A 479359-nucleotide genomic window follows, 5' to 3' on the forward strand; every position below is an offset into this window, starting at 1 on the left:
AAAGAGACAGGTGAGAGAGTGAGGAGAGAAAATTGCAAACAGAGACACTTAAACACCGAGGAGCCATGTCTGTGAAGTACCTAACCCCTGGCCTCACCATAATCGTTCAAAATACGCAATTAAACCTCAGAAGTTAATTTAACGGCTGATTAAAATCAGAAAATTGAATGAAAGGGTAGTGGATTGTTCAATGGGGTGCAAGTTACCATGAGTTAATGTACCAGAACACTGTGAGCTTCAAATCTATGGCTCATAGAAATGTGCTTAACACAAGAAAAACGCTCTCTTCAGCTATTCTCTAGAGAGATCCCTATACTTAAAATAATGTTTTAAACTAATTGTTTTGAGTAGATAACGCACATGAAGAGCTGAAATATCTTAGTCATCATTTCATCCCAACACCTCTCACAGTACTTAAGCTGCCTAGGTATTGCTGCAATCTCAGTTCACATGAGCTCTCATTCTTAAAATGTAATTTATTTAAGATAAAGGCATTAATGTTTTGACCTACTGGCCGAATGTTTTAACTTGAAGAGTGATAGTTGCGCCTTTTTGCCTTCATGTAAACTTTACATTTTGGCTGCACTTCGCTGGCTCCAGGTCGGGTTAAGCGCATCGCCTTTCCTTCAGCCACACAGTAAACAACTCAAAAGTTGATTCAACGTACAATTGTAAGGTAACCCGCTACAATAGGATTGTGAATTTGCTCAACAACATTTTCAGATATAAACATTTTGTTGTGAGTTTGCTCAACAACCTTATTGTACGTCGAATCAAGATATTTTTTTCAGTGCATTTCAGTTCAGCCACTCCAGAATAAACTGTGTTAAGCAGCCTTGAACAGTACCACATAATTCTCCACTTCCTCCTCCGTAGTAAATGTAATTTCCTGCAGACATAATATACAAGGGAATACAGCCTGGCTGAAACCTGTAGTCCATCACCCACCCTTGCGCCTTCTTACAATGTTACCATTGTGGCACGTAATATCAGTAAAGTAGATTAATAACTTACTTCCTGCTCTCACATTCAAAGGGTTAGGTCTTCTTGTAATAGTAGTCCTTTAAATGGAACGATCAATAACACATTATGAGGTTGGTTGAGTTTAAAATCAACCTTATTGCCCACAATCCATTAACCCACTCCCTCTCACTACAGCTGGTAACTAATTAGGCAAATGCACATGAGCTGCTGGGGTGTTTGTCATTACAATACAGTAACAGTCAACACAACAGGCTCAGGGTAGATGCCAAGGAACACAGAAGTGCCACTAGACATACATCGAAAAGCCCTAAGCATACAGCATTCTGTGCGTTTTCACGGAAAACAGTTTCAAGAAGGGATGGGTTACATTGTGCAATATTCCTCATGTCAACCCTAGCTAGAACATCATTTGCGGTGAAAAGTATGCAGTGAATCTGCGAGAAAGGAAAACACTACTGTTAGATACACTGCTATGTAAAGTATATTCAAACTTAAAAGTAGTCCCTACACTAAAATAGAACTGGTGTTAATTAAAATAGTGCTTGGCTGGTGTAGAGAGAGAAGACCAGGAGGGCCAGCAGCAGCTCTACAACCCACAGAGCAGTGCTGGTCTTGGCACAGACACAGTCAACTAGACCCATGGGTAAACGCTAACAGCAGGTGGAGGTGTGAGTGTGTAGACTAGGCTCCACTGGCACTTTGGGTGGACAGATGTGGTTTCATTAGTCTACATACACACATCATCAAATCACACACACGTACGCACACACTCACACACACACACTGCCTGGCTGGGAGAAGGAGTCAGTCAGTAAATTATCCATGGACTGTGGACAGTGTGCTCATGGCTTAGAGGGGAACTTCCAGGGGTTTTGACTAATGAATGCCCAGACACGTCCCCTGTCAATAGCCCTCTGACAATCGAGCAGAGTGACTACTGTTGGAAGCAGAAGGTACAGTCCTTGAGATACACACACACACACACACACACACACACACACACACACACACACACACACACACACACACACACACACACACACACACACACACACACACACACACACACACACACACACACACACACAGAGGAGGTGGGAGGTCCAGTAGTTGAGATTGCTCTGATTTCATATTGTCTCTCAGCTCACTCACTGACATTGGATGCCATCCTGTAGCTATGGTAACAGTGAATATATTGAACAAGGTCTGAAGTAGATGGGGCCAGGTAGAGTAGAGTGTTTGCACTGAGCCCACAGCGTGTGTCAAGACACATCAGAGAAAACGTTCTGAAGGGAGAAAGAGCAGCTCAGAGATTGATGATGTATCGTAGGCCATGAAAATACCCTCATAGAAAAAGCATCAAAAGCGAGGGAGGTACATCTTCTAGACCAAAATGCTAAATATGTTTTCCCTACCCACTAAATGATACCCATATACTGCATATCTATAAGTAAGATGAGAGAGAGTAAAGTCTGATTAACGCCATGAAATGTAAATAGTTGCGTAGCTTGGATGGTGCAATAGCAGGCAAAGGGCCCTAGAGACAGAATAATAGCCTATGAGTAGAGACACTTTATAGCTTGTCTTCTTTCCCTTGTTCATGTTCTCTTTCTCTGCTGTGTGGGGGTTGGGGTGGGGTGCATCTTTTGACACCCCCCCCTCCCCTCAGTCTTTCAGACCTTTTAAACGCAACAGCCTCACTCAAAATGTTGCCTTTTCACTAAAACTAAAGCAACGGACAGGACGGTAGAGGCGGAGCGGACGAATGGAGGCCATAAAAACTCATTTAAAACACTCTTGTCTTTTAATAATGTCAGAGGGCTTTTATCCCATTCAACAAGGCCGCTGGGCCAGCAGGTGTGTCAGACAGTTTCTCTCTCCCTACCAGCCATAAAGGTTTAGGATGAATCACTGGCTCTCCTCTCCGGCTCCACTCTGCTTCGCCATACCGGAGACAGATGATTTAGGGCCCTGAGCGCTCTGCCTGCACCTTCCCTCATCCGGATGGTGATGGGTCTACTCTCTACCCTGTTGCCCAGGGGACTGCTTCTAATTACAACTCAATAGAAAGTCCTTCAACCAAATCTCATCTGAATCAATTAGGACACTGATTAAATTGCTTCCAGCCCATTGAGAAGACAATGGCTGTGTCCCAAATGGCACCCTATTTCCTATGCATGGCACTACTTTTGACCAAACAATGGGAATAGGGTGCCATTTGGGATGCACCCAATCACTGGTGCTGTTCATAAAAAACAAGGTAGGCTACCTACCCCATATCAGAGAAATAAAGTGCTTCACTGCGAATGAACGGATGTAGCTATTGATGTTTACGCTTCAAGAAAATAACACGAAAAAAACTAATCGAAATTAAATTGGTAATTTCCGTTGGGAAAGTCTCCAAGGAGGACTGGTTCCACTCCAATGGGTTCTTTGATGCATTTGATCTTAAGCTATGTTGATTGGATGTTATTGTTAAGCATCTTATATCAGGATGTATTATTGAGGCCCCATGAGCAGTAAGTGTATGAAAAATGTGCCGTTCTCACTAAGCCTTCTGTTGCGCACATATGTACACACACACACACACAAACATACACGCACACACAACCACAAGCTCACACAAACACGCTAACCTCTACATTAGCTTTAGTACCAGTGGAATACCAACCCCAGCTCATCAGATCAGAAGATGCTCCCAGGTATCTGATTTGTGGCAGAAGTAAATACAGCACTTGTTTCTCAATTAAACCTACATCATATCACGTTTCTCAATTAAACCTACATCATATCACGTTTCTCAATTAAACCTACATCATATCACGTTTCTCAATTCAACCTACATCATATCACGTTTCTCAATTAAACCTACATCATATCACGTTTCTCAATTAAACCTACATCATATCACGTTTCTCAATTAAACCTACATCATATCACGTTTCTCAATTAAACCTACATCATATCACGTTTCTCAATTCAACCTTCATCATATCACGTTTCTCAATTAATCCTACATAATATCATGTTTCTCAATTAAACCTACACTATCGTTCAAAAGTTTGGGGTCACTTAGAAATGTCCTTATTTTTGAAAGAAAAGCACATTTTTTGTCCATTAAAATAACATCAAATTGATCAGAAATACAGTGTAGACATTGTTAATGTTGTAAGTGGCACCAAACCTTTGAACGGTAGTGTACATAATTTCCACATTTCTCAAATAAATCTACTTAATATCCACGTTTCTCAATTAAAACCATTTGATTACCCACATAATCAAATGTTTTTTTAGGAAATAAAATTAGATGCTGCACACTTAATTTCCCACTTGTCATGTTTATTGTTCCCTTAGGGAAATAACTAAGGTAAGCAAACACACACAGCAAGAGCGCAAAGCATCCCAACCTACTGTATAGCACCAAGAGAAATCTAGGAAGTAAGAAGACATATCTACAGCCTACTAACTACTACCACACTATAGCATCTGAAAACTTTCACCAATTACAAGTTAAACTCACACTGTCTTTTACCACCTAAACTCAGAAATAACTAGTAGGCATGAGGCACCACACTCCCCCTCCACACACACGAACAAACATACTGCTACCATATTCTCATCCCTATTCAGCCTCCCCCTCTCTCCCCCCTCCTCCCCCTTTCTCCCCAAGGGGTTTGGTCCCGTCGGGGGTTACATTGACCATGTCTAATTCTACTCAATAACTGAACCTCACCAATCTTTTTAATGCCTGCTCTGAGATGGCCTATAGGGTTCTGGGCAATGGGCGATGGGGGGGGGGGGGGGGGGACAATGGGGCCCGTTAAGAGCCAAAGAGGAGGGGAGCAGGAGGAGGGTAATATGTAGGCTACACACTTGGGGAAGACCATAGGAATGTGGGACAAGATGGGGAAGGGCTGATATAAAAGGACCTTTTTGGTAAAAGGGTGATGGGAGGGTCGTAGAAATCTCTTATTGAGTCGCCGTGCTCACGCTTGAGTAGGTCCGTTAAAACAGAATAAATGGATTTCCCAAGGAATGTGCTTGAATGACATCTGACCTCGGAGTCTCGGACACAGAAAAGAGCATTGGGACTGAACATAGGAATAAACATTCTATTTTTAATTTTATGGGGGTGACGGGGTTGAATCAAATGATATGGAATGTGTATGATATCATACCATCATTACTCAGTGTCGATATCATAACCATATGATAACACATAGAAAAGGCAGTTGGTGCCTCCAGGTGCAGATACAATAATAGAAGGATAACACAGTTATTTGACTGTGATCTATCCAGGCACAAAGGCCCAGACAACAAAAGAATATGATTGTGTGTCTGTCTGCACTTTGCATTCTCCAGAGTGGAGACAGTCCACAGAGTACAAAGTGCATATCTTCGTCTCTGTGTAGTGCTACAGAATGTGTGCCTGTGGGCTGTGTCTTTTTGGGAAGTGAGTACTCATACACAGCAGGCAGTAGAATCTCAGTGAGGGCAATCATCACGTGCTGTCTGTCTACATCAGTGAAAGCACCCAGTGACCTTGCTGCCAATCTGAAAATCCAAGTGTTGAAGAGCCTATTACACTCTTACAGTTTCCCCAGACTGGTGTGGTTACGTATTCTAGCACTGCTTCAGAGTCTGCCTGCATCCCAAATAAAACCCTATTTCTTATAGTGCACTAATTGCCTATGCCTATGGGCCCTGGTCAAAAGTAGTGCACTATATAGGGAATATAGTGCCATTTGGGACACACCCTTTGAGTGAGAACAACTTGCATTACACCACTCAGACTCAACACACAGACTCCAAAAGAAAAGTCCTGATTGTAATGGCAGATTGCACCCCTTAACGTTGCCTGGTTTATATTGGAACAAAACAACTTGTTACAGCACATCCAGGGGTTTATTATGGTGCATGAAGCACAGTTCAAAGAGTCAAAATAGGCTCCAACAATGAAGAAATTCAATTTTGAATAGGACACAAAGGCTTGAGACGAGAGGGCCACTTATTGAGCTGTTCTAAACGTCCAATCACACTGTCCTCCAATCACACTGTCCTCCAATCACAATCACACTGTCCTCCAATCACAATCACACTGTCCTCCAATCACAATCACACTGCCCTCCAATCACAATCACACTGTCCTCCAATCACAATCACACTGTCCTCCAATCACAATCACACTGTCCTCCAATCACAATCACACTGCCCTCCAATCACAATCACACTGCCCTCCAATCACACGGTCCTCCAATCACAATCACACTGTCCTCCAATCACAATCACACTGCCCTCCAATCACAATCACACTGTCCTCCAATCACACTGTCCTCCAATCACAATCACACTGTCCTCCAATCACAATCACACTGTCCTCCAATCACAATCACACTGCCCTCCAATCACACTGCCCTCTAATCACACTGCCCTCTAATCACACTGCCCTCCAATCACACTGCCCTCCAATCACACTGCCCTCCAATCACACTGCCCTCCAATCACACTGCCCTCTAATCACACTGCCCTCCAATCACACTGCCCTCCAATCACACTGCCCTCTAATCACACTGCCCTCCAATCACACTGCCCTCTAATCACACTGCCCTCCAATCACACTGCCCTCCAATCACACTGCCCTCCAATCACACTGCCCTGTGAGCAGCTAAAGGGATTTGATATGGCATGTAATGTAGTGATAATTTGAGAACCGTTTGTATCATCAGACTCCAGATAGTACTGCTGTGTGTGTACAGTTTGTGTGTGTGTGTGTGTGTGGGGGGGGGGGGGGGGGGGGGTGTAGTCTAGAGTGATGTATGGTTGGTCAGAAGCAATCTGCTGGCAGAGCCCTGGGAGGGAAAGGGTATCTTCCAATCTTTGGGCCTGTCAGTGTGCATCACGCACACACACGCAGAGACACATACACCCAGACACACAACCACAGAGCTCTCCACCCCAGTCTGATCTGTAATAACACACAGTGTCTGTCCTTCAAAATATCTATTATGACATTAGTTGGCAGACAGTCTCACACCTTTTCTGTTCAGACAGTGTGCGTGCCAAATGGCATCCTATTCCCTACATAGTGCATTATTTTTGACCAGGGCCATTTGGGTGCCATTTGGGACACAGACAGAAGCCACATCAAGTGCATATCTCAAGTTTACCTGATACCTCTTCATTGTGCACAGTCTATGAGCCTTCACTGAGAGAATTTTAACCCTGGGGCTTGTTTTGATTTGTTTGGGAGGTTTGCAGGTAGTGTTTTAAACAAACGGTTAAAACGTTCAAAATGAAATAGTTAAACAAGAGGTCCTGCTGTACAGGAGATACTGCTGCTAGATACTCTAATTATTTTTATTTTTTTAAATACCTTGTTGGAACTTGGAATTGGAAAAGACCCACTCCTTAACCCAACAATTTGCCTTGAACCACTGAGTCCACTGAGAATCACTGAGCCAATCCTTTGATGTGTTCCATATTAACCTCTGACAGTATGAGTCAACATATCATTTCCAAATCTCTAAACTCCAATGCAAAGCCTGTACTATAGAGCATTGTCTTGCATTTGACTTGTCTCCATTGTGTTTGATTACCTCCAAAATTCACCCCATTCTGAGAAAAAAATAGAAAATAGGCTGTGCTAATCTACTTCTATAAAAAATATTAATGGTATCAAAATAAATTGTGTCATCAATTATTCTGAATAGGCTTCCATCTAGGTCTCTCTCAGTGGTCAGTTTCTTCCCTAGGAAACACAAAGAGTACAAGTAACCAGGGGTGACGACCTCTGATTGGCTCCCTCAATAGAGGGGTGTCCATCCCACAAAACCCAGGTTGTTAACAGGGTTGGAGAGGTCAACACTTTTTCTCTCTTTCGTTCGATTGCTTGCTAGATCGCTTTCTCTCTCTCTCTCTCTCTCGATTATTTTAGACTCAATGTTCTTTCTGAAAGATAGGTGTGTGTGTGTCTCTGTGTCAGTATGAGTCAGTGGATAATAGTGTGTGTGTGTGTGTGCAAGTGTGTGTGTGTGTGCATTGAATGAAGGTTTTCCTTGCAGTCGTAACTCACTGCCATCCTGTCCACAAACCTCAGTAGAATTTAGAGCGTGAGTGCTGAGACAGGCCCGGGACGAGAACTCATAAAGAACCTCTGTGAGGGCCGAGTCAGCTCTCTCTCTCTATATTGCTCTCTTTCTCTCTCACAGGGATGGACCAATGAAGGACAAATGTTGAAATGTCACCATCCTCACCATAATGGGAGACAGATGTGCCAGGGTTGTATGCCACAGCTGATAAGAACTGATAACAGGAGCGTGTGATGTCAACAGGATGGCTGCGATACTCAGACAAACAGATGTGGGTTGGGGTTACTTTGAATCTGCTTACAGCCTTGGAATTGGTCAATTTGAAAAAAGTCATAGCCTATCAGAGAGGCTGTCTTGCTCACGTACACATGACCAACCTCCAGAGCCTCTCCTTGGAGCCATGCAATCCACCATACACCACCATAAACCACCATTTCAGCGGATTGTAGTGAATTATCACACCGTTTTACTGGGCTGCATGGCGTTCTATGGGAGTGAAGCGGGAATTATGAGCCAATGATGCAGAGACGGCTCAGCCTAATTAGCTGCTATCTCAAGGACAACAGAAGGAGTGCTGTTCTCATTAACTGGAGCGGACACAAAACAAAACACACACACAAGGGCCGCCAGACACTTTAAATGATGAGCAAATTGATTACAACAGACTTCAAAAGGACAGCTGCATAGATCAAAAGAGAACTCTTGATATGATTAACAAGACTGTGCACACTCCTGAATAGACTCATGAATGCACAGAGAAACAGCTGGATGGATGCATACATACACACACACACGCAGGAACGCACGCGCACATGCACAGACACACACACACAGACACACCACCCACACATCATTTCCTTACAGCTAGGCTAATAATCAGAGGTATTGATGGCAATACAGTGTGTGTCTGCTGTGGACACTGACCTGATAGACCAGTTGTCCAGGAGGCTGTGGACAGTGACCCGATAGACCAGGGGTCCAGGAGGCTGTGGACAGTGACCCGATAGACCAGGGGTCCAGGAGGCTGTGGACAGTGACCCGATAGACCAGGGGTCCAGGAGGCTGTGGACAGTGACCCGATAGACCAGGGGTCCAGGAGGCTGTGGACAGTGACCCGATAGACCAGGGGTCCAGGAGGCTGTGGACAGTGACCCGATAGACCAGAGGTCCAGGAGGCTGTGGACAGTGACCCGATAGACCAGGGGTCCAGGAGGCTGTGGACAGTGACCCGATAGACCAGGGGTCCAGGAGGCTGTGGACAGTGACCCGATAGACCAGGGGTCCAGGAGGCTGTGGACAGTGACCCGATAGACCAGGGGTCCAGGAGGCTGTGGACAGTGACCCGATAGACCAGAGGTCCAGGAGGCTGTGGACAGTGACCCGATAGACCAGGGGTCCAGGAGGCTGTGGACAGTGACCCGATAGACCAGGGGTCCAGGAGGCTGTGGACAGTGACCCGATAGACCAGTGGTCCAGGAGGCTGTGGACAGTGACCCGATAGACCAGTGGTCCAGGAGGCTGTGGACAGTGACCCGATAGACCAGGGGTCCAGGAGGCTGTGGACAGTGACCCGATAGACCAGAGGTCCAGGAGGCTGTGGACAGTGACCCGATAGACCAGGGGTCCAGGAGGCTGTGGACAGTGACCCGATAGACCAGGGGTCCAGGAGGCTGTGGACAGTGACCCGATAGACCAGTGGTCCAGGAGGCTGTGGACAGTGACCCGATAGACCAGTGGTCCAGGAGGCTGTGGACAGTGACCCGATAGACCAGGGGTCCAGGAGGCTGTGGACAGTGACCCGATAGACCAGGGGTCCAGGAGGCTGTGGACAGTGACCCGATAGACCAGAGGTCCAGGAGGCTGTGGACAGTGACCCGATAGACCAGGGGTCCAGGAGGCTGAGGACAGTGACCCGATAGACCAGGGGTCCAGGAGGCTGTGGACAGTGACCCGATAGACCAGTGGTCCAGGAGGCTGTGGACAGTGACCCGATAGACCAGGGGTCCAGGAGGCTGTGGACAGTGACCCGATAGACCAGGGGTCCAGGAGGCTGAGGACAGTGACCCGATAGACCAGGGGTCCAGGAGGCTGTGGACAGTGACCCGATAGACCAGGGGTCCAGGAGGCTGTGGTTGTTAATAATGGTACTGAGCCTCAGTCCTGATCCCATCAGCAGAAGGCGGCCTGGGGGGCAGACAGGGGGGCAATGGAAACACCCTCCATCAGAGAACCTGTCTTGTCTACACACACACACACACACACACACACACACACACACACACACACACACACACACACACACACACACACACACACACACACACACACACACACTAATTGAAGTGAACACACACATGCATGCAGACACACACACACAGAGACAGACAGGCAGACAGGGGGGCAATGAAAAGGCCCTCTGTCAAGATCATGAGTGGCCTGCCTGGGAGAGGCCTGGCTGAATTCAATCAAGTCTTAGCTACTTGGAGACACACACACGGAACAGACACACACACACCCACACACTCACTGAATCCCTTTAAGCCTGCAGAGGCTAAGCTTGTACGGCAGTGCAGTTCAGAGTAAGAGGAAAAGCCTTCCATGGGGACCTCAGCATTCAGTCCCTGTTGTAATAGTTTTTAAACTCAGAACAACTGATTGAACTTCTGAGTCACCCAGGAAAGCACTATAAAATGAAGCGAAGCTACGCAGTTCGCCATCACCCTATTCAGAGAATCAAATGTAGCTTCAAGGACATGATGGGTCCTGTACTGTATAGTAGAGAAGTAGGCAGTACCGTAGTTGCATGAGAAGAATAGATGCCTCCACTCCAGACACTGAAGGTCAACATGGCATGTCATCGTCACCAGTTTAAAAAGTCAAATTAGGGATGCATCCCAAATGGCACCCGATTCCCTTTATAGTGCACTACTTTTGAAAAGGGCCCATCGCAGACAAATATTTAATGCCAATGTAATCTCACGTGCATATGTTTTATTTCCATCTCCCCTCTTTTCCAGAGCACTCCTCCTAACGCCTCATTATCAATTCAATTATGAATGGTCTCTAAGCATGGATCCCATTATAGAGAGGGTCCACTGGAGTGCACACACACACACACACACACACACACACACGCACACACACACACACACACACACACAGGTCCAGTGGAGCAGTCCAAACAACATGCTTAATAGGCACCAAGCACATACGGGCTGAGGAGTATGATATGATTGGAAAACAGATCATTGATACTGTACAATGAGTTCCTTGCACATCACGAACTGAGTCCTTATATCAGATACTGTTGTATCTCTAAGGGGAGGATGACACTGGTAGGACTGCATAATCAACAACTCTGAGGTCATGTAATGGTCTCATTGACACAGGCTCTAAGACATTCAGACCTGTCTTTTCTGATTCTGTCCTAATCATCACTCGTGCCACTTGGCACTGCAAGACGATGGCAAACACACGCATATTAACCCACTCCAAAAAGGTAATTTGTGTAGTAAAATACACAGCACTTTTTCAACTGGAGGCGAGGACAGATCACCAGAGATTTACTGTAATGAATTGTGAAAAACATAATTCAAACCCTATTTCACCCTCTCTATTTAAAAGAAAAACAGGGTGCTGGTGTTAAAATGTGCACGTGCACGCGCACACACACGCACACGCACAGCCGAATGACTATTACATCAGAACTCAATATAAAACCTAGAGCATTCAAATGAAGTTCAGTTGATTTGGTGCTAACTTGTCCGTCCTCTCATTGTCTGTAGAAGCACTAACAGGACCGCATTCTCATGCCACTGAATCAGCCTGGCACATACACACAGACAGACAGGCTCTGATGTCTGTGTATATATGTGCTCTAGCTTTGGCTTCCTGAAACCAAAGAGAGACACACAAACACAACCTCATATTCACACACACACACTGTGCTGCGGCTGCTTGAAACCACAGGAGACGTGGGCAGGCAGCCACGTAGGAGGAGGTGGGAGGAAGCATTTCAATAAAGTGCTGCAATTTGGCTTCTCTCTTTGTCAGAACACATTGATCACAGCAGAACAAATGGCAGGCTGATTTAGACCCTGGTGGCAGAGGATGGATGGATGGAGATGGAGGGATGGATGGATGGATGGAGCGATAGAGAGAGAGATGCCGTACCACCCTGTTCCCACTCTACGTCCCCTTTATTAGATTTGGCTGAAGGCATTAATCACTCAGAGCTATTGTGCTGCCCAGGGATCAAACATGCCACATCCCGAGGGAATGAACACAAAACTTATAATAAAACTGGCCCACCTCCCAAAGGCTCCAAAGGGCCTGTCTGGAAAGCTTTTGTCTTCCAAAATTAACGTTTTCGAAAACGCATACATTTTGTTGGTGACGGTCGCATAACAATCCATGAAACAATTGCAGTCAAAGTTTCCAGTTCTACTGAGATAAGGAGACGTTCTAAAGGATGAAGAAAGTTAATGACTTTGAGAAGTATCTCTGTCTAGTCAGTCTCCACCAGGGGAGCCCAGGACAGGACGGTAGTGTCTCTCTGTCTGGTCAGTCTCCACCAGGGGAGCCCAGGACAGGACGGTAGTATCTCTGTCTAGTCAGTCTCCACCAGGGGAGCCCAGGACAGGACGGTAGTATCTCTGTCTAGTCAGTCTCCACCAGGGGAGCCCAGGACAGGACGGTAGTATCTCTGTCTAGTCAGTCTCCACCAGGGGAGCCCAGGACAGGACGGTAGTATCTCTGTCTAGTCAGTCTCCACCAGGGAAGCCCAGGACAGGACGGTAGTATCTCTGTCTAGTCAGTCTCCACCAGGGGAGCCCAGGACAGGACGGTAGTATCTCTGTCTAGTCAGTCTCCACCAGGGGAGCCCAGGACAGGACGGTAGTGTCTCTGTCTAGTCAGTCTCCACCAGGGGAGCCCAGGACAGGACGGTAGTGTCTCTGTCTAGTCAGTCTCCACCAGGGGAGCCCAGGACAGGACGGTAGTATCTCTGTCTAGTCAGTCTCCACCAGGGGAGCCCAGGACAGGACGGTAGTGTCTCTCTGTCTGGTCAGTCTCCACCAGGGGAGCCCAGGACAGGACGGTAGTATCTCTGTCTAGTCAGTCTCCACCAGGGGAGCCCAGGACAGGACGGTAGTATCTCTCTCTAGTCAGTCTCCACCAGGGGAGCCCAGGACAGGACGGTAGTGTCTCTCTGTCTGGTCAGTCTCCACCAGGGGAGCCCAGGACAGGACGGTAGTATCTCTGTCTAGTCAGTCTCCACCAGGGGAGCCCAGGACAGGACGGTAGTATCTCTGTCTAGTCAGTCTCCACCAGGGGAGCCCAGGACAGGACGGTAGTATCTCTGTCTAGTCAGTCTCCACCAGGGGAGCCCAGGACAGGACGGTAATGTCTCTCTGTCTGGTCAGTCTCCACAAGGGGAGCCCAGGACAGGACGGTAGTATCTCTGTCTAGTCAGTCTCCACAAGGAGAGGCCAGAACAGTACGGTATTATCTCTCTGTCTAGTCAGTGTCCACCAGGGGAGCCCAAGATGGGAAACTAGTCTGGGAAAGATGTACGCCTCTGGACAAGTTTCCTCAGACTCTAAAACCACCTTGAAACGGGACGCCTGCAACAGGTCTGTATGCCAGTGTTGGCCTGGGACATCAATTAATTGGGTTACCTTCACATGAATTGGTCTGTCTCTAATGTCTTGATTAGGCCGTGGTTATCTGTGGGAGCTGCTTTGTTTTAGAGTTCGATTGGAAGCTCAGTGACTGCACGCACACACACACACACACACACACACACACACACACACACACACACACACACACACACACACACACACACACACACACACACACACACACACAGACAGACACTCGTACACACCAAACCCCCATTCCAGGGGGATCTTTAGATTGTAGTTGCACCTGCCACTCAAGGTCCTATTGCTCAATCCCCCTCACCTCCTCTTCCCACTTTCCTTAGATGCTCTGGAGTGTCAGAGAGGGATGGATCAAGCCCCTTGAGGACATCCCCCTTCTCTTCCTCTCTTTCTCACTGTCCATTTATCTCTTTCTGAGTACCATCGCTTCCTTTCATTCCTCTCTTTTAGATCCCCACTCCCTCTCTTCTGAGTGTTCTGAGGGGAAAACTGTTGTCACACACACACACACACACACACACACACACACACACACACACACACACACACACACACACACAAACACACACCCAAACATACATACACACACACACACACACACACACCACCTCTGATCAGGATTACTACCGGATTACAGCAGAACAATGCAATGTGTGCTGAGGAAGGGGAGAGTCAAAACCAAAAATATTTGATATCACAAAGGCTGTATTCAAAGGGCTTTGAGAACATTTCCTGTTTAATTTTCAGATGATAAAATGTCTTTGAATTTGCAGACCAACTTTGAACTGTGGTATTCAAACGGCCTAATTCAGACGCCTCTTGCAGAACTGTGTCAGCTGAGAGATTGACTGACAGAACAATGGGTAGTTAGTCACACCAGAATATACAGTGCATTTGGAAAGTATTCAGACCCCTTGACTTTTCACATTTTGTTACGTTACAGCCTTATCCTAAAATTGATCAAACATATTTTTTTCCTCATCAATCTACACACAATACCCCATAATGACAAAGCAAAAACATCCCCACAGCATGATGCTGCCACTACCATGTTTCACCGTAGGGATGATGCAAGGTTTCTGCCAAAGAGGTCAATCTTGATTTCATCAGACCAGAGAATCTTGTTTCTCATGATCTGAGAGTCCTTTAGGTACCTTTTGGCAAACTCCAAGCAGGCTGTTATGTGCCTTTTACTGAGAAGTGGATTCCGTTAGGCCACTCTACAATAAAGGCCTGATTGGTGGAGTGCTGCAAAGATGGTTGTCCTTCTGGAAGGTTCTCCCATCTCCACAGAGGAACTCTGTAGCTCTGCCAGAGTGACCATCAGGTTCTTGGTCACCTCCCTGATCAAGGCCCTCTCCCCCGATTGCTCAGTTTGGCTGGACGGCCATCTCTAGTTAGAGTCTTGGTGGTTCCAAACATCTTCCATTTAAGTATGATGGAAACCACCGTGTTCTTGGGGACCTTCAATGCTGCAGAAATGTTTTGGTACCCTTCCCCAGATCTGTACCTCGACACAATCCTGTCTCGGAGATCTACGGACAATTCCTTCAACCTCATGGCTTGGTTTTTGAACTGACATGCATTGTCAACTGTGGGACCTTGTATAGACAGGTGTGTGCCTTTCCAAATGATGTCCAATCAATTGAATTTACCACAGGTGGATTTCAATTAAGTTGTAGAAACATCAAGGATGGAAACAGGGCCTCCCGGGTGGCGCAGTGGTCTAAGGTACTGCAGCGCAGAATCTCTGTGCCACCAGAGATTCTGGGTTCGAGTCCAGGCTCTGTCGCCGCTGGCCGCGACCGGGAGGCCCATGGGGCGGTGTACAATTGGCCCAGTGTTGTCTGGGTTAGGGAGGGTTTGGCCGGCAGGGATATCCTTGTCTCATCGCGCACTAGCGACTCCTGTGGTGGGCCGGGCGCAGTGCACGGGTTGTGTTTCGGAGGACGCGTGGCTCTCGACCTTTGCCTCTCCCGAGTCCGTACGGGAGTTGCAGTGATGAGACAAGACTGTAACTACCAATTGGGGTAAAAAAGGATGAAAACAGGATGTACCTGAGCTCAATTTGTAGTCGCAAAAAAATACTTATGTAAATAAGGTATTTCTGGTTTTTTTACTTTTAATACATTTGCAAAAATGTCTAAAAACCTGTTTTCGCTTTGTGTATATTGATGAGGAATTTTTTTAATCAATTTTAGAATAAGGCTGTAACGTAACAAAATGTGGAAAAAGCCAAGGGGTCTGAAAACTTTCCGAATGCACTGTACCATATACCTACCCGGAATAGCTTTTTAAAGACATGTTTGCTTTTTAAACATGTATACTTTCCTGTAATGAACTTATAATTATATATATGTTTTTTATATATTTTTTTTTACCTCAAGCAATAATTTCAGTGCCTTCAGAAAGTATTCATATCGCTTGACTTATTCCACATGTTGTTGTTGCAGCCTGAATTCAAAATGGATAAAACCATTTAAATAATCTCACAGTACCCCATTATGACAAAGTGAAAACATGTTTTTAGAAATGTTAGCAAATTTATTGAACATGAAACACAGAAAAATCTCATTTACATAACTATTCACGTACCTGAGTCAATACGTGTTAGAATCACCTTTGGCAGCGATTACAGCCGTGTGTTTTTCTAAGTAAGTCTTTAAGAGCTTTTTCCTCAGGCCACTTCTATCTGATCTTGTGATCTTGGTTCCCTCAGCTTTCCACTCATACAGGGGTGGCAGGGTATGAGGTTTGTGGCATCCCTCTCTGTGACACACACACACAGTCCTGTGGTAGGTAGCTAGCTGACATGCTCTGCGCTGAGGTTAACCACAGACCACTAACACCTGAATACAGCAGCCAATATCACCTTTCTACCAGGGCTGTCAGAGCCTCTGTTCTGTCGGAGAGAGGGGGGAGGAAGGAGGGATGTGGAGCTGAAATGAAACACTAGGGCATCATCGAACACTACAGCCTGAAACAGTGCATTCTGAATCTGAAATTCACTGAGGCAAAAAATAGGTTTTGTCATTGTCATTACTGTGTATTTGTGTACTGAACATGTTTTTATTAGGCTGCTATTAGGCTAATCAGAGGAAACATCCAATAACACACTTTGTGAATGGATAGACAGGTTGTTTTTATACGGTCCAATCAGCAGTACAAATTGGACATGCATGGGGAGTAGTGAAATTACAAGGCATGACACGTGAGAATGGAACAATGAATTGGCATGTGTAAATGTAACTATACATTTACATATGCACTCAATAAACAGTGTATAAATACATAATGAGCTAGTTTGAGTCTGGTTCCATCATTTAGAACGTTCATTATAGTAGAACGAGCAAGGGGAGGAGGGCATCATTTTAGCAAAGTTATTGATCAACCCAATGCTGCTTCAATACACTAGACAACAACAACAATGTTTCTGCTGGCAAAGCACACAACAATAATTAAATTCATTGTGATATAATTAGAAAAAAAACATCTTGCTTCCTATTTTAATTGCTTTGTGGTCTCACAACACAATTTCCCGTTACGGATGTCTTGATGCATGACCAGGAAATGTGCCAGGAAATGTGGAGATGAAATGAGAACAACACACTGTGATCATTGCCTACATTGTCTCAGCCGCTGTGGAACAACAGCTCAACTTCCGCTGTTGGATTTCAAAAGGCCACACTGCTCTCTCTCTCTAACTTTTTTAATTGATCACATTCTCTCTCTCTCTCTCCCTCTCGCTCACTCTCTCTCCTGCTCTACCTCTCTCTCGCTCTCTCCCCCTCTGAAGAGAGAGCTTGTTGTATAACTGAAATTGTAACATAACATTGTAAAATAAATAACTTCTAAAGACCTTACTAATTATTTTAAATTATTTTATTGAATCTTTATTTAACTAGCCAAGTTAATTAAGAACAAATTCTTATTTACAAGGACGTCCTGCCAAGAGGCAAAAGGATTCTTGCGGGGACAGGGGCTGGGATTTCAAAAAATGTTTTAGGACAAAACACATCACGACCAGAGAGACGCCACAACACTACATAAAGAGAGATCTAAGACAACAACACAGCATGGGAGCAACACAACATGACAACAACACGGTAGCAACACAACATTGCAGCACAAAAATGGCACAAACATTGTTAGGCACAGACAATAGCACAAAGGGCAAGAAGGTAGAGACAACAATACATCACATGAAGCAGCCACAAGTGTCAGTAAGTGTCCATGACTGAGTCTTTAAATGTAGAGATGGAGATAAAACTGTTCAATTTGAGTGTTTCTTGCAGCTCGTTCCAGTCATTAGCTGCAGCGAACTGAAAAGAGGAGCGACCCAGGGCTGTGTGTGCTTTGGGGACCTGTAACAGAATGTGACTGACAGAATGTGTGTTGTACTGTATGTGGAGGATGAGGACTGCAGTAGGTACCTCAGATACGGGGCCTAAGAGGATTTTATAAATAAGCATCAACCAGTGGGTCTTGCGCCTGGTATACAGAGATGGCCAGTTTACAGAGGAGTATAGAGTGCAGTGATGTGTCCTATAAGGAGCATTGGTGGCAAACCTGATGGCCGAATGGTAAGAACATCTGAACATGATTTATAAACTAAGTCTCCAGAATCTAGCCTGTGTAGGAGGGTCATCTGAATACGTGTTAGTTTGGCAGCTGGGTTAAAAGAGGAGCGACTATGATATATTTTTATTTTATTTAACTAGGTAAGTCAGTTAAGAACAAATTCTTATTTTCAATGATGGCCTAAACCGGTCAAACCCGGGCGACGCTGGGCCAATTGTGTGCCGCCCTATGGGACTCCCAATCACGGCCGGATGAGATACAGCCTAGATTCAAACCAAGGACTGTAGTGACGCCTCTTGCACTGAGATGCAGTGCCTTAGACCGCTACGCCACTTGGGAGCCCAAAACAGATAGAGGAAATCAACTACAGATTTAAACTTAGCCTGCAGATGTATTATGTGCTGAGAGAAGGACATTGTAATTAACACATAAGTTAGTTGAAATCAAAGAATTTAAATACAGTAAGACATTGTTAGTTTGGCAAAAAAAAACATCCATACTATCCATGCTCCCAAGTACTTGTATGAGGTGACTACCTCAAGCTCTAAAACCTCAGCAATAGTAATCGCACCGGTGGAACCACATGACCTTTGTATTGGAGGTGGTCAGAACAAGGTTAAGGGCAGAAAAAGCTTGCTGGATACTAACAAAGCTTTGTTGTAGAGCGTTTAACACCAAATCCGGGGAGGGGCCAGCTGAGTATAAGACTGTATAATATGCATATAAATGGATGAGAGAGCTTCCTACTGCCTGAGATATGTTGTTGATGTAAATTGAGAAGAGCGTGGGCCTAGGATGGAGCCTTCGGGTACTCCTTTGGCGACAGGCAGTGGCTGAGACAGCAGATGTTCTGACTTTACACATTGCAGTCTTTGAGAGAGGGAGTTAGCAAACCAGGCCAAATACCCCTCAGAGACACCAATACTCCTTAGCCGGCCCACAAGAATGGAATGGTCTACCGTAACAAAAGCTTTGGTCAAGTCAATAAAAATAGCAGCACAACATTGCTTAGAGTCAAGGGCAGTGGTGACATCATTTAGGACCTTTAATGTTGCAGTGACACATCCATAACACATTTTTATAGATGTTTAGTTTTATTTTCTCCCCAAATTAGTGATATCCATTTGGTAGTTTCAAACAGACCACCATAGTCCCTGTGCCCAAGAACACAAAGGCAACCTGCCTAAATGACTACAGACTCATAGCCCTCACGTCCGTAGCCATGAAGTGCTTTGAAAGGCTGGTCATGGCTCACATCAACACCATTATCCCAGAAACCCTAGACTCACTCCAATTTTCATACCGCCCAAACAGATCCAGATGATGCAATCTCTATTGCACTCAACACTGCCCTTTCCCACCTGGACAAAAGGAACACCTATGTGAGAATGCTATTCATTGACTACAGCTCAGCGTTCAACACCATAGTACCCTCAAAGCTCATCACTAAGCTAAGGATCCTGGGACTAAACACATCCCTCTGCAACTGGATCGTGGACTTCCTGACACATCGGCCACACTGATCCTCAACACTGGAGCCTCTCAGGGGTGCGTGCTCAGTCCCCTCCTGTACTCCCTGTTCACCCACGACTACATGGCCAGGCACGACTCCAAAACCACATCATTAAGTTTGCTGACGACACAACAGTGGTAGGCCTGATCACCGACAACGACGAGAAAGCCTATAGGGAGGAGGCCAGAGACCTGGCCGGGTGGTGCCTGAATAACAACCTATCCCTCAACGTAACCAAGACTAAGGAGATGATTGTGGACTACAGGAAAAGGAGCACCGAGCACGCCCCCATTCTCATCGACGGGGCTGTAGTGGAGCAGGTTGAGAGCTTCAAGTTCCTTGGTGTCCACATCACCAACAAACTAGAAATGTCCAAACACACCAAGACAGTCGTGAAGAGGGCACGACAAAGCCTATTCCCCCTCAGGAAACTAAAAAGATTTGGCATGGGTCCTCAGATCCTCAAAAGGTTCTACAGCTGCAACATCGAGAGCATCCTGACTGGTTGCATCACTGCCTGGTACGGCAATTGCTCGGCTTCCGACCGCAAGGCACTACAGAGGGTAATGCGTACGGCCCAGTACATCACTGGGGCTAAGCTGCCTGCTATCCAGGACCGTTACACCAGGCGGTGTCAGGGGAAGGCCCTAAAAATTGTCAAAGACTCCAACCACCCCAGTCATAGACTGTTCTCTCTACTACCGCAGGGCAAGTGGTACCGGAGTGTCAAGACTCGGACAAAAAGGCTTCTCAACAGTTTTTACCCCCAAGCCATAAGACTCCTGAACAGATAATCAAATGGCTACCTGGACTATTTGCATTGTGTGCCCCCCCCCCAACCCCTCTTTGACGCTGCTGCTACTTTCTGTTTATCATAGATGCATAGTCACTTTAACTATAAATTCATGTACATACTACCTCAATTGGCCCGACCAACCAGTGCCCCCGCACATTGGCTAACTGGGCTATCTGCACTGTGTCCCGCCACCCACCACACGCCAACCCCTCTTTTACGCTACTGCTACTCTCTGTTTATCATATATGCATTGTCACTTTAACCATATCTACATGTACATACTACCTCAATCAGCCTGACTAACCGGTGCCTGTATATAGCCTCGCTACTGTTATAGACTCGCTACTGTATATAGCCTCGCTACTGTTATTCTTCACTGTCTTTTTTACTGTTGTTTTTATTTCTTTACTTACCTATTTTTCACCTAATACCTTTTTTGCACTGTTGGTTAGATCCTGTAAGTAAGCATTTCACTGTAAGGTCTACTACACCTGTTGTATTTGGCGCACGTTACAAATAAACTTTGATTTGATTTTATTTTATTAGTTACAATTTTTTCTCAGCCGGCTGTGATGCAGTGCACACATCCATAACCTGAGCGGAAACCAGATTCCATACCAGGGAGAATACTATAGACATCAAGAAACCCAGTCAGTTGATTATTGACATGTTTTTCCAACAGTTTTGATAAACAGGGCAAGATAGAAATTGGCCTATAACAGTTAGGATGAGCTTGATCTCCCCTTTAAATAAAGGTCGCACCGGGGCTGCCTTCCAAGCACTGGTAACCTCCCCAGAGAGGAGAGACAAGTTACAACGGTGATAGGCTCTGCGATGATAGGGGCTACAACCTCAAAGAAGAAAAGATCTAAACCCTCTGACCCAGGGCCCTATGAAGGGAATAGGGTGCCATTTAGGACACATCCTAACTCTCCCAATATACAATCATGTATATTTTTCCCTCTCTCAAGCCATTGTAAAGGTTTTAAACTGAGCATTGACCGTTTCATGTTTTCTGACGGCAACATAACCACAGAGAGAGCCCAGCTAATAAGGCCTGTCTGTCAGTCGGTCCTGCTGAGGTAAACACAGGGAGACACAAAGAACCACATGGCTCAGTCTGAGAGAGAAAGAGAAAGAGAGAGAAATAATCCAAGGCTTTGAATCCTTAGCTAGCCAGTCCCAAACCTCAGAGTAATTCATTTGGTAAGAACGCCAACTTCCAACTTCCTTTACAGATGAAGAGGTCAGACTGTTGTAAGAAACAGGGGACAGAGTGCATTTTTTGAAAGAAGGGGCTTATCTGGAAGTACTTCATATAGAGAGGACATGTTTGATTTTAGGGGAGGGACTTTACACAGAGGGGAATGGTCTCTGAAATTCTATTGGCAGACATGGTTCCTTCCACATCGATGCCTAATTATACGACTTTGGTGGGGAAAATACAGTGCAGATAATCTTACAGTATTTAAAGTCATTCGACGTGATATTTGTGATCACATATAGATGAAATCATTACATTCATTATATGGGGTGACTTGAAGAAAAATGTAGCTTTAGATTCCCTGTGACTTGATATCAACCTTAGACCTGAACAAAGCATGCTGCTGTAACACACACTAGCTGTGTTCCAACATGAGTACTTGTGTTCTATCTAGAGCGTATAGCAAGTACGGAGGTCAACTGTCATTTTCCAGTGCGATTCCAAACATAAGAATGTGAAAAGGCAAGTATGTACTAAGTTTACCAGAAGTTCTATAAGCGTACTTGGGAGGTCTGGAAAACAAAGCACACATGGGAGCATACTTTTTTCCCTCCTTCTCCGGGGTGGCTATCTCATAACACCTTGCGACTCAGCGAAAATTCCCCAAACTTCTGAATTAATGGCAGACTGAAGTCCCCGCTTGGGAGAAAATGTTCCTAAGGAATAAGGAATAACTTTGTTTAATGTAATATTACGTTTACATATTCACCAAATTATGTTAAAATGTTCAACAAACTACTTTCAAATGAATTTTAAATTCAAATGTTGAGTCACTGCTGTTTATCAGCCCGCTAGACAAGCTAAGTTAGCTTGTCGGACGTGATGGCTAGCTAGCAGGCGATCTCATCCTGGTTATCAGCTGTTTAGGCTTCGAACACACCGACAGCATCATTGCGCAAAATAGGATGCAGCATTATCTGGATATGTATGCAACAAAAGTTCAACATTCACCTTCTGCTACCATTTCTGTCAAGCCGTCTACACATACAGTTTGACGCATACGTTCGATAAATCCAACGTATGCACCACACCGAACGCACTGCAACTGCCTGTGCAATGCAATGCTGCAAGGCAAACGCAGCGTTTAATTGGAAATGAATGTGATTCTGGTGTACCAAAATGCAATGACGCTGTCGGTGTGTTCGAAGCGTTAGTGATGAACATCTAAACAAACAAAAATCAGCAGCGTCAATTGTGAAGACCCGGACAGCTTTTTAATCCTGAATCGGTGAACATGCTAGCCAGCCAATGACAAATTGAACAAGGAACAGATGGCAACTGATGCGTTCATTTCACTCCATAGCATTGGCTTGGCAGGACAAAACAGTTGTGCCCAATTAGAAACATAGGAAATGCTGCAAGCTATGTTCTGTTCAATCTAGGCCTGCTAGCCAGTCAAGTTACTTGTGCATTCTTACATGATCAGAGTGGCACCGTGAGAGACATGGATATGGGTGTGGCTGAAGGATTCCCAGTGCACCATGGACAGTGGCACCCAGTTCAGCACTGTGGAAGGCTGCACTACCTTCAGCACCAGGCCAGCCGAAGACAGCACAACAGCTCTGCTCACCCAACACACCTGTGCCGGATTACTAATCAGCACACTACCTTCAGCACCAGGCCAGGCGAAGACAGCACAACAGCTCTGCTCACCCAACACACCTGTGCAGGATTACTAATCAGCACACTACCTTCAGCACCAGGCCAGCCGAAGACAGCACAACAGCTCTGCTCACCCAACACACCTGTGCCGGATTACTAATCAGCACACTACCTTCAGCACCAGGCCAGCCGAAGACAGCACAACAGCTCTGCTCACCCAACACACCTGTGCAGGATTACTAATCAGCACACTACCTTCAGCACCAGGCCAGCCGAAGACAGCACAACAGCTCTGTTCACCCAACACACCTGTGCAGGATTACTAATCAGCACACCTTCAAGGCATTCCCTAATCAACTGACTGGCACAAGAGTGCAGGCTGGACCTCACTCAAGTGGAGCAGTGAGGAAGACACAGCCAGAGCGTGCCTATTCGCCCACTTCAACTGTGGTTCACTCTCCTTCCACAGACTCTGCCAGTGAGGCCACACCGCGCAAGAGATTACAGGTGGCTGCCATCTTTAACCACCCTCTCGCTTGGCTTGTGGACTAGAGTATTAGAGACACTAAAAGCTCAAGTAAGAGCATCTGAAACTTGAACTCTTTTGTTGTGTGTTTACTCATTGCTGCTTGTATAGTCGGGCACACCCCACTCTTCCCGACAATCAGTCAATACATTCATGCAGTGTCTGTTTACCTAATGTTAGTTCACTTTCTTCTAGTCACTTTCCCCTCCTGTGTTTCACCACTGCATATAAGAAAATGTTTTGAATAACGAAATGATCAATTAAAAGTCAATCTGACCACTTAAGGCTATGAATGTGCAAAACTGTTTAGAAAACATTGAACATGAACACAGGTAGTTATTCTCAGCAAATTAAACCAACACTGAAATGTGAACAGTGAGGTTAATTTCTCCCCACTTGGCCTTATGTTTCTGCTCTGTTCTCCTCAGGTTGAAGCACATCCCACCCCATCATCCAGACAGATGGAAAGAACTTGGGAACCTCCCATCCACCAGGAAAATCACCCTATCCCAGGATATTAGTCAGGAGTTTATTCAGCCGTGTGCAACATCACTGTAGAAGTAAATCCAAACGTTAGTCTCTATCGTGCAGAATTGTCAACTCATTGGAACATTTGAAGCCCATTCTAAAATACAGACATGGGGGATTACTGCCCTGTGTACAAGTTTTTACTCCTGCACAGCACAAACACCATGTTCAACTATTCATGGTCTACAATTTAGATCACAATTAGTTGAATGAGGTGTTAATGAAGGGCTGGAACAAAAACCTGTAAGTACATTTCAATGTAACAGATTTTAAGGGCTCTGCGTTCTTCCATACTACACAGTATGCTCTCTCAGACGTTCTTGGAAGATCACCTTTGAAAGAACGGGAGAACACAGAACGAAAGTGCGCATTTTGGAACACTGCCACTAGCATGTTTCTGAAGTCTGTCAGAAGTTCCCGAAAAGTATTAGACATCTCTGTGCAATCATGGACAAGAGAAGAAGAGAGGATATGAGGAGGAGGGTGGCACCTCAGATCCTTCCATCTCTGCATCTTTCAACACTGTCCACCTCACTTTTCAAGTCTCCTTGAAACTTCACAGGATGGGCACATACAGTGCTATTGCAACAGCAGCATCATAAATATATACAGTAAGCTCCAAAAGCATCAGGACAGTGACACTTTGCTGTTGTTTTGGCTCTGTACTCCAGCACTTTGGACTTGAAATGATAGAATGACTATGTTAAAGTGCGGACTGGCAGCTTTTCATCCATATTACAGCACTTTTAGTACATATTGTAGTTCCCCCATTTTAGGAGACCAAAAGTATTGGGAGAAATTGTGACTCTACAAACTTGGAAGCATTTACTGTTTGTTTTTCGCTTGTGTTTCAATTTTTTTTGTGCCCAATAGAAATTAATGGTAAATAATGTATTTTGGAGACACTTTTATTGTAAATAAGAATAAAATGTGTTTCTAAATACTTCTACATTCATGTGGATGCTACCATGATTACGGACAATCATGATTGAATCGTGAATAATGATAAGTGAGAAATATCATACCCCCCAAAAAATGAAAACCTCCCCTGTAATATGTTATTTGTGCATCTAACTTTCTCACTTATCATTATTCACGATTCATTCAGGACTATCCGTAATCATGGTAGCCTCCATACAGGCATACAGGACTGTTCTACAAAGTTATTGAAAGTGGTGTAGGGGGTAAAACATATGACATAATTAAATCAATGTATACTGGCAATACGTGCAGCATTAAAATTGGTAAGAAAAGAACAGAATTCTTTAACCAGGGGCGGGGCCTTCGCCTGGGTTGCAATCTGAGCCGTGCACTCTTCAATATTTACATTAACGAATTGGCCGCTATTCTAGAAAAATCCTCAGCCCCTGGTGTTAGTCTCCACAATTCAGAAGTTAAATGCCTACTCTTCGCAGATGACCTATGCCTGCTGTCACCCACAGCACATGGCCTACAGCAGAGCCTGGAACTGCTAGAGCAGTATTGCCAGACCTGGGCCCTGGCAGTAAACCCCAAAAAGACTAAAATAATGATTTTCCAGAGAAGATCCAGATCTCAGGGAATTAGATCAAAGTTCTCAATTGGTACAAAATATATAGAGTACTGTACACACTACAATTACTTAGGTTTGAAAATAAGCTCAACTGGACACCTTAATGAGGCAGTGAATGAACTGAGAGAGAAAGCATGCAGGGCATTCTACGGCATTAAAAAGCTAATTCAAATTGAAATACCTATTAAAATTTGGCTAAAACTAATTGAATATGTCATTGAACCAATTGCACTTTATGGCAGCGAGGTGTGGGGTCCACTTGCAAAACAAGATTTCATCAAATGGGACAAACACCCCATTGAAACCCTGCATGCAGAGTTCTGTAAGATTCTCGTACATGTCCAGGGGAAAACTACAAACAATGCATGCAGGGCAGAATTAGGCCAATATCCACTAATAATAAAAACAAAAAAAAGATGAATTATGTTTTGGAAACATCTAAAATACAGTGACCCCCTCTCATATCATTACCAAGCCCTGCAATGCCAAGAGCTGAGCAAAGAAAATAGTCCCCTCATCCAGCTGGTCCTGGGGCTGAGTTCACAAACCTGTTCTACTAACACACTGAAGACTCAGGACCAGAACATCCAATCAATCAGAATAAACCAAATTACAACACAGTCAAAACAAAACTACATTGCCTATTGGGAAACACAAACACAAAGCAAAATGCAGTGCTATCTGGCCCTAAAATCGACAGTACACCGTGGCTAAATATTTGACCATGGTTACTGATCAAAACCTTAGAAAAACCTTGACAAAGTACAGGCTCAGTGAGCACAGCCTTGCCATTGAGAAGGGTAGACACAGGAAACCCTGGCTCCCTGTAGAGGAAAGGCTGTGCAACCACTGCACAACCGCAGAACCTGAGACGGAGCTGCATTTCCTGACAAAATGTCAAAAATATAAAACAATTAAGGAGTGTCATTTTCCCAAATTTGAAACCCTTATTCAAGGTTTCAAAGACCTCTCTGATGAGGATAGGCTACCCGTCCTGTTAGGGGAGGACGCAGAGAGCTGTGGGTTGGCAGCGCACTACATTGCTGCCTGCCATAAGTTGAGGGACAGTGTCTGACAGACCAATCAACCTGCACATGTACTCTACTGTATGCTTATTGATATTGTTGAATGTATGGTTATTTTGACCCTTGGTTATTGTTGTTACTGTTGTCCCGTTGTTGTCCCGTTGACAAAAGCGAATTGAATTGAGAGAGAGAGAGAGAGAGAGAGAGAGAGAGAGAGAAGGATCTCCATAACACAGGCCCTCTGGCTCCTCTCCTAGACGAGGTGCACTGTGTGTATACTGCTACATGAGAGGCTGAGAGGCCAGCTCTATAATTCCTGAATGATTAAGCAGAAACACAGGATTATAGGAGTAATTGACAACTGGCTGGGCTGAGGGTTTGGTGCTTTGTTGTTCCATTTCCCACAATTCTCATGGACCTGGAGGAACCCAAAAGACCCAGAGAGCGAGAGAGAGAAAGAGAGAGAGAGAGAGCAGCCTTGCACTCAGGTCTAGATGTGGGTTTAAGTTCAGACAAAGCCTCTGAAGTCATGTGACCAGACCTGTTGGAGCATCATGCTGTTAGATGATCTGGAGGATTGTATTCAGAGTTCATGTCGACCATTCTGAGCCAATCACACGCCTCCTTCCACAGATCAAGTCGTAATTGCACATTATCGACTTCTAAACACATTGGTGGGAAATAATTGTTGATAAATGGACAAGACAGCACTAAAGAATCGTTACCATTCCATTGTATTCTAACAAGACTGTAGAGAATTGAAATAAAGTAATGTTCACATGGCAGGAATGTCTATACTGCGAGTAAAGGTGATTATATGGTGTTCCCTATAGAGCACACAGATTACAATCATTATCCAAAACACCAGTCCTGCTCTGCTCTTTCTCACTCTCTTCTCAGGATGTCCAATCATCTTTCTCTCAGACTCAACCATCTGTTTACTTACTATGACTGTGATATGTGGTTGTCCCACCTAGCTATCCTAAGATGAATGCATTAACAGTAAGTCGCTCTGTGACTAAATGTAAATGTACATGTACTTTCAACTGAAAAAAATACTGTTTGACAGATTCACAAACACGCAAAGTAACCTGTATACAGGTATTTACTGCCAATTAATCACACACACATACGGTTGAAGTCGGAAGTTTACATACACTTAGGTTTGAGTCATTAAAACTCGTTTTTCAACCACTCCACAAATTTCTTGTTAACAAACTATAGTTTTGGCAAGTCGGTTAGGACATCTACTTTGTGGATGACACAAGTCATTTTCCCAACAATTCTTTACAGACAGATTATCTCACTGTGTCACAATTCCAGTGGGTCAGAAGTTTACATACACTAAGTTGACTGTGCCTTAAAACAGCTTGGAAAATTCCAGCAAATAATGTCATGGCTTTAGAAGCTTCTGATAGGCTAATTGACATAACTTGAGTCAATTGGAGGTGTACCTGTGGATGTATTTCAAGGCCTACCTTCAAACTCAGTGCCTCTTTGCTTGACATCATGGGAAAATCAAAAGAAATCAGCCAAGAACTTGTAGACCTTCACAAGTCTGGTTCATCCTTGGGAGCAATTTCCAAACACCTGAAGGTACCATGTTCATCTGTGCAAACAATAGTACGCAAGTATAAACACCATGGGACCACGCAGCCGTTATACCGATCAGGAAGGAGACGCATTCTGTCTCCTAGAGATGAATGTACTTTGATGTGAAAAGTACAAATTAATCCCAGAACAACAGCAAAGGACCTTGTGAAGATGCTGGAGGAAACAGGTACAAAAGTATCTATATCCAGAGTAAAACGAGTCCTATATCGACATAACCTGAAAGGACGCTCAGCAAGGAAGAAGCCACTGCTCCAAAACCTCCATAAAAATGCCAGACTACGGTTTGCAACTGCACATGGGGACAAAGATCGTACTTTTTGGAGAACTTTCCTCTGGTCTGATGAAACAAAAATACAACTGTTTGGCCATAATGACCATCGTTATGTTTGGAAGAAAAAGGGGGAGGGGATATTGAAGCAACATCTCAACACATCAGTCAGGAAGTTAAAGCTTGGTCGCAAACGGATCTTCCAAATGGACAATGACCCCAAGCATACTTCCAAAGTTGTGGCAAAATGGCTTAAGGACAACAAAGTCAAGGTATTGGAGTGGCCATCACAAAGCCCTGACCTCAATCCTATAGAAAATGTGTGGGCAGAACTGAAAAAGAGTGTGCGAGCAAGGAGGCCTACAAACCTGACTCATTTACACCAGCTCTGTCAGGAGGAATGGGCCAAAATTCACCCAACTTATTGTGGGAAGCTTGTGGAAGGCTAACCGAAACGTTTGACCCAAGTTAAACAATTTAAAGGCAATGCTACCAAATACTAATTGAGTGTATGTAAACTTCTGACCCACTGGGAATGTGATGAAAGAAATAAAAGCTGAAATAAATCATTCTCTCTACTATTATTCTGACATTTCACATTCTTCAAATAAAGTGGTGATCCTAACTGACCTAAGACAGGGAATTATTACTAGGATTAAATGTCAGGAAGTGTGAAAATCTGAGTTTAAATGTATTTGGCTAAGGTGTATGTAAACCTCCAACTTCAACTGTACCAACAAACATATACACACAGACAAAAACCATTGCATTATTCATCAATCATTTGAGTCCACTTCCAGCAGTTATCCTCACTGTCAGCTTAAGACACCAGCCCTAAACATCGCAATCGGTCCAATATGGAATAACTCTCACAAGAGTACTATAGAGAGAATGTCCAAGCTGATTCATATGTTTTCATAGCCTTACCATCCTACAGTAATGGTACATTTGAACTGCTGGGGCTGAGGACAGGACAGCTAATCATTAGCCAGTTAGCCACTGCTCTGTTCTGGCTGCTGATCCAAGGCCAGGGAGGATGATAAAGATCCAAGAGGACCAGGGGAGCTGCCAACTTAATGACCCAGAGAGAGGAGCTGATTTACGGGCTCTGTGGCCCCATCGTGGCCCGTAGACAAAAGCCCTCCCTCTATTCTCATTTACTGCTGGGGAGAGACGTAGTTCATAAAGAAGAAAACAATGTTAGAAGAGTGATGAAATGTTCCTCTGAGAAAACCAAGATGCTCTGCATCACCTCCTGGTCGTACATCCTCCAGGCCCATACACAACTCTAAAAAGACAGTACTGTGTGATCCATTTTTTTTGGTATCTTCATCAGAATCTCGTAAGTGGTTGCATATTGTGTATGCAATACAAGGCTCAAAATCAGGCAAATAACACAATAAATCATTGATAGATTGAGACATTTGATCCTGCAAGTCTTTGGCAATGTCTGAAATTCTGAATTCTGAGTGGATGAAAGGGGACAAACACTGTACACTTGAAAAGCGGCTCGTTGTCATCCTGAACCAAATATCAGCAAACAACGGGGAGGGGGGGTGGGGACGACAAACGTTAACACGGCGCTTCACAGGCTTCAGATAGTCCACATAGATCCAGGAGAAAGGAGGACAATACAAACAACAAACAGAAAGGAGCTTCTTCACAGGCTTTTACATACGGCCTAAACAGGACGGGGCATTTCTGGTCCACTGACAGGGTTTGGGGAGACATTTGGGGCACAAATCGAATCAAGCTGGGCAAGTCAGAGCAATGGAGGAGAAGGGAATTAGAAAGCGCAATTGAACCCAGTGCCAGCCAACTAGGCTCTTCAATAGGGTAGACTTTCTACAGAGTTGGCCCATGCGCCTCATCATGACAACTGGGTGAGGAAGTTGGAGAGTTGGCGTCTGAAACTTTAGGTGCTCAATGAGTTAAAATCTTTACTGGCCGGGCGGGCATTCTTTCTCCACTCAAAGGAAGCACACCCTCTGGTACTGGAAAACCATCCATTCCTCAATCCTCACCTTACAGAGAAAACCATCTCAATAAAACGCTTTTAGAAGATAAATAACTGATAGCTGCATACAGTACACTTAGCTATTACATAAATCAATTACATAAACTTCTGCATTCTTGGAGAGGAGCAGAGAAGAGAGGAGATATCAAAGGCAGTTTTTTTTAAACGCATCACCTCTGAGCTTTGATTCTTTGATTGGCCCACATAGAACCAATTAGACGAAGCCGAGTTCCTGGTGGACTCCCGCCTGCCACCAAACACTCATTGTGGGGCGGAGGAGAGAAGAGAGAGGAAAGAGAGAGAGAGAGGAGAGAGGAGCTGTGGGCGAGAGAACTTCACCATTAACAGGCTGGATTTAATAACAGGTTTCACCCTTCCTCTCTCCATCTCTCCATCACCACCACGCTCCTCTTTTCAAAACGGTCCTTTCTGAGTTAGAATAAAGGGCTTTTACATAAAAGGCTCCCTGCCTCAGGCACTTTACTACAAGGGCTGTAGAGAAGAAGGGGAGGGTAAAGAGAGAGAGAGAGAAGGAATGATAGATGGCTTTGAGCTTCCTATGTTTGGTCTCCACTGGGTCCAACGATCTCAGAGGTATGGGACAAGGGGACGTGTGGGACACAGTCGGAAACGAAACACTGTCCAACCTAATATCTAATATACACACGTACCAAACAAAACCAATATCAATCCCAACCTGAAAACTTCTACAAAAGTGTCACAAAAAGTAATGTGTAGGCTAGAGTTTGAAAGGACTTTGTCTAATGAACCCTATCCTATAGAAAATACATGATCAGTTTGACGAGCGCAGAAAACAGACATAAAGGACATTCACTGCTTCCTATCAGAATAATAAAGTAGGAAGATATGCCTTTAAGCCAAAGATACATTTCCATTTTAACCCCAAAATGGACTATCAAGTTTTGAACTAGATTCAATTGTAGCAGAAGCGAAGCATAGTACTCACCAGCTAGTCATCACTGGCACATGGTCCTGTGGCTACAGGGATGGGCTGAGATGGCTGTTCTATCCTTTAGAAACCTATTTCAGGGACAGAGAGAGAGAGAGAGAGAGAGAGAGAGAGAGAAATAGAAGGGGGAGGGGTGAGCCTTTCAATTCACACTAGTCATTTGCCTCCTTCCCACAAGTAGTGTGCAGTGCCACAAAGAACCACTCACACTCTTGTAAACAAACCGCCAGACCGTCAATGGAGGAGAGCGGGCGGACCTGGAATGGCATTTAAACTGGAGTTTATTAGGCTTCATGGGGTTTCTGGGGGGCTGTGGGGGGCAGGGGGGGGGGGGGGGGGGGGTGGAACTGGGAAAAGATGAATCTCCACCCCAACAAAATCTCCCCAACAAGTCCATTACGGTTCAAATGTTAAACCACATACTGTAGGCTATAATTTAAAGCCTAATTTACTGTAGCTTAAATTAAAGACTTCATGAATATATATCTGCCCAAGATCTATATGCTCCAGACAGTTCAATCAAACTAACAGGTTAATATACTTTACAGTTACCATTTGGGCTTTAGGCTTCTGATCAGCAAATTGGAACATAATAGTCTTCTACGGTTTCTACGGCAACGTCTGTGTTAGGCTTAGACACCCTAGACTCTGGACGTGTATCAGTGAATGCCACTAAGCCAGCACATACCATTTTTGAGAAAGTTCCCGTAGCTAGAGTGTGGAGCCATGACGATTGGAGATAAACTGCAGATTTGATGCCTGCTTCTCTGCAAGTTCTGAGGACTTAGTTCTAATATCCTTATTAGGGAGCAAACACATAAACAGGTGGACCAATGCAAATAGGAATGTCTGGGCGATTTGCTATGGACACAGACCCTGAATTTGGATGTAGGCAGCACCACTACAGACAGACAGTAGCAGAAATGTTGCCTAATGCTCTCTCTCTCTTCCACCAAATCAAGAGGACAGAGAATTCTCACAAATACAAAGAGTAACGGGGTTATAGCTTTAACATTGGTTATGTCTAACCTATTCTCTTCAGACACTTTAAAATGTTTCCTCTTCCTTGCTTTCCTTCTAACTCTCTTGCTCACTCTCTCAATTATGCACGCACACACAGACACACAGAGAGACAGACTGAGACAAACTCTTAGACAAACATGCACAGCATGTCTAGAAACAAATAAATATTTGTGAGATTGACTAGAATGCTAATGGAAAACTGTTAAGAGAAGTGTGCTGATTCACCTCGTTCTTATTCCCACCTCCCACCTCTGAAACAACGGCTCACAGCGGGACAGGACATCCAACCATTCATCCAGAACCAGAGTGATGGAGAGGAGTGGCTGTGGTGGGATGCCACTTAAAATCCCAATTAAAATCACAGCATGCTAAACAAGTGGTGTACATCACAGCACCAGAGGCTCCACTTTGGTCTTAATTGGAGCCATTTCCATGTTCAGTCCCCTGGTGGGAGCCAGGTGCCACTGTACCCTGCACGATTACAATGCTCACACACTGTAACACGGTGTAGCAGGAATGCACTAGACTCAATGGGGAATCAAGGCAATGCGAATGAAATGCTTCTTTAGTGGTTGGAAATTAACACAGCACGATGATGAACGATCTGACAAGTTGTAGGTTGGGGTTTCCTCATCGTCTCTAAAACGGTCTGGTACTCATACACAAACGTAACTCATGGTCTTAATAGAGAAGACATTCTACTCACAGCCATTCGGACTGCCCTCAGACTTTACTTCTTTACTTGTACAGGGAGCCGGTGCATCAAGATTATATCAAGGTTAATGGATATGAAAGTCTGAGGAAAGTACCGGCATACGTCAGACCAATTCATTTGACCTGTTCACTGCTGAGTCAGTCTGACTGACTCAAGGCATTATCAATCCACACACATTCCATTAGGCCTCCTCAGATCTGCTTAGAGCACCATCCAACAGCACCACGGCCCCATCGGTACACACAGCCTCCCAAACTGATGAAGGAGGAGAGGTGCGGCAGTCAGTGAAGGACTTAATTAAGATTAGAGGAGGACAGAGACAGAGCTGCAGTTAGCCTGCCTGGGCTGTGCCAGCTGGGCACAGGGTTTAAACGTTTTAGAGTTCTCCCTGAATACCTGCCTGGAGGTCACCGTCTTCTTTAGAGAAGCTGGAGAGAGGGAAAGATAGATGGATGGATGGATGGGGGGAGGGAGGGAGGCAGGGAGGGAGGCAGGGAGGGAGGGAGGGAGGGAGGAAGGAAGGAAGGAAGGAAGGAAGGAAGGAAGGAAGGAAGGAAGGAAGGAAGGAAGGAAGGAAGGAAGGAAGGAAGGAAGGAAGGAAGGAAGGAAGGAAGGAAGGAAGGAAGAGAGAAATAAAAATAGAGGAAGAGAGAGAGAGAGCAGAGAGGGAGAAAGAGAGAGAGAGAAAGTACAAAGCTAAATTCAGGGGGCTAGGATAGAGAGAGCGAGAGTGTGCCACAAAAAGAGTGACACCGTAAAATAGAGGGATAGTAATTAAGAAGTAGATAATAAGACTGGTTCGGAAGGCTGAGAGCTGGGAGCTCAGAACGATGTGATGAGCTGAGATGACCGCATCAGAGGGCCACGCTCAATAAATCCATTAACACACAGAGAGACGCTGCTTTAAAAAGGTCAGCCTGACAGAGCTAGACAGCCTCTGCGTCCCAAATGACACCCTAGTCCCTACATAGTGAATTTGAATTGGGACGCAGCCAGCGTCTTAGCTTCCACACCTGAAACCATGGCATCCCGCTGACAGGGGAAGATCTACATTACCCTATTCTTCTATTCTCCCTCCCAGTGGTCTGCCCCTATAAAACGGGGTCCTATATCTCAGACAGTCGCCTGCCTGTGTTGGCAGAGGAACGTAGTTTCCAGCCCAGTTTCAGATGTCTCTAGCCCTTCATCAAAGCCCTTGACAGCAGTGTGCTCTAGCTAGTTAACCACCACTGAAACCAACGGTCACATCTTGACAGAACCATGGAACTGAGGGCTCTCTATCTCTCTCTTTTCCCCCTCTCCCTCTCCCTTTCTCTCTCGCTCTGTCTCCATCTCTCTTGAGCTCACAGGCGGTAAAAGATAGGAGCTCAATTATAAACTTGTGTAAACTTGTGTAACCACAGTCACTAGTGAATGAGTGTGTGAGAGAGCGTTGACAACAAGTCTGAGCTTGTGGATACAGAGAGAGCCGTGTTCAGACTGGCTAAGTAAAACCCCCTAGGGCCATGTGTGTTTCTGTTTCTCCACTTGAGTGTGTGTTACTGGGCTGGAGACTGGAGCACACACACACAGGAGACTGAAGTGGCACTCTGTAGTAATTAAATAGCGGAGCCATTAGAGCACCCTGAGGTATTAGCATCAGCCATGACAGCCTCAGTCTGCAGCTACACACACGCAGCCAGCTCTAAAAGCCAACCAGCCAATCCACAACTGCCTCCAGATAAACAAAATCAAATTCATTCCAATGTCTCCTATCTAGATCATCACAGACACTTGGATTATACAGTAGGATTAAAACTGAACTTTTTTTTAAAGTTGGGAGAAAAGCACAACTACTTTCCTATGAAAGGCCAATCTTTGAGGTAATGAAGGTAAGAGTCTCTCAGACAGACAGAGTCTCTCAGACAGACAGAGTCTCTCAGACACACAGCGCCTCTCAGACACACAGCGCCTCTCAGACAGACAGCTACTAATTACAGGAGTGTGCTAGCTGAGTAAACATTGCTGCTGAGAGAGGGGCTGGTTTGATTACAGTTCGTTTTGGGCATTGAGGGCAGGTGGACTGTTATTATGTGGTGACTGCAGTGACTGGTTTACCTCAGGTAAAACTATTATCAGGCTCATTGATCCACATGTTATTTCAGCCTTGTATCATCTACAGGCCTGGTTGTCTGCTGTTGGAAGAAGCCCAATGGAGGGTTGATACACCAATGGACTTGGAGTCAGGGTAACCTTGACACAGATCAAACTGACACCATTTTTTATTAAAATGTTTTATTTCACCTTTATTTAACCAGGTAGACTAGTTGAGAACAAGTTCTCATTTACAACTGCGACCTGGCCAAGATAAAGCAAAGCAGTGCGACACAAGCAACAACACAGAGTTACACATGGAATAAACAAACATACAGTCAATAATACAATGGAGAAAGTCTATATACAGTGTGTGCAAATGAGGTAGGATAAGGGGGGTGAGGCAATAAATAGGCCATAGTGGCAAAATTATTACAGTATGGCAAATTAAACACTGGGGTGATAGACGTGCAGAAGATGAGTGTGCGAGTAGCGATACTGGGGTGCAAAGGAGCAAAATAAATAAAATAAATCACATAGAAATCACATATGTTATGTAGTAATTCAATCTCCATTATGATTTTTCCATCTGTCTATCCATTTTACCATCTCCTCTCTGCCCCTCATAGCTGAAACCCCCTAACAAGAGAGGCTTCCAATAACTAATACCAACATTTATTTTTCATTCCCGCAGGCTTGCCACAGACCTGAATCAGGCACACAACTCTGAAATAGAAACATGTTTGATATGCTGCAGACCCAGTATATCATCAGAATGTTTCATGTTTGCAATTTTTCTCCCAGCTAGTTACTCCAGGCTGCACGGTCTGAGGCATGCAGGGAACTGAGGCGAGGCCCAGAACAAAACAGTGCCTCGGGGATAAAGAAGAGGCACGACGCGGTGCGGAGGTGGGACATTGATCCAGGAGAGACCACCTGGAGGGGGAAACCAGGCACCACTCCAGTCAGCCCTGTTCTGTTCTCCCTACCACCGCTGGCCTGGAAACAGCCATAGCTGGAGTGGAGGGGGAGCGTCACTAATTATGACCCCGACTGGGGGTGTAATAAGGCCCCAGTGCCTGGGAGAGAGAGTGGGTGGAAAGGAGAAGAGGACACAGTGCGGCACACACTACCTCACTATAGGGGAATTCAGTACAGATGAAACACATCTCATAGTGGAAGCCGAGTCTGCAGAGAACTTGCAATGAATATGCAGAGCTAGGGCTGTGACGGTCATGGAATTTTGGATGACGGATATTTGTCAGCCAATTGACCGCGGTCACTGTTATAATTATTTGAATAGCAAATTCATTTTTTAATATACCCTACCGGTCAAAAGTTTGGGGTCACTTAGAAATGTCCTTTTTTTTTAAAGAAAAGCACATTTTTTGTCTGTTAAAATAACATCAAATTGATCAGAAATACAGTGTAGACATTGTTAATGTTGTAAATGACTATTGGAGCTGGAAACAGCTGATTTTTTTATGGAATATCTACATAGGCATACAGAGGCCCATTATCATCAACCATCACTCCTGTGTTCCAATGGCACGTTGTGTTAGCTAATCCAAGTTTATCATTTTGAAAGGCTAATTGATCATTAGAAAACCCTTTTGCAATTATGTTAGCACAGCTGAAAACGGTTGTACTGATTAAAGAAGCAATACAACTGGCCTTCTTTAGTCTAGTTGAGTATCTGGAGCATCAGCATTTGTGGGTTCGATTACAGGCTCAAAATGGCTAGAAACAAAGAACTTTCTTCTGAAACTTGTCAGTCTATTCTTGTTCTGAGAAATGAAAGCTATTCCATGCGAGAAATTGCCAAGAAACTGAAAATCTCGTACAACGCTGTGTATTACTCCCTTCACAGAACAGCGCAAACTGGCTCTAACCAGAATAGAAAGAGGAGTGGGAGGCCCCGGTGCACAACTGAGCAAGAGGACAAGTGCCTTAGAGTGTCTAGTTTGAGAAACAGACACCTCACAAGTCCTCAACTGGCAGCTTCATTAAGTAGTACCCGCAAAACACCAGTCTCAACGTCAACAGTGAAGAGGCGACTCCGGGATGCTGGCCTTCTATGCAGAGTTGCAAAGAAAAAGCCATATATCAGACTGGCCAATAAAAAGAAAAGATTAAGATGGGCAAAAAAACACAGACACTGGACAGAGGAACTCTGCCTAGAAGGCCAGCATCCCGGAGTTGCTTCTTCACTGTTGACGTTGAGACTGGTGTTTTGCGGGTACTATTTAATGAAGCTGCCAGTTGAAGACTTGTGAGGCGTCTGTTTAGCCCTATGCAGACCTAAGACAGTTGTGCGAACTGACAGACCAAGAAGAAAGCCTGTCACTCAGTTGACTTCAGATTGGCTACATAAGCCTAAGACAAAGTTCTCTCCATGCCCAGAACATGGTGCTGACCTGACCCAACATCCATTTTGGCCACAGTTTGATTTGGTCTGTTTGACGTGACCTCTCACCATTAATGTGTTAGGAGCTCAATCCAAGCCAAGCCACACACTGACCCCTAAGCTATCGGATGTCTGATGTGCTTATTGCCCTCCCATATTCATAAAGCATTTCAGAGTAGGAGTGTTGATCTAGGATCAGTGTTGCCTTTTAGATTATAATGAATGTGATTATATTGACAGGGGGGACCTGCTCCTAGATCAGCAGTCCTATGAATATGGTCTTAGGCCTCCCTATCGCAGTAGTAGTCCCTCTGCCACTCAGTCATGCCGCTCAGTTGTCTTAAAGACTCATCTGCCTTTGTAGCTGACAGCCAGAAAAGGAGGGAAAATGGGAAGAAGTGAGGTGAAGTAATATAATATAAAAGGCTTCAAGGTGGCTTCAGGTGGACTCGGCCTGGGCTCAGACGTGAAGGACTGTCTGACTCTGTTTAATAAAAACAAAGTACTCTGGGTAAACTCCACTGGGAAATAGCGAGGGAGGACTTCTGTGGCTCAAACAGAGACAAACAGACAGTAAGACAGACAAACAGAGAAGAAATCAGACTGATGGGGTCGGACTCAATTCCTTTTCTTTTCTTTTCATTTCACAAGCTAGAATTGAAGACCATTCATTATCAACTTGAGGACCATCAAACCATGCAATGCTTTGTGCCATTGCCTTCATCAGTGGACTGCATAGAACATGAAAACACAGACATTTCAGAAGAACTTCACTTATCTCTGAATGAGTGAAGGAAAAAGAAGAGGAATGATTGAATAATGTGATGTTTACTGCCAGAGACTCATCAGTCATACATGCCTATGCTTAACAACTCTTTAATGTAAAGCACTTAGCAATTAACATTGAATACCCGAGCCAAGAGACAGGTTCAAATGATATGTGACATACTAAAGGAGGCCGTTAATTTAGGTTCAAATAGATCGTATCCTAAGAAGGAAAAAAATAGACAAAGAGCCTGAAATGTATGTGTGTGTGTGTGTGTAGGGGGGGGGGGGGGGGGGTGTGTTTCCGGACATGTGTCTCTGTTCGTGTGTGTGTCCAGTTGTCTCAGGCTTTAAAACATCGATAATGGCTGAAGTATAAAATCTCAAACAATATGTCGTACTTGGAGCCAACTTTATTAGCTTCTCTCCTGATAACAACACTTACTGACTTGACTTATCCCCCGTGGAGCATAAAACTGACAACACAGAGGGGAAGGTAATATAATAGACCCACACATAAATACTCTCTGTCTACAACTCAATCACACCATCCCACTGTCTGTTTAAAGACCACAGATGATCAAACACAGACCAGATTAAACTCCCACCCCCTGTCACATGTCCCAAATGGCTCCCTATATTTTTTATATAACTAGGCAAGTCAGTTAAGAACAAACTCTTATTTACAATGACCGCTTACCCGGGAACAGTGGGTTAATTGCCTTGTTCAGGTGCAGATTGACAGATTTTTACCTTGTCAGCTTGGGGATTCAATCTAGCAACCTTGCGGTTACTGGCCCAACACTCTAACCACTAGGCTACCTGCCACCCCTATTCCCTATATACAGCACTGCTTTTGACCAGGGCCCATATGGTCCATTATATAGTGCACTATAGGGAATCAGACGCCATTTGGGATCCACCCCTCCTCAAAGCTGCACTTATTGCAATTAATGAAGAACCCCATTTAAGTGACTTTATAAAAAATAGGCACTACTCCTCTAAAGCATATCCTCTGTCTATGCTGCCTGTCTGGAGTACTGCGTGAGCCTCATAAACTATGTGAAACACTTCAATAATAACACTGAATTGAAGCCACTGATTAAAGCGCCAATCCAATAAGTAAATACCGTCAGAGAGAGACAAGGACTCAAAGGCAAGGGAGGATGTCCTCAGTGCTCCACTTTCTTCCCCAATAGACATGACTGCAATTAATGCCATAGTATAAATCCCTTAGCTTAGGGGGGAAACAGTCAGGATGTGTCCTAAATGGGACACTACTCCTTATGTAGTGCACTACTACAGCACACTATATAGGGGACAGGGTTCCAAATGGGACACACCCTTTTGAGACAAACCCTCAGTCTAAATGGAACACAGTTAAAGTAAGACCATGTGGATCAGGAGGATGTAACAAATCACCTTGGGACATTCCTTATTGATTACTGCTGTTGGCAAGTATATTCAATAAAACATAAAAAAATGACCATGCATCAAATAGCACATTTCTATAATAAAGAAATATATGATCATTGAGCTGTTCAACAGAGCTTATGAAATCCACAAGACTGAGTGACAAATCATTGTTTTTCATCGAGGCATTTCAATCTTTGTCCCCTTTGACAAGTTTTCACTTCACCTGGATTCCTAAGTAGTTGCATCAGGTGTGTAGATCACTGCACACACCCACCAAAAGTGAATCAACTTCTGGCAGAGGAAGAGAGAGATAGAGTGAAATGGGGACAAGGAAGAGAAGGAGGATAGAAGAGGAGGATGACACACAGAAGAGTGGGCTCCTTTAGTCAATGTGAGAGTGTCCTGGCAGGTTTCTGTTGCAGTGCCCCTGAGGGCTGAGCAGAGACACTAGATCACTGATGTTGGCACCACCACTCAAGCACGCACGTCACACACACATCACACGCACGTTACACGCAGGTTGCAGGCATGCACCCACGTCGCACAAGCAAACAAGCGTGAACGCACGGATGCACAAACACACACACATCCCCACCCCAGCTGCTGTGTCTCAGTGTCTCCCTCCACAGGGTGGGACAGCATGAGACTCACACAGGAATATGTGTGTGTGTGTGTGTGTGTGTGTGTGTGTGTGTGTGTGTGTGTGTGTGTGTGTGTGTGTGTGTGTGTGTGTGTGTGTGTGTGTGTGTGTGTGTGTGTGTGTGTGTCTGTGTGTGTGTGTGTGTGTACTGAGCGTTCAAAACATTAGGAACACCTGCTCTTTCAAAGACATAGACTGACCAGGTGAATCAAGGTGAAAGCTATGATGCCTTATTGATGTCACTTGATAAATCCACTTCAATCACTGTAGATTAAGGGGAGGAGACAGGTTAGAGAAGGATTTCTAAGCCCTGAGACAATTGAGACAAAAGATTGAAGTGCCTTTGAACGGGGTCTGGTAGTAGGTGCCAGGCGCACCGGTTCGAGTGTTTCAAGAATTGCAAAGCTGGGTGTTTCAGCGTATGCTGTCAATGTCACAATTGAGACCTCACAGGCCCAACACTTGGGGGAAGGAGAGCTAACTGGCACGGAGAAGAAATGCAGAGTTTAGACTGCCATACATAAATCTACATCAGCCCAGGAGGAGATCCAATGACGTACAATGGTTGACTATCTTCTCAGTGGGGTTGGGGAGTATCTTCAGGACACCCTCTCCACCATGCCCACCACAGTAGGTTTGATCTCAAACATCAAACCCTGAGATCGCAGCAGCAGAAGCTGGGTTAAATTGGTTGAAATTATGTCATAGTGACCCACTGGGATTAGACTGGCACTAAAAGACTGGCAAACCAGTTGATACAGTATATCGCTGGTCTCTGTTGTCCTAAAGCCCCACCTTTCTGTGGAAGACAGACAGAATAAAGTACAGCCTTTAGTTATGATGATGTCAATGAATTAACCAGGAACCACTTTGGCCATTCTGCTCTGTGAACCTGTTCTAGAGGAGAGGATCACATCATTCATTATAATGTAAACTTCATGCTTACAATTTTATTTAGATTTTTTATTTTTTGATGTATTTATGTATTTATTTATTTGTTATTTATTTATTTTCTTTAAATTTGGTAGACTTTTTTTTTCATGCTTACAATACATACTGTACACATTAACTGTGTGAGAGTGATGAAGAAATGTTGTAAGTAATAGGAAAACAATGGGAGCGAGACAGATAATCAAACAGTAAGAGTGCCCAAATCTCTGACTTGGTACTGACGTCATTTTTAAAAATGATTTATTACAAAAAAACACAAGGAAGGGGTAACATTAAAGTATTAGAACATGAAGGACAAACAATACAGCATCAAGACACTATCAAACATGTATCAGTCTTTCCGCAACAGAGCCATCCTTGTGTGTGAGGGTGCGTGTGCATGATAGTGATATAAAATATGTCATAGTTTCCTTTTTCATGATCATAACCTTGTGAAACCCAAACCCTCCAAGATCCCCCCACAGTTCCCCAATAGCTGTCCCTCAACCCTTCGAGACCCCTCCCACAGTCCCCCCCAGAAGAAAAATGAAATAAAATACAATTAATTCCATTCCCCACCGCCAAGAACCCCCCAATGCACCAACAACCAAGAGAATGAACTAAAGAGAAAAATGGAAAAGACAGAAGAAAACAGCAAACAACAATGCAAAAAATAATAATAAATAAATAAATGTAAAACAAAGGACATCAAGGACAACTGAAATCATAACAGCAATGCCTACTTTATATGTTTGTGTGCATGTCTGGCACTATTACATGTATGTGTGTGTTCTTGTATGTGTTTATTTGAATGAGAGTGTGTGTATATGCATGTGTACAAACACCTGCACGGCATCAGCCTCAGGCAAACCGGCATTCGTTGTAAAAACACTGCCACTTAGTGTCATTCAAATGTACTTTTATTATGTTTTATTTTGATTTTTTCCCTTTATCTTTTGACCATCATTCTCTCTCTCACACAGCAACTCCACTCCCACTTGTCTCCAACTCCACATCCCAACCCTCAGCTTCCCTCAGCCCATCTATCTCTGCTGACCACCCACTTCGTGTTTCTACGCAGCACATATCTTTCAACTATGCTATGATGTTTAACATACATTTTCAATCTATCTAATCGAATAGAATCTACAGATTGCGAGTTGAAGATAAATACTTTTACTAAGAGTATTAGTATATTAGTAATTGACTGACCCGGTCTCTGCAGATCTCCTAACAGTTCTATTTCTAGGGTCAATTTTAGATCAATGCTATGCATTTTCAGCCATTCCTGAACCTGAGACCAGAAACAGGCTACCTGAGGGCAATACCAAAATAAATGGTCTATTGATTCTGTATCCTCACAACAAAATCTGCAGAGCTTCGATGACGTCACTATTGTAAATCTTTCAAAAGGACACAAGGCCATTACACAGTTATTTGAATTGCCTGTCTTGCTCTACTTATTTGATATAGATATAGCACCTCTCAAAGGAGGCAGAGAAAAAAGTTAAACAGCGTAAGACCTGCAAAAATTGTCTGTCTGAGTCTTTAACACCCACCTGTTTTACGTCTTGTTTACTCCTCTCACAGCAGAAACAGAAGCAGACTGTCATTGTGCAAAGCTTAATGAGGCAAAGTCAAAGAGCGGGCCGCCATCATCACCACTGCTTTGTAAACTGCTGAGGGTAGCTGGGTGGCTGGGCTCTATGCCAGCAGAGGCACAGCAGGGTGCATCATTGTGTGTGTGTGTGTGTGTGTGTGTGTGTGTGTGTGTGTGTGTGTGTGTGTGTGTGTGTGTGTGTGTGTGTGTGTGTGTGTGTGTGTGTGTGTGTGTGTGTGTGTGTGTGTGTGTGTGTGTGTGTGTGTGTGCGTTTGTGCGTGTGTGGGAATTGGGAGAAACCCCAGTTTAGAGGTGAGAGGGGAGAAACTCATTTGGTCCATGCAATAAAGTGCAGGGTTGAATCAGAAACTACTATGCATTCCCATGGGAATTATACATGTAATGACTGGCTTACTGCCTTGACACAGTGTGGTAACCTGGCTTACTGCCTTGACACAGTGGGGTAACCTGACTTACTGCCTTGACACAGTGTGGTAACCTGGCTTACTGCGTTGACACAGTGGAGTAACCTGACTTACTGCCTTGACACAGTGGGGTAACCTGACTTACTGCCTTGACACAGTGTGGTAACCTGGCTTACTGCCTTGACACAGTGGAGTAACCTGACTTACTGCCTTCACACAGTGTGGTAACCTGGCTTACTGCCTTGACACAGTGGAGTAACCTGACTTACTGCCTTGACACAGTGGGGTAACTTGACTTACTGCCTTGATACAGTGGGGTAACCTGGCTTACTGTCTTGACACAGTGGGGTAACCTGGCTTACTGCCTTGATACAGTGGGGTAACCTGGCTTACTGTCTTGACACAGTGGGGTAACCTGGCTTACTGTCTTGACACAGTGGGGTAACCTGTCTTACTGCCTTGATACAGTGGGGTAACCTGGCTTACTGCCTTGACACAGTGGGGTAACCTGGCTTCAGCCCCACAGTAACTGTCATCCAAACCTCTTCTATGTCTCTCTTTCCCAGAGGACATCATAACTCACTGTAACGGCTGTCGTAGTCGTTCTCCTCCTCAGACGAGGAGGAGCATGGATCGGACCAAGATGCGGAGTGGTAAGTATTCATGTTTTAATGGAAAAACAACAAACACTACAAATTACAAAACCCAACAAACGTGACTAACCTGAAACAGTCCTGTGTGGCCCAAACACTGACACAGGAACAAACACCCACAAAAACACAAGTGAAACCCTGGCTGCCTTAGTATGACTCTCAATCAGGGACAACGATTCACAGCTGTCTCTGATTGAGAATCATACCAGGCCGAACACAAAATCCCAACATAGAAAATCAAACCTAGACCAACCCACCCAACTCACGCCCTGACCAACTAAAACAAATACATAACAAAGGAAAACAGGTCAGGAACGTGACAGAACCCCCCCCTTAAGGTGCGAACTCCGGGCGCACCAGCACAAAGTCTAGGGGAGGGTCTGGGTGGGCGTCTGTCCACGGTGGCGGCTCTGGCGCTGGTCGTGGTCCCCACCCCACCATAGTCAACCCCCGCTTCCGTGGCCTCCTCCCAATCTTCACCCTCCATGTCAATCCCACTATTCCAAAGGGCAGTAACAGACTGAGGGGTAGCAGCTGACTGAGGGGTAGCACTTGACTGAGGGGCAGCACCAGGATAAGGGGCAGCACCAGGATAAGGGGCAGCACCAGGATAAGGGGCAGCACCAGGATAAGGGGCAGCACCAGGATAAGGGGCAGCTCCGGACTGAGGGACGGATCCTGGCTGGCGGAAGGCTCTGGCGGATCCTGGCTGGCGGAAGGCTCTGGCGGATCCTGGCTGGCGGAAGGCTCTGGCGGATCCTGGCTGGCGGAAGGCTCTGGCGGATCCTGGCTGGCGGAAGGCTCTGGCGGATCCTGGCTGGCGGAAGGCTCTGGCGTATCCTGGCTGGCTGGCTCTGGCGGATCCTGGCTGGCTGGCTCTGGCGGATCCTGGCTGGCTGGCTCTGGCAGCTCCTGGCTGGCTGGCAGCTCCTGGCTGGACGGCTCTGGCTGGTCCTGGCTGGACGGCTCTGGCTGGTCCTGGCTGGACGGCTCTGGCTGGTCCTGGCTGGACGGCTCTGGCTGGTCCTGGCTGGACGGCTCTGGCTGGTCTTGGCTGGACGGCTCTGGCTGGTCCTGGCTGGACGGCTCTGGCTGGTCCTGGCTGGACGGCTCTGGCTGGTCCTGGCTGGACGGCTCTGGCTGGTCCTGGCTGGACGGCTCTGGCTGGTCCTGGCTGGACGGCACTGGCTGGTCCTGGCTGGACGGCACTGGCTGGTCTTGGCTGGCGGAAGGCTCTGGCTGATCCTGTCTGGCGGAAGGCTCTGGCTGATCCTGTCTGGCGGAAGGCTTTGGCTGCTCCTGTCTGGCGGAAGGCTCTAGCGGCTCCTGTCTGGCGGACGGCTCTAGCGGCTCCTGTCTGGCGGACGGCTCTATAGGCTCATGGCAGACGGGCGGCTTTGAAGGCTCAATACAGACGGGCAGTTCATGCGGCGCTTGGCAGACGGACAGTTCAGACAGCGTTGGGCAGACGGGCAGCTCTGACGGCTCGGGACAGACGGGCAGCGCTGGGCAGGCAGACAGTTCAGACCACGCTGGGCAGGCAGACAGTTCAGGCAGCGCTGAGCAGGCAAGCAGCGCAGGCGGCGTTGGGCAGACAGTTCAGACCACGCTGGGCAGGCAGACAGTTCAGGCAGCGCTGAGCAGGCAAGCAGCGCAGGCGGCGTTGGGCAGACGGCCGACTCTGACCTGCTGAGGCGCACAGTAGGCCTGGTGCGTGGTGCCGGAACTGAAGGCACTGGGCTGGAGACACGCACCACAGGGAGAGTGCGTGGAGGAGGAACAGGGCTCTGGAAACGCACTGGAAGCCTGGTGCGTGGTGTTGGCACTGATGGTACTGGGCTGGGGTGGGAAGGTGGCGCCGGATATACCGGACCGTGAAGGAGGACACGCGCTCTTGAGCACCGAGCCTCCCCAACCCTACCAGGTTGAATGGTCCCCGTAGCCCTGCCAGTGCGGCGAGGTGGAATAGCCCGCACTGGGCTATGCAGGCGAACCGGGGACACCACCTGTAAGGCTGGTGCCATGTACGCCGGCCCGAGGAGACGTACTGGAGGCCAGATACGTTGGGCCGGCTTCATGGCACCCGGCTCGATGCCCAACCTAGCCCTCCCAGTGCGGCAAGGTGGAATAGCCCGCACTGGGCTAAGCACGCGTACTGGGGACACCGTGCGCTCCATCGCATAACACGGTGTCTGACCAGTACGACGCCCTCTCACTCCACGGTTAGCCTGGGAAGTGGGCGCAGGTCTCCTACCTGCCCTCGGCCCACTACCTCTTAGCCCCCCCCCCCCAAGAAATTTTTGGGTGAGCCTCTCGGGCTTCCAGCCGCTCTGCCTTGCTTTCGCCTCGTAATACCTCCTCTCCGCTTTCGCTGCCTCCTCAATCCACCGCTCCTGGGCTGTGGCTGCCTCCTTCTCCTCCCGAGAGCGGCGATTCTCTCCAACCTTTGCCCAGGGTCCTCTCCCGTCTAGGATTTCCTCCCATGTCCATTCCTCTTCTTTCCATTGCTGTTGTTCTTGCCTTCCTTCTCCAATCCGCTTGGTCCTGTTTTGGTGGGTGTTTCTGTAACGGCTGTCGTAGTCGTTCTCCTCCTCAGACGAGGAGGAGCATGGATCGGACCAAGATGCGGAGTGGTAAGTATTCATGTTTTAATGGAAAAACAACAAACACTACAAATTACAAAACCCAACAAACGTGACTAACCTGAAACAGTCCTGTGTGGCCCAAACACTGACACAGGAACAAACACCCACAAAAACACAAGTGAAACCCTGGCTGCCTTAGTATGACTCTCAATCAGGGACAACGATTCACAGCTGTCTCTGATTGAGAATCATACCAGGCCGAACACAAAATCCCAACATAGAAAATCAAACCTAGACCAACCCACCCAACTCACGCCCTGACCAACTAAAACAAATACATAACAAAGGAAAACAGGTCAGGAACGTGACACTCACTTACAACATGTTGCTGAAATGAGAGAGCAGAGTGCAGCTGAAAAACACATACACCTGTGTTGAAATAGTGTAATTACAAGTCCTACCTTTGTCCATCTGCTACCTACCCATCAAACTATCAATCTCTCTATCATTCCACCATCCATCATCGATCCATCCTCCAACACACACACGACATACACTCACACACACACACATATGCATATTGATGCCACACACACAAACACACTCACACATAGACACACTTTCACATATGCTGCTGTTACTGTTTATTATATATCCTGATGACCTAGTCACTATTACCCCTATTCACACGTACATACTGTATTACCTGAATTACCTCAACTACCTCCTACCCCTGCACATTGACTCGGTACTGGTACTCCTTGTATATAGCCTCGTTATTGTTATTATTGTGTTACTATTTCCTTTTTTATTTAGCACATATTTGTCTTACTTTTTAACTCTGCGTTGTTGTGAATGGGCTCGTAAGTAAGCATTTCACTGTTCAGTCTACACCTGTTGTATTTGGCTCATGTGACCAATACAATTTGATTTGATGTACTACATGAACAGACCCCTAGAACATCCCAACAAGATATCACGGTTCGACATGCTTTGACTTCAGTATTCAACATTTGTTCGGGGGGGGGGGGGGGGGGGACGTCAAATTTCGACGGTTAGGGTTTAGGCATTCATTCTGAATGGTTACGGTAAGGGTTAAGGTTTGGGATAGGGTTAAAACAAAATAACAAATCAATGAGTGCCTAGCACTGGGATTGAACACACGACCCTCAGGCAGGACTTCGCATTGAGCTGAGCAGATAGACAAGGCTGTCGGGACAACATGTCAGTCATCATGCAGTTTTCAAGGCCATGCTAGACACACACACACACGCACATACACACGTACATACACACGTGCTAGACAGACAGGGACAGACTAGATACATGCGTGGGCTGATGCTGGGCTGGTGTGTTAACTAAACACACACAGGGGAGCACTGATGTCTGTCTGAACAAACTCAGATGTCTTGTCTGTTCTTATACCAACATGCCCACCAAAAATTCAGGCCAAGGGTTTGAAAATAAGACATAAATCAATTTGTTTTGGCACACATATAACCTATACATATTCTGTATCATGCAGCCCTGGGTCTGTTTGGCGCATACAGATCCTTCTCAGTGGACCATCCAATAAGCTCTTCACAGACCACAGACCACAACTGGAAGATCCACCCAGGTCTGTCAGGGAGGCATTTTCTGCTGCAATGTGTTTGACAAGTTTGCAAACTTGTCAAATACCGGCCAGCATGTCCCTCTCGTCTAGCCCAACCCACCTCCACATGTCCTCTCTCTGCTCCCCTTAAATTAAACCTCTAACACTGTAAACACCCTCCACTTGGGAAGCTTTCAATGGGGCCCTTGTCCAAGCCAAGGCATTGAACTCGGTTGTGAGCAGGGGAAGCCTGGTAGCAGACATATTTACTTTGAGACATAAAACATTTAGCCCAGCCTGACTTACACTCTGTTGGGAGGGAGTGTTTGTCACACCCTGGCCTTAGTTATCTTTGTTTTCATTATTTATTTTAGTTAGGTCAGGGTGTGACATGGGGAATGTCTATGTTCTATGTTGCATGTGTGCACTTAGTTCAGGTTTAGCTTCACGATCGTTTGTTTTGTTCATTTTGTAAGTGTTTGTTTTTCCTTCATTAAAAGAAGATGTATTTTTCACGCGCTGCGACTTGGTCCTCTCTCTCTTATCAAGACGATCGTGACAGAATTACCCACCTGAATCGGACCAAGCGGCGTGTCAAGCGGCAACAGGACCCACCTACACAGGATTCATGGACATGGGAGGAGATACTGGATGGAAAGGGTCCTTGGGCACAACCGGGAGAATATCGCCTCCCTCGTGAAGAGCTGGAGGCAGCTAAAGCCGAGAGGAGGCGATATGAGGAGGCAGCACGGAGGCAAGGCTGGAAGCCCGTGAGTACTACCCAAAAATGTATTGGGGGGGGGGCTTAACTTCTTGCAACTATAGGGGGTGCTGTTCTGCATTAGCATATTTGGGTCTCCAAATTAAACTGCCTCGTGCTAAATTCTTGATCGTACAATATGCATATTATTGTTATTATTGGATAGAAAACACCTTCTAGTTTCTATAGAAGTTGGAATTTTGTCTCTGAGTGGTACAGAACAATATCTACAGCACTTTTCATGACAGGTGTCAGATTTCAGAATTTTTTACCCCTGATCTGGAGTCTGTTTTTAAGGCGACAGTGAATGCTATGAAGAAACCGACACTGCCTACGTCTTCCTCTGGGTGTCTGTACGTCATCACGTTTTGAATGGAGTCTATTGCACAATCCCAGCCCATATAAAACCACAAAACGTGGGACTACCTTTCTCTCTCTCCGCGCGCCACAAGCAAGATAGGCATCGGACCTGCCTCATTCCAAATCGTTGTTTAACTAGTTAGATTTCTCCGGTCATGTTTTCAGTCGTTATAGTTGTTAAAAACATCATAATGTAGTTAATTTGAACCGTTTTATAGCAATTTATATCCGTTTAGTGCGATTTTGAGGAATTTCTTTGTCGTGCCCTTTTTAGCTTTGGAAACGTTTCGGGGTGTCGGTCGTTGGTGGTGGACATTTCGAAGGACAGAGGACATCTATCGACCAAAAGACGTTTATAACATAGAAAGGATACATTGCCCAAGAATATGATGGAAGAACAGCTCAAAGTAAGCAATATTTAATATGATAAATTGTTGTTCTGTCGAAATATTTTAAACGCATATTTCGCCATTTTGTTTGTTATCGCGTCACTTGGCGAACCCTGTATTGAAAAGTAAGGATAATTTTAAAAATGTAAGTCAGCGGTTGCATTAAGAACTAATTTGTCTTTCGATTCCTGTCAACCCTGTATTTTTTAGTCAAGTATATGATTAGCTTTCAATTAAACTAGATCACTCTGATAGATGACGTCAGACATATTGAGGCTTGATTTCCTAGTATTTTTATTGTGTAACCACGGTTTTGTATGGCTAAATATGCACCTTTTCGAACAAACTGTATATGTATGTTGTAAAATGATGTTACAGGAGTGTCATCTGAAGAATTCTGAGAAGGTTAGTGAAAAAATTAATATATTTTGGCGGTGATTACGTTATAGCGCTCTTTGGCTGGAATCGATGCTCTGGTAACGTTTGCACATGTGGTATGCTAACTTATCGATTTATTGTGTTTTCGCTGAAAAACGCTTAGAAAATCTGAAATATGGTCTGAAATCACAAGAACTGGGTCTTTCCATTGCTATGCTTTGTCTATTTTTATGAAATGTTTTATGATGAGTAAATTGGTCATACACGTTGCTCTATCTAGTAATTCTAGTCGATTTGTGATGGTCGGTGCAATTGTAAACTGTGATTTCTACCTGAAATATGCACTTTTTTCTAACAACACCTATCCTATACCATAAATATGTTATCAGACTGTCATCTGAAGAGGTTTTTTATAGGTTATTGGCTATCAATATCTTAGTTTAGCCGAATTGGTGATAGCACCTGAAGGAGTAAGAAACTGATGGAGTTAGAAAAGTGGTGTATTTTGCTAACGTGTTTAGCTAATAGATTTACATATTGTGTCTTCCCTGTAAAACATTTTAAAAATCTGAAATGGTGGCTTTATTCACAAGATCTGTATCTTTCATCTGGTGTCTTGGACTTGTGATTTAATGATATTTAGATGCTACTATCTACTTGTGAAGCTATGCTAGCTATGCTAATCAGTGTGTGGGGGGGTGGGGGGTGATCCCGGACCCGGGGTAGAGGCTCGTGAAAGGTTAAAGGGAGTGTGGCAAAGTCAGGTAGGAGACCTGCGCATACTCCCTGTACTTACCGCGGAGAGCGAGAGTACGGGCAGACACCGTGTTACGCAGTAGAGCGCATGGTGTCTCCTGTATGCGTGCATAGCCCGGTTCGGTACGTATCGGCCGGGCTAGATTGAGCGTTGAGCCGGATGTCATGAAGCCGGCCCAACGCATCTGGCCACCAGTGCGTCTCCTCGGGCCGGCTTACATGGCACCAGCCTTACGCATGGTGTCCCCGGTTCGCCTACATAGCCCGGTGCGGGTTATTCCACCTCCCCGCACTGGTCAGGCGACGGGGAGCATACAACCAGGTAAGGTTGGGCAGGCTCAGTGCTCAAGGGAGCCAGTACGCCTGCACGGTCCGGTATTTCCGGCGCCACCTCCCCGCCCCAGCCCAGTACCACCAGTGCCTACACCACGCACCAGGCTTCCAGTGTGTCTCCAGAGCCCTGTTCCTCCTCCACGCACTCGCCCTATGGTGCGTGTCTCCAGCCCGGTACCACCAGTTCCGGCACCACGCACCAAGCCTCCTGTGTGTCCCCAGAGTCCTGTGCGTCCTGTTGTTGTTTCCCCGCACTAGCCTGAAGGTGCGTGTCCTTAGCCCGGTACCTCCAGTTCCGGCACCACGCACCAGGCCTACAGTGCGTCTCAGCCGGCCAGAGTCTGCCGTCTGCCCAGCGGCGCCTGAACTGCCCGTCTGCCCAGCGGCGCCTGAACTGCCCGTCTGCCCAGCGGCGCCTGAACTGTCCGTCTGCCCGACGCCGTCTGAACTGTCCGTCTGCCAAGCGCCGCATGAGCCGCCCGTCTGTACTGAGCCTGCAAAGCCGCCCGTCTGCCATGAGCCTTCAGAGCCGTCCGCCAGACAGGAGCCGCTAGATCCTTCCGCCAGACAGGAGCCGCTAGAGCCTTCCGCCAGACAGGATCAGCCAGAGCCTTCCACCAGACAGGATCAGCCAGAGCCTTCCGCCAGACAGGATCAGCCAGAGCCTTCCGCCAGACAGGATCAGCCAGAGCCTTCCGCCAGACAGGATCAGCCAGAGCCTTCCGTCAGACAGGATCAGCCAGAGCCAGCCAGCCAGGATCCGCCAGAGCCGTCAGCGAGCCAGGATCCGCCAGAGCCAGCCAGCCAGGATCCGCCAGAGCCAGCCAGCCAGGATCCGCCAGAGCCAGCCAGCCAGGATCCGCCAGAGCCAGCCAGCCAGGATCCGCCAGAGCCAGCCAGCCATGAGCAGCCAGATCCGTCAGCCAGCCATGAGCAGCCAGATCCGTCAGCCAGCCATGAGCAGCCAGATCCGTCAGCCAGCCATGAGCAGCCAGATCCGTCAGCCAGCCATGAGCAGCCAGATCCGTCAGCCAGTCCGGAGCTGCAGTCCCTCAGTCCGGAGCTGCCGTCCCTCAGTCCGGAGCTGCCGTCCCTCAGTCCGGAGCTGCCGTCCCTCAGTCCGGAGCTACCCCTCAGTCCGGAGCTACCCCTCAGTCCGGAGCTACCCCTCAGTCCGGAGATACCCATCCGTCCGGTGGCGCCCTCTGGGATGGTCTTCAGTCCGGGACTTTCTACAAGGGTCGCCGCTCCAGAGGCGCCACCAAAGCGGGTATTGACAATGGTGGAGTGGGGGCCACGTCCCGCACCCGAGCCGCCGCCATATTAAGGCCCACCCCGGACCCTCCCCTTCTATGTCAGGTTGTGCGGTCGGAGTCCGCACCTTTGGGGGGGGGTACTGTCACACCCTGGCCTTAGTTATCTTTGTTTTCATTATTTATTTTAGTTAGGTCAGGGTGTGACATGGGGAATGTCTATGTTCTATGTTGCATGTGTGCACTTAGTTCAGGTTTAGCTTCACGATCGTTTGTTTTGTTCATTTTGTAAGTGTTTGTTTTTCCTTCATTAAAAAAAGATGTATTTTTCACGCGCTGCGCCTTGGTCCTCTCTCTCTTATCAAGACGATCGTGACAGTGTTGTGCTTCCCTCCCAGAGTCAGGGAGGTGTGTCTGTCTGTTGCTCGCCACCCCAGTCTCCCCCAGTCTGCCCCAGTCTCCCCCAGTCTGCCCCAGTCTCCCCCAGTCTGCCCCAGTCTCCCCTAGTCTGCCCCAGTCTCCCCCAGTCTGCCCCAGGCCACGGGGGAGGAGGGGAGACAAGCCAGGTGTGAAGGTCATCCAAAGATGGAGGCCTTTCTCTTCTGACCATGATGCTTAACTAAACACATACACACACACCAGCCCAACAGGTGCTCTTCTCCAGGGATAAAGGAGAAGGAGCAGTGGAGGGGAGGGGAGGATGAGGGAGACAAATATAGAGGAAACCTTTCCCAAAGTAAAGACCCTCAAAGGGATTTAAATGTTCCTGGAATCCCAGCCTGGTTGGCCACAGTCAGAACATGAAAGGAAAGCAGGTCCCACTAACACCGCTTTGAGGTTTCCCTTCACATTAACATGGAACTGAGGTCAGGCTAATCCATATGTTAAAAGGATTAGCTATAGGAGATGTATAGGGGCTCCTGGTTAATGGTTTCTCCCATTAATATTATGGCTGTGTCCCACATGGCACCTATATAGTTCACTACTTTTGACAAGGGCCCATAGGAAATAGGGTGCCATTTGGGAGGCTATGATTATGGAAAAGCACGTACTGTGCGAACACTGAAATTATTCCTACACCTCGGAGCTAAATATCCCAGGTAGATATTGACAGTACTGTACAGTGTTCCTGGAATCATATGAGGAAACAGTGACTGGAAACAGGGGTTGGTCCTTATCTGTGTCATGCAGACGTCTTGCCTGCAGTCTTTTATCAGAGTCGTTTGCCTCATTAATGGGTTGCACGCTAACCATGGCACCGTGCCATACTGCACCACATCTCAGAGTTGACTGGCCCTCGTGTCATCTGAAAACGCTAACACCTCTTTGATGTCTCAGGATGGAAACATTAAAAGAGGGGAGAGGATGGGGCTGGGTGGGTATCGTAATCAACGACATGGCTAGGAGGAAATAATGGGAAAGGTTTGTCCAAGACACCACCCAGATGAATATTTCTTTCCAGTATTGTACAAATTCAGTTTGGCTCGAAATTGGCCATAAAACAAGTGGGTTGTAGCTATGAGAAAGATCATTTATCAAGTTGGTTATAAACAAAGTGTTTGGTTACTAAACTGTGAGTCCCACTGTAGGAGGTAGTGGAGGCTATAGAAACAGAATGACTAGGATGGCATTGTATTTCTAGCGGGCTGGTTCTGACTGGACACACACACATACACACACACCCTGGACATTAATCACTGTCAACCCTCTCCTCTGTCTAAATGTGTCTGGGAGGAACATCAGTGCCCCCGCGCAAAACTACTGATCGCCATAGAAACAAGCACCAACCTCACGCAAAACAAGCCAGTGACAAAGAGAGAAGTGGTTTGATTTAGCTCACAAAGTATTTCTGCCTTTAAAGATGCAATATGCAGAAATTGCTCTGCCATTTCCTGGTCACTAAAATTCTAATAGTTCACCTAATTTCAGTTTGTGTGAAAAAAACAAGCAATGTATAGTGTAGAAAATCATTGTACCATCTAAACCACTGTGAAATATCCTTTCAATGACCAAATATATTGTATTTTAATCTGTTTAAAGCTGATGTACAAATCTGAAAGTAAACTAAACCTAATGGGAAGCATAGAAATAGCACACATAGAACATATCTACTGCTTCCTATACTTGCTTACAATGAGAATGACAGATCTATAACTCACATTTCTATGTGAATTTGGTCAGGTCATCCAAAAAGTTACATATTGCAGCTTTAATTGAATAAAAGCTGCAAGGACAAATATTAATATGCATGACACTTTATGCTGCCTTTCATAGTGTTTACCTCTTGAGAAAACATTCAGAGCCTCTTGTGTGCTGCTCTTTAGCCTGGATGAGACCATGCCTCCCAGAACTGTATGGTTTGAGGCTGAGGACTTAAGACACCTCTCAACCATACAAACCATGAAACACATTAGGCCCCCATTTTAAGAACGCAAAAAAGCAAGGCTAGCATCGAAAAGCTTTCAGAATGCCTTGTGGTGCTGAGTCAGTGCTGTTGTATTGGAAGTGATCTTGTCCGGTTTGACAATAGCTCTGTCTGTGTTTTTCCGGCTGTCAAAATGTCACCCATTGTATCTGACCACTGAACTGTCACTGTACCCACATTGCATCCGCTCACCATAACCAGAGTGCTGCTTGGTATCCAGCTACTCAGAGCCCTGGTAAGAGACCCTTTTTGGGAGTGTGGAGGATAACTTGGGGTTTTGGCATCAGACTAATGGATTCCTCTCAACTGCCAAACAAAAGGTCATTTAGAGACAAGAGAATTATTCCCCTGAACGCCTGGCTGCTGAGTGCAGTTGGTTCTACTGTATCAGGTCCAAATGCCACCATATTCCCTTTATAGTGCACTACTTTTGACCTGGGCCCATAGTGTTCTAGTCAAAAGTCGGGCACTGTATAGGGAATAGGGTGCAAATTGGGACACATACTATATCCAGTGGTGTAAAGTACTTAAGTAAAAGTACTTTAATGTACTACTTAAGTCATTTTTTGGGATATCTGTACTTTACTATTCTATTTATATTTTTGACTACTTTTACTCCACTACATTCCTAAAGACAATTATGTACTTTTTACTCCATATATTTTCCTTGACACCCAAAAGTACTGGTTACATTTCAAATGCTTAGCAGGAGAGGAAAATGGTCCAATTCACACACTTATTAAGAGAACATCCCTGGTCATCCCTACTGCCTCTGATCTGGCGGACTCACCAAACACAAACGCTTCATTTGTAAATTATGTCTGAGTGTTGGAGCATGCCCCTGGGTATTGGTCAATTAAAATATCAAGAAAATGGTGCTGTCTGGTTTTCTTAATATAAGGAATGTGAAATGATTTATACTTTTACTTTTGATACTTAAGTATATTTGAGCAATTACATTTACTTTTCTTACTTAAGTATTTTTAAAACCAAATACTTTTCGACTTTTACTCAAGTAGTATTTTACTAGGCGACTTTCACTTTTACTTGAGTCATTCTCTATTAAGGTATCTTTACTTTAACTTGAGTATGACCATTCAATACTTTTTCCACCACTGCCTGTATCTGTATCAGGCCAGTGTAGTAGGGCTATTCCAGCCTTCTAACCCCAGCTCACAATATTTAGCCTCATCAAATCAAATGTTATTTGTCACATGCTTCGTAAACAACAGATGTAGACTAATGCCTCAATCACACCGACAGCTTCATTGCGTTTTGGTACACCAGAAGTGCATTCATTTCCAATGGAACGCTGCATTTGCCTTGCATTTTTATTTATTTATTTAACCTTTATTTAACTAGGCAAGTTAGTTAAGAACAAATTCTTGTTTACAATGACGGCCTACCGCGGCCAAACCCTAACCCGAACAACACTGGGCTAATTGTGCGCTGCCCTATGGAACTCCCAATCACGGCCAGTTGTGAAACAGCCTGGAAGGATGGGACCCAAACACAGCATCCCCTAGGGACCTTGTCCATCCATCCAAGTTTCACAACTGTGTGGGTTTATCCCAACTGCATTACAGTAACTGTCAATCAACCCCAAGGTGTTACATTTGTCCATGGTTTCAATAACAAACTCTGATTCTCCCATCACATTTAGCTTTGCAATATTATTAGGCCCACACTGTGACTCTCAGCCAGTGTAATTACCTTCTTAAGCCTAGGCGTCCCGCTAGACAACTTCCGGTGAAATTGGAGGGCGCCAATTCAAATAAATAATCATAAAAATGTGGGATATTAAACATTTAGGTACATATAAAAGTGTCTTATATCAGTTGAAAACTTAAATTCCTGTTAATCTAACTGCACTGTCCAATTTACAGTAGCTATTACAGTGAAAACATGCCATGCGATTGTTCGAGGACGGTGCCCCACGTCAAAACATTTTTCACCGGCACAGGTTTGATAAATTCACAAATAGCGATTAAATATTCACTTACTTTTTGAAAATCTTCCTCTGATTTGTCATCCAAAGGGTCCCAGCTATAACATGTTGTGTCGTTTTGTTAGATAAAATCCTTCTTTATATCCCAAAAAATCTGTTTAGTTGGCGCCTTCGATTTGAGTAATCCACTCATTCAACATGAGAAAGGAATCCAAAATTCTACCCCTAAACTTTGTTTCAACAAGTCAAAATACGTTTCTATATACTCCTTATATACCCTAAAATGTAATCAAACTATAACATTTCTTACGGAAAGAAGTATGTTCAATATGAAACCGATTTTAGCAGGTGACCTGTCTTCATGGCGTGGCAAACACGAATTTCCAAGACTGTGTCCTTCTACTAAAACTATTATTTCTTATTCGTTTTTGAATTTACAAGCCTGATACCTTGAACATAAACTGCTGACACCCTGTTGAAGCCATAGGAATTGAATCCAGGGAGCAAATTTTCCGTATGACTGTCACGTTCGTCATATGAAGGAGACCAAGGTGCAGCGTGGTATGCGTACATTCTTATTTATTTAACGAATGAACACTGAACAAACTAACAAAATAACAAAACGAACCGTGAAGCTATATGGATAGTGCAGACAGGCAACTAAACATAGAACAAGAACCCACAAACACCAAAGGGGAAATGGCTACCTAAATATGATCCCCAATCAGAGACAACGATAAACAGCTGCCTCTGATTGGGAACCATATCAGTCCACCATAAACATACAAATACCTAGACCTAGACATACAAAAACCCTAGACAAATATAAAAACTAGCGTAATCCACCCTAGTCACACCCTGACCTAACCAAAATATAAAGAAAACAGAGATATCTCAGGTCAGGGCGTGACAGTACCTTGGTGGCGGCTCTGGTTCTGGACGCCGCCCCCCCTCTTTACGCTGATCACTCCGCCTTTGTAGAACCGGACCGAGGATCATCGCCGGAGGCTCTGGACTGCGGATCATCGCCGGAGGCCCTGGACTGGGGACCGTCGCCGGAGATCCAGGACTGGGGACCGTCGCCGGAGCCCCCGACTGGGGACCGTCGCCAGAGGCCCCGGACTGAGGATCTTCGCTGGAGACCCCGGACTGGGGACCGTCGCTGGAGGCTCCGGACTGGGGATCGTCGCTGGAGGCTCCGGACTGGGGATCGCCGCTGGAGGCTCCGGACTGGAGATCGCCGCTGGAAGCTCCGGACTGGAGATCATCTGTGGAGGTTCCGGACTGTGGACCGTCGATGGAGGTTCCGGACTGTGAACCGTTGGTGGAGGTTCCGGACTGTGGACCGTCGGTGGAGGTTCCGGACTGTGGACCGTCGTTGGAGGCTCTGGACTGTGGACCGTCGGTGGAGGTTCCGGACTATGGCCCGTCGTTGGAGGTTCCGGACTGTGGCCCGTCGTTGGAGGTTCCGGACTGTGGCCCGTCGTTGGAGGTTCCGGACTGTGAAACGTTGCCAGAAGCTCTGGACTGGGTACTGTCGCCGGAAGTTCTGGACTGGGTACTGTCGCCGGAAGCTCTGGACTGGGTACTGTCGCCGGAAGCTCTGGACTGGGTACTGTCGCCGGAAGCTCTGGACTGGGAACTGTCGCCGGAAGCTCTGGACTGTGGAAGCGCACTGGAAGCCTGATGCATGGTGCCGGAACTAGTGGTACCAGGCTGAGGACATGCATCTCAGGGCGAGTACGGGGAAGAGGCACAGGACGTATTGGACTGTGGAGACGCACTGGAGGCCTGATGCGTGGTGCCGGAACTGGTGGTACCGGGCTGAGGACACGCACCTCAGGGCGAGTGCAGGGAAGAGGCACAGGCCGTACTGGACTGTGGAAGCGCACTGGAGGCCTGATGCGTGATGCCAGTACTGGTGGTACCGGGCTGAGGACACGCACCTCAGGGCGAGTGCGGAGAGGAGGCACAGGACGTACTGGACTGTGGATGCTCACTGGAGAACTGATGCGTGGGACCGGTACCGGTGGCACCGGGCTGATGACACGCACCTCAGGGCGAGTGCGAGGAAGAGGCACAGGACGTACTGGTCTGTGGAAGCGCACTTGAGGGAAAGTGCGAGGAGCAGGAACAGGACACACCGGGTTGTGAAGGTACACTGGAGACCTGGTGTGTATAGCCGGCATCAATTGTTCCAGAACTTTAACACACGTTTCAGGACGAGTACGAGGAACTGACACAGGTGGCATCGGACAGCTAACACGCTCCTCAGGACGAATGTCGTGCATACTACGCCAAACCAACAGCTTCACTCTCCTCCAATTTGATCAACAACTCCTCGAAGGTCTCATACTCTCCCCTCCGTTCACTCTCCTCCAATCTGTCCAATAACTCCTCGACAGTCTCTGACTCACCCCTCAACTTCGCCGACTGCTCCATGTGCCCCCCCCCCCCCTTTTCTTTGGGTTTCTGTGGCTTTCCTCCCCGACGTCGTTGCTGTCCTCTCATGCTCCTAGGCGACTCCCTGACTGACTCCATGTGCCCCCCCCAATTTCTTTTCTTGGGGTTTCTGTGACCTACCTCATTGGTATAACTCCTCGTAATATCGCCGTTCCGCCTTCGCTGCCTCTATCTCCTCTTTAGGAAGGCGATACTCCCCAGCCTGCGTCCAGGGTCCTGCTCCATCCAGGATCTCCTCCCAGGTCCATTCCTCCTGAACACGCTGCTTGGTCCATTTTTGTGTGGGTTCTTCTGTCACGTTCGTCATACGAAGGAGACCAAGGTGCAGCGTGGTATGCGTGCATTCTTATTTATTTTAACGAATGAAAACTGAACAAACTAACAAAATAACAAAATAACAAAACGAATCGTGAAGCTATATGGATAGTGCAGACAGGCAACTAAACATAGAACAAGAACCCACAAACACCAAAGGGGAAATGGCTACCTAAATATGATCCCCAATCAGAGACAACGATAAACAGCTGCCTCTGATTGGGAACCATATCAGGCCACCATAAACATACAAATACCAAGACCTACAAAACCCTAGACATACAAAAACCCTAGACAAATACAAAAACTAGCGTAATCCACCCTAGTCACACCCTGACCTAACCAAAATATAAAGAAAACAGAGATATCTCAGGTCAGGGAATGACAATGACCTTATACTTGCCATTGTAAGAGGCAAAAAAATGAAAATTAAGGTTGGTTTTTCTTTGGATTTTCTCCTACCATATCTATTGGGTTATCCTACATTATTTTAAAATTTCTACAAACTTCAAAGTGTTTTCTTTCCAATGGTACCAATTATATGCATATCCTGGCTTCAGGGCCTGAGCAACAGGCAGTTTACTTTGGGCACGTCATTCAGGCGGAAATGTAGAAAAAAGGGGCCTAGCCCTAAGAAGTTTTAAGACCCTCTATTTTAGGGGTAGGTAATTAGATTCAGCCGGCGGCCAATTATGGGGGGCCAGAACATAATAATTTGTACACAGCAAATGACAGCAATTAAGCCCAATTATTGAAAATAACATAATAATTTCATACCTTGATTACATTGAGACACAATCACATATGTCTCTCTGTATTTGTGGGAATACTTGGTGTAAGGAGGCTGGCCAGCTAGAGTCCAAAGGACTGGATTTTCAAGCACAGGTGAATGGCTTTGTACAGTGGCGGGAACCCATTCATAAAAAGGGTCTGAATGCACCTTCACAACTCCCAGGATGAGGCGTACATCAAGTTACTGTAAGTACACATCTCAATTTCTGAAATTCAACCGCGGTTATCGAACAGGTATTCACATACAGAGAACAGAATTAGGATTCTTAACAATATTAGGTGATCGGTGTATTAATGGCCAAGAGATCGCTAAAATGTGTTGTTTGTTGCTTCTGTGCCAGCTTGCTGCATACACACGCGCATTACACTTCGCGCATACACTCTGCTGCGCATTACACACACCGGTGCTCAATAAACAATGAAATAGTGCCTTTGTATCTGGGATAATTTATACTAGATGGTGACGGGGTGAGAACCGTCACACTTGTGATCAGATTTCCTACATAAAAAAAAAAAATTAAGCTGAATTCCTGGTGACTTTACAGTCTTTTTTTATACCAAATCACTTGCGGGCTGACCCCTGCTCTATTTGAACGTGCTGATGAGATATGGAGAAATAGACATGAGAACATGAAGATAGTGTACACTATTTTCACCAGTGTCACTATAATCAACTGTTAATTACAGTATTCCGGGTCCTGGTCAAAAGTCTGCACTATATAGGGAATAGGGTGCCATTTAGGAGACACCCTTACTGTTGATTATCTGATTATGTTGAAGAGTTTCTGACCAGGGGGAGAGGATGTCACCACTTGTTCTGGCAGCTCTCTAGCCATGCCACACACACCAACACACATGCACAAACACACACACACACACTGTTAAAGCCACTGGCTGTTCTCTAGTCATGCTGAGGACCACAGGACTGTCAGTCTCTGACACTAATGAGACTATTAGACAGTATGTCCCACTCGAGATAGCTAATCAAAGACAGTTCATGGACAAATGTGTTTGGTTCACTTCACAACCCCTCTGTGTTATTGGACTGGGAAGAGGAAGAGGCCAAAACACAGGTGACTGTAAATTAAAATAAAAAAATGATAGAAAATGTTCATATTCAACAGTGCTACTATAATATAAAAACTGAAAAGCCAGACGTGATAGTCCTGGGGTCTCCTAGCTAGACTGCGTTGATGTATGCTAGAGGCATCTTCCTATATGAACCATGCCCTACAGTACGCCTACAGCTATTTCCTCTCGGAGCAAAGCCTTAGGCAAGAATAGAGACTTCTCTCCCCTCAGGTAAGTCTAAAAAGGAAGGGAAAGGTTTTGTATTGTGTGACAGTGCATTTCCACTTTCACAAAAGACCTGTTCCTACGGGACATTGACCCTGGGCAAAAGGCCTCAAGACCAAAGACTCATAAAGGCTATGGTGAGGGGAGACAGCCTCAGAAGCCTGCCTATACAAACACACACACACACACACACACACACACACACACACACACACACACACACACACACACACACACACACACACACACACACACACACACACACACACACACACACACACAACACAAAACACAACACACACAGTCAGAGAGCTCCTCCTTGAACACAGGGGTATTAAATCACTGGAGCAGGGATAATGTTCCCACCATCACCACAAAGCCTCTAACACCCATCTCCTAACACAGTCCTCCGGGTCGCCTGTTACTCTCAAAGAGCCCCCTTTCCTAAAGCTTTGGGGGGGTTTCACCATTCCACTATCATGCATCCACGGCATCAATGGGAATAGTGTTCCTCCCCCCACAATAGCCAAATCAACTGTGGGAGCGTTTTCTTCCTCCCCCCCTTTCTTTCTCCTCCTCGTTGAGGCCTTGTAGGGCTGAACAGGCACATGCTTTCACGTTGCTTCATGTACAACTACAGCTAGCGTTCCTTTGACAGCAAGGGGGTGTGACAATGGTCAGAAATGTAAAAACAAAAGCTGAGTGAATTCATAGTCTCTTGTCCAACAACAAAAGCATATCAACAATCCATAATTTATGTGGTCAGTTGAGGTTAGGATGAGATATACACTATAGTGCCCCTTCAAGACCATAACAAACATACATGTGTGCAAGTAACAATGATTATAACAGGGTTATTTCAGGGCAGAAAAATCCCTTCATAAACTGTTGACCAGACTGTCAATCAACCGAATTTCAGCACTTAAAGATATATACTTTTTACTTCCAGACTTTAAATGGCCATTGTCTTCTCTTTCTTCTCCATTCTGTCTGTTTACGACAATAAGGAGGGGAGGATAAGGAAAACAATAACAACAAGGACAACATCGATAAGACTCTGCAGACAAATTGAACCTGTTCGCTCGCATCAAGCATTAATTAGGGGTTGCACACTACGCGGCCCGGAGGCGGAGCGGCCATATTGGATTTCACAGGCTGGTGAAGCTGGCTAGAGCAGTGAACCGCAGAGACCAGGTTGCACACGGAGGATGTGTCTCAAATGGCACCCTATCCATAGGGTTCTGGCCAAAGTGCACTACAGTGAATAGAGTGCCATTTAGGACGCACACAGACAGACACTGAAGACCATGCCAAATACACAGCATTCAAACACAATGACCACCATGCGTCCTGAGAGATTGAATGGGTCCAGTCAGAGTCCAGAGAGACTTCATATAATAATTCATTCACATCCTATCCATTTATTCTCTGTGTGTGAGCAACCTCTCCACCCAGAGAGAAGCCTCACATAGGCTATTCCTTTTCTCTCTAGTCTAGATTGTCTGGTGATAAAGCTTTAAAAATGACTTTTCATCCATTCAACACTCTACCCTCACTTCCTTATTGCCTTAAGGCCTAAGAAAAGTCCCTGTATTTTGTTGGCAACGAGACAATAAAAAATAGTCAAACTATCCCAGAACCAGCCTTTATTTTTCCTGCTTAATGGCAAGTGAAATAATGAATCAAACAAGCAACAGGTACCAGTTATCACTCTGCTAAATAGGCACTTTCCATTCTGTTAGCTTTCCCCCTCACATGAGAATTCTAGGGCCCTGCTCAGCTGTCCACAAGGGCACCAGTATTTTTACTGTCAACCAGCAGCAGGTGAAATACAGTGGGGTCCGAAGTTATTAACACCCTTGATAAAGATGAGCAATAATGACTGTATAAAAGAAATGATTAACATACTGAGCTATATTGTATGCAAAAAAATTTGAAATTATATTTTATACTAATACAATTGCTCAGAGAAATATATTTTTTCCCTCTCAAAAACAGTGGTCAAAATAATTGACACACCTGTTTTGATTACCTTTCAATACCTCACCTTGTGAGAATAATGGAAATTAGCCTTTTTCTACAATGTAGATCCTTCCCCACATTGGGAAGGATCTTAAGGCTTGCACACATCACACCGAATGTGGATCTAGTGTATTTTAGGGACCACCCTCAGTAGACCTGAATCCCGACATTTTCATGCAATTCTACATCGATGCTCACTTAGTTCTCAAATTACGGCCGGCTCACTGTTCAAAGGTGCTAAGTACCCTCAGCCAGCAAAAGCTATTGGTGTGTCTGAGCCCCTAGATCATTCCTCCATACAGAATCCTTCCACATCCTTGATATCCTCCCTCTGTACTTATGGACTGCCCTCTTCAATTCAAACCACAGGTTTTCAATGGGTTTCAAGTCCGGAGACTGAGATGGTCATTGCAAAATGTTGATTTTGTGGTCAATTAACCATTTCGTTGTGGATTTTGATGTGTGGTTGGGGTTATTGTCTTGCTGGAATATCCACTTGCGGCCAAGTTCCAGCCTCCTGGCAGAGACAACCAAGTTTTGGGCAAAAATGTCCAGGTACTGGGTAAAGTTCATGATGCTGTTGACCTTAACAAATGCCCCAGGCCAGGGGAAGCAAAATAGCCCCATAGCATCAAAGATCCACCACAGTATTTTACAGTAGATATGGGGTTCTTTTCTGCTCCTGCATTCTCATTTCGACGCCAAACCCACCAGTGGTGTGCATGGCAAAAGAGCTCTATTTTCATGTCATCTGACCAAAGCACCGGTTCCAATCCAAGTGCCAATGCCATTTAGCAAACTGTAGGTGTTTACAATTGTTGGATGACATGATAATAGAGCTATTTGGTCACACAGAGATGGATTTGAGGCAGAGCCAAGAGTTTAGGGAGTTGGTGACACTCTAACCTGTCCTCCTTACACCAAACAAGCCCCATGACAGTCCCATCAGGGAGGAAACCTATCATCAGCACCAGTGGACAAACAAACAACTGAAGGATCTCCAGATAGATGGAATGGCAAAGAAGGGCCTTCACAAGTCATTGTGCCTCAAGCTAGTATTCCAATGTATTTACACAGTGGATGGCGAAGGAAGGACTTGACTGTGTTTGCCATTTGTGTTCAGAATATTAAACATTTGATAGTAAAGGACAGGTGTCTGCAAAGCCACAAAACAAAGTGGGTAGCACACACACACACGCACTGACACACACACACCTTTAGATCTAGCACCAATACCACCAAACACATCAGAGAGAGGTTTTCTCTGAAAAGGCATGTGGGTAGCTACGTAGTTGGGTTTGTTCTGCTCACCACTAACACAATTACCATATGAATAAAACTGAACCCCACTTTTAAAGGATAGATCCCTCTCCCTCTCCCTCTCCCTCTCCCTCTCCCTCTCCCTCTCCCTCTCCCTTCAACGGCCCACAGCCCTGAACAAAGCTTGTTTCACAAGAAGGAGAAGGAGGCACGACAGAGCCAGACAGCCTTACAGCAGTTCTGTTGGCATCTTTACCAAGTCAAAGTATGGCATTGGCAAGTTGCTTTGAAGGTAGTGGCATACTTCACTCACAATTCCACCATTGTAAAAGTGTGGATTTTGTAAACAACTTCTCTGTGCCAAGCGACAGATCAATAGGTGAGGTGCTATATAGCTATATGTTTAGAGGCATTCCTGACAGAATAACTCAGGGGCATTCTAACGATGAATCTGTCTCTATTGTGGCAGGAGGCCCCTTGAATACCAAGGGTTGGCTATTCAATATGCTTTGAGAGAAATAACACTGGCATAACATTACATTATTATGTAGACCCTATGAAAAACGTAGTTCAATCAACATATAATTTATTTCTGGGCCCAAAAAGGTGTATTTTTTAAATCATATTCTCACATCAACATTAGCTGGCAGCTGCACATAAACTAAAGTGATTGTGTGCAATTGAAATGGAGCTAAACCTCTGCATGCACCTTATCTCTCCCCTATAGTACACAACACCAGATCCACTGTATCTTCAGAGTCTTCGTTATCTCCTCTGGCTCTGACACGCACTCTCTCCTCTAGCATCCAGCAGTCAGGACTATATTGAGCATGGGCTGCATCTGAAATAGGGCTCTGTTCAAAAGTAGTGCACTAACAGGAAATAGGGTGCCATTTCAGACGTATTCATGGTCTCCCATTTTTCCATCCAGGTACTGATATCTGATATCTGATAACTGCAGCCGGCAGGTCGGTCAGATCAAGTTCCTCGGTCTGTCTGCATTAAACTTTTATCTCAGTTGTCCCCTCTCAATTGATGCGCCGACTGCCGACGTCAGAAATAATTCATATGGCTTAAATATGCACTATTAAAACTTTGATGAGCGCCAAGGACTCATTATTCCACCCATCAGACATATTAATGAATAGAAATAATTTATGCTGATATCAGATGGCTTTTGACTTTGCCATCCCCCCATATAATAGATATGTGGACGCCATGGTTACATAGACCAACACTATAGTCGTCTGTCCACAAGGCTTGGTGTGTGTTTGTCTCAGAGAGACCCTTTGCTCAGTTAACCCACCAACCAAGAAATGTCAAGGGCCCTCATAAGTTCATTAAAGATGAAAACCTGTTTTACATTTGAAAGGACGGACTCAGGAATCTAAGACAGTACTTGAATTAACGTCCATCCGAGTAGGGGTTTGTATGAATATTAATAGAATGGGCAGCGCATTTGTTCAAGGCGTGGTGCTGTAAAGACTTCAGTGAACTGCTGAACAAGGGCTCTGGTCCAAAGTAGTACACTATAAAGGAAATGGGGTGCAGTCTGGGATGCACCCCAGATGAGCACATTTGTTTGCTCAGGGCAAACTGGAGACTGAAAACATTACCCTGGTCTCATTACAGGTGTCTGATGGAAAACAGTGTATACATCCAGGTTTGAATAAGAATTAGATAGAATCAAATCAGAAATAAGCAATGTGTTATTATGTGCAACGCTGTGTGACTGTGAGAGAACCTGTCAGCAGAGCAGTATGCTTCCCGTTAGTTCACTGATACCGTGATTGTTTCCCAATGCTATTGTGAATGGCTGGAAAATCCCTTCGCATTGTTACTGATACACTGTCTATAAAAAAGCCAATTAATGCCAGATAAAGGGAGGATTGTGTAAGTTAGAAACAAATTCTCAACTTTCATGGTGCTTGAAATATTATAGGGAAGTGAGTATCCAAGAGTTGAATATAAAAACGAAAAGTAATAAGGCAGTGACAGCAATAAGCAGCAAATTTGAAAATAGTTTACTACCAAGCGCATTTAAAGTACTGTACCATTTCAGTGGACACTGGACAGACACTGATGTGCGTAAACGCGATGCGTAAAATGTTTTTTACGCAAATTGTGGAAAAAACAAACCAAATTTACGCACATCTCCAAACAGTCTATCAAGAGCTTTGATGCATAGTGGTACGCAGTGAATTAACCAATTGGTTGCTATGGGCCTACTGAAAAATGGTATCTAATTACAATTAACCTATTTTTATGACAGACTTCTGAGTATTAACAAACAGACTAAAGATAAACGAACCAACGGCTCACGGGCTGAACTAATACATTTGACATGTTGATAGCTTAGTGAACAACATCCAACAGCGTAGCCGCAATTCATTAACAGGAACAGATGTGTCTGTAGAGGCTCCATAGATAAACCATTACGGAAATAAACGATAAACCTCGGATTTCGAGTCAGATAGCCTCACTGTCCTCACTCTATAGCCCAACAAAACTGACAGTATTTCAGGGCAATTCAGGCCCAACAAATAAGAGGAGATTTCTTATTTAGATAAAGTATTAAAAAATATGAAAGTATACGAAAATATGTCAGCAATGCAGGTGTACATGCTTTCGGCCACATTTGCCTCCACACTCTCTCCCCCTCTCACCTGCCTGTGGTTCTACAGCTGTGCAGCTTTGCTGAACACTGCCCTCTATCGCGCTCTAAAAATGCAACATTCTCAAATGGATTCAATACCAATTTAAAACGGAGCCTTGAACTTGAAAAGCAATCAATTGGTGTTTCAGCCGAGTCGTCATTATTTACCTGTTCTCTGTTTGGATGTGTTGTAATACCTGAAGTAATTATATGTTATTCTATGCAATGTGGCCGCAGGGTGAACATGGCTTGCAGAATAGAAGTGTCTGAGATGCGTAAAGGGGAGAAAGACTTCACCTACCATAAGAATCAATGCTAAATTCAGAAATGTGACATTTACTGTATTCGTTTATAGTTTTTAATTTCTACAAACTAATAATGAATCAACTTCACATCAAGGAGGAATAAGGGAATAAGGGAAGGCAACTCGCGGTTGTTGGGAATATAATGTTCTCTGTGCGCAACGACCTATATTCGCTCTTTTTTTGTGCAAATTCCGCAAGCTGTAAAACTGATATTTAACAGGTATCAGCGGGATGCCAGTAATACATCTGCAATATTATTATACATCCACTATCAACTTGGCACCCATGCCGTTGCGCAAGACTAAAGAAAAAGGACAACCGGTGCAAGGTCTATTCTCCAAGCTGCATGAGTCATTTCAATGTTATTTTATGACACTACTTTTCTCAAAAGTAGTGTCATAAAATGAGAAAAACAGACATTTCTACTCACAGGACAAAAGAAAGAAAGAAAGAAAGAAAGAAAGAAAGAAAGAAAGAAAGAAAGAAAGAAAGAAAGAAAGAAAGAAAGAAAGAAAGAAAGAAAGAAAGAAAGAAAGAAAGAAAGAAAGAAAGAAAGAAAGAAAGAAAGAAAGAAAGAGAAAAGCGAATGTGGAGAGTCTACTCTCTGGACCTCTGCATCTTTCTAACGTTACCCCACCGGTCCTGATTACGGACAGCACAACACAATTAAGTTTATAACAGTGGAAATGTGGCGGTAGGTTCCTGCAGCCCAAAAATGCCTCTGATCCTCGGCTGGACGTGAGTAGAAAGTAAAGCTCGAGCGGTATAAAAGACCCGCTAACTGCTCTGAATAAACATAAGATATTATGGAACAAACTACGACGCCAACAGTGCCCTCTATTCAAGGTATGATTACATTGACAAGATAGGAGGCACACAGAAATACTGTTATGTGTAAGTAACACGATTTGTTAACTGAAACTTCTAATTCATCGCATGATAAATGGTTTGGATGTAAAATGTGGAAACGGTGCTCAATATAAGCTATTTTATCAATACATTGACAAAAAATAGTGTTTTACTCCTTATCTATAACTAGCACCATTTTGGAAAATGATAATCATTCCAGAATAAAATGTTTATTGGAAAGTTAGGCTATTTGTTTATTTCGTTTTAAAAGTAAAATTTAAATCGTTTTACTATTGTGCCATCGCCAATATTCCAATATGACAAAGGGCCATGCAATTCAACTGTCCAATAGATACATGAAAGTGTATTCTTACCTTTGATGTTTTTTCTAACTTGTTCTAAATGTCACGCAAAGCACGAGAGCTCTCCTTGATTCTTCAGGCTACCTCAACAGAAGTCTATCTCCCTCCTCTCTCCAATGTCTCGATCAAAACGACCTGCAGCTGGTTACTGCGCTCTCTCTGCGAGTTGGAAGCTACTACAAGGACCATCGCAACTCTAACCGAGAGGGGTGCACAAGAGAGAATTTGCTATTTAAAAAAAATGACAAGCGCATATACATACTTAGAGTATGGAGTAACGGTTTGTGATGACCTCCCTGTGTTTCATATTAAAGACACTTCACTAACGTCATTTGTTTTATTATTATCTGGTGATGTGCAATAAATGTTATTTTACTTACAAAAACACCCCTCATTGATCATGGTCTCCCCGGATGCTGATCTTCTATGTGATGTTGGTACCAATATAAAGCCTGACTATTGTTTTTTTTAAAGGGAACCCTTGTCAACCTGCTTACAATGACTTTATATCTGAATCTACGGAAGTTCAAGATAATTTTCACACAAAAAAACGAAAAACATTAAATTATCTCTGATGGCAGTTGATTTCAGCTTTGAAGTTTGAATAGTTTAGTTCAGTCACAGTGGTCTGACTGTAGCGGCGATTCCTGATTTCCCGGCACTAGCACAGGTTGAGAGCAGTGGCCTACATGATGCGCCCACATCGAGCTGCCTTTCCAGACTTGGATCGTTGCCTGAGTTATGTTCCCATTTATTTTCAGATAAATAACATAGGCCTGGAGCAACTTTGCGTTTAAATAGATTACGGTGTAAGGAGATGTGCACTAGAAGTTAAGAGCATTGGGTCAGTAACCGAAAGGTTGCTGGTTCAAATCCTCGAGACGACTAGGTGAAAATCTGTCGCCGTTCCCTTGAGCAAGGCACTTAACCCTAATTGTTTTTGATAAAAGCATCTGGGGGCTCCCGAATGGTACAGCGGTCTAAGGCACTACATTGCAGTGCTAGAGGTGTCACTACAGACCATGGTTCAATTCCAGGCTGTATCACAACGGCCGTGATTGGGAGTCCCATAGGGTGCGCACAACTAGCCCAGTGTCTTTTGGGTTAGGGTTTGCCTGAGGTAGGCTGTCATTGTAAATAAGAATTTGTTCTTAACTGACTTGCCTAGTTAAATAAAGGTTACATCTGCTAAATGACTGAAATGACCAACATAAGGCATGGCAAAATGGGTAGAATTGCAGGAAATTTGCTTTAAAACTGCACAAAAAAGTAACCATCCCATGGCAAAATTTGTAGAATCACCTGAAATTAGTTTTAAATCTGCTAAATGTTATATCTGACCCAAGCAAAAATGTTTAGAATTGGAGAAAATGTGATTTAAAAATGTCTCTACACCCCATAGCAAAATGTGAAGAATTTCAGGACATTAACTTTAAAAGCTGGGGTGGGGTCAACCAAATATCGTTTGGAGCTCTCAAAACTCTAGAAGCGCTTCAATGTCTATGGCGAGGCCAGGGCCAATCTCTGGTAATGCGAACGGGTCTATCCTCCAAAACTACATTTCCTAAGAAGCCTTGCGGGCTTCTCAAGAATCAGTGAAAAGCCTGATTGCGCGTGCGTATCCAGACGTGGCAACGGCATCATGGCTTCTTGGAACCGCTACGGGAGTAGGATGAGAGAGCTGAAAATGTACATATTCGTCTTGTTGGTAAGTTGTTTGTGCTCATTCTTTGTGTCATATAAACAGAGACCTGTTTGAATGTAAATGTTGTTCGTTTTATTTAATCTACAAAAGCCTGCGATGTATCTTTTCCCGGTCTTCGTGCAGGGAGGAAAGGTTGACAGCCCTAGCAATTTTAAATCAGAGCCTGAACCTGAGGCTTATAAATACCCCCCCCCCCCCCCCCCCCCAAAAAAAACAAGTGAATATAGTATCTTACTGTAGTTTCATATTGTTTGGTCAAAACGTGTAGATCCTCCTGAATGGATTGTCAGCACAACAGGCATCTAGTGTCCCTTTTCCGGGAATGGATATAGAATTCCTATGATGACGTAAAGTTAACCTGGCTGGAACAGAGCCTTGAAAATGGGGGACAATTATTCCACATATTCTACAATAGAACCCAATAATTGAATTTACATTGTTGCAGATTCATATTCAGGTATATATTCCTACTTTTCTACCTAATTGTCCTGCATACCTTGGCCGTCTCTCTGTGTTGTTATTCATGTGATTGCCTGGCTTCAAGGCACAGTAATCTTTTTTGCGCTGTCTATTTTGGAACAGATTTTGGGAACAGAACTGTGATTTGGCTGAATGCGTAAATTAGCCTTCTAAATTAAACGGTTTTCTTTTGAAGTGTGACTGTGACAAAGGCCACCCGTTGCTTTACTGTTCACCCCCCAACAAGTTGCTACTTTTTTTTTCCGGGGTGGGCATGGTTTACGTTTGGAATCAGTTACAGACAGCTATGTGTTTGAACGAGAGGTGGGGTTATTATGACTCATGGATGGGTATGTTGGCCAGTCATTTGAACATTTATTAAGATATGTCTACACTTTTATTAGTATAACTACATTTCTTGAGGAATGATTGCTAGAAATGTAACCTTGTTTGCTACAAATCTGACATGTTACGTTAGGCCTACATTTTTACTTTGTTACCAACACTCATCCCTTGATTGGCTACATAATGGCTGAATTTTGACATCATTCCAATCACTTGTGCTCATGGACCTTTCCTGTTCAGCATCCTGTTTGGTGGTTTAGTAACTGCCATGTCAAACAAAGGTGGGTACTGCTGTTGTGTAATGGCAAGTAGGGGAAATTGTGTGTGTTTGTGAATTCAAGTTCTATTTTCACATGCACAAGAACAGTGAAGTGCTTAACTTGCATGTTCTACCCAACAGTGCCAAAATCAATATCAAAATATTAACACAACAATTTCATTGATTTTACTGAGTTACAGTTAATATAAGGAAATTGGTCAATTAAAATAAATTCATTATGCCCTAATCTATGGATTTCACATGACTGGGCAGAGGTGCAGCCATGGGTGAGCCTGGGAGGGCATAGGCCCACCCACTGGGAAGCCAGGCCCAGTCAATCAGAATTAATTTTACTCCACAAAAATGGCTTTATTACAGACAGAAATACTCCTCAGTTTTATCAGCTGTCCAGGTGGCTAGTCTCAGACGATTCCACATGTGAAGAAGCCGGATCTGGAAGTCCTGGGCTGGTGTGGTTACATGTGGTCTGCAGTTGTGAGGCCGGTTAGTCGTACTGCCAAATTCTCTAAAATGACATTGGAGGTGGCTTATGGTAGAGAAATACACATTAAATTCTCTGGCAACAGCTCTGGTGGCCATTCCTGCAGTCAGCATGCCAATTTCTGGCGTTGTGACAAAGCTGCACATTTTTAGTGGCCTTTTATTGTCCCCAGCACAAGGTGCACCTGTAATGATCATGCTGTTTAATCAGCTTCTTGATATGCCACACCTGTCAGGTGGCTGGATTATCTTGGCAAAGGAGAAATGCTCACTAACAGGGATGTAAACAAATTTGTGCACAAAATTTGAGAAATAAGGTTTTTGTCTGTATGTAACATTTATGTGATCTTTTATTCCAGCTCATGGAACATGGGACCAACACTTTACACGTTACGTTTTTGTTCACTATAGTGTAGCAATAAAAATACAAAAAATTATGATTGGGAGATAAAGGGACACTGACCTACTGCTCTGTGTTGAAGGCTGTCCCTCTGGTGGCCCTGCCTAGTTGCCTGTCAAAGCAATTTTTTTTTTAAATCCCTTAATCTGGATTGAGGGACCTCTTCCTCTTCACCTCCTATCATGGTGGGTTGGTTGCCCACTATACCCTCTAGAGCTCTTGTTCCCTATACAGTGCACTACTTTTGACCAGGGCCCATAGGGATCTGATCAAAAGTAGGGCACTATATAGGGTGCCATTTGGGAGGCAGTCATTGATAGAGGTGTTCATCATAAACCATCTCCTGAAATCAATGGTTGATAATTGAAAAGGGCCACAATAGTTTCCTCCCTGTCAGCAGTTTCATCAGCGACCATTTTATCATCACTGAGGGGTGTCTATGTCAGTTAAGATGGTGTTATTAGATGCAGTGTCCTTAGCATCTCGCACGCCCGTAGTTACGTACTTATGTATGCATGTACATACAAACACACTTGCATGGTCACAAACATGTAGGCCTACACAGTCACACTGAGACACACAGAGGGACTAACACAGAGGGACTAACACAACGTACATACACACACATATTCTCTCTACTGCTGTTCGAGTCATTAATCAGAGACAAAATGGAGTGTTTGACAAACCCACCCCTGATTTGTTCTGATTCAGTGCTCACCTTAAAACAAAACTTAAAACAGGACGCTGTTTATTAAGCAGATTTGTCACGCCAGATGGCGGGTACAGCGAGCGCCGATGAGAGAGCGAGATGACCGGCTGGGTTCCTCTCTGCTGGCTGCTTAGTTAGCGTGTTTTTTTTGTTGTTTTTTTTACACTGATGTAAAGTGACACACTTTTTTTGATAAAGGTAGGTGGGTAGTGTTCTAATGGACTTCCTGAATGTATTCAGGCGCTCTGGCGGTTTCCCAAGTGCTACCCTATTCCCTATCTATTGCACTACAACTGGAATAATGTGCCATTTGTGGTGGGAGGAGAGGAGCTCCTGCACTTAGGCCTACAATAGACAGCTGCGCACATTGCATCTTTATTGGATAGGCTGAGCTACAGCATATGTGATCAATAATGAAGGGATTTGCCATAGATTATAGTTCTGCACTAAACCGAATTAATGGGATATACCTGATGTGTTATGTTAAATCAGATCATATCAACGTTTATTTGTCACGTGCGCTGAAGACAACAGGTGACATGCTTACACCTTACAGTGAAATGCTTGCTTAAACTGCACTGATGGTTAAGGGATTGTAAGTAAAAAAAATAGGTATTAGGTAAACAAATAGATAAGTAAAGAAAACAGTAGTAGAGGCTATATACAGGTGTTACTGGTACAGAGTCAATGGTGCACTGGTTATTTGGGCTATTTGAGGTAATATGTACATGTAGGATTAGTGACTATGCATAGATAAACAGAGTAGCAGCAGTGTAAAAGAGGGGTTGGAGGTTTGGCGGGACACAATGCATAGTCCGGGTAGCCATTTAATTAGCTGTTTAGGAGTCTTATGGCTTGGGGGTAAAAGCTGTTGATCCTTTTGGTCCTAGACTTGGCGCTCCGGTACCGCTTGCCATGCGGTAGCAGAGAGAAGTCTACGACTGGGATGGCTGAAGTCTTTGACCATTTTTAGGGCCTTCCTCTGACACCGCCTGGTATAGTACAGCTTTGCCCCAGTGATGTACTGGGCCGTACGCACTACCCTCTGTAGTGCCTTGCGGTCGGAGGCTGAGCCGTTGCCGTACCAGGCAGTAATGCAACAAGTCAGGATGCTCTCTGTTGCAGCTGTAGAACCTTTTGAGGGTCTGAGGCCCCATGCCACATCTTTTCAGTCTCCTGAGGGGGAATAGGCTTGTCGTGCCCTCTTCACGACTGTCTTGGTGTGTTTGGACTAGAGGTCGACCGATTATGATTTTTCAATGCCGATTATTGGAGGACTAAAAAAGCCGTTTTTTTTTTTTTTTTTAAACACGTTTTTTAAACTTTACCTTATCCTAGTGAGATTTACACGGGTATCAAAAATATATATATATGCACATTTGTGGCCTGCTGGAGGTCATTTTGCAGGGCTCTGGCAGTGTTCCTCCTTGCACAAAGGCGGAGGTAGCGGTCCTGCTGCTGGGTTGTTGCCCTCCTACGGCCTCCTCCACGTCTCCTGATGTACTGGCCTGTCTCCTGGTAGCGCCTCCATTTTCTGGACACTACGCTGACACACTCCTTTATTTAACCACTCCTTTATTGGGGGTGTCTTGGTAATTGCCTATAATTTCCACCTTTTGTCTATTCCATTTGCACAACAGCATGTGAAATTTATTGTCAATCAGTGTTGCTTCCTAAGTGGACAGTATGATTTCACAGAAGTGTGATTGACTTGAGTTACATTGTGTTTAAGTGTTCCCTTTATTTTTTTGAGCAGTGTGTGTATATATATCATACACACACACACACTTTTGTAATTATGACAATAGCAACAATACTGAATGAACAATGAACACTTTCATTTTAACTTAATATAATACACGCACACAGCTCTGAAGTGACAATGATACTGAAGAGTCTGCTTAGGAGACAAATACTCTCAACTGTTTGAATAAAAATAGTTTAAGTTACCTGTGATGAATGTTGAAAACAAAAACTTTAATTTCTATATGCAGGAAATCCAATTTTAATAATGGCCATTGTAAGAATTGACAACCAAAGTGCGAGTCATAATTCCCATGACACCTTCTAGCAAAATCTGAAAAGCGGTTCCTTCATTTATTCCATAGGATATTTTTAGATTCACTTAAAATAAGGTCTGTGTTTCGTGTAGGCTTACATCACCGTTCCAATTTTATAACTGTGTAGATATCCATAGGACAAGGTAACTCTGATCAATATTGGCTAAATATAAGCGAAGATAAAACAATTTGTTTAGTGGATTTATGAAAATATGTTGACAAACGTTACCTTATCCTAGTGAGATTTACACGGGTATCAAAACGTCGAGGCGGTTTAAGCCTGCACAAAACACAGACCTTATTTGAAGTAGATCAAGACATGAACGGTAAAATAACGAAGGAACCCCCTTCAAGTTCAGCCGCAAGTTATTACAGGAATTATAACGCGTCGACTATTTCTCTCTAAACCATATACCTTTGACTAATCCGGAAACTATCACCTCGAAAACAAAACGTTCATTCCGTTCCGTATTTTATCTAACGGGTGGCATCCATGAGTCTAAATATTCCTGTTACATTGCACAACCTTCAATGTCATAATTACGTAAAAATCTGGCAAATTAGTTTGCAAAGAGCCAGGCGGCCCAAACTGTTGCATATACCCTGACTCTGCGTGCAAGGAACGCAAGAGAAATTACACAATTTCACCTGGTTAATATTGCCTGCTAACCTGGATTTCTTTTAGCTAAATATGCAGGTTTAAAAATATATACTTGTGTATTGATTTTAAGAAAGGCATTGATGTTTATGGTTAAGTACACATTGGAGCAATGACAGTCATTGATTGATTGTTTTTTATAAGATAAGTTTAATGCTAGCTAGCAACTTACCTTAGCTTACTGCATTCGCTAACAGGCAGGCTCCTCGTGGAGTGCAATGTAATCAGGTGTTAGAGCATTGGACTAGTTAACTGTAAGGTTGCAAGATTGGTTCCCCCGAGCTGACAAGGTTAAAAATCTCAGGGGCAGAACGTTCCTAGGCCGTCATTGAAAATAAGAATGTGTTCTTAACTGACTTGCCTAGTTAAATAAAGATTAAATAAAGGTAAAAAGAAAAAAAAGAAATCGGCGCCCAAAAATACCAATTTCCGATTGTTATAAACTTGAAATCGGCCCCGATTTAATCGGTCGACCTCTTTGGACCATTCTAGTTTGTTGGTGATGTAGACACCAAGGAACTTGAAGCTTTCAACCTGCTCCACTACAGCCCCGTCGATGAGAATGGGGGCGTGCTCGGTGCTCCTTTTCCTGTAGTCCACAATCTCCTTTGTCTTTATTGCGTTGAGGGATAGGTTGTTATTCTGGCACCACCCGGCCAGTTCTCTGACCTCTAATAGGCTGTCTCGTCATTGTCAGTGTTCAGGCCTACTACTGTTGTGTCGTCTGCAAACTTAATGATGGTGTTGGTTGTGCCTGGCCATGCAGTCATGGGTGAACAGGGAGTACAGGAGTGGACTGAGCTCCCACCCCTGAGGGACTTCAGTGTTGAGGATCAGTGTGGCAGATGTGTTGTTACCTACCCTTACCACCTGCGGGGTGGCCCGTCAGGAAGTCCAGGATCCAGTTGCAGAGGGAGGTGCTTAGTCCCAGGATCCTTCGCTTAGTGATGAGCTTTGAGGGCACTGTTGTTGAACACTGAGCTATAGTCAATGAATAGCATTCTCACGGAGGTGTTCCTTTTGTCCAGGTGGGAAAGGGCAGTGTGGCGTGCATCATCTCTGGATCTGTTTGAGCGGTATGCAAATTGGAGTAGGTCTAGGGTTTCTGGGATAATGGTGTTATTGTGAGCCAGCCTTTCAAAGTATTTCATGGCTACAGATGTCAGTGCTACGGGTTGGTGGTCGTTTAGGCAGGTTACCTTTGTGTTCTTGGGCACAGGGACTATGGTGGTCTGCTTGAAACATGTTTGTATTAGACTCGGACAGGGAGAGTTTGAAAATGTCAGTGAAGACACTTGGCAGTTGGTCAGCGCATGCTCGTACTACACGTCCTGGTAATCCGTCTGTCCCTGCGGCCTTGGGAATTTTGATCTGTTTAAAGGTCTTACTCACATATGCTGCGAAGAGCGTGACCACACAGTCATCCGGGACAGCTGATGCTCTCATGCATGTTTCGGTGTTACTTGCCTCAACGTGATTTTAGCTCATCTGGTAGGCTTGTCACTGGGCAGCTTGTGGCTGTGCTTCCCTTTGTAGTCTGTAATAGTTTGCAGCCACATCCGACGAGCGCCGGTGTAGTACGATTCAATCTTAGGCCTGTATTGGTGCTTTGCCTGTTTGATGGTTCGTCTGTCATAGCGCGATTTCTTATAAGCTTCCGTGTTAGACCCGCTCCTTGAAGGTGGCAGCTCTACCCTTTAGCTCAGTGAGGATGTTGCCTGTAATCCATAGGTTATGGTTGGTATGTACGTACAGTTACTGTGGGAACGATGTCCTCGACGCCAGTGACTGACGTGGTGTACTCCTCAATGCCATCTGACGAATCCTGGAATGTATTCCAGTCTGTGCTAGCAAACACTGGTGCTTCCTGCTTTAGTTTTTGCTTGTAATCAGGAGGATGGAATTATGGTCAGATTTGCCAAATGGGGGGTGAGGGAGAGCTTTGTTTGTGTGGTGTAAAGGTGGTCTCGGGTTCATTTTTTTCACCCCCTCTGCTTGCACATTTAACATGCTGATAGAAATTAGGTCAAACGGACTTAAGTTTCCCTGCATTCAAGTCCCCGGCCACTAGGAATGACTGTCCTTTGGGTGGGCGTTTCCCTGTTTGCTTATTTTGTTATACTGTTGACTGAGTGCGATCTTAGTCCCAGCATCCGTCTGTGGTAGTAAATAAACAGCCGCAAAAAATATAGAAACTCTTGGCAAATAGTGTGATCTACAGCTTATCATGAGATGCTCTACTTCAGGCTAGCGATATTTGTATAATAGCACCAGCTATTTACAAATATACACAGCCCCCCCCCCCTCTTCTCTCTGGAGTGTGCTGTTCTATCTTGCCGGTGCAGCGTATATCCCGCCAGCTGAATGTTATCCATGTTGTCATTCAGCCACAATTCGGTGAAACATAAGATATTACAGTTTGATGTCCCGTTGGTAGGCTGTTCGTGATCGTACCTCATCCAATGATTGTACATTGGCAAGTAATATTGATGGTAAAGGCAGATTTCCCACTCGCCGTCCGTTGATCCTTACATGGCACCCCGCCCTGTGTCCTCTATACCTGCGTCTCTTTCTCCTGCCAATGATGGATTTCGGCCTTGTCGGGTGTCTGAAGTACATCCTGTGCATCCTGCTTGTTGAAGAGAATCTTTGTCTAATCTGAGGTGAGTGATCGCTGTCCTGATATGTTTCTGCCACCGTATCCACAGTAAAAAAAAAAAACACATTAGACAACGGCTGCCATCTTCCTGCGCCATCAGTTCACAATATTCTGAGATTAGTGACCTTTATGTCTTTTGCACTCAGCATTACCAAATATGTTTTTTTTTTTTTTTCAATTCAGTGCAGAAAGGACTGGGTATCTTAAGCCGTGGCCAAAAGTTGAGACACAAATATTAACTTCCCCAAAGTTTGCTGCTTCAGTGTCTTTAGATATTTTTGGCAGATGTTACTATGGAATACTGAAGTGTAATTACAAGCATTTCATAAGTGTCAAAGGCTTTTATTGACAATTACATGAAGGTGATGCAAAGAGTCAATATTTGCAGTGTTGACCCTTTTTCAAGACCTCTGAAATGTGTCCTGGCATGCTGTCAATTAACTTCTGGGCCACATCCTGAGTGATGGCAGCCCATTCTTGCATAATCAATGCTTGGAGTTTGTCAGAATTTGTGGGTTGTTTGTCCACCCACCTCTTGAGGATTGACCAAGTTCTCAATGGGATTAAGGTCTGGGGAGTTTCCTGGCCATGGACCCAAAATATCGATGTTTTGTTCCCTGAGCCACTTATCACTTTTGCCTTATGGCAAGGTGCTCATCATGGTGGAAAAGGCATTGTTCATCACCAAACTGTTCCTGGATGGTTGGGAAAAGTTCCGCTCGGAGGGTGTGTTGGTACCATTCTTTATTCATGGCTGTGTTCTTAGGCAAAATTGTGAGTGAGCCCACTCCTTGGCTGAGAAGCAACCCCACACATGAATGGTCTCAGGATGCTTTACTGTTGGCATGACACAGGACTGATGGTAGCGCTCACCTTGTCTTCTCCGGACAAGCTTTTTTCCGGATGCCCCAAACAATCGGAAAGGGGATTCATCAGAGAAAATGACTTTACCCCAGTCCTCAGCAGTCCAATCCCTGTACGTTTTGCAGAACATTAGTCTGTCCCTGATGTTTTTCCTGGAGAGAAGTGGCTTCTTTGCTGCCTTTGACACCAGGCCATCCAAGTCTTCGCCTCACTGTGCGTGCAGATGTACTCACACCTGCGTGCTGCCATTCCTGAGCAAGCTCTGTACTGGTGGTGCCCCGATCCCACAGCTGACTCAACTTTAGGAGACTGTCTGCGCACTTGCTGGACTTTCTTGGGTGTCCTGAAGCCTTCACAACAATTGAACCGCTCTCCCTGAAGTTCTTGATGATCGGATAAATGGTTGATTTAGGTCTTACTGGCAGCAATATCCTTGCCTGTGAAGCCCTTTTTGTGTAAAGCAATGATAACGGCACGTGTTTCCTTGCAGGTAACGATGGTTGAGAGGAAGAACAATGATTCCAAGCAGCACCCTCCTTTTGAAGCTTCCAGTCTGTTATTCGAACTCAATCAGCATGACAGTGATCTCCAGCCTTGTCCTCGTCAACACTCACACCTGTAACTTCTTGCGGATCAGTGGGACGCTAGAGTGAAATTGCAGAGTGCCAAATTAAATTACAATAAATATGAAACTTTCATGAAATCATAAGTGCAATACATCAAAATAAAGCTTAACTTGTTAATCCAGCCGCTGTGTCAGATTTCAAAAAGGCTTTACGGCGAAGCAAACCATGCGATTATCTGAGGACAGCGCCCAGCACACAAATGCATAACAAATCATTTTCAACCAGGGAGTTGCGACAGTCAGAAATAGCAATATAATATATGCCTTACCTTTTGAAGATCTTCTGTTGGCACTCAAAGGTCCCAGTTACATTACAAATGGTTCTTTTGTTTGATAATGTCCTTTTATTTTATATCCATAACTCAGTTTAGCTGGTGCGCTTCAGTCAATAATCCACTTGGTTTCCCTCCTTCAAAATGAATCCCAAACATTACCAATAAACTTATCCAAACAAGTCAATCAACATTTATAATCAAACATTAGGTACCCTAATATGCAAATAAACGATACAATTTAAGACAGAATCGTTGTCTTTACCGGAGAAAAATACCAAAAAACACGCTTTCATTCACGTGCTTTGAAACACTACAGCCAAAATGGGAGTCACCTAAAACTCCAATTTCTGGCTAATTTTTCCAAAAACCAGCCCAAAACTCTAAAGACACATCTAGTGGAAGCCCTAGGAACTGCAATCGGGCACGATTTCGCCCTGTTATAAAAGTGCCAGCCATTAATCAGTGGTAGGATGAGAATTCTGGGGGGGGTGGTTTGTCCTTTTCAGTTCTGTTATACTCGCAGACATTATTTTAACAGTTTTTTAGAAACTAGAGTTTTCTATCCAAATCTACCAATTATATGCATATCCTAGCTTCTGGGCCTGAGTAGCAGGCAGTTTACTTTCGGCATGCTTTTCATCCGGATGTCAAAATACTGCCCCCTATCCCAAAGAAGTTAACGAGAGAATCACTGACATGTCAGCTGGTCCTTTTTTGGCAGGGCTGAAATGCAGTGGAAATGTATTTTGGGGGATTCAGTTCATTTGCATGGCAAAGAGGGACTTTGCAATTCATCTGATCACTCTTCATAACATTCTGGAGTATATGCAAATTGCCATCATACAAACTGAGGCAGCAGACTTTGAAAATTAATATTTGTGTTGTTCAACTTTTGGCCATGACCTATATGGGCAATTCCATGGTAAGAGTGATGCTGAGACTCCTGATTTGTCACTTTAAAATGTATGTCAGACAACCACTGATTAGTGGACATTGTTAAAAGGAATCGAGTTGTATGGTTTAACTTTTCACTCAATGGTTTTGGTTTGACATCCATCACTCTGTTGCTGTGATGCCCGAATGCAAACAAGAAAACAACGTGATTTGGTGAATCATAGTGTAGCAATAGGGTTAGTTTGAGTTGTGTGGTAAAGGGAGTAGGCATATCTTCAGAAACATGATACACGTGTATAGAATAGCTAGCCTAGATCTTCAGCTTCAAACACTCACCAGAAAGAAATATACAAATGCATGAAAAGCAAATTGTGTTATAACCAACCACAACATGAAATAAGTGCCTGACATCCAAGGGGACTTTTTTCTTTTTTTCCCTCATTACTTTCTCTGCTCACTAGAACATCCCTGAGGCTATGGACATGAGCTAGGCCTAGCTACCTCTTCAGCTGTGGATGATTAGCTGCCTAGCATGCAGTGTATCCCCCTGTCTGTTCTGTCTCCATCGATTGGAAGTCTAATCTCTAGTTTGAGCCAGTCTTCCTGCTGTTCACTAGATGTTGCTAATATCACAGGGAGGTGTGTGTGTGTGTGTGGGGGGGGGTGTATTGCGGAGACAGTCATTAGGATGCTGCTCACATTGACACGGGACAGTGACATTATGTCATGTAGCCTAAGCCAAGGAGTAGGTACCTAGGTAAGGAAACCAACCAATGCGCTGATTGCCCAGCCATTGTTGCAGTATTGGCTGGCTGTCAGGGCATGTGATGCGTGAGCCGCCAGCACTACAAGGTCAATGTTCCAGGAAAGGTTTTTGCAAATTCTCTACTCGTTCTGTGTGTAACTCCATCCATGCTGATGTCCGTGTAATTCCTCCTCTCCCAACCTCGCATCCGCCACTCTCCATAGTGCTGCTTTCATTTCACCATAACACTATGCTGTCCATCAATTTCCTGTGAATGTAATTGTGCTCTTTGTAAGTTTTCACTCTCATCTTCTCAACAATATGCGCCATGCACACCCACTCTAAGGCCGTAAATGAGCCTGGAGAAATGTGATCGTGTGGGAGAGAAATCATCACCAGCCTTTCCTACATTTCTAAAGGGTCTAATGTTAATGTAGTTGTGAAATAAGCCTGCTCTGCCTCAGCAGCTGAAGGCAGCTCTTGAACTGACTCATTCTCACACTCAATCGTCAATATCAGTTCTGTCCCTTGTCTTAACTAATACTTTTTTTGCATACAGTTATTGTGAAGTGCTCAAAGCAACGTGTGTGTGTGTCCCTCGGGACGGTTGAGCAAATGTAGGCTAACGTGATTAGCATGAGGTTGTAAGCAAACAATACTTCCCAGGACATAGACGCGTCTGATATGGGCAGAAAGCTTAAATTCTTGTTTAATCTGCACTGTCCAATTTACAGTGAAATGATACCATGCTTTTGTTTGAGGAGCGTTTATGAACTTGAAAGTTTATATTAATAAACCACTTGGGTGGTCTTGATACATTTTGAACAGATATGCAATGGATCATTGGGTCAGTCTAAAATGTTGCACATGCACTGCTGCTAGTGGCCAAAATCTAAATTGTCTGGGCTGGATAATACATTATGGCCTTTCTCTTGCATTTCAAAGATGATGGTACAAAAAAAATGCAATTTTTACCCTTTGTATTTTTACCAGATCTAATGTGTTATTCTCCTACATTTAATTTCACATTTCCACAAACTTCAAAGTGTTTCCTTTTCAAATGGCTTCTAGAATATCCATATCCTTGCTTCAAGTCCTGAGGTACAGGCAGTTAGATTTGGGTATGTCATTTTAGGTGAAAATTGGGAAAAAAAGGGTCTGATCCGTAAGAGGTTTAAGGTAAAATATTTAAACTCCAACTATTGATTTTCATATTCACATATGTTGTACCTTAGACCCTATTTTACATAATCTAATGTGTTTGTGCCCACCATTGAGACCCTCAGTCACACACAATGAGATGACTCGGTCTTTGTATGTGGTCAGCATCAGGTGACACATAGGGTTTTGTCTTGCACATGAGGTGTCAACCATCTCATATCACAAAAATGACCATTCTTCTGCACTGAAGCATCCAATGTGTGAGTTATGAATGAGAGTAGGCCTCTGAAATAATAGTGAATTAATTATTAATTAATAAAATAGTATCTATCATCTCTGTCTGCAGGTGTGCCTGGTGTCTGTGCTGCAGGCGGCGGTGAAGGTCTCTCCTCTGATAGAGAAGGTCAGCGACCACAAGGACTTAAAGAAACTCCTGAGGACCCGAACTAATGTCCTGGTGCTCTACACTAAGTCAGGTGGGTTAGAACCAATGTCCTGGTGCTGTACACTAAGTCAGTCCTGTCAGGTGAGTTAGTGGGCATACTTTAGGCCTTTGTAGACTCAAAAAAAAAAGGCTTTGTACTCATAAAGCCTCTCAGAATAGGAGTGCTGATTTAGGATCAGCTCCATGTAATCTTATTCATTATGATCTAGGCTACAGTGATCCTAGATCAGCACTACTCTGAGATGCTTTGTGAATATGGTCCCCAAGCTGCATTTTTCGGTGTAAATGACTTAAAGTATGATCTTATCTGTAGTGTTCTCTTATCTCTGACAATCCGTCACTTACAATGGTAAATGAATGACATTGGCAGGGCAGTGGTTATGCATCACACTGCTTGTTTATAATGACCTGCAGCTTATCTTGTTCTCTTCTATTCCCTGGGTTTGGAAGTGCTACATAGAACAGTGTACTGAACAGAAAGACACCCCAAAAGCTCAATGTGATCAAATGAAGCCATGAAACTACATTCACTGACAGCCATTAGGGAAATCACCCTCTCTTGCATTTAATTACATCTTCATTAGCATATTTCAGGCCAGAAGAAAGTGCAGTGTGCGTACAGTACGTGCTGCTCTATGCTGATGTTCATAAACAACCTACGTCTCAAGGCCCCACCGCTCCCATGAATTTTGTGTGTCGTGTGTGTACGGCTCCACTCCAAATCTATTTGCTTCATCATTCAGCCAGTGTTAGGTCATTGGATAAGACTTGCACGTATCGAACGTCCCCCTGGGATAGATTGCTTGCCGTTGCGTTCTGGCATTCTCCGACGGTTTAGGAATGTTTACTCACTTCATTTCCTGCTGTCGGATCTTCTCCCTGACCGCCACTGGCGCATTACTTGGTTCCTTCACAAGAGGGGCCCAAAAAGCTCCAGAAGTATCTGTGACAGACAATAAGTGTTCTCGTGCTTCCCATCTGCCCATCAACTTTTCTGAGACCCCACCACCAACTTGAGGAAAAGTCTCTCCAGTAACTTGAATCTGCAAGCAATTTGAACTCAACATATATGGTGATCTCTAACATCAATGCCCAACGTTTGTATTACCACCAACCAACCTGGTGTGATTCAGGACCTCCAGAGGACCATGGCAATGCCCCAAAATAGAGGTGTCCAACACTACAAGTGTTGGGGTTGTAAAATGTATGTTTTGTCTCTGAATCCACATTGTATCTCAAAGGACATTGTAATGTTGTAATGCATTTTATTATTTGATGGTTTCTCACTAGGCCTTGGACTATGATGTGTTTTATGATTTTTTTTTTTTTTATATAACATGGTGGAAGTAGTTTAGTGAGGACTCTGTTAGGTAATGTGTAGACCGTGTGAATCGTAGATTATGCTCTCCCAGAGACTAGGTCTATTAAGTAACACTAGGGTAATGTTCATGGATACAGTACCCTTGTGATGTATGAGTTCACAGTCCATGTTTTTAGTGTTATGACCTCTGACTCCAACCTTCATTGAATTCTAACTAGGGTTTCAAAATTCCAGAAACTTTCCCAGGTTTTCCATTAACCCTGGTTGGAAGTTTCCCGGATTCTGTAAGGAATGGGCAGGAAATCCGGAATCCTACAACCATGATTTTGAGAGAAAGTTAGAACAGAATTGCAAACCTAATTATAACCTGTTTACTGTGTATTATAAGGTGACCTGAGTAGTAAAACTGAATTGTGTGGTTGTGAAATATATAACTCCACCCCTCTTATCGTGTGTGTAAACAGCTACCTCCGGGGACTCTAAGTTCAAGCTGCTATCTGACGTGGCCCAGGTCATCAAAGGACAGGGCACCATCGCCTGGGTCAACTGTGGGTAAGTACAAGATTGGTTGATGGAATAGCATGCATTAATACATTAGTCAATGTGTCACACGTTATATAGTAGTGATGCACCGATATCTGATATTTTCCTTGCCAAGAAAATCAAATTTTTTTTTTTTTTTTTTTTTTTTAATTGCAGCCTTAAGCATTCTTGTACAGTTATAGATAACACATACACACGGATGTAGCTGTCTAATGCACTGCATCTCAGTGCAAGACGTTACTACAGTCCCTGGTTCAAATCCAGGCTGTATAACATCCGGTCGTGATTGGGAGTCCCATATGGTGGCGCACAATTGGCCCAGCATCGTCCGGGTTTGGCCGGGGTAGGCCGTCATTGTACATAAGAATTTGTTAACTGACTTGCCTAGTTAAATAAAGGTTACACAACACACTGACAAGTTATTTTGTTGGCATTTATGTATGTCCCCATTACCAGTAAAACATAATCAAAACCTATTTCTTTCACTAACTTGCTGTGCTGTTACGTTGTTCAGTCTCAGCCAGAATTTCATCATACATGTCAAGCAGTGAAGTTTCAGCTCTGCCTGTCCTTGGCCTTTTCCTCTGTGTTCACTGTCCGTTTCCATCTTGTCCAGCTGTGTATGTAACATTTCAAGTTAACCCTGTTTCTTGTCTGCATTGACGTATCGGTCCTTGTACATAGCATCGAGCATGGTGGCGACGCAGTAAAGAGAATGCAACCGAATCGCTTGTTCACAGCCTGTCGGCAGTTTTGTTAAGCAGGCGTTTCAATGCCATGACAGAGGGTATCACGTCTGCTGCAGGTGCAGTTGATGAGCTTATTTCTCACTTCAGTTGTTCGAATGGAGCTAGCTAGTGTGCATGTTTTAAAACGTGTTCTGAAATGCCATTGAAATGACAACCAGCACATTCATGAGCATGCAATACGACTTTGCACAGTGGGACTTTGTACTGAGGAGACTCGGCATGCTCATGGGGCTGATATCACTGGTCCAAATGTCAGTTGTGAAGCTAATAGCAGTGACACCAAAAAAAGTGGATTTATTTATTTAGCAGTGATGCTATTGTTTAACTCCGGTAGGGCAACATCTGAAAAATAGCGCACTTGGTAGTGTGTACCAGTGCTCGACGAGTCGGCGAAAGCCAACATCACCCACGACAGCGAATGGTTGATTGTCAAGGGCAATGAATTCCATTATCTTGGCCTTAATGGATTTTGCCTTTGAGTTGTCTCGCTGAAGTGTTCTTACTTTTTCAAATGACTGCTCGACTTGTTGACTGCTCGATCCACACAGCAGACATTGTGGGCTAGGTTAGGAATGCTGTGTAGTGCTAAATTTTACGTGACGTCATGTACCTACATTATCGGTATGAATCTCAGCTTTGACATCGGCGTTAAACTAGACATCGGGCCAATGCCGATGTTGGCATTTTTAGCTAATATCGTTCGAGTCTAAGTTCACTGATATATCGTGAATCCCTAGTATATAGCTTCTAAGAGATTTCCAAGAAGCGTTTTAGGTTAGGAAAAATGTCCATGTCCCATTATGCTTCTGAATAACATTTTAGGTTAGAAAAATGTTGAGTCATTCCTCCCAGCTCCGATGTATAGCTATAGGAATGAAGCCGTAAAACCCTCTTTATATGGCTGCCTTGTAATAGCACAGTGAGACAGGCCTGGACTAAGTAATCGATAGCAGCTATTGAAGCCTAGGCCAGCTGAATGCGCTCGTATCATCTCTTTCTACCTATGCCATCTCATCTCTCCCTGGCATATCCTCCTGAAGTCACAGTGGAGATTGGAGAATAGTTATGCTCATTAAAATAGGGAGTCTCTTTCTCCATATCCTCATTCTGCTGAGGGCTCTGGCAGATAGCAATAAGGAAACTGCTTTTCAGACCCTACATTTGTGTGTGTTGTCTGTATGAGTATGAATGAGTTATAGGCACTGTTCAGAACACGCTTTCCCGTCCCTGTCTTCCTGAAGCCCATGCAATAGACCTGTCAGGTCTGGGCAGATTAACCATTTGAAACTAAGTCTCTGAAAGTGTTCATACTGGGAGGATCCACCACGTTCCCAAGACACACACTAGAAGAATTGTTTTCCTTAAACATTTCTTTCACTTTCCCCCCTGCGTGATCTGACCTCTACCCTACATGATTTCCTTCCATTTTATGTTCCCGTTTTTATTTTTATACCTGTCAACCTCAACTACTTGAGCCATTTTTGTTGCTCGGGTGAAAAGTCTTCAAACAGAACTACAAAAGAATAAAGATCACCCCTCTGACACCTACCACTTAAAGCATCCCTCAAAGTTTCTCTCTAACCTGTCCAAGATGGATGATGAATAAGGAAAAGTGTCTAAGAACATTGTAGCCTGGTCAGCTGTTTTATATAGACCTAGAAATATTTACAAGTAGAGATTTTTTTTTCTTCTTTTCCCTGCAGTAAATCTACTGTCAACCCTCTTTCTCCACCGTATGCCTTAATACTGAAGGGTGTGGTGCCTGAGGCTGGTCTAATGGTTAACACTGCCGCCTGCAGCACATACTGTATACAGTATATTACCTTCAGCGAGGGTACGAATCCTGCCCACTACTCTCTGTATCTCCCTCTCTCCCCATTCATCTCAACCATCAGTCCACTCTCCAAAAAATCTAAAATACTGAAAGGTGTGAAATCTCCTGAAGATCCGCAGAAATTACTGTACATATACCTGTGCCAGAGACCCTTTTCGGGGCCTTAGATGACATGCTTCTTTGCTGCTGTTCAGTCACATAGGTGATGCAGTGCCAGCTGCTAGCTTAGCATTGTGAGTCTGGCGACTGGCTATGGTTTTCCCATATTCTCCAGTTCTCCACTGGACCAGGTCCAAAACAAAGCTTAGCTGAGCGCTTGGACAGGAAGAGAGACCTCACGAGTGTCAGTATGAGAATGGTGGTCCATGCCAACAGAGGGATGAAAGCCCAGGATGACACACTCCGCTCTAGCGACTCATTTTGGTGGGCCATGCGCCTGCAGGCTGACTTCAATCATCAGTTGGACGGTGTTTCCTCCGGCACATTGGTGCAGCTGGCTTCCGGGTTAAGCGGGCGGGTGTCAAGAAGCGGTTTGGTGGGTCATGTTTCAGGGACGCATGATTCGACCTTCGCCTCTCCCGAGCCCGGTGGGGAGTTACAGCAATGAGACAATATCGTAATTGGAAATCACAAAATTGGGGAGAAAAATAAAGTATAATTTAAAAAGCCCTTTGTTTCAACCCATCGGCGTCGTCACAGCAATCAGATTGACTCACTGACCAATCAAAACCCCCAGCTGGTGGGAAAGATTTGGCGAAGCTCAGCAGGTCCACCCACAGCCAGGAATCCAGGACTCATGCCATGTCACTCACTGATAATGGTGATGTAGATGTAGTGTAGAGCGGCATAAGTAAAGCCTCCCCTAACCTGGACAACGCTGGGCCAATTGTGCTCCGCCCTATGGGACTCCTGATCACGGTTGGTTGTGACACAGCATGGTATCGAACCTAGGTCTGTAGTGACGCCTCAACTGAGGCAAACTAGTCACCTTTCTGTAAAATGTGATGTTCTGAATCCAAAATAGGTGACCTATGTGATTCGTATAGATCTGATGAGAAGTTTGGGTGGGTGGGCTTGGGATCACTACTGGCTGTAAGCGAACGAGTGATGCTTGTTTGGAAAAATACTGGCTGTATCCAAGGCTCAGCCAATCATTCACATAACAGAATGCAGCACACAACTGAAGAGAAGTGACAACCAATTTGCTAGTTACAGCATCTGCACCAGATCTGGAAAGACTGGCTATGGTTTTCCCACCTTCTCCAATGGACCAGGTCCAAAACAAAGCTTAGCTGAGCGCTTGGACAGGGAGAGAGACCTCACGAGTGTCAGTATGAGAACGGTAGCCCGTGCCAACAGGGATGAAAGCCCATGATGACACACTCACCAGATGACAGGACCTGAGAGAGAGTGGAGAGGCAGTTTGCCAGTTACAGCAGCGCGTCCCCTGAACGGTAATGAAGAGGTAGGTGAGAAGCCTAAAAGAAAAAATCACACCTGATTTCAAAAAGGCTTTACGACGAAAGCACACCATCTGATTATGTTAGGTCAGCGCCTAGTCACAGAAACACAGCCATTTTCCAGCCAAAGAGATGAGTCACAAAAAGCAGAAATAGAGAAATTAATCACTAACCTTTGATCTTCATCAGATGGCACTCATAGGACGTCACGTTACACAATACATGTATGTTTTGTTCGGTAAAGTTCATATTTGTATCCAAAAATTTGTTTACATTGGCGCGTTATGTTCAGTAATGTTTTGCCTCCAAAACATCCGGTGGTTTTGCAGAGAGCCACATCAATTTACAGGAATACTCATCATAAATGTTGATGAAAATACAAGCGTTATGCATGGAATTAAAGATATACTTATCCTTAATGCAACCGCTGTGTCAGATTTCAAAAGCTTTATGGCAAAAGCACACCATGCAATAATCTGAGTACAGCACTCAGGCACCAAAACAAGCCACACAGATACAAGCCACACAGATACCCGCCATGTTGTGGAGTCAACAAAAGTCAGAAATGGCATTATAAATATTCACTTACCTTTGATCTTCATCAGAATGCACTCCCAGGAATCCCAGTTCCACAAATGTTTGTTGTTCGATAAAGTCCATTTCTGTCCAAATACCACCTTTTCGTTCGTGAGCACTAAGTCCAGACAAAGTCAAAAGTTCTATTACAGTTTGTAGAAACATGTCAAACGATGTATAGAATCAATCTTTAGGATGTTTTTATCATAAATCTTCAATGTTTCAACCGGACAATTCCTTTGTCTTTAGAAATGAAAAGGAACAGAGCTCGCTCTCACGGCCGCACGCCTGACTTAGCTCATGGCATTCTGCCAGACCCCTTAGTCAAACAGCTCTTATTCGCTCCCCTTTCACAGTAGAAGCCTGAAACAAGGTTCTAAAGACTGTTGACATCTAGCCTTAGGAAGTGCAATCAGACCAAATTTACACTATCTTAGGCAAAGACTTAACCTACAAACCTCAGATGTCCCACTTCCTGTTTGGATTATCTCAGGTTTTTGCCTGCCATAAGTTCTGTTATGCTCAGACATCATTCAAACAGTTTTAGAAACTTCAGAGTTTTCTATCCAAATCTACTAATAATGGGTGTGAAAATTAGCTGGCTAATAAAGTCAGACAGCTAATGTTAGTTCATCTGACATTCTAATATTAATAACCTAACCAATTCGCTATAATAACTGTTATACGTCTCCTTGCCTTTCCCCAAGTTATAAAGTGTTAGTTGCTTACTGGACCCTGGCAATCTGTGTGAAATGTTAGTTCGTTAGCTAGTAAACTAGTTACCTACAAATTTTTTCCCTCTACAGTATGTGGTTATTTTTCAAAATGAGAGAATTGGGTGAAAATGAGGCGTTGCTTGTTAATCTTAAGTATCGGACCCTTTTTTTTCTCAATTTTTGCCTAAAATGACATGCCCAAATCTATCTGCCTGTAGCTCAGGACCTGAAGCAAGGATATGCATATTCTAGATCACAATTCCACAACCGTCAAAATGTTAAATTAATGTAGGAGAATAACACAGAGCTGGTAAAAGATAATACAAAGGGAGAAAAAATGAGTTTTTTTTTTTAAATCTTTGAAATGCAATATTCAAGGCACAAATGCATGGCAATATTTAGATTTTGGCCACTAGATGGCAGCAGTGTGTGTGCAACAACTTAGACTGATCCAATGAAACATTGCATTTCTTTTCAAAATGTTCTATCAAGAGTGCCTAATTGGTTTTAGGGTCTCCTGCTCCAGCTCTGCTACATTTTCAAGTTCGTACTGTGCACTCTCCTCAAACAATATCATGGTATTCTTTCACCTTGCTAGCTACTGTAAATTGGACAGTGCAGTTAGATTAACAAGAATCTAAGCTTTCTGCCCATATCAGATATGGTTATGTCAAATTTTCTTGGTACTTAAAACATCATGCTAATCCCATTAGCGCATGTTAGCTCAACTGTCCCTTGGGGGGGACACCGATAAAGTGGAATCAGGGATCAAGTGTAGCTGGGCCTGGCTTGAGCTGGATGCCACTATATAGTGGGGGTGAAAGGAACATCATATACTTTCCCTCTTTCTCACTTTTTCAATACACTGGATTAAAAGGGGTATGCCAGGTGTATTCTCTGCATGAATGAGATCAATTATGCCGCCACCAAAGGGTATCATGCTCTGCTGGCACATTGTTCACTTTCTGCCTGTGGCTGTCTGTTCTACAATGTAATAATATGCAGTGTAGCCCAAAGATGTGTTGAACTTGACAGTAACATGTGAGGGGGGATTATGACATGTTTTACTCTGAAAGTTATTTTTGCACACCTGTGGACTTGATCGACATCTACTATAGTGGCCACTATAATAGAGCAAAATAGAATGCCTGTTTTGTTACATCCTATTTTTACTTTTGATGTTTTTTCCCAAGTGCAGTATTTAGGTGTGTGTGTGTGGTCTGTTTATTAAGGATGTCATGGCTAACTTCAATATTAGTGTTTTTTTTCTCAAGATTTTAGTGTCATTTGAAGTAAAGTCTAGGCAACAAATAACATTGGATTGCTTTCTTTACTTTTTTTTTTGTTAGCTTTGAGTTAGGTTCACATTAACCACTATTTTATACTCAGACTGATCATGTATATCATTTTTGTTGTTTAATTAGTTAAAACGTGCATTTCCCCCTAGCAGGGATTTTTTTTACGTGCTTCTGTTTTGCTCTGAGGTTGGGACCCCTAGCTCACCAACACTACCTCACTCAGAAATGCAGTACTTGGTGACCTCCTGTAGCATTGTTTGCACAGAGGTGGGAAATGGTCTACATTACACCACTTGAGATTTAATGTCCAATCTCTCTTATCCAAAGGACATTATATAATATTGTCCCAAATGGCTCCCTATGTAGTGCATTACTTTGCACCTGGGCCCTGGTCAAAAGTAGGTCACTATAGGGAATAGGGTGCCATTTCATCATTACACTTGGTGTGTGTCCCAAGTCTACCATTGCCACCTGACAGAGACAAATACCCTTCTTCCTCCTGCTCCAGCTCTGCATTGAGACAATTTCTCCTGGCAGACAATGGGCTCTCTGCCACATATGTATCACTAATAATGGTGTCTCTTTTTATCTTAAAGGACAGAGCGCTGGATATATTTTGCTGATGGGGGGCCTGTGCTGTCAGAGTTGCAATTTAATTCCATCTCTTCCATTAGCTTAGGGCATAGCTCTGCTCTAGGTAGATGGCCAGTCTCTCTGTCGCTCTGTGTACTTATGTAATTCATTTCCATGCTCATTGTCAGTGGAGAGAAGGGGAGTTATTGTCAAGAGAGACCTGTGCTTGCTTTGTGAATGTGTGGGTGGCTGGATGTATAGGAAGAGTGTGTGCGCATTTCTCTGAAGATGGTACCTCTTCAATTACAAAAGTGAGGCTCAATGTACTTATGTAGATTTGTGTTTACATACACCAGTCTAATCAACCTCCTCTCCATAGATCAGTGTGTCTGTATATTAGAGCCCGACCGATATATCAGTTCACCGACATGAGTTTGTTGACAGAATTATTTTTTATGTTAAATGACGAGTAATGTCTTTGCAGAAATCTTATTACCAAGTCTCGATGCTGTGAATATTAATTCCACATATCCCTTTGGAACCTCAGCTATTGTTGTCGTTAACATTTCTATCATTCTCTCTCATTCTCTCTTCTCTCTCCTGTCTCTCAGGGATTCAGAGGGTCGTAAACTGTGTAAGAAAGTGAAGGTAGATCCCAGCTCAAAAAGTGGTGGAGCAGAACTCCTGCATTATAAGTGAGTATCTCAACGGTAACATGTACCTCATTGTTTTACTGTATGTCCAGGGGCTTGTGTCGCAGAGAAGTGATTCCACCTGTCAGAAGAGAATGACATGTATAAATGTTCTCTAGGGAGTCATGCCATGCTAAACAAAAAGTAATCTACTTCTCGTCCCTGATTGAGCAATGTGCTTGTCTCTTGCAGAGATGGGACATTCCATACAGAATACAACAGGCCTGCTACATACAAGGTAATTACTGACTCACTCATTGTCCCCCAAGGTCTCAATCGTAATAGAATGTATTTATTTCAATGGCGTCTTCCTTAATGAGTCAACAGTACAGTAATTAATATGAAACATTGCAGTTATTCAAGTAACATTTGTTTCCTGGTTAAATGAATGGGGGTTCATTGTCTCCTACTGTTTCTGTATTACCATGGTTCTCTTCCTACATGATGATGCCAATTGGACTGAGTTCTGCTTAGTCAAGACTTGATAATCCAATGGGTTTATGAGTGCTTTATAATCAGGGTGCTGGCATAAGAATATCTGGAGTAATGGAGTGCTCTGCTATGGGGTTGACCTTGATGTCTCTCTGGACTGGCTGGTCCAGCCCATTGGCAGGGAATGAGCCTGTGAGCACATCAAGACTGATGGACATTAAGAAAGCTGTCTTGTCATAATGTAAAGGGTCCCCCCTTTTAAACTCAACATTGATGGTCGTTTGTCAGTCTGGTTGCTCGTCTTGTATTAAAGGTACTGTCTGCACTATTAGGACTGGCCTTTGATAGACATCTATAATCTGAACATGTTAGTAGTAGCCTAGTTGGTCATGATATGTTAAGATGGGGGTAATCTCACTAAGGTATTTATAGAATTCATTCTTCAAAATCAAGGAATATGTTTCATTATTTAACTGCTGTGTCATTGTCAGTATAAGTATGTCTGAACAGAAGAGGAGCAGTGTATTAGTTAGGGGTGAATGTTTCCTGTCCTACCTTCTGTTGTCTCTGGAGGCATATGGCTCTTCATGTTGGTCTGGAAGGCTTATCAAACTCATTATGAACGTGGGGAAATTGCTTACATGGTTTCTTTGCGCTGGATGGATGAACATTGAGATGGTATTAACTTCCATCTGCCATCTATTAGAACTCCTCCTGTTCAGTTTAATATGGAGACTGGGATAAATGATGGAATGTCTTTGTTTAGCACTGTCTAGACTCTAGGGTTAACATCACGTTAATCTGTTACAGTATGCTAAATGTTTAGACTCTCTCTCTCTTTCACGCGCTCCTTCTCTCCAGTCCATGGTGGCGTTTTTAAAAGACCCCACAGGAGCCCCTCTTTGGGAGGAGAACCCAGAAGCTAAAGATGTTGTTCATGTAGAAACTGAGAAAGTAAGTACAGAAACGACACCTTGTCTTACAACAAGGTGCATCTGCATGGTCATGTTTTTACTGGCACGATATGGACATTATTTTCAGTTCAGAACGGGAATGGGTTGAGATGGCAGACCTGGGTTAAAATAGGCATATTTGTATTAAATACTTTTCGATGTATTTTCAAATAGTGTGGCTGAAATCAACTACTTCTATTTGAAAGAATATAAAAAAATCCTTTAAATGGCTTACTATTTGCAAATACCTGTTTCCAAATACATTATTTTAAATACCCCTAGGACAAACAGACCTGGTTTCAAATGCATGGAGTATTTAAATATTTGTGTTTTCAAATGCATGGCAACTTTCCAGGTGTATTTCCAAATACATTCAGATTTTCAAGTACTTGTATTTTCAAATATCAAAATACTTACTTCTAAATGCCTTTTGAAACAATTTGAAAATCCCTAAATAGTATTTGAAGCCAGGTCTCAATTACCATTACATCAACCCACAGACCAATGCCTTAACATCACTTCAAAGTTGTGAGCTGAGAGATTCTGTCCACTCTACCCTCCCACCTTGATGCATCCCAAGCTGACAACACAGATCAATATATGAACAACACATAAAAGTAGACTAGACCAGAAAGCTGCATCTCTGCAGTTCACTTCAGTTGAGTTCAAACACAATCTATTAATGGGGAGTTGGTCTGACTGCAGTCGGCACTCTGACAGCTCTCCAACAACGAGGCTGACGCTCCATCAGAACCCAGCTCTGCGCACAACCCACACGCAAAGGAAAGTTATTTTGATTACTTGAGATCCTATTTTGTACTCATCTACTTGGTGGCGTACCATGCCTGGGGGTGTCAGCAGTTTCTACTGAATGAGAGTTTCAGGAAGTGACGAGGAAGGATGACTAAAGAAGAGGGTGAGCTCTTCTCCTGTTAAGTGAAGACTGATCTCCTTCTCTCTATCAAAGGCATCTATTCCAACACTGTCTACTTCTGATGGTGTATTGATGAGAAAGTTTGTCAGTATTAGTGTTCTTATGATAACTCTTGGCGTTTTTATGTCAGACACGCACAATTTCCGTCTTTAATGAGGGACTCGCGTCATGTCGGAAAACAACGAACTCTTGGTTTTAAAGATGACACAGGTCGCTTTGATTTTAGTGACCCATATGAAGCCACATATGCTGAGGGAAAAGGACAGTTCACATTGTGCACGATGACCTCTGAGATCACTAGTTCTACTATTTCTCACTACTTTTCTCACTCAGTACTTCAGAAAGCTTCTGAAGAGGGAGGAGAGGCCGATCCTCATGATGCTCTACGCCCCATGTGAGTCATCACACACACCTGATTTCACTTATTTACTTCTGATAAGCGCTCCTACCAATGCAGTTTAGAGTAAGGATAAGAGCAAATGGCTCCTATTGGTATATCATATTTTATGACTTGCGTAGAATATACAGTACCAGTCAAAAGTTTGGACACCTGCTCATTCCAGGGTCTTTATTTTTTACTATTTTCTGCATTGTAAAATAGTGTAGACAAATTGAGATCACGCCTATGGAATCATGTAGTAACCAAAATTGTAAAACAAATCAAAATATATTTGAGATTCTTCAAAGTAGCCACCCTTTGCCTTGACAGCTTTGCACACTTGGCATTCTCTCAACCAGCTTCACCTGGAATTATTTTCCAACTGTCTTGAAGGAGTTCCCACATATGCTTTGCACTTGTTGGCTGCTTTTCCGTCACTCTGCGAGCCAACTCATCCCAAACCATCTCAATTGGGTTGAGCTCCGGTGATTGTAGAGGCCAAGTCATCTGATGCAGCACTCCATCATTCTCCTTCTTGGTCAAATAGCCGTTACACATCCTGGAGGTGTGTTGGGTCATTGTTCTTTTGAAAAACAAATGATAGTCCCACTAAGCTCAAACCAGATGGGATGGCATAATGCTGTGGTAGCCATGCTGGTTAAGTGTGTCTTGACTTCTAAATAAATCACCGACAGTGTTTTCAGCAAAGCACCCATCACACCACCTCCATGCTTCACCTCCTACTCAACGTCTTACAAAGACACAGCTGTTGGAACAATCTCAAATTTGGACTCATCAGACCAAAGGACAGATTTCCACTGGTCTAATGTCCATGCCTGTGTTTCTTGGCCCAAGCAAGTCTCTTCTTATTAGTGTCCTTTAGTAGTGGTTTCTTTGCAGCAATTCCACCATGAAGGCCTGTTTCACGCAGTCTCCTCAACAGATGATGTTGATGTGCATGTTGAACTCTGAAGCATTTATTTGAGGCTGGTAACTCTAATGAACTTATCCTCTGCAGCAGAGGTAACACTGGGTCTTCCTTTCCTGTGGTGGTCCTCATGAGAGCCAGTTTCATCATTGAGCTTGATGGTTTTTGGGACTGCACATGAAGAAACTTTCAAAGTTCTTGACATTTTCCAAATTGACTAACCATGTCTGTCGTTTCTCTTTGTTTATTTGATTTGTTCTTACCATAATATGGACTTTGATTTGGTCTTAACAAATAGGGCTATCTTCTGTATACCACCCCTACCTTGTCACAACTCAACTGATTAGCTCAAATGCATCAAAGGAAAGAAATTCCACAAATGAACTTTTAACATCTGTTAATTGAAATGGATTCCAGGTGAATACCTCAAGTTGGTTGAGAGAATTCCAAGAGTGCAAAGCTGTCATCAAGGCAAAGGGTGGCTACTTTCAAGAATCTCAAATATAAAATATATTTTGATTTTAACACTATTTTTGATTACTACATGATTTCATAGTTTTGATATTTTCACTATTCTACAATGTAAAAAAACTAAGAAACCCTGGACTGAGTAGGTGTCAACTTTTTACTGGTACTGTACATCAGTGAACTTCGTCAAGATGAGAAACGAAACTTATATCTTGTCCCAAATGGCACCCTATGCGCTTCATCGGGAATTAGGGTGCCATTTGGGATTTAGTCTTACACTAAGCAGAGTTTGGGGAAGTGATGTGGTGGTAAAGGGAAGTCCCTTAAGGCTCTCTAGGATTTTTCCTTTTCCCTCAGTGCTAGACTCTACCATTGCAGCTTGGCATTGATTTTTATAATCAGGTATTTATTGAATAAAATCGTTCATGAAATGTTCAACCAGGCTCCTTTGGCCAAATTGGAAGCTCTAGATAGTTTTATTTTTAAAGTATAAAAACTATTTCCAACTTTGTCATGAAGATAATCTTAACAATTGTATAAAGGAAAAACACTGGGTCCTTGGAATGAATGGTAATATTGCAGTATTATTTGTATTGCATTGGTGCCATCTTGATAAATCATGCACTACTACAAAGTTATGTTCATATTTATTGGTCCCTTGATAGAATGATGAAATTATCCTTTTATTCAGTATGTTGACTAGCTGACTGAGTGATGAGTCCTTAGAGTGCTTCTGTAATGTCTTCTGTTATTTCTCCTACAGGGTGTGGTGTCTGTAAGAGGATGCAGCCCGTATTTCAACAGGCAGCTACAGAGACCAAGGGTAAATTTGTAAGTAAACTCCTAATTTTCATTGCTTGATAATCTTAATACTTTGTTGCCTGTCTCTGAATTCGTTTTTGGGTTAGTTGTCAAATAGTTATGTCCCAACATTCTCAGTTCTAAGACGGCGCAAATCCGTTCATCCAGTCAAATTTAATAAACGTATTCAATTGCTTGCCTGTCTACCATAGCCCCTCTTCTTGGTAAAAAGCTATTTTGAATGCACTGAGCTCTCTTAAGTGATCATGGTTAAAGGGATACTTCAGGAGTTTGGTGATTTTAAGCACTTTATCTACACTACCAGTCAAAAATTTGGACACTTACACATTCATTGGTTTTTCTTTATTACTATTTTCTACATTGTGGAAGAATAGTGAAGACATCAAATTATGAAATAACACGCATAGAATCATGTAACCAAAAAAGTGTAAAACAAATCAAAAAATATATTTGGGATTCTTGAAAGTAGCCTTGACAACTTTGCACACTCTTGGCATTCTGTCAACTAGCTTCATGAGGAATGCTTTTCCAACCATCTTGGAGTTCCCACATGCTGAGCTCTTGTTGGCTGCTTTTCCTTCACTCTGCGGTCAACCATCTCAATTGGGTCGAGGTCAGTGATTTGTGGAGGCCAGGTCATCTGATGCAGCACATCACTCTCCTCCTTGGTCAAATAGCCCTTACACAGCCTGGAGGTGTGTTTTGGTTATTGTCCTGTTGAAAAACAAATGATAGTCCCACTAAGCGCAAACTAGATGGGATGGCATATTGCTGCAGAATGCTGTGGTAGCCATGCTGGTTAACTGTGCCTTGAATTCTAAATAAATCACATACTGTCACCAGCAATGCACCATCACACCTCTTCCTTCACGGTGGGAACTACACATGCAGAGATAATCCGTTCACCTACTCTGCGTCTCAAAGACATGGCGGTTAAAACCAAAAATCTCAAATTTGGACTCATCAGACCAGGACAGATTTCCACCGGTCTAATGTCCATTGCTCATGTTTCTTGGCCCAAATATGTCTTTTTGGTGTCCTTTTTAGTAGTGATTTATTTGCAGCAATTTGACATGAAGGCCTGATTCATGCAGTCTCCTCTGAACTGTTGATGTGTCTTACTTGAACTCTGTGACGCATTTATTTGGGCTGCAATTTCTGAGGCTGTTAACTCTAATGAACTTATTCTCTGCAGCAGGGGTAATTCTGGGTCTTCCTTTGCTGTGGCAGTACTCATGAGAGCCAGTTTCATCATAGAGCTTGATGGTTTTTGTGACTGCACTTGGAAAATGTCAAGAACTTTGAAAGTTTCTTCGACTTGGCTGACCTTCATGTCTTATAGTAATGATGGACTGTAGTTTCTCTTTGCTTATTTGATCTGTTTTTGCCATAATATGGACATGATCTTTTACCAAATAGGGATATCTTCTGTATACCACCCCAAATGCATTAAAAAGGAAAGAAAGTCCACAAATTTAACTTTTAACCTGTTAATTGAAATGCATTCCAGGTGACTACCTCATGAAGCTGTTTGAGAGAATGCCAAGAGTGCAAAGCTGTCATCATGGCAAATGGTGGCTACTTTTTTTTGTTACTACATGATTCCATATACATGTTATTTCATTGTTTTGATGTCTTCACTACGTTTTTACAGTGTAAAGAAAAACCTTGGAATGAGTAGGTGTCAACTTTTGACTAGTACTGTACGTCATCAGAGAACTGTCAAGATGGGAAATTAAACTTATGACCTGTCCCAAATGGCACCCTATGCCCTTCATAGTGCACTACTTCTGACAAAAGTAAGCGATGTGGTGGTAGAGCTGTCCCTTAATGATCTCTAGGATTTTTCCTACAATGTAGAATAAAGGAAAAAACGATAAATGAGTGTTAACATTTGACTGGTACTATACCGCCCAACCCTACTCTGGGGAAGTATCTAGATTTTCATACGGTCTTACTTTTTCTGTACCATACCGGGATATATATATATATATATATATATATATATATATATATATATATATATATATATATATATATATATATACGGTATTACCGAATGCACAGCTGGGGTGCTATTTCTAAAAGAATATATAAAATAACATTATTTTATTTTGGAGGGTGCACAAAACAATTTAGGCAACGCGGCTCTTGGGCTGAAATTAAACATCTCAACAAAGAGGTGGACTAGAGTCAACCACAGATTTAAATCACGTAAGAAACCCCCATGTGACCACCTAGAAAAACAAGGTGTTTTAACACGCTCATCCTCAAGCAAAGCAGGCACCGCAGAAAGTCGGAGGGGAGAAAATACACCCAGCCACCGCTTAGAAACACACCTTGCTGCATGATTCATCTTTTGTAAGAAACTGTTCACAGGCTCTGAAGGGAGAAAGTACACCCAGTGTTTAAACATACAGGAGAGGCTTCTTCTAGAGAAAACAATGTAATCACTCCGTGTGTGTGCCTCATGGAAAAGAATGGGTTCTAATTGAAGGTGTTGTGTGCATCCCAAATACCATCCTATTCCCTATAAAGTGCCTACATGCCCAGGTCAAAAGTAGTACACTGTATAGGGTGCTATTTGGGACACATACTTTGTCTGATTTCAGCAAGGCAGGCTGAGTGAATAAATGAAGTATCTTGTTTAGAGATTTGCATAATAGATGCATTTAGCTCATGTACACACATGTGGAGTGTTCTGTTTTGGCTGTGTGGTGTGCGAAAAGTGATTTTTGTTGCGCGAACAATGGTCATCCGATCCAACACCTTCTTCCCTATATCATTACAGATGTAGGAAGAGGAGATTATTTCTCCTGAAGATTATTTTAGTTCCTCATCAAGCTTGAGTATGTGCCAAATCTTCATAAGAGTTCAAATTGAGTCGACACCCAAGTAATGAAACATTCACATTATGAAGGTAGGGAACCTCACAGATTTGAAATGGATATGGCAGATGAGTTGCTTTGAGGTTTTTGAATTGCCCTTTGGAAGCTAACCTAGGTAGATTATTACCATGCATATTTCATTGTCCCCTTTCATCTAACATCTGGTTTTCATGTGTCATTCTGTTTACATGGTTTCCCCTCCTTTTTGTCATCTTCATTTAGTGGAACTTTGTTTCTATGATGAATAAACTGTGTGTGCACGCTCCTGTGTCTGGTCTTTAGGTGCTGGCTGGGATGAACGTGCACCCAGCTGAGTTTGATGGCCTCAAGCAGGAGTACAACGTCAAGGGCTACCCCACCTTCTGCTACTTCAAGTGAGTCTCTATCACTATAGGCCACCGTAAATACACACACACACACACACACACACACACACAACTCAATCACTCATACTGTTTCCATTAACAGGCGAGCCTAGTTGTGGTCAATTTGCAGTGTATGGATTATTAATATAATTCTGGTCCAACCATTTGCTCTGACAAAAAAAAAACGTCCTTTGGCTGAATCTAGTTGCCTACTCCGGAGTAAGGGCTTCAGAGGGTTCTAGCAGCAGGGAGGGGGAGGGCTTCAGAGGGTTCTAGCAGCAGGGAGGGGGAGGGCTTCAGAGGGTTCTAGCAGCGGGGAGGGCTTCAGAGGGTTCTAGCAGCGGGGAGGGGGAGGGCTTCAGAGGGTTCTAGCAGCAGGGGGGGGGGGGGGCTTCAGAAGTTCTAGCAGCAGGGAGGGGGGGGGCTTCAGGGGCTTCTAGCAGCGGGGAGGGCTTCTAGCAGCGGGGAGGGGCTTCAGGGGGTTCTAGCAGCGGGGAGGGGCTTCAGGGGGTTCTAGCAGCGGGGAATGTAGGTAGGATGGAGAGAAGGTAGAGGTGGTGGGTCTGTCTGTAGGCACTGGCAGACCTCACTCCCCTTCCTTTTTCACAGGAGGCAAGGGTTGCTCCAGATGTTCTGAATCTGTTTATCACTTAAAGTTTCTTTGCGTTGTTGGTTGGGTCTTAAAGTATTCTGTTTGAAGCAGGCGCACAATGGGGGGCTGTGGCTGGCTGGGGAGGACACAGGCCTGGTGTCAAGTGGGTTCCTTGGCTGTTGGTTCAAAGACATCTGGGCATCTGAAGGAGGTTGGGGTCTGGGCTTTCTCTCCTGCGTTGCATCACCGTCCCCAAGCCTCAGACGTCACACCAGGGGGTCCTAGAAGTAACTGTCACGACAGACTCAAAGTGCGCTCAGACACTGTCAGTCTGACCCTAGATCACCTCTGTCAACTCAAACGGTCTCTTGTAAACGGTGTTTCTCTCAAAAGCCTCCAGCCCTAATCCTCTCCAACTCGGCATTAGGCTCTTATCTCAGGCCAGCCTCTACCTCCAGCCCAGCCTCAACACTTAGCAGCGTTGTCCTCTCCATCTCAGTGTTAAGGACTGTATCGTCTCTCTCAGCCCTTTAATTATTGATGGGCTAATTAAGCAGAGTCCTTGGCCCAGGGGGGAGGTGGGGCTAACGACCATATAGTACCATTGGTTACAGTAATGACTTTCTCTCTCTGATAAACATGAGTGCATCAGCCCAGGATTCAATCATTGCTGCTTCTAGAATTGTCTTGCTGTTCAAGCTCCTTTTCAAATACCTTTTCTTTCCAGTGCAGAGTGGGTGTATCTAAGGAGAGCAAGGGCACACAGTTAAACATTTTGATAACACTTAAAGTCTGCAGGTAGAATGCTTTCTAACTCGTTAACTGTATCATAATGCATTATACCTGCATGTCAAGCGTTTCCTACAGTTTTGCTGAGCTGAAACAAAGGTAAGCGTCCATGCTCTCTCCCTCTGTGCCTCTTAAACTATGTGTGATGCGTGGCACTAATACTGTACGGCTGCTGTTTTGAATTTTACATTACATTGGCCCGATGTTCACGGTTCCCTACAGATCAGTTACAAATGAGCATGATCTGCAGGCATTCGGTTCAGCTGGAGCAGCTAGTGCTCCTCGCTCCCTACCCACCGCCGCTGATTCATTTCAGTCTCAGGAGATCAGAAAAGATAAAGAAGCTATTACATGAGGATCCGTTTCCGTGTGGGAAGCCCCCCATAGATATCCACACAATTATAATTTTAGCTACTGTTTTTAGATTATTTATAATGCATCGTGAGGGCACAATAGAAGAAATGTACTTCTATTATTTTAACTAGTGGTACATTTTAGGAAAGGGTAAAACAATTAATGTTCAACTTCTTTTGTTTGAGCTTTTCCTCATCACAAAACATTTCCTTTTGACTTTCCACAACATTGACCCCGGTCTCTCTGATGTGCTGTATATCTCAATGAAGAAACTAGGTCCTCTGGACATAAAATGCACTTTCCTAGAGGTCACCCCTTTCAGTGAAGTCAGTAGGTTACATTGTAGTTTTTCCATTGTTCTTAGAACTTCTAGAAGCTGAACTCAGAATGTTGTGCAACACGCATGACATGGATTAGTGTGTTTCCTAAATATAGTAATTATTCTGGGTGATACTGATGCCAGCAGATGTTTTCTAGCTGTCTTATATTCTCTCTCCTCTGTGTTTTTAGGAAGGGGAAGTTCCTGCACCACTATGAGAACTATGGGGGCACAGCCAAGGACATCATTGACTGGATGAAGAAGTGAGTTTAACCATTTCCTTTCTTTCCATCACTTTCCCCTCATAAAATAGGGTCAGGAGGATTTCCTGACCACGGGTTAGGGAGCTGGGTAAACTCTGGCCTATTCATGGTCCTGTGTGGCTCAGTTGGTAGGAGTGTGGTGTTGGCAACCCCAAGGCCAATGAAATGAATATGTAAACCGGTAAACTTGCTGTACTGTAACTCGCTTTGGATAAAAGTAAGTGGCATATTACGCCTGTACAAAGTTTATCAACCTACCCTGTAGTCTCACCTCTTTGTGGGGCAGCAAGTAGCCTATTGGTTAGAGCGTTGGACTAGTAACCGGAAGGTTGCAAGATCGAATCCCCGAGCTGACAAGGTAAAAACCTGTCGTTCTGCCCCCGGACAAGGCAGTTAAACCACTGTTCCTAGGCTGTCATTGAAAATAAGAATTTGTTCTTAACTGACTTGCATAGTTAAATAAAGGTAAAATAAATGAAATGTCCCCACTCTGATCCCGGTTAGCTCTCACACTCGACTGTTCACCGTGTTTTAGTCTATTGAAAGGGCACGGAGCAGATTTCACAGCTATTGCAGGAAACGAAGTCAGAGGAAACTGTGGCTCTCACAGGCAGATGCTTCAAGGCATGACAGCTTTCCTCTCCTTGGAGTACACTTCAGAAACAATCCCACGGTATACACACACCTGTTCGTACAGACTGTAGAAATGATCCTGACTCGGTCTTCCTCTAGGGTCCAGTATGACCTGCTAGGAGGGCTGTACTAATAGTTAATGATCCAATATCCTTAGTGAACATTACATGCCTCTGTGGATGGCCTCACATCACCTCTGCAAGATGGGCTGAACCTGAATGGGCAGAGAAAAAAACACTGCAGAGCTTGGCTTTTAGATTCCTCCATGGTGGCATTATGGGCTGCTGTCTGTCGTTATGGAAGCGGGCACTAACACCACACACAGTGGTACTGCAGCAGGCATCAGTAGGCTAGCTAAGTAATAAGGAAGTGCACCTGATGTTGCCTAGAAACGAGCTGGACATCTGGCTATGAATGAGTACTGTGAATAAGTATGGACCTGCTGTGCATTTGAATATATTGGAGATGACATGCAGTACTCTGGCGCACACTGTCCAGGAGCTGTCAATCTAACTGCATCCCAGTTGCACATAAACAGATATTCAACCTCCTAGGCTTATTTACACGTGCTGTAGGCGGTTGTTAACACTCGTATGTCTTCTCCTGGACTCGTGGGTAGTAGGAGTAAAAGACTGTAAGAAGTGGTGTGTGTGGCTGTGCTAGGGAGGGCTCTGTCATATGGGTGTGACCACTACAGGCCAGATGTGTCTGACATGACGTGAGGTGGAGTAGGAGCTACAGTACAGCTGGGCCTGCCTCTATTCATAACAAACATGTTTTAGCTCACTTCTCAGCTCTTTAAATATTTTCTCACTCCCACCACCCTCGCCTGTCTCTCCAGTCCCCAGCCCCCCCAGCCGAAGGTCCCAGAGGTCCAGTGGTCGGAGACCGACTCCCCTGTCTTCCACCTGACTGACGACTCCTTCGATGGGTTCCTGGCGGAACACCAGTCTGTCCTGATCATGTTCTACGCTCCATGTGAGTAGACTCAACCTGTTACTTTGAGTGTATGATGACATCATACGGTTTACATAAGTTTAATCGTGTCATTGCTACAGCTTATGCAACAGATTGCTATTGTTACAAACACTTTGTAAAAGTGCCAAAGTTAGTCTTCAGCTGGTTAGATTTCCATTGCGAAACATCCTCATACAAAACTCATCTGATCTGTGAGGAGAGAAGCAAGTAAACGTCAGGGGGATGTTTTGACAGAGTTGAAAAGCAGTGATATTGTCAGTGCACCGTATAACTTCAAATGTATGCAAATACTGTACATGCACACTTCAAAACACATTTTGGAATGCAATAGTCGCACAACTGAATTGTGCATTGTTACAATCCTAATCTGCATGAAGATGCTCTCCCTGCCTAGATAATGCACTATTTTAGGTTTTGAAAACAATCCACAGGTATTGCGAGTAGTCTTGTTTGACTAGCTCAAAATCAAAGGTTTTTCAGCACTTTCAAATCTTTCCCTCTTGTCTGCTGACGACCTCCTCCCGGCTGGTCCTCACTTAGGCCCTCTTTACTTTGCCTGTCAACCTGGTACCCACCCGTGGTATATAAAGGACCATGGCTCACGGGATAGAAGTCCAATTTTATATGGCTCCTTGTTATAACACAAAGGCCAGCTAGACCAACCCACCCTCGCCCCATGGTGCCCTGCCTCTCACAATGGGCATCCTGGCTGTCACTCTTCACTGGGAACTGCTATGGCCACTCACTGAGATGCCCAGGCCAAGAACAACCAGCTGATACAAGCACATCAGGCAGACATTTCAGCTCTCTCAAACACACACACAGGACCCCCTCCTAGCAAGACCAAGCAAATGCAGACACACAAAATAACACACACTTGCCTGGAAGCAGTTTAATGGTCAACCAGTCATAGTGAGATTAATGGCCTCATGGTCAAGAGCAACACTTTTGTCCAGCTCTTACGGAGACCGTTTGATCCCATCCTGTGTGAGCTGCTCCCTGCACACTGGGTTGTTTCCCTTGTCTGTGTGCATCTGCCGATGCAGGATGTATACAGACCAAATGACTGTAGTTTGTCTGTGAATGGCCCTGGTGGATCCTCAAGCATGACGGCTGCTGGTGATATATGTGGGCGTGTGTCTCAGACCTGTCCACACCAAGGTTAAAAACAGGATCTAGCCAAATTACTTTTCATCCTCTAGTCTATTCAGACCGGTGATCGAAGGAGGAAACATGGCCAGCCGCACGCTGAGCCATACTCAGCAGAGCAGCCTTATTTTAATACCCAAGAAGCCTTTGTCTGTTCAACACTCAAAGGAAATACACACTCCCCTGCTGTGAATCAACATTTCATGTAGCTTAGCCCTCCTCCCCCAGACACTAAATGAAGGCGATGAAACCAACAGAGTTGAGGTGATGCAGAAGATGAAGCAATAAAGCACTATTATTCTGTCTCCTGTTTTTAAACAACTCTTTTTTTTAAGGTCAGAGGCAGTGCTTTCCTCCACACAAATCCTGTCTGACAATTCTACAAAAGATTCAGCAAAAAATTCAAATTAAACGCATAACTATTTTGCATGCAACAGTGTTTGATCTGTATTATGTGGAGTTCAGATGTTACTGATTGAGGACTGTGCCATATTCAAAAAGGCCAGGAACGATGTGCCAACTAAAGATCTAGCAGATGCATCCAGCCATGCACAGCAATGCTATTAGAAAACAAACACAGCATGCATTCTGCTCTTCAGCGAGCTTAGGCAATATAGGCCTTACCAACCTCTAGTGGATGCTGGTTACAAATATTGAGTTCAGAATCTTTATTTTTTATTTTTTTTGAGCTCTAAAAATAAGATGTACCCAGGCTGCCGAGCTTTTTTTTTTAAATCAAACGCTGCATTTATTCATGACGCTGGAATTCAGTGTCACAGCTGTGTTGACAAGCTTGCAAACACACAGTCCACCCCGTTCTCGCACTGTGGGGAACATTAGTCCTATTATCCTCTCACGTACCCAGCCCAGCTATGTCACTGGTCTCAGTTCCACTGTTTTCTCCCATCACACTGGCTACAGAGGTGATGAGGACAGAACCTTTCAATTCCTACAGCTACACACACCCTGGCGTATGGATGGAGTCATGCCTATAGTTAGTGGACAGACATGACTATATCCTTCAGGCTTACACTTCAGGGAGTTAACTCGCTCTGATAAATGTCATACAATTTACTGTCCCTTCTAGGGAAATAACCCACTTTAATACGAGGTGAGAACGTTGCTCTCATTAGTTCCGCGTGTTGGTCTCTGACTTAAGTAAAGAAAGCACAAGTTGGGCAACATTAGCCGTTATACATTTTTATATAGTAAAACTGCCAATGGTAAGTTGAAACCAGGTGGGGGGAAGGAATTCCCTGAAGTTTAATTGAATGTACTTGGATGAGGCCCTACTGAGAACATAGTGTTGTGAATGGCTTGATTCATTCAATTAAGAGGCTCTTTGCTGTTTCTATTAAGGCCACTTATAATGTGATTATGGGGAAGTATGGTGAGAATCCCTAGCATTAAGTCATCCTCGCTCAGCTAGTCATGTCTGTCTTTGTGTTTTGAACTGCAGGGTGTGGCCATTGTAAAAAGATGAAGCCAGAGTATGAGGAAGCCGCTGAATACCTCAACAAAAACAAAAATGTAAGTACAACGATGGTGTATGTAACAGGGAAAAGAGGGATACCTAGTCAGTTGTCCAACTGAAATGTGTCTTCTGCATTTAACCCTCAACCCTCAATCAGAGGGGTGCGGGGGGCTGCCTTAATTGACATCCACGTCTTCGGCGCCCGGGGAACAATGGGTTAGCTGCCTTGTTCAGGGGCAGAACAACATATTTTTACCTTGTCAGCTCGGGTATTCGATCAAGCAACCTTCCGGTTACTGGCCCAACGCTCTGAAAACAGTGCTTGTGATGTGTGTATTTATATGTATGTGCATACTTCTGTTGAAGCCTTGCAACACCAATTTATTCCAAACCCCAGCTGTGAGATATTGCCTGAAGTGAACACCAGAACAGAGTTAAACCCTTCTACTTGGCTGGTGCAGTCAGTCTGACACAAGTGCCTGGCTCAGAGCTCCTTATGTGTTTCTGATTAGCTGGGTGTGTCTGCCCTCTACTCTACTCTCCCCAGCCCAGACCCAGGGTCAGGCCAATACAAATCAGCAGAGATCGCCTTGTGATTGGAACAATTATCTCATCCATCCCCGATCTGCTCTGTTCCACTCCTCTCTGCAACACTGCTGGGTTTTGTGTATCAACAATGGTCCACCACCCAAAGGATATCCAGCCAACTTGACACAACTGTGGGAAGCATTTGGTTCAACATGGGCCAGCACGAGGTGTACTTTTCAGGGTTTATATTCAGCCTGTATTGAATTACCTCACTCTAGCGGGGTCAACCCGTTTTGGGGGAATTTGAATCTGAGTAAAAGTTTTTGTGCTTGTCTTGCCTCTAAAATAACAAGTTCAAAATACTTTTCGAACATCATTGTAATCTCACCTGAGTTGTGTGGTGTAAACTTCAAGTGAATTGCATGCGCTTACTTTTGTGATTTTCCTGGTCTCACTGGGCTGAGTTGACCTTTAAGTGCTGTGATCCAGTCTGAACTAGCTGATCTACTATGTGATGGTGGTGTATCCTGATCTGACTCCTGCCCTCCAGAGCCCTGGAGTTCTGGCAGCCGTGGACATCACCATTCACAAGGCGGTGGGAGACCGCTTCAAGATCTCTGGCTTCCCCACCGTCAAGTACTTTGAGAAGGGAGAGGAGAAGTTCACTCTACCCCACCTTAGGAGCAAGGACAAGATCATTGAATATCTGCAGAAGTGAGCTATGTTCTTCTATAGTACTTTGTCCTTCCACAACCCAGGGTCAACATAAGCCTGGTCCCAGATCTGTTTGTGCTATTTTGCCAATTCCTAGTCATATTCTCAGCACAAACTGATCTGAGACCAGGCTAGGACCAGGTCAACATACCAGTTCCAGATGAGTTTATGTAAAATGGGCTTAAACTGAGGCAGTTCTCAACTTCTGGAGTCAAGTGTTGGTGTGTGTCATACCCATTCATTGACTTGATGTAGTATGTTCGGGCTGACACGTCACATTCTCTGCTGGGCTTAGCTGGCTAGATATGATGCCTGTTTATCTCCAGTGGACTAGGAAGTCTTGCGAGATCAAGAGGATGGTAGATGGTGCAAATGAACAATAAGCTGCTTTGAGGGTGCTTTACTATACTGCTAGATGCAGTGATATAATGCTCATGTTTTGTATTGTTGGAACCCTCGGTTTTAACAATATAGATTTTTCAAATGAACTTCCATTGAGCTAGTGCTACCAAAAGTTGCTGAATGTCTTTTCTTTTCAAACTGATCCACAATTTTTCCACTGTTAATGTACCTTGGTTTGTGTGACCTCCAGCCCCCAGGCGCCCCCTCCCCCAGAGCAGTCCTGGGAAGACAAGCCATCTGGTGTTAGCCATCTTGGAATGGAGGACTTCAAGGAAGTGTTGAAGAAGAAGAAGCATGCCCTCGTCATGTTCTACGCACCATGTAAGTCGAATGTGACATTTGGACTTACTAGTCTCAGGCAGGGCGATTTCATCACGAGACAGTGATTCCAAATTGAGTCTGCTACATTAGCACCCTGCTAGTGACAATGACACTGCACCGCTTGTTAGTGTCCGATTTTAAAACCACATTTGATTTAACTTTTTACACTTTTTTTTTTTTAATGATCTATGCTCCCTAGGAGCAAAAGGGTTTAAGGTTTTACACCACCAATACAATCATTCTAGCCTCTTTCTTGCCATCATCTGGTGGAAAATGACACCGAATGCTCAGTATAGACTTATAGTACCATTGGGGGGAAAGTAGTATGACAGCATTGACAGGCCCACCACCCAATACAGCATCTCCATATCCTTTCAGCGGACTCACACCCTTCCTTCCCAGTTGATTCAGGACCGGTTCATGGGATGTGCCGGTTGACAGTAAAGAAGCTCTGCAGTCAGTGTCTGATAAGAGACTTCAAAGACCACACATCACTGCACCGTCCGTCTTCCTCTTAGTTAACATGAGACAAAACAACGCCTTCGGTTTTTCCTCCACAAAGAGGTTGTGGAGACCCAGCAGAACACGGCAATAACAACCTGCTCTGTTTTTGTCCCTCTTCTCCTAATCCTCTTTGTAACAACCGCCTATTAGGGGCTTTGAGAGATCAAACTACTGACTTTCACATAAAGACTCTCTAATCTAATGCCTTCAGACAATATGTACATTGTTACCTAAAGGAGGGCGTCTGTTAATTGCAGCCTCTTCGTCAGATAATCTGAACTAAACTGCTACCTCTAACATGTATCAGAGCAACGCTTCCTATCCCCAGGAATTTCCTGCTAGTTGTTTTTGTGTCGCACTTCACTAAATGCTCATTTGTATCATACCTTTTTAGACTAAATACTGGAAATGATTTGTAAATAAGAAAGCATTAACACTTAATGTTGCGTTTACACCAGAAAGCTACTGTATATTTCAATTGGACCTGTTGGGAATTGTCAGTTTCATATGTGAAGTGTAGAATCAAGATGGGATCGGACAAACCGGTATATTATACCCTGCACGTATTGGAGATACAGCACATTGTTTTTACTACTAAAGCTCTTACACCAATTACATAAGATTCAACAGATTTCACGTTCTTCTACATGAAATGGGAAAATCAAAGCATACGGCTTGCTGCAGCTCCCCGTGGTTCTATTGTTGAATATCAATTATTACTAGATGTGAAAGGGACTGAAATGACAAGGCATTTACATGGTGAAAAGGAGAGGGTTCTCATTTAATGTGATTTTTTTTTTTTATGATTTTTTTCATTTTCAGCAGAAAAGCAGCAGAAACTATCCAGAAGTATTCACTTAGTTGGTAATCTTCTTACTCGGTGGCAGCAAAAGTGGTATCAGTAATTACTTTAAAAAAGTGAGTTGTTACAGTAGTTGACCCTAAGAAGGTAGAGCTTCTCTCGTGGATGTGCGTCCCCTTGCTGAAAGACAAGGGTCAGTCATTATCTGCCATGTCTAGCATTCTTTAGTATAAAATGGTATTCCTGCCATTCTGAGTCCTGGTAATGTGTGCTGTGTCCCAAATGGCACCCTATTCCCTATATAGTGCACTACTTTTGACCAGGGCCCTATGAGCCAAAAGTAGTGCGCTATATAGGGAACAGGGTGCCATTTGGGACATGGGCATTGTGGTCAATGAGGCAGGGCCCATCCTTAGCTCTGATGCTGGTCATCATCATAATAACAATAAGTGGAGAAATGGGGTGGAACAACAGTATTTTTATTTTTTTGCACCATTATGTATTATCACAGTCATGGTCCATAAATGAGGAAGCGTGTCACACAATCCAGGCTTTGTTTACAGAGACCGAAACCTGAATATATTTGTATCTTTCAGAAAATGTGTCATTCAACAAACCTTTTTAGTGAGTTGAGATGCTTGATTCACCTTCTTGCTAACCTTCATATCACTGTGGTGGACTGTGACGTCAGTCTGTTAGATACGTGGGCAGCATGTCAGACAGACCAGGTGTACCACACAGGAGGGCTGTAAATGTGCCTGTCCCCGTCTGTACAGTGACTAGAGGATGGGTGGCGCACACATGCATACCTTTGTGTGGTGGGGTTCAGGGAGCCAGCCGGTGGCTGGGACAGATATGGATGGCCCAAGGAAAGCGGCAGGGAGGTTTCATTTATGACTCCAATAAAGGGATTTATAACTCTCTATAAAATACAAGTGAGCCATCACTAATGTGGGGTAATTCTGAAAGGGAAAGGCTGGCCTGGGAGGGTGTGTGTTTCTGAGTATGTGAGGGAGCATAATGATCACTCTCATAGGTTTTGTGTTTGAATTACAATAAATCCTGTATTATTGTCTTTGTGTGGTATTAATGGTAGTTAGTTGGGGTGAGCCAAGGGTCAGTCTATTCTGTAATATCCCTGAGTGTCTCTCTGCTCCCTAACAGGGTGTCCCCACTGTAAGAATGCTGTCCCTCATTTCACCACGGCAGCAGATCTCTTCAAAGAGGACCGCAAGGTGAGCCTCCCTCCAACCCTCTCCTGAAATGCACACATTGTCTATTTTCTCTTTTTCTTTATTCCTCTTCTGTCTCAATGTACCGTTGACCTTCATAAGCATTACTACTCTTAGATGCACTCTCTGGCTTGGACTCAAGTCACAGATACTGTACTCCCTCTCTACCTCCAGCCTCAGTTAAAGTCTGACTCCTTCATCCTCTCAATCCATCTGACAGCCTCCCTCTAAGTCTAATACATTCTGATTCCCTGACTCAGTCAACTCAGTCACTGTTTCCAGTTGTTAGCAAGACCCTAACTGACTGACCTCTGTACACACACGTGCGCACACACACACTGTAACGTGAACTCTCTGAACAACAGGGCAGCGTGCTTGGCTGTACTCAGTGTTATGATGATTAATACTTACTAACTGACCACAAAAACAAAGAGGTTAAATGACGCATAATGGTTGCGTCACTCAATCTGACAAAGATCTTTGGTATTTGGCTTGCGTGTCTTTCATTATTCACATTGTGGAAATAAATCTTGAGGTTTACTAAATCACTGATTGTGTAAGAACTCTTTATTCTGGACTTAGGTGTCCATATTGGTTCTTGTTCAGAATAAGATCTGCACCCTCAGCCCAGAATGTGAATCTTTCTGCTGTGGATACGCGTGGCATTAAATGCACGCCTAGGCCCAAGAATTTGTCTTTATTCTAGACTCACATGAATCACCATCTACTAGCTCTGTTTTTTGCCTAGATCCCAGTCACGGGGTGGGGCTGAAACAAGTCACTCTGTGTGCACTTCGTCACAGACTCTCAATAACGAGCAGAGCGGTGTCTAACGCTGCTTGGCTGAAGGATCTCTTATGTGTCAACTCGGCGTAAACACTGAGGACAGACCGATGTCTGCAGGCGGGGTGTGGTCTAGTAACCTCCATTACTGCCACAATAAGAGTTTGAGGCTGTGTATCCAGGGAGGGATGGCTGGTTGGTTGCTTGGTGTTGTGGTTGGATGAGGAGGAAGGCGCTCCAATGCAACATATCCACAGGGGTACCTTCTCTTAAAAACCTCTCCAGCTACTCCTCATGCACCTTCTCATCCCATCACAGCACTGCTGCAAAGCGGTGTATTTTACAGCGAATGCTGCAGAAGCAAACTCCTTCGTGGGCCACTCTTTCCACTGTGCATTGGCTGGTGCGTCACTGCTGGCGGTTTAAGCCGGTTTAAAAACAGCCTATACTACATCTTTGTCTAAACAGTAATCTGAGCTGCGTGCGATTTAACAAGTCACAGGAAGCATGCGCTCCTTTTGTTGCCTTTCTTGTAGCCAGGTTTGGGCGGATTACTTGACGAATGTACTAGCCTAATTAAAAAATAAAATAAAAAACATGCCCATGTTCAATAGCCTAGAAAAGACAAAGAAACCTAAAGTCATTTTAACCTGTCTAGGACTGGGGTTCCGCTAGCACCAAATAAAAATCAACATCTCATAAATTAAATTTCTCAAACATACAAGTATTAGGCACCATTTTAAAGATAAAATTCTCGTAATCCAGCCATAGTGTCTGATTTCAAAAATGCTTTACAGCAAAAGCTCCACAAACAACTATGTTAGGTCACCACCAAGTCACAGAAACCCAGCCATTTTTCCCACCAAAGAGGAGTCACAAAGCACAAATAGAGAAAATTAATCACTAACCTTTGATCTTCAGATGACACTCATAGGACTTCATGTTACACAATACATGTGTGTTTTGTTCGGTAAAGTTCATATTTATATCCAATAATCTTAAATTACATTGGCGTGTTAGATTCAGTAGTTCCAAAACATGCAGTGATATTGCAGAGAGCCACATGAATTCACAGAAATTTATAATAAATGTTGATGAATACAGCTATTATACATGAAACTTTAGATACACTTCTCCTTAATGCAACCGCTGTGTCAGATTTCTAAAAAACTTTACGGAAAAAGCATAACCTGAGAACGGCGCTCAGAGCCCAAACCAGCCAGAGAAATATACGCCATGTTGGGTAGTCAACATTATTCATATATAAATATTCACTTACATTTGATCTTCATCAGAATGCACTCCCAGGAATCGCAGTTTGACAAATGCTTGTTTTGTTCGATAATGTCCATTTATGTCCAATAGCTTCTTTTGTTAGGGCGTTTGGTAAACAATCCAAAAGCGCGATCTGGTCCATTCGGACGAAAGGTTCAAAGTTATATTACAGGTCGAAGAAACTTGTCAATCTTTATTGAACTTCTATGATAAAGACATCCTAATGTTCCAACCGGAGAATTCCATTGTCTGTAGAAATGCACTGGAACGAGAGCAACCTCAAGTGAAAGCGCGTGACTGAGAACGAGGCTGTAGGCAGACCCCTTACTCATATCTCCCATCTGGCCCCCTTCACATGAGAAGCCTGAAACCACGTTCTAAAGATGGTTGACATCTAGTGGAAGCCTTAGGAAGTGAAAAATAACCCATATCCCACTGTGTATTCGATAGGGGTGAGTTCAAAAACTTATTATCAATGATTAAACTCGTATTTCCTTGGAAAGTAGACTCAAACAGCATTTATTGGATAGGAATTGCCTTTAGCAAGGCACTGCAGCTTTTTCTGGCCGATCCCCTCAAACTTGTCAGCAGCCCAATTAATCTCCATCGATTGGAGGAGTATTAGTCTACTAGTGGTTTTTACCGATATTTAAGGTCCAGTTGCTTTTTTTCTATGAATAGAACACTGAATATGACTGATCTGCACAGGTAGGAAACACTACCTCTTCAAAGAGACACAACTGCGAACTTCAAGGAGTTGGTCTGATGGGGATCCATAATGTCATTGGCCTCCCCCTTTGCTTGAGGAGCAATAGAGAACAAAAGAGGAAAGCCCCCCCCACTTGTGCCATGTAATGACTTACCTGGACCACCTATTGAGATGTGCCTTTTTGTTAAGTAAATGCGGTTAAAAGGAGACTGGAGTGACACTTTTTAATTTTACCCAATCATCTTAGTACTTTAAGAGCCCACATCGACACCTGATGGGCCATCAGCGGGACAATTAGTCAATATCCCAAAATTGATGTTGGTCATCTGCTATTGTCTGCTTGATAAAGCAGCATCTAGATTTAACAGAAGACAAGGCTGTTTCAAACGGGATCCATCCATCTGGTATCTGCCCCCTAAAATTGTTTTCCTTTTTATTCAATTGAGATTTATGATAGATGCCTGGAGGTTTTTATTCTAGGCGTATAGATATCGTGCTTGGCTGCCAAATCTATCTATGTCCACATAATATTTAAATTGAGGAAGTGTGATCATAATGGTTGAATGATGGCACCGGGCAGGTATGGCTGCCACCTTATTGGCTCTTAACCAACCATGCTATTTTGTTAGGTGTTTTTTTTCACGTTCATTACTTGTTTTGTACATAATGTTGCTGCTACCGTCTCTTATGACCGAAAAGAGCTTCTGCACATCTGAACTGTGATTACTCGCCTCAAATTGGATGAAGAGTTTTTCTTCAATGAGTCGGACAGGAGGGATACTACCGACACCCGAACAGGCTCAGGTCCCCGTCATTCGCTTGAAGGAAACTGAGATTTTGCGGAAAAAGATCAGGGTTCCTTGTGAGGATCAGGCGACGAGTGGCTAATTTGAATTTGCCTTCTGCCCTGCTAGCTAACGTTCAATCGCTGGAAAATAAATGGGGCGAACTGAAGGCACGTATATCTTATTAACTGTAATATCTTATGTCCCGTTGGTGTTTCACAGAGTCGTGGCTGAACGATGACATTAAGAACATACAGCTGGCGGGTTATACACTCTATCGGCAGGATAGAACCGCAGCTTCTGGTATGACACGGGGCGGGGGCCTATGCATATATGTAAACAGCTGGTGCACGATCTCTAAGACTCTACCTCAGGTGAGCAAAACCTCGAATCTCATGATAAACTGTAGACCACACTATCTACCTAGAGAGTTTACATCTATTTTTCGTAGCTGTCTAAATACCAGCACAGACCGATGCTGGCACTAAAACCGCACTCAATGAGCTCTATACCGCCATAATCAAACAGGAAAACACTCATCCAGAGGCGGTGCTCCTAGTGTCCGGGGACTTTAATGCAGGTAAACTTGAATTCGTTTTACCAAATTTCTATCAGCATGTTAAATGTGCAACCAGAGGGAAAAAACTCTGGACCATCATTACTCCACACACCGAGACACATACAAAGCTCTCCATTTGGCAAATCTGACCATAATTATATTCTCCTGCTTACAAGCAAAAATTAAAGCAGTAAGCACCAGTGACTCGGTCAATAAAAAAAGTGGTCAGATTAAGCAGATGCTAAGCTACAGGACTGTTAGCACACTGGAATATGTTCCGACATTCTTCCGATGGCATTGAGGAGTACACCACATCAGTCATTGGCTTCAATAAGTGCATCGATGACGTAGTCACCAGTGACTGTACGTACATACCCCAACCAAAAACCATGGATTACAGGCAACATCTGCACTGAGCTAAAGGCTAGAGCTGCCGCTTTCAAGGTGCGGGACTCTAACCCGGAAGCTTATAAGAAATCCCGCTACGCCCTCAGACGAACCATCAAACAGGCAAAGCATCAATGCAGGACTAGGATCGAATCGTACGACACCGGCTCCGATGCTCGTCGGATGTGGCAGGGCTTGCAAACCATTACAGATTACAAAGGGAAGCACAACCGAGAGCTACCCAGTGACACGAGCATAATGAGCTAAACTACTTATTCGCTCACTTCGAGGCAAGTAACACTGAAACATGCATGAGAGGATCAGCTGTTCCGGATGACTGTGATCATGCTCTCCGCAGCCGATGTAAGACCGTTAAACAGGTCAACATTCACAAGGCAGGGTCTGACGGATTACCATGACGTGTACTCTGCGCATGCACTGACCAACTGGCAAGTGTCTTCGCTGACATTTTCAACCTATCCCTGTCTGAGTCTATAATACCACCATGTTTCAAGCAGACCACCATAGTCCCTGTGCCCAAGTACATGAAGGTAACCTGCCTAAATGACTACAGAGCCGTATCATTCAGGTCTGTAGCCATGAAATGCTTTGAAAGGCTGGTCATGGCTCACCACCATTATCCCAGAAACCCTAGACTCACTCCAATTTGCATACCACACCAACAGATCCACGGATGATGCAATCTCTATTTCATTCCACACTGCCCTTTCACACCTGGACAAAAGGAACACCTATGTGAGAATGCTATTCATTGACTACAGCTCAGTGTTCAACACTGTAGTGCCCTCAAAGCTCATCACTAAGCTAAGTACCTCAGGACTAAACACCTCCCTCTAAAACTGGATCCTGGACTTCCTGACGGGCCGCCCCCAGGTGGTAAGGGTAGGTAACACAACCGCCACGCTGATCCTCAACACGGGGGGTGGGGGGGCGTGCTCAGTCCCCCTCCTGTTCACTCATGACTGCATGACTCCAACACCAAGTTTTCTGATGATACAACAGTGATTGTGTACAGTAAGCCTGATCACCGACAACAATGAGACAGCCAATAGGGAGGATGTCAGAAACCTGACCATGTGGTGCAAGGACAACAACCTCTCCCTCAATGTTATCACGACAAAGGAGATTGTGGACTACAGGAAAAGGAGGACCGAGCACGCACCATTCTCATCGACGGGGCTGTAGTGGAACAGGTTGAGAGCTTCAAGTTCCTTGCCATCCACATCACGCACGTGACAAAGATTTGATAATCATTATTTTAGCGATCCACGGTAGACGTCACTCTTAATGAAAAGGCCCCCCATCCCGCTGACGTGAGCTGCTAAACAGCACACTTGAGATGCATTTTTGGATGATAAAGTAGTGAATTTGGGTAGTTTCTCCTATTCTTCTCTGCAGATCCTCTCAAGCTCTGTCAGGTTGGATGGGGAGCATCGCACAGCTATTTTCAGGTCTCTCCAGAGCTGTTCAAGTCCGGGCTCTGGCTGGGCCACTCAAGGACATTCAGAGACTAGTCCCGAAGCCACTCCTGTGTTGTCTAGGCTTTGTGCTTAGGATCGTTGTCCTGTTGGATGGTGAACCTTCGCTCTGGAGCAGTTTTTCATCAAGGGTTTCTCTGTACTTTGCTTCGTTCATCTTTACCTCTATCCTGACTCGTCTCCCAGTCAGTGCCACTGAAAAGCATCCTCACACCACCATGCTGCCACCAACATGCTTTCTCGTAGGGATGGTGCCAGGTTTTCTTCAGATGTGACGCTTGGCGTTCAGGTCGACGAGTTCAATCTTGGTTCCATCAGACCAGAGAATCTTGTTTCTCATGGTCTTAGTCTTTAGGTGCCTTTTGGCAAACTCCAAGTCGGCTGTCGTGACTTTTTCTGAGGATTGGCTTCTGTCTGGTCACTCTACCATAAAGGCTTGATTGGTGGAGTGCTGCGGAGATGGGAGAACCTTCCAGAAGGACAACCATCTCCAGAGTCACTGACAAAGCTCCAGAGATCATCGGGTTCTTGTTCAACTCCCTGACCATGGCCCTTCTCCCCCAATTGCTCAGTTTGGCCAGGCGGCCAGCTCTAGGAAGAGTCTTGGTGGTTCTAAACTTCTTCCATTTAAGAATGATGAAGGCCGCTGTGTTCTTGGGGACCTTCAATGCTGCAGTCATTTTGTTACACTTCCCCAGCTCTGTGCCTCGACACAATCCTGTCTCGGAGCTCTACGGAAAATTCCTTCCAAATCATGTCCAATCAATTGAATTTACCACAGGTGGACTCCAGTCAATTTGTAGAAACATCTCAAGGATGATCAATGGAACCATTCATCATACTTTTTGCAAAAACTGTACTACCTATTGCAAGTCAAAATGATTGCAACATGTCAAATTAGTTTAGCTTCAGTGAGGCGTCCATCGTTTACATGTTCAACATATTGGTCCTCAGGAGACGGATGGTGGTTACTTAATGGTGACAAACTCAATGTGCTGCATTGTCTTTGAGATGCTGTCCGTGTCCCAAAATGGCACCACTATTCCCTGTGTAGTGCACCACTTTTGACCAAAAGTAGTGGACTACATGGGGAATAGGGTGCCATTTGGGAAACGGGGGCTGTCATTTGATCTATCAAAAAAGACAAGCGGAGCAGAGGGGGTGCGCTATGTATCAGAGATGGTATTTACGACTTTGTCCTGTTTCTTTCTGGCTGCGACAGCCAAGACACAAATCTCTTGTCGTTTTTAAATAGGAGTGATTGCTTTATGGTCTAGCTTGATAGGCATGTGGTCTAGCTTGATAGGAATGTGTTAGTAATTTTTTCTTAAAGGGAAAGTTCAGTTTTGTACATCTTAATGTTAGATGATTCCTCACCCTGAAAGTAGTCTATGGGCCATAAACTAGTCAACAGCTTTTTTTTCTTTTAAAGAAGCTAATGTTCGTGTGGCGAAATCATGCTTTCTGGTGTAGTAGCCTATTTTGAATTATTTTATTTCTGTATAGACCGGAGTAGGCTAATTAGGCTTTATCATTTTGGAAATGTAATTAAATGCACTTTAGGGAAAGCTTAGCTTCCCCTAACCTTATTGACAAGCGTATGCTCCCATGCATGCGGAAGCTTTTTTTACTCACACATTCTTACACACACACACACACGCACGGCCTCTACTCTAATAGCCGACAGCTGCTCTCCCTTTTGGTAATGGCTCTGGGTTTTATAAAATAGTACAAAAATTTGCTTTTCTGCTGCTTCCCGTGCTCAGATCCGACCGATTGTCCTGGACCCAATATTTATGCATATTGGGTCCAAGGCTGCCCTGTGTCATTTCGGAATGGGAGCTGTAACGCCATCACCATTTGTCCTCAGATTATTCAAATTCAGCGCTGATTACCAGATAGGGCTGGACAGTATATTGTATTTTACTATATACCGCTATTGATGCACAAACTGGTTTGGGTTTTTAATTTACCTTTTTAATGGTATTTGAATGTTTGCTTTGTTAAATGTGATATGCCGCGTGTAACATCAATTTTTATAGTTTACTCCGCTACTTGAGTCGTCTCTCTCCATGCCACTTTCCACACAGACCTAGCCCCACCCCCTGTCACTTAAGGAGCGCATTAGTTGTTGCTCAACCACGAGACACTTGCGTTTAGTCTGCATGGTCAATGCAGCACTTAGAATGTATGCGTTGCCACTGTAGGGTCACACACTACTCATAAAGCAAATGTAAAAACATTGCATTCTGTCATACCGTCCAAAATTTGAAAAAGTGTTATTTTGACTATTGCCCAGCCCTAGTATCAGGCCATTGGTGAGGGTCGTTAGCAAATTTGCTAGGCTACCCGTCAGCGGCAATTTTTTGTTGTGCAGTTTTGGATGGGATTACCGTGACAGGGAATTTGGCTGCGGTCGTGACTGCCGGTGTGGCGGTAATACGTCACTGCAACAGCCCTAGTCCAGACTGAGGGGAAATCCACACACAATGTTGGTCAGCCAGATCTGAATACAATCTGACCACAACAGGACTTTAGTACGTTTTAGACCTGTCTTTTCAAAGCGATCTTCGTATTCTGATATCAGAAGTCGCATGTAAGTGTAGACCCAGCCAGAGAGGGAGAAACTAGCCAAACTGAATCGCGCTAGTTAGATTATCTATGGCAGCAACAAGTTTTTCTATCATACCATCTGGTAGTGCTGGATTTGACTGCATCAAATCGTTGTACAGTAGCCCGCTAAGTTATCCAGCTAGCTAAAGCAGCAAGGCTATTTTGCTGCTCTCCCCAGCCAATGTCTACAACAATTGAATATATACAAAACAGCCTACCTGTTGGTTGCTAATTGTAGCCTACTCCTTCTCATTTAGCAAACTTAATTCTGTAATTTTAATTCTATTTTGAATTGATTAGAATTCTCCCACTTCACTTGTTACACATGGAGCCTCTGACTGTAGCGCCTCTGATTGACCGACAATAACAAGAAGCTACGCGTGTGAAACGATTCTAGGCTACCGGTGCATCTTTTTTATAGGGTGCACTCATAAAACTGACAACTGTTTTAATGACAGTTTGAATGTAATGGTCTATCTTTGTCACAGATCATTTTAGACAAAGCCTGTAACATATGCCGGGAAGCAGGTGCAGAAGTAATAATTTCACCTGTTGTATTCGGCGCATGTGACAAATAAAATTTGATTTGAGAAGGTGAGTTTAACAATGAACCAATACAGATGAACAAAAATGAAGCGTTCTGAACGTGGGAGAGAACAATGACTAATACTACTGAGAACTAAATAAAGGGAGAGTGATGAAGTCCAGGTGTGCGTAATGTGGGTTGCCAGGACCGGTGGTTAGTAGACCGTTGACGTCGAACGCTGGAGGAAGCAGGACTATGCGTGACAAAGCCTTAAAAAAAATGTGGGCTTTCTCTTAAATTAATACACTCCCAAGATATTTGAATAACTGTGCTGTGATATCAGAGGAAAAACTGTTAGCAGTAACTTATTTGTTTTAGTTCCAAACAGACATGGCAGTTTCACCACTAAGGATTCCAGCTTTAAACAGCCACTGCAAACTTACACCACAACTAGCTCAAAATCAATGGGTGGGATAGGGGCAACTGAGCAGGTGAGGTTCATCGAACAGAGAACCTGGCAGGCTCAGTTTGGGAATGTGGAGGGAATCAATGTGGATGCAGAACAGCTCAGTCAGTGCCAAAGTAGCCTTGTTGAAAGCATATACTTTAAATGTCCACTTGTCGTGCATAACTTTAAAGTATTCTGCAACATGCACACATTTGGTTCTTATGTAGCTGACTATTTTGGAAGTTAGTTGTGATTGCTGTTACATATTGCTTTCTGTGTATGGCCATATGTTGAAGCTAAGCGTCTACCTGCTTTATACCCCAGATAGCCTATGCTGCCGTGGACTGCACTAAAGGACAGAACCAGGAGCTGTGCAAGCAGGAGAGTGTGGAAGGCTACCCTACCTTCAACTACTACAACTATGGCAAGTTTGCAGAAAAATACAACGGAGACCGAGGGGTAAGTGACACTGATCTTTAGTATTGGTGCCCTATTAAAAGAGTAAATGTTCATTTATGCACTGTATCCTTGTTACCGTTGAAGATAATCTTTCACTTATGTACTGTATTTACACTTAACCTATACAAAGTGATTACATATTTATCACAGGCCTCTCTCCATCTCCCTAGGCGGCAGGGTTTATAGGTTTCATGCGCAGCCTGCGGGGGCGGGACCAGGGCAAGAGGAAAGAGGAGCTTTAAGGCAGGGTGTGGAGAGGGAGGAGCCTGTCGTTGCACTGTGACCGTGGCCTCTTAGCACTGACATCACGTGATGTCGTCATGACGTGAAATCACGGGGCGGAGACTTGAGAACCTCAGCGTTTCAGGGGAGATGCTATATGAACACGCCGGGTACCCAAATTGATGACATGTTGCGCAGCTGGGAGACGAATGGATTCTGTTCAGTCAGTCGTCCTGATGAGCCCTTCCCAGCTAGCTCGTTCATGCTGGAAACAGCAGCATGGCGCTAGTTCATTTTTTTAACAGAAAGTGATGTTTAATTCGATGGGCGAGGGAGAAATGACTTGTAGTATTGGTCACCATCTGGATGTTACCATGACATGCCTATTAGCTAACGTAATGACAAGCCTGTGTGAATGACCAGTGCAACGATGTGTCGAGGTGCTTCCCACTGAGCAGCAGTTGCTTCACCGGCAGCTGGATCATATGCTGTATCAGCTAATGTAGCCAATTTGTTCCATCCCACTTGAGTAGGATAGCAGCCTACATGAGAAATAACTTGTAATATTGGTAGCAGAGACTGGAACCAAAATAATTTAGTTCTGAACAGAACTATTATTTATTTCATTCCATTCCACTGTTCCGACCAGTAAAAGAAAGTTCTGAACCGGTTCGAACCCCAAAAAAGTAGAGGTTTATGGGGAGGGCTCACTAATACGACTGACTGAACTGAATCCATTCGTCCACACTCAACTCGCATTGCACCACATACATTTTGGGCACCAGGCGTGTCCATATAGCATCTCCCAGAACACAGCAATTTTTTTATCGATCGTGTTTGTAATGCCAGTGGCCACTTTTTTATTTTTTTTATTTTTTTATATATATATATTTTGCTGGAATGATTAAAAAAAAAACAGAACAGGAAAATTTGGCCCAAATACTGTGACTGCATTTGTGGAAAGCTACACCTTACTGCAGAGTTTCCCAAACTCAGTCCTTGGAACTCCAAGGTGTGCACGTTTGTTTTTTGCCCTAGCACTACACAGCTGATTCAAATAATCAACCACTCATCAAGCTTTGATAATTTGAATCAGCTGAAAAACTAAACGTGCACACTTTGGGGTCCCAAGGACCAAGTTTGGGAAACACTGCCTTACTGTATCTATGCAATACCAGACTCTCCCTTCCCACTCCTGAGAATCTGTGTGCTAGCTGAGCTGTGGTTGTTGCATGTGCCAGCTACAAGGATCACTACACTACTGTCCTATCCACCTCGGTTTGTTGCCCTGAAGAGGAATACGATCTTAATCTAAGCATACAACTGTTTGTTCCAATATTACGGTATCAATATTTTTGTACAGACCTGTCTGTCATGTTAGGTCTTGGTTTGTTTCAGGAGGACAATGATCTATTAGCTGAAAACTGTGGCCTTAAATATGTGTACGGAAGTTAATCACTCATCTCTGAGTCAGACAGATAGTTGTGAATGATTCTATGCGCTTAAACATAGCAAAGCTCTTGTAGTGGTGCTTTGAGGCCTGGTGCTTCCATTCCTCCACGTGTTTCCAAGTCAACCATGGGACAAATAAATCAAATCAGACGGGAACATAAAATGGCAAAAATAAATTAGAATTATTATGTTACTCTACATTCATTTCCAAACAATGATTTCTAGAAGCCTCCTGTTGTAGTGATATGCCTAGTATTATCTCTTTACAATAGTCCTGCATTACTCTAGTGTATTCCATTAAAAACAAAGGCTTTGGAAAAGATATGGGCCAAATATGGTCTCCTATTGAACATGACTTTTTCCTCCATCCTTAAAATGTTTACAGGATCAAGACACTGTCCCAGTCCATCCCTTCCACCTTTGTCTGGGTAGCAGTCAGAACCATTCAACTCAATATCAGAAGGCATATTGGATTATGATTAGACTCTAGAACCCTCTAATTCAAATCTGGACCTCAGCCAGACCTGGGACAGCAGGTGGGGGCAATTAATTCAGGTAGAAAAGAAAACCAGCAGAAGCCGGACCTCGTAGGATAAAATTTGAATAACCCTGCTCTAGAAGATCCAGGATCTCAGTTCCATGATCCAAGAGCAGATTGCCTCTGTGTATGACTGTCTCTGTACCCTGGTCAAACAGTCAAATGTTATCCCTTATGTCCCAGCACATCCAACTGGATGACTTCAGATTTCACAATAGCGCAGAGATAAGTGAGAAAGTCGACGGACCCCCTTAACACTTGGCACTAGCATCAATACTGGAGCCATTACCATTACCGTCGTGGCAACTTTAATGCTGTGTTTTCAACTCCCCTGCTTAAGCCGCTATAAATATTTAAAGGCCTATCTGTAGCTGAACTTGTTTTTTATTATTCAGGAGTTTGGTTCCTTTCAGTATTGAATAAGGTTCTCAGGGATAGCGAAAACACAGTGAACTAGCTTGTTTGTATTGCAGTTGGAGGGTTTTGAGCTCTAGAGTCACCACATTTAAAAGTGTTTACATTTGTCTTGTATGAAAAATGGAATGTATAGATTAAAATGGTCCAGTTTACATTTCCTGTGTCAAATCATGGCAGGAAGTATTAAATAAAACATGGTCCATATGGGGGTTAATGAACTGACTAATACATTGTTTGGTATTCTAAATGGGCTACTTCCAAATTAGGTCAGTCTGGAATGGACTGCTGACTGACATAGAACAATATCTCCATTCAATGTTATTACATTTCTGCAACATGCAAAACTAACTGCATCACAGAATGTTGGAATAATGCTTTACTGCTGTTTTAGATGTTCCGTTATCTTTCTGTTTCTTTCTGTTAATCAATCTCCTTTCACTATTTTGTTTCTTCAGTACATGGCCTCAGTAGCAAATGGTTGGAGACTTTACATAAATTTATCATAAAGACAACCTTTGTCTTATCCCAAAGCACTTCGTATTGTGTATAAACTGTCACACCTATGCCAAGAAGTCATTGTTGCAATTTGTTGATTTTCTGTGCCCAGCCATATGTACAGTTTTGCACCTTTGAATGAGGACTTTGCAAAAAATAAACTCAAACATTTCCAAGACATGTTCTCGATGGCCTTTCTCATTATCAATGATTTATATTCTTGTCAATCTCCTTTAATTTTCACTATAATGCAATAGCGAAGTATTTGTTAACTTATAGATTATTTGAAACGGAGCCATTAAACTGAGTGAAGAATACCATGTAGCATAAAATCAGAGCCAAAGTTAGTGAGAGCTTGGGATTTTGTATGTTTAACCTTTGTCCTGTGAGATCCTACATACCGATTGCAGCTGAGCTCTTTTGTTTAGTTACTTACAAACTCAGCCAGAGCATGGGTGTCCAAAGTGGGCAAAAAGAAACGTCCTCTCAGTCAACTGTTTATTTTCAGCAAAATAACATGTAAATATTTGTATGCACATAAGATTCAACAACTGAGACACAAACTGAACAAGATCCACAGATGTGATGAACAGAAATTGAGTAATGTGTCCCTGAACAAAGGGGGGGTCAAAAGTAAGTGAATATCTGGTGTGGCCACCAGCTGCATTAAGTAATGCAGTGCAGCTCCTCATGGACAGTTCTTGCTGTGAGATGTTACCCCTCTCTTCCACCAAGGCACCTGCAAGTTCCTGGACATTTCTGGGGGGAAATGGCCCTAGCCCTCACCCTCTGATCCAACAGGTCCCAGACATACTCAATGGGATTGAGATCCGGGCTCTTCGCTGGCCATGGCAGAACACTGACATTCCTGTCTTGCAGGAAATCACGCACAGAACGAGCAGTATGGCTGGTGCCATTGTCATGCTGGAGGGTCATGTCAGGATGAGCCTGCAGGAAGGGTACCACATGAGGGAGGATGTCTTCCCTGTAACGCACAGCGTTGAGATTGCCTGCAATGACAACAAGCTCAGTCCGATGATGCTGTGACACACCGCCCCAGACAATGACGGACCCTCCACCTCCAAATCAATCCCGCTCCAGAGTACAGGCCTCGGTGTAACGCTCATTCCTTCGACGATAAACACAAATCCGACCATCACCCCTGGTGAGACCAAACCGCGACTCGTCAGTGAAGAGCACTTTTTACCAGTCCTGTTTGGTCCAGCAACAGTGGGTTTGTGCCCATAGGCGAAGTTGTTGCCTCTCTCAGCCTATTGCGGACAGTTTGAGCACTGATGGAGGGATTGTGCATTCCTGGTGTAACTCGGGCAGTTGTTGCCATCCTGTACCTGTCCCGCAGGTGTGATGTTCGGATGTACCGATCCTGTGCAGGTGTTAGATGTGGTCTGCCACTGCGAGGACGATCAGCTGTCCGTCCTGTCTCCCTGTAGTGCTGTCTTAGGTGTCTCACGTAAGTACGTACATTGCAATTTATTGCCCTGGCCACATCTGCAGTCCTCATGCCGCCTCGCAGCATGCCTAAGGCATGTTCACGTAGATGAGCAGGGACCCTGGGCATCTTTCTTTTGGTGTTTTTCAGAGTCAGTAGAAAGGCCTCTTTAGTGTCCTAAGTTTTCATAACTGTGACCTTAATTGCCTACCGTCTGTAAGCTGTAAGTGTCTTTACGACCATTCCACAGGTGCATGTTCATTAATTGTTTATGGTTCATTGAACAAGCATGGGAAACAGTGTTTAAACTCTACAATGAAAATCTGTGAAATTATTTGGATTTTTACGAATTATCTTTGAAAGACAGGGTCCTGAAAAAGGGACGTTTTCTTTTTTGTTGAGTTTACACATAACAATATAAGACTGTCACCATCATACAATAAGTAGAAATATAATAAATAGTTTGAGCTCCAGAGGTCAGCGACTTGATTGACATAACCGGTAAAAGCTTAGCCTGGGTCCCAGATCTGTATGTTTCCCAAACAACGTTTGGCATTACAATTCCACAAGAAGTTGGCAAGACTGCACAAACAGATCTGGGACCCAGACAAGTGAAAGCTGTTTTTAACCCACACATTTGGACCTCTGTCTGGGGTCTGGCCTAGTTCTCCATCATCCAGGATTAAAGACCAATAGACCTGTAGCAGTGCTCAGCAGAACTGACACCCAGGAGTTTGTGAGAGATGACTGGAGGAGAATGGCCATGTGTCGTTAATAAAAGCCTCCCTCTCATCAGACCATAGTGTCACCATTAGAGTTCTTATGTCAAACTTGACTACAAGACTTGGAAACTGGACTAACTGAGTCTAAAAACCTAGACTCAGTTTTAACTTTAGCTTATTTAAGACTATGCATGGCTACTTGGATAAAATACTGCCTGTTAGATGCATACAATGTACGACTGCAGTAGCCAGTCCAGCTGATTAATGCCTGAGAGAGCAGGACTAGATACTCCACTCAATCATAATTTCACTTGGGAGGATTCTGGAGGGAGCGGACCATTTTCTCCTGGCTGGTCACAATCCTTTGTGTTGAAAGGAGGGTTGCAAAAGGTACAAGGAAATGGGACTAGAGGATAAGCGATAAGACAGTGTTAATGCAACCCAAGGACTGTCTGGAATGATATTAGGTCTCCTTAACAAAAACAGATTTCCTTCCAGGTAATTGGGTTCTGTCTGAGAGCTGCACTGCGAACAAATGGGTCCCATCTTCTTGTCCTCCAACTGTTCTCTATGCATATTCTTCATCTTCCCAGACCTGTGCTTTTCATGCAAAGTGTTTACTGCTGTCTTGGATGTTTTGTTTTCTTTCCAGCATTCTCTCACGACAGTTACACAAGCAGATACATTTTACTCAGAATAAAGACACAATACTCAAAATTAAACCGTACGGTCTAAGGTCAATTGCTTCCAGTATTCAGTAGCTACACTATACAGTGCCTTCGGAAAGTATTCAGACCCATTTAATTTATTCCAGCCTGAATTCAAAATGGATTAGATAGATTTATTTCTCACCCATCTACACACAATACCCTATAATGACAAAGTGAAAACACGTTTTTAGAAATGTTTGCAAATGTATTGAAAATGAAAAACACATCTAATTTACATAAGTATTCAGACCTCTGGGTCAATACATGTTAGAATCACCTTTGGCAGCGATTACAGCTGTCAGTCTTTCTGGGTAAGTCTCTAAGAGCTGTGCACACCTGGATTGTACAATATTTGAACATTCTTTTTAAAATTCTTCAAGCTCTGTCAAGTTGGTTGTTGATCATTGCTAGATAATGATTTTCAGGTCTTGCCATAGATTTTCAGGCTGATTTAAGTCAACTTTAACTAGGCCACTCGGCAATGTCATCTTGGTAAGCAACTGTAGTGTATATTTGGCCTTGTGTTTTAGGTTATTGTCGTGCTGAAAGGTGAATTTGTCTGCAAAGCAGACTGAACCAGGATTTCCTCTAGGATTTTGACTGTTTAGCTCTATTCCATTTCTTTTTATCAACAAAAAAAACTCCCTAGTCCTTGCCGATGACAAGCATACCCGTAACATGATGCAACAACCACCATGCTTGAAAATATGAAGAGTGGTACTCAATGTTTTGAGTTGGATTTGCCCCAAACATAACGCTTTGTATTCAGGACAAAGTTAATTTCATTGCCACATTTTTTGTAGTTTTACTTTAATGCCTAATTGCAAACAGGATGCATATTTTAGAGTTTTATTCTGTACAGGCTTCCTTCTTTTCACACTGTCATTTAGGTTAGTATTGTGCAGTAACTACAATGTTGTTGATCCATCCTCAGATTTCTCCTGTCACAGCCATTAAACTCTGTAACTGTTTCAAAGTCACCATAGGGCTCATGATCAAATCCCTGAGCAGTTTCTTTGTAGTGACTAGGTGTATTGATACACCATACAATAACTTCACCATGCTCAAAGGGATATTCAATGCCTGCTTTTATTTATATTTTTTACAATAGGTGCCCTTTGCGAGGTGTTGGAAAACCTCCCCAGTTTTTGAAATTCATTGCTCGGCTGAGGGACCTTACAATTATCTGTATGTGTGGGGTACAGAGATGAGGTAGTCATTAAAAAATCATGTTAAACACTATTATTGCACACAGTGAGATCATGCAATGTATTATGTGACTTGTTAAGCACTTTATTTGCTCCTGAACTTTAGGCTTGCCATAACAAAGGGGTTGAATACTTGTAGAAAAGGGGAGCGCTGCTAAGGTACACAATAGTAGATCTTGGTAGACAGATGGTGTTCTTTGGTAAAAGGGGTAAATTGGTCATCAAAAAGAAAGGAGGACCAAGGCACTCTTCATATAATTAATTAAAATGTCTTTATTTGTATGGCATGTTGAATGGAAACAAAGTTTAAAAATGTATTGACATTTCAGCTTTTCATTACACTTTGAAATTATGGGCTATTGTGTGTAAGCCATTGACAAAAAATCTCAATTTAATCTAGTTTCAATTCAGACGAACACAACAAAATGTGGACAAAGTCAAGGGGTGTGAATACTTTCTGAAGGCACTGTACATCATAACACTGAACTGTTATGTCCAGACTTTAAATGATTGACATCGCTGTTAGTATCAGGCAGGAAGACACAACCACCCACAACCCACTGGGCACACATTGGTTGAATCAACGTTGTTTCCACGTCATGTTGAATTGATGTCTGTGCTCAGTGGGTTAGTCCTTTTGTGCTGGCAAAATACTCTATATACCATCCTGTTAACTATTGCTTGGATCTTTTTCCCTTTCATTTAATATTTTTGCATCTCTGGAATATTAGACATTGATCCTAAACAAAAAGGTCTCTGCCTTTGCGGCTATGCCTGCATGAGTTGTGGAAAATTAATTGCCTGGAAGACTATTCAATACACAGAGACGTGTGGACAAATTGGTCTGAATAATAGAAGTCAAATAAATAAATAGACCCTGGAATATCTGCCCTATCTGGCAAAATAAAGATTTTATCCTGCTTCTTTCTCTCAACGCAGTAATCAAAATGATTTACACCCTCAGCTGAAAGATCCATACTCTCATTTTGTTCGGAGTGCTATAGAGCTGCCAGTCAACGGCCACTATAACTGCTTCCCTCTTTGTTTGCTGATAGAAATTGGAAAATTATAGTTTTGCGTGCCCATCTCAGAGTTTCATTATGTCAGAACTGAGTGTTCATACTTTATTGCTCCAGTCTACACTATCAATGGGAAAAGCTGAATGAAAAAGTGTATTACTATCAATGGGAGAAGCTGAGTGGGAGTAACTGAAGTGAGTCGAGGTGGATTGAAATGGCTTTCAAATCCAGTCACCATGTTGAATGGGTCGAAATGTATCCCAAATTGATCAGTGTTTCTAGTTGAATCGACCGTTGGCTGTCTTTACAGGAATAAGAGGTTTTCAGATATCGAGCCCAGGGAGTTGCAGCTTGCCTAGATCCAGTACATTGATTGATTTACAGCCAAATTCCCATCATTATAATGTTAAACTTACTTAGTCTTCATAGACATTCATTTATCTCTCTACCCTCATCTGGTGAAAAACTCGGCTCCAAAAATCAATTAAGAGACCATGCCTAACTGTGAAAGGACAACTGACGTTGACTCCTGACATGTTGAACTGTTGCACCCTCTATAGCTACCATGGTTATTATTTGAACCTGCTTGCCATCTATGAACATTTCAACGTCTTCAAAAATGATCTGACCTTAATGGCTGCATGTACTCCTAAATCTCTACCCAGTGCAGTCTTTACTCTTTGGGGTTTTAGGCTGAGTATCTGTAAAGTACTCAGTGCCAACTGCTGATGTATAAAGTGCTTTATAAAATACATTTGATTGATGTTCTCAACAAGGTTAAGATAAATGCTTTTAAAAGTTTACAGCCAACCACAAGTGAATCAGCTTTACATAAACAAGCGATATATAGAGAGAGAGACCACATCTCTCCGTGCCACTGTCCCTCCCCATTTATTTAGTCCGTGTGAATGACAGCATCGCCTTGCTCTCACCTGACAGTCTTTCACCGCAAAACATTCCCCTGGACCACTGGCCATTCATCAAGTTGTCAGTGCAGCAGACATCCATCATCGTCACCATGTAGCTACAGTACCCACAGCCTGGCCTGCTGGAACCGAGAGGGAGGGAAGAGAAGGATTCTGGGAGGTCCCTCCATGCTGAAATGGCCACATGAGGATCAGTGCACTCTGGGGATATAGGGTGGGTTTATTTAAAGTGAGGGCGTGATGAGAAACTGGCTTCAAATGTGATTCTTCTCTTTTTCTGTTACTCAGTTGGTAGAACATGGTGCTTGCAACTTGCTAAGCTACCGCTAGTCAATTAAAACACACTGTACTAGCGACCTTAACCAAATACCTAGCGACCTCATCAAGAGGTTTGCACCTCGTGACATAACGGTTAAGGTGTTGGCTTGACAGTCGCTGGACCTGGACTTGAGTCCCGGGTCGGTGGTACCAGGCTTCCCCTCAAATTCGCCACATTGGTGCCGTGAGTCCGTCAGAGGGACATTTTCAAATAAGGGGCTTGGTTTATAAAAGCATGTTGACGCGCTCTCCAGAAGGAAGGGGTTAATGTAGCGATGTTAACCAAGCGACCCTCTTTATCAGGTTCAGGCCTCTTGGCATGACACTTAAGTTGTTAACTTGACAGTCGTTGGACCCGGGTTTGAGAACAATGATGTATATAAACACCAGATTGCTGATGCTATGTATTGGCCAATGAGAGGCTTTGAAGCCCCCGGTAGGCCCTATTGGTACTCCTCAGAAGAAGCACCATAGTAGGGGGTCCCAGACTCGGTCCTGGGGTCTCCTAGGGGTACACGTTTAGGTTTTTTCCATAGCACTACAGGCGCGTTGGTTATTTAGCAACAAAACCGATGCATGAGTAACTATGGGGCAAAACAGACAGGGTTGGCTTAGACGGTTAACATGTAAACTATATTTTGTCTCCAAATGTTTATTGAAAACATAGAATGAATGCATTAGTAATCTAGTTGACACCAGTCAAGCTGTGTGCTTCATTTGGGTACCGGGGAGAAACTGCAATAACTCAAACAGCGGAAGGAAAGATTGTACCTGTGCAAAATGTCCAAATGTCATCAGTTCAACCAGTTTTAAGGCAATGAAGAGCTGAGAAAACAGTGAAACACATTTCTGATAAGACTTCAGTTTGTCTTAAGCGCATATTTTATGTGGTTGAAGTACTGTCTGCTTGCATAACAGTGTCAAAGATAACGCATTACACGCACATTTGCATTTTCTCAAGAGATGCTGAAAGAAAAATCATATTTCTCTACTTTCTGAGACAAAATTAACATTTGTTATATAACATTTTACTGCAAGAAATGCATAATTCAGCAGGAGTTAATATTATATTATGTTACATGTGAGAGGTTGTAGGCCTACAGTCAGTGTCCATATTTCAGTTACTATTCCATCTAACCCATATTAACTTAAATTAGGAATATTCTGTTTATTACAGGGATACTTGGGAGCGGGATATCAAAGGTGCATGTAAACAGCTTATCCCAAATAAGACCTTAAGCGGGACATGTGCTACTTTCCAGAAAACTGTGCGTCAGTGAAACATGTGTTGTTTTGGCTCTGTGCTCCAGCACTCTGGATTTGAAATTATATCATGACTATGAAGTTAAAGTGCAGACTGTCAGCTTTACTTCCATCCATATCGGGTGAACCGTTTAAAAATTACAGCACCTTTTGTTTATAGTCCCCCCATTTTAAGGGACCAAAAGTATTGGGACAAATTCACTTAGTATATGTGTATTAAAGTAGGTCCCATATTCATAGCACGCAATGACTACATCAAGCATGTGACTAACATTTGTTGGATGCATTTGCTGTTTGTTTTGGTTGTGTTTCAGATTATTGTAAATAAGAATGTTTTTTAACACTTTACATTAATGTGGATCCTACCATGATTACGGAAAATCTGAATGAATTGTGAATAATGATGAGTAAGAAAATTAGACACACAAATGTCATAACCCCCCCCCCTAAAAAAATGCTCACCTCCCCTGTTATTGTAATGAGGAAAGGTTAGCATGTCTTGGGGATATGCGTCTAACTTTCTCACTCATCATTATTCACGATTCATTCAGGATTATCCATGGTAGCGTCCACATTAAGTGTTTAAAAACATATTATATTCTTATTTACAATGAAAGTGACTCCAAGATGACACAATATATTATTTATGATTCATTTCTAGTTATTTTATTTTATTTATTATTTTATTTCACCTTTATCTAACTAGGCAAGTCAATGAAGAACAATGACTGCTTACCAAGAAGCAAACAGCCTCCTGCAGGGACGGGGGTAGGGATTAAAAATGTAGGACAAAACACACATAACAACAAGAGAGACACCACCACATAGAGACAAGACAGCATGGTAGCAACAAATGACAAGACAGCATGGCAGCAACACATGACAACATAGCATGGCAGCAACACAACATGGCAGCAGCACAAACATTGTTGGGCACAGACAACAGCACAAAGGGCAAGAAGACAGAGACAACCAGACAACACGTGAAGCAGCCACAAGTGTCAGAGTGTCCATGATTGAGTCTTTGAATGTAGAGATGGAGATAAAACTGTCCAGTTTGACTGTTTTTTCCATCTCGTTCCAGTCGCTAGCTGCAGCGAACTAAAAAGGGGAGCGACCCAGGGTGTGTGTGCTTTGGAGACCTTTAACAGAATGTGACAGAATGGGGTGTTGTATGTGGAGGATGAGGATTACAGTAGGTATCTCAGATAGGGGGGAGTGGGGTCTATGAAGGTTTTACGACTGGCAGAACGAGTGTTTGTATGTGGCGGATGAGGATTGCAGTAGGTATCTCAGATAAGCGGGAGTGAGGTCTATGAGGGTTTTATAAATAAGCATTAACCAGTCAGGTATACAGAGATGGACAGTTTACAGAGAAGTATAGAGTGCAGTGATGTGTCCTATAAGGAGCATTGGTAGCAAATCTGATGGCCAAATGGTAAGAACATCTAGCCACTAGAGTGCACCATTACATGCCGATCTATATATTACATTCTTCTACCGAACCACATGACCTTTGTTTTGGAGGTGTTCAGAACAAGGTTAAGGGCAGAGAAAGCTTGTTGGACACTAAGAAAGCTTTGTTGTAGAGCGTTTAACACAAAATCCGGGGAGGGGCCAGCTGAGTATAAACATGTATCATCTGCATATGTGGATGAGAGAGCTTCCTACTGCATGAGCTATGTTGTTGATGTAAATTGAGAAGAGTGTGGGGCCTATGATGGAGCCTTGGGGTACTCCCATGGTGACAGCCAGTGTCTGAGACAGCTAATATTCTGACTTTACACACTGCATTATTTGAACGAGGTAGTTAGCAAACCAGGCCAAAGACCCCTCAGAAACACCAATACTCCTTAGCTGACCCACAAGAATGAAATGGTCTACCTTATCAAAGGCTTTGGCTAAGTCAATAAAAATAGCAGCACAACATTGCTTAGAATCAAGGGCACTGGTGACATCATTTAGAACTTTTAAGAAATAATAATAATCTGAAACACAGCCAAAACTAACAGCAAATGCATCCAACAAATTTGTAAAGTCACAAGCTTGATGTAATTGCGTGCTATGAATATGGCACCAAATACTTAACTTTTTACTACTTTAATACACATATAAGTGAATTTGTACTAATACTTTTGGTCCCCCTAAAATGGGAGGACAATGTCCAAAAAGTGCTGTAATTTCTAAACGGTTCACCCGATATGGATGAAAATACCTTCAAATTAAGCAAATTAATTTCAAATTCTAAGTGCTGGAGTACAGAGCCAAAACAACAGAAAATGTGTCACTATCCCATTACTTTCGGAGCTCACTGTAAATCGTTGGTTGAGACCCTTTTGGGGCCACCCCTCCAATTCGCTACAATACTCTCTTTCATAAATAAGAAATGCCTGCTAGCCATATCATTTATATATAAATGTTTAGCAATTGAATCTCTATTGTTCGATCCTAGGTGTGCTGGAAATTCACTCCTTTTGCACAGGTCTCTTGTCACGTGGTTTCTCCTGTCTAGGAGGTTTTTACTAACCTTACCAAAATAGGAATGCTTATGTTAATTGCATCTTTATATTGTTTCATGTGTTAAGTGTTTTCCATTGCAATGTAAAGTGTGCCATAAGTTTGCCTTTCAAGCGATTTATCACTGTTTATTCAGAATTAGCTGTTGGTAGGCTAGGTCGGAATTATTTCTGTCATTCATACATTCTCTCTCAAGACTGCCACCAATGATGAAAGGGCATTGAAGTTAATAATGCTTCCTTTTCTTTACGTAAATCACATTACTAGAATATCAGGTCATAATCAACTTGCAGTCTGAACAGTTCAAGTAAACCCAATCATAATAACAACAGAACACTGAGCTTTGTTTGACTGAGTCTAATATTTGCCAATGCAAATTACTCCACTCCACTGGGGACACATATTAATAAAAGGTTAAAGGTAAAAGCCTGAACCTGCAGGAGCGGAGGAGCGTGTATCTGAAAATCATTAGCAGACCTGAACCACAGTAATTACAAATATTTACCGGCTCATCAATAATCCATGCATTCCTAAAGGGTGCATGGAGAATCACACAGGTTGCATCCTAAATTGCACCCTATTCTTAGATAGGGTTCTCGTCAAAAGTAGTGCACTATGGGCCCTGATCAAAAACAATGCACTATATAAAGAATAGGATGCCATTTGGGACACATCCACAGCTGGGCACAGTTAGTTCATCCGTAATGCTGCGTGTGCTGAATCTTAAAGCAGTTCTGCTTCACCTGAGTACTAGCTGGACTTTTAATAATTAGAGCACAAAAACTGTAGCTAGTTAGTTCTCCATGGTGATAATCATATGACAATTCCGTGAATGCAAATAGGAATAGCAGTGATGATGAGGTGGTGTTTTCCTCTTCTCCATGAACCTTACCTCCGATCAGTGTGTAAGCAGTTGATGTTATTATTTAATAAACAGACCACAAAGCAAATCAGGGGGAGAAAAATAGGTTTATTCGAAGAGGACAAATCATACGGGGAGGCAGATGATCATTCTCCCCTGTCCTCAGTGATGCTCTCTCAGTGCTTTTCTCCACAGAACAAAGGGACAGGATGTAGTTTATAACCCAGCCCTAGCCTGTGGTTGACCAATTAGAATTCCTAGCAATAAAACTGTATCCTATTTCAGGTTGGACCAATGAGAACATGCAACACCATAAGTTCAGGACTGACATTCCTAACAGATGTTGAACTGAAAACCAACTATTTCCATTGATAATTCCATATGGACCGTTAGTACTCTATTGACTTTTAGTACTTTTGACCTCTCGTCCTCAGCGTTGTGTATTTATCTTCAAAATATTATTAGAAGTGTCACAGTCATAACATTACCTACGGCTAATGGAGATCCTACCGTTCCAGACACACACACACACACACACACACACACTGAAAGGGAAAGGGCACTGTGGATTTCCATCAAGTGGGTTCATTCGTTTTATGAGTACCCTCAAGTGCTTTCTCTAAGGAGTGATATTCACCTGCCTATTTCTATTGTCAATTTGCTTGAGTCACTAGCACGATACCTTTTCATTTATGTCTGTTGCCCAAAATATATATGGCAAACAGAACCATTTAGCTCAAGCAGTTGCAGGCAGAATAGGTATACTTTAAAACGATTCAAATTATGACAATTAATTGAGTCTTTGTAACAGGAGTAAATTGACATGAAGACACAGTGGCTCCCCATGGGCCAGAGTTGTACAACCCTGCTGCAATACATAACTTTCTGGGTTACAGTATTGCCTGCACCTGTCCTCATTCCGAATATAAGTTATATTCTAGACAGAAATAAACATATACAGTACCAGTCAAAAGTTTGGACACACCTACAGTACTCATTCAAGGGTTTTTCTTTATTTAGACTATTTTCTGCATTGTAGAATAATAGTGAAGACATCAAAACTATGAAATAACACATGGAATCATGTAGTAACCAAAAAAAGTGTTAAACAAATAAAAATATATTTTATGTTTTAGATTCTTCAAAGTAGCCACTTGTTGCCTTGATGACAGCTTTGCACACGCTTAGCATTCTCTCAACCAGCTTCATGAGGAATGCTTTTCCAACAGTCTTGAAGGAGTTCCCACATATGCTGAGCACTTGTTTGTTGCTTTTCCTTCATTCTGCGGTCATACTCATCCCGAACCCTCTCAATTGGGTTGAGGTCAGTGATTGTGGAGGCCAGGTCATCTGATGCAGCACTCCATCACTCTCCTTCTTGATGAAATAGCCCTTACACAGCCAGGAGGTGTGTTTTGGGTCATTGTCCTGTTGAAAAACAAGCGATAGTCCCACACAAAAAAAATTATATATATTTTGATTTGTTTAACACTTTTTTGGTTACTACATGATTCCATATGTGTTATTTCATAGTTTTGATCTCTTCACTTTTATTCTACAATGTAGAAAATAGTCAAAATAAAGAAAACCCCTTGAATGAGTAGGTGTGTCCAAGCTTTTGACTGGTAATGTATATATATATTATTATAGTTCTTATCTGGCTAATGTTGTTATTGGCTGCATTGTTTGAATGGAAGTTTGGCATGTTGGCAGTTATTTTGAATTTTTTTAGGGAATCATTCCTCTAAAACCGTCTGGCTTGGGGCCTCACGAGTGGCGCAGCTGTCTAAGGCACTACATCGCAGTGCTTGAGGCATCACTACAGACCTGGGTTTGATCCCAGGCTGTGTCACAGCCGGCCGTGACCGGGAGACCAATGAGGCGGCGCACAATTTTCCCAGCGTCGTCTGGTTTAAGGGAGGGTTTGGCCGGCCAGGATTTCCTTGTCCCAATGTGCTCTAGCGGTCCAGGCGCCTTCAAGCTGACTTCAGGCGCCTTCAAGCTGACTGTGTTTCCTCAGAAACATTGGTGTGGCTTGCTTCCGGGTTAAGCGAGCAGGTTGTCTAGAAGCAGTGTGGCTTGGCAGGGTTGTATTTCGGAGGACGCATGGCTCTCTCCCGAGTCCGTAGGGGAGTTGCAGCGATGGGACAAGACTGTAACTTTCAATTGGGGAGAAAAAAGGGAAAAAATAAAAAATTGACCTAGCTAGCTGACAAACATACAGTGTAGATAACTTTCAAATTAATTATTTTACACATCACAGCACTGGCAAGCCATGGTTGACGAACTCCCTTGCCAAAATGGCTGACCTTTAAAACCCATCATAAGAAGGTCCCTGTCTATTCTAATTCCTAATTCTATGGGTACAGTCCAATGATGTGTACAAACCAATAATTAATATATACACTAGATGACTAACAGGGGGTGCTGAAGCCACCACACCTCAATCTTGGCACTCCCCCACATTTGTATAAATTCTTTTGGAAGCAATAGATTTGCATTTACTAATGTCTACATTTGTTTTTGCCACGTTTATTATATTACAGACACCTTAATGCATATGTTTAAATGATATTATGTGAGCTAAACATAAAAATACTGTCCCCACTACAACAACAACAAAATACTTAAAAACATGTAATTTTGTTCTTAACATTTAAATGAAATACTATGGAGGACTGCTTTTCTGAGGAGTGCCAATATGGCAGACTGGTGGCTTCAAAGCCCCTCATTGGACAATAAAAAGCATCCGTAGTGCCTTTGGAAAGTATTCAGACCCCTTGACTTTTTCCACATTTTGTTACGTTACAGTCTTATTGTAAAATTTATTTAAAAAATAATCATTCTCAGCAATCTACACCCATAACAAAGCGAAAACAGCTGTTTAGAAAGTTTAGCAAATGTATAAATAAGAAAACACAGAAATAACTTATTTACATAAGTGTTCAGACCCTTTGCTATGAGACTGGAAATTGAGCTCAGGTGCATCCTGTTTCCATTGATCATCCTTGAGATGTTTCTACAACTTGATTAGAGTCCACCTGTGGTAAGTTCAATTGATTGGACATGATTTGGAAAGGCACACACCTGTCTATATAAGGTCCCACAGTTGACAGTGCATGTCAGAGCAAAACCCAAGCCATGAGGTGGAAGGAATTGTCCGTAGAGCTCCGAGACAGGAATGTATCGTAGGCACAGATCTGGGGAAGGATACCAAAACATTTCTGCAGCACTGAAGGTCCCCAAGAACACAGTGGCCTCCATCATTCTTAAATGGAAGAACTTTGGAACCCTCAAGACTCTTCCTACAGTTGGCCGCCCGACCAAACTGAGCAACCAGGGAAGAAGGGCCTTGGTCAGAGAGGTGACCAAGAACCCAATGGTCACTTTGACAGAGCTCTAGAGTTCCTCTGTGGAGATGGGAGAACCTTCTAGAAGGACAACCATCTCTGCAGCACTCCACCAATCAAGCCTTTATGGTAGAGTGGCAAGACTGAAGCCACTCCTCGGTAAAAGGTTCATGGCAGCCCGCTTGGAGTTTGCCAAAAGGTACCTAAAGACTACTGCAGTAATGGAACGTTAACGGTCACCCAATTGTGTAAAGTTAAATCCCAAATAAACAGGATTCGGTTACAACTCTTTATAGTCTTCCTGAGTCCTTGTGACAAGAAACAGATATGTTGAAATTATACAAAGGTACATAATGCTCTCATGCAACAGACATTAAAATTTACATGGCGCCAAATACTTGTTTATACAGAAATACTAATGCAACCTAGAATACTAAATCCTTTCCTTAAATAAACTGGAGATTGGTTCTCCCTGTTACTGACAGACAGGCACACAGACTCCAATTTATTCTATTTATTCTATATTCTAACCTTTATTTAACTAGGCAAGTCAGTTAGATTCCAAGAACACAGGATGAGATGTTACTATCCTTTGTGCAAGCACTTCCAAGAGTTCATGAACAGTAAGCCTGGTGAAATTTGGGGAGCGCATCGTCAGTAGTGTACCTTTGGTTCCTAGGGTGTTTCGGCCTTTCACACTATACACCCTCCCCAAAGGCGGCCAGCGACAGGGTGATCAATCCTACGCTTGCGTCCCATTCCCAATTAGTCATAGGAGTTGCCTTGTTGTTGATAGCCAACATCCCATGGGACTATGCATGGCAGGGGCGTCCTCCTCCCTGAGTCAAGCATTGTTGACCGCATACCTCCTGGCCCTCTCACTTCGGAGCCCAGCTGGGGTCTTTCCTCTTCATCCAGAGCCATTGACTGCTGCCTTCTGCCGCCTCTGATACAGCTTTGATTGCCAAACGCTGGCTCTGGCCCTTAATTCCCAGGTCTCTAAGCAGTCTGGTTGTAGATGTTGCCACAAAACCTCTGCAGCCCACCTCCACTGGTCGGACTTCTGTGTTCCAGCCATGATGCCGTGCTTCGGCAGCTAGATCGGCATAGCGCAGATGTTTTCGCTCATAAGCCTCATCTACTGAGTCCTCCCAGGGTACTGTGAGCTCAATGATGAAGACCTTCTTGAGCGAACGGGACCAGAGCACCATGTCAGGTCTTAGGGTGGTGGTTGAGATCTCCGGAGGAAACACAAGTTGCCGGCCAATGTCAGCTAGCATTTTCCAGTCGCGGGCCAAGCGCAGCTGGTCTCGCTCTAATGGTGTAGAGCCGCTCTTCGGTGGTTTAGCCCCTTCGCGGACAAAGGTCGTTCGTAAGGGGTGTGATGCTGCTGGGGGTGGTAGGGAGTTGGTGGCAGCTCGCTTGTCCTCCAGGGCGGACGCAAGGTTTTTAAGGACTTGGTTGTGACGCCAAGTGTAGCGTCCTTGGGTGAGGCTTGTTTTACACCCTGTGAGAATGTGCCTGAGGTTGGCTGGCATGGAACAGAGGGCACAGTCCGGATCTTCACCATACCATTGGTGAAGATTAACTGGTGTTGGAAGGATGTCATATGTTGCTCTGATGGAAAAGCTCAACCGCCTCGCTTCCATGGCCCACAGATCCTTCCAGCTGATCTTCCTCTTCTCCACACTGTCCCATCGAGTCCACTGTCCCTGTTTGGCAAGAGAGACTGCCTTGGCCCACCTTGCAGCCTCCTCCTGATGGCGTACTTCCTGCACTACCATCTTCTGCCGCTCTGGTGCAGTGGCCTTACTCCAAGCAGCACGGCTAGTTAGCCCAAGGCCTCCTCTCCCTTGCTGAACATGACCCACAATGTCAGCATGTCTGAGGGCTGCTGTTGCCTCCTGGACTGCTTTTCCTGGCCTCCATTTGCGCCCAGTTGCCAAGGTCGGCGCGTTGTTGCTCACCACTGGGTCTCGAGATTCATTCAGTGTCATCTGGAGCCTGGCTTTTGCACACTTGAATTCCTCTGTTAGACTGGTGAGGGGCAGCTTGAGGACACCATCTCCATAGAGGCCTATGGTGGTAAGGCATCGTGGAACTCCGAGCCACTTCTTTAAGTAGCCTGTGACTCCTCTTTCCATCTTCTCCACTGTTGAGATTGGAACCTCATACACTACTAGGGGCCACAACACCCGGGGTAGGAGACCAAACTGCAGACACCAGGCCTTTAACTTTCCAGGTAGCTGGGTGTTGTCGATGGACTGTAGGCTACTACTGATGTCTTTGCGCAGCTGTTGCACCTGGTCTTTGTCCTTCAGGCTTGCATCATACCACCTTCCAAGGCTTTTTACCGGCTGCTCAGACACTGTTGGGATTTGGTCATCTCCGATGAAGAATTTCAGGTCAGAGAGTACTCCCTTCACAATCGAGATGCTGCGTGACTTGGATGGTTTAATCTTCATACGGGCCCAGCTGATGTTCTCCTCGAGTTTTCTGAGCAGCCTCCTGGTGCATGGGACAGTGGTGGTCAATGTTGTAATGTCGTCCATGTAAGCTCTGAGTGGAGGGAGGCGGAAACCAGAGTCGACTCGCTGTCCACCAGCAACCCATTTTGAGGATCTGATGATAACCTCCATTGCCATTATGAATGCCAACGGAGAAATGGTTCATCCCGCCATTATACCTACATTCAGGCACTGCCATGAGGTGGTGAACTCTGAGGTGGTGAGGCAGAACTGAAAATCCTGGAAGTAAGAACAAATTAAGAACAAATTCTTATTTACAATGACGGCCTACCAAAAGGCCTCCTGCAGGGATGGAGGCTGGGATTAAAAATAAAATAAATAAAATAAAAATATAGGATAAAACACACATCACGACAAGAGAGACAACACAACACTACATAAAGAGAGACCTAAGACGACAACATAGCATGGCAGCAACACATGACAACACAGCATGGTAGCAACACAACATGACAACAACATGGTAGCAACACAACATGACAACAACATGGCAGCAACACAACATGGCAGCAGTACAACGTGGTAGCAGCACAACGCAGGGTACAAACATTATTGGGCACAGACAACAGTACAAAGGGCAAGAAGGTAGAGACAACAATACATCACGCAAAGCAGCCACAACTGTCAGTAAGAGTGTCCATGATTGAGTCTTTGAATGAAGAGATTGAGATAAAACTATCCAGTTTGAGTGTTTGTTCCAGTCGCTAGCTGCAGCGAATTTAAAAGACGAGCGACCTAGGGATGTGTGTGCTTTGGGGACATTTAAAACGGAATGTGACTGCAGAATGGGTGCTGTATGTAGAGGATGAGGGCAGCAGTAGATGTCTCAGATAGGGGGGAGTGAGGCCTAAGAAGGTTTTATAAATAAGCAACAACCAGTGGGTCTTGCGACAGGTTTACAGAGATGACCAGTTTACAGAAGAGTATAGAGTGCAGTGTTGTGTCCTATTAGGAGCATTGGTGGCAAATCTGATGGCCGAATGGTAAAAAACATCTAGCCGCTCGAGTGCAGCCTTACCTGTCGATCTATAAATTACGTCTCCATAATCTAGCATGGGTAGGATGGTCATCTAAATCAGGGTTAGTTTGGCAGTTGGGGTGAAAGAGAAGCAATTACGATAGAGGAAACCAAGTCTAGATTTAACTTTAGCCTGCAGCTTTGATATATGCTGAGAGAAGGACAGTCTACCATCTAGCCATACTCCCAAGTACTTGTATGAGGTGACTACCTCAAGCTCTAAACCCTCAGAGGTAGTAATAACACCTGTGGGCATTCTTCTTACCAAACCACATGACCTTTGTTTTGGAGGTGTTCGGAACAAGGTTAAGGGCAGTGAAAGCTTGTTGGACACTAAGACAGCTTTGTTGTAGAGCATTTAACACCAAATCTGGTGAGGGGCCAGTTGAGTATAAGATTATATCATCTGGATATAAATGGATGAGAGAGCTTCCTACTGCCTGAGCTATGTTGTTAATATAAATTGAGAAGAGCGTGGGGCCTAGAATCGAGCCTTGGGTTACACCCTTGGTGACAGGCAGTGGCTGATACAGCAGATGTTCTGCTGAGATGTAGTTAGCAAACCAGGCCAAAGACCAAGAAGGAGAGTGATGGAGTGCTGCATCAGATGACCTGGCTTCCACAATCACCCGACCTGAACACAGTTGAGATGGTTTTGGATGAGTTGGACCGCAGAGTGAAGAAAAAGCAGCCAACAAGTGTTAATCATGGATTGGAATGCAGTCTTTAGATTATCACCAAGCCATCGTAAATCTACTGTCAGCATTAAATCTCAGAGGCTTCTCTCTCTTCACAAAGACACATGAGAGTTCTAAGAACCCTATTCTGTTGCCTCTAATAAAAACAGACAGTGGGAATGTTTTAACATAGGAATACACTCTAATATAAAAGTAAAGTGATTAACATAATGTTGTAATTCTACGACATAAGCAGACAGAAAGGACAGTCCATCATTACTATAAGACATGAAGGTCAATCAATGCGGAAACTGTCAAGAACTTTGAAGGTTTCTTCAAGTGCAGTCGCAAAACCCATCAAGCGCATGATGAAACTGGCTCTCATGAGGACCGCCACAGGCAAGGAAGACACAGAGTTACCTCTGCTGCAGAGGATATGTTCGTTAGAGTTACCAGTGATGGAGTGCTGCATCAGATGACCTGGCCTCCACAATCACCCGACCTCAACCCAATTGAGATGGTTCGGGATGAGTTGGACCACAGAGTGACGGAAAAGCAGCCAACAAGTGCTCAGCATATGTGGGAACATTCCAGATGAAGCTGGTTGAGAGAATGCCAAGAATGTGCAAAGCTGTCATCAAGGCAAAGAGTGGCTACTTTAAAGAATATAAAATCTAAAATATATTTTGATTTGTTTAACACTTTTGGTTACTACACGATTCCATATGTGTTATTTCATAGTGTTGATGTCTTCACTATTATTATGTAGAAAATAGTAAAATAAATACAAATCCTTGAATGAGTAGGTGTGTCTAAACTTTTGACTGGTACTGTATATTATTTACAAAAAAATATATGGGGGATTGTAAATGATGCCGACAATTACATTGATGGAAGCCACAATCTATGTGCAATTTTAAAGCTGATATATCCCCCCCCCCCCAAAATATAATAATAATTTTAAATAAAAAAATGTATGTTTCTACAACTTAATTGGAGCCCACCTGTGGTGAATTCAATTGATTGGACTTGATTTGGAAAGGCACTCACCTGTCTATATAAGGTCCCACAGTTGACAGTGCATGTCAGAGCAAAAACCAAGCATTGAGGTCGAAGGAATTGTCCAAAAAATGTCTGCAGCATTGAAGGCCTTCATCATTCTTAAATGGAAGAAGTTTGTAACCATCAAGACTCCTCCTAGAGCTGGCCGCCCTGCCAAACTGAGCAATTGGGGGAGAAGAGCCTTTCCGAATGTACTGTAAGTACAGTCTACTACTCAATGGGGAGGGCATGAACGGAAACAACACAGCAATAACACCAGGACACAGTACCCTTTGCTCCCGCTTGACAAGCACTACTGTCTGGCAACAGTGTGGGAAGTAGCTACCTAGTAGCCAATACAGTCACAGTAAACACACGCATCATCAATACTTTTAATCAAAATTATTAGCTGGGTGGTTTGATATCAGACCTTATACCATGGGTATGACAGAACATTTATTTTTACTGCTCGAATTACGTTGGTTAACAAGTTTATAATGGCAATATGGCACCTTGGGGGTTTGTGGTATATGGCCAATATACCACAGCTAAGAGCTGTATGCACTCCTCGTTGCATCGTGCTTAAGAACAGCCCTTAGCCGTGGTATATTGTCCATATACCACACCCGCTAGGGCCGTATTGCGTAAGTAAACAATTGTCAGTTTCATAACTGAACATGTACAATTATTTGTGTAAAACTGGCTTACTCATCCTGAATAACAGAATATTGGGATGCAGATACCCCCTTCTTGTGCCATTGAGTACATTCACATTTTTGAAGTAGTCAACTGGGTGGGACTTCCTATGGGTTAAGGAAGGATCACATAATTCCATCCAGGTCACCAGGAGGGCTCAGCCAATGAATTATACTCGTGAGGAAACATTCCAGAACTGCAGGTGACAGTAAAACACCAACCTTTATACCTGTTCAAACAACACACTCTAGTTCAGTGGTTCACAACCAGGGATATAAGGACCCCTGGGGGTACTTGATAGGACTCATGAGACCATAGGCTTACTGGTGAAATACACATGAGGGGGTACTTCAGGGCACAGGAGGTTGGTGGCACCTTACTTGTGGACGACGGGCTCATGGTAATGGCTGGAGCAGAATGAGTGGAATTGTATCAAATACATCAAACGCATGGTTTCCATATGTTTGATGCCATTCCATTAGCTAGGTTCCAGACATTATTATGAGCCGTCCTCCCTTCAGCAGCCTCCACTGCTTCAGGGTTACTTCGGGCAGAGCATAATTCAGTTGGTGGTACAGTAGCTGAAAAAGGTTGGGAACCACTGCTCTATGTGACAGTGTGCACACTTTCAGTTTGTTTGCCAACTCATAGAAGAAGAAATGGTCTACTTCAAAATCAAGATGGTGCTGCCATGCTCTCACAGATGCCATAATGTGACAGATACAATTTTGTGATGTCTATCTAAACTCTGTCTGGTAAACAGACAGTTTCTATCCTGTGTGTACAGTAGCTAGCTAGCTTTCCAATGGATGTAACTGGAACGGACCATGCTTGGTGGGAAGATGGCAGAAGTGGATGCAAATTTGGTGAAGACGAATGTTCTGAATGGACAAGAGTAGTATCAAAAACTGGAACATAAAGGAAATTGTCTAAAATTGGAGTGGAGGATACGTGTGTGAATGATAATGAATCGCTTGTTGGGATGCGTTTGTTGAGTAAGGATGCATATGTGGGGAAACCCGTTTGAGGTGTCAAATGGTGAAGTATACGTTTGGAAAAATGGAGTCTGTCAGAGTGACCAGGCGTGGTCTTATTTTGATTCATTGTATTTCTGAAGAACAGAGGAAGATTGCAGTGGGTCTCAAAATAATCCGGACAACTAAAGTTTTGTGTTTTGAACTTCGGGGGTAGAGCACCTGTCACAGGAGTAATCTCAGGGGTGATAACGGATATTCAGGTTGAATACCCGAAGAGAATTCCTGGTGTTGTTGGTGCCTGGCGTCTGACCCACTGGGTGAATGGCGAACAAGACGAAAGTCTGTTGGTCCTGTTGTTTTTTGATGAAGAGCAAATACCTACGCAAGTGTTGCTTGGTTTTATAAGATACGCCATAAGAGGCTTCGTCCCCAAACCCCTGCATTGTAAGAATTGTAAAGGATTTGGCCATGTTTAAAGGGTGTGCAGACGAACAGAGTATACTGAAGAACGGTGTGTAGAAGGACTACGGTGTTGCAATTGTGGTGGGGATCTTGAGTTCATGGAGTGCCCTGTAAGGGTGAAGGAGATTGAGGTTGCAAAAGTTAGAGCGGTCAATCGAATCTCCTATGTGGAGGCGATTAAAAGAATTGAGAAAACAAGTGACGCTAGTGAAGATATGGTAGTGGATACACCACATCCTTTAGTAAATGTTTGCTTCCAGACAAAAGATACTGTGTGTTAAAAAGGTGGATTTTTTTGAGTTCATTGCCACAGTTATAGATTGTACAGCACAAGTCTCAAAGAAGTCTAAGAAACTGGACATTATTGTAGCTGTGGCAGAAAAGTTTTTGGGACTTAAGGATTTTACATCTGAAGACTTGTAAGGGGTAAGATCCGCCCTCCCATGTTCCCCTTGAGCCTGTGTAAGCATCAGATCAGTAAAAGAAAAGAAAAAAAAAAGATTTATTTTGTTCGGTTTGCATCCCGCATAGTAGGTGGCGGGATGCACATTAAATTGTGTGATCGCCAATATACTGTAATGAAACAGCAGAGAGCAGGTCTCGAACCCTCGACCTACCTTCTAGCCCGAAGTCCAGCGCGCTATCGACTGTGCCGCAAAAGCATGCTCGTGCGGCAGAGTCGATTTCCGCGCTTATAAACCCAGGGTCGTTACACTACGTCCTCCTTTCAAAGAGCGCGTGCGACCTCGCGCTAGTTTGCGACTCTACGTCTTACAGGAACGCGCTCACCGGCCAAGCACACGCACTGTCGTGGATGCAAGGTCCGATCACTTCTGACACCAATGTAATGAAACAGGCAGGGAGCAGGTCTCGAACCTTCGACCCCGAGGTCCGGCGCGCTATCGACTGTGCTGCAAAAGAATGCTCGTGCGGCAGAGTCGATTTCCGCGCTTATAAACCCAGGGTCGTTACAATACCATAGAAGAAGAATGGATGTAGCTATAAAAATGAAACGTGCCCTGTGATGTTACGGTAGCATCAACTTCGCAGCGGTGCATTGACACGTGTCTTTTCAGGTTAGTTTGCAAAAATAACAATTCCTGTCCATGTGTTGTCAAGCATGGCCTTCAAAATGTTAGTTTTGCTTTTCCTAGCTAGCGTCCTACAGCAGTAGCCATGTGCATTAACTAGCTGGTAACTTTAGTTAGCTAATTGACAGCAGGTAGGAGAGCGCAAATGGCTTGTTTGAGGAACTAACGTTAACTAACTAGCCAGGTAACTTTAGCAAGGTGGCGCCTTTGTTTGTGAAATTATGCGACATAGATATAGCTAGATTTTGCAATACTTTTAAAAACTCCGACTATTGAACTTGCGATGTAAGTTAAGCTAAACCGCTAACTAGCAACTATCACTATCTTTAATTGCGCAATCCTCAAAGGTTTCCCAGCATTATCCTGCTGCAAAAGGTAACTAGCTAACGTAAACTCACGCAAAGTCGTACATCGCCTTGGTCCGTACAATTTCCCTTATTTTAGCGCCCCCAAAACGTAATGCTTCCAGATCAACTGTAATGGCAATACCATTGTAAAGCACAATTTCTCCCCTTTCCAACATGATCAATTACATGACCTAAACGCTGCCCGTTTCTGCATAATTCAAGCAGGCAATGAGCCCGGTGGGGAAGCGAAACTAATGCGTGATAGTGAGGACAGATGTCTTGTGGGAAAATTGCTTTTTTCACCTGATCTGTCCAACTTATCACCTTATCGCCTCTAAAATGTAAATAAAACACTATAAAGAGTTTATAATGTGTCATTACATACCTATTTGAATGGTGTTTTTAGGGCGGTGCTAAAGTGATCTAAACGGCGCCTTTGAGAATGATGATTAAAAAAATGACTAGGTATCCCCCCTTACCCCTGTCACTGTCCATTTCTTGTTTTTAAACGATGAGAGAAGTGCTACACCTGGTGGAGAGAGATTGTAAGACAGAAATAGTTGCTTTATGCGTGCTGTACGTTACGACATGACACGTCACGATGTAACGGAGGGTCTGTTTTTTTTCAACTTTTCTCCAATACTATAGAGCCATTACCATGTCGATCAACGCTTGAATAGAAACCCCTGATTTTGAAGTCAACACAGTCGCTACAGTCCCATTAGTTTTCTTTGTAGCCTCGTTTGAATGTTGCGGTTGCGCACATTTGTACGGAATGGGGTGAATTTACGTTACTTGTCCAGTGTTGCTGAGCTAGCAATGCCTAGACAATCGCTTATGCGTGGACCATATCATGGCAAACTGACAAATGTTTCAGGCTCACTCAAGACACATGTACCATGTTAACTAGTTTGCTAGCGAGCGTCTAGACGGTGACGTGGGCACACAGTTGTCGTTAGTACTAGCAGTTCCTCAAGGTGCTATCCAAGGTACTGAACCGTGGCAGTCTAGATTAGATGGTAATATTGATATGCTGCCAGGCTAATCTGGCAATTTTAGTTACAATTTAACTAAATCTGATGTTATCAGAAAGCTCATGACTTAACAATCATCATGCCCTTGAATCTATGAACATGCTCTGTTTTGAAGGTGTCAGTCCGGAGTGCGTGTAGAGCAGTAAGATGTCCATGGTCCTGTTTGCCTTGGTGATGAGGAGTACGGATGGTCTACCCCTGTCTGCCACCACAGACTATGAGCAGGACGAAGGCCTACAGGAAACCAAGAAGCAGATCAAAACTCTGTCTGAGAAACTCTCCACTTTCCCAAGCCGCTGCTCTCTGAAGACAGGAAAGTTCAATATCCAGTAAGTTTGGCTTAACTGTGAATCATAGTGGTATTATCCAAGATTTTATATTAACTCTTGTAGTAGACTTTGATATTTTCACCACCCAAAGTTGCTAGCAATTCTCTATACCCGCCCAGACTGCATCCGACGCCGTGTCCTCCGAACATGTGCAGACCAGTTGGCTAGAGTTTTTACGGATGTATTCAACATCTATCCCAGTCTGTTGTCCCCACTTGCTTCAAGCTGTCCACCATTGTTCCTGTGCCCAAGACAGCAAAAGTCATTTTGTTCAGTTACCATCACCCTGTAGTTCTCACTTCTGTCATCATGAAGTGCTTTGAGAGTTAAGGAACTTCCAACTTACTGACACTCTAGGCCCACTACAATTTGCGTACCGCCCCAAAAGATACACAGATGACGCAATCGCCGTCACACTGCCCTATCCCATCTGGACATAAGGAATATCTATGTATAATTATAATAATGCTGTTCTTTGAATACAGCTCAGCCTTCAACACCATAGTGCCCTCCAAGCTCATCACTAAGCTCAGGCCCTGGGTCTGAACCCATCCCTGTGCAACGGAGTCCTGGATTCCTAATGGGCCGACCCCAGGTGGTGAAGGTAGGCAACACCTCCACTACGTTGATCCTCAACACGGCGGTCCCACAAGGGTGCGTTCTCAGCCCCCTCCTGCACTCCGTTTACCCATGATTGTGTCCACGCATGTCTCTAACTCAATTAAGTTTGAAGACGACACAACATTGGTAGGTCTTATTACCAACAATGACGAGACAGGGTGGAGGTGAGGGCCCTGGCAGAGTGGTGCCAGAAAACCCCCCAAAAAAACACCCTCTCCCTCCGTCAACAAAATGAAGGAGCTTATCGTGGACTTCAGGAGACAGCCGAGAGAGCACGCCCCCATCCACATCGACGGGGCCACAGTGGCGAGGTTGAAACGCTTCAAGTTCCTCAACGTGCACATCACTGACAAACTGAAGTGATCCATTCACAATGTGTTGAAGGCGCAACAGTGCTTCTTCAACCTCAGGAGGCTGAAGAAATTTGGCTTGTCCCTTAAAACCTTCACAAATTTCTACAGATGCACCATCGCGAGTATCCTGTTGGGCTGTATCACATCCTTATATGGCAATTGCACCATCCACAACTGCAGGGCTCTCCAGAGGGTGGTGCTGTAAGCCCAACGCATCACCGGGGGCACACTGCCTGCCCTCCAGGACATCTACAGCACCTGGTGTCACAGGAAGGTCAAGAAGATCATCAAGGACCTCCGGCACCCGAGCCACGGCATGTTCACCCCGCTACCATCTAGAAGACGCAGAGAGTACAGCTGGGACCGAGAGACTGAAAAAACATTTAGATATCCAGGCCATCAGACTGTTAAATAGTCACCACTAGCTGGCCTCTGCCCAGTACCCTGCCCTGAACTTAGTCACTGTTACTAGCAGGCTACCTCCCAGTACTCTACCCTGCACCTTAGACTGCTGCTCTATGTGTACAGAGTCATTGAACACTGGTCACTTTAATGTTTACATACTCTTTTACCCACCATATGTATATTCTGTATTGTGGTCTAGGCTTATCCTATATAACTACTGCTGTAAACACCTTTTCTATTCATTTACTGTCCATAATGTCTATCCACACGTCATATATTTATATTCTGGACTGATATTGCTAATTAGGATATTTCTTAATTCCTTCATTGACATTTTTAAGATTTGTGTGTGTTGGGTATTACTGCACTGTTGGAGTTATAAAACATAAGCATTTCTCTGCACTTGCAAAAACCTCTACAAAATGTGTACGTGACCAATAATATTTGATAGTATAATTTTGCTTTGAATGGTGGTGTTATCACTCTGTCCTCATTTTATAAAATGCTTAGCGATTGTCTGTTTACATGGAAATGGGTTATTAGCTAATTGGTCCCATTAAGACAGCAGATATTGGCTTGAATAAAAAGGAGTGTATACACACATGCGCATCCCTCTCTCCAGCAGCAGGGTTGGTTGGCCATCCACTCGACAGTCTGAAGCCTCATTTGATATCTCAAGGTCCTTTAATCAAGGCTCAACATTGGCCTTGACACTGAAGGAAAGTAACTGAGGATGTGCCAGACGGCATTTAAATCACTGGTTAATTTAATGGAAAGATTTAAAGATCCTTTTTGGGCAATGCCTAACTCGGATGTATTGGACCTTTAAGGGGTTCTGCTCCGGGTGGGTGGGGCCTTTAGTCAGCCCCTGCCTGGCACTCTCCAAATTACTGTTATTCATCATAAGCAGAGAGGGGGGAGAAGAGGGAGCTCGCTGTTCCCACTTCCCCCTCTCTTTTCAATGCCTATTGGGTGAGTGTCGCGTTTCTTTCTGTGAAGTTATTTACAGTGGTTAACATACTAGCATCGCTCTACAATGCAGTCACACAACTAACAAGCCTTCAAGCCACCTGATGTTAAAATGTTGAATAGATTTTCTGTAGTTTTATTGATGAATTTGTTGGAAACACGTCTGTGGTGAAGATTCTTTTGTGTTAGGCTATATCTTAGAGATCATTCTCCAAACAGATGGTATGATGCCAGTGTTTGTTACAGACACTAATTGAATTTGGTCTTGAAGGTCATCACATGCAGGGGACATTTCTTAGTTTTTCTGATTTGTTTGGTGTACTTAGATACTGTACTTCCCACTGTTCAGCACTGCAATTGCAGTAGATGATGGTTGTGTGTTAGTTTCACCAGTTCTCTGGGAATAGGATATCTGGCGGTGTGTACGGAGAACTGCCCCAACGCCCTGGCCTTCGGTTTCCTAGAAGAGCTGCAGAGGGAGATTCTCGACAGGTGCGACGGCTTTCTCGTCCGCAACACTGTGAGGCCTTACTCCTTCAACGAGTTTGGTGAGTCTCTCCTCTGTTTTCCCTAGCCTGGTCCCATGTTTGTTGGTCCTGTAACCAACTCATATGGTCGGTATGGCATGACAACATGATCTGTGACCCGGGTATGTTTTCCCTACAAATGCATATTTTGCCTTACTGTCAAATCAAACAGGGTTTGTTTTTGAAGCAACACTTTCAAATTGAAACCCTGTTGTACCTACATGATTAGTATGATAATAGTAGTTATATAACTGCTGCTATGACATTCCTTTCCAGCGTAGGTTGTTTTTTTTAATACCCTTTTTTTTACTGGCACTTCCAGACGACTTCCTCCAGGATACGATGCAGCGCTACAATAGCCCCCGCTCTCTGACCTCTAAGATCAACCTGGCTGACATGCAGTCAGAGCTCAAGATGATACCGACATACCAGCTGTCCCCTGAGGACCTACGGTTCGGCTTCCCGCGCCGCAAGGTCTTCCAGTACAAGAGCATAAGTAAGTTCCACACATGTACGCACCGGGGTTGCCGGTAATAGCTGGCTTTTGGCTGGATTTAAATTATTATTATTTTTTTTTAAAGCTGACGAATAATATTGGTGCTGGCCAATTGTCCGGGATAAAACAATTCCCATTGCGACATGCTTTGTAGCCTATTCAATGATTGACATACCAGTCGACGTAAATACATTTGACTGGTCGTGCTTATCGGTCTATAGGTTAATTTGCATAATTTAGTTGAATTAAATTGGCACGTACAGTATATTCGTTAAGCATCTTATCACACGCGTACAGCATACAGATACAGAGCATTCTGCTGCAGCATCTTGTGGGGCTTTCAAGACAACTGGCAACTAAAAATACTAGGTCAAATCATGACGTCAGTGATCTTCAGGTTGGAAAGTGAGCTCTAGAAAGAAGCCAGAGTTCCTGAGTTGGATGACAGTTGAAATAGATTTTTACAAGTCACTTTCCCCCCCCCCCCCCCCAGTTGTCTTGCATGCTCGGAAGTCAGCTCTTTACGAGTTCAGTTATTTTGACCGCAGCAACTGAAGGCAGGCTTAATCAGTGTCACACCACTTTGTAATGAGCTGGAGGCAGTATGTATTTAGACATACTTCATTGTTTGAAACCTGAATGTTTAAATACATATTATGAGGCATGTCAAAGTAGCCTATTAGATCTCTCTAAATTTTCTAATGTATATTTTTATCTGTCACATGAAACTGCTCACATGTGCAGTGCCATTTTGACAACTGTTTTCCCTCTAATTGTGGAACAAACATTACTGCATAGCCTACTGCCTTGTGTGCATTGCTGCGCTTATGTGAATAAATACTAGTTTATCAACATCTTTTAAGCTAAACGTTCTGATCTGTTGCATCACTCATTGTTTTTTAAAATATTTTTTATTTTAATGTGACCTAGGCCTACTTGTGTGAATTTGGGATTTATCTTTCACAACGGTCCCAGAGTCTGTTTGGATAGGCTATTTCTTTCTCCATAAGCTGACCAATAGAATAGGTAGCCTGACATACTGTAGGCTAGTGACTTGTTGGCTGAGGCCTTTTTCAATCAAAGCACCTAGCTGCCTTTGATGCTTTTAGGCACTGTAAAATATGATTCTTCACATAAGCTTTAACATAATCACTTAACTGTGTACTGAATGACAAATGGATTTCATCTGCATTCCATCTAGCTCATTCTAATCTTCCCTTATCCCATTTATCTAAGCCTTTACTGAAGGTATCTCCCATTGTCACGTTAGCACATGTTTAAAATGGCTTCCATCCATTCCATACCTCATGGACAGCTTGGTTGGGAACAGAGCCAAAGTTAATCATATGAAAGCCTTATGGGGCAGCTCTCTGAATGACACCTTACCCTGCAGCTGTTTGTGTGTGTCTGGCCCGGCCACTCCATTAGTGATCCCTGACTGAGACAGGCCTCCATAGAGCCCCCCCCCCGCCTGCCTCTCCTGATACTCTGGATCAGTAACTTCTGACACCTTCACATCTGTAACCTCAGCTAAGTGATTCTGCCCTGGGTCACCACAGCTCCTCTGTCTCCCTCAAGAACCACTGCTTTCCTATTCACGTTCCTATCGCTCACTGTGGATATGGGAAGAGTAGAAGGATTCATAATCACATTGTTTTAACGCTGTAGTTAAGATTCCACATTTTGGGATTGAATCAGTGGTTTCTTTTCAGATGTTGGGAGAATTCTAAGATTGCACATGATGGTGTAGTGCAGGGCTATTCAACTGAAGGCCCGAGGGCTAGATCTCACCCTTTTATCAATTTAGTCTTGCCCCTTGTGACAGGCTGGCTGATTGATACCTTGTCATCTTAAAGGCTTGAAAGAGGAACTGAAAAATAAATGGCTGTAAGTCCGCAGTTTTTAAAATAAATGAAGTACTTTTATAAATTAAACGCTGATGGCTAAAACAAATGGTTTTTCCACACAATCAGGAAACAAGAAAAAACAGGCCCCCCGATTACACATTGCAGGCACCTGTGCTGATTTAGCCATTCCCACCAATTAGGCAATACAACTGGTAATGTTTGGAGATGAAAGAAAGTGCAGTTTATGGATTAAATGAATGCTGAGTTGATGCAGAAAAGAAATAGCATTGCATCACAATGAATACTTTGAATAAATTTAAAAATATACATTTATTCCATAGTGAACATGAATTAAAAACAATTCTGACCTATTGTCAAAATGGCAAGTGCTACAATGCCTATTAGTGTGGTTTCTAGCGCTAATTTGGCATGTTTTCATTTTTTAAAAGTAATTCGCTAAGAATTTGGCTCTTTCAATGGTTGGACTAAGATATTATGACCCCAAGCATGAAAACTAAGACTCCAAATTTCAGTCTGAAGGAAGTATGTTCCAGGAACACATACTGTGCGCGCCTCTCTCTGATGCAACATGTTAAAATGTAATGCTACAACCTAATGACTGGGGGAAATTAATTCAAAGCATACTTCCTTCAGACTGAAATTTGGAATTGGGCTACTTGATTGCCATCTATTTGTTATTTATAACTTTTATTGAGATGATGGCAAGGTCAGATTCAAATATGTTTCTTAAAACAGAGAATCAAATAAATAGCTTTCTGGTCCATGTTTTCACTATCTCTGTGTTAGGGGAGTAAAGAGGAAACATTTAGGTTTCAGAGGATTTTAAAACTACCTGATTACTGTAATCAACATTTTAAGTGCCTTGTATGGCATGTGTTTTTGATAGTTCTTCTGAAGAGGATCACATTCAGCAACCCTGGCATCCAGTAGTCCCATTGGATAACATGTCCTAATAAGCTAAGAAACCCCTGTTCAGACTCCTGATTACCCTAAACGCATTCGTATGAGAGTTATTAACTAATAATTTAGCTTTAGTGTCACCGCCCATTAATTCTGTTTGTTCGCATCACTTTGAGGCCATTCTAGAGTGAGCTCAGCGTCCCACAATCCTGAGCTGTGGTGGAGAAGCAACATGAGGAATATAGCAGGGGCAGAGATGCCTCTTTTCCTTAGACGTTGTAGTTTCTAGTTTTGCTGTTGGTTGTCTCTTTCTTGGTTTTTGTTGGTGTCTGTCCCCTCCAGCAATTCACTTTTTGAATGTGACTCCCATAAAAAATATAGTTGAATAGCCCTGATGTAGTGCTTTACCATTTCTTTTTCACCTATTCTCAGAACCCATAAACTAATCCTGCTATATGTAGCCATTTTTAATATTGATATTAATGTAGTCACGACTACTTCACACCAAACCCTAAGTAAGTGAAGTGTCTGGCAGGGAGTGTGTTGTGATGTCCTTCAGGACAGGATGTGGCTGTTTATCAATCAGAGCTTCTTAATGCGTCTATGGCTCATTGGCCAGCAGGTCATTACTGCTGATTCTTTACAGTTCCCTTCCTCTCCTCCCAGCTCCCAGCCAGCAGCTTGAGCCGGTGTCTCTACCTGGCATCATCTCCTGTGTGCTAAGCATCTTCTGTGGAGGCCTCAATCTACTCCAAGGGTTTCATGCCATAGAGGGCTTTATGCAGGTACAGTAAGAACGTAGAGATACATTGCATTTTATTTAATTCTATGGGTATGACAAAAGTGAACACCTGTAACTATAATATGTAAAACCAAGCCTTCATAGGAATCATTTAAACACCTCTTAGTTGGAGATGAGCTTAAGCATTTCAGGAGCTATTTTTGTCCAGTGCTTTTGTTAGCTGGTTGTTTCCAGTTCCACCAAGTCTTTATGAAAGCCTACCTGCTGCTAAACATTCAGTGGCTATACATTAATTTACCTCAATCTATACTTCTCCCTTCTCTACCTCCTTACCCGTCCTGTGCATCTGCAGAGTCACAATGATGAAGACTTTAATGACATGATTGCCTTTTTCCTGGGCACAGCAGCCTGTTTGTATCAGGTAAGTGATGGCGAGTAAGAGCTGCTTGCCTCTGCCTGGCTGACACTGCTGAGTGACTAACAACCCTGCACTTTACATCACAGCATGATTTACGTCACAACTCTGTGTACAGAGGGGGGTGTTAGACCATATGCAGTATACAGTGCATTTGGAAAATATTCAGACCCCTTCCCTCTTTCCACATTGTTATGTTACAGCCTTATTCTAAAATGTATTAAATAAAATAAATTCTGCATCAATCTATGCTACCCCATAATGATAACGTGAAAACAGGTTTTCAGAATTTTGCAAATGTATTACATTTAAAAAAAAATAAGACACCTTTACACAGAATTGAGCTCAGGTGCATCCTGTTTCCATTTATCATCCTTGATGTTTCTACAGCTTGATTGGAATCCACCCTTTGGTAAATTCAATTGATTCTACATGATTTGGAAAGGCACTCATATATAATTAGTCCCACAGTTGTCAGAGCAAAAACTAAGCCGTGAGGTTGAAGGAGTTGTCCGCAGAGCTCAGAGACAGGATTATGTGTAGGCACAGATCTGGGGAAGGGTAACAAAACATTTATGCAGCATTGAAGGTCCCCAAGAACAGTGGCTTCTACCATTCTTAAATAGAAGAAGTTTGGAACCCTCAATACTCTTCCTACAGTTGGCCGCCTGGCCAAACTGAGCAATCAGGGAAGGAGGGCCTTGGTCAGAGAGATGACCAAGAACCCAATGGTAACTCTGACAGAGCTCCAGAGTTCCTCCATGGAGATGGTTGTCCTTCTGGAAGGTTCTCCCATCTTTGCAGCACTCCACCAATTAGTCCTTTATGGTAAAGTGGCCAGATGGAAGCCATTCCTTAGTAATGGGCACATGAAAGCCCACTTGGAGTTTGCCGAAATGCACCTAAAGGACTCTCAGACCATGAGAAACAAGATTCTCTGGTCTGATGAAACCAAGATTGAAATCTTTGGCCTGAATGCCAAATGTCACGGCTGGAGGAAACCTGGCACCATCCCTACAGTGAAGCATGGTGGTAGCAGCATTGTGGTGTGAAGATGGTTTTTCAAGTACAGAGATCCCTGCTCCAGAGCACTCAGGACCTCACTGAGGTGATGGTTCACCTTCCAACAGGACAACGACCTTAAGCACACAGCCAAGACAACCCAAGAGTGGCTTCGGGACAAGTATCTGAATATCCTTGAGTGGCCCAGCTATAACCTGATCAAACATCTCTGGAGAGACCTGAAAATAGCTGTGCAGCGACAATCCCCATCCAACCTGACAGAGCTTGAGAGGATCTGCAGCGAAGAATGGGAGAAACTCCCCAAATAAAGATGTGCCAAGTTTGTAGCGTCATACCCAAGAAGGCTATAATCGCTGCCAAAGGTGTTTCAACAAGGTACTGAGTAAAGAGTCTGACTACTTATGTAAATGTGATATTTCAGTAGATTTTTATAATTTTGAAAACATTTCTAAACCTATTTTTAGGGATGCACGATATATCGGAATCGGCCAATATTAGCTGAAAATGCCAACATCGGGTATCGACCGATGTCTAGTTTAACGCCACGATGTCAAAGCTGACGTGCATATCTATATAACGTACGTACATGACTTAATGACGCCAAGGAAAATTTGGCACTATATGTGCAACACAGCATTCCTAAACATCCCACAATGTATGCAGTGTGGATCGAGCAGTCAAGCAAAGTAACAATTTCAGAAAGACAACTCAAAGTGCGAAATCCATTGAAGCCAAGATAATGGAATTCATTGCCCTTGACAATCAACCGTTCTGTCGTGGGTGATGTTTGCTTTCGCCGACTGGTCGAGCACCGGTACACACTACCAAGTGCGCAATTTTTCAGATGTTGCACAGTAATGGCGTCACTGCTATTAGCTTCACGACACATACTATGAACTGCCGTTTGCGTCTTTGCGTGTCAAGATGCAGTAGCACTGTCAAAGCTGTACAAAAGTCTGCAAACACTGGCCACGAACGACGTGTTTACAATACCGCGTTGGTAATAAAGCATCATTTGTTTGACCGCAACTTCTGGGGTAGCTAGCTTTAGCTTGGTACCTAGCTAGCACCAATACAACCAGCCTGTAAACAATGACCAGTAGAACCTGCAGTCATTTTCATTCTTAGCAATGATTTAGTAATCCTTCTAAGTATTAACTAGGTTGCCACTTGTTCGCCTATTGAAATTGAACTTCAGTTCATGCAAATAAATAGCTACTCAGCTTGGGCAACAGAGTTAAGTTGCTAATGTTATAAGCAGCCAGCTAGCTTCATCTGGCTAGTGAGGCTCGACCGCACCGGGTTATGTGTTGTGAAGCTAGCCACAATAAGGATTAGGCACAATAGTGGCATTTGCGGTTTGACTTAAATAAGTTATTGACAGTAAAGAGAATCAATTTTAGAATAAGGCTGTCATGTCAAAGGGTCTGAATACTTTCCAAATTCACTGTATATGCACAAGTATGTGGACACCCCTTAAAATTAGTGTATTAGGCTATTTTGGCCACAGGTTGCTGACAGGTGTATAAAATTGAGCACACAGCCATGCAATCTCCATACACAAACATTGGCAGTAGAATGGCCTTACTGAAGTGCTCAGTGACTTTCACTGGCACCGTCATCGGATGTGACCTTTCCAACAAGTCAGTTTGTTAAATTCTACCCTGCTAGTGCTGCCCCGGTCAACTACGTGCTGTTATTGGGAAGTGGAAACGTCTAGGAGCAACAACGGCTCAGCCGCAACGTGGTAGGCCACACAAGCTCTCAAAGGGACCGCTGAAGCACAGCGCATAAATCGTCTGTACTCCATTGCAACACTCACTACCGAGTTCCAAACTGCCTCTGGAAGCAACGTCAGCACAATAGCTGTTCGTCGGGAGCTTAATGAAATGGGTTTCCATGGCTGAGCAGCCACACGCCATTGGATGCTGGAGCAGTGGAAACACCTTCTCTGGAGAAATTAATCATGCTTCACCATCTTGCAGTCTGATGGATGAATCTGGGTTTGGCGGATGCCAGGAGAACGCTACCTTCCCCAATGCGTAGTGCCAACTGTAAAGTTTGGAGGAGTAATAATGGTCTGGGGCTGTTTCTCATGGTTTGGGCTAGACCACTTAGTTCCAGTGATGGGAAATCTTAACGCTACAGCATGCAATGACATTCTAGATGATTCTGTGTTTCCAAATTTTTGTCAACAGTTTTGGGGAAGACCCTTTCCAGTTTCAGCATGACAGTGCACAAAGCGAGGTTCATACAGAAATGGTTTGTCGACTGACCTGCACGAGCCCTGACCTCAACCACATCGAACACCTTTGGGATGAATTGGAATGCCGACTGCGAGCCAGCCCAACATCAGTGCCCGAACTCACTAATGCTCTTGTGGCTGAGATGTTCTAATAGCAGGTGTCCACATACTTTTGGTTGTGTAGTCTAGCTACAATTTTCACATTGTACTCGAAGTGTCCTTGGGTACATTGAAAAGTGCGAAAAATGTATTTGTTTTAAATGGAGTCTATGGCTTTTTGATTTCTTGTAGCAGATTGACACGTGCACTAAATTGGGGCATCCTGATTTTTTTAAATCATTGATCGTAGCTCTCTTGGTCAAAATTGAAAGCAAAAAGATTGGTTTTCTGCAAGTGATCTTCATTTTCAATACAATGCAGTAGCTCTAGTCTCACAGTTGACCTTTCTCTCTGCAGTTTTACCTGTTTGCTTACTTCTCTGTGAGGAGGAACATTAAGTCATTCCTGGCCTTCGCCCTGATCTGTCTGTCCAACATCTGCCTGTTTGAACTGAGGAATGTGTGGCAGATCCTCTTCCACGTGACTGTAGCGGCCTTCATGACACTACAGATCAGTCTGAGGCAGCTGCAGTGCAAAGCTCCGGACTACAACGTCTGACAAACCACAACCACGAGACTTACAACATGAAAAAAACAACTTTTGTCTGAAAGATACTTACCACCAACAGCAAAACTAGAAACCACTACAATGTCTAAGGAAAAGAGTAATCTCTGCCTTTATCTTCCTCACGTTGCTTCTCCACCACAGCTCAGGATTGATGGATGCTGAGCTCACTCTAGAGTGACCTCAAAGTGATGCAGACCAATAGAATTAATGGGTGGTGCCACTACAGCTAAATTATTAGTTAATTGGCTAATTACACTCATGAATGTCTTTGGTGGAATTAACAGGAGTCTGAACAGGGGTTTCTGTCTTAGACTATTAGGACATGTTTGCAAATTGGACTACTAGAGGTCAGGGTTTCTGAATGTGGTCCTCTTTTTGCCATGTGTACTGCATGTCCAGTGAGGTTAGGTCAGTACTCAACTGTCATTCTCTGAATTCCTGGCATCCCATACGTGTCTCACATGTTTAGACCATTTTTGTAGTTAGGCAATTTTTTGTTGTTGTTGACATGGCTAGTAAATATTTGTATTGATTATGAATTTACTTTTGAATAAATTATGTGCATGATTATGGTCTACTTTTTTTTTATTTTGGTCAGTTTTTATATATTTTTTTAAACCATACAATTATGCACACTCACTAAGCCTGTAATGTCCATGTTTTACTTTTTTGTTGCAGGCATCAGTCATATGCTATTGCTTGATAGCAGAGTTGGGTATGGCATATGTTTAAACAAAAGATGTAATGTGGTGTTATCCCACTGGCACCATTGGGAGGACAATCTTGTCAACTGACAGACCCCTGGTGCAGAGGTGGTAACAAGCAGGCACTGCTGGAAAGGATTAATTAATTTACCAGTGAGCCCTCACCAACCCCATATTTGAGGGTATTAGTTAATTTAATGAGTTGAGGAATTGTGCAAATAATGTTATGGTCTTTATTTTGGGTGTATCCATGGCCAGTGTCAGTCAGACTAGATCTATTCTCCACTCATGCAGTGACTAAACATGGAACCAAGTATTAAAAACATTTGGAAACTACCTACATGTATATCTGGGGACTGACTACTGCACTGATTCAAGCCTTAAAGGTTTGAACAATTTAAGGACCTGTGCTTGTTTTCAATTAATATGGTCAAATAAACCCAACTTAGCAAAGAGCAATTTCTCAAGCAATAATCTTTGCTAGGACTGTCAGTGGTCTGAGGGAAACTGAAAACTAGCTGTTGTTGGCAGAGGTTTGGAACTCTTGGTCTAACAAATGTATGGCTTGGTGATGTTACCAGGCAGGTCAAAACTACATGACACCAAAACAATCTGAAATTTCACGTGGTCATTTCAATCCTTTCTTATACTTGTGACGACCCTCCCACTCTGTCTGCCGTATTCTTTCTCTTTGCTCTTGTTTTCCTTATTATAGGATGTCGGTGGGCGGAGCCGGGAGGGTCGTCAGCGAAATGGGACACGCTTGGGTTTGTCCCGGAATAAATAGACCTTTTCCCCATTCATTGAGGAGACTCTCAACGCAGACGCACTTGTTGGATTTTGGTTGTGGCTGTTTTTGGTCGTTTTGCTTTGGCACCTTTCAACACCCCTCATTATTACGTCTATGCAAGCAACCACTCACTTGCACTACTGACTACATACACCATTGTTATTTGTATATTGTTTACTTTAGTTAAGGAATAACAAAAATAGATTTTGTCTACGTTGTCTCCCTTTTTTGTTATGGGCTTTGAGCCGGTTAGTCACACCTCATAGTGTGGCGATATCTATCTAAATAAATGCAACATGTTTTTGGACTGCACTGGGCCTTTTAAGATTTGTCACTGACAATGGCCAAAACGTATTAGCATGGACATCTTAACAGACTTACTCTCCAGTATGGAATGGGTCATAAAAACGTTATTTTGATGTTGGCTATTTGGACTGACATAATTCCGCAATCCATGTAATTACACAACATCAAGAAGAGTCATTTTACATATGACTTTTCTGATGTGCACAAAGAATTTGACTTAATCTTCTATTACACGTTTCATATGAATTTCCCCTTTATTCCTTTTTGAGAACAAGCACTACTGATTTATAAAGATCAGACCCAGATATCTGGCTGCATCACCTATTCAGTTACAGAAGCAGAGTTTCAGGCAAGAAGCAGTGAGAGGTAGGTGTTTTGGGAGACTTCATGGTGATTACCTCTTATTAGTGTGTTCAATATTAGAAGCAGCAGAAATGTCATCCAGAGGTACATGGAGCTCTTGGCTCAATATTCCTCTATGTTCTTAATCAGGAAGTGTGCGGTTGAATGCAGATGAAGACCACTTGGGTGTTTTATAAGGGGGACATTGTAGCTCTTTTGTTGTGCTATTTCTATTTGAAAGCAAATGAGTGGCCGTCAGAGGCCTATTTGTGACTATTCTAATCTACTCTGACAAACATAATTAAGGCTATTTTATCACTGCCCACAGCATTCATGGCCAGCTCACAGGTGTGGTGCTTTTAAAGGGTAAGGACTATGTCATCATTTAACAAGATGACCATTGTATTATTATGAGTCCTGCTTAAATCACTTCCACCACATGTACTGTAGGTATATTTTAAAAACAAATTCTTTTTTTTTTCTTCATTAGCTTTGTAGGGAATATAGTGATATCCTAAATCATATTGCTTTCATCTAGCCAATATCATAGCTATATCATTAGTGAAGACAAGACAAAGGGAGACACTTTAGTACAGCCTATCTATTGTAATCCTTGTTATGACATCAATGACAGTGTACTGCTGCCCCCCTCTGGACATCTATAGGAACATTCAACTCAAATACTCAGCAGGTTGGTTGGTAAGTTCTCTCCTCTTGCTACCAGTACCTGCTTACAGAAAAGGTTCCACTTTACGGGCGGGTTGTTGAAACAGAAATAGCCTACCATTTGGATGGCAAAATACTGAAGAAAAAAAATATTATTATATATATATATATATACACTGCTCAAAAAAATAAAGGGAACACTTAAACAACACAATGTAACTCCAAGTCAATCACACTTCTGTGAAATCAAACTGTCCACTTAGGAAGCAACACTGATTGACAATAAATTTCACATGCTGTTGTGCAAATGGAATAGACAAAAGGTGGAAATTATAGGCAATTAGCAAGACACCCCCAATAAAGGAGTGGTTCTGCAGGTGGTGACCACAGACCACTTCTCAGTTCCTATGTTTCCTGGCTGATGTTTTGGTCACTTTTGAATGCTGGCGGTGCTTTCACTCTAGTGGTAGCATGAGACGGAGTCTACAACCCACACAAGTGGCTCAGGTAGTGCAGCTCATCCAGGATGGCACATCAATGCGAGCTGTGGCAAGAAGGTTTGCTGTGTCTGTCAGCGTAGTGTCCAGAGCATGGAGGCGCTACCAGGAGACAGGCCAGTACATCAGGAGACGTGGAGGAGGCCGTAGGAGGGCAACAACCCAGCAGCAGGACCGCTACCTCCACCTTTGTGCAAGGAGGAGCAGGAGGAGCACTGCCAGAGCCCTGCAAAATGACCTCCAGCAGGCCACAAATGTGCATGTGTCTGCTCAAACGGTCAGAAACAGACTCCATGAGGGTGGTATGAGGGCCCGACGTCCACAGGTGGGGGTTGTGCTTACAGCCCAACACCGTGCAGGACGTTTGGCATTTGCCAGAGAACACCAAGATTGGCAAATTCGCCACTGGCGCCCTGTGCTCTTCACAGATGAAAGCAGGTTCACACTGAGCACATGTGACAGACGTGACAGAGTCTGGAGACGCCGTGGAGAACGTTCTGCTGCCTGCAACATCCTCCAGCATGACCGGTTTGGCGGTGGGTCAGTCATGGTGTGGGGTGGCATTTCTTTGGGGGGCCGCACAGCCCTCCATGTGCTCGCCAGAGGTAGCCTGACTGCCATTAGGTACCGAGATGAGATCCTCAGACCCCTTGTGAGACCATATGCTGGTGCGGTTGGCCCTGGGTTCCTCCTAATGCAAGACAATGCTAGACCTCATGTGGCTGGAGTGTGTCAGCAGTTCCTGCAAGAGGAAGGCATTGATGCTATGGACTGGCCCGCCCGTTCCCCAGACCTGAATCCAATTGAGCACATCTGGGACATCATGTCTCGCCCCATCCACCAACGCTACGTTGCACCACAGACTGTCCAGGAGTTGGCGGATGCTTTAGTCCAGGTCTGGGAGGAGATCCCTCAGGAGACCATCCGCCACCTCATCAGGAGCATGCCCAGGCGTTGTAGGGAGGTCATACAGGCACGTGGAGGCCACACACACTACTGAGCCTCATTTTGACTTGTTTTAAGGACATTACATCAAAGTTGGATCAGCCTGTAGTGTGGTTTTCCACTTTAATTTTGAGTGTGACTCCAAATCCAGACCTCCATGGGTTGATGAATTTGATTTCCATTGATAATTTTTGTGTGATTTTGTTGTCAGCACATTCAACTATGTAAAGAAAAAAGTATTTAATAAGAATATTTCATTCATTCAGATCTAGGATGTGTTATTTTAGTGTTCCCTTTATTTTTTTGAGCAGTGTATATACTGTATTCTATACTATCTATTGCATCTTAGCCTATGCGGCTCTGTCATTGCTCATCCATCTATTTATATATTCTTATTCCATTCCTTTACTTAGATTTGTGTGTATTAGGCATTTGTTGTTGACTTGTTAGATATTGCTGCACTGTCAGAACTAGAAGCACAAGCATTTCTCTACACTCGCAATACCATCTGCTAACCATGTGTATGTGACCAATAACATTTTATTTTATTTGTCCTGTTGAAAAACAAATGATAGTCCCACTAAGTGCATACCAGACGGGATGGCGTATTGCTGCAGAATGCTGTGGTAGCCATGCTGGTTAAGTGTGCCTTGAATTCTAAATAAATTACTGACAGTGTCACCAGTAAAGCACCATAACACCTCCTCCTCCATGCTTCACGGTGGGAACCACACATGCAGAGATAATCCGTTCACTTACTCTGCATCTCACAGACACGGCAGTTAGAACCAAAAATCTCAAATTTTTCATCAGACCAAAGGACAGATTTCCACCGGTCTAATGTCCATTGCTCGTGTTTCTTGGCCCAAGCAAGTCTCTTCTTCTTATTGGTGTCCTTTAGTAGTGGTTTCTTTGCAGCAATTTGACATGAAGGCCTGATTCACGCAGTCTCCTCTGAACAGTTGATGTTGAGATGTGTCTGTTACTTGAACTCTGGGAAGCATTTATTTGGGCTGCAATTTCTGAGGCTGGTAACTCTAATGAACTTATCCTCTGCAGCAGAGGTAACTCTGGGTCTTCCTTTCCTGTGGCGGTCCTCATGAGAGCCAGTTTCATCATAGCGCTTGATGGTTTTTGCGACTGCACTTGAAGAAACTTTCAAAATACTTGAAAATTTCCGCATTGACTGATGTTCATGTCTTAAAGTAATGATGGACTTTCTCTTTTCTTATTTCAGCTGTTTTTGCCATAATATGGACATGGTCTTTTACCAAATAGGGCTATCTTCTGTATACCACCTCTACCTTGTCACAACGCATTAAGAAGGAAAGAAATTCCACAAATGAACTTTTAAGTTATTTGAAATGCATTCCAGGTGACTACCTCATGAAGCTGGTTGAGAGAATGCCAAGAGTGTGCAAAGTTGTCATCAAGGGTACTTTGAGGAATCTCAAATATAACATATATTTTGATTTGTTTAACACTTTTTGGGTTACTACATGATTCCATGTGTTATTTCATAGTTTTGATGTCTTCACTATTATTCTACAATGTAGAAATTAGTAAAAATAAAGAAAACCCCTTGAATGAGTAGGTGTGTCCAAACTTTTGTCTGGTACTGTATGTTTTTTTTAAAGGCAGTAAATGAGGCTGAATGAACTGTTTCGCTGCCAGACAAGGCTCTGCTGATAGCCAGGTGTATTGTTGTGTTGTGTTGTGTAGAGGCTATGCTGGCATGCATCCCAATTATAATTTTTTGGTTTGCCCCACCAAGATTTACACTGTTGAAACGGCCGGCTTCCTGGGCTTTTCACGCAGGACAGTGTCTAGGGTTTACCGAGAATTGTGCAACAAACAAAATCATCCAGTCAATGGCAGTCCTGTGGGTGAAAACAGCTCGTTGATGAGAGGTCGAGGGGGAATGGCAAGAATTGTGCAAGCTAACAGGCGGGCCACAAACAGGCAAATAACGGTGCAGTACAACAGTGGTGTGCAAAATGGCATCTCGGAACGCACAACTGGTCGGTTCTTGTCACATATGGCTATTTCAACAGATTACCTCACCGGGTTCTACTTCTATCAGCTAAAAACAAGAAGAAGCGCTCCAGTGGTCACAGTTGCGTTATTGCGTTATGCTGATGGCAGAGTCAGGATTTGGCGTAAGCAGCATGACTCCATGACCCCATCCTGCCTAGTGCCACGGTACAGGCTGGTGGTGTAATGGTGTGGGGAATGTTTTCCTGGCACGTTAAGTCCCTTGATACCAACTGAGCAATGGTTCGATGCCCCGAAGAATTCAGGATGTTCTGGAGCCAAAGGGGGGTCTGATCCAGTACTAGATGGGTGTACCTAATAAACTGACTGTATACAGGTGTACATCTAAACAACCATCCAAATATAATAAGGTTATAGAAAGGCACATTGGATGCCACATAAAACAGGCATTTCCAACAATAAATGTGACATTTTAGTGGTTTATTTGAATGTAAAAAAACAGCATAGTGTTTGACATGATAGAAAGCCAAGACAACCGAAGGTTTGCCTCTGACTAAAAATGCACTGATGCCATTTCTCTTCTCCTCACCACTCCTTTATCTAAGGAACACCTCATGAGGTTCATCCCATCTCCAAGTATATGGAGAGGAAGGGAGCCATGCCCCACTGCCCCCCTAACAGACTGTCTGTCTGTCCCATCACCTGAAATGTACCCCTCTCAAAGTCAAGTTTGAGAACGAATGTGAAAGGTAAATGGAATTCAATGGCACTGTATTTTCCTTGCTTATTTTCAAAGGCCCAGCAGCTAAAGTACAATCTCAACCTCCTATAAAACCTTATAACACAACCAATGACACACAATAACAGTAAAGAAAAAGTCACAAGAGCAAAAAATGGCACCATTTTGAGGAGTGTAGAGGGACTGAAGAAGGTAGGAAGGAGTGTTTCAGTTAGAAATGATTAAAGACCAGAGGATAAGACATCTAATGGGGATGCTCTAGTAAAACAGGTGTGCGACCCAGATAACATACTATTGCCTTCATAGTGCACTACTTTTGACCATGGTGTGTAACCCAAAAAGCATACTATTGCCTACATAGTGCACTACTTGTGATCGGAGCCCTGGTCAAAATTAGTGCACTAAATAGGGAATAGGGTGCAATTTGGGACACAACCAGGAATAAAAACATACAGCAGGTCAAAGGTAAAAATGAAAACATATCCACATGGACTCCCACAAAGCTGGTCTTTACTTTATTTAACATAAGGATCATGTCATCAGTAAATTATAGCCTATAGAATAAAGGCCTCATTGGAGAACATTGGACATTCATTGGGTCATACTATCTGATTGAACCAGGGTTGGTGGGATGGGGTGGGGGACAGTAGCAGTGTAGTTCAAAAAGGCTTCTTAGAGCACCAAAACTATATCTATCTATGGTATGGACTGACTGCAGGGTGTTAATAAGGTAAAAGAAAATGGCCTTGCCACAAGTGCAGGCAACTGCTTGATATCTCCCACCCCTTGCGAATGAGCATGATTGTAATATGTCTCTGTCAGCTATGTACATTCGAATACACTTGGTGTTTATTTATAGATGTCTCTCTCTAATATATTAATGTACAAAATATAGAATCTAAAATATCTGATAGAGTTTGGTGTTTTGGAGTCAAAATACAAAACGTTGAAAATACAAAAAAGCTTTTCATTGACATCCTCGGCTGAAAGTGTTTTCAGCATGTGTCTGTGTGGGAGGGGGTCTGTGTGGGAGGGGGTCTGTGTGGGAGGGGGTCTGTGTGTTATGTATGTGTGTGTACAGTGGCAAGAAAAAGTATGTAAACCCTTTAGAATTATATGGATTTCTGCATAAATTGGTCATAAAATGTTATCTGATCTTCATCTAAGTCACAAGAATAGACAAACAGTCTGCTTAAACTAATAACCCACAAACAATTATAATTTTTCATGTCTTTATTGAACACACCGTGTAAACATTCACAGTGCAGGTTGAAAAAAATGTAATAACTGGTTGACCCTACTTTGGCAGCAATAACCTCAACCAAATGTTTTCTGTAGTTGCGGATCAGACCTGCACCACGGTCAGGAGGAATTCTGGACCATTCCTCTTTACAAAACGGTTTCAGTTCCACAATATTCTTGGGATGTCTGGTGTGAACCGCTCTCTTGAGGTCATGCCACAGCATCTCAATCAGGTTGAGGTCATGACTGACTGGAACACTCCAGAAGGCATTTTTTCTTCTGTTCAAGCCATTCTGTTGTTGATTTACTTCTGTATTTTGGGTTGTTGTCCTGTTGCATCACCTAACTTCTGTTTAGCTTCAATTGTCGGACTGATAGCCTTACATTCTCCTGCAAAATGTCTTGATAAACTTGGGAATTCATTTTTACGTTGATGATAGCAAGCTGTCCAGGCCCTGAGGCAGCAAAGCAGCCCCAAACCATGATGCTCCCTCCACCATACTTTATATTTAGGATGAGGTTTTGATGTTGGTGTGCTGTGCCTTTTTTTTCACACATAGTGTTGTGTGTTCCTTCCTTACAAACAACGCAACTTTAGTTTCATCTGTCCACAGAATATTTTGCCAGTAGCGCTGTGGAACATCCAGATGTTCTTTTGCGAACTTCAGACGTGCAGCAATGTTTTTTTGGACAGTGGCTTCTTCCGTGGTGTCCTCCCATGAACACCATTCTTGTTTAGTTTTTTACGTATCGTGGACTCGTCAACAGAGATGTTAGCATCTTCCAGAGATTTCTGTAAGTCTTTAGCTGACACTCAAGAATTCTTCTTAACCTCATTGAGCATTCTGCGCTGTGCTTTTGCAGTCCTCTTTGCAGGACGGCCACTCCTAGGGAAAGTAGCAACAGTGCTGAAATTTCTCCATTTATAGACAATTTGTCTTACCGTGGACTGACTTTTAGAGATACTTTTGTAACCCTTTCAAGCTTTATGCAAGGCAACAATTCTTAGTCTTAGGTCTTCTGAGATCTCTTTTGTTCGAGGCATGATTCACACCAGGCAATGCTTCTATTGAATAGCAAACAAACATTTTGTGAGTGTTTTTTATGGGGTAGAGCAGCTCTAACTAAAATCTCCAATCTCGTCTCATTGATTCGACTCCTGACTCCAATTAGCTTTTGGAGAAGTCATTAGCCTAGGGGTTCACATACTTTTTCCAACCTAAACTGTGAATGTTTAAATTATATATTCAATATAGACAAGAAAAATGCAATAATTTGTGTGTTATTAGTTTAAGCACACTGTGTTTGTCTATTATTGTCACATAGATGAAGATCAGATCAAATTGAATGACCAATTTATGCAGAAATCCAGGTAATTCCAAAGGGTTCACATACTTTTTCTTGCCACTGTATGTGTGTGTGTGTGTGTGTGTTTCTGCGTGTGTGTGTCTGTTGCACGTTTGTGTGTGTGTGTGTTTGCGCCTGTGTGTAAAGTAGACTGTGGAAGAGTTCTGTAAACTCACACGGAGAGGAGCAGAGCAGTCTCACTCTGGTCGTTCAAGTACCCTGCCAGGTTAACGGCCCACCTAGGACCCCTACTGGTGATTAAACACACTGCTCCTTCCTCTCTGACCAACTCTAGTAAAGGGTTTGACAGTGTTGCTGTACTGGCTGGCGATGGCCATGTTAGTGTGTAGTATACCCATTGTTTGGAGAATTGCAATATCTGTACCAGTTAACAGTACAACAGTGTACAAACACAACATACATGGACTGTATGGACAAAAACAGTTTGTTTTCACATATATATATATATATATATATAGATAAAACAGTGTGTGTTTTACGTGTATATATGGTTTTCAGTGTCTTCATGCAGGGTTTGTTTGGATCGACTTGGATCCTTCAGCAGAATGTCTATGACAACACAGGTAGTGTAGCGATTTCCTCAGAGAACCTTACAGAGACCTACAGTACTGTGAGATGATTGGCTGTAAGTGGTTCCTTATCTCACACTGCCTGGTGGGAATAAGACTGTGAGAGACTGCTGTCATAATGTGTCTGTCTTCTGCAGTCTGATAGGACTTCTTTGGTCTCCTCAGCGAACCCATGCCCTCTAAGCCCCTCCCTCTGTCTCTTTCCCCCAATCCGAGAGGACGCTGGGTGGGGTCTCCTTCACTCTGGGCCAATCGGAGGCTAACCTGTGCAGGTAGAGAGGGGCTAAATGTAGGAAAAGGGGTATGGGTGGGGGGCAGTCAGTTCCCCAAGCTAACACAGGTCTATGAACCTGCTCGTCAAAGGCTTGGGGGTAAGCCCCTTTTAGTCCAACAGCCCCCCCTTCTACTTCTCCTGCGCCAGTCCGTTACTGGGGCTACTTTTAAATAGATTGCGTCTGAAATGGCACCCTATTCCCTATGTAGTGCACTACTTTTGACCAGAGACCTATGGGCCCTGGTCAAAAGTAGTGCACTATACATGGAATAGTGTGCCATTTCAGACACACCCTGGGTGTTAACTGCTGGGAGGTCCTCCAGTGAGGAAGTAGGTCTGCATCTCTCCTTTACCCTTCACCTTGACCAGGCCTCGGCACTCTAGTGTGTAGTTATAGGAGTTCAGCACATTGTACAGGTCAGAGGTCACCTGGTGGGAGAAAGGAGAGAAATAAGAGAGGGAATGAAGGGTAGAAAGTAAGAAGTTGTAGTCATAAACTGACACTGAGAGGATACGTCTCCACGTATCTTGATCTTAGGCACACTGCCTCCCCTTTCACACTACCACATAATAATATAAATAAAAGTAAACTACCGTTCAAAAGTTTGGGGTCACTTAGAAAAATCCTTGTTTTCCATGAAAACATACATGAAATGAGTTGCAAAATGAATAGGAAATATAGTCAAGACATTGACAAGGTTATAATAGAAATAATAATTGTGTCCTTCAAACTTTGCTTTCCTCAAAGAATCCTCCATTTGCAGCAATTACAGCCTTGCAGACCTCTGGCTTTCTAGTTGTCAATTTGTTGAGGTAATCTGAAGAGATTTCACCCCATGTTTCCTGAAGCACCTCCCACAAGTTGGATTGGCTTGATGGGCACTTCTTACGTTCCATACGGTCAAGCTGCTCCCACAACAGCTTAATAGGGTTGAGATCCGGTGACTGTGCAGGCCACTCCATTATAGACAGAATTCCAGCTGTCTGTTTCTTCCCTAAATAGTTCTTGCATAGTTTGGAGCTGTGCTTTGGGTCATTGTATTGTTGTAGGAGGAAATTGGCTCCAATAAAGCGTCGTCCACAGGGTATGGCATGGCGTTGCAAAATGGAGTGATAGCCTTCCTTCTTCAAGATCCCTTTCACCCTCTACAAATCTCCCACTTTACCACCACCAAAGCACCCCCAGACCATCACATTGCCTCCACCATGCTTGACAGATGGCATCAAGCACTGCTCCAGTATCTTTTCTGCATCTCACAAATGCTCTTCTTTATGATCCGAACACCTCAAACTTAGATTAGTCTGTCCATAACACTTTTTTCCAATCTTCCAGTGTCTGTGCTCTTTTGCCAATCTTAATATTTTATTTTTATTGGCCAGTCTGAGATTTGGCTTTTTCTTTGCAATTCTGCTTAGAAGGCCAGCATCCCGGAGTCGCCTCTTCACTGTTGACGTTGAGACTGATGTTTTGCGGGTGCTATTTAATGAAGCTGCCAGTTGAGGACTTGTGAGACGTCTGTTTCTCATACTAGACACTCTAATGTACTTGTCCTCTTGCTTAGTTGTGCACCGGGGCCTCCCACTCCTCTTTCTATTCTGGTTAGAGCCAGTTTGCACTGTTCTGTGAAGGGAGTAGTACACTGCGTTGTATGAGATCTTCAGTTTCTTGGCAATTTCTCACATGGAATAGCCTTCATTTCTCAGAACAAGAATAGACTGACGAGTTTCAGAAGAAAGTTATTTGTTTCTGTCCATTTTGAGCCTGTAATCAAACCCACAAATGCTGATGCTCCAGATACTCAACTAGTCTAAAGGCCAGTTTTATTGCTTCTTTAATCAGGACAACAGTTTTCAGCTGTGCTAACATAACCTTTTGCAATTTTCTAATGATCAATTAGCCTTGATAAACTTGGATTAGCTAACACAACGTGTCATTGGAACACAGGAGTGATGGTTGCTAATAATGGGCCTCTGTACGCCTATGTAGATATTCCATAAAAAAATCTGCCATTTCCAGCTACAATAGTCATTTACAATTTCTGATCAATTTGATGTTATTTTAATTTACAAAAAATGTGCTTTTCTTTCAAAAACAAAGACATTTCTAAGTGACCCCAAACTTTTGAACGGTAGTATATACAGTTGAAGTCGGAAGTTTACATACACCCGTTTTTCAACCACTCCACAAATTTCTTGTTAACAAACTATAGTTTTGGCAAGTCGGTTAGGACATCTACTTTGTGCATGGCACAAGTAATTTTTCCAACAATTGTTTACATACAGATTATTTCACTTATAATTCACTGTATCACAATTCCAGTGGGTCAGAAGTCAATATACACTAAGTTGACTGTGCCTTTAAACAGCTTGGAAAATTCCAGAAAATTATGTCATGGCTTTAGAAGCTTCTGATAGGCTAATTGACAACATTTGAGTCAATTGGAGGTGTACCTGTGGATGTTTTTCAAGGCCTACCTTCAAACTCAGTGCCTCTTTGCTTGGCATCATGGGAAAATCAAAAGAAATCAGCCAAGACCAGCCAGCCAAGAAAATTGTAGACCTCCACAAGTCTGGTTAATCATTGGGAGCAATTTCCAAACGCCTGAAGGTACCACGTTCATCTGTACAAACAATAGTACGCAAGTATAAACACCATGGGACCACACAGCCGTCATACCTCTCAGGAAGGAGACGCGTTCTGTCTCCTAGAGATGAACGTACTTTGGTGCGAAAAGTGCAAATCAATCCCAGAACAACAGCAAAGGACCTTGTGAAGATGCTGGAGGAAACGGGTACAAACGTATCTATATCCACAGTAAACTGGGTCCTATATCGACATAACCTGAAAGGCCGCTCAGCAAGGAAGAAGCCACTGCTCCAAAACCGCCATAAAAAAGCCAGACTACGGTTTGCAACTGCACATGGGGACAAAGATCGTACTTTTTGGAGAAATGTCCTCTGGTCTGATGAAACAAAAATAGAACCATCGTTATGTTTGGAGGAAAAAGGGGGAGGCAAGCCGAAGAAGACCATCCCAACCGTGAAGCACGGGGGTGGCAGCATCATGTTGTGGGGGTGCTTTGCTGCAGGAGGGACTGATACACTTCACAAAATGGATGGCATCATGAGGGAGGAAAATTATGTGGATATATTGAAGCAACATCTTAAGACATCAGTCAGGAAGTTAAAGCTTGGTCGCAAATGGGTCTTCCAAATGGACAATGACCCCAAGCATACTTCCAAAGTTGTGGCAAAATGGCTTAAGGACAACCAAGTCCAGGTATTGGAGTGGCCATCACAAAGCCCTGACCTCAATCCTATAGAAAATGTGTGGGCAGAACTGAAAAAGCGTGTGCGAGCAAGGAAGCCTACAAACCTGACTCAGTTACACCAGCTCTGTCAGGAGTAATGGGCCAAAATTCACCCAACGTATTGTGGGAAGCTTGTGGAAGGCTACCCAAAATATTTGCCCCAAGTTAAACAATTTAAAGACAATACTATCAAATACTAATTGAGTGTATGTAAACTTCTGACCCACTGGGAATGTGATGAAAGAAATAAAAGCTGAAATAAATAATCCTCTCTACTATTATTCTGACATTTCACATTCTTAAAATAAAGTGGTGATCCTAACTGAACGGAATTTTTACTAGGATTAAATGTCAGGAATTGTGAAAATCAGAGTTTAAATGTATTTGGCTAAGGTGTATGTAAACTTCTGACTTCAACTGTATATATTCAAGATATACATAAGGTTAGAAAAAGCTATGCTCCCACAATTTGAGCCTTAGGTCTTCATCATAGTCAGAAAAAGGTCACAGAAGACATCAGTTTCTACCATGCTGTTTCTCTGAGTTACCTGGATCCTGTCAGGTACACCAGTGCTGTCCATGCGGCTGGCAACGTTGACGGTATTCCCCCAGATATCATACTGGGGCTTCCTGGCCCCGATCACCCCAGCCACCACTGGACCCATGTTCAGACCTGGAGCAGGTGGACAGGGATATGGTTCAGCATGTTTTTAACAATATACACAGTATGTTTAATATACATTTTTGAGGATTTCAGTGTTATGGGCCAGCAGTTTTTAACAATATACACAGTATGTTTAATATAAATTTGAGGATTTCAGTGTTATGGGCCAGCAGTTTTTAACAATATACACAGTATGTTTAATATACATTTTTGGGGTTTTCAGAGTTATGGGCCATTACTCATTATACATTTTGTGAGGCATCGCTTAAGCATACCATTATTCTCATGAATACACATCAAAATTAATAACAAGGCAACAAAATGATCTTTCCTGTAGGCAGCCTTACCTATCTTCATCTTGAAGTTATTGAAGGAGTGTTCATTGATGTACTTCATCTGATCCATGAGTCTCATGGCGTAGTCTGCTAGGGCTCTGATGTGTGAGCGGCCTTCCTTGTCGTAGGTAGAGTCGTTGAGGCCAGAGGCAGCCATGTAGGTACTGCCGATGGTCTTTATCTTCTCCAGCTGGCGGAACTGGTCCTCACTGATGATCTGGGGCAAGAGGAGGGGAATGGGGAAGTGAGTGGTGAGAGAAATAAGTTTACTAGTTGGTTTACTTGGGTTAATAGCATTGAAATTGTTAGCTCTCTTTCAACATAACAGGGTCCAAGAATAGTCACTAGTACCCATAACGGTAGTTTATATAAGGAGTAATATGACAGAAAATAGATGCACACACACACACACACACACACACACATCGTCAGCTTATCCTCATTACTCTCTCCTCCCCTGTCACCTCGTCAAAGTCTGCAATGATCTCGTTGAGCAGCCGGAGACACTCCACTCCCTCGTTGTTGGCTTCCAGCTCCACGTAGAACTCAGAGAAGTTGGAGATGGAGGCGAACATGACGGCCACACACTCACAGGACTGGTAGTAGAGCTCGTCGTTCCGACGCTCCCGCGCCAGGAAGTGGGCGGCCACGTCTTTGGGGAGGATGTTGTGGAGGAGGCGACGGTTGTAGGCCTGTAGCTCCTCCATCTCCTCTTTCTCCTCTGTGGCCTGGAGGGAGGGAGGAAGGGGAAAGAGGTATCAATGACCTTGGACATGGCCCAGACACACACACAGACACACACACACCTACCTGTAGTTTCCAGAGGAAGTCGAGTCTAGCTGTGGACTCCACCTGCTGGGCGTGTAGATACAAGGCCAGGACGAAAACAGTGATGACTACAGGAGTCATGATCTTCAGAGGGACCTTAGAGTCCATCACACAGCTGGACAGAGAGGACAGAAACCACAGATCAACTACAGAGATCAATTATAGGCATGCCACAACACTGTTTATCAATGTTATCAAACTACTTGAGGCATATGAAAAACCAGGAAGATCTATAGGATGCATTAAAGCTACAGTATATTGGATACAATCGATCTCAATTCATTTGTGTGTTTCAAATTGTTTAGTAGTGTTAAGCTACATAAATCTCACCTTGTTCCATTTATGTGCTCACTGTGAAGAGAAAACAAAGAGAGCACATTTTAGGGAGAGGGAGAAGCAGGGCGACCGAAACCTCCACTCCATCTGAAGATGGATAATGGTAGACAGCACCTGGCGCTGGACTAACCAAGTCATCCATTACATTAAGTAAACGCACCGCTAAACTCATGTGAAGTTTTAATTTAAATCTGCTGCTTGCATGTTGTGAATAACTGGCATGGTTTAGCGCAATACCATTCTATCCCCAAGCCATAAGACTGCTAAATAGCTAACACTCACAGGACTCTTCACACACACACACACACACACACACACACACAACGCCCACCAGTGGAGGCTGCGGAGGGGAGAACGGATCATAATAATGGCTGGAACGTAGCAAATGGAATGGCATCAAACAACTGGAAACCATGTGTCTGATGTATTTGATACCATTCCACTGATTCGGCTCCAGTCATTACCACAAGCTCATTCTCCCCAATTAAGGTGCCACCAGCCTCCTGTGACACCCGCACATTCATACTGACTACACACACACACTCACATACAATCATCATATACACTGCTGCTACTCTGTTTATCATATATCCTGTTGCCTAGTCACATTACCTCTATACATATCTACTCCTACCACTCCAGTATCCCTGCACATTGTAAATATGGTATTGGCACTGACCCTGTATATAGCTGAATTACTTTTGTGTTCTTTTTATTTCTATTTCTCATGTGTTTTTGTTCTCCTTTATTTTATAGCACTACTGGTATTGATGACTGCATTGTTGATAAAGAGCTTGCAAGAAAAGCATTACACTGTACTTGTGCACGTGACAATAAAACCTTACATTTGAACTGTGAGAACCTGAGCCAGCACAAATCCCTACACAACACTGTACCCTTGTGGTAAAGTTGCCTCATGATCCCACAGAAACACACTAACTTATGTCACTAGTGTTGTGAAAGAAAGGTAGATACCAGCACACTATTGAATGCTCCTGCAGTTTTATTGTGCAATGTTTCTTATCAAAGGCTTCTGCGGGAGTATTCAACAATGTCAGGGTATCGACTTTCATGGCTTGACCTTTTTTTTTTGTACCTGCAAGTTAATGGATTTTCTAAACTACTCACATAGCGTTGGCCATGACCAGCAGGTCTACGTTGTCGAACAGGCTAACCTCTGGCACCTCCATGATGAGGACGTAGAAGATCTCGATGAAGAGCATGAGTAGAAGTTTACCTATGCTGCTGACCTGCAGGAAGACTGAGCTGGCCAGCAGGCTCAACAACACACAGGAAGAGAAGTACTACAGAGGGAGAGAGGGAGGGTGCAGGGAGGAGAGGAGGGAGAGAGAAGGGGGGGGGGGCGCGAGAGGGAGACAGAGAGGGAGTGAGAGAGATGTCAAACATTTGCAAATCTTTTAGCATGCCATTGTGAAATTAATTGGCCGCTTCTGGCGCAGAGTCAGTTTAGTGAGGATGACTGCTCAAGCCCAGCTGGGCACGCACGCACACCACACAAACACACACACACCTCAGGGAAGTTGCAGTTGGGTGAGGGACTGCCACAGAAGCCGTCTAGTGATTCAAGGGTGTAGTTGAGGCTGCGTGCATGGCAGGCGTTCACACTGCTGCGACTGATGTTCAGCTCCCAGCTCAGACAAGTCCTCAGGTCTCCAGTACTGCAGGTGAACTAGGGAGCAGAGGGCAAATGGGGTTAACATGATTATGAATGAGAACTGGGCAGTGTTCAGCAGGCACAAAACATCTGAACTTGTCAAATAAGTAATACTTGTTTTTGTTTTCTGTTGCAAAAATGTTCTGCTGCGGTGGGCCCTAATGAACACAACCCACAGATGTCAAACACTCATTAATGCAGAAGCATGTAAGCTTTGCTGTCTGGGTTTTCCCCTTCAAAATATCTGTGCAACCATTTGGAGTGGAGGCTCAGTGACTTACTGTAACGGCTGTCAATGTCGTTCTCCTCCTCGGACGAGGAGGAGCATGGATCGGACCAAGATGCGGAGTAGTAGGTATTCATGTTTTAATGGCAAACCAACAAACACTACAAATTAACAAAACAACAAACGTGACTAACCTGCAACAGTCCTGTGTGGCCCAAACGCTGACACAGGAACAAACACCCACAAAACACCAGTGAAACCCTGGCTGCCTTAGTATGACTCTCAATCAGAGACAAACGATACACACCTGTCTCTGATTGAGAATCATACCAGGCCGAACACAAAAACCCAACATAGAAATAGAAAACCTAGACTGCCCACCCAAAACTCACGCCCTGACCAATAAACACATACAAAACAAGAGAAAACAGGTCAGGAACGTGACATAACCCCCCCCTTAAGGTGCGAACTCCGGGCGCACCAGCACAAAGTCTAGGGGAGGGTCTGGGTGGGCATCTGACCACGGTGGTGGCTCAGGCTCTGGGCGAGGTCCCCACCCCACCACAGTCACTCCCCGCCTCCGTATCCCCCTCCCAATGACCACCCTCCAACTAAACCCACCTAAATGAAGGGGCAGCATCGGGATAAGGGGCAGCACCGGGATAAGGGGCAGCAGCTCCGGGCTGAGGGACTCTGGCGGGTCCTGGCTGAGGGACTCTGGCGGGTCCTGGCTGAGGGACTCTGGCGGGTCCTGGCTGAGGGACTCTGGCGGGTCCTGGCTGGCGGCTGGCTCTGGCGGATCCTGGCTGGCGGCTGGCTCTGGCGGATCCTGGCTGGCGGCTGGCTCTGGCGGATCCTGGCTGGCGGCTGGCTCTGGCGGATCCTGGCTGGCGGCTGGCTCTGGCGGATCCTGGCTGGCGGCTGGCTCTGGCGGATCCTGGCTGGCGGCTGGCTCTGGCGGATCCTGGCTGGCGGCTGGCTCTGGCGGATCCTGGCTGGCGGCTGGCTCTGGCGGATCCTGGCTGGCGGCTGGCTCTGGCGGATCCTGGCTGGCGGCTGGCTCTGGCGGATCCTGGCTGGCGGCTGGCTCTGGCGGATCCTGGCTGGCGGCTGGCTCTGGCGGATCCTGGCTGGCGGCTGGCTCTGGCGGATCCTGGCTGGCGGCTGGCTCTGGCGGATCCTGGCTGGCGGCTGGCTCTGGCGGATCCTGGCTGGCGGCTGGCTCTGGCGGATCCTGGCTGGCGGCTGGCTCTGGCGGATCCTGGCTGGCGGCTGGCTCTGGCGGATCCTGGCTGGCGGCTGGCTCTGGCGGATCCTGGCTGGCGGCTGGCTCTGGCGGATCCTGGCTGGCGGCTGGCTCTGGCGGATCCTGGCTGGCGGCTGGCTCTGGCGGATCCTGGCTGGCGGCTGGCTCTGGCGGATCCTGGCTGGCGGCTGGCTCTGGCGGATCCTGGCTGGCGGCTGGCTCTGGCGGATCCTGGCTGGCGGAAGGTTCTGGCGGATCCTGGCTGGCGGAAGGCTCTGGCGGATCCTGGCTGGCGGAAGGCTCTGGCGGATCCTGGCTGGCTGGCTCCGGCAGCTCCTGACTGGCTGGCAGCTCCTGGCTGGACGGCTCTGGCTGGTCCTGGCTGGACGGCTCTGGCTGGTCCTGGCTGGACGGCTCTGGCTGGTCCTGGCTGGACGGCTCTGGCTGGTCCTGGCTGGACGGCTCTGGCTGGTCCTGGCTGGACGGCTCTGGCTGGTCCTGGCTGGACGACGGCTCTGCAGGCTCAGTCCCGACGGGCAGTTCTGGGCAGACTGGCAGACCTGTAGGGAGGAGACGGAGAGACAGCCTGGTGCGTGGTATAGGCACTGGCTGCGCTGGAGAGGAGGAAAGCTCTGACAGCGCTGGACAGGTGGGAGCAGCTGGAGAGAGAACCCGGAGAGACAGCCTGGTGCGGGGGGCTGCCACCGGTGGACTGGTACTTGGAGGTGGCACCGGGTATACCGGACCGTGAAGGAGGACACGTGCTCTTGAGCACCGAGCCTGCCCAACCCTACCAGGTTGAATGGTCCCCGTAGCCCTGCCAGTGCGGCGAGGTGGAATAGCCCGCACTGGGCTATGCAGGCGAACCGGGGACACCACCTGTAAGGCTGGTGCCATGTACGCCGGCCCGAGGAGACGTACTGGAGGCCAGATACGTTGGGCCGGCTTCATGACATCCGGCTCGATGCCCAACCTAGCCCTCCCAGTGCGGCAAGGTGGAATAGCCCGCACTGGGCTAAGCACGCGTACTGGGGACACCGTGCGCTTTACCGCATAACACGGTGTCTGACCAGTACGACGCCCTCTCACTCCACGGTAAGCCCGGGGAGTTGGCTCAGGTAACCAACCCGGCTTCGCCACACTCCCCTTTAGCCCCCCCCCAAGAAATTTTTGGGTGAGCCTCTCGGGCTTCCAGCCGCTCTGCCTTGCTTTAGCCTCCTCATACCAGCGCTCCTGGGCTGTGGCTGCCTCCTTCTCCTCCCGAGAGCGGCGATTCTCTCCCACCTTAGCCCAGGGTCCTTCTCCGTTGAATATTTGCTCCCATGTCCATTCCTCTTCTCTCCATTGCTTTTGTTCTTGCCGTCCTTCTCCAATCCGCTTGGTCCTGGTTTGGTGGGTGTTTCTGTAACGGCTGTCAATGTCGTTCTCCTCCTCGGACGAGGAGGAGCATGGATCGGACCAAGATGCGGAGTAGTAGGTATTCATGTTTTAATGGCAAACCAACAAACACTACAAATTAACAAAACAACAAACGTGACTAACCTGCAACAGTCCTGTGTGGCCCAAACGCTGACACAGGAACAAACACCCACAAAACACCAGTGAAACCCTGGCTGCCTTAGTATGACTCTCAATCAGAGACAAACGATACACACCTGTCTCTGATTGAGAATCATACCAGGCCGAACACAAAAACCCAACATAGAAATAGAAAACCTAGACTGCCCACCCAAAACTCACGCCCTGACCAATAAACACATACAAAACAAGAGAAAACAGGTCAGGAACGTGACACTTACAATGTTCATGAAGGCAGAGAGAAAGACCAGGATGATGGTGAAGACTCCCACCAAGGTGCTGTTGAGTCTGGACTGGACGATCCTCTTGGACAAGGTCTGGAGAGGCACCGGGAAAAACTGTCACGAGCACAGGGGACGGATGGAGAGGACATGGTCAGTAGTTCAGTCTATGTCATCCCTGAGTTACTAGAGAACGTTGTGTTTGTATCCTACAGGCCACAATACCAGCTATGACTTTTGGCTGCAATTCAACTCATGTTGGTTGAAGTGCTGCCCTACTCCTCTCCCACAAAATCAGACTCCTTACAATGTGGGGTTCATGCACGCAGCATTTTCTTTGGAATTCTAAAAGCCTCACTTTTCCAGATCTTACAGTGCCACAATGGCAATATTATCAAAGCCGCTTACAATATATCAAAATCCCTCATATCATCTCATCAGTTTACAACTAAATAAGATCATAAGCCTGTTGTTCTTGTTTCCAATTCCCATTTAAGGGCTTATTTCATTTCTCCCAACCCGGCCATCAGCCAATGAGGAGAGAGCAGGAAATGAAATATCCAGATGGCCCTCCAGAAATAACAACAACACAGCTATGACATCATTAGTCCGCTGCCGTCATTCGCAAACATCCTTAACTGACAAAACAGTAATATCCCTATTGTGAGTTTACGTCCACTTCAATCTTTCGCCCAATTACATGCCAGTTCCTTTCTAAAGGCCTCACTAAGCAGTCTGACTCTGACTGTGTCTCTCCAGGGGACTGCTGCTCTCAGGGCAGTTAAAAATCAATACCATCCACCAAGCAGGTTTACCTGCTGTGTGATTGGCCCAGTCATGCTGTGGAAACAGACCTGTTATACTGTGAGATACAACATTCCCAGACAGCCACAGAGAGCTCCCACTGCGCCAGTGCGTCAGGCTAAGGGCTAGAGCTATATGGGTACTGGATAGATGGGCAGTGCTGTGGCCCATTGTCTTGTGGTATAGACATCTGCGTCATAGTATGAGGAAGCTTCCGAACACAAACAAATTCCTGGGAAAACATAAGTACTCACCCCAAAGCAGGAGTAGACTGCTGAGACAAACATGACAGCCACCAGGATGATCAGACAGGTGGTGTAGAACCCAATCATCAAAGTGGAGCTTAGGAATAGAGAGAGAGAGAGAGAGAGAGGATTACAGAAGTGGTAGGAGAAATATGAGTAAATACGTCTGAGACAGAGAGAGGTGAGACAAAAGGATCAAGGAAGAGAGGATAATGAAAAAGGAATGGTGGAGATCAATAGGAGGGAGAGAGAGAAAGATAGAGGGGTACACACTTGAGGGGCATCCTTGAGAATGAACAAACAGCCAGCTGCCGGCAGCCCCAGCGGTACCCCTCAGCCCCTCTGGCAGAGGTGAGGAAAGGTGGTGACAGCAGGTGACGGGACATTCATTAACGTCTGGGCCAAGTCCCTGTACTGGGCCTGTCTGGGACTGCCTTTCCTGGGTCCCCTCAAGTATCAGCTTCATCTAGGTCCTGTCTATCTCAGTCTCCTCCTCTACTCATCCCCAAAGCCCTGCCCTCAGCCCAGGAAGAGCTAGGGCTCCAAGTTATGAATGATATGGGAGATATGCACTGTGGTTCACTAGTAGAGAATTATTCAGCACTTACTGTGGTACTATGCTGTATGAATATCCACTAGGAGAGATTCAGCACTTACTGTGGTACTATACTGTATGAATACCCACTAGGAGAGATTCAGTACTTACTGTGGTACTATAGTGTATGAATATCCACTAGGAGAGATTCAGCACTTACTGTGGTACTATGCTGTATGAATACCCACTAGGAGAGATTCAGTACTTACTGTGGTACTATGCTGTATGAATATCCACTAGGAGAGATTCAGTACTTACTGTGGTACTATGCTGTATGAATACCCACTAGGAGAGATTCAGTACTTACTGTGGTACTATAGTGTATGAATATTCACTAGGAGAGATTCAGTACTTGCTGTGGTACTATAGTGTTTGAATATTCACTAGGAGAGATTCAGTACTTACTGTGGTACTATACTTTATGAGTATTCACTAGGAGAGATTCAGTACTTACTGTGGTACTATACTTTATGGGTATTCACTAGGAGAGATTCAGTACTTACTGTGGTACAATGACAATCTGGATGAAACATATGAAGAGGAAGACAAGAGAGGCGCAGGCCACGTATGCTCCAAATCTGGAGTCCACTTGTTTGGAGTACTGAAGGAGAAACGGAAATGGAAAAATATAAGAGCAGAAAGGTAAACAGAGGCTGGATGTGCGCTTCACATCTCACTTCAAACCCTTTTGTACAGTATACTGACACAACAGCATCACACTGTGTGAACAGCATGGTAAGGGTTACACAGCTGAACTGCAATCCATAGCCTAATGTATGGTACTTAGGAGGTCAATTATGAGATCTGTAGGTGGACAGGTAATGGAGGAGAACAAAGGCAGTGATTATCTCTCCCACAAAAGACTGGGCTAGCGGCTGGGGGCAGACACACTGAGAGAGGGATTTTGATCCTCTCTATGTAGCCACTATACAGCCCACCATACCCCACCCTCAGTGGTGTTGTCTGAAACCGGGAAAAGCAGAGAAGAGGGAAAGCCTGAAAACCGGATGCTTCCATTTTTTTCCAACCCCGCTCAAGCGTTTATTTTACGTCTGCTACGTTAGGTTAACCAGACCCTGGCGAGAGAGACTGACAGAGGGATGAGAGAGAGTAAGAGGTGAAAGACAGCAGGTTGAAAATGGGGCCTCTTCTCTTTCGGTCGGCTCTCACCCTCCCTCTCTCTCCTTCCCGCTCACCTTTTATGTATCTTCTCTTTAAACCCAAAAATGTTTACCACTCTCTCTCTCCCACTCTCCCTTCATTTAAGCTTTACTTGACATGCCCTGGATATGTCAAACCAGTGAGTGGTGTAGCAATTTCTAGCAGAATTGCTTGTCTTGACAAGGGCCCTGCATTTTTCAATTTTTACTGAACATGATACCTGACAAGGAAAAATCCCTTAGTTATAGACTCACACTAAACCTTTTTCCTAGTCGGGCCATGTAGTCAGGAAAAACCCAAGGCCCTGAGTTTGACAATCAATTCTGACACAAATGAATATACTGCTCACTCGTTTGACATATCTACTGCTAAAGATCTATCCAGAAAATTCACTCAAGGCCCTAGTCCGAATATTTCGAGTCACTTCCCTGGAGGAGGACGTCAGTACCTTCTTCTCCAGGTCTGGTTCTCTGAAGGTCAGCAGGAACTTCTTGACGTGTTCGGAGCGTAGCCGGTCGATACTCCTGGCGTCGATGGCTCTCCCTAGAAACTCGTCCACCTCGTCCTCTGGGTTCAGGTTTTCCTGCGTGTTTCTGAAAATGAAATGTCTAGATAACACAAGACGAGGAGACACTTTTTTGTTTTCTGTTTCAGGCCATCACAAGAGGTCCTATGTCTCTATGGGCCAGCCCGCCCCCAGTCCTGCAACCACAAGCTACAACCACAACTTAACTCCACACTTCACCATAGAACTGCATCACCACAATTAAGTGTGGCCATAATAAGCAAAGTGATTGAGATCATTAGACCACTCTCATCATGTTAGTTTGATGGGAATAATCGGTCATTGAATCAGCAGTGTATTGTTTGATTGCATTAATTACAGAGGCAATCAGGCCTATTGTCAGTGGATCTGTGGACAAAATAAAACCAGGTGATTAGAATGTTTTTGAAATCACTGTCCACTCATGGGTACGAATGTCATGGCCATGTCGTACAAGAAACCTGGCAAGTTGGCGAGTTGGATGTTCTGTTCGTGTTTTCGCTTGCTATGCTGTGTATTATAGATACAATAGTTTATTTCTGTGACTGCCACACACCTACAGTTGAAGTCGGAAGTTTACATACACCTTAGCCAAATACATTTAAACTCAGTTTTTCACAATTCCTGACATTTAATCCTAGTAAAAAGTCCCTGTCTTATGTCAGTTAGGATCACCACTTTATTTTAAGAATGTGAAATGTTAGAATAATAGTAGAGAGAATTATTTATTTCAGCTTTTGTTTCTTTCATCACATTCCCAGTGGGTCAGAAGTTTACATACACTCAATTAGTATTTGGTAGCATTGCCTTTAAATTGTTTAACTTGGGTCAAACATTTCGGGTAGCCTTCCACAAGCTTCCCACAATAAGTTGGGTGAATTTTGGCCCATTCCTCCTGACAGAGCTGGTGTAACTGAGTCAGGTTTGTAGGCCTCCTTGCTCGCAAACACTTTTTCAGTTCTGCACACAACATTTCTATAGGTTTGAGGCCAGGGCTTTGTGGTGGCCACTCCGATACGTTGACTTTGTTGTCCTTAAGCCATTTTGCCACAACTTTGGAAGTATGCTTGGGGTCATTGTCCATTTGGAAGACCCATTTGCGACCAAGCTTTAACTTCCTGACTGATGTCTTGAGATGTTGCTTCAATATATCCACATAATTTTCCCCCCTCATGATGCCATCTATTTTGTGAAGAGCACCAGTCCCTCCTGCAGCAAAGCACCCCCACAACATGATGCTGCCACCCCCGTGCTTCACGGTTGGGAAGGTGTTCTACGGCTTGCAGGCCTCCCCCTTTTTCTTCCAAACATAACGATGGTCATTATGGCCAAACAGTTCTATTTTTGTTTCATCAGACCAGAGGACTTTTCTAAAACAAATATGATCTTTGTCCCCATGTGCAGTTGCAAACCGTAGTCTGGCTTTTTTATGGCGGTTTTGGAGCAGTGGCTTCTTCCTTGCTGAGCGATCTTTCGGGTTATGTCAATATAGGATTCGTTTTACTGTGGATATAGATACTTTTGTACCTGTTTCCTCCAGCACCTTCACAAGGTCCTTTGCTGTTGTTCTGGGATTGATTTGCACTTTTCGCACTTGTTGGGCTTTACAATTTTTTTCTGAAGTCTTGGCTGATATCTTTTGATTGTCCCATCATGTCAAGCAAAGGGGCACTGGGTTTGAAGGTAGGCCTTGAAATACATCCACAGTTACACCTCCAATTGACTCAAATGATGTCAATTAGCCTATCAGAAGCTTCTAAAGCCATGACATAATTTTCTGGAATTTTCCAAGCTGTTTAAAGGCACAGGCAACTTAGTGTATGTAAACTTCTGACTCACTGGAATTGTGATACAGTGAATTATAAGTGAAATAATCTGTCTGTAAACAATTGTTGGAAAAATGACTTGCACACTTATCATGCACAAAGTAGATGTCCTAACTGACTTGCCAAAACTATAGTTTGTTAACAAGAAATTTGTGGAGTGGTTGAAAAACAAGTTTTAATGACTGTAAACTTCCGACTTCAACTGTATCTAGATCATTTAAAGATCTATGGCTTTGATACTGCCATTTGTCTTTAGAAACCCTGAAACCATGACCTGCAGCAGAAGGCAGCCCACCACTTTAACTCACAGGAGGCAAGATGGGGATAGGGGGTCTCTACTCACTTGTCCTTGGGGTCTTCAAATCCCTAGAAGAAAGAAGAAAAGAGCAGAGCAGTGTGTTAGCTGACAGAAAAACATCTGCAAACAGAGAACCTTAAGTGGTGCTAGAGTTTTTTTTAGAAGAGAAAGAGGTAGAATCCATCCACACAGTCAGGTGTTGACAAAAAAATTGAGTGTCAACCACCAAGATAAGAGACTGACACCTCTGCCAGCTTTATCTCTGCCCAACCTCTTCGCTCAAGAGGCTAAAAACAACAACAAAAGCTCAGTCGCAAATGGCACCCTATTCCATACCAACATAGTGTACTGCTTTGACAAGGTCCCATAGAACTCTGGTCAAAAGTAGTGCACTATATAGGGAATAGGGTGCTATATCAGACACATTCAAAGTTGAGAACAATAGCTATCCAGGCATCTTCCTGGGGAGATGAGTCAATAGTGCTTCTGTAGAAGACTGTCTGCCTGTCATAAGACCATCGAGGGGGTCTCTCTGAGCCTTCATTAAAGCTTGACACGGATTATTATACCAGCAGGGTGGTTTGTGTTGTTTACCACACACCCAATTCATAATAATGATCGTTTATTTATTTACATCACATGGGGCTCTATTTTAACAAACCTAACGAAATGGTCAATCAAAGCGCTGGCAGTAGAGCTATAGGTCCTGGGGTGCGTCCAAAATATTTTTGCTATTTTCACAGCCGGAATTATGAGCACAATAGCTGGCAGTGGCGCAAAAGGGCTAGGTTTTGATGAACAAACAAGTTGTAGGTGTGACGAGGGCTTGGCCACTCACTGGCCAATCACGCGTTCCGTGGCTTAATACTGCATGCGCTTGTCTCAAGTTCTGTAGGTTATTGGCTGTCTTTGCGTTGTCAACAACTTCAATTCGGCTGGGGGCACAGAATATTCTCTTCTTGGTCCATTGTGTATTGATATTACTGTTTTTTGAAAAGCATAGGCTACAGTAACGAGTGATGTCAACAACAAACAAAAAAACATCCAGTGTTAGTTCAATAGCCTATGTTTGGGGTGTTGGCAGTAAACATTGTTGTAATTGGCTTCAATGAGCTATACACATCACACTTAAAATAGAACATACTAGGCTCACGGAAATTGTATTGTATGTGTGAGGCACATTCTCAATAAGCAAAATATAGAATTATATAGGACTGAATAATTGAAATACATTTGGAGGAGAGCGTCTTTGACCACCGGATGAGAGATGGGGATGGACACTTGAACAAGCTAAACGAAGTATGCAGGTAGGCATATGTGTGTATATTTCAGGATGTGCATTATATTATAAATTCAAGGCACTCTGACAAATAGACCATTTAAACACCTTTTATGGGCTACTTTGCAAGCCAGGATAAATAAGACAAGACGCATTGCTGTTGAACAAGCCTTAGTAGCCTAGACTTAGGGTAAAGGTAACCTTGATATAAAACGCAAAACAAGCAATCTGTTTTTTAAAACAACAATATTTCTAAATAGGATGGGGTCAGAAGCATGATAGCATAAATCGATTCTCTCGTTCCATGGCATAGTGTGCACACGTTGGCCTAAATGTGTGTACGCATAACTATCACACGTCTATACAAAATCCTATGCTCATGTCAATTGTATCGTTGCCTATGTGCAAGGCAGATAAAAAAAATAATCTGCCGCTGATATGGCATTATAGGAGGACTGAATAGTTTGGAGGGGCGCTTCTTTGGTAATCGGATAGGGGCACTCTTCGAAAATTAGGATGGATAGCCTACTTGAACAAGTGAAATGAAGTATGCAGGTATGTGAATTGTGAATTGTGAATAATTAAAAAGCATGAAGGCAAAAAACTATATTTCAAAGCACTCTTAGTAGACCATTTAAAACCCCTTTATCTGTAGGCTACTTAGCTAATGGCCAGGATAAAAATACACACCTATGCGATACTGCTAAACCAGCCTTGATTAAAGGGAGGGTAGGCTATGCTTGGTTTTTAATCATCAAATTAAACGAGCTGGGGGGAAACTTAAAGTGTTTTATGTTTCTAAATATGAGATTCGCCAGCACAAAAGGCACATCTCTCTTCCATGGGCACTGTGTGTCATGGCTGGATAGGCTGAGCTTCCGCTCTCAAAATCCATTCCATTATCAACTGCATTACCGTTAAGACCTGCTTTTTAGCGCTGTATGAAATTGTCACTTTGCACTTGTTTTTAAGGACACACCTCAGATATTGCGCAAGCGAGCTGATGTTAGACAGGCTTTAGGGCTGGAAAATGTCAGTGCGGCAGTTTTTACATAACAAAATTGGAAACTAACTTGAGTTTGACACAAAATAGGAGCCCATTAGGTGAAATGAAGAGTTTCTCCATCAATCACGGAACTGCATTGCCCTCTATTGGATGAAGACAGCAACAACAACAGGATAAAATGTGCTGTGCTGTTCCAAGAAACATCAACACATCTCCAGGAGATAGTCATCTAAACTTAGAGCTACTTCCATATCAACAAATACACTCCCATATGTACATACATTACGATTCACTCTTCTGTCTGACCAGTAAACCTATTACTTTGTGCCTTTGTCACATCTTGGTAAAATCTATACTCCTCAATTGTCCCAATTGTGGACTAAGCTGAAAATACCCTGAAACCCTTCCTTTTTGGATGTGACTTTCCAGCAGAATGTCTAGGATGTCTTTTATAACATAAGCAATTCCACTGATAAAACTACACTCTACAAACAGAGAGGGGGAACATCCCCAAATACCAGCATTCTCTATATTTTATATGGAATAGGAGAACAGTGATTAATAACAGTAGGAATGTACGCAAGAAACACAGTTGACAGCAGGTCATTATAAGTCATCTCTACTCCGCTGCCTGCCCTGCACTGCCAGGAAGTTGGAAGACAGGGGCTACTGGGAATTACTACGTGACTCCCTTTCCTTTCGCCTCACACACATTCTCTCCCCCTCTTTCATGCAATCTGTCTTGCTCCCTTTCTCCTTGCTCCCTCTATCTCTGCTCTTTCTTTATATCTGCTGCTGGGATTCACAAGCGGTGCAAGGGGATGAGGAGAGAGAGACAGAGGGACAGAGACAGAGATATAGATAGAGAGAGAGAGATATAGGGAGAGAGACAGATACAGAGACAGAGCTAAGACAGCCAGCCAGCCAGCCAGCCAGCCAGCCAGCCAGCCAGACAGCCAGCCAGCCAGACAGACAGACAGACAGACAGACAGACAGACAGACAGACAGACAGACAGACAGACAGACAGACAGACAGACAGACAGACAGACAGACAGACAGACAGACAGACAGACAGACAGACAGACAGACAGACAGACAGACAGACAGACAGACAGAGATAGAGGCAGACATCCAACTGCGTAGTATGTATTAATCTGCCAAAGAGAGACTGTCTCTCACAATACAGCTGTCCTGTCGCAGCTAGCCAATAATTAAATCAGACAGAACTTACTTACGCCCACACGCACTGAGCTCATTCATTGATTTCAAACACTGATTTCAGATCCAGCAGGGAAGAGATAATAAGATAAAGAGATAACCAGAAATAATTATCTGACTGTAATCTGCACACCAAAAACTCTGGGGTGAAGACAATAGTAGGCAGGTGCGCTACGACTGGAACCAGACTCAGACCATTATTGTGTTGACATAGTGCCCTTGAGTTAATGTTAGGAGAGGAGAGAAAAGAAGACGAGGTGAGAGGGGAAGGGATGGAATGAGAGAGGAGGAGAGGTAAACAACAGACAGTGAGTCACCATAGCAGCATTGTTTTAGCACAGTGGGAGGCCTTGGGGAACAGAAAGAGGACTCAATGGTCACACACTATAGCTTTTTTCTGTGTGTGTGTGTTTGTGCTTCTGTGCATGCGTTTGTGTACGTGTGTGTATGTGTGTGTGTTTTGATGTATGTCTTTGTTGTGTAAGAGAGATGATTCCCCCTGGGATTCTGGGTAATGTTATTCTGCTGCAGATGGGATCTCACTGACTAAATGTTATGGTATTTGTTCATCCTTGTTGCCCACGTATTGTATTGTGACAGAGTGAGTAGTCCTCGAGAGACACTTGCTGGAGAGGTGAACCGTAGTGTGAAGGGCCACTGCTTGCTGCCAGCATGCCAGCCTGCCTCCCCCTCTACCCTTGAGACTATACAGAAGCTTTCTGGGAATTCATTACTGAATGCAAATGATTTCCATCGTCGTCTCAGAAGAGAGGAGAGACATGGATATATTGAATAGATGTGTAACTGTCAATACTGACAGTTTTGGAAAAAAGTGTATTGGGATAAAAGCATCTGTTAAATGACTATTATAATATTATTATATGTACCTGTGGTAGTTGTGCTCTGAGGTCTGACGGTACGTTCACCATTCTGTTCAATGTCAGACCTTAGCTCACTGACGTCTACACAGACAGGAAACACACAGATAAAAGGTGTATCCGCCTCAGGTGAGTTTCCCTTATTGGTGACTGATTAAATCATTAAGGCCCTGACTGACTGTGGCCATCCTGCTTCCGCTTCACTGACTCTGCTCCTCTCTCTCTCTCTCTCTCTCTCTCTCTCTCTCTCTGTGGGGTTTCACCGGGTCAGGGGCAGTGAAACAGGGGTGGGGGCATTGTGACCCTGGAGCTAAATGCTAGACTAAAGACAGAGAGAGCCTAGGGAGACAATGAAAGATATACCGTATGCAATGACATAAACGCCTCACGTCCTTGGCTTTCTATAGTCCCTGGTTAATACACAAACACACAACAACCACAACCTGGCCTTGCTGTGAAGGCCAGATCAGAGAAGAGTAAAGATAAAGTCTGAATGGCGGTGAGGACAGAATGGTATCTCACCATCCTCTTCATCTCCTTGGAGATCTGGTTTCCTCCGTGGTTGTAGAAAGGCCGGTCGGTCCAGTGGCCCGTGTTGTGGGAGACAGAGTTGGCGCGCTGACGGTTCATTTTCGCTATCATCGCCTTCTCTTCTTTCTGCAAGGTAAGGGAGACAGATATACAAGGGATGGTAATGGAAAAAGTCCCTCTGGGAACCAGGAAACCACCAATGTAAAATCCTTGAATTAAAGATCATGCTAAAATTATTTCACTCCCGGGTTACCCCCCATTTCCACCCCTGGCAGCTATACTTCTAGGGGAATACTGGGGGAATTCCATGCAACAATCACTTACTCTACTGTAGATCAGTTACATGTTTTCAACGGTTCCTACTACAATTAAATATGCTTATAGGTAGTGATAGCTGACCTGGGATGAGTGTAGTGGTTCAAACTGAACGGAAAAGGTAGCGAACTCTAAGGCTGTGCCTCAAATGGCACTGTAGTGCACTCTATAGGGAATAGGGTGTCATTTGGGACTTGGGATGCACACTAAAATGTATCACTTCTTGTAAACAGTTTATTAGGGCAGGTCTGTAATGTAACTATTGTAACAGGGATCGTGAGAACCAACCCATTCCCAATCAACCCATAAGTTAGAATGTAGTATATAGTAATATGATACATTATGTGAAAGTACACATGATATGATATGTTAGCTGGATTAGAGTCAAGGCTTCTGATATCGCCACAGGACTGATATGATATGATATGACACACACACACTACTGATATAATATATCCTCAGCTGATTAAAAGGACATCGTACTGTACGTAAACAAACATTATCTCATGGTGAGAGAACGGGTGACATCACTCTTTAGAGACGCATGATTTCCAAAAGTAAGCCGACCAGCTGCTTATAAAAAATAAGACAGCCTGAAAGCATGATAATCAGCCAGTAAATCAAAAAGTGTTTATGAAAATGTATCAGAATTTTGACTGAGCAGGGCTGAGTTTGTTTTCCTATTACAGTCAACTGGGTGCCCAGAGTCAAGTATCTACATTGGAAATCTTACTCATGTCTGTGTAAAGCCGTATTTGCACGGGACTAATATTACTAGTATTATTTTATTCATTATCTCCAGCACCATACCAGTGTCTACATGGGAAAATAGCGATGAAAGATGTGGTTAAAAACTGTGAGGTGTCCCTTTAAAGGGTCAGATCACGTGATCAGGTAAAACTCTGGGCCATAGTCATAATAACCTAATCTAACAGTAAAGGGATGACAAGGCTGTACTGTACCCTTTTCTGGCTGCAGCCCACGATGAGGTAGGTTTCAATGTTGTGACTCTTCAGATAGACGTTCCTCTCTCCTCCTGATCCTGGCTCCACGTCATAGTCTCCATTCAGGTAGTTCAGAGTGGCCTTGGTGATGTGGATCCGCCTGGCACAAAAACACAACCATGACTTACTGGACACAATGGTCATTATTATTAATTCATTCATTTCAGGATTGTACAGTTGAAGTCGGAAGTTTACATACACTTAGGTTGGAGTCATTAAAACTCGTTTTTCAACCACTCCAAAAATGTCTTGTTAACAAACTATAGTTTTGGCAAGTCGGTGAGGACTACTTTGTGCATGACACAAGTAATTTTTCCAACAATTGTTTACAGACAGATTATTTCACTTATAATTCACTGTATCACAATTCCGGTGGGTCAGAAGTTTACATACACTAAGTTGACTGTGCCTTTAAACAGCTTGGAAAATTCCAGAAAATTATGTCATGGCTTTAGAAGCTTCTGATAGGCTAATTCACATAATTTGAGTCAATTGGAGGTGTCCCTGTGGATGTATTTCAAGGCCTACCTTCAAACTCAGTGCCTCTTTTGCTTGACATAATGGGAAAATCAAAAACAATCAGCCAAGATCTCAGAAAAACATTTGTAGGCCTCCATAAGTCTGGTTCATCCTTGGGAGCAATTTCCAAACACCTGAAGGTACCATGTTCATCTAAACAAACAATAGTGCACAAGTATAAACACCATGGGACCATGCAGCCGTCATACCACTCAGGAAGGAGACAAGTTCTGTCTTCTACAGATGAACGTACTTTGGTGCGAAAAGTGCAAATCAATCCCAGAACATCAGCAAAGGACCTTGTGAAGATGCTGGAGGAAACAGGTACAAAAGTATCTCTATCCACAGTAAAACGAGTCCTATATCGATGTAACCTAAAAGGCCGCTCAGCAAGGAAGAAGCCACTGCTCCAAAACCGCCATAAAAAAGCCAGACTACGGTTTGCAACTGCACATGGGGACAAAGATCATACTTTTTGGAGAAATGTCCTCTGGTCTGATGAAACAAAAATAGAACTGTTTGGCCATAATGACCATCGTTATGTTTGGAAGAAAAAGGGGGAGGCTTACAAGCCGAAGAAGACCATCCCAACCATGAAGCACGGGGGTGGCAGCATCATGTTGTGGGCGTGCTTTGCTGCAGGAGGGACTGATGAACATCACAAAATTGATGGCATCATGAGGAGGGAAAATTATGTGGATATATTGAAGCAACATCTCAAGACATCAGTCAGGAAGTTAAAGCTTGGTCGCAAATGGGTTTTCCAAATGGACAATGACCCCAAGCATACTTCCAAATTTGTAACAAAATGGCTTAAGGACAACAAAGTCCAGGTATTGGAGTGGTCATCACAAAGCACTGACCTCATTCCTATAGAAAATGTGTGGGCAGAACTGAAAAAGCGTGGGTGAGGATGGAGGCCAACAAACCTGACTCAGTTACACCAACTCTGTCAGGAGGAATGGGCCAAAATTCACCCAACTTATTGTGGGAAGCTTGTGGAAGGCTAACCGAAATGTTTAACCCAAGTTAAACAATTTAAAGGCAATGCTACCAAATACTAATTGAGTGTATGTAAACTTCTGACCCACTGGGAATGTGATGAAAGAAATGAAAGCTTAAATAAATCATTCTCTCTACTATTGTTCTGACATTTCACATTCTTAAAATAAAGTGGTTATCCTAACTGACCTAAGACAGGGAATTTTTACTAGGATTAAATGTCAGGAATTGTGAAAAACTGAGTTTAAATGTATTTGGCTAAGGTGTATGTAAACTTCCGACTTCAACTGTACCATAGAAAAGGATTGTGCAAAATTGACATAATAATGTAGGCAAATATTTGTTTGCCAGTGATATAGTGATTTTATACCATGGCGTTGAATACTCCTTTCTAATTGTATTGATGGGCATTCTAGAGCATGCATTATTTCCCTATAAGGCACAGTATATTTGCACGGTAGAATTCAATGGCTACAGTTAATTTTTACATGTTTTGTTTGAGCTGCTTTTGTAAGCAAAAGCTGAATTGAAAACAGTATCGGTATTGTTGAATTAGATTTTCAGAATTTGGTTAGCTAAACTAGCAAGTCTGTTTGTTTGGTTACCATGGCAACTACTGTAGCTATCTAGTAAACTTGCTAGCTACTTCAGTGAATGTTGAACACATTTCTATCGGCAAATGAACACATTTCTAGTGTCAAATGTGTTAAATTATAGCCATGGTAAAAAAGGGATAATCAACTCGTGGCTCTACGCATTCTCTGGGACTGCTAGCATGTCATGGAACACACCTTCCACGCCGTTCATTATTTTCCATAGAACGCATAGCCCCTCGTTGATTATCCCTTACATATCCCATATGCATAGTAGCATACCACTTAGAATGTATGCCCAATACAAAAGTTAATTCTAAGTGTTATTCTATGTAGTATTATAGTGTATTTTGATACAGAGCATAGGAGAATAGATGTAGTGTCATTGGGTGAGTGACTCTGTACTGGTTTGTCATGATTGGCCAAACGTACCCTGCCGCGCCCCCAGCCTCCATGTGATTAGCTAACGTGACATCGTTGGACCACACGTCAAACTGCCACTTCCTGAGTCCCAGTACCCCACAGTGGACCCTGCCGCTATGGATGCCCACACGCATGTTCACATTGACCCCTGTGACCTCTCTCACGAGCCTAGAACACACACACACAGATAGAAACAGTTAGAGACCACTGAGCACTGATTTTGGAGGGAAAAAAGAGGAAATCTGTTCCCAAGTATTCTATCCAGATGGAGCGGTCGGCGGTACTCGTGCATGTGAAAGCAGCTCAACCAGAGGCTGAGAAAATAGGATTCTGTGCTGTTGTTGTTCACCAATCACACGAGAAAACATAGCCTGTGTTGTAATACATCAGCACGTATGTCCAGCTAACTTTCCCACTTTAGCTAGCTAGCTGGCTAACACTATCAGTTTACAGAGTCACTTTTAACAATAAAAGTAACTGCTTTCGAATCGATTTTTGAAATAATAATTTCTGTTGCATGTGAATACATTTTTATGTCGATAATGTTTGTTTATTTTGTTGCTATGGTCACCAGCGGCTGTCGCCTTCCTAGGCACTAGCCGCTTTAACTAGAGGGACAAGATGTGTACTCGACGGTGAAATCGGCGATATTTCCGTATGTGAATCGCTTTAGGGCAACAAACACTACAGGTCAAAAGTTTTAGAACACCTACTCATTCAAGGGTTTTTCTTTATTTTTACTATTTTCAAAATTGTAGAATAATAGTGAAGACATTGAAACTATGAAATAACACATATGGAATCATGTAGTTAACAAAAAAGTGTTAAACAAATCAAAATATATTTTATATTTGTCACGACTTCCACCGAAGTCGGCTCCTCTCCTTGTTCGGCCGGCATTCGGTGATCGACATCACCGGCTTTCTAGCCATCGCAGCTCCATTTTTCATATGTCCATTTGTTTTGTCTTGTCCCATACACACCTGGTTTTCATTCCCTAATCAATCTACATGTATTTAGCCCTCTGTTTCCCATCATGTCTTTTGCCAAGGTGGGCCACCAGTGCTTCCCAGTCAGACAGCGCACCGTCCAACCGATCCCCGGATGACCAGAGGAGGGAGACGTGTGGGCCCAATAGATCAACTGGTCACGGACAGCAGACGGAACGTACATACGCCCAACGGGACACTGGAGGGGAGCGGGCTCTGTACGCAACGCCTGCTCAATGTCCGCATCCAGCTCCCACACAACCGACGCTACCAGGCAGGAGGCCGGGAGTATGGGAGTCTGATCCATTCAAGGGGGGGTACTGTCACGACTTCCGCCGAAGTCGGCTCCTCTCCTTGTTCGGCCGGCGTTCGGCGATCGACATCACCGGCTTTCTAGCCATCGCAGCACCATTTTTTATATGTCCATTTGTTTTGTCTTGTCGCATACACACCTGGTTTTCATTCCCTAATCAATCTACATGTATTTAGCCCTCTGTTTCCCATCATGTCTTGGTGTGTAATTCTGTTAAGCGTGTGTAGCGGAGGCAAAGTCAGGTGCAGAAGAGCAGAGTGTAGCAAGCAGGCGCACTTTAATTCCGTTCCAAATAGACAGCACAATAAAAACATACAAGTGCCAAAACCACGTAAATAACAAAAGTAATGCGCCTGACAAACCACATAACATTAAACAATTACACACAAAGACATGATGGGAAACAGAGGGCTAAATACATGTAGATTGATTAGGGAATGAAAACCAGGTGTGTATGGGACAAGACAAAACAAATGGACATTTGAAAAATGGAGCGGCGATGGCCAGAAAGCCGGTGACGTCGATCGCCGAACGCCGCCCGAACAAAGAGAGGACCCAACTTCGGCGGAAGTCGTGACAATATTTGAGATTCTTCAAATAACCACCCTTTGCCTTGACGACAGCTTTGCACACTCTTGGCATTCTCTCAACCAGCTTCACCTGGAATGCTTTTCCAACAGTCTTGAAGGAGTTCCCACATATGCTGAGCACTTGTTGGCTGCTTTTCCTTCACTCTGCGGTCCGACTCATCCCAAACCATCTCAATTTGGTTGTGTTTGGGGGATTGTGGAGGCCAGGTCATCTGATGCAGCACTCCATCACTCTCCTTCTTGGTAAAATAGCCCCTACACAGCCTGGAGGGTCATTGTCCTGTTGAAAAACAAATGATAGGCCCACTAAGCCCAAACCAGATGGGATGGCGCATCGGTGCAGAAACCTGTGGTAGCCATGCTGGTTAAGTGTGCATTGAATTCTAAAAAAATCACAGCCAGTGTCACAAGCAAAGCATCCCACATCATAACACCTCCTCCTCCATGGTTTATGGTGGGAAATACACATGCGGAGATCATCCGTTAACCCACATCACGTCTCACAAAGACAGCGCAGTTGGAACCAAAAATCCCCAATTTGGACTCCAGAGCAAAGGACAGATTTCCACCGGTCTAATGTCCATTGTTCGTGTTTCTTGGCCCAAGCAAGTATCTTCTTCTTATTGGTGTCCTTTAGTAGTGGTTTCTTTGCAGCAATTCGACCATGAAGACCTGATTCACACAGTCTCCTCTGTACAGTTGATGTTGAGATGTGTCTGTTACTTGAACTCTGTGAAGCATTTATTTAGGCTGCAATTTCTGAGATTGGTAACTCTAATGAACTTATCCTCTGCAGCAGAGGTAACACTGGGTCTTCCATTCCTGTGGCGGTCCTCATGAGAGCCAGTTTCATCGTAGCGCTTGATGGTTTTTGTGATTGCACTTGAAGAAACTTTCAAAGTTCTTGAAATGTTCCGTATTGACTGAAAGTAATGATGGAGTGCCGTTTCTCTTATTTGAGCTATTCTTGCCATAATATGGACTTGGTCTTTTACCAAATAGGGCTGTCTTCTGTATACCCCACTACATTGTCACAACACAACTGATTGGCTCAAATGCATTAAGGAAAGAAATTACACCAATTAACTTTTAAGAAGGCACGCCTGTTAATTGAAATGCATTCAAGGTGGCTATGTCATGAAGCTGCTTTAGAAAATGCCAAGAGTGTGCAAAGCTGTCATCAAGGCAAAGGGTGGCTATTTGAAGAATCTCAAATATAAAATATATTTTGATTTGTTCAACACTTTTTTGGTTACTGCATGATTCCATATGTGTTATTTCATAGTTTTGATGTCTTCACTATTATTCTACAATGTAGAAAATAGTACAAAATAAAGAAAAACCCTTGAATGAGTAGGTGTTCTCCTGCACTGTATATCCATTGTTTTTGTCAAAATTGCTTAAGCTCAGTATATTTGGTTACAATGCAGTAATCACCTCGTTATAATGTCACAGCAGTCTCCTAATACGGTGCCTCGCTGACTCCGTGTGAATGTAGAGGGCAGGGACACTGAACCAGAACATTTTCTCACCTTCGCCTTTTAAACACTTAATCAGTGGCAATATTCTAGATGTTATAACATTGTTACATGTTATTGCGTCATGGAAGTTGGGGGACTGCTTCGAAAAAGGAGAAAGCTAAGTGAAGCAAAAATGCAATAACCACAGCCGCTCTGGTCGAAGGGACGAAAACACAGTCAATTGCACGCATGTGCGTACATACACACACACACACACAGACACACACACGCACACACATACAAACACACTACTGCTGACAGGAGTGCTGAGGGGCAGACAGTCAGGTCTGTGAGCGGAGACAGACATCTGTCTCGTCATTCAGAAACAGCCAATCAATAAATCAGCCAGCCCTTATCTCTCTCATCAAACACCAATCAGAAGCCACAAAAAAATACAACTGAACAATAACGCAATCAGCATTAGACTGTTTCAAGCACACCAAGCACCTGTCCTGGACTCATTGACTCAACTTCTGCAGACACAAATTAGGCTAAGTGCCTCTTCATGCGTATAGAGTGAACCTGATTTGAACCTTTCAGGTGTCTCTGGGCCTGGAAGTGTAGGAGTACTATGGCACTAATGCACACCTGCCTCCTACCACCTGTCTGAAACAAGGCTTGTGCATCCTGTGGCTCTCCAGGAACAGGATTGAAGAACAATTGAAGAGTTTATATCCAAAACGCTATATTGATATGTTTCACATTTGAAATTATTGCTTATGGGTACCTTCACGTGTGTGTAAAATATGACTGTCCTCAGATGTTTTATTCATAGATGTTAGATGTGTATGAATATGTGTATATATATATATAAGTATTCAGACCCTCTGACTTTTTCCACATTTTGTTACGTTACACCCTTATTCTAAAATTGATTAAATAAAAAAAAATCCTCAGCAATCTACTAACAAGACTCCATAATGACAAAGCGAAATCAGGTTTTTAGAATGCTTGCAAATGAATGAAAAATGTAAAACTGAAAACCTTATTTACATAAGTATTCAGACCCTTTGCTATGAGACTCGAAATTAAGCTCAGATGCATCCTGTTTTACATTGATCATCTTTGAGATGTTTCTACAATTTGATTCTAGTCCACCTGTGGTAAATTCAATTAATTGCACATGATTTGGAAAGGCACACACCTGTCTATATAAGGTCCCACAGTTGACCATGCATGTCAGAGCAAAAACCAAGCCATGAGGTCGAAGAAATTGCCCGTAGAGCTCCGAGACAGGATTGTGTGCTGCGCAGCTATTTTCAGGTCTCTCCAGTGATTTTCGATTGGGTTCAAGTCCAGGCTCTGGCTGGGCCATTCAACAACATTCAGAGACTTGCCCGAAGCCACTCCTGCACTGTCTTGGCTGTGTGCTTAAGTAGTTGTCCAGTTGGAAGGCGAACCTTCGCCTCAGTCTGAGGCCCTGAGCACTCTGAAGCAAGTTTTCATCAAGGATCTCTCTGTACTTCGCTCCGTTCATCTTTTCCTCAATCCTGACTAGTCTCCCAGACCCTGCCGCTGAAAAACATCCCCACAGCATGATTTTGCCATCACCATGCTTCACCGTATTGATGGTGCTAGGTTTCCCTCAGATGTGACGCTTGGCATTCAGGCCAAAGAGTTCAATCTTGGTTTCATCAGACCAGAGAATCTTGTTTCTCATGGTCTGAGAGTCTGTAGGTGCCCTTTGGCAAACTCCAAGCGGGCTGTCATGTGCCTTTTACTGAGGAGTGGCTGCAGTCTGGCCACTCTACCACAAAGGCCTAACTGGTGGAGTGTTGCAGAGATAGTTGTCCTTCTGGAAGGTTCTCCCATCTCCACAGAGGAACTCTAAATCTCTGTCAGAGTGACCATCGGGTTCTCGGTTACCTCCCTGACCAAGGCCCTTCTCCGCCGATTGCTCAGTTTGACCGGCGGCCAGCTTTAGGAAGAGTCTTGGTGGTTCCAAAGTTCTTCCATTTAAGAATGATGGAGGCCACTGTTTTCTTGGGGACCTTCAATGCTGCAAAAAATGTTTGGTACCCTTCCCCTGATCTGTGCCTCGACACAATCCTGTCTCGGAGCTCTACGTACAATTCCTTTGACATCATGGCTTGGTTTTTGCTCTGACTTTCACTGTCAACTGTGGGACCTTATATAGACAGGCGTGTGCCTTTCCAAATCATGTCAAATCAATTGAATTTACCACAGGTGTACTCCAATTAAGTTGTAAAAACATCTCTAGGATGATCACTGGAAACAGGATACACCTGAGCTCAATTTCGAGTCTCATAGCAAAGGGTCTAAATACTTAGGTAAATAAGGTATTTCTTTTTTTCATTTGAATACATTTGTAAAAAATGTATTTGGGGTATTGTGTGTAGATTGCTGAGGATTTGTATTTATTTAATCCATTTTAGAATAAGGATGTAACGTAACAAAATGTAGAAAAAGTCAAGGGGTCTGAGTACTTTCCGAAGGCACTAAATATGTATTTGGCCGTGCCATACTCACGAGATGGCCTCGATCATGTCCACACCCATCTCCACACAGCAGGATGCGTGGTCGGCCCGGGCCTCTGGCAGCCCAGACACACAGTAGTAGCAGTCGCCAAGAATCTTAATACGCAGGCAGTGGTTCTCCTGTTGACACATACACACGCACACACACACACACACACACACACACACACACACACACACACACACACACACACACACACACACACACACACACACACACACACACACACACACACACACACACACACACACACATACACATGTATGCACACAGACACACACACACACATAATGTGTTAGTGTGTTACTAGCATTTCCTTTGAGGAGGGTTTTACATACGATGATCACAAAAAGTGTTTGTTTGTTACCTGCTTGTTGAAATGCACTTGGTATTGTAAGTCTCTCTGGATAAAAGCCTCATGACTAAAAACTCAGTGGGAAATAATTCCTTTCCAAATTAAAACCTGACCACTATATCTAGGCAACCAAATGCTGGCTTCACATTTTGCCAACACTTGGGATAAAACTACAGTACCTTCAGAAAGTTTTCACACCCCTTGACTTTTTCCACATTTTGTTACAGCCTGAATTTCAAATGGATTAAACTGAGATTTTTGTGTCACTGGCCTACACACGGTACCCCATAATGTCAAAGTGGAATTATGTTTTTCTAAATTTTACAAATAAATTACAAATGAAAGCTGAAATGCCTTGAGTCAATAAGTATTCAACTCCTTTGTTATGGCAAGACTAAATAAGTTCAGGAGTAAAAATGTGTTTAACAAGTCACATAATAAGTTGCATGGACTCTGTGTGCAATAATAGTGTTTAACATGATTCTTGAATGACTACTTCATCTCTGTACCCCACACATACAATTATCTGTAAGGTATCTCCATCAAGCAGTGAATTTCGAACATAGATTCAACCACAAAAACCAGGGAGGTTTTCCAATGCCTCACAAAGAAGGTCACCTATTGGTAAAAAAAAAACACACATTGAATATCCCTTTGACAATGGTGAAGTTATTAATGACACTTTAGATGGTTTATCAATACATCCAGTCACTACAAAGATACAGGCGTCCTTCCTAACTCAGTTGCCGGAGAGGAAGGAAACCGCTCAGCGATTTCATGAGGCCAATGGTGACTTCAAAACAGTTCGAGTTTAATGGCTGTGATAGGAGAAACTGAGGATGGATCAACTACATTGTAGTTAATTCACAATACTAACATAATTGACAGAATGAAAAGAAGGAAGCCTTTACGAAATAAAAATATTCCAAAAAAACAAGGCACTAATGTAATACTGCAAAAAATGTGGCAAAGCAATTAACTTTTTGTCCTGAATACAAAGTGTTATGTTTGGGGCAAATCCAATACAACACATTACTCAGTACCACTCCATATTTTCAAGCATGGTGGTGGCTGTATCATGTTATGGGTATGCTTGTAATCATTAAGGACTGGGTAGTTTTTCAGGAGAAAAAAAATAAACAAAATGGAGCTAAGCACAGGAAAAATCCTAGAGGAAAATCTGGTTCAGTCTGCTTTCCACCAGAATGGCAGATGAATTCACCTTTCAGCAGGACAATAACCTAAAACACAAGGCCAAATCTACACTGGAGTTGCTTACCAAGAAGACAGTAAATGTTCCTGAGTGGCTGAGTTACAGTTTTGACTTAAATTTACTTGAAAATCTATTGTTGTCAAGCAATGATCAACAACCAATTTGACAGACCTTGAAGAATTTTTTACAAAGAATAATGTTGCACAATCCGGGTGTGGAAAGCTCTTAGAGACTTACCGAGAAAGACTTGCTATTATCACTGCCAAATGTGCATTCAGCAAATTATTGACTCAGGGGTGTGAATCCTTATGTAAATCAGATATTTCTGTATTTCATTTTCAATAAATGTGCAAAAATGCATTTAAACATGTTCTCACTTTGTCATTATGGGATCTTGTGTGTAGATGGGTGAGAGAAAACAATTATAATAATTCAGGCTGTAACACAACAAAATGTGGAATAAGTCAAGGGGTATGAATACTTTCTGACGCCACTAGATCTGTGGTGTATGGGGTATGTTTTCCATACAGTGTATAATTACCCCTATATAATGTACTGTCACTTATAAATACCAAATCTAAATACCAAGTTTGGACTTTCACATAGTGATGAATGACATTGGAAATGTATTGTTCCCAGTGGGAACGTCGAGGTCTGGAAGAATACTAAATGAATTACTTTTCTTCTTTTTTCTGGGAATTCTGCACTGCAAAACGCCCTCATGACATGTATGTTAAAGAGAATTGCTCTTTTTCTTTTACCTATTTTAATACAATTTCACTGCAGTATAAAATACTGTTAATAGCTTATTATTTCCCTCATTCTTACTGTAAACAACACAGCTTTGTTAGGTAAAAATACTGTTAATAGCTTATTATTTCCCTCATTCTTACTGTAAACAACACAGCTTTGTTAGGTAAGAATACTGCTGCTCTCCATCCATTATGTTTTTGTACTGTAAAATACAGAAAATAGGCTATTGTGTGTGTGTACTTCATGGTTTGTTATTTAGAACTCAACAGTCAAGGCTATACAGATATTGGGTTGGGGGGGGCAACACAGAGTGATCACATGGAAAGCTTGAGTAATCATTCTACATGTGTCTTCTAGAACATAGAGTTAAGTAGCATGCCCTGGATATGACCTTAATGGTTGCTTGGCAGAGTGAGTCTGGCCTTGTGCTGTACTGTAAATATCTAGCCTAATGGTTTGTGTGAGAGAGTGTGTGTGTGTTTGTGTGTGTGTGTGTGTGTGTGTGTGTGTGTGTGTGTGTGTGTGTGTGTCTCCCTTGGGCAGGGCACAGGACTGCAGCAGGCTCATGTCTCATGATAGCCACCTGAATGTCTTCTGTCTCCACAGCACATGGCTCTGTTTAAACCAGGATCCATACAATCACTCCTAGTGTTGTGCAAATTAAACAGTGTGTGTGCGGGTGTGTAGGTGGGTGTGTATGTGTGTGTGTGTGTGTCTGTTCACGACCTCCTTGGAACATGTGACAGGATCTAAATCTATTTAAGTGCATTTAAGAAAATCCTTCTGACTGCATCATTAATACGTCTATGTGATTAATCTGACATATGAAAGTGAATGTGTGTATGTGTACTGGAATCAGCTAAGACGTGGCTAGTGAGATGGGCAGTTCTCAGTGTCTTCGCATGCACATGCGTGTGTGTGTGTGTGTCTGTTCATATGTGCCAGAGAGCAGTGGTCCATGCTGGGTCTGGATGAGACTGGGTCTATGTCTGGGAGGTGTGTTGTGACTCAGTGCCCCTGCAGTGGGCTAATGAGGTGAGAGTTGAGGCCTGGCTGGCAGACCAGCGGGGTACACAACCACACAGTGAATTGTGTCAGGGCATTCAAAGTTGTCAAAATCCACATCGCTATCAGTAAACTCCCACATCAACTATATCTGCCTGGTATTTCAATTAGCAGAAGAAAGGACTCCAAAGTGGGAGAAAGGAGTACTGTACAATCCTAGGGTTGCAGGGTTCACCTGTGTGCGTGTGTGTGTGTGTGTGTGTGTGTGTGTGTGTGTGTGTGTGTGTGTGTGTGTGTGTGTGTGTGTGTGTGTGTGTGTGTGTGTGTGTGTGCGCGTGTGCGTGTGCGTGTGTGTGTGCGTGGTTGCATGTGTTCTCACCGCGGCCAGCTTGTCGAAGCGGGCAAAAAGTTCATTGAGTGTCATCACCAGCTCCTGGGCAGTACACTGGGACGCCAGACTGGTAAACCCCTCGATGTCCGCAAACAGGATGCTGCAAGACACACAGGCGCACACACACACACACAGAGAAAGAGAGACATATATATAGAGAGAGAGGTAGAGAGAGAGAAAGGGTTAGCTCCAGTTACTTCAATAGAAAACATTCCAGGTCACTTTCTGATTCTTCCTTAATACTCGTCTTGGATCAGTACTAAGTAGCTCTTAACATACTGTATCTTGGCTGAGACATTGAACTCAGCACAGTGCTCAGTACCTTCCAGCCAACCAGTTTTTGAATAAGGGAGCAGATAGAGCTGTTGAATGAAAAGCTAAATTAATTCTTATCCTTTTTTTCCACCCTGAAGTAATACAACTGGGTATAAAGTGGAGAAATTATAGGATAGTCTGAAAGTCATGATTGCTTCCTCCTCTCCAATACCCACGCTGCACCACTCTTACTGAATGGCATCGGCCGTTACCACGGGTACAGAGGTGGCTCTGACTCAAGGCTGATTGCCACTGGTCTATTCAATTCAATGGTACCATTTCTGAGAAACATGAGAAAAGTGATGCTTTTAATCAGCATTTTACCTTGGAAGGCTTTTTATTTTAAAGAAATTATGGTTTTATTGACCCTGGTCAGTGAGTTGACTGCTCTTCACTCTCCCAGACTCTACTTGGCATGATGGAAGATCCATGAACTTCTAATGAATCTTTGTTCCCATTTCAACAACTTTCTACCTGTGATGTGCTAGATGCCTTGCTTAATTAAGATGGCTGTAAAAAAAAAACTCAGATTTACTTGATCCTTTCTTTTGCTGCCCTAATTGCGGAATCATTGACATATTTTTTACCTGACAGTTATCTCACTGCAATCCCCAGGGTTTGGAAGGCGGCCCATGTGCTCCCTCTCCACAAAGTTGGTGTTGACCCCTCCGACCTAAATAATTATTGCCCTGTCTCTAAACTGTCTTGCCTATCAAAACATTTTTGAATCTTTGATAAACTCGGATTAGGTCTTCCCTAGCTACAAAATGTATTCTAAGTGTTCATGAATATGGTTTCAGGCCAGGTCATTGCACCTTTATAGGCTTTGTTAAATAGCAGAAAACAAATAATTCAGTCAACATTCATACCGGTAATAGATTATGGTGATATCGTCTATAATACAGTATATGAATGCAGCTGCCACTGTATTGAAGCCCTTGGATGCAGTTTATCGTAGTGCACTAAGCTTTATTACAGGCGACGGGTTCAGTACACATCACTGAATTCTGTATCAGAAATTAGGCTGGTCCTCTTTGAAGTCTCATAGATCGATGCATTGCACTCTTTTTGTTTATAAAGCCCTCTTGAACAAACTTCCCCCGTACCTTACTTCATTGTTAACCTACAGACGTACGAGCTCCCAGACCCGATCTCAGGGATTTCTAACGCTGGAGATACCTTCCATCTCCACTGAGTTAGGTCCTCATCAAATCAAGCTTTATTTTTACAGCACATTTCAGACATGGAATGCAACACAATATGCTTCACTCGAAGAAAACTAAGAAAAACAATGAAAATAAAAACTGAAATATTTACTACACAACAAACATAAGAGGATAAAAGATAAAATAATAACTATAAAAAAGGAACGACTAAAAAGCAACCTAAGGAAAAGCAAAGCTTTGGGATAGTTAAAAGGCCAGTGCCAGAGGACCTGAGGGAACTACTGGGTAAAAGCATGTCTGAAGTATTGGGGTGCCAAAAACCAATAGAAGTATCTTAAAATGTATTTGAAAACTCACAGGCAGTCAGTGCAGAGACCTTAAAACCTGTGTAATGTGTGCTCTCCGTCTGGTCTTGGTCAGTATCCATGCTGCAGCATTCTGTATGTTTTGCAGTTGACCAATGGTTTTCTTGGTCAGACCAGACAGGAGAGCATTACAGTAGTCAAGCCTGCTTGTAATACAAGCATGGATGAGTCTCTCTGTATCAGCCTGAGATAGAAATGTCCGCACCTTGGCAATGTTCCTTAGGTGGTAAAAAGCTATTTTGGTGACATTCCTAACGTGTGATTTGAAATTGAGTTCAGAATCTAAAATAACACCTAGGTTTTTTACCTGGTGTTTTATCTGTGCGGCCAGATTCTCCCTCTGTGCTTTGGCTCCAACAATAAGTAACTCCGTCTTGTCTTGATTTAGCTGGAGGAAGTTGTGTGCTATCCAAGTTTTTAAATCACTAATACAGTCTAATAATCCTCTAGTGACACAGAAATGTAAAGTTGTGTAATGTCTGCGTAGCAGTGAAAATCAATGCTGTGCTTACTGATAACTCTGCCAAGGGGTAACATACATATACACAAGTATGTGGAAACCCCTTCAAATTAGTGAATTCAGCTATTTCAGCCACACCTGTTGCTGACAGCTGTATACAATTGAGCACACAGCCATGCAATCTCCATAGAAAAAACACTGACAGTAGAATGGCCTTACTGAAGAACTCAGTGAATTTCAACGTGCCACCGTCATAGGATGTCACCTTTCCAACAAGTCAGTTTGTCAAATTTCTGCCCTGCTATCGCTGTCCTGGGCAACTGTAAGTGCTGTTATTGTGAAGTGGAAACGTCTAGGAGCAACAACGGCTCAGCCGCAAAGTGGTAGGCCACACAAGCTCACAGAACGGGATGGCCAAGTGCTGAAGCGCGTAAAAATCGTCTGACCTCGGTTGCAACACTCACTACCGAGTTCCAAACTGCCTCTGGAAGCAACGTCAGCACAAGAACTCTCCGGGAGCTTCATGAAATGGGTTTCCATGGCTGAGCAACCTCACACAAGCCTAAGATCACCATGCGCAATGCCAAGAGTCGGCTGGAGTGGTGTAAGCTCACCACCATTGGACTGGAGTGATGAATCACGCTTCACCATCTGGCAGTCTGACGGACAAATCTGGGTTTAGCAGTTGCCAGGAAAGCACTACCTGACCGAACGCATAGTGCCAACTGTAAAGTTTGGTGGAGGGGGAATAATGGTCTGGGGCTGTTTTTCATGATTTGGGCTAGGCCCCTTAGTTCCAGTGAAAGGAAATCTTAACGCTACAGTATACAATGACATTCTAGACAATTCTGTGCTTCCAACTTTGTGGCAAAAGTTTGGGGTACGCCCTTTCCTCCCCAGTCTGTCCAGAAGGACATCATGATCAAAAGTGTTGAATGCAGCACTTAAATCCAAGAGGACAGAGAGCTGTTTGGTATTTATGTTGGCTCTAAGATCATTTACTACTTTAGCTAAGTAGTAAATGTGCTGTTGTGGGCCTGAAAACCAGATTCTATATTTTAAAAAAAAATACAGTTAAAAAATTCTTTAGCTGTTTTAAAACCAATTTCTCCAGAAGTTTGCTTAAGAATGGAAGGTTAGAGCTTGAATGAAAATTTCTTCAGAAGGGGTTTTACCATAGCAGATTTTAGTGCAGTGGTGGAAAGTGCAGTGCAGTGGGGAAAGTGCCCGAGTGAAAGTGCCAAGTCACAGTCACCCAAGTCATAGACTGTTCGCTCTGCAACCGCACAGCAAGCGGTACCGGAGCGCCAAGTCTAGAACCAAAAGGCTCCTTAACAGCTTCTACCCCCAAGCCATAAGACTGCTGAACAATTAACAATTAATCAAATGGCCACCCGGACTATTTACATTGACCCCCCCCCCCCCCCCCCTCCACACTTTGTTTTTACACTGCTGTTACTTGCTGTTTATTATCTATGCATAGTCACTTTACAAATGACCTTGACTAACCTGTACCCCCGCACATTGACTCGGTACCCCCTGTATATAGCCTAGTTATTGTTATGTAATTTTCTTGTGTTACTTTTTGATTTGATTAGATTTTTTTACTTTAGTTATTTAGTAAATATTTTCTTAACTCTATTCTTGAACTGCATTGTTGGTTAAGGGCTTGTAAGTAAGCATTTCACCTGTTGTATTCGGCGCATGTGACAAATAACATTTGATTTGATTTGATTAACAGTAGCTTGCACTTCTTCAGATATGCAATTAAAAACTGTTTTGAAGAAGGTGGTGGGGATCACATTGAGAAGGCAGGTAGAAGGCTTAAGTTGTGATATCACTTTCCTGAGCATGTCTGTGTCAACCAAAAATAAATCCTAGTGCCTTTGCGAGGTAGGCTAGGGAACATATCATTAAACTTCTCATCAGGTCTTGCTAGACTGATACCCAGCCTAATGTTTGTTATCTCTGAAATATGCCACAAACATTTATATATGGAGGAAATTTCAGATAGGTTTGCGTGGGTAGGATTTATCAGGCCATTAATGGTCAAGAAGAGCACTCTCGAATTATTCTGATTATTAGTTAGAAAAATTAGCCCGTCTGGCATTTCTAATTTCCTTGTTGTGTATGCCAAGTTGCCCTCTCAGAATATCATAACGGACCTACAACTTTGACTTTCTCCACTTCCACTCTGCCTATCTGCAATTTCTCTTAAATGTATAAGTTTTCTCACTCATCCAAGGGTCTCTGTAACGATCGTCCTGGGAAGAATGAGACCAAGGCGCAGCATCCTTTGAGTTCCACATAATTTTAATCACGAAGTGAAACTACGACACAACAAAACAATAAAGAATACGACAACCGAACAGCTACGTCGTGCATCCTAGCGGCACACAAAAAAAAGAACAAGATCCCACACAGAAAGAGGGAAAAGGGCAGCCTAAGTATGGTTCTCAATCAGAGACAACGATAGACAGCTGCCTCTGATTGAGAACCACACCCGGCCAAACACATAGAAATAGACCACATAGAACCAAGACATAGAATGCCCACCCCAACTCACGCCCTGATCAAACCAAAATAGAGACATAAAAAGGATCTCTAAGGTCAGGGCGTGACAGTCTCTCCCTTTGGATGTGGCTTTTTTCAACTTTACTGGAGCTATGGCATCAATGGTTGCCCTTAATTTGCTATTAAAGTTATCAAATAAATCAACACAAGAGGAAGGCAAAATAGGTGATGGAGTATTGTTTATACACTCAATAAAATCTGTAGCAACTTCAGAGGTAAGATAGCGTTTCTTAATAATGCGTTCAGTATTACCCTGTGCTATGGGAAACAAGGTAGTACAAAATACACAGTGGTGATCAGATAAAACAACATCAACAATTGAGGATAAGTCAATAGAAAGCCCCTTGGTAATAACCAGGTATGGCCGCGGTTATGGGTTAGCCCAGTAACATGTTGGATAAAGTCCATAGAGCTCAAAAGATTCATAAATTCAATGGCCTTCGAGTCAGTCTCTTTGTCAACATGAATATTACATTCACCCAACACAATGATTTTATCATAGTTCTCAAGGACAATAGACAATAGTTCAGATAAATCAGTGAAGAAAGTGGGGCAGTGCTTTGGTGGCCTATACAGGGTTACGGCCAGCACTGGTGGCTGACATTTAAACAGTATAACATGATGCTCAAAATACCCAAGTTGCCAAATGAAATGTCCTTACAGCTGAGAGCATTAGTAAAAATAGAGGCTGTCGCCCCACCCTTTTCCCTTTTCTGATAGAGTATGAAAAGCTGTAGTCTGGGGGGAGGCTTCAATAAGAGAAGCACTACAGTCTGAAGACAGCCATGTTTCAGCTCAGTCATGATGTCATTGACAAGATAGGTTTTCCTATTGATTGTTCGAACATTTAAAAGCGCCATATTCAATGAGTGTGGGCTACTCTGCCTCGAGGTAACGAATGGAAAAACTACCAAATTATTAACTTTACAACCATGTTTTCTGACAGTCTCCAATCTATCAGAATGGTAGCAGATGACAGTTTGTATAAACTCACTAGAAGTCGTAGTTAAAGGAACATAAATGATGTTACTCATAATAACCATAGTGCCGTGTCAACAGGAGTTGATATGCTTTCCAAGTCTTCTGTTGCTTATTCTGACAGGGAGAACTGGAGCACTACCAGACCCTGTCCGTCAGTCTTCAGTCTCTAAAACAGTTTCGATGTTGCTGGATATAATCCTGGAAACCCTGCGGTTGGGGTGAATCCCGTCTCTTTTAAAAAGTGCTGGTTTCTCCCAAGCAAATCAAAGTTGTCACAAAAAGAGACATTCCTGTCATTGCAAACTTTCTTCAGGTACTCGTTTATGGCAAAGAGTTAGCTGAAATATTCCGAACCCCTTCGGTAGCACGGGAGGGGGCCAGAGATGATTTTTCTCTACCCCGTGCTAGCGAGGTTCTTTAAAAATGATTTGTAGTCCTCCCTCAGTTCCTCAGGCCGCTTAAACGAAGGTTGTTAAAACCTACATGAGTGACGATAGTGCCAATATTGGAGTAGTTGGCCAGAACTGTGGGCAGGAGAGAGTTGATGTCATGGACACGGGCTCCTGGGTGACAGCGGACCTTAGTCGGTCCACAGACCGTAGGCAGGCCAATATCTCTCACCATCGAGCTGCCCACAATGTTGGTGGTAGTGATGGAATCCGATGGGGGAAACGACCTGCTGAACTGCGGTGGGCATGGGGGAGGGTGCCACTGGGAGGCCACCGGCTAATCTGTGCTGACTCCTGCGGCTGGTAGGTCAGTCTCAAGCGGGGCAAAGCTGTTTCAAAGCTGGATCAAATCTTCTCAGATAGAGGGGTGGCCAGACTGCCTCCCCGATCTCCTACACCTTGCGAGTATCCAGTCTCCCATGGGCCGTGGAGTTGAATTTAACCTGTCGGTTGGATTGAGACAGATCAACGCCACCCGATTCATCAACAGCTTTGCTATAGGAGGCATATAAAACTGCGGTCTAAGGCACTGGATCGCAGTGCTTGAGGTGTAACTACAGACCCGGGTTCGATCCCAGGCTGTGTCGCAGCCAGCCGCGACCGGGAGACCCATGAGGTGGCGCACAATTGGCCCAGCGTGGTCTGGGTTTGGCCGGCCGGGATGCCCTTGTCCCATCGCGTTCTAACAACTCCTTGTGGCAGGCTGGGCGCATGCACGCTGACTTCGGTCACCAGCTGTACAGTGTTTCCTCCAACACATTGGTGCGGCTTGCTTCCAGGTTAAAGGAGCAGTGTGTCAAGAAGTAGTGCGGCTTGGCAGGGTCGTGTTTCAGAGGACGCATGGCTCTCGACCTTCACCTCTTCTGAGTCCATACAGAAGTTGCAGCGATGGGACAAGACTGTAACTACCAATTGGGGAGAAAAAGTGTTTAAAAGTTACAAAAAATACTAAAAAATGTATGTAAGCTTGCAAAATCAGGATGATTTGTATGAGGCTAGGTAAATCTGCACCTTACTTGTGGAATAATCTCCTAAACCCTCTAAAATGTGATGATTTGGCACCTCTAGGGCAATTCAGACAGCTGATTGAGGACGTTTTTACAGAACAATGTGTTTGTTTTCAATGATTGTGTTTTGTATCTCTGCTTTGCTTTTTGTAGTGTAGTGATGTGTATATTATTTTGTAATTCCAGGGCTCATCTGTAAAAGAGACCTTGGTCTCAGCATGACTCCCTGTCAAAACAAAATGTTCATGGGAAGACTTTCTGACTTTCTACAGTAACAATAGCTGCCGCTACAGCACCTTATCATATATGTTACCAATACGTCAGCCCCATTACCATTCCAGTGGGCTGACTACTTGATTGACTGTGCTGTGATGAGTGCTAAAGACAAGTAGCTATCTACGCTATTGAAAAACACAATTACTTCTGGCTATGTGACTGTGCTGAGTGTTAGCAATCTATGCTATTGAAAAATGTATGTCCCAATGGTGTTGGAGAACAGAGGCTTTCTTCACTCAACACAGAGAGAGAGTGTGTGGAGGCAGGTAATCTTCCCTGAGAACAAGGTAACTGATAGGGCTGTCTATTATCTGTGTTTCCACTTGGTGGTCGGGACAGGACACATACACAACACTACGACAGTGTGGATGAAGATGAGCTCATCTAGTTTCACTTTTCTATATTCAATCTGGAGACAAAGAGAGAGAAGAGGCAGCGACAGCTCGATTTCAGCACTAGGCCATGGGGGGACTGCCTGGGAGTCAGGTTGGCTTGACATGACATGATCGACTAATCTCTTGAGCTTCTGTTGACATTGGGAGTTGTTCTCAGGGACGTTGTGGCCCTCAGTTCCTTATCCAAGTCTGAAGGTTGGCTGTGAATGCTTGAATGGTTTCCGGTGAACATGCTATGCCGTTTAAAAGTGTACTCAATAGACAGTCCGTTAAGAGGCAGGCTGTCAATGAACTGATCCAAGTTTGACCTCACAACTACTATTAAACTCAGCAAAAAAATAAACGTCCTCTCACTGTCAACTGCATTTATTTTCAGCAAACTTGACATGTGTAAATATTTGTTTGAACATAACAAGATTCAACAACTGAGACATAAGTTCCACAGACATGTGACTAACAGAGATGGAATAATGTGTCCCTGAACAAAGGGGGAGTCAAAATCAAAAGTGACAGTCAGTATCTGGTGTGTCCACCAGCTACTGCAGTGCATCTCCTCCTCATGGACTGCACCAGATTTGGGAGATGTTACCCCACTCTTCCACCAAGGCACCTACAAGTTCCCAGACATTTCTGGGGGGAATGGCCCTAGCCCTCACCCTCTGATCCAACAGATCCCAGGCGTGCTCAATGGGATTGAGATCCGGGCTCTTCGCTGGCCTTGGCAGAACACTGACATTCCTGTCTTGCAGGAAATCACGTACAGGACGAGCAGTATGGCTGGTGGCATTGTCATGCTGGAGGGTCATGTCAGGATGAGCCTGCAGGAAGGGTACCACATGAGGGAGGAGGATGTCTTCCCTGTAACGCACAGCGTTGAGATTGCCTGCAATGACAACAAGCTCAGTCCGATGATGCTGTGACACACCGCCCCAGACATTAAACGGACCCTCCACCTCCAAATTGATCCCACTCTAGAGTACAGGCCTCGGTGTAACGCTTATTGCTTCGACGATAAACGCAAATCCGACCATCACCCCTGTTGAGACAAAACCGCGAGTCGTCAGTGAAGAGCACTTTTTGCCAGTCCTGTCTGGTCCAGCGATGGTGGGTTTGTGCCCATAGGCGACGTTGTTGCCAGTGATGTCTGGTGAGGACCTGCCTTACAACAAGCCTACAAGCCCTCAGTCCAGCCTCTCTCAGCCTATTGCAGATAGTCTTAGCACTGATGGAGGGATTGTGCGTTCCTGGTGTAACTAGGGCAGTTGTTGTTGCCATCCTGTACCTGTCCCGCAGGTGTGATGTTCGGATGTACCGATCCTGTGCAGGTGCTGTTACATGTGGTCTGCCACTGCGAGGACGATCAGCTGTCCATCCTGTCTCCCTGTAGCGCTGTCTTAGGTGTCTCACAGTACGGACGTGCAATTTATTGCCCTGGCTACATCGGCAGTCCTCATGCCTCCTTGCAGCATGCCTAAGGCACGTTCACGTAGATTAGCAGCGACCCTGGGTATCTTTCTTTTGGTGTTTTTCAGAGTCAGTAGAAAGGCCTCTTTAGTGTCCTAAGTTTTCATAACTGCGACCTTAATTGCCTACCGTCTGTAAACTGTTAGTGTCTTAACAACCGTTCCACAGGTGCATGTTCATTAATTGTTTATGGTTCATTGAACAAGCATGGGAAACGGTGTTTAAACCCTTTACAATGAAGATCTGTGAAGCTATTTGGATTTTTACGAATTATCTTTGAAAGACAGGGTCCTGAAAAAGGAACGTATCTTTTTTTGCTGAGTTTATATGTACAGTGGCAAGAAAAAGTATGTGAACCCTTTGGAATTACCTGGATTTCTGCATAAATTGGTCATTGAATTTGATCTGATCTTTGTCTAAGTCACAACCATAGATAAACACAGTGTGCTTAAACTAATAACACACAAATGATTGTATTTTTCTTGTCTAGATTGAATACATCATTTAAACTTTCACAGTATAGATTGGGGAAAGTATGTGAACCCCTAGGCTAATAACTTCTCCAAAAGCTAATTGGAGTCAGGAACCAGCTAAACTTGAGTCCAATCAATGAGACGAGATTGGAGATGTTGGTTAGAGCTGCCCTGCCCTACAAAAAAACTCAAAATTTGAGTTTGGTATTCAATAGAAGCTTTGCCTGATGTGAACCATGCCTTGAACAAAATAGATCTCAAAAGACCTAAGATTAAGAATTGTTGACTTGCATAAAGCTGAAAATAGTTACATAAGTATCTCTAAAAGCCTTGATGTTCATCAGTCCACGGTAAGACAAATTGTCTATAAATGGAGAAAGTTCAGCACTGTTGCTACTCTCCCTAGGAGTGGCCGTCCCGCAAAGAGGACTGCAAAAGCACAGTGCAGAATGCTCAATGAGGTTAAGAAGAATCCTAGAGTGTCAGCTAAAGACTTACAGAAATCTCTGGAAGATGCTAACATCTCTGTTGACGAGTCCACGATACGTAAAAAACTAAACAAGAATGGTGTTCATGGGAGGACACCACGGAAGAAGCCACTGCTGTTGAAAAAAACAGGTTCGCAAAAGAACATCTGCGCTACTGGCAAAATATTCTGTGGACAGATGAAACTAAAGTTGAGTTGTTTGTAAGGAACACACAACACTATGTGTGGAGAAAAATAAGGGACATAACACCAACATCAAAACCTCATCCCAACTGTAAACTATGTTGGAGGGAGCATCATGGTTTGGGGCTGCTTTGCTGCCTCAGGGGCTGGACAGCTTGCTATCGTCGACGGAAAAATGAATTCCCAAGTTTATCAAGACATGTTGCAGGAGAATGTAAGGCTATCTGTCCGTCAATTGAAGCTCAACAGAAGTTGGGTAATGCAACAGGACAACGACAAAAAACACAGAAGTAAATGAACAACTGAATTGCTTCAACAGAAGAAAATATGCCTTCTGGAGTGGCCCAGTCAGAGTCCTGACCTCAACCTGATTGAGATGCTGTGGCATGAGCTCAAGAGAGCAGTTCACACCAGACATCCTAAGAATATTGCTGAACTGATATAGTTTTGTATAGAGGAATGGTCCAAAATTCCTCCTGACCGTTGTGCAGGTCTGGTCCACAACTACAGAAAATGTTTGGTTGAGGTTATTGCTGCTAAAAGGAGGGTCAACCAGTTATTAAATCAAAGGGTTCACATACTTTTTCCTCCCTGCACTGTGAATGTTTACACACTGTATTCAGCAAAAACATATAATAGTTTGTGTGTTATTAGTTTAAGCAGACTGTGTTTGTCTGTTGTTGTGGCTTAGATGAAGATCAGATAACATTTTATGACTAATTTATGCAGAAATCGAGGTACTTCCAAAGGATTCACATACTTTTTTTTGCCACTGTATCTAAAAAGGGAGGGGGGTGACTAAAATTGGGTAATTATATATTTGTTCTTTTCTTTCATCACGGGATGGAGATAAAGACGACAGGGAAGAGAGAAAGAGAGAGAGAGAGGAAGAAAAGAGCAGCTTCAGAGACAAATACGCTCACATGAGTATCACAGGGTACACACAGCCCAGCTCCATGCCACTAGCAGCCCTGCCTGCAGGAAGATGAATGGGGACAAGATAAGATATGTCTATACGCTGAAAATAGAGCTGAAGGAACAGGGGCATAGAGAGAGACACAGAAGGGTGTTACGAGGTTATAAAATAATAATTGGGGGAGGAGGGGATGGTTCCATCTAGAGTCAACCTAGACAAAACCAGAGACAGTGGTTCTGTCCGGAAACAATCCTTAGTCTCTACCCCCAATCTGTTTATCTGAAAGGATTGGATAGGTATAAGCCTATCACAGGGCAAGCTGGAGCTACTCCCAGTAGGCTCATACTCCCATTGCTGGTGCTCCTCCCAGTAGGCACATTACAGGTGCTCCTCCCAGTAGTCTCATACTCCCATTACAGGTGCTCCTCCCAGTAGGCCCATACTCCCATTACAGGTGCTCCTCCCAGTAGGCTCATACTCCCATTGCTGGTGCTCCTCCCAGTAGGCACATTACAGGTGCTCCTCCCAGTAGGCTCATACTCCCATTGCTGGTGCTCCTCCCAGTAGGCACATTACATGTGCTCCTCCCAGTAGTCTCATACTCCCATTACAGGTGCTCCTCCCAGTAGTCTCATACTCCCATTACAGGTGCTCCTCCCAGTAGTCTCATACTCCCCTTACAGGTGCTCCTCCCAGTAGGCTCATACTCCCATTGCTGGTGCTCCTCCCAGTAGGCACATTACAGGTGCTCCTCCCAGTAGTCTCATACTCCCATTACAGGTGCTCCTCCCAGTAGTCTCATACTCCCATTACAGGTGCTCCTCCCAGTAGGCTCATACTCCCATTACAGGTGCTCCTCCCAGTAGGCTCATACTCCCATTACAGGTGCTCTTCCCAGTAAGCCCATTACAGGTGCTCCTCCCAGTAGGCTCATACTCCCATTACAGGTGCTCTTCCCAGTAGGCCCATTGCTGGTGCACCTCCCTGTAGACTCATACTCCCATTGCTGGTGCTCCTCCCATACTCCCATTGCTGGTGCTCCTCCCAGTAGACCCATACTCCCATTGCTGGTGCTCCTCCCAGTAGGCCCATACTCCCATTGCTGGTGCTCCTCCCAGTAGGCCCATACTCCCATCACAATGACCACATATTGTGATTAGAAGGAGAGCCATCAAGCATTAGAGGAGAGGAGATGAGAGGGGAAGGAATGGGAAAGGGAGGATGGGGGATTCTGCCTTCCAATTGACCTTGGATAACTATAAATATGGATCCCCATTCTGGGGTTTGAACCAAGACAAATAATGACAATTTAAAGACTGCATTCTCCTTATTATATATGTTTTCATAATTCAAGAGTGCCTTGATCTGAAATTAAGATTACTTAATTGGTCAATTGCAAACTAAGTCAAACTGAAGTTTGACTTCCACTTTTAACCCAACCCCTCCAAAAGACACACACAGAGAGCTGCCACACTAGGAGCTGTTGTTGTTCCTTATCAATCTACATACATTACCCCATAATGACAAAGAGCCTTGCACAAGTCACAACAGCATGCAATGGCATCTAGGATTTGATACCAGCAACCCTCCGGTTGCCAGCTCACTTCCCGACAGATTTTTCCCGTCGGACCCGGGATTTGAACTGGCAACCCTCGCCTCTAACTGCCAGGCTACCTGCCGCTCCAAATGGAAGCTCCACCACTGTAGTATTTAAATACACTACCGTTCAAAAGTTTGGGGTCACTTAGAAATGTCCTTGTTTTTGAAATAAAAGCACATTTTTTGTCCATTAAAATAACATCAAATTGATCAGAAATACAGTGTAGACATTGTTAATGTTGGAATATGTATGGAATATCTATGTAGGTGTACAGAGGCCCATTATTAGCAACCATCACTCCTGTGTTCCAATGGCACGTTGTGTTAGCTAATCCAAGTTTATCGTTTTAAAAGGCTAATTGATCATTAGAAAACCATTTTGCAATTATGTTAGCACAGCTGAAAACTGTTGTTCTGATTAAAGAAGCAATAAAAATGGCCTTCTTTAGACTAGTTGAGTATCTGGAGCATCAGCATTTATGGGTTTGATAACAGGCTCAAAATGACCAGAAACAAAGAACTTTCTTCTGAAACTCATCAGTCTATTCTTGTTCTGAGAAATGAAGGCTTTTCCATGTGAGAAATTGGCAAGAAACTGAAGATCTCGTACAACACTGTGTACTACTCCCTTTACAGAACAGCGCAAACTGGCTCTAACCAGAATAGAAAGAGGAGTGGGAGGCCCCGGTGCACAACTGAGCAAGACGACAAGTACATTAGAATGTCTAGTTAGAGAATGCTGGCCTTCTAGGCAGAGTTCCTATGTCCAGTGTCTGTGTTCTTTTGCTCATCTTAATATTTTATTTTTATTGGCCAGTGTGAAATATGGCCAGCATCCCGGAGTCGCCTCTTCACTGTTGACGTTGAGACTGGTGTTTTGCGGGTACTATTTAATGACGCTGCCAGTTGAGGACTTGTCAGGCGTCTGTTCTCAAACTAATGATCAATTAGTCTTTTAAAATTATAAACTTGGATTAGCTAACACAACATGCCATTGGAACACATGAGTGATGGTTGCTGATAATGGGCCTCTGTACGCCTATGTAGATATTCCATAAAAAATCTGCTGTTTGCAGCTACAATTATCATTTACAACATTAACAATGTCTACACTGTATTCCTGATCAATTTGATGTTATTTTAATGGACAAAAAATGTGCTTTTCTTACAAAAACAAGGACATTTTTAAGTGACTCCAAACTTTTGAATGGTAGCGTACATTTGTTGTTTATCAAGTGATAGCAACAGAATACTCTCAATTGTATTCGTTAGTTGTAGACTAACAGCGAAATGCTTACTTATGGGCCCTTTCCAAAAATGCAGAGAGAAAGAAAATAGAGGTTATGTCATGTGAATTATACTGTAATAGCCAGTCCCCCTGGTCTGTTTTCTGTGTGATCCTGGGTTGGCTGGCTGACACAGACACGGCGGAGCACTAGACCCAGCCAAGACCACCTCCCTTTAAACATAGATTATCAGCTTGTACTGTAGCTGAGGACAGGGGCGACATGGAGGCTAAATTTAGACACAAATATAATCCCTGTGCCTCCCACAACGAGCGGATTAAGAGCGCCACAAATATTATCTCCCAGGAAGCAGTATGTTCCGTTCTCCTAGGGCACGACCATATATGTATATTTGGGCTGGTTTGGAGGGGGTAGGCGGGAGCCTGGGCAGAAAACGAGAGCTGTGTCAGGTCTTAAAGCTCCATTTAATCGTTAGACGATGAATCATGAGATATTTAATGGAGGCATATCTAAGATAGTGTTGTTGTTGTTTTTTTTTTACAAATGACACACAGTAACTTCCTATAGTACTTCACAGAAATCAAGGCATTTAGAGAAACAAGGGTCACCGTGCATGGGTGTCCTTCATTCAACTCTGCCCCAAAGCATGTCTTTCATGTTAGAGGCACATGTACAGCAGACCCATTTTCTATAGAGGAATATGTTCTATAAACGACTGTATTTATGTATGTATACAGGGCCTTCGGAAAGAATTCAGACCTTTTGACTTTTCCACATTTTGTTAGGTTACAGACTTATTCTAAAATAGTTTTTTTCCATTTAACAATCTACACACATTACCCCATATATTACAAAGCAAAAACAGGGTTTTAGAAATGTTTGCTAATTTATAAAAAATAAAAAAACAGAAATATAAAATGTACATAAGTATTTAGACACTTTACTCAGTACTTTGTTGAAGCATCTTTGGCAGCGATAACAGCCTCGAGTCTTCTTGGATATGATGCTACAACCTTGGCACATCTGTATTTGGGTAGTTTCTCCTATTCTTCTCTGCAGATCCTCTCAAGCTCTGTCAGATTGGCTCATACTCCATTGCTGCACAGCTTTTATCAGGTCTCTCCAGAGAATTAAGATCGGGTTCAAGTCCGGACTCTGGCTCGGCCACTCAAGGACATTCAGAGACTTGTCCCGAAGCCACTCCTGTGTTGTCTTGGCTGTGTGCTTAGATTCGTTGTCCTGTTGGAAGGTGAACCTTCAACCCAGACTGAGGTCCTGAGCACTCTGGAGCAGGTTTTCACCAAGGATCTCTCTGTACTGACTAGTCTCCCAGTCTGTGCCGCTGAAAAACATCCCCACAGCATGCTGCTGCCATCACCATGCTTCACCGTATGGATGGTGCCAGGTTTCCTCCAGACGTGACGCTTGGCATTCATGCCAAAGAGTTCAATCTTGGTTTCATCAGACTAGAAAATGGCTTTTGGCAAACTCCAAGTGGACTGTCATGTGCCTTTTACTGTAGAGTGGCTTCTGTCTGGCATAAAGGGTTGATTAATGGAGTACTGCAGATATTTTTATCCTTCTGGAAGGTTCTCTCATCTCCACAGAGGAACTCTAGAGCCCTGACAGAGTGACCATTGGGTTCTTGGTCACCTCCCCGACCAAGCCCTTCTCCCCTGATTGCTCAGTTTGGCCGGGCGGCCAGCTCTAGGAAGAGTCTTGGTGGTTCCAAACTTCTTCCATTTAAGAATGATGGAGGCCATTGTGTTCTTGGGGACCTTCAATACTGCAGACATTTTTTGGTACCCTTCCCCAGATCTGTGCCTCGACACAATCCTGTCTCTGAGCTCTACGGACAATTCTTTCGACCTCATGGCTTGGTTTTTGCTCTGACATGCACTGTCAACTGCGGGACCTTATATAGACAGGCGAGTGCCTTTTCAAATCATGTCCAACAAATTGAATTTACCACAGGTGGACTCCAATCAAGTTGTAGAAACATCTCAAGGATGATCAATGGAAACAGGATGCACCTGAGCTCAATTCATTAAAAAAATATGTGCTTTTATTTAACTTGGCAAGTCAGTTAAGAACAAATTCTTATTTACAATGACAGCCTACACTGACCAAACCCGGGCGACGCTGGGCCAATTGTGCTCCGCCCTATGGGACTCCCAATCACGGCCAGTTGTGATACAGCCTGGATTTGAACCAGGATGTCTGTAGTGACGCCTCCAGCACCGAGATGCACTGTCTTAGACTGCTGCGCCACTCGGGAGACCACAGTTTTGAGTCTCATAGCAAAGGGTCTAAATACTTGTGTAAATAAGGTATTTCTGTTAATTATATTTAATAAAGTTGCAAACATTTCTACAAACCTGTTTTCACTTTGTCATTAAGGGGTATTGTGTGTAGATTGCTGAGGAAAAATACATATTTAATCAATTTTAGAATAAAGCTGTAACGTAACAAAATTTGGAAAAAGTCAAGAGGTCTGAATACTTTCCGAAGGAACTGTATACAGTATCTATGAGTCACTGGGTGTATGTACCAGAAATTAAAAAGAAAAATACATTCACCAAAACAGGACTTTTTTGGGGGGTCAAAACAGAAAACATCAGATATTCATTGTGCAATAACTTTACCAAACAAGGTACACTGTGACCATGACCTGATGAAACCAGGCATGTTGAAGCCCTTACAACCACTCAGTCAGAGAGAGACAATATATTCGCATCAGCGTTATTGTGCTCATCCATTACATTATTTTGCTAAACTGTCAGAGATGATAAACAGATAGTCATATCTCATTTGCTCAATGGAATGTAACAATGGAATGAACCTTCTGTACTAACCACACAACCTGGTTTACAGGCTACAACAAGGCCATGCACTGGACTCGGGCAATGTCCCAATTTGAGTAAATCTACTGTAAATCGCTCCAAAAGGTTAATAATCTGCACAACAACAAGGCCCAGAATGGAATAACAACCCTTTTACAGCTTGGGGTGAAACTGCTGAAACCCAGAGTTTCAGTTAAAACGTGACACCTGAGCTGCGAGGGAGTGAATGGCATTATATTGTTAGGAATTTGTTTGTTACAGTACGCCTCCATGCTTGCTTGCTTCTGAGCTAGGCCTCGGCTCGCATGAAAGCGGCAGCCATGCCAGGGACCGCGTCCAACATCCAACATCCCCCTGGGAAAGAATAAAGGGAGAGAGAGAGAAAAAAAAGAGAGAGAGAGAGAGAGAGAAAGAGAAAGCACTTCCTGCTTACATAGCTAGCCCCGCAGAACCTGTTACGGGTTATCTCGCTGCCATGTCAAAAGGGGCTTCTGTCTTGACCCCTAACCTTGTTTCCCCCGGACCTCCTGGCACTGCCACAGACAATCAGCCTTTCATCTCCCGCCGCATAGCTTGACCCCTCAGCACTGTTGATGGTTGTGCTCTCCCCTCCTGCCGCCCTCATGGCCTCCCTGCCTCTCTCCATTTCACTCACCTCACTCTGCATACATTCCCCTCTCTCTCCCTCCTTCCCCTTTCTCTCCCTCACTCCCACCTTCTATGCCTCTCTTCACTTCACTCATCTCACCCTGCATATCCCCCTCTCAATCTTTTCCTTCTCTACCTCCCCTCTTCACAGTTCTCCTACCACACCTTCTGTCATTTTAGTTCTAATACTACTGTCATATCAGGATAGTGTTCAGCTCTCTCTCTCTCTCTCTCTCTCTCTCTCTCTCTCTCTCTCTCTCTCTCTCTCTCTCTCTCTCTCTCTCTCTCTCTCTCTCTCTCTCTCTCTCTCTCTCTCTCTCTCTCTCTCTCTCTCTCTCTCTCTCTCTCTCTCTCTCTCTCTCTCTCTCTCTCTCTCTCTCTCTCTCTCTCTCTCTCTCTCTCTCTCTCTCTCTCTCTATATATATATATATATATATATATATATATATATATATATATATATATATATGATCCTGTCATGCCCAACCAAACCCATGTGTAGCTGTTACATTTGGCTGCTTGTCAGTTTGTATTTCCTCCTCTCTGTCCCTGGCTGCACACCTTCCTGTCAACTCTGTTGCTGTCCGTGGTCTTAGCATAGCTCTACACCAGCATGCCCCAAAGACAAGCTTAGTGCCAGTCTTTTAGATATTGTACATTACAAAGCCATTCCCATCCAATATCATCCATATTCTCAGCAGCCATTTTCTCTACACCCAGGTGACAACATCAGCTGGGAAGAAAGGGGGAAAGGGGGATACCTAGTCAGTTGTACAACTGAATGCCTTCAACTGAAATGTGTCTTCAGCATTTAACCCAACCCCAAGAGCGACCAGGGCTATGTTCTAATGTCCACTAGTACACCACTTGCCACCAGAAAAACTGAGGATGGATCAACTAGGGCTGTGGCGGTCATGAAATTTCATCAGCTGTTGATTGTCAAGCAAATAACTGTCAGTCTCATGGTAATTCACCGTTAATTAACATAAACACGTTTAGCATCTCCTGGCTTCCACACATGCAGACTTTTGGATTATCTAAATTTTAAAAAGTATAATAAATCCATATAATATAGCCTACACGTTCACAATAAATCCCTTATTTATTTTAGACAGATCTAAAGAAGCATGATATGAAGAAAATGTATTCTATTTCAGATGAAAAGAATAGCATACTCAGAGTTGTCCTTATGTTAGGTTCTGATGTGGCTATGCCAAATTGCTGTGGGCTACACTACTTCATTTAGCAGACAAGATTTGCTTAGAATTCTGTGGTATTATTTTATATTACTTTATTGTATGAAGAATACAATTATAAAATATAAATATTTTCTCTGAACGATTTGAGGGAGTGCGCACATGCGGCTATTCTGTGTTGAGCGGTTAACAAAGAAATAGGTACTCCTATATACTCAATTTAGAATTATTTAATGTAACTTTAGTTGTTCCACAAATGTTCGGCTATATGTTTTGATTTTTAATACATTGTAAGGCTGCATGATGAGACTCTAATGATGATTTGAAAAAAGTTGCTTGAAAGGCATTAGCTCTGCTTTGTTTTTTACGCAGGCTGTACACACTACAATAGTCTCTCATTCACAATTTGTGGCATCCCCTTTGTGGCCGTAATGCACCCAATAAAAATATATGCCTTTTGCAGCCCGGAGTGCTGCGCAATCCCTGAGTGCTGCGCAATCATCACGTGATCGGGTGTTTCTCACAGGCTACAAGTGAAGACAGACACTTCCGGGACGCAACTGCGCGCGTCCTTATCCAATTCCAAGGTGCATGTTGAAGATATTGGAAGAACTGTCCACATTTACTTTTTGTCAGCCAACAAGATGAGTAGGCCTAATGAACATCAAAAGCACTAGCCTATGTCAATCTACTATCCCCCATAGTACAAAAGTCAACCTATTCTATTCTGTGCAAGAAATAGATATTCCAAACATAGTCTGGGACAGTTGTGGGGTGCGATAGATCCAAAATGAATACAACCACTAGCATAAAAAAAAAAATGTTTTTACGCAATGTGGCTGACGCAAAAGAACAGAACGTTTAGCTATAAGCGCGAATGTTCCATTATGGGGAAAACACCATTATCAAAAGTGACCGCAAATGCGATTATGCATGTAATGCTTTGATTATAAAGGTGTATTTTTATGGTGAAAATTATCTTCTCCAAACTTGAAACTCACGCGCTGCCTATTTATGCCAGTTAGGCTCTAAACCCCTCCTAAAGCAGATTAATGTGCTTAACTTTATGAAGCTATTTGGCCACTTTAGTTGTGATACAAACCTTATAAAAACATATAAGCCTATGGGCTAGGCTACATGAGGTGTGTGACTATGATTCGAAAAAGTCGCAAGAAAAGGCCGTTTCTTATGCTGGGCATCATTCACAAGTGTTAGGCTTATATTGTCACGCATCAGACTATTCTTGATTTAATCTTGTCTTTACATATACTAGATAATATATGTGTGAAATTTGTTTTGATTTAGAATGGACCATTATCATGCACCTTTCTCGAAACAGGCAACGGGAAAAAATACATGTCATCTATGCACTTAAATAGCGAATGGAGGACGCTTTCCCTGTGGTTCATTTTCATGCCAGCCAGGTAGGCTAGACTCCTGTTGTAAAGCGAAGCAATACACTTAACATTAGGAAAGTTGATCAATAGTAGGCCTAGCCTATAGAAAGCTGATGGGATCCTCCTCTTTTTAATAGAGTCCACCAAAACTTGGATTTCTCACGCAATTGCATAGCCTATAGACATGTTGCGCAACATGAGCTCATGGACTCTCATGAAGTGATTGATTACATTTTCGATCACATTTACATTTATGTCAGAGTGATTAGAGGAACAATAGAGTGCTGAGTACCAGGCAGTTAGGAAGTTTGGTAGGCTACTAATGACCAGCAGCAGCAGCATCAGAGCTCGGAGAAGCCTAATTACCGTGACTAAACGGTCACATGGAATTTGACTGCCTTCATGACCCGTGACCGCTGGTATGGCGGTAATACGGTCACCACAACAGCTCTAGGATCAACAACATTGTAGTTACTCCACAATACTAACCTAATTGACAGAGTGAGAAGAAGGAAGCCTGTAGAGAATAAAAATATTCCAAAACATGCATCCTGTTTGCAACAAGGCACTAAAGTAATACTGCAAACAATGTGGAAAACCTGGTTGTCTGCTTTACACCAGAGACTGGGATGAATGAATGAATTCACCTTTCAGCAGGACAATAACCTAAAACACAAGACCAAATCTAAAACATTTCCAAAATCATGTTTTCACTTTGTCATTATGGGGTGTTGTGTGTAGATGGGTGAGAGAAAAAAATATTGAATCCATTTTGAATTCAGGCTGTAACACAACAAAATGTGGAATAAGTCAAGGGGTATGAATACTTTCTGAAGGCACTGTAAATGTCTGTTGGTGGGGGATGGGGGAGGAGATAGAATGTCCTCAAAGGAATGTCCATAGGGGGAGGAGCAGAGGGAAAGTGAGAAGTGAAGGACAGAGCTCAGCAGTATATCCTGTGCTGTTTGCCTTAGTGCTGTGCTGAACAAGGAGAGTGTGTCAGTACTAGTTAGAACAGCACGGATATAAACTAACAGCTCCTGTAGGGGATATTATGTAATGTAAGGTACTAAAAGACCAGTCTGGCTGCCACTGTGGACTGCAGCACAACTGCACTGCAGCCTGCAGCCAAGCACCTGGCAGACACACAGACACATGCAGAGCTGCAGCAGCATGGACTTGTCTCTCCTTACTGTACCACACAGGGATGGAGTGGAGAGTTTGCATGAGAGAGACAACAGAGTGAGAGCGACAGAACTCAGAGTTCAGTTCATGAATTGAGTTCAATATATGAATATCGTAATAAAAAATGTCAGCCAAAGGCCATGTCCTGATGCAAAATGTATCTGTCCTCAGTTGGGACAATGGAACAAACTGCAAAATGCCCAACTTCTGTCAATACGTCTCCTTCGCCACTAGGGGCGATAAAGTCCTAGACCACTATTATTCAACCCACAAGCAACCATACAAGGCCCACCCTCTTCCCCCCTTTGGCAAATCAGATCATGTCTCTATACTCCTGCTTCCTCTTTATAAACAGAAGCTCAAACAGGAAGTAACTGTGACGCGCTCCTTAGAGAAATGGTTTTCAGAATCGTAGGCTATGTTGCAGGACTGCTTTGCTAGAGCTGACTGGAATATGTTTCGGGACTCCGGCAATAGCATCAACAAGCTAACCACCTCCGTCTCGGGCTTCATCAGAAAATGCATCGCCGACGTAGTCCCCACATTGAGCTTTTGCTGCTTTCCCCAATCAAAAGCTCTGGATTAACACAGAGGTACACACTAAGCTAAAGGGCAGAGCTATTGCACTCAGGGCTATCACAGCCGACCCCGAATCTGAATACACAAATGTGTACAAGTAGTCCCGCTGTGACCTCCGCAGAGCCACCAAACAAGCAAAACGACAATATGTGACTTGTTTCAGGAAACTAGACATACGTCATGCTTCACTACTTCACATTTGAACATAAAACATAATTTTTTATCAAAATGCGTTTTTGGGGCAGAAATGTCTTCTGGAATGTGAAATTTCATGGGCCTTAATAACAAACGTGTATGCCATCTGTAAATACAAATCAAATTGTTAAATTCCGAACCTAGTTGGCTTAGCCACGGAAAAAGACAGGAACCTTCCCGCTAGCCACGATTGGAAGATATCACAAAGAACTGCACAAGTGTTGCTAAGGCTCTCCACTTTCCAGAGGACCGAGTTTTGAAATCAGTGGAATGCCCAGTCGAAGCAGAGTATGATAGCTAAAGAGATGGAGAAAATTCAGGAGTTTGATTGCAAATGCGGAGGGAATCGAAAAGAGAACACAGAAGGCTGTTGCATAAAACATCTGTCTCCGGATTACATCTTCAAACTAAGGGCAACCATGGCATCCGTGACAGAGATGGAGAAGCGTTTATCCATGTATATGGGTAAGAGAGTCTAGCTAGCTATATTTTCAGATATTAAACATTTCTGATTTTGTCAGAAAATAGTTTTCATTGCAAGTTAAAGCGTACTGTTAGCTAGCGAGCAATCTTTAGCTAGCTGGCTGGCTCGCTAACTAACATTACGTGTATGATCTGTGTAGTAATAATATTCATATCTCAGAGCCATTTGCATTGTTAGTTATAGCCTAATGTTAGCTAGCTAGTTAATATTGAACCTAGCTAGTTGGTTAGCTTTAGCTACCTGTAGATTAATGCAGTGTAGTAATGTTATGAGTTGGGATTATGGTTCATTGTTTAGCTAGCCAGCCACATGTCTAAACAGAAGACTCCACTATGCAAGTAACCATTTCACTGTAACGTTTACAACTTCTGTAGCCTATGCATGCGACAAATAAACTTTTATTTTATTTTATATATTGTGTTTACCAGAAACGGTAATGTGAAGATCAACATGACCTGAACAAAAGTCAAATTAGGATATAACGTTAGGCCAACGAGACAGTGTCCAAGTTCTTAAAATTCTCCGGTAGAATGACCTGCTTTTATTTCGTTGTTTGTTATTTTGACAAGTTTGATGTTGGACGACAATAGAATGTTAATGATGTCACTGCGACAACTGTATACAGACATGTCGATAGACATAATATAAACCAGCCTTTAGTCTTGAAATCTTTGGTTGTGCACTACCGTACTCACTGTTTAGCACATGGCCTCATGTGAATCCTTAAAGAGACGAGTGGGGCTAAGGCTTAAGAGGGTGTGAACAATGCTGAATGGGTGTAAACAAAGAGCTCTCCAATAGGTGTACTAAAACATTCAAGAGCCATTTTCTCAAAAGTGGGGTTACAAGTTTATCAACTTTCAAAGCAGAATTACTTTCCCATTGTCCCTCAACTGTAGTGCATGAAATAATATTTTCTAGCTCTTAGTCTACGTTTATCCAATGTAAAAAACACCATTTCAAATTTTGCTACATAAGATGGAATCAAGCTGGTCGGTCACATATAGGAATAAGGTGGAATCTTATTACACCGGCTCCGATGCTTGACAGATGTGGCAGGGGCTACAGTCCATTACGGATTACAAAGGTAGACCTGGAAGTGATCTATCCAACAATGCCTCTCTACCTCTCTACTTTTTTTTCTTCTTCACCTGGATCATCGCAGCTAGCTAGCTGCTACTCGAGTGGCCACTCCTGGCTAATGTCACTGTCCCGAAGCAAGAACCAATTAGCCTGGAGCTAGCCTTGCTAGGCCCATCTCCCAGTTAGCCAAAGAGGTCCATCAGCCACTACTTGGGCTACAATACCTCTTTTTGCCAACTGGCTTGGACCCCCGCCGACTCATCACGACTGGACCACCGACGTGATTCGCCCAATGGGGTTTTTCTCAACTGGCTCCGCCGTTGCTTCGTCCCCTGAAATCCCATCCGCTAGCATGCTGGTCGCGGCCTGCTAGCTGTCCAGAGCACATCGGACTGTTCGCTTAAGAGGCCCACCGGACAAATGCTCTGGCCACTATACCTATTCTGCAGAAATGGCCTGGTTTACCACACGAAGCCCTGCTGATCCGTCAGCAGCACGAGGGGGCCACAACAGACTTTCTTCCGTTGCGACGTCCCTCCAAGGCCCTTCTGTTAGCTTGCTAACCCCGGCCCGCAAGCTGCCTGAAGCCACTCACTGGACTCCTATGATCACTCGGCTACGCATGCCTCTCGCTAACGTCAATATGCCTTGTCCGTTGCTGTTTTGGTTAGTATTTATTGCCTTATTTCACTGTAGAGCCTCTAGCCCTGCTCAATACGCCTTATTTAACACTTTAGTTCCACCTACCACACATGCGGTGACATCACCTGGTTTAAATGATATTTCTAGGGCCAATATCTCGTTCATCGTCACTCTATGCATAGGTTTACCCTCACTGTATCCACATCCTACCATACCTTTGTCTGTACATTATGCCTTGAATCTATTCTACCGTGGCCAGAAATCTGCTCCTTTTACTCTCTGTTCTGAACGTACTAGACGACCAGTTATTTTAGCCTTTAGCCGTACCCTTATCCTACTCCTCCTCTGTATAAGAGCACCTCCTCCCAGCTGCCCACTGCACCGAGGCTAGGAAACACTGTCACCACCGATAAATCCACTATAATTGAGAATTTCAATAAGCATTTTTCTACGGCTGGCCATGCTTTCCCCCTGGCTACCCCTACCCCGGTCAACAGCCCTACAATCCCCACACCAACTCGCCCAAGCCTCCCCATTTCTCCTTCACCCAAATCTGGTAGTTGATGTTCTTAAAGAACTGCAAAACCTGGACCCCTACAAATCAGCCGAGCTAGAAAATCTCGACCCTCTCTTTTTAAAATGATCTGCCAAAATTGTTGCAACCCCTATTACTAGCCTGTTCAACCTCTCTTTCTTATCGTCTGAGATTCCCAAAGATTGGAATGCTGCCACGATCATCCCCCTCTTCAAAGGGGGAGACACTCTAGACCCAAACTGCTACAGACCTATATCTATCCTACCCTGCCTTTCTAAGGTCTTTGAAAGCCAAGTCAACAAACAGATTACCAACCATTTTGAATCCCACCGTACCTTCTCAGCTATGCAATCTGGTTTCAGAGCTGGTCATGGGTGCACCTCAGCCATGTTGGACCACAGAGTGAAGGAAAAGCAGCCAACAAGTGCTCAGCAAACTCCTCCTAGACTGTTGGAAAAGCATTCCAGGTGAAACTGGTTGAGAGAATGTCAAGAGTGTGCAAAGCTGTCATCAAGGCAAAGGGTGGCTATTTTGAAGAGTCTCAAATATAAAATATATTTTGATTTGTTTAACACTTTTTTGGTTACTACATGATTGGTTACTACATGGTTACTACATACATATGTGTTATTTCATAGTTTTGATGTCTTCACTATTATTCTACTATGTTGAAAATAGTAAAAATAAAGAAGAAACCTGGAATGAGTAGGTGTATCCAAACTTTTTACTGGTACGGTATATACTACCATTAGTATATTACCATAAGTATTTATATATCCTACTATTGCTACCCAAGCTGGCTGGTCATTCGTTCTATCGGTTCGGTTGCCAGGGATGCGACCCAGTCATTCAGTCTTTTTGTTCTGTATCTATGGATGCGACCCAGTCATTCGTTCTAAATGTTCCATGTTCCACTAAATGTTCCACTGGCTGGCAACGTTCTTATCCCTTGCTTGCTAGCTAGCCAACTACGGCTAACTTACAGTCACGTCAAACAGTGCAGCCAGAATAACAGCAGTAGCAGCATTTGCATTTGTTTCAGCTGTTTTCTACTGACATTTATTTGGATACATCCATAACAATGAGCTAACGAGGCGCGATTTCGACTGGCATAGAACATGTGCTCTCTTGTCAGGACACTGTTGTTCAGAGGAGCTAGCCAACAACACAGCTACAATCACTTCAATCTGAAGCTGGAAAAACTGCAAACTAGCTACACTTCGTTTCTTTTAAACTTTTTTCAATTTACATTTCTTTGTATATATCCTGTCTGTCTCATCCTGACTCCCGACCCCTACACATCATTACTATGGGACAGCTGGAGATCAAATTAGAATACAGAAACAATGTTGCAAATGTCGAAGAGACAGACCGCAATGTTTATATAAATCTCTGCTGTTGAAAACTAAATGTTAGTCTAAAAGAAATGTGAGATGTCTAGATGCTTTTTATAGTGGAGATCAAGTTCATAACTTTTTATTGTGGAGATCAAGTTCATAACTTTTTATAGTGGAGATCAAGTTCATAACTTGTTATAGTGGAGATCAAGTTCATAACTTGTTATAGTGGAGATCAAGTTCATAACTTTTTATAGTGGAGATCAAGTTCATAACTTGTTATAGTGGAGATCAAGTTCATAACTTGTTATAGTGGCGATCAAGTTCATAACTTTTTATAGTGGAGATCAAGTTCATAACTTTTTATAGTGGAGATCAAGTTCATAACTTTTTATAGTGGAGATCAAGTTCATAACTTTTTATAGTGGAGATCAAGTTCATAACTTTTTATAGTGGAGATCAAGTTCCTAACTTTTTATAGTGGAGATCAAGTTCATAACTTTTTATAGTGGAGATCAAGTTCATAACTTTTTATAGTGGAGATCAAGTTCATAACTTTTTATAGTGGAGATCAAGTTCATAACTTTTTATAGTGGAGATCAAGTTCATAACTTTTTATAGTGGAGATCAAGTTCATAACTTTTTATAGTGGAGATCAAGTTCATAACTTTTTATAGTGGTGATCAAGTTCATTACTTTTTATAGTGGAGATCAAGTTCATAACTTTTTATAGTGGAGATCAAGTTCATTACTTTTTATAGTGGAGATCAAGTTCATAACTTTTTATAGTGGAGATCAAGTTCATAACTTTTTATAGTGGAGATCAAGTTCATAACTTTTTATAGTGGAGATCAAGTTCATAACTTTTTATAGTGGAGATCAAGTTCATAACTTTTTATAGTGGAGATCAAGTTCATAACTTTTTATAGTGGAGATCAAGTTCACAACTTTTTATAGTGGAGATCAAGTTCATAACTTTTTATAGTGGAGATCAAGTTCATAACTTTTTATAGTGGAGATCAAGTTCATAACTTTTTATAGTGGAGATCAAGTTCCTAACTTTTTATAGTGGAGATCAAGTTCCTAACTTTTTATAGTGGAGATCAAGTTCATAACTTTTTATAGTGGAGATCAAGTTCATAACTTTTTATAGTGGAGATCAAGTTCATAACTTTTTATAGTGGAGATCAAGTTCATAACTTTTTATAGTGGAGATCAAGTTCATAACTTTTTATAGTGGAGATCAAGTTCATAACTTTTTATAGTGGTGATCAAGTTCATTACTTTTTATAGTGGAGATCAAGTTCATAACTTTTTATAGTGGAGATCAAGTTCATAACTTTTTATAGTGGAGATCAAGTTCATAACTTTTTATAGTGGAGATCAAGTTCATAACTTTTTATAGTGGAGATCAAGTTCATAACTTTTTATAGTGGAGATCAAGTTCATAACTTTTTATAGTGGAGATCAAGTTCATAACTTTTTATAGTGGAGATCAAGTTCATAACTTTTTATAGTGGAGATCAAGTTCATAACTTGCCAGGCTGGGCTGATGAGACAGTGGATTGCGCAGTCAGATGGAACAGAGTAATAGGCATTTTAACATCATAGATTTTGCCGGAGGTAACTTGTGGAATAGACACCGGTTGGAATGCGTTTTTAACCAATCAGCATTCAGGATTAGATCCAAACATTGTATAAATTATTATTATCACTGCGTTGTTGGGAAAGAGCTCTCAAGGTAAGAATGTCACTATACTGTTTTATACCTGTTGTATCCTGTGCACATGGCAAATAAACTTTGAAACTTTGAACTTTAAACTGGCAAAAAAACACTGCTGTGTTGTCTTCTAGTAGACATATCAATACCCCACTTCACTGAGATGAGCTTCAAAACTTCTCGACAAACATCCCTACACCCCACTGCTGCTAACTTGCATAACACGCTTGTAGTCGGGACATTTCGGCCTAATTGCTGAAAGCCATGGGGCTTTTGTTCGAGGAGGAGGAGGAAGGTGGAGGAGGAGGCAGAAAAGCAAAAGGGAGGCCTCCTGACTAACAGCAGAGTGGGCTGAGCTGAGCAGGGCCCGGGAGGAGCAGAGCAGTCAGAGCCGGGAGGAGCGGCCAGGGACATGACATGCTGCAGGACAAGATGCTATCTGCTCTCTCAGCAACCCCATCTTACATGCTAGGCTATATACAGTACATCCTCCACTATATCTCCCCCATCTAACTGGAGCACACAAAGAAACACTGAAACCCGGGCAGTGTCTGAAAACGTTACTAGCTGTCAAATAATTATTGCTTTCTCCATCCTTGTTTCCTCAATTCCTCTCAAAGCCCATTGAAGGAGAGGAGGTCCTTGATGCTTATGAGAGTGGAAGCAAGGATTTGACAGCTACATGCACTAGTCATGTAGTAATGTTAGACACAGCAGCCCCAGTCTTCTATCCTTTCTCTCTCTCCACAGCCAAGCGCCCTCTCTCTTTCTCTCTCTTTCTCTCTCTATCCCTGCCAGGAGCTGTCAACTCTCTTTTCCTGTTGTCTGTCTGCTGCCCAATTACAGAGGGTGGCCGGGCACTGTTAGCGGCTTGCTACTCCAGGCCTCCCTCTCTTTAGCAGGGTATTAGCCGCACAGTCAGCCAGGCTTAGCTTAGCCTAGCGGCCAGTAATCCTAGACCCCCAGTGAGTCAGTTAAAAACAGGGGCAACGCTTTTTCAAGCAGCCTCCTGCAGGGCCAGTTGAGATCAGTCGCCGGACAGAATCACCACGAACAGAAAATATACATACTTCTTTGTCGCACAGCATCTTCATCATCAGCATTGCCAGCATTGCCAGACTTTTAGAGATAAATGTTAGTGCTATATGGAATTATGTGTGTGCCTGTGTGCGTGAGTGTTTTCTCGACCTTTCATTCTTCTCAAAAACAGCAGGCATCACATGCATTGTGACTGAACCTTCCTTCCATAGCGGTAGATATTCCAGGAACTGCCAGGCCTCTGAGCTAAACCCTCTCTGACTTCAAGGTTCAACTCTCTCTGCTCTAACATGGCAAAAAACTGATAATGATCACATACACACAGACAATGAAAAGACTGTTTTGTTTTAGAAAAGAGTGAAAGATACATGATCTCCGACTCTACCCATGTGGTTCAAAGAGACTCTTCAAAGCTACAACAGCACCTCTTATGTGTGTTTGGGTCTAGTCTGCCCTAAGACAGAAGAGCTAGAAGCCTACCAGGCATGGTTCTGAGAACACAACACACAGCATGACGTTAGGAGTCTTCTTGGTGTCCACAAGCCAGACAGCCACAGAGAAAACATATGTCTGTCTGTCTGTCTGTCTGTCTGTCTGTCTGTCTGTCTGTCTGTCTGTCTGTCTGTCTGTCTGTCTGTCTGTCTGTCTGTCTGTCTGTCTCTGTCTGTCTGTCTGTCTGTCTGTCTGTCTGTCTGTCTGTCTGTCTGTCTGTCTGTCTGTCTCTCTCTCTGTCTCTGTCTCTCTCTCTCTCTCTCTCTGTCTCTCTCTCTCTCTGTCTCTCTCTCTCTGTCGGTCTGTACCAAATGTAAGCCTTGTGCATTCGTTCCATAATCAACAAGATGGTGCCTCTGATTCTCTAGACTACATCACATATTGGATGATTAGTAATACTCTCCACTACCACTGGAGGTTAAACACATACTATCAACATGGTTATAATCCTCAGAGGCTAGGTAATGCTGAGTAAAGTAGCATGGTAATTGATTAAGAGAATAACCTGGACATAGCTTTGGAGCATGGCATTGACTGCATGTGTCCCCACTCTCCCTGATCATGTCATTGGTGACCGGTACCTGACGTTGTCGTGCTTCTGGATGTAGATCTTGTGAAACATCATGTCTTCCTGCTTAGCGTTAATATCAGCTTTCATCTCCATGGCAACATGACGGGGAAGCACGGAGAGCAGGAGACGCTCCTGCAGAGATAGAGGAATGAGACAGAGAGGGCAAGAGATGGGGAGGAAGGTAGAAAGTAGAGAGAGAGAAGGATGACAAGAGAGAGGAGGGGGATAGAAAGTGAGGGAAGACACCCAGGGAGAAAGAGAGAAGGAGAGAAAATCCCAGAGCAAGAGAGAGAGGCAGGGGAGAGAGTAAAGAGAAAATGGACAAACCAGAGATTTAGTTTATAGGAGTCATTACACGAGACAGACAGTGAGACAGAGAAATGGAGAGGTCTTGATTTTGGCTAATCCAACCTGGGTAGTTTAGGACTAGAACAGACGGCTGCTTGCCCCCTGCATCTATCTTTCCATCCCTCTCTTGCGATGACGCCCACGGCACAGTATCCCTGCCTGCTGAGAGATGTTATCACTGGTTGACAAGTGTGGGCCGGCCCTTGATGCCATCTCCTTGGCTGCGTCCAAAATGGAACCCTATTTCCTATATAGTGCACACATTTTTACCAGGGTTCCTCGGCGTACACATCACTGACGATCTGAAATGGTCCACCCACACAGACAGTGTAGTGAAAAAGGCGCAACAGCGCCTCAGGAGGCTGAAGAAATTTAGCTTGGCCCCTAAAACCCTCACAAACTTTTACAGATGCACAATTGAGAGCATCCTGTCGGGCTATATAACCGCCTGGTACGGCAACTGCACCGCCCTCTCCAGAAGGTGGTGCGGTCTTCTCAACGCATCACCGGGGGAAAACTATCTGCCCTCCAGGACACCTACAGCACCCGATGTCACAGGAAGGCCAAAAAGATCATCAAACACCCGAGCCATGGCCTGTTCACCCCGCTATCATCCAGAAAGCGAGGTCAGTACAGGTGCATCAAAGCTGGGACAGAGACTGAAAAGACTGTTTATTTCTCAAGGCCATCAGACGGTAAAATAGCCATCACATGGCTTCCACCCGGTTACGCAACCCTGCTGCCTTATATACATAGACTTGGAATCACTGGTCACTTTAATAATGGAACACTAGTCACTTAAATAATGTTTACATACTGCTTTACTCATCTCATATGTATATACTGTATTCTATTCTACTGTATTTTTGTCAATGCCACTCCGACATTTCTCGATCTAATATTTATATATTTCTTAATTCCATTATTTTACATTTAGATTTGTGTGTATTGTTGTGAATTGTTAGATACTACTGCACTGTTGGAGCTAGGAACACAAGCATATCACTACACCCGCAATAACATCTGCAAAATATTTGTATGTGACCAATAACATCTGCAAAATATTTGTATGTGACCAATCAAATGTGATTTGGTTAAAATGGTAGTACATACTCTGCTGCTCTATCGCACGTGCAGTGATAGAGGGGAAAATAAACACTTTTCCTTGTTTGAAGTAACGTCTTTGTTGTAATATCGCAAACGGACATGGCAGGTTCACCCCTATGGATTGCAGTTTTACAGATTTTTTTTTACAATCGCTAGGACCCATTTATCAATACTTAGGTCACTTTTTCAAAACTCTTCACACAGTTCTCCTAACTGACTTTCAGCTTGGCACAACAGTTAATTTCACATCCAAAATGCACTAAAACTACCAAAACACTTCATACATGTCTCAAATCAAATCATTCTTCCATAACACTAGCAAAGGTTGTCACCCAACAAGCACACTTTGTCACTCATAAAACAATGACCTAAAAAACACTAACAACAGGTAGCATTACACAATGTTTTCTTTTGTAAAATGTCTTTACAAAACAAGAATGACACCTCTCTACTGTTTAGAATTCACTGCAGTATATGAAATAATCAGACATGATGTAATATGCTTCAATATGTTTTATGTCATTTTTTGGCATTGAGTGATTCCAAAATACAAGAATTTGTATATACACCATCTACCGATACAGATACAGTAGCAATGCAAATCAACCCTGTCTTCTCCCCGTGTCGTTACTCCCCATAGAAAACAAGGTGTTGACAAAGATATTGGCAAACCGATTGAAAAAATATATTTCCGACATCATACACCCTGACCAGACAGGTTTTATCCCGGGCCGACATATATACTACAATTTGAGACGCCTTTTCAACGTAATGTATCATGATCATAAAGTTGAGGCAGTGGTAATAGCTCTTGATGCAGAGAAGGCATTTGATCGGATTGAGTGGAAGTATATGATGTCGGTTCTGGAGCATTTCTGGTTTGGAAAGGAATGTATTAATTGGATAAGAATTATTTATGCACACCCAATGGCGTCCATGGTAACCAATCAGGAAATGTCGCAGTCATTCCGCCTGTTCAAGGGGTGCCGACAGGGGTGCCCTATTTCGCCTGCTCTCTTCGCTATAGCCATGGAACCCCTTACTACTCGCATTCGGGCATGTGCCGATATAGCTTCTGTTAAATAAAAGACACAGCACAAAATGTCCCTATATGCAGACGATGTTCTTTTGTTTTTGTCCAAGCCTAAAACTTCTATTCCACCCTTACTTAACTTGATAAACACATTCGGCTCCTTCTCTGGCTACAAGATAAACTGGCAAAAAAGTGAGTTGATGCCAATATCACGGCCTGTGGATATGCAATTTCTGCAATCTACCCGTTTAGAACAGTGAGGGACAAGTTCACAAGCCTTGGCATTGTAGTGACAAGAGACCTTGATCAGCTATTGAAAGCGAATTGGGACATGAAAATATATCAGCTTAAACAAAATATCGATTTTTGGAAAACTCTGCCTATTTCCTTGGTTGGTCGTATAAACGCTATTAAAATGGTTGTCCTACCCAGGTTTCTTTACCTCTTCCAATGTCTACCCAATCTCATACCACAAAGCTATTTTAAGAAACTGGACTCAATAGTAACTCCCTTTTTATGGGATAACAAGGCAGCCAGAATTTCAAAGAAGCATTTATGCAAGTACAAGATAGAGGGGGCTTTGGCCTTCCTCACTTCAAACTGTATTATTGGGCTGCTAATCTGAACATTGTGTCTTTCTGGAGGGAAAGTTTACCTGCGATGAGACAGAAGGATATGCCTTCATGGCTTTTGATCGAGCAGGCCTCCTGTCAACGTTCCTCACTCCCTGCACTTGTTAATAGCCCATCATATGTGAAAAAAGCCACTTATGACTCCAATCCAGTCATTTGTCATACGCTTAGGATCTGGAAACAGATTAGGGATTTTCTTAACATACCCACTGTTTACATAGACAGCCCGATTAGCCTGAATCATGCTTTCCACCCTGCATTGGATGATGTGGTGTTTTCACAGTGTGTCACGTTCCTGACCTGTTTTCCCTTGTTTTTGTATTTGTTTAGTATGGTCAGGGCGTGAGTTGGGGTGGGCATTCTATGTTGTGTGTCTAGTTTGTCTGTTTCTGTGTCCAGCCTAATATGGTTCTCAATCAGAGACAGCTGTCAATCGTTGTCCCTGATTGAGAATCATATATAGGTGGCTTGTTTTGTGTTGGGGATTGTGGGTGGTTGTTTCCTGTCTCTGTGTTTGTGTTCTGCACCAGATAGGACTGTCTCGGTTTTCACGTTTGTTGTGTTGTATTGTTGTAAGTGTTCAAAGTTCGTTTTATTAAACATGTTGAACACTAACTGCGCTGCATTTTGGTCCACTCCTTCATCCCAGGAAGAAAGCCGTTACACAGTGGAGGGAGAAGGGGCTCACAACAATTGGTAATCTATACATAGATGGTCAGTTAGCTTCATTTCAACAATTACAGGCAAAGTTCAACATGCCAACAACATATTTTTTCAGATACCTCCAAATCAGGAATTTCTTCAGGACACATGTCCCACAGTATGGCATGAAGCCAAATAGTCCTACATTAGATAGCTTGATCCTTGTCAAACCCCATTCAAAAGGGTCGGTCTCTAGACTGTATGATGTGCTACAGGCCCACATAGAGGTATCCACAGACACCATTAAAAGGGCTTGGGAACAAGAGCTTGGTTCAGAAATCTCAAATGAGGACTGGATAGAAGCTCTCAGGAATATAAACCACAGTTCAGTGAATGCCAGACACAACCTTGTACAGTTTAAGGTGATACACAGGTTACACTACTCAAAAGTAAAACTGCATAAAATATTCCCGGACACCTCACCACTGTGTGAGAGGTGCAAGCAGGAGGAGGGGACGTTGACCCACTTATTCTGGACATGCCCTAAATTACATGCTTACTGGGCTCTCATTTTTGATTACTTATCTAAGGCCTTTGATAGAGTTCTAGCCCCAGACCCATTGATCGCTCTGTTTGGTACAGTTGATGGGAATAACCAGGAAGGGAAAGCTGTCTCTCTTTGTACTCTATTAGCCAAAAGGCTCATATTGCAATTTTGGAATTGGAGACTGTACCTACCTTTGAAATGTGGTTACGGGATTTAGGGAATGTAATACATATGGAAAAGATTCGATACAACACCTCCAATAGAAGTCCATTGTTTTACAAAATATGGCAGCCGATACTGGATAAATGGTCTAGTCTCGCTTCATAACTGGGCTGACGATCTGCTGCTACTCTGTGCTGTACTACACTCAATATTTATTTTTGGCTTAACTACACTGCTTGTAATGACTATATGCTGTCTTCTTATACATGTACCACCTAATAGGATTTGGTTTTATTTTGTGTATGTGTGAGTTAACTTTTGTTTTGTCCTCTAAATTGGCCATCCCATTCAACAGTACAATGAATGTCATTGTTTGTATTGCTGTCTTTTTTACTTTATTTTTATTGGAAAATAATAAACATATTATAAAAAAAAAAAAAAAAAAAAAAAACCTGTCTTCTGCATTTGGCCACTGGTTCTCATTCACATCACATCTTATGTCATCTTGGGCAATACACCTAGAAAAGAATCTTTAGGCATGCCTGGTCCATCCCTGGAAAGCTTCTGCAGATATGTCCAGGCATCCAGCATTCATTGCGACATTTGATAATGTGGATGGTGGTCATAAACCTTCCACCTCCATGAGGAAAATAATTCCTCTATGAGGTTGAGGAAAAGTGACACCATCCTGGGATGGGTTGCAAACTACTCTGTGACTGCACGGGAGTGGTGAAATGCCACATTGTCCAATACAATTACAAACGTTGGCCGATTCCGCCTCACTGCAACCCTTTCCTCACCTGGCACAACCCTTCCATAGAGGTCATCCAGGAATGAAATGAGATGCTCGGTGTTGTTTGGCCCAATTAGCGGTTTGTGTGACAGCAATCCATCAGAGGATATTGCTGCACACATTGTGATGTTGGCACCCCTCTGGCCCGGGACATCCACTGTGGCTCTTTTCCCAATCACATTCCTACCACGCCGCCGTGTTTTGGCCAAGTTGAAACCAGCTTCATCCACAAAGATGAATATGTGGGGTGTTTGCCTGGCTTCAATCTCCATGACTCTCTAAATTAAATCCACAAGGAAACATAAGAGTTAGGCTATTACGGTAGTTTACATTATAGCTAAAAACATGCCATTGTGTGCCTCTGCCCTGTTTGGTTTTCTTCAAAACCAGTTCTGTATTTTATAGTCATCTTACATGGACATATTGGTTCCTGAGTTGCTTGACTCGTTCAGACTTCCTCTCAAAGGGGACAGTGTACAACTTCTTCATCCTGACTTGATGTTGTTTCATGACTCTAGAAATAGTTGTTATGCTTACATTGTGAATATTTCCAAAAGTAATGTTGTCTGCCAACACTCTGTCCCGAATCTCTGAGTTCTATACCATTGTTTCTGATGACCATATCAACGATTGCAGTTTCCTGCACAGCAGTGAAAATCCTACCTCTCCCGCATGTGGGAGGTAACCGTTGTGTCCTAAGCAGAAATACAAAAACAATTACACACAAGTGGGCTTGGAGGCTTTGCTCAATTTACTTCTGTAATGTGCAGTTCAGTCAGATGCCCTTGCAGAATAATGCACATCTCACCTGTTGTTTTGCTGGAAATTTCTCACAATAGATGCCACTGTTGAGCGTTGCAGATTTGTCTGCACTCTCAGACCAGCCTCTCTCATTGATAGACCATGATTTATTACATGATCAATTATAGTAGCCCTAATCTCATCTGAGAATACAGCTCTTGATCTTCGTCTCAGTCTTCTTCCACCATCATACTCACTCCTCTCCCTCTCAGTCTTCTTCCAGCCACTCTTCTTCCTCTGTCAGCCACTTCTCTATCTCTGGTTGGGTCCATGTTTTCATTACAGTACAGCATTATTCCTAAGATGTCCCCTTTTGTATAGATGGTAATGAAATTGAAAGACCAACACCTGGGTAGGTGTTCAGCTACAATGGGAATCAGCTGTGGTTGGTCTAGTTGTTTTGACAGTATTTCATTTTTTATATTTGGAATATATTTATATACAGTATTACTGTAGAAATATAGCAAACTGCTGTCTTATTCAATTTTGTGTTATGTTTGGTTTTGAACTTAATAAGTATAACAGTTTTGAAAAGAGTATGTAAACATGTGCAAATTGGCCTGTAGGTACATAGAGTTTTGGTGGTGGTTGTGTCTGAGTGAGAAAATAATTCATGACATTTGAAGATGTAGTCATTGAATGCATTTTGTGCCAAAGCAATGAAACATTATCCACAGTTTAGCCCACATAGACTGCTGTTGTGCTCACTGTGTGAAGACTTTTGAAAAAGTGACCTAAGTATTGATAAATGGGTCCTAGTAATTGTAAAAAAAAAACTGCAATCTTGGACTTCCTAAACTCAGCAAAAAAAGAAACGTCCTCTCCTTATCCAAGTCTAAAGGTAGGCTGTAAATGCTTGAATGGTTTCCGGAGAACATGCTATGCTGTTTAAAGGAGTACTCAATAGAAAGTCCGTTAAGAGGCAGGCTGTCAATGAACTGATCCAAGTTTGACCTCACAACTACTATTAAACTCAGCAAAAAAATAAACGTCCTCTCACTGTCAACTGCATTTATTTTCAGCAAACTTGACATGTGTAAATATTTGTTTGAACATAACAAGATTCAACAACTGAGACATAAACTGAACAAGTTCCACAGACATGTGACTAACAGAAATGGAATAATGTGTCCCTGAACAAAGGGGGGGTCAAAATCAGAAGTAACAGTCAGTATTTGGTGTGGCCACCAGCTGCATTAAGTACTGCAGTGCATCTCCTCCTCATGGACTGCACCATATTTGCCTGTCCTTGCTGGGAGATGTTACCCCACTCTTCCACCAAGGCACCTGCAAGTTCCCGGACATTTCTGGGGGGAATGGCCCTAGCCCTCACCCTCCGATCCAACAGATCCCAGACATACTCAATGGGATTGAGATCCGGGCTCTTCGCTGGCCTTGGCAGAACACTGACATTCCTGTCTTGCAGGAAATCACGCACAGAACGAGCAGTAAGGCTGGTGGCATTGTCATGCTGGAGGGTCCTGTCAGGATGAGCCTGCCTGAAGAGTACCACATGAGGGAGGAGGATGTCTTCCCTGTAACGCACAGCGTTGAGATTGCCTGCAATGACAACAAGCTCAGTCCAATGATGCCGTGACACACCACCCCAGACCATGACGGACCCTCCATCTCCAAATCGATCCCACTCCAGAGTACAGAACTCGGTGTAACGCTTATTCTTTCGACGAGAAACGCAAATCCGACCATCACCTCTGTTGAGACAAAACCGCGACTCGTCAGTGAAGAGCACTTTTTGCCAATCCTGTCTGGTCCAGCAACGGTGGGTTTTTGCCTATAGGCAACGTTGTTGCCAGTGATGTCTGGTGAGGACCTGCCTTACAACAGGCCTACAAGCCCTCAGTCCAGCCTCTCTCAGCCTATTGCAGATAGTCTGAGCACTGATGGAGGGATTGTGCGTTCCTGGTGTAACTCAGGCAGTTGTTGTTGCAATCCTGTACCTGTCCCGCAGGTGTGACGTTCGGATGTACCGATCCTGTGCAGGTGTTGTTATACGTGGTCTGCCACTGCGAGGACGATCAGCTGTCCATCCTGTCTCCCTGTAGCGCTGTCTTAGGCGTCTCACAGTACGGACATTGCAATTTATTGCCCTGGCCACATCTGCAGTCCTCATGCCTCCTTGCAGCATGCCTAAGGCACGTTCACGCAGATGAGCAGTGACCCTGGGCATCTTTCTTTTGATGTTTTTCAGAGTCAGTAGAAAGGCCTCTTTAGTGTCCTAAGTTTTCATAACTGTGACCTTAATTGCCTACCGTCTGTAAGCTGTAAGTGTCTTAACGACCATTCCACAGGTGCATGTTCATTAATTGTTTATGGTTCATTGAACAAGCATGGGTGTCACGTCCGTTGTTGGAATGAGACCGAGGTGCAGCGTGGTAAGCGTACATCTTTCTTTATTTTTGATGAACACCAAAAAAACACCAAAAGATAAACGAACGTAACGTTCTGCAGGCTACACAGTAACTGTACAAAAACAAGATCCCACAAACTAAGGTGGGGAAAAAGGCTGCCTAAGTATGATTCCCAATCAGAGACAACGATAGACAGCTGCCTCTGATTGGGAACCATACCCGGCCAACAAAGAAACAGACAAACTAGAATGCCCACCCAAATCACACCCTGACCTAACCACATAGAGAAATAAAAAGGCTCTCTAAGGTCAGGGCGTGACAATGGGAAACAGTGTGTAAACCCTTTACAAAGAAGATCTGTGAAGTTATTTGGATTTTTACAAATTATCTTTGAAATACAGGGTCCTGAAAAAGGGACGTTTCTTTTTTGCTGAGTTTAGAACCAGATGTCATTACAGGTGATCTGAACCTATGAACCTCCTGCTCTCTATGACCTCCGGTCTCCTATTAGGTCCTTCAGAGTCATGTGACAGTGTAAGCGTCATGCGTGTGAGTGTAGTGTGTCAGAAAACACTATATCAAAGTATCTGCTGCAACTAAACCAACTATACCAATCTTTATCACTTACCATAATATCAACTAATTACTATCATTTCAAGTAATACTGTATAATTAAGTATGAATACATACATTAAATGTATTCATAAAGCCCTAACTATGTCAAGTCCTCCACAGTCCCATGACAGGCATTACCTGCTGCTGGTTCTCCCTCTGTGAGTGGAGGCGAGCCTGGATGCACTCCCTGGTCTCCTGGAAGGCTTGTCTCTGGGAGCCCTCGGCTGGGTAGTGGGTACACACGCCCACGATGTTAGAACAGGAGAAGATCAGGACATTGGACACTATCTGGAGAGGGAGGGAGACAGAGGGAAAGGTGAGGAAGAAATAGGAAGAGAAAGAAGAGAGTTTTAAATAAATGTAATACAGAACGCTTACAGTAGCATATTTCAATCCCCTCCATGACTAATTCCTGTGTGAGATTTTATGTAGAAGCTAATATTATCCCCCGTCACCACATTTTGAGTATTCCATTCCCATAAATGGTAGTTGTGTCTATTGTCCAAATGACTTAAATCGGACAGAGACCAAAATAAGCCAAGACATAGATGGGGGTGGGGGGAGGGAGAGAGAGAGAGAGACCAAAATAAGCCAAGACATAGATGGGGGGGGGGGGGGGGGGGGGGGGGGGTCGAGAGAGAGAGAGAGAGCTGTTCAGTTGATGCTTTTCAGCCCTGCCCTGCTTCAGCAGTATTCTTCCTACAGTCTTCCTACTTGTTGAGTAGAGTGATGAGCCTTTAGTGTCCCTGGTCCTCTCTGTTCTGGCGTCTCAACTCCCTCAACACTGTCTGACTGTGTCTGTGTCCTAAATGGTACATAACTTCCTACATAGTGCACTATTTTTGACAAGACCTCTATCGAGCCATGTCAAAAGTAGTGCACTAAATAGGGAATAGGGTGCCATTTGGGACAAAACCTGTCTGTCTGTCTGTCTGTCTGTCTGTCTGTCTGTCTGTCTGTCTGTCTGTCTGTCTGTCTGTCTGTCTGTCTGTCTGTCTGTCTGTGTGAAAAATGGGTCTGTCAGACAGGGAGAGTATTGACACTAATTTGACAGTGCCGTTAGGGTAATGTCTGGTAATGTCTCACTGACAGGGCCAATCAGTAGTGATTACAGGCCATCTGTACAAACAGAAGTAGTGTTTGATTGAGCATACCTGGAGTGCCAGGTGAGTGGAGTGGCACCTTTTTTGTATTATTACATTGGTTTTATTGCACCAGGCAAGCACAAGACAACAACAAATAGTAGGAGGCTATTTCAAACCAACATAACACCAGGCACCTGAAGGCTGTGTCTGAACTACCTTCAGTCAGCAGAGATGAAAGAAGCACACTGTTGTCCTGAGACTGGCAGCCATAGGCTACAGCCATCCCTTTCACAGAAACCACACATGGACTGAATCAGAAAATCAGCAGCTGACTCCTACTCACACCGATGGCATGTCCAATGATGAAAAAACAACATGTCTTTATAGAGTCAATATTCTATTAGTGAGATCTCTCTTGAGGCTTAAGAGAAAAGGAAGGGAGGAGATAGAGGGATAGGAGGTTGTGATGAAGCTTAAAATAGAACAAAACGACTGAAAGGAAAAGAGAGAGCGAGCGAGAGAGAGAGTAAGCACTGATGGAGAAAGAAAAATAAAATACACAAAGAGAGAGAAATAGAGATGAGAGACACGAGAATATGAGAGTCTCAATTGCTTACTCCTTGCCTCTTCTCTCCTTGCCTCCTTCTCAAAACCCATTGGATGAGAAAGCCAGAGGTCCCTCCCCTCTGACTTTCTCCTCCAATGGGTTTCGAGGAGGCGAGGAGAGAGGACGTGAGGAGTATGCAATTGAGATTGTCCCACAGAGACCCAGAAGAGGTTGATGTGTTTTTCTACTCTAAAGAGGAAGGTGTATTAAATGCCTTGTGGAGCTGCATTGACCCCTGACCATTATATAACTACATAACTACATAATGACAGTCTACAGGTCAACTGGATGAACCCCAGCTACTGTTTGTCCCGCTTGAGACGCCGTAGCAAGTATACTGTACACTTCCTCAAAATAGAATATAAGTCAAGAAATCTATAATACAATTTATTTATTTTTGGTATTTTTTATATTTTGTTTAGCCCTTTTTCGTGGTATACAATTGGTAGTTACAGTCTTGTCCCATCGCTGCAACTCCCGTACGGACTCGGGAGAGGCAAAGGTCGAGAGCTGTGCGTCCTCCAAAACACAACCCAGCCAAGACGCACTGCCTCTTGATACAATGCCCACTTAACCCGGAAGCCAGCCGCACCAATGTGTCGGAGGAAACACCGTACACCTGGCGACCGTGTCAGCGTGCATTGCGCCCGGCCCGCCACAGGAGGCACTAGTGCAGGATGGGACAAGAACATCCCTGCCGGCCAAACCCTCCCCTAACCCGGACGATGCTGGACCAATTATGCACCGCCCCATGGGTCTCCCGGACACGGCCGGCTGCGACAGAGCCTGGACTCAAACCAGGATCTCTAGTGCCACAGGAATAACTAACTAACATCTAAATAACATGTTAGGTGCAGTATCTTTTTTTGTTGTGTGCACGAACAGCTGAAAAAACCCTTGCCAACAACCAAAACAAACAAAAATGGCACAAAATGTGATCATAATATATTCACGAACTGTTTCGGATGGGAAGCATGCAGATACCTTTGGTGGAGGTTACCAGCTCTGAGCATCAGATATGGACGGTCATGTGGATGTTGCATAGGGGAAAAAGGCCTTGTGATAGCCATTCCCTACTACTGAGCTATCTAAGCGAGCCTAATAGAATAGTAGTTGTATTAGTAGCAGGCCAGTAGGGCAGCTGCTGAAGCCAGGGCAGACTAAGGCCAGGCTGAGGGATTTGCATCCCCCCTCCAGCCCCACTGCACTACCATGGAAACAACAGAGCATCAGAGAAGGCTTCCAGCTGGTCAATGCAAATATTCCCAAACAACAATCCTACTCTATTTATACTCCCTTACCTGGCCTGGTCCGAACATATTAGAAAGGACTACAAAGGATGACAAAAGTCACTTCACTTACCAGACTCTGGACTTTTTAACCTGTTCAGTGGAATCAGGCAGTGATCCCCCCCACCCCCGACAAGAAATGTACCTCCCAAAATCAAATACAAGAAAAGGCGGGAGGGGCTCGATGAGGTCTCTGACCTGTTGATGTCCTGCTGATGTCCTGAATGTCTGTCAAAAGTACCGAATGCACTAAAATGTCTGAGCTTCATGATGTCACTGAACACAGCAATACCTTCTTTAAGAGAGCCTAGCTTTCTCCGTCCCTCCTCGAGGACAGACACATCAACAAACCTTGCAATCCAGTAAAAAACCACTCCCAAGTACTTAAAGTCAACGGTCCCAGTCCTATTACTATGAGTCTACAGGGAGAGTAGTGGAGCATGTTGCAGGTAGATGTAATACTGCCTGCCTGCCTGTAATCCAAACAAGTACACAGATGAGGCCCCTGAACAGCCCCCCCTAGACAACAAACCCTGTTTACCTAATGGATCTATCTCTCCCCAGATGCATTACATTATTCCTCCCTGTATATGGTGTGTGTGTGTGTGTGTGTGTGTGTGTGTGTGTGTGTGTGTGTGTGTGTGTGTGTGTGTGTGTGTGTGTGTGTGTGTGTGTGTGTGTGTGTGTGTGTGTGTGTGTGTGTGTGTGTGTGTGTGTGTATATGTGCGCGAGAAATGGGTCTGTCAGACAGGGAGTGTGTGTGTGTATGGAGCGCACGTGTGTGTGTGTGTGTGTAGTACATCCAGAGCAGAGCAGAGTGAACACGGGAGAGGTCAAGCCCTGCATGTTGTGGTACTGTCTCCCTCTAGTTAATGCATGTCTCCTGCAGCACTCATCAACACCACAGAAAAATCTCACATTACTCAGAATAACTACAACCAGGGCCTCCTGAGTGGCGCAGTGGTCTAAGACACTGCATCGCAGCCGGCCAAGACTGGTAGACCCATGAGGCGGCGCACAATTGGCCCAGAGTCGTCCTGGTTAGGGGAGGGTTTGGCCGGCCGGGATGTCCTTGTCCCATTGCGCTCTAGCGACTCCTGTGGCGTATGCACACTGACAAGGTCGCCAGTTGTACGGTGTTTCCTCCAACACATTGGTGCGGCTGGCTTCCGGGTTAAGCGAACAGTGTGTCAAGAAGCAGTGCTGCTTGGCAGGGTCGTGTTTCGGGGGACGAATGGCTCTCGACCGCCTCTCCCGAGTCCGTACGAGAGTTGCAGCGATGGGACAAGACTGTAACTACCAATTGGATATCACAAAATAATAACCACAACCAAGCATAAGAAAAGGAATAGATATGGCTCTGGAAGAAGGAATGTCAACACACCTGGGCTAACAGTTTTTCATTTGCTCAGTAGAGAACTGTTGCTGTCAGAACTGTCGATGACATCAGAATATGTTTTCCTTTTGTTCGAATAAGGCCAGGACAATTCCTAATAGCCTATGTGGCAGCACTTGAAATATACTTTAAACAGTGTTTATAAGTAGTTTATCAACTATAAATCATGAGTTTATACATAGCTTATAAACCTTTAATAAAAGATTTGTTGAAATAACAGTCATGTCCTCTCCAACACCATGTCTGGTTCTATTAACCATCTGTACTGTTAAAATGTCCAATCAATATGGTCTTCAGGCTATTATAAATCACTATAGTCTTCAGGCTATTTTTAGTCAAAAACAAATATTGTATTACAAATCCTACTGACCCATTTCTGTATTCAACCTCTATAATAATGGAGTGTGTCAGTGTAGACTCAAACACAAAGACCCTGTTGCATTTTTCTGTGGTCGTGTTTCTGTTTACCAAGCCACGCTAATTGAGTCCTGTGCTGTGTTACGCATTTCTTGCGTCGGTTGTAACCAGGGAACGAGCGGAGCACTAGATCACCTGCGTACCTTTCTAGGTGCGACATTATAAAACCCTGTAGAGCAAGACGGCACTGGTGTCAATATTTACCTACCCATCATCCAGAGAGAGAGAGAGAGTCTCACAGACGCTTCTCTGCTGAGAAGACACAACTCAATATCAAGCATCCCACCAGGATCCAGCCAGGGCCTCTGAGCCAGGGCCTCTGAGCCAGGGCCCCTGAGCCAGGGCCTCTGAGCCAGGGCCTCTGAGCCAGGGCCTCTGAGCCAGGGCCTCTGAGTTAGGTGAGCCAGGGCCTCTGAGCCAGGGCCTCTGAGGAACTGTAATCACACTCATCAGCCATGTCTGATATGATGGCAAGATTCCGTAGTGCATATCGCTGCTGACAGCTTTATTTGGTGTGTTGAGTTTGAGAAAATTGCCTTTTTTAAATTTCCTTTGTCACTGGGGCATTAAAAACGTAGTGTATTTCACCGACTGCTAGATCGTAGATGGTTTATAATAAGCAGATGACAAACAGCTGTAACTCTGCATTCTCAAGTAGATGAAAAGTAGCAAATTTAGGACTCCCAGGATTCATGTTTAATTATGACCTCCACCCCCTTCAATGTATGCTAGGCAACATGTGACAACATCTAGCATCAATTTAAAATGGCCCTATTGAAACCAAGACTTAAAAATAACTGATATTGGTTCAAGATGGAGGGAATGTTGGAACATAACTAATGAAATTACAGTTTGCTAAAATGTACGCTTAATCCAGTTTAAACTAGTGTACACAATTTATTACAGCACAACGGAGTCATGTCTTAAGTGTAAAACTAACAATGACTCAATAATCCATGCCTGCTGGGAATATTATGAAGTCCAAAAGTTATGGGCAGAGTTAGAAAGTTGTCTGTCAGAAGTATTACAATGTAAATGTACTTTTAATCCATCAGTCTGCATATTTCAAGACATGGCATATGAGGATGCAGTGAGATACCCGATTGGTTGGAAGATACTTTTCTTGTCAATCAAAAACGTATACTTCAAAACTGGAAATCAACCAATCCTCCATTGTTAGCACAATGGAAAGGTCAAATGCTTTATTATCTAAATGTTGAAAGTGCGTGGGCGACGGAGAGAAACAAAATGGTGCAGTTTGAGGTCATGTGGTGGAGAGTGATGAGGGTGCTGGAGATGGGGGGTGTGAACAGGTGGGTCTGGGCAGGTGTGACATTGAGGATGTTGGTGTGCGTCTGTATATTGTCGTTTGTATTTGTATGTTTTGTATTGTTAAAAAAAAATCACACAAAAAAATGTATAATAATAATCATTTTGAATGGCCCTGTTTACAGGACAGTCATCAGGTCTAAATGTGAATCCCTATATAGTGTGGGTCAAGTCAACACAATGAAGTGCATTGTGTGCTAAAATAAATGCAAGTCATGTGCAGGCCAGGCTGCTTGCTGCTTATTTTGAGCAGCATCACACGGCACTGTGAGGTGCCACATGTTACGGTCCCATAACGTCCTATAAAGCTCTCATGTGCAAGGCAAATGTGCTGCCATGTGTTGGTCAAGATACATGTAATTTGAAAAGAAATAGAAAATGTGCAGGAATTTGACATTTTTCATTTACCAAAAGCCCAATCAAATGTCCTATTGAAACGTCTGATTCAGTCCATGTGATGATAAGCTGGAAGGCTCCAAGAATCCAAAAGTTTCACTTTGTGTGACGGTGAGGAACAGTATTCAACTGGCGATTACTTAGAATTACTGGGCCCTAATCTTGTTGGTCCAAACTGACTCTGAGAGTGAAGAATATCTCCAGAACATTTTACCCACCTGGGAATGGATGATGATACAGAACATAATGACATTGATCTTCTTCAGGCTGACTGTAGCTAAGTGCATCTCCAAAGTAGTGCCAGACATAATGGTGTGTTTCAGTGAAAAGAGAAGGTGGGCATTCTCTATGATGTGATGTTTTAATGGGGGAAAAAAGGCTTTTTTCAAAATGCGACACAAGTTTGACCTGTACTACATTAGCCAGCGCAGTAAATTCAACGAGTGTAAATGAATTCCCTTGAATAGATTAGCACTGCAATACTTCAGACTGAGGCAAAATGAGTCAATTTCTTTATAAAACGCACGCACACAGACACATACTACAAAGCACTTCTGTTCCTGGTTATATCAGTATCCTAACTTGTATCTTTCCTCCATGAACTTCTTCATAATCAGAGCTATATCTTGTGTTCCCATTTCAACAAACGCTTCTTCATGTGATCCGTTATGAAATCAACGACGAGACAACAGCAATGTAGGCCTGAAGGTCAGGATTCAATCAATAACAGACTTCCTGAATAAGTGTGTTTGATTATCACAGCAGTGAAATCCAGACAGAGGAAGGAAGTTAACACTTGCAGGCCCTTTTGGGTGACCCATTCAGTTCTGAAAGGGAACCAGGTTTTGCAGTCATGCAGTGCACACAACCACACTGACAATTTCTATATCAAGTGTCAACTCCCTTCATATGGAACATGCTCCATCTGGAACATGTAAATCAAAGGTATTTCTGAGCTATTTAAAAGTTCACTATCTGCAATTGATTGAATCCTGGCCAGAGGATTGGGGGCTAAGGGGATTACAATATCAATGTAATCATTTACTGTAGTACTAAACAGTCTTGTGTGCCAAACTATTGCTTAGCTTTTAAATGGAGCTGTTCTCCTATGGGTACTGAATGCTCATTTTAAATGGAGCTGTTCTCCTATGGGTACTGAATGCTCATTTTAAATGGAGCTGTTCTCCTATGGGTACTGAATGCTCATTTTAAATGGAGCTGTTCTCCTATGGGTACTGAATGCTCATTTTAAATGGAGCTGTTCTCCTATGGGTACTGAATGCTCATTTTAAATGGAGCTGTTCTCCTATGGGTACTGAATGCTCATTTTAAATGGAGCTGTTCTCCTATGGGTACTGAATGCTCATTTTAAATGGAGCTGTTCTCCTATGGGTACTGAATGCTCATTTTAAATGGAGCTGTTCTCCTATGGGTACTGAATGCTCATTTTAAATGGAGCTGTTCTCCTATGGGTACTGAATGCTCATTTTAAATGGAGCTGTTCTCCTATGGGTACTGAATGCTCATTTTAAATGCTCGTGCCATGCGACACAGGAGACGGCAGCTGAGCCCGTTGAGTCATAAATGTTGAATTCTGACTCACACCTTTGAAGTAGAAAGGTTGGTGTGCCCACCACCACCAACTACGGAACAGAAGAAAAAGCATTTTACATTTTTCATCTCCCTCCCCACTTCAAAAAAGAAGAGAAGAGAGACTCAAAGCCAGTCCAAATATAGCCCCCTTTGCAAACAGCAGCCACATGGGGCACAGTGGGCTCTGGAGTGCTTTGATGTCAACAGCTAGCACTCAAATCAAATTTCCTCCCATACATTGGGACCCTAACAATAAACACATGCATTTGTTAATAGAAGGCAGATACTGTATGTTCCCTATGAGATAATACCTTCACCAAAAGAAAAGAAAGGCAACACCTTGGTGGAATTCCCTTTGGTCATCATGATCAGTATCAAAAACCCAGGATGGGGAATGAGGATTCCATCATGCAACCCTTAAGTCTTCAGATACATCACACGGATAGGAGAACAGTTTTGCAAACATACAGTAGGTGTAGCCTACCAACACACACTGGATGTCCCATTGTCTACTGGTCTGGTATTACAAAATGATATGTGAGAAACATCTCCTTTGTCTCCCAGGATGACCCAAATATGTTCCACCCGGTACCCAGAAGAACACAGCTCATAGTACTGTAGTAATAATGTACTGGTCACAGACACAGTGTATCCACTTGACATGAATGATGTGTTTGGTTATGGTTACAGACCACCAGGGCCTATCAGTGGAGCTATGAGCAGCTAGGAACCTGATCTCTCCAGAAAGCTCTGTCTGAGCAGAGGAGCAGAGTGACATGACAGGCCTGGGGATGGGGGGTGGGGGATGTGTCCCAAGGCCATCCAGTCAATAGGCAGGGGTGACATATGGCTCTGTCCCCTGCCTCTGACAGACCTCCAACAGGCTGCATGAAAATAGAGTAGTTTAGTATCAGCAGGAAACACCAAGGTAAACACCTTGAGAAGAGGACAAGCAAAGTGCTCAATGGCTCCTTCCTCACCGCAACCTGGAAGACAAGCCAAAATGCATCTGACACTTTGGTTTTCAGGTAGGTCAATAATCAATTCAATTATTTACATGTTTAGAAGTCATATCATGTCAAATTTAATGATTCAAGCCATAACCTTTGTCTTCAGCCACTGGTTCATTACATGGGCAGACCGTGTCTCTGCGGGGGAGCAGTAATGTCTACAGGTTTAAGATACAAAGATCAGAGGAATCAAGAAGTTTCAACTGGGCTCTTCCAAGGATGGATTAAACAAGCCGGAATTGTATATTTTCTGTCCCAACACAAATCGCCTTTATTACCTCCTACCTTCAGCATCTCTCCCTCTGCTCTGTTCTTCCCATCGCTCCATTGTTAACCCTTCCCCCTCTCAGTCTCGCTCCATTAGAAGTAAATCAGCCATGACCGATGTTGTATCTCATATGGAATCAGTCCTCACCCAGGGCCTATACCTCTCCTCTAGTCTGGCAGCTCTGAATATGAGGCTCAATCTTCATCATAATGAATCTCACCATCCGGGCCTGCATTCACAGAGTCTTAGAGAAGGAGTGCTGATCTAGGATCAGTTTAAAGAGCGACTGGCTTTAAAAAGCAATAGATCTCTTTAAAAACGGCCTATGTGGCATTGATAGGAGTCAGAAACAGTTATTGTAGTGTTAAAATGTACTACAAAGTGTAAGTAGGATGATTTTGGTCATAAAGTCAGTCTAGTCTAAAACGGAGTTCGGAACACAAGGGGGTTGGGTTTTGACTTTATGATGTCCACTAACATGGGGTGAACAGCTGTGGTGATTGCTCACCATCCAATACCATAGACAGTGCGAAAGACCTGCTCAGCACCAAACATCTTAGTTAGATGTAAAATTGCGCAACTAAAACATCCTCGGCAAAAAACGTCAAAATGGATTAAAGATTTCTTGAGTTATCTTACATTTATTCTGGGGATTTTGAGGAAGTGAAATACAGTAGGCTTCCATGTCTACAGTGTCTCTTGGGGGACAAACATCATTAACCAAATGAGAAACACACCTCCAAGACTGAAATTTCTAAAGAGCAACAGAAAAACACAAGTACCAATCAGTGTTCAGTGGTTCTTTAAACTTTTAGATCATAATGACTAAGATTATATGGAAAGAGGGGGACCTGATCCTAGATCAGCACTCCGACTCTGAGACTCTTTGTGAATACAAGCCCAGTACCGATCTCACCAACAGGACTGATCTCAGGCCAGTCCAGGATCAACCTGCAGCCACACAAATAAACTCTTTACAGTCATCCATCTGGCTGGTACTCCCACCTAATGCCACAATGTGTCCAGACTGTCACTGGCTACCTCCAAACCATTATCTACAAATCAAAAGGCCAAACAAACCAAAGGTCAAATATACAACTAGCGATGGTTATGCGGTCATTGTAAATAAGGCCATCATTGTAAACAAGGCTGTCATAACTGACTTGCCTGGTTTAATAAAAGATTCAATAAAATCTAAATAATAGATGACCAGGATGGGAGAGAAATCAAATCACTGTGTTGCTAGGAGACACCATCCCCAAATACTGACAGTGGACATCTAGGGGTTGGCTAATGAATGTCACTGGCCTTATAGTAATTAGTCTATTCAAATGAGCCATCATCTCTCTGTGTGTAGTGGGCGTTTGCCACTTTAGGCTTTTGGAAGGCTTTTTTTTTTTTACCTATTTCAACATATGGAACTATTCAGTGCAATTTTGTCACTGGGGCTAAGACAGTTTTTTTTGTGCGTGTAATTTCATAGTATACGTCAACGCAGTGGCCTTCAAGGTGAGTTCTGCCTGCGTCAAGCATTTTTTTTTTTAAACAAGAGTGATGGATCGTTCCAACTCACACTGAGGTAACAGGTCACAGTAAACAAAATATTTTTCACAGGTAAAATTCGCAGTGACTGAAAATGTGAGATGAGGACACACCAGCCTCAACAACTGAGGTCATTATAGGCCAGGCCCCTGTTTAAATAAAACGTTTGTAAAAGCTCCCATGCCGATCGCCTCCTCTCACTCACTTACAGACAAATAGTTAAAGGGCGACTGCACTTCCTGATTTGGCCTCGTAGTAGATTTGGTTAATTAAGAAATGATAGCGGCCATCACTGAATTCAAACGTGAGTTGGTTTCGGGTGTGGTTTGATGTGGGTGTCTCCTGTGTGTGTTCATAGGTGGGAAGAGTTAGCCAGACTTTTTGCCAATTAGCTTCAGCTGGATGTTGACCAACCTTGTCAAAATTGGTTTGACTTTGGATAGCCTATCTCTAGGGCTATTTAGGGACCATCAATAAATTACACAATGTAAGTGAGACAATATTTTCATGTTGCACACCTTTTAGTTTTTTCATTAAATGCTTTCATATGAATTTCTACAATTTATAGTTGTTTTGACATTTTTAAGTCATTGAAATGTGGAATTTTAACATATTGTCCCATGTACAGAACATTGTGTAATTTACTGATGGTCCCTAACTAGCCCCATAGGTTTATCCAAAGTTTACCACAGGCATTACGATTGGGTCGCGAGCAGCTGCACTCCAATTTGATGATTACTTGCGTGCTGCCAGCTGTGGGCATGTGGGCCGGATTGAAATAAACCCAACCTTCATTTACATTGTGATGCAGTCATGACCACAAGTCTCACAAAACTCTGTTTTGGAAGAGACTGACTTTATGACAAACATTTTCCTATTTACACTTTGTGTCAAGACAGTAGAGTAAATGTGTCGGACTCATATCGATGCCTTATAGGCTTTTTTCTAAATGAGAAGTTGTTTTTTAGTGGCAGTTGCTCTTTAATAATAATGCATGAGGGGGTGTGGTATATGGCCAATATACTGTACTACACGAAGCAAAGCAGAGTGCCTGGATACAGCCCTTAGCCGTGGTATGTTGGCTATATACCACACCCCCTCGTGCCTTATTGCTATCATAAACTGGTAACCAACGTAATTAGAACAGTAAAAAGTAATTTTTTTGTAATACCCGTGAAATGCTGTTTCAGCCAATCAGCATCCAGGACCCAAAATATGCAGTTTATAATCTTTGTGAGAGCTCTCAGGGAAGCCTGGTCCTGAACTAAAAAGCTTGCATCTGTGTCCAAGAAACTGGCCCGTAGAGTACTACTCTAAGCACAACCAGAGAAACTGATTCATCATCTGGCATGGAGTCGTCCATAGTCAGGTGCATTCTGGGGCTCACCTCGTGATGACAGATGGTGTTAGAAAGGATGAGTCTGGGTTGGGGCTGGGGGGACAAAACATCATGTGATTATGTCCCAGTTAAAATATATACATTTTTTCTTCTAAACAACTCAACAGTCTTGTCAATAGGAGCCTCTGTGTTGTCTGTACATCCCAAATGGCACCCTATTCCCTATGTAGTGCACTTCTTTTGACCAGGGCTCAGGGACACAGCCTCCGTGTGGCTGACGTCATTAAGTTGAGTTGTGCTCTGCTGTGGCGCAGGGAAGTATGGCAGGATAAAGGCTGCAGTCTGTCCTGTGAGGCTCAGCTGGGCTCAGGCTTATGTAACAGTGGGCCAAAGGGCTCCCAGCCAGCCAGCTTCCCTACAGATGCACAACTAACAGGGTGGAGGAGATGGGGTAGGCAGGGGGAGGGGGGAGATGGGGGTTTATATTTAAGGCAGCCGTCCACACGGAAACACCCAACCTTCGATCCTACCATACACAAACTGCCCTTTGGTGCAACTGATACGAACGCTAACACCTCTCGGACCTACAGTTGAAGTCGGAAGTTTACATATACTTAGGTTGGAGTCATTAAAACTCGTTTTTCAACCACTCCACAAATTTCTTGTTAACAAACTATAATTTTGGCAAGTCGGTTAAGACATCTACTTTATGCATGACACAAGTAATTTTTCCAACAATTGTTTACAGACAGATTATTTCACTTATAATTCACTTTATCACAATTCCAGTTGGTCAGAAGTTTACATACACTAAGTTGACTGTGCCTTTAAACAGCTTGGAAAATTCCAGAAAATTATGTAATGGCTTTAAAATCTTCTGATTGGCTAATTGACATGATTTGAGTCAATTGTAGGTGTACCTGTGGATGTTTTTCAAGGCCTACCTTCAAACTCAGTGCCTCTTTGCTTGACATCATGGGAAAATCAAATTAAATCAGCCAAGTCCTCAGAAAAAAAATTGTAGGCCTACACAAGTATGGTTCATCCTTGGGAGCAATTTCCAAATGCCTGAAGGTACCACATTCATCTGTACAAACAATAGTACGCAAGTATAAACACTATGGGACCACGCAGCCGTCATACCGCTCAGGAAGAAGATGCGTTCTGTCTCCTAGAGATGAACGTACTTTGGTGCGAAAAGTGCAACTCAATCCCAGAACAACAGCAAAGGACCTTGTGTAGATGCTGGAGGAAACAGGTACAAAAGTATCTATATCCACAGTAAAACGAGTCCTATATCGACATAACCCGAAAGGCCACTCAGCAAGGAAGAAGCCACTGCTCCAAAACCGCCATAAAAAAAGCCAGACTACGGTTTGCAACTGCACATGGGGACAGATCGTACTTTTTGGAGAAATTTCCTTTTTGGAGAAATGGAGAACTGTTTGGCCATAATGACCATCGTTATGTTTGGAGGAAAAAGGGGGAGGCTTGCATGCCGAAGAACACCATCCCAACCGTGAAGCACAGGGGTGACAGCATCATCTTGTGGGGGTGCTTTGCTGCAGGAGAGACTGGTGCTCTTCACAAAATAGATGGCATCATGAGGGAGGAAAATGATGTGGATATATTGAAGCAACATCTCAAGACATCAGTCAGGAAGTTAAAGCTTGGTCACAAATGGATCTTCCAAATGGACAATGACCCAAAGCATACTTCCAAAGTTGTGGCAAAATGGCTTAAGGACAACAAAGTCAAGGTATTGGAGTGGCCATCACAAAGCCCTGACCTCAAACCTATAGAAAATGTGTGGGCAGAACTGAAAAAGCTTCTGACCCACTGGGAATGTGATGAAAGAAATAAAAGCTGAAATATCATTCTCTCTATTATTATTCTGACATTTCACATTCTTAAAATAAAGTGGTGATCCTAACTGACCTAAAACAGGGAATTTGTACTAGGATTAAATGTCAAGAATTGTGAAAAACTGAGTTTAAATGTATTTGGCTAAGGTGTATGTAAACTTCCGACTTCAACTGTATGTGTGTTTGGTTGTCTTTCGGAGGGGTTAGGATAAAGCAGAATGATGTATACATTGAAGAACAAAGTCACCCTCTTCTCCTTCGAAAGATACAGAGAGAGACAGAGAGAACAGATATACTGTAGCCTAGTCTAAAAAGACGAACGTCTGCAGGCAGGATATAGTCATATGATTATGAAAATTGTTCTTTGTTTTCCCACTTTCATGCATTTCAGTTCCTGTAGCTGTTTGGGCTGTATTGACCATGGTTTATCTGTTATGGTATCTGTTTTGGAGATTATATTAAGTTTTGGTAGCGCCAAAGAATGTTAAATGTTAATCAGTGAACCTGTTTTTGCTATACAGCTTTAACCGTTGTTTATGTGACCTAGTAAGTATGGTGTTATGAATAAGTGATGACTGACCACCAAGTTAGCATGATCAAAACTGGTTTATTTTGCTAGACATCTTCTCAACATGACATGAACTACAAGGGGCCTCTGAGGATCAACACAGACCACATAACATCTGCTTACACCTGAGGTCATGACCTACAGCTGTGTCACTGGCATACAGCATGAGGCTATGAACTAACTCTAGCCATAGTGAATTATAGGGATCTAATGCTAGCTAGCTACCCCATAATACACTCATGATATGCACTGACAGTGGACTGACAGTGGGTGTCAGTGGATGAGGTATTCTCTGTTCTAATGGCCATACTTGACCTAGAACACTCAGCGGAGCAGTGAAGAGGTGAATAAATGGGATGGGACACACACACACACACACACACACACACACACACACACACACACACACACACACACACACACACACACACACACACACACACACACACACACACACACACACACACTCAGTTGCAGCAGTGGCAGACTGAGTGCTCTGGCCTTGCAGGTGCCTACCCAGCAATTTCTGTCCCCCATTTATAAGCAATATGGCTTAAAAAATGTCAATTGACAAAGGTTGCAATGAATTTATTTTATTATCCTAACAAACCATGGCCCCTCCAAAAATAAATACATTGCAAAACGAAGCTTGGCTATGATAAGCAATCTGTGGATCACTCAGGGGGGAAATAATCACAATCATTTGTAAATTAGCTAAATTACCTATTTGGGCTGTTGACCCAATAGAAGCCTGTAATATACCTGTTGGATTGGCCACTTGGGATAGCTGTAAAGGTGGTTTTAGATGGTTAATTGAATCAGACCCTTTGCCCTATGGCTTTGGGGCGCCAGGCGGCTCGTTAGCGAATCTCCATCCCCCAGATAAAACAGTAGTTAAGATGTTCCATCCTCTCCACTGAAAATATACTACACTGTCATAGAGATAATGTTCTACTGTATTTAATTATGTGAGTGCAACTTTATATCTTCATAGGGTCTGCCTGATCGGACCTTTAATGTTTGTACAGTAGGTTGTCAAATATATTTTGTCTTTCACTACTAGGCCTATATAACACCCTCAAAACAAAAGATAATATACTTAAGCCTTGAAAATAATAGAATAATATCAGACCAGAACGGTCTATGGACCCTCTGTTCTACTATCAGACAGTTGATACGCTTTAAACAATGGCCACATTTCAAAGGGTGATGATCTGAAATTTGATAATGGAGAGCGAAGGCTTAGGTCAGTGTGCTAAGAGAATAATGCTTTTTCAATTAAGATACATTTAGGCTAGCTCAATCAGTGGAGACCAAAGTTCCCAGTCAAACTGCCGGGAACATTTAATTTAACTGTCGGTGGATATCAACATCGAAAAAATAAATTGCCCTGTGTCACGTTCCTGACCTGTTTTTCCTTTCTCTTGTATTATTTTAGTTGGTCAGGGCGTGAGTTGGGGTGGGTTGTCGATGTGTTTGTTCTATGTTGGGATGTTTGTGTTCGGCTGGGTATGATTCTCAATCAGAGACAGCTGTCAATCGTTGTCCCTGATTGAGAATCATACTTAGGCAGCCGGTGATTCACGTGGTTTTTGTGGGTGGTTGTATCGCGTGTCTGTGTTAGTACCACACGGGACTGTTTGCGGTTTGTCACGTTTGTTGTTTTGTATGTTGAAGTGTTCAGCTGTATGTTGGATTCGGGAGTAGATGAACGTTTGTTTGTTTCGTTCATCAATTGTATTTTGGACTGGGTTTTTTGTCCTCCGTGTAGGGGACATTTGTTTGTTGCACCCAGTGTTAATTCGTGTGGACATTGTTTGCCAGTTGTGCATTAAAAGCACCATATTTGAACTGTCTGTTGTTCCTGCGCTTGACTTCACACCCCCCGACACCCAGAGCGTTACAGAACCACCCACCAATCTAGGACCAAGCGGAGTGTAAACGGGCAGCGACAACAGCAGAAATCCCAGGACTCCTGGACATGGGAGGAGATCTTGAACGGAGAAGGACCCTGGGCACAGGCTGGGGAGTATCGCCGCCCCAAAGCTGAGCTGGAGAAAGCGAAAGCTGAGCGGCGGCGATATGAGGAGGCAGCAAGGCAGCGCGACAGGTACCAGAGGCAGCCCCATAATATTTTTTTGGGGGGGGGGGATAGAGAGGAGTGTGGCTAAGCCAGGTAGCAGACCTGAGCGCACTCCTCGTGCTTGTTATAAGCAACGCGTCACTGGTCAGGCACCGTGTTATGCGGTTAAGCGCACGGTGTCGCCAGTGCGTGCCCATAGCCCGGTGCGCTATAGGGCAGCCCCCCGAAAGTGTCGTGTGAGTGTGGGCATCCAGCCGGGGCGTATTGTGTCTGCTCAGCGCGTCTGGTCTCCGGTACGCAGTTTCGGTCCAGGGTATCCTGCGCCGGCTCTGCGTGCTGTGTCTCCGGGGCGCTGGGAGGGTGCAGTGCGTCCTATGCCTACGCTTCGCTCGTACCGGGCAAATGTGGGAGTGGAGCCTAAGGGAGAGGTGCGCGTAGTAGGCACTAGATCTCCAGTGCTCATCCACAGCCCGGTTCAACCTGTGCCTGCACTCTGGAGGGTACGGGCTGGAGTAGTACTCCAGCCTGGGGGAGTGGTGCCAAGGCTGCGCACCAGAGCTCCAGTGCTCCCTCACAGCCCGGTCCTTCAGGTGCCTTTTAACATCAAGCCTCCTGTAGGTCTCTCCAGCCTGGTGGGTCCTGTGGCAGCCCCACGCACCAGGCTGTATCTCCGTCTCCTCCCTACAGGTGTGCCAGTCTGCCCAGAGCCGCCTGCACTGCCAGTCTGCCCAGAACTGCCCGTCTGTCCCGAGCTGTCAGAGCTGCCCGTTTGTCCCGAGCCGTCAGAGCTGGCCGTCTGCCCAGCGGCGCCTGAACTGCCCGTCTGCCCAACGCCGTCTGAACTGTCCGTCTGCCAAGCGCCGCATGAACTGCCCGTCTGTACTGAGCCTTCAAAGCCGCCCGTCTGTACTGAGCCTGCAAAGCCGCCCGTCTGCCATGAGCCTTCAGAGCCGTCCGCCAGACAGGAGCCGCTAGAGCCTTCCGCCAGACAGGAGCCGCTAGAGCCTTCCGCCAGACAGGAGCAGCCAAAGCCTCCCGCCAGACAGGATCCGCCAGAGCCTTCCGCCAGACAGGATCAGCCAGAGCCTTCCGCCAGACAGGATCAGCCAGAGCCTTCCGCCAGACAGGATCAGCCAGAGCCTTCCGCCAGACAGGATCAGCCAGAGCCTTCCGCCAGACAGGATCAGCCAGAGCCGTCCAGCCAGGACCAGCCAGAGCCGTCCAGCCAGGACCAGCCAGAGCCGTCCAGCCAGGACCAGCCAGAGCCGTCCAGCCAGGACCAGCCAGAGCCGTCCAGCCAGGATCCGCCAGAGCCAGCCAGCCAGGATCCGCCCCTCATTCCGGTGTTGCCCCTCATTCCGGTGTTGCCCCTCATTCCGGTGCTGCCCCTCAGTCCGGTGCTGCCCCTCATTCCGGTGTTGCCCCTCATTCCGGTGCTGCCCCTTAATCTAATGGGGGTTATATGGAGGGTGGCCATTGGGAGGAGGCCAAGGAAGCGGGGTTTGACTATGGTGGGGTGGGGACCACGACCAGCGCCAGAGCCGCCACCGTGGACAGACGCCCACCCAGACCCTCCCCTAGACTTTATGCTGGTGCGCCCGGAGTTCGCACCTTAAGGGGGGGGTTATGTCACGTTCCTAACCTGTTTTTCCTTTCTCTTGTATTATTTTAGTTGGTCAGGGCGTGAGTTGGGGTGGGTTGTCGATGTGTTTGTTCTATATTGGGATGTTTGTGTTCGGCCGGGTATGATTCTCAATCAGAGACAGCTGTCAATCGTTGTCCCTGATTGAGAATCATACTTAGGCAGCCGGTGATTCACGTGGTTTTTGTGGGTGGTTGTATCGCGTGTCTGTGTTAGTACCACACGGGACTGTTTGCGGTTTGTTGTTTTGTATGTTGAAGTGTTCAGCTGTATGTTGGATTCGGGAGTAGATGAACGTTTGTTTGTTTCGTTCATCAATTGTATTTTGGACTGGGTTTTTTGTCCTCCGTGTAGGGGACATTTGTTTGTTGCACCCAGTGTTAATTCGTGTGGACATTGTTTGCCAGTTGTGCATTAAATGCACCATATTTGAACTGTCTGTTGTTCCTGCGCTTGACTTCACACCCCCCGACACCCAGAGCGTTACACCCTGCTTGTTTCTGCGGTTCCAAAATGATGTAAGCTACAATCGCAAAGTCTCTGGTCAGTACAACAGGTGCCTGCCAGGTTTAGTGGAAATACTGACTCTATCACTCTCTGAGGCAATACAGATAGAACGCGGATAACTCAGAGATAAGTACCAGTCTGGCCAAACCAAAGCCAAGGCACAGGCCCTCTTTCCACAACACAGTCCAAGGAGAAAGAAAGACAAACTTGGCCAAGTGTACAGAGCTGAGCTTAGCAGGGTGTCTGTCTGATCTTCATCATTACCGATGCCTAGCCTTAGTACTCTCAGAAAGCACACATTATCTTGTTCTCCAGGCCAATTGGCAGTCTATAATCAGAACCAGCATTATCTTTTTTTTAATGGGATATAGCCTGTTGTAAAGATTTAGCCAAAACACTCTACTTAGGCCTAGTAGAGATGGGAAACCATCACAAATCTTATAAGGCACAACTGCCGTTGGTATGAACAGAATGGACATAAGGTTCGAATTGAATCTGTGAAATCAACAGGGCATTTTGTCTTCTGGTTCATGGGCAACTGGGCAGCTCAGGCACCTGTGTAGTCACCTTAAACACAGGTCACGACAAACCAACTGGATTGCCATGTAAGATAAACAGACTTACTGTGACCAGGGAAACAATCTCCCAGGGCTTCATGGTGACTTACATGAAAGCTGTACTGTATTTCAATAAGGCATATTTGACTGCAGTGCTTGAGTTAACAAGTATCTCATTCCCATAATATAACACAGAGGGAATAATGGGCCACTCAGGCAAAGCAAATGGAATCTAAACTAACAATGCCTGCATGGAAAAGAAGTAGCTGGACTGGAGCAGAGAGCACAGCCCTCAGTCAGTGAACAAATCAACTAACTGGAACGGTTGGCATACCAGGCATACCATTCTCGGACAAACTGGGGATAAATATTAATGTTGTCCTAGGATATCTCTGTATCTGTGCTTCATTATGTTTGGAGTGTTGGCTACTTGGCTTCATTTGAGTGCCTTTAAAACAAAGCTGATAACCTTAGCGAGGGTTGAATTCCCTCTACAAGGGTGATGCAGGCACGCACACACATCCCCCTCTACAGGAGCGATTACAAGAGACATATACAGATGCGGTCCAATATATTGGCACCCTAGCACAATTCACTATTTCTTATAAAATGCGTTACATTTTCTTTACAACTGCACAGGACCTGAACTGGAATTTGGATGTTTCCTTTAAAGACAAAAAATTGTCAGGATTAATTATTCAAAATTCATATTAATTTGGTTAGAAGCAAGTTCTCATTTACTGTGTAAATTACCTCACCTGTGGTAAGTTGAAGGTGCCTACTGGGTAAAAATAACCATTCAACCAGTTCTAAAAAATAACATTCTGCTCCATTGCACTCCATTGTAAAGTGCAAGGGTGCCGATATATTTGACCGCATCTGTAGCTACTTTCCTATAAATCAACGTGGCTTAGGGCTTCTATACACAGACACCACATCTCACTTTTATGACCAAGTACTCCACATGACATGCTGGGTGTGCTACTGGATTTGAATCCACAGGAGCTGTCCCTAAGCCAGGGACAATGAGCACTAAGCAGACACAAGTCTGCCTCTGTTTCTTCCAGATCAAAGCAACACTGTGAGTGACTGCACTCCGTCCGCCGTGCACCAAGCAAAAATAGACCAGACTGGGATCCTCGTAAATTGGAGATAAGTTAGGATACACAGTTCCGAGCCAGAGTAGAGTTGGTCTGTATTATAGCACTGTCAATAACTAAGAGCAACACAATGTATCCCAATCCCCAAGTCCTCGCTGCTATGCACACCTTGTATGGGGTTAGGATTGTTTCTCTTTATAACACATGAACATTGACATTAGGGAAAACGCCTAAGATAACACACACACATCATAATCTCTCACATGTACTGTGTATGCATGCACAAGCTTAAACACACACACACACCTGAATTGGAAAAAAGCATTCAAAAGCCATACCCTAGCAGAACCCACTGGGCTCTGGTCAAAAGTAGTGCACTAAATAATAGGGAATAGGATGCCATTTGGGGCAGAACCCTTACCTTTTCAAATGCATCTCTCAGTGACTAAGCATTGTACACTGAACAAAAATATAAACGCAACATGTAAAGTGTTGGTCCCATGTTTCATGAGGTGAAATAAAAGGTCACAGAAATGTTTCATATGCACAAAAAATATTATTTCTCTAAAACATTGTGCACAAATTTGTTTACATCCCTGTTAGTGAACATTTTGCCTTTGCCAAGATAATCCATCCACCTGACAGGTGTGACATATCAAAAAGCTGATTAAACATCATGATCATTACACAGGTGCTGGGGACAATAAAAGGCCACTCTAAAATAAGCAGTTTTGTCACACAACACAATGCCACAGATCTCGCAAATATTGAAGGAGCGTGCAGTTGGCATGCTGACTGCAGGAATGTCCACCAGAGCTGTTACCAGATAATTGAATGTTCATTTCTCTACCATAAACCACCTCCAATGTCATTTTAGAGAATTTGGCAGTACGCCAACCAGCCTCACAACTGAAGACCATGTTTAACCAGGCCAGCCCAGGACCTCCACATCCAGCTTCTTCACCTGTGGGATTGTCTGAGACCAGCCCCCCAGATGGTTGATGAAACTGTGGGTTTGCACAACTAGGGCTGTGGCGGTCATGAAATTTTGTCAGACAGGTTATTATCATGCAAAATACTGCCGGTCTCATGGTAATTGACCATGAATTAACATAAACGTGTTTAGCATCTCCAGGCCTCCACACATACAAGCTGCTGATGAGCGCCTTTCGAACATCTGCATTTTAACAAGTCTAATAAATCCATTTAATATACACCATAACAATACATCCATTCTTTATTTTAGGTAGGTCTAAAGAAACATGATATGAAGAAAATGTATTTCAGATTAACAGAATATGAGTAGTGTCACGCCCTGGCCTTAGTATTCTTTGTTTTCTTTATTATTTTAGTTAGGTCAGGGTGTGACATGGGGAATGTTTGTGTTTTGTCTCGTCTTGGGTGGTTATATGGTAAAGGGGGTGTTGGGTTTAGTGTATGGGGTTGTGTTTAGTGAATGTGTCTAGGTATGTCTATGGTTGCCTGAGTGGTTCTCAATCAGAGACAGCTGTCTTTCATTTGTCTCTGATTGGGAGCCATATTTAAGGCAGCCATAGGCATTATGCGTTTGTGGGTAATTGTCTATGTAGAACGTTTGTAGCTGTTGTATTTGCACTTACGTTTGTAGCTTCACGGTCGTTTGTTGTTTTGTTATAAGTGTTCGTTTCGTGTTTTCACTCTTCTCTAATAAAAGAGAATGTATTTTTCACACGCTGCGTTTTGGTCCTCTCTCTCACCGCAAGACGATCGTGACAGAATTACCCACCGTAACGGGACCAAGCAGCGTGTCAAGCGGCAGCAGGAACATACACAGGATTTATGGCAATGGGAGCAGGATCTGGACTATACTACGTGAGAGGAGATCGACAGGTGGGCGATCGACCCAGGGCGAATGCCGGAGCCCGCCTGGGATTCTCTGGAACAGTGCGAGGAGGGATACCGGCGAATGGAGGCAGCACGACGACGCGGTAGGAAGCCTGTGAGTCAGCCCAAAAAAATGATTGGGGGGGGCTACAAAGGGAGTGTGGCGAAGTCAGGTAGGAGACCTGCGCCAACTCCCCGAGCTTACCGTGGAGCGCGAAAGTACGGGCAGACACCGTGTTATGCGGTAGAGCGCACGGTGTCTCCTGTACGTGTGCATAGCCCGGTGCGGGTTATTCCACCTCCCCGCACTGGCAGGGCTAGATTGAGTATTGAGCCGGATGTCATGAAGCCGGCCCAACGCATCTGGCCTCCAGTGCGTCTCCTCGGGCCGGCATACATGGCACCAGCCTTACGCATGGTGTCCCCGGTTCGCCTACACAGCCCAGTGCGGGTTATTCCACCTCCCCGCACTGGTCGGGCTACGGGGAGCATACAACCAGGTAAGGTTGGGCAGGCTCAGTGCTCAAGGGAGCCAGTACGCCTGCACGGTTCGGTATTTCCGGCGCCACCTCCCCGCCCCAGCCCAGTACCACCAGTGCCTACACCACGCACCAAGCCTCCTGTGCGTCTCCAGAGTCCTGTGCATCCTGTTGCTGCTCCCCGCACTAGCCCTGAGATGCGTGTCCCCAGCCCGGTACCACCAGTTCCGGCACCACGCACTAGGCCTAATGTGCGTCTCCAGGGTCCAGTATGCCCTGTTCCTTCTCCCCGCACTAGCCTTCAGGTGCGTGTCCCCAGCCCGGTACCACCAGTTCCGGCACCATGCACTAGGCCTAATGTGCACCTCCAGGGTCCAGTATGCCCTGTTCCTTCTCCCCGCACTAGCCTTCAGGTACGTGTCCCCAGCCCGGTACCACCAGTTCCGGCACCACGCACCAGGCCTACAGTGCGCCTCAGCCGGCCAGAGTCTGCCGTCTGTCCTGAGCCTTCAAAGCCGCCCGCCAGACAGGAGCCGCCAGAGCCGTCCGCCAGACAGGAGCCGCCAGAGCCGTCCGCCAGACAGGAGCCGCCAGAGCCGTCCGCCAGACAGGAGCCGCCAGGGCCGTCCGCCAGCCATGTGCAGCCAGAGCCGTCCGCCAGCCATGTGCAGCCAGAGCCGTCCGCCAGCCATGAGCAGCCAGAGCCGTCCGCCAGCCATGAGCAGCCAGAGCCGCCCGCCAGCCATGAGCAGCCAGAGCCGCCCGCCAGCCATGAGCAGCCAGAGCCGCCCGCCAGCCATGAGCAGCCAGAGCCGCCCGCCAGCCATGAGCAGCCAGAGCCGCCCGCCAGCCATGAGCAGCCAGAGTCGCCCGCCAGCCATGAGCAGCCAGAGTCACCCGCCAGCCATGAGCAGCCAGAGTCGCCCGCCAGCCATGAGCAGCCAGAGACACCAAAGCTGGTATTGACAATGGTGGAGTGGGGGTCACGTCCCGCACCCGAGCCGCCGCCATAGGAAGGCCCACCCCGGACCCTCCCCTTTTGTGTTAGGTTTTGCGGCCGGAGTCCGCACCTTTGGGGGGGTGGGGTACTGTCACGCCCTGGCCTTAGTATTCTTTGTTTTCTTTATTATTTTAGTTAGGTCAGGGTGTGACATGGGGAATGTTTGTGTTTTGTCTCGTCTTGGGTGGTTATATGGTAAAGGGGGTGTTGGGTTTAGTGTATGGGGTTGTGTTTAGTGAATGTGTCTAGGTATGTCTATGGTTGCCTGAGTGGTTCTCAATCAGAGACAGCTGTCTTTCATTTGTCTCTGATTGGGAGCCATATTTAAGGCAGCCATAGGCATTATGCGTTTGTGGGTAATTGTCTATGTAGAACGTTTGTAGCTGTTGTATTTGCACTTACGTTTGTAGCTTCACGGTCGTTTGTTGTTTTGTTATAAGTGTTCGTTTCGTGTTTTCACTCTTCTCTAATAAAATAATGTATTTTTCACACGCTGCGTTTTGGTCCTCTCTCTCACCGCAAGACGATCGTGACAAATAGGCCTTTTACTGTATGTTATCTGGCTATGTGGCATGCCATAGGCTGTATGTAGGCTTGTTCATTTGGCAGACAAGATATGCTTATAAATCCCGTGTCATTATGTTATATTATATGATTTTATAGTAAGAATAATATAATTGATGTTAGCTGAATAAAATACAAATATATTTTTCCCATTCCGGAGCGAGTGCGCATATGAAGGCTATATTGAGTGTAAAAGTGATCATTTGAAACAGGTCCTATAGGCTACGCTAGATTTAGAGATATTTGGCAACTTTAGTTGTTAATGATAAACATTAGAATGTCTTAGAAATCAAAACATATATGGGCTGCATGATGCGACTATAGGCTATTGATGATTTGAGAAAGTCACAAAAAAAGCTTGCGCTCTGTTTCTTGCATTAGGCTGCACACACTGTTCCCTCATCAAGGGATCATATTGTAACAATAATCGACTCTGCCATACGAGCATGCTTGTGCGGCACAGTGTGGCACAGTCGATAGCGCGCCAGACCTCGGGCTAGAAGGTTGAGAGTTCGAGACCTGCTCCCTGCCTGTTTCATTACACTGGTGTCAGAAGTGATCGGACCTTGCATCCACGACAGTGTGTGTGCTTGGCCGGGCGAGCGCGTTCCTGTAAGACGTAGAGTCGCAAGCTAGCGCGGAGACGCGCTCTTTGAAAGGAGGAAGTAGTGTAACGACCCTGGGTTTATAAGCGCGGAAATCGACTCTGCCGCACGAGCATGCTTTTGCGGCACAGTCGATAGCGCGCTGGACTTCGGGCTAGAAGGTCGAGGGTTCGAGACCTGCTCCCTGCAATTTGATTACAATATTATCAGGCACCAGACTGTGCTCAATTTAAAATGGTCTTTACTAATATGTTAAATTAGTTTCGATTCAGAATGGCCCATTATCAAATGAGCAGTGGGTTAACTGCCTTGTTCAGTGGCAGAACGACAGATTTATATCCAGCAACTTCGCACAGCCATTGAAGAGTGGGACAACATTCCAAAGGCCACAATCAACAGCCTGATCAACTCTATGTGAAGGAGATGTGTCAGGCTGCATGATATAAATGATGAAATGGTAGTCACACCAGATACTGACTGGTTTTCTGATCCATGACCCCCTACTTTTTTTTAAGGGATGCATATCTGTATTCCCAGTCACAGTAGTGGGAAAAGTACTCAAAAGTACTTGAGTAAAAGTAAAGATACCTTAATATAAAATGACTCAAGTAAAAGTGAAAGTCACCCAGTAAAATACTACTTGAGTAAAAGTCTAAAAGTATTTGGTTTTAAATATACTTAAGTATTAGAAATGTCAGCATAATAGTAGAGAGAATGATTTATTTCAGCTTTTATTTCTTTCATCACATTCCCAGTGGGTCAGAAGCTTTTTCAGTTTTGCCCACACATTTTCTATAGGTTTGAGGTCAGGGCTTTGTGATGGCCACTCCAATACCTTGACTTTGTTGTCCTTAAGCCATTTTGCCACAACTTTGGAAGTATGCTTGGGGTCATTGTCCATTTGGAAGACCCATTTGCAACCAAGCTTAAACTTCCTGACTGATGTCTTGAGATGTTGCTTCAATATGTCCACATAATTTTCCTCCCTCATGATGCCATCTATTTTGTGAAGTGCACCAGGCCCTCCTGCAGCAAAGCACCCCCACAACATGATGCTGTCACCCCCGTGCTTCACAGTTGGGATGGTGTTCTTCGGCTTGCAAACCTCCCCCTTTTTCCTCCAAACATAACGATGGTCATTATGGCTAAACAGTTCTATTTTTGTTTCATCAGACCAGAGGACATTTATCCAAAAAGTCCGATCTTTGTACCCATGTGCAGTTGCAAACCGTAGTCTGGCTTTTTTATGGCGGTTTTGGAGCAGTGGCTTCTTCCTTGCTTGAAAGGCCTTTCAGGTTATGTCGATATAGGACACGTTTTACTGTGGATATAGATACTTTTGTACCTGTTTCCACCAGCATCTTCACAAGGTCCTTTGCTGTTGTTCTGGGATTGATTTTCACTTTTTGCACCAAAGTACGTTCATCTCTAGGAGACAGAACGTGTCTTCTTCCTGAGCGGTATGACGACTGCGTGGTCCCATGGTGTTTATACTTGCGTACTATTGTTTGTACAGATGAATGTGGTACCTTCAGGTATTTGGAAATTGCTCCCAAGGATGAACCAGACTTGTGGAGGTCAAAAAAAAAATTCTGAGGACTTGGCTGATTTAATTTGATTTTCCCATGATGTCAAGCAAAGAGGCACTGAGTTTGAAGGTAGGCCTTGAAAAACATCCACAGGTACACCTCCTATTGACTCAAATGATGTCAATTAGCCAATCAGAAGCTTCTAAAGCCATGACATCATTTTCTGGAATTTTCTAAACTGTTTAAAGGCACAGTCAACTTAGTGTATGTAAACTTCTGACCCACTGGAATTGTGATACAGTGTATTAATTATAAGTGAGATAAGCTGTCTGTAAACAATTGTTAGAAAAATTACTTGTGTCATGCACAAAGTAGATGTCCTCACCGACTTGCCAAAACTATAGTTTGTTAACAAGAAATATGTGGAGTGGTTGAAAAACGAGTTTTAATGACTCCAACCTAAGTGTATGTAAACTTCCGACTTCAACTGTATTTTATACATACTGTATGACAAATCAATTGAACCTTGAACCTTTATCCATTTGAAAATATATGAAGTAAGCATGCTCTAGCTACAAAAAAATAAATCATTCTCATGATGCTATTTGATTTCTCCATCTCTGACAGATTTTCTTCAAGGCTATAGTAATATCTTCTGTGGAGAGAATCAGACCTGAGGAAATATTTCCCTCAATATTCCCAGATTCCCTGCAGCTCTCAGTCAAGACTGTCACCAAAGAAAATGCATAAAAAAATGTCACCATGTGATACAATGTCTGTCAGTCACTGTTCCGCTCCCTCAGCCCTACATCAGGCCTGTCAGTACGTATAGGAAATAACAAGCGAGAGTAGACAAAAGCCTGACTTTCCTTCATAAATATGTGAAAGAACTGAAAATGTTTCAGTTGTCACCTCTTTCACATTTGCTGATAAAAGTAGTATCATATCTACTGATGACCCAATTATTCATCGACTTAGCTTCACACCAAAACTAAACATGAGAGAGGCATTCTCTCTGTCTCCCTCTCTCTCTTCCTCCCCTCTCTCTTTCTCCAGTATCTTGTTTCCTGCACCGTCAAAACCCATGAGACTAAGTGCCTGTCTCCTCCTCTCTCCTCTGAAGTAAAATCATTCACAAGCATTTAAACGGTTAAGCAGAGAAATGTAACATCCTATTGAAACATCTAGATTAGGGATGGGCAACTGCCACCCCGCAAGCTCAACTGTGAATGGTCCTGGCGCACCAAAAGAAAGTGTCAAGGGAAGCCAAACTGGGTTTTGGCGTCACTCCTATCAAATCGCTTTGAGAGAATACGTCATTGACAGAAACAATTTGAATTGTTGCATCTCGTTGTGTTGTTGTCCTCCAGTGTCTCGCTAGCTAGCTAATGTTGGCCCTTTCCTAAATTAGCCATGGATGGAGATAGGGATTTGGACTTGTGGTTTTACTTAATTCTCCGTACTGGGCTATGATTATAATGGCAATTCTGATCCAACCATTAATTCATTCATTCATTGTTGTGCCCCTGGCCTGAGAGGATGGAAGTTCAATATGTAACTAGATGTAGAAGGCTAGTGTTAACTAGCTAACGTTGCCCATGAATGGAAGTTAGGCTAGCGAGCATGCATTTTAACTAGGTAGCCTAGGACAACAAAAACTAAAAGCATGTACTGTATGACAGAGTGATAGACCCTTTCGTCAACATGAAAGAGAGGAGGCTGGCATTGGCGTTTCTCTACAAGTAGGGTGAGTCAACATATTTCTCTTCTCGCACGAACACGCACGCTCACAAATACACAGAAATCAGAACCATGGACAGCCACATCATATTTAGCTTATGTTGATAGGACTAAATTGATTTTGGTATCTATTAGTTGTCACTGTATTAGACTAAGCAGAGGTGATTTGATGATATTGAAATGGTGCTGGAATAGTGGACGCAGCTCCTGATTTCCTTGTGACTTGCGGTAACTCTGTGGTTTTAAATCAATAATTGTTTAGTGGTCTGAAAAATCAATAAACATTAACTTGCTTTAGGTCATGTAACTAACTGTCTGTTACATGCAATATGCTTTGTGGACTAAACCGGACAGAGGTTGCTATCCGGTTTTGTGATGAAACAAAGATGTGGTTGAATTTATTCTGCCACTGTGTCTTCTTATTGTCTTGGCCTTTAGGCCTATATATCACGGTGTCAAGACATATGAATGAACAGGTTATAGAGCAAACAACGCAATTATCACAACACATAGGTTGTAATATGCCTTTTTTCTGTCTTCCCCAGTGATTTTACCCACACACTGCTACTGGTTGAGAGTTAGAATAGTAGAATACACAAGGTGCAATTTCAAAATGTGGTTGTGCATCAGCAGTTTTTCTCTTATTATGTCAGACACTGACAGTCAATCAATTAGCCCACGTCAGCAATTATTTTTTAGATTGGTAAATTAGCTGGCTAGACTATCTAAAGTTGTTGTAATCATGGTTGAATTACTGACCGGGGGGCCCCCATTGATTTTGTTAGTCACTCTCACTCAGATACTGCAAACATTTCTCTCCACCCTATGGCAAAATGTGTAGAATTCCAGGAAATTAGCTGTATGTCATGCTGGTATAAATGGGTCGGGAGACAGGCGCAGGAATGCGTAATAGGGGTTTTTATTTCCCAAATTACAGCGTACCGTGTAAAGGCACAGGGACGAAGACCAAACAAACACGTATACAAAACACAGGGTAGAAACCCAAACAAAAGAGCAAGGAGTACCTCGAATAAATACACAATCGCACAATGATTATCACACGGGACGAGACCCGTAATCATCTGCATAATATACGTGGCACGAAAGCCAAAACAACATAGCACAGGTACTCACATGAACCAACGGACATTGGAACAATAATCGACAGGACACTGGTAAACCAAGGGCACACTAATACAATTACTAATCACTGGGAATAGGGGCCAGGTGTGTGTAATGAATGTTCCGGAGGGATCCGTGACACTGTAAAACTGCACATTTTTCTCTCCGCCACATGTCAAAATAAGTAGAATTGCGTGAACTTAGTTTTAAAATTGCAAAATCTTCTGTCTGCGCCTTGGCAAAATTTGTAGAATTGCACCAAATTTGCTCTAAAATGGCAACATTTTCTCTTGAATTGCAGGAAATGAACTACAAAACTTTTCTCTCTCCACTGTCAAGAGGGGGGCTGCTAAAATGTTGGGGTGGGCACAACAACATTTTACTTAGGCCCCCAAAAGACTAGTGTTGACGCTGACTGTGAATGTGTGGGCATGGATATGGGTACACAGAATCACGAGCCACTGCGGCCTCTCATGATGAGTTCAGAATTTTTGTGGACCCCACCCCCATCAAAGTTACCCATCCATGATCTAGATTATCAGGCCCTTTACCTTAGCACTATAATAGTCTATTTATGTCAATTCACACAACAATAAAAAATAAAAGGCTCCTCTTACCCATCTGTAATTGTTATGTTGTGTTATTTTTGACACATTAACCATGAAACACAGAGAGAGCGGAGCGGTGAGGCGAGGCGAGGGAAAACAACAGAACCCACTACCGATTGAGTAGTGTTAACATGGCAACAGCTTTGGCTGGCCAGGAGATGGATGAGGACCCAGGTCTATTTTTAGAATCAGTAATTGCTTAATGTGTTTCCATAATCCACGTGTTTCACCTTCTGATGGCTAATGGATTACTCTTGCAGTGGGACAAGTGCATGGACACTGGGCACCATTGTTTGCAGGCTCTGCTGAGCCCCCATTACTGAGCACCAGCAGGCAAATCTGTTAATGTGGCCATCAGCTAGCACGGTCTGCCTCCCAAATAGCAACCTATTCCCTATGTAGTGCACTATGGGCCCTGGTCAAAAGTATTGCACTATGTAGGAAATAGGGTCCCATTTAGGACACAACCATGGTCCTAGTGCTAGCTCCTAAGCTCAAACGCTAGGGCTCAGAGTAAGGGGGGTCTTAATTCATCTACCGTACTGTAGCATTCATTTGGTGCAATACTGCCACATCAATTAGTCCGCGTTTTGTATAGTGTTAGAAAGCTCCTGTTTTGAGGATGCAATATCATGCTGACATATTGAAAATAATTTGGGAGAGGGATAATCACTCCCTAAAGGGACAATTGTTTTTGTATCCTATTTAAATTGTTGAATTTTGTATCCTGTAAATGGATTTATACTTTCAACACTTGAGAAAGGGGAAAATGCATAACAAGTCATTACAAGTAATGACATGTCTCAAAGGCAATAATGCAAAAACCAAGGGGCACATTCCCTCATCTGAAATTATATATTTTTACTGCTACCATCTCCAAGCATTGTACACATTTACAAGAACCCATATTGGTTCAAGGTCTGTGTTTTTTTAACAGTGGAAATTTGGCAAAGGCAAACGATAAACATATACTCAACATGTCAATAAAGCAAATTTACGATGCTCCGCCACCCAATATGGCCCAACTGAAAAGCCCTTTGCTCCTATTTTAACACTTCTCATGTGGTTCTTGTATTAATCGTGTACACACAATACTACCCAAATACTCTCACACACTGGTTGCTTTATTTCATTATGAGATTTAGCTAAAATGAAAACTGCTGGCAGACAGACAATGGAAATAGGCAATTCCCGAGGGGCTGATGCGTGGAGGAGAGGAGGAGGAGAGGAGAAGGGTAAGAGGACTGGCTGCCAGACTAGTCCCACAGAGCCAATGTTCCTTGCCATTCCCCAAATCCAAAATCATGGGTACCTACTTCTCCACTGGTTCTCATACTAACATAGGGTCCGAGCAGGATGATGTTTACTGTAAGTGTGGGTGGGTAAGTGGAGTGAGGAGTTACATGGGAATGACTTACTGTAGTCCATCCGTGACCTATCCTGTGGTATGTGTACAACTGCTCAACTGATCTACCCTACCACCCTCCAAGGTTCAAATACTGTTTAGTAGAACAAGAGGTCCATATAAGGATGGGAGAGAGAGAGAAGCTCACTCTTATCAAGCAGCAGTGTGTTTTCTACATTAAGATTCTCACAGTTAAAACATGTGGAAACTGGAAAGTATCACTGGAGTGAGATCTGAGGGTGATGTTCTCGACAGCAACCACACCATAATGATCACTTGCATATAATCACACTTTTCAGAGCACTTCTCAAAGTCGAGGATCTATAATTTAATTTCCAATTTTAACTTTAAATCCCAACCGATGTCTATTCTAGGTTATATAGGCAATATATTGAGGATAGACCAATGCAGAAACATGTATTTCAACCCGCTTGTGAGAGAGAACACTGAGCCAGTCCAGGCCAGTTATCTTTGTTCCTCCAAGGCAAACATATCACAGTGTTAACCTACTGCATAACTCCACGTTATGACTCACAATAAAACAGTGGGAGACCTACTCAAAAGATTAATCAGAGAAGCATTAGCATCACATCAACATGTACTGCTTGAGTAACCTCACGTCAATGCGGGTATTTTAGTTTTTGACGTACATCAAATGAAGCTACAACATTTTCAACCATCTAGGATACATAGATTGCAGAGCATTATGATACTGGTAACTACCGAAATAAAGGAAACACCAACATAAAGTGCCTTAATAGGGCTTTGGGCCACCACAAGCCGGCAGAACAGCTTCAATGTGCCTTGGCATACATTCTGGAACACTATTGGAGGGATGCGACACCATTCTTCTACAAGAAATTCCATCATTTGTTTTTTGATGATGGTGGTAGAAAACGCTTTCTCAGGCACCGCTCCAGAATCTCCCATACTGTAAGTGTTCAATTGGGTGGAGATCTGGTGACTAAAACACACACACACACACACACACACACACACACACACACACACACACACACACACACACACACACACACACACACACACACACACACACACACACACACACTTTAAACCCCCTATGCCCCTTTGAGACCCCTCTTTCAAAGTCACGGAGATCTCTTCTTCTTGCCATGACAGCCAAAATAATGGGCTACTGGGCATTTTTGTACATGACCCTAAGCATGATGGGATGTTAATTGCTTAATTAACTCAGGAACCATTCCTGTGTGGAAGCACCTGCTTTCAATATACTTTGTATCCCTTATTTATTCAAGTATTTCCTTTATTTTGGCAGTTACCTGTATGTGCTCATGAATGGAATATTTAATTTTCCTACACTACTCATATCTCTCTATATGCTGTAGCATATGAAGTTGTGGAACTACACTGAACAAAAATATAAATGCAACATGCAACAACTTCAAAGATTTTGCAGAGTTACAGTTCATATAAGGAAATCAGTCAATTTAAATAAATTCATTAGGATTGACTGGGAATACAGATATGCATCTGTAGGTCACAGATACCTTAAAAGAAACGGTAGGGGCGTGGATCAGAAAACCAGTCAGTATCTGGTGTGACAACCATTTCACCATTTTCCTCAAGCAGCGTGACACATCGCCTTTGCATATAGTTGATCAGGCTGTTGATTGTAGCCTTTGAAATATTGGCCCACTCCTCTTCAATGGCTGTGTGAAGTTGCTGGATATTGGAGGGAACTGGAACACGCTGTTGTACACGTCGACCCAGAGCATCCCAAACATGCTCAATGGGTCACATGTCTGGAAAGTATGCAGTCCATGAATAAACGGGGACATTTTCAGCTTCCAGTAATTGTGTACCGATCCTTGCGACATGAGGATATGCATTATCATGCTGAAACATGAGGTGATGGAGGCGGATGAATGACATGACAATGGGCCTCAGGATCTCATCAAGGTATCTCTGTGCATTCAAATTACCATCGATAAAATGCAATTGTGTTCGTTGTCCATAGCTTATGACTGCCCATACTATAACCACACTGCCATCCTAGGGCACTCTGTTCACAATATTGACATCAGCAAACTGCTCGCCCATATGACACCATACTGTCTGCCATCTGCCCGGTGCAGTTGAAACCGGGATTCTTCCGTGAAAAGCACACTTCTCCAGCATGCCAGTGGCCATTGATGGTGAGCATTTGCACAATGAAGACGGTTACGACACTGAACTGCAGTCAGGTCAAGTCACTTGTGAGGACGATGCGCACGCAGATGAGCTTCCCTGAGATTATTTCTGACAGTTTGTGCAGAAATTCTTTAGTTGTGCAAACACACAGTTTCATCAGCTGTCCGGGTGGCTGGTCTCAGATGATCCCGCAGGTGAAGAAGTCGGATGTGGAGGTCCTGGCCTGGCGTGGCGTGGTTACACATAGTCTGCGGTTGTGAGGCCTGTTGGACGTACTGCCAAATTTTCGAAAACAACGTTGGAGGCGGCTTATTGTAGAGAAATTAACATAAAATGATCTGGCAACAGCTATGATGGACATTCCTGCAGTCAGCATTCCAATTGCACCCTCCCTGAAAACTTAAGACATCTGTGCATTGTGTTGTGAGACAAAACTGCACATTTTAGGCCTTTTATTTCCCCAGCACAAGGTTCACCTGTGTAATGATCATGCTGTTTAATCAGCTTGTTGATATGACACACTTGTCAGTTGGATGGATTATATTGGCAAAGGAGAAATTATCACTAACAGGGATGTAAACAAATTTGTGCGTATGGAAAATTTCTGGGATCTTTTATTTCGACTCATGAAACACGGGACCAACACACATGTTGCGTATATATTTATTTTCATTATATATAGTCATAAATAACTGGTTCGGGTATTCAAACTTTTTCAATCTTTACTAATAATCTTTACTCTTTTTAAAAATGTTATTCCCAAAATAAATAAATAAATAACAAAACATTTACTTAATAAAACTGTATTTTTCTAATTTATCTTTCTCCCCGACTTTGAATACCACTCTTTTGACATTTTCATGTTCCTCACATGTTGGAGTGAACTGCAGCTCTTTATTTAAAGACATGCTCCGGTACTTTGGCGACTAGCAAGTATTTTTTACCCCAACTTTGGGCTGGATGTGTCAATGTGTAGTTCATATATGTATAATATATGAGCAGAACTACTTTCTTAACTCAATTAGTTACAAAATCCCTAGTTTGAATCTGTGCTGCGCCATTTTCCCTACATTTCTCCTAACGTGGGCCAGCCCCCTAGCAATTCGAGTTCCAGCCAATGAGATTCAGCCCCTTGCCATTTAAGTGACAGTTAGTAAGAATCACACACAGCAGAGTGAGAGAGAGAGCAAGTGGTACACATGAAGTGGTACACATATCTGTAGATACTGTATATGATGTAACACGCAATTTTAGGGGACCACTTTTGGCTCGTGGGCATTACTTTCAGAACTACTGCCTAAAATGTATACAAAAGTATCCCTTTTATTTAACTCAGTATAAATTGTGTGAGTGCTCTTTGCCTATATACTCCCCCCCGCCACCCACTCTCTCACCCAAACCCTCTCTCTCAACCCTCCAACAAGATCCAGAATTCCTTCTGCTGAAGGGAACTGTAGTATTAGTTGCCGTGGATCTACAGATTCTTTGGTCTGCTAGCACACTTGAGTGTGTACATATTAGAGTGCAACTCTCAGCCTCACCTTTGAGACAAATCTGAGTGGAACATCAGTGCAAACATTAATGTTTGGCTACCCTATGGCTCTTTCTATATGTAGGACGACCTGGGTGCTAATGTTTGCTCTCCTGGTTCCCACTGACATCTTTATTGTCCTCTCCTTTGAACAGTGAATAGTTTTAAGACATGCACACAACCTTTAGTACTGGGCAATTCTACGGTAATGGAATTACGCTGAGACTCAGATTTGTCACTTTAAAATGTATGCCAAACAAAAAAAATTGATTTCAAAGATTAACAAACTATACAACTCAAAGACTTTGTTAAATATCTGCTCCGAATTGATATTCATAGAAGTCTGCAGAAAGACTGTGGTGTCAGCTATGACATGGCACCTTGATTTTGAAAACATCTCTTTTGGTTATTGAACTACAGTTAAGTGGATTTACTCCCGGTAACAGAATTTCAGTAACAGAATTACATCATGGGTCCCTGATCTGTACTACACAGAAATGCAAAATAATTTATATGAATGTCATTCTCATCATTGTAATGTATCCTGAATAGGTACACAAAGGTAGAAATATGCAATATCATGTTTATCATGTACTATGTTTCACAAGTTTGGACATCACAGTTCAGCAAAGCACATCACAGTAGAGTAGAGTTCAGTGCAGTACAGTAGAATACTCTACTATACTGTACTGATCTATACTGGGAGAGGTGACATCAACTGGAGAGTGAGAGAAGAGAGAGTAAGTGAGTGAGTGAGTGAGTGAGTGAGTGAGTGAGTGAGTGAGTGAGTGAGTGAGTGAGTGAGTGAGTGAGTGAGTGAGTGAGTGAGTGAGTGAGTGAGTGAGTGAGTGAGTGAGTGAGTGAGTGAGTGAGTGAGTGGGGGGGTTGTCCAGACTTTGAGAGGGGTTGTCTCGCTTTGACCACCAGATGACAGAAAGAGAAGAAAAAAAATCAGTTTTGAACTGAACATAATAGTATATCAGTGGAAGGGAGGACAGTAGCAGGTGACCTATTTGTGGTTCGTGACTACTATGATTTCCCATTGTATTTTATTTATTTGATCTTTATTTAACCTTTATTTAACTAGGCAAGAATTGTAGCCATTTCAATTGCAGTAATTCCGTTACTGATTTTCCGGTAATTCTCTTACCGATGTGGGTTGTTGGTAATGGAATTATAAGGCACAAGGTACTTACAGTAGGCAAATAATTTCTCCAAAACGAAATATACCTGTTGATATTAGTTGGCAGAGTTTTTACTTCAACATTTGTGTTTTTTATGGTGGATGTTTTCTAAGACCCACTTTTCCATCTGTTTGACCAGAAATCAAAGCAAGAGAAGTCATGCTCATAGTGGGCACAAGGGCATGTGCCCACTCAGCTAAGATAGGTTCCCGATCTCTCAACCTCTCCCAACTAGCTACAGTACCAAGCCATTTCAGGCTATCAATCAAGTTAGACTAGCTTGTCTAACTATCTTAGCTGGCATGCCTGCTGGCAAGATTGCTAGTCTTTCGAAAATACAAAAATTGCTTTAACTCTTGGGTTATGATACTATAGACCAGTGTGGCAGTTGTACTAAAGTCCTAAGGCATAAGTTCTTAAAGAATCAATGTGCATCATTAATTAAAATGACAACTGAACAGGTTAAGAGGTATGCTTAGATAGCCTACAGTATGCAGAAAAATATACATATATATTTCTTTACATATAATTCAGTGGAGGCTCCTCAGAAGAGGAAGGGGAGGACCATCCTCCTCTATACTAAATATGTTCACATGTCATAATTGATTAAAGCACACTGTTTTGCAATGAAGGTCTACAGTAGCCTCAGCAGCACTCTGTAGGGTAGCACGTCCTCTGGGTACATTGACTTCAATACAAAACCTAGGAGGCTCATGGTTCTCTTCCCATTCCATAGACTTACACAGTAATTATGACAACTTCCGGAGGACGTCCTCCAACCAATCAGAGCTCTTGCAGCATGAACTGACATGTTGTCCACCCAATCAAAGAATCAGAGAATAAATCTAGTACTGAAAGCATAAACTACAGTTAGCTAGCACTGCAGTGGATAAAATGTGGTGAGTAGTTGACTCAAAGAGAGAGAAAGACAATAGTTGAACAGTTTTGAACAAATTCATTTCTTCCAAAATTAAGGAAAAACAAGAGAGAGAGAGAGAGAGAGAGAGAGAGAGAGAGAGAGAGAGAGAGAGAGAGAGAGAGAGAGAGAGAGAGAGAGAGAGAGAGAGAGATTTTATAAAAACCTTTATTTTATACTCAAGTGTTAACATAAATAATGACACACTGCCTTTTCAGAAATGAAACAACAAATGTAATTCCTAAACAAAATAAATAAAATAAAAATACAAAAGAACATATACATTCAACTTATTTCATCAACAAAAAATAATTTCCCCTCCTCTACAAAACAAAGCGCTCCTTCGTAGGCCCACTTCTCCTCAAACAATGGGAGATCTTTTACAGCTGAGAAGAACTCAAAATCCACTTTTATTCTTGCTTTCACTAATCCTTTAAAAACACATCTTACATCCTGCCCATATCCCGTTTCTATCTTATGTTTCCTACTCAGAAAAATTGACATCTTAGCTTGTCCCAAAATAAAATTTAACAGTTGACATTTTCTTTTCTGTTGCTTACTATATTGAAACCCCAAAATAAAAACAGTGTTATTGAAAATCTCCCCTACAGCTTTAAACAAAGATTCCAGCATTTCCAATAGAGGTTTTATCCTCTCACACTCCATAAAACAGTGAAAAATGGTTTCTCTTATATTACAAAAAGGACATCCATCTCTAACATCTGAGTTAATAACAGATACAAAAGCATTAACTGCAATGATGCCATGTAAAACCCTCCATTGCATATCACCAGTACCCTTTTGTAACGGTGGCTTGTACAGTGCTCTCCATGCTGGCTTTACCTTGTCATCAATGCCCAATTTTACCCTCCATGGAGTGTCTTTTCTATTTTTCAATTTATCTTTATTCAACACCTTGACACACCCCCTATACAAGTCCTTCCCATTCACCTCATCCAAACCCACCTCCTCCAACCCTCTCAAATCCAGCAATAACGCCTTTCTTTCTGACTCTGGGATATTTGGTGTAATCCCTAGTCTTGGAAATGAGACGTCTTCATCTTGTACCTTCTTCTTGTGGCTATTAAGCATACCCCACTCTTCCGCTGACAGAGCCTTCCTGCAGCTTCCCAGCAGTTGTCCGACAATCCTTTCCGACCTCACCCCCAAATGTTCAGCCACCCGTCTTCCATCCATTAAGGCGGGCCCAGCCATGGCCATTAACTGTTTTAAGGTGATGATTTTGCCCTTCACCAGAATCTTGGAGAAATGTGGAACAGCTGCATTTGTACAATCCAGTCTTGCCCCATACACCAGAGGTTCCTCCAACAGCCAATGCACTGACTCCGCTGAAGTTCGTCTGGACACCTTCATTATGCTCCACACTCTGAGAAGGCCTCTGTAAAACGGAGGTACTCCCTCCCTAGAAATCTGGCTACTATCCACCAGAAATAAAGCCTTCTTTAAACCTAATCCTCCAACCCGCTGTAATACAAGACCTGCCACCCCTCTCCACACCACATTTTCCGGTCCATAAAGCAACCTTTGAATAAACTGAAACCGGAAAGCAGCAGCCCTACTAGCAAGATGTACAAGACCTTGTCCCCCCTCCTCTTTTGACAAATACAAAACACTTTGTGGAACCCAGTGATATTTATCCCAAAAGAAATCCACAATAATTGCCTGTATCTTAGCCAGAAGGCCAGATGGTGGTTCTAAAACTGACAACCGATGCCACAGTGCAGAGGCAATCACATTGTTAACTATAATAGTGCGCCCCCTATATGACATACGAGATATCAACCAACGCCATCTCCTCATCCTCCCTTCCACCATTTCAACCACCCCAATCCAATTTTTTTCCATAGTCCCCTCATCTCCTAGGTACACTCCAAGATACTTAAAACCTCCCTTACACCATTCCAGCCCCCCTGGCAAAGCCATGATCCCTACAGACCATTCTCCAATCTGTAAAGCACAACTCTTTTCCCAATTTACCTTTGCAGAGGATATTCCCCTAAAACGATCAACCATTAGACTCAAACTATCCACCTCCGCTTGATTTTTCACTAAAACAACTACATCATCAGCATAGGCTGAGAGACGAATAGGAGGAATATCCTCTGAAAGGTACACCCCTTCAATGCGACTTCTAATGCTATTTAGTAGTGACTCTATAGCAATGGCATATAACATTCCTGACAAAGAACATCCCTGCCTAATACCTCTACACACTTTAAAAGGAGCACTCAAACCACCGTTAACTTTCAATACACTTTCAATGTCACCATATATCACCTTTATCATGGCAATAAAACCAGAGCTGAACCCAAACGCCTCAAACGTGTGCCATAAATATTGATGTTCAACTCGGTCAAATGCCTTTTCCTGATCAATTGAAATTAGACCAGCATCCAACCCAATAGCCCTAGAGACGTCCAAAAAATCACGAATCAGAGAAATGTTATCCCCTATCTGCCTGCCAGGAACACAGTAGGAATGGTCCGTATGTATGATTTGCCCCATCACCTCCCTCAGCCTGTTGGACAAAGCCTTTGACAGGATCTTATAATCAGTGCACAATAAAGCCACCGGCCTCCAGTTCTTCACCTCCCTAGGGTCACCCTTTTTGGGCAGTAGGGTGAGGACAGCCCTTCTGCAGCTTATTGGTAGTAACCCTCCTGTTAAACTATCATTAACTACTGCTAGCCAATCCTCTCCCAACATAGCCCAAAAAGACTTAAAAAAGTCAACGGGAAGCCCATCAATGCCTGGTGCCCTTCCATTTTCCATGCCTTTTAATGCAGTGTATAACTCCTGCAAAGACAATGGTTGCTCAAGCTCAACCTGAGCTTCTGCAGCCACCTGTGGGAGCCCATCAAGGAACTGCTGTGTCACTGTTTTATCCTCTTTGTACTCACACTTGTAGAGCTCAGCATAGAACTCTACTGCCCTCTTTCTAATTTCACTAGGGCTAGTGAGCTCTTGTCCAACAGCTGATTTGAGACAATTAATAATTTTTCTTTGTCCATTCTTTTTCTCTAAACCAAAGAAAAATTTGGATGAGGCATCCATTTCAGAGATTCCCTGAAACTTACTTCTCACCAATGCCCCCTGTGCTCTGATACCCAGCAGGTCTGCCAATGCAGCTTTTTTCCTCTTGAGGGCCTGAGTATGGCCTCGATCTCCTGTGGTCTCAACCAACGTCATGAGTTCCACTATTTCAAACTCCAGGGCTTTCATTGATCTGGTGATATCCTTGGTGACATTCCTCGTGTATTGATTACAGAATTGTTGAATCTGGATTTTCCCTATATCCCACCACTGTTGAAGGGATACAAAACTGGCCTTTTGAGACCTCCACCTCTCCCAGAAAAAACTAAAACATTTCCTGAAGTGAGCATCACTCAATAAAGTTATATTAAAATGCCAGTATGCGCTTTTGGGTTTTACATCGTTAATGAACACCACCTCTGTTATTAAACAATGATCAGAAAATCCCACTGGGGTTATCACACTTGATTTACAGACCTGAGATTGATGCTCAAAACAATAAAACCTATCTAACCTGGCCATAGAGATGGTGTTCTCTCTCACATGCGCCCAGGTGTACTGCCTTGTGCCTCCATGTTGACTCCGCCAAATATCACACAGTTCATGTGTTACAATGAGGCGTTTTAAAAAAGTCCTTGAGGCTATATGAGGTTCTTGGTGATTTCTATCTAAATCGCTGACTGTGCAGTTAAAATCCCCAGCAATAAATAAATAATCTTCATTGTTACATTTCTCAATGGTATTTGATAATGTCTCTAAAAAACATACCTTCTCAACTGCCACCACTGGGGCATATACATTTATCAGACACATAGTGATGTTTTCATACCTTGCTCTAACTTTTAATAACCTCCCCTCAACTACCTCTTCAACCTCATATGACAAAGGCAAAAACCCTTTTGAGAACAAGATAGCCACACCCCCACTTTTTGAGTTTTTATGACTACACACCACTGTCCCCCCCCCACTCCTGTTGCCACATAACTTCATTTTCCAAATTACTATGCGTTTCTTGTAGAAAATTTATGTCACTTCCCTTTCCCCTAATTAACTCATACACTATGGCTCTTTTTTTACCATCTCTTGCCCCATTTACGTTTAAAGAAGAAATCTTAAAACTGCTCATGGATGAAAAAAATATACAGAGGAAGATACAGACACCACATCTCTTTACAGAGTTAAAGCTGCAACTGAACTCTTTCATTTTCTTTAGAATTTACATCACTTATCACTCTCGTGACCACTTTCTTGAGTCTAGCAATTTCAGGGCTTGTCAAACCTCCCCCTGTAATTTTTGACATCAGAAACTTTGCTGATTCAATAAACAATTCACTTTCAGGGAAAAAATCAGTTACATTATAATCCTGCATATATTTCTTCCCTTTTGTCAACTTCAGAAATTGACGTACCTTCTCAATCCCATACCTCCCTTCCACCCCATTTATCTCGCTATTTTGTTGTGACGCGTCAGATGACTCACTCTCGCTATCCTCCCTAGAAGAAAACTCCACCATCTCTACAACCTGTTCATCCTCAACTGATTTATCAATCTCTACCTTCCTCTTAGAATTAGACCCTTCACCACCCCTTAAATTCTTCCTCTTACTCCTCGGTACTTTGAAAACAGCTGCTTCCTTTTCCGTTATTTCAATCTCCTCTTGACCTCCAATTTCATTTTCCAGCACCACCTCAGCGACGGCAGTCGCAATCTCACCTACTGTTTCCCCTCCCTCTTTGTTCTGATCTACCACAATTGCCCCCGTATCCACAATGCCTTCCTCTCCTACTTTTCCAACCACATCTGCCCACCTTCTCCCTTCCCCTGCACCCTTAGCATGTTCATCCCTTCGCGGTGGTGCGTTAGCTGCACCAGCACTAGAGCTACTACCGGGCTCTGCGCGCTCATTCTCGGGACAACTACGCACCAAATGCCCCTCTCTTCCACAGCCAAAGCATTTCATTGATTCAGTAGAAGCGTAGAAGACATAATCAAATCCATCAATCTTAAAACTGAACGCTAAATTCAGTTCATCAACGTCCTTTTTTAAGATCATATGCACTTGTCTCCTATGAGACACGACATGTTTCAGCAACGGAGATTTGCATCCAAAAAGAACCTTCTTTATTGTAGATACGATTTGACCATGACGAGATAACTCTCGCTCCAACACTTCATCTCTAACAAATGGTGGCACGTTAGAAAGTATAACTTTCTTCGCCGGATTCATAAGCGGAAATACCGGCGTCTGTGTCTCCCGCAACACAACACCCCTCTCAACTATCTTATTCACCTTTTCAATGGAATCTAAGAATATCACTACAGCGCTATTCATCCTTGAGGCTGATTTGATGCTATCATACCCAATGATAGCACCCACCGCCAAGCTACATTCTTCCACTGAACACCCGGCCGCAGCAGGAATCTTTACTCCATGCCGCCGACTAAGTTTTTCAAACTCCAAACTTCCGCGAGTGGCCATTGCAACCAGCCCCACCCGCTGGTTGTGCCCTCGCGAAAAACAACCTCAACGATCCCACCACCCCTATACGTGCTTAGTGATAGTTAGACAAGATACCCTTAAAACAACTAAACTAATCAATATATATATATATACACACCAAAACCCAATAGAGTGAAAAGAATTCCAGTCGCTCTCACAATCACTCCTGCTTGACGACTCACTCCCAGCATGCACTCCGACGAGAGAGAGAGAGAGAGAGAGAGAGAGAGAGCGAGAGAGAGAGAGAGAGAGCGAGAGAGAGAGAGAGAGAGAGAGCGAGAGCGAGAGAGAGAGAGAGAGAGAGAGAGAGAGAGCTATATTTGGTTGTATTTTTAAAACTTTCACTAAGCTAGCAAATCCAGCTAGCTAGTTTAGTCTACTCAAACACCCAGTTCAAACAGAGAGAGATGCTATGCTAGCTAGCTGGCTATGGCTATCCAACACTGGAACTCTTTCAAAAACGTATCCTGCAGCAAAACCATTTGACCATTAAAGTTTAAATACACTCATTGTGAATTCTCACCGGAGTGCTTTTCCTTTCTTCTGCATGACAGAAAAAATAACAAAGTGAATCCGTTCCCTCACACCCTCACTCCAACCTGACAGATAGGGAGTATAATTTGACCTTATTAGTCATAATAATATAATGCAATTCCTTATCTGTACGTAATTAGCATAATGGCACATAATGGTTGTAATTGTGTCTTCTCATAACCTTAACAATAGCACCCTGTAAACTATGCCATAGCACTAGTGTACAGATGTAGAATCTTAATTTGAGCCAGTTTGTTACAACAGTAAAATAATCCTAGCCTGTAGCAAAACAGAATATTGTCTTGCGAGATCAGGATGGTTCGTACGAGGCTAAAATAATCCTGCAGCAACAGGAAATGTAGATTATTCTGTGGATTATAATTAATGGACATTTTCTAGGGGTTTCCATTTTTTTGTAAGGGAGAAGTCAGACATTTCTAAGTGGAAATGTTTGTGCTTCAATATATTCTGAGGAGACATCTGTGAGTTCACAGCCATGAATCATATGAGGAGATGAACTCAGTGTTGCCTCAGCCTCTTCCTTTTACTGTGAACTGCCAGGTACTTTTATAGGGTTTGGTCAAAAGTAGTGCACTTTATAGTGAATCGGGTACCATTTCCAAGAATCACATTTTCATCTAGAGATGTAGGCCTACTGAAACAAGCTCAACTATATGCAACTTCATCTAGGTAGTACGGTTTCATGAATCAGTACTGTGGCTAAAGATATCTGTACCTGTGCTTCTACCTGAGCCCCTGCTATCATCACCTGGACCAATAACCATGCTAGGTCAGCATCCCAAATTGCACCATTTCCCCTATGGGCCCTGGTCAAAAGCAGTACACTACATAGGGAATAGGGTGCCATTTGGGATGCAATCATGGTCCCTTGTCCAATCAAAGGATCTGCTTACATTACTAAGCATATGGGCTCACAGAGGGAGCAGAACAGAAAACAAACATGCAGGCAGACGGTACACCAGCCTATCGTTTCGCTAGATATCATAGACCTGGCTTGCTTTATCCAAGCAGGGCCAGGCACAAACAAGCGCTCCTGTATTCATGAGGATTTAAGCCATGAGATCAGATGCCAGTCCCAGCTGCTAGCCTTATAGAATACAGTAGAGACAGGCTGCGTGTGAAATGGTACCCGATTCACTATAAAGTGCACTACTTTTGACCAAACCCTATAAAAGTAGTGCAATATATAGTGAATAGGGTTCCATTTGAGACCAGCGAGCTTTGTTGTCCTCCTAGACCCTGAGTCCTGTGTGCTTTTCCCTTAGTTAGCTCATTATTATGGAGTCAGGGACAGGGAGTGAGATCCAAACAGGAAAACATCGGCCGTGTGAGTATACAGGCAAAAAAAATAAAAAATCTGATCTTGTCCCCCCCATAAATAGCTGGCCTGGGTTCAAATAGCATACTACATTTTTTGTTTTTTCAAATACTTTGAGGTGTTGATTGAGCTTGTCTCGAATGTAGGATGGGCGGGGTTTGCACTTTTAGGACTATTTCATTGGTTCGATTTTGCAGGGCAAACTCTGTCAAGCACAGCAAAAACCTTTTCTTTATTGTAAAGAAAACAAAATACTGTTTGAATCCAGGTCTGTAAATAGGAGACCCACAAAAACAATTTTCCATCCAGCAGCCTCTCAGCGACTGTCATGTTACTTTTATAGTAAAACATATTTTAAAATCACAACTGCATTATGTTGCCTCTTTAGAGACACACATATTCCCCAAATGTTAGAGAAATCAAAATCTGGAACCACACTGTTGCCAGGAGATCCGTCCATGCAAGAGGCTACTCTGAGGTTGAGCCACAAGAGCCATTGTAGTTAGTAGTGAGTCGCTAAGACTAAACTGGAGGCCTGTGGGAAGTTTGGAACAGTAGCCTGGTCCCAGACCTGTTCGTGCTGTCTTACCAAATCCTATTCTCATTCTAACACCTAACAACAAAGACAGCACAAACAGATCTGGGACCAGGCTATGAGAACAGTTGATATCAAGGCCATGTAGTGTGCTCCTCTCCTAGTCATGGCTGGCTGAGAGACTCGGCGTCTGGTATTGTGTGGACTGGAGCAGTGTACAGCGAGCCAAACACCAGACCCCAGAGAACAGAACAGATGTGTTTACGAGCGGCCAGGGCACACCCGCCTTTCTGTAATGGGCTTGTTACTTTTGGTACTCACACCAGGCAAAGAAGAGAGAACCAGAGAGCCATCCAGACCCAACTAGATCAGCGAGGAACCAGACAGGCTTGCGTGAACACCAGTGGTGTAGTGCTATTTTTTAGGATGGCATAATTTACTCAATCATAGTTTGTACTGACAGATGTAGCCAATTGAATAGCCTATCATCATAGAATATGCATAAAATGCATCCTCCAATTGCAACGTCTGTCTATGCCCACACACATTGTCTCAAGGAAATTTTCCATTTTTAATAAACTCAAACACCAAGTTAGATATAGGCTACCTAACTTCAAATAGGCCATCATCACTGTCAATCGTAAATGATAATTCTTCACGTTTTACCGGTGAAGTGTCCAAACTGCATCTCCATGACAATTATTTGATTGATCTCAATCAGTTCCATGGGAATATGCATTTAGATATTCTGGAATTACTGTTTTGTGAGTGAATTATAGCAGATAACAAACTGTTAGTCTCAATCAAAGCATACTGTATATCATGCCTATTTGTGCTCTCTGTTGAGTTTTGGTGCAGCATAATACTTTTTTGACTATTCAGCTTCAGCTAACCATCCTCAAATCTCATTAGAAATGAGGTGTTTTTGGTGTAACAGTAACGTTGTAGGCCTATTATGCTATGCTATTATATTTAATTGATTCAGCTTTGATCTAATCTTCTATTTGTAATAATAATAATAATAATAATAATAAGTGATGAGTATGACTATTAGATGTAAGCAACAGATCTTGATGAGATGTCGTTTTAAGCGATTCGAGTGCCCTTTGTCGTGCTGAAAGGACAGAGCAGGGATCATACAATGATGTTAATGAAGTTGAACCAACTTGTGTGGCTGAAGGATAGCTCTGCCATTCAGCAAGTTTGGGAACAAACAACAATCATTTGCAGCAGGTCTATAGCTACATGGTATAGCTATTTTTAGGCTATAGCCTACTGTAAATACAAATACATATAGCTTAATATCATTGTGCTGTTTACGAGGAGAGCTTTATTTTTTTTAAATGTTTTTTATTTAATCTTTATTTAACTAGGCAAGTCAGTTAAGAACAAATTCTTACTTAGCTTAAACACATGGTTATAATATACCCTATTACAGAATAAAATAAAACAGAGAGGTGAACTATCAATTCATAGAATTTATTTGCATAGATTAAACATGCTATCAAAACAATTGACCAGTGGTGTGTATTCATGGTTGCCAAGGGAAGCCAGGCTTCCCCAAAAAATGGAACAATAAAAAAATAAAAAAACATAAAATAATTTACCTTTCGTCTCTCTGTGTTTCATAATCTTACTTCAATATCGCAAGAGGCTGAATGTATCTCACTGGAGAAAGAAAAACAGAGCCCCTCTGTCTCTGTATGTGTAGCCCATCTATTGATGCTGTCTGATATTGTTGCTGCCGTAGCATTGAATGCAATGGAAGCCAGCGAGCATTTGGCCTCCCCTGATAAACAATACAATAACTAATCACAGTTGTGAGCTTAACTGAGCGAGCTACACTGTGAATGATCCTGGCACACCAAAAAAAAGTGTCAAGGGAAGCCAACTTGGATCTGGCTTCACACCAATCCCATCAAGTCAAAAGCCAAATGTCATTGATAGAAAAAAACTTTAAAATTGGCCATTTCCTAAATTAGCCATGGATGGAGATAGGGATTTGGACTTGTGGTTTTACTTAATTCTTCGTACGGGGCAGTGATTTTAACCACGATTCTGATCTAACCTTACATTCATACACTGTGCCTCTGGCCTGAGAGAATTCAAGTTCAATATGTAGCTAGATGTAGTAGGCTAATGTTAACTAGCAGGCTAATCGTTGCTCTTGAAAATTATGCTAGCGAGCAAGCATTTTAGCCAGGTAGTGTAGGACAACAAAAACTAAAAGTGTGTAATGTATGACAGAGTCATAGACCGTTCCGGCAACATGAAATAGAGCATGGCAGCATTTGCATTTCTCTACAAGTAGGGTATGTCAATGTTTTTTTCTACTTACGCACACACACACACACACGCACACACACACACACACAGAGAAATCAGTAATATGGACAGCCACATGATATTTAGCTTACGTTGATTGGAATAAATAGTTTTTGGAATCTTTTAGTTGTCACTGTATTGAACTAAGCAGAGGGGATATGATGGTGTTGAAATGTTGAAGTTGAAATGGTGCTGGAATAGTGCAGGCAACTCCTGTTTTCTGTGCGACTTGCGGTTGTTGTTTTGTAGTCTGAAAATATTGGAAACCTTACCTTGCTTGACCATGCTGTAGGTCATGTAACTGTTTGGTACATGCAATATGCTTTGTGGACTCCACCGGACAGATTTTTGTGATGAAAATAAGTTGTGGTTGAATTTATTCTGGCACTGTGTCTTATTGTTTCTGCCTTAGGCTTATATATCACGGTGTCAAGGCATATGAACTAACCGGTTATAGAGCAAACAATGCAATTATCACAACACATAGGTTGTAATATGGCTTTTTTTCCCCGGCTTGGCTTCCCTGGTGATTTCACCCACGCACCGCTACTGAGTGAACATAAATCATTACTGGGTAGAATTGCAGGAAATTATTTTCAAAACAGCCATGAAATCAAGCTTTTGGTGTTGTGTATGCATCTCAATAAACTATAACCTAAATACATTATTACCTCCAACTCGGCCCAATTTACATTTCCAAATGTCCACCCTGACATACCAAGCTACGTAGAACGGGCCCTGTGTCTCAAACAATAGCCAATGTAGGCTAAATATCCAACGCAGGGCTACAGCAACTTCCAGAGGCTCATGCTCCTTGGGCTTTGCGGTGGTTTGGGTGTCCTCGGCAGAACGTTGTCGCCATAACCAAGTGGTTACATATCGTTCTGGGTTCCACTGCGAAAGAGGGGGTCCATGGAGTTTTATGAACATCAAGTCAGACACACAGTGAATGTTGATTTTTTTTCAACGTTCTGATTGGCCAAAGTGGTCAAGCCTCCGAAATGCCTCGGCAGTGCACACACATAGCCTAAAGTTCTTCATCACTCTCACCACCGCCAGAGAGAAGACAGGGAAGAAACCACCATTTACCTACCTCTAGGCTACTATACAGATTTATTTGGTTTGTCATTCTATTGTTTTTCATGGCATTTTAGTGGTAATTAAAAATAATTTATTTAGAATTTATCAGAATTTATTTTCCATAAATAGTTTTACCAGCTCTGTGTATTCTCAAATTGAAAAAAGTGAGGGAGTGCAGCTCCTCCACGCTCCGGCAGTACTACACCCTGGTCAACACCAAACAAGGAGAATTCCCTTTCAACAATGTGATCACACTGTCTTCTGTTGACCATCCGTCAATTTACTACAAGTCACCGAGGTGAGAAAGAGAGCTTGTCAGAAATCAGTTCCGCACCATGGTGCATTTCTCACGTTGTTACGCCATCTGGGTGGAAAGAATAATGCTCAGATAAAGACAGACTGGCAGAGTGACTGATGTAAGTCGCTCTCGATAACAGCGTCTGCTAAATGACTAAGATGTAATGTAAATGACCGATCACTCGGGCTTTACCCCAAAATGTCCCAAAGGGTCAGTGTAAAAGACAGAGGTAGTAACAAGACGTCTTGTCTGGTATGTCCCAAATGTCACCCTATTCCCTACATAGTGCACTACTTCTGACCAGAGCTCTATGGGCCCTGGTCAAAAGCAGTGCAGTGTATAGGGAATGGGGTGACATTTGGGACATACCAGACAAGACGTCTTGTTACTACCCCTCAGATCATCAAATGGTAAAAACTGCTGCAGTCCCTCCTAGGAGAGGAACATGGAAAGAGGATAATAAGGAGTATGTGAGACCAAGCAGCATTCAACCTTAATAGGCCTAGCTTACATCACTTCAACAATAATCAGAGGAAATATCTTCTCTGCTCTGCTTGGCTGTGAATTACAGTCAAATCAGATAAATGTCAAAGCTAGGAAGACAGAGGACGCAGCTCCCATTAAACCACTGATTCATTAATGGAGGCTTATTAACAAGAAAGCCTCCAGAGAAACCCTATGGAACAATCTATGTGCTTCTCCTGTGGGCGGGAGACTATGCCTGTGTCCCAAATGCCACCCTATTGCCTATATAGTGCACTACTTTTGACCAGGGCCCTGGTAAGTGTACCATATAAGGAATAGGGTGCCATTTGGGAGGTACACTAAAGCCAATATGAGACACCAGAGCTGTCAACAGCTAGCAATAACATTGCAAAACAGAACAGGGTTAACTATGGAGGATAATTAGCAGCTTAGCTAGCAGTCGTTGAGTCATTCCTCGCCACTGAGAGATAATTGACAGCCATGTGCTTGGCTAGCCCGGAGACCCTCATGTGAATACTATATTGGTGGTAGAAGTAGTCCCCAGCTAATCTTCCAACGGATATTACTAATAGTATTATTATTTTGCTTTATGAATTCCCCACGCTCCAGTCCTCCCTTTAAGCATCAATCAGCTATGATGAATAATGGTTTAAAGATATGTTGATTTAGCAGCACCAACACTGAGGAAAGGAAATATCCATCAATACACAGAGGAAGAAAGTCACACAACAGTGTGCCAACATTAGCATGTTCTCTAAACTACTGTATGGCAACACATTTCACTCTATGGACATAACAATGTAAATGTTAGCCATCACTGACCATTTTCTTTATGTAATCAGATGGCAGTTGGTTCAAGAATTCTGGACTGATTCTCCTGTTGTCAAACAGTTAAAATGTTTGACAACTAGCAAATAGATCTCACAATCAGACAGGTGGGATCCAATGGTTCAAAATATTTGCAATATTTGTGTTCATCACTATCGGAACAAAATACGTTGTTTTACCATGGGTTTACCTTTTACTGCAATCTCCCAAAGAAGTCTAGATGAATACAACTCGCACAATAGGAGACCAAAATTCCCCAAATAAGTAGGCTAGGTAGCATTTGCTGCAGATGGACCTTTGTGCAAACGTCTGAATACCACAGAGGACATGATCAGACACTCGCCTACACCACAACCACAAAATGATTTGACTTCCACACAATGACTTCCAATCATATTATTTGACTTCTAGGTCACACATATTGTCCCATGCAATACAACACATTCCCTTGGCTTGAACCCTGCCTTATTAGGACAGGAAGGGTTGACCCACAGTTCAACGTCTATTTTTAATCTATATTTGGTTGAGCTGTCAACTAACGTGAAATCAACAAAATAACTCACTATGTAATTGGATTCAGGTTAAAAGAAAAAAGAAATCCCTTATGTTGATGATTTTTTCAAAACCAATCAGTTTTCCACGTTGATTCAGCGTCAACACATCGATTTTTGGGGGTTGAAATGACGTGGAAACAACGTTGATTCAACCAGTTTTTGCCCAGTGGGGAGTTGACTGGGATACTGGTCTAAGCACATTCAAATCACTCTCTTTATGGTCTCATTGGCCTGAGAGCACTAGCAAAGCCTGAGCCTTTATGGAAAGAGACACGGAAAGCACACAGCAGCACTGCATAATCTTTTATCCTCTCACTCTATTAATATGAATCACACCAGAGCATAAAGAGAGAGAGAAAACTATCCAAATTCAAAGCAATGAGTATCAGAAGCCCACATTACATTTTATATTTTCAGGACTTTGAGATGAGAATGGTCTGTCTCTTTCACACACTCTGTGTCTCTCTCTCTCTCTCTCTCTCTCTATCTATCTCACTCTCTCTGCCTTTGCTGGGGGGTTACATTGTGCACTCTCAGTCTCAACGGCCGTGACGGAACAGAACACAAGACAGTCAGGCCACTGACTGGATGTTAAATCTGATGGCTCAGATAAAATCACCAAGACGTGTCGGTTTCAAGCAGCGTCCTCACTCCCGAGGTCTGCTCGAAGAGGAAAATGCATGAGACGCCACAATCGCCCGTCTCAAATGGTAATTTGGTAAATCTGACTTGGATCAGATTCAACATCTGTTAGGGAGCCACTTGTTCTGCACCAAAGTCGATTCCTAACCAGCAAAGGTTTTTCTGTGGAGGTGGTTTCATAGCATCTTTTAAGATTAGTACAAATCAGCAGAAGGTGACTGAGCCAAACAACTCAATGGAGTATGTCAGGTTCTCCATAGTTTACTCCTGCGATAGCCGAGTCATACTAGGAAAACACTTGTAAATAATAAAAAAAACTTGTCATTTCAAACACAATATTTTGTCCATGCTTCCACTCAGGGCTCAATTGAGGGCTACAGTATTCACATTGGTTAAAAGTAACATTGGTTAAAAGTAACTAAGTAATGTGTAAAACTTAGGGAAAGGCATACGGTCAGCTAAGCAGAAATGCACTTGCACTGAGCAGGGGGATTAATGCTTCAGCTTGTAGTGAACATAAGCTCTGCCCGTGGTCCTCCAAACACCTGACCTATTGAGAAATCCTGAGCTCGAGGTCAGTGGTTCAGAAAAAATTATTGATAAAGTTTGAGTTGTTTGAACTATTCGACGATGAACCATTTCTTATGTGTTTGTGTCTAGCACCAGATATAGGCTTAAAGAGTAACACTCAAACCAAATTTCTGACTTTTCCCAACCCCTAAAAATGTAAAACAAATGCATTCAGGTGAGAAGTTGTGGGTGGGGGAATTGTGTAAATGAAGTATTTGAAGAAGAAAAAATATATCTACCCCATACGGGATTAGAACTCTCAAACATTGAACTATGAGCCAACTGTTTTAGCAGATTGCACCACCAATCAGTCGAAGTGGTCTGAAAAAAGTAAAACGAGTTGACATGACCACCATTGTCCTTTATTTCTTTTTACAATGGATGTAGCTACGGATATGAACATATAAACTTCATAGCCTATATGTTTATTTCTTTGTAAAAACAGCACATAATTCATGAACCCAGATTCATGAAACAGAATGAAATGTGCCTTTTGAATTTTGTGTAATGTCTGTATTCTAGTCAAGGAAGCATCATGCTAGATTTATGGGCACACTCCACTTACTGTACCAAGACCATTGCCAAATAAGGCACACTGTCACCTGCTTTTATAGTAAGCCTTGAGGTGGTAAAACCCAGCACATCTAGAAGAGTTTATTTCATACCAAACCCCTCCCTTGAGATGACATACACTACATGACCAAAGGTATGTGGACACCTGCTCATCGAACATCTAATTTCAATATCATGGGCATTAATATGGAGTTGTTCCCCCCTTTGCTGCTATAACAGCTTCCAATCTTCTGGGAAGGCTTTCCACTAGATGTTGGAACATTGCTGCGGGGACTTGCTTCCATTCAGCCACAAGAGCATTAGTGAGGTTGGGCACTGATGTTGGGCAATTAAGCCTAGCTCGCAGTCGGCGTTCTAATTCATCCCAAAGATGTTCAATGGGGTTGAGGTCAGGGCTCTGTGCAGGCCAGTCAAGTTCTTCCACATTGATCTCAACAAACCATTTCTGTATTGACCTCGCTTTGTGCACAGCGGCATTGTCATGCTGAAACAGGAAAGGTCCTTTCCCAAACTGTTGCCAGAAATTTGGAAGCTCAGAATCGTCTAGAATGTAATTGTACGCTGTAGCGCTAAGATTTTCCTTCACTGGAACTGAGGGGACCATTATTCCTCCTCTACCAAACTTTACAGTTCGTACATGCATTGGGGCTGGTAGAATTTTCCTGTCATCTGCCAAACCCAGATCCAGAGTCCAATGGTTGCAAGCTTTAATCCACTCCAACCGACGCTTGGCATTGCGCATGGTGATCTTAGGCTTGTGTGTGGCTCCTCGGCCATGGAAACCCATTGCGTGATGATCCTAACAAACAGTTCTTGTGCCGACATTGCTTCCAGAAGCAGTTTGAAACTCGTAAGTGAGTGTTGCAACCGAGGATAGACAATTTTTACACGCTACGCACTTCTGCACTCGCCCGTCCCGTTCTGTGAGCTTGTGTAGTCTACCACTTTGCGGCTGAGCCGTTGTTGCTCCTAGACGTTTCCACTTCACAATAACAGCACTTACAGTTGACCGAGGCAGCTCTAGCAGGACAGAAATGTGAAGAACTGACTTGTTGGAAAAGTGGCATGCTATGACAGTGCCACGTTGAATGTCACTGAGCTCTTCAGGAAGGCCATTCTACTGCCATGCCAATGTTTGTGTATGGAGATTGCATGGCTGTGTGCTCGATTTTATACACCTGTCAGCAATGCATGTGGCTGAAATAGCTGAATCCACTAAATTGAAGGGGTGTCCACATACTTTTGTATATATAGTGTGGGTGCCTCTACGTCACGATTTAAATGGTGGAGTTGAACCGGCTAGGGGGGAAATGAGCTAAAATACCAAAATATAACACTTTTGCAACAAACTTTCAAAATTAAGACCAGAAATGATGTGTTTCACTATAACTAAGCCTAAAACATATGGTTTTCGATAAAAAAATATATATAATCATGAAAGTTACTCTTTAAGCTTTGTATAGAGGCAATCAGACAGAGTTAGAAGACTGTACTCAAAATGACAATTTTTTTATTTGAATATCATCCAGGGAAGAGGGTTATTTTGCCTGGCAAGCAGCATATATTATAGGATAACAAGTTTATTTTCCTGGAGAGTGGTGAGGAGAGTAGAGTGGATAGGAGGGGAGTTAACACTTGTTACTTTCGCACCATGAGGCAGCTTCAATGTCAACACAGTGTGGATGGACAATCATGTCAGGCGCAAACACAAGAGGTTACACAGAGGTCATGGCTGGGCTGGGACAAGTGTGTTTTCTATATGGTGGATGACTCTGTGGTACAATACAGTGTGGCGCCATGGAGAAATCCAGTTTTGTTTCCAGCCAACAATGCCTAGGGTGTTTGGGTTACATGACAATACAAAAGTTTCCTTTTTCTCTATGGTGACAAAATCATGTGCTATCTCAATTACCTTGTACCCCTGCACATTGACTCAGTACTGGTACTCTCTGTATATAGCCATGTTATTTTGACTTGTTATTGTTATTCGTTATTCACTATTTCAAATTTTTGTTTTGTTTTATCTTTAACTCTGAATTGTTGTTAAAGGTCCCGTGAGTAAGCATTTCACTGTTAGTCTACACCTGTTGTTAACAAAGCATGTGACAAACACATTTTTATTATATTTGATGAGAGCTCTGGAAATGAGAACAAACAAGGTTCTTTATGGGGATCCCATCTTAACAGACATTTTGACTAATCAATTAGAGTTTCAGGAGAAAAAAAAACCCATTGGAGAACAATTAAATCTACAGTGAAACCGGAAGTTGATGAGACGTTTGTTATCTTCCATGCTAACTGCCAGATCATCACGGACAAAGAGAGTGGCTCTTGCCAGTTTCCAGCCCCAGGCTTCATCTGTCTGTGTTACTCAGAAGCTAACCCCAGTTTAGCACACAGTGTTAATTCACACCCAAAACCCACAATGAATATATTTTGTCACTTGTGCTCCCTCTACGGCCTCTAGGTCACCAGGCTGCTCGTTATGGCGCACACCTGTCACCATCGTTACGCACACCTGCACGTCATCAGACTTACCTGGACTCCATCACCTCCCTGATTACCTTCCCTATATATGTCACTCCCTTTGATTCCTTCCCCAGGTGTTATTGTTTCTGTTCCCGTGTCATGTCTGTGTGTTGTTTTTGTATTATGTTGTGTTTATTTTATTAAAAAACTCACTCTCTGAATCTGCTTCCCAACTCTCAGTGCACATCGTTACGACTTTCAATATGCTTTGCAAAAAATGTTGCACAAACTCTCTGCGTATGATAACTATTACTGCTGATTTATAACCACACATCCATGCATTGCCTAACTAGTATTGCATCCTAAAAGCGTATTGCAGTAATTCAAAACATTTGAATACAGATTGCTTCTAAGTAAGCACTAAGTGAGTAGTGTCTTTATCTACAGTAGTCAAACCAGCCAACTGGCCAGAAGAGTTGAATTAAGTGGTGCACCCGAGTGGTAATCTAGAACTCCACACAAAAGGCTCATAGAGCTGCTATAAATGTGGAAACTTTCCATTAGTTTCAGAATTTAATGGCCGAGCAGCTGATAATGTCTGCTCTAAATTACAGCCAATTACAAATATGGAGAAAGTCTGGTGAGTGTTGCCTACTCATTTGAAGCATATTTGCCATTGCTAAAGCAACGTGAATTGTCCTGTTGTGCGATGGTGCATGGAAATTGAATGCAACTGTTCATTTTGCTGATGATTAAATCCAAAACATTGGTTCATCAAGGGCTGTGAGATATCGAGGGCTGTGAGATATCGAGGGCTGTGAGATATCGAAGGCTGTGAGATATCGAAGGCTGTGAGATATCAATATCGAAGGCTGTGAGATATCGAAGGCTATGAGATATCGAAGGCTATGAGATATCAATATCGAGCGCTGTGAGATATCGAAGGCTGTGAGATATCAATATCGAGCGCTGTGAGATATCGAAGGCTATGAGATATCGAAGGCTGTGAGATATCGAAGGCTATGAGATATCAATATCGAAGGCTGTGAGATATCGAAGGCTGTGAGATATCGAAGGCTATGAGATATCGAAGGCTATGAGATATCGAAGGCTGTGAGATATCGAAGGCTGTGAGATATCGAAGGCTGTGAGATATCGAAGGCTGTGAGATATCAATATCGAGCGCTGTGAGATATCGAAGGCTATGAGATATCGAAGGCTATGAGATATCGAAGGCTGTGAGATATCGAAGGCTGTGAGATATCAATATCGAGCGCTGTGAGATATCGAAGGCTGTGAGATATCGAAGGCTGTGAGATATCGAAGGCTATGAGATATCGAAGGCTGTGAGATAGCTGTGAGATATCGAAAGCTGTGAGATATCGAAGGCTGTGAGATATCGAAGGCTGTGAGATATCAATATCGAGCGCTGTGAGATATCGAAGGCTGTGAGATATCAATATCGAGCGCTGTGAGATGCTGATCAGCAGGCGCCCGCTGAAAAGTCCCACCTGTCACTAAAAATGCTCTCTACCAAATCTTCCAACAGAGCAAGATCAGCCATCCCTCATTCCATTTCCCATTATCTCTTTTATAGTATTATCTCTTTTATAGTAAATTTAACAAATTACTGTACTTTATATGGATTATTATCGGAACACTGATGTGGTCAAATTATATGATTTAATTTTTAAAAAATTATTTAATCATTACTCTTACAATTTCAACATATATTTTCCCCATTCACTAGGCTACACTTGACAAGTAGTTCCTTTAATCCACCACTTGGCACTGTGCGTACACATGGTCATGGCTGTGCGTTAATCTTGATAAATCTCACACTTTACGTGGAAATGATCCCACGCAACAGTCCTGCCATAGAGGATATGACACGGATTGACATCAGCAGGTTTAAAAAGGGGGTTTGGGCTGATACCGTTCACACTTTGAAATAGCCTAACCTAAGCCATTTCCACATAGACAAGGGCTGGGCCACAGGCCATGGACAGGGCACTACTCATAGAAATATAATCCCTATTAGAAGTTTCAAGTGTTAATGTCACGTGCACAAGTACAATGAAATACCTTTCTTGCAAGTTCTAAACCCAACAATCCAGTCATCAATAACAATGTAATACTAAAAATAACAAGGTAAAACAAAAACACACAAGAAATCAAAATAATAAATAAGAATAACACGAGAAAGTAAGTAAGCATATCCATAGAATTCATCGAATAGGGAGGGATTCTATTTCTAAAGCACTAGTCCCTCTCCTGACTACCAACAGAGAGGCTGATGAGGAGGAGCATTATGTGGGAGAGGATAGAGAGACATGAATTGACAGAATTGTTGACACAGAGGTGAGAAAGGAAAGCAGTGAGGTAGATCCAACAGGAAGGGACTGGCGGGGGAAGGATACGAGATGGGCATGGTGGTACAAGGAGAGGTGCTGCTCAGCTGCTATGATCATCAGAAAAAGGTCTCCATGTCTACCAGTGTCTCAAAGCATTATACCTGTGCCTCTTTTAAGTCATTATTATTATCCTCTCTTACTTGTGTTTATGAATTGTTTTTCTCCAGCAGGTGTGGACTCAATTCCTCTGTGTATTGATGCAAATCAATGGTGCATCCATCAGTAATGACTAGGCTTCATTATTTCCATGTTGTTCACAGTGAAAAGTCAATAAAGGAGGTAAATGAAGTGCTCAATAAAGTGTAAAACAAAGGACAAAATTTGGACAGAGACGCAGCCTCTGCTTTGTGTTTTTGGCCATGGAGAAATCTGAAGAGTAGTGGAATAGAATGTACTGGCAAAGGTAGCTAAGAGATCATAATAGATCCTGTTGCATGTGATATTACGTGGATCAACATTCTACACCTAAAACCCCTGTAATAACAATTAACTTGATGCTACAGGCTGAATTAACAAGTGATGATGAATGATCAATTACCAATCACCAATAATCACCGATGATCAATGATGAATGATCACCAGTGTATTTTGTTGGTAATGATGAACATAACACATCTTTACCTGAGCAGCATCCATACAATTTAAGGGATCAAAGTATTAAAGCAAAAGATTTCCCATATTATCTGATTCTGCCCTCTGTTTATAAATGCTTTCTCTCTGGCGGTGGTAGTGCACTCAGAGGACAATCCGGATTGTTCTGTGAGTGCACTACCACCGCCAGTGATGATGAATGATCAATCCCGAATCACCAATGATCACCGATGCCAAATCACAGCTGAGGAAACAGGAGGGAGGAGAGACTGATCAGCCATGACACCTAATGATGGATTTGTCTCTCTGACGTTTCACTCAATTTGATGTACCGCGCACAGGGGCGGTATTAGAGCCACACACCCAGAGGGGTGACACACACATAGACACGCACACATGAGTGGGAGAGAGCCGGGGAGGTGGGAATTATAACAGTGCACATGATGACTGACTGAGGCTTGTGATGGTGATAGGCAATCCTTGCATCCATAGCTATGTCTCTGAATTTGAGAGTGGTTACATTTCTCCAGCCCCATCCTTCAACTTTTTAGCAAAACAGTGGCGGGGAAAATGCTTTGTTATTGTTTTCACTGTCGATTGCTCCTTTAAGGGCCACTGCTATCACAACCTTAACCCTTTACACTGATGGAAATTGGCCTATATGGATAGGGCTAAATGTAAATGTTTCTTACAGAATAAATATGAAAAGCATATGCATAGCCATTTGAATGGGAACAGTTTGGAGGTTATGGGAAAATGTCCTAGACCAAAGGTGAGGACACAACAGTTCACCTGACACAAGACTGAATCCAAACAGTACGCTGTTGATGTTATGTGCATTTTACATTTACTGTACTTTCACTGCATTTGTGATAACGAAATCTGAAAATACTCTGGACACATTCAGTAACATGATAAGAATATTCCTGGTGAATGTGGGGTAGGTGCAACATAAAACCAAAAAATGACAATGGTTAGAGTGAGAGGACTCCAAAGGGTGCACAGTTCCTAAGTCATTTCAATGCACTTTATTGACTCAAAGAAGAGTCTTCAACTGTAATTTGTTAGTTTTTTTTTTTAGCTCTCCTAGCTGTGCCGTTGAGGAACTAGAGCAAGCACACTTGTAGTTGTTTTGTTTGGAACACAACCCTGCATCCCCGCCTTCACACAATTACTGTTCTTGTTTACGCAATCCAAAAACGGTCCATTATACATACCAATCTGGGTCAGGTGGGCATCATTTGAAACCTTGTTCTACTGCCAACATGACCGTTGAGTTATAAGTTATAAAATACGATATGACAGTGTTAGGCTTTCACAATGCAATTCAGGGAAACGGATCATCATTTTGGTGCGCGTAGACAGGAGTCATGCGTGCATTCAGGTGCGTGTGCTGCTGCAAATTTCCTTCACAATAGACAAACATGGGCTCCTTCTGTTCAGAACAACCCAGGGTCATTTGTCATCTTGTAGCTGTACACCAAACATAGTGATCATAAACGTTGACACTGTTTATGACATGAGTTTTATGATATGGAAATGTGAAGTGCACATTTGAACTCATAGGTGTTTGGCTTGCTTGTAGGACATCTACGTGGTATTTATTATAATCATCAACGTCTCATCTTTCTAAATACATAGAGTCCTCTTAATTTACAGCATTTCCCTCACTCAGACAACAAACAATTTGCTTAAGTTGTCCAATAAGCAGGAGGGATGGGGGCAACTTCTTGTCGCGCTCAAGTTCAGAACGGCATCAGCCAAAAACCATACAGCGCTGTGAAGCATGTTACTGTATTTTTTTTATTTAACTAGGCAAGTCATTTAAGAACAAATTCTTATTTACAATGACGGCCTAGGAGCAGTGGGTTAAATGCCTTGTTCAGGGGCAGAACAACAAATTTTCGAGTTGTCAGCTCTGGGATTCGATGTTGCAACCTTTCGGTTACTGGCCCAACACCTAACCGCTAGGCTACCTGCCGCCCCTGTTACTGTACAGTCACTGCGTTCCAATCTTTTTTGTGCCCAAATATACAGGTATGAGTGTAAAGGGTTAATGAAACATCTGCAATGGGGACCTGAACCGCATCAGCATTAATTTCAAATACTACAAAGCACATCTCTCCCTGACTCCCACGCACATTACTTCCTGATTGCCCACAGGTCCCCCTATGATAACAGAGACACAATACAGTTGGGGAGGTGGGATGGGAGGTTAAGGTGACGTGAATCAGATAACACTGAGGTCAGATGTGTCACAATTATCTCCATTTGAGGTTCCATCTGAAAGGCTGTAGGCTTCGTCCCAAATGGCACCCTATTCCCTATAAACTCCCTGCATGTATTGGGAGTGCAGTACACATGAGTCTTTCTATAAATAAGGTGGTCAAAATTTCAAAATGGTTTGATATACATTTAAATATGATTTTCTTGCAGCTTCACCTGTGTATTTACAGGAATAAAGTCTAGATAGGCACAATGAGACTATAACTCCAACTGGCAACTACAAAACATCTACATGTCATTCAAAATGTCACAAGAAACATGGACACCGTGTCACACCCTGATCTGTTTCACCTGTCTTTGTGATTGTCTCCACCGACCTCCAGGTGTTGCCCATCTTTCCCATTATCCCCTGTATATTTAAACCTCTGTTCTCTGTTTGTCTGTTGCCAGTTCACTTGTTTCGTAAAGCCTACCAGCGGTTTTCCTTCTGTTCCTGTCTCTCGATTGTTCCCGGTGTTGACAATTTCTGCCTGCCCTGACCCTGAGCCTGCCTGCCGTCCACCTATATGGATTTTCCCCACCTATATGGATTACTGACCACTACCTGCCCTTGACCTGTTGTTTGCCTGCCCCTGTTGGATTAATAAATTGTTGTTACTTTGACATTGTCTGCATCTGGGTCTTACCTGAAACGTGATAGTACGAACTGGCCATGACTGACCCAGCAGACTCAGGCCATCTGCGTAATGCCATCTCCTCCCAAGGAGCCACCATCGGTAGGCACGAGGAATTGCTTCATGGCCTTATGGAGGGTATCCAAACGTTGGCTGAACGCCATGACCGGACGTTGGACATTTTGCTGGAGCAATTCCGCGGGTTGTCTGGGAGGCAGCCTACCATGGTGGTAACCCCACAGCCCCTCAGTAACTCAGCTGCTAGCAGCGCCATCTCATCGGTCACTCCACCTTCTCGGGAGCCCCGCTTACCTCTCCCGGAACGCTTCAAAGGAGAGCCGAGCACCTGTCGGGCGTTTCTAGCTCATCTTCGAGCTTCAAACCTCCTTCTCCTCGGATCGTTCCAAGATAGCCTACCTCATCACGCTGATGTCCGGGAGGGCTCTCACCTGGGCTATTGCTGTATGGGAACAACAGCCGACCATATGCATTAGTCTGGAGGGGTTCGTGGGAGAGGTGAAGAAGGTTTTTGAGGAAATTCGATTTCGCTCGCACATCCAGGGATTCCCCCTCGCCTCCGAGTCATCCCGGAAGTCCCGACGGTCCCGTTGCAGAGAGAACCCGAGGCTTCCCAACCTCCCCCGAGTGTCGCCAAAGACGGCCGAGTCACCGCTTCCCGAGCCTATGCAACTAGACAGAGTTGGGCTGTCCCAGCGGAACGGCAATACAGGATCAACACGAAGAGGTCATTTTGTGTCCTTTAAAAGACCAGGTTCACCGGTAGGCGCGAGTACTCTGGTGGGCCATATGGAGAACTTTTCTGCTTCCCTTGCTCGCACCCCTTTTCATGCCATTCTGCTGTGGGGAAACCAGTCTAAATCTCTCCGGGTCCTCATTGACTCTGGGGCCGATGAGCGCTTTTTGGATTCTTCCCTGGCTTCCGAGCTGAACATCCCCACTCAGCCCCTCTCCATTCCCATGGACGGGCGCTCTATAGGCCGGATCACTCATAATACCACTCCCATCAACCTACAGGTGTCAGGGAATCACAGCGAGACTATTCCGTTTCTGCTCATCAAGTCTCCTCAGATTCCAGTGGTTTTGGGATTCTCCTGGCTCCAGCGACACAATCCCCTCATCAACTGGTCTACTGGTGCCATCATGGGCTGGAGTCCGTTCTGCCACATCCATTGTCTTCCTGGGAGCTTGGAAGGTGCCCCGGACCTCTCCGCCATCCCAGCGAAGTACCAGAACCCCCAGGGAGGTGTTCAGCAAGGCCCGGGCCACTTCGCTTCCGCCGCACCAACCCTATGACTGCGGGATTGACCTTCTCCCTAGCACCACGCTGCCCCGGGGACATCTGTACTCTCTGTCGGGACCGGAGACCAAGGCTATGGAGACCTACATTGTGGACTCCCTAGCTCCGTCCCTCTTCCTCTCCTGCAGGCGCGATAAAGGACATGACCCCGCGCCCGTGCATTGACTACCGGCGACTCAATGACATTAAGAACCGTTACCCGCTACCACTCATTTCCTCTGCCGTCGAACCGCTCCAGGGGGCCACTGCATTTTCCAAGCTGTATCTACGGAACGCCTACCCCCTGGTGCGGATACGAGAGGGGAACGAGTGGATGACCGCCTTCAACATGGCCAGCAGCCACTACGAGTATCTGATCATGCATTTTGGCCTCACCAACGCCCCTGCTGTGTTCCGGGCTCTGCTAAATTATGTTCTCCGTGACATGTTGAACCGGTTCATCTTCATCTACATTGATGACACCCTCGTCTTCCCCCCCAAGAACACGTGCTCCACGTCCGGTGGGTTCTTCAACGCCTTCTGGAGAATCAGCTGTTAAGGCAGAGAAGTGCAAGTTCCATCGTTACACCATCCCCTTTCTGGGTTACATCATCTCTGCTGGGAGTGTCCAGATGGAGCCCGGTCGGCCCTCAAGACCACCTCCAGGTATCGATGACAAGCGGATCGCCATCGGACCCCGGCTCCCCGGTATCGTCTCGGGCAGAGGGTAAGGCTACCACCCTGGATCTGCCCCTCCGGGTGGATCCCGCAAACTCTTCCCCCGGTTTATCGGCCCGTTTCCCATCTCTAAAATGATTAGCCCCTCTGCTGTTCGTCTTCTGTTGCCCCGTACCCTTCGCATACATCCCACCTTTCATGTGTCCCGAGTTAAACCCATGTCTCATAGCCCTTTGTCTCCTGTTTCCAGGCCCACCCCTCTCCCGTGTCTCATCAACGGCCAACCGCCATACATGGTGAGGCGTCTCCTGACGGTTCGACCTCGGGGCAGGGGGTTCCAGTACATGGATGACTGGGAGGGTTATTGCCCAAAGGAGAGGTGCTGGGTCCCCGCCAGGGACATCCTGGACCCAGGCCTCATTGCGGATTTCTAACGCCGACACCCAGGTCAACCAGGTATGCGCCCAGGTCACACCCTGATCTGTTTCACCTGTCTTTGTGATTGTCTCCACCCCCCTCCAGGTGTCACCCATCTTCCCCCATTATCCCCTGTGTATTTATACCTGTGTTCTCTGTTTGTCTGTGGCCAGTTCGTTTTGTTTCGTTAAGCCTACCAGCAGTTTTCCCTCAGTTCCTGTCTCTCGATTGCTCCTGTTTTCTTATTTTCCCGGTGTTGACCATTTCTGCCTGCCGTCCTGTACATTTGCCCCACCTATCTGGATTACTGACTCCTGCCTTCCATTGACCTGTCTTTTGCCTGCCCCTGTTGGATTAATAAACTGCTGTTACTTCGACATTGTCTGCATCTGGGTCTTACCTGAAACGTGATACACTGCATGTTTCTTTGGCATGCCTAGTTGCCAGGTCTTTTTGTGCTTTAGTCAACTTCTCTATCATGTATAGCCATGCTAAACATTCCTAAGGAACGAAAAAGTAAAACAACAGCAGTTCTATGTTTTAATAGTTGATATAATATAATACATATGGTTCTGTCAACAAAATCATTGACAATAATAAAAAACAATTCAATCATTATAATCAGTAAACTCTTCAACCATTGTGTGAGTCTGTCTGAAAACTAGCAATTAAATTATTGCTTCCTCTGTCCTTGTTTCCTCCACTCCTTGCTTCTCCTTGAAAGTGCATTGTAGCCTCAAGGGAGGAAACTTCACTCCTCTCCCCAAATGCGCTTTGAGAGTGAGGCAAGGAATGGGAGAATCTAAACTGCATTTCCTTGATTCCTTGCGTCCTCTCCTCACCTCCTTTTCAAAACCCATTGGATAAGGTCAGAGGGGAAGGACCTCTGACCTTCTCATCCAATGGGTTTTGAGAAGGAGACGAGAGAGGATACGACGAATCAAGGAAATTAAATTGACATTCTCCCAAGGACAGAGGAAGTAAGTATTTGACAGGTATTAAAGCCCCCATGCAGTCTTTGTAATTGTATTTGTTAAATCATCACTGTATGTCTAATAAATCACTGGTTATTTAATGAAAATAACGCCAAAATATATTTTATAATTTACTTCCCTGAGCCTCCTTTGGTACTTGAAATGCTCAGTCTTGCGTGGGCATTAGGAAACAAATTTGAAGATATTTACATACGCTAGCTGATAGGATAGTCTAGAGCCCACCCCCTTACCCAGATGAACAGTCATTAGTCTATTATAATCAGGTCACATTGTGACATCCTGATTTGGGCCAAAAGTTCCATCCCACCTGAACAGATTGAAATTCCAGGCATTTTTTTCAAATAGCTCTTACACAAATAGGGCATTATTATAATTTTCACAAATTATAATAATTTCGACCTCATAGAAGGCCCAGGACGATACCAGTACCGCAATACTCGTTGATTTCGTGTTGCAAACATGTTGTCATCCAGAGTCACATGTATTTATTTTCCAAGCTATAGCACACAATATATTAAATACAGCAGGTTTTTAAAGGACCAAAGAGTTATTCACATCCTTGCTTCATTCCAGCTAGTAGATGTGCAACCACTGACTAACTATAGCTGGGGGAATATCTCTAGTCTAGCAATATATACTGTTGCTTTGGCGGTATGGCATCATTGAATGAGTTACCACTGGTTAGTTAGGTAGCTAGGACATATGTCAGCTAACCATTTACAGTTACATCAGTTCATTAATAAGTCAACAGCAATATCCAGGAACTTTACAGGATCAAGTTCAATGTGTAATTCAATTGTTCAATTATTAGTATATGATGTAAAGACAAACATCAGTATCATAAATGTAAGGAAAGAAAGGTAGTGTTTTACGTCACACGATTTTTGCCAAATCTTTGAAGACTGCAAGCATGAGAAATGGTTTAAACATTTGATTAAACTCATGAATTATACTTAATGTATCTATGTTCCCCCTTCATATCTTAATGTTTTCACATGAAAAGGCAAATTATTATGAATGACTTTGTAACAGCGCCAAACAGTTGTCCTCTACAAGAAATGCTCACTGGTACCCTAGTTTATAGAAAGACCCACATACAACACAATGCCACCATTTCGAGCCGAGCCTCAGTCATTATGTTCAAGTTGTTTTATGCCTATTCATGGGAGCACTCCTGATACAAGCATCATCTTGGGATCTCCCATAAACATACAGCTCAACAGTGGAGACTGCTGGGACCTACAGTATATAAACAGGGGGAGATCTGATATGCTAAAAACAACAGGATCGTGAGGAAGAGAAACAATTACAACAGCCTGTTCCCACACACTCATCTCAAAAAGAGCCTATTTTCACAGAAAATGCAATTAGATGTAGGGTCACATGTCTGTATCACAAACACTCTCTGACCAATATAATCAAAGTTTCAAAAAAGAAAAATAAAGGGGATTAGAATGATCCATTCTAGCCTATGGGAAAGAGGCGGTATTGTGTGGAGTTTTGCTTTGAGTTATTTTTTTTTTCCATGGTTCAATAATTAATTTACAAGCCCTTAAACTTCAATTGTGGACTGATGCACCGTTTCCATTAGCCAGATTTGTAAAGCAGAAGTTCTTGGGAAGAGCCCATTGTTAGGGCAGATGTTTATAAGAAGTACAGGGACTGGTAAACACAGTGAGCGAGAGAACAAGCCAGAAAATGACAAAGTAAGAGAGAGAGAGAGAGCGAAAGAACACAGCCAAGTGAAAGACGGCACAACGGCACGCACCATGGGTCACCAGGCCATTGTATTTGAGGTTTGGTAGGGCATCGTGAAGTCATGCTTTTTCTATCTTTTTTCTGTAACTGTGTGTACAATATTGTATTTAAGTATGTCTTTCCAGAAGAGGCTTTAGTTTAGTATCCTTTTACTTTAATATTTTCCTTTTACTAAGATAAACTGAGATTAAGAACTGCAGGTCCAAAGGCATTTACCAGTGTGCATTCCAAATGGCCCTGCTCAAAAGTAGTGCACTATATAGGGAATAGTGCCATTTGGGATGTACCCCTAGTTTCATTGAATAGTTTTTGGGATCCTACATACAGAGCACAATTTCATGTTTGGCCTCGGAGAGGGGCTCTCAAACATAAGCTCGTTCTGGCATTGTAATAGACATGAGTTTGATTCTACTCTTTGAATAAACTGACAAATGTAGGCCTATTGGGATGTGCTGCTTCTTTATAACAGACCTCACTATTTAATGGAGCTATATGTAACAAGTTGCAGCGATGGGACAAGACTGTAACTACCAATTGGATACCACGAAATTGGGGAGAAAAAGGGGGTAAAAAAAATAAATTTGTAAATACATAATAATAATACAGAAAAATAAAGAAAATGTCCTTAAAATATCTACAGTAATAGTGGATAAATCGTTTTTCACAATATATATATTTTTAAATGTATTGAGACCACACAAAAATGCATTCTAATGGTGCAGCCTCATTATTGGTCAACAAAAGACTGACCATCTCTTGTTGTCAAATTGACTGGGGCCAGCAAATCTCTTGTTGTCAAATTGACTGGGGCCAGCAAATCTCTTGTTGTCAAATTGACTGGGGCCAGCAAATGGCAAGTGTCAAATATCTACAAATCGCTTAGCCCCAGTCAATTTGACAACAGATTTTCTGGCCCCAGTCAATTTCACAACAAGAGATTGTCTGTCTTTCGTTGAGTTGGTCCCATGTGGCTCAGTTGGTAGAGCATGGCACTTGCAATGCCAGGATTGTGGGTTTGATTCCCATGGGGGACCAGTACGAACAAATGTGAAAATGTTTGCATGGATAAGAGCGTCTGCTAAATGACAAAAATGTGGACCAATAAAAAGGCTGCACCATTAGAATGCAAAATAAAAAGTTTTGCGGAAATTGAGAAACACTATATGTCCACTATTACTGTAAATACATTTTTTACATATAGCTCCTTTAAATTTGTATTTTTTTTCTTACCTCAATTTTTGGGGATTATAAACATCCTCAGTAATTTAAGTGGCAGAGCAAAAAGTTATGTTGAGCATTTGAGCAATTTCCCTCCCTCTGACACAATAAATATAATTCACATTTAAAATAAGACACAAGTGATGATTGCATCTATCATAAACTAATATGACCCTAAAAACGCAAAATTATAACCAAGAGGGGAATGAGAGATGACATGCATTAAGTTCTACAAATCAAGAGCCCAGCTCTGATGGTGAAAGGTTTTAAAACTAATCAAATAGAGCCAGGGGCCTCAGCATGTTATTAACATATAACACAATAAAACCAAACAGCCTAGAATTGTTGTTTTTCCTTTACAAAATATCTATAACAAAATAACCCCATGTTTCCAACCCAATTCTTCTCAAGTCTACAAACCCTAAACAGTCAACAACACTGTCACTTCAAGAGGATGTCCATCTCTGGCACTTCCATTCTGACCCATAATTCCAGAACATCTTCTAGAACAGTTATTTTACCTAAATTCTTAAATTCTTAAAACTTCCGTTTTAGCCAGTGAGCTCTGATTTCCTTCTTAGAAGTGTTTTTCCTCTCTCTAATATGTTAAATGGATGCTTTTACTACTGGTCTTCTCCATGATAACAACTAGGGAACTGAGCAATGGTCAATCGAGACCGTTTCCATAGTATCAAGCATCAACAGCATCTCAAGACAAACAGCAGCATCTCAAGACAAACTCGGCATCTTGATCAGTCAGTCACTGTCCGATGAAAAGGCATTGGATGTGTGAAATTTACAATAGAGCACAGTACAAATGAGTAATGCAATAATGAGAGACACATTACGGTGTTCATTTCCTAATGAGTAGTATCCTAGGCTAGGTAATTTGTGAGAATTAGAATTATATACAATAAAATACGCCTTTGACTCAGCAAGTTTTATCCAAACAGGCCACTTGTCACTTGATGGAATGTCCCCCCAAAAATATATCTTTATATTTTATTTGGTAGACTCATCCATGCGTGAAGTTACTATAAAAGTTATTGATTTATGAATGCTTAATACATGCGTAGCCTAATAAAAACGTTATAAAACAGGACCTACCTGCTTCCATATAAAGGCATCCCTTTCGTTTAACTTCCAAGAGACAGCCACATGGATGGTAGACAGTATAACTCCAGTGATAACCGCAGCCCGCATCCGAACCGGGAGCAGCGTGTAGATGACATGGATAAAGAACACCGTCCACCAAATTCCCTCAGAAGCACTTTGCGGCTGCACAAGCAGCACCCCGATCACTTGTACAACCAGCACGACTAGAATGACCACATAGCAGACTATCCACATGTGGTCCTGATGAAACCCGTTCCGATTGCACACCACCATCAATATGAGGATAAGTAAGATGGCCAAGGAAAAGACCACCACGTAAGTTATCCTGCATACTCCCCCCGCGCAATGGAATGTCAGCATGACCGCGCACACAAGCACCAAAACGGCCATGAGCATGGTCAAACTGCTCTGGTTGAGCCGGAAAAAGTAACGCTGGTAAAGCCTCTCCAACTTCTCCGATTGGAATTTCTTGGATCTGAAAATCTGCATCGCGCTGCTGCAGCACGCAATCATGGAAAGGTGAACTTCAGGCATGAGTTCCTCCTCGGGTTTGGAGCCCTTCACTCTCCGGTCCTCCAAGCCCAACTCCACTGATTTGGGTCTCACTTCCCCGGCTCCATCTGCGTGCCTTGGGGAAGATCGATTGTTGTTTCGGCTCTCTTCCCCAGTCCCATGCTCTTGCCACGCAGATCTAGACCTAAAACTGACCCTGCTAACCGTTGTCGTGGCTCGTCCTGGTCCGGGCTGCTGTTCGGGATCATCATCTCCTTCCCTCCATCTGCTGTTCGACCGGGCGAGTTTTTTGCTCAGAGATCTAGCCGAGTATGGGCATCCGTTTGCAATAGACTCAGACTCGCCCCAAGCAGATCTGAGCTCAGTCCCTCCCCTCAGCCCAGGCGCACCGACTCCGGGCGGGCTCACACTGTTAGATCTGGACATTATACTTCTCAGATAAAAGTAAAAGAAAAAAGCAACACACAGGACCACACACGTGCCTGCTTATAGTCTCTTATGAAAGCCAAATTCGCGCAAATTACTGTTCTTGTTACAATGTTGTTACATTGTCACAATGTTTTCTTAAATGACAGGTCTATGACATTCCTGAGAAATCCGTGATGACTGAATTCAGAGGATGTTGAAGTCAATTAAATGTGTCCAGTTAAATGTCCATTATGATAGGGAAAATGTATGTCCATGATACTTTTGAAAATGTGACGCATAGGCCTATTGATGACTGGGAATAACTTTGGCCGCAGATGGCAAAATGCTCTTGAAAATCACTTAAAAACAATTAAATTAGATGTCATCTGGGACATATGCTGTAACAACAAACAGACCTCTAGTGTAGAATACATTTCCAGGAGGACTTCGTTTTACCTAATTCATTATAATCCAAATATAAACTCTGTATGCAGAAAGGTTGTTAAGTATAGGCCAAGGCCATGGAATAAAAAGACTACACAACTCCAATAGTTGGCCATACCAACATCTATCATGTTGTGAATCTGTAATACCTCCCCAAGCACGTTCTTTTGCCTTGATGTAAAATGAATTATAAGAAAAACCGTGATGATGTGGGGGACAATCCCATGTCGACGTCAAAGCTACATTAGTTGAGCGTCTCCTTCGGGGCTAGAACTGAACCTGTGCATCTCATTGCAGCCTTGTCGATGCTTGGTTGGTTACATCCTAATTGCGAAACCGTCACATCCCGACCCTCACGCGCTTTCATTGACCAGCGGAGGAGAGAAAGACTCGACGTTTAAACACACACAGAAGCCAGAGCATCCCCCAAAAACGTTTCTCCACGGTGTTATTACTGCATCTGTGTGTCAAACTCTGCCCAGAATTAACGAGCTGTCACGACCACATAACAGCTGACCACCAGCGACTGCACACAAAATCCCTGAAGACTCAAGCTGGTGTTGATCCATACGATTCATGCAGCACACATCACCCAACGTTACCACCGCGTTTGGTCCTAGTTCAACCCCTTTTTGGATTCCTGCGACGTCGAATAACACAACAGACTGACCAGAAGAAGAAACAATTCTGAGCGTACTCCCAGTGGGCTATGATAGGGAGTCATGCATTGTACACTATTGATCAGGCAGGCATAATCGGACGGTTTATTACCATTGCTGGTTGCTGTTAGGTTTTCATTCAACCAAGTCTGATTCCCAAAATCAGCCGTTTGCTCATTCCCATTGGATATGCGAGAGTATGACTTTCACTTTAAAGCTTTTCATTGGCTTTCGACCGTGTCAGTTGGAGATGCGACTCCTGCGCGTTCTCCCCCGCATTTGGATGAATGGGCGGGTCTGTGATCACAGCTGGACCTCAAACGCAAACGATTAACCCCTAAAGTTCTGCTGAACCCACATGTATTCTATTTGGTGTGGTATATTGACATGTAAATCGAAATACCTAATTGATTACATGGGTGTGACTTCTGCCACTCTGGTAACTGAGGGACAGTTTCCATTTTTATGGTCTAGACTTGGGCCTGGAGGAGACTGCTATGCATTTCAAATCAAATCAAATTGTATGGATCATATACACATATTTAGCAGATGTTATTGCAGGTGTAGCGAAATGTTTGATCCTGTTGACAGCCTTGTTCCTTGCAAGTCAATGTAATTATTGAGTCAATGGTCAAGGTATTTGTTGAGTTGGTGAGATATTGGTAAGCTGAGCATTATGGTGGGCAAATCTTTATTCTAGGGTTTGTTATGATACTGTAATGACTATCCGGGCCTGTTCTCTCTGTTACAAACAGCTATGCGTACTCTGGGAGGGGGGGGTTCTACTGAGAGGAGCTCTCTGGCACATGTATAGCGCTGTCTCTTCTATATGGCATTAGAAAACCAGGAACCCAGATCCCAACCCCACCAAGTCACCATTTTATATATCCTATGTACTTTGTCTTTGATCACCTCATAAACCAATTGCATGAATTAAAACCAGGAGAGACAATATGCTACTGTGTCAACTATCCATATCGCGTTGCAGGCAGCGCATCCTAAGAACAGCTTGTTCTAGATGTGGCCATTTTATTTTATAAGCCTCATAATGACACTGGCTGTGTGTCAATTTACGTATTATTTAACTTAAAACCTCTTGAAAGTCGGATAGTGTATCTGTTTCCCTTGCCAGGGACAGAACATTCTGGAAACAAGCGTAACAGGATCGCTGAAACACACACAATAGGAGAAACATGATCACTGGGTTCAACATAAGAGAAAGGCATTATGGCATACAGTATCCCTGCCTTTGTTGGTGAGCGAAACAAAAGGCTTAGAACAAAACAAACACAAACACACACTGTAGGTAAGTGCACCGTGCCTGGGATGTGTCTTTCCCACAACCTTACTCTCATGGCTGTCATTCAAGCATAAAAAACCACATACACCAGCTCATTCATTCTAATGGTTCATGATAAACAGTTCTAGCAGTTACAGTGAGGTCCAAAAGTATTTGGACAGTGACACATTTGTTGTTGTATTGGCTCTGTAGCTGTTTGTGCGTCTGTATTTTTCTCACTCATCGTTATTCACAATTCATTCAGGGCTATCCGTAATCATGGTAGCATCCACATTAATGTAGAACTATTTCAAAACATATTCTATTCTTATTTACAATAAAAGTGACTCCAAAATGACACAATACATTATTTACCATACATTTCTATTGGGCACAAAAAAATCTGAAACAAAACCAAAACAAACAGTAAATGCTTCCAACAAGTTTGTAGAGTCACAAGCTTGGTGTAATCATTGCATGCTATGAATATGGGACAAATTACTAAACTTTTTACTACTTTAATATACATATAAGTGAATTTGTCCCAATACTTTTGGTCCCCTAAAATGGGGGGACTATGTACAAAAAGTGCTGTAATTTCTAAACGGTTCATCCAATATGGATGAATATACCCTCAAATTAAAGCTGTCAGTCTGCAATTTAACTTCATAGTCATTGTATCATTTCAAATCCAAAGTGCTGGAGTACAGAGCCAAAACAACAACAAAAATTCTCACTACCCCGATACTTTTGGAGCTCATTGTATATTACTGTAGGAATCACAGTGAGGATTAAACCTGTATTCAATGGGGATTCGGGAACTGTGAGACTCCCCCCACGTCTTCCATTGGAAACCGATGCCTTTGCATGTACCTGGATATACCGAAAATACAGAGACCCTGGCCTGCATGCAGCATCAGCATGTGTTTCTGTCCTCGGTGTTGATGTACGGGGTCGTGGTTATCCATTGGGAGTAAGGTCAATGTTGACCAACAGGAATCTGATTTATGGGATCAAATTATTTTGCAAATGTGTGTAGTTCAGTCCTTGAGCTGTTCTTGTCTATTGATGTTCTGTATTATGTCATGTTTCATGTTTTATGTGGACTCGAGGAAGAGTAGCTGCTGCTTCAGCAACCGCTAATGGGGATCCTAATAAAATACTAAACACAGTCATCCACAACTGCACTGGCACCTGCAAAAAATGTACTGAATAAAGGTATTTACCAAGGGTGAAAGGGTCCAACTTTAGCATACATAGCTTTGGTGTAGAACACTACTGCCATCATGTGAGAGGTAAAATAATAACACACTTAAGAAAACAGACTGTAGGGACAGACAGACAGGACAGACATAAAACACAAGTACACTAATTGGATCACAGAAGTCCATATAGATGTAGATCATCAAAACAATAATCAAATTACAGAGAAAAAAATGGAAATCTCTTTTGCTTCCATGTTAAGTTTATTGTAAATATATAGTTATATAACTAATCATACTTATACAATGTCTGCTGGTCACATGCAAAACATTTTTTATCAAAAAGATCAACATACTGTAGTTTTGTTTAGTAGAACCAGTGTGTGGAGTAGTATTGTGGCATGCTTTTTCCGTTTTGTAAGTTATACCAAAGTATCATCACTTTGAATGATAATGGACGTTTATTTCCTCCTACATGCAATTTTACAGAGTTGCACTCCTGCCTCTCACAGGAGTTTCCAACAATCCTGGCCATGCTTACAAAACATCCTCCGATACCGTAGGCCCAGGGGAATGTTAAATCAAGTTAGTTGGGATGTTGGGTGGTTGTTGATGTACTAAAGGCATCTTCAGTTCATCTTGCTGCTCATCTCTTTCATAAGAGTGTAGACTACATGTGAGGCCAACAAAGAACAAAAACATAGGAACTCAACAACTATCAGGACAACAGTACATTTTAGGAATGGGAGGGAAACAAACATTATTTAGGGGAAGAATCCCTTGCAAAGTTTAGGCCTTTCACAGCGTAATTCAGGATATAATAAACATACCGTTACACATCCCAAAGAGCATCAGGGCAATACCAGTGTCAGGCAACTCCTGATCAATGTCTAAAACTGCATGTAGTGAGATGCAGTCCCACAGACATGGAAGCAAAAGGGTGATCACTACTCAAACACAACACAACCTCAACACTTTCTAGTAAGCTAAAGTCCACAAAATCTAGTTTGTCTTTCACATTGGTTCTACAACAATTTATTAGGCAAAACGAAAATCAAATTCTTTGAGTTTTCAGTGTTAATGCAGTGCAGTTACTGTTTACATCCACATTGATAACCATTAAGGTTTTACATTGTACTCATATCCAAAATGCTTTCTCAGTTACCTTCTCCTGAGTCAGAGGTGGATGAAAACTCTGAACCACACACGCAAACGCCTGACTCTCTACATTATTAGATTTAAAGAGCCAGTCCGCAGTTGAAACATTAACAAAGCAGGCACCCCACCACTGTTTTGGTAAAAAGCTGAGGAATGGAGAAATGTAACAACTTTCAAATTCATAGACAGGGCTATGGATACAAGGACTGATCATCCATGATATCAAAATTATGTTTTGAGTTTATACAGTGTTGATATTTCTATTTTTTTTTAAATTACAAATATTGGAGTAAAACAAGCTTATATTTTGGGTTCTGATGGGGTACAACAGTTGAACTAAGCACATAAGGCATTTATAAGTTATATTCTTCAAGAAACAATAGGTATATATCTTTAATTTATATGTCAAAAATAAATGTAGCAACTGCCGATTGCCTCTTTAAGTCATTGGAAATGCAGGACTACAAGCTCTCTAATCTAAATGGACTCCAGTGTCCATGCAAGCATCCTGTTTTTATATTATTAGTATTATTTTATTTAACCTTTAATTAACTAGGCAAGTCAGTTAAGAAGAAATTCTTATTTACAATGACGGTCTACACCGGCCAAACCTGGACGACGCTGAGCCAATTGTACGCCGCCCTATGTCCCATAGGGTCAATCACGGCCTGGATTCGAACCAGTGACGCCTCTAGCACTGAGATGCAGTGCCTTAGACCGCTGCATCACTCGGGAGCCCAGTGTCTGACAGGGCATGTCCTGGCATCCTACTGTAGTTCAGAACAAACAGTCAATAAATAAAGTGTGAGTATTGGCTCATTGGTGGTTAACTCTTCAACATGTTTTCCAGGCAATGTCCACCAGTGTCTTGGTCCAACATCACACCAAGACAATTTGAGAACCACCTTAAGTTTAAAGCTTGAGTAAATAAATTAGTTCCCTCTGAAAATATACACAAGAAAGCAAAGTAACTGTACAACTGATTCGCTTATCGACGTACTATCCACTCTAGGTCATGGAGGCCTATCCCTACTTCAAACAAAGAGTTACAAATCAATAACCAACATATGATTCTAAAGAAACCCAAATGGTCCAAATTCTTAACAAATATTGTCAACACAAAAAATCCAAAACATAAAAGCAAAAAGCTATCTTATGACAATAAGCACCAAATTACTGCAGTTGAGTATTTGAAAATAAGTATTTGAAAATAAAACTATGTAAGCACAGAATAAAGAAAAGCTTTATTACAACAAATGGAATGTGATCAGAAGTTCTGCAGGTGAAATAACTAGTCGCAGAAATAAATTACTTAAACAACAGGCATAGTCCTCCATTGAGAGTCAGACAAATATGGAACCCTCCATCCATCCTAACAAAGGACAACTATTCATTTGAGCACAAAGCATGGCATCATCCCAAATGACACTATTCCCTAAATAGTGTACTATTTAGGGAATAGGCTTCCATCTGGGATGCAGCCAGTGATAGAATGGGGGGGGGTTCTAGTGTTTGTCTTCTACTGAACTATGAGAGAAGAGGGCATTCAGCACATTATGACCAGAGTCACAGGCAACAGCACAGCATTCTGCTGCCTCTCAAAGGGGCCAGTGCAACAGAACTGGATCATCACATTTACAAAACAGTTTTTTGAGTAAGTAGCATTTTGATAACATGGTAACTGCATTTACTTACAAAGAAAACGAAAAGCAGTTGGTATATTGTAAATGACAAGAGCATCTTAATAGCCAGGCAACAGCCCAAAACCAAACCAACTGATTAGCAAGAACCATTGTTAGATCGATCATCCCCCATGTTATTTTCTTGATCTGAAAAAGAGTTTCTTGGTATTTCAACAAGCAGACATATTTAATTGTTCAGGCATGTTTTTCTTTTTTTAAAGGTTATCTCGTCTTTTTCCACTCCTCCCTGTGGCATGATGTGATCAGTCTGCCAAGACTCCTCCCCATGGCAGGATGTAATCAGTCTGCCAAGACTCCTCCCCGTGGCATGATGTGATCGGTCTGCCGTGTGTTTGCTGTGTTTACTCTGTTTTGTACTCTTCCACGTGGGCCAGGACTTTCTTTCTCTGACGCATCATGTGGAAGTAGAGCTGGGGAAACACTGGGGAAACACCGGGAGGACAACATAGTCAGATAAAAAAAACAAGTAACCATAGAATCATATGCAGAATTAAGTACAGACACCTTAAAACATATTTATGAGCCATTTCACAACATTTAAAAAGCCCACATCTAGACAAGAAAGCACTAAGTGCAAGGTAGAGCATTAGAATTCACAGCGCAAAGCATCTTACAGTGAATTGTAATGCATTACTTCACACTTAGTGCTCGCTTGTCTAGATGTTAGCTTTTTGTAATTCATGAAATGCATCTCCCCTACATACTCAATCCAACACATCACTGACGAACTACTGAAATAGTAAATCAGTGATGTATTGTAGCGAGTAGGAAAGGGAGATGCAATGTGGCGAGAGACAGAGAAAGAGAGAAAGACTTACGTGGAATGTAGGAGACCATAGTGAGGATGAGGAAGGTGTAGTAGTCGAAGGAGAAGTTGTACTTGTTAGGTAGAGTGACAGAGTAGAGACCTGTCTTCTGCACGTAGGGCAGGGCTGCATAGATGGTCAGCAGCTCACCTGTCACACCCATAGGATACAGCACTAGGAAGAATGTGTACCTGGAGATAGGATGGAAGGAGTACATTTCAATATGGACATGTACAATATCCAGATTGCAATATCCAGATTGCAAGAGGCTGCAATATCACTACTGTAGCAAATTCATTCTGCTGACTTTCAATTCATGGTGACAGTGGTGGTGGCCCAGATCTTGTGCTGCATGTTGTTTGTGCAACTCCATATTCTAATAGGGACTGGGGAAGCATGTTCTGATAGAAAACTACTCCTCCCAGACGTGTTCATTTGTTGTCATGCCCAAGTTCAGACTCTTGTTTTCTCATATTGCTATCACAATATTCATTAAAAAAAATTCTAGATGATATTTTGTCCATATCGTGCAGCTCTTCTACCTGTCATGTACCACAAACTGTCTTCATAAAGTCAACTGAAGGTGAAAAGAGTGAAGCACGACAACATTGGCTGACGTTAGAAGAATCGTCATCAATTGCTACCAGGCAACAGAAGGTCCTCCCCAATGAGTAGGCCTTTGTTGAAGACTTTGTTGCCATGGTTGAGACTGAGAAAACACATTATGGAGGGAGTGTCGTACACGCCCAGGTTTCTTTATATACAGCCGTATATAACTCTGTTATGAACATATACAGCGCCTTCATAAATTATTCATACCCCTTGACGTATTCCACATTTTGTTGCGTTACAGCCTGAATTCAAAATTTATGAAATATATATTTATTTTTTTCACCCACAATACCCCATAATGACAAAGTGAAAACATGTTTTTGGAAAATTCAGGCTGTAACTCAACAAAATGTAGAATAAGCCGGTATGACTACTTCCTGAAGGCACTATATAATGACAGCAGGAATGGCATAACGATTTTCTTAAAGGGGGTGCGGGATTAAAACCTTTTTTTTTACTAGATATCTTCTTATAATTTCTGACGTTTGGTAGGCTATTTGTTTGTCAACTTGTCTAGGCCTATAATAATTAGAAGGCAACTCTTCTGTCATTACATGTTGCCCTAGAACAGAGTTACCCAACCCTCTCCTCGGGCCCCCCCGAGACGTTTCACATTTTTGTTTTAACCCTAAACTGGCACACCTGATTCGATGGGTCAAAGCCTTGATGATTTGTCAAGACTAATTGAATCAGGTGTGCCAGTTTATGGTTAAATCTAAAATGTGAATAATCTGTGGGGGGGCCCTAAAAGACTAAATAAAGCCTAACTCACCACAACAATGCCTTAAATCGATAGAATGAACACATCAATAATCTAATTGACATCAACAAAGTTCTCTCTCTTATGTCTGCTTATCTCGCGAGGGAGGACGTTTAGGGACCGGGGAGAAAATGCAATAACTCTGAAACAGCTAAAAGATTTAAAGTGGAAGATTTCCAAATGACATCAGTTTGACCGATTATAAGGAAATGAAACCTGTGAATACAATCCAACACGTTTCTGATAATATTTCAGTTCGTATTAAATGCATATTTTATGTGCTGTGAGCTTTTATGTCGCTGAAAAGATAGGACGTTTACACGCGGTTCTTAACTGCGCAGTCACATTCTCTCAAGATGCTCACACCCCTACTTCCACCGTCTCGGAATGACAGAGACTCTACTGTAAAGCATCAAAGAACTTCCCCATCGTTAATACCAGTTGGCATGGCGGTATGTCTCATACATTAACAGTGAATAAATATAGGGCTGTGTACAGTATTTAAACCCACACATTAAATGATCAGGTGAGCATTACATAAAATTGTACAGGTAAAATGTCGGCCTTCCGCATCTGCTGTGGAAGGTGACAGAGCTACAGCTGTGTTTGTCAGACCATGACACCATAAAAAAGGGGTTAAATAGGTGTCCCCCCCTCAATTTTTTTTTTATATATATATATATATATATATATATATATATATATATAATATATATATATATATATATATATATATATATATATATATACACACACACACACATACAGTACCAGTCAAAAGTATAGCCCATATAAACACATTAAATAACATTTATTTAAAATAAAATAAAAATCATAAGGAATAAGGTTTTGAAGTGTCTGTCCTAGATCTATAACCCCCTTTTTGAATTTAACACACAAAGTAATTCTACAGCACTTCTTTCCAATGTGAAGTGAGTGCCTCTCTCATTCAGTTGCCCAACAGGAGGAGCGGGGAGCTTTTCTTACCGTGCCCATTTGATAAGGTAGGGCAGGTGGTTCAGCAGACTGAAGGTGTAGAAGGAGTAGCGGATGATCTCTGTGATGGTCCAGGCCGATACGAAGAGCAGAACACTGTCTTCACTCTGGACCTGGGATCAGACAGGACAACAGACAGGGGTGAGACTGGGCAGACAATTCAAAGCTAGCATGCAATAGCTTGTAGAAGATTCATTCAACGGGAAGACCGAGGGGTTATAGCAGAACCGTGCAGTTTGTTGCACCAACTATACTACGCTGTAACTCTGCATGTCATGGCGCATGACAGGCAAAGAGAGAGAATTGTAAACACAAGATTTTAAAGCAAAAGTCAGTCTCTGTAAATTAACATAGTTGCAAATACTCACAAACACACATATGCAGTAGAGCGTTTCAGACCTTACAAACATGTTAGTGTTATTCACCCTGTTGGCTTCAAGCATGTTCACTATTTCAGGCTCACAGACCTTAGCACATCAGCAAGTATCTTTCTTTGGGATGAAGACAACATCTAGGGGCATTGATCCCCTGAAACCATTACCACATATTATAAAGTTTGAATATTTCTTACTGTCTCACTCCGCAATATTTTAGCTTTCAAATGGATTCACAGTGCTGGTTCATCCTGATATTCCAACAGATCAAACAAACTGAACTTATCTGGAAAATAAATGGCTAGTTCCATAATTGGTGAATGGGGGGCTGAATGATTCGATGAAGAAGAGATGTACCTCTCGGACGCTGTGTGTCACAGCCCAGGTGAGGAAGACCCGAGACAACACCTGGAACCCTGTTAGAACCACGGAGGATGGAACGATCCCTGGAGCAGGAGAACACAGCATGATCATCACATTAGAAGATATGTAATGTATCACCTCAAAACACAGCTTTACCACTTCACAATGCAGTGATACTGAGCAAAATACATGATGAGAAGAAAAGAGAAGACATCATATTTTCAATTTGTGCAAAAGTATGTCAAGTGTTGGACTATTAATTCGTAGGCAGCTTACAAAAGCTGATATAAGATAGCAAAAAATATAGCACACCAATTCCAGTTAAAAATGTCACTGTATTACACTGACTAAGCTGTGGGCTACATGTGTGTAGTGTCTAGGTTTGTCCAGCAGAGGGCAGCACATGTCCAGACAGAGACAGACAGCTGCCATAATGAAGGTAAGGGTTAGCCTCAAATCCCAGATAATTAGTGGACTGTGAACCAGGAGTACAACGACCACAATGGAGCAGGGCCATGCTCATTATCACATTAGTACCATCAGGCCAGGCTTATCTTAGCAGCCTGGAAAGGCTATCTCTATCTGAGGCAATGGCTCTCGGTTGGGCTTATGTCCACATGACCGGTAGAGACCACGCAACTTTGACCATGAGAAGAGGGAGGAACTTCAACTTACCCACTGCACAGTGCAATATCTGAACGGAAATAAAAAATAAAAACACTCAGCATAAACAGTCACACCATATGGTCAGTGTAAATACTTTATGCAATTAATTGTATCTCCACAGATTTTCAGTACATGAGTTTGAGACAAATTGACTTCTTTTTTAATGTATGCAATTATAAACTCTGATCTCACAGCTGATTCATATTGCTCTTTAGTGAATCAAGGTTAAATATGGCAATAAGATGTAGTCTGGCAATCCTATGATAGTGGATATGTACACCAAGACAGTTCATTCTACTGGTCAAGGACTAGATAAAAGCCAGTGCACTAGTCAAAACATAATAACTGGAAATGCCCAGTGTTTAAAGGTGTTTTTATAAATGGAGGGAGTTGGAATAAGAGCAACATGTAGACTGAGCTTGGGTTACACTAGGCCTAATCCCTTCTCTGTGTTACAGTGTGGCTGGAGAGGATCACACTAACACCCTACTAGGCCTCTGTGCTGTCTGTAAGTAGCACAGAGGTGGGAGCGGGGGAAGGCCAGTCATGGTGGAGGAGTTTCTATTTAAAAATACAACAGTGCTGTGTGCTTGAACATTCCTGCCATTAAGTTGTATTTATACAGTAGGGGACTTACCAAATGCACCACACACAGAGAGTGATAAGGGGCTGTCCTGTTAAGTGCTCTGAATAAAAGCCCAGATTTTATTCAGTGGGGAGAAAACGTTTTGTAAGGAAGTGACATAAAAGGGGGCTCTACCTGAACTTGTCAAATAAGAAAAAGTATACCGATTTCTATTTTCTGTTGCATAATATTTTACTAGTGTACCTAATGAACATGAACCAGGTCTGACCCTGAGGCCCTACAACAGAGACTTGGCCTACATTCACTCACCTCTAAAAGTGCACCGGTCTGGAAAAACTTCAGGGGTTTCTCTATAGAGAAGTACAGGCCGTGGTAGCTGCCTCTGACAAGGTAGGCCCGCACCAGGCCCACAGCAATGACCAGCCAGCTGGAAGAACACACACATTTCATGTTTATTTCAGTTATTTAGCCAGGATAGTCTACTCAGTAACAACTGCCACTATTTTCCAGGGAGTTCTGGGTGGAAATACATTTCTGGTATCAAATAATAGCCTCAGTTTACTCTTAGAGGACAGGGTACAGCAAAACAGTCCAACCACACAGAACGTAGGCCTAATACATAGATGGAAACGGCATCTGCACAATCATATACTTGAATAATCGTGATTGGTAGGAGTGACAGATTTTGAACCTGATAGATATTAATCTACTAAAGTTAGTAATAGAAACTGAGCAGGCTATATAGCCCCTGAAAAGGCACAGTGTACCCGTTGTAGCTGGTATTCAATAAACAGAGCAAGTATCACAGAGGGAAAGTATCACCTCACCAGACAGGAATGGGAGAGGGTGGGTATACTGTAACATCACCTAACTTGTTAGGATGGGAGCGCATCCAGCATTTTGCACTTGTGCAATTTCTTTCACAACAACTTATCATAATGCTGAGTGAAATCAGAAATATTGTCAGAATGTTTTTTGCCAAAACAACAGTTTTTATTTTGACTATAAATACAAACAAATGGTGGTTGCAAAACTACATGCAGTATGCATCAAGAACAATAGCTATTACTGTACATAACGACAGCCTTTCTTTATTATATATATTACATACAGTACCAGTCAAAAGTTTGGACACACCTACTCATTCAAGGGTTTTTCTTTATTTTTTTATTATTTTCTACATTGTAGAATAATAGTGAAGACATCAAAACCATGAAATGACACATATGGAATCATGTAGTAACCAATAAAGTGTTAAACAAATCAAAATATATTTTATATTTGAGATTCTTCAAAAGTAGCCACCTTTTGCCTTAATGACAGCTTTGCACACGCTTGGCATTCCAAGAGTGTGCAAAGCTGTCGTCACACGCTTGGCATTCTCTCAACCAGCTTCATGAAGCTAGTTGAGAGAATGCCAAGAGGGTGCAAAGCTGTCATCAAGGCAAAGGGTGGCTACTTTGAAGAATCTAACATCTAAAATATATTTTGATTTGTTTAACACTTTTTGGGTTACTACATGATTCCATATGTGTTATTTCATAGTTGTGATGTCTTCACTATTATTCTGCAATGTAGAAAATAGTAAAAATAAAGAAAAACCCTTGAATGAGTAGGTTTGTCCAAACTTTTGACTGATATATATATATATATACACATACATACACATACATACAAACACACACAATTCACGCGATCACAGTTGCAACTCTAGGCAACATAGCTAATTGCGGTGTTTTGTAGGCGCGCACTAGAACCAACTGTAACCAAAGAGACAATTGATACATTCCCGACGTAGGCTGTTACAAAGTAACAACACATTAGTTCTGTGTTTGGCTGAAATGATTTGCTGCAATGACGCTGAAGGCAGCACAATGAAACGAGTTATCGACAACGTGTCACCAGCGAAGCAAAGTTGTTCACATGGGATTGATTTAATCATTAGCCTATCATTATTTCCAAAATACAAGCATTATTGAGCAAAATGTCCAGAAAAACAATTCGGGGATCGAGTTTCGTAGCAGGCACGAGCCTTTTCATGGCATTAATTATGACAGATCATGCACGCTTGCACCCCATTCTCGTCAAACAGGAAGTGTATCAGAATTGTGTACATACCCAGCTGTCATAACCACGTTATATATAACCAGATACGCTGTAGCCAGGGCACCCGGTCCCCTCTTTTTCTTCGGGGCCACATCACTGTGAGCCGTCTTCGTGGTCCCCATAGCAGGTGCTGACATGACTGAACCCCACTTGGCACTGCCCGATTAGTATGCCAGATGCTGAGAAAATAGCAATCAGTCAGAGCTACTCTTCCAATCAGTCCACCAAATCAGGAAATGCAAGGCGTAAACTGGGCCTGCGCAATATTTTACGGGACCAGCAGCCCGCGCCCCCTACCGAAACATCACCATGAACAGTTTACTTTAGCTTAGTGCTTGCTTTTGAGTTGTTAATGCCGTAGATTTGTATGGGTTTTGGGCACAAAACAAACAAAATACTGTGCGTATCGGATAGCCTATATTTCGAATTACAACAAATCATAAATATCGTTATGGTCCTTTATGTACCACTGTTGCTGCATGTTGTTCTTTATGTGTGGTAATATACGTCATGTTTTTTTCGAACCATTCCATTTTTATTATAAGCCTTATAATAAGAGGAAAGGAACAATGGAATATTCGCGTACCTCTTCCACCACCCACTGGTGGCAGTGTTACACCAGAAGAAGAAAAAATATTTTAAAGGGTCATAAGAGGTGTATTTGTATTTGCCTGTACATGATTCATTTGAATGTAGAAATACAGAAATGTTTAATTTGCGTTCTTTAATTAGTTTTACATATATATGCATCGATAAGTGTCGAAATTATTTCAGTTCTATAGAAATCAGGCATTTTTGCAGCCACCCAAGTTTACGGAAGAGCAACTGGTATAAGTGTACAGTGTTTGATGGATGAGGAAGGGATTATTTTAAATATATATTCTTGAAAAAATATTATACGTTTTCTTTCTCAACAACGTCGGTTGGTTTAAAGGGATAAACATGCCTTTATTTGCGCAGAATCCATTCGACCAAGATGTTGGTAAGTTGAGCACTTCATTTGGGCAATTTGATTCGGAGTGAGCTAACGGTTAGTTAGCTTCATCTTAGCTACCGACAGAACCGCTAGCCAGCAAGCTAACAACAACTAGTCTGGCTACACCACATACAGAAGGAGACACCTTATTTATACATATCATTGGCTACACGGTGACGTTATAATCAAATGTTATATTATCCAAATAGCTAACCAGTTATGTGGTTTGGTAAACTCTGTAAGTCTAACTTAGTAGTCACAGGGTTAGCAGACAGTTGTTTGAATGTTAAATGACGATAGGTAACGTTAGTATGACCGATTTATCTAGCTAGCTAGCTACCACTGTGCTAGCTATATATGTTAGCTAGCGAGTATGTTAGCTAGTTGTTGTGTAATCAGTGTGTTGTGTAATCAGTGTATTGTAGCTAATCAACGATTTTCAATAACGAGACATCCTAAACTGCAACAAACTCACATATTAAAAAAGAATAACGTCATGAGCTATCTATCTAGTTAACTAGCCAGATGTATGGGTTGGATTAGTTTTAGGTTTACTTTCAGCTGTATCATTGAATTGCTTGTTTTATGCAAATGTTACATGCAAATCACCCTCTTTCCATGAACAGTTTATCATCTTTGGAACAAGCTCTCATGGTTCCCTTGTACACTATTATTTGAACTTTGTACAATTACACCTAACTAGCTAGTCACCGATGTGTAATGGCTATTTCATAACAAAGAAGTTATAAGGAATAACTTACTTTTAACTGCTTTATTGCTAGTTTAATCATACAACATCCATAATAGTAGTAACTGTCAATCCTATGAAAATACAGGCTCAAACTGTTTAAAGCAGCGATAATATGGACAGTACATGCCGAACCACAGGTTCTCTTCTCTCACCTAACCACATGTATCCCGGTGTACCACATTGTCAGAGAAAGCCACCAATGAAACCAAGACAGTGGAGGACTGGGCCCTGATCATGGATATCTGTGACAGGGTTGGACATACACCCAATGGGTAAGCTGGAATGAGACTTCCTGTTTCTAAAATAACTTCATTGTTTACTTGGACCAGAGCACTAGCTGCCTTGCTAATTTTCAAGTACTTCCAAGCAAGTTCTCTCTAATATTTTTCGTCACTGAGCAAATCTCATGTCTGCTGAGCGCAACCTTGAACCTTGTGAAATATCTATGCAACTTCCGGTGCACGTTTACTGTGAACACTGAGGCTGTACCCACTTTCATTTTACTGTTTTAACAGTGGCCAGGTAGGCTACTGTGGCTATTTGATCATAATGTAGGCCTACCAATAAATAAAAAACAATGGTGAAAATGCATCACATAATATTTTAACATGGAAATGGCAGTAGCAGCCAATGTGTGGTGTTCAATGTAGGCCTTCATTCCATGAGACTTTTGAGAGAAAAAAACATGCAGGGCTTGACATTAACCTGTTTATCCACTTCAGGCAAGGAGGTGACTGAAAATGTTGTTGTTTAATGCAAGAAACCACTTTACAAAATAAATAAATGTTATTCCCAAACCATTATTGCAGAGAATCAGACAAATTATGCTACCCTCTGCCTATTGGCTACTTAGCTTATTCAAGCCTGTCTCAAAATATACACTGCCCCTTTAAGATATAAAATAAAGCTCTTTACCTGACTAGCTTTTCGAAGATGGCTACAAATGTACATGTTTTGTGCTCTTGTAGGAAGCAATCAAATTAGACTACAAATTAGCTATAACTGGGCAAATAACTCAATAACTAGCAAAAAATATGAACCAATGTGCACGTACACATGGCTACATTCAGCTCTTGCTTTGATCTCAAAACAAGCACATAATAATCGTAACCGCTCATACTGTAAAAGTGAACTGCACAAATCCATATCGGGCAAAGGTCTATTTACTGCAGCTCTGATTGGCTATGGCGCATCGGTCTGTGTAGAGTACGAGCCTGTGTCATGCCTGTCAATGCACAGAATCATACTCCGATGCGCTCTGCCTACAACAAAATCTCTTGCACAGTTAGTTTTGCATACTAAGTCTTGCATAGTTCGTTTTTGTTTCCGTATGTTGCATTGAAATTGGCTAATATTACATTGATTCGATCACAATTCCCACAGTGAAAGGAAAGGTTATGTGTCTTCTTTTTTTTTAACGGCGAAAACTCTGAACTTCACTCAACTTTCTAATCTCGTGCTTCTCTTACAGGGAACATTGCTTCCAAGTATTTGTGAAATAATATGTGAAACTACAGACTCATAATAGTGTATCAGCAGGTCTCCAGGAAGATTGGAGGGGAGTGGGGTATTTTAATATGCAATTAATAAGCGTATATTGAAGATGACTCATGTTATAATAACCTACTACTTGTGTGCCATATTAATTGTATGTCTCTACCTGCTTGTCTTCTCCCAGAGCTAAGGACTGCCTGAGGTCTGTGATGAAGAGAGTCAACCACAAGGTCCCACATGTTGCCATGCAAGCCCTCACCGTGAGTCACTTTGTTATTGTGTTATTCAAGACAAAATACATCATTCACTAGACCGTTGGAAAATCCAGCGGGTTTCCTTACTGTATAACAGGTTTATTAATGTATGATAGAGTTCAGCTTAGCCTAGTGTCAATGTAGAAATATATTGGAAAGGTGTGAACCTAGTGCAAGGTCAGGTTTTTCACTTCCTGGTGTCAGGCCCTAGAGCTTGTTGAGTGACTGGGATCATATACACAGGTAATATGAGTCATGAATCCTGCTATATGATGGACAACAGAGTTTGAATAATGTGCTGGAAGAAATTCTGAGTGTGAATTTCTTTATACACTGTGGCTGGTGGATCAAAAACTGACTGTTGCCCTAAGCCTCAATGACACTCCAGTCTGATGTAATAAAGTATTTGGGAGGAGTGGTCCATCTCCTGCTGCTCTTGGCAGTTCTAGAGCTCTGAGCTCGTAACTCAGTATCATCGCTGTGGGCAGCCTTGCCACAGCACAGTCAGTGTGATGATCCATGGCCCTAGAAAGGTTTTTACTGTTTTGTTCTTTCTGCTGCTCAGTGTTATTATGGAGTGATGATGCTCAATGTCAGACCATGTGATCTTTCTCTCTGACGCACCATTGGGGTAGATGGCCACATGGCTGTTCTATTTTTAGATGTCTCTCTCTCTCTCCTCACTCAGTCAACTTTAGCCCCCCGAATCATAAAAACATGCATCATTTCACTGGTGTCATGTGTTAATCAATTATTCAACTTTGGTGTGGATGTGAATCAAAGCGTTATTCTTGTTTTACTGTAAAGCCTCAAAATAGATCATCCAGGCTGACTACTGGACTAACCTGGCTTTTCTCCCTCTTTTTCAGTTGCTGGCTGCCTGTGTCAATAACAGTGGAAGAATCTTTCACTTAGAAATCTGCTCACGGGACTTTGCCACTGAAGTCCGAGCTATATTGAGCAGGGTACGTAAGCTGTCAAAGGTTTTTCTGTTGAAATATGTCTGGTGAATTGATGATGGTCAGACTTATGCACGTGAGGATAACAATCGACTGGCTCTATCAAGCTCTTTGTGTCAATGTTTTGCCTCTATCAAATAAATAAGTAGCCTAAAAATAATTACTATTATCCCTGCAGGCCCACCCTAAGGTGTGTAACAAGCTGAAGGGGATGATGGTGGAGTGGTGTGATGAGTTCCAGAAAGATCCACAGCTCTGTCTGATCAGTGCCACCATTAAGTCTCTGAGAGAGGAGGGGGTCGTCTTCCCGTCTTCTGGCTCACAGGTAAAGTAGTCAACAGCCTGGCGTCCATCCCCCTAACCTAGTGTTGCTGAAGATGGCGCCGATAGAGATGACCTTAGGAAGTCCTTAGGAAACTGCAGTATTTCGTTTTTTATGTATTATCTCTTACGTTGTTAGCCCAGAAAACTTTAAGTGTTATTACATACAGCCGGGAAGAACTATTGGATATCAGAGAGACTTCAACTTACCAGCACAACCAGCACTACGACCAGGAATACGAATTTCCCAAAGCGGATCCTTTGTTTGCACCTCCCAGGGCATTTGAACTGATTCCAGAGGCCTACCCAAAACAACAATGCCGTCGGAGGAGAGGGTGCCGGAGCGGTCTTCTAGTGAGGCTTCGGATGGGCGCACACCACCCACCGCTTCTGAGTATATTACTCGCTAATGTGAAATTAGGGCAAGAGTTGCTTTCCAAAGAGATATTCGGGATTGTAACGTACTGTTTCACAGAGACATGGCTAGCTGGGGACATGCTTTCAGAGTCCGTACAGCCAACAGGATTTTCAGTGCATTGCGCCGACAAGAACAAACATCTCTATGGTAAGAAGAAGGGCGGGGGTGTATGTTTCATGATTTAACGACTCATGGTGTAATTGTAACAGCATGCAGGAAGTCAAGTCCTTTTGTTCACCTGACCTAGAATTCCTCACAATCAAATGCCGACCGTATTATCTCCCAAGAGAATCCTCCTCGCTTATCGTCACAGCCGTGTTTATCCCCCCGCAAGGGGATACCAAGACGGCCATCAAGGAACTTCCCTGGACATTATGCAAACTGGAAAACATATATCCTGAGGCTGCATTTATTGTAGCTGGGGATTTTTAACAACGCTAATCTGAGAACAAGGCTACCTAAATTCTATCAGCATATCGATTGCAGTACACGAGCGAGTAACACACTTGACCACTGCTCCTCTAACTTCCGCGATGCATACATGGCCCTCCCCCGCCCTCCTTTTGGCAAATCTGACCATGACCCCATCTTGTTGCTCCCCTCCTATAGGTAGAAACTAAAACAGGAAGCGCCTGTGCTTAGGTCTATCCAACTCTGGTCTGACCAATCGGATTCCACGCTTCAGGATTGCTCGATCATGTGGACTGGGATATGTTCCGGGTAGCCTCATACCATAACATTGATGTATACGCTGACTCGGTGAGCCAGTATATAAAGAAGTGTATAGAAGATGTTGTACCCACTGTGACTATTAAAACCTTCCCTAACCAGAAACTGTGGATTGATGGCAGCATTCGCGCAAAACTGAAAGCACGTACTACCGCATTTAATCATGGCGAGGCGACTGGAAACATAACCGAATACAAACAGTGTAGTTATTCCCTGCGTAAGGCAATCAAACAAGCAAAGCGTCAGTATAGAGACAATGTGGAGTCACAATTCATTGGCTCAACACAAGACATGTGGCAGGGTCTACAGAAAATCATGGGTTACAAAAAGAAAACCAGCCCCGTCGCAGACATCGTCTTGCTCCCAGAAAAATTTAACAACTTCTTTGCGCTCTTTGAGGACAATACAGTGCCACCGTCACGGCCCGCTACCAAAGACTGTGGGCTCTCCTTCTCCGTGGCCGACGTGAGTAAAACATTTAAACGTGTTAACCCTAGCAAGGCTGTCGGCCCAGACGGCATCCCTAGCCGCGTCCTCAGAGCATGCACAGACCAGCTGACTGGTGTGTTTACGGACATATTCAATCAATCCCTATCCTAGTCTGCTGTCACCACATGCTTCAAGATGGCCACCATTGTTCCTGTTCCCAAGAAAACTAAGGTAACTAACTGAACTAAATTACTATCGCCCCGTAGCACTCAATTCTGTCATAATGTAGTGCTTTGAGAGACTAGTCAAGGATCATATCACCTCCACCGTACCTGTCACCCTAGACCCACTCCAATTTGCTTACCACCCCCAATAGGTCCACAGACGATGCAATTGCCATCACACTGCACACTGCCCTATCCCATCTGGACAAGAGGAATACCAATATAAGAATGCTGTTCATTGACTACAGCACAGTATTCAACACCACAGTACCCTTCAAACTCATCATTAAGCTTGAGACCCTGGGTCTCGACCCAGCCCTGTGAAACTGGGTCCTGGACTTCCTGACGGGCTGATCCCAGGTGGCGAAGGTAGGAAACATCTCCACTCTGCTGATCCTCAACACTGAGGCCCCACAAGGGTGCGTTCTCAGCCCTCTCCTGTACTCCCTGTTCACACATAACTGCGTGGCCATGCACGCCTCCAACTCAATCATCAAGTTTGCAGACGACACTGCAGTGGTAGGTTTGATTACCAACAACGACGAGACAGCCTACAGGGAGGAGGTGAGGGCCCTCTGAGTGTGGGGTCAGGAAAATAACCTCTCACTCAATGTCATCAAAACAAAAAAGATGATCGTGGACTTCAGGAAACCGCAAAGGGAGCACCCCCTTATCCACATTGACGGGACAGCAGTGGAGAAGGTGGAAAGTTTTAAGTTCCTCGGTGTACATGTCACCGACAAACTGAAATGGTCCACGCACACAGACAGTGTGGTGAAGGCGGCGCAACTTGGCTTGTCACCGAAAACCCTCACTAACTTTTACAGGTGCACAATTGAGAGCATCCTGTCGGGCTATATCACCGCCTGGTACGGCAACTGCACCGCCCACAACCACAGGGCTCATCCAGAGGGTGGTGCAGTCTGCACAATGCATCACCAGGGGGGAAACTACCTGCCCTCCAGGACACCTACAACACCCGATGTCACAGGAGGGCAAAAAAGATCACCAAGGACAACAACCACCCAAGCCACTACCTGTTCACCCTGCTTCCATCCAGAAGGCGAGGTCAGTACAGGTGCATCAAAGCTGGGACAGAGATTGAAAAACAGCTTCTTTCTCAAGGCCATCAGATTGTTAAACAGCCACCACTAACACAGAGAGGGGGCTGCCTACCTACGTACTTGATATCATTGGCCACTTTAATAAATGGAACACTAGTCACTTTAATAATGCCACTTTAAGGATGTTTACATATCTCATATGTGTATATACTGTATCCTTCATTATCTATTGCATCTTAGCTGCTCTCACTGCTCATCCATATATTTTATACTTATATATTCTCATCCCATTCCTTTACCAGATTGTGTGTATTAGGTTTTGATGTGGAATTTGTTAGATATTAGGTTTTGATGTGGAATTTGTTAGATATTACCTGTTAGATACTGCTGCACTGTCAGATCTAGAAGCATAAGCATTTCGCTACCCTCACAATAACATCTGCTAACCATGTGTATGTGACCAATAACATTTGTTTTGATACCATTGTATAAGCTGTGGCCAGTCTCCCATCCCTACTAACTCTGTTTCTCCCGCCTAAAAGAGTTTGGCTATTGTTTTAATTGACCATTTTTGTGCCAGAGGGCATTGATGTTACGTTGTTCTTTGAGGTTCTATGTGCCTTACCTGGAAAATAGAGCCATTTGACCTGACATTTTATTTAAAAAATTCACCATAATCTTTCAGTACTCTACCCTCTGCTTGTAGCCAGACTCACTAAAACAACTGTTATCGTCTACCTATCTCAAACACAAAGTTCTCCTCGTGACTTCCACCTGTGGTCCCCTGTAACAAATAAGCTCTGTGTGTATACATTCGCTGGCTCCGTGTTATGCAGTCTGCCTGTGTTCTCAGTGCACTTGCTCGCCCATGTGTTGCCAATAAAGAAAAGGAGGGTGGAGCTTGTGTGTCTGTTTTTAAGGCGTGAGTGCAGAATGGAATTTCCTCTGATGTAATAATACCCCAGTTCTACCTATAAGGGGGATGAGAATTCCTGCTGTGATTGAGGGACAGTCTGGTGCTTATTTGTTTAGCCTACTTCCTAGCTAAAATGGTCGGCTGAGTGTCCTGTTAATAAGTGGCACTGTGAGGTGTTTGCTACTGAAACTACTTTGCCCAACCCCTCTCACAGACAGCAATTTATTCTTCATAGAATGTCACTTTTCCTGTTGTTGGGCTATATTTTTAAGCATATGAAGTGATGATTTATTTTAGGTTCTCTCTTATTCATAATCTCTTTACTACCACAATACTACATGGAAAGCCTGTAGTACCTATTATTCCCTACAGGACGGCGTCAGTCACAAACAATCCAAATCCCCATTTGTCCTGGAAGGCTTTCTCTCTCTCGCTCTCTATAACCACCCACCTCTTTGTCAACAGGGGTCCAGCCTAAAGGTCACCACACCTGCTGTTAGTAAACCATCTGACGATGACGACCTTGCCAAAGGTACAGATCCTATCCAACAGATTCTAGAACACCTCATCATATTACATTATGAACTGTGCATGTGGATGAATAAATACAATATTAGAGAGATTAAAACATTTGTGTAGAACTTATTTCCATTGTTGTCCTGATGATAGTATGTGTTTTGACCCTCATGCCTTTGTCCTCCTATCTGCAGCTATTGAGCTGTCGCTGCAGGAACAGAAGCAGCATGCTGAGACGCGGCCCCTCACCGTGTCCGCCGACCCCCCCTTCAACACCAACGGGGGCGGGGGTAGCAAGGACTCTCGGAAGGTGCGGGCGCTCTATGACTTTGAGGCGGCCGAAGACAACGAGCTCACCTTCAAGACGGGGGAGCTCATCCTAGTCCTGGACGACAGGTAGCTAACAACGTGTTGCTATGGAAACCTGAGTCTGACCTATTGTATAGGCCAATGTGGAAACCACGCTTCAACTTAATTGTCTTCAGTCATATATCTAGTGCCAACCTTCTCAGGTTCTGCAGTCATTTTATGTAAACAAAATGAATGGTTTACTTACAAGAATGTTTGAACTGATAACACCATGTTGCTGCCACAGTGATTCAAACTGGTGGAAAGGAGAGAACCACAGAGGAGTAGGTCTCTTCCCATCCAACTTTGTCACGACCAACCTCGATGCTGAGCCTGAACTAGGTAGGTTCTCCCCCTTATCCTGTACCATACCTCACTCTCTTGTACCCTCATACCCCGGTCTCATACTGAGTCAGGGAGAGTCGTTCTAGTGTTTGGTTTCATGTTTGAAATCCTGACCGTGAAGTGGCTCTGGATAAGTGTGTCGGCTAAATGTCAAATGTAAATCTCTCTCCTTACAGTAACATATGTGGAGAAGACACCAGCCCCGGAGGAGCCCAGCATAGAAGCCATAGTGGAGTCTGAGCCTGTCTTTATAGATGAGGTGGGTGCTTCTACGTACTGAACCTACTATATTGGTGCTTCCAAAACCACTCGCACGTTGTCACGTGTTGCTGACGAAAGTCCGAGGGTGAGTTCCAGAGAGTGGCGAGGGGATCAATAAACCCATCAACTTCGGGACACTCGTGACTTGAATGATGCAGTTATGTTCTACTTTAAAATATTATAATTGGCATGAAATTCTAATGAATAAATCCCACTGTCACTTTAGAAGATGAACCTCAGTAACAGTTACCATTTATTTGGGAGGTATTTCATCTGTTATTTGTGTCAGGTGTTGAAATCAGACATGCGGCATATATTTAAGCATGCCTCCTCCATTCTTTTGTATTACATTGCGAACTCCGAACATATTGCGGTGCGTGTCGGGATAGTGCTTCACTCTGAAGCCTGCAGCCTTGCTGGCTTGGCTGAAGTGGCTATTGGAGAGTTCATTCTCCCCTACACCCAGCTTTGGGACACTTGCAATGTGTCTGTTGGTGGAAATATGCTGCTGCTCACTCAGACAGCCCTGGTTGTATTGCACCCTGGTTGTGAATGCACAAATGGAGGACCAAGGGGAAGGGAGTGATTTGGGATTCAGCCTATGGCTGTCCATACCTGCAGGCCTATATAATTTAGCTTATTCATAGTTGGTTAAATGGGTACAATCAATCAGTCCACCATTCATTTTGATAATTTGAGCAATGAAACCCTGTAGCATCATATGACTCTCTTTCTCCTCCCTTCACCTGTCCCTCACCCCCTCTCTCTTACTCTCTTCTCTCTCTCTCTCCCCCCCCCCAGGAGAAGATGGATGGAGCGCTGTATCTGCTCCAGAATACTGACCCTGCTGATGCAGCACCTGACTGCCCAGAGCTGGTCCAACTGGAGGGTATAAAACAATGACTTACTGCTCTTATAAATCCCATGCTCATTGACACTGCAGTTGTCTTGACTATATACTCACTCACACACACTGCAGTTGTCTTGACTACATTCACACTGTTTTTGTCTGTTTAGCCTCACTTTATCAATGTTTTACCCTCTCAGGTGCTTGTGAGCAGATGAATCCAATGATTGATGACAAGCTGGAAGACATTGACAGGTAAAGTAAATTTAACTGCAGTGTACTTACTCATAATGGACAATATAGTATATTAGAGGCTACACTGCAGTGTTTGCATGACACCCTTTATTTATATTGGTTAGTCAAATATGTTGGCCAGTGTACATAGTTATTAATTTAGTTATACCTGCTTTATGTTGACTATCTGGATGAGTACCAGGGATCATCACCCTCACAGAACCTTAGTCTTTGTCCTACACGTGTCGGGATGACCTCTTTTCTCTCCTTCGCATTGCGGTTCTCCCTCTTTCTCTCTTTTTCAACCTCTCTCGCTCTCCCCTCTCCCTCTCTCTCCCTCCATCCCTGGCAGGCAACACTCTGAGCTGTCTGAGCTGAATGTGAAGGTGCTAGAGGCCTTGGAGCTCTATAACAAACTGATGAACGAGGCACCATTCTACACAGCCTACTCCAAACTGCAGTCCCAGCAGCAGCCCCACTACGCACCTGCCTCTCAACTCCCCATGCAGGTCAATTAGGAGAAAGAAACAAATCACTGTGACGTACTTTCTGTTCAGGTCACTACCTTGTACATCCACAAACAGGTGACCTCAGTGAAGGCAGACACTATGCCAGGGTCCATAAAGGCACCATATTCATATGGTGGGCTCTGGTAAAAAGTAGTTGGACTATGTAGGCAACTGGATGCCATTTCAGACGCAGACCTTGTGTGACCTCGTGTGTTTTGTCTGCTGTGCAATTTGTCCCTGATGATGGATGTCAGTGTCCCTCCTTGGAGACGTAGACTAATGGGAGACTCCAGTGGTCATGCTTGGACTCTTTTTACCTCCTTGTCACTTTCTGCACAGCTCTGCAAAGCCATTTTAGAAACAAGCTGTCCCTTGTGTAACTGCCTGCACCTGAAGTAATGTTGTTTCTTGCCAACGCATGCTATATTTTTGTGGAGTAAATCAATATACAGTGTACTATGAAATAGACCGCTGCGCCACTCGGGAGCCCAAAGGCACTGCATTTCAGTGCTAGAGGCGTCACTACAGACACCCTGGTTCGAATCCAGGCTGTATCGCAACCGGCCATGATTGGGAGTTCCATAGGGCGGCACACAATTGGCCCAGCATTGTCCGGGTTTGGCCGGTGTAGGCAGTCATTGTAAATAAGAATTTGTTCTTAACTAACTTGCCTGGTTAAATAAATAAAATAAAAATATTTTATCAAATTTCATATTGAACACGGGTCTCTTTCTCTCTCAGGGATACCCAGGTCAGGCTGGTGGTTCCTACATGCCTCCAGGGATACCCCAGGGCCCCCCAGGCCAGCAGGCCTACATGGGCTCTGACCAACCCGGACCCCTCCAGTCGCTCCCCCCTAACGTCACATCTCCCAATGGTCAGCCAGCACAGCTTCCTTACAGGTAGGCCTCTCCTCGGTATACCAGCCCTGGACCATGAGACACCGGACTAGGCAACTAGCTAGCTTAACAGCAGCCATTTTGTGAGGCCAGTCTTGTGTTTTATATGTTTGTTTTGAGACATCCCACTAGAGGATTTGTGAGCTAAGTCTTTGGGGGGGGCATTGCTCCTGTGTTAAGGTTAAATTTCGGCCTTTATGCTTGTGTTAGGTGGCAACTATTGTACTATTCTGTCTCTTCACTGCAGTTCTCCATATGCACCTGCCGGCTACCCACCACAGATGGGTGTAGCCCCACAGATGGACATGTCGGCCTATCAGAACTCCAACCTGCCACCAGCCTCCTATCAAATGGCTGCTTCATCGCACCAGGTCCCACAGCAGCAACAGGCCTACTATCAGCAGCCTCTCCTGTAAAGTGCAATACAACCAAGGCTGTCTGAGTGAGCAGCAGCATATCCCCACCAACAGACACAGTACAACAATACACAAGTGTGTGTGTGTGATTATCCTCCCCCTATTTTGACCTTTATGATAAAATGCCCTATACGTAGTGCACTACTGCTCTGGTCAAAAGTAGTGCACTACGTAGGGAATAGGGTACCATTTGGGACACTACCTAGATGATTGTCACAAAGGTCGGTGGCTGTGTGAGAGGGAGACTACATGCCAACCTACCAGCCACCACGGCCCATTTTGAAGGGATGAACGTTTTAAATAGAAAGTGTAAAATAAGTAATTTTCCTTATCCTGGTTTGCCTCAAAAACATTTAAGTGGGCAGCTGTCCAGCTGATCATTTCCAAACTGCGTCATAGATGGTATGTGTGTGTTTGTCCCTGTTCAGTTTTTTATTTTATATTTTTAAATGTTGATTTCTCTTCACCCTCTGGTCTATCAGGAAATCAGTCCGATTGAAGGAGTCCATGGCTGGCCAGGACAAGTCAATTTGAAATGGAATTGACCCCAACCCCGACCAGGACTTGTTTTTTTCTATCCCCCTCTCTAACAGCATCATCCACTTTAGTTTACCCTTCTCGGGGCCAAAGGTTATGAAGTGCTACAGCTATCGGTATTTCTGTGGTTTAGTCACTACTATAATACCACAATATAGTTTGATTAATTTCCCATACACTGCCTGCCTTGCAACACCCTTTGGGTGTTTAATACATTCTAGGAGTAAAGCAAAATGTTTAAACATTTTTATTTGTGTGCTACTTCAAGGTGAATTTATCAAATTAACTTATCATTCAATGTTAAATGTATTTTGAAGTGTGGCTATGCAGCCTTTCCAAATTACTGCAGTTGTATGTTCAATATACATTTTTATACACATTACTTTTTTTGTAATGCAAATGTGATCTAGCCTGGGTGCCTGTCTGTTTCTGCTCTCTTGCTAACTTATGGAATTTGTCATGTTTGGCTTGACAATAACAATACTGCAGTTGGAAAGATGGCACAAACAGATCTGGGACCAGGCTACATAACAACATGGCTTTTGGTTAACACAACATTCATGTGCCAAGGCTCTAGGCAACTTCCTGGAGGCCCCATATACAGTGATTTAACAAGATGTAATTGCAAGCTATAAGTGGTTGATTGGGAAATGAGCCTAGTCCTATCTATTTTTCTATGGTCTTTCTTTATTCACTCTTCTGTTGAAAAGGCTTTTGACAATATATGTTATTAATAGATGTCTGTAATTATTAAATTGATATCTGTCTGCTTTTCATGTTTCTGGGCTGTGGGCGGTCACGTTTTCATAGAAATCTATTTCTCAAACATATTTTCATTTATGCATTACTTGTCTTTGCATTGGTATGGCTGTCTGCTCTGCAGTTGGACCTTTAATTTTAATGTTGTAATTCGATTTGTATTTTATTTGTTATATATTTTCTCTGGATTATATCCATATGATCAGATAATATTTTATGGTTTCTAGATGTAAGATTCTCCTTTTAATGCTTTTGTTTTTACTTTATTTGTGTCTTCTCCAAAATGCAAGCAGAACAAATAGCTACCGTGACCAACAGCTAGAAATTGGTCTTTACTGATGAAGGTGTGGACAAAGACTAGTAGCTAGAGAACTGTTAGACCTAAAATGTTCATCTGAACTTAATGAATCTGTTGAGTGAAACCGAGGACCAGGATTCTGTTGTTGTTTTATCTGGATCAAGTCAACTCTGACTCATAAGAACTGTCTATGCTTTATTTGTCTTAACTTGCCTCTTAAACGGTGTTGTGTATATTACATGTAAAATATCTTCTGGCATTGTCGGTATTGCACTTTAACCTTGTTAACATTTTATTTACCACTGAATGCCTTGTTTTTCTTTAGGAATAAGGAATTGACATCTGTATATCTAGAACTCTTTATATTTAAAACGTTTCCAGGGAATGTTCCGATTCAGTACTACCGACATAATAACCGACTATGTTTTGTAACATCAAGGTTTCTCTTTATCTTGTGTTATTGTAAAAAATTATTTCCTAACACAGTCGACTAATATTCTTTCAAATAAAATGTACCTGTGTTCAAGGCTCTCTTGTACTGATAATGCTGTTTTTTTTTCTTTTTCTTGTTGTAATATGTGTTCTCTGAATACTGTGAAATAATTGGACATCTTGTAAGTGTATGATGGGAGAACAGTTAGTCAATGACACATGATGTAGAAAGAATAACAATAGGCAGTAATTTACAAGGCAGATGGTTGCGGAATATGTTCTCCCATCATACGCACAAAATCATACGCATAATGTTCTTGTGTTTTACACATCTTTAAAGGACTTCTTTTCACTCATGTCTTCTGTTTCTTGCTGACCATGTATGAGGTCTTTCAATCTATTCGGAAGGGGAAGACACAACACGATTCATCTTGTACCTGTGGAACTGGAGGTTGTCCCCTATTGTCAGATGTAATGTTCAATGAGTCATGGTGTGTCCCTTCCTTTGGAATCCTTGGTGTAGGGGCTCGGTTTCTTCTGTTATGACCTTGGTGAAGGGGCTCAGTTCCCTCTGTTATAATGACCTTGGTGAAGGGGCTCGGTTCCCTCTGTTATAATGACCTTGGTGAAGGGGCTCGGTTCCCTCTGTTATAATGACCTTGGTGAAGGGGCTCGGTTCCCTCTGTTATAATGACCTTGGTGAAGGGGCTCGGTTCCCTCTGTTATAATGACCTTGGTGAAGGGGCTCGGTTCCCTCTGTTATAATGACCTTGGTGAGGGGCGTGAACAAATGTCTACGGAGGAAGAATCACTATATGAAGAATCTCTCCAGAGAATCTCGCTGTGACCAGTGATGCCTGAGCAGTCACCTCTATAATCCTTACTAGGAGACACAATGTTTTATTCAGTGAGCGTTTTCTTTGAGTTCACTATTCGACCACTGAAGAGCTGAACTAGTAATATTCAAGCACAGAGGCTGAAGCTTTAACAAGCCTGGTGTCCTAAGTGTTCCAATTTATTATGTGAGCTGTCTGGGTCTTACGGGCTTAACTTTCCAACATCCTCTATTGGCAGGATACAGTTCTTTACTCTTTTTTCCCACTCAAAAAGAGACTGAAGCTAAAGGTCCAGTGCACTTTTTTTGGTTACTACATGATTCCATGTGTTATTTCATAGTGTTGATGTGTTCATTATTATTATTCAACAATGTAGAAAATAGTAAAAAATAAAGAAAAACCCTGGAATGAGTAGGTGGTTATAAACATTTGACTGCTACTGTATGTCTTTTCTTATATTTTCCCCCTGTAAGACAGAGCACCAAAGATGAATTTATATTTTGTGGAAACCTAAGGGACAATAGTTTCATTATCTTATCAGCTCTCACATGACCCTCTGCAGAGGCTATTCCCAAAATATATTTAAACAGGATTTATTGTTTTCATATTTAATTATTGAGTACATTGTTACATTCTTTTAATTCCAAATCCATAGATATGTACAGACTCAGAGGTTATTCCATGGTCAGAAATACATAAATATACAGTATAATATAACATATACAAATCTGTAATAGAACAAAACTGTAATGAAATAAGCTTATTTCTCTAGAAACATAAAAACGTAAACTATTGTGTATTTGCATCTTAGGCTATTTTACAAAGATAATAATGACAGATAAAACCAATGCCATAATGACGATGGACCGCACGATGGATGATGCGGGAAGCAGAGACCAGCAGCCAAGATCGTGCCAGTTGCGCGTGCACATCTGTAGCGTATCATACAACAGCAGTGTGGAGTAGCACTGTACACGCGCAAAGACAGGTTCGTTCACACGGACTGTTTACCAAGAAAGTATTGTATCGTATCGTTCCTCATCTCTTGACAGTTTGTAAGCAACAGTGCAAAGCTGGAGGAACCAACTCAACAACCGCAACAGCAGTTGCCATGGACCGGGACAGAGAGACAGCCTCCCCCCTGGACCGACGAACTAGCCGAGATGTCCCGGCATATCTACACCCGTCACGGGGCTAGCGACGGACTCCAGAAGGTAAAGTACAGCGTTATAGGAGATACTGTACACGCTGTTCTTGGTCCCTGACTCGATTCTCCCACTGTTGTCAACAACAAAAAAACACTGGAAAACATTTTTTTATAAAAATCCAACTGAGGTGATGTGTGTTACGTTTATGTATTTAGGATTATCCTAGGAGGTCAGTGTGGGACAACAAAGTGTTCTCCACTGCACCAAAATGGGGGAAACATTCTCTATGCGGGGGCTACCTTCAGAAAGTTGGTTACAGGAGAAGAAAAATGTCAGCTTCTATTCTTGATTAATGTTGTCTAAATATTTCCTTATTGATAGGCTACAGTAGTTTATTTATTTTCTCACATTTGTAAAACAACTCTCAATAATGCAAGGTGCAGTCTAGCCCAGTGTTTCCTAAGTACCCCAGGGGTACTTGGCCTATCCACAGGGGGTACTTGACTCATGAGACCATAGGCTTACTTGTAAAATGCATGAAGGGGAATTGAAGAGTGTTCTGGGCAGAGCAAAATGTACTTGGTGGTACAGTAACCAAAAAAGGTTAGGAACCACTGGTCTAGCCGACTAAACTCAACTCCACGATTTACAATGGAGTTGAGCAGCGACTAGTGTGAGCGGACTGGAGCTCAGACGTCACATAAAATTAAGATTTTATTTAAAAAACTACTGATATCAGCACCTTTTCTTCATTTTATGTGACGTCGGAGCTCCAGTCCGCTCACACTAGTCGCCAGCAACTCCATCCTAAATTGTGGACTTGAGTTTAATCGGCTAGGTACAGTCATAGCCTCCCTACTGTATGTGATGGTTATTGATGTTCGGTGTGAAGTTTTGCAGGTAGGGTGTGTGAATTTGATTTATGTGGTTTGAAATAGGGTATTTAATAATTCATCCATATAGCTGGAATCCAATTATGAAGGGCAGACTGACTGAACACATGACCTAGTTTCACAGCCTTATATCAATATGTTACATACAACAGCTTACATATTCAACATCTTACAGCATATAGTCAAGTCAACATGTGATAAACTGTAAATATTCTAACAACGACACAATTGTTTTTAAGTTAGGCAGAAATTAAATGTGATGCAGTTGTATTTTCCCTCTACAATTATGTGGCATCCTTAGTTCTTATGAAAGGTCTCTAGCTGAGCTAAAGCCTAGAGGCATTAGTTTGGGGAGCCAGTGAAAGTCTTTAGGTCTCAGCCAGGAGTCTACACTGTCACACCCAGAAGTCTACACCGTCTCACCCAGAAGTCTACACCGTCACACCCAGAAGTCTACTGGATGGAAATGCATACAGTATGTTTCGACTTTGCCCAGCCACCTGACGACAGTCACCTGATCACCTGAGGCCCCAGATGCTGGAGTCAGATAGGGAGATCCTGAAGGTGCCCTTGTTGTGGTGCTGCAAAGTGAGAGTGACAGAGTGACTTATGTGATTTGGCTGTGCCCAGCAGGTGAACAGAGGGACTTACTCCAGACGCAGTCGGCTGAAGAGGAGTGACGGCAGCACCACCTCCACCAGCTTTATCCTCAGACAGGTGAGAGAAACTAGAAAAACAACATTACTACACAATTACAAAGCAATTACTATAGATCACTATGTAACATCGTGATATCACAATATTGTTACGAGAATAATTACAGAATTACTACACAGGAACAAAAATTGTATCAGGGGAAAAACTGTTCCCACTACACTCTTCATCCAAAACTAGGCTATACACTGTACTATAGCACAACTATCATGCCTCTATTAACCAAGCTAGTTATATTTGCTGCTAGGTTTTCAGCAATGAATGCTCTTGTAACCAACAGCCAGTTCTGTTATCCAATTAACAGTTGTCAGTTGCTTACTGTCTGTACTAGACCCCTAACAAATGTGGGTCATCCTGTGCAAAATGTATTGTCTGAATGAAACATTCTGAATGGTTCAATTATTCTGGGAGAAGAGAACAGTGAACACACTTAAGAAAACAGATGTTGCTTCAACATGGGGTTGTCACCTCTGTTGCCTGTTGAGCCAGTGGCTTTGATTTGAGTGTGATTGGGAATTCACTGTCTTCTCATTATCTCTGTATTCACTCTCTGTATTCACTACCATTCATGTATCATTTATTGTGAATGAGTGAGACATATTGTTCTGGACATAGTCATAGTTGTCGCAGCACCTGTGTTCAACTGTATAACAAATGCAAAAATAGTCCTAAAATGATTATTCAGTAATACAGAGAGGACCATTTGCTGCTGGACTGTGACATCCAAACTAATGGGTTGCCTAGGTAACTGCCCTCTGTCAAGGCTATTCAGCATTACAAGGACATCTTAATGTTATTGGCTTCTGCTTCTCTCTCTCTGTCAGGGGGTTTGCCTATCACATGCTAGCGTGCGTGTGTGTAGGTGTGTGCGTGTGTTTGCATGTGCATGTAAGCTGTGCACATATTAAAGCTTAACAAATCAGCTCCAAATCAGCATGTCAGATTTGCTTATGACACTTATGACTTATGTTGTGATGGCTGTTATGTCTTATGTAGCTGTTATAAATGCTTTATGAATGTGTACATGCATAAGGATGTGTTTAATGTACTTTATATGTAGGTCACTGCAGTCATGAGGGAATTTATTGTTTGAATGGTAACTTTGCATACTGTGGTATTTCAGGTCGCAGCTGCGGTCTGGATATGCAGAGTCTCAATCAGCCTCATTCTATGTTCACTATACCCTTCTTTTAAACGATACACTATTAATCATTTGTCTTCTAATTGGATGTAGGCACAGTTTGTTCAGTTTTCACAGTTTATTTCTCTCTCAAACGGTAAATGTTTATCCAATTAGGCCCTGAAGACATGCATCTCATGCTGTGTGACAATAATACATTTGTGCCTGATTGAAGCATATTGTTAGAGGGAAAATACAGTTTCTCACAAGTCATCTAGGTACACAAGGCGCACACACACACACACACACACACACACACACACACACACACACACACACACACACACACACACACACACACACACACACACACACACACACACACACACACACACACACACACACACACACAAACAGCTCCTACACTACCGCCTGGCTGACCTTCCTCAGTTTGTCCTCATAAGAGTATATCGATGGATGTAGAAACAACATCTGCCCTGAGTGTTAAGTGCATCTATCCAGTGCATCTATCCAATCTATTTAAAGGTACAATATGGGATCTGGGAATCTGTTCAATCATCATTTCAATGCTGCCGTTTTGCTGGGGAAAACCCCCATATTGAAGTTTTAAGGTATTAAGGTTAGAGAAGGATGAGCATATGATCATGGGCATGGCATAGTGGCAAGAGATCCAGATGCGTATCTTGGGTGATCTTACAAATTTTCCCTATTCTTATTCTGTGCTTGTCCTTTGGCAGTCAGCCTGTTCAGACCAGGGGTTGTTCTGGGTCACTCCTGTCACTGTCAGTGAGCTATGTGTTTTGATTTAATCTCCTTACAGAAAAGAGTGGTGGCTGAAGAGTGTTAAAGGGATACTTCGGGATTTTGGCAAGGAGGCCCTTTATCTACTTCCCCAGAGTCAGATGAACTTGTGGATACCATTTTTATATCTCTGTGTCCAGAACGAACAAAGTTAGAGGTAGTTTCACGAGCCAATGTTAACGAGTGTTAGCACAATGACTGGAAGTCTATGGGTATCTGCTAGCATGTACACTACCGGTCACTACCGGGTTTTTCTTTATTTTTACTATTTTCAGCGTGGTGAGCGTACATTTTCCTTTATTTAATAAAAATGACGCCGAACAAAACAATAAACACTACAAAAACAAACCGTGAAGCTAAAGGCTATGTGCCCTAAACAAAGTCAACTTCCCATAAAGACAGGTGGAAAAAAGGGCTACCTAAGTATGTTTCTCAATCAGAGACAACGATAGACAGCTGCCTCTGATTGAGAACCACACCCGGCCAAACACAAAGAAATAGAAAACATAGAAATAAAGAAACTAGAATGCCCACCCTAGTCACACACTGGCCTAACCAAAATAGAGAATAAAAGCCTCTCTATGGCCAGGGCGTGACAGTCCCCCCCCGTCCCCCCCCCCAAAGGTGCGGACTCCGGCCGCAAAACCTGAATCTAAAGGGGAGGGTCCGGGTGGGCCTCCTTTACGGCGGCGGCTCTGGTGCGGGACGTAGACTCCCCCTCCGCCTCTGGCTCCCCCCACTTTGGTGAAGCCTCTGGTGCGGGGACCCTCGCCTCCGACCCCGGACTGGGGACCCTCGTAGCGGGCCCTGGACTAGGCACCCTCATTGCGGGCCCCGGACTGGAGACCGTCGCTGCGGGCCCCGGACTGGGCACCCTCGCTAGAGGCTCCGGACTGGAGACCGTCGCTGGAGGCTCCGGACTGGAGAACGTCACTGGAGGCTCCGGACTGGAGGCCTTCGTTCCATGACTCCTCACTGGAGGCTCCGTGCCATGGATCATCACTGGAGGCTTCTTGCCATGGATCATCACTGGAGGCTTCTTGCCATGGATCATCACTGGAGGCTTCTTGCCATGGATCATCACTGGAGGCTTCGTGCCAGGGATCATCACTGGAGGCTTCTTGCCATGGATCATCACTGGAGGCATCGTGCCAGGGATCATCACTGGAGGCTTCTTGCCATGGATCATCAATGGAGGCTTCGTGCCATGGATCATCACTGGAAGCTTCTTGCCATGGATCATCACTGGAGGCTTCGTGCCATGGATCATTAATGGAGGCTTATTGCCATGGATCATCACTGGAGGCTTTGTGCCATGGATCATCACTGGAGGCTTCTTGCCATGGATCATCACTGGAGGCTTCGTGCCATGGATCATCACTGGAAGCTTCGTGCCATGGATCATCACTGGAGGCTTCGTGCCATGGATCATCACTGGATGCTTCTTGCCATGGATCACCACTGGAGGCTTCTTGCCATGGATCATCACTGGAGGCTTCGTGCCATGGATCATCACTGGAGGGAGGAGACGTATGGGCAGTCTGGTACGTTGAGCTGCCACAGGGCTCACCAGGCTGGGGAGACATACAGGAGGATTAGTTCTAGGCGCAGGCACAGGACTCACCAGGCTGGAGAGACATACAGGAGGCCCTGTCCTAGGCAGAGGCACCCGATACACTGGGCCGTGGATGCGCACTGGAGGTCTTGAGCGTAGAGCCTGCACAACCCGTCCTGGCTGGATGGTTATTTTCGCCCTGCAGAAGCGGGGCGCAGGCACAGGACGCACTGGGCTGTGCAGACGCACCGGAGACACAGTGCACAGAGCCGGCGCAGGACATCCCGGGCCGTAGAGACGTACTGGCGGCCAGATGCGCTGAGCCGGCATCCTCCGACCTGGCTGGATGCCCACTCTAGCCCGGCCGATTCGAGGAGCTGGAAGGTAGCGCACCGGGCTGTGCACGCGCACTTTAGACACCGTGCGCTCCACCGCATAACACGGTGCCTGACCAGTACGACGCTCGCCATGGTAAGCACGGGGAGTTGGCTCAGATCTCCAACCTGACTCAGCCACACACAAAACAATAAACACTACAAAAACAAGCCGTGAAGCTAAAGGCTATGTGCACTAAACAAAGTCAACTTCCCACAAAGACAGGTGGAAAAAAGGGCTACCTAAGTATCAAATCAAATCAAATCAAATTGTATTTGTCACATACACATGGTTAGCAGATGTTAATGCGAGTGTAGCGAAATGCTTGTGCTTCTAGTTCCGACAATGCAGTAATAACCAACGAGTAATCTAACCTAACAATTCCACAACTACTACCTTATACACACAAGTGTAAAGGGATAAAGAATATGTACATAAAGATATATAAATGAGTGATGGTACAGAACGGCATAGGCAAGATGCAGTAGATGGTATAGAGTACAGTATATACATATGAGATGAGTAATGTAGGGTATATAAACATAAAGTGGCATAGTTTAAAGTGGCTAGTGATACATGTATTACATAAAGATGGCAAGATGCAGTAGATGATATAGAGTACAGTATATACATATACATATGAGATGAGTAATGTAGGGTATGTAAACATTATATTAATAAGTGGCATTGTTTAAAGTGGCTAGTGATACATTTTTACATAAATTTCCATCAATTCCCATTATTAAAGTGGCTGGAGTTGAGTCAGTATGTTGGCAGCAGCCACTAAATGTTAGTGGTGGCTGTTTAACAGTCTGATGGCCTTGAGATAGAAGCTGTTTTTCAGTCTCTCGGTCCCTGCTTTGATGTACCTGTACTGACCTCGCCTTCTGGATGATAGCGGGGTGAACAGGCAGTGGCTCGGGTGGGTGTTGTCCTTGATGATCTTTATGGCCTTCCTGTGACATCGGGTGGTGTAGGTGTCCTGGAGGGCAGGTAGTTTGCCCCCGGTGAAGCGTTGTGCAGACCTCACTACCCTCTGGAGAGCTTTACGGTTGTGGGCGGAGCAGTTGCCGTACCAGGCGGTGATACAGCCCGACAGGATGCTCTCGATTGTGCATCTGTAGAAGTTTGTGAGTGCTTTTGGTGACAAGCCGAATTTCTTCAGCCTCCTGAGGTTGAAGAGGCGCTGCTGCGCCTTCTTCACAACGCTGTCTGTGTGGGTGGACCAATTCAGTTTGTCCGTGATGTGTACGTTGAGGAACTTAAAACTTACTACCCTCTCCACTACTGTCCCGTCGATGTGGATAGGGGGGTGCTCCCTCTGCTGTTTCCTGAAGTCCACAATCATCTCCTTTGTTTTGTTGACGTTGAGTGTGAGGTTATTTTCCTGACACCACACTCCGAGGGCCCTCACCTCCTCCCTGTAGGCCGTCTCGTCGTTGTTGGTAATCAAGCCTACCACTGTAGTGTCGTCCGCAAACTTGATGATTGAGTTGGAGGCGTGCATGGCCACGCAGTCGTGGGTGAACAGGGAGTACAGGAGAGGGCTCAGAACGCACCCTTGTGGGGCCCCAGTGTTGAGGATCAGCGGGGTGGAGATGTTGTTACCTACCCTCACCACCTGGGGGCGGCCCGTCAGGAAGTCCAGTACCCAGTTGCACAGGGCGGGGTCGAGACCAAGGGTCTAGAGCTTAATGACGAGTTTGGAGGGTACTATGGTGTTAAATGCTGAGCTGTAATCGATGAACAGCATTCTTACATAGGTATTCCTCTTGTCCAGATGGGTTAGGGCAGTGTGCAGTGCGATTGCGTCGTCTGTGGACCTATTGGGGCGATAACCAATTTGGAGTGGGTCAAGGGTATCAGGTAGGTTGGAGGTTATATGATCCTTGACTAGTCTCTCAAAGCACTTCATGATGACGGAAGTGAGTGCTATGGGGCGGAAGTCGTTTAGCTCAGTTACCTTAGCTTTCTTGGGAACAGGAACAATGGTGGCCCTCTTGAAGCATGTGGGAACAGCAGACTGGGATAAGGATTGATTGAATATGTCCGTAAACACACCAGCCAGCTGGTCTGCGCATGCTCTGAGGACGCGGCTGGGAATGCAGTCTGGGCCTGCAGCCTTGCAAGGGTTAACACGTTTAAATGTTTTACTCACCTCGGCTGCAGTGAAGGAGAGCCCGCAGGTTTTGGTAGTGGCACTGTATTGTCCTCAAAGCGAGCAAAAAAGTTATTTAGTCTGTCTTGGAGCAAGACATCCTGGTCCGCGACGGGGCTGGTTTTCTTTTTGTAATCCGTGATTGACTGTAGACCCTGCCACATACCTCTTGTGTCTGAGCCGTTGAATTGCGACTCTACTTTGTCTCTATACTGGCACTTAGCTTGTTTGATTGCCTTGTGGAGGGAATAGCTACACTGTTTGTATTCGGTCATGTTTCCGGTCACCTTGCCCTGGTTAAAAGCAGTGGTTCGCGCTTTCAGTTTCGCGCGAATGCTGCCATCAATCCACGGTTTCTGGTTTGGGAATGTTTTAATCGTTGCTGTGGGTATAACGTCGCCGATGCACTTTCTAATGAACTCGCTCACCGAATCAGCGTATTTGTCAATGTTGTTGTTGGACGCAATGCGGAACATATCCCAATCCACGTGATCGAAGCAGTCTTGAAGCGTGGAATCAGATTGGTCGGACCAGCGTTGAACAGACCTGAGCTCGGGAGCTTCTTGTTTTAGTTTCTGTCTGTAGGCTGAAAGCAACAAAATGGAGTCGTGGTCAGCTTTTCCGAAAGGAGGGCGGGGGAGGGCCTTATATGCGTTGCGGAAGTTAGAATAACAAGTACGGTTCTCAATCAGAGACAACGATAGACAGCTGCCAAACACAAAGAAATAGAAAACATAGAAATAAAGAAACTAGAATGCCCACCCTAGTCACACCTGGCCTAACCAAAATAGAGAATAAAAGCCTATCTATGGCCAGGGCGTGACAACAAGGTAGGGGGGGGGTATACAGAAGATAGCCCTATTTGGTAAAAGACCAAGTCCATATTATGGAAAGAACAGCTCAAATAAGTAAAGAGAAACGACAGTCCATCAATCCTTTTAGACATGAAGGTCTGTCAATACGGAACATTTCAAAAACTTTGAAAGTTTCTTCAAGTGCAGTCGCAAAAACCATCAAGCGCTATGATGAAACTGGCTCTCATGAGTACCGCCACAGGAATGGAAGACCCAGAGTTACCTCTGCTGCAGAGGATAAGTTCATTAGAGTTCCCAGCCTCAGAAATTGCAGCCCAAATAAATGCTTCACAGAGTTCAAGTAACAGACACATCTCAACATCAATTGTTCAGAGGAGACTGTGTGAATCAGGCTTTCATGATCGAATTCCTGCGAAGAAACCACTACTAAAGGACACCAATAAGAAGAATAGAGTTGCTTGGGCCAATAAACACGAGCAATGGACATTAGACAGGTGGAAATTTGACCTTTGGTCTGGAGTCCAAATTTGACTTTGTGAGACGCACAGTAGGTGAACAGATTATCTCTGCATGTGTGGTTCCCCCCGTGAAGCATGGGGGAGGAGGTGTGATGGTGTAGGGATGCTTTGCTGGTGACACTGATTTTGCTTCATTTAGAAATCATGGCACACTTAACCAGCATGGCTACCACAGCATTCTGCAGCGATACGCCATCCCATCTGGTTTGGGCTTAGTGGAACTATCATTTGTTTTTCAACAGGACAATGACCCAACACACCTCCAGGCTGTGTAAGGGCTATTTTACCAAGGAGGGTGATTGAGTGCTGCATCAGATGACCTGGCCTCCACAATCCACCGGCCTCAACCAAATTGAGATGGTTTGGGATGAGTCGGACTGCAGAGTGAAGGAAAAGCAGCCCACAAGTGCTCAGCATATGTGAGAACTCCTTCAAGACTGTTGGAAAAGCATTCCAGGTGAAGCTGGTTGAGAAAATGCCAAGAGTGTGCAAAGCTGTCATCAAGGCAAAGGATGGCTATTGGAAGAATCTCAAATATAAAATATATTTTGATTTGTTTAACACTTTTTTGGTTACTACATGATTCCATATGTGTTAATTCATAGTTTTGATGTCTTCACAATTATTCTACAATGTAGAAAATAGTAAAAATAAAGAAAACCCTTGAATTAGTAGGTGTTCTAAAACTTTTGACCTGCAGTGAATCTGCTAGCGAACGAGAGAGGTTTGAGAGTAATAAGGGAAGGATGGAGTGTGTCTGAGGTTTAAGAGAGGTTGAATGAGGAGAAAGACTCAAGCTAGATAAAACAGAGTCAAAAGAGAGAGGAAATGTTGGTGGAAAGATAGAAAAGGTGAAATGTTACATGGCAGCAGCGTTTATTGCGTTTTTCCCTCATCCCCAGATGGTATATTTAGCTTCCTGTAGACAGTTCAGTGTTGGGTTCATGATGGGATAGTCATAGAATTAGAATAAGTAATTCCAATTCTATGGGAATAACGTGTTCCAATCTGACCTTTGACCCTGACTGTGTCTCTGGGTTCCATCCCCTCTTTACTGAAATACAGGAAAGGGGATGGACAGGCAGCTGTTTACAGACCAAAATAAACTGCAAAATAATCTTGCAACCTTCCAATATTTGATGAGATCCCCCCCCCCATTCCATGTGGTTTTAGGGTAGTAGCCTGGCAGCACTCAGAGAGCAGCTTTAGTTGATCTGAGGTGGTATTATTGAGTCATAGACTGAATGAACAGTAAGTAGTTCCACCATCCACAGCACTGTCTGAGTCTGTCTGACAACCAACCAGTTCTATGACTGTACTGTATAACTGTATTTAAAAAATGTATGTACAGTATCAGTTCTTCAGTTTCATTTAGTAGTGACTCACAAGGTGCCCAAGCAGTGAGTCACTAAAAAAAACACTTCACCAAGTTGGGATCAATAAAGTACTACTCGACTCTTCTCTATTCTCTGCAGCTCCTTCGATTAATTCAGTAGTGACTCAACATAGACCCCCACCATCTCTGACTTCTGCACTAGGATGAGATAATTGATCTATATACACTGAACAAAAATATAAACACAACATGTAAAGTGTTGGTCCCATGTTTCATGAGCTGAAATAAAAAAGCCCATAAATCTTCAATACGCACAAAAAACAAATCTCCCACAAATTTGTTTACATCCCTGTTAGTGAGCATTTATCATTTGCAAAGGTGCTGAGGAGTATTTTTGTCTGTCATAAAGCCCTTTTGTGGGGAAAAACAAATTCTGATTGGCTGGGCCTGGCTCTCCAGTGGGTGGGCCTATGCCCTCCAAGGCCCACCCATGGCTGCACCCCTGCCCAATCATGTGAAATTCATAGATTAGGTCCTAATGAATTTATTTAAATTGACTTATTTCCTTATATGAACTGTAACTCAGTAAAATCTTTGAAATTGTTGCATGTATGTTTATATTTTTGTTCAGTATAGTTCTAGGAACTGGACAGAAACTTCCAGCCATGATTTATGCCCGGGGCTCCAAGGTTAAAGCCATGACTGAGTTGGGACGGGAGTCTTCATATTTAGACATTTTAATTGAATGGCTTTTACATTCATTCACCTCTGAAATAAATCTCATTTTGGGATGAAAGCTAAGCAGCGAAGCTTGTCTGAATCCGCTGAATGCTGTCTGAGATTTAATTGCCTTTCTAAATCACAATGGTTGTGTCCTAAATGGCACCCTTTTCTCTAAATAGTGCACTATATAGGAAATAGGGTACCATTTGGGATGTAGACAATGCCTTTAACAAAGCCATCTGGTTAGTCTATTTTTTCAGTTATAGTAGCAGCAGCAGCTATAGCAAACTGATTACAAGATGCTGATTTCTATGGTTAATCCCTTTTATGTAGGTCGCCTGGCTGAACTCTGGAGCAGTTCATTTATGAGTCACTTCTTCATGAGGCATTGGAAACAGCTCTTCCACTTCTCACCCCTCTCACACTACCAGTACCAGTTCTTCAACAGCAAATCCTAATGGTTCATGACCTCATTACTCAAGACCCTTTTATAAAGACATATCTCAAAGTCAGAGGAAGAGGGTCTTATACTGGCTGACACCAGACATCAGCCAGAGTCTGCTGCTTAAGCCAGGCAACGAGGGTCTGCCAATGTCAGGCACAGGAGGTTGGTGGCATCTTAGTTGGGGAGAACGGGTTCGTGGTAATAACTGGAGCAGAATCAGTGGAATGGTATCAAACACATCAAACACATGGTTTTCAGGTGTTTGATGCCATTCCATTTGCCCCGTTCTGTAAATTGTTTAAATTTTTAAATTTAGCCTTTATTTAACTAGGCAAGTCAGTTAAGAACACATTCTTATTTACAATGACGGCCTACCCCGGCCAAACCAGGACGACACTGGGCCAATTGTGCACCGCCCTTGGGCCAATTGTGCACCGCCCTATGAGACTCCCAATCACAGCCGGTTGTGATACAACCTGGAATCGAACCAGGGTGTCTGTAGTGACACCTCTAGCACTGAGATGCAGTGCCTTAGACTGCTGCGCCACTCGGGAGCCCCAGCAGCCTCCACTGATGTCAGGGTGTGCTCTACGTGTCTAGGAGATGAGTTTGCTGTACTCTTAGAAAATGGTGCTATCTAGAACCTAAAAGGGTTCTTCAGCTTTCCCTATTGGAGAACCATGTTTGGTTCCAGTTAGAACCCTTTTTGTTTCTAGGTAGAACCCTTTTGGGTTCTATGTAGAACTCAAAAGTGTTCTACCTGGAACTCAAAAAGGTTCTACCTGGAACTAAAATTAGTTCTTTAAAGAGTTCTCCTATGGGGACAGCCGAAGAACCCTTTTAGGTTCTAGATAGCACAATATTTTCTAAAAGTGTAGCTAGGTCAATTACTGTTATACAGAACAGCGGTCTGTTTGGATCTGTGGGATGAGTCTATGGGATAAGCTTCAGTAACTAGGACAGTAACTGTTTACAGCACAGTGGGTCTGTCTCTTAAGATCTATGGGATGAGTCTTTTCTCTGCTAGCTAGGACAGTAACTGTTTACATCACAGTGGGTCTGTCTCTTAAGATCTATGGGATGAGTCTTTTCTCTGCTAACTAGGACAGTAACTGTTTACAGCACAGTGGGTCTGTCTCTTAAGATCTATGGGATGAGTCTTTTCTCTGCTAGCTAGGACAGTAACTGTTTACATCACAGTGAGTCTGTCTCTTAAGATCTATGGGATGAGTCTTTTCTCTGCTAGCTAGGACAGTAACTGTTTACATCACAGTGAGTCTGTCTCTTAAGATCTATGGGATGAGTCTTTTCTCTGCTAGCTAGGACAGTAACTGTTTACAGCACAGTGAGTCTGTCTCTTAAGATCTATGGGATGAGTCTTTTCTCTGCTAGCTAGGACAGTAACTGTTTACAGCACAGTGGGTGTCTGTCTGTCTCTTAGGATCTGCAGTGATGCAGTTGCCAGCCGGGCTACACAGCTGTACTGTACATAAACATCTCATTGAGTACAATGACGTCAAAAATGTTTTCTGGTGGAAAACTTCCATATCTAATTTTGTACCCTAATTTTGTACCCTAATTCAGATGAGAAGTAGATCAATTATAGTGCAGTCAGCTATTCAGGCAGAGTGTCAGCTCTTGGTGCAGCTGGGTCTCTCTCTCTCCCTGGAGACCTGTAGTGCACTAGTGCTCTCTGCTGCCTGATTCTAGATACTACTGAACATAGGCCATATAATTTCTCATGCCTTAAAATACTGTACCTTGACTCTCATTCTAAGTTATAGGTGTTTCTAGCGATTCTTTATATTCTATCTATTCTTTTTTGTATAAATACACACATTACATGAAGCTTCCCATACTGATGGGATTAGATGAGGCCAGTCCAGTGAAGAAGATGGGCTACCACTAGGTGAGAAAGCACATAGAAGGGATGGCCACCCTTCCCCCTTCCCATTACTGAAGCCTCAGGGGTTTACTGTAGAGGTCAGGGGATGTGGAAAGTATGAACCCACTTCCTCTCCATTATCATAAAACAGGGTTGGTTAGGAGAGAGTCAAACCTGTCCTAAAAGGGGGTTGGGTATTCTATTTATTGTACCTTTATTTTAGCAGGGAGTCACCATTGAGACCAGTGTCTCTTTTTCAAGGGAGCCCTGCATATACAATTTCATAGAACAAAACCTAATACAACATAAAACAAGTCAAATACAGCATGACACAAATTGCACAGATAAACATAAATATACAGTGCATTCGGAAAGTATTCAGACTCCTTGACTTTTTCCACATTTTGTTACGTTACAGCCTTATTCTAAAATGGATCAAATAAAACATTTTCCTCATCAATCTACACACAATACCCCATAATGACAGAGCAAAAACTGTTTTTTTTGTGCATATCTATTAAAAAGAAAAAACAGAAATAGCTTATTTACATAAGTATTCATACCCTTTGTTATGAGACTGGAAATAGAGCTCAGGTGCATCCTGTTTCCATTGTCATCCTTTATTACTATCATTTATTTTTTCTCCCCAATTGGTAGTTACAGTCTTGTCCCATCGCTGCAACTCCCATACTGACTCGGGAGAGGCGAAGGTCGAGAGCCATGCGTCCTCCGAAACATGACCCTGCCAAGCCTCACTGCTCGCTTAACCCGGAAGCTAACCACACCAATGTGTTGGAGGAAACACCGTCCAACTGGCGACCATGTCAGCATGCATGCGCCCGGTCCGCCAGAGGAGTCGCTACAGCCCGATGGGACAAGGACATCCCGGCCGGCTAAACTCTCCCTAACCCGGAATACACTGGGCCAATTGTGCGCCGCCTCAATTGTGTGACACAGCCCGGGATCTGTAGTGACACCTCTAGCACTGCGATGCTGTGCCTGAGACAGCTACGCCACTCGGGAGGCCCCCTTAAGATGTATCTACAACTAGGTTGGAGTCCACCTGTGGTAAATTCAATTGATTGGACATGATTTGGAAAGGCACACACCTGTCTATATAAGGTCCCACAGTTGACAGTGCATGTCAGAGCAAAAACCAAGCCATGAATTGTTCGTAGAGCTCCGAGACAGGATTGTGTCGAGGCACAGATCTGGGGAATAGTACCAAAAAATGTCTGCAGCATTGAAGGTCCCCAAGAACACAGTGGCCTCCCTCATTCTTAAATGGAAGAAGTTTGGAACCTCCAAGACTCTTCCTCGAACTGGCCGCCCAGCCAAACTGAGCAATCGGGGGAGAAGGGCCTTGGTCAGGGAGGTGACCAAAAACCCGATGGTCACTCTGACAGAGCTCCAGAGTTTCTCTGTGGAGATGGGAGAATCTTCCAGAAGGACAACCATCTCTGCAGCACTCCACCAATCAGGCCTTTATGGTAGAGTGGCCAGACGGAAGTCACTCTTCAGTAAAAGGCACATGACAGCCCTCTTGGAGTTTGCCAAAAGGCACCTAAAGGACTCTCAGACCATGAGAAACAAGATTCTCTGGTCTGAGGAAACCAAGATTGAACTCTTTGCCTGAATGCTAAGCATCACGTCTGAAGGAAACCTGCCACCATCCCTGGTGGTGGCAGCATTATGTTGTGGGGGGTTTATGTTTTTCAGCGGCAGGGATTGGGAAACTAGTCAGGATCGAGGTAAAGATGAATGGAGCAAAGTACAGGGAGATCCTTGATGAAAACCTGCTCCAGAGTGCTCAAGACCTCAGACTGGGGCGAAGGTTCACCTTCCAACAGGACAACGATCCTAAGCACACAGCCAAGACAACGCAGGAGTGGCTTCGGGACACGTCTCTGAATGTCCTTGAGTGGCCCAGCCAGAGCCCGGACTTGAACCCGATCGAACATCTCTGGAGAGACCTGAAAACAGCTTTGCAGCGACGCTCCTTATCAACCCTGACAGAGCTTGAGAGGATCTGCAGAAAATAATGGGAGAAACTCCCCAAATATAGGTGTGCCAAGCTTGTAGCGTCATACCCAAGACAACTCGAGGCTGTAATCGCTGCCAAAGGTGCTTCAACAAAGTACTGAGTAAAGGGTCTGAATACTTATGTAAATGTTTTTTGTTTTTCGCCAAAATTTCTTTACCTGTTTTTTCTTTGTCATTATGGGGTATTGTGTGTAGGTTGATGAGGGGGAACAAATAGTTCTATACATTTTAGAATAAGGCTGTAACATAACAAAATGTGGAAAAAGTCAAGGGGTCTGAATGCTTTCCAAATGCACTGTACACAAAACACAATAAACTAAAACAAACACATTCTTCATTATAACATTCCTCTGTCCACTCTAAACTTCCCCAGGGACACTAAGGGATCTATGTGTACTGTTTTTTGGAGATGATTCCAAACACCAAATGAGTCTCCAGAGTTAAGCAACCCTGTGAACGGATTTGATAAATTGTCATTTTAATTCTGAAATAGTGAGTTAGTTAAGTCGGAAGCTTGTGGAGCAGGGCTTTGTAAACAAAAAGAGCGTAATGATGTGATCTACGTGACTTCAAAGAGGTCCAGCCAACCTTTTGATAAAGAATACAGTGATGAGTAATGAAACTGTTTCCTGTGATAATACAAAGGGTGCTATGATCCTGAGTAGGGGATCCTGAGTGGCGCAGTGGTCTAAGGCACTGCATCGCAGTGGTAGAGGTGTCACTACAGACCCTAGTTCGATCCCGGGCTGTATCACAACCGGCTGAGATCGGGAGTCCCATAGGGCAGCGCACATTTGGCCCAGCATTGTCTGAGTTAAAGCTTAAATGAAAAAATGGTATCCAGGGGTTTAAAAGTAAAGGCAGCTGCACTTTGATAAATAGTATCACCATAATCAATAACAGGTAGCAAGGTTGACTGCACAATTTGCTTCCTGCTGACTAGAGAGAGACACGATCTGTTTGTGTAAAAAAAAAATTACGTTCGTTTTTTAACAAGCTCATTCATATGTTTTTTTAAACAAATCATTGTCAATCCAAATACCAAGGTATTTGTAATGCAGAGACTCTTTCGATTATAGAACCATCCGATGAGTGAAGATGTAATCCATCTGAGACAATCTTATGAGAACTTGAAAACAACATGTATTTAGTATTGCCCGTATTAAGCACAAGTTTTAAATCAGTAAAGGTTTCCTGCATAGCTGCAAAATCGGACTGTAGCCTTGTCACAGCTAGGTCAGCAGCTGGGGAAATTGCGTACATAATAGTATCATATAGATGAAATGTACAACTTTTAACAGAACTTTTTGACCAATAGCATTTGTATAAATAGTGAAAAGAACAGGTTCTAGAATCAACCCCTGCGGAACACCGTTATGTACAGCAATGAGGGGGCAGCACACTTGAGCAGACCCGGCTCCAATTGGTCAGTCCCTGTGGATTTCTTGGTATTTATAGCAAGTAAGGCATCAATGACTTATATTTCTGTGAATTGCCAAAATGCAAAAACTTGACAACCATATAACGAGTCAATCTACAACATTTCAGAATTGGCATTTTGCCCACAGTCCCCGCCGTTCAATGAGGTGTTGTTTAATCCGTTTTTTAAAGATAATTTTGCTGTTTGCTTGAGTAATTGGAAATGGAAGGGGGTTTCATGCGATCATGGCTCTCTAAAAAATTGTGCGTAGCCGTGACTTGGGGACTGTGAAGAGACCCCTGGTGGCATGTCTTGTGGGGTATGTATGGATGTCTGAGCTGAATGTTATTTGATTATGCAGGTAATCTGGAATTTTTGTCACAGTAATATGTCTCATAAAAACTAGAAGAGAAGCAGTTACTCTCTTGTCAACCCTCAAACAGGAAAGGCTGGCATACATGTTGTTGATGTAAGTTATGTATGAGCCAGCTGCTGCTTTGCTAGGTCATTCTTTGCTGCACTATATTACCGGACAGTAATCAAGATGGGACAACACCAGAGCCTGAACAACTAGTACAGTGGATTAGTACAGTGGATTTGTGTCAAAAACGCAGAACAGCTTCCTACTTGTTAGATATTACTGCACTGCCAGAGCTAGAAGCACAAGCATTTCGCTACACTTGCAATAGCATCTGCTAAACACGTGTATGTGACCAATAAAATTAGATTTAATTTGATTTGATTCAACTTGCTCATTGATTACACCCTTTATGTACAACTCCAGTTGAGGTTCAGGTCTTAGATAATGTTTTGAACAAAATACAATGCTTTTAGTTTTAGATGTATTTAAGAACAGCTTATTATTAATCACCCATTCTGATACTGACTGTAAATCCTTATTTAGAATTTCAGTGAGCTCACTGGCTTTGGGTGCTGACATGTAGAGTGTGGAATCATCCGCATACATAGTCATTATAGCATAGTGTAAGACCAGTGGCAAATCATTTAGAGAAACGAAGATCAATAATGGGTCCAAGACAACTGCCCTGAGGGACACTGCACTGTACATATCTGTTTAGTGCTGAGCGATTAGTGATTTTTGAGGTCGGGTCGGTTTCGTTTCTATTATTAAAAAATAATCACGGTTTTCTATTTCGTACATTAATGCATTATGCATCATGTGGGTTGAATGCTGTAACAACACAGACAAAATCAACTAATAAAAGTCCCATGATGGTAGTGACTGGCCATTACTGCTTATAACTTTATTTTATTTTATTTAACCTTTATTTAACTAGGCAAGTCAGTTAAGAACAAATTCGTATTTACAATGACGGCCAACCAAAAGGCCTCCTGCGGGGACGGGGGCCTGGGATAAAAAAAAAAATATATATATATATATATATAGGACAAAAAACACATCACAACAAGAGAGACAACACTACATAAAGAGAGACCTGAGACAACAACACATCAAGGCAGCAACACATGACAACACAGCATGGTAGCAACACAACATGACAACAACATGGTAGCACACAACATGGTAGCAGCACAAAACATGGTACAAACATTATTGGGCACAGACAATAGCACAAAGGGCAAGAAAGTAGAGACAACCATACATCACACAAAGCAGCCACAACTGTCAGTAAGAGTGTCCATGAATGTGTCTTTGAATGAAGAGATTGAGATAAAACTCTCCAGTTTGAGTGTTTGTTGCAGCTCGTTCCAGTCGCTAGCTGCAGCGAACTGAAAAGAGGAGCGACCCAGGGATGTGTGTGCTTTGGGGACCTTTAACAGAATGTGACTGGCAGAACGGGTGTTGTATGTGGTGGAGGGCTGCAGTAGATATCTCAGATAGGGGGGAGTGAGGCCTAACTTACAGTATGAACCATCATGTATTCACATTACTTTAATAAAATATTTCAGTTGTTGTGTATATTACATTTCTTTTATTTTCTGACTTTATTATTTAATTCCAAGTCTTCATCTCATCACTATAGAGCTGCTGCCTATGTTGTCTGACAAAATCACTATTTTAGTAGTTCTTCAAAGTAAATAAGGCATACTTTTATGGCTGCTGAATACCAACTGTCAATCACTTAGATAATGTATTTTCAGGATACCTCGCGAAGCATCTGTTTTCTGTCCCTCTCGATCGGGCGTTCTCTCTTCTCTCTGTCTCCGTGTCTTCTCCACACAGACCAGACAAGTAGGCGAGTAATTTTCAATTTTTTTATTTTATTTGACCATTTAGAATACATAAAGAAGCCACACCAGGCAACCAATACATTTACCAAAATTGACAAGGATTATATACACAAAAAGTCAAAGACTTTTTTCCATTGTGGTCCTCTATTGGTTGGCTTATACAAAAAAAGCAAATATGGATTATGGTCATTGTAGTTAATTACCACATTTTCTGCACTAACCTATGTAAAATATTGGCCTGTTGGAAACTACAACTCTCTACTACGTCGCACAGTTCGGGCTTGATTTGATTTATCTCCAGAGAAACACATCGATCTCACAGAAAAAAAATAACATAATGGAATTTTACCAATTTTGGTTAATTGCTCAGCACTACTGATGTTAGAGAAGCTTCCATTGAAAAACATTCTCTGGGTTCTATTGTATAAATAACTCCAACCATGTGATGGCAATAACATCTGCACTGAAGGCTGCACTGAAATCTAACAATACAGCTCCAACTAACAACGTGTTATCCATTTATTTTAACCATTTATCTGTAGTGCAGTACAAGTTAAGTGCCCTTCTCTATATTTCATGCTGAAAGTCGGTAGTTAACTTGTTCTCTAAAAAATAGCATTTTATTTGTTCAAACACAATCCTCTCCATCAGTTTACTAAGAACAGACAGCAAACTGATTGGGCAGCTGTTAGAGCCAGCAAAGGGTGCTTTACTGTTTAAGTGCAGTGTGCTTTTACTCTTATAAATTACTTTAGGCCCAACCTTTGGCACTTTGGCTTTCCTTGTTATTGCCACAATAATATGGTCACTACAGCCAATGGAAACTAATATTGCTTTGGAGCAAAGCTCTGCAGCGTTAGTAAAGATATGATCAATACAAGTAGATGTCACAGATCCAACACTATTGGTATGCACTCTAGTTGGTTAAGTGATAACCTGGGTCATATTACAGATATTAGTCACAGTTAGAAGCTTCCTCTTGAGCGAACAGCTAGTTGCTAACCAGTCAATGTTCAGGTTCAGTGGTGACCCGTCATTCAGAGCCCCACCTGTTTTGAGCCTCACCTGAGCCAATCGTGGCGCAATTAGAGAACATTACCAACCCCTACGCTCTGTATTTTCCGCTGGCTGCCCCACCACCACAAAAAGCACTGAGCTAGTGTAACGGATGTGAAATGGCTAGCTAGTTAGCGGGTACGCGCTAATAGCGTTTCAATTGGTTACGTCACTTGCTCTGAGACTTGAAGTAGGGTTTCCCCTTGCTCTGCAAGAGCCGCGGCTTTTGTGGAGTGATGGGTAACGATGCTTCGTGGGTGACTGTTGTTGATGTGTGCAGAGGGTCCCTGGTTCGCGCCCGTGTCGGGGCGAGGGGACGCCGTAAAGTTATACTGTTACATTGATGCTGTTGACCCGGATCACTAGTTGCTGCGGAAAAGGAGGAGGTCGAAAGGGGGATGAGTGTAACGGATGTGAAATGGCTAGCTAGTTAGCGGGTACGCGCTAATAGCGTTTCAATTGGTTACGTCACTTGCTCTGAGACTTGAAGTAGGGTTTCCCCTTGCTCTGCAAGGGCCGCGGCTTTTGTGGAGCGATGGGTAACGACGCTTCGTGGGTGTCAGTTGTTGATGTGTGCAGAGGGTCCCTGGTTTGCGCCCGGGTCGGGGCGAGGGGACGTACTAAAGTTATACTGTTACACTAGGCTGAAACGACAGCATTTTGGAGCTGCCTTACTCAAGAATGCAAAAAAGACACGATGTTTGGATACGGCTTTATTAACTTAATTACTTTTGTTTAGCCTGTTTTGCATGTTATTTTGGCATTAATACATGTCACATATCAGTTTGCAAACAATGTTAAAAAAAAGGTGGGGTTGGGTAGGAGAGAGTCAAACCTGTCCTGTTGTGATGTTTCATATTTTCAGATTAGAAGATGGGCAGTTTGTAGCATGTGCACCTGCTGTCAGTCTCTTCATCACTAGAGGGCGATATTGCTCCAGTCTTCCACCATGTCTTTAGAAAGGAGCTCTCTGAATCCCAACAAATGTTTCACTGCAATTTCACTTGATTAAATCAAAGGGACACACTTGTTTGAAAATGTACTTGTTTATCGAAATTGGAATCAGAAACGTGAAAAATATATCATGAAGATATCTCCTCATTATAAAATGAAATTATTTGTATGTCTAATTGTACACTGAGTATACACAACATTAAGAACTCCTACTCTTTCTATGACATAAACTGACCAGGTGAATCCAGGTAAAAGCTATGATCCCTTATTGATGTCACTTGTTAAATCCACTTCGATCAGTGTAGACATGGATTGAGACATGGATTGTGTGTGAGCCATTCACAGGGTAAATGGGCAAGACAAAATATAAAAATGCCTTTCAACAGGGTATGGTAGTAGGTGCCAGGCGCAATGGTTTGTGTCAAAAACTGCAACACTGCTGGGTTTTTCACACTTTTCCTGTGTGTATTAATAATGGTTCCACCACCCAAAGGACAACTGTGGGAAGCAATGTAGTCAACACACACTCACACACACACCTGCATCCCACTGAACCTAAGCAGGGTCGATACTGGTCGGTCCCTGGATGGAAGAACAGATGCTGCTGGAAGTGGTACTGGAGGGCCAGTAGGAGGCACGATTTCCTCTGCCCCCCCCCCCCCCCCCCCCCACAAAATATATATTTTTTAATCCAATGCCCCAGAACTTTGCGCTGTGTAGAGTGCCGTCTTTTGTATGTGACGTTAAACGGGTCTGGTCCTCAATCTGACCATCATGGCCACCTAATCATCCCCAGCTTCCAGTTGGCACTTTCATCCCCCCTCCCCCAGTAACTGTTCCCCAGGCTGTTGCTGTAAATGAGAATGTGTTCTCAGTCAACTTACCTGGTAAAATAAGGGTTATAAAAATATAAACACACACATATTAGCCTCTTCACCAAGCCACCATACGACAGAGGAAAATAAAAAGAGATAGGGGAGGGCTATAGAGGTAAAGATAGGGAGATAGAGAGAATACAACAAAGGGTATTAGACATGGGTAGAAAATTACAAGAGACCCCAGTCAGAGATGGAGGTGAAAGGCTGCTGCTCTCAATCTACAGACCCTCCTCTTCTCTTCCTTATTCACCATCAGTGAGAATGCTCGCTCAAGCTGACTGGAGCATGAAGAAGCCAATCAGCAGCCTGCCTCCCTGCTTTGTCATCAGCCTTTGATTGAGGAACAGTTGGCTCTTCATTTGGAAGGCAGATAAAATGCCAGGTCTGGATCTAGAAAGCAGCCTCTGGGGATAACTGAAGCTCTGCATTGCCTTATTATGGGTTTAAGGAAAACTCTTTAAGCCTGGGGCAAAAACATTAAATTCACCATCAAGGCTAAGAGAGGAGAACAATAAGAAGGGGCTTTTTAAAATGTCTGCTATGGTGTGGTTGTTTTCTATCTAGTGGGAATGTAACCCCTATTAATCCATCTCTAGTGCTGGTGCTTCAATCCATCGTTACTATTTTTGTCAATTCGTCAAGAGGTGCTTGTTGGGATATTAAACCTCCATGTATGATAATTTGTACCTACATGGATTTGAAGACTCGGAGGCGGTGAGTAAGGGGTTGTGGTGGAGAGCTAGATGGTGTAAGCAGTGTTAATTGCCTGTGCCGTGCTGTTATTTTCTCATTGTGTGTGTCTGAGAAAAAGGGAGAGAGGTGCCTGTGTATTGACAACACCATACAACTGACACTGGTTGAACATGCAAACACACACACAAAATGCACTCAAACACACACAAGGGGTCGGACGAGAGTGGAGACTCAGTGTGTATAAGAGAAGGTGTGTGGATCATGGGGGGAAGGGAATGGAGGAGAGGGATGCATGTGTCTCTGTATGGTTCTCTGTGTGATTCTCCAAGGCTAATGTTGTTTTCTGATGCCACTGAAGGAGAACAAGCTAGATGAACCCTTCATTCCTTCCTTCTATATTATTGAACATCCACTGATCTTGACATACAGGACTCTCTCTATACCATCTACCATGATTAGCCAATACACGCTGTAACTCTCTCTGTGTGTGTGTGTGTGTGTGTGTGTGTGTGTGTGTGTGTGTGTGTGTGTGTGTGTGTGTGTGTGTGTGTGTGTGTGTGTGTGTGTGTGTGTGTGTTTAGCCTGCAGAGCCCTAGCCCTAGTCTTCCCTTTAAGGTTGTGATTGCTTAATGTATCATTATGTAGCTCCTTGGAACAGAGAGCTGCAAGTATTTTGTGTCTCATTTAAAGGGACAGTGTCCCACCATTTTCCTTCTCTCACGCTGTTGTTTTCTCCTTTCACTCTTTCTCTCAGATGAAAGCATGTATAGTACAGTCAACACACACATAGGGATGCAGATGATCAGAGAACCATGAGGTCCAAAACACAGAGCAGTACCACAATCCTATCAATGCAGACTCAATTGCTATGGAGCAACCCAACTTTATATTGACGTGTGATGGGAATCAACAAGAGAAAAACGTTTTTGGGCTGGGTAGGGAGTGAAGTGAGGGAGAGATGAGTGAAGGGAGAGAGAGAGTAGTTAAGGGAAGGAGAGATGAGTGAAGGGAGAGAGAGAGTAGTTAAGGGAGGGAGAGAGTAGTGAAGGGATAGAGAGAGTAGTGAAGGGAGGGAGAGAGTAGTGAAGGGAGGGAGAGAGTAGTGAAGGGATAGAGAGAGTAGTGAAGGGAGGGAGAGAGTAGTGAAGGGATAGAGAGAGTAGTGAAGGGAGGGAGAGAGTAGTGAAGGGAGGGAGAGAGTAGTGAAGGGATAGAGAGAGTAGTGAAGGGAGGGAGAGAGTAGTGAAGGGAGGGAGAGAGTAGTGAAGGGATAGAGAGAGTAGTGAAGGGATAGAGAGAGTAGTGAAGGGAGGGAGAGAGTAGTGAAGGGAGGGAGAGAGTAGTGAAGGGATAGAGAGAGTAGTGAAGGGATAGAGAGAGTAGTTAAGGGAGGGAGAGAGTAGTGAAGGGAGGGAGAGAGTAGTGAAGGGAGACAGAGATTAGTTAAGGGAGGGAGAGAGTAATTAAGGGAGAGAGAGAGTAGTTAAGGGAAGGAGAGAGGAGTGAAGGGATAGAGAGAGTAGTTAAGGGAAGGAGAGAGGAGTGAAGGGAGAGAGAGAGTAGTGAAGGGAGGGAGAGAGGAGTGAAGGGGGAGAGAGAGTAGTGAAGGGATAGAGAGAGGGGTGAAGGGAGAGAGAGAGTAGTGAAGGGAGGGAGAGAGGAGTGAAGGGAGGGAGATGGGAGGGGAGGGGAGTGAAAGGAGGGAGAGGGGAGTGAAGGAAGGGAGCGGGGGAGGGAGGGAGAGGGGAGTGAAGGGAGGGAGAGAGGAGGGGAGTGAAGGGAGGAAGGGAGAGGAGAGGGGAATGAAGGGAGGGAGAGGGGAGTGAAGGGAGTGAGAGGGAGAGGGGAGTGAAGAGAGGGAGAGAGAGAGGAGTGAAGGGAGGGAGAGAGAAGTGAAGGGAGGGAGATGGTAGTGAAGGGAGGGGAGGGGAGTGAAGGGAGAGGGAGGGGAGTGATGAGAGGAGTGATGGGAGGGAGAGAGGAGTGAAAGGAGGGAGAGGGGAGTGTAGGTAGGGAGAGAAGAGAAGAGTGGGGAGTGAAGGGAGGGAGAGGGGAGAGAGGAGTGTAGGTAGGGAGAGAAGAGTGGGGAGTGAAGGGAGGGAGAGGGGAGTGAAGGGAGGGAGAGGGGAGAGAGGAGTGTAGGTAGGGAGAGAGGAGTGTGGAGTGAAGGGAGGGACAGGGGAGAGAAGGGAGGGAGATAGGAGTGAAGGGAGGAAGAGAGGAGAGAAGGGAGGGAGAGAGGGGAGTGGAGGGAGGGAGAGAGAGAGGAGTGAAGGGAGGTTGAGGTGAGTGAAGGGATGGAGAGAGGAGTGAAGGGAGGTTGAGGTGAGTGAAGGAATGGAGAGGGGGTTGAAGGGAGGGAGAGGGGAGTGTAGATTCACACTGAGCAGGGATCTATCGTGCTTTTTCACACTCTCTCCCTCCATCTGTCTTCCTGTAGATTGGCTAAACTAAACTGATATTATTTTTATCACATTGTCAAGAAATTACACTGTAATTGCACTATTATTACACGGTCATAATCTTTTCCTATCTCCAATACATTTCTCTTTCTGTATGTTCTGGGTAATTTGTATGTCCTTACTTGGGGACCAACTCCAATAGGTTCATCAAGACCTGGCCAAATCGGTAACACTTTATTTGGATAGTCCATCTGTAGATGCTCTTGAGCAAAGATTAACAACTTTTATTGGGGTGGGAGTTCTACACATTTTGCCATGGGGTGTAGAGAAAATGTTGCTGCTTAAAGCAGGTTTGCTGCAGTTCTACACATTTTGCCATGGGGTGTAGAGGAAATGTTGCTGCTTAAAGCAGGTTTTCTGCAGTTCTACACATTTTGCCATGGGGTGTAGAGGAAATGTTGCTGCTTAAAGCAGGTTTTCTGCAGTTCTACACATTTTGCCATGGGGTGTAGAGGAAATGTTGCTGCTTAAAGCAGGTTTTCTGCAGTTCTACACATTTTGCCACGGGGTGTAGAGAAAATGTTGCTGCTTAAAGCAGGTTTGCTGCAATTCTAATAATTTTGCCATGGGGCGGAGAGGAATATGAGCTGTTTTACAGCACATTTTGTGCAATTCTTAACATTCTGCCACAGGGTGGAGAGAACTATTTGCAGGTTTTAATATAATATCTGAGTGAGGAGACTGACTAACAAAATCAGTGCAGTAATTTGACCATGATTACTACAAGTTTAGATAGCTGGCCACTAGATGAATTTACCAATCAAAAGATTTTTAGCTGGGCTTATTGAGTTACTATCAATGACTGACATAACAAGAGAAAAACTGCTCATAAACAACCAAATGTTGAATTACCCCTTGTGTATTCTACTTTTCTAACTCGCAACAGTAAGTTGAGACCCCGACTAAATTCCCCCCAAAAATGTTGAGTTGCCCACCCCAGCTCTACTGACTATCTACAGACTATCAGTAACATTTCAACTAACTAACTACTAACCCTAAACCTAACCTTAACTCTTATCCAAACCCTCAACCCTGGCCATGTCCTAACCCTAACCTTAACCCTTACCCTTATTCTAAACCTAACCCTAACCTTAACCCTAACCCTTATTTTAAATCTAACCCTAACCTTAACCCTTACCATTATTCTAAACCTAACCCTAACCTTATCCCTAACCCTTATTTTAAATCTAACCCTAACTGTAACCTTAGCAAGCAGTTGCTTATCAACAGATAGTTTGTTGATAGTATGACCATCTGTAGAGTATCTACAGATGGACTATCCCAATAAAGTGTGACCGCTATGTCTTAGACATTTGTTTAATCCATCTCCCCTGTAAGAGGGTGTCTTGTTGTTACCCAGCAGTACTAAACTTCTTTAAGGCACCTCTGCTCCAGAATATTTCCTAATGGTCCTGTAGACTGTTATCGGTTCTTATCACTGGTCTGGAAGTGTTAGTGGCTGCCATTTTCAGACAGTATCTTCCTAGGCGTCTCAACAGATAAGGCATGAGTGTGGCCTGATCCTTGATTGTTTCAAGCCCAGCTTTCTTGACACTCATTGATAACTTTCTCACTAGTGAAGTGGCCTGGTGGTGGGAGAGGTGGCGGGTGCCTTGTGCCCACTACAAGTCATTTTAGGAATCTTTTAAAGGTGATACACTTTAGGATCTTGTTTGAATTTTTGCATTGTAATTCCAGAAAATGTCCATAATATATCTGTAGTAATAGTGTAATAATAGTGTTTCACAGTATTACTTACCCGCCAGTGTTGTGATTGGCTGTGATATTCGCCTATTCATTTCTCCCGCAAAAGCGGCATCTGTTGACAAAATGGGAAAGCTGTTTTGACTTTGTGGCTGTGGTATCTAGTGGAAATCGGGTCAAGCGGCTAATGTAGAAATCGCTCTGTCATTTTCCTGGTTATTGAAATTCGCCCAATTTAAGTTTATGTGAGAAAACAAGCACTGAATAGTGTAGGGAATCATTGTACCATCTAAATCGCTGTGAAATATATGTTCAATAACAACAAATATTGTTTTTACAGCTGTTTGAACCGGTGGACCCAAACCGAAAGTAAAAGGCTCAATTGGAGTCTCCGCCATGTTAAGGGCAAATGGGACACGGGGCAGATCTGTTTTGAATGCAGCCTGGTGCTGTTGCAATTCACCTAGCTTCCACAAATGGGAGACATTTTGAGACATTCTAGATGTAGCACCTTTAAAGTGTGTCATGACAGCATGCCTCCGAAAAGCATGTGAAGAGGCGCAAACAGAGATCACATTTCTTCTAAGCTTCAATTCCTTTGTAGTCTCTCTTGACCCACATTAGGCAGACTCAATAACCTTAGTTTCTCAAATGACTGCCTCGTCTGGTTCACCAACTACTTCTCAGATAGAGTTCAGTGTGTCAAATCGGAGGGCCTGTTGTCCGGACCTCTGGCAGTCTATATGGGGGTGCCACAGAGTTCAATTCTCGGGCCCGACTCTTTTCTCTGTATATATCACTCTTGCTGCTGGTGATTCTCTGATCCACCTCTACGCAGACGACACCATTCTGTATACATCTGGCCCTTCTTTGGACACTGTTAACACACCTCCAAACGAGCTTCAATGCCATACCACACTCCTTCCATGGCCTCCAGCTGCTTTTGAATGCTAGTAAAACTAAATGCATGCTCTTCAACCGATTGTTGCCCGCACCTACCCGCCCGTCTAGAATCACTACTCTGGACGGTTCTGACTTAGAATATGTGGACAATTTTAAAAAACATTGTCGCCACAAGGTCAAAGTAATTTCCTTCTACGTAACTGCTGGATGGTTTGCTTCGTTGATCAGTCAAAGTCTGACATAGGGGTGACACATCGATTGTTTTGAACTGACATGAAGGTCAAATGCTTTATTATCTAAATGTTGAAAGTGCGTGGGCGACGGAGAGAAACAAAATGGTGCAGTTTGAGGTCATGTGGTGGAGAGTGATGAAGGTGCTGGAGATGGGAGGTGTGAACAGGTGGGTCTGGGCAGGTGTGATGTAGTTGATGTTTGTGTGATATTGTCGTTTGTATGTGTATGTTTTGTACTGTTAAAATAAAATTATCTTACCAAAAAATGTACTGACATGAATATTTGGCTTTCTTTACATTCCCATACATTTTGCCATAATGAGGTAGTAAATAACAGTTATTTGTATTGAAGGAAAGATTTTAAATTGATCATTACTGCTGGTGAAATCTGGTCCTGGTACCATTAATCCAAACTAAATTGTCTCATTGGTTGTTTTCAATGGGTTTCAATTGGTCTTTTCAGTCTTTTTTTGACAAAATACCCTTTTTGGTTTGTTGTTATCCTCTGCATCTTTTTGTTGTTTTCAAAGTGACAGGTAGTGCTCAAGTTTCCCTGTACCTTTTGGTTCAGTGGAATGATATTCTTGGCCAATGAAGGTGCTGGTGTCACACCCTGACCTTAGAGATCCTTTTTATGTCTCTATTTTGGTTTGGTCAGGGCGTGAGTTGGGGTGGGCATTCTATGTTTTGTGTTTCTATGATTTTCTATTTCTATGTTTTGGCCGGGTATGGTTCTCTATCAGGGACAGCTGTCTATCGTTGTCTCTGATTGGGAACCATACTTAGGTAGCTCTTTTTTCCACCTGTGTTTGTGGGAAGTTGACTTTTGTTTAGGGCACATAGCCTGTAGCTTCACGGTTAGTTTTTGTAGTGTTTATTGTTTTGTTCGGCGTCTTTTCAATTAAATAAAGAAAATGTATGCTCCCCATGCTGCACCTTGGTCCTCTCCTTTCAACAGCCGTGACAGCTGGTGGATGGTATGGATATTCAGTACTTCTTGAATTTTGTCTTACAGTGGATTCACAAGTTCTTTACATTCCTCGGTCTTACTCAGAGGGAGGGTCATGACCACAATGATAACAGGCCATCAAACATATTTGTGCTTCCATTGTAGGATCATGGATGCTCTATCACAAGATATAAGGGAATAATGCAAAGGATCTGAGTGTTTCCCATCCTCCTGCAGTCTCCCCAATCTTCCCCTATCCCCCCATCCTCCCGAGTATGGCTGAGTCTCCCCCTCCTACTGCCAGTATAATTCAGTCTTTCCTCAATCCTTCCTTAGTCCCCCCCCCCCCAATTATGTCTGAGTCTCCTCACCCAGTGTAACTGAGACTCTCCCCCATCCTCCCCTAGTATCCCCAGTCTCTCCCCATCCTCCCCTAGTATCCCCAGTCTCTCCCATCCTCCCCTATTATCCCCCAGTCTCTCCCCCATCCTCCCCTTTTTTTCCCCAGTCTCTACATTATATACATCTTTTCTCAAATTCTGATACTATCATCAGTTGGATGGCAGTTGAGGAGAGGCATGTAGGTTCCAGTGTGGCACACTTGGCTTGTACCAGATGATGGGGAGGTTAGGTTGAGCACAGAGAGAAGAGATGGAGGTTAGGTTGAGCACAGAGAGGAGAGATGGAGGTTAGGTTGAGAGCAGAGAGGAGAGATGGAGGTTAGGTTGAGAGCAGAGAGGAGAGATGGAGGTTAGGTTGAGAGCAGAGAGGAGAGATGGAGGTTAGGTTGAGCACAGAGAGGAGAGATGGAGGTTAGGTTGAGAGCAGAGAGGAGAGATGGAGGTTAGGTTGAGCACAGAGAGGAGAGATGGAGGTTAGATTGAGCACAGAGAGGAGAGATGGAGGTTAGGTTGAGCACAGAGAGGAGAGATGGAGGTTAGGTTGAGAGCAGAGAGGAGAGATGGAGGTTAGGTTGAGCACAGAGAGGAGCGATGGAGGTTAGGTTGAGCACAGAGAGGAGAGATGGAGTTTAGGTTGAGCACAGAGAGGAGAGATGGAGGTTAGGTTGAGAGCAGAGAGGAGAGATGGAGGTTAGGTTGAGCACAGAGAGAAGAGATGGAGGTTAGGTTGAGCACAGAGAGGAGAGATGGAGGTTAGGTTGAGAGCAGAGAGGAGAGATGGAGGTTAGGTTGAGAGCAGAGAGGAGAGATGGAGGTTAGGTTGAGAGCAGAGAGGAGAGATGGAGGTTAGGTTGAGCACAGAGAGGAGAGATGGAGGTTAGGTTGAGAGCAGAGAGGAGAGATGGAGGTTAGGTTGAGCACAGAGAGGAGAGATGGAGGTTAGGTTGAGAGCAGAGAGGAGAGATGGAGGTTAGGTTGAGCACAGAGAGGAGAGATGGAGGTTAGGTTGAGAGCAGAGAGGAGAGATGGAGGTTAGGTTGAGCACAGAGAGGAGAGATGGAGGTTAGGTTGAGAGGAGAGAGGAGAGATGGAGGTTAGGTTGAGCACAGAGAGGAGAGATGGAGGTTAGGTTGAGAGCAGAGAGGAGAGGTGGAGGTTAGGTTGAGCACAGAGAGGAGAGATGGAGGTTAGATTGAGCACAGAGAGAAGAGATGGAGGTTAGGTTGAGCACAGAGAGAAGAGATGGAGGTTAGATTGAGCACAGAGAGGAGAGATGGAGGTTAGGTTGAGCACAGAGAGGAGAGATGGAGGTTAGGTTGAGAGCAGAGAGGAGAGATGGAGGTTAGGTTGAGAGCAGAGAGGAGAGATGGAGGTTAGGTTGAGCACAGAGAGGAGAGATGGAGGTTAGGTTGAGAGCAGAGAGGAGAGATGGAGGTTAGGTTGAGCACAGAGAGGAGAGATGGAGGTTAGATTGAGCACAGAGAGGAGAGATGGAGGTTAGGTTGAGCACAGAGAGGAGAGATGGAGGTTAGGTTGAGAGCAGAGAGGAGAGATGGAGGTTAGGTTGAGAGCAGAGAGGAGAGATGGAGGTTAGGTTGAGCACAGAGAGGAGAGATGGAGGTTAGATTGAGCACAGAGAGGAGAGATGGAGGTTAGGTTGAGCACAGAGAGGAGAGATGGAGGTTAGGTTGAGAGCAGAGAGGAGAGATGGAGGTTAGGTTGAGCACAGAGAGGAGAGATGGAGGTTAGGTTGAGCACAGAGAGGAGAGATGGAGGTTAGGTTGAGCACAGAGAGGAGAGATGGAGGTTAGGTTGAGAGCAGAGAGGAGAGATGGAGGTTAGGTTGAGCACAGAGAGGAGAGATGGAGGTTAGGTTGAGAGGAGAGATGGAGGTTAGGTTGAGAGCAGAGAGGAGAGATGGAGGTTAGGCTGAGCACAGAGAGGAGAGATGGAGGTTAGGTTGAGCACAGAGAGAAGAGATGGAGGTTAGATTGAGAGCAGAGAGGAGAGATGGAGGTTAGGTTGAGCACAGAGAGGAGAGATGGAGGTTAGGTTGAGCACAGAGAGGAGAGATGGAGGTTAGGTTGAGAGCAGAGAGGAGAGATGGAGGTTAGGTTGAGAGCAGAGAGGAGAGATGGAGGTTAGGTTGAGCACAGAGAGGAGAGATGGAGGTTAGGTTGAGAGCAGAGAGGAGAGGTGGAGGTTAGGTTGAGCACAGAGAGGAGAGATGGAGGTTAGATTGAGCACAGAGAGAAGAGATGGAGGTTAGGTTGAGCACAGAGAGAAGAGATGGAGGTTAGATTGAGCACAGAGAGGAGAGATGGAGGTTAGGTTGAGCACAGAGAGGAGAGATGGAGGTTAGGTTGAGAGCAGAGACGAGAGATGGAGGTTAGGTTGAGAGCAGAGAGGAGAGATGGAGGTTAGGTTGAGCACAGAGAGGAGAGATGGAGGTTAGGTTGAGAGCAGAGAGGAGAGATGGAGGTTAGGTTGAGCACAGAGAGGAGAGATGGAGGTTAGATTGAGCACAGAGAGGAGAGATGGAGGTTAGGTTGAGCACAGAGAGGAGAGATGGAGGTTAGGTTGAGAGCAGAGAGGAGAGATGGAGGTTAGGTTGAGAGCAGAGAGGAGAGATGGAGGTTAGGTTGAGCACAGAGAGGAGAGATGGAGGTTAGATTGAGCACAGAGAGGAGAGATGGAGGTTAGGTTGAGCACAGAGAGGAGAGATGGAGGTTAGGTTGAGAGCAGAGAGGAGAGATGGAGGTTAGGTTGAGCACAGAGAGGAGAGATGGAGGTTAGGTTGAGCACAGAGAGGAGAGATGGAGGTTAGGTTGACCACAGAGAGGAGAGATGGAGGTTAGGTTGAGAGCAGAGAGGAGAGATGGAGGTTAGGTTGAGCACAGAGAGGAGAGATGGAGGTTAGGTTGAGAGCAGAGAGGAGAGATGGAGGTTAGGTTGAGAGCAGAGAGGAGAGATGGAGGTTAGGCTGAGCACAGAGAGGAGAGATGGAGGTTAGGTTGAGCACAGAGAGAAGAGATGGAGGTTAGATTGAGAGCAGAGAGGAGAGATGGAGGTTAGGTTGAGCACAGAGAGGAGAGATGGAGGTTAGGTTGAGCACAGAGAGGAGAGATGGAGGTTAGGTTGAGAGCAGAGAGGAGAGATGGAGGTTAGGTTGAGAGCAGAGAGGAGAGATGGAGGTTAGGTTGAGAGCAGAGAGGAGAGATGGAGGTTAGGTTGAGCACAGAGAGGAGAGATGGAGGTTAGGTTGAGAGCAGAGAGGAGAGATGGAGGTTAGGTTGAGCACAGAGAGGAGAGATGGAGGTTAGGTTGAGAGCAGAGAGGAGAGATGGAGGTTAGGTTGAGCACAGAGAGGAGAGATGGAGGTTAGGTTGAGAGGAGAGAGGAGAGATGGAGGTTAGGTTGAGCACAGAGAGGAGAGATGGAGGTTAGGTTGAGAGCAGAGAGGAGAGGTGGAGGTTAGGTTGAGCACAGAGAGGAGAGATGGAGGTTAGATTGAGCACAGAGAGAAGAGATGGAGGTTAGGTTGAGCACAGAGAGAAGAGATGGAGGTTAGATTGAGCACAGAGAGGAGAGATGGAGGTTAGGTTGAGCACAGAGAGGAGAGATGGAGGTTAGGTTGAGAGCAGAGAGGAGAGATGGAGGTTAGGTTGAGAGCAGAGAGGAGAGATGGAGGTTAGGTTGAGAGCAGAGAGGAGAGATGGAGGTTAGGTTGAGCACAGAGAGGAGAGATGGAGGTTAGATTGAGCACAGAGAGGAGAGATGGAGGTTAGGTTGAGCACAGAGAGGAGAGATGGAGGTTAGGTTGAGAGCAGAGAGGAGAGATGGAGGTTAGGTTGAGCACAGAGAGGAGAGATGGAGGTTAGGTTGAGCACAGAGAGGAGAGATGGAGGTTAGGTTGAGCACAGAGAGGAGAGATGGAGGTTAGGTTGAGAGCAGAGAGGAGAGATGGAGGTTAGGTTGAGCACAGAGAGGAGAGATGGAGGTTAGGTTGAGAGCAGAGAGGAGAGATGGAGGTTAGGTTGAGAGCAGAGAGGAGAGATGGAGGTTAGGCTGAGCACAGAGAGGAGAGATGGAGGTTAGGTTGAGCACAGAGAGAAGAGATGGAGGTTAGATTGAGAGCAGAGAGGAGAGATGGAGGTTAGGTTGAGCACAGAGAGGAGAGATGGAGGTTAGGTTGAGCACAGAGAGGAGAGATGGTTAGATTGAGAGCAGAGAGGAGAGATGGAGGTTAGGTTGAGCACAGAGAGGAGAGATGGAGGTTAGGTTGAGCACAGAGAGGAGAGATGGAGGTTAGGTTGAGCACAGAGAGGAGAGATGGAGGTTAGGTTGAGCACAGAGAGGAGAGATGGAGGTTAGATTGAGAGCAGAGAGGAGAGATGGAGGTTAGGTTGAGCACAGAGAGGAGAGATGGAGGTTAGGTTGAGCACAGAGAGGAGAGATGGAGATTAGGTTGAGCACAGAGAGGAGAGATGGAGGTTAGGTTGAGAGGAGAGATGGAGGTTAGGTTGAGCACAGAGAGGAGAGATGGAGGTTAGATTGAGAGCAGAGAGGAGAGATGGAGGTTAGGTTGAGCACAGAGAGGAGAGATGGAGGTTAGGTTGAGAGCAGAGAGGAGAGATGGAGGTTAGGTTGAGCACAGAGAGGAGAGATGGAGGTTAGGTTGAGAGCAGAGAGGAGAGATGGAGGTTAGGTTGAGCACAGAGAGGAGAGATGGAGGTTAGGTTGAGCACAGAGAGGAGAGATGGAGGTTAGGTTGAGCACAGAGAGGAGAGATGGAGGTTAGGTTGAGAGCAGAGAGGAGAGATGGAGATTAGGTTGAGAGCAGAGAGGAGAGATGGAGGTTAGGTTGAGAGCAGAGAGGAGAGATGGAGGTTAGGTTGAGCACAGAGAGGAGAGATGGAGGTTAGATTTAGAGCAGAGAGGAGAGATGGAGGTTAGGTTGAGCACAGAGAGGAGAGATGGAGGTTAGATTGAGAGCAGAGAGGAGAGATGGAGGTTAGATTGAGCACAGAGAGGAGAGATGGAGGTTAGGTTGAGCACAGAGAGGAGAGATGGAGGTTAGGTTGAGAGCAGAGAGGAGAGATGGAGGTTAGGTTGAGAGCAGAGAGGAGAGATGGAGGTTAGGTTGAGAGCAGAGAGGAGAGATGGAGGTTAGGTTGAGCACAGAGAGGAGAGATGGAGGTTAGGTTGAGCACAGAGAGGAGAGATGGAGGTTAGATTGAGAGCAGAGAGGAGAGATGGAGGTTAGGTTGAGAGGAGAGATGGAGGTTAGATTGAGAGCAGAGAGGAGAGATGGAGGTTAAGTTGAGAGGAGAGATGGAGGTTAGGTTGAGAGCAGAGAGGAGAGATGGAGGTTAGGTTGAGAGCAGAGAGGAGAGATGGAGGTTAGGTTGAGAGCAGAGAGGAGAGATGGAGGTTAGGTTGAGAGCAGAGAGGAGAGATGGAGGTTAGGTTGAGCACAGAGAGGAGAGATGGAGGTTAGGTTGAGCACAGAGAGGAGAGATGGAGGTTAGGTTGAGCACAGAGAGGAGAGATGGAGGTTAGATTGAGAGTAGAGAGGAGAGATCTAGGTTAGATTGAGCACAGAGAGGAGAGATGGAGGTTAGGTTGAGAGCAGAGAGGAGAGATGGAGGTTAGGTTGAGCACAGAGAGGAGAGATGGAGGTTAGGTTGAGAGCAGAGAGGAGAGATGGAGGTTAGGTTGAGCACAGAGAGGAGAGATGGAGGTTAGATTGAGCACAGAGAGGAGAGATGGAGGTTAGGTTGAGCACAGAGAGGAGAGATGGAGGTTAGGTTGAGAGCAGAGAGGAGAGATGGAGGTTAGGTTGAGCACAGAGAGGAGCGATGGAGGTTAGGTTGAGCACAGAGAGGAGAGATGGAGGTTAGATTGAGAGCAGAGAGGAGAGATGGAGGTTAGGTTGAGAGCAGAGAGGAGAGATGGAGGTTAGATTGAGAGCAGAGAGGAGAGATGGAGGTTAGGTTGAGAGGAGAGATGGAGGTTAGGTTGAGAGCAGAGAGGAGAGATGGAGGTTAGGTTGAGAGCAGAGAGGAGAGATGGAGGTTAGGTTGAGAGCAGAGAGGAGAGATGGAGGTTAGGTTGAGCACAGAGAGGAGAGATGGAGGTTAGGTTGAGCACAGAGAGGAGAGATGGAGGTTAGGTTGAGCACAGAGAGGAGAGATGGAGGTTAGATTGAGAGCAGAGAGGAGAGATCTAGGTTAGGTTGAGCACAGAGAGGAGAGATGGAGGTTAGGTTGAGAGCAGAGAGGAGAGATGGAGGTTAGATTGAGAGCAGAGAGGAGAGATGGAGGTTAGGTTGAGAGCAGAGAGGAGAGATGGAGGTTAGGTTGAGCACAGAGAGGAGCGATGGAGGTTAGGTTGAGAGCAGAGAGGAGAGATGGAGGTTAGGTTGAGCACAGAGAGGAGAGATGGAGGTTAGATTGAGCGCAGAGAGGAGAGATGGAGGTTAGATTGAGAGCAGAGAGGAGAGATGGAGGTTAGGTTGAGAGCAGAGAGGAGAGATGGAGGTTAGGTTGAGAGCAGAGAGGAGAGATGGAGGTTAGGTTGAGAGCAGAGAGGAGAGATGGAGGTTAGGTTGAGAGCAGAGAGGAGAGATGGTTAGGTTGAGAGCAGAGAGGAGAGATGGAGGTTAGGTTGAGAGCAGAGAGGAGAGATGGAGGTTAGGTTGAGAGCAGAGAGGAGAGATGGAGGTTAGGTTGAGAGCAGAGAGGAGAGATGGAGGTTAGGTTGAGAGCAGAGAGGAGAGATGGTTAGGTTGAGAGCAGAGAGGAGAGATGGAGGTTAGGTTGAGAGCAGAGAGGAGAGATGGAGGTTAGGTTGAGAGCAGAGAGGAGAGATGGAGGTTAGGTTGAGAGCAGAGAGGAGAGATGGAGGTTAGGTTGAGAGGAGAGATGGAGGTTAGGTTGAGAGCAGAGAGGAGAGATGGAGGTTAGGTTGAGAGCAGAGAGGAGAGATGGAGGTTAGGTTGAGAGGGGAGATGGAGGTTAGGTTGAGAGCAGAGAGGAGAGATGAAGGTTAGGTTGAGAGCAGAGAGGAGAGATGGCGGTTAGGTTGAGAGCTACATTGTTTGTTTAATCTTTGTGAGAAGAGAATGAGATACACAGAGAAACATGATACTCTGCCACACCAAGACATCAACTGCTTGCTTTATTCAATATTGTACAGTGAGCCCTGCAGCCACAGCCCCTTTACAGTGCATTCGGAAAGTATTCAATTTTTTTCCCACATTTTGTTACATTACAGCCTTATTCTAAAATGGATTTAATTGTTTTTTTCCCCTCATCAGTCTCCACACAATACCCCATAATGACAAAGCAAAAAAAGGTTTTTAGACATTTTGCTAATTTATTTAAAAAAAAATCAACGTAAATATCACATTTACATAAGTATTCAGACCCTTTAATCAGTACTTTGTTGAATGCACCTTTGGCAGCGATTACAGCCTCAAGTCTTCTTGGGTATGACTCTACAACTTGGCACACCTGTATTTGGGGAGTTTCCCCCATTCTTCTCTGCAGATCCTCTCAAGCTCTGTAAGGTTGGATGAGGTTCGTTGCTGCACAGCTATTTTCAGGTCTCTCCAGAGATGTTTGATGGGGTTCAAGTCTGGGCTCTGGCTGGGCCACTGAAGGACATTCAGAGACTTGTCCCGAAGCCACTCCTGCATTGTCTTGGCTTTGTGCTTAGGGTTGTTGTCCTGTAGAAAGGTGAACCTTCGCCCCAGTCTGAGGTCCTGAGCGCTCTGGAGTAGGTTTTCATCAAGGATCACTCTGTACTTTGCTCCGTTCATCTTTCCCTCGATCCTGACTAGTCTCCCAGTGTCTGTCGCTGAAAAACCTCCCCACAGCATGATGCTGCCCCCACTATACTTCACCGTAGGGATGGTGCCAGGTTTCCTCCAGACGTGACGCTTGGAATTCAGGCCAAAGAGTTCAATCTTGGTTTCGTCAGACAAGAGAATCTTGTTTCTCATGGTCTGAGAGTCCTTTAGGTGCCTTTTGGCAAACTCCAAGCTGGCTATCATGTGCCTTTTACTGAGGAGTGGCTTCCGTCTGGCCACCCTAACATAAAGGCCTGATTAGTGGAGTGCTGCAGAGATGGTTGTCCTTCTGGAAGGTTCTCCCATCTCCACAGAGGAACTCTGGAGCTCTGTCAGAGTGACCATCGGGTTCTTGGTCACCCCCCTGACCAAGGCCCTTCTCCCCCGATTGCTCAGTTTGGCCGGGCGGCCAGCTCTAGGAAGAGTCTTGGAGGTTCCAAAGTTCTTCCATTTAAGAATGAGGGAGGCCACTGTGTTCTTGGGGGCCTTCAATGCTGCAGAAATATTTTGGTACCCTTCCCCAGATCTGTGCCTAGACACAATCCTGTCTCGGAGCTCTACGGACAATTCCTTCCACCTTATGGCCTGTTTTTTTCTCTGACATGCACTGTCAACTATGTGACCTTATATAGACAGGTGTGTGCTTTTCCAAATCATGTCCAATCAATTGAATTTACCACAGGTGGACTCCAATCAAGTTGTAGAAACATCTCAAGGATGATCAATTGAAACAGGATGCACTTGAGCTCAATTTCGAGTCTCATAGCAAAGGGTCTGAATACTTATGTAATTCAGGTATTTTCTCATTTTGGGGAATTGGGTGTTGATTGATGAGAAAAATAATTTTACCCCAGTTTAAAATAAGGCTGTAATGTAACAAAATGTGGAAAAGCCAAGGGGTCTGAACACTTTCCGAATGCACTGTATAGGCCAAAGGAAAGTTATGACTCACCCGGTCATTACATCATGTGTATTACATCATGTCACAGTATGATACGTCATGTTTTCATGTTTCCAAATGTCCTTTGTTGTATTTACTTCTAGGTTTCTATTACAGCCAATGGAACTGCATAGTTCACACCGTGCATACAGGAGCCAGCATAGGTTACTGTTCTTGACAGGTTGTAGCATGGGAAAATGATAAAGACACTGAATAATTTTGTGAGCATATGGAAGAGGAGTAGGTGGTCGTGAATGATATACGTTGCGCCTACAATCTTTGGTCTGTAAGCAGAGGATGATGTAACATAGACGCAGGGAGTCAGGAAGCAGGTGCAGTTAGTGAGTTTAATAATAACAAACATGGAGCAATACAAGATAAGCGTCTGACATAGAAACATAAACAATACTTGTGCTCCTCCAAGGTAGCTGAATAGACCAGGATGTCGTCAATATACACGACTCCCTGGCGTCCAAGCATGTCCTGGAACACCTCGTTGACGAATGCCTGGAACACTAACGGAGCATTGGCTAATCCAAAAGGCATCACCAAGTACTCGTAGTGACCAGACATCATGCTGAAGGCAGTCTTACATTCATTCCCCTCGTGGATGTGGATCAAATTGTAGGGACTTCCACAGGTTCATCTTGGAAAACTGGGCCCTGCTGAGTTGTTCAATTGCGACCAGCCCCAACAAGAGAGTGTAGTGGTACTTCGTGGTGATGGAATTCAGATTTCTGTAATCGATGCACGTGCGCAATCCTCCATCCTTCTTGGCAACAAAGAAGAAGGCCACCAACAAAGGGTAGATGTGGCCGCACGGAGGCTCAGAGCCTGCAAGCAGGTAGAGGGCACAGTCCCAGGACCGATGAGGAGGGAGACAGGTAGCGCGGGTCTTGGAAAAAACCTCCCAAAGATCTTGGTATACCTCCGGGATGTTGGGCTGAAGGGTAACCACAGGACTCTCAACTGATGTGGAACCACAGGGAAACGGTAAGCAGGTGGATGATCTTGTGTACGGATGCACTGATGATGAGGAAGGGAAGGCTTACTTGATGTATGGATTCCACGGTGAGGGTAAGTAGTGCTGTGATGTGTGTGATTATCCTGGATCCCAGTGGTTGACTCTCCAGTGCTTGAACCAGACAAGGAGAGGAGAGCGAGTATGAGGTGATGTTAAGGGAGGAGGCGAGGGCCTGGTCAATAAAATTCCCTGCGGCACCGGAGTCCACTAGAGCTGTAGAAACAAAACATGAAGGACAGCCAGCCAGTGAAATCGTCACAAGGAAAGGTTTAGCGGAAAGTGATGATGATGGAATACTCACACCTAACCCAGGAGACGGATGATCACGTGGCTGTCCCTCTGCTTCCGTGGACCCCCGGTTAGAACATACCGGACACCCTAGAAGCTGGTGTCCCCTCTGTCCGCAATAATGACAGAGCCCCAGCTGTCTATGACGTTGTCGCTCAGCCACGGAGAGACATGTGGCCCCCACCTCTATGGGTTCAGGCTTTGATTCAGAATGATCAATGGAGGAGGGAGAGAGGCGATGGCGGTACCGAAAAAGTATATTCAGACGGATGGCCATCGTGTTGAGTGCGTCCAGGTTGGCGCGCCAACTCCGTCTGGAACTCTTCGCGCAATCCTCTTCTGAATAGGGTGCGGAGCACCAGCTCATTCCGTCCGGCTGGATGCTGCCACTGTCCAAAAGGTGAGTGCATACTCCACCATAGTCTGGCCATCCTGCCCTAGTTGGAATAAGCGCTCACCCCCCTCTCTGCCCTCTGGTGGATGGTCGAAGATCCCCCCTGAAGAGAGCCATGAACCCCTCATAGGAACCCATCTCTTCCTCTCCTAGATGGCCGTGGCCCACTCCAACGCCGGTCAAGTCAGCAGAGAAATAACCGTGGCAACCTTGGACCTCTCGGTGGTGGGGGCTCCCATCTGATGAGCGGAATAGAGGGAGCACTGGAGTAGGAAGCCAAGGAATTTCAATGGAGTCCCGTCATATTTGTCCAGGAGGGACAATCGGGCATCGCTGACCAGGACGGACTGCTGGATGGGCTGGGGTACTGGCTCGCTGGGTCGATTTGTGGTAGAAAATCCTCCTCTGTTTGGAGATGACGCCCCTTGAGTAATGTCGACTCATTGAGGAACGCGGAGGACCTCATCCATAGCCGTCCCCAAATGAGCCAGCTGGTCATTGTGTTGACGAAGTAGGTGTCTCTGTTCGCCGACCATCTGGGAGATGTCTTGGTTAACTGCTACTTCCATTTGTTGAGGTAGTATTCTATAACGTAGATGTAGGGAGTCAGGAAGCAGGTGCGGTTAGTGAGTTTAATAATAACATGGAGCGATACAAAACAAGAGAAGTGTCTGACATAGAAACATAAACAATACCACCTGATGACTGATAACAAAAGAGTGGTATATAAAGGGTAAGTAATCAAGGGAGTAATGAAGTGCAGGTATGACTGATGATGAGATGGAGGTGTGCGTAAAGATGGGTTGCCAGGACCGGTGGTTAGTAGACCGGTGACGTCCAGCGCCGGAACGGGGGAGCAGGAGTGAACGTGACAGATGAGGTAAGAGGGGTGGCAGGTAGCCTAGTGGTTAGAGCGTTGGACTAGTAACTGGAAGGTTGCAAGATCGAATCCCCGAGCTGACAAGGTAAAAATCTGTCGTTCTACCCTTGAACAAGGCAGTTAACCCACTGTTCCTAGGCCGTCATAAAAATAAGAATTTGTTCTTAACTGACTTGCCAAGTTAAATAAAGGAAAACATTTTTTAAAAACTTTTTTAAATGAGAGAGAGAAAGAAGGAGGGAGAGAGAGATAAAGGGGACAGGGCAATTAATCAGACTGGACATTGATGTCAACAGTAGTAGCATCAGCAGCAGTGGTGGTGATGATGATGATGGTGGCTCTCCTCTCTCGTCACTCAGCCTGCTGCAGTTATGTAACACGTGGTCACGTGACTGACTGGGGGGCCTGGTCAAAGGGCAGGGGGTGACGAGTGGCTGATGGCGATGATGCTGCGGGGCCTGTGAGTCACAGGACAGTACAGTATCCTATAGACCAAACAGATGGACAGCAAATGTTACATCAGTAGATGTCACAAAGAGTATGTGCCCAGTGTATGTGCCAATTCAAAACAGCCACAGATTTAACCCTAGGACTTGAAAGTAACATATTACATGTCATTATTGTATTACTTATTAAACAGGAATGGGGGCAGGTCTAGAGGTAGGAGTGCATATGTCTGCCTTGTCATCATCTCTTTAGCATCATCACATGTCACAGTAGACACATCGAGAACCAGAACTGAGATATCAGTTGTCTTTGTAACACTGAGTGAATGTTATAGCCATTGTGACTGCACACTGCGCTGTAGATGTGATCATCGTCATCATGTCTAGCATTGCCTTCGTCAGGAAGCCTGAAATAGAGTCCCCTTGCCCCCCCCCAGAATCATCCACCCCTTTGCAGCAGGCAGGCGCTGCGTGCTGGCATTTGGGGCTCCGCTGTGCTGCTGTGCTGTCAGTGTGTTCTGAGTCGCTCACAAGGCTGATGGGAAATCTCTCTGTCTCTCGGTCTGTGTCATTGTCACCCTCTCCCTGTCTATCTATTTCTCTCTCTCTCTCTCTCTCTCTCTCTCTCTCTCTCTCTCTCTCTCTCTCTCTCTCTCTCTCGCTCTCTCGCTCTCTCTCTCTCTGTCTGTCTCTCTTTATCTATCCCTCGTCTTCTTCTTTCAATCTCCCCCTCTCTCTACTTTTCTCCCTCCCTCGCTCCCCCTCCTTTTGATGTCCTTCTCACACTTTCTTCTCATCCCCTACTCACTCTTTCTTCACGGTCTGTCCCTCTATCTTCTTCTATCTCCTCTTCACACTCTCTCGTTCCCTCTTTCCCGCTCTGACTGAGTGAAGGGGTGTTGTACCGGGCTCTCTCCCAGCAACTACTGACTTGTTGCTAATAGAGTGGTGTGTGTGTGTGTGTGTGTGTGTGTGTGTGTGTGTGTGTGTGTGTGTGTGTGTGTGTGTGTGTGTGTGTGTGTGTGTGTGTGTGTGTGTGTGTGTGTGTGTGTGTGTGTGTGTGTGTGTGTGTGTGTGTGTGTGTGTGTGTGTTATCGGGGGCAGCTCTTCTGATCGTAATGACATGAGACTGCCTGAGGTTGGGTGGTGGGCCGAGCCACAGTACCCACCTCCACCCAGCGAAGCAACAGACAGAGACAGGGACACACTATCTCTCTGTCTCTCCTTCTCTCTCTTTCTCCCTTACTGTCTCATTCTAATCAGCTTCCTGTGTAGGGACTATTGAAGCATTAGAAATAGACTACTTTGATCCAGGAATCAAAAGATCCCACACAAAAGGAACACGGGCCTTGAAGATTGATTAACCTTGTTGCACCGAGCAAGAAAAGACAGCAGATCTTGACCAAGATCTCTTCTAACCTTTTAGATAAATAATTTCACTGCTGCTTCCAGTAAATGTAGTGGAAGTTTCAATGATCAACTACACATCATGGTGGTCAAACTGGTTATCTACCCTGGCAATCACTGTCAGTTCCAACACTAGTCCGCTCTGCTCCATTCAGCATGAGGGGTATTGATGTAGAAAGGGAGCTGTCTTGCCACTCGTGTGCCAGCCTGCCGTCCTTGTCTCTCTGTTCTCGCTCCTTCACATACTTGTGAACTGTGTCGCACGGCTCACCAGCTTTAATCAGGGTCCCTTTGATCCCGCTTGGAGAGGCATATTCCCTGCCACATGACGTACGGACGCCCCCTCTATAGCACCTGGCTGTAGGCCTGTCTCTGCCACCTCTACTCTGTGCTTATTCATTGCATTCTGGTAATATTTAGGACATGTACAGTAGGCTAACCATTTAGCCTTACCTTAGATCTGTTCACAGCATTACAGCTTTCATAGTGATGCAAAAGTTCACAAACTTCATTGACCTGTGTAAGCGCGGAAAAATGTGCCATAATAGTAATGAGAACTACAGAGTGGTTCAGCTACAATATTGAATATATTTCAGGGACAAATGTCATAATGTCTTGTTTCTGTCCAGTGTTAGCTGACTCCTACACTAGCCAACCATCTCACTGTTGTCAGACTGTTGTCTGACTGTTGTCTAACTGTTATCTTGTCCCACTACAGGGTTCAGCTGACTCCTACACTAGCCGACCATCTCACTGTTGTCTGACTGTTGTCTGACTGTTGTCTGACTGTTGTCTAACTGTTATCTTGTCCCACTACAGGGTTCAGCTGACTCCTACACTAGCCGACCATCTCACTGTTGTCAGACTGTTGTCTGACTGTTGTCTAACTGTTATCTTGTCCCACTACAGGGTTCAGCTGACTCCTACACTAGCCGACCATCTCACTGTTGTATGACTGTTGTCTGACTGTTGTCTAACTGTTATCTTGTCCCACTACAGGGTTCAGCTGACTCCTACACTAGTCGACCATCTCACTGTTGTCTGACTGTTGTCTGACTGTTGTCTAACTGTTATCTTGTCCCACTACAGGGTTCAGCTGACTCCTACACTAGCCGACCATCTCACTGTTGTATGACTGTTGTCCGACTGTTGTCTAACTGTTATCTTGTCCCACTACAGGGTTCAGCTGACTCCTACACTAGCCGACCATCTCACTGTTGTCAGACTGTTGTCAGACTGTTGTCTGACTGTTGTCTAACTGTTATCTTGTCCCACTACAGGGTTCAGCTGACTCCTACACTAGCCGACCATCTCACTGTTGTATGACTGTTGTCCGACTGTTGTCTAACTGTTATCTTGTCCCACTACAGGGTTCAGCTGACTCCTACACTAGCCGACCATCTCACTGTTGTCTGACTGTTGTCCGACTGTTGTCTAACTGTTATCTTGTCCCACTACAGGGTTCAGCTGACTCCTACACTAGCCGACCATCTCACTGTTGTATGACTGTTGTCCGACTGTTGTCTAACTGTTATCTTGTCCCACTACAGGTTTCAGCTGACTCCTACACTAGCCGACCATCTCACTGTTGTCTGACTGTTGTCCGACTGTTGTCTAACTGTTATCTTGTCCCACTACAGGGTTCAGCTGACTCCTACACTAGCCGACCATCTCACTGTTGTATGACTGTTGTCTGACTGTTGTCTAACTGTTATCTTGTCCCACTACAGGGTTCAGCTGACTCCTACACTAGTCGACCATCTCACTGTTGTCTGACTGTTGTCTGACTGTTGTCTAACTGTTATCTTGTCCCACTACAGGGTTCAGCTGACTCCTACACTAGCCGACCATCTCACTGTTGTATGACTGTTGTCCGACTGTTGTCTAACTGTTATCTTGTCCCACTACAGGGTTCAGCTGACTCCTACACTAGCCGACCATCTCACTGTTGTCAGACTGTTGTCAGACTGTTGTCTGACTGTTGTCTAACTGTTATCTTGTCCCACTACAGGGTTCAGCTGACTCCTACACTAGCCGACCATCTCACTGTTGTATGACTGTTGTCCGACTGTTGTCTAACTGTTATCTTGTCCCACTACAGGGTTCAGCTGACTCCTACACTAGCCGACCATCTCACTGTTGTCTGACTGTTGTCCGACTGTTGTCTAACTGTTATCTTGTCCCACTACAGGGTTCAGCTGACTCCTACACTAGCCGACCATCTCACTGTTGTATGACTGTTGTCCGACTGTTGTCTAACTGTTATCTTGTCCCACTACAGGTTTCAGCTGACTCCTACACTAGCCGACCATCTCACTGTTGTCTGACTGTTGTCCGACTGTTGTCTAACTGTTATCTTGTCCCACTACAGGGTTCAGCTGACTCCTACACTAGCCGACCATCTCACTGTTGTATGACTGTTGTCCGACTGTTGTCTAACTGTTATCTTGTCCCACTACAGGGTTCAGCTGACTCCTACACTAGCCGACCATCTCACTGTTGTCAGACTGTTGTCTGGCTGTTGTCTAACTGTTATCTTGTCCCACTACAGGTTTCAGCTGACTCCTACACTAGCCGACCATCTCACTGTTGTCAGACTGTTGTCTGGCTGTTGTCTAACTGTTATCTTGTCCCACTACAGGGTTCAGCTGACTCCTACACTAGCCGACCATCTCACTGTTGTCTAACTGTTATCTTGTCCCACTACAGGGTTCAGCTGACTCCTACACTAGCCGACCATCTCACTGTTGTATGACTGTTGTCCGACTGTTGTCTAACTGTTATCTTGTCCCACTACAGGTTTCAGCTGACTCCTACACTAGCCGACCATCTCACTGTTGTCTGACTGTTGTCTGACTGTTGTCTAACTGTTATCTTGTCCCACTACAGGGTTCAGCTGACTCCTACACTAGCCGACCATCGGACTCAGATGTCTCCCTGGAGGAGGAGCCGACAGGCGGCAAGCTGGAGAAGGAGCAGCAGGCCACTGTACAGCTGGAGAGGGCCAAGGTGAGACAGATTTCTGCTAGGTGTCCCACTGTGTTGCCTTATGCTATGCTACTGTACTATCACAGGCATATACCTTAAGAACAAGGCCCCTATCATTGGGAAGGCCCCAGTAGGCAAAGCTGGTTGAAATTACATTATTACAATCAAATTAAAACCAGAACTGGCATCTTTGCAACCAGTAATGCCCACTGGGTTATGGTTGAGCTTATCTAGCTAGGCTAGGCACTCTTCTTATACATGGTGTTTCCTGTATCGTCTCAGGCCAAAGCCGTGGCCTTTACTGTGAAGACTAACGTCAGTTACTGTGGAGCCCTGGATGAGGATGTCCCTGTGGCAGGAACCGCCATCTCCTTCGATGCCAAGGACTTCCTGCACATTAAAGAGGTACAGCATATATAACACACTGTACTGCTAAAGCTATGGCTGCGTTTGAATTGGCATCCTATTCCCTATGTAGTGCACTACTTTTGTCCGGAGCCCATGAGGCCAAAAGTAGCTTTGGCCAACAGTAGTGCACTATATAGGGAATAGGGTGCCATTTCAGACAGCCTATGTTTGCTTCAAGCCACATCTGTTCACGGGCCGTTATGGATGATGCAATATCAATAATGCATGTCCTGCTTTGGAATCAATGGAGTCACATAGAGTGTGTATACAGCCTTGTATCTCTGTGGAGTTTACACACTCTTCTGTTCGATTCTGAGTCATTGTGTTGTTTTGTGTTGGCTTTCACAGTCGCATAGAGTGAGTACCGTATGTCTGTGGATTGTTACACACTTCTATTCTAAGACATTGGTTTTGTGTTGCTTTGCCCATAGTCACATACTGTATAGTGTGTGAATGTCTATTTAACACATCAACACACACACACACACACACAATGCACACACACTTCAGTCATTGAGTTGTTTTATGTTGTCTTGCCCATTACAGAAGTACAGTAATGACTGGTGGATTGGCCGGCTGGTGAAGGAGGGCTGTGAGATCGGATTCATCCCCAGTCCTCTGAAACTGGATAACATTCGTCTACAGCAGGAGCAGAAGAGGGGCACACGCTCTTACGGGTAAGTCCTGGGTGGAGGGGCTGGGGGTGGTGTATTGAGGGGCTGAGGTGGGCTTGGTTGGGTGGAGGGGCTGTGTTAGAGGATGGGTAGGGGATTGGAGAGGGGCTAACAATTTATAAGAACTTTCATGAATAAGCATTAATCAACTATTTATCAACTTTATTAAGCATTTATAAAAGTTATTATAAAAAGTTACTAAAGTACAATGAGAAGCCACCTACTATCCATTCCAGGTCTGACTCTGCTGTGACTATGTGTTTTACTCATAACAGGTCAGAGATTCCTCATAATAACAGATCAGAGGTTACTCATAATAACAGATTGGTGATGTGTTTCTTAGGTGACATTAATATGATAAGAGATTATATGCGTCATCATATATAATTTTCCTCATTCAGCTATGCTTGAACTATTTGTTGTCTATTTTAAAGGACATTTTGTGTTCCCCGTTGGCCTCATGTTGCAGAGGGTTACATTATGCAACAGTTGTGGTAAAACAGTGGGTATTTCGTCTCACATAGTGCCGTGATAGATATCATCTCCACGGCGATCACGGCTCATAAATTATATATTAGCCAATTCAATTCCAGCCCTGTGTTATCATATTTTCTGGAACAATGTATAGTCAATACTTCTATAGTCTACCATGTACTTATAGTATTCATCCAATTACATTCTACTGTTGGATAATTATATTCTACTGCTAAATATTCAACATGGAAGTGCATTTTAGAAAATCATTTACCACTACAACACACTTTACAGTAAAATAATACAATTCAAGAGATAAAAACAAGCAGCGGCAATAACGGAGAAGAATAAAATAACAGTAAAACACCAAGGATGTCTAAAGTAACAATAAAATGACTGATTAAAGACAGAGAATTGTTAGTGACCCTGTTTCTCCTGGGGATAGGAGTTCTGTTTGACTCCGTGATGAGACTATCTGTGTTCCATATGAATGATTATTCTCTCTATCTCTGTCTGTTATCCTTTGTGCCTTGCAGTAAGTCCAGTGGGAATTCCTCCTCCAGTCTAGGAGACATGGTTTCAGGCGGGTTCAAACCCTCCCTCTGCAGGTGAGCCTCCAGACAGAAGCCTATTAGGGAAGGACGTCTCTCCAGGTGCGACGTCTCATTAGTTGTTTGTCAGAATGAATCATTAAGCAAACAGAGCTGTGATCTAATTGTCCCTGTCTCTAACATAACATATCATTGTTGCTCAGTGGGTTGTTTATTAACATATCAAATCCAGTGTGAGAACTGTCGGTTCCTTCACTATGAACTGAATGGTTACCAGAGTATACATACCTAATGTTATTGTTCTACACCAGCAGAAAAAAATATGTAGTTACATTTTCGTAGAATTTATTAAAAATGATACACCTGCAAATGTCAAATGGGAAACAGTGGCTGGAGGTTGGGTGGATGGAATGTGGAGTTGTGAGATCTTTGTGTCTTCCAGAATGTGCCATGTTTTGGACTGGAATGAGGTGGGCCATGCACTCTCAGTCCACTCCTCCTCCTCTTCCTCCAAGAGGATTATGGACAGGCGTTATGTCCATGCAATGAGTTTGCTTTAAGTGAAACATAACCATATAGCCCAAACTCTGCATTATCAAATTCAAAGGATCTTCTCCATCTTATAGCGAGGGTTACTAAGCATACATTGAAATAATACTCTATCTTTATTTCAATTTCTTTATAAGACACCAAACACTTTTATATGATCATGCAACTTCAGAGTTAGTTATCAAGTGCAACCAATGGCTGCCACCTGCAAAGGAAGGTTTGGAATAGAAGCAACAAATAAATAAAGTGTTTCGACCACTAATATACTGTATACATACTGTATATTTAATACTTCATTTATTTGTGTGATAATAAGTTATTTGCATCCATCATTGTACAATTCAAATGTTTCCATCAAATGTTTCAACCCAACCACTGGGTATTAAAGTACTGTGATACTGAAAAGGTATCACTGTAATGTTTTGTACTGTATATTGTATTAGGTCTCTGCTTTGCATTCAAAGGCACTTATCAGTTCTTTTCTCATTTTTACAGGAAAACAGAAGCAGAAAGTGGTGAGTAGTATACACACTTTTCATTCATTAATTCACATACAGGTAACCTCCAAGATCTGTAACCAAATAAGAAACTGGTTGTACCCAGATTCATAAGTTCGGTCGGCATTTCATCCTCCATATCCAAGTTTCGATCTCTATTTCAGGCATACAGAATAATACTAACTGAATTGACTTGCTCTTTATTCACCCCAATTAATCTCTTATAAATACTATACTATCTTTTTTTATTTTATTTTTTTATTTTAGGGGGTAGCTTTAATATTGCAAATCGATTGTGGCTTCCATCAATGTAATTGTCTGCATCATTTCCAATCCCCCATATATTCTTTGTAAATATATACACTACCGTTCAAAAGTTTGGGGTCACTTAGAAATGTCCTTGTTTTTGAAAGAAAATCACATTTTTTGTCCATTAAAATAACATCAAATTGATCAGAAATACAGTGTAGACATTGTTAATGTTGTAAATGACTATTGTAGCTGGAAACGGCTGATTTGTTATGGAATATCTACATAGGTGTACATAGGCCCATTATCAGCAACCATCACTCCTGTGTTCAAATGGCACATTGTGTTAGCTAATCCAAGTTAATCATTTTAAAAGGCTAATTAATCATTAGAAAACCCTTTTGCAATTATGTTAGCACAGCTGAAAACTGTTGTGCTGATTAAAGAAGTATTAAAACTGGCCTTCTTTGACTAGTTGAGTATCCGGAGCACCAGCATTTGTGGGTTCGATTACAGGCTCAAAATGGCCAAAAACAAAGAACTTTCTTCTGAAACTCAGTCTAACATCAGTCTATTCTTGTTGGCTCTAACCAGAATAGAAAAGAGGAGTGGGAGGCCCTGGTGCACAACTGAGCAGGAGGACAAGTACATTAGTGTCTAGTTTGAGAAACCGACGCCTCAAGTCCTCAACTGGCAGCTTCATTAAATAGTACCCGCAAAACACCAGTCTCAACGACTGAGGAGCCCGCATTGATATGTTAGTCACTCTCACTCAGATATCATATTAAAAACTGGAAACAGTTCTCTACACCCTATGGCAAAATGTGTAGAATTGGATATCTCGTCTTTAATCTGCTGGCAGTATTTTTTGTAACAACACTTTGTCAGCACATTATCAGGAAGTAAAACAGAACCGCCCAAATGTCTTAATAGCATCACTTAACAGCGAATAGCTGTAATACATCCAGCTACTGTTATACACATTCTCATTCAACATCCATTGGTAACACGTTCCATAAAGTTGCTGTTGCACCTGAGTTGTAACAATGTAAATACACTGACAAACTTTCTTGACATGTAATAATGCCTAATAAAAGGACTTCATAATGGTGAATGGCATGTTACATGTTGCTGTGGTGTCTGTGCTCCGTCTAACCATCTACCTCCACTACAGACTGAACACATCCCTCCCTATGACGTGGTCCCCTCTATGAGACCAGTGGTCCTGGTAGGACCGTCCCTGAAGGGATATGAGGTAGACATCATAGCAATAATACTTTCGGTCTCTTGTTGTTGTATTGGTCAAGTGTTATTAAGCCTCCAAAATAGCTATTCAGAACGACTGCAATATTTGGTTGTGTGCCATACATTACACCAAAGTGACACCAATTCCCAGCTCTCCGTTTTGTAATCAATATTGAGGACCGTCAGCGTGTAGACTAGAGGTTAAGATGCAGCTTCATTGAAGAGGTTTACCCACACATTCACGGACAGTGAATAACTCCCCCATTTATTATCAGAGTAGATATTTGGAGGTCTCCAACAATAACAGCTATGTCAGGCCGATCCATTCATTGCTAACTAACCAGCAATGGGGGCTTGCAGAAAAAAGAGGGCAGCATCTTTTCCCCGGCATGTATGGGGGGAAGTGGGGAGCTAGGATCATCTTCACACAGAATCACAGTCCTCATCTCCGCTCCACCGTGTTGCCATGGTAACAACCTTCTGGGTAAAACACGTCAGTCTGAAAAAGTGGAGCATAGCTTGAAATTAGAAACACAGAGCTTAACAGCACCAGAAGATCTGTGTGTGTACAAGAAAACTGTGTTGGTTATTATGATAATACAGCAAAAATATATATATATTTTGTCAGCGACAAGGTTATGCGAAGGTGGATGGAATGGGGGCACAATTTGGTCTTCTTAATGTGAATTTTTGCCCAACTTACAGAGAGAAACGTGTGTATTGGTCCAAAATATCTAACTACAGTACACTGCTTTCTTGTGTGAACAGCATGACGCTGTTGTCATTCATGCTCAATGTCAAGAGAGCTTACACAACATCTGTTTTTTCCTAGTGAAATGTCCCTAGTGAAATGTAAAAAATGTCAATGTTGCCGTTAACTATAAAGAATATGGTTATTTCTGTGTGAAAAGCACACAAAAAGTATTTAACTCTCATATTTTTGGATATATCATATAATAATTGTTCCACACTGCTCCTTGCTAGCCTTGTCCTCAAAACTACAGTTCTTCCCAGCTTCAGAGTGTAATTCAAATAGCTTGCAAAAATAGCATTAATGAAGACTGGTCTGGCCTGCTATAGCCCAATTCATCACATCGGCATTGGTCTTTATGACACTTCATTGTAGGCCTTAATCACCTTATTTAATGTAACCAGGATTAATTCTTTAGAAAATGAAGTGGAAAGAAACCAGAGATCATGCTTCTCCTTTGATGGATGCCTTGGCCCAGTGGAATAAATCACAGGCAGGACCAGAGGAGCCTGAATGGACCTTCTGGGTGGATGTCATAATACATTTTTATTTAAACTGTATTTAACTAGGCAAGTCAGTTAAGAACAAATTCTTATTTACAATGACAACCTACCAAAAGGCAGAAGGCCTCCTGAGGTGGACGGCGGCTGGGATAATAAAAAATAAAAAATATTATGAAAATATAGGACAAAACACACATCGCGACAAGAGAGACAACCCAACACTACATAAAGAGAGACCTTCTAGATATGAGGAATATGGAGACATCTTTATTGGATGGATAATGGTGGTGGATGGGGAAAGATGGGATGGTCTTGATTTAGCACTAATACTGAAACCGAAAATGATTGCAAAGTTGACAACTGTTCTTTTGACATCCTTGGGTACCTTTGTCCATAACATGTGCTATTTATAAACATTGCCCATCAGGGAATGTAGCTTCAGCATAAGAAATGGGTCTTTCAAGGGTTCTTCCAGGCTTGCTATAGCTGTGAGGAATTGTCAATTAATTTCTACTGGCTTATTTCCTTGCTGTCTGTCTTAACCCTCTCTCACCTGTCCTGTTACTCACGCTCCCTCTCTCTTTCACTCCTTTTTCCTCACTATTTTATCCCTCTTTTCTGTCTGCCATCCTCTGCTGCTCCCGGGCTCTGTGTGCAGGTGACAGACATGATGCAGAAAGCACTCTTTGATTTCCTGAAGCACAGGTTTGATGGCAGGTGAGGAGTCATCAGCCCTTTTCCTGCATATTGTCGCCAGCCCTTTCCCCTGCATACTGTACTAACCCTCTGCAGGCTGCTCCACTTACCCTCATGCAAACTACTATAGCTAGTTGAAAAAAGATGTAAAGCACTTGTAAATGAATTTAATGAGTTGTCAAAGTACCTTATTTGACCACCTGTTTTGACTAGGTCTTTCCTTAGATTTTATAAACATTCTGGTAACCATGCAATACTGGTCTGGATTGTGACTAACATGTTGTGTTGCATGTTCTCCTATTCTGTCTGTCTTGATTCTATAACTTGTAGGATATCCATTACAAGGGTAACGGCAGACATCGCTCTGGCCAAGAGGTCAGTGCTCAACAACCCCAGCAAGAGGGCCATCATTGAAAGATCCAACACCAGATCCAACCTAGGTATCATCATAATGGCATTGAATGCTATCATTCTTTACTTTACTGTGTGTATATTGTACATGTTAAAAAGGAATTTACAAATACATGTATGCATATAATATATTTTTCATATCTGATAAAGGATCTGTTTTACACAGAATTTGTGGAATTTATGTCTTCTGAGCTTGGCGTTATAAATAGATTCATCCTCTGTCTGTGATCTGTCTTCTTTTTCCTGTACAGCGGAGGTTCAGAGTGAGATTGAGAGGATATTTGAGCTGGCCCGATCCTTACAGCTGGTGGTTCTGGATGCTGACACGATCAACCATCCGGCCCAGCTCACAAAGACGTCCTTAGCACCTATCATCGTCCATGTTAAAGTGTCCTCTCCTAAGGTAATTTTTACGCTTCCCTTTATCCCCAAATGGTTCTAATTTTACTACTGTACCTGGATTGAAAATGGGAGGGAATTCAGAGGAACCAGGCTCCGGGAGTGAAATCCTTTTGACATCTACAAATATTTTCTTTAAGGTGAATTGAAGGATTTGACATTGATGGGTTCCATTTCCAACCGTGACCAGGCTGATTTGCATTGCTGCCCTCTTCTGGCTTGATTTATATATCAACTATCCACAGGTTCTGCAGCGGCTGATCAAGTCGAGAGGGAAATCCCAGAGCAAACACTTGAATGTGCAGCTGGTGGCAGCGGACAAACTAGCACAGTGCCCCCCGGTAGGCATCCAAAATCCCCCACAGTACACTCTGTCAACTGCTACATCCTGTTACTGTCTCTGGCCTTCACAAGGGCTATCAGTAAATCAGTCTGTCAAGTCTAATTCTGCATGTCTCTGCTCTCACCCTCTCTCTCTCTGTCTGTCTCTCTCTTTCCCCTCTCCTCTCTCTCAGGAAATGTTTGACATCATTCTGGATGAGAATCAGCTGGAGGATGCATGTGAGCACCTGGCAGAGTACCTGGAAGCCTACTGGAGGGCCACACACACCTCCCTGAGCACCCCTCTCAACCCTCTGCTGGGCCGCAACCTGGGATCCACCGCTCTCTCTCCGTACCCCACAGCCATAACCGGGCTGGTGAACCAACAGGTGATTATAAATGATCTTATTTAGTTATATAGGGGGTTAAAGTACAATAGATGTGGTGGCAATAGCTATAGTGACTGTTTATTTTGCTGAATTATCGTTGGGCAAATCGGTTGTAAATAATGAATTGGAAAAGGTATCAGTCAGTAGTGAAATGATACAGGATTGTTGCCTATTTATGGAGTCTTATAGTCACTGAGGTTTTTCTCACTATATAAAAAGAATATTGCCTAAGTAATGAAAATGCTGATGCTATAGTCAATGGCTAAATGACCAGATTTATACAATATGTCCCCTCCTTCTCCCTGGACAGGGCCAAAGAAATACAAACAGGAACAGCAATCACACAGCAGGAGACCACTCACCCATCGAGAGACACAGCCTAATGCCCTCAGACGAGAACTACCACAATGAGCGGCAGAGGAAGAGCCGTAACCGCCTATCCTCCGGCTCGCAGCACAGCCGGGACCAGGTCCACTACCCTCTGGTGGAGGAGGACTATCATGACCCCTACCAGGACACGTACAAGCCCCACCGCAACCGCAACGGCTCCCCCGGAGGCTACAGCCATGACTCCAGGCACAGGCTTTGAGCTGAAGACCCTTATATCACATAGGCCTCTCTTCCCTTCACATTGGGTACGACAGAGCCACAAGACAGCTCTTTCGTTTAATTGTACTGTAACAACCTTTTTATAAAGTGTTAGTAACTCGCTTTACCTCTGGCACTGGTTCACACTGGAAACGTGAACATTGACCAACTGAAAATCAAATCTCAACGCCTCCATTTAAAAAAACTAAAAATAGGATGAGGAGCAGATTTTCACATGTTTTTTTTAAAGGGAAGGCCCAACACTTTGCTCGTCTTCTTCTTTTCTAACATGGCAGAGACTTGGTCTTAGCTGGGTGAATGAGGTGACCATGTGGTCCTCAACTCCCTGTTGTCTCAGTGTTAGCAGGGGTAGCTGTCGTGGTGGTCATGGTGACCCATCATCACCTGCCTTGAACCAGTGCCAGACAGCGCCATGCGTCCCTCGATCAGCAGAGAACCTCTTTGCACGTTTCCAGGAGCCAATAGCAGCAGAGTCAGTGCACTGTATCTTTAATTAATGTCACTAAGTTGTTTGAAATTGTCTTGGATGTTAGTGTTTCCAGTCCTGTAGCCTATAACCTGCTTCTCAGAGCAGACAAAGTTTCTGTTTTGCAAAATGTTGAGTGATTATTTAGGGGGTTTCTGAATCGGAATCTTCTAGTTTCCTGGACTTCTATCCCCTTCTTCTCCTCAATGATACTTAGTGCCATTTGCGACATGCCGCATCAGGACAGAAAATCACACTTTTCTAAGTAGAATTTGCTGAGCAAGTTTCATATCTTGTGCTCTTTCAGGAAAGGGTGCATCCCTTCTTTATATACAGTACCTTAACACTCTAGTGTGAGGAATTTGCCTATCAGTTTAGTATGCGGAATCCAAGAGGAAATAGCCAAATTCAAGTTAGTAGATCTCAAGACTAGGCATCCAATGTTGAGAAGGGCAATATGCCCATGTGTGCTTAGTTTCAATTGTTCAAATGGGTTTCAGAGGATAGGCTCAGTGAAGATGGTTATACTTCCAATCAGGGGAATATTGATCATCTGATTGGTTTACCACATCCCGTGTTCTGTACAAGCAGCCTCTGATAGTGATTTAATTTGCATCATATTTTCTTCTCTTTTTAACAGTCTTCTTAATTCAAGTGTAATATATTCAAAGAAAGTCCTGTTTGGCCAGTAAGAAATACCTGCTGTCCATTCAGCAAAGTTTCATTGGTTTAGAATGATCAATGCCATCATGTCTTTTTGTCAATATACAGTATGTCATGGAATAATGATCCAGTGCTGTTATGTATGTGTTGTTGCTATTGAAAAACCAGTAGGACACAGTAGTTGAGTAAGTGACTGTTATTTATGGTACTCACATTTCAACAATTAAATTAGTCAACGCATAAGAGGAGGAGAAGGCTTCAGTCTGCTGTGAAGTTAATGTTATATTGTCAGAAAGGTTTGTGATTCTGACATCAAACACTTGGTCAGTATTATTTGCTTCCAACCATCGGCTATTCTATATTAATGCCCCATTTAAAAGTCTTCCATGTACTGGCCGTTAAAACAAAATTATGCCGTTTTTTAAGGACAATTTTACTATCCCAAGAATTTGCGTATCATAACACAAATTTCAGCCTTATTGCTTAACCCAGGCCTTGTGTTAAACTTCTTTCTCTTTTCATACTTCCTTTCTTTTTTAGCACTGTAGCAATGGAGTGGTTTCTCTCCTAATCATATACATATCCTCAAAATGTAGCATTTTAGTTAGGAGTTTTTAAGGTCTATATGGTTAGCCAATTATACAAGTTAAGTCGTGTAGATTGTGTGAAGGGTATAGACTGGGGAGGTGGTAGATAGAAGTTTACGTCAGATAATGTATATATTGAGTTGTGTGTTGTGCACCAATACTGGGTGTGCATCATTATTATTTCTTCTTCATCTTTGAATGCCTTCTTCTATTGCCAAGAAAGCTTGATTTCTGTTTATGCTGTATTCTATAAAGGCATGCTGGTAAAGAGAAAAACAAAGAAGACAAACTAATCTAGAGAAAAAATATAATTTACTATGCAAATGTGTACAGTGCTGCATGCTGATGCTTTTCCTTCCTCGGCTACTTAGCGGCTTCATTGCAGTTCAATGATTGTGTTATTGTTATTTTTGTGAAAGATGACATTCAAAAGGGAAATGCATAACTGCATGACTAATACAACACTTTAATTCATCAAGAAGAAAGAGAAATATGTTTTATGGAAAATTGATGTATAATGAGAACCAACTCTAGCTGCATAAAAAATTTACTTATTTTATAAAATAAATTCTGAGCTCTGTTATAATGAACTATTTTCTTCATTGCCTCCCTTCTTAGGACTGATATGTTATCTGAAGATGTAGGATATTGAGTTGGCTCTTCTTATCAAAAAATAATTTCCTCCTCACTAAAAGAGAACACAATGCATTGTACATCCAGTGGATACTTACCGGATTACAGTGAATCATGATTTATTCATTGTGATCTCTTTACTGTCCTTCCTTTGTTGTGCAATTTATGTTTGTTTGTCCCACAGGTTCCCTGCATGGACTGAACTGAAGACACTGTCTTATCAAATATGTGGCATTTTGTGAATGCTTGCAATTGCCTCACTTCAAAATATGACCTAAAGTGCCTATTGATGCAGTACTACTGTGGGTAATAATTTTCTCTGATTCTCTCTGGAATCCATCCTCACTGGACCGACTGTGGAGAGAGTGCAGTTTAGAGTAGGCGTGCGTCAGTGTTGACGACCGCACTCCAGCGGACCAAGCAAGCCAGCTATCATTGTATTCTCTAGAAATACAATATAAACCGCGTCCTGTAATTCTATGTCGACCATAAAGGCCTTCGTGCAAAGATGAAAACGTTATCAAGAAGCGTTGACATTACTGGTTTCTTTTTCACCGTCAAATATTGCCAAGTGTGACACTGACAGCAGCATTGCCTGGCTAGCGCATTAGCAACATCTTCAGGAATTCGCTAGCCTAGCTAAATTAATTGGCCGTAGCTACTCGTAGTTGTGCAAAGGCTCTGCAACAGCCATGGGAATACTTTTCACCAAGCTATGGAGGCTTTTCAATCATCAAGGTAAGTATATCGTTAACGTCGAGTGTGAAGTTCAATGGATAAGTTAGCTAGCTAGTCCAGCTGTTAGCCAACACAGCCAAGCCTGGTCCACTGGTTACAAAGCTGATAACGTTAGCTAGCTACGTTAATTTACTTGCTAATGTATCATAGCTTTAGTTTTTACCGGGCCTATATAAGTCTTACGTTATTGGCTGTAAAGCTGCCTTTTCTTTACCCAGTTACTGTAGCTAACTAGGTAACTGTTTTGCTGTAATTTTTTAGTAATACATACATTAGTAACGTTAGTTAAATGATATATCATGTGTCATACTCATAGCTAACTAGCTATAGTCAACACTGCAGTGTTCAGAGGGCCTGTGATGTACTATTTAAAAATAATGTTATTTAACCTTTAACTAGGCAAGTCAATTAAGAACACATTCTTATTTACAATGACGGCCTAGGAACAGTAGGTTAACTGCCTTGTTCAGGGGCAGAACGACAGATTTAGGTAACGTTATGTCCTTAGCTATTCTGCTTTTAAAGGCCTAACATTGCTAGTTAATGTTACATTGTCATTGTTTAGAGAAGACCGACTCCGGTTTGGCTTAGTAGGCAGAGGAACAGGCACTACAGTACAATGTATATAATGTTGCAATTTTTCTTTCTCTTGGGAAGCCTAAGCTCCAGTTTTTTTTCCATGGGAAGTGTACTAGTAGGTCCCATAAAATACAGTACTCTTTTGGTGGGTGTTCATGTTATCTAGGTGTTGTGTCCATATTGAACTAATTTAATGAGAGGTATATTATCAGGTAGGTAAATTCAGGATCACTGGAGAGTAAAATAGAACTTCAAGTTTCAAATTTGAGCATGAGCCCAGCTACATTTGTCCCTTTCCCCTCACAGATTGTAGGTTAAAACTGTGCTGATGTCGTCTTTAGTGCACTGTGTATTTGTCTGAATTAGCTGAACATGTAACCAATTCCTCCCCGCTCAATATGTAATCAGATCTGTGCGAACCCCTGTAACATGAGCGCCGAGGGCAGCAGAGTATTTCTATGGAAAGTTCTCTCTGGACCGTTCGGTTTTATGTTGTAGGCCTATCTATTCTCAGGGGATCACTGACTGCGGTAAAGACTTGTTTGCCTAGTCAAATAAAAGGCCACATACATAAACAATCACGGATATCGTAACTAAAGTGTTTCACTCGCATGCAGTCAGTAGCTTGGTTTCCATCCAATTTGCGACAGATTTTCATGCAAATATTATAAAACCGGCATTAAAATATGTGCCTTTCCGCACCAGAGGTGTTTCCATCAGACTGACTTTGCGGAAACAAGTCTGTGCGTTATGACATAGTGCGCTTAAATGTTCATGTAACGAATAACAAAACAGTGTAAAGTGTCTCCATTCCATTTTCCATAGTTTTGTCACACAATCTGTTGCGATAATTGGCACATTTGCGCCCAATCTGGTTTTCGTGCCCAATCTGGTTTTCGTGCATGCTCTCTAGATAACGGTTCACGGATAAAGTAGACACTCGACAGGTAAGATTATATGTTGAGATGAATAAAATCAAGATTATTTTGATTTGTTAATTGACAGCTTAAAGCACCGATCATCATGTGACTAGCTTACAAATTAAGACCCTCGATTTTATTGGAAAGTAGCATCAAGCTCATCACCATGCACTTTTACCACCCTGGACTATATAACTGCCTTGATTTAGCTGGACTTCAGGAAGAGTAGCTGCTGCCTTGCACCTAATGTGGATCCATAATAAGTATAGCATCACGTGACTGCAAATTTACCTCGACACGAAGGTTATTCTATCAACAATCGTACAATAAATCGTTTCCACCGCAATTTGTTGCATAATACATTTTCTGTCGAAAGAACAAATTGTCTGTCGACATTTTAAATTATACCGACATTTCCTGTTTCCTTCACACTTGTAGTGATTTTTTAAAATGTTTCATGCCATGACTTTACTCGCATACAAACTAGTGATGGGTGTGAAAACATATTCTGATATTGTTTTGTTTCGTTTTGACAATATAGCAATATTATTTTTACGCTAGTTGGCTGTACCTGCACGAAAACTCCAGTTTTTTTCCCTTCATAGCTTGATTTCCATCTTATTTTTAAATAGGAAGCCAATTTGTTTTTAGCACTTTTATTTCCATGACTGATCAAAACTAGTTCTCATGTCGCTCTGCAGAAGACATTGTGAGCAATATGCTTCAACCATTGAATCACAATAAAATCACAGTATCAAATAGCAATACATAGAATATCGAGAATCTCAATACATATTGTATCTGCACCTATGTATTGTGATAATATCGTATTGTGAGGTCCCTGGCTGGTCCCTGGCTATTCCCAGCCGTAATAAAAACTGTGGATGGAAACGTGGTTACTGCCACATCAGAATATGTTTACCCAAGGATGAAAATGAAGGAATGACTCATTCTGAATGATGACGACTCCTGTCTGTTGTCCTAGCCTGGTTTCAGATATGCTTGATATGCTAGTGCTTTTGCTAACTCAATTTCTGTCATTGTCAAGCCAAACATGTATGGCATGGCAATTCCATAAGGAGTTAACAATAGAGCTACAGTTGTCCCTGGCAGGACAGCTTGCCTCTAATGAAATACAACACCATCATTTTTGTCTGTTACTACCAGAGTTAGGCATACCTCCCACCCAAAGCATGTTCTGTCATGCAGAGCTTTTTATGCTTTTCAAGGCTGCTGAAAAGGGAAATGATCCGTTTTGTCAACCTTTTACCCAGTTTCTTCACTCAGGCAAACTATTGTTAGAGGCTTACAGCACCTTTCATATCTGCTCTACATTAAAGTATTTTTGCATATATAGCCTAGCATTGTACACTGTATTTTCTGGTCTCATTTAGAATATACGTGACCCATTTCTGAGTGGCTCCATATTGGTTCAGTCAGAGCCAAGTTTCATTGGACTCTCCTCTCACAATGTCTTTATTTTGTAATATAAAGACCTTGTCCTCTCACATAGGTCTATTGTAATTGGCTATGTCCTGTGTCTGAGGAAGGCTTTGATTGGTAGTCGTCTACCAGCAACAGTGTCCCACATGTCATAAAGCCCATGGGACGCGAGGCGTTCCGTTTGTGCTGCGGTGTCAGTAGTATGTCAAACAGGAATTTCAAACACTCATCTCACTGTGGGGGTTTAAATGGAACAATGGCAGTTCATTCACAAGGTGAAGGACAAATACAATACACTAGCACAGCACTAGTTACAATGGCTATTTACAGTAAATAGGGACGGTAGTAGAGTGTGAATGGAACAGTATGCATATATTTTAACTGCTCACACAGCCTAAAGCACCTGAGCGACCTTTGCAACTGAGAAAAGATCTTATGCATTTGCTTACACAAGACTAACTGGTGGTGATCTCAAACTCCAGTGACGCAGCTGTGTGCTCTGTGCAATCTGCATTTTTTGCAGTGGCTGCAAAAAAAGCTCACATAGTAAGATTTGTATCAGGTTCAAAACAAGTTGGTATCTGCATTACCTAATGGCAAAAAATAACGCTCACCAGAACAAGTATCTACATAATGGCATTGATAAGACCCCCCCCCCCCCCCCCCCCCCCCATGGGAAGTTGGCTTCGCATACTACTATTGTGTCATTATCTCTAACTAGGAATATACAGTTGTTTCTGAGAGTAAAAATAGGAATTTCCCTTTCTTTAAAGTACCAAAGTAGTCTTCTACTATTTGTTCAGTTGTAATGAAAGTAGAGTACTCCACTGACTGACAGACTTTGAAGACAGTCCAGAGTAGTTCAAGTAGGTGTTGAGTGCTGTGTCATGGTACAGTTGAAGTCGGAAGTTTACATACACCTCAGCCAAATTTAAACTCAGTTTTTCACAATTCCTGACAGTTAATCTTAGTAAAAATTCCCTGTCTTAGGTCAGTTAGGATCACCACTTTATTTTAAGAATGTGAAATGTCAGAATAATAGTAGAGATAATGATTTATTTCAGCTTTTATTTATTTCATCACATTCCCAGTGGGTCAGAAGTTTACATACACTCAATTAGTATTTGGTAGCATTGCCTTTAAATTGTTTAACTTTGGTCAAACATTTCAGGTAGCCTTCCACAAGCTTCCCACAATAAGTTGGGTGAATTTTGGCCCATTCCACCTGACAGAGCTGGTGTAACTGAGTGAGGTTTGTTGGCCTCCATCCTCACCCACACTTTTTCAGTTCTGCCCACAAACTTTCTATAGGATTGAGGTCAGGGCTTTGTGATGGCCACTCCAATACCTTGACTTTGTTGTACTTAAGCCATTTTGCCACAACTTTGGAAGTATGCTTGGGGTCATTGTCCATTTGGAAGACCAATTTGCGACCAAGCTTTAACTTCCTGACTGATGTCTTGATGTTGCTTCAATATATCCACAAATTTTCCCACCTCATGATACCATCTATTTTGTGAAGTGCACCAGTCCCTCCAGCAGGAAAGCACCCCCACAACATGATGCTGCCACCTCTGTGCTTCACGGTTGGGATGGTGTTCTTTCGCTTGCAAGCCTCCCCCTTTTTCCTCCGAGCATAACGATGGTCATTATGGCCAAACGGTTCTATTTTTGTTTCATCAGACCAGAAGACATTTCTCCAAAAAGTATGATCTTTGTCCCCATGTGCAGTTGCAAACCGTAGTCTGGCTTTTTTATGGCGGTTTTGGAGCAGTGGCTTCTTCCTTGCTGAACGGCCTTTCAGGTTATGTCGATATAGGACTCGTTTTACTGTGGATATAGATGCTTTTGTACACGTTTCCTCCAGCATCTTCACAAGGTCCTTTGCTGTTGTTCTGGGATTGATTTGCACTTTTGCACCAAAGTACGTTCATCTCTAGGAGACAGAACGCGTCTCCTTCCTGAGCGGTTTGATGGCTGCTTGGTCCCAAGTTGTTTATACTTGCGTACTATTGTTTGTACAGATGAACGTGGTACCTTCAGGCGTTTGGAAATTGTTCCCAAGGATGAACCAGACTTGTGGAGGTCTACACATTTTTTTCTGAGGTCTTGGCTGATTTCTTTTGATTTTCCCATGATGTCAAGCAAAGAGGCACGGAGTTTGAAGGTAGGCCTTGAAATACATCCACAGGTACACCTCCAATTGACTCAAATTATGTCAATTAGCCTATCAGAAGTTTCTAAAGCCATGACATCATTATCTGGAATGTTCCAAGCTGTTTAAAGGCACAGTCAACTTAGTGTATGTAAACTTCTGACCCACTGGGATTGTGATACGGTGGCAAGTAGCCTAGCGGTTAGAGCGTTGGACTAGTAACCAAAAGGTTGCAAGATCGAATCCCCGAGCTGACAAGGTAAAAATCTGTCGTTCTGCCCCTGAAAAAGGCAGTTAACCCACTGTTCCTAGGCCGTCATTGAAAATAAGAATTTGTTCTTAACTGACTCGCCTAGTTAAATAAAGGTTAAAAAAAAAAAACGTTGACCCACTGGAATTGTGATACAGTGAAATAATCTGTCTGTAAACAATTGTTGGAAAAATGTTGTGTCATGCACAAAGTAAATGTCCTAACAGCCTTGACAAACTATAGTTTGTTAACAAGAAATTTGTGGAGTGGTTGAAAAACAGGTTTTAATGACTCCAACCTAAGTGTATGTAAACGTCCGACTTCAGCTGTAGGTGGGAAACTGGTGGGGAAATTCCATGGTAAGAATGACGGTAAGACTTAGATTTATTTTGGTTATTGAATTACAAGAAGTAAAGTGGATTAACCTGGGATAATGGCAACAGAATGACATCATGGGTGAATGAATGGTACGATCTGTGCTATACAGAAATTCATAGTTATGAATATGTGATGTTTTCATTGTTATGTGAGCTGCCCAATGACACAAGCCTACCAGGCGAGCTAAACTACTTCTATGCTCGCTTCGAGGCAAATAACACCGAAACATGCATGAGAGCACCAGCTCTTCCGGACGACTGTGTGATCACACTCTCCGCAGCCGATGTGAGTAAGACCTTTAAACAGGTCAAAATTCACAAGCCACAGGGCCAGACGGATTACCAGGACGTGTCATGGCTCACATCAACACCATTATCCCAGATACCCTAGACCCACTCCAATTTGCATACCACCCAAACAGATCCACAGATGATGCAATCTCTATTTCACTCCACACTGCCCTTTCCCACTTGGACATAAGGAACACCTATGTGAGAATGAAATTCATTGACTACAGCTCAGCGTTCAACACCATATTGCCCTCAAAGCTCATCAATAAGCTAAGGACCCTGGGACTAAACATCTCCCTCTGCAACTGTATCCTGGACCTCCTGATGGGCCTCCGCCCCCAGGTGGTAAGGGTAGGTAACAACACATCCGCGACGCTGATCCTCAACACAGGGGCCACTCAGGGGTGGGAGCTCAGTCCCCTCCTGTACTCCCTCTTCACTCATTACTGCACGGCCAGGCACGACTCCAACACCATCATTAAGTTTGCCAATGACACAACAGTTGTAGGCCTGATCACCGTCAACGACGAGACAGCCTATAGGGAGGAGGTCAGAGACCTGGCCGTGTGGTGCCAGGACAACAACCTCTCCCTCAACGTGATCAAGACAAAGGAGATGATTGTGGACTACAGGAAAAGGAGGACCGAGCACACCCCCTTTCTCATCGACGGGGCTGTAGTGGAGCAGGTTGAGAGCTTCAAGTTCCTTGGTGTCCACATCACCAACAAACTAACATGGTCCAATCACACCAAGACAGTCGTGAAGGAGGCTCGGCAAAACCTATTCCCCCTCAGAAGACTGAAAAGATTTGGCATGCGTCCTCAGATCCTCAACAGGTTTTACAGCTGCACCATCGAGAGCATCCTGACTGGTTGCATCACTGCCTGGTATGGCAACTGCTCGGCCTCCGACCGCAAGGCACTCCAGAGGGTAGTGTGTACGGCCCAGTACATCACCGGGGCCAAGCTTCCTGCCATCCAGGACCTCTATACCAGGCGGTGTCAGAAGAAGGCCCTACAAATTGTCAAAGACCCCAACCACCCTAGTCATAGACTGTTCTCTCTGCTACTGCATGGCAAGCGGTATCGGAGCGACCAAAGTCTCGGTCCAAGAGGCTTCTCAACAGCTTCTTCCCCCAAGCCATAAGACTCCTGAACATCTAATCAAATAACTACCCAGACTATTTGCATTGCCCCCCCACCTTTACGCCGCTGCTACTCTGTTATCTTTGCATAGCCACTTTAATAACTCTACCTACATGTACGTATTACTAGAGGTCGACCGATTAATCGGCATGGCATGGCCGATTAATTAGGGCCGATTTCAAGTTTCATAAAAATCGGTAATCTGCATATTTGGACGCCGATTATGGCCGATTACTTTGCACTCCACGATGAGACTGTGCAGGCTGACCACCTGTTGCGCGAGTGCAGCAAGGAGCCAAGGTAAGTTGCTAGCTAGCATTAAACGTATCTTATAAAAAAACAATCAATCTTAACATAATCACTAGTTAACTACACATGGTTGATGATGTTACTAGTTTATCTAGCTTGTCCTGCGTTGCATATAATCAATGCGGTGCCTGTTAATTTATCATTGAATCACAGACTACTTCGCCAAACGGATGATGATTTAACAAGCGCATTCGCGAAAAAAGCACTGTCGTTGCACCAATTTGTACCTAACCATAAACATCAATGCCTTTCTTAAAATCAATACACATGTATATATTTTTTAAACCTGCATATTTAGTTAATATTGCCTGCTAACATGAATTTATTTTAATTAGGGAAATTCTCTTGCGCTCTGTGCAAGCAGAGTCAGGGTATATGCAGCCGTTTGGGCCGCCTGGCTCCCTGCAAACTGTGTGAAGACAATTTCTTCCTAACAACGACCGTAATTAATTTGCCAGAATTTTATATAATTATGACATAACATTGAAGGTTGTGCAATGTAACAGCAATATTTAGACTTAAGGATGCCACCCGTTAGATAAATACAGAATGGTTCCGTATTTCACTGAAAGAATAAACGTTTTGTTTTCGAAATTATAGTTTCCGGATTTGACCATATTAATGACCTAAGGATCGTATTTCTGTGTTTTTATTATAATTAAGTCTATGATTTGATATTTGATAGAGCAGTCTGACTGAGCGGTGGTAGGCAGCAGCAGGCTCATAAGCATTCATTCAAACAGCACTTTCCTGCGTTGGCCAGCAGCTCTTCGCTGTGCTTCAAGCATTGCGCTGTTTATGACTTCAAGCCAATCAACTCCCGAGATTAGGCTGGCAATATTATAGTGCCTATAAGAACATCCAATAGTCAAAAGTATATGACATACAAATGTTATAGAGAGAAATAGTCCTATAATTCCTATAATAACTACAACCTTAAACTTCTTTAACTGGGAATATTGAAGACTCATGTTAAAAGGAACCACCAGCTTTCATATGTTCTCATGTTCTGAGCAAGAACTTAAACGTTAGCTTTTTTACATGGCACATATTGCACTTTTACTTTCTTCTCCAACACTGTGTTTTTGCATTATTTAAACCAAATTGAACATGTTTCATTATTTATTTGAGACTAAATTGATTTTATTTATGTATTATATTACGTAAAAATAAAAGTGTTCATTCAGTATTGTTGTAATTGTCATTATTACAAATATATAAAAATCGGCATTGGCTTTTTTGGGTCCTCCAATAATCGGTATCGGCGTTGAAAATTCAGTCGACCTCTACATATTACCTCCATTACCTCGACTGGCCGGTGCCCCCGCACATTGGCTCTGTACCGGTACCCCCTGTATAGTCTCACTATTGTTATTTTACTGCTGCTCTTTAACTACTTGTTGCTTTCATTTCATCTTATTTGTATTTTTAAACTGCATTGTTGGGTAGGGGCTTGTAAGTAAGCATTTCACTGTAAGGTCTACTACACCTGTTGTATTCAGCGCATGTGACGACAAAAATTTGATTTGAATATGTACACAAAGGTAGTAGGTGGCCCGGCTGTGGTTTGTGACTACTATCATTTCCCATTTTAGCCTATTCAATTGCAGTCATTCTGTTACACATTTTAAACACTTAATAAATCATAAACAAAATGATCAGTAAAAACACTAACTAACTGCTTGGTCTACCTTTTATTTGTTACTTCTGTGAACTTTCATTATCCTTCCTCATGTGGGAGAGAAGTTAGAAAATATCTTAAAGATATCAGAATCACTTTTATTCGCCAAGTATATTTGCACATACTCAGAATTTTACTTGGTGATAATGTGCTGATTGTGATAGACAGCATTCAGAGACAAAATGCAGAGAGCAAATTTTAAACAACAGAATTACAACACACTCTGCAATATTTATTAACCCTTTACACAAGTAATGGGGAAAACATTTATGCAGTCACTTTGGGATATTGTTTTTGATGTATCGTTTTGACAATACTGCAATTTATATTTTTGAGCTAGTTTGCTGTAACTGCACCAAAACTCCACTATTTTTCCTTTATAGCTTGTAGAGCCATCTTCTTTTTAAATAGGGAGCCCATTTATTTTCAGCACTTATTTCCATGACTGATCAAAACTCATTTTGTCATGGTTCTCTTTTGTCCCTCTGCAGCAAACATATTGTGAGCAATATGTTAGGAACATTGAATCGCAATAAAATCACAGTATCGAAACACAATACATGTAGAATCGCAATATCGTATTGGCACCTAAGTATCGTGATATTGTATCGTGAGGTCCCTTGCAATTCCAAGCTCTACTAAAACAATTGTACTCGTATATGGGTTGAAAATGGCAGATTTGGAGACAGAAGTGCCTAAATTGGAATGCAGACAGTAGCTGTACAGTAACATGTTATACATGACATCAGAGCTCAGGGTCTCCACTTCACACCGCTGTATCGGTTATGACTGACAGCCGTTCTGAACTTGAGCACCACGGGCAACAAGAAGTTGCTCCCCATCCCGTTAATTGGGCCACTTTTGCAAGTGTTTTGTTGTCCAAGTGTGCACTTCACATTTCCATATCATAAAATGCCTGTATTGTAATATACTGAGTGTACAAAACATTAACACCTTCCTAATATTGAGTTGCACCCCTGAGTTTGTACACTCAGTGTACGGTGTCAACCTTTCTGATCACTATGTTTGATGTACAGTTACAAAATGACATGGCGTTATACCCTGGGTTTCCCTGAACAGAATGAGTTTGGTTGTTGTTGTGTTGTCAAGACTATTTGCCGTGGATCACACATCTGAATGCACTCATGACTCTATTCTGTGCCCTCCAAAATTACAGTCTGCTTCTCTGAATTGCCTTGTGAAAGCCTAACACTGTAAGATCGTATTAATTTACCTAGTCGTGTTTGCAATAGAACAAGCTGTGTACATTTAAGTCATTTACATTTAAGTCATTTAGCAGACGCTCTTATCCAGAGCGACTTACAAGTACATACATTCATACTTTTTTTGTACTGGCCCCCCGTGGGAAACGAACCCACAACCCTGGCGTTGCAAGCGCCATGCTCTACCAACTGAGCCACACGTGTACCTTAGGAACTGTGTACCTCTCCCTCAAATCCTTGTCATTTATTTGTTGTCTTATGCTTTACTTTCCACAAAATTCCCAAGAATATTCTTTTCATGTTACTGAATGTATCCAGTATTTTCAGATCAACAAATGCGGAGAAAAGAACGGTAAATGTAAAATGGCCATAAAATCAAGTGTAATGTTTGGATTCAGTCTTGTCAGGTGAACTGTTGTCCTCACCTTTTAATCTAATAATTTTCCCATTATCTCCTAACTGTTCCATTTTAATTGCTACCATGGTTATGCATATGCCTTCGAAATTTATTCTGTAGAAACATTTCAATCTAGCCCTATATATAGGTCAGTTCCCACTGAATGTAAGGGTTCATCTTACAGAATGCAAATCATTTCTGTAAAATGAAATATAAATGTTGATATTAGTTTGTAAGGGTCATAATGTAATACTATTTGTGTTTTGATGTATTTCTAATACCTTAAGACTTTTTCTGGTATTGTGGATGTTTATCCTAAGACCCCCTTTCCATCTGTTTGACCAGAAATCAAAGCCTTTTTATGATGGAAATTGTTGAGAAAAGTGTGTGTGTGTGTGTGTGTGTGTGTATATATATATATATAAGCACCAACAAATGACCAGAGGATATAAGGAGAAGCTGGTGATAATGACTGAAGAGCAGTGTTGGCAGAGTGTAGGCTACTGTTTCTTATCTGCAGTACTGGATCAGTCAAACTATATGTGAGCCCCAGTGCCTTAGACTAAGCATGGTGGATGGTCCTGCAGGCATGCCAGAAAACATGTAGAGATGGAAACTGACTCTCTCCCCTCTTGAGACTTATGGCCCAGAAACTAACAAGGCTCTAGATGTTCTTGAGGCTCCCTCTCAGTTCTGGTTTTCTGGGGTTTTGAAGACAAAAGATTCACTTCTGTAGTTTCTGTCCTGCTCAACCAACATTTCCTTGTCAGTCACATGATTAGTCTACATAAGTTGATCATATGGGCATGAGTAAGGGAGATGGGAGTGATGTGAGAAGGAGAGAGTATTGAGTAGGCCCAGCCCTAGATCCAATCCAAACACACTATACTCCTGTCTGCAGCTATCAAAAGGGGAGTGGTTAGGCTATTTGTTCAGCTTTGTTAGTAATAATTTTGCTCAGCCTGGCCTATGCCCATATTTGGCTGGTTCTTCTCTACTAATACTGTGCATTTCTCAAATTCCAGTCAAGATGTGGTTACGTATAGGCGACAGTGTTTATATGGAGCTGCATGTTTGAGTCCAGATTGCTTTGGCTTTGCTTGGATGACCAGGTGGTGGCTCAGTATCCGTCCAACCATTCCCAACAGCTGCTGCTTTCAGCTTGAGCAAGCACAGCGCTGAGACCGCTCACCCTAATGTAGGCCTAACTGTGCGTGTTCCCCCCTCTTCTCTGGCACTGCTAAGTCTGAGTGAGAGAGCAGTGTGAAAATGTGTAAAACATGGCAGTTTTTCACTGTCAAGTCTCGAAGTCTGCTCCAAAACAGAATGGATTGTTTCATTCATGGCTGTGCTTTGGAGATCTGAGGTCCTTTGTTTGAACAATATCAACAGTGTTTTAGAAGAAAATGAGGAATGGTGCTGCTCCTTATTGGGTGTGTAGGTCAGCCACAGTGCATTGAAGTCAGACTTATTTTAGAAGTTTATAGCCTAGTGTCTTGTGATTATTTGTACGTGTTTCTAATACGTATTTCTTCTTACTCTTTTTCTTTCAGAGCACAAGGTTATTATTGTGGGCCTGGACAATGCAGGGAAGACCACCATACTTTACCAGTTGTAAGTTTTTTGCCTACTGTTACTAGATAAAGATAGGGGGATGAGAGTGAGGTCTATAGAAGGGAAAACAGTGGTACAACAACAGTAGACTCATTTCTTCTCACAACTAGGGGGGGATTAGGACTTCATAAGGTTTCTTTTCTGCTAAATGAGAAAGTGACCTTAGCTTAAATACTTTTTGGTTAACCCACTTATGGAAGAATGTGATCCAATAGGGACTAGATTTACAAAATTACCTGTTGACAACCACATTGTTCTCATGCCTACCAACATTCTTACTGACGTGAATGTTGTTTTGCATTGATATTGAGAAACTCCTGTGTTTGCAGTTCTATGAATGAGGTGGTCCACACGTCTCCTACGATAGGCAGCAACGTGGAGGAGATAGTGGTGAACAACACGCACTTCCTGATGTGGGACATCGGAGGACAGGAGTCACTGAGATCCTCCTGGAACACGTACTACACTAACACAGAGGTCAGACCACGTACTGTGGATGTATGGCAGTTGTTTGTTGAACTGTTAACTTGTGTGTGTCTTGAATTAAACTAGGCTGTCTGGTAACATGTAACAAAAACTGCTCAACAATATTGCTATGTAATTACAATGTAAATTCCAAAATATTAAAGGATTAATACAATGTTGGTAGTGTAATTACAGTGTTATTACTTAGATATAAGAGCAACTTAATGTACAGTGTTACCGACTGTCTTTTTAATATCCTTTCTTATGTCTCCCTATCTTTCACTCCAGTTTGTGATAGTAGTGGTGGACAGCACAGACAGAGAGAGAATCTCTGTCTCCAAAGAGGAGCTCTACAGAATGCTTGCACATGAAGTGAGTTTTGGTGTTCCTGGCCATGTTTTATAGTGCACACTGCACACAATGTTTGTGTCAACGTAGAATGAGTTTTATAACTAAGATGGGAACATTTGTCATAGTGGGCAGAACAAGCAAGGAGGGGGGCAGAGCCAAGCACGAGTTAGCGAGATCCTATTGGCGCGTTCTAGCAAACATTTGCCTATTTCCGTTAGTGAACGCCTACTCTGTGAAGTGTGCATGTGAAATAACTCAATTCGCCTTTGCACTCCTTCTTATCAACGCAATTTTTTTGAACTTTGGCAAAGGCTAAAGTCTACAAAACTTTGCCACTCAGTTTGAAACAGATTCTAGTTTTGGGAACAGAAAATGTACAGAATGTCGGCCAAAATCTATCTCGTTCTTCTATTGCCGGCCGCTGGGCTTTCTCTCACTACCATATTTGGTATTGAGTGGAAACGCCAAGCGGATGCTTCACATTTATACGTCCAGTAAAATGTCTCATTGTTCAATCTGTGATACTACCCTCAGCCTAGCAGACATGGAAGCAGCCTATGTTCAATGATGATCTATGAGCATATGGGTACCTCTCAATTTCATTCTCCTCATCCTCCCTCCTTCTATTTACTCCTTAATTGAAAATACATGGGTTCTTCTCACTTTCCTTCTCCTCTCTCCCAGTAATCATGCCTTAGAACTCAAACTCAAATCAAATTTGACTGGTTGCATACACATATTTAGCAGATGTTATTGCGGTTGTAGCGAAATGCTTGAAACAAAGTTGTTTAGGAGCTGGGAATAAAGTGGCCATGTCTATCGGCGTCATCTTGTCATCCACCCTCCTCTCTCGTCAGGACCTGAAGAAGGCGGGCCTGCTGATTTTTGCTAACAAACAGGATGTGAAAGGCTGTATGTCTGTGGCTGAGATCTCCCAGAGCCTGCAGCTCACCTCAGTCAAAGACCACCAGTGGCATATCCAAGCCTGCTGCGCCCTCACTGGGGAGGGGTAAGAGAAACATTTTCATTTAACCATTATTTATGCCGGTTATTCTCGTTGGGATTAAAGTTCTATTGCAAGAGACCTGGTCCAACATTCATACAGTAGGGCAGTGTTGCTCAGCTTTTTTTAGTGCCAGGGACCGGCAAGCTATGGTCTTTCCTCCTTGGAGGGTCGCTTACATTTAAATTAGCATTTGTCTTATTCCCACTTTTATATGCTGAAAATGGCATTCTCTCTCTCCATCCTGTCTCCCTACCTTTTAGTTTGTGCCAGGGCCTGGAGTGGATGATGTCACGACTGCGGGTTAGATGACCTTTGACGCTGATCAACAACAACAGTGTGCTGTTCCTTTCTTCTCTCTACACCTTCAGTCCTGAGGGATTGGGTGGTTGACAGGCGGCTCTTTTCCTCTCCATGAGACTGACTTGACCCGGTTGGCCAGACTCCCTACCGGCCAAGATGTTGTTTTTCTGCTGCGTGTTTATTTATTTCTACAGAACACTGATCTGCTCTGACTGAGAACTGTGAACAACCAGAACTGTACCACTCTACCATTTCAGGATCCATTCTGGAAAGAAAAACTAAACAAAAGACTCATGAAATCCGGTGTATTTAATTTCTGAATCTGCACGCTTGGTTTTCATACTATAAGAAAAAAGGAATGCTTGGGACAGCTCAGACTTAACAGGAGTCGTCTTTAGCTGTGTGTGAGTGGGCTTGCCTGCCCAGAGTGGCCTTGTTGCAGTATTGTCAGACGGCGTGAGGGGGTGGTATTGCCCTGTGTGTACAGTCCAGTATTTACATTACATCTGCATCCCAAATGGGATATATATATATATATATCAGCAAAAAAAGAAAGGTTCTCTCACTGTCAACTGCGTTTATTTTCAGCAAACTTAACGTGTAAATATTTGTATGAACATAACAAGATTCAACAACTGAGACATAAACTGAACAAGTTCCACAGACATGTGACTAACAGAAATGGAATAATGTGTGTTTGAACAAAGGTGGGGTGAAAATCAATAGTAACAGTCAGTATCTGGTGTGGCCCGCTGCATTAGGTACTGCTAATTTTGTTAGCAGATTTGTCAGTTCTTGCTGTGAGATGTTACCCCACTCTTCCACCAAGGCACCTGCAAGTTCCAGGACATTTCTGGAGGGAATGGCCCTAGCCCTCACCCTCCGATCCAACAGGGCCCAGACGTGCTCAATAGGATTGAGATCCGGGCTCTTTGCTGGCCATGGAAGAACACTGACATTCCAGTCTTACAGGAAATCACGCACAGAACGAGCAGTATGGCTGTTGGCATTGTCATGCTGGAGGTTCATGTCAGTATGAGCCTGCAGGAAGGGTACCACATGAGGGAGGAGGATGTCTTCCCTGTAACACACAGCGTTGAGATTGCCTGCAATGACAACAAGCTCAGTCCGATGATGCTGTGACACACCGCCCCAGACCATGACGGACCCTCCACCTCCAAATCGATCCCGCTCCAGAGTACAGGCCTCGGTGTAACGCTCATTCCTTCGACGATAAACGCGAATCCGACCATCACCCCTGGTGAGACAAAACCGCGACTCGTCAGTAAAGAGCACTTTTTGCCAGTCCTGTCTGGTCCAGCGACGGTGGGTTTGTGCCCATAGGTGACGTTGTTGCCAGTGATGTCTGGTGAGGACCTGCCTTACAACAGGCCTACAAGCCCTCATTCCAGCCTCTCTCAGCCTATTGCGGACAGTCTGAGCACTGATGGAGGGATTGTTCGTTCCTGGTGAAACTCGAGCAGTTGTTGTTGCCATCCTGTACCTGCCCCGCAGGTGTGATGTTCGGATGTACCGATCCTGTGCAGGTGTTGTTACACGTGGTCTGCCACTGTGAGGAGGATCAGCTGTCTGTCCTGTCTCCCTGTAGCGCTGTCTTAGGCGTCTCACAGTATGGACATTGCAATGTATTGCCCTGGCCACATCTGCAGTCCTCATGCCTCCTTGCAGCATGCCTAAGGCACGTTCACGCAGATGAGCAGGGACCCATCTTTCTTTTGGTGTTTTTCAGAGTCAGTAGAAAGGCCTCTTTAGTGTCCTAAGTTTTCATAACTGTGACCTTAATTGCCTACCGTCTGTAAGCTGTAAGTGTCTTTACGACCATTCCACAGGTGCATGTTCATTAATTGTTTATGGTTCATTGAACAAGCATGGGAAACAGTGTTTAAACCCTTTACAATGAAGATCTGTGAAGTTATTTGGATTTGACGAATTATCTTTGAAAGACAGGGTCCTGAAAAAGGGATGTTTCTTTTTTTGCTGAGTTTAAATGTATATATGTGTGTGTGTGTCATTTGGAATGCACATTACATTACCTTGTGCCTGCTGTGTCCGAATCCTCACATGATGGCGGCTGAAGACACTGAATCAAAGAACACGAGGGAGAAACCCAACTCCCTCAGCTCATATGAAATACAGTGAATAAAAATTGTGTTTTTAAGTTTTGGGTACATTACATATGTCATAAATGTGTTTTTATTTTGCAGGTAAGTAATATTTCTCTTTGTGTGGTTTCTAAACAGTGGTTTGTCTTCATATGACCTTGTGATGTATGACCTTTAACTTATTGACATTTTTCAACCAACCTCTGTGGGCAGTATGTTCTGCTGTGATTCCTCAACCAACCTCTGGGGGCAGTATGTTCTGCTGTGATTCTTCAACCAACCTCTGGGGGCAGTATGTTCTGCTGTGGACCATTGGACTCATGTTCAACATTCTTTCAGAGAATGGCCACTGACTGACGGGAACAGTGAGGGAGTGACACTGGACAGTCCATGTAGAAGTCTGTAGGACAGCCAGGGACGGGATGAGGAGAGAGTAGACCAAAGTCAAGTATCCTTTATTATCCCAAACGTGGGAAATCACTTGCCTTGCTTCACATAGAAAGGGTGAGCAGTCAGGCAGGGTTGAGGTGAGCATCTCCAGTGCTCCCATAGTGCTGTTGTACATAGTGAGACAGCCCTAAATACTGGTCCAGGTTTCAATATTCCTATAGACAGAGTAAGTCAAATATATCCCAGAACAGCACTTCAGTCAGAGTTGATATTTGCATACTGTAGTATGTTTGTACAGGAGCCTAAGTACTTTATTACCCTTTATTTACGCACGTTCAGTTTTACAATGAGATTAGTTTTAGTTGGTATAGCCTGACAGATGTATTTATTTCATAACTGATGTTTGTTTGTCAGTCATTGGTCATCATACGTGAGTAAAATGACCAATAGTAAGCAAATAATAATGACAGTAAGCAAATAACCTACAAGTATAGGTAATGTCTGTTGTCTCCATGATTGCCTTGGATGAGTCAGTAGTAAAACACTATTCCATTGGTCACCTGTCCAGAGTGGAGTAGATGACCTGTCTTCAAGAAGGATGTCTGTCATTGTGAGTGTGTCAAACACCATAAACATAAGAATAATGTGATCTGAAAGGTGAGTACCAAATCCTGGCAATGTTATTCTCATGTATGACGCTCAAGTGTCCCATGCTGCAAAATAGTTGTTTTTATACAATGGGGAAAAACCTCAGTAAATTAAGGATAAATGAAAAATGCAATCATGTTCACCCCACATACATTATAAAGATAGTAAAAATAAAAACATGCCATCATGACTTGCATTACTCAGCACGCAGTATAAAAAAACAAGACCTCAGTCAGAAAGCATTCAAACTATAGTCATAGTTCAAACTTTATGGGCTATATGACTCCTACATGTCAGTTACCCTAACCCATGGTAAACAACCCAGGATCCTTTGCACAGTCATGCTATGATGACCTATGACACCATCATCACCACATCTATCCTCTTACCTCAGTGTTGATGGGGACAATTGTTATCCAAGGAGTAAGTGGTGGGATTATTGAGAGCTCAGTACCATTGGCATAATGCTGTAGCTATCAATGTGCAGCTGCTACTGTCCTTATGTCCTCCACCATGCCATTTTTTCCAGTGACTAAGCAGAATCATTTGGCTTCTCCCCTGGTGTCGCTCCTGGGTAGTTTTTATCCCTCTACTGTCTGCTAGAATCATATCGATAGCCCCTCCAAATCCCCAACCAAAACAGCAAAATTATCCAATTCTGTTGAAAGAATGGATAATAAAGCATTCTATTCTATCCCCAAACCTTATTATACATTCACAAACCATAAAGAGATGAGTTGTTTTTTAATATACATTTAACCTTTGCCCATAGTGAAGATACTGTAAACACTCCTACTTCACTGAAACACTGGCTGTGTGCACTGACTTAGTCTGATAAAGGATGCCATAATTGTCTCCAATGCAGATAAATTACAACAGTATAGACTGGGTACAACATGAGGTAATGAGCTTTCTCAATGAAGACATGTCTGTATATTAGCCCTATTTCTCCATGAAGGCCAATTTATCTGTCTTTCTGTTTTTATAGACTTGAAAAACTGCAGCGACGTTGCTAACATGGGCTAGACATCATTGATTCAGTGTATCAAAGACCAGAGTGCTGAGACTACTGCTTTCAGACGAGAGAAATGTGGTGTGAGGTGATGAAAAACTCAGCTGTGCCTGTTAATCAAAGCCCTGTGACTCCCTTCTCCTGTGGGGGATGTCACATACCTCAACCAGAGTCGCAGGCAGAGCCATAGGATGAAAAGAGGGGTAACAGAAAGGTAGATGTATGCTACTGAGGTAACAATACATGTACAACACTTTTTCTATGAACGTATATACAGTTGCCCATACCAACTTAGGTGAAGGGATATTTTGTATTTTCTCAGGGAAAGCTGTATCACTGTCACCCCCTCCCCCCACTGTACATGTACTTCACATTTTTATTTACAGTGGGGTCTATAATTATTTGCACCCTTGATAAAGATGAGCAAAAAAACACTATAAAATATATAATACAAATACTGAGCTATATTGAATGCTCAAAAATATTTGGAAATTATATTTGTTTATACTAATACAATTGCTCAGAGATAGAGATTTTGTTTAACAAGTAATAAATAAAATATTGTCAGCCCTGTTTTCAGTACTCCAGCACTCTACCGAGGATAACGACACTGAGCCTTTCTCTACCAGGTTTTTGGCTAAAATGTCCTGGTACTTCGTAAAGTTCATGACCTTAACAAGAGCCACAGGACCAGTGGAAGCAAAATAGCCCCATAACATCAAAGATGCACCCCCATATTTTACTGCATGTATGAGGTACGTTTCTGCTTATGCTTCTGTTTTTTAACACCAAACCCACCACTGGTGTGCATGGCAAAAAAATAACTATTTTTATGTCATCTGACAATAGCACTGCCTGGAATTTGATAAATGGCATTGGCACTTGGATTGGAAACGGTTCTATGGTCAGATGACATGAAAATAGAGCTATATGGCCACGCACACCAGTGGTGGGTTTAACTGGGATACCACATCTGGGATAACTATAGTTTTAACTATGCTTTGTGTAAAGGATAGTTACTTTGGAGGTGACAACAGCTATTTGAATACAGATCCCCCCAAAATTACAACTTTTTAAAACTATTTGAGTACAGATCTCAGGAAATAATTACTTTTTAAAACTATTGGAATATAGATCTCAGAAAGCAACTACTTGAAGGAAAGGAGGGGAGCGACTAGGAGAGAGACTAGGAGAGGGAGACATGCAAGATTTCAGAGACGCAACTTGAAGGGAGGGAAACTGCTGGAAGAATGGAGATGGTTTGACACCACAAACCATAACAGGGTAATGTCATACCAGCTCGACTGGTGCCTGATCTAACCTTTAACTCACAGGCTGACCTCAATCTTATTTGAGTATGGCATGAGTAACTTGTAATACGTCTTCTGCAGCATACAGTCACATCAGGAGCTCAGTATCATACTGAGTTGCTATTTACTTCTTTATGGTGCATATTTATTTAGGGTTGGTGGTGGGACAGCAGGCCAATGGTTTGATTCCCTTTCCTTCAAATCCAGTGGCCCATAATGGCTTTGACCCTGCTCCAGACACCACACAGCCCTGTGGCCAGGGAGACTTAACACAGGACCTTGATCAGAGAGTCTCCTGCATAGAGTCAGTCAGTACAGTCAGTATCCCCACCTGAACTACAGTACCAGTCTCTGATCTAGGATCAGGTCCCTCCTGTCCATGTTATAATCCTATTCATTCATTATGATCAATAAGGCAAAACTGATCTTAAATCAGCACTCCTGCTCTGAGACGCTTGATACATACAACCCCAGACTCAGAGCCCACTTCCACTCAAGGAACCCCCTGCAACACACTGTCCCCACTGACATCACCCCCAAAACAGTCAACATTCGTGATCACTTCCTATCACCCTCTAGGGGGGCAGGTAGTTGGGGTTTTCTCTTGTTTTCTTTCCCCTCTCTGCCCCTTCCTACCCCTTCCTCATAGTTGTATACAATGTGTATACAAAACATTAAGAACACCTGCTCTTTCTATGACATACACTGACCAGGTTTGATTTGATTTGATTTGTTGTCCTCATTTGGATTCCAAGAGTCTTTAAACATTAAAATAGAATTTAAAATACAATCACGTTTTCACATATAACTCAGTGTTACAAACAGCAAACATAATATACTGCCATATTGACCAGATAAATTATCTAACAGTATGAAAAGGTAGATTGGTTCCTTCATCTACCATAGTCCTGCATAACCTTCCAATTTATTCTATTTAAATGGTTCTAAAGTATTGTTTGAATTTATTTAATGAAAGGTATTTGGTTTGCTCAGATAAATTATTCAATTTCTTTTATTGCTCTGAATCTAAATGTTATTTTGCCTATTTCTCTTTTCTTTCTGGATAACACATAGATGGTGGACAATCTATTCTTAGTATTGACTGAATGTCTGTCTCTTACCAACTGAATACTGTTGTGAATGGAGTTTGGTCGTTTTAAATGGTGTGAAATAAAATAAGCATGTTTTTTTTTTTATCTTGTTGTTTGATGACCACCCAAGATCATTGTGCATGACTACAACAGAAGAATCATATCTCCACCTTAAAACAATCCTTGCTGCTTTGTTGAATGCTATGATCCCTTATTGATGTCACTTGTTAAATCCACTTCAATCAGTGTAGATGAAGGGGAGGAGATACAGTTGAAGTTGGAAGTTTACATACACCTTAGCTAAATACATTTACATAATGTACATTTTTCATAATTCCTGATATTTAATCCGAGTAAAAATTCCCTGTCTTAGGTCAGTTAGGATCACTACTTTATTTTAAGAATGTGAAATGTCAGAGTAATAGTAGAGATAATTATTTATTTCAGCTTTTATTTCTTTCATCACATTCCCAGTGGGTCAGAAGTTTACATACACCAAATGAGTATTTGGTAACATTGCCTTTAAATTGTTTAACTTGGGTCAAACGTTTCGGGTAGCCTTCCACAAGCTTCCCAGAATAAGTTGGGTAAATTTTGGCCCATTCCTCCTGACAGAGCTGGTGTAACTGCGTCCGGCCTCCTTGCTCGCAAAAGCTTTTTCAATTCTGCCCACACATTTTCTATAGGATTGAGGGCTGGACTTTGTGATAGCCACTCCAATCAATACCTTAACTTTGTTGTCCTTAAGCCATTTTGCCACAACTTTAGAAGTATGCTTGGGGTCATTGTCCATTTGGAAGACCCATTTGTGACCAAGCTTCAACTTCCTGACTGATGTCTTGAGATGTTGCTTCAATATATCCACATAATTTTAAATCCTCATGATGCCATCTATTTTGTGAAGAGCACCAGTCCCTCCAGCAGCAAAGCACCCCCACAACATGATGCTGCCACCCCCGTGCTTCACGGTTGGGATGGTGTTCTTCGGCTTGCAAGCCTCCCCCTTTTTCCTCCAAACATAACGATGGTCATTATGGCCAAACAGTTCTATTTTTGTTTCATCAGACCAGAGGACATTTCTCCAAAAAAGTATGATCTTTGTCCCCATGTGCAGTTGCAAACCGTAGTCTGGCTTTTTTATGGCGGTTTTGGAGCAGTGGCTTCTTTCTTGCTGAGCGGCCTTTCAGGTTATGTCGATATAGGACTCGTTTGACTGTGGATATAGATATTTTTGTACCTGCTTCCTCCAGCATCTCCATAATGTCCTTTGCTGTTGTTCTGGGATTGATTTGCTGTTGTTCTGGGATTGATTTGCACTTTTCACACCAAAGTACGTTCATCTCTAGGAGACAGAACGCGTCTCCTTCCTGAGCGGTATGACGGCTGCGTGGTCCCAAGGTGTTTATACTTGCGTGCTATTGTTTGTACAGATGAACGTGGTACCTTCAGGCGTTAATCTGTCTGTAAACAATCGTTGGAAAAATTATTTGTGTCATGCACAAAGTATATGTCCTAACCGACTTGCCAAAACTATAGTTTGTCAACAGAAAATTTGTGGAGTGGTTGAAAAACCACCATGTAAACTTCCGACTTCAACTGTAGGTTAAAGAGGGATTTTTAAGCCTTGAGAAAATTGATACATTTGACATTTTAGTCATTTCGCAGACGCTCTGATCCAGAGCAATTTACAGTAGTGAGTGCATACAGTTTCGTAATGGTCCCCCGTGGGAATCGAAACCACAACCCTGGCTTTGCAAGCTCTACAAACTGAGCCACACGGGACCACATGGATTGTGTATGTGTGCCATTCAGAGGGTGGATGGGCAAGACAAAAAATGAACTGCCTTTGAACAGGGTATGGTAGTAGGTGCCAGTTCTTTTTTGTCAAGTTTTTCACACTCAACAGTTTCCCATGTGTATCAAGAATGGTCCACCACCCGAAGGACATCCAGCCAACTTGATACAACTCTTGGGAAGCATTTGAGTCAACATGGGCCAACATATCCCTGTGGAATGCTTTCGACACCTTGTAGAGTCCATGCCCCAATGAATTAAGGCTGTTCTGAGGGCAAAGGAAGGGGGGGAAGGTGCAACTCAATATCAGGAAGGTATTTCTAATGTTTGGTATACTTAGTGTATATTGCACTCAGATAAATTTACTTAACAGGTGCTATTTTCTTGAGGGATCACTTAGGTATATTTAGATTTTGAAACCTGAGAGCGCCAGCCTCTGATTGGCTGTTTGGACCACATGATAACCATGGTGCCGCTGCAGCTGTGAGCTGTCGTCCATCGTTTCTGTGGAGGGAAGTTGGGGAGGCTCTTTGGCGGCTTGGGAAACAATTCAACTCTAAAGTAAACTGGTAAGCTAAAAGAAACAATAAAGTGAACATATTCCTTCCTTTCATCTTACCGCTCCAGCATTGCCATCGTTTGGGACTATTTTGTCTTCTGTACAGTTTTGTCTCCTGCTGCCTTTGGATTGCTTAGAGATAGTTAATGAAGGAATAATCCCAGTTAACGGGCTGTGTCCTCGTTAAAGCAGTCTCAGAGCAGTGGATCTCCAGAGACCAACAGGCCAACAATGGGACACCTTTTTAAAACCCACCACAAGTTTGTTGCATTTTCCACAACCTCTCCTGCTTCTATTTTCAAGTCATTTTTGGTGGAAAAGTACTTTTGTGAATGGAGTGCTAAAAAAGGGTAGTTAGTACAGCCATCCTATATTTAACCTGCAGCCTCAGAAGGCATTGGAGCTCTGTTAGCTAAACAAAGCCAGCCAATCAAACTGTGGTATTAACTTACATGACAAACAGCTGTCCCAACCCTTCAGCCAGGAGGCGCAGGACTGCTCTAGGGGGGTTTAAGGTGTCAAACTCTCATCAAAGTCTACCGGCCTTCAAAAGGCATTCCAGTACAACTGTGATCACACCTTTTAGCTGTACCTGAGCTTTATCTTATCTGGTGTGGAATTGGAGTTGATCACAGTGAGAGTGAATGTTAATTCTGACGCTTATTTGTTTACTTGTCTAGGCTTTAGAACAAAACACAAATTGGAATATCAGTTTGGGACCCTAGTGGACAGCAAGTCAGCATCCTTTACTGTAAGGTTGCTGGAAATACTACAGGAGTCTTTCTCGGGTACGACATGTTGCACTGTTTGGCATCATTGTGTGTGCCTGTTACATACATTATGTGTGAAGGACTTTGTTAGAAGGTTCTGTCCATATCCTGTCTTTGACTTTGGTGGTTTAGGTTCACCAGAGACTGCAAGGCAGGTTCTTAAGCCTCTGGTAAAGACAATTGCTCTACATTGCTCTATGGAGGGCACTAGTACTGCTTTTTGCTTCTAAAGAGGAAATGTATTGTAACACAGAGTTTTACATTGATGTTGACTGTTACGTTCAAATTATGGATACTAGACGATTGTGAATTGTGCTTGTGAAGTTTCAACCATATTTTACTGGGAGGTGCATCATTGAGAATTGAAATGCCTGATGATGTTATGTGTTTGAGGTAGAAACCCCTAAAACTGCATCATCATGGATGAGAATGAAGAAATTGAGGAGTTTGAGGAGGATGAGGAGATCTTTGAGGAAGAGGTAAGTAAATATTTTCTTGCGACATCAACACAACACACTGTCATTGTCTTAGGTACTCAGACTCAGTCAATTCAATTCAAATTCAGTCAAGGAAAATTAGAATAGGAATCAGAATTTCACTTTACCTCCTGAATTGAAATGGAATTGGAACTCCAACCCCATTCCAAACCCACTACATATGTTCTTAGGTCTGAGTTTTATGGCCACAGTAGTCAATTCAAATCACATTTTATTGGTCATATACACATGGTTAGCAGATGTTATTGCGAGTGTAGCGAAATGCTTGTAAACAAAGTTTCCTAAGGACTAGAAGCGAGGCAGCCTCTGTCGGCGCCATTTCTGTCTTCCTGGTACTCTGGTACTGGTGGCTCTCCAGGTTAACTAGCTAGCTTTACTCAGTCCCTATGAATAGGCAACTTAGTTTTGATACCACCCCAGTAAGTCGTCCAGGTGTCTTTGAGCTGTGAGCAGGGTTAGATCCTGTTTCCAAAGAACACGCATCTTCCTATATGCTAGCTATAGACATGACCCTGGCTAGCCCTGTACAGTCCAGAGAACTGTAAATCAGACCGGGGACCAGCCAATAAAATCAAAACCCCTGCCACTTCCCTCTTTTCTTGGACATTTTAAAGCCCAGTTATGAACATAAAAAGTAATCACACCCTTTTGTTTACAAGGACCATCGCACTTAAGCAGTGCGAGGTTCAAAATGGGAAAACTCCTTTAACTTGGTAGTCGATGTAGAAGTAGTATAAGTACACTTTACCTGACCAACCACCTTATCTTCAAGGCTCCCAGAGAGTTCAACTACTGACAACTATAGGCTTTGATGGCAGGAGCACACTGATGTAATAGGTCTAGTTATTACACAACAGACAGTGTGAAGACATTGCTGTCATTCCTGCAGATACTGTCAATTTGTATTAAGTTACACTGCACTGCAATATGCATGAATGGAAGAGTCCATCATCATTCGTCATCTATAACATTTCTTACACCATTGGTGTAAAATGTATAGTAATGTTGGGATGATGTTCCATTCAGAAGAGTTATGGATTGTTTGGGGAGCTGCTATTTTGTTTTGTTAGTGACCAATGTTTTGTGTTAGATATAAACATGTATCAGTAAGATTATACTGTGCCTTTCTTTAACAATGTGTAATATTGGTGCAAAACCTCTGTCACACAATAGAACATTTTGAAGCGTTTGGCTTCAGACTGGCAGTTCTGGAGATGGTGTAGTATCACCATAATCCACACAGTCTATTCCAGTGTTGACAGATCCCCAAGCTCTAACATAGATTTTCATACTGTGTCGTTGTATTTCTTTGTGAGGGTCCACTCTGTGTCAGAGCGTCCAATGGAAGAGTGAAAGCAGAAGGCTAATAACTGAATCTCTTATTTCCTAGTGAAATGGGGTTAAAGTTAGCCTCGTATTTGTCTAAACTTTATGTTGTTGATAACTTATAGGGGAATCCAAATAATTCCTTCCTAATTGAGGATGTGGAAGATACTTCTGATTTGTCATTGTTACATATTCAAAACATTTAGCAAAATGAACTACAGTATTTGGAAAGTTATTGTTTGGTTCCCATATAACATATCCACTTTTTCAAAGAGATTTATCAATCTTTAATGCAAAAATGTAAATGCTTTGTAATGCAGAAAAAAAAGAATACGCTCAACTCAATACACTCTGATTTCACTACTACTTTCATCTACACTTTGGAGGACATTTTTAAAGAGATGACTATGATCTTAATAGTAAGATAGCTTCTTTCATCTGATCTACAGGCTGGGGAGAAACGTGCAGCTGTGCATTTTATAGGATATACAGTACTCTAAGTTGCGGATAATAACTGGGTGGATTGTACAATCATTCAGGACAACAGTTTTTTGTTGACATTTCAGGATGGTTATTAAGTGGTTATTAATATGGATTATACTGTACTAAGTATTTCATATGCAGCATTTAACGATTTGAACAATAACACTTTCTCAAGATAGTACATAGTTTTATGTTATGCTGCTTTTCCCTCTTAATGTTAATCAAGTTTGAGATCTTTTCAACTTCCAATTTGACGGTATATTTTTCTCTCAGTAAGATAAATATTTATTCTGAGCTCTGATATGTGGCTGTTAAACACTCTCGGGACAGCACAGGAGATACACATTTAGCAGTTGACATAGTGAGAAGTGCTGCCTGCTGTAAATCACACGGCAGTAGCTCCAGTAGCCGGGCTTGTGTCTGCTAACATCACTCATAGGATGTGCTTAGGAGGTTGATTCATGTAGAGAGAAACCAGCAGGCAACTAGCAGCTAGCTAGAGGAGGAAGGCAAATCTTAGCTCTGTAGGAGCAGAATCTTAGCCTGATTCCAGATCTGTTTGTGATGTCTTGCCAACTCCTGAATAGAAGATTCTACCTGTTCTCTGTCCTCCATTGTTTATTGTAATTACTAAAAACCTGTTGGGGAACAACAACAAAGCAGGTGTGGGGTAGTTCATGTACCTGTATGATTCTCCTCCTGTCTTGTAGAGTCAGAAAACGGCCTCTTACAACTGTTGTTTAAAGTGTTTGCGATGTTTTTCCCCCAGCTCTGGTGTATCAGTGTTTCAGTAAGCTGTTTGGCATTTGAATCGCAGGCCTATGTTGTGTCGGGACGATAATGATGATGATTCTGACCATTCGTTCGAGGGTTTTCTAGACAGTTCCACCAGTAGGGTTGTTAGACGTGTTCATCGGGCTGTCCCCTATTAATGGTATGGCAATGAGTACCTTCCTGAGTTCGAGAACAATGTCTCACTCTCAACTCACAGAGGTCACTAGTTATAAGTTTGGCTTAGTTAAAGTTAGACGCAGGCTATTCAGGGAACATGTGTGAGAATGTTTTTAGTTTAGTAGAGTATGTTGCTCTGATTTAAGCTAATAGTAAGGAGATTTATTAGTATAATCACTAAGGATTAAAACAGTTTTAGCTGTCTTGTTGATATTTGGATTCATAGCGACTATTTACAACAAGGACAATGGACTTGTTAATGGAATAACCAACAAGAATAGCCAGTGAGGTCATGTGAGGGTGTATATACAGTATTCCCAGGGATGGTCGGACAGAGGGTTCTGTCTGTCAGACCTGAGATTAAATACTAGAATCTTTCACATACTTTTAATGTTTGCTTTAACTTGGAGTGACAGGTGGGCATGGTTTGCCGTTTTGCAAATATTCTATTGTTTCCATTGTCCCAGACAAACTCACTCATTCAAAACCAGCTAAAGTATTTGAAATTATTGTAAGTAGATTTGAACCCAGGTCTGGTCTGTCTCTGTCAGATGCAGGCAGGCAACCAGCACACAGTCAGTCAGGCAGACAGAGCCGTCAGTCAGGCAGTCATTCAGGGCTATTATAGGCTCCTACTCCTCTTTCCCCCTGGATTAGAGGCTTCATTACACTCTTCAGTAATCACAGTATATACCAGGATCCAAAAGGACACCTTCAAGGTCACTGGGGGGATCTGGGATATATGGAACCTTTTATTACATTATAGTGAATGTAATTATTATATCATTATGCTAATTGTCAAAGACTGTAGCTGAGCATTAGTGCTGAAAGTAGAATATCTGACTTAACTACTACAACCAGATAATTGTGGTGACAGTGCAGATGAGTATTAAGTGAGTTTAAAATGAGTATTACTGTTTATCAATGTTGTTTACAGTATAAAAGGCTAACTGAATGTGTCAGAGATCAGATAATTATTGCACCAGAGCTGGGGAAAAACTCCATCCAATACATTTGTGATATGTCTTCCTTTTGCTTGTAATGGCGATTTTGAAACCAGCGAGTTGTTCCTATATTTATAGTATTTTGACGAGACGGTGACTTCGACCACCTCTCACCAGACCACAACTCAGGTGGGAGCAGAGGTAAAGCAACAGGTAGAAGACAACAGTGAAATAAACAGCACATGCAGCTCATGATGCTTCGGTTGTGCTTGCATGTCATGGGGGTTATTCCACAGATGTAAGCCTAACAAAGGAGAGAAATTCTAGAAAGGATACTGTTTAAAAAAGCGATGTGCGTGACCCTGTGGATTATTAAACAAACTACCTTGTTTAACAATTCACAATTTACTCAAGTCGAGGAAGACATTTTTTGGGACATTCCAAAAGTGAGTTCCCAAACAAAAAGGCGATTGTTTGGGTAATTCACAAATCATGACTTCATGTACATTTTCTCAGGCTAGTGAGTGATTGATGAAATAGCCCTCATATAGGCAGATTTTGCTAAATGATGCATGCAGTCAATTGTGTCTTGTTCACCACTGCTTTTGTCCACTGGCTCGTTCATGGCCAGTCTCTCCTTCCCTTTCCTTCAGTCTCCTTTTCATTTCCTTCATTCATTCCCTTTCCCTCAATTCCTTTCCTTTCCGTCATTCATTCCCTTTCCCTCAGTAATTTTTCTTTCCTTCGTTCATTCCCTTTCCCTCAGTCCCTTTCCTTTCCTTCATTCAGTCCATTTCCCTCAGTCCCTTTCCTTCGTTCAGTCCCTTTCCCTCAGTCCCTTTCCTTTCCTTTGTTCATTCCCTTTCCCTCAGTCCCTTTCCTTTCCTTCGTTCATTCCCTTTCCCTCAGTCCCTTTCCTTTCTTTCATTCAGTCCCTTTCCCTCAGTCCCTTTCTTTTCCTGTAGCCCTGATAATAAGTCCTATCCTCTGTCCCTACTAGACCTTAACCTAGCCAATACCATATTATCTCCCATCCCATTACCTCCATGTAGAATTACATTGTTTTCTAATCATTCCATTTAATGCCTTGATGATACAGTCAAATACCACAATTAGTAGCTAAGGTGATTTTTTTAATCAGCCATTGCAATGAATTCTTGCAGGTAAGTGAACTTGGTTGCAGAGTAGCATGAAGTAGACTAAGTCATTGTTGCTTTCACACACGTGTCCCTTTTGTAAGAGACTTATGATAGTCAAAATGTAATTCACTTGTTTACCCATTTATTTATATTACACCTAGTATAATACTACTATTCTGTCATTGTTACAGTAGCATTGATTCTGTCTTGTTTCTGGTTTCTCTGTATTGTCTCGCTAGCCTCTTTGTTGTAAATGGATGTGTACCTCTGGTCTGGTTTCCTCTCATAAAGGAACAACAGTCATAGTTTGACACATGACTAACAGCCTTACCTCTGTTCCCCAGTCTGGCGTTCCTGTGAGAAGAGTCGTCAGGAAGAAGGCTAAGGTGGACACCTCCAAGTTCATGACTCCTTACCTGGCCCACAGCCAGAAGATGCTGGACTTGTTCTCCTATGTAAGCAAGCCCATTACAACCAGGTCATGTTCATTAGGGTACATCGTAGCAAAACGTTTTGAAAAGTCTAGGTAGTCTCTTTTCTGTTTCCGTCAGTATTCTTCCGTATATTGCCTAATGAAGAGAACCCAAGTCAATGCTTTTTTCATGCCCCCCCCCCTTTGGATCATGATTATGAAGTCATATTGTTCCGATGTGTCCCTAACAGAACAAGTACCGTCATGCCTATGACAAGGCTAAGGGGAAACCCTATGACATCTCGGCTGACACCCCTGAGATGGTCCGGATCAAGAAGGCTCAGGAGCAGCTGTCTGAGGTATGGAGGCCTCGGTTCTATTCTGTCCACTTCTCTGATAGATATCATATATCACAGTCTCAGTCAATGTTGCACTGTCACTAATAATAATATCAAAATAAAACTTTGGTCAAATCGACACTTGACTCATTGCCTCTACCAGGTGAAATACCGGATGGAGGGCAATAAGGTCAGGTGTACCAGTCTGTACGATGGGGAGGCCAGAGAGATCGCCCATGTCAAGCATGTCTCGGAGTTGATCAGCAAGGTTCTGTACAGGGCCAAGTGGGATGAGACTAAGGACAGGTACTTGCTGCCCCCTGATGCCCCTGAGCTTGTCCTGGCTGTGAAGAATGCTGCCAACTACAGCAAGGTAACTTCATACTCAGCCTTCACTCTAGTGGTGCTGTTACAACACTTGTCCCAGGCTAATTTATTGAGTCGTAGGAGATTATAATAATATTTTATACGTAGATTACTCAATTCAGGTGAATCAAGAATGATCTAAGTAATTCATCTTTATTCAAAAAAAGGTAGATTGCTTTTCTATATTTGAGCCGATGCAACTTCTCCTTTTGTTTTTCTGTGTGATCAGAAACTGTACACAGAGGCCTGGGATGAGGACAAGACCATGTGCTATCCCTACAGTGACTCTCCTGAGCTGCGCAGGGTGGCAAAGGCACAGGAGGTCCTCAGTGATGTGAGTACTGCAACTACCTGTTGGTATTCTAACCTACACTTAACTACACTTTTCCTTGTAATTACAGCAAGTTGATATCAGTGTTAAGTCGGTTTTATAGTACTGTTTTATAGTACTGTTTTATAGTACTGTTTTATAGTACTGTTTTATAGTACTGTTTTATAGTTACTGTTTTATAGTACTGTTTTATAGTTACTGTTTTATAGTTACTGTAAGTTGTATTTGAACAGCATTCATTTCTTACACTGAGTGATTGTTATAACTGGTTGTTCTATGATTTAAATGTTGTAAGTCATAAATATCCTTCTCAACAACACTTCCTAGAATGCAGTGTCTGCGTCAGTCAGTCAGCTGAACCACATCCATGAGTGTGGTGGTTCACTTTGTAATTCACTTGGAACAATTCATTGCTCACATCGCATTACTTGACAGTAAGGTGTCCTACATCAATCAGACTTCAGGAAAACACAGTTTACACCCTTCATTTAAAAACTCTATTTTTGCTTCCTGAGCTTTTTGTTTTCTGCTGACTCAGATGTTCCATATGGAAACATTTCCTCTGAGCAGCTATTTCTACATGTAGGATGCAATTAAAATGGTCACTGCTGTCGCTCCTTTTTTTAAAGTGAACTTCAGATTTCCGCTGATCCAGTTTATTGGCTTTTCCAGTTAGATATCATCATGCAGAGCATTACCACATGTAGCTAACAGGCATCACATGTTGTGTCAAAGGTATTGATTAGAGAAACATCTCGTCATGGCCTGGGGTGGCCTAGCGGTCACTGCTGCTGCTTTCAGAGCGAATAAGCTGGTGTTAATATGGGTTCGAATCCAGCACACACCCTTCTAACACACTGTCCTCCTTACTTTCCTGTCTCTCCTCTGTGTCTCTTCTGTTCCTCTCACCATTCTGTTCTGCTCCATTCTGCAGATCCTGTACAAGAAGGGTCATGCTGAACGCACGGCGAAGTACACCTCTCTGGCTGTCTCTAATGATATGGAGATGGCCAAGAAAAATTTTGAACAGCGCAGTGACGTAAGTGGTGTGACACACACACACACACACACACACACACACACACACACACACTGATTCATTGACAATGGCTTCTCATCATCCTTGACAACGTTGTAATGTAGACATTTGAGAGACTCATTATCATAGCCCTTAGCTGTAGAGTCCTGACAGAGAGGACAGGGTGGACCAGTGGGTGCTGTCAGTCACTGCCTGACATGGGTAAAGTCCCCAGCCCTGCTGTCCTTGTCCCTGGGAGATAGAGGGGGATGACTGCCACCTGCTCCATGATATTATTGGAAGGCAGCAGCCCTGTTCTGGCAGACAGACGTGGTGCAACGACAATAGCCTGAGATTATTTTAAATCCTCACCGCTCCCAACATGTTTTATACACCCCCTGTAGGCCCCAACAATTTCAGCATCCATCTATAATGTTCATATCATTCTGTTTTGAATGACTTTTAAGGCAACATTTTGACAGATAATATTTTAAGTGTTTCTTGATTGTGTCATGCCTCTATTTTGCCATTTTAGTTCAGTAGCTTATTTTAAATGACCCCAATGTCTGACTTTTCCTTGCTTTTCTCTTGCAGCTCAAGTACCATGAGGACTACAACAAGAACGTCAAGGGCCACTGGTGTGAAACGCCCTACATTGATGTGGCTGTTGCTAGGGTGGCTATGGACAACGTCAGCAATGTAAGAGCCCACTATTGTATAGCATATTAATACTTATTGGCATAATTTACATTACAGTATGCCTTCATCAAATCATAACCTGTCATATCTATATTTGTCTTTTCTCATTTCAGAAAAAGTACACGGCTGCATATGAGGACATAAAAGACCAAATCAATTTTATGCAAACTGAGACGCCAGAATACAAACAGAACAAGAAGGCTGGTCACGCTGCCAGCTCAGTGAGTCTATAAGCCCTCAGAGGGACATAAAGGAGAACACACTAGCACACACATACACACACATACACACACCAACCAACCAACCAGCTAACCAACCAACCAGCTGTCTTCTGCTTCTCTCAGAGAATAGAAGCAGGGAAGTGGGAGCTGGCTGAGTATATTTTTATAGATCCATCTCATGCGGCAGCAAGCAGAGAGACACACGACACTAGTTTGACCTCGAGCTCTAAACAGAGCGTGAGTCAACACCGTGACTCTTTTGTCACGCAGACATCAAGATGTGCCCACACATGTTCTGTACCCAGAATCAGAACACTTGATAAAGAATAAATCACTGGCAAACAGTAGTTTGAAAACATTTAGGCTATAACGTAGGTGGTAACAAAACTGTAGCTTTTTAGTTTTGAAAAGGAGTCATTGCCTATAAGCATTTTTCAATCAAATTTAAACACTTCAATCCAAAATCTGCTATGATGATGAGTAATTGTATTAACCTTGCCATGAATCACTGTATCACAGCAAACCATATATATAATGTATTGACTTGTACCCATTCTTCTCTCCTCAGATCAAATACAAGAAGGACTATGAGAAGAGCAAAGCGGTGGCTGACTACAATGTTCTCCCAGCCTCTGACAACCCTATGCTCAGGCAGCTGAGATACGCTGGCACCATCTTGAGTGACGTAAGTGTCTAAGTCGGGGAGACTGAACCATTGGTCCAAACAGGTGTCATACTCAAATAGACAGAAGTTACAGGAAGCTAAACAATCACGTCTCTTCTATGAGAGGCAGTCATTAGTTACAGAAAATCATTCAGTATCCCATCCCATGTTCTGGCAGACAGCAACAGTTATCTTTCATCTCCGTTCTCAAAAGTCACTACTCGTGTTTCAAATGAACTTGTATAGTTTTTACTAGTACATTTTTATCTAGACAGTTGGCAGTTTGCTAGTTGGACAGTTTGATAGTTGGCTGCTAACAGGGTAGAAGTTATCATAGCAGATTCCTGCTAGTTAAATCATGACAGTGAGTAAGGGTGCACCCCCCTCTTACTGAATTATCAGGAGCCACTTATACTGTAGTTAACCACTGAAGGTGTAACATGACCCAAGCGCTACTTTGATGAGTCTAGTTAGTTACTAGTCATTCACTGTCAACTTGTTAATAATTAGTGTAGCCATTCATAGAGCCTTATATTTGGAAATAAGATGGATATAGTTTTACTCATTTTGCCTAATTTCATCAATTGAAAGCCAAATACTAACTTTGATATGCATTTGAGACATATAAATACTTTTGTTTGCCATTTCTTCTCTGATCACTCCCTTTGCAGAAAGTGTACAAGGCCAGCTATGAGAAATCGAGGGGGTCCAGTATCAACTACTGTGACACGCCCAAATTCAAGATGGACTCTGTTGTACAAAAGTTCAGTGACGTGAGTATTCCCTTCATAGTCTTCACTGATGATGTTAATGTTTTTTTTAAATTGTTCAACAAATCATTGAACAGCACGTTTTACAATTCCTTTTTACATTTTAGTCATTGAGCAGACACTCTTATCCAGAGCGACTTACAGTTAGTGCATTTAAGATAGCTAGGTAGGACAACCACACCACACAGTCATAGTAAGTACATTTCTTCTCAATAAAGTAGCTATCAGCAAAGTCAGTGCTATTAAAAAAGACAAGGGATAGTGTTAGTTCAAGAAAGACATTACAAATGGCAGCAACGACCCAACTGATCATTTAAAGTGGATCTCCATTATTGTATGTAAGAGGCAAATGGATCTTACATGGATTCATCTTTACTCCCTCTATCTCCCCTCACAGGTACATTATAAAGACAAGTATAAGAATGAGGTGAAGGGACACTATATTGGCAGCTATGAGGACATCTACATGCTTCACTGCAAGAAAGTGGAGGAGATAAAGAGCGAGGTAAGTCATGTTGCATTGTTTTTATTTTGTTCTCTTCTCTGATGCTTTGTTAAGAGTAACACATTGGTTGTCTCTCAAATGGCTCCTTACTCCTTATATAGTGCACTAGTTTGATCCAGGGCCCAGTGTACGACAGGCAAGTTCACTCTCAGTGATTAGAAAGTAATCATCTGTTCTTCTGTCTTTTCAGCAAAATTACAAAGCAGATTATGAGGACATCAAGACAAGATGTTTCTATCCTCAAACCATGACGCCAGAATATGAGGCTTATAAGAAAGTTGCACAGTGTAAAGATGTAAGTATGCCTCTTGAGGAAATTGTACAAATTATAACCAGTCAGTTGCACTATGATTAGCATGGATAAAGCCTTTCCATTGAACATTAGATTGACATAATTCTTTCTTTTTTATTCTTGATATTGATATGTATAATTTACTTTTTTTTGCAGAAAGTTTACCGGCAACATCCGGACACAGTGAAATTTACGCAAGTGACAGACTCGCCTGTTCAAGTGCAATCTGCCATCAACGCCAAACAGCTGAGTGATGTATGTATTCAACTTTTACGACAGACCTTATATGAGTGTTAAGTTCCATTTTAAATAGCTTCAGTATGAAATTACAATTACGTATATCTGTCTCCCTTAAAAAATAGGTATTTTGACCTCAATGGAACAACCTGTTAAAAAGTATATGATTTAGAATTTTGTTCGAATTTTGGAACAAATACCAGAAAAGAGACTTCAAGGTTGAGCCGTTGCCATGACACTAAAGGTTCCTGAAGGCTGTTGCCTGAAAATGTGCTCATTCATCCACTTAGCACATAGCTCAGCTGTCTTCCTGCGGACGCCATGGAAACCAGAGAGTGTTATCTCTCTCTCTCTGTAGTATTAATAGCAACATGCATTCAGTCTGCTGAAAATAACCCTAGTCTCAAATGAGAGGAGGGGGGCTGACAGTTATGAGAGACTACTCTGAAAAGGAGAGGCCTCTCACTCCTTTGAGACAGGCAGCACTGCCCTCTAGTGGTGTGGAATGACCCATGTAGTACTCATCTTCTCCACAATATAGCTCTCCTCTGTTCTACATAGTGCCAACCGTACATTTTCCTGTACCTGACTGTACTGTATTTTCATGAGGTTCTTCCTGTCTTTTCCAGCTCAACTACCACGCAGCGTATGAGTTGGATAAGTTTAAGTGTGCCCTGCCCCCAGACTACCCGTTCTTCATCCAGTCCAAAGTTAATGCATTTAACCTTAGTGATGTAAGCCAAATTCTGTTGATGATACTGTAGATAATGTTTTTAAAATCCAGTTGTAATTCGAATCCAGTTATAATTTCATTTGTTATAATATGATTTGAAAATAATATGCTTGTATTGACATCATTTCACAATCATTGTAGTTGGTTATTGTTGACCTCATTGGATAAACCCTCCTGATTTTTACTTGCATGATACTGATATCTTCAATGTATTTGTAACTCTGTGCAGAATTGTTACAAGTATGATTGGGAGAAAGCAAAAGCCAAGCAGTTTGAGTTTAAGGGTGATGCTATCTCAATCCTTGCAGCCCGTGCCCACACAAATATAGCCAGTGACGTGAGTATGCATGCACTGAAATAAACATCTACACATACATGTAATATTAGTATTCATATTGATAATGCTGACAGTTTCCTTTGGTGTACTTTGTAGTATAGGCCTTGACCTAACTTTTGCTCTTTGCTCTCAGGTCAAATACAAGAAGGATTTTGAGAAGAACAAGGGAAAGATGGTGGGAGCCCTCAGCATCCGCGACGACCCCAAGATGCTACACTCCATGCACGTGGCCAAAATACAGAGTGATGTAAGTCATTTTCCTGCCCAGGGAATAAAGATTTGACAAAAAATTAGCCGGCTAGCTTAATCGGGCACATTTGAAATGTTGGTTGATGTGCAATGTCTTTGACAAATAAATCTAATAAAGTAAAGTAAATTCCACTTAGTTTTGGTATGAAACAGAAATATGAGGATAGTGGCTGTCAGTGTGACATACTCTCATAGAGAGTATGTGGTGCCTCACCTTCTAATTCTCTCAAACTCTCTCCACAGCGTGAGTACAAGAAGGACTACGAGAAGACAAAGACCAAGTACATCACCACGCTGGACATGATGTCTAACACCCTGGCCAAGAAGTCCCAGGGTATCGCCAGCATGGCCGGCTACAGAACCATCCACAACCGCTACTTCCTGCCCTACGACGCCATGTCCCTGGACCTGGCCAAGAATGCCAACATCATCCAGAGTGACGTAAGAACACCATCACCCAGATTGATAGATTGATTGATAGATTGATTGATTGATAGATAGATAGATAGATAGATAGATAGATAGATAGATAGATAGATAGATAGATAGATAGATAGATAGATAGATAGATAGATAGATAGATAGATAGATAGATAGATAGATTGATTGATTGATTGATTGATTGATTGATTGATTGATTGATTGATTGATTAATTAATTAATCTGGCTGATTGATCGAATTGAATGATCGATTGATTTTGTTTGCTTTCATCCTATTAAAGGTCTGGGGAAAAGGTTTTTATAATATTGGAGTATTTCAAAAACGGTAGAAGTATAAAGAAAGTATTACTCCCACTTGGTTATTTTCCCTCACTATAGAATGAATACCATTCAGACTACAACAACTTCACCAAGGGATCTGGTTGGGTCACCTTCGGCTCCATGGAAGTGGAGAAGGCCAAGAAAGCCGGAGAGATCCTCAATGAGGTAGCTACTACAACATGATCTAGTTCAAGGTTTAAGTTTATTTGCCATAATGTGGTACATTAATCAGGAAACCATACCATAGCTCTCACAATAAAAATGTTTTGATATGTTTTGTTATGTATGGTCTTTTCTTGCCTTGACAATATAAAAACACAACAAGATTGGTTTCATCTGCTTTGACCTATTTGTTCCCTTTTTTCCTCCACTTCAGAGAAAGTACCGTCAGCACCCAGACACCGTCCCGTTCACTTCCATCGCTGACCATCCAGTCATGATGCAGGCCCAGGTCAACCAGCTAATGAGGAGTGATGTGAGTGTTATTATACAGTATTAACATTATTGGATGATAGAATCGTGTAATTCAGATCATTTAGACATCATGGGGCGGTTTCCCTGTGTCGAGCAAACTGTTTACTTCATAGCGGTTACATATTCAACTTAGTACAAATATGATTTTTTTAAAATATATAAATAAAGATGAAACAATCAGTAATTCATTTATTTGGATGGAACACCTATTTTATATCTATAAATATGTGTTTGTGCACTCAATACAATTTGTATTCTTCTTCCCCTGCAGCTTCACTACAAGAAGGGTCTTGAGGAGATCCACCAGAAGTACTCTCTGCCCCATAATGACCCCCAGTTCCTTCAGGCCAAATGCAACGCCTACAACATCAGCAAGGTACTGTTGACCAACACTAATAAGTTACGCCTCATATTCATATTTCATTTAATGAATTATCAAATGTTTTATCAGATTATCACTGCCTGCCCGTTATATAAAGAGCACACTACTCTGCACTGTGTAGACATCTTTCCTCCAAATACAACTGTGCCTTCTTGGGTGTGCACTGCATGCCTATACTGTGTTGTATTAGTGTCTCATGGAAATAGTGTATTTATTTACCGTATTGCTTTATTTCAGAACTACTACAAGCAAAGCTGGGAGGAAACCATTGCGAAAGGCTACGACATGAGGCCAGATGCTATCTCTGTCATCCATGCTAAGCATGGCAGACATATTGCCAGTGATGTAAGTATGCAATAAATCACCAGGACAACATAAAAAGCTGTACAGGATGTAGTCAACAACAATGTTCCTACGTTGAATAGTGTCAGATTATCTGATCATTTTTTACTTGTTCCTTTCAGATCCAGTACAAGAAAGACCATGTGAAGGGAAGAGGCAAACAAGTGGGCTGCCGTAATCTTCAGGATGACCCCTTGCTGGTGCACTACATGCAGGTGGCCAAGATGCAGAGTGAGAGGAACTACAAGAAGGACTACCACAAGTCCAAGCTGAAGTACTGCTCCCCAGTTGACATGATGAGTGTTGCACATGCTAAGCAAGCCTCTGCAGTGCAAACCTATACTGGCTACAGGAAAGTCCAACACCATTACAGTCTTCTCCCTGACTCCATGAACCTTGAGCTGGCTCGCAACATGAACACCAATGCCAGTGATGTGAGTACTCTGACTCCTACCCAGGGATAGAACTAAATTATTTTCTGACTGGCCAGAAGGGCAATTTCTACCCAGGTGACATTCTACTAGTGAAGCGTCCAAAATCTGTGCCATGCGGTATTTGAAAAGATAACGTTTTAAGGGCTCCCGAGTGGTGCAGTGGTCTAAGGCACTGCATCTCAGTGCTAGAGGCATCACTGGTTCGATTCCAGGCTGTATCACAACCGGCCGTGATTGGGAGTCCCATAGGGCGGCGCACAATTGGCCCAGCTTCGTCCAGGTTAGGGTTTGGCCGGGGTAGGTCGTCATTGTAAATACGAATTTGTTCTTAACTGACTTGCCTAGTTAAATAAAAAAAATAAAAACGTTTCACTGGCCTGGTGGGCTAGTTTGGCACATTTTCTACTAGCCTGGTTGGAAAAGTACTAGCCTCTGGCCTTTAGAAACTCTAGCTTTAACTTGTAAGTTGTAATGCTGCATCTTCGATTTTTATTGTAGTGGCTTTTTGCAGCATTTCTCACATTGTCTCCTCTCCTTGCCGGATGCAGGTGAACTACAAAGCGGATTGGGAGAACTATGTGAAGGGAACTGGCTGGATCCCTATCGGATCCATTCCAGTGGAGCTAGCCAAGCAGGCCGGCGCCGCTCTGGACGAGCACAAGTACAGGCAGCACCCTGAAAACTTTAAATTCACCAGCAAGATGGACGGCATGAATATGGAGCTGTGCAAGCAGAACCAAAAGATTATGAATGTTGTGAGTAGTATTTACTTACTAGGAAGGCCAAAAATCTAATCCATGGTTGTCCATTGAATTGAATTTTTCTATTGAATACATTTGGTTGAAATACACTTTGTATTAAATACATTTTGTTGGATGGAATTTAATTGAACTGAACAGAAGTGTTGATTTAAATCTATTGTTGTTATGATGTGTTTTTTTGCAGCATGACTATAAAGCCAGTGGAGAGAAGTTCCTGCACACCTACAATCTCCCTGCAGATGCACCAGAGTTCATGCAAGCCAAATACAACGCTGTCAACATCAGCAAGGTTGGTTACATGTTGATCACAGTCCATACTATTATATACCTTTGCTATCATACACAATCAATACACATATACATCCATGCATTAATTGAAATGTGCCTTTATTTATACTGTATAGTTGGTTATATGTTGACTGATTACAGTCCTATTTTATACACACACACACACACACACACACACACACACACATATATATACTGTATATGTATATATATTAATTGAATGCTTTTAAACACAGTTAATATACACATATTCATTGACCATGATGCATTCATTGAAATGTGTCTGTAAGTAATGTGTTTATTTCTCGTTCTCCTCATCACAGAACTATTACACATACGCTCACCGTCAAGACATTCTCAAAGGACACCAGATGAAGGCAGATGCCATCCCCATCATGGCTGCCAGGGCCTGCACTAATATTGCCAGCAATGTACGTATGAATTGGAAGAAATTCAAAATCTGTATTTTGGTTTATTGATTAACCATAGTTGACCATAATCATGACATGCTATTCATGGTATTTACATTCATCATTGTATTTCCTTTACAGTACAAGTACAAGCTGGCGTACGAGAAGGGAAGAGGCAAACAAGTGGGCTGCCGTAATCTTCAGGATGACCCCTTGCTGGTGCACTACATGCAGGTGGCCAAGATGCAGAGTGAGAGGAACTACAAGAAGGACTACCACAAGTCCAAGCTGAAGTACTGCTCCCCAGTTGACATGATGAGTGTTGCACATGCTAAGCAAGCCTCTGCAGCACAAACCTATGCTGGCTACAGGAAGAGCCTCCACAACTACACTCTTCTCCCTGAGGCTATGCCTGTTCAGCTGGCTCGCACCATGATGGAGATCCAGAGCAACGTGAGTTCATTTCAATATCCTTGCCATTCAATACCATAATGGTGGTACGAAACCAGGCTTGGCTGTGTAAGTGTACTATCGACCTGTGTGCATAAGCAGTAACTACTATCGATCCGGTGGGCATCAGCACTAACCACATCCATTGCTGACAATAGTAGTAATGATTTTTGTGAACAATAGTGTATTTTTAGTGAGAGGTACCTGTCTGATACCTGTCCTGTCCTGAAACCTGACCTGTTCTGATACCTGTCCTGTCCTGAAACCTGACCTGTTCTGATACCTGTCCTGATACCTGTCCTGTCCTGAAACCTGACCTGTCCTGATACCTGACCTGTTCTGATACCTGTCCTGTCCTGAAACCTGTCCTGTCCTGAAACCTGACCTGTTCTGATACCTGTCCTGATACCTGTCCTGTCCTGAAACCTGACCTGTCCTGATACCTGACCTGTCCTGATACCTGACCTGTTCTGATACCTGACCTGTTCTGATACCTGACCTGTTCTGATACCTGACCTGTTCTGATACCTGACCTGTTCTGATACCTGTCCTGATACCTGCCCTGATAACGGTCCTGATATCTGTCCTGATACCAGTCCTGATTCCTGTCCTGATTCCTGTCCTGATTCCTGTCCTGATTCCTGTCCTGATACCTGTCCTGATACCTGTCCTGATACCTGTCCAGATACCTGCCCTGATAACTGTCCTGATACATTCCCTGATACCTGTCCTGTCCTGATACCTGTTCTGTTCTGTCCTGTTCCGATACCTGCCCAGATACCTGCCCTGATACCTGTCCTGTACTGATATAGGTCCTGATACCTGTCATGTTCTGATACCTGTCCTGACACCTGTCCTGTACCTGCCCTGATACGTTTCCTGTCCTGTCCTGATACCTGTCCTGATACCTGCCCTGATACCTGTCTTGATACCTGCCCTGATACCTGTCCTGATACCTGCCCTGATACCTGTCTTGATACCTGTCCTGACACCTGTCCTGTACCTGCCCTGATACGTTTCCTGTCCTGTCCTGATACCTGTCCTGATACCTGCCCTGATACCTGTCTTGATACCTGCCCTGATACCTGCCCTGATACCTGCCCTGATACCTGCCCTGATACCTGCCCTGATACCTGCCCTGATACCTGTCCTGATACCTGCCCTGATACCTGTCCTTATACCTGTCCTGATACCTGTCTTCATACATCTCCTGATACCTGTCCTGATACCTGTCTTGGTACCTGTCCTGATACCTGTTCTAAAACCTGTTTTAATACCATTACTGATACCTGTCCTGATACCTATCTTGATAGCTGTCCTGATAGCTGTCCTGTACTGATACCTGTCCTTATACCTGTCCTTATACCTTTCCTTATACCTGTCCTAATACCTGATGTGATACCTTTCCTGTTTCGCTGTGTGTCTCTACAGAACACCTATAAGTCTGACTACAACAACGTGTACAGGGGTTCTGGCTGGATTCCTATTGGCTCTATGGAGGTGGAGTTGGCGAAGACAGCCAAGGCAGCCCTAGATGAGCACGGCTACCGTGTGCACCCCAGCACCCTGAAGTTCACCAGTCTGACTGACCAGATGAACATGGCCCTTGCCATGACCAACACCAAGTTACTTGATGACGTAAGAACTTAAACTAACTTTGATTATCGTTTATTGTTTTTTAGGATCTATTTTAGCTCACCAAGGCTAGTCTTTCAGAAGTCATACATTTATTGAGTTAACATACAAGATATGAGGAAATTAATGGTTTTCATGTATTTATTCCATGTATTCTATTCCCTACTATGGATGTTGAATGTGATTACCTTGTTCTTTCTCTCTGTGCAGGCTTCATACAGAGCATCTGGCGAGAAGTTCAAGCACACGTACAACCTGCCTGCAGACAGCCCTCAGTTCCTCCAGGCCAAGTACAACGCCCAGACCCTGAGCGAGGTCAGTACACACCCACAAACACACACAGACTCAATTTCTCTGACATTTTAAAGATGTGCAAGTAATGCCTATAGATAAGCGATGTTTGACTGTGGTTTCTTTGATTTCTCCTAGTCTCACTACAAGCACAAGTGGGTGGAAGATATCGCCAAAGGCTACGACATGAGGCCAGATGCTATCTCTGTCATCCATGCTAAGCATGGCAGACATATTGCCAGTGATGTAAGTATGCAATAAATCACCAGGACAACATAAAAAGCTATACAGGATGTAGTCAACAACAATGTTCCTACGTTGAATAGTGTCAGATTATCTGATCATTTTTTACTTGTTCCTTTCAGATCCAGTACAAGAAAGACCATGTGAAGGGAAGAGGCAAACAAGTGGGCTGCCGTAATCTTCAGGATGACCCCTTGCTGGTGCACTACATGCAGGTGGCCAAGATGCAGAGTGAGAGGAACTACAAGAAGGACTACCACAAGTCCAAGCTGAAGTACTGCTCCCCAGTTGACATGATGAGTGTTGCACATGCTAAGCAAGCCTCCGCAGCACAAACCTATATTGGCTACAGGAAGGTCCGACACCACTACACTCTTCTCCCTGACGCCATGAACCTTGCGTTGGCTCGCACCGTGAATGCCAGTTGCAGTGATGTGAGTACTGTTTATGCGACTTCAGCCTAGTACTAGGGGTGTACGTTTTCTGTTAAAAAGCTTTCGGGTATCAAATACTTAATTTATTTGCCTTTGTTTCTTTCTCCAGTACGAGTACAAGTCTGACTGGAACAACTATGTGAGAGGAACGGGATGGATTCCTGTTGGCTCACTGCCGGTGGAGCTTGCAAAGGTTGGCGCGGACATCCAGAGTGAACATAAGTACCGTACACACCCTTCCAAATTCCAGTTCAAGAAGCTGATGGACTCCATGGACATGGTCCTGGCCACTGACAACAACAAGATCATGAACAAGGTGAACTATAAACTGTAACACCATATTGGAAATTAAAAGCAGATTGTTTAAAATGTGATGTTTTCTCGTTTGTCCTAATGTTATTATTTATCTGTGTTTGTGTCAATTACATTGCAGCAAGAATACACCAAACAATGGCACAAGGACAAGCTCACAGTCCATGTGATGCCAGATGCCCCTGAGATTGTCCTGGCCAAGGCTAATGCTATCAACATGAGTCAGGTATGATCATCACGTCACATCTTCCAATGTCACTACTAACTAATACTGTATACGACGGCATACTCGTTGCCCCTTTCTAACTAGTTACTGTAATTTTAATGATAATCTATAGAATCAAAACTACTTTCAAAAGTCTGAAAGTCACAGACATTCAAACTGTAATTTAAAAGTAAGAACCATGCATTTAATAGTCCTTTTTAGGCTCTGTTTCTAAGCTGTGTCCATATACCTCTTCAGAAACTCTACAAATCCGGTCTGGAGGACATGTATAAAAAGGGCTACGATCTCAAACCTGATGCCATTGCCGTTCTGGCTGCCAAGAAAGGCACTACCATTGCCAGTGACGTAAGTGTAAAATAATTTCATTTCTGTTTGCTTGCTGCATAGATCCTGTTTTCTGTCACTTTAATCAGCTATCAACTGTGTAGAGAATTAATGTGATCAGATGCTGCTTCTGTAATTGACTAAACACCTGTATATTTTTACAGTACAAGTACAAGCTGGCGTACGAGAAGGGAAGAGGCAAACAAGTGGGCTGCCGTAATCTTCAGGATGACCCCTTGCTGGTGCACTACATGCAGGTGGCCAAGATGCAGAGTGAGAGGAACTACAAGAAGGACTACCACAAGTCCAAGCTGAAGTACTGCTCCCCAGTTGACATGATGAGTGTTGCACATGCTAAGCAAGCCTCTGCAGTGCAAACCTATGCTGGCTACAGGAAAGTCCAACACCACTACACTCTTCTCCCTGACTCCATGAACCTTGCGTTGGCTCGCACCATGAATGCCAGTTGCAGTGATGTGAGTTCAGCAGTTACATAGTAACATAGCGCCAACTAAACATAGTAAAAATTGGTGATAAATTATACATTCTTGCCACTCATATTATTGTTTTGCTAATCACCTGTTTCTCAACTCTGTCTTTCTGTAGTACGAGTACAAGTCTGACTGGAACAACTATGTGAAAGGAACGGGATGGATTCCTATTGGCTCACTGCCGGTGGAGCTTGCAAAGGTTGGCGCGGACATCCAGAGTGAACATAAGTACCGTACACACCCTTCCAAATTCCAGTTCAAGAAGCTGATGGACTCCATGGACATGGTCCTGGCCACTGACAACAACAAGATCATGAACAAGGTATGCTCAGACCGGACGTGTAGGTTTGTGAAAAATAAAGCTGTTACCACAGTTTGTTTCTAATGTTGTGTCTTATAATGATAGTCTAGGTTAATTGATTGGTGAATCATTTTGATTGCAGCAAGAATACACCAAACAATGGCAGAAGGACAAGCTCACAGTCCATGTGATGTCAGATGCCCCTGAGATTGTACTGGCCAAGGCTAATGCTATCAACATGAGTCAGGTAAGGCTACCTTTTTCACACTTGTGTGTTACTATCTATCATCAAAATATTCCTCTTTGTATCCATCATGCTTTTGCAATATAACTTCAAATATGTCTTGGAAGTATTTAACAAGTGTTATTTTGGTCATATTTTTATAAATAGTTTCTCCTCCATTCCAGAAAACCTACAAAGCAGGTCTGGAGGCAATGTATAATAAGGGTTACGACCTGAAGGTTGATGCCATCACCATCCAGGCTGCCAAGCAGGGCACCAAAATCGCCAGCGATGTAAGTGACTCAGACCAACAATTAAAAGCCTTTAAAACCATTTTACAATGTGCTCCAACCTCTCCAACCTCTGTATGAGTATGTAAGTCTATCAGATCGGTTGGGATAAAGCAGAAGTAGAATTTCCATTGGACCTTGTGTCCAATAAATTCTTCTTCTTCGAAATATTAACTTTCGTTCTGGGAATAATACATTGTTTATTTACACAGTACAAGTACAAGCTGAATCACCAGAAGAATAGGGGAAAACAAGTGGGCTGCCGTAATCTTCAAGATGACCCCTTGCTGGTGCACTACATGGAGGTGGCCAGGTTGCAGAGTGACAAGAACTACAAGAAGGACTACCACAAGTCCAAGCTGAAGTACCACTCCCCGGTAGACATGATGAGTGTTGCGCATGCCAAACACGCCTCCACAGTGCAGACGTATGCTGGCTACAGGAAGATCCAGCACCATTATACTGTGCTTGCCGATGCCATGAACGTGGAGTTGGCTAAGCAGATGCAGACGATTGCCAGTGATGTGAGTATTATTCTATTCATAAATGCATAACAACAAACAAAAAAACAAGAACAACATGTTTTTGTATACAATGTATTTTAGTCAATAATAATAATAATTTATCAATAATTTATCCATTCCCCTATTCTGAGCTGTTAAGCCACATCCAAATCTGTGAGAATGTTTTATGTTGTCCGTCATTTTTTTACTCTGTTATTTAGAACCTGACAGTATTTACTTATTTCTGCAGAATTTGTACAAAAGTGACTATGAGACTTGCATCAAAGGCACAGGATGGATTCCCATTGGTTCTCTGGATGTAGAGAAAGCCAAAACAGCTGGCATGATTGGCAGTGAGAAACTTTACCGCCAACACCCCAGCGGCTTCAAGTTTACCAAAGACATGCACTCCATGGACCTCGTCCTTGCCAGTGCTAACAATGCGATCATGAACAAGGTCATTCTTTGGATCTATATCTATGCACACTGTATATGTATACAGTATATTATACACAACACATATACATGGTGATACATCAAAACACTAACAAATATATCTGTTTTATAGCAAACGTACATTGATACCTGGAATAAGGATAAGACCGCTGTCCACATGATGCCAGACTCAATGGAGGTGGTTTTGGCCAGAGCCAACAAGATCAACTGCAGTAATGTAGGTTATTCCTTCCACACCTCATCGTATTGTTCATTTAGGCTGCATTGTCATAATTCAGTCATTCAAAACATGTTTTTCTTCTCCTGTACAGACACTGTATAAGCTTGCCAATGAACAGGACAAGAAGAAGGGTTATGACCTGCGCAACGATGCTATTGCAATCCAGGCAGCCAAACAGGGCACATCCATTGCTAGCGATGTGAGTTAAACACTGTTTATTGAATAAATGGTGTGTGAACCAGCTTTTGAATGAAACCTAACTATCTCATTATCATTTATTAAGTTCAAATACAGGGCTGGCTACCGTAAACAGATTGGCCACCACATTGGAGCCCGCTGCATCGAGGATGACCCTCTGCTCATGCTGGCTCTGAACTCAGCCAAGATTGCCAGTGATGCCCTGTACAAGAAAGACTTCCACAAGTCCAAGACAAGGTTCCATCTCCCATTGGACATGATGGCCTTTGAGTTGGCCAAAAAGAACCAGATTCAGGTCAACCATGCCAAATATGTAACTCGCCTGCACAACTGGACCTGTCTGCCAGACTCCAGTGATGTCGTCCATGCCAGACATGTCTATGACATAGCGAGTGATGTAAGTATGAATTTACTAGATCATGTTTTTCCAGTGTAATTGTTTTTATTCTGGCCATTTTGACCTTTGTGGTATTGTTGTGTCTAGGCTGTGTACAAGGCTGATCTCAAGAGCCTGCAAGGTATCGGATGGGTTCCCATCGGCTCACTTGATGTTGAGAAGGCAAAGAAAGCCACAGAGGTCCTGAGTGAGAAGCTGTATCGTCAGCACCCGAGCAACTTCAAGTTCACCGTCTCAGTTCAAGACATGGGAATGGTTTTGGCTAAACAAAATAATGATAATGCCAACAAGGTATTTGACTAACTGGTATATCTTTACTAATCCTTTGCCTTTGTATGTTTCCCCTGGTAGATTATATTCAAATAATGATTCCATCATTTAAACCTGCTTTAATGTAATCTGATCTCCCCTACTTTGCATTATATTTGAGCCAATGATATGAAGAGGCACTTAATGTTGTTAGTTTGAACTTGAAACTCGTTATTGCAGCAAGCGTACACTGAGGCCTGGGAGAAGGACAAGACCAAGAACCACATTATGCCAGATGCGATGGAAGTGGTTTTGGCCAATGCAAATAAGTCCAACTACAGTTGGGTAAGTAAATGATGGGACAAAGGTAACCCTCCTGATGAATGTATATGTTCAAAAATAATACTTATTGTTTGTTTTTTTCTTCAGTAAAATCTGTTGTAACTTTGTTAAATGCATTTTAAATAAATTGTGATTTGATTTGAAATACCCATATATATGGATGTTTTATTTTCTTCTTCATACAGAACCAATACAGAAAAGCAATGGAAGAAGATAAGAAGAAGGGCTATGATTTGCGCAATGATGCCATTGCTATCATCGCAGCCAAGCACGGCAGGGAAATTATCAGTGATGTAAGTTCATTGAACATCTATCCATCGTAATCGATTATATTTCTTAACTATTTCATGACACAATATATAAAATGTACTTCTGGAAAATTAAGAGAATCCTCAACACTGCCATTTCATATTTGCTTTCTGTAGCACAAGTACAAGACTGGCTACCGTAAGCAGGTTGGTCACCACATTGGAGCGCGCTGCGTTGAGGATGACCCTCTGCTCATGCTGGCTATTAACTCAGCTAAGATTGCCAGTGATGCCCTGTACAAGAAGGACTTCCACCAGTCCAAAACCAAGTTCCACCTCCCATTGGACATGATGGCCTTTGAGTTGGCCAAAAAGAACCAGATTCAGGTCAACCATGCCAAATATGTAACTCGCCTGCACAACTGGACCTGTCTGCCAGACTCCAGTGATGTCGTCCATGCCAGACATGTCTATGACATAGCGAGTGATGTAAGTATGAATTTACTAGATCATGTTTTTCCAGTGTAATTGTTTTTATTCTGGCCATTTTGACCTTTGTGGTATTGTTGTGTCTAGGCTGTGTACAAGGCTGATCTCAAGAGCCTGCAAGGTATCGGATGGGTTCCCATCGGCTCACTTGATGTTGAGAAGGCAAAGAAAGCCGCTGAGGTCCTGAGTGAGAAGCTGTATCGTCAGCACCCGAGCAACTTCAAGTTCACCGTCTCAGTTCAAGACATGGGAATGGTTTTGGCTAAACAAAATAATGATAATGCCAACAAGGTATTTGACTAACTGGTATATCTTTACTAATCCTTTGCCTTCGTATGTTTCCCCTGGTAGATTATATTCAAATAATGATTCCATCATTTAAACCTGCTTTAATGTAATCTGATCTCCCCTACTTTGCATTATATTTGAGCCAATGATATGAAGAGGCACTTAATGTTGTTAGTTTGAACTTGAAACTCGTTATTGCAGCAAGCGTACACTGAGGCCTGGGAGAAGGACAAGACCAAGAACCACATTATGCCAGATGCGATGGAAGTGGTTTTGGCCAATGCAAACAAGTCCAACTACAGTTGGGTAAGTAAAGGATGGCACAAAGGTAACCCTGCTGATGAATGTATACGTTCAAAAATAATACTTATTGGGTTTTTTTTCTTGGTTTTTTTCGGTAAAGTATGTTGTAACATTGTTAAATGCATTTAAAATAAATTGTGATTTGATTGCCATTGCTATCATTGCTTGATGCCCTCAATCTCACACAAATTATCAATGAATCTACCAGGTACAACCCCAAATCCGTAAACACGGGCACCCTCATAGATATCATCCTAACTAACTTGCCCTCCAAATACACCTCTGCTGTTTTCAACCAAGATCTCAGCGATCACTGCCTCATTGCCTGCATCCGTAATGGGTCTGCGGTCAAACGACCACCCCTCATCACTGTCAAACACTCCCTAAAACACTTCAGCGAACAGGCCTTTCTAATCGACCTGGCCGGGGTATCCTGGAATGACATTGACCTCATCCCGTCAGTAGAGGATGCCTGGTCATTCTTTAATAGTGCCTTCCTCACCATCTTAAATAAGCATGCCCCTTTAAAAAAACGTAGAACAAGGAACAGATATAGCCCTTGGTTCTCTCCAGACCTGACTGCCCTTGACCAGCACAAAAACATCCTGTGGCGTTCTGCATTAGCATCGAATAGCCCCCGTGATATGCAACTTTTCAGGGAAGTTAGGAACCAATATACACAGGCAGTTAGGAAAGCTAAGGCTAGCTTTTTCAAACAGAAATTTGCATCCTGTAGTACAAACTCTAAAAAGTTCTGGGACACTGTAAAGTCCATGGAGAATAAGAGCACCTCCTCCCAGCTGCCCACTGCACTGAGGCTAGGAAACACTGTCACTACCGATAAATCCACTATAATTGAGAATTTCAATAAGCATTTCTCTACGGCTGGCCATGCTTTCCACCTGGCTACCCCTACCCCGGTCAACTGCCCGGCACCCTCCACAGAAACCCGCCAAAGCCCCCACCATTTCTCCTTCACCCAAATCCAGATAGCTGATGTTCTGAAAGAGCTGCAAAATCTGGACCCCTAAAAATCAGCCGGGCTAGACAATCTGGACCCTCGCTTTCTAAAATTATCTGCCGAAATTGTTGCAACCCCTATTACTAGCCTGTTCAACCTCTCTTTCGTATCGTCTGAGATTCCCAAAGATTGGAAAGCTGCCGCGGTCATCCCCCTCTTCAAAGGGGGAGACACTCTAGACCCAAACTGCTACAGACCTATATCTATCCTACCCTGCCTTTCTAAGGTCTTCGAAAGCCAAGTTAACAAACAGATTACCGACCATTTCGAATCCCACCGTACCTTCTCTGCTATGCAATCTGGTTTCAGAGCTGGTCATGGGTGCACCTCAGCCACGCTCAAGGTCCTAAACGATATCATAACTGCCATCGATAAGAGACATTACTGTTCAGTCGTATTCATCGACCTGGCCAAGTCTTTCGACTCTGTCAATCACCACATTCTTATCGGCAGACTCAACAGCCTTGGTTTCTCAAATGACTGCCTCACCTGGTTCACCAACTACTTCTCTGACAGAGTTCAGTGTGTCAAATCTGAGGGCCTGTTGTCCGGACCACTGGCAGTCTCTATTGGGGTGCCACAGGGTTCAATTCCCGTGCCGACTCTCTTCTCTGTATACATCAATGATGTCGCTCTTGCTACTGGTGATTCTCTGATCCACCTCTATGCAGACGACACCATTCTGTATACTTCTGGCCCATCTTTGGACACTGTGTTAACTAACCTCCAGACGAGCTTCAATGCCATACAACTCTCCTTCCGTGGCCTCCAACTGCTCTTAAATGCAAGTAAAACGAAATGCATGCTCTTCAACCGTTCGCTGCCCACACCCGCCCGCCCGCCCAGCATCACTCTCTGGACGGTTCTGACTTAGAATATGTGGACAACTACAAATACCAAGGTGTCTGGTTAGACTAAACTCTCCTTCCAGACTCACATTAGGCATCTCCAATCCAAAATTAAATCTAGAATCGGCTTCCTATTTCGCAACAAAGCATCCTTCACTCATGCTGCCAAACATACCATCGTAAAACTGACCATCCTACCGATCCTCGACTTCGGCGATGTCATTTACAAAATAGCCCCCAACACTCTACTCAACAAATTGGATGCAGTCTATCACAGTGCCATCCGTTTTGTCACCAAAGCCCCATATACTACCCACCACTGCGACCTGTACGCTCTCGTTGGCTGGCCCTCGCTTCATACTCGTCGCCAAACCCACTGGCTTCAGGTCATCTACAAGTCTCTGATAGGTAAGGCCCCGCCTTATCTCAGCTCACTGGTCACCATAGCAGCACCCACCCGTAGCACACGCTCCAGCAGGTATATCTCTCTAGTCACCCCCAAAGCCAATTCCTTCTATGGCCGCCTTTCCTTCCAGTTCTCTGCTGCCAATGACTGGAATGAATTGCAAAAATCACTGAAGCTGGAGACTCTTACCTCCCTCACTAGCTTTAAGCACCAGCTGTCTGAGCAGGTCACAGATCACTGCACCTGTACATAGCCCATCTGTAAATATCCCATCCAACTACCTCATCCCCATACTGTATTTATTTATTTATCTTGCTCCTTTGCACCCCTGTATCTCTACTTGCACATTCATCTTCTGCACATCAATCACTCTAGTGTCTAATTGGTATATTGTAATTACTTCGCCACCATGGCCTATTTATTGCCTTACCTCCCTTTTCTTACCTCATTTGCACACACTGTATAAAGATTTTCTTCAACTGTATTACTGACTGTATGTTTTGTTTATTCCATGTGTAACTCTGTGTTGTTGTATGTGTCGAACTGCTTTGCTTTATTCTTGGCCAGGTCGCAGTTGTAAATGAGAACTTGTTCTCAACTTGCCTACCTGGCTAAATAATGATGAAATTAAATAAAAATTTGAAATACCCATATCTATGGACGTTTTATTTTCTTCTTCATACAGAACCAATACAGAAAAGCAATGGAAGAGGATAAGAAGAAGGGCTATGATTTGCGCAATGATGCCATTGCTATCATCGCAGCCAAGCACGGCAGGGAAATTATCAGTGATGTAAGTTCATTGAACATCTATCCATCGTAATCGATTATATTTCTTAACTATTTCATGACACAATATATAAAATGTACTTCTGGAAAATTAAGAGAATCCTCAACACTGCCATTTCATATTTGCTTTCTGTAGCACAAGTACAAGACTGGCTACCGTAAGCAGGTTGGTCACCACATTGGAGCGCGCTGCGTTGAGGATGACCCTCTGCTCATGCTGGCTATTAACTCAGCTAAGATTGCCAGTGATGCCCTGTACAAGAAGGACTTCCACCAGTCCAAAACCAAGTTCCACCTCCCATTGGACATGATGGCCTTTGAGTTGGCCAAAAAGAACCAGATTCAGGTCAACCATGCCAAATATGTAACTCGCCTGCACAACTGGACCTGTCTGCCAGACTCCAGTGATGTCGTCCATGCCAGACATGTCTATGACATAGCGAGTGATGTAAGTATGAATTTACTAGATCATGTTTTTCCAGTGTAATTGTTTTTATTCTGGCCATTTTGACCTTTGTGGTATTGTTGTGTCTAGGCTGTGTACAAGGCTGATCTCAAGAGCCTGCAAGGTATCGGATGGGTTCCCATCGGCTCACTTGATGTTGAGAAGGCAAAGAAAGCCACAGAGGTCCTGAGTGAGAAGCTGTATCGTCAGCACCCGAGCAACTTCAAGTTCACCGTCTCAGTTCAAGACATGGGAATGGTTTTGGCTAAACAAAATAATGATAATGCCAACAAGGTATTTGACTAACTGGTATATCTTTACTAATCCTTTGCCTTCGTATGTTTCCCCTGGTAGATTATATTCAAATAATGATTCCATCATTTAAACCTGCTTTAATGTAATCTGATCTCCCCTACTTTGCATTATATTTGAGCCAATGATATGAAGAGGCACTTAATGTTGTTAGTTTGAACTTGAAACTCGTTATTGCAGCAAGCGTACACTGAGGCCTGGGAGAAGGACAAGACCAAGAACCACATTATGCCAGATGCGATGGAAGTGGTTTTGGCCAATGCAAACAAGTCCAATTACAGTTGGGTAAGTAAATGATGGCACAAAGGTAACCCTGCTGATGAATGTATATGTTCCAAAATAATATTTATTGTGGAGATATCCATATATATGTTTTATTTTCTTCTTCATACAGAACCAATACAGAAAAGCAATGGAAGAAGATAAGAAGAAGGGCTATGATTTGCGCAATGATGCCATTGCTATCATCGCAGCCAAGCACGGCAGGGAAATTATCAGTGATGTATGTACTTATTTTGTTATCACATTATCACAAAGGAACTGACTATATCAATACTGTGTACACCTTTAATTTACTGAAATCCCCATTACATACTTTCTACCTTTTTGGTTCGGTATAGTACAAGTACAAGGCAGGCTACCGCAAGCAGGTTGGCCACCACATTGGAGCCCGCTGCGTCGAGGATGACCCTCTGCTCGTGCTGGCTCTTAACTCAGCCAAGATTGCCAGTGATGCTCTGTACAAGAAGGACTTCCACCAGTCCAAGACCAAGTTCCACCTCCCATTGGACATGATGGCCTTTGAGTTGTGCAAGAAGAACCAGATCCAGGTCAATGACTTCAACTACAGAACTCGCCTGCACAACTGGACCTGTCTGCCAGACTCCAGTGATGTCGTCCAGGCCAGACATGTCTATGACATTAATAGTGAGGTAAGTTTAAAAAGTTAATTCCGCTATTTCCTGTAAAATGTTTACTCACATTGTTAATGAAGCACCCAGGACTGGTCAAACCCAGTAATAAAATGTTTGAGATGGCAACATGTAATGGGAGTATGATATCCCTGTTAGGCGGTGTACAGGGCTGACATGAAGTGGCTCAGGGGAATGGGATGGGTCCCCATTGGCTCACTTGATGTGGAAAAAGCCAAGAAGGCCGCCGAGATCTTGAGTGAGAGGAAATACCGCCAGCACCCCAGCACTCTGGCGTTCAAAAGCCCCCTCGACAGCATGGATATCGTTCTGGCCAAAAGTAATGCCCAGATCATGAACAAGGTAAACTTCAACTAACTTCTTCCAGCTAACTACACAGTTTCCTGTTACATCAATATTCAACACCAGCATTCAATTTGAGGTTTTATGGAGCTGCCATTCTCATATGATATCTTGCAGCATTTCTACACTAAGGCATGGGAGGACAAGGTCCACCCCAACACCAAGTCCAAGACCCTATCTAATACAGTTGAAGTCAGAAGTTTACATACACCTTAGCAAAATACATTTAAACTCAGTTTTTCACAATTCCTGACATTTCATCCTAGTAAAAATTCTCTGTCTTAGGTCAGTTAGGATCACCACTTTATTTGAAGAATGTGAAATGTCAGAATAATAGTTGAGAGTGATTTATTTCAGCTTTTATTTCTTTCATCACATTCCCAGTGGGTCAGAAGTTTACATAAACTCAATTAGTATTTGGTAGCATTGCCTTTAAATTGTTTAACTTGGGTCAAACGTTTTGGGTAGCCTTCCACAAGCTTCCCACAATAAGTTTGGTGAATTTTGTCCCATTCCTCCTGACAGAGCTGGTGTAACTGAGTCAGGTTTGTAGGCCTCCTTGCTTACAAACACTTTTTCAGTTCTACCCACACATTTTCTATAGGATTGAGGTCAGGGCTTTGTGATGGCCACTCCAATAGCTTGACTTTGTTGTCCTTAAGCCATTTTCCCACAACTATGGAAGTATGCTTGGGGTCATTGTCGATTTGGAAGACCCATTTGCGACTGATGTCTTGAGATGTTGCTACAATATATCCACATAATGTTCCTTCCCCATGATGCCATCTATTTTGTGAAGTGCACCAGTCCCTTGTGCAGCAAAGCACTCCCACAACATGATGTTGCCACCCCCGTGCTTCACGGTTGGGAGGGTGTTCTTCGGCTTGCAATCCTAACCTGAAAGGCAGCTCAGCAAGGAAGAGTCCAAAATCGCCATAAAAAAGCCAGACTACGGTTTGCAACTGCACATGGGGACAAAGATCGTACTTTTTGGAGAAATGTCCTCTGGTCCGATGAAACAATAATAGAACTCTTTAGCCATACACGTCGTTATGTTTGGAGGAAAAAAGGAGGAGGATTGCAAGCCGAAGAACACCATCCCAACCGTGAAGCACGGGGGTGGCAACATCATGTTGTGGGGGTGCTTTGCTGCACGAGGGACTGGTGCACTTCACAAAATAGATGCCATCATGTGGAGGGAAATTATGTGGATATATTGAAGCAACATCTCAAGACATCAGTCAGGAAGTTAAAGCTTGGTCGCAAATGGGTCTTCCAAATGGACAATAACCCTAAGCATATTTCCAAAGTTGTGGCAAAATGGCTTAAGGACAACAAAGTCAAGCTATTGGAGTGGCCAACACAAAGCCCTGACCTCAATCCTATAGAAAATGTGTGGGTAGAACTGAAAAAGTGTTTGTGAGCAAGGAGTTCTACAAACCTGACTCAGTTACACCAGCTCTGTCAGGAGGAATGGGACAAAATTCACCAAACTTATTGTGGGAAGCTTGTGGAAGGCTACCCAAAACGTTTGACCCCATTTAAACAATTTAAAGGCAATGCTACCAAATACTAATTGAGTTTATGTAAACTTCTGACCCACTGGGAATGTGATGAAAGAAATAAAAGCTGAAATAAATCATTCTCTCAACTATTATTCTGACATTTCACATTCTTCAAATAAGGTGGTGATCCTAACTGACCTAAGACAGGGAATTTTTACCAGGAGTAAATGTCAGGAGTTGTGAAAAACTGAGTTTAAATGTATTTGGCTAAGGTGTATGTAAACTTCCGACTTCAACTGTAGATGCAGTATCTAATACATACACGGAGTGTTCAGCTCTTTCATAACATAGACTGCCCAGGTGAATCCAAGTGAAAGCTATGAACCCTGATTGATGCCACTTGTTAAATCCATTTCAATCAGTGTAGATGAAGGGGAGTAGACAGGTTGAAGAAGGATTTTTAATCTTCGAGACAATTGAGACAAGGATTGTGTATTTGTGCCATTCAGAATGTGAAATGACAAGACAAAAGATGAAAGTGCCTTTGAATGGGGTATGGTAGTAGGTGCCAGGCGCACCGGTTTGAGTGTGTCCCGCTTCCTCCCTGAGCGTGCGCACACGCACGACGTCTATTTCTATGGGCACAAGCACTGTTCATGACATAAATTGTTCACACCCTTCTTGTTGTTCGAGAGAATTTTGCAGGTTTAAAGCTTATTTCCTGCAATTCTACACATTTTGTCATTACATTTGGGGTGCAAAGAACATTAAGCAGTTTTAAAGCCCATGTCTAATGTGCATTCATGTGATATTTGTGTGACCAAAAAATTACAACAAAATATATGGGCTTAAAAACCTAAATAAAAAATGGGCTAGTTGATCTGGACATTTCTGACAAGTTATAAATAGCTCTCTAAGGTATGCAATTACTGACATGACAAGAGGAACTGATGATGCACTACCCAATTTAGAAATTACACCTTGTGCATTCTACTATTACAACTTTCAAGAGTAATTTTAAAGCCAGACTGAGTTGCTTAAAAATATATATACATATATATAATTTTTTAGGGGGGGGGTGCAAAACAAATATTATTGTTATTATTATTTTTCATAACATAGCAATTGTTATCTCGTGTTTCAGCGCCAGTATGTTGAACAATGGGATGCTGATAAGATCAAAATCCATGTCGGCAATGAGCTTCCAGAGCTTGTGCTGGCCAAGGCCAACGCGATCACCCTGAGCAACGTAGGTCCTCCTTACTTTACCTCAATCTGTTTTCGTTCACTCAAATTGATCTAGTTTTAGCTATATCTATATATGTACTGTATATCTGTCTAATCTATGTATCTCTCAACCTCTTCAATGTTTTGTGACTCGTTTTTTAAACGCTTGTTCTTTCTCCTTTTTATAGAAACTGTACAGACAAGGATTTGATGATACCATCAAGAAGGGCTATTACCTTCCTGTCGATGCAATCTCCGTCAAGGCTGCCAAGCACGGTAGAGAGATTATCAGCGATGTGAGTACTGTATTTTTGTCCCCCTTTTTTCACATGAATTTTTGTTCATAATTTGACCATTTCCAAAGCCTTAAGCTACATTATCATTGATATAAGCAAACCTTTTAAGACATTTTCCTAATTATTAAAGTGCTAAGGAAGCGTTATACTAATAACCATTTCTGAATTGAATTCCTGAATCAATTAATGAAAGTGAATTACTCAGGCATAAATACACTTGGAATGTCTTCTGAAACACTGATACATTTATAAGGAAAGGACGTTCAATAAGTGCACCCTTGTCTGACTGAAGTTGGTACACAAACTCAAAAAATGATCTTCTGATCTCTTTCAGTACAAGTACAAGGCTGGATACAGCAAGCAGGTTGGCCACCACATTGGAGCACGCTGCGTTGAGGATGATCCTCTGCTCATGCTGGCTATTAACTCAGCTAAGATTGCCAGTGATGCCCTGTACAAGAAGGACTTCCACCAGTCCAAAACCAAGTTCCACCTCCCATTGGATATGATGGCCTTTGAGTTGTGCAAGAAGAACCAGATCCAGGTCAATGACTTCAACTACAGAACCAAACTGCACAACTGGACCTGTTTGCCAGACTCCAGTGATGTCGTCCATGCCAGGAGGGTCTACGATCTGCATAGTGACGTAAGCTTCTTCTCCATATACTGGATCAAATTCTTGTTTCTTTTCCATTAACCACTTACAATTGTTTTTATGTCTACAGTAAGTGTGATTGTTTTTTTGATTGACTGATGCTTTCCACCCTTCAGGCTGTCTACCATGCCGACATGGAGTTCATTCGAGGTACTGGCTGGGTCCCCATTGGCTCTCTGGACGTGTTGAAAGCCAAGAAAGCTGCAGAGATCCTGAGCGACCGCCTCTACAAGCAGAAACCAGATACTCTTAAATATACCACCGACATGCACTCCATGCCTATGGTGCTGGCCAAGGCTAATGCTGGGATCATGAACAAGGTTGGTGAAATGTTCAATACATAAATGCTTTTTGAACTATGTCTCTCACTCAGATCAGTGGTTTGGATGTTCAATCTTGCATTTCTGGTTGCTTGTTCCAAGAGTCTTTGGGTCTGACAATTGCGCTATTAAAATGGCATGTAATATTACCTTATTATTTTCTTATAACATAATAATGTTTTCTCTTGTTTTTCAGGGCAACTATGTTGCACAATGGGATGCTGATAAGATCAAAATTCACGTCGGCAATGAGCTTCCAGAACTTGTGCTGGCCAAGGCCAACGCGATCAACATAAGCAACGTAGGTCCTCTTTGCTTCCTTTGCTACATACATTACTATATTAGACTTTCAATAGCTGATGTGTGGCCAAAGACTTTATCTGAAGCTCTAGTAATTAATAATATCTCTAGTACTGTTCTAGTAATTATTAGTAATGTGTTGGCTTTGTTTCTAAGCTGTGTCTCTATATACTTTTTCAGAAAACATACAAATCCGAACTGGAGGAGATGTACAAGAAGGGCTATGACCTGAAAAACGATTGTATCGCCATCAAAGCTGCCAAGCATAGTAGAGAAATCATCAGTGATGTGAGTACAGGATATGTTCCTCCTTTTTTCATATTATTTGAAAAATGTCAAGCAGTTGATGCAAACAGATTATCATAATTTATGTGATGTTGACTTAAAGTACAAGTATATACTATTTTGCCTTTATACAGTACAAGATGTCAGTACTTATTTTGTATTCACATTATCACAAAGGAACTGACTATATCAATACTGTGTACACTTTTAATTTACTGAAATCCCCATTACATACTTTCTACCTTTTTGGTTCGGTATAGTACAAGTACAAGGCAGGCTACCGCAAGCAGGTTGGCCATCACATTGGAGCCCGCTGCGTCGAGGATGACCCTCTTCTCGTGCTGGCTCTTAACTCAGCCAGAATTGCCAGTGATGCCCTGTACAAGAAGGACTTCAACAAATCCAAGACCAAATTCCACCTGCCAGTGGACATGCTGACCATTGAACTGGCCAAGAAATGCCAGATTCAGGTCAACGACTTCAACTACAGAACTCGCCTGCACAACTGGACCTGTCTGCCAGACTCTAGTGATGTCGTCCAGGCCAGGAAGGTCTATGCTCTGCATAGTGACGTAAGTAGATTATGATCACTCATTAAGATTATGAGGTGTCGTATGGGCTACACCTATCATTTCAGACAAATATTATACCGCTGACGTTTACTTCCTGACCAATTGTTCTCTCTCTGTTGCTCTCATATAAAACAGGCTGTGTACAGGGCTGATTTGGAGTGGCTCAGAGGCACTGGCTGGGTCCCTATTGGCTCGATCGACGTTGAGAAAGCCAAGAAGGCCAGCGAGATCCTGAGCGAGAGGAAATATCGCCAGCACCCAAGCAACTTCAAGTTTACCGCCAAAACCGACGGCATGCCTTATGCCTTGGCTGCGGCCAATGCCCAGATAATGGACAAGGTAAAATTACTTATTTTTTTCTAGTGTGGAGGGAGATTGAACTCAGGTATACATACATTCAGATTCACAGGATGCAGAGACTAATATTGAAAACAGAGGAATAGTGAAACACATTATTTTCTTATAATATTTCCATCCTTTTCTCATATTTCAGCGCCAGTATGTTGAACAGTGGGAGGCTGATAAGGTCAACATCCACGTCGGCAATGAGCTGCCCGAGCTTGTGCTGGCCAAGGCCAACGCGATCATCCTGAGCAACGTAGGTCCTCCTTACTTTGCCTCAAGCTGTTTTCGTTCACTCAAGTTGATCTAGTTTTATCTATCTATATGAGCTATAGGTCTCGCAACCTCTTCAATGTTTTAGATTTTTGGTGTTATTTCAGAAACTCTACCGTGAAGGATTTGACGAGATGATCGGACAGGGCTATCACCTGGATAAGGATGCCATTGCTGTCCAACATGCCAAGAAGGGCAGAGAGATCATCAGTGATGTAAGTTTGTATATCCATCTCCTCTGAATGAGCATAGACAGCAATCATAAAAAAAACAACTCAATACTTAGCTAGTCCTCTCTTTTTTCAGTACAAGTACAAGGCCGGCTTCCGCAATCAGTGTGGCCACCATGTTGGAGCCCTATGCATTGAGGATGACCCTCTGCTTGTGATGGCTGCCAATGCCGCCAGGATTTCCAGTGATATTCTCTACAAAAAGGACTTCCACCTCACCAAGACCAAGTTCCATCTCCCACTTGACATGATGTCCTTCGACTTGGCCAAGAAAGGCCAGTCCCAAATCCAAGAATTCTCCTACAGAACTAAACTGCACAACTGGACCTGTATGCCAGACAACACTGATGTTGTCCAAGCCAGGAAGGTCTACGATCTGCATAGTGACGTAAGTACACAGAGAATTATAGTCCAATCCGTATTGTCTATTGCTGGATCCTAACCTATCGACCATTGAAGTTCAACCAACTATTACACTACTATCCCATCAGGAGTAATGATTACCTGAACCATGGTTCCTTTCTTCCAGGCTGTGTACAGGGCTGATCTGGAGTGGCTCAGAGGGTGCGGCTGGTTGCCCCAGGGTTCTGTGGATGTCATTAAGGCAAAAAATGCCCAAACCATCCTCAACGAAAGGCTGTACCGCCAGCCCCCCAGCTCTATCAAGTTCACCAGTGTCATTGACTCTCCAGAGATTGTCCTGTCGAAGCAGAATGCTGAGACCCTCAGTGGTGTGAGTACTTTGTTTTTTCCTATTGAAGTGTCCTTCTTGAGTAGCCAAACCTAACCTGTTATCTTGGTCTCTTTGTAAAAATGCATTTCTAGTAACAGCAGAGATCGAGATTTTGTGAAATATAGAGCTAGTCTGCGATAACAATGGTTGGATTTATCATTAACTCTTTGATTGTGTGTGTTTGTTGCTTTTCACAGAGGAAATATAGAGAGGTTTGGGATACTGAGAAGACCAATATCCACCTGAACAATGACCTACCTTCTATTGTGCTGTCCAAGGCTAATGCTATCGCCATCAGCAACGTACGTCTGGTTCACTGAACGCTTTGCACACTGCCAAGGCACATACTGTGTCTTTTGTTTAATTTAATCTATTTTCAGAGTGCAATGAACATATTCAGTCAGCAATAATATAAAGACATTGATTCAGATACACATATAAAGAAACCTGTAGCGATTTTTGGTTCATATGCATATAACAGTATGCCCAGATATTATTATTTGACTCACTGACTCAATGTTCTTTCCATTTCCCAGAAACTGTACACTAAGGATTGGGATGCTGACAAGGCTAAGGGATACCACATCAAGGAGGATGCCATCGCTGTGCTGAAGGCCAGAAAATCTAGAGACATCATCAGCGACGTAAGAGAAAATAACTGCGTCCATTTCATTTAGGTCACTTGATTCAATGGAGTCAGTGGAATTAACTCCCTGATCCCCCCTTTTTTCACTCAGTACAAATACCACGAGGGCTACCGCAAGCAGGTTGGCCACCACATTGGAGCCCTCAGTGTCAATGATGACCCTCTGATCATGTTGGCTCTGAACTCAGCCAAAATTGCCAGTGATGCCCTGTACAAGAAGGACTTCAACAAATCCAAGACTAAGTTCCACCTCCCAGTCGACATGCTGACCATTGAACTGGCCAAGAAATGCCAGGTCCAGGTCAACGACTTCAACTACAGAACTCGCCTGCACAACTGGACCTGTCTGCCAGACTCCACTGATGTCGTCCAGGCCAGGAAAACCTATGATCTGCAGAGCGATGTGAGTTCCTCTTTTTATCCCTCTATCATATTGTAATTATATGGTCATGATAATGTTTTATGTGCTATATTCGCCTGAGAGTATTTCAGAGACATCCTTATCTCATACATCTTTGTTGATTTTAACCCTCTGTTCAGTTGTATCTGGGAAAGGCAATCAGTATTTAGTGGCACGTTGACCCCTATGCCAATACAAACACCCTGTTGTCTTTTCCCAGGCTGTGTACAAGTCTGATCTGGAGTGGCTGAGGGGATGTGGTTGGAACCCCCATGAGTCTGTGGAGGTCTTGAAAGTGAAACACGCCCAAGCGGTCCTGGCTGAAGTAAGTAATACAATATATGTCATGTAATAATTACATATATGAACTTGAAAATAATATAATATAGTAATATATGCCACCAAGCGTCTGTCATCTACCTGATCATTTTAATTGTGGACAGAAAAAGGTTCATATGCAATGAAATTGATTGACGCTTGATGTTGGTTTGACTGTTGTTGCCGATGTTGTCTTGCAGAGAGGTTACCGCGTCAAGTTGGATCAGCAGACGTTCACGGCTCCTGTGGACCGAATGGACCTGGTTTGCGCTAAGAACGCTGCAGATATCCTCAATGAGGTGGGTGGGGACATGGGCCAATTCTTACATGTTACAACACATGAAAGAATCACAATGTTTTTTTTCTGTTGGGAATGGCTATCAAAATGATGAAATAAAAACGTTGGACTATTGAAGCAACTCTTAATAGAGCCAATAATAATCATCATAAGTACAATACTAATCATTTGCTTTTGTGTTTTGATTTTGTGCAGGCTAATTACCGTGCACTCTGGCACACGGAGAAGACTAAGTACACGATCACAGACACCCCAGTACTGGCAACAGCAAGAGAGGTGGCCAAGAATCTCCATCCAGTAAGATAACTCTTCTTTCTTTACATCAAGCCTTTCCCTACACCCGCAATAACATCTGCTAAATATGTGTATGTGACCAATACAATTTGATTTGATTTGATCAGGGTGCTCAGACATTTGAAAAGCTCAAAATGCCTTTTCCAGTCTGAATAAAGCTTCAACAATACTGAAGGTAGAGGGGAACTCGAAGAAGAAATGCTCATAAGACGTGGTGTAGTCACAAAATATTACCATTACTTCCTGTAATTTACGGTCCTACTTCCTGTAATTTACGGTCTATCTTACCGTTCACAGAAACTGTACACCAAGGACTGGGATAAGGTCAAAGCCACCGGCTTCTTCATGCCCGGAGATGCTGTTCCCATCAAGCAGTGCATCCACAACAATAAAGTCCAGAGCGATGTGAGTATCACTGTTTTCACCTTTATTTTAACAGGTTATTGAGGTCAAAAATACTTATCTCATCTGAATGTAAATGTAATGGAACAGTAAGTGTCTGTTCACTCCTGATAAAGATAACATTAACTACATAATTTACTTAAGTTCCTAACTTTGTAGTGTTTAAGTGACTCAAACTATCCATTCACTCAATACCGTTTTAATTCTAAATGCTTAGATCTCTATTGCAGTATGTATGAATAAACAGTAAATTAAATCCCACTGAGTATGGCACTTTGAATTTAATTTTATAATTTTATTAGGATCCCCATTAGCGGACACCATGACGTCAGCTTATCTTCCTGGGGTCCAACCTAACAAGACATTACAAACAATTACAATTTACATTAAGACATAACCGACATTCAACAAGTTTGTTATGACATACATTTAACATTCAGTAGATGCTCTTCAGAATAAGTCTCTGTCCAGTCATATGGTCCATCGCATTAGATGTTCTTTTATTATTTTATTGAAGGTGGATTTACTTTTGCCTCCTGAGAAATGTGAGTTGGTTAGGAATTCCATTCAGTGATGGCTCTGTAAATTACTGTAGATATGAGGAGATTTGTCCTTGGTCTGGGGGTTATCAGATTACCTAAACTTGCCTGTGTGGTTTGGTGGTTATGTTTGTTGCTGGTATACACTAATTTGTATAAAAAGTACTTTGGTTTCTTGAAAAATATTACGTTCCTCAAGAAATTCAAAAGACTGCTAGTAATTTGCTTTCAACAGGAAGCCATGATGATGCATTCCTTTAAAAAAATAAAATATGGATAGAACAATGAGGAGCTAATCTGGCAGCCCTGTTTTTTAGGAGCTGAACAGTACTCTAAGTGTGACAGGACCAAAAATGAAATCACCTGATTCAAAATGCTGGATGTTAAATACTCAGAACATTTTCTTGTTATAGCAATGCCCTTACCCATTTTAATGACAATGTTATCTATATGCTCAGACCAGGATAGAGCTGTGTCCAACGTGACGCCAAGTAGTTTGGTCTATTTAACTTGTTCTACAGGCATCCATTCATCGCCAAATTTAATTGAGGGTCACCAGCAAGTATATTTCTTGTACCAAATACAATACTTTGACACTTGCTTGTTCTCTTTCACAGCACAAATACAAGGCAGAATACCGTAAGCAGGCTGGCCATCACATTGGAGCCCGCTGCGTCGAGGATGACCCTCTGCTCATGCTGGCTCTGAACTCAGCCAAGATCGCCTCTGATGCCCTGTACAAGAAAGACTTCAATAAGTCCAAGACCAAGTTCCATCTGCCAGTGGACATGCTGTCTTTCGAGCTGGCCAAGAAATGCCAGGTCCAGGTCAATGACAAACACTACAGGACCCATCTACACAACTGGACCTGTCTGCCAGACTCCACTGACGTCAAACAGGCCCGCAAAGCGTACGACCTTCAGAGTGACGTGAGTAGAATATCTCCTCTCTTTCACTCTCTCTCTCTCTCTCTCTCTCTCTCTCTCTCTCTCTCTCTCTCTCTCTCTCTCTCTCTCTCTCTCTCTCTGTCTCTCTTGCCCCATCTCTCTCTCTCTTCTCTCCCCGTCTCTCTCTCTTTCTCACCCCCGCTCTCTCTCTCTCTCTCCCTAATAAAATCAGGAAAATACCTAGAGATAAAATGATGGTTTGTCTAACTCTCCTCTGTCTGTCTGCAGTTTGTCTACAAGGCCGATCTGGAATGGCTCCGTGGCTGTGGATGGATGGCTGCAGACTGTGTCGATCACGTCAAAGTTAGGAATGCCCAGAAGATCATGAACGAGGTAAGCTCCTCTATCTGTATCCAAGCTGTTTTTGGTATGGTTTTTGGTTTCATTGGGCACATTCTGCTCCTCAAATGTCAGTCATTAGTACTGCATGTGTTTGCTACCCTTCAGGGAATTCTTACCACGTCTCTCTCTCTACTGTCTTTTTGCAGAGGCTTTACAAGAAGGATGCCAAAGACAACTTTGCCAAATACACACACATCGTGGATCGTCCTGAGATTATCCTGGCCACCATCAATGCTTTTAACCTCAGTGATGTGAGTGAATCATTTTACGAGTTTAGCTTATACAGTATGTTAAGAAAAGACAAAAAACGACTTACAGTCTTTGGATGTCTTTTGTTGGATGCACATTTTCTCTGTTTCAGATAGCCTTTGACCCATACCTAAGCTTAGAGAAACATGAGGATGTTGTGTTGTGTGGGTTGTTTCGATTTGATCATGACCTGTGCCTATATGTCCTTCTGTTGTAAAGCTGAAGTACAAGGAGACCTTCAACGCAGAGAAGGGCAAGTATATCGGCTCAGAGGACACACCCCAGCTGGCCCATAGCAGAGAGGTCGCCAAGGTCATCAGTGAGGTAAAGTACTCTACATCCATAGGATTTGGTCTTCATAGGAACACCTATCTGCACAAATGTCCAATTTTATATGCAAATGATATTTTTTATAATGTTGATAATAATTGTAATAATATTGTTGAAACTAATACATTTTAAAATGTTGATGTTATTAAAAAAAAATGTTTTATCTGTAACTTCTGATTTTGACATTGAGGATTGTTTTGATGTCATTTGTAGAAATACTACAAACTGGCCTGGGACGAAAGCAAAGCCACTGGTTACCAGCTCGACCCTCAGTACATTCCTGTAGTCGGAGCCAAGAAGAACAGGGAGATCGTCAGTGACGTGAGTCTAATTTACATCCTCTTGACAATCAACAATACAAATATTATGATTAACTATAAAGAATATGATGATTATTACTATAAGTGTAAGGGGTGCGTAACCGGTGGCAGGGAAGTCAGATGCAGGAGAGCAGAACTAAGTAATAGCCGAAGCAGTTTAATAGCAAAACCAACGGCATAAAGAGTAACAAGACATGGGTAAAACAAAACGTGCACAAGCACTTACAACAAACAATTCCGCACAAAGACATGGGGGGAACAGAGGGTTAAATACACAACACATAATGAGGGAATGAAAACCAGGTGTGTGGGAAAACAAGACAAAACAAATGGAAAATGAAAAATGGATCGGCGATGGCTAGAAGACCGGTGACGTCGACCGCCGAACACCGCCCGAACAAGGAGAGGAACCGACTTCGGTAGAAGTCGTGAAAAAAGGATATATATAACATTTAAAGAGCAACAAACACAACGGACTTTAGTACTATTAAATCTAATTAAAATAGTTAAATGCGTGTTTGTTAAATGATTAACTATAAAGAATATGATGATTATTACTATAAGATATAAATAATACTTAAAGAGCAACGAACACAACGGACTTTAGTACTATTAAATCTAATTCAAATAGTTAAATGCGTGTTTGTTAAATGATTAACTATAAAGAATATGATGATTATTACAAACAATCTTATAAACTGGGTGGTTCGAGCACTGAATGCTGATTGGCTGACAGCCGTGGTATATAAGACCGTATACCACGGGTATGACAAAACATTTATTTTTACTGCTCTAATTACATTGGTAACCAGTTTATAATAGCAATAAGGTTTCAGGGGTTTTGTCGTGCCTAAGAACAGCCCTTAACCGTGGTATATTGGCCATATACCACACCCCCTCAGGCCTTATTGCTTAAGTAACTGCTAGTGGTTGCATATGTTGTTGTGGTAACGGAGCTCTTTACTCCCTGCAATCATTGATGACAATAGTTTTTTTTCCCTTTGAAACTGAAACCTTTCAGGCTAAGTACCATGACGCCCATGAGAAGGCCAAGGGCCACTACCTGGCTGGCACCCTGGTGGACTTCCCTGAGGTGATACGCTGTGGAGAACAGGAGAAACAGAAGGGCCTGGTAAGATATGATACTGCTATATTACTATAGTATATCTACACTATATCTAGTAAGAAATAATACTGCTATAATACTTTAGTGTATCTACAGTATATCTAGTAAGATATAATACTGCTATAATACTGTAGTATATCTACAGTATATCTAGTAAGATATATTATACTGATAACCTACACAGCATAATCTAGTAAATCACACACAAGATAATCCGCTCGCTACGTTCTCTAAAGATACAATAAGACAACAGCAGCTCATCATTAAGAATTTGTTCTTAAATGACTTACCTGTATAAATAAACGTTTTAAAAGATACTCTGTTGGAACCAGGAATATTACATTTACATTTAAGTCATTTAGCAGACGCTCTTATCCAGAGCGACTTACAAATTGGTGCATTCACCTTATGATATCCAGTGGAACAACCACTTTACAATAGTGCGTCTAAATCTTTTAAGGGGGGGGGGGGTTAGAAGGATTACTTTATCCTATCCTAGGTATTCCTTAAAGAGGTGGGGTTTCAGGTGTCTCCGGAAGGTGGTGATTGACTCCGCTGACCTGGCGTCGTGAGGGAGTTTGTTCCACCATTGGGGTGCCAGAGCAGCGAACAGTTTTGACTGGGCTGAGCGGGAACTGTACTTCCTCAGAGGTAGGGAGGCGAGCAGGCCAGAGGTGGATGAACGCAGTGCCCTTGTTTGGGTGTAGGGCCTGATCAGAGCCTGAAGGTACGGAGGTGCCGTTCCCCTCACAGCTCCGTAGGCAAGCACCATGGTCTTGTAGCGGATGCGAGCTTCAACTGGAAGCCAGTGGAGAGAGCGGAGGAGCGGGGTGACGTGAGAGAACTTGGGAAGGTTGAACACCAGACGGGCTGCGGCGTTCTGGATGAGTTGTAGGGGTTTAATGGCACAGGCAGGGAGCCCAGCCAACAGCGAGTTGCAGTAATCCAGACGGGAGATGACAAGTGCCTGGATTAGGACCTGCGCCGCTTCCTGTGTGAGGCAGGGTCGTACTCTGCGAATGTTGTAGAGCATGAACCTACAGGAACGGGTCACCGCCTTGATGTTAGTTGAGAACAACAGGGTGTTGTCCAGGATCACGCCAAGGTTCTTAGCACTCTGGGAGGAGGACACAATGGAGTTGTCAACCGTGATGGCGAGATCATGGAACGGGCAGTCCTTCCCCGGGAGGAAGAGCAGCTCCGTCTTGCCGAGGTTCAGCTTGAGGTGGTGATCCGTCATCCACACTGATATGTCTGCCAGACATGCAGAGATGCGATTCGCCACCTGGTTATCAGAAGGGGGAAAGGAGAAGATTAATTGTGTGTCGTCTGCATAGCAATGATAGGAGAGACCATGTGAGGATATGACAGAGCCAAGTGACTTGGTGTATAGCGAGAATAGGAGAGGGCCTAGAACAGAGCCCTGGGGGACACCAGTGGTAAGAGCACGTGGTGCGGAGACAGATTCTCGCCACGCCACCTGGTAGGAGCGACCTGTCAGGTAGGACGCAATCCAAGCGTGGGCCGCGCCGGAGATGCCCAACTCGGAGAGGGTGGAGAGGAGGATCTGATGGTTCACAGTATCAAAGGCAGCCGATAGGTCTAGAAGGATGAGAGCAGAGGAGAGAGAGTTAGCTTTAGCAGTGCGGAGCACCTCCGTGACACAGAGAAGAGCAGTCTCAGTTGAATGACTAGTCTTGAAACCTGACTGATTTGGATCAAGAAGGTCATTCTGAGAGAGATAGCAGGAGAGCTGGCCAAGGACGGCACGTTCAAGAGTTTTGGAGAGAAAAGAAAGAAGGGATACTGGTCTGTAGTTGTTGACATCGGAGGGATCGAGTGTAGGTTTTTTCAGAAGGGGTGCAACTCTCGCTCTCTTGAAGACGGAAGGGACGTAGCCAGCGGTCAAGGATGAGTTGATGAGCGAGGTGAGGTAAGGGAGAAGGTCTCCGGAAATGGTCTGGAGAAGAGAGGAGGGGATAGGGTCAAGCGGGCAGGTTGTTGGGCGGCCGGCCGTCACAAGACGCGAGATTTCATCTGGAGAAAGAGGTCAAAGCACAGGGTAGGGCAGTGTGAGCAGAACCAGCGGTGTCGTTTGACTTAGCAAACGAGGATCGGATGTCGTCGACCTTCTTTTCAAAATGGTTGACGAAGTCATCCGCAGAGAGGGGGGAGGGGGAGGAGGATTCAGGAGGGAGGAGAAGGTGGCAAAGAGCTTCCTAGGGTTAGAGGCAGATGCTTGGAATTTAGAGTGGTAGAAAGTGGCTTTAGCAGCAGAGACAGAAGAGGAAAATGTAGAGAGGAGGGAGTGAAAGGATGCCAGGTCCGCAGGGAGGCGAGTTTTCCTCCATTTCCGCTCGGCCGCCCGGAGCCCTGTTCTGTGAGCTCGCAATGAGTCGTCGAGCCACGGAGCAGGAGGGGAGGACCGAGCCGGCCTGGAGGATAGGGGACATAGAGAGTCAAATGATGCAGAAAGGGAGGAGAGGAGGGTTGAGGAGGCAGAATCAGGAGATAGGTTGGAGAAGGTTTGAGCAGAGGGAAGAGATGATAGGATGGAAGAGGAGAGAGTAGCGGGGGAGAGAGAGCGAAGGTTGGGACGGCGCGATACCATCCGAGTAGGGGCAGAGTGGGAAGTGTTGGATGAGAGCGAGAGTGAAAAGGATACAAGGTAGTGGTCGGAGACTTGGAGGGGAGTTGCAATGAGATTAGTGGAAGAACAGCATCTAGTAAAGATGAGGTCAAGCGTATTGCCTGCCTTGTGAGTAGGGGGGGAAGGTGAGAGGGTGAGGTCAAAAGAGGAGAGGAGTGGAAAGAAGGAGGCAGAGAGGAATGAGTCAAAGGTAGACGTGGGGAGGTTAAAGTCACCCAGAACTGTGAGAGGTGAGCCATCCTCAGGAAAGGAACTTATCAAGGCGTCAAGCTCATTGATGAACTCTCCAAGGGAACCTGGAGGGCGATAAATGATAAGGATGTTAAGCTTGAAAGGGCTGGTAACTGTGACAGCATGGAATTCAAAGGAGGCGATAGACAGATGGGTCAGGGGAGAAAGAGAGAATGTCCACTTGGGAGAGATGAGGATCCCAGTGCCACCACCCCGCTGACCAGAAGCTCTCGGGGTGTGCGAGAACACGTGGGCAGACGAGGAGAGAGCAGTAGGAGTAGCAGTGTTATCTGTGGTAATCCATGTTTCCGTCAGTGCCAAGAAGTCGAGGGACTGGAGGGAAGCATAGGCTGAGATGAACTCTGCCTTGTTGGCCGCAGATCGGCAGTTCCAGAGGCTGCCGGAGACCTGGAACTCCACGTGGGTCGTGCGCGCTGGGACCACCAGGTTAGAGTGGCAGCGGCCACGCGGTGTGAAGCGTTTGTATGGTCTGTGCAGAGAGGAGAGAACAGGGATAGACAGACACATAGTTGACAGGCTACAGAAGAGGCTACGCTAATGCAAAGGAGATTGGAATGACAAGTGGACTACAAGTGGACTACACGACTACACGTCGCAATGACAAGTGGACTACACGAATATGCCATATTTACTCCTTAGATATGCTTTCCTATGTATAGTTCTATCATGTTCTTCTATTTATTTATTTTTCTTCCATTTAATATGTTTTTACTTGCTTATATTCTTATTTTGTTGTTGCAATGTTGAGAGGTGAACCTGCATGTAAGCATTTAATTGTACTCTGTACAACACGTGCATAGGACAAATACACTTTCATTTGATTTGATTATATTTTTGATTTGAAAATAATCCACACAGTGCGCTGTTCTTTCTTCCAGAGGGATTACCAGAAGGAGTATAACACCAACAAGATCAAGAACCACATCCCCGCTGACATCATTCCCAACGTGGTGGCTAAGAGGTCTCAGGACATGCTCAGTGATGTGCTGTACCGCACCTACCTGCACAACTGGACCTGCCACCCCGAACAGGAGGACGCTATCAGAGCCCGCAAGAACAATGAGATCCTGAGCGATGTACGTTTCAAGATGAATAGATTTTAAAGTGTATTTCGCAAAAGGACACAACACATCTTTAGTTAGCTACACTACCCCACACTATCACAGTATTTGTAAAATCATATCAAATCCAACTATCTGAACTCTGCATTGTGGTATTGTCTATCTGTTTGCTAGGTGTACTACAAAGATGACCTGAACTGGATGAAGGGTATTGGTTGCTATGTCTGGGACACACCTGAGATTGTCCGCGCCAAGAATGCCTACCTGCTGCAGAGCGAGGTGAGTAGCAAGATAACTTACTGTCATTTATACCAATGATTTACCTAGTCTTTTGTTTGCTATTGATTGAATACCAGTCTATCATAAATGGATAAATACATATATATTTTATCATAAAAATACTTTAAGACAATAAAAAATAATAGTGATAGAGACTACTTCAAAAGGAGTATTCCTGCTTGGGGACTATGGTTTATTAACCCTCTGCATTTGTTTTCTTGCAGCTCAAATACAAAGAGGAGGGTAAGAAGGAATTCAACAACTACTCCATCGTGACAGACACCCCTGCCTATGTGACTGCTATCCTGGGTCACACCTGGGCCAGTGATGTGAGTGTCAGATGTACTGTACAGAAATAAATACTATACTATACTACACATCACTTCTAATAGTATAGAAATGTATAAAACCCGCTTTGTATCAAAACATATGCTCTTTATCTCAACAGCTGAACTACAGGGAGGCTTACCATAAGGAAAAACATATGTATACCACAATTCTGGATACCTACGACTACGTACGCAACGCCAACCTCAAGCACATCTACAGCACCGTAAGTGTGGCTCTACTGTAGACGTACACTGTGTCTCCAAATACTGTAATGTTTACCTATTAGGATTGAAATGCTTCATTTATGATGTTTATGTTTTCTTTTGTGTCATCTAGAAAACGTATACATCTGCCTGGGACCAGATCAAGGCTAAGGGTTACACGCTGCCATCAGACTCCCACGCCATGAAACACGCCAAACAACAGAAGGTCATCCTCAGCAGTGTGAGTTCAACGTATCACCCTTTATAGTCTAAGACCCTTTTGACTTTTGATGTTCCTCATTTGCTTGAACTTGTTGTTGAGGATTATCAGTCGTCACATACATAAAAGTTGCATGTACATTGTCAAAGCCCACTACACAAACCTACCCATATGATGTCCTCCCCTATAGGTCAAATACAGGGAGGATTATGAGAAGTTCAAGTCCCTCTACAGTCTGCCCAAGTCCCTGGAGGACGACCCAGAAACTCTCCGCTGCCTCAAAGCCGGACAGATGGGTCTTGACGTAAGTCTTGTTGCCTTTTTTTGTTATCGCCTCTTTACTTTACTGTCTTCCATATGGCAGTCAAACACATTGATCTTCAATCAATGGAAATGTACACACACATAATAACATAATAGTTTATGTACCCTCCCTACATGTAGCGCTTGTACAAGGCAGACTATGAGAAGACCAAGGCCAAGAACCACATCCCTCCAGACATGCTACATGTCTTGTCAGCCCGTCAAACTCAGAACCATGTCAGTGAGATCGGTTACAGGAAGTACCTGCACCAGTGGATCTGTATGCCTGATATGCAGGTGTACGCCCAGGCACGCAAGGTCAACGAGCAGCTCAGCGACGTGAGTCATCTGAACTTTGAATATTTTAATAAACTTTCTTTATGTGGAAAACTGTATATATTGGGTTTTCACATTGCATTTAATGACAATTTCATGTGAAGTTAAATGATTCAATTGAATAGACTTTTTTTCCCTTACTTATTATAAACAATATTGTTGTTTATAATAACATATATATAAAATGTTCTTCAGGAAGACCTAGAGGACTTTTATTTTCTTTAATTTGGGGTTATAGTAATTTATTTAGGATCCGGTAGAGTGTGTCAGAAAAAGTAACTAATATTGGTGATTATTTCTAAACTATTGTGACATAGTTATATATAGTTTTATTAGGTAGTTCAGAGTTATAGTTCCCAAATGCTGTACTTCTTCTTGCTTGTCCTTATGACTTCTATAACTTTCCTGTGGCTCCCCAGGTCTTCTACAAGGATGACCTGAACTGGCTGAAGGGAATTGGCTGCTATGCTTGGGACACCCCTGAGATCTTGCGCGTCAAGGCTGCTGACAACCTGCAGAGCGAGGTAAACTCCCTCCCCATGCCTCTCATCTATCTTTCTTCATCTGTCTTTCCTTTCCTCTCCTCTCCTCTCCTCTCCTCTCCTCTCCTCTCCTCTCCTCTCCTCTCCTCTCCTCTTCTATCCTATCCTATCCTCTCTTAATCTAATGACTGGAGGAAAATGATTCACTCCACAGATGTGGACATTGATGTGGATGTATTTGTGTATTTGTTCTTGTCTTCCAGAACAAGTACAGAGCCAAGGGCATTGAGGCATTCAAGGAGTACTCTATGGTCATCGACACTCCTACCTATGAAACAGCCAAACAGAGTGCTCAGAACCTGAGCGATGTGAGTACTGTCGCTAAAGATTCTTATTTTTCTATCACCATCTTGTTGTTTTATTTAACCCTTATTTAATCAGAGTTCACTTCCTGGTCCAGGCTCTCATTTTTGTACTGTCTCTCTTCCCTACTCTGTCTCCCCTGTATATCCAACTGTCTCAATAAACAAAACAAAAAATCTAATATATATATATATGTCAATTCTAATTATTTTCATGATGGAGCATATGAAGTTCTCTCCTCTCTCCTCTCATGTTCTCAGCTCCACTACCGTAATGACTACGTCACCAATGTCAAGGGAACTAACTCCTCCCCTGCTATCACCGTTGACACAGAGAGGGCACGCCTGGCCAACTACAACCAGAGTGATGTAAGATATCTTCCATCCTCACTTCTTTTTTGGGGATAATTTCTTTACTTTAAGTACACTCTTACAAAACATACCTCACTCGTAACTTTCAAAAATGCATAAATAGTAACTACTCCCTCAAACTGTTTATAGAAGTAAAATATGCTTGTTTTATTATGATTCTCATATCTTATGTCCTTCTGTTTTTCCTCTCTCATGATTCTCCTCAGAACTTCTACAAAGAGGCCAACAAGAACTTCATGCCTACTGGCTACTCTCTACCCCACGACAATCCTCTCATGAAGCAGGCTAAGCACAACACCATCGTTGTCAGCAGCGTAAGAAAGACACAACAAATCTTTTATTCAATGTTCATCTATTCGTTTTTTTTACTTGAACCGTCCCCCCCAAAATAGAGAAAAGCCCCCTACCTTGTGTATAAAATATGAACCATTAAGATTCTCATTGAGGTAATTATCACACAAGAAAATCTATTCAGATTCAAACTTTCAGTTATGAGAGGCACGTACTGTGTCACTCACACTTGTCTTCTGTACTGTAGCTAGGTGAAGTAGAAGGAAGCCTATAGATGTAGTTACCATAAAATGTTATATATCGTATCTCTATGGTAGGAACTCACACGTGGAATTCTGTTGTGTTGTGTAGGTGAAGTACAAGAATGACTATGAAAAGTCAAAGGCTACGAACTACACCCTAGACCCAGAAGGTGTCAGCTTCGTCAACATCAGGAACGCCAACAAGGTCACCAACCCGGTAAGATTACAAACATCTTCTCCTCTACCCCCACTAATTGGAAAAATATCATAATTTATGAATTATTCAATTTGATTGATGATCCATCTATGTGGCTATTTGTTATGAGTCCCTTGAATGATGTTGAGTCATTATAGCTGTGTACAGTCCAAGACCCTGGAATGTGGGTATCATTAAAATGATTATTTGGGGTGTAGTGGTGATGTTATTTCCCCTCTCCATCTGTCTGTCCCAGCGTCTGTACCGTGAGCTGTATGAGAAGGAGAAGGATAAGGTCCACAGCACCTACGACACACCTGAGATCAGACAGGTCAAGATGACCCAGAAGGCCGTCAGCGACGTACGTGACCTTTTGTCATCCTGTCATTATCACTCCTAGAC

The 479359-nt window shown here is 43.4% G+C and overlaps 8 protein-coding genes across 11 annotated transcripts in view; 6 read left to right on the top strand and 2 right to left on the bottom strand.

Annotated features, from left to right (window-relative positions):
* Positions 1 to 71380: 71380 nt before the first annotated feature.
* LOC120058331 (protein disulfide-isomerase A5-like) lies at positions 71381 to 126836 on the top strand. The gene is made up of 17 exons (XM_039006915.1): positions 71381 to 71450; positions 84408 to 84537; positions 86292 to 86379; positions 94188 to 94271; positions 94461 to 94506; positions 95562 to 95654; positions 96921 to 96981; positions 99126 to 99193; positions 102355 to 102446; positions 104683 to 104754; positions 106229 to 106365; positions 108974 to 109044; positions 110067 to 110230; positions 110823 to 110953; positions 113424 to 113494; positions 123400 to 123534; positions 123705 to 126836. The coding sequence occupies exons 1-17, from the start codon at positions 71385 to 71387 to the stop codon at positions 123774 to 123776; spliced, it is 1581 nt and encodes a 526-aa protein (XP_038862843.1). The 5' UTR covers positions 71381 to 71384; the 3' UTR covers positions 123777 to 126836.
* Positions 126837 to 149327: 22491 nt separating this feature from the next.
* LOC120057911 (vesicle-trafficking protein SEC22a-like) lies at positions 149328 to 163001 on the top strand. Its single transcript, XM_039006383.1, has 7 exons — positions 149328 to 149478; positions 150990 to 151203; positions 153936 to 154099; positions 154401 to 154574; positions 158009 to 158127; positions 158437 to 158505; positions 162224 to 163001. The coding sequence occupies exons 2-7, from the start codon at positions 151022 to 151024 to the stop codon at positions 162422 to 162424; spliced, it is 909 nt and encodes a 302-aa protein (XP_038862311.1). The 5' UTR covers positions 149328 to 149478; positions 150990 to 151021; the 3' UTR covers positions 162425 to 163001.
* A 10169-nt stretch (positions 163002 to 173170) lies between these two features.
* On the bottom strand, positions 173171 to 315933 carry LOC120057913 (adenylate cyclase type 5-like). The gene is given in 22 exon segments (XM_039006386.1): positions 173171 to 173299; positions 176730 to 176854; positions 177193 to 177397; positions 177645 to 177908; positions 177991 to 178123; positions 178501 to 178506; positions 178788 to 178795; positions 179469 to 179648; positions 179876 to 180034; positions 183291 to 183407; positions 184349 to 184436; positions 185438 to 185535; positions 186544 to 186688; positions 188809 to 188831; positions 193668 to 193802; positions 194954 to 195095; positions 197542 to 197700; positions 203435 to 203562; positions 207149 to 207260; positions 237473 to 237594; positions 246650 to 246799; positions 314986 to 315933. Coding segments are annotated over 22 exon segments (3576 nt in total).
* Positions 315934 to 321882: 5949 nt separating this feature from the next.
* LOC120058332 (very-long-chain (3R)-3-hydroxyacyl-CoA dehydratase 2-like) lies at positions 321883 to 329877 on the bottom strand. The gene is made up of 7 exons (XM_039006916.1): positions 329642 to 329877; positions 327833 to 327950; positions 326947 to 326965; positions 326266 to 326354; positions 325526 to 325647; positions 323179 to 323357; positions 321883 to 322781 (listed from the first exon to the last, which is right to left on the bottom strand). The coding sequence occupies exons 1-7, from the start codon at positions 329764 to 329766 to the stop codon at positions 322702 to 322704; spliced, it is 732 nt and encodes a 243-aa protein (XP_038862844.1). The 5' UTR covers positions 329767 to 329877; the 3' UTR covers positions 321883 to 322701.
* A 447-nt stretch (positions 329878 to 330324) lies between these two features.
* LOC120058333 (signal transducing adapter molecule 2-like) lies at positions 330325 to 344675 on the top strand. Of its 4 annotated transcripts, none has more exons than XM_039006918.1 (14): positions 330325 to 330611; positions 331544 to 331628; positions 333035 to 333110; positions 333974 to 334069; positions 334242 to 334388; positions 338630 to 338696; positions 338875 to 339076; positions 339276 to 339370; positions 339550 to 339632; positions 340436 to 340523; positions 340682 to 340736; positions 341068 to 341224; positions 341966 to 342126; positions 342371 to 344675. In XM_039006918.1, exons 1-14 carry the CDS (start codon positions 330572 to 330574, stop codon positions 342537 to 342539), a joined length of 1521 nt encoding a protein of 506 aa, XP_038862846.1. In that variant the 5' UTR covers positions 330325 to 330571; the 3' UTR covers positions 342540 to 344675. The 4 variants fall into 4 exon arrangements, with proteins under 4 accessions (XP_038862846.1, XP_038862847.1, XP_038862845.1 ...); XM_039006919.1 differs by lacking the exon at positions 330325 to 330611 and adding an exon at positions 330698 to 330843; XM_039006917.1 differs by lacking the exons at positions 330325 to 330611; positions 331544 to 331628 and adding an exon at positions 332622 to 332640.
* Positions 344676 to 346564: 1889 nt separating this feature from the next.
* LOC120057914 (voltage-dependent L-type calcium channel subunit beta-4-like) lies at positions 346565 to 400746 on the top strand. The gene is given in 15 exon segments (XM_039006387.1): positions 346565 to 346627; positions 348076 to 348159; positions 391942 to 392061; positions 392323 to 392445; positions 392995 to 393125; positions 394133 to 394183; positions 394185 to 394204; positions 395192 to 395211; positions 396617 to 396697; positions 398600 to 398658; positions 398968 to 399077; positions 399300 to 399451; positions 399693 to 399788; positions 399963 to 400160; positions 400486 to 400746. Coding segments are annotated over 15 exon segments (1569 nt in total).
* A 2734-nt stretch (positions 400747 to 403480) lies between these two features.
* arl5a (ADP-ribosylation factor-like 5A) lies at positions 403481 to 418653 on the top strand. The gene is made up of 6 exons (XM_039006921.1): positions 403481 to 403853; positions 416177 to 416237; positions 416567 to 416714; positions 416991 to 417074; positions 417911 to 418062; positions 418320 to 418653. Exons 1-6 carry the CDS (start codon positions 403808 to 403810, stop codon positions 418366 to 418368), a joined length of 540 nt encoding a protein of 179 aa, XP_038862849.1. The 5' UTR covers positions 403481 to 403807; the 3' UTR covers positions 418369 to 418653.
* A 9822-nt stretch (positions 418654 to 428475) lies between these two features.
* The window catches only part of LOC120057814 (nebulin-like), an 81379-nt gene continuing 30495 nt past the window's right edge, over positions 428476 to 479359 (top strand). Inside the window, exons 1-93 of the mRNA XM_039006278.1 lie at positions 428476 to 428535; positions 433741 to 433851; positions 434060 to 434167; positions 434310 to 434519; positions 434742 to 434846; positions 435778 to 435882; positions 436456 to 436560; positions 436674 to 436781; positions 437350 to 437466; positions 438117 to 438218; positions 438613 to 438720; positions 438911 to 439015; positions 439169 to 439267; positions 439879 to 439983; positions 440212 to 440319; positions 440453 to 440566; positions 440812 to 441009; positions 441388 to 441495; positions 441707 to 441805; positions 442076 to 442180; positions 442424 to 442531; positions 442651 to 442962; positions 443511 to 443717; positions 443908 to 444021; positions 444356 to 444442; positions 444563 to 444874; positions 446303 to 446509; positions 446717 to 446821; positions 446936 to 447043; positions 447163 to 447474; positions 447584 to 447790; positions 447908 to 448012; positions 448250 to 448357; positions 448501 to 448812; positions 448943 to 449149; positions 449271 to 449375; positions 449537 to 449644; positions 449854 to 450165; positions 450395 to 450601; positions 450713 to 450817; positions 450912 to 451019; positions 451104 to 451415; positions 451503 to 451706; positions 451905 to 452009; positions 452192 to 452299; positions 452432 to 452743; positions 452831 to 453034; positions 453233 to 453337; positions 456295 to 456402; positions 456535 to 456846; positions 456934 to 457137; positions 457336 to 457440; positions 457550 to 457657; positions 457776 to 458087; positions 458226 to 458429; positions 461079 to 461183; positions 461350 to 461457; positions 461792 to 462103; positions 462229 to 462432; positions 462629 to 462733; positions 462913 to 463020; positions 463278 to 463589; positions 463725 to 463928; positions 464083 to 464187; positions 464312 to 464419; positions 464511 to 464822; positions 464964 to 465167; positions 465365 to 465469; positions 465704 to 465811; positions 465905 to 466216; positions 466434 to 466538; positions 466732 to 466830; positions 467025 to 467126; positions 467421 to 467528; positions 468682 to 468993; positions 469240 to 469344; positions 469500 to 469604; positions 469822 to 469926; positions 470146 to 470253; positions 471274 to 471384; positions 475159 to 475356; positions 475516 to 475620; positions 475845 to 475949; positions 476069 to 476173; positions 476287 to 476394; positions 476564 to 476677; positions 476818 to 477015; positions 477432 to 477536; positions 477758 to 477862; positions 478118 to 478225; positions 478435 to 478542; positions 478871 to 478978; positions 479214 to 479318. Of these exons, the coding sequence (XP_038862206.1) occupies positions 428476 to 428535; positions 433741 to 433851; positions 434060 to 434167; positions 434310 to 434519; positions 434742 to 434846; positions 435778 to 435882; positions 436456 to 436560; positions 436674 to 436781; positions 437350 to 437466; positions 438117 to 438218; positions 438613 to 438720; positions 438911 to 439015; positions 439169 to 439267; positions 439879 to 439983; positions 440212 to 440319; positions 440453 to 440566; positions 440812 to 441009; positions 441388 to 441495; positions 441707 to 441805; positions 442076 to 442180; positions 442424 to 442531; positions 442651 to 442962; positions 443511 to 443717; positions 443908 to 444021; positions 444356 to 444442; positions 444563 to 444874; positions 446303 to 446509; positions 446717 to 446821; positions 446936 to 447043; positions 447163 to 447474; positions 447584 to 447790; positions 447908 to 448012; positions 448250 to 448357; positions 448501 to 448812; positions 448943 to 449149; positions 449271 to 449375; positions 449537 to 449644; positions 449854 to 450165; positions 450395 to 450601; positions 450713 to 450817; positions 450912 to 451019; positions 451104 to 451415; positions 451503 to 451706; positions 451905 to 452009; positions 452192 to 452299; positions 452432 to 452743; positions 452831 to 453034; positions 453233 to 453337; positions 456295 to 456402; positions 456535 to 456846; positions 456934 to 457137; positions 457336 to 457440; positions 457550 to 457657; positions 457776 to 458087; positions 458226 to 458429; positions 461079 to 461183; positions 461350 to 461457; positions 461792 to 462103; positions 462229 to 462432; positions 462629 to 462733; positions 462913 to 463020; positions 463278 to 463589; positions 463725 to 463928; positions 464083 to 464187; positions 464312 to 464419; positions 464511 to 464822; positions 464964 to 465167; positions 465365 to 465469; positions 465704 to 465811; positions 465905 to 466216; positions 466434 to 466538; positions 466732 to 466830; positions 467025 to 467126; positions 467421 to 467528; positions 468682 to 468993; positions 469240 to 469344; positions 469500 to 469604; positions 469822 to 469926; positions 470146 to 470253; positions 471274 to 471384; positions 475159 to 475356; positions 475516 to 475620; positions 475845 to 475949; positions 476069 to 476173; positions 476287 to 476394; positions 476564 to 476677; positions 476818 to 477015; positions 477432 to 477536; positions 477758 to 477862; positions 478118 to 478225; positions 478435 to 478542; positions 478871 to 478978; positions 479214 to 479318 (14283 nt within the window). The remainder of the gene's footprint in view (positions 428536 to 433740; positions 433852 to 434059; positions 434168 to 434309; positions 434520 to 434741; positions 434847 to 435777; positions 435883 to 436455; positions 436561 to 436673; positions 436782 to 437349; positions 437467 to 438116; positions 438219 to 438612; positions 438721 to 438910; positions 439016 to 439168; positions 439268 to 439878; positions 439984 to 440211; positions 440320 to 440452; positions 440567 to 440811; positions 441010 to 441387; positions 441496 to 441706; positions 441806 to 442075; positions 442181 to 442423; positions 442532 to 442650; positions 442963 to 443510; positions 443718 to 443907; positions 444022 to 444355; positions 444443 to 444562; positions 444875 to 446302; positions 446510 to 446716; positions 446822 to 446935; positions 447044 to 447162; positions 447475 to 447583; positions 447791 to 447907; positions 448013 to 448249; positions 448358 to 448500; positions 448813 to 448942; positions 449150 to 449270; positions 449376 to 449536; positions 449645 to 449853; positions 450166 to 450394; positions 450602 to 450712; positions 450818 to 450911; positions 451020 to 451103; positions 451416 to 451502; positions 451707 to 451904; positions 452010 to 452191; positions 452300 to 452431; positions 452744 to 452830; positions 453035 to 453232; positions 453338 to 456294; positions 456403 to 456534; positions 456847 to 456933; positions 457138 to 457335; positions 457441 to 457549; positions 457658 to 457775; positions 458088 to 458225; positions 458430 to 461078; positions 461184 to 461349; positions 461458 to 461791; positions 462104 to 462228; positions 462433 to 462628; positions 462734 to 462912; positions 463021 to 463277; positions 463590 to 463724; positions 463929 to 464082; positions 464188 to 464311; positions 464420 to 464510; positions 464823 to 464963; positions 465168 to 465364; positions 465470 to 465703; positions 465812 to 465904; positions 466217 to 466433; positions 466539 to 466731; positions 466831 to 467024; positions 467127 to 467420; positions 467529 to 468681; positions 468994 to 469239; positions 469345 to 469499; positions 469605 to 469821; positions 469927 to 470145; positions 470254 to 471273; positions 471385 to 475158; positions 475357 to 475515; positions 475621 to 475844; positions 475950 to 476068; positions 476174 to 476286; positions 476395 to 476563; positions 476678 to 476817; positions 477016 to 477431; positions 477537 to 477757; positions 477863 to 478117; positions 478226 to 478434; positions 478543 to 478870; positions 478979 to 479213; positions 479319 to 479359) is intronic.

Source organism: Salvelinus namaycush, chromosome 13 (genome assembly GCF_016432855.1).
Source record: "Salvelinus namaycush isolate Seneca chromosome 13, SaNama_1.0, whole genome shotgun sequence".
NCBI classification, from domain to species: Eukaryota; Metazoa; Chordata; class Actinopteri; order Salmoniformes; family Salmonidae; genus Salvelinus; species Salvelinus namaycush.

Bases quoted from the DNA above. Each gene is read 5' to 3' on its own strand.
- LOC120058331 (XM_039006915.1), top strand. From the start codon at position 71,385: ATGGCTTCTTGGAACCGCTACGGGAGTAGGATGAGAGAGCTGAAAATG. The intron at 95,655-96,920 runs GTAAGTACAGAA...TTTCTCACTCAG, and splicing joins TTCATGTAGAAACTGAGAAA to TACTTCAGAAAGCTTCTGAA. The intron at 113,495-123,399 runs GTGAGCCTCCCT...TTTATACCCCAG, and splicing joins TCTTCAAAGAGGACCGCAAG to ATAGCCTATGCTGCCGTGGA.
- LOC120057911 (XM_039006383.1), top strand. From the start codon at position 151,022: ATGTCCATGGTCCTGTTTGCCTTGGTGATGAGGAGTACGGATGGTCTA. The intron at 154,100-154,400 runs GTGAGTCTCTCC...TGGCACTTCCAG, and splicing joins TTACTCCTTCAACGAGTTTG to ACGACTTCCTCCAGGATACG. The intron at 154,575-158,008 runs GTAAGTTCCACA...CTCTCCTCCCAG, and splicing joins CTTCCAGTACAAGAGCATAA to CTCCCAGCCAGCAGCTTGAG.
- LOC120058332 (XM_039006916.1), bottom strand. From the start codon at position 329,766: ATGTCAGCACCTGCTATGGGGACCACGAAGACGGCTCACAGTGATGTG. The intron at 327,951-329,641 runs GTATGTACACAA...GTGTTCTTCCAG, and splicing joins AACGTGGTTATGACAGCTGG to CTGGCTGGTCATTGCTGTGG. The intron at 325,648-326,265 runs GTACATCTCTTC...GTCTGATCCCAG, and splicing joins TGACACACAGCGTCCGAGAG to GTCCAGAGTGAAGACAGTGT.
- LOC120058333 (XM_039006918.1), top strand. From the start codon at position 330,572: ATGCCTTTATTTGCGCAGAATCCATTCGACCAAGATGTTG. The intron at 330,612-331,543 runs GTAAGTTGAGCA...CCACATTGTCAG, and splicing joins TCCATTCGACCAAGATGTTG to AGAAAGCCACCAATGAAACC. The intron at 341,225-341,965 runs GTCAATTAGGAG...TTTCTCTCTCAG, and splicing joins CCTCTCAACTCCCCATGCAG to GGATACCCAGGTCAGGCTGG.
- arl5a (XM_039006921.1), top strand. From the start codon at position 403,808: ATGGGAATACTTTTCACCAAGCTATGGAGGCTTTTCAATCATCAAG. The intron at 403,854-416,176 runs GTAAGTATATCG...TTTTTCTTTCAG, and splicing joins GAGGCTTTTCAATCATCAAG to AGCACAAGGTTATTATTGTG. The intron at 418,063-418,319 runs GTAAGAGAAACA...CCTACCTTTTAG, and splicing joins TGCGCCCTCACTGGGGAGGG to TTTGTGCCAGGGCCTGGAGT.